Source organism: Cnephaeus nilssonii, assembly GCF_951640355.1.
Source record: "Cnephaeus nilssonii genome assembly, chromosome: 12".
NCBI classification, from domain to species: Eukaryota; Metazoa; Chordata; class Mammalia; order Chiroptera; family Vespertilionidae; genus Cnephaeus; species Cnephaeus nilssonii.
Window position 1 is genome coordinate 29,718,035 of NC_137083.1, and position 576,716 is coordinate 30,294,750.

Here is a 576,716-nt window from a genome sequence, read left to right on the forward strand (position 1 = left end):
CATTGCTATAGGATATTTTCAATTTGTTTTTTACGCTAAACTTCTATTGGAACAATGAATTAAAAACTTAATGTTGTGTATTTTGAATTCAAAGCTATAGCAAAGCTACTGCAATACTACATCCCAGGAGCCATAGGACACATTTATTGAGCGTATCTTAGAGACTTTCCCCCTGTCAAAGCACAGCTTTGGATTAATCTAAACCACTAGGCAGCCCTAATATCTTTGTGATTTGTTTTAAATAAGTATTTCTTTCTACCTCCTTCCCACCTTCCTCCTCTCCCTGCTTTCCTCCTTCTCTCCCTTTCTTCCTTCTTTTTCTTTCTTTATTTCTTTGACCTAACATCTTATCAGCCAGGCCAGTCACTATTGTACCACTAAACCTTTCATTTAAATTTGCCAAACAGTCAGGCTGTTATGAAAACATGAGATGCTATAAAACATCCTCACTGGGTGGATAGCACAGCTTAATTGTGCAGAGCATGAATCCAATCTCCCTTAAAGTACTTCTGCCCTGTCTGTGATCGATCGATATTCTTGCCAAGTAAATTATGTCTGTATTTCTAGCACATGAAAATGTTAAGAATGTAGTGCATCCATTTTGTTCATTTATTGCTGAAATGCTCATGACCTTGATGAAGGACAAACTGATACTTTTTACAAATAATACTCTTCCTTCCCCTGCAAGTCTCTGGAGGGAAGAGAACATGTCCTGTGGAGAACCTGGGGGTTATCCACTCACCACTGAGATCTTCGCCATCCCCTTTTAGCTCTTCATGGATGGCCAGAATCTCTTAAAATACCAAATATTCACCGAGAATACAATATCCATTTTGGAGCCTATGCTATTATTTTGACCACTAAGTGACCAATTGTCATAGTGTATCATCACTGACTAAATCACACACATTAACAGTGTTTTTCTGAAAACAAGCAGAGCACAGAAATGTACTGAAGGCACACTGTGCCTTGGCCACTGCTCGTGCCCTCGGACAGACATTGCAGAGGTAATGAGGAGATTTCCAGGGCAAAGCCCATCTCATACATTGTCAGCTATTAAAAAGGAAAATAAACACTGTCTCTCAATTATTCCTCGAGACTCTAACCAGCAATGTTTTTCTTGATACTAACTGGAAAGTGTCAAGTCTAAAGTATTGCATCTATGTTGAAAAATACAGGTATCTTGTCTTATGATTAATATATGTGTCCAGCTAAGATATTTATAGACTTAGAAGTTACAATCCTGGTAAACAATTTCAATTTCTCCTGAGCAACCTAACCTCATGATGTCACTTATTTTGAGCACAGAATTAGCTTCGTGCTACTTTCTTCCCAAATGGAAAGTAATCAGGTTTTTACATCAAGTAATTGTTACACTTTATTTTGGTAAGGAAAACAAAACTGTCTATACACGTTAGCTTTTATTATTATTGAATCAAACTAAATATTTCATCAAACATTTTGTTTTAACCAAGACTATCTGACTTATTAATAACACTTTTGCTCTGGACTCTTAATCCTTTTTTGGATTTTCAATGATAGAGTGAAAGAGAAAGAAAACTAAAGTGATCTTTCTGCTAGTATTAAAAAAAAATTGTCTTTTGTAGATACAGCTTAAACAACTAATTACCATTAGTGTTAAATGCAGGTTTTAATCAAGGAGAATTTAGCCACAATAACAAGATGCATTTTGTGCTCCTGAAAAAGGAAAATTTGTTTTTGGAAGTGACATGTCATGGATCATCATCTTCTATTCTGTGTTGGCATTTTCCCCCCTCTTAAGTCTACAGCGATAATCCTGCTACAATGTGCCAGCATGAAACTTCAGGGCCAGGGCTCACCAGGTATAGTCAAGATAGATTGAGTGAAAACACAGTATTGAAGTAAATAAAATAATCAGACAGCTTTTCCATAAGTGAACAATGGGTAGAAACAATTTTAGGGGTATGGGGTGGAATCACTGTACATTTAGCAATACTGCCATCTTATAAAACATTCACTTCTTCCAACTTAGTCTAGGATATGAACAACTGCTAATAAATCTACCCAGCATATAAATTAATTTTCTTGGTTTTGCAGATGAGTTCCTGGTTTTGTTAAGAAGTCAATTACATTTTTGTTGTGTGTTGCTTAACATAATAGATCTTTCATATTGTAGCTCTGTAATAACTGCATTTTAATTACATTTCATTCAGGTTTATAAAAGTATAATTAAAATATATACTAGGGTGCAGAGTCTCAATTTTTAACACATCACTATCATGTTCAGATGTAAAGGAAACTGAATCAACGGCAGAATTTTATTTCACATATGTCCTATGGTATGTTTTATACAATTATCATATCTAAAAATAGGGTACAAGAACACTTAGGGTAGGATGATGGAGACCAATTAAAATAGTCATATCTATTGGAAAAATACAGCTCAAGGTTTTAATTATAGATGCTAAAAATTGGCTAGTATTCTGTTCTATTGAAAGTATATTATTTCTTTTAATGGTGTGTTGTTTGCAAGTTAAACCACTATATCACCAATACTCTTATTTTAAAGTACACTGGAACACCAGATATCTTTTTAAGAGCCCCAAACATGTACTTGTTCAGCAGTCCAGAAAAACATTTTAAAATTTTTATTTAATTTTTCCATCACCATTCATCCCCTCTATTCCCTCTCCCACCCTTACCCATCCCCCTCCACCCCTACAATCACCACACTGTTGTATACATCAATGAGTTATTTATCTTTTTTTCTTTTTGCTCAATCCTCCCCCCCACCCCCCACTTCCCCACTCATAGCCCTCCTCACTTCCCTGGAGCTGCCTGCCTGCTGTCTAAGTGAGGAGGGCTGTGTCTCTATTTTGCTTGGTAGTTCAGTTTGTTCATTAAATTCCACATATGACTGAAATCATATGGTACTTGTCTCAGAAAGACATTTTTAATCCAAAAGAGGTTATTATACAAAATCTATTTTAGAACTGAGCTGTAAAACTTACAGGAGAATATGAGCAAGTCTAAATCAAGCATCCATATATGGATGAACCAGAAAAAGCATATTATCGCTTTTTAGGTGGTGCAGGGGAGCGGCATATGAGGCTGTTTAAAAAAATCCTCCTTCTTGCCTACCTTAATGGTGCATAGAATAGCACATAGTAGGTTAAAGGGAAAAGCAGATTTAATTTACTCACTCATGCAGAGAAAACATTTCTTTGAATTTGGAATTATGCCAAAGTACCTGCATTAAGGCAGAACACAGAAATCAATCTCTTCTCCAACAGGGCTTTTCTCTTGGATTCCATATGAAGGCCTGTTTTCTGAAATCCCAGTTAGTTTTTGCAAGATTCTAAAATGCTTTTAATGTTTATAGACTTAGGGTGCTGCTGTTCCTAAGCAAATAAAGGGAAGGTTGTACAGTCAAAACTGGATTCCTTGCATCTTGCTGGTATTCTGTATGAATAAGATAATGTCATTGACTAGGAAGCAAAAGAACATTCTGAACATTATCTTCAATGATTTGTGAAAGGATTCTACTGGCTCTGGTATGAGGAATTCGTACTGGATGTGTTATCACACACAATATAAATTTAGAGAGAGATCTGCAAACAGATTCAGTGGCAAGTGTATGAGCCAATATATGCAATACACTAAACCCGAGACAGATTTTTGTCCACGTTGTTAATCATCATAGTTCAGAATCCACTCACTTTCTTAAACATGTGCGAGAGTTTCAACAAAAATGCTTCAAAGCTTTTGCAGTAATCAAATGAAATTATGGTTATGAAAGTGATTTATAAGTTGTAAAGTTATTTACACATTTATTTATTATTAAGCCATGTAACATTGATAAGGATGTAATTCTCAATAGCTGACAACCTTGACTGTTTACATCACCTAGAGAGCTATAAAAATATTGATACTTATGGCCCATCCCTAGAGATTTTGATACGATCAGTCTGGAATGTAGGTGGATATCAGATCTCTAGGTAATCCTAATATGTGCTTGATGTCTTCATTTACTCTTTTTCTCTTAATTCTTACCTGGGGATATGTTTATTGATTTGAGATAGAGAGGAAGGGAGAGAGAGAGAGAAACATTGATGTAAGAGAGAAACATCGATTGTTGCCTCCTATAGGCACTTCAATGGGGAGGATCGTGCCCGGACCTGGAATCAAACCCACAACCATTTGGTGTGCAGGATGACACTCCAGCCAAGGGAGCCACCTGGTTGGGGCTTCACTTACTTTTTGCACAATGTTATGGTCGCTTCTTTTCCCTCACTGGGGAAACAGGTTGGCTTTTAATTAAACTTGAAGTCAAATTTGACATCCATACAAAAATAAAACCACAAGATCCTCATTGTGAATATGTAATATCTGCTCAGTTATTTGCCTATGTCATTTATAATCTCTGCAATGACTAGAAGTAATTATTGCCATTTTAAGAATGAGAAACATAAAAATCAGAGAAGTTAAGAAAAATATCTAAGTTCACATTGGTAGTAAACACAGAACCGGCATTTGAACCCAACTATATTTGTCTTCATACGTAGCCATGGCATTTTGACTATATCATACTACATATGTGATTTTAAAACAAACTATATCTGAGGCTTAGGTTTCCTGGATAAAATAAAAAATCAAATGTTTAAAAAGGCAGGACTTTATTGTTATGTATATTAGTGCAATGTGACTTACTATAATTGTTTTGGAAGGGCCATTGAGAAATTTGTAAAAAGTTATTCATAGTTGTTTTATAATAACAAGAACCACATGCTTATCTTCTGATTATCCACCCACTCCCAGGCACCACATAGGACTTACCTCATTTACTTAACAGAGGAATGTTATAAGATAGGGGCTTTTGTTACTCCTATTTTTCAAAAACTGGTATTTAAGAAAAAAAAAATACTTGGAGGATTTAATCAACTATCTGAAATACAGGCATTCAATGGAAGAACTTGATTCAAACCCATCAGCCTGCAGTTTGACCCTACCCTCTTATAAGCAAGTTATTTTGTATTTATGCATATGTCCTAAGAAAATAGTCAGAATATGAGAATAAACTTACTTCAATATTCCGTCTTAGTAGTAACAAACTGGGAGAAAACCTCCCAAAATATTCACCAATAGTGGAATGGTCAAGTAAATGATGGTAACCTAACTAGGTGCAATAAAATATTGCAGACATACTGAAAGCAATGTTTATAACAACCATAAATATGGACAAACAGCTATAAGGTTACTTCTACATAGGATGTAGAAAACTGTAAAAACTCTCTTCTTCACTTGCAACAAGGAAGTCCAGATAATCTGTAGAATCGTATCTTTTTTTCTAAGCCCATCAGAGTGTTGAGGCTAGAACACAGAGTCAGCTTACTGATCCAAAGGATGGACAAGCCTTTCCAAGTAGAGACAGACATGCAACGTGTCTCACCTTTGGCAGAGTCGGGTAGGAAGAGGTGGCTGATATACAAATGGGTAAGAATAAATTAACTCACATTTTAGAGTAAATTTGTAAAGGTCAAGTGTGTGCCAACTTCTCAGACTGGGTTTTCTGGCACCCCCAAATAAGAGTTCTACTCACATGAAAGTGCTTCTCTATGTGCATCTACCAAAAACTCATTTAGTGCAATGAGTCACACTAGTAAAAGCTCACTAGTGTGTGTGTGTGTGTGTGTGTGTGTGTGTGTGTTTTGTTATAGGGAGGTAGGGAGACAAGAGAGTCAGTTCAAATGATTATTAGGCACACATTTTAGCTATCATTTAATATTATTATCTGTTATAATATTATGCAAATCATATCATTCCATGATTTTGGTGCTTGTTCCTAATTTATATTTTATCGACTTCAGGTAGCAGTGTTAGAGATACCTGCCTTAACCAAGAAAGAATACTGACCCTTTTTAAAGTCTTTCCTTTTTTTTAGAGCAGTCTTAGGTTCACAGTGAAATTGAGAGGAAAACAGAAATTTCCCATATACCCTCAGTCCCCTTTACATGCATAGACACCCCCATTATCAACAACATTTACCAGAATGGTATGTTTTTAGCAAGGGTAAACCTGCATTAACACCTCATAATTTTTCAAAGTCCATAGTTTACATGTGGCTCACTCTTGGTGTGGTACATTCTATAGGTTTGAACAAATGTATAATGACAATGTATAAATACATCACACAGTGTATTTCCGCTGCACTAAAAATCCTTTTTGCTAAACCTATTCTTCCCTCTAGCTCACCACCTCTGACAACCACTGATTTTTTTAATTGTTTTCATAATTTTGGCTTTTCCAGAATATCCTAGTGGGAATCATACAGTATGTAGCCTTTTTAGATTGTCTTTTTTCACTTAGTAATGTGCATTTAAGTTTACTCCATGGCATTTCATGGCTCAATGGCTCATTTTTTTAAATACTAAATAATATTCCATTGTCTGAATATACCATTATTTATCCATTCACCTGCTGAAGGACATCTTGGTGGCTTCCAAGTTTGGGGGATTATGAATAAAGCGGCTATAAACCTCTGGATACATGTTTTTGTGTAGGCATATGTTTTCAACTCCTTTGGGTAAAAAACAAGTAGCACAATTGCTGGATCTGTTTAATTTTGTAAGAAACTGGCGTACTCTCTTCCAAAGTGTCTGTACCGTTTTGCATTCCCACCAGCAATGAATGAGTTTTCCTGTTGTTCCACACCCTCATCAGCATTTAGTGTTGTCAGTGTTCTGGATTTGGGCCCAAATCCTAAAAGGTGTGTGGTGGTATCTCACTGTTGTTTTAAATTGCATTTCCTAGATTATATATAAAGTGGAACATCTTTTTATGTAGTTACTTGCCATCTGTATATCTTCTTTGGGGAATATTGACTTCTGTTTAAACTATTTTTATTCACACCTACCTGAGAAGGCATTAGATACTATAAATATAAGTATGTATATACTAGAGTCTCTCATTCCATTTTTCTCAGTTCACAGGAAAAGGCAGGCAGTGTAATGAAATGATTATTTACTATTTTAATTGCAACATGCATGTTGTGATCTGGCTTTATAAACAGTTAATTATCCATTGATTTAATTCTGGAACTCCTTAATGTACTTTCAAAGGAAGGCTGTATCATTTATCAAACATGTCACTTCTCTGCTGGTGAGTGAAATTATTTCACACAACATATGGCAGTAAGACCTTCATTTTAGGAAGGCTAAGATAATTTTTCCCATTTTATTACATTTATGTGATAAAAAGAAGGAAATGTGTACAAATAGATCACCCAAAAGGGAAATCACACACACACACACACACACACACACACACACACACACACACAAACACACGTACACACACACACGATGTTATACCAGCATGTATTTTCTTGAGCTAAAGCTTCCTTAACAAGATTTTGGATAATATTGTTTCTGCCATCTATAGACAATATTTAGAGATGGTGGGATGTTGCAACATCAGATGACAGTAAGTTCTGGTTCGTCACACTCAATGCATCTGGGAGACAGGTTTGAATTAATCTTGAGTAGCTTGACTGGTATGAAATCAATCTTCAGAATAAAACTGAATTGACTGTGTCTGTGTTTTTGCAAAAGTATTTTCAGAATGAAATTTGACATTTTCCCTTCTCCAGGGGTGGCAGTTTACTGCTGGTTATCATTGCTGTTTAATGGAACTTAGGCTTTCAAATAGAGAAACTAATTACTATATAATTTCAAGACGTTTTCATTTTCTACTCCATTTCTTTTCTCTCCCCACATCACACTATATATATATATATATATATATATATATATATATATATATATATATATATATAGTGGGAGAATAGAGTTACATTTATTTATAATGAATAGAAACACATTCTGGCAATAAGGTAGTTTCATAAGAGGCAAAATTAAGTAATACAGAAGAAGTATGTTATCAGTTTCTTGGGAACCTAGGCTAGGGTCAAGCTCAGGGAAATACATGAATGATATGTGAACGACATGGGAGTCTGCCCTTCTGGGTTCCCATATGACTTGTAACTAACAGAAATGGACTACACTCTCAATTTCTTTGAGCTGACAATTTAAATTCTAATTATGGCTATTCATCTTTGAAGAAACAGGAGGTACCCAGCTTGGGCCTGGCATGATATTGGACCTAAGTCACAGTTTCTGCCTGTAATTATGTCCCTGAAGTCAGATGGTTTAAACTGGGAGTAGAGTCATGTTTTTAGCTTAACTGTAGGTTTATATTTTTAGAATAAAAAAGAATTTAAATTAATTTTTAGAAAATATGTACATTAAGTATTTAAAGCTATACAAAGCAATGGATAATATTTTTGTATCTCCAGTCATATGCAAGATTTTCCTTTTTTAAAATCCTCACATGAAGATATGTTTATTGATTTTGAGAGAGAGAGAGAGAGAGAGAGAGAGAGAGAGAGAGAGAGAGAGATTGGTTGCCTCTTATACTTGCCCTAACTGGGGACTGAAACTGCAACCTAGGTATGTGCCCTGACCAGGAACTGAACTCATGATCTTTCCCTGTACAGGACTATGCTCTAAACAACTGAGCCACACCGGTCAGTGCTGCAAGGTCCTTTTGAATGTACCTGAGATTGTTCTGGAATAGCTGGCCATCCCATGGAAGTCAGCCCAAATCAGTATTGCCCCTGTCAAAACAGGTCTTTGGAGCCTGAAGTTTTCTCATTCTGAGTCTTCACACACCTCTGTGGTAGATACTGTGGGTGCAATCCAACTCACGCTTCAAGGAAGAACCTGATAACCCAACTGCTGGGAGTACTGACAGGAGACAGCTCTCCACTACCAGCTCCTTCAGGGGAGGTCACAACTGCAGAGAGCCATCTTACCCAAAGTCTTGGAGTGACCCCTGGGCAATGAGTAAACAACAGGAGTATGTAAAGTTTGGTCATCTCAGGCCCACTCAGGACAGCTCTAAAGGACCATTCTAATTCCAGAACTGCCACAGCTGACGCTGTTGTTAGGACTACAGAGTCGCTTCACTTTTCCCACCATACAATTCTGCTTCTCCCTTCCCTTCTTAAGGTGTTATTTGATGCTTAACTGCTTCCCAAATCTGTTTCCTAGGGAAACCTGCCTGTGACAATATCTCATCATCTTTTTATTTACCTGTAGGGCTAGGACTTACTTTCAAAAGCAAATTGTTATAATTCCTGGATAGGAAATCAACCTGAGCATACCTTTCTAAATATCTATCCCATCACCTTAAGATGATTTATGATGTCCAGTAGAATATAAACATCCTATCTAATAATAGACAAATATGCAAATTGACCACACCTCTGACACACCACCAGCCACGCCCACAAGCCACGCCCACAAGCCATGCCCACCATCCAATCAGAGCGAGTATGCAAATTAACCCAAACCAAGATGGCTACAGCCACAGAGAGCAAGGTTTCCTAGGTAACATAGGAAGCCAAGCTTTCCGCCTGCCCTTGCCAGGCCTAAGCCTCCACTCAAGCTACAAAGTTTCGATTATAGAAGGTAAACAAATTCAAACAAATGGCGGCAGAATGGAGCTTGAGAGAGCAGGCCAGGGTTGCCGCCAGCAACAGGGGAAGCAAAGTTTTCCGCACACCCTGGCCGGGCCCACCCGCTTAAGGCAACAAAGTTTCAATTATAACCCCAACACAAATGGCTGCCGGCCTCGAAGGGAGCCCCAGGCTTGGCTCTGCTCCAGGCTACAAAGTTTCAATTGTAGAAGGAAAATAAATTCCAGATACCAGGGCCTCCACTTGGGTAGCCAGGGGGCGTGGCCAGCCTGCAAACCACCACAGGCCCCTCACTGAGGCCGCTCCACGCCCCAAGGGAACCCCCACCTGATCTGGGACACCCTTCAGGGCAAACCAGCTGGCCCCCACCCCTGTACCAGGCCTCTATCCTATCTAATAAAAGAGTAATATGCAGATTGATCATCACTGCAACACACAATATAGCTGCCCCCATGTGGTCAAAGATCCTGCCCCCATGTGGACACAAGATTGCCACCACAGATGGCCAGCAGGAGAGGGCAGTTGGGAGGCACCTGGCCTGCAAGGGAGGGCAGTTGAAAAGGACCAGGCCTGCAAGGGAGGGCAGTTGAGAGGGACCAGGTCTGCAAGGGAGGGCAGTTGGAGGTGATCAACCCTGCAGGAGAGGGCAGTTAGGAGTGACCAGGCCGGCAGAGGAGGGAAGTTGGGGGCAAACAGGCTGGCAGAGGAGTGGTTAGGGGGTGATCAGGCTGGCAGGCAGAAGCGGTTAGGGGTAATCAGGCAGGCAGGCAGGCAAGCAGTTGGGAGCCAGCAGTCCTGGATTGTGAGAGGGATGTCCGACTGCCCGTTTAGGCCCGATCCCACCGGGATCGGGCCTAAACGGGCAGTCGGACATCCCTCGAGGAGTCCCAGATTGAAGAGGGAACAGGCTGGGCTGAGGGACAACCCCCCTCCGTGCATGAATTTCGTGCACCGGGCCTCTAGTAAGAAATAATATGCATCATAGCTAGATTCTAGAGATAAGTGACAAATACAAATTGTTAACTTAATATAAAATAATAACAATAAAGCAAACAATCATCATCTGTAAATGCAGAGAGATTCAGTATTAGAAAATTGGATGACACTAAAATCCAGAGTTACATATTAATGGAAAAACACCATATGATTCTATATCAGTTTCAGAAAATAATATTAAGCATATTTATACATTGAATATTTAATTTGAAGAATCATAAATGAGAAACGGAAAGGAACTTTCGTAATGTGATAAAATATATTTGCTAAGGCCATAAATAAAACACCTTACATAATTGTACAGCTTTCAACATATTCACACTGATGTTAACAAACAAGTCAATTGTATTAGTTTTCTATTGCTGCTTAACAAATTGTCATAAATTCAGTGGCTAAGAACAATACTCCTTTATTAACTCACAGTTTTGTAACTCACCATGTATATTGAATTGAAATTGTAAATTTTAAAAATGAATATTATTCTATCCATCAGCAATAATCTGTTAAAATATAGTAAGTAAAAAGGTATAATCTAAATAGCATATATTTGCATGTTTATGACCAGAGCAAATATATATATAATATTTTACAAATAGTATGTGTATATATAGATTAACTAGGAAGTAAATATAACAAAATATGAAGAAATGGTCAAACTCCTATTTAGGAACATGAAAAATCTACAATTTAGGACATATCTCATTACTGTTGATGAGAAGCTTCAACTAATCTCAAGTTATTTATATGTTTATGAAACTAGGATTAAATCTTTAGTTTTTCATGGAATATAAAAATACTATTTTATAATTTATTTAGAGAATTTAAGCTCAAACATCATTCAATACTGGACTCAAACTAGGAGAACCCTACTTTCCTCCTTGGAAGAACACAGCATATGCATGCCATTTAACAAAAAACTGGTAAATATTTTAAAAGAAAAATAAGTAGGTAATTAAAACAATAGGAAACAAAACTGGCCAGTAAAGGTATGAGGAATATATGATCACACAGGGAAATACAAGTTAAATAATTATTGAGATAATAATTTACACCCATTGAATTATCTAGAAAATGTAAAAACTAACAATACTACACAAAGTCAAGGAGATGGGGAAACAGATAATTGAATATATAATTGCATACAAACACTGAAGTCTATTCTGGAGAGCAATTTGGCATTAGCTAATGTTAGCAAATATGCGTAAATGATTGCCTAACAGTTTCATTCTTTAGTACAGACCAGCACTCTCCAATATAGTAGCTACTAGATACATGCGACTATTCAAATTATTTAAAATCAATAAAATTAAAAATTCAGTTCCTCAATCTCACTAGATGCATTTCAAATGCTAGTGCCTATCTCATATGACAGCACAGATTCTAGAATCCTATATAATAAAAGGCTAATATGCAAACAGACCGACTGGCGGAACAACTGAACAACCAAACAACCTAACAATTGGTCACTATGATGTGCATTGACCACTAGCGGACACGTGCGGAACATGGCGGGCATCAGCCACGGCGGGATGATGGAACAGGTGAGCAGGGACGCCAGACCAAGGCAGGGCACTGGTTGCTGTCATTGGGGTGAGCTTCTGGTGGTTACTGAAAATTCTTTGCTCCGCATGCCGTGGTCTCACCCAGCGCTCGCACCCGCTGCCAGTGCCAGAGCTGCTGCTCACACCCGCTGCCGGCGCCTGGAGACAACCCCGATTGCTCGGCATCATCAACAGGTGTGAGTGGCAGCTGCTGGCCCCAATCACCCCTCAAGGCTTCTCTACCTCCCCCTGCTCTTGAGGGGCAATCGGGGCAGCAGCCGCCACTTGCACCCACTGCTGGCACCGGCCCCAATCACTCCGCGCAGTCAGTGGGTGCGAGTGGGGCTGGTGCCATCAGCGTGTGGGAACCGCGGCAGCGGGAGCAGGGCTGCCAGCAGACAGGGGACCAGGGGCTATGGTGGGAGGGACTGGGTGGGGGCATGGAGGATGGGCCGAGACCCGCCCCTGTGCCCACCACAGCCTCAGGGCCCACAGTTCCTTTCAAGGTGCACGAATTTGTACACTGGGCCCCTATTATTAGCATAAAACTTGCTTCACTTTTTTTTTAAAATATATTTTATTGATCTTTCACAGAGAGGAAGGGAGAGGGATAGAGAGCGAGAAACATCGATGAGAGAGAAACATCGATCAGCTGCCTCCTGCACACCCCCACAGGGGATGTGCCCACAACCAAGGTACATGCCCTTGACCGGAATCGAACCTGGGACCCTTCAGTCCGCAGGCCGACGCTCTGTCCACTGAGCCACACCGGTTTCAGCAAAACTTGCTTCACTTTTAACCCTGTTTCAAAGATAGCCTGGAATTTGCATCTGCTTTGTAAGATGATCTTAAGAAGGCATGCTGGCAGTGTGCTAAATGACATTATGGGAAATTCTGATAAAAGGCTCAAGGACAACTTTTTCTTTGACTCTGAACAATGGTTTATATTGAATAATAGTTGAATAAAATATAAATCTCTAATGTTTTACAATGTAACTAGAATTTGTTAGTTCTTTTGCTGATGTATGCTTTGTAAACACCTTCTAGAAATGTGTTTCCCAAGATTAAATACCACTGTTACTCCCTCTTCTTTCTAATAAGAAATAAAGAAATAAAACAGCAGGGGTTGCAAAATTCTTCATTTCTTAGTCTTATCTAGTTCAGTCTGATGAATTTTTGAAAAATTTCATTAGAGCAATAATTTTTATTGTCACTGCAGTCAAATATCTAATAGCATTTCCATCCAAAAGTGCGTATGCCAATGCTTTGTAAATGTAGGTCAACACATGTAGAGAAACGTGCCTACTACAAGGCTCTCCTGTTTTCTTCGGATGCTCACATCTGATTATGAACTATTCAATGCTAAGTACAGTAAATAAGCTGTGATTATGTGTTATGCACGATTCACTATACATCTTCATTTTGAAACATTAAGCAACAACACAATGTGCTTTCTCAAAGGGGTTGCTGTTTTGCATTCCAAGCTAGCAATGGTGAATGTAAAAGGTAATACGATGGAAATGAAAATGGGAATTGTTACAGGCCTAATTAATGATCGTCTGGCATTATTTCATTGCTGCTTGCACAGACCATCTTTAGAACTCGTGAGACTGGGAAAGAGGTGGGTGCCTGCAACCCCAGGAGCAGAGGCGGCCATCAAACATAGCCTCACACTGCCATTTTCTTGTTTTTGCATTTTCCTTTTCCTTTCTTCCCCTTTGGTTCTCCTTCTCTTTCTGTGATTTCCTTCCACTGCCTCCTCCCTCTTCCTCAAACACAAAACTGCTTGTGTGAGTAGGAGGTTTGGGGGGCAATCATTGTGCCTCTATTTTCCATCCTGACTTGAAGTCCTGGGTCATTGTTGATAGTGATTTTACAGCCATATGTTTATTCTAAAAGCATTTATCGTTTTGCCTCAACAAAAAGTCCCCATGTGGAAACAGCACCCAGAAATAAGTTTCATTCAGAGGAACTTCGTCCTTGTGTTCTTCTGCTTCTTCTTGACCCACCTGTTAGCAAATGGGCAGCATGGATTTCTTTCTTGCTTAGTCTCCTCTTTGGAAAACATGGGTTGAAAACTTTGGCTTTTACTGTTGACATATATTACGGAAATAATTGTGAAGTGATTTTCACTTTTCTTCCAAACTTGAAGTTCTGCCCATGAAGTCATCAGCTATAAATCATTTCTTATTTTTCAAATTCACTAATAAGCTGATAAATAAGATTAAAGGATATTAGCCTATCAGTATACCTGTCTGAACAAAGCTGCTTTTTAAAAACAAAACACATTTTCATTGATTTCAGAGGAAGGGAGAGGGGAGAGAGAGAGATAGAAACATCAATGATGAGAGGGAATCATTGATTGGCTGCCACCTGTATGCTCCCTACGGGGGATCAAGCCCACAACCCAGGCATGTGTTCTTGACTGGAATCGAACCTGGGACCCTTTGGTCCACAGGCTGATACTCTATCCATTGAAGCAAACCAGCCAGGGCCAAAGCTGCTTTTTGAAGTCTTGTTTCTATATGTTATTAGAAAAGAACTTTGTACAATGCATGATCTTTCATAGTGTACAGTGCAGGTAGCTCTGTTTTCTCAATCATCTATAATAATAAAAGTGTAATATGCTAATTAGACTAGATGTCCTTCCGGACAAAGCTTCGGTGGGTGGGGGCCGAGGCAGAGGTGGCTGCTGTGGTGGCAGGGGCCAAGACCCTTGCACAAATTTTGTGCATCAGGCCTCTAGTCTATAATAATAATAGACAAATATATAATTTGACCATGCCTCTGTGACACCCACAGCCAATCAGGAGTGAGCATGCAAATTAACCTGACAAAGACAGCAGGCCTGTGGGAAGTGCGCATGTGCGCAGGCACCAAGTGGCCAGGGGTGGGGCAGGACACCCGCCCCCCCGGCGCTGCGGGCCTATGCATGCAGGGTCCCTCAGCCTGACCTGCACCCTCTCCAATCTGGGAGACCTCAGGGGAGCCCTCTCCAATCCGGGAGTTTCTGTCAGTCTTTGCAATCATATGAGTGAATTGTCTGAGACCCCAACCCAGTTTGGTTTGGTGCTCACAGAATAATAGAGGTCTGTTGTTTTTTTCTTTGCTCCATTGATAGAAATTTCCTAGAAGTTGCAGGATATCTTCCCTTTAACTTTTCCTCGACACTGTGACTTTACTTATGTCTCTCACCTTTGCTTTCCCTCCATCCCCCACCTACAACAGTAGCTTGCTCCAGGCTCACTTTGCTCTAGTGTCTAGGACAGTGGTTCTCAACCTTTCTAATGCTGCGATCCTTTAATACAGTTCCTCATGTTGTGGTGACCCCCAACCATAAAGTTATTTTCATTGCTACTTCATAACTGTAATTTTGCTACTGTTAATGAATTGTAGTGTAAATATCTGTCATGACCCACAGGTTGAGAGCTGCTTCTGTGGCAACGAAAATAATTTTATTGTTGGGGGTCACCATAACATGAGGAACTGTATTGAAGGGTCCTGGCATTACAAAGGTTGAGAACCACTGGTCTAGGAGATCCCATAATGCATCTGCCACCAGAACTACGATTCCCAGCATTCCTGGTGCTCCCTGTGCTCTAGGTTTCTGCTTCTGGTCCAGGGGCTGGACAAACCAAAAGGGCTGTGAAATCCAGCCTCCCCCAGGCCAGGCTAACAGGACCGGACACTCCAGTGGCATCCCTGGGACCCTGGCCACTCAGTGCTGGTGCGCATGTGCTGGCCACAGGCTGGAAGCGGGCTGGGTCCTGGGGACGCCTGCCATGTTGCCCTGGCTAAGCGGAGGGTGGGTGGGCATCCCACCCTGCCCCCAGCCACTCGGCACCTGGGGGCGGGGTAGGCGTCGCACCCTACCCTCCAGTCGATTGGCACCTGCGTGCATAGGCCCTGAGTGGCCGGGGGGGGGGGGGGGGGGGGGGGGGGGGGGGGGGGGGCATGGCATCCTGAAGTGATATTTTTCTTTTAAGACTCTTAACTAACTAACCGATGTTTCCACCTTGTCATAGGTGGCATCCCTTCTATGCTATATCAAATAAAACCATCTTTATTTGTTCAGACAGATCTTTAGTAGAGGAGTAGGAGTGTATTTGTAAGAGGTCACAACATGTCAACAGTGATGAATCTAGTTTCCCTGGTTGCTAATCTAAGGATGATTAAATAGCACAAAACTCATTAGCAGCATGTCCATACTTTAAATAATAAGGTATTATCAAAAACCCTTTTTAATATCTATAAATAAGGTTATAATATAGCCACAATTTAAACCCTAAAATGTCAGTGCCTTAACAAACAGGCTTATTTCTTGCTCACCTTACATTTAATGTGGATTGAGTAGCTCTCCTAAAGGGTTAGCCTACAAATGGTATCTCACAAAGCTGAGCCTCTCCCATCTGTAACTATGAAATCTGGAACACAGGGTAACAAAAGTCACAGCAACACAGATAGAGATGAAAGGTACCATGGGGTGTTTTAGATGGCCAGACTTGGAAGTGGCTTATATTACTTCCTCCCACATACCTTGCTTATGACAAAGTATTGTGGACTCAACAAATTCTATTTGGTGAGCACTCTCTAAAACAGTTTCTTTTTTCCACTGTAATGAATCATCATAAATTTAGTGACTTAAACAATATAAATTTATTGCCTTACAATTCCAGATATCAGAACTTTGGGTTTCAATCATCTACATAAAGGGTTAATAGGACTGAGTTCCTTTTAGATACTCTAGAGGAGGAGCTATATCCTTCCCTTTCCCAGTTTACAGAGGCTACCCCAATTCCTCATTCTACCATCTCTCTCTTCTTCCTCACTCTTCTAGTCTTAAGGTCAATGTGATTACATCAAGGCCTCCCAAATAATCTAGGCTAGTAGTTGGCAAACTGCGGCTCGCGAGCCACATGCGGCTCTTTGGCCCCTTGAGTGTGGCTCTTACACAAAATACCACCTGCGGGTACGCACGTACAGTGCGATTGAAACTTCGTGGCCCATGTGCAGAAGTCCGTTTTCGGCTCTCAAAAGAAATTTCAATTGTTGTACTGTTGATATTTGGCTCTGTTGACTTAATGAGTTTGCCGACCACTGACCTAGGCTAATCTCCTTATCTTACAATCAGTTGACAACTCTAACTTTATATGCATTTTAATCTCCTTTGCCAAGTAACCTAATGTATTCACAAGTCCTGTACATTATGATGTGGAATCTCGGGTGGATGGGGCGGGGGGGGGCTTTATTTTGCCTACCACATACATTAACATTTTACCTTAAACTTATATGGTCTAAATATTCTGATTAAATGGTAGAGATTGTTATATTGGATTTTGAAAAAAAGCAAGACCCAAAATAAGCTGTCTTAATAAATCCACTTGAAATATAAAAATATAGAAAGGTTAAAGGTAAAAGAATAGAAAATTTTATACCATGCATAACTAGACAACTATGTTAATATCAAGTAAAGCATACTTGAAATTAAACTATTACAAAGGATAAAGAGAAATTTCATAATGATAAAAGTCTAGTTGAAGAAGGCATAAAAATTTCAAATATGTATAAAACTAATAGCAGAGCTTCCAAGTACATTAAAAATCTGATAGAACTAAAGCAGAAATTGCCAAATTTATAGTTCTATTTGAAGAATTCAGCACTTCTTTTGCAGTAACTGATAGGAAAGAAAAAGTAAACAAAATCTCAAAGACTATGGAAGATTAAAATGCCAGTATCAATCAAATTGTTCAAATTGAGATTTATAAAAAAAACTCTAGGTAAAAAGCAGAATTCACATTCTTTCCAAGTGTACATGGAGCTTTTACAAAGATAGATCATGTTCTGTGCCATAAAACAAGCCTCAAAAAAATTGAAATCCTACAAAGTATGTCCTACTACTACAATAGAATTCAACTATAAATCAAAAAACAGAACGGTATCTGGAAATTTCAAGTGTTTGGCAAGGTCACAACATAATTCACCAGGGAAAGTATTTGTTGACCCTAAGTAAATGAAAATACATGTCTACAAAAGGATGTGTAGTCAAATGTTTATAGCATTCATAGCAGCTTTATTTATTATAGCAAAACCTGAAAATGAACAATGTCCATCAGCTGGCAAATATATAACCAATACAATGGAAACATTACTTAGCAATAAGAAGAAATTAAGTCTATACTCATGCAGCAACAAGAATGAATCTCACAATCATTATGTTGAAGCAAAGTAGCCAAATGCAAGAGAGTACATACTGTATGATTTTACCTATATGAAAGTCTAGAAAAGACACATCTAATGTATTATTTAATTGGATCTTCCCTGGGACTGGGGTTGAGAAAGGGTAATGGGACTGAAGTGTAAGATAACTTTTTGTGGTCGGGGAAATGTTCTGTATCTTGACTGTGGTGATGGCTACATGGGTATGTAAATTTGTCAAAACTTACTTAAAATGAGTGCATTTCATTATATGTAAACTGTACCTCAATAAAGTTGATTTAAGGAAAGATTTGGAAAATGAAGCTAGAGCTTCTCTAAATGACACTAAGGATAAACTAGACATTAAATTTGGCCTTATAAAAATTTGCACATAGACTTTTAGAATATATTGATGTAGAAAGAGGTATGTGTAACAGAAATAAATCTAAAGTTGCATCAAATTGGCAACAAAATTAAGAAAAAAAATTCCATTTTAAAAATCCTTAGTGTAGAGGTTCCATATCTCACAGTAGGCTCAAGAATCAGTATGCAGTCACAGATATATTTTAATATTTATATTACTAACCAATACAACTGGGAAGGTAATTATGCTAGTAAAATCATCCAGTAAATTCCAAAGCAATCGCCAGAGGGAGGGAAGGAAGAAGATAGGGAAAGAAGGAGGGAGGGAAAGGGAAGGAGCCAGAGAGAGGGAGAGAGGGAAAGAGAGACAGAGAGAGAATGGGGATATGGGTAAGAGCAGGTTGGAAACTATCAACTTTGGTTGTTATTTTATTATAAATTCCACCATCAACTAGATATTATTCTATTTTCCCTATTTTCTGGTACAGAATATTGTTTTCAAATGCTCGGTTTACTTTTCAACTTCCCCCAGAAGATCAAGAAGATACTATTTCCCTTGAAAATTTCTATCAACTGGCACTTTAAAATTTGTTTGTAAGTGCGTGGGGTTTTGTTTTGTTTTTGACCTGCTACTGAGTCTACAGACATCTGCTTAATGGACTGGGAGTTCCAGCAAATTCTAGCTTAACCCACCCATGGCAAATTGAAAGCCATTCTTGTCCCCCTGAAATGATTGCTTACATTCATGAGGGCCCTTATGATGATGTTTGCTCAGAGAAGAAAATAATTGCTTCTTTTAGAGGGAGACTTGATTGTAGTGAAAACAGCAGGCACATTATAGGGGATCTTTAGACTCTATGGAGCCGCTAGAGAAACAAAGTTTATGGGGGCCGATGACTTAAACTTACTCAGCAGTAAGGTAGCAGCTGAGCCCCCCATTCTTGCACCTTTGTTGCCATGTATTCATTTAGGTCTATTTTTAAGTTGCTTTAAGCTTTTTATTCTTTGGAAAAGTTATAATTTCCTTGTTATTTCAATGAGGCTGCAGTACCTCTTAGAGTCAAATAGCGGATTTATGTCATGATTTCCTTTACTTGGGAACCTGTGAAGTTGTTTTACCCTCTCATTAGTCTTTCACACGGAGACTGGTGACACTCTACGTGAAGACTGCACTCCAGTAATTAAGGTGCAAGGATTTCAAAGCTATTTATAACTTCACACACACACACACACACACACACATACACACACACACACACACACACACACACACACACATTATATCACCAGCACCAGCACAAAAGAAATACCAAAAGCCTTGGGTTTGAAAGCCTAAATGGATTTGCTTATTCAATATTTGTGGTTTGTATTTATGAAGATATTTTAAGCGGGTTTTTTCTTATTTTCAATGTTTTATGAGTTTCTTAGGAGTAAATAACACATTTTTAAGTGCTTTCCAAACATTCACAAATTCTTGCTGATTTATGAAGTAAACAAACTGAGAAAGTGATTTTTTTTTCTGTTGAACTTATTTTATATCTAATTTTGTAAAGATGTCTGAAAACAACCATTCAACAAAAAAGATACCCTTTTGCATGGCCAAACGTAACAATACCTACATTTTTAGTGTTCTCAGCATCCCTACAATGTTTTATACAAGGTGGATAGGGCCACAAGATGGGCTGCACGCACATATGTGCATGTGTACACACACACACACACACACACACACACACACACCCTTCTGACTGATGCTTAAGATCCCTTACTTTTACAATATGCTTATTGTAATATCTTTATCCTATTCCTTATAATATCCATAACCCACATTTCCCTAATTAGAAATAAGAGCTCAAATATCAATATATCAGAAGTGGTAGTATATAAACACTAGCAGTATTTTCAAGAGATCAACCAAAGGACTTATATGCATTTATATAAGCATAACCAATGGACACAGACACTAGGGGGGTGAGGGCATGTGCCGGGGTATGGGGAAGGCTGAGGGGAGGTCAATGTAGGTAAAAGGAGACATATGTACTACTATTTGTAATACTTTAAACAATAGAACAAAAAAAGAGCACATAACTTGAGTAGAGAAGATCTAAAATTTCTCAGAATAGTTGGGAGGGGAAATAGCACTAACAGAGTTCTGAGGAACCTGAAAACTAACTTTAATTATTGATGAGTTGGGTCAAGATACATATTTGCCTAGGCATGAATAAAAGTCATAGAGGCTACTGACTGCCTCTTGAAGGTGTTGGATAAAGTGCTTGAATAACATGTTGCATAAAATATTCTGGAGTGCAGCCATCTTCATCTTCTCTCCTCCTCTTCTTTCTGAAATTCTTTCTTTTTAATTTTATTCCAAGAAGAAAAATCATTTTACATAGCTGTATAAGGTTAGAAATAGAGTAACAGATCTCTGTCTATCCATTTCTCAAAGTAAGTTATAATGGTTATTTTTAAATAAATATATATTTATAAGAAGGTTAAAATAATAATAATAGTTGTTACTTACTGTATATCTACAATTTTACAGTGTTTACATTGATGAATAAAATTAAATATTTCAACAACCCTGCCAGTAAGTATTAGTAGATCCAGTTTTGGGTAAAAAATATGAAGAACTTTGGGTTTATGAAGAAATGAGAAAATGTTTCACTTGAGAGACTATTCTTATCTGGTTGTAACAGGTGGTGTGTGTAACTCACTATAGGGATGAATAATGACTCCTTTTTCCATCTGTCTATATTAAGATAACTAACTTAACTGAGATTAATATTATCAATTTTGTTTGACCAGTTTTATACTTTAAAGTAGAAAAAGATTGTACTCTTGATAAAATATATTATTACTATGGTTCTCTCTAATTATCATTGGTTATAAAAAAGCTTTACATGAAGAAAAGAAAAAAAGGAGACAAGGATGATTTTTTAAAATAGTAGCTATAATTATCTTATTTAAGAATATTGCCTTTTTTCATTTTTTATGTCTGAGGTTCCTTGAAATGGTGCTGGCTCTGGGGTCACTTTTGAGTTCTGCTTAAGAGACTTGAATAGGCTGAACTTTTGGGTGAAAAGGCATAAATGTCAAAGAAATTAAAGACCTGGTTAATACCTGTCAGCAGGAACCAGAGAACCAAATGTGGGATTGGATTCTAACTAAAGGTTATGGACCAGGAACGCAAAGCTGGAAACAACATCATTACACAATGGAGGCAAAGTGGAGTAGGTCTGTGTCCTAGTTCACTGGTGCATCTTTTGATGCTTCTATGACCATTGATAATTGTCAATGGAAAGGTTAAGCAGCCACAACTCAACAAAGGTAAGTTAACACCTCACACCTATTATGAATAAATGCTGTGTCACCACCTAGAATAAGAAGTGCAGAGAGAGGATAAGGAAAATCTAGAAGTTAGGCAAAGAAGGATGATAAGAAACATCAATTCTGTACCACCTGCAATAGTTTGAATGTGGCTTTGTTTTCTAAACCTCTTTAAGTCTTTTTAGGAGGGTGAACTGACTATCACATAAAGGATTAGATTTACACCTCCCTCCCCAGGTTAGGATTGAATACAGGGTTCTCCTCTGAGACCTGAAGATCTTTAAAGGCAATTAGAAAATACGAGTTTCTGCCTTCTGAATCTACTTGACCTCCCCTGACCTCCAGGTCTTGGCAGTTTACTTTGCTTCCTAGCCAGAATGGTCTTAGTGATGACATACCATGACCTCAATCATAAAGCCTAAGTCATTGCCATTGCCAGCATTGCCACCATAACGATCGTAGACCAAGTCTTCTCCTCCTCCCACAATACCCCACATACACAAAATCTTGGAGGAATCCACTGAACCAGCCTGAGCTGGACTGGACCTCTGAAAGCCCTCATTTCCTCCACAGTTGCCCTGAGAGCCCAGGTGACACAACCTAGAAGTATAGCAGAAGTAATTTATGAGGTAGGTGTGGACCAATAGTAAACAAGTCACGAAAATGCATCAGTAGGTAATTTACTAGCCTTTCCTCCATACTTCAACTCCCAATAGACTGATCCAAGCACATTCCTTACATCTTCTCTTTAAACAGCTCACATAACAGAGCTATCAACTATGCTGCTCTTGAAGCTGTGGCTTACATGATAACAAACCAACTGTATTTGCTCTCTTTCCTTTACAGTCTAGCTTCCCTTTATTATTAACTTTTAGTTCCAGGGATTGCCTCTTACTTCCCTTCATTAAAATATCAGGGTATAAATTTTGACCTCAGGTTCTGTTTTCTAGGGAACTCAGGACAATACATTCTTCTTTCAGCCTTGTGAGACTCTCAATAAAAATAGGTGATACAGCTAGAACAATGCAAATGCACTCATCTCACAATTTTATTTCTCAAAAGTCAATAGTTCTTAAAAAAAAGTCAGTTCTCATTTTTTATAAATTAGTACATTTTAAGTTTTATATTATTAATGTATTTTCATTGTTTCCCAATTAGTTGAATATCCTGATTTAGCTCTCTCTACATAGATAGATATATAGAACTATCATATCTAAATATACATGGCTATATACATATATATTAGGCATTTCTCTTAATTTATTCTCTTTTATGATTTTTTTGTATTGGAGTATAAGTGAGCTATTAATTCATGTTAATGTAATTTTAAAATGGTTATTTTTCAGATTAAGATGAACTGGATGAGCATTGCTACGTAATTCCCTTGAGTTTAGTGGTTGTAAATTTTGGATATTTCACCTAACTTTTTAAAGCTGCTTATTCAAGCTATTCCATCTCTGTCTGGCATGGTCAAGTTCATTTTTCCCTGGCCATGATGCTGAGGAAGCTTCTAACATTTTATCCTAACTTAAAATCTATGCAACATACACTGTGACTTGCACATATTGACATCTTTTAAAATGCAGAGGGCAGGGTGACACACCCTGAGAAAAGTAGGCAGAGGAATAATTTCAATAATTGGCTTTCCACCTATTCAAACTGTGCTCTTCCCACAAGCAGTGCAATTCAAAGGCAATTTGTTAACTATCCATTTTGCCAAGTGGACAAGTTCAGATGATTACCTGAATACATTTAGAAAACACCTTTAAAATGATCGCTTTGTGCTAACTGAATCAACAAAGCCAAATAACGTTGCCCTGGCTGTTCTTTCTTTATCTGAGCCTGTTGTCGATTTCTTCCCCAGCAAGAGAACTCTACTACTAGGGCACCAACGCTCAAAATGATAGTTATTTCTCCACTTTGGGGCAATATCCATTAGGACAAAGTACTTTGTCTACTCTCGGGCCATTTGTAGTTCTACAAAGAAATTTCTATTGATAAAAAAGTGACATTGTTTTCATTAAATTTCTAAATGCCAGCAAGTTTTCAAATGCCAGAATTATAACTCTGCTTTTACACAGCAGGACATTAGGCAGCTGCCATTGCTGCCTCAGTCTCCTTTTTTTTCTTTTAATATATTTTTTATTGATTTCAGAGAGAAAGGGAGAGGGAGAGATAGAAATATAAATGACGAAAGAGAATCCTTGATCAGTTGCCTTCTGTATGCCCCACACTGGTGATCAAGCCTGCAACACTGGCATGTGCCCTGACCGGGAATTGAACCGTGGCCTCCTGGTTCATAAGTTGATGTTCAACCACTGAGATATGCTGGCCGGGCTGTTCTTTCAGTCTTGACAAAACTAATTTCATTTCTTGACCAGCCAGTGTTGCTCAGTGGTTGAGCATCAAGCTATGAACCAGGAGGTCACGGTTTCATTCCTGGGTTGCAGGCTTGATCCCTAATGTGGGACTTGCAAGAGGCAGCCGAACGATGATTCTCTCTCTTCATTGATGTTTCCATCCCTCTCTCACTCTCTAAAATCAATAAAAAATATATTTTTAAATAAAATAAATCCAGCCTTCTCAAATCTACTTAGACTCTTTAAAAAACTAATTTCATTTATTAAATGGCTGTGGACAGTAGCATTAAGCTGACCAACTGCACTGTTGGTCATTCAGTCTTCACAGGGGCTGCCACTCCTGCTGCTCATTCAATAAACTAATGTGGAGGATTGCTCCACTTTTAAATTCGTACTTACAGGTTAGCTCAAAATGAAATACAAAATAAGCTTTTCCCTAGAATGTCAGTCAACGTGGGTGGAAACATATTTAACTAACTATATAAACCCAGAAACTAAATATTATTTCTCAGCATTTGATCAAGCAGAAAATGGGAGCTGGATCAACTACCTGTGTTCTCTCACCAAATTTAAACCCCGAGAACACTTGTCAATTGAGCAGCGGTCCTTAGTACCTAGGCACAAATTGATAGTGAGGCTGATGGATAAAAAACACGAGCCACAGTACTTATAGAGAGAGCTTGAGCTAGAGCTATGAAATTATAAAATCCTACAATGCTGTGACAAAGCTGATGAAAAATTTGCAGGTTTGAAACCTTTCAGACACTGCATATTTTAGCAGCACCGTCCTTTACATTCTCCAGAGAGAAACTCTTCTCTGAACTTGACGTTTTTGAAATAATTTCTTTAACTGAGACCAATTAAACCTCTGGTAGGATCTTTAATGCCCAGAATATCTCCTGAAATGTCTGGGTACTGTTAGGGATTTAGTGTCCCAGAGAGCTTATATCTGCTTATGGAAAAGAAAATATATAATACTTATTTTTAAAGTTAAATGGAAGTAATTTGAAATAGTATATCATGCAGAAATGTTAGAAATCTCTTCTTTCTACTAAAGACCACATACTTTCCTTAGGCCTTATCCTATCTAATAAAGATGGAATATGCAAATTGACCATCACTTCATGACAAAGGTGGTGGTGCCCACAGCCAATAAGGTGGGAATATGCAAATTGACACGACAAAGATGGTGGCGGCCAGGCCGGGATGCTTGTGTCATTGCCATGGTGATGACACAGGCATTCTGCCCCGCCCTAGCTGCTCTGGACCTCTGGGCAGCATGCATGGAGGCACGAAATGGCCAGGGCAGGGCGGGATGCCTGCTATGAGGGGGAGGTGGGGGGTGGAGGGAGCTATAGGAGGACGGCAGGGCCTGAGCGAAGGCAGAGGCAGCTCTGGCTGGAGCAAAGGTGGAAGGCAGTGGCCAGAGTGAAGGCCTGGGTCCTGGGTGCCGGAGGTAAGCTGGTGCCAGCAACCAGGGGAAGGAAGGCCTATTCTTGCACAAATCATTGGACCTCTAGTAGTATGATAATCTTGATGCTTTATGTTTTACTTAGAAACAGAAAGAGTTAATATATATGATATCATATTAATCTTGAACATCTCCTTTATTCTTTTTTTTAATGCTCACCTGAGGTTATATTTTTATTTGATATTTAGAGAGAGAGAAAGAGAGAGAGAGAGAGAGAGAGAGAGAGAGAGAGAGAGAGAGAGAGAGAAAGAGAGAGAGATCAGTTGTCTCCTGTATGTGTCCTGACTGAAAGTTGAACCATCAACTCTTTCGTGTATGGGATGATGCACTGAACAACAGCCATCTGACCAGGGCTCCCTTATTCTTTATTCCTGAAAAGTAGGTGGAAGAATACATTATCATCTAACAAAGTATATTAAAGTTTTTGAAAAAGATACAAAGATATCTAAATTTGATTGTATATAGAATTATGAAAGAGAAGTTCATATTGAATTTTAAAAAGAATATAAAAAATAATATGAATTATTATATCCCCTTTGCAGACAAAGAGTATTTACCCAAATCCACATATAAGTTAAGTAGAAGAGGCAGAATTTTTTTAGAGATATCTTTGTTTTCTTTAAATATGTTTTTATTGATTTTAGAGAGAGGAAGAGAGAGGGAGAGAGGAATGGAAACAATAATGATGAGAGAGAATCATTGATTGGCTGCCTCCTACACACCCTGTACTGGGCATCTAGCCTACAACCTGGGCATGTGCCCTGATTGGGAATCGAACTGTAATATCCTGGTTCCTGAGTTGATGCTCAACCACTGAGCACCACTGGCAAGAGGCAGAATTTGAACCCACACATGTAATAATGCCAATATATTATAAACCCTGCATTGTAACATAAACTCACTGTTTGCACTTTATTAATTTAATGCAGCACACATTTCCCATGCAAGTAAGAAATTCATATATGGGTATGCATGCCCCCAAGTCCACTACTACTAATAACTCCCTAGTACTATGTTGTGTTTAGAGAGAGAGCTTGGATTATTTGCAACCCGAGTCCTTCCTGTTCATTAACAAAGTCTATGTCTTTCCCCAGGTCTTCCTTGTGTTAGTAAAATTTTCCATTTGTTGTGAAAAGTCTACTGATCACACTATTCTGCCCAATGTCCCTTTTATTTATAGTCCCTCACATTTTCCCTATAGTGCTGTACTAATTTACATATTTACTATTGTTTTATTGTGTAATTAAATTTTATGTTTTTCTGATTATGACTTTTGCTCTACATTTATTTTTGTAGATCCCTTAGGTTCCTAATGGTTGTATCTTTATATTGAGTTCTAGTTGGGTCCAGATCTGAATGGCCAATATACTGGATTCAAATATGTATTTCCTAATTTGTTCTGCAATGCTGTGTGTCCTTGATGCTAACCTCTGAGCTTTTCCCTCACTGGTATGCTCTAAACATTTACAATGCCCACTATACCAATTATATTAAAAGCCAGTATCTTGAGTTTATTTCCATACTGCATTCAGGTAAGAGAAGTGTGCTGATTTGGTTCTATCAGCTTTAATATCTCCAGGTGCTTTGGAGAGATAGGGAATAGTAGGTGATGGGAAGTTCAACACACACTCAAAACCTATGGATTTTATCAACAGGCACGAAGCTCTCAAGGTATATTATGATATGGAAACTCGCAGGAAGTTTTCTTATTAATCAGCTCTTCTGTTTTTACTGTTCTTAGAATAAAATATTATCTAAGTGCCTTTTAATCTTTGTACTTCTATTGCAGCTCTTGTGCTTTGAAACAAGCTAGATAACAAATCAAAAGATTTTTAAAAAGAAATTAACATGTATAATTGTGAAACTTATTGAAAGCATCTTAGTTTGTTCCTTAGAGATGCTGCCTAATTTAGCTTAATATTTATAACAACTTCATATGATATGTTTAATGCCCCTAATTTTGGAGATAAGGAAATTGAAGTGCTATTCACATGGGTAATAAATGGAAGAGCAAAATTTAAGTCCAAGATGGAATAACATGAAAGTCCATGATTTTCACTAAAACACATTGTTTCAAATAGATGAGTGAACCTTTGTAAATATCCAATGAATTTATATATTGATTCACTCTTCTGAGTGTGCATTGCTTGTTTACGTAGCTCTTCTCAAACTTTTCCTGCTAATTGCAGAAGATATTAACATGAGACCTGTAGCAAAAGAAGTTTCAAAACTTATACTAAATTGTCCACAAACATAAACTATCTTTAGGGTCACCTGTTATAACTATAACATTTATGCAAAATTTGCATTCTACTATGTAATGTATCTATTTTAATGTAAAAAAAACACACCTATTTTAAATCCTATTAACTCATTATAAAAACACAAAAACGAACCTGCCACATTGATTAATGGTCATTATATTAGATTTATTCTAAGGTTTTTGTAAAATAGGCTAAATGAAGATTCAAATAACATTCGTCCATGTTTTATACATACATACATACACACACATTTCAGTCCTTTACACAGTCTACAAAGACTTACACCTGCTTGCCCCTGGCTATCCCTCACCTCATTTCTTCTACATTTCTCGAGGCAGTTCAGCCACACTACTTCCTTTCTGTTCTTCAAATATTCTACGCAAGCTTTCACCACAGCACCGTTGTTTTTATGGTCTCTGCCTGATCTTCACATGGTTGACTTCCTTTCTTCAGTTACATTTTACTTAGGTTTAAATGCCATCTTCTCTGGGAGTTCTGACCTTACTACCATGCTTTCTAAAATAGTATCTTCTCTATTATTAAAAACAAAAACACAAACGAACAAAAAACCTGCAGCATGCTATATTTGATGCTGATCAGTGTATTAGTTTATCTGTGTCCCCTCTTAGAATGCCAACCCCATGAGGTCAGGGACCCTTTTTCATTGTTCAGTTATCTGAATCATGGTTGTTAATTGCAAAAGAACTGAACCCATAGTTATCATAAAAATAATAAATATTAAAAGCTAGTAGGTTGCTCATGGGCTCTCCAGAGGTCAGGATTATCAGGCTCGGAGCCAAAGCCACCAGGAGCACTGCCGACACCTCACTGTGGGAATGTTCCAAAAACCCCACCGCTCGCCACTGCATCCAGAGTCCACAGATCACATGCTGGTCCCATGCTATGCCTGGAAGCCCAACTCCTCGGCTACAGGCTCTGACTCAAAGGTAAACCATCTGGAAAAGTATCCCCTTTGGTTATTTGCTTCCTGTGGTTTTTTTAAGGACCATGGTCTTGAGTGAGTGCATCTGATTAGCAAATTTTACCTTACACAGTTGAGCCTTAGATCAAGGGTGGTGGCAAGAAAAGTACATTTCAGGCTTGCAATTGGAAAAGTGTGTTTTTTAACATAGGAAATCCCCAAGGTATAAGAAAGGTGTTCAAATATGCTGCTTGGGGTTGGGGGGGAAGAAACAAAAGCAAGGCAAATGACCATGTCATCCCTGCATGCTCAGCACCTAGAACAGTGTTGGACACACTGGAACCATTCCACAACAGTCGTTAAGTGTATAAGTGAACATGTCATGTTCTTCTTCCAGGTCATATTTTTCTGCTTTGATGTTGCAATATTTTGAAAGCTGAATTTACACAAATGTGTGGTTGTAAATAGTAACTGTTTTGTGTGGGTTTTTTTCCAGTGTTCTGAAGATGTCTGAGTACTGCTAAAAAATTTAGAAAAGTGGTGTATTCAGGGTTTCTGTTGGTGAACATAATTTCAGGGGTCATCTCTTGATGAGTTCAAATGAACTGCATCTTATGATGCCTGCAGTATTTCTGCATTGGCCAGGCAGGCTCTTTTATAACCTCAGGGGGAACCCAGATCAGAGGTCTTTTTAACACAGAAAAATGGCTAGTGATTCCTGTAATTTATTTTACATTGATACTCTAAGCAGGTGAACAATTTCTCTTTTAAATTTAACTGAGTTGATATTAAAAATGTTTATATATTAGAATGTTTATGAGTGCATAAACCATAATATTACATAACATTCTCAGCTGTTTAGGGCAGTGCCCTATAATCAAACCCATTGCTACTAGTATTTCTGCAATGAAACATATGGTAATATTCAGACTAAGTAATATAAAGACTATATATGGCCTCACATTAGTTCACATTAGATTTTGTGCTCAAATAAGTTATATAACTGTTTTGGTTTTCAGAAGATCTTGGATTTTGGAATTGAGGGTAAGAAATTACAGATCTACAAATTCAAGTATCAATGAATGAAGACACTTTCATGTTTGCTGTTGCTATGATCAGCATTCTTCATTCAACTGTTCAATTTATTTTTAGTGCACTGATCTTGACATGGAGATGAAACACATTCACTATTTTGCCTTTTGATTAAGAATATTCATCCTATAAGTCCTTTGGTTGATCTCTCCCCCTTATCCCCATCAATGGACACAGACACCAGGGGGGTGAGGGCATGAGTAGGGTGTGGGGAGCAATGGGGAGATAAAAACTCATATGTAATACCTTAATCAATAAATAAAAAAAGAATAAAATATATACTTGTCAACCCTTAGAATGTACAACACCGAGAATGAATCCTAATGTGAACTATAGACTCTGGGTGATGATAGCATGTCAATGTAGTTCATCAACTGTAACAAATGCACCCTCTGGTGCAGCATGTCGACAGTGGGGAGACTGCATGTGTGGGATGGGGGTGTATGGGAACTCTCTGTAGTTTCAGCTCAATTTTGCTGTGAACCTAAAACTGCTCTAAGAAATAAAGTATATATATATTAATATTTATCCTAGAAAAAAAGTCAATAAATTTATATTTATTTCCCTATACTTGCTTTTCTCCCCATAAATATAAAACTCATGTCTTACTAAAGTTTCTAACTACTTTCCACAAACTTCAAATTGACTAGTTCAGCTTTATTTCATCAGCCTCCATTTCTCATTGATATCATTAACACTTGCTCTTTTCAGATCTACTTAGAACCTCACATTGCTTTACTGTATTTTTTGAAGATTATATTTGAATTTATTGTTCTTTAATATTTACTAAATTTCCCAGCAGACACTTACTTTTAAAAAAATTGTTTAAAAATAACATTGCCCAAATAAAATAAGGTTTAAAGTTCAGGAATAAGCAATAAACCAAATAACACTGTCAATGTTCTGAAAATCTCTTTACTAGGATATTATTTGATAAGAATTGCATATCACATCATAATTATGAATGCTAATTTTCTAACCTGTACATGTGGATAAACATTATTAACTGACAATGATTAGAAATATCCCTGGATCCTCAGTACCCAAGGTATCTTTTATTTACAGCAAATTTTGTCAAAATGTATTGAACAATGTTTCCTGCTATTATCTGTTCTCTACAAAGTATAGTACTATTTGAATAGGAAAACCAATTTGATTACAACAATAGGATTAACACCTAATATTTTTAAACTATCAATAGAGCAACAGATTTTACAATCTTTTCTACAATTATGTATAATTTCTACCTGTCATACTAAGCTAATTTGGATGAGGCTTTCAAGACAATATTGACTGTGTGGTCAACTATTCTATGACAAAGAAGGCAAGATTATACAATGGGATAAAAATAGTCTCTTCAATAAATGGTGCTGGGAAAACTGAACAGATAAATACACAGAAAAGCATATTCTATTTAAAACTTCTGCTCAATCTTGTCTAATTTTTCTTTCTTTTTCTTCTCATAACTCTTCATATTTTTGTTTTGCTTTTTAGCTGAAAGGATATGGATGCTATTATCCAGAGAATCTCCTCTTACTGCTATATTTTGAATGATATAAAATTTGTCTTAAATGGACTATTTTAATAAATTTTCTAAGTAGTTGTAAATTTTGAAATAATGAAGCTCATGCAAGGTATTTTTCCCTTTAACATTTAGTTTTGCTTCCTATTTCTTCTCCATAATAAAACATAAAAGGTAATCATTCACTGAGTCTGTACAATGAACCAGATGAATTCATATAATCCTGTCAACAACTCAGTGCAATTGGGTGTTGTCTCCCTTCTAAATATAAGGAAACCATGAGCTGGAAATGCATTAGGAAAGAAAGCTCAGCAGTGTAGAGGTTGAGAGTGAGGTAGATAGAGTGCCTCAGTAAGGCCTTTCCAAGTAGGTGGCATTTGAGTAAAGATATGAAGAGAGTTCGGGGGGAAGACGGAGCAAATAGACAAAGCAAAGATATTGAATTAGTGGTGGGTCTGTTCTCTCTAAGAGCAAACTGATCAGAGTAGCTGGAGCAAAGTGAAAGGGGAGAAGTAGATTAGATGTGATAGGGTGTCATTGGGGTAGATTAAGTATGACTTATAAGACATCAGAAAGACTCTGGCTGAACCCAGTGAAAGAGAGTATGAATGAACAGAGGAGTTGTGTAATCTGACATGTTTTACAATCACACATTAGCTGGCTGCTCTTTTGAGCAGTACTCTTCAAGAGAATCATAGCAGAAGGAGGGAAATTAGTTGGAAATTAGCTGGCATGAATGATGTAGGCATGGCAGTGAGAAGTGACCCAGTTCTGAAGGTTTGGATCTGATGTGAAAGGGAAAGAGGAGTTAAGAGGAACTCCAAGGTCTTTAGCTTGTACAACTGGAAGATAATACAATAGAAATTGGCTACATAATACCAATCACACGTTTTCCTTTAGCATTTTCTTCCATATTGTCTACTAGACTGGTGAGAGCCCATTTTCCTAGTTTATGCAGTAATATAGAGATAAGTAGATTATTTTAATATTCACTTTAATGACACCGGCAATTAGATTTTAAAGTTTCTCTACATATATGAAAAACAGGTGGAATTGTAGATATTCACTGCTAAATTTGCTGACAAACCTTTTCTAACCTTGAGGCTATATATCAAGCAGAATTGAGGAGAAAGAAGAGAAATGTCTTGTTAGGCTTGCTTTGAGATCTCTCTTTAGAAGTAATTTCTCTTATTGAAAGAGGAGGACCAATCTTGGAACTGCTAGTTTTAGCTGCTCAGACAACAATGATTTACTTCACTTGTTTCAAAAAGGTCAAGAGACTGCAGACATAGCCCAGCATAGCAACCAAGAAATTTAGGAGAAAAATTGCATGTTCTCTCGAAAATTCCACTTCCCATTCCCAGTTGTGCTATCTTGTTTATGCAAAATATAAGATCAATCAGTTTTGTCTCAATGAACATACTTGAGGGAAGAAAAGAATTAGAATCAAGAAAAAATGAAATAATGTGGTTGAATTTTTAGAAGCTAAGTATTTTACTTTTTCTACTGTGAGCACTTGTTTTCTGATCCATGTACTAGCAAACTGCATTGTAGTGTGGTGTCATAATATATTTTTTAAATAAAACCTTTGGAACAAATGTGAAACCAGTATTTAGGTGTGGGATAATACTGTGAATGTAGCAGGTTTGTATCTTGCCATCTACATTTTACTAAGTCATCATTGCTGATTAGTGCTGTTATGTGGCTCATTTAAAAATTTTTAGCTTTTCAGGGCTTCTATACTTATTTTTATAAATCACTTTCTTCAGTCCTGCCCCATATTTTCAGCCACAGATTAAGACTCTTTTTATTTTCATTGTATTTTGTTATATTGTGCATGTGAGTGTGCATACGTGTGTATGTGTGTATATGTGTATGAGAGCGACAGAGACAGAAAGGCTGTCATTTATTATATATGTTTCATGTGTAACCACCCATGCGAAGTTTTTCTCGATTTACAAAATTACTTCTTATTGACTAAAAGTCTCTATTGTGTATTTTTGCTAATCCTCACCTGAGGATATTTTTTCCATTGATTTTTGGAGAGAGTAGAAGGGAGAGACACACATCAATTGGTTGCCTCCTGCATGCACCTCAACCAGGGCTGGGGAACCTGCAACCGAGGTACGTGCCTTTGACCGGAATCAAACCCGGGACCTTTAGTCCGTGGGCCAACACTCTATCCACTGAACCAAACCAGATAAAAAGTGATATTAGACTTCTTATCACTGTCTCATGAGTAAAATAATATAAATCCCAATTCTCCGTGGTGCAGACAAAGGACAAATGAAACTGTGATGATACAAGTCCACAGGTGAATCATCTGAGGTGTGGAGTGGGAGTGGGGTTTGGACTGGAAAGGAGAATGAGAATCCTCTCTGAAATAATGGAAGTGTTCTACATCTTGTTTGGGGGGGTGGCCACATAGGTATATAAGATTGTAAAAGTAATTGAGAAGAACAGCTAATACTTGCTCACTTTAATCTTGGTAAATTATACTCCTATAAAAAGAAAATTTTAATTATTTTCCCTGTTTATCCGTCTGCCTTATCAACTCCTGTCTATTTAGCTAACACAATCACTTCTTCAGGTGTCCCTGTTGTCTTAAACACATTTCTGATCTAGGTTGCTTCCAGACATACACTGAATATAGGGAAAAATATATGAAATGGTAAGTAGATAATTTAAAAATAACTGTCAGTGAATAAATATTTAGATATTGCATGGCCAACATTGTACTTTAAAAGTCACACTTATTATTTAAAATTCTTTACATACAAAGAATACCCAGATAGTACTGAGATACTGAAAAATGACATTAAAAAGTAGATTATCAGAGAATGATTGAAGAGGTGGGGAAATGTTCCCTAGAGTACAAATAGGGAAAACTTGAATTTTCATTTCAGTTTTGGTAATGGACAATTATAGTTTGTGTGAGATTTTTAGTTGTTCTGTTTTGTTTTGTATTTAATCTACAATTTGAGACACTTGGACACGTTTGCTGTGATTCCCACAATAAATAATATTCTGTACTTTGATAACCTGAGAAATACTGTAGCTGGCCCACATGCACAAGCAAGGTTGATGTTAGGAGTCCTTTAGGTGTATAGCCTGTGTCCTGGGAGGCCTCCTGACAAGCACCTGAAATGGTCTTTTTTAAAAAAATTAAATTTATTGAGGTGACATTGATTAATATGATCATACAGATTTGAGAGTCCACATAGTGGTATATTTTGGGGTAAATATTTGAGTGCTTTTAAAATATAAATATCTCTGAGAACATTATTAGTATCTCAGCTTTCTTCAGAAAGATTTTCATAGTAGGAGGGTCAGGAGATCCTAGAGTCTCTGGACACATATGGATTATATAGAAAAGAAGAAGATGAGTGCTCAGAAAGGCAGGAAAATGTTTTTCTTTTGTTGGATACATGTTAGGGTCTTCAGGAACTTTTGGCAGTGCTGATCCTTAGCCAGACTCAGCTCTCATTTCTGTTGGGATGCTGCCCTTGACCTGCAATGACCCATAGTTCTTGCTGTGAAATTCTCTAGTGAGGAAGCCCTGTGTCAGAGTCATAAGAGTGGGTGCACTAAGTCATTCAAGGAAAAAGATGAGTCTTGTGGCTCACTGAAATTTACTACTGCACACTGGGCTATCTGTCTGTATCAATTTCATCTTTTAAAAAGACACCTCAGATCTCTTATTTTTAGAATCCCTACTATCCATTAGGTGATTGTGTAATTCCTTTTGTTCAGGCAAAATTTCATATGCGTTATCTGCTTCAAGCCCACATAATGTTTGGTTCTCTCATTATTCTCTGAAACAGACTCCAGTCACACTGTGATACATTAGTGATATGATATTCTGATCCTGAAGAACTCCCCCAATGCAGAAGATTTCTGCTATCTTATGCAGAGCACATCACACCCGCAGCTATTTAACTTGCTCAGCCCTACTAATGGTAGTATGCTAATGGAAGGAAAATGTTAAACTTCTCATTCTCTTTGAATTCTGGCTAGATAGTTGATGTACACTGACTGCAGAGAGGTAATCAAGTGAAAATAGAACAATAAAGGCAATATAAATTTTGGAAATATCCTATTGAGTTATTTTTTATTTACTTTGAATTCATGAAAATGTAATTTAGGAGAAGCAAATATATTTTTGAAATTGCTTTTCTGGAAACTTTTAGGAACTAGTTTTTATCCAGATGAACAGTTTGGGAAATACCTTTCTGTAAAATAAAGAGACTATGGAGAGGCCAGAAATGTTACTAAAATTGAAATTTTAGTTTAATGAATATTAAATTTCAAAAGTACCTTTGATATCATCTTGTTTTCTCTCTCAGTTTTGGAATTTCTTTTATGACATTCTACTAGAATATCTCATGTGACAAGAAACTCACTACCTTGCGAGGCAAACAATTATAATTTTAGACAGAATTTAGATATTACAAATATACTAGAACCATGTTGTCTTGTATCAAAATAGAGCTGCTTTCTACTCATTTTGTTGTTGTTGTTGGTCCCGGTCTTGCCTATTGTAATTTTAGATAGGATCGGTTTAATACTAGTACAAGATCCTGCTGATTTTTTTCCCCCTCTTTCTGAATAAATATCTCTATTTCTTTCACTGGTGCACAGCCTCACATTTTCTACATGGATTTCTCTGTACAACACATTTGGCCAACAACCCTTCAAAAATAAAGCCTCTAGAAAGTATTCTAATGTGATCATTATTGTATAGAATGTGCTGGGGTTTTTTTTTTAAGTAAATTTATATTAAAAAGAAATTTATTAAATAATTATAGGATTATCTTAGAACATTTTCCTGGTTTCTTCTTTAGTCCCCATTTCAAACTACATATGTTTTTCCTTGATTTACATTCCTACTGCCTCTTTATGAACCCATATGTATAAAAGGTTACAGGGATGGTCTATCTGCTTTTTACAAGCAAATGATACACTCACACCCACACAGCATTTGTTACTACACCCCAGCTGCACTTAGTGCTCCAGACCCTACCTATCCCCAGAAAGACAAAGTGCTCAACCCAGAGACAACTCATCAAATTTAAACTGGAGACTGGCTTTCACTCTTTGTTAAAGCTATGTCACAGGGCTCATCTGCTTGATTGCATGCTGTAATGAAAAGGTTAACCAGTGTGGGTATCAAACAGCTAGAGTTCTGGTTTGAGAGTACTGTGGCCCTTCTTATACTGCTTCAACTCTTGCTCACTTCAGAGAACACTGTTGCCTTTCTCATTCTCCTTGCCACCCAAGCCTGGAGGGATAACGGGTCTCACTATTGTTGGTCTTTGTACCTCATTTGGTTCCCTTAATCTTTCCCACATCTCTGTACATAGTCCCTTCAGTCTCCCCTTTCAATGTTATTACTTTCCCAGAGGTCCTGACTGATAACCTCTCCAAGCCACAGTTTTCTCATCTGTAAAATGAGGATAATAATAGTACTTTAGAGGACTGCCCTGAGGGTTGGTGAAACCATACCAGCAGTAGCATAGAGCTTGGAAATTGTGCAATAAATGTGAGATATTTCTATTATTGTTGTTAAGAATAGTATGCAGAGGACATGGTGCAGTAATTTAGCTATGAGAAATTTTGTTGGATAATCTGCATAGTCCTTTCTGTACAATTGTGTTCCTTGCCCAACAAATAAACTCAATTCCCACTTTCAAAACTAAATATAGTACTTAGTGATACCTGTTAATTTCATCAATGTCTTGCAGTAATGCTAGAAGAAAATTAAGAATTTTTGAGAAAAATGCAATTTTTGTGTCTGAAAAAAATCAGTTTCATAGTCAAATTCCATGGAAAAGTGGGTGTGCATTATTGATTATAGTAATGATTCTACTAAGTGGTACATGTATTTACAGTCTTTTCGAAATTCCAGTTACTTCTTGGTCCACTTTTCCCAAGGGGTCACTTAGTTAGACTCCTGGTTTTCACAGATGTGATGATGTCCTGTGTGGCCCAGGTAATATTACTGACCTATAGAAAGACTGAGACCCACAGTCCTTTCAGAAAAGTTCACTGTTTTTCATTCATTTACATACAATTATCTTCCCTTCCTCAAAGCTTTCTGTGAAATATTTGTTATATGCTATTTTTGTTAACCAGGCATTGCTTTCCTATGCTTTATCCTCTTTGTCTTTGTTGCCTGCAGCTATCCGCTATTTCACTGCTGGCTGCGCTCCTCTCTCTGTTGTTGGGACAATGTGTTCTGCTCCCTTTGGCACAAAGAGCCATTTGAGGTCAGTATCCTGACTGACTGCAGATGGCCCACTGCCCAGCACTAAACACTCCTGATGTAGCATCACTAAGTATTCCCTAAGCAAGAATAGTTGAGGGACATTTGTACTCAGCCATCCTGCCCACTCTTGTGTGCTATGATGGCTACTGACTGCATGTGCACTGTGCTGCCACACGTATGTGTGGTTGTCACAATCTGAAGAAAATACAAGCCTTCATAACACAAAAGACCCAAGAAAAGTAGAATCTTTATTGGTCTTTGAAATACCACTTGCTGTGTTTTCTCTCATTTAGTACTCATGGTCATGTAGAAAGACTTGTGACTACTGTAGTTTCCTAAAGCATCTTTCATTAGACCTTTGGAGTATAAAACAGCTATTAAATTCACTCTTAGAATTTTCCTCAGACTAACTGATACGAAGTGGTAGAAGACATGCTAGATTTCATTCTTCCTAGTTTCCATTCTAGTGTATTTTAAGTGGCAAGATGTCAGGAAAAGTTCTTGAGAACCAATATTTCTGTTCTCCAGGCTACATGTACACATATACCCACATCACATTTTTGTGTAAAGGACAGATGACTTGTGAAAGCAGCAATGAATGAATGCTAATTAGAATTTTTAGGTAAAGGGCATGTAATAGATCTAAATGCTGTGCCAGAATGTTGTACTGTGGCATATTCTGTGATTCAGTCAAGTATACAGGGTTTTATTTTATTATAAGAGTGGGTATGGCTTGGAAATGAATTGTAATAAAGGATTGTTTGATTTTGGAAGTGATGAATTTGATTAAGTGGCAAGATCTGTGCTTATTAAATTTAATTGTCTGGAACTATAAAATTCAATTTAGTTCGACAGTCATTTACAAAGAAATTAATATATTTCTGGCACTGTGTAGATACTTTAAACTTTTTTTTAAAAAAAAAAAAACTTTTTCATTATAAAAGTAACACAGTAATTTTGTATTTCCAGAGAGTGAACTCACGTTTGAATCTCTCTCACCTACATGTAACCTGAAAAAAATGACAGAAAATATATGAAAATTAAACTCAGTGATACACATACAAACTCCTGAAGAAGAAGAGGATGGATTCACAGTAGACAGAGCTAAAGAGCATGCCTGACAAGTGATATTGTGGGGTGAGCCCAGTGCTTGACATAGGCAAGGCCATCCCAACAGGTGGCACAATCCCACGGGGGAACCCTGAGGGGTCAACCATTCTAAGTGGTCACCTCCCTGTAGTCACAGAGGAAACAGCTGTAGCTGCCAAAAGACAGGCTGGTGAGGTTTCACAGAAATTGAGCGAGGGGTGGCGGGGGGGGGGGGGAGGGGGAGGGGGAGAGCCAATATTATGATGGAGGCACAACAAGAGAGATATATTGAAAGAAATTAGAGTTATTAGAAAAATCACAAAAGAGATAGGAACAAACCAAGGTGTACCATAGGAAAACTTCTGAAAACAGAAGACAAGGAGAAAATCTTAAAAGCATTCAGAAGAAAGCACAGATACACACACTCACATACACATATGATACTAGCAACAATGAAAATGATGGATGAATTAAAGAAAACTATTTATGTGGTAGCACTGGCAAGATGGCGGAATAGAGGGTATCTCACTTGCATCCCTCCTCAGCAGCAGTAATTTGGCAGCTAAGCGTGGACAAAATGGCCTTTGTGGGAATTTTGGAATTTGAAATTCCAACTGTGAAACCCCAGTGGAGTCCAAGGCTACAGAAGACTTCTGAGAAGGCAGGCCCATGTCCAGGAAGTAGGCTCACTGACAGTGGTCCTGGTTATAGACCCCAAAAGAGCCCTGACCCTGGTGGATTCAGCTATAGCCTGTTAGACTTTGGTCCTGCCAGCATCACTATCTGCTAAGGGACCTGAAGAGAGTCAGGTCTGCCTGTGCCTTTAGTAACAGGACCACTGACCTCCGTGTTGACCGTTGGCCAGAAAGTGTCCTATGACCTGGCTCTAGCTCCTCTCAGCCATGGTCCAGGAGCAGTGCTGCCCTCTGAGGAACATGGTGGGAGAGATGCACACTCATGCCCATCTAATTTTGTCTGACTGTGTATCTTGAAATTGCCCTTTTGCTGCTGGAGTCTGGCAGTGGTCCTGCCTGCCCAGGAACTGGGTGGAAGACACACCCATTGCCCATGCCCTGGGGGGCAGGCTTCCTGACCGCAGGTAAACAACAGACCCTGTAATGGCCCTGTAGGCAGCAAGAACCCCTCTCTGCCATGGTCTGGGTATAGTAATGCCATCCCATCCACAGGACAGGATGGAAAACACACTCCTCTGGACTCCTGAAGGTCCGAACTTAGATTCTGAAGCAACCCCTTAACCTGTCTAGCTCCTTAGTGAGGACATTTCTGCCCACCCAGGAACCTGGAAAGAGGCATGCTCATCTGTGCCCCTGAAGGCAAACCCGCAGTCCTTGGTCCCAACTGTGAGCCCTTTGGCAGCCTGTGACTCTTTTCCAGCTGCTCTTCGCTGAGGTCTCGGGCCAGTCTTGCCCACCATGGGCCCACTTAGCAACCTGGTAGGAGTTCTTCCAGGGACCAAGCAGGAACCACACCCCTCTGCACACCTGGTAATAAATTCACAGTCTGTGGGCTGAACACTAGACACTGAAGCAGAGCCTTTACGCAGCATGAAACCTGGTCCAGTCCATTCAGGACGAGGCAGGTTCCATGTCCATCAAAGGCCCTGGTAACAAGACCACCAACTATGGACCCTACAAGACAGAAAGAAGGTAATGATATAATAATATCACCAAGATGATATCAAAATTGTAAATATATATGCAACCAACATTAGAGCACCTCAATATTTAAAGCAAATATAAACAGAACTGAGAATTATTTTAAAAATGAGAGAATAATCCTGAAAGAATAAGTATGAGTTTGGAAGTAACTAGAAGAATCCTACCTAATAATAGACAAATATGCAAATTGACCATACCTTCACTATGCCTGTGATTGGCCAGGAGGCGCGGGGGGCTGGGGGGTGGGACTCGTGTGGCCGGGGTGGCCGATTGGGCCAGCGGGACGCTGAGCTCACCTCACCAGCGGCTGCTCGAGCTCAGCGTCTGCGCCATGGCTGTGCTGCGGCACAGAAGGGGCCTCTGAAGCAGCGAGCTCACGTCCCACCGCGGACCATCAAAAGTGGGGGAGCTGACTGCCTGTCCGCTCAGGCACCAGGCCTTTCAGAAGCCTCCGCCGCGCTGGAGGCTTCTGAAAGGCCTGGTGCACGAGCGTACAGGCACCCAGCTCCCCCGTGATCAAAAGCGAAAGCGTGTAGGGGACCCTACACGTGCATGATTCAATCATGCACTGGGCCTCTAGTCTAATTATATTTCCCTTTATATTTGCATTATTGCACATATATGACATAGAATAAATTGTTCCACTATTTGCCTAGTTTCTGTTTGTTTTTTTGATGTTTTCACAGCCTGTAATAAGTATTTAATCCAAGCCCTTATTAATTTTCTCAGGATCATTTTGTCAAAAAGTAAAAGTTTAAGGCAGGCTATACTGTGGGCATCAAGCAAGTAGCAATCAATTCTGAAGTCAAGGGACTGAAAGTACATATGTTTACAAATAGGTGGACCACATATCGATTAATTATTTTTCCTTATTTAGAAGTTATGTAAAAATAACTTTTATGGCCATTAAAATATTGGAGGCAAGCTTCATAAAGAAATTACAAATTCTCTGAGTACATGAGATATTAAAAGCAACATAATTTGGTGATAATTACTAGTGTAATCCTTGGAATAACTCTATGGAAAAAGGACATTATTCTATAGAAAAATATGATGTTCTGTAGTCATTAATATACACTTAAATTTTCTCTTTTTTGTTTGTTTGTTTTTCAGTGGTCAAAGTTAAGGCCTCACCAATTTATTTATTTATTATTTATTTATTTATTTATTTATTTTTATTTTTAAAATATATTTTATTGATTTTTTTTTACAGAGAGGAAGGGAGAGGGATAGAGACTTAGGAACATCGATGAGAGAGAAACATTGATCAGCTGCCTCCTGCACACCCCCTACTGGGGATGTGCCTGCAACCAAGGTACATGCCCTTGACCGGAATCGAACCTGGGACCTTTCAGTCCGCAGGCCGACGCTCTATCCACTGTGCCAAACCGGTTTCAGCTCACCAATTTATTTAAAGGTTCAACCAATGTCATTTTGAAAGTGCTTTAAAATGCATTCAGAAAATGGGATTAATGAAAATAGTTATCATCTAATGTATTTAGAATAGCCATACTATATAGTTTGCTTTCATTTATGAACAAATATATACCATCTGTGGACAGTGAGCCAAAGATATACCAATGACAGGCTCATTTGCCCAGACACCCAACATGGTTCAACTTCCACTCTCTAAGGAAAACCAACACACTGAATGTTAGCCTCAACCAAGCTGAACAGAAAAGTAAATCTGCTTTAGGGAATACAAAATTCTTCAAGTCAAATCTCTATGACACTGGATTACCCCTGTGCTCAGGATTAATTCTTCTGTCACTCTAGCAATGGGAAGGGAGAGTTAACTGAAATCTTGACCATAGACAGTAAATTTTATTTCTCAAGGGTCTTCTCAAAGTTATTTTTTTTTAATTGGCAGTTTTGTTAATTTACACTCAAATGTGAAACTGTATTAAATACTTAAGTATCAAACTATCCATTGCTGACAGAAACATTGAGTTAGTATGTATGCAAATGAATAAGAAAGTGGACCAGTAATGTGAGATAGCAGCTGTAGCAGTTTCCTAAACGTATCCCTATCCTTGCTGTTCTAGTTTATATTTATGAAAATGGAAATATTAACCTATTGGGGATCACATCCCAATAAAAATGTTAAGCTCTAACTAAGAATATCAAATGTACAGTCATGCACCACTTAATGATGGGGATCCATGCTGAGAAATGTGTCATAAGGAAATTTTGTCATTGTGTGAACATCATAGAGTGCACTCACATAAATCTTGATTGTATAGCCTCCTACTGTAATTATATGTGCTGTACTTTTATGTGATTGGCAGTGCAGTAGGTTTGCTTACACCAGCATCACCATAGATGTAATTTGTTGCACTATGACTTGATGACAGCTAAGACATTACTAGGGGATAGAAATTTTTCAGCTCCATTGTAATCTTTTTTAAAAAATGTATCACTTATAATACAGTTCTGTAAAACTGGAAGAACTGTCATGGAAAAGGGAGGGTATTACCTTTTATTGACTGATCATTAAGGAAGTTAAGAGAAATAAAACAAAAACACAATAAAATGTTTAAAAAATTAAAGAACATTTTCCAGGTACAAATTTTATAAATACAAAGTGGATTCACCAATTACTTCTAATTCTAAATAAATACCTAGTTAATAAACTCAGACTTAATACCTCAGCCAGCACTGGCACAGCACTTCAAGGATATAAAATTGGATTCTTTCATGTGTACAGTAGTGTTGAGAGAATGTGCTCATTAAAAACTTTTTAGACATATACATTTTCTTTCTAAACTGTGCTATAAAGAAGATTTATCTGTGTAGATTAATCTCCCTTAACACCACACTAAGAAAAATCATCAATGACAAAATAAATCATAGATGAAAAAAATATTTTCCAAGATATTGGGACACATGAATTATCTCAAAATATACAAAATCCTCTGCCAACCAGTACTGTATCCAATACATCTACCAAACTTATTAGATACTAAACAAAACTGTAGCATAGGAAATCTTTTCTACATTCTTCTGAAAGTTTAATATTAAAAATGAGAATATAGTGCAGGCCACACTTCAAAGTTGTCAATCAGTTGTTATTGCTGTATGCAACATATGTCTATGTCCACTTTATAGCATGATTTAATGTTCCATTTGCATGAACCATTTGTTTTCCTCAAATTTTTGCAGCCAGCGGTGAGCTAACTTGATCCACGTTCCCAGGTGTGACATGAAGTCCAAGTTTTTAAACATGAATATAGAAAATGCTTGAAGCCCTCATTCCAGCTTTTGCTTCACTTGTGTTATGTAGGTGGTACTCAAAGCAGTTCAAAAATATTAACTCAATATCCTCAATAAACTCAGATGCTAATTAATATTCATATTTGTTCACTTTTTTACAAATTACATTCAAGGCAATGGGTTTTTTGATGATGTCATAATAGTTTGGGACTTGAATTTTAGAAATGAGTTTGAAAAAAAGCCAGCTATCATGCCATACCAATTCTACAAGTTGTTCAAAAGCAGACAATTCATAAACTCCCCCTGTCTGCCTGCACTTCCTTAGTTCAATGTCATAGAAGATGATTCTGTAGATTGTCTTTTCCTATCTCTTCTCTTGGATTCACTACCTTGGAGAGAAAGTTTTGAAGCAACATTTAGAGAACTTGACTGCTCACTTGACTTTGTGGCAATGACTCTAAAGATAGATAAGTTGGGACTTATGGTATATTAGCACTTTCCTGCCTCTGCATTTTCTACAAAGACTAAGTAGTTCCACACATATATATATTTGCAATGGGCCATGACTCTGGCAAGTAGAACAACTAGCAATTCTTCAATATTTAGAAGCAAATTTTATCTTTCTTATGCTTCTACCAGTAGTTTTAGAAGAAACAGCTGTTTTGGGTATACTCTGCTCATTCCTTGAAATATATTTTCTAGGATCTTGTTGGACATGAAAAAGAAGAGTTAAGTTTACTTCTTATTTTAATTGACAATGTAATTTGTTATCTTCCTTGTTTTGGTGGACTGACTTATTTCTCTTCTTGAGAGTCATCTTCATCGTGTTCTATCTCATACTCTCTCTCCTCATTTTTACCCTCTTCATCATCAACATCAACTTCATCATTCTCACATTCCATACTGTCTTCCATCTTTCTATCATTTTCCAAGGATTGTCTCTGTATAGAGGAGAGTCTTCTAGAACATTTCTTTGGCCAATATTATGGACAAAATCAATCTCCTTCAGGCACTGTCTTGAGCTTTGGTTGAACACAGTAGGTATGATGACCCAGATCACAGCCATCACAAAGTACCATGTTTCCTGCATCACCCTTCTTTTGGACATTTTATAATGAACATGCAGTATAGATTTAGACCATGTCAACTATGATCCAAGGTGGATAGGTGAATAAAGACTTGGAGTAGAAGAGCAGAAGAAAGAATAGACTCTCTCCAATGGTCCAGAACTGTGTTATCAGAACTCCCAGTGGCATCAAGTGGAGCTTTGAGAAAATGCCACTCATTGCCCTGCTCTATTTGAAAGAGTGACATTGCCAGATGACAAACTATTTTTGCTCACTGATTGCAATGTATTTGTATTTGTTGAGACAGTACTTGAAATTTTTGTTTTCATGCCAAAAAGTATGTCTTTTAATATGGCCTTTGCTTGCTCATCAATTTATATCTCTTCTATTTCATTCACAGTTTTAATTATCCCATTTCCTTGTTTTCTTTACTTCACAGCTCATATCATCCATTTTCTAATGCTGAACTTACATGTGTCGATCTGCAACATTTATCACTCCTAATGTTTCTTGGTAGATTCTGCATTCAGTACATTAAAAAAAAATCTCTCAGTCTCAATTCAAGCTGCCTCTCTGAAGACATCTGAGGTGGATCATATGCATTGGAAGCTCTTCCCTGAGTATATGTAGGTTTGTTATCAATTTGAGATTTATCTGAAAAATGAAATTTCTCTTCAGAAAAATGGGCTAGCTGTGCATATAGTCTGTTCTTCTTTTGTACCAAAGGTTTTTTTTTAAGGCACTTTCTCTATGTCCTCTAGAATAAGAGCTTTGATAAGCTGGTCTAGCTATTCACAAGAATTGTAAAAGCACCACTGATTTGGCTTAGGAACTGGTTTTGGTAGCTGCACAGAATCATCACATGAACCTTGGTCAATGTTAGAGGTAGATTCAGACACCAAAGATTCTCCAGTTTTAGTGGATGCCTAAGCATTTTGAGAATGTGTATTATTCTGATGAAGGTCTAGGCAAACACACGTCTTCAGGGAGACCAGAATAATCTGCTTCAATAAACAATCTGGGAACAGAAGGGAAAATCCAATATCACCTGGTTATATGTGGTCACGGCCCAAGTTTGGAAAGATACTGATGCATGCTATGGCACTTGGGGTTATTCTAAAAGCTCTTTCTCTTTTTGTTAGTGTTCCTGTTTAAAGCTTCTTCCTCATCAGCAGTGAGTCTCTCTTGTTAAACAGTTGATCTCTTCTTGCATTATAAACTCTTTAAATCCATTTTTTTCCCTTTTCCCCATTCTGCTTCTTTTATGTGATCCTGGGTCATCTCATCTTCAATGGCCATATCTTGATCTAGTTCCTTTTGCTCTATTTCTTTGTTCTCAGTGCTAGAATCAAAATATTCCCTTTCTTCCTTCCCAATAGATATAGCTTCAGCTGAAGTTCTTTGCTCATCTTCCTTCAGTTTTACTTGTTTCTCTTTCATTTTTTGTTTTGTTTTGTTCTTGCTCTATTATGAATTCTAGCAGCTGCTTCTCCCTTCTCCTTTTAGTTACTCTGCTTTTAACTCCTGGAATTCCTGCTTTGCCTGTCATAATATGTCAACATAATCTTCAATAAAATCCCTAGTAGGAACTAGGGACTGTAGTTTCCCACAGGGAGCATAAAGTATCTTCATTTGTTCTCCTGGTGTCAAATCATACACTGAAGTACTTGACAGTTTCTTCACTAGACTGGGATTGCTTTAAGGAAGCTTCACACAGGTGTCATCTGTAGCACCAAATCCACCTCGGTTTTGATATCTTTATTTGCATTTGCTGATGTTACATCAGCAACCTGAAGCTCAGATGTGCAGTCTGAGGATTTCAGAAAGAGTGCAGCTACCAAGATCCACGCTTTTCAAACTGCAGCCCTAGTGCAACCGTGACCATTCAGCTGCCAAAGATGCAACTGCAGACAGTGCAGGTTTTGTGGAGTTGGCATGTTCATCCAGAGACCCTAGTCAACCTTTGGTGTCAGCATAAATTATGTTCTCTTTGGCCACTGTCTCTTCTTCTTCAGCTACTGCCTGGAAGATGGCAGCCAGGAAGAAAGAAAGCGATTCACATAGTCGGCCTTCACTGCCATTTCCTACAAGACCTTCCTCTAACACTTCTGGGTCATTCATCTTGAAGATCAAAAAGTTCCCCAAATGCATTCAGGAACTCCAAAATCATCAGAGCATCACCAAATATTTCAGGAGGCAGTCTAGTTTTCACTGGCGTTGGTTCTGGAAATTCCTTAAGATCATCACATTCCATATCTTCCCTAGGTTTGCTCCACTGTTCTCAGTGTTCCATATATTTTCACTTTTCTTCATGCAACTTCTCTCTTTCCTTCTCCAGGGATCACGTCCCACCATCTCTCAGAGCTCCGGGCAAGTTTTTGATCTACTTTTGGCCCAGAAGTCCAATCCAATTTTATGAGACCACTGATCTATACGTAGTCCATTGCCTTACATGTCATTATGTGGCACATAACTGCAGTGCCTTTTTTGTTATTTCTTTCATTTCATCTCAGATAGGATTCATAAAAAGTTGACCATTTCAAGATATTGAAGTATGCAAGTAGAAAACAGAAATCTGGTATTCAATGGGATGCATGAACCCATGTAAAAATCTGATCTGAATACTATAAAATGTCCTGGTCAGAAAGACACAAACCACAGAGATGTTAAAAGCAACAGAATCTTATATAAGTAAGTATTGTTGTGCATGACAATCTATAAATAAAAATCAATCTGTCAGCTAGCTACTACTAAATTAATTTTGCAAACTAAAGGAAAACCAACAATTTCTGCTGGGAAATCCCTTTGTTACTATCCAATGTGCCACTAGTTAGAAGAGTTGCTATTTCCTGCAAACATCCTTATAACTAATTCATCACTTGCTCAGCTGTAGCTTGAAGAGGTTGTCAGGATGAATGTAATGAGCTTCAAAAGCCTTCTCCAAGAATCGGGAGCATCCCAAGACATATTGGTACAAAGTCTCATTTGGAAAATGAAGAAAACTCAATCCACCCAAACAAAGGTTTCTCAGACATTTAACCTTTGTGTTGGCAGGAAGAAAACAATTTAAGCTGCATTTATACCCTGTAATTGGCCTAACCTTATTGGAAGGTATTCACTAACAGAGCAGAACACCAAGACAGGATTTCAGTAAATGGCACATTATCTCATAAAGAGCTCTGTTCAAGGTAATTGATAAGAAAGAGAAAGACTTACTTAGAGCAACCACTCAAGATTATAAAAATCAAATCAATCTCATAGTTTCTTTAAATTTTATTGATGTTTCTTTAACTTTCATATTTTATAACAAAACATCTCCAGGGTACATCATTTTTAACTTCTCTTTAAACTCAAATTTTATCTTCTTAATTTATTTTTTAAAAGAAAAGTGCCCATCAGAAGATGAATGGATAAAAAAAAGCTGTGATACCTTTACACATTGCATATTATGCAGCAGTTAAAAAAGAGGAAGGTCTCTTACCCTTTGAGAGAGCACAGAGGGACTTGCAGAATATTATGCTAAGCGAAATAATCCAGTCAGGGATAGACAAGTATCACATGATCTCACTCATATGTGGAATCTAAAGAACAAAATAAACTGATGAACAAAATAGATTCAGAGAAATAGAAGCATGGAACAGACTGTTGAATATCACAGGGAAGACAGAGGTAGGGGGTGAGTGGGGGAGAGATTAGCCAAAGGACTTATAGGTATACTAGAGGCCCAGTGCATGAAATTCATGCACTTGGAGAGGGGGTGGGGTCTCTCAGCCCAGCCTGTGCCCTCTCACAGTCCAGGAGTCTTCCGGGGAGGCGGGAGAGGCTCCTGCCACTGCCTCTGCACTTGCCAGCTGTGAGCCCAGCTCAGGGCTTCTGGCTGAGTGGCATTCCCCCTGTGGGAGTGCACTGACCACCAGGGGACAGTTCCTGTGTTGAGCATCTGCCCCCCGGTGGTCAGTGTGTGTCATAGTGACTGGTCATTCCACCATTCGGTAGATTTGTGTATTAGCCTTTTAATTACACTGAGTGGCCAGATTATTATGATCTCTGAACACATAATAACCTGGCCACTCAGTGTGTGTGTGTGTATATATATATATATATATATATACACATATATATATGTATACATACACACACACATATAGTTTTATTGTTGAATGTATTACACATGTCCCATATATATATACACACACACACACACACACACACACACATACATATATATATATATTATATATTAGAGGCCTGGTGCATGAATTCGTGCATGGGTGGGGTCCAGCCAGCCTGGCTAGGGGGAGGGGACATGGGAGGTTGGCCGGCCTGCCTGCTAGTCAAACTCCTGGTCGAGGGGACAATTTGCATATTAGCATTTTATTATATAGGATATACACTGAGTGGACAGGTTATTATGTGTTCAGAGATCATAATAACCTGGCCGCTCAGTGTATATAGGATATGCATAACCCATGGACACAGACAATAGTGTCCTGAAGGCCTGGGACCAGGGGAAGGAGCAGGGGTATGGGCTAGAAGGGGTAAATGGGAAAAACAAGGGGACATGTGTAATACATTCAACAATAAAGCTAATTTTTTAAAGAAGACTATAAGAATAAATTAATTTTTCTTTAAAACTTATTACAATCTAATATAAAGAAGTCCTTAAGAGATCAAGAGATGTAAACAATATCTAGCTCTTGAATATCCAAAAAGATGATTTTGCCTTTAATGACTTTATTTCAGACATTTGCCAGTAGTTGTGGTGTTTGCACTAACTCATCCATACTTTATCCAATTTCTTATTTGGTTCGTGACATATACTTGCAAATAATTTTCAATCATCAACCCATTAGGTGCTCAATAATGATATCATTGATCTGTTGTGGTTACTAACAGGGTTGAGAGTAAGGCATGGAATCATGTAATAGTTGTGTTTGTTTTGTTGTGTTTTTTTTTCCCTGTGTGAAGTTAATTGGAGTATGTATAAATCCCATTCTCAACTTGGCCTCAAAACACACTTTATATCACCTCCACAGGAAACTCATTTTAGGCTTTGTAAACATACTTGTGTGATTTTGATGAGGTTATCATTACCATAATCATTATTATTATCTCCTATTAAGTTTCTGGAATACAAGGACATACTATGTCAAGACAGAAAGCTTTTAAATATCATTCACTATTTTTGTACTATAATAATCACAGCAAATTCTGAATTCCAAGATTCTTTATATTGTCTGGGTTAAAATGCTTCTTAGGCACTTTGGTTAATAGTTGTCTTCATTTTTATAGAGATGTGTTGATAGCCATAAGCAACCAAATAAGACATTCTAAACACACACAATAGCTGCTTTGGGAATATATATAATGAATGGTATTTAACAGGTCTTAAGGAATAGATTTTCTTTTCCTTAAAACATGTATCTAGTCTAAACAGCTACTATATTGTACAAGAAAATATATCGTATAGCAATAGTAGCCACATCATTCAGGGGAAAAAAATCTAATGTCCTTACTGAACTCTCTGTACCAGGATCCCCTCTTTGTCAATTAGTGCTGCATGTTGCCAACGTAATTTCTCTGAGGCACAATTCTGGACATGTGCCCTCTCATTGCTGAAGAAATTTCAATAGACCCCTTTAGACAATAGACTGCTTTAGTCAGAATGCTGAAAAATTCTGGCATTCAAGTCCTTTACTGTCTGTTTGGTTGCCATAAGTTAGTCTTGGTTGGGCACTATTCTAGGTGCTGAGGATAGAACAGTAGAACAGTGAAGAGGGGTGACTGGAAAGAGTGTATAAATAGATGGCAAACATGAAGAAACATGAAATATTGTTCAGTGCTATAAAGGCTATAATATAGGATAATGCTATATAATGACATAAGAGGTGCTTCCATTATGTAGTCAAGGAAGGATCTATAAGAAGAAGAATTTTATGAGACCTTGATATAGGATGGCCTCTCTATAATTAGGGGATAGAGGAAGACTTGTTTGCCCAGACCCGTGGTCGGCAAACTGCGGCTCGCGAGCCACATGCGGCTCTTTGGCCCCTTGAGTGTGGCTCTTCCACAAAATACCACGGCCTGGGTGAGTCCATTTTGAAGAAGTGGCATTAGAAGAAGTTTAAGTTTAAAAACTTTGGCTCTCAAAAGAAATTTCATTCGTTGTACTGTTGATATTTGGCTCTGTTGACTAATGAGTTTGCCGACCACTGGCCCAGACCTATCCTTTCAGACACCAATTCTTCCTTCACCGAAAACCCAAGCCCTAAACTGAACTGTGCTTCTCACCTTTCAATAAATGTGTTGTGTGTTTGTTCCCCTCAGTTCACTTGTGAACATTTTTTCCTATAGTACAATGATCCCTATTTTGCACTTAAGAAACCTGTTTTCAGAAAGTAATACAACTTGGAGTCAACAAGACTTATAAAAAGTGCCTCTAAGGTGTATTCAGATTTAATTCTGTGTCTGGATATCAGATAGTGAGCTTGGATGAAAGATACACACACACACACACACACACACACACACACACTCACACACGTAGCAATAGCGAAGTAACAGAGATATGGACTCTTCCAGGTTCTTCCAATGCTAAAGTTGTGTCCAGTCCACTAGAAGGAGTCCAGTAAGCAGAGCATAAGCCAAGCATGTTTTCAAGAAGCAATGGATGGAGCAAAGCTTATCAGTGGGTATGCCAGAGGAAAAAAATGTTCTCATTGCCATGATTTTACAGAGATGATGAGCAATAAAATTGTATTTAAGAGAATGTTGTGTATTAAGATTCTTAATATTCTTATGCTAGTCATAATGTGTTGCTTCTTGAATGTTTTAGTTCATATAACCTGTTTTTGTAAATCTATCTTAGAAATATTATATAAAATAAAAAAGTTGTAAATTTTCCTAGATTTGGTTGGGGGTATTAATTAAAGAAAGTTCACCCAAAGTGGCATCCATGGTTCATGATAAGGCAGTCAAGGATCACAAGAGCTGGAGTGTTTTCTTTTTCTCTTAAGATAATTCACATGCCATTTTCTAGTATGGTGACTCATTTATTCATTCATTCATTTGATAAACACTGAAGGCTCACTATGTGCAAAAATCAAATGTATTTTCTCGAGATCCAAAGGTGAGCAAAAACAGATATTGGATTTCTATCTTGACTTTTAAATGACAAAGACCTTAACTTTAAGAATACAAATTTATGTTACTTGTTCACACACTCATTTGGCAAGAACTTAGTAAGTACTTTAAGGATGCCTGAGTAATAGAAAATGAAGAACTAGGATGAATGTATGCCTGGACCCAAGTGCTATGGAGAAATCCTAGGGAGAGCTGCAGCCTTGCAATCTACTGTGGGAAAGGCTGGGCCATTCCTAGAAAAATACAATTTGGGGCAAGAACTAAGCTCTCCTAAACTTCACTGCTCAGGAAGGCCACAGCAGGAGAGAGAGCTAATCACAAGCCTAGATTCTTAGATGCTTTGTTGATATGCTTGTTGGAGGTACATTTTGACTTCCAGAAGGAATTTGTTTATGAAGAATGTTTTCCTCATCAAAGAAAGAAGCATTTGAGCAATTTGTTTAATTAGCAGTAAGATGCCTTCCAACAAAGCTATGGAGCCTTGTGCTTACTTTTAGGTTTCTAGTCCTGGGGAGTTCAAGTAGTTCCACTGACATTTTAAGTAGAATATCCCCAATCCCCAAATTATAGAGTGTTTAAACTAAAAAGCTAAGACTCATTATGACTGAACAGTTTATGGTATTACCCTTTGTTAACACAGCTAAGCTGTTTCACATGGCCTGTACATCTTAGTATTATATTCTATTAATTACTAGTATGTCGACTTGCAAATGCAGAGAATGTTTCTCTACAAAGGCTATTTCCCTAGACTTTTCTTCCTGAAGGAAATGCATGTGGTAAGGGACAAGGTGAACTTTGTTATTAAAGGCAAGGAGTGGAGGGAAGGGGGGGCTGAGAAAGATTGATTGCAGCAACAAGAGCAGCTGTGGCTGCAAGCCTGACCCTGGAGAAGGGAAGGATGTCCCTGGGCATCAGCATGCCTGGGGCTGCTCAGGGGGCTGCTGCATCTTCATATCAGGACCTGTCCCTTTCTTAGGGTCTTGGGGAGCCATGATTATATGGGGCTGCTGAATGTTTCTGAGAGAATGGTTGCCCCCATAGCCACTCTTGCTTCTCTACATGTAAAGGTGAAGTGTGAGCTTTTATATTCTGCCTTATAAGCCATGTAATCCTGCAGTAAGCAGTTGTGGTTTTGCTGGTAGTGTTTTTCTTTTACGTCATTGGTATTCCTAGCTGGAATCAGGTAGTTCAGACATGGGTCTCGCATACTGCCTCATTTACTACACCTGAATCTTAATATGTAACCCAATGCTAACTGTTAATAGAGGGGTTTGCTTTTATTTCAGAAATTTCTACAAAATGATTCAATTCTTATGTAATTTACACCTAGTTATCTGCTTTGTATCTGATGGAAGATTCCAGGTACCTTACCACTGATACATTTGTTATAGTTAAGATAATAATGAGATCATATCATATACATATCAACCCAGAGAAAAGAGGACATTTATTTTCTCAATTTTGAAAATAAGAAGCTAAGATTCAAGACTGTTAGATGTTCACATTATTACAACTAGAAACTGTAGAGGACTCACATGAAGTCTCCCTGTTTGCCCATGCTATATACCTTCTTCCTAAGATGGCAAGAGCCTCATCAGATCCCCAATTACCCCACAGCACTTCTTCCTGTTGTGAACAAAAGGGAGCCCTGTAGGCCTACACCACTCTCATGAGGGATGGAGGCATACGCTGGGCTCTTTCCCAGAACCAGCCAGCACATCAACCCCAGAGCAGTACCTGGTCAATGCTGACACTCTGGACCAGCAATTCTACATCAAGTTATCTCTGAGAAGCAGTTTGAATGTAGGCTTGGCAGTCCCTTTTAAAAAAAATTAAAGTCAAATATTAATGGAACACCCTCTGTGTCCAAGGACATGCTAGGTGCTCTCGATAAGAGGGAGGAACTGGAGGAACCAACAGTTTAGGAAATGAGACCAACATGTTAATTATGAAATCAGTTCCTAGCGTGGCATGACAGAGAGATAGTCAGAGACACATAGATAGCAAGAGTGACAGACTAACAACCATTTATGAGAGTAATAAGCAGTTAAACTTCATGCCATTATCGACAGATTTACTACTGTGAATATTGCTGCTGCGCCTAGATGTTGTTGAATTCCAAAAGTCTGTGCATTCTCTCTCTCCTAAAGACTTGAATTTTTCTTCCTATTTGGAAATAAACCAATATGGCACAAATTTCAGATTCCCAAGAGACTCGCTATAACCAAGCTTTGATTTCAGAGCTGACTTTTCTCTGATAACATTAGATTATCTAAAAAATAAATTCAGCATTGACTGAGTTCAAACAGGGAAAGTTCACAGTAACCTCCTGATTGATGTTAAAGAAATGCCAATGGTTGAGGAGGTGGAAATAAAACTGAAGGTGGAAATGCAACATCAGAGCCTGGTGGGACTTGCCAGGTTTTATTTTAAGCAATAAGTAATGAAGGGCAGTTCTCCAACCAGACCTGTCTTGCGGGCTACCAGTGCCATGGGGAGGGGACAAAGGCGCAGTGGCCTCCTGCAGCACACCACCTCACCCCCTTCATCAACAGACCTCGGTTTGCACTCAGCTCCACACCTCCCAGCTCCTTGCTGAGCTTTGGGTCATAAAGGAGCTTCAGTGCCTGGGCTCTGAGCAGGGATGCAGCACTTTTACAAACACCAGGAAAAGGCACTGCAAACCAAGAGTTTAACAAAAGTCATCTACTGACTGTAAGCCTAGAGTTTTGCTGCATTTCACTCCGAGATGGAGGTATGCAAAGCAAATTGATGGAAATGTCGCATACTAGAAATGTCATGATTTTCATTGTTGTTCTTCAACTTCATAATATAGCATGCACATGGGAGTCAAGGGTGAAGAAATTCAGAGTGTCAAGACTATTTCCCTAAGGCATTAAGGTCTAAAGTGGGACACTGTCATTGTTAGTTTTTGGTTCATATGATATAATGTTTTTTTATATTAAATTTTCAGAGTAAAACCCCCTATCTATCTGTTTTTCTGTCTATCTTGATGTAAAGTACATACCCATTTCATTACGAAGAAGGGTATACCAGGAACTTCGGGCTATCATGGCATCTGATCAATGATATAAAGAGATTCTGACCTTTCTCTCTGGAATTTCATGTGTATTGAAATCTATAAAGTTTAACAGGAGAAGCCAGACTAAACAATACAGAGATAAAAGGCCAATGAGGCCTCTGAGATAAATGAAACCATAAGGGAAGAAGAGTCTGAATTTGTCTTTAATACTCTCTACATCGAAGTATTGGGGCAAAGGTAGTTTGGGTTATATGTGGAAAGTACCCACTGATATCATCCTAGGCATCATGGAAAACATCTCTGAGTGTGTGTGTGTGTGTGTGTGTGTGTGTGTGTGTGTGTTGCTGCGTGTGTGAGACAATCTGGATGACAAAGAACTGTAATACTGGGGGCTCAAGTAGGTTTTGCTGTAGGAGTTCATTGATTAATCTTGGCACTTAGGTCCCTCACAGAGTCCTGGGAGAATCAGCAGAGACTCACATCAGTGCTACAGAGGCAGCAACGTGGCCCTGGGACTACAGTGATGCTATGCTACATGTGGGGCATTGCTTTATGTTATAATGGTTTAATCAGTAACTCTAAGAGCCCAATTTAGGTATGATAGCCCTGGTAGTAACCAAGACCAGTTGACCACGAGGTCTCTGTTGTGGCAAATGACTTGGAGGAGCATGCCTGAGAACCCAATCTCACAGCAGATAACTCAGTACCAACGATGAAGGAATGGCATACTGGTCTTTTTAAAGAACCTTGAGGATCCATGGTAGAATTTGCAAAGAAACTGCAAAGGGAAAGGGGTGCACCTGCAGCCTGTGAGGTACTGCCATTTGATCATGCTGTGAAGTTATGCTACGTTACAAATTGAGATCTGAGACTATATGCTATGGACTGAATGTTTGTGTCCCCAGCCACCGCAATTCATATACTGTAGCCATAACCTCCCATGTGATGGTCTTTGGAGATGGGGCCTTAGGGAGGTAACTAGAGTTGGATGAGGTTACAAGGGTGGGGCCCTTATGATGGGATGAGTATCCTGATAAAGAGAGACACCAAAGAGCTTACTATCTGTCTCTCCACATAAGCACAAAGAGGTCACCTGAGCTGAGTAGTGTTAAGACACCCAATCTGCAGTATTTTGTTATGGCAGCCTGAGCTAACTAAGAGACTAGAGAGAGAAAAAAAAAAGTGATTATTTACCTTATTTGGGCAAATGGAATTTAGAAAATTAACTGCAAAGTGCTGTGAAATTGGCTTTGAATTTCTCTCTTACTTTGCTAGAGACTGACTACAAATTCTTTCCATAAATCATTTACGATTTGCTACAAAATTCCACCACCTCCAAATGTTTTGAAATGATAATGAGAAAAGTTTGGCTTATGTATGTTTGGAAGCTTGGTAAACTGATTATTGTCACTGACTTCAAGTTTAATGCTCTTTTCTGTAAAGTCAGTTTTGTAATTGAGTTTATATGCATCATTCTTTACCATTTTTCACCCCTGTTTAAATTAGTTAATATGATGAAAGCAAAAATAAAACTAAAGGGAAAGAATACCTCTTATAGACTTGGAAAGACTTTGGGATACCTGAATATTCATTGGTGTTTCAATCAGACATAAGCAGCATCAATAAACAAAGCATAATATTAATGCAGACTGTTTTCTACATTCTGCCTTAACCCTCCGGTCTGCCTTTCCAGGTCCTACAAAGTTTCATGTAAGTAATTCTCTACCAGAGTTTATCGTCTTGGCAAAGATTAGTGACAACTGGAGAGTGTGCTTGCTCTGGCAATTGTTATTTACATTCTCTAGCTGTAGAATTTGGCTAATAATTAGCCCTAAATAAAAAGTAATAATAAAAATTTAAACATCACAGCTGTTTGGAGTTTATGGTAATATAATCACAATCACAAGAGGTGTCCTGGAAATCATTTGGGATCAAACAAAAGGGGTGATTGTGAACTAGTGCCCGTTACAGAGGTGGTGTAATTCCAGCATTGCTGTGAGGAGAGACTATAGAGAAGGCAATTTCAGCATCAGGTGTTGAGTGACAATATCTCACAGCAGGGAGCATAATTAACAGATGGACCTAGGTGATTTATTCTGAAATCCACTGAGGTGTGGGCTTAGAGGCCATGCTTCTCACAGGTGCTAAGAGCCAATGAGGCATACAACCGGGATATCGAGCCCGGCCATTTCCTGGGAGACGTGAGACTCCTGTGACTGGTGACTCAGGGACCAGGTAGCTCAAGGACTCCCCAATGGCTTTGCTAAAACTTCCTTGGAACCGCACTACATTGTAAAACTTTTCCTACAGCACCTTCCTGCTTCTTTTCCTTCTCCGTAGGGATTAGACCTGCATATTGGTCTGACTCCCTCCTGATTTTTCCTCACAGGCGTTTTCTCCAATAAGGGTCCTGCACAGCTCATCCCAAGTTGGCATCTGCTTCTCCAAGAACACTAACTCACACAGGTGGGACGTTGGAAATAAATAAAGTAATAAGATTAAGTGACACATGCTGGTGTCAATGATTTGCATGGCAAGTTTGCCCAGTTAGATATTTTCTCTAAGATCATTGATCAAGGCGGACTCTCCAGGATATGTCAGGATGCTATTTTATGGCTTAACACCAGAGTGATGTGCGGTTTAAAGAAACGTGTGCATGTAGGGCCTGGTCCATCAGGGCAGTGAGGAAAGCAGGAGTTCCATTCCTATCTTACAAGTCCACCGATAAGCTAAAAGACAGGCAGAAATGAGCAGCTGAGTCCAACTAAGGGGGTGGTGAGGCTGGTGGTCTTTTTCCTTTATGCCAAAATCAAGCTGAGGGTTTTCCCCCCATTCTGATTACCTGGGTAAAATATTTTGCTTTTAAATGGGAGGCAAGCAATCATAGCAATAACCAATAGTAACTAAGGCCTGATATGTGCCAGGCACTTTTCCTCCATGCAATATACTACAACCTCATGGGGTAGAAATGATCAGTACAGCAGAGAGGTTCAGAAATCCCCCAAGTTTCCACAGCAAGGAAAAGACAGAGCTGAATGCCAACCTAGGCAATATGAGTCCAAAGTTCTTGTTCATGACACTCCATTGCATGCTTCTCTGAAGTTACACTTTCTAAGATAAACATTTTGGGCGCAAAACAATTAAAATTTTTAACTAGCGCATATCAATTTATATTAGTCACATTGTGAGGAAAACGTCCAAGACTATTCATTGTTGTCTGAAGCCTCCTGGAGGACCTGCAGTCTCACTCATCCTGAGAAATTGTGCAGACATTTTCCTAAGGACAAATATCCACCTGGCACAGGTCACTTAGCCGGGAAGTCAGCCATGACTTGACCTCAATGTATCCATTTTAACTTGCTCATGTGCTATTAGTGTATTATGCTAACTTGCATGATTCTGAATAAGTTGATTTTTTCCTGACATGTGGACCAAAGTCCTTTTTTGCTTTTTTTTTTTTTTTTAAATAATGCTGAGATGAACCAGAGTAAAGAATAAACTAAGCAATATGTTTGTTAAAAGTGCTGGATTGAAAAACAAACACAACACAATATTCTCTGAACTGATCTGAATTTGTACAGTTCAAATTATTTTTTTAAAATTCAGTTTTCTCCCTGGTTCTTAACTTCATTTCCATCTGTATTTCTGTTTGTAAACAGCCTGTTATGAACGAAAATACAATTTTCCACCATATATATATATATATATATATATATATATATGTTTATGTAGCTACAGAATCCTAAATAAGAAAGCAAAATAGAAGCATAAGGGTTGGAAGAAATAGTTTGAGATTTTCTATAACTGAACAAGACACTTAAAATGTATGCTTTTCCATTGAGGAAAAATATCAGTATGAAATTTCATTGACTTAAATTCCTACATGATTTTTTTATGTTCCTGCCCTTCTCTTAATTTTTGTTATATTGATTATTCTAAGCACTGCTTAAAGTATACTCTGAAAAAACAGTGGCAAAGTCTACATTTCAACATCTCAGAATTAAATCACCTTCCTAAAACCCACCCATTGAAAATACGTCTCCCTTCTCATCTGTCCCTTCCTGGTCTTCATCTTTAAACCATATCTGTAGGCTTGGTTCCTAGGCATAAGATATCTAAAATGACCATGGCCAGTGTGGCTCAGTGGATTGGACATCGTCCTGTGTACTGAAAGGTTGCCAGTTTGATTCCCAGTCAGGGCACATGCCGGGGTTTCAGGTTTGATCCTGGATAGGGGGCATGCAGGAGACAGCTAATTGGTGTTTCTCTCTCTCCCTCTCTATATAAAACTCAATAAAATTCTTCAAAAAACATATCTAAAATGATGAACCTGAGTAACAGCCTGCTTAGAATATGCTGACCTCAGGACAAGTCGCATGCTGCTAGGGGTTCAGAGTAGCTGTGACATCCTGAGGGCTCATTTCATTGATTCTTTCCTTCCTCAATGCAAGCGCTGAAGTTTTTGTTGAATGGGAATTCGGCCTGACTATATCTGCTCACTTGCCAGGCATTTATAAAGTAAAAAAGAACTGCTATAATCATAAGCAAAGTTTGTCAATAATAAATATGCAATTTCATATTTATGAAATTGGATATCACTAGATTCCTGCAAGTACTAGTAAGAACTTTAATAATGCCTGTGGTTGTCTATTGTCTAGGCATTCTAAGTAAAGCTGCATGATTATGAATTATGCAGTGAAATACTGTACTGCTCAATGAGCCAGAGATGCGAAATGGGCAATTCAGTAATGGGTGCAATGTTTAACAAAAACTACTCTGCAATGGAGTGATGCTAGGTCTTTTAATTTTTAATTTTTTCAAGGTATTACTTTGAAACTAAAAGACAGAAAATGTCAGGAGAAAAGATGTTGAGAGTCATAACTGCCCTGCTATCAAATAGAGGCCTGGATCCCATCACACTATCAGAGCAGCAGGTTTTCATTCCCAGACCCCAGGTTCTGCAACTGTATATTTCCATTTCCATGGCGCTAGCAAACCCCAACTCTTCAGCCCCTTCTTTTTTTTTTTTTTTTTTTGGTCACAGGATTTAGGCCAAGAGAAGAAGAAAGAGCAGCACATATTTGGGTTTAAGATAAAAAGCAGAAAAGACAAGAAAAAAGGTAGGTGGTGTCTTAAACATTTTGTTTTTCATCCACTCGGGAAGAAATGAATATTTAAATTGTCAGAATCAGAACTATTTCACTCCCCTTTAAGAAATAAGGCACCCAGCACATCTGATGCAACTTTACAAAGAATCCCAGCTGGCTCCAGACACAGCTGTGAGAGAATAGATGTGTCCATTTGCATTTGTTCAATTCACTTTATGACCTGTGTACTTATGTTTCTTTCCACTTCCACCAATGAAAATACACTTTTAATGAGCTAAACCAGTAGGAATGTATCCAATAAACTATTCTTTCAAAGTTACAAATGGCTGATAACACTTATCCCTGATGAGGTCTTTTGCATTCTGAAAGGAAATTAAGGCAGAAATGCCCATGGTGAATTTCTACCATGAATACCAAAAGCTTAAAATTTATATGGTGGAATTTTAGGCTGAAGGAGCCAACCAGTAGTTTTTTTGTTTGTTTGTTTTTTAGTTGCAGTAGGCAAGAAGGGTATTTTATCAAAGGGAGGGACTGCAATAGTTATTGGCTACTTTCTGCAAGAATTTAATAGAACTGCTAAGAAAGAATATGAAAAAAAAATAGCGAAATACTAAACTGCTAGAATTGAATTTTCTCCTCCACTTCCGCAGCTTTATTTCCCAGCCCTCCTTGTAGTTAGATGTGTTCCTATGACTGAGATCTGGTCAATGGAATGTGAGCTGAAATTACTTCTAGGCTTAGGCCATAGAAACATTTCATATTTTCTTCCCATTCCCCTCCCACACTCTGTCTAACATAATTGAAGATGACACCCAAGGAAGCTTTGGGAGCCATCACTTGAAGACTAAATAGCCTCTATCAGCTTGGTTTCCTGTATACTACAAGACAACATCCATGGATGTATTTATTCATCCAGGACTTCTATTTAAAATTAACTTTAATAAAGTTTATGAAAAATAAGCTTCTATTGAGTTTGCATCATTATAATTTCTGGGATTTATTTGTAATGACAGCCAAGCATAGAGTCAGTTAACTCAATTATAAGGAAATCTAGAGGTAAACTTTCTATTCCTCTTCTTTTACCAACAAAAAATCAACCCAAAATTTTAAGTGACTATCCCTGTAATAGTTTCTTCTGGAAAAGGAGATTCCAGACTTAGGCTAGACTACCTGGGGGAAGACTATATTACATAGTAATAAATGGCACAGACATTTAAAAGGTCTTTTAGCATTTACTAAATATATTTGTTGGACAATGTGAAAAATGGTCATATAGAAACATCTTATAGACTGATTCTAAATGTTAAATAAAATTATACTAAGTAACAAGTACTAGTGTTTATTACTATGTCATTCTATTTATCAGTCACGAAGAATCTGAACTTTCAATAATAATTTTAATAGCTAACACTAACATAGCACTTACTGCATACCAGTTACTATTCTAAGCATGTCACATATACTGCACCATTTAATTCTCATAATAACACCTTGAGATAAATTGAAATGACTCTTGACACTAACTACCCATAGTTGTGACAGACATCATGGATTAAAGGTACAGTCTTCCACAACATTGCCCTCACTTCAGATACCAGCTTCAAGTTCAGGGGCCCACAGGCCATTCTCACTTTTGATCAACTGGCTACAAATGAGACTCCTACTACTCCCTCAGCTTCATTGATTTTCTAGATTGACTCACAGAACTCAGGAAAGCACTACACTTAGGATTGTAGTTTTATTGCATATAAAAGTATACAAATCAGAACCATCCAAAAGAAGAGCAAAGTCAGGAAAGGTTCCATTGTTCTTTTGTGGATTCAGGATACAGACTACCACCAATAAAGGAACCTCACCTTGGAATGGGTGTTAAGTTCATCCTTTAAATTATTATATCTAATACTCTTGTTACTATCCATCGATTCAAATCTGGATAGCACAGTATTATAGTAAAGAGCTACATTTAAAAAATGTTTTAATTGATTTTTATAGAGAGGAAGGGAGAGGGACAAAGGAGAGATAGAAACATGGGTGAGAAACATCAATCAGCTGCCTCCTGCACATCCCCTACTGAGGATCAAGCCCCAAATCCAGGCATGTGCCTTGACTGGGAATGGAATCAGTGAACTCTCAGTGCCTGAGTTGACACTCACCATTGAGCCACATTGGCCAGGCAAGAACTACATTTTTAATTCAATACCAGGTTGCCTTAGCAATGTCATTCGTATTTCTGAGACACACATTATTTATAAGATGCAATCATGATACTAGAGTCATTCATACAAAAAAATTTTACTGAGTGTCTATAAGGTTGAGCTCTAAAACCTCTCATAACTCTAAGAATCTCTGATTCTTCACTACATGAAAAGGGCATTTTACCATTAGGGATAGCTCTGTAATGGCTAGTCGACACATTATTTTTATTCTAATTTATCCTTCTTAAGAGAAATGTGGGGGGCATAATAACAAGAGACAAGATCCTAAAGAATATTTGAATGGCTTATAAAGTTGTTAAAGAGAAAACCACAGACCCCAAAAGACATCACTTGTGCTAAAAACTCATCAGACCAAACCTAGATTTAAGACCTGATTTAACTGCAGTTTCAACCTGTCCCAGAAATATAATCTTAATCAACTGAAATTTTCTAGGTTCTTTGACTAATAATTCCCCTGCTACACCCTTATTATAAAACATTTCACTCTGTAAAACCCGTGGGAGTGCCCTTTTTGTTACTAAATGGAATGGGGCAGATTCTGATTCATGAATTGCTTAATAAAGCCAATTAGGTCTTCAAATTTACTCTATTGAATTTTTTTTAATACAGTATCGACATGCAAGTCAAGGAATAAGAACATGAAGTCTGATAACTATGGCATTAATGAATAGCTCATTAGCAGTCCATTAGTAGTTCGTTAAACAGGAGATATAAACTCTCACAAACATTCTCATCTTATGAAAATTCCAAAATGCATAATATAACTATGTAGTTATGTTTGTGTGTTTTTTTTAAAGGAACTATAGCAAGGAGAAGTTTAAAAAATTATGAGGAGGGGTGTGGCATCACCAAGATGCCAACATGGGTCATTCCTTACTTCATTCCCTCTCACAAAAACAAAAATAAAACTCACAACTATTCATGGACAAGACACCCCTGAGAGAATCCTAGAACATGGGGTTGAGGCAGAAGCACACACATGAACCACAGAGACACAGACTGCATTCAGGGGCAAAAGGAGCAGCACACAGCTGTACTGCCCCTCCCCCATAATGAGGGGTCTTCTCTGAGTCTACAGTTCCTCCAGCAGGAAAAGAGAACCCAGGGTGGACATCCAGTTTCCCCAGCGTGGTGGGTCACTTTTAGGAAGCCCCAATTCTAGTCTTGCCCGATGGGGACTGCAAGGCCATCAGGCGTACTTCACTCCTGGGAATCCGACTGTGACAGAGAAGAGGAAAGGAGGTTGCAACAACTGGCCCTTGAATCTTGGCAGACCAAGTTCCGACCTGCAGTGCCAAGTAGTTGCCCCAATCAATCATGCTTTTGCTCACCTGCAGAGCCAAGACGGCGGCATGGTCCAACCAGGGAAGGCAGCAAGGTGAAGGTCGGCCTGATTTGGGTCCTGGAACGAAAAGCTTTCCCAGCCTTGGAGCCTGGTCTGCCTCTCTGTTCTGGCAAGGTTGCTGAGTCATAGCCACGCCCACTAATGAGTTTAATTATCTATGGGCCCCTATTGACCAGGAAGCCCGACAGGGAACACCTGGGAGGCTGCTTGGACCTGGCTGTGCTGTCTCTCCGGTGCAAGGGAGCTAAATCTTATGGCCTGCAGCTGAGAATAGCTCTCAGTCCCTCCCAAACAGAAAAGCTGATTGAAAACACAGGGGAGCCTGCTTGGAGCTGGCCTTCCAACGCCACCAAAAAATTGCTAGATCTAATCAGCAATACCACATTTACAATCCTATATAATAAAAGGCTAATATGCAAATCAACCAAATGGCAGAACGACCAGTCGCTATGACACACACTGACCACCAGGGGGCATATGCTCAACGGAGGAGCTGCCCCCCTAGAGGTCAGTGTGCTCCCACAAGGGAGTGCCGCTCAGCCAGAAGCTGGGCTCACAGCTGGCGAGTACAGTGGCAGTGGAGGGAGCCTCTCCTGCCTCTGAGACAGCGCTAAGGATGTCCAACTAACAGCACCCAAGGGCTCCTGAACTGCAAGAGGGCTCAGGCCAGGCGGAGGGACCCCCTTGAGTGCACATATTTTGTGCACCGGGCCTCTAGTAGCATATAAAATAACATCGTACTTAAGAGTACATTTAACCAAGAAGGTGAAAGATCTCTATATTGAAAACTATAAGACATTAATGAAAGAAATAGAAGACACAAATAAATGTAAATGTATCATGTTTGGAATTGGATTGGAAGAATTAATATTGTTTAAATGTCCATATCACCCAAAGCCAATTAGAGAGTCAATGCATTTCCCATCAAGATTTCCAATGGCATTTTCTAGGGAAACAGGAAAACAACCCTAAAATGTACAGTATTGTTTGGATCCACAAAAGACTCCAAATAGTGGAAGCAATCATGAGAAAGAAAGAAGAAAGCAGGAAGCATCACACTTACTGATATCAAGCTATATTATAAAACTATAATAATCACAACACTATGGTACTGGGATAAAAATAGAAACATAGACCAATGGAACAGAATCAAGAGTCCAGAAATAAAACCATAAGTTCAGCTAATATTTGTCAAGGGTGCCAAGAATAATCAATGGAGAAAAGACAGTTTCTTCAATAAGCAAGAAAATTGTACACTTACATGGAAAAGAATAAAACTAGACCCTTATTTATACCATTCACAAAAATAAACTCAAAGTTGATTAAAGACTGTGAGACCTGAAATCAAGAAATTCCTAGAAGAAAACATGGGAATAAAGCTCCTGACATGGGTTTTGGCAATGAATTTTAGATATGGCACCTCAAGCACAAGCAAGAAAATAAAAATGAAAAATAAGCAAGTGGGACTACATAAAAAAAAACTTCTTTGCAGCAAAATAAATGATCAACAAAATGAAAAGACAACCTACAAAATGGGAAAATATATTTGCAAATCATATATCTGATAAGGGGTTAATATAAAAAATACATAAAGAACTTATACAACTCAACAACCAACCAATTTTTAAAATTAAAACATGGGCAAAGGACTTGATTAGACATTTTCTAAAGAAAATATACAAATGCCCACCAGGTACTTTAAAAGGTGCTCAATATCACTAATCACTAGGGAAACAAATCAAAACCAGACTGAGATGTCACCTCACAACTCTCAGAATAGCTACCATCAATAAATCAACAGCCAACTAGTACTGGCCAGGATGTGGAGAAAAGGGACCCTTGTGCACTGTGGTTGGCATGGTACATTGATGCAGCCACTATAGAAAACACATGGAAGTTTCTCAAAAAGTTAAAAATAAAACTATAATATGATACAGCAATTTCACCTCTGGGAATATATATGAAGGAAACCAAAATACTATGTTGAAAAGACATCTATACCCCCATTTTCACAGCAGCATTATTTACAATAGCCAAGACATGGAAGCAACCTAACATCCACTAATGGAAGAATGGACAAAGAAAATGTGATATACATCTATATGCATACATATAGATATAGGTAGATACCTATACACACAATGGAATATTTATTATTCAGTGATAAAAAAGAAAAATCCTATCATTTACAACAACATGGGATGAAATTTGAGGGCATTTTGCCCTCAAATAAGTCAGAAAGAGAAAGACAGATACTGTATGCTCTCACTTTTATGTGGAATCTAAAAAGAAAATAAAATTAAAAACCACACAGTACTTGCTATTATGTCAATTATATATCAATAAAACTAGAAAAACAAAAATAAAATTAAAATTTATAAAAAAAAGAACATGCCATATACTTACCTTGTTATTATATGATTATGGCATACTAATACTATAGATGGAATAATATAATAATAACAGCAGTAATAATAATAATTGGCAGAAGAAAAGTTCAGTGAATTATAGCTTATTACTGTCAAGGTTTTTAATGTATTTTGACCTTCATAAAACTCACTGGAATGTGATTTGGCAATGTATTAAAAATTAATATGTGTGTACTTTAATCCCTATTTCCAAGAACTAAACTTCTATCAGCAATGATAAGAGAAAATCTACATCTATAAAAATGTTCAGTGAAGCATTATTTATTTTAGCAAAAAGCTGAGGGAGAGTTTAAATAACAATAAAATGGGGAATGGTTGTATAAATTATGGTATATTCACTCCATGTAATTTAAAATTCTATTTAAGAAACAATGTTGCATAAAAGAAAGAATTATAATAGTAAGTTAAAAAATGTAGCGTGAAAATCAGAAGCATAGCCATGTAATGTCTTTATCATTCTTGTGTATCAAGATGAGACAACTGGATTATGACTCTTTCATCTAACCTGCTAGTCAAGTATGGTTAACTTTCCTGCTGTATATTTGCACATCTTGACTGAGGGAACAAGAAAAACACTGGCAACTTTTAGATTAGCTCACAACTCTGAAAATATTTAAACGCCTTTCTCTCTAAAATCTTCATTAATGACAGACCCCTCAATTTGGCACCTGAATAAACATTATCACTGGCACTGCATCATACATCAAGATCAAAGTAGTCAACGTAATGTGTAGTCCCACTTTCACTCTATGAAAATGTTGTCCATTGTCACAGCCCTTTAGAAATCCTCATGAAAAAACTACCCATACAATCTTAGCAGGCAAAACCAGCTGTCACTGGTCAGGACTCAGGAGGCATTCGCTTCTTCCAATTTGACACAATGATTGTGCAAACTCAACCTTGACAGGACTGGCATGTGGGGAAAAAATTGATGAGGGCAGAATATCCAAGAAACAGAAGGAGAAGAGGCCAGGATGGCCAGGTGTAACACTTCAAGAACATGCCAGAAATAAGCCTGAAGCACTGGAACATCTCCATAAGCAGCGACAGAACCAGCTCCATGCTGCCCCCACTGGGGCCACTCAATTTGAAGCAAAGAAACTAAGGCTGGTGCTGCAATTCAAACTATGACATCCAAGTAGAAGCACTGGATCTGGACTCAAAGACAATGTCGCCTGTGTAACCATGTTGCCAAAAAGTCTCATGTACCACCCAGACTTTATTGATAATAAATTTATTTCTCATTGGCAAAGACAACCAATCAGAAATCAGGAAGAGACCTTTCCCAGGTAGATTATGTTTTCATATAGGGTGCCTTTGCTATTTAATTCTATTCATAGGTTTAGGATAAAAAGAAATCTGGTTAATACACAAGTTGGTGAAGAAAAAAATAAAACAATTGGGATAACAAACAACAATAAAAATTTAAAAAAAAAGCCCAGTCAAGTGCTGCTAGCCTATATTATGCAAGAAAATGGCTGCATGTCAAAGACATGTGAAATAATCATACCTTATTTAATACAGCAACCAGCTAAACTGAAAGGCAACACATCCTGGAGTGCCTATCCTCTTAATGAAATGAGAATTCTCTCTGGAGTGTTTGCCAGAAGCCAGAATTTTGCCTCATACAAAACTGCTTTCCTAAAACAGAGATCTCAAAAGACAACTTCACTTGTTATTCTCAGAAATTATATTTTTTTCCCTTTCTGGACATGTATTAGTTGCTGACGAAAGTGGTGGATATCTATCCATAGCACAATCATCATGTCTATATAAATATTTACCAGTTCATATGGCATTATTATCTATCCATCCCATTTTAAATTATTCAATAGCAAAAGATTTTGAACTAATGTAATCACAATATCCTAGTCTCAAAGTTAAGATATGCTTAACAAGGATAACACGAGGGTATTATTTCACAAAGATTCTCTGCAGGAGATTCAAAAGAGATGGGTTTTCCTTACCTCACCTTCTTTCTTTGAAGGAAGCAATCAAACAGACAAGCATCATTAATTAGGCAGATAGTTTCTATCATGCCTTTTTGTGCAATAGAACAAACATTGTTTGGGAAACAAAACAGTGACCCGGGTACAAATACAGGCTCTTCCATTATGCAGACTGCCATTAACTTCTTTTGCACTTACTATTATTTATCCTAACACAAACTTTATTTATCTTTTTTTGTTCTCTTTCTCCTTCTCTAAAATGTAAGCTTCCTAAGAGATTTTTGACTGGCTTTGTACTTAATATATATATTAATTGAATGATGGAAGAAATAACTCTCCAAGGAATTCCTAGCTTGTTATACCATTTGTAGAGACCAGTGGGAGTGTTACATATAGAGTAGAAATATTCCCCCAAAAGATATTGGTTATTTGGCCTCTAACCAACAGGCTCAAACACAATCCCTGAAGTTATAGAGGTCGTATGATAAATACTTTTACAAAGCAATGTAAAATTTAAAATACCTATCAACACTTTCTGTGTGTGTATAAATTTTACATCTTCAAGGAAATACATCCTGGATGGATAATTTAAAAATTAAAATAAATAACCAACACCTCAAGTTCAACAAATATTTTATCAATTAATCAAGAAGGATTTCCCCCCCACATCTACTCGTTGGTTGAAAATATAAATTTTAATTTCCAAATTGTAATTTATTTAACAAATTGCATCAGATGTTGCACAAATAACATTGCCTCAAATCAACCAAAGCAAGATCTTATTGGATTCATGCATTCTTTATTTACTCAACAAATGTTTATAGAGTGCTTACTATGTTTCCAGTGTGATTCGAAGATTTAAAAAAAACAACAAAAAACGTATTGAACAGGAGAGGAAAAAATTCTGTTCCCATAAAATTTTCCTCTCAAGTAATTTATTTTTAGGAAGAAAAATTTTAAATATATATAAAAACAGATATATAAATAAATGCATAATAAAATAGATCTTTAATTGTAAGAAACAGTTCGAGGTTGATGGTATCAATTGTAATATAGATGTTCTTTTAGATTGGGTGGTTAAGAAAGATCTCTCTGTGGAGGAGACATTTGTAAAAATCCCTGAATGAAGGAGGGAAAGAATCATGAGAGTACCTAAGGAAAGAGCATTCTCTCAAAGAAAACAGCAAACGCAAAGGCTTTGCATGGGAAATGAATGGTTTATTTTACCAGAGTGACAAAGACACAATGGAAGAAGAAGTGGTAGAGATAGAGGTGGGATGACATTGGATGTTAAAGGCTGTTGTGAGAACATTGGATTGCATTCTAAAAACAATATGAAATTACTTAAGAGATTTATATTTTTAGACTAGCACCCTGTCTCCTTTATGTGGATTAGGCTCTAGAAACCAGAGATGCAGGGAGATCAGGCAGGAGGTTATTGCTATATTACAGGTGAGAGAAGATGATGGAATGTACTAAAAGAGTAGCAATGGGAATCATAAGAGGTTAGTTTTGGAATATTGTGAAGGTAGAATTGGCAGGACATGCTGATAAGTTGGTGATAAGGATGTGGGATATGAGAGAGAATGAAACCCAAAAGGACATTCAGGAGTTTAACGTGAGGAACGGGTCTGATGGAACTCTTTAGTGAGATGTGGAGCACTGGGGAAGGAAGGGTTATGGAATCAAACCGAAAGCTCTTTTTGGAACATTAATTTCCTAATGACTAGTAGACATTCAATGAAGGTTATGAGTGAGCTATTGAACAAACACGTGTGGCAGCTGAAGGAAATCATAGCTGAAGGTATAAAGTTGAGAATCATCAGTGCATAAAAGATTCTTAAAGGCCTGGTACTGAATAAGACTGACAGTGTGTATAGGTTGGAGTGAAAGTAGGTTTGCAGTTGCTCCTGTGGAAAATAATACCTTAGTAAATAATATAAGAATAAATTCTGTGTTTCCTGTACTCACAACTGTAAATCTACTTTTGCCCCACCCTGTATAAGAGAGACAAGATGATGTCTAAGTACTCGACATTTAATGGTTGGGAGCATCAGGAAGCTCTGGGGGAAAATAAGCTGCAAAGAAGAAACCAGTTCAGACTTAAGGAAAATCAAAGTACATAGTGTCCTAGAGTCAAAAAGAAGGAAATAAAGTGAAGAGTGACAGTTACGTGAAGTCTCAAGTCATATTCCCATATTATTGGTCATTCCTGAATAAAGAGATTTCCTGGTGAGTTGAGTCCTTTTAAGAACAATAAGTAATGAAACTATTTTCACAGTTTTACATTAAAAATATTATAAATGGGAAGACTGTCACCATGTGTATATTATATTTTCAGTTACAGAATACATTCTGAAAATTTTGCAGAGCTTTGGTAGAGTATTATTACAAAGTATTAGATCATATTTTTAAAAGCAAACAAATAGAAGCAGAAAGACTTTACACAATGTATGCATAATAGATTCCAATAAAGAATACATTTCTAGAACTTTTAAATTCATATTTATTTTCAGTTTGAGGAAACAACTTTATTTTTAACACTAAAATTTTAAGAAATAGTTTAAGAAATACCAGCCTTTAAATATATAATATAAATATATACAGTAATAAATAAAACTGTTAAATACATTTTAAATTCAGCAGTGTAAAATACAGAATATTTCCATACCATATTTCTCTTTTCTTATATTTTGGTATGCTTTGTGTTAGAAATACATGACCAACACTCTAAATACCATTAAGCTTTTTATTGAAAAAAAATATTATTGCACTGAACTATAGTCCAAATAATTTATTGAATAACCTAAAAAATCTGCTTTGCATATATAATAGTGCAATTTACTTAGCCACAGTATAATAAAAATGTTTTGTACAGAGAATACAAAATAAAATTATTTAATGATGTATCATATTGCCAGACTATCACCCAGTTTACTTACAAAGCAAATACTTCAAATAGAATTGAGTAAAATGGGAATTTGTTTTAAAACAGTTACATAAGCCATTTACATTACTAACTATTTTATCATCTCTCACAATTAAAATAAAATAACTGACAATTTAGCATGTTGGGAAAGAAATTTCTCCTTGAAGTTGATTGTTTCAATATGTGAATATTTTTGAAAAAGCACTATTTGAACAAAGATCATGGTCTACAACTGAAAACTATAAGAGTATGTTATTAAGAACACACACTCATGTACACACTCATATGTACATACACACATTTTGTGTATTTTCAATAGGCCTGATTTATGATTCTGCCAAGATGCTCTTGCTCTTCATACTTAAGGAAAGTGGTGGGATGCAAAATGAGGCAGTGACTTTAGGAGGGAGTGGAGTTAAGAAAGTGAGTTGGGAATTCTCTCTCTGATACAAAGCTGCAAAATATTAATTTGAAAAGACCCTTCGACTTATCAAACATTGGCTTATTCTAAACCTAATCCATTGGGCCACTGCTTCCATTTTTAATATAGCTTTATCCAAAGCAATACAACAATAACCTTCAAATGTCCACCGAATGGAGAAGGTGGATAATATTTTTGCAGGCATGAAATGACAATCTTTGAAAATCCTTTGACCCAGGTTGATTGACAGCAGAACTGCTATTTTAGTAGGAACTTCCCATGTTATTGGGAAGTAGCTCCAGTCTGAGACAGGCATGGCAGTGAAACTGCTTTCCTGACGACTAGTCACTCGCTTGCTTTTTAATAATGTTTCTATTTTTCAAAGAGAGTGCATTTCTCTTCAGGAGTTTAGCAGTATAAGGAATCAAAATTAAACCTTTCCCTGGGCCCTGCTGGGCCAGAGACAAGCATTAAAGCACCTTTGCCCCTAAGTACCTTAGCTACCGGCTGATACATAAATGTCAAATGTATACTGATGTGTGAGATTCAGGTTCTTTTCCTTGTACTTCTGGCACACTGGATCTGATATTTACATGTTTTTCTTCAGAATATTTACCTCTCTTTCTGAAAACGCATGGGGAAATTTCTAGGGAAGTTTGAGAAGCGTGCTACAGGTTTGAGATGATCAGCAATGTCATGTCACTGTTAAGGAGGCAGTGAACTCTCCCTGCAGCCTGGGGAAGGCATCTGGTCAGTTCATTCATAGACATCTAGAACACTGGCATACCAAGTGTTGCCCTAAAGGGTAGAGGAGCCCTAATCGGTTTGGCTCAGTGGATAGAGCGTCTGCCTGCGGACTCAAGGGTCCCAGGTTGAATTCCAGTCAAGGGCATGTACCTTGGTTGCGGGCACATACCCAGTGGGGAGTGTGCAGGAGGCAGCTGATCGATGTTTCTCTCTCATTGATGTTTCTAACTCTCTATCCCTCTCCCTTCCTCTCTGTAAAAAATCAATAATATATATATGGAATCCTTATTTAAACAAATAAAAAAACAAAGGGTAGAGGATCTTCATATCTCCAATTATTGTTCCAAATGTTTGAACGACATGATGTTTCTGGATCAGCTTGAAAGTGTTACAGTAAACTTTAAAAGCTGTGTTGCTACCATCACTGGGAACTTTGTAAGTGAGCAACAACTTATGCACAAAGGAGATAAGCCAGATCTGGAAATATGGTCCTGAGTAATTTTACTGATGAGATATTCATTTAATGGGAAAGCTTTATAGGATTAATTTCTTTGAATATATTTCTATTCAGAGATAACAGGGAGATTTCCAATAATCCTGGCAGAAACTGAAGAAAAGGAGTCGCTGTGAAATCTGTTTTCTGTAAGTGAAATAGCAATTTCAGGTGATTATTCTGTGTAATGTCTGCCAAAGGAAAAACTCTGGGAACTAAAACCTTTCCAAATTACTCCTCACATATTAGTCATTTCCTATATTTAACAACATATGTAAAGGTAAACTCAAACGTGGCAGGAAATAATTAAGAGGTTCACTTGCACAATTTTCCAGTTTTTCATACAAAACATTTATTTTGGTTAACCATACCCTGAATCCAGTGAGACTATCTGATGGTGGACCAGTTCTGAATCTCTAAGAAAACTATATAGATAGGTATGTGTGTCTGTGTGTGTGCATGTGCATAAAGAGTTTACAGTCTTTCTTAAAATATTTTCAGTTTTTAATTAAGAATTTATAGTTTAAGACAGACACAAAACCTTGCCTCAATGAGCCAAGTTTGAAAGAGTAGTCACATACAGGGATTTACTCCATAAATATTAGTCAATACTCATTAAAAAACTTTAATGCTAAAAACCAACTGTCTAATAATTGTATAAGTGGAAGAAAACAATGCTGAAAATATAATTTATCAAAGTGGCAAATTTTAAAAAATTGATCTATTTTAGAACTCAATATATAATTAAAATTTCTTCTATTTCATTTTCTTTCAAAGCATGGTTCACTTAAGTAATATAAAAATAAAAAATAAAAAGTTTGAGCCTGTACTCACTATTTTGGGGGGAAGTTCCAAGAGGATGGCTCAGAATGTTCAACAGAGCAGGAAAAGTATTTTGAGTGTTATCAGAAGAAAACGTTAATACAAAACCAAGCCCTGTGAATCAACCATCTGAAATTTGGAAATTATGCTATAGGATAACTAGATGTGCCATTGATCATAAGCAACATTCTAGAAAAAGGATTCTGAAAATCCCCATTTTTGTTTACCCAAATGTGCAAAGTTCTTACATAATTCAGTGATGAAAATTTTATAACTCAAATTGTCAAATTATTCATATTGACTCAAAACCTAACTTTCTGTGATATTTAACCTATCATTTACCCCTAAAGAAAGTAAATATTATATTTCATAGTACACAACTCCATGCTCCTATTCCGATATTTAAAGTTAGAAAGTTATTCCTATCTTTTTTCTTCCTCAATAAGTACTTATTTTGGGCAGGAGAAGGGGGGAATACACATATTTTTTTTGTTTTTTGTGTGTTTTTTCAACATGGCATTTCACAGAGTCATAAATTTATTGCTTCAGTCAATTTGTGTTAATTTACAGAACTCATGTTATTCATTAGTATAAAAACAAAATTGATCTGGTCTCTTAATTAGTCAGGCCTGCCACTTATGAACCCATTTCAGTTTGTCAATAACTCTCTTACATTTTGTAACAGAACAATACACAGTTTTCCAAAAGGGGTCTAATTTTTCTAAGTTCTAAAAGAAATCCTTGAAGAATGAAACTGCACTGCTATCTTACACCATTCAAAAAAATTAACTTAACATGGATTAAAGTCTTGAATGTAAGGCCTGAAACCATAATATTTCTAGAAGAAAACACGGGCAGTATACTCCTTGACACGGATACTGACAATGATTTTTTTATTTAATACCAAAAATAAAGGCAACGAAAGCAAAAATAAACACGTGGTACTATAGTAAACTAAAAAGCTCTGCACGGCAAAGAAAACCATCAGCAAAATGAAAAGACAAATATTTGGGAGAATAACATTTGAAAATCATATATCTGATAAGATGTTAATATCCAAAATATATGAATAACTCAGGCAACTAAATAGTAAAAATCAACCAACCAAACAAAACACACACACACACACACACACACACACACACACACACACGATGTGATTTAAAAATTGGCAGAGAATCTGGATAGGCATTTTTGTAAAGAAGGCATACAAATGGCCAACAGGTATATGAAAAACTGCTCTACATCACTCTTCATCAGGGAAATACAAATCAAAATCACAATGAGATATTATTTCATACCTGTTATAGTGGCTATGACCAAAATGACAAAAGATAAATTCTGGTGAGAATGTGAAGAGAAGGGAAAACTTGTTCACTTTGGTAGGAATGTAAATTGTTGCAGCCACTATGAAAATCAGTATGGAGGTTCCTCAAAAAATTAAAAATAGAACTACCATATGATCCAACAATTCAACTCTGGGTATTTATCCAAAGAAAGTGAAAACACCAATTTGCAAATACATCTGCACCCCCATGTTTATTGCAGCATTTTTTATAATAGCCAAGACATAGGAACACCCTAAATGTTTATCAGTGGATGAATGGATAAAGCAAATATATATATATATATATATATATATATATATATATATATATATATATATATATATATGAATTAAATATTTATTATATATAACATAAATAAATCCAGAGTTTCACTTTTCTACCTTCCACTATCACTGAGCAAGTCACTGCATGCTTTTGTCTGAAACATTTCATTCTACTAACCAGCCTCCTTACCCTTACCTTGACTCCCCTAGAGATTACTCACAATACAATAGCTGAGTGATTTTGATAAAACTAAGATGAATCATGTTGATCCTCTGCCAAAATTATCCCAATAGCTTCTCATCTCACAATAAAAGCCAGGCATTATAATGGCTCCAAAATTACTTACCTCCCATAATTCATCCTCTGAAACCTATTTCCAAGCCGCAGTGTCCTGCTATTTCTTAAGCATGGCAGCACACTCAACAGGTTGTTGAAACCTGATCTTTTCTGAGCCTAGAATATTTACTCTCTCATTTACTTCAGGTCTTTGCCAAAATATCACTTTCACAGTGAAGCTTCCCCTGAGGACCTGATTTAAAAGTATACTTTACTCACTTCTCCCCCTTGATTCCCTTTATTTGCCTTTCCTACTGCCTTCCTTCAACAGCATTTATCTTCTGTTATACTAGTATTATATATTTCACTTGTCTATTCTGCTTTTTGTCTTCCAGACTCAACTAGAATTAAACTACCCGTGGTCTTATTTTTTTTTTTTTTGGTTATTATTATATCTCCAGCAATTGGACTACTGCCTAACTCATGGCCCTTAATAATTATTTGTTGAAGGGATGAGAAAGAAAATAAAATAGATAAATGAGAAATAAAATACTTTTTTGTACTATTTGTTTTTAGTATACTTGTTATAGTTACTAGTGATTGTCTCTTTCTTTTCATTAAACCATTCTGCTTAAAATTATATCTATAAATCAGTAATATCCATATTCAATATTCTTCCCATTATAAAAATAGAGATAACATTTTCTAGCTCCTTCCATTCTCAAGGACATTTGGTGTGGTGAAGCCCACTTTTGAAAATTCTAAATGTGAATATTCAAATTCATTTGAAGTGGCCAGGAAATCATTTTCTCTGTATTGTCCAAATTTCTTATACATGTTGTTTTTATGATTTCCATACTAAAGAATTTTATTTACTAGGAAAATAATAATGAAATCAGATTTGTATTTTTTTTCATTAGATTATTTGCCCCTAGCAGTAAGCAATAATCAGAAGCAAAATGTCAACTTCTTTTGATTTTTCCAATAAATGGAGTATTAAAAAGACATTTAGCTAATAATCTCTGTTGATACATGACTGTTGTGTTACTATTTATGGATGTATGGCACAACAATTACTATGAATATTTTCCCTTTTCAATTTATATTAAATTATTTAAAGGACTACACTTTTCCACCTCATTGGAATATTTTAAAATTATAGATTTCCTCTTGTGATGCCACAACTTTTACAATTTCCCACCCTGGAGTATAAGTTATCTTTTATTTAAATGGCAAAGTCTGCTTTCCAATAGTTTCAGATAGTATATCCAGTGAACATGCAAGATAGTCATTTCAGTGCCATCAATTCATATCCATCTATCTTTGTTAGTCAAAATTAAGTGCCAATTAGAGTTTCTCTGGTTTAACCTTCTGAGAGAATAAATTGTCACAGAGACAATTATAAAAATTAATAGGACTTCTAGTGAGTTCTCCATAATTACTCTGTCTTGGCTCTATGTCAACTTTGCAATCTGCTTTAGGAAACAGTCATCCACATTACCTTTTTATGTGCTGGAATATTTGTCATTAATTTTTATAAGAAATATTTTATTTATTTTACTTCCTTTGAATTCAGTCAATATTTATCAATGTTCTTTTATAATCACTTTTTTTTGGATGTCAATGCAAGAATAGAGTTGTTGCTATTTGATGCTTTTCCTCCATTTCTATTCCATTTAAATAAGTTAGATTTTTTCCTGCCATATCCAAGTGGAAATTCCCACCCCATAAGTAATATCTGGGAATATCTAAGAAACTACAAGTTTTTATGTTAAAACTTTTCTCTCTCTGTATCTCCTCCTTCTATCTCCCCTCTCTTTTACTCTTGCCATCTTTCACCAGCATCAGAGATGTTTTCTCCTACTATTTTCCAAGTATTAGGAAATTAACCATTCATTTCCCTTATCTTCTCCATGATACAGGAGGTACAATGGGGGTAAAGACAGTCTCTTCAATGAAACTAGACAAATTTCTTATATACAAGAATAATGGGTTAAAGACTTAAATATAAGACTCTAAACCACAAACTCCTAGGATAAAAGGATGGCAGTAAATTCTTTGACATTGCTCTGAGTAATATTTTTCTCAATGTATCTCCTCAGGCAAAGGAAACAAACAAAATGAACAAATGGGACTACATCAAAATAAAGAGGTTTTGCTCAGTAAAAGAAACCATCAACAAAACAAAAAGACAACCAACTGAATAGAAGAAGATATTTGCCAATGATACATCTGATAAAGGGTTAATATTCAAAATATATAAGGAATTTATACAACTTAATACCAAAATAACAAATAATCTAATTTAAAAATGCGCAGAGGACCTGAACAGACATTTATCCAAAGAGGACATACAGGTGCTCAGTATCACTAATTATAAGGAAAATATAAATTAAAATCACAATATAATATTGCCTTACTCGTACAACCTACAAGTATTGCCGAGGATGAGGAGAAAACTTTCATGCACTGTTGTCAGGATGGTAAATTATTGCAGGCACAATGGAAAACAGTATGGAGGTTCTTCAAATAATTAAAAATAGAACTACCATATGACCGAAAAATTCCATTTTGGGGTATTTGTTTAAAGAATCCAAAAAACACTAATTTAAAAGGACATAATGCACTTCTATGTTTATTGCATCATTGTTTACAATAGCCAAGATATAGAGGTAACCTAAGTATCCATTGATAATCAAATAGATAAAGAAGAGGTGTACATATAGACAATGAAATACTACTCAATCATAAAAAGACTGGAACCTTACCATTTGCAACAACGGGAATGGACCTAATGGGTATTACTACACTAGGTAAAATAAGTCAAACAGAGAAAGACAGAAAAAACAACAACAACACAAACAAATAATATTACTTATATGTGCAATCTAAAAAACAATAAACAAAACCGAAACAAACTCATCGATACAAACAGGTTGATGGCTGCCAGATGTGAGGGGGCTGGGTGCAATAGAAGAAGTAATTAAGAGGTACAAATTGCCAGTTATAAAAACAGTCATGGGATGAAAAGTAAGGTATAGGGAATCCTATATAATAAAAGCCTAATATGCAAATCGATCAAACGGCGGAACGACCAGTCAGCAGGGAGCGGGACTGGCAAGTGGGTGGTGCCAGGCCAGCAAAGGTGGGTGCCAGTGAGAAGGAGTGGACAGTGATGAGGGGGCGGTGGTGACTGGTGGCGGTGGGGTAATGGGGGAGCAGGGCCGGGCACTCGCTGGCCTGCGCCCTCTGATCACCTCCTGCAGAGGGAGGCCACCAGCAATGGTGGTGATTGGCCCTCCAGTCACCTCCTGCAGAGGGAGGCCACCGGTGGCAGTGGTGGGGCAATGGGAGGTAGGGTTGGCCCCTTGCTGGCTGGCGCCACCCCTTGATTGGCCAGCTGGTCACCTCCTGAAGAGGGAGGCAGGGAGTGGCCTAAGCCATCAGTTGGACATCCCCCAAGGGCTCCCAGACTGCTAGAGGGTGCAGGCCTGGCTAAGGGACCCTCTGAGTGCATGAATTTTCATGCACCGGGCCTCTAGTATAATCAATAATATTGTAATACTGTATGGTATCAGATGGTTACTAGACATATTAGGGTGAGCACTTCATAAGGTACATAAATGTTAATCAACATGTTGTACACCTGAAATTAATATAATTTTCTATGTCAATGCCAATTGAAAAATAAACATTAAAAATAAAATGTTCAGAAAAAATACAGTTGTGAAGTTTAAATGAGATAATGTAGACAAAGTACTTAGCCTGACTCTCTTGCTCTTGACACATAATAGATCTTCAGGAAGTAGAGCTCTTCTCCCCATGAGGCCAAGGTTGAGTAAGATGCCCCTTTTATCTTCGAGTGGTGGAAGAGTTTGCAGCACAATACACAAAACTGATGACCTCCATTTCTGTTCAGTTTGATTATTTTCTGAAACCTGTGCTTACGGGGAATGTACAGTCATAAAAGTTTTTCTCTCATTTTAAGAATATAAAATAATAAACCAATCTGGTGGGCCATTCAGAAACATAAACGTAAGAAATGCAAATTCTGTGAGCCAGAAACATTTTGAATGAATATTTTAAATCATTTGCAAAATTACATGAATGATGATTTTACTCATTATCATTCACTGTTTTATAAATATCTAGGGCAATTGAATAAAACACACCAAATTCTTTTTAACATTTTTCCAGTAAATAGCATGTAAAAATTCTGACATTTCCAAACCCTTACTTCTCCACTTATACATATAGTGGTGAACACAGTAACATTTCTGAGAAGAATAAAGAAAATATAACATTTAGTCCCTTTAATATTTAAAAGATTGGCCAATATATTCAAATGTTATTCTGAGTACATTTTATTTCACATTACCAAATACTAATGATAGTTGTTATATGTTTTTCTCATACAAAAATTAAACATTCTAAATTTTAGATATTGGAGATTCTTACAATTACAAAATTATCTTGACATGAATGTGTGTGAAATAAAGATAGCATAATTTTTCACAGAAACTCAATATTATAAGTGTAATCTGTGTAAAGATGGTTTGTCATTGAAGAGTAGTTTTTACTCTTAATTAATCAGATAATGTCTTGCCTTATCTTATTTCCTTTGAAAACATAGATTATATTGATTGAAACAATTATATGGATAGAAAGTTTTAATAGTTAGCCACAAAATCATTATTTTTAATAATTAGTTCATTTTACTGGCCTTTTATTATTATCTGATAAATAAAACCAAATGCCCATTCATTCATTCACACACTCAACCAACACCTATATCATATGGTATTATGTTCCATTTGATTTTCTTTGTAATATTAATAACCTGCCTGAATGTTTTCTGTTACCATTTTATAATCCTGTGTGAGAATTCATTCAAAGGGATCTTAAACACTTTCCCTCTCTCTTTCCATAAAATTGTTTTAAATGTGTCCTATTATTTTTACAAGTTAAAAGAAATTATAAAAATGCTCCTATTTCATTATTGGCAATTCAGTTCATATTTATATATTGGTCACATTTTAAATTGGCAGCAATATTTAAATCTGATAATAATCAGATAGAACACTTTAAATGTATCATTTTGTAGGTAGTGACAATTTGTTTTATTTATCCCCAAGAGAGGCTTTAATACTTATTAGTTCAAGTGCGCTGACACATTTAAGGCCTCTTTCACTCCATTATACTGTTGCATCTGACTGGAGCAAGAATGATGGCAAAGATCTTGACCTTGAAACACTGGTTGAATTAAAGGATTCAGGTGGATGATAGAAGCTGTGGCTGGGTTTAAGTGAGGGCTAAACAACGTGGGGATGAATGCTGCGGGGGGCAGGGGCTGAAGTGCTATGTGAGATGGGTGGAAGGGGGCGGCAGTGACTAAATGTAGGGGATGACCCGCCATGAAAGTGGGGTGTGCAGGGATGAGGGCTGGAGTCAGCGGAGGAAATGCAAATGGAGTAAAATGTGGCTGCGAAAGAGGGTGCAGGTGAGCTATAGGGAGGTGGTTGCTCTGGGAGTGTAGAGAAGCTGAAACAGCAAAATGCTGCAGGAATGTGTGGTGGATGGTGGTGAAGGAAGCGTGCTGGTGAACTGGGACTGTCTGCACAGCTGAGGCCGCAGGCAACACGCGGAGATGCTTGGCTAGGAGCTGTTTCTGCATATGCTGCTGGGCTTGTAGCTGGAGGAGCTTATATTTATCTATTTCTTCAGGAGAAAATGTTACTGGCTGTTGAATTAAAGGGGGAGAGAGAGATTTATGACACAATTCTAATTCTTCTGCTAATCTGTCATGCTTCTGCATAGCTCTGTCATAGCAAGGGTTCATATCCCCCTCTGCATGATTGGTGTGCATGCTTACATTCTGCAGGTTTGGGTTTATTTGGTCCTCTTTGGTCTCTGTTGGATCAGTAACACCAGCATATCTATTAGATGGAAGAGCACCAGGGAAATCATTTGGTACTGGATCACAGCTTGGAATAAAAGGCTGGACTTCACTCGCCAAAGGTTTTGATGGTTCTTTTGTTGTTGGCTTCTTTTTCGTGTTCGGTGACTGAGACTCTGCTACTATGTGAACTATACCTTTGGAAAGATGGTGATCACAATCAGTGTCTACTAAAACAGTCAAGTTATTTGTCTGTGAACTGCTGATTTTGCCTGTCTCAATAGTTCTTTCCATTGCACTGCCTCTGTCATTTGCTCGTTTACTTGGGGTTCGTCTTTTTTCAGACAAAGGCATTGCTGGTCTGTGACCACCTGGTGGTGTAAATTGAATGGTGCATTGGATTTGTGAATGAGGCTCGCATTCATTTTTACAACTGTTTGCAGAGACCTCAACGTTAGCTGATTGCTCCTGACACTTCTTGGCTTGAACTCTTTCTAGAAGGCTTCTGGCTGTCACAGAGGTCTCCTCTCCTCCTGTAAGGTTTAACTCTGTGGTTTCTGAGAGGTGGCTGGAACAGTTCCTTCGAAGACAGCTGATTTTCCCAGAGTTATGCTGCATGGGTTTTACGTTTCCCAGATCACAAATGTGAGGGCTGTGCAAAGACTGCTGACTTCTTTCACTTTTATTTAAGTGATCAATTCTCTCTCTGGAGTAAGAGCCCAACCGGCTGTGCTGAGGTCCCTGGCACTCAGATGGCCTTCCACTATTCCCGGCACAGAAAACCGGGGAGCTGGCATTGCATTGGGTGACTCTCCTGGATTTGGGCCCTGAAAATTGTGGTTGACTTTTGCGCAGTTTATATCTTTCCCTACAGTGACCGTATCTGTGCTTTGAGTAGTTTTCGTATTTAAAGGATTCCCACAACTTGCAGTTCTTATCTCGCTGTGTTTCAGACTGCAGGCAGCCACTCCTGGCTCTCTCACCAGACAAGCAGAGGCAGCCGTGCTGTCGGCATTTCTCTCTGTGCCGTTTCACCGAGCTGCGTTCTCCTTTACAAAAGGAGAGCACTTGACCTCTGCCATGACCTCTGGATCTGTGACGTGAACAAGTACTTCTCAGGCTGGACGTGCTGTCCGGGGATGTTTCCGAAGGGCTGGGGCGTCTCTCTAGAGACACCTTTGGGGGGCTTCTCTTGTCATTTTGGGTTCTACATCCAGGCACCTTGTTGGTCACACTGATGTGGTTACTATTCAAAATCACACTGAAGTCACTGTGACCCCCTACTGTGCAAGGACTAGTCTTCCAGGTGGATTGATTTGCATCTTCAAAATCTGAATGAGGATCACAGGGAACCCGCTTATGTTTTTTAGTCCTCGGGATGTAAGGAGCAAAAGCCAGGCCCTCGTGTGCATCGTTTAGAACTACCCTTTGGCAGCTTTGCCAATGGGCCCTGAAAGGTTCCTCAAGTTCATGATCACTATTATTATTGTTTCCTACACAATTCTTCAGAGAGATATCAAGGTAAGCAGGCACTTCAGGGTTTTTCGTTTCTAAATCACTGGCACTCAAATTGTGTTCACTCATGTTTGGCTCAGAATCACTGGATCCCCCATGACAATTTCTCTGGACATTTTCCCAATCTGGATTAGCTGTCAGCATCTTTGGTTTCAGAGGTTGATTGTTATCGTCTTGGATCAATCTGCGTTGGCCTTTGATTAAACCTGAGACTCGGCTCTCTATGTTAGTCTTCATTTCTGAGGGCTCCTTTATCAATTCTGTTTGTAAGTCCTCTGGCTCATGGTCATCCTTCGTGTTCCGAGAAATCTTAAAATCAAAATATAATGGATTGCAGCCATAAGAGATACAGGGCTCTGTTTTTGTAAAGAGCAGCAGTTCTGTGGGCCATTGGAGAGTGGTGTGGCCATCCTTGCTTTGTACGTGCAGGTAAGGCAACGGTTTGGACTTGACACCACGGGACCTTGCTTCTCTGAGGAGCCTCTGCACGTTGTTGCTAACTCTTTCTGTTTCATCTGCGGATTTCTGCCTCTTCTTTCTGGAGTTGGAATTCAGGTGCATTGGGCTCTTGTGCTCACTTGGCTCTAACGATGGAAACTCATCCAGACATTCAAACATCCTGGCATCGCTGTGCTTGTAAACGTTTGGTGGGCTGGAGGAGGCATTTGCTTGGCATGCATGATTAATGCCGTTTTCTGAAAGGTTTTTCAATGCTTTTCTAGTGTCCTTTTCTCTACTGGAAGGAGGAAAATCCACAGCTGAAAGATGAGTGTTAGATTTAGAGAATGAAGTGGGAATGCCAGTCCAGTCTTCTGCTGTTTCAGTGGAGTCGTTTTTGTCTTTCAGGAGCTGAGAGCTGTTGCATGAAACACCTTCCGGATGGCTTGAGGAGCTCCTTCTAGCTTCTTCCCTAGGAAGGGGTGCCCCCGCGCTTGCAAACCCGCAGCACTTGCACTGCTCCACAGCCCGCTTTGTTTTATAGGTGGGTGGCTTGTTACAGTCGTGGGTTTCTTCTGTGTTCTCGCTAAAGACCGATGCTGAAGACTCTAATTTTACGTGTACTTTTTTGGAAAAAGAAAAGGATACTCCTGTCCGGTGGTTTGCATTACTGAGATCTGACGATGTCTGTGGCACCCGCTTCCCAAACAAATAAAGTCTGTCTGTCTGTAACTGGTGGCGGTTGGGCACGGCAGGCCGCTGTTTCTCGGAAATGCTCCTGGGGAGGTTCTTTCCTTTAGGGAGAGGGGCACTCTTCAGGCATGACACTTTCCTGCCACTCTTAACTGGGAAAATGCCTTGCTGCAGTTGCTTTTCTATGGCTACCCTGGGGGCTTTGTATGCCGGTCCATTTCCAGAAACACTGTAAATACAATAAATATTAACATGATTAGGATACTGGATTTGAAATCTTACCCACATGTGAACATTTCATAGTGTTTCTATGATGCGTTATGCTGCCCTTTATGAATTCTGCCTGCTGTAATACAACCATTTCACTGCACTTATAACTCAGTATATCTATGTTTCAAAGTGGCTATTTTTGAAGTGCATCATGTAAGTGTATTCTTTTTGAAAGTGGCAAAAAAACAGTAGCATGTGAATATCTTATGCCAGGGCCACACAAGAAAATAAAGTATTGCATTTATATTACAATCTATGAACTCCAGAATGCATCAAATTTTGGAATATAGATTTAATAGTCTTTCACAAAGAGTTTTCCAATCGGTGCTTTCAGATTAAATAAGACATTAACTAGAGTTGTCACTTCCAAAATGTATCTTTAATTTGTTTTTTTCTCTAAGTTCTAGCGTTTTGTAATTTTTGTTTCCTCAGTTTTAAAATTCCTTCACATTTGCTTCCTTTTGCAATGGGGTGGTTAGTTCTTTCTTTATGACTTGTCACTATTTTGATTAATTATAATCCTATCTAATAAAAGAATAATATGCAAATTGACCATCACTCCAACACACAAGATGACTGCCCCCATGTGGACACAAGATGGCCACCACAAGATGGCCAGCAGGGGAGGGCAGTTGGGAGGGACCTGGCCTGCAGGGAAGGGCAGTTGGGGGGCGGACCCAGGCCTGCAAGGGAGAGCAGTTGGGGGGGACCCAGGTTTGCAGGGGAGGGCAGTTAGAGGCAATCAGGCTGGCAGAGGAGCAGGTAGGCTTCAATCAGGCTGGCAGGGGAGTGGTTAGGGGGTGATCAGGCTGGCAGGCAGAAGCGGTTAGGGGCAATCAGGGAGGCAGGCAGGTGAGCAGTTCAGAGCCAGCAGTCCTGGATTGTGAGAGGGATGTCCGACTGCTCTCGAGGGGTACCAGATTGGAGAGGGTGCAGGCTGGGCTGAGGGACACACCCCCTGTGCACGAATTTCATGCACCGGGCCTCTAGTAATGTATAAAAAAGTAATACATTACAAGCCATCTCAATATCTTGAATTATCTTTAAATCATTTCTTCTGCTTCTTACCCAAATATTTTCTTTCTACCTTTTGTGCAAATATATACTTTATCTTTCAGTAGATTTAAGCAGATTAATCATTTAATTAGTAATTCAACTAGAAAATGGGAAATAGAAATATGTATCTATCTATCTATCTATCTATCTATCTATCTATCTATATATTTATATTAGATTAAAATTATTTCTTTTTAATGCTTTACCTGTAAAACCTCTACCACAATACAAATCCCATCAATTATCTGACTGTTTGAGTGGCCTTTCTTCTTTCTTTTCCTTTTTCACATGCTTCAATGTGTGTGTGTTTGCTTTTTTCTATTTTAGAATTGTACTTCATTTCTATCCAGTCATTGGATGCTGAAGTATTCACTACTAAAACAACTGTTACCTTTGCCACATGTATTTAAATTCTAATGGAGAGGAGTGCTTTCTGAACCCTTATCCTGAGAAATTCTTTCCGATTGCCTTCACTTATGACTATTTGGCCAATCAGCATGGATTGGCTGTGGGAGCACACTGACTAGAGGCCCGGTGCATGAATTCATGCACAGAGTTACATTTCTTTTGTCCATCAAATTTCATCTCCTTTGCTTCATTTACTTTACATATTTAATATTGCAGAGACATATTTAATCAGCCTCCTTTTATTCATTTCTGACATGAATCAGCTTGAGCATTTGTATGATTTTATAATTTTTCATTGTGCATATTTTATTATGTTTATTACACACAGTATATTTTTGTTCTATTTATTACATATAATAAATCATATGTCTAAAACATTTTACCAGACCATAGTTACAGATTTATTTATTTATTTATTTATTTTTTTTTTTGGTTAGTTTTTGCTAGTACTTTTGGGCACTTTCAATTAATTTAATTCAGTTCAGAAACTTCTCATATTTCTCTGATTATTCCATCTTCCCTGTTCTGATTTCTTATCCTAGAATTATATGTTAAATTTATTGGCTCTCCTAAATAAATGTTTTAGATCTTATTATTTATCTCAGTATTCTAGTGTCTTAAGTTTTTTTTTTTTCTAGTTCAGAAAGAATTTCTTGTGTCTTTTTTGTTTTTTAAATAGCATATGCTGCATTTCATTCATTCATTCATTCATTCATTTTTGTTAATCCTCACCCAAGGATATTTTCCCATTGATTTTTTTAGAGAGAGTGGAAGGGAGGGGAGAAAGAGAGAGAGAGAGAGAGAGAGAGAGAGAGAGAGAGAGAGAGAGAGAAACATCAACATGAGAGAGACTTATTGATTGTTTGCCTCCTGCACGTGCCCCGACCAGGACCTGGCATCTAGTCTGCAACAGAGAAACGTTCCCTTGACCAGAATTAAACCTGGGACCCTTTAGTCTGTGGACCAATGCTCCATACATTGAGTAAACCAGCCAGGGAAGAATTTGTTTTTAATTCCCATTTTACTGATTATTTTACAAGTTCAAGCTGTTGTTTACCATGTCCATATGAATTTTAATTTTCAAACAAAAATTTTAGCAGTCATCTGGTCTTTAATAATTTCAGACTATCTTCTAAATTTTGAAATTTTATAAAACTATTCTTTTTCTTATTGTAACTGTTTTGTAATAAAAACTTCCCTTTTGTTCATCACATTAATCTCCTGTTTTGAAACTTTTTAAAAAAATGTTCTTTATAGAAGGTATTTACCCATCTTTATCATAAGGAATGAAGAGGAACATTATAAGATACTAGAGGCCCGGTGTATAAATTCATGCACGGGTGGGGTCCCCAGGGCTGGGCTGATCGGGGCCTGCTGGCTGGGGGGAGGGACAGGGCACGGGATGTTGGCTGGCCCCAGGAGGGAGCTGGCCCTCAGTACCCCTGGGAAAGGGGTTGCATCCACTGCTACCCACCCCCAGTTCCCCATCCCAGCCCAGGGCCCAAAGGCCTTGGTGGGGTTGGGAGAGGAGGCAATAGTCATCTGGCAGGGTGTGGAAGGAATGGATGCTGGATGCCACTGCCGCCCGCCAGCTGCGGGAGGTTGGCTGTGGGAGCGCACTGACCACCAAGGGGCAGCTCCTGCATTGAGCATCTGCCCCCTGCTGGTCAGTGAGCATCATAGTAACTGGTCGACCAGTTGTTCCGGTTGTTCAGTAGTAACAGTCACTCAAGCTTTTATATATATACATATGGTCATTAAATATTTCTTTCAAACATAAAAAAATAGGAAGCATAGAGGTTTATTATAGTTATTGGTATTTTAAAGTGCCTGCAGCCTAGGGATAGAAGGATGAGGTGCAAAAATATCTGCAGCACTGAATTTTGCCTAAGTACCAAAGCGATCTTTTTCCATATTTGTTGCCATACTTTGGATTAAGTAGGAGCTATATTTCTGCATTAAATTAACTTCTCCAGGAACTTCAGTCACTCTGATATTATCTGCACTAAACTTAACAGAAATTATTACAAAAGCCTGGTGTATAAATATAATCATTCTACCTCTCCTGATTCCATTATGATGCAGATATTTTACTATTTTTATAATCTATATATTTTCCTTAATATTTTTGCTTATTATGCTTGTACTGTTTTGTGTATTTTCTTGCTTCAACTTATGTTAGTCTAAATGTTCTTTTTTATTGCGGTTTTATTTCACCATTTATCTTTCTAATGTGTAAGCTTCTTCCTTTTATATTCTTTTAAATATTTTTAAAGCTCTTTGTATTATATTTGGCTTTTGTTGTCCTAAATTTTTGTGTTCATTTTATCATCCAATGTACATTTACCATTATATTTTTTCACAAGTTTTAACATTTTATCTTTTATCTTTTTTACCTCTTATTTTGTGCTTTAAACTTTTGATCTTATTGCTTTATAAGCTTTAATTTCTTTTATCATAAATCCAATCTGTTTCTATTCTTTTGGAAAATCCTAATTTTCTATCTTTGTGATGTTTTAAATTCTATTATTTTAATAGAAGTTTGTGGCCTTATAATATGATTAAACATTTAATTTTTATAGTTATATCTATATGTATGATTTCAGTCCCTTCTCTAGATAAACCTTTCTTCAGTTTTTGTTTTTTACCTAATTATTTTTGTTTATAATAAAAATGTGAGCATAGAGGTAGCCCTTTACTTTTTATTAATGAACTAGAGGCCTGATGCTTGAAGATTCATGCAAGAATGGGCCTTCCTTCCCCTGGCTGCCGGCAGTGCCTTCGCTCTGGCCCGAGCCACCTTTCCACCTTCCCATGCTGCCCAGAGGCCCGGAGCAGCTGGGGAGGGGCGCCTGTGTATGCAAATTAACCTACCATCTTTGTTGGGTTAATTTGCATACTCACTCCTGATTGGCTGGTGGGCGTCGCAAAGGTATGGTCAATTAGCATGTTATTCTTTTATTAGGTAGATGTCCATTCAAATAGTTCTCCAAAAATGTTAATTTGTGGTAACTCAACACATGCATAATTTCATTCTCTCTTGTCCAAAAAGTATACTTTCCAAATAGGAAATAAAACATATCAAAGCAAGATGATTTCTTTACATAATATAATTTCCTAATGTTCTACATTATTTATATAAGGAACTTCATAGTCTCAGAATCAGTGGCCCTATAATTTTTTTAAAATGTTTTTATTGATTTTTTTTTAAGAGGGAGAGAAACATCAATCAGTTGCTTCCTGTATGCACAGGATAAACCTGAAAACTGGGCATGTGCCCTGACCAGGAAGTGAATTGGCAACCTCTCTGTGCATGGAACAACACTCAACTAACTGAGCCACACTGGCCAGTTTTTAAAATTTGGGAAAATATCCATATCAAGCTACACTATACTTAAACTTATACATATAGAAGGTTACAAACACATTGAATCTTTCTGCATACAATAACCGGTCTTGTTGAGAAACCAAGTTGGATTGAACTACCCAAGAAACAGTCAAAGTTGACTGTCTTTTATAAGATCCATTAACAGTTTCTGCCTTCATTTTAAAAATCAGTTTGAGACAAATATTCTTACTACTATTAAACTCACCTCTCTTTTCCATAGGGTCATGAAAGAACCTTTTTTTTTTATCTGTATCATCCTACTCAGAAGCCCTCATTATGAATAAAGGACAAAAATGTTATAAAAGAGAGGGGTAAATACAGATGACCCCCCCCATTTTATTTCTTACTTTTATTTGTCAATTCAGCTGCCAAAATGAAAATATTTAATTATTCTATTAAGTGACTTCCCTTAGGTCATGAGGCCACTTAGCAGAGAGAAAAATTATCTGGAGGTCAGATGGTGGGTAGAAAATTAAGAAAGAAAGAAAGAAAGAAAGAAAGAAAGAAAGAAAGAAAGAAAGAAAGAAAGAAAGAAAGAAAGAATGAAAGAAAGAAAGAAAGGAAGGAAGGAAGGAAGGAAGGAAGGAAGGAAGGAAGGAAGGAAGGAAGGAAGGAAGGAAGGAAGAAAACAAAAGAAAAGAAATACTTTTCCTAGTCCCAAGTTCTGTATCTGGAAAGCTGAAAACCTACTGTTTTCCTGACTATATGAACAGGTGGGAATCTAGGGCTGCCTACTCTATTGAGGTTGTGTTTAGATTTGTATTTGTTCAGTTAATAAGATTTCCAGAGGAACAGCTAACCCCAATAGGGTGGGTTTTTAATTTTTTTTTTTTAATTCAGAAGACAAAGGGTAGCTCTGCAAACTTAGAACTCTTAAACAAAAGCATCATCACCATCACCATCATCATTATCAAGGCTCCTCTGATCCTTTGTCTACTTTTGCCATAAGAAAATATGGAATGGATGAGTAGAAATGTACAAGTATGACAACTTTCATAATAAAAAAAAAAGAACCAAAATTATGTTTATTGAAGCTACTTGGACTTCTGTTGTGTGTCCTTAAAGGACCTCCCTAAAAGGTGTCTCTCTGTAGTTAGCCTTGTTCTTTTTTTTATAATCTGATTTATTGCCCCTCATAATCAATCACCCGGGAATTAACATCTAACCTAGATTGTTTTTTTTTTTTTTTGCAAGCTATCATAATAACCATTAGATGTTTCCTTCTAAGGTATGTTTTGACAAGGACTGTCTAATATTTTATTTAAAATGGTTTCAAATAACATATTTTAAGATCCTTCTTGCATTTTAAAGTACAAAGCTAGGTACCAAATGTGTGCCCTGGTTCTGTGACCTCATAGCGTGCCTTTTGTATTAGCCTCACCTCTGGATACATACTTTTGCAACCTTTATTTTTCCTTCATAGCAAATTTCTCACTTATTTTTAACACGACTATTTTTTATATTTTCATGACTTAAATTAACCTCAGATAATTCATGTATAAATACATGAATATATGCAAGCTGAGTACTGTGTTTTTATTTATAATTAATCCTAAATATAAATATTTTTATAATCAAATTTGAGGCCTAATATTTTATGGTACTGTAGGATGTCCCAAAAATGTAAACACAAACTTTAAATAATTATAAAGTTAGTGTTTATTAAAATACATTTCATTTTCAAAATTGAGCTACCAGCTGTTAGTGTATACATTGTTGGGGGGACACTGTGTATAACTGAGACATTCACTCCCCAGTTGATTGTATATTTCTTTTCTTTTTTTTTATTGAATTTATTGGGATGACATTGGTTAATAAAATTATATAGGTTTAAAGTGTACAATTCTATAACACATTGTATTGTCTCCTTCCATCACCATTTATATTCTCTTTACCCTCATCTGCCTCCCCCACCTCCCTTTCCCTCTGGTAATCACCATACTGTTGTTTGTGTCTATGAGTTTGTGTGTTGTTTTTTTGTATTTTGTGTTTGTTTTTTCTTTGCTTAATCCCTTCACCTTTTTCACCCAGACCCCCAACCCTCCTGCCCTGACGTCTGTCGGTTTTCTGTATCTATGATTATTTTTCTCTTTTGTTCATTTGTTTATTTTGTTCATTAGATTCCATATATAAGTGAAATAATATGGTATTTGTCTTTCTTTTACCAGTTTATTTCACTTAGCATATATATTGCTTTTCACTTGCACAAAAGAGGCTTACATTCTGGCACAAAGCTATGAATTTCACAATTCACGAGGTTGCTGTCAGCTACATTAATTAGCTACATTAATGTTCTCCATTATGATTCATATGAACATAAATTAAAATCTGCAAATTTTATAGTGTTTCAAGTAACAATCTTGTTACTTTGAAACATTCAGCAGTTCCAAGCTTATGTAAAACTTCTATTTTTCAACTGTGAGGATGTTAGTATCCTTGTTATAATTATCAATTTAAATGCTTAATTTAACTGCATTAATTATCTTACTTGTCCAGATAATGATAGCATCATTTATTCTAGATTCAGGTATTTACAGGGAAATGTACAGAAGATTTATTTTCTCACCAAAATGATGCATTGTTATTTATAAGTTTAAAAATTTTTATTACAAAACTTAATTAATAAAAAGCTATATAGGTCCATTTAAGTCAACTGGATATAATAGATGCTAGTATTTTAGAAACATTCTTGGATCATTTCATTAAAGAGCACATTAAATTAATAATATTAGTAAGGAAAAATAATCAGATGCCAAAGTAATTAATTTATAAACGTTTAACTGTTAGGAACATTTGCCCTCAGACATATCTATTGATTAATTATAATTTGTTTATGTTGTTACAGTGAACCAAGTAAATTTATCATTGAAATTTCCCCAGAGGTTGAAGAGAATTTTGAACAATCTGAGGTACCTCTAATTCTTACCATTCAGACTGTTGCCTTAACTCAGCTAGCTGATGAAGTCGTTTAAGTGCTTTTTCTTGTTTCTTCTCATCTTTCCATGACTTAGAAGCTACATTTCGAGCAAATTCCCGTTGCTTTAATTCTTTCAGTCTCTGTGGACAAAAAAAGGAAAACAGGAAGGATGCTATAAATAAGTAATATATTCTCTTCCTCCCACAACGCTCCTTATTAAATGTTGTCCCATGTGCAGAGGTGATTTTCTGGATGGGGATAGTAACAGCACCTTCTCCCTTGGTGCTGTTCTCTGCTCCGAGATAAATGTAGTTGTCAGCTGGGTTATTTATCAAAGCTTGTCACAATCACTACAGAAGTGTGCTGCAAACCTGTACCCAGTCCTTGCTAGGACCATTCTACCTACATAACTGCAATAATGTGTATGCCTGCGAAAAACAGAAATGGGAAAAATGTGCACTATATGAATGGGTATGAAGGGAGAGGAGATTATGGAACACATTTTCTTCTACCCACTGCTCCCAGCCCTCTCACTTGTAAAAGGTACTCGTATTCATAAAAATTGATGCTATTAGCCCTGGCCAGGTGGCTTAGTTGGTTAGAGCATCATCCCATACACCAAAAGGTGGTAGGTTTGATTCCTGATCAAGGCACGTACCTAAGGGGTTGGTTTGATCTTTATCAGATTGCATACAGGAGGCAACAGGTTGATGTTTTCCTCTCACATTGATGTTTCTCTCTCTCCCTTCCTTTCTCACTAAAAAAATCAATAAAAACATATCCTTGGGTGAGAATATAAAAAAGAAGAATATTTTTAAAAAGTGATGCTATTAAATACACTGGATGAAATTAGCTTGTTTTAGTGAAGAGAGTGTTACTGTGGAAGATTTAGTTCAAAGCTCTGAAGCCAATTCTCAACTCATTTTTTTTCCCTGATGGAGATAGTTAATATTCATTCAATGCAGATTTTTCTATATTGTATCTAGGAGAACAAAACAGAGGATTGGGGATTTAAGCTCAGGATAGAGGGTAGGCCTTGCTTGATTTAAATTTAACCTACCACTTCTCCTAATTAATCTTCTCTCTAAAAACAATCAGCTTACATTCAAATTGTATCAGACTCATTACCTGTTTGGATTTCTACTTCAGAATCTGCCACTAAGCACATCTAATGATATTGAACAAATTGAGAAACCGTCGCAATCAAATGAGTATCTTGAAGTCTGGGCTTGCTCCTAAATCGAGAGTGTACAGTATATGAAGATTAGCCTCTCTGACGCCGTACAGAGTGACTTTAAACTGCCTGAAATCTGTATCCATTTAATTTGTTTCCATTTCCCAAATCAGCTATAAAAGATGTTTCCCAGGAATAGCAGAAAGCACAGAGCTATCCTGAGGTAATAACTCTCTGGTAGACTACTTCCCACCCACAGAGCAAGGGCCAAGACCTTGAATGATCATTAGCGTCGCTCTTGAAAGAGAACATGCTCATGGGAGACGGTGGCCAGATGAACTGCTTCTAGGCTAAGTATCTGAAGAAGGAGGCAGGCCAGTCTTCCAAAGAGAGAATTCTGAGCACAGAAAAACAAGAGTTTCACAGAACTAGAGACAGCTACAGGGAGAACAGTGGAGTTAACCCGAATTCAATTTTTGGCAAAAATTTCAGAACCTTCTAAAAAATAGAAAATGTCAAGAATAAAATGATGGTCCTTATATTATCAGGAAAAAAGACAAACAGGTCTCTGGAGTTGACAAACAGAGAGGCCAAGCCTTAAAGGATAACCTTGGTCAGAAGGCAGAGAGGGGCTTATAAAATCCCCATTTCTACTTAGCTTCCTACTCACACTTCTGTAGCCTCTAAGTGTATAATAATCTAGTTCTTGGCGTGGAAGTTTATTTTATGAGCAATGACCTTTTGGGGACATTTCCTACACAGTTTATAAGCCCATATAAAGTGCAATTCAACTGTACCAAAGAGAGATGTCTATTTTGGTAAAAGGAGAGATTTTTTTTAAACTCTCAGTTACTACTAAATATAAAATACTTACATCATATTATTTTTAAAATATTTGTTATTAATAGCCTAGGAGAGGAAATGAATTCATTTACTTACAACACTGACTCATTAGAATCTTGTTTGAAACGCCCAGATATACCTGTTTCTTTCATTAGCCTCCTAGAATCCAGGACTGCACTTCATCTCTGAGTTATAGACATGTTTGAGATTTGTCTCATTCATCCAACAACAAATACTGTTCATTCCTACTATGTAATGAAGATATAGCAACTTAAAAATCAATGTTATTCCCTTCAAGGGAGACAGAGTAGTGAAACAGATACTTACATAAGATAGCACTGACTTTTTAAAATTTATTTTTATTTCAGAGAGGAAGGGAGAGGGAGAGAGAGATAGAAACATCAATGATGAGAGAGAATCGTTGATCGGCAGCTTCCTGAATGTACCCTATGGAGCATTGAGCCCGCAGCCCGGGCATATGCCCTTGACCGGAATCGAAACCAGGACCCTTCAGTCCGCAGGCCGATGCTCTATCCACTGAGCCAAACCGGCTAGGGCAGCACTGACTTTCTTAATAGGCATGAACACCAGATATTTTGAAGCATATAGGAAAAGTTAAGATAGATTAGGGGGTGGGGGTGAAGATTTGTTGTGTTGAGGAAGTCAGCAAAGTTAAAATACTTATAAGAATTACACAGAGGTAAAAGGGGAGGATGGGAGATATCTGTAATACTATTAATTTAAAAAATGTAATGTGAAAAAAAAAAGAGTTACACAGAAAACTGGAAGAAGAAATTTTGTTTAAAGACATCTAGCCATAGATTTGGCTTAGGCAATGCTGAGTGCTCAAGACTGCAAAGAGAAAAATAAAAAACAAGCAAACAGAGACCTACTTATAGATCCCCTTAAGTTTTCAGTATACTAATTAGCAGTGCATGTGTATAAGGAAACTACTCCAGGCCAAGAGAAAACCAGATGAAAGAATTAAGAGCAAGAGTGACTAGCATTCATATATGGTCAGGAATAGTGCCATTTTTCAGCAATAAAAATGAAAAATACTCATGGGACATGGAGTATAGACGTTAGGGGTATGTACCTTGATTGCGGGCACATCCCTAGTAGGGGTTGTGCAGGAGGCAGCTGATAGATGTTTCTCTCTCATTGGTATTTTTAACTCTCTATCCCTCTCCCTTCCTCTCTGTAAAAATCAATAATATATATATATAAAAGATAGGAACTAAAATCTAAACATATCACTAATAAAATTAAATGTAAGTGGTCTAAACACTGGGATTAAAAGATAGTGAGTGTCAGCTTGGAATAAAAAAGCAAGTACCACCTATATGTTGATTATAAAACAAACTTTAAAATAAAGACACAACTGATGAAAAAAATAAAAGATTACAAACACTGTACTTCTTGAAAAAGGTTACACCAGGTGATCATGCCTATTATAAAAAGATTCTTCCAAAGTTGATTTGTCCAATGAAAAGAGGATTTTTTGACTCTGGACAGATAAGGATAACCTCTAAGAGTCCAAAGGTCAAATTTTGACAACTTTATATTTTAACTTGGGTTTTCTCAATTTTCTTCTTTTCTTCTCCTGATCTAATAAAATACATTTATTTAAGGAATGGCATGTAATATTATTATCAATAATCTTACTCAGTTTAAACAAAACAAAAAATAAACCAGTTACAAAAAGGAAAAGTTCTTTGAGGGTATATAGTAGATCAGCTCTTATTGAGAACAATGCAAAACAAATATATTTCAAAAAATTGCTTCTTCATTCAAAGAATATAGGGAGCTCAATAACCAGTTGCCTATCAGGCACTCAGGGTGAACAGGTTAGAGCAGAGGAGTGACCGGACATCACTGGGAGAGGGAGGAAGAAGACAGAGAGAGCGGGACCTAACAACAGGGCAAATAAAACAAAGTGTCAGGTTTTCAGACGTGTTTGGAAGAAAGACAACACAGTGAAGGTTTTAAGAGAGGGATTCTAAAATCACGCAGACATGAATTTGCATCTGGTCTCTGTCACTCACTAGATTTGAGACTGAGAAAGGTACTCAATCGTCTCTAACTTTAGCTTGCACATTTGTAATTTTGCACACTGTCGGTATTTACCTTGTAGAGTTCTTGGAATTATTTGAGCTGGGAAAGGTAAAATGCTGAGCACAGCACCTGACATACAGCAATTACTCAGTGAGTATGAACTGTTACAGTTTAGAGGTAAGGAACAGTCAGATTTTATGGAACTTTGGGAAGCAGGATGAATAGGATATCTGTCTATTTTTTTTTTTTTTCCTCATCAGAGGACTTTTTTCCCCAATTGATTTTTTAGAGAGAATGGAAGGGGGAGTGAAGAGGGGGGAGAGAGACAGAGACAGAGAGAGATATTGATATGAGAGAGACATGTCGATTGGGTACTCCCGGACCAGGCCAGGGATCAAACCTGCAACCCAGGTATCTGCCCTTGAGCAAGAATCAAACCCATGACCCTTTGGTGCCCGGGCCAATGTTCTACCATTGAGCTACCCAGGCTAGAGCTAGAAGCTCTTTTTAACTGGCAATGGGGAGCCATTAAGATCATGTGATTCACATTCTTATTGAAAATAGAGGGTTTTGAGTGGTTTTCATCTGGAAAGTTTACAAAGCTGGTAGGTATAGTATTTTCTAAAGGAGAAGAAAAATGAAGCATGTTGGGTACCTGCCTCCACCTTGTCTGGAATAACTTATGCTGTTTAATTGAACCATTTATAATTTCTGTAAGTTTAAGAACATATGTCACTACTGAAGAAAAGCATAAGTTTGGGGTTAAAGTATGATTTGTTATCAGACTTTTCTTTGATAAATCTTATTTGAAGTTTGTCCTTGGGTATTAATTCTAACCAAAATTAATCTCAATCAGAAAGGAGAATAAAGAGTAGACCTCTAGTGTTTCCTTCAGGGAAATAGGGACATCTAGGTCATGTCTTTGTACTTTTTGAAGGCATTGTAAAAAATGGCAGAAAAGATGGTCTCCTGATCCTGTAGAGAGGCTACCGTGGTTTTTGCTAAGATCAAAAGCAATGCAATAAAGGGCTGATGCTGGGGTCAAGATAAAGAAAAAAAAAAGCAGTCCTCACATATCTTCTCCAGCTTTCACAATGAATTTTATCCTCTGTCAGCAATAAGTGAAAGAGGCTTATGGAGATATATGTACTAAAATACACTGATGGAATATTTGGAATTTAATTTTCTTCTCAGGTTCATTTTAAAAGCACGAACTAAGTATTTTTTATTTCCCTACCTGCCAACAAGAATGCTGCCACTTGCATTGCAAGTGGAATTCAGCTGTGAATAAATAAATAAGGAGGCAAATTGAGCAGGTCAGCGAGTCTCTATGTGTTCAGAATAACAGGGCTCATATTATTGCTTACCAGTCAGAACATGCATGTGAACATCTGCCCACTCCAATAATCGCTCTCCGTTAAGGTCACTGAAGCAGAACACACATGTGAAGTGAATTTACTCAAGCCTAGCTACTTTTTTCTCTCAAACAGAATAACTCCTCCCATCTTGCACTTTCATCCATAGAGCCCAGAGTATTTTTTGCAGGCATTAATGTTGTTCATAGCAGAGCAAAACCCCAATGCACCAGGTCAAAATGATTAACCTCATTTTAAAAATGAAGAAACAAACAAATAGGAGGTTACATGACTTGATCTACACCAAAGGAAAGAGAAAGAAAAGATCTGTGAGTTGGAAATAAAATGTCTATTATTTATAAGAGTAAGGTAAAGTGAGAAAAAAGTATGTAAAATTCTAGACATTTATTAGTTTCAGTTTATGAAATTGAAAGTCTATCCAGTTTGGTATATTGTTCATTGTTTGGAAATGTCTTTATCAAAATGATTTGGAGCTAAAGTCTGAAGTACCTTAGAAAGCCATATTCCATCAGGTTAGAAAATAGCTGATACTATATCAAAATCAGTATCTCTAGTGACTACTGTTGTGAAATGATTGACAGCATTACAATGGAAGTCCTTGGTGATGAGTAAATGGGAATCACTGTTCAGACTGATTAAGTAGAAGTCAAAGGGCTTCTCATCACTACCCATCTCCACGTTCACATGTGATATGAACGCATCTGCCATATTAGAACAATAGTAATTCCCATGAAGTGTCTGCAGAGAGCATGTCCAGGCCTGGAGAAGTCCAGCATTTCATGAATGACTAATGAAAATTCATTAATTACAATGGTAAGATATGTACACATATAATACCTTAATAAAAAATGAAAATAAAATTCATTAATTAAAGATTATGAATTGAGTAAATATTTGATAGACTAATAGTTTGTTACTAAGGCATCAGAAAAAGCAATTTCATCTAATCTAGACCACAAAGAATAACTTCAATGTGAGAAGCACAAGAATGATTCTAGGCCAGAAAACCCAGACACTTTTCCTCATGAAACAGGATTTCAAAATTATCACAACTTCCTTAGAGAAAAAGTGGAGAGTGTTAGAATGTGTAACATGCATTCTTTATAGTCTGGCACACTTAAACTAATTACTAAAATTATATGGCACACCAAAAAAATATATTGTACTGTTTTTGTCAAACTGTTTTTTTTAAAAAAAGGTATAATTTTGATTTATTCATACAGAATGACTAGAGTTGGTTTGGCTGTTGTCATTGTTTAATTTGACAACCTAAGGCAGTAGTCGGCAAACTCATTAGTCAACAGCCAAATATCAACAGTACAATGATTGAAATTTCTTTTGAGAGCCAAAATTTTTAAACTTAAACTTCTTCTAATGCCACTTCTTCAAAATAGACTCACCCAGGCTGTGGTATTTTGTGGAAGAGCCACACTCAAGGGGCCCAAGATCTGCAGTTTGCCAACCACGGACCTAAGGGAAAGAGGTCAGTGGCCCCTAAATAGTCAGGTATTGCATGTTTTAAAAATTCTTGGGGCACACCAGTTGGAAATCATGGTCCAGTATGTACATTACTTATAGTTTATCTTTAAAAAGTGTTATTCATATAAAAATGCTCAAATACATTTCATCAATCTTCATCTTTTAGACATACTTCAAAAGGTAGAGTTAGAATGGGTATCAAAAGAGACCTGTTAAGGATATTTTTCTGTATGAGTTTCATTTCTATCTCCAGTGCTCCCCGAGACACATGTGGATGAGACCAAGCCCTTAGGAATCTTTTAGTAATTCATTTTTAAAGATCAGGAGAATTACTCACAGTCCTTATGGGAAAGTTTTAGGAAATAAGTGTTTTTGCACAAAGCCCGGAGAGTCTAAAAGGTTTACCTCAAGAGGATTCAGTGGAGGCCCCTGCTCTCCCAGAAGATTGTGGTTGCTGTCAGGATGCTGTTGTTACTTGGCAGGTTATTATCCACTCTGCAGCATTCGGTCCCCGCTGTGTGACTCCTTCATGGTCACCTCCTCCCCATTCAGTTCATAAAGAAAACAACCTAATGTGCCCAGACCCATCCATCCAGCTATTTTTTTTAAGAGCAATTTCTTGTATTTCTCCATTTTGTACAACCTAACATTATATTGATTTTTAAAAGCTCTTTCAATGTCTACTTCCTCCTCCCCATTCTTTTCAGACCTTACTTTAGGGTCAGCAATCCTTCTACAGGTTGTGTGGAAATAGAACTGTCTTTGAGAAAAATTATTACAACAGAGGCAGGATGAGAAATTAGAAATTAATGAAATTAGACTGGTGTAAAATTGAATTTTGGATCATATTACTCTTACACAACAAACAAAGATGATATTTTAAAGCTAAAGTTGTCAGTTAGCAATGAGTTGAGCAACGTGTGTCAGAAAGTTGGCTGCAGAGATAAATCAAATAGGTTTATTATACTCTTAACCAAGAATCTATATTCAAGCATACCACAGTACTTGTACCTGCTCCAGAAGTCTACTGCCTGATCTTTTTATTTACCTTTCAATTTCTTCCAACTTAAACCTACGGGTTTATCCCCCTGTTTGCAATATACCTGAGAGATCTCAGTCTCAGGACTGCATTCCAAGTAGGAAGAAAGAAGAGCTAAGGGCAAAAGGTGACTGTACTTTTTGTTTTTTTTGGTCTTAAATACGACAGCTTTTTGGAAGCTGCATCAAGTAATCTTCGTTCGCATACCATTTGCTAAAGGCAGTGGTCGGCAAACTCATTAGTCAACAGAGACAAATACCAACAGTACAATGATCGAAATTTCTTTTGAGAGCCAAATTTTTTAAACTTAAACTTCTTCTAACGCCACTTCTTCAAAATAGACTCACCCAGGCCATGGTATTTTGTGGAAGAGCCACACTCAAGGGGCCAAAGAGCCGCATGTGGCTCGCAAGCTGCAGTTTGCCGACCACGGGCTAAAGGATGTCACACACTGTTGACATGTGATGCTGGAAGAGACATTGAGTAGGTAACCAGCAGCGTCTGTCCTACTAATGTTGCTACATGTTGCCAAAAGGAATGATTGTAGTTAGTGTTCAACCACGTTTACTGCTTCTTGCCCCTCTACAAGCTCTGTCATTGGCTGCAAAGCAGGATACAGAGAAGTTTCTAGATCATTCTACTCCGCCATCTCCTAAAGGCCCTATTTAAAAATGACTAATTTTTTCAAAAATATTTGGAATTGAGTTTCTCTTTAGGTACAAGGTTAGATGTTAGCAGACTGAAAGCTAAGACCCATGAGTCAAATCTAGCCCTCAGCCTGTTTTTAGAAATACTAATGAAGTGTTATTGGAACACCATGACAAGATAAGAATTTCTGCTATGTTCTAAATTAAATTATAGCAGGGCCGGAGAGTAAGAGAAAGACACAGAAAGTTTAGCCTATTGATTCTGTGGACCAGATCTGACAAAAGACTGCTTACATTCCTGTATATCTGTTGGAATTTAGGATTAATTTCCAGGTGGCCACTTTCAAGATTATAAAAAAGAGAGAATAGCCAGGTGTCGCACAGCTAATCCACAGGGGCGGACACTTCCTTGCTGACTCTGCACCTTTCCTGGAGTTGGCCCTGTGTCAGTCCGCAGCTGCCAACCTGATATATAAAAATGCTCCACCACTCCAGGAGCAAGGACATGCTGTCTTTTGACTTAGCCATGCAGCTGACGGTTCTGACTTCATGTCCAGGACTTGGTATTTCTTACTTCTACTGGCCTAATAAATCCTTGCTCTGTTTGTTTGTTTGTTTACATTTTTAATTTACCTTTGTTGTTGAAAGTGTCACAGATGTCCCCCTTTGTGCCCCATTGACCCCTTCTGGCCCACACTCACCCCATGCCCTAGGCCTTCACCACACTATTGTCTGTGTCCATGGGTTATGCATACATGTATACAATTTCTTTGCTTAATCTCTTCCCCCCTAACCACTCCCCCGCCGCCACCTTCCCTCTGAGATTCGACAACCATTCCATGCTTCTGTGTCTCTGGATCTATTTTGTTCATCAGTTTGTTTTGTTTTTTAGATTCCACATATGAGTGAGATCATGTGATAATTGTCTTTCTCTGGCTGGCTTATTTAGCTTAGCATAATACTCTCCAGGTTCCTCCATGCTGTCTCAAAGGGTAAGAGATCTTTCTTTTTTTCACAGCTGCATAATATTCCATGGTGTAAATGTACCCTACAACTAGACCACCAACATACACCATACACAAGAATAAATCCTTGCTTTTAAAAAGACCTTCAGCTGTGAAAAGTAATTTTTTGTTGTTGTTGTTTAACAACAGCCATGCCCATTCATTTACATCTCATCTCTGCCTACTTTCATGCTATAATGGCAAAGTTAAGTCTTTGCAACAGAGACTATGTGACCCACAAAGTCAAAAGTATTTACTACATGACCCTGTCCAGATTGTCTGCCAACCTCAGTGAGTGAAATACTGTTTCTTTCGTTCTAGATGGGGAGGGTGGTTAGTTCCATATTTATACCAGTACTTACGGGATAACTTTAAGTATTCCTATTAAGATGCTGAATTAGCTTTAGCATTCCCAACTTCCTGCAGGAAGTCTGACTGAATCAAGCCTGACTTTGCTAAATCAAGTCTTGGATATTCTCACTGAAAAGATCACACAGAGCTACTAAATGCACAGCTAATTTTGGAACTCAACAGATTGAATCATCACTTAAGTCAAGAGTGTCTGGATGTTCTAATAATAAGGATCATTGTATTTTAATAACACTAAAAAGACTCACTGGTTTTGGATATATATAGAAAATGAAACTGATAAGTAGTCTTTTAAAACACCCTAACCACAGAGCAACACCACGTAGGGCACAGAAAAAAAGAATACTTTTAGTTATGCCTATACTTTTTCTAAAGCTGTATGCATAATTCCTAGTGTATTTTATAGCTCCAAACATGTGACGTAAAACTTTTAGGTTGACATGCAGAAACACTAAGAAAGGCTGGTTAGATTTAGTTTGACTTTTAAAAATAAAACAACTTCATTCATAATGAATAAAATACAATAATTAAAGAGCCCCATTTCTTCAATTTCAAACTAATAAGGTCAGAATATTTTACAATATAATGTCCAGTAGTTTTGAGTAAATAAGGAAACAGCACATTCATTCACTCTTAGTGTGAGTACAAACTGATGTAATCCCTCCAGAGGGTAATTTGACAATAGCCATTATATTTCTATATGATCATCCCCTGGCTCAGCAAGTCCACTTCTAGAAATGTATCCCTCAGATACAATTACTCATCTGAAAAAAGGCTGTTCCTTGTAGAATTGATAGAAATAAGCTTGGGGGAGGAGGGGAACAAACACAAAACTGTCTAATTTTTGAAACCTTATTCTTAACCACAACTGAAATTGCCTACAGTAGCTTCTTCTTCTTCTTTTTTTTGAATGATAACCAAGTTACCACCATGTGTATAACCTCTATTATTCCTTTATACATGTCTCTTCTTTACCCTAAGTCCTGCAATGAGCTGAATTACAATTTAAAAAGTGAGAGTCTACTGCATTACTTTTGCTGTTTTGTTGCTTTTAGAAATACTTTAGTATAGAGAAGAATTCTTCAAATTCGGTGCCTAAAGAATCAGTGGCCTCACAATTTTACTTTCTCAAGACCAGTCATATATCACCATTTTTAACACTTGTACAAAATAGAATAACGTAAAATAAATAGAGCATCACTTGAGATGAGGCTGTTTTAAGCAGCTAAAAATTAAAATTCACAATTGTGAGTCGAAGTAAAATAAAAATAAAGACTGCAAGAGTTGGGCAGAATAAGAGCAGAGAGGGAGGTACAGGCATTCTGGGCCTTGGTGAAGATATCATTAGTTTTTTTCTATTGCCTTCCTTATGAAGTATTCTACCTGATTTCATGTTTAAATCTCTGAAAAATATCATGAAGATACAACTAAAATGGAATAATATAGTTATTTAATGTGATAATTAACTGACATTTGTAATTCCAGTAAAAACCATCTTCTTTGATATCTGAATTGGTTGTTGATTAGAGACAAATTATGCCTGGAGATAATATCTATTTAGATAACTCAGTTATCAGCAGCTATTTAATGATGCTCTTTAATAATACCTTGTTTCATTTAGCCTATTTTTAATGAAATACCCTAAATGCTATTAGCAATAGTAATTGAAACTTTAGACACAAAATTATTATATCTATTAAAAGTGGTTACTTTAGAAGGCCATGCATTTCAATCATCCTAAACAAAGCCATCTAACCATTATTTGATTTACAAATTATTCCAATAAACATGGAGATCACAAAAAAGCACACATCCTCATTCAGGTGTAAATAAATAAGTAAACAGATTTCACCTTCAAATAAATACTAATGAGCTAAAAAAATGTCTTCCTTTGAAAATTAATAGCAGAAATAAGAAAAAATATTAATATATAAAATAATCTGCTAAAGATTCAAGTATCTCATCAAAGCCTTCATTTCCCTTAGGGAATACATAATATTTATGTGTATATTTTTATTTTCATGGTGAAAAACTGAAAATAATCCAGAAGCCCAATTATAGAAAATTGGTTTAATAAATTATGATATAAACATTTGATAAAACACATGCCACCAGATTTATGCTGAGAAAGAATACTTAATTACCTTGGAAATGTTCATTGTGACAGATACACTGTTTATTCAAAATTACACCCTATCACATCCTTCCTTGCTAAAGTAGATTTATTTTTTATTTTATTCATGTATTTTTTTAGGAATCATGTAGCAATTTCTTGAATTCAGATGAACATTTGACCCCGATTTTGCCACTGCCACAAATAAATTCCTATAATTTAGCCGAAAGAAAATCATAACAGACTCAGTTCTCAGTTTCCATGTTTAAATCAAAATTGCCTAGTGGCCACTGTGTTCTACCTTACAATGTTTTAAGGCATTTAACGATTATATAATATTAAAGCAAATACATAAAGCAAGGATGATGTCAGAGTACTATGTACAAGGCTCAGTTAAAAGTGCAGCTGCTTAAAGTATAGTAATTCCTTTAATCTTCAAGACAAATGTATGATATAGATGCTGTTATTATCACTCCAATTTTACAGCCAGAGGATAATGAAAATAAAAGTTATAGAATTTATTTGAAGTCCAAGCTGCCTACTCCCAAGCCCTAGCTCATAACATCTATACTTGATTTTCTCTGGTAGGTTCTTTATGTACTTTGCAAATCCTCATGACTCTCCCTTGAATCATGACATTGCCATGCTCATAGGGCCAAGATTTTTAAATTACATTTCAAAAGTTATGTTTTCGATTCCACATAAACTATAGTTTTAAAATCATACATCTATGAAAGCTCTGAAATGTTCATTTGGGATTTATCATCTGAAATTTATCATGTCTCTGTGCCAGTAACTTAAAAACATCTGCCTTCTGCTTGGTTAACAGTGAAACCTCTGGGATATAATTCAACTTCAGAAAAGTTATTTACAAGAGTCAGAGTCTAACCAGGAAGTATCTTTACATTTTCCAAAGGCATGTGATTTAACTATGAGAAAATCCAATTACGTTCCTTATTTTACCTCAGTCCAATGTAGTAATTTCCAACGCAGCTTTGTGGCAAGCTAAGGCCTTAGAAACAAATCTTAAGGAGTTTTGTAAAATGCTACCAAAGTTGTTTTTTTTAAAAAATGTTAATTGAATTCATTTAAAATAAGTCTGATCCAGTATTCTGAGAAGTGTGGTGATAAATTCAAGATAACGAAGAAGTGATAGAAACCATTGAGAGTCACCCAGGTTGTCACTGCTATTCTGTGAGGCACTGAGTTAGGTGTTGTGTTTGATAGAAGATGAAAAAGATGCTCATGCAACTAAGAGCATGTAAAGGGAAAGGTGACATGCACTGTCTCCAACAAGGATGGTTTTGCTTATTAGTAACAGAAATCTACTAAAACTAGGGCTGCTCTCATGGAAGGGTACAGGGTATCTCAACGCAGAGACCCTGCAGGAAGTATAGCGAGGCTATAAAAGGGACTGACACCAAGAACTCAGAAACTAGGAACTGATGACTTGACCTGTCAACTGGGGATTGCAGGACGTCCCATCTCTTCTTCTCTGGGCACACAAATATCATTCTCCTGCCTCTCCCAAGCATGCCGTTCTCTGTTTTGGAATGTATTAGACCTGAACACGGCCACTCCAGACTTGGGTTTTACTATGCCTCGAAGTGACAGATTCTCTAACCCTGATTTCTAATCATGGAGGGAAAGAATTTGTACCTGGCAAAACTAGGAACAAGGTTCCATCCACGTCCCAATCACCTGTGACAGACTGGGTGAGAGCTGTGGCTTAACTCTCATTTAAGCAGAAGTTGCAGGTACAAGCAATGTGACAAAAGGACATGAACAAGTTCTCTAAGAACTGGGAGTAAGGCAGAGGAAAAATGTTTAGCATAGGAAATTATTGAGTGTTTGGTTACATACATGATCTTAATGGACAGCAGGACGTGTTAAGAAGTATACAAGAGATTTAGACATTGTTATAACAGTGAGAATGTAAGAGGTTATTTTTGGTCATATGTGTGTGTGTGTGTGTGTGTGTGTGTGTGTGTGTGTGTGTGTATCTGAATACATATATATGTACTGTGATGTACATATGTCACAATATATATATACAAACAATTGCAATAATAACATAATTTTCAAGTTGATTGTTCAAACTGATGCCATGAGTTTTTCAGGCATAGTTATAGCATTTAAAGTGAGCAATAATAAAGGTACTAGAGGCCCAGCGCACAAAATTCGTGCACGGAGGTGTGTGTCCCTCAGCCCAGCCTACACCCTCTCCAATCTGGGACCCCTTGAGGGATGTCCAACTGCCCGTTTAGGCCAAATCCTACCGGGATCGGGCCTAAATGGGCAGTCGGACATCCCTCTCACAATCCAGGACTGCTGGCTCCTAACTGCTTGCCTGCCTGCCTTCCTGATTGCCCCTAACCGCTTCTGCCTGCCAGCCTGATCACCCCCTAACCACTCCCCTGACAGCCTGATTGATGCCTAACTGCTCCCCTGCCAGCCTGTTTACCCCTAACTGCCCTCCCCTGGCAGCCTGGTCACCCCTAACTGCCCTCTCCTGCAGGCCTGGTCACCCCCAACTGCCCTCCCCTGCAGGCCTTGTGCCCCCCAACTGCTCTCCCCTGCAGGCCTGGGTCCCCCCCAACTGCTCTTCCCTGCAGGCCTGGTTGCCCCCAACTTCCCTCCTCTGCAGGCCTGGTACCCCCCTCAACTGCCCTCCCCTGCAGGCTTGATCGCCCCCAACTGCCCTCCCTTGCAGGCCTGGTCCCTCCCAACTGCTCTCCACTGCTGGCCATCTTGTGTCCACATGGGGCAACCATCTTTGACCACATGGGGGCAGCCATCTTGTGTGTTGCAGTGATGGTCAATTTGCATATTACTCTTTTATTAGATAGGATTAATAGCAATCTTTATTCTAGTGCTTCATTCATGCCAAACATTGTTATGAAATGTGTTAATGCATTACTTCATTTAATTTTTAGAGCAAAACTGTAAGGTATATCCTATTATTTCCCACATCTTATGAAAAAGTAATTGCCCCTTAGAAAAGGTAAGAACTTGCCAGTGATCACACATCGATAAAATAACAGAGGACAGATTCCAGCCATGTTTCTTTAACTAGTTCTCTTAACCACACACATTAATGCTATTCCAGGCCCTGATGACAGCAGAATTTTGTTAGAGAGATAGGATTCTAATATATCTTGTGGAAGAGTGCAAGAGTAAAGGTAAAATGGATAGTAAAATCCTTCTAGAGTATTCAAAAACACTGAGGGGTTATTTATAGCTGAAACATGGTATATATAAGAAGAGACAAACTAAGCCTGAAAGATAAATCTGGTCCTGAGCATGGAGGGCCATGCCAACCATGTTGAGCAGAAGAGAAAACTAATTAAAATGGTTCTTGAGAAGAGTAAGCATGATGCTAGTGAATACAGTTTACAGGGTGGGCTTGGGGTGGGGGGAAATAAGTCCTATATTTCTGACAAGCAGATAATTGCACTGTCCTGTCAAGATCACCTACTGCAGTCCACTTTATTTAGTTGATATAAATAATAAGCATCTTAAAGCCATTCATGAATGAAGTTGAGTAGTCAAGAGATCAGCTAAACTCTAATAAGGTGAAAAGCTGTCAAAATAAGTAAATGGCAAACTTAGGGTATCTATTACTGTTTCTTATCTGTCAAGAGTTTTCATTCCAGAAAAAAAAGAAATTGTAGGAAAATGCTAGTCTCTGAAATGTTCTGACTAAATGCAAAATGATTTTTCTCAATTCCCTAACCATTAGCAAGTCAAATTTGAATCTTTCTCTAAATTATAGCCTATATGAATAGCATTTTCCCCTCAATGCTTCCACCTGAATCCAAGCCATCACTGTAAATTTCTAGATGGTCTCTAAACTCCCAGTTGCACCCTCCCTCACTTCTATCTACTGTTCACAAGGGAAACAAAGCAGTCAGTTCAAAACATCTTTCAGATTAAGCCTTTTTAAAATTTCTTTATTGATTAAGGTATTACATATGTGTCCTTATTCCCCCATTAGCCCCCACCCCCCATTTATGCCCCCACCCCCATAAGCCAGGCAGAGAAAGATAAATATCACATGATCTCATTTGTGGAATATAATGAACAACATAAACTGATGAACAAAAACTAAGCCTCTTTCTTGATTAAAGCTTACCAATGGTTTAGAAGTGATCTGAGACTTAAATTCAAAATCATCAGGATGGTCTGTGACATTCCACATGATTTAGACCCTATATCCCTTCAGCTTCATTTTCTATCATTCTCTCTACCCTGGTCCCCCATTTTATTGCTCTTCAGTTATGCTGACTTCTCTTCTATTACATAAATACTCCTTAATTTTTCCCAATTCATGAACCACGTTCTTGCTGGACCATCTTGATTTCTCTTTAGAAATCTAGGATCATACTTTCAGAGGGGCTTCCCCTACCCACTAATTAAAAATAGTTTCAACCGCATGCCCTAGTCACTAGTATGTCACAGAGGAAGAGTATTTATTAAGTGGTAAAGGTTAAAAAGGTATTGTAGAGTGTTCCAGCTCAAGGAAAGAGCATGCACAAACATTCCTACACAAGAGAAGGGAACCTATAAGGCTAGAATACAGTTACATATTGGAGTAGGGATGAAAAGCGGGGGAAGGTAAAAGATGAGCTAGGAGAAGTGAGTTGGTATCTGCAGACTTTTAAAGCAAATCTAAGGAGGCTAGGCTTTATTTTGAACTATACTTTCATGTAGGAGATGAAAGGTGATGAAATGTTTTAAGTTGAGGAATGATGTGGCCATAATTGCAATTCAGAAAGATGAAGGATTCTGGTATAGAAATAGGGAGGGAGCAAGACTGGAGGCATGGAAACTAACCAAGAGGAGGTGATGGTGTCCTGACCTTCAATGAGAAGTACTGTGAGGAGGAGGTAGCACAGGAAAACACTGAGGCAATAGAATTAACTAGAGAAATTATTCATCAAGTAGAGATTTATTTGCACTCTTGCCACTACTATTACCAAAACAAATCATTTATTTCAGTAAGATGTCTTCCTTTGGTTAAGCCCATTAGTGATTTAATTAAGAAGTAGTCCTATTCTTATAATGAGAAGGATATATTGTAAATAGACTTATACTTTTTATTTTTAAGAGCTAAATGGGAAGAAGCAGTTAACCCTTGGACCCTTAGGGAAAATAAAGCACAGCATTATTTCAGTTGCTGGCGATTTTAGAGCAGTGAGTCAGGTTAGAGGTGATTAATAAATGAACATTAGATACTCCCAAAGTGAGCAAATTGCCGAAAGGTGCTCTGAATGAAGCAGTGGAGTTTGGTTATTGTTCTTTTGGAATTTTTATTCATGTTTGGTTTTGAAGATTTAAAAACATGATATCTCACTTCTTCCTAAAAAAGCTTTTAGTTGTCATACATACATGAAACTTAAAGTGGTATTAGAAAACAGAGCACTAGAAAGGAGGAAGAAGCCAGTGTTCTCATTATAAAAGTCAATACAGATTCCAGCAGTGATGTCACCAAGATGGAGACATAAGAGACTACAGCTTTGTCTCCCCTACAAAGATCAGCGATCAGATAACTATCCACAAACAAAAACAGCTCTTGGAGGGCTCTGGAGGCCACTTAAGAAACCTCAGGAACAAAACAGAACAAAAAAATTGAGAATAACCACACAAAAAAGGAAGAGAGACAGCTTCATTTTGCCAGCATTACCCTATTCCCCAAGTTCGCATTGCTTAGTGTCTAGAGAGAACTCCCACACTGAGAAAGAGTTCCTCTCTCTATGAAGGGAGAGTGGGATGAGTTACCAGCTCCACCAGGACAGCATGAAGGTCCTGTTTCAATTTCACTCTACCCAGATTGGCAAAGCTGAGACGGAGATAACTAGGAACAAAAAAGAAAACCAGAGCCTACCAATAGCAGCCACAGAGCAGGAATGACCACAGTTCCAAGCAATCTTCCCCGCAGACAGATCCAGCAGTCTCTCTACCGAAGAAACCAATGGCCAACATACCACCACAGACACTACAGATTTCAACAGTTTTTGCCCCACAAGAATCTGCATTCACTGACACCGGCCACCTGAGTCCCTCCTCTTCCTTTTCCTCCCTGCCTGGGAAGAAGCCCAGGAACCACCCTGGCAGTCAGCCCAGGCTTCTATGACTACACAAGTGCAAGATGCCAGCCTAGAGGCCTAAGAAAGACCTCACCACCATGCATGCAATCAAGGCTTGCCCCTCCAGCTGCGTTCATGCATGTTGTCAGTATGACTCCCATCACTGGCCTCCACTGCTCTCTGCATGCCAGGGGTGAAGAGACTGTGTGGCACAGGAAAGCTCATCAACAACCAGGGTCCCAGAACTGCTTGTAGGCCAGGATAAGACCTGCCTTCTGTCATTGGCCAGCACCACTGTGCTAACATAAAGCTAGTCCCTCCAGCTGTGTACCTGGTATGCCTCTAGCCTGGTCTCTGTCGCCAGCTTACACTGCCATGTGCCTGTGGCCACATTTCAGACATGATGCTGCATACTGACAGCCAGGGATTCCACAGCCACCAGTTCGCCTGCAGCGGGCCCTGCCCCTTTCTGCCTTCCCTGACTCCTACCACTACCTGTGTGTTTGCAATGGTCACAACCACTACACAAACACCTGAAGCAGGTCCCTACACCCAAACATGTGCACACCACTAGCTTTGGCCACAAGAGCTGCTTGCAATGAGCCTAACAGCGTGACCTGGAGGCACTGCTGAGGACACAAATACTCCTTTCAGACTCTGTGGATCCCTCATAGAACTCACAAAGGATCATATAGTTGTTGATGCTGTGGACCACAGTGATCTGAGCCAATCAGACACAACATCCCTCCTATGTTAGACCTGGTACCACCATATGCTCCCACACTTGGTTCACCTGCACCACTAGACCCAGAGCCACACATGTTCATGCATATCCCCACCTTCAGAGGAACTTTACCAAAGTTCGTTCCTGAAGTCTGGTAGAGGTGACTGTTTCTTCAGATGTGCAAACACCTATACAGGACTACTGAGGTCACAAAGAATCAGAGAAACATGACTCTACCAAAGGAATACAGTAAACTTCCAGGAACTGGTCCCAAAGAAATGGGAATACAGGAATTTCCTGACAAATAATTCAAAATAATTGTTATAAAGATGCTCAGAGAGCTATAAGAGAACACAGATGAACAATTTAATGATATATGAAAAACAACACAAGACAAAATGAGAAGTTCAACAAAAACATAGAAAGCATACAGAAGAACAAAACAGAAATTTTGGTGCTAAAGAATACAATGACTAAACTGGGGAATTCAATAGACAGCTCAATAGCAGACTTGAACAAGCAGGAGTAAGAATCAATGAGCTCAAAGATAAATCTTTTTAAATTATTTAGTCAGAGGAACAAAAAGAATAAAAGAATGAAAAGAAATAAAAGAAGCCTATGGGTTTTATGGAAGACCATTAAGAGAAAATGGAATTCATCATTGGAGTCCCAGAAGAAGAAGATAGGGAGATAGGGGTAGAAAGCTTATTTAAAAATTAATAGCTGAGAACTTAAAAAAACCTGGGAGAGATTTGACATCCAAGTTCATGAAGGAGATATCTCATCTTAAATTTCAATCCAAAAGATCTTCAAAGACACATCCTAATAAATCTGCCTAAAATAAAGAGAATTTTTAAAGCACCAAGAGAAAATAAAATTTGCTCTTACAAGGGAAACCTATAAGGCTATCAAAAGATTCCTTAGCAAAGACCTTTCAGGCAAGGAGAGAATGGGATAATATATACCAAGTGCTGAATAAAGAAACATCCAAGCCAGAATACTCTACCAAGGAAAATTATCCTTCAAATATAAAAGCAAACAAACAAAACTTCCCCCAACAAATAAAAGCAGAAAGAGTTTATCACCACTACAAAAAATGCTGAAAGAAATTCTTAAACTGAAATTATAGAATGATAATTAGTAACATGAAGACATATGAAAATAAACTATACACTGGTAGAAGGCATGTAGAGTCAGATTCAGAATGCTCCATATGACCCAAAGAAATTTACAGATTCAATGCTATCCCTATCAAAATTCCAGTGCTATTTTTCACAGAAATACACACAATCCTAAAATATGTATGGACACAAAATTCTCCAAATAGCCAATCTTGAGAAGAACAAAGCTGGAGGCATGTTCCCTGATTTTAAACTATATTACAGATCTACAATAATCAAAACAGTATGGTACTGGCATACAAACAGACACAGAACAGAACTGAGAACCCAAAAGTAAAGTCACAGACATATGGTCACTAATGTTCGACAGGAAGCCAAGAAAACTCAATGGTGAAAGGATAATCTCTTTGATAAACAATGTTAGGAAAAATGGATATTCACATGCAAAGTAATGGAATTGTATTGCTTATCTTATAACACCATTCGCAAAAATGAACTTGAATGGATTGAGTATACAAAATACAATAAAACTTGTACAAAAAGTTTCAAAGCAACTTTATCATAACAGTCCAACAAAAGAACAGCTTCCAAATAATTCAAAATGACATCAACAGGAGAATAAACAAATTGTGACATTTACAGATAATGAAATTCTGCTCAGTAATGCAAAGTATGAAAAACTGATAACTGGAAGAACATGCATCTATTACAAAGACATTGTGCTGAGCTCAAGAAGGCAAACAGAAAATAGCATATACTGTATGTGTTCACTTGTAAAGAGAGCTGAGATGATGGGAATGTTCTATATTTTGATAGTAGTGCTGATTACAGAGCTATAGGCATTTGTCAAAACTCATTATATATGTGTATTTCAATGTATGGAAATTTTACATGAAAAATGAAAAGTTTTGAGGAGACTATAGATACATAAGTCATGGTAATGGCTGGCATGGATTGGATCCTGGACCCAGGAGACAATAGCTCAAAAGGACATTATTGATATAATGGTGAAATTTTAATATGGATATTAGAATTAGTGTTATCTGACTTAAATTTCCTGAATTTGTACCTCTTCTATTTTTATGTAAGATGATATCCTTACTTTTAGCAAATGCACACTAAAGCATTTAGAGTTAAAGGGGCATGGGGTCTCCAATTTACTCTCAAATGGTTACAAATAAATTACATCTATATTTCTACTGAGAGAAAATAATAAAGAAATAGAGATAAAATATAAAGAACTGGTGAATCTGGGATATATGGGAGCTCTTCGTACCATTCTTATAAATTTGAAGTTACATTAAAATAAAAAGTACGCCATACATACCTCCCCCCAAAAGTGACAAATTTGCAATTGAAATTTCAAACTTCTACAGCATACAGAAAAGATGGCAGAATTAATTTGGATCTAACCCCTTTCAGAAACTATTTCACAATTTGCCTTTTATTAATATAGCAGAATCTCAGACAAGCTTCTGTACGATTTAATCTTATGGTTGAGTTACCAGAACTGATGTATGACTGAAGTGAACAATTTATTTTGGGAGAAGAGTTTTTAAGGGTGATGACTGTAACTTAGTGTAATTAATAGTAAGTGATTCTTACCTATTTAGAACCAAGGCCAGTTGCTCTGGGAACAACTTATAATCCCTAAAGAGAAAACATTTCATCAACAGAAAGAAACACATATATTTCTAATTTTATTACTCTAGGATAGCATTTGTCCAATTAATTGAACTTAGTAGGAGGCCATTAAAAATGAGTTAGGGAGAAGGGAATTAAAACACAGTCCTAGAATATTTGAAATTGTCACTTGGTCAACCAGAGCACTTTTACCTATACTAATTAAGATGGTATTAAAAGATTTAGATTTCATTAAAATATTAACAACTCAAGAGCTATGTTAAGTGTATTTTACTTGGCTTTTAGCCCAATTCTGTGCACTTAGCTATTGATTAATGCAAAGCAATAAAAGCTAAAAGTAGTCATATTTGACTCTTAATTGATTTCTTAACAAAGTGCCAAGAAAATCAATGTGAAAATAGCGAATTTCAATGTCAGACAGAAAACCAAGCTCTGCAACCATATAATTTTAGTCATATGAAGAATATAAAACTAAAATTCATGAACACAAACAGAAGTGTGGTGGTTGCCAGAGAGAAGGCGGTGGGGGGAGAAAGAGGTCCTACTACATGATGATGGGAGAAGATTTGACTTTGAGTGTGGGCACATGGTGCAATATACAGATCTTATAACATAGAAACCCACACCTGAAACCTATATGATCATGTTGACCAATGTCACCCCGATACATTTGATAAAAAAAGAAATACCCCATGAAGTCTAAAGAGGTATATTTTTCAAATGCATTAAAAGCTTTTACATCTTAAAAAGAAAGAAAGACAGAAAAAGACAAAGAAACCCAAGCTCCCCTCAGTTAGGGCTGGAGACAAGAGACTTAGGCCAGTAGCTCATTAGGGAGTAAGTTGTGTGGCTCTAAAAACTTAAAAAGAATTTTATGCAACTGAACAAAAACATAACTTAAGTATATGTTAAAATATATCTTCGTTTTTAGCTTTTGATTATTACCAAACATAAATCTTCATAAGACTGATAATTAGATGTAAAGTAAAAGGTCAAGAAAAATAACATAATCTAGATAAACTGAGATGATACCAATAGGTTCAGAGTTTTGTTTGTCTTACCTTGAATAGGTCCATGTTATAATATTATAGATATATTTAACAAGAGAGTTTAGAGTGTTTTATAAAGCTAATTTTTATTATAAATAAGCAAAATACATATTTTAAAACCTTGAGATTGATTAAAGTTTACATACTGTTAATACAATCTGTATTTTCTTTTCTTTTTTTTTCTTAAAATATATTTTATTGATTTTTTACAGAGAGGAAGAGAGAGGGATAGAGTTAGAAACATCGATGAGAGAGAAATACCGATCAGCTGCCTCTTGCACAACCCCTACTGGGGATGTGCCCACAACCAAGGTACATGCCCTTGACCGGAATCGACCCCAGGACCTTTCAGTCAGCAGGCTGACGCTCTATCCACTGAGCCAAACCGGTTTTGGCACAATCTGTATTTTCCATTCTGCCCCAAATCCAATGACATGTGAGAAAATAGAATTTTATAAAATATTAATCAATCACAATTAAAAACAAACAAAGGAAAAAGAGTACTATTAAGGGACTGATTATTTTGATCATTTCAGGAAAATAAAAAACTGAGAGGAACTATTCCACAGGAAATAGGAGCACAACCATTTGCAGGAAAAAATAATCTCCGAGGTGAGAAAATTTCCAGCTAATATGCAAAGTCAGAGTCACAAGAGACAGCAATTCAAAGAGTGAGCACAGCATGCATTTTGAGCAACTATTCGTCCAGCATCTTGTACTGAACAATGATTGACAGTGATATTTGCTCCTACATCAGGGAAGGGGTAAAAGCATTGAGAGCAGAGAGAGAGGTGAAAATGAGCTCAGATAGTTCCTGGGTCTTGGGAGAAACAAGAAGCCCTCACCTTTAAATAAAAAGTATCAGAATTCTCAGAAAATAGAACACATTCTGATATCCTACAATATTAATTACCAGAGGCAGGATAAGACCTGTTGAACTACCATTAACAGATTGGTCAGCAGAAATTTGCAGAAACAAAAATTGCATACTGCTAAGAATAGTCAAATAGTTGAGGAAACTCTTCACACAGAAGTACCCGAGGAAACACTTCTCATTATCAAAATTGGTTACTAGGTTACAATGGAGCAACATTACAAATGGTCTTAAGAAAAATGATTAAAAAAATATGTTTTAAGAGAGAGAGAGAGAGAGAGAGAGAGAGAGAGAGAGAAATGGATTGGTTGCCTCCTGCACACACCCTAGCCAGGGACCGAACCCACAACCTGGGTATGTGCCCTGTCTGTGAATCCAACCATTGACCTTTTGGTGCCCAGGACGATGCTCAACCAACTGAGCCACACCAGCAAAAAATGATTTTGAATCTCAAATTTTGTGCTTGGCTAAATTAGCATTCACTTGTGAGGACAAAACAGTTATTTTCCTTTTCATCACCTTCTAAGTTCCCTGTCCCTGGTTAGTCTCTATCCTGATTAGGTCTCATAGTGGCAATTAGCTTTCCGATCCCATTATGATATTTGCAATATTGTGGACATGTGCACAATTCCTAGTCATAGTCCTGGTAGGCCTCCTGGCTGGAAGCTTGTTAAGGCAGAAGCCACAGTTGGAGGTTTGCCTTTGTTTAAGTTATGTTTTCTGCCTCCTTTTTCTTCTGTGTGTGGACATGTAATTCAGGGCCATATTGTAAGCAGAGAGTTTTAGATTTCATCTAAGTGGATTGCATTTATTGCCCTTTATTTTATAATTGGGAAATACTTTTACTTGCTTTAGGATCCAGAGCCTTTCAGGACAATATTTTGTGTTCCTGATCTATTTATAGTCAACAGCAGAATTTATTTCATTTAGAACCCTGCTATGTAATTTGTTGTTGTCTGTGTTCACATTATATTTGACTTTGCCAGATGTTTGAAGCAAGAGTAGTGTCTTAACCTAGGCTTTCCATATCATTTGGACAAGAAAGTTTGGCTACTTTTATTGTGTTAATTTAAAAAAACATATAATATTATGAAGTTTCAAAAATTATCCAGAATTATCTTGGATAATTTAATGGTTATGTCAAATCCTATATAATAAAAGGCTAATATGCAAATAGACCAACAATCAGAACAACTGAAACAACCGAACAACCAGTCGCTATGACATGCGCTGACCACCAGGGGGAGGCTAACGCAAAACATGGCAGGCGTTAGCCGTGGCAGGTTGGTGGAGCAGGTGAGCAGGTGAGCAGGGCGCCAGACCAAGGTGGAGTGCCAGTTGCTGCCATTGGGGTGAGCCTCTGGTGGTTACTGAAAATTCTTTGCTCTTGCACGCCATGGTCCTGCCCGGCGCTTGCACCTGCTGCCAGCGCAGGCCTCACTCGCACCCACTGCTGTTGCCTGGCACTGGCCCCAATCATTTGGTGCCATCAGCGTGTGCCACTGGTGGCTTCTGGCCCTGATCACCCCTGAGGGCTTCTCCACCTTCCCTGCTCCTAAGGGGTGATTGGGGCAGCAGCTGCAGCTCGCACCCGCTGACGGCACCGACCCCACTCACTCCTACTGCTGGTGCCAGCCTTAATCGCTCCGTGCCTTCAGCAGGTGCAAATGGGGCCTGCACTGTCAGCACGTATGGGAGTGGCAACAGTGGGAGCGGGGCTTCTAGCAGACAAGAGACTGGGGGCCACAGTGGAAGGGGCCAGGCAGGGGCGTGGAGGATGGTCAGAAACCCACCCTTGTGCCTACTGCAGCCTCACAGCCCACAGTTTCTTTCAAGGTGCACGAATTCGTGCACTGTGCTCCTAATATATATATTTTTTCTTGGGTGTTTCACTGTAATTTAGTATTAATGATAATATTTGAAATGTTGTAGCATTTGAGAAAATACTGGGGAAAATACAGTTCTCCAGAAGTTGCTAAGATTCTCACATAAAATAATTAAAATGTAGGTGTTATTTATTTTCCTCCCCAGGGAGCCAAATAAAAGATTATTAATTAACAATTGAAATCCAACTTCATAATTATGCTGCTAAATTCTCAGCATCAATCATGAAGTGAAAGATGCAGATGGTCATGACATTTATGAAGTTTTCTACATGATACTAATGGCTGAATAAAGATTAGATGTTACTACACAGATATTAAAAATGTAAGCATTTTGAAAAAATGTTCTTCTACATATTTTTAATAGGACTAATAAGCTAAATATATACACAGACACACTAGTACTAAACTGAAAAAGTTAATTAAATTTGACAACCGAACAAAATTGTTTTAGATTATTTGAGTATATATTTCTATGTGCCCATGCAAGCATTTTTAAAATATACATGCAGTTTTCTAATCCACTCATCTGCTGATGGGCACTTAGGCTGTTTCCAAGTCTTAGCTATGGTGAATTGTGCTGCTATGAACATAGGGGTGCATATGTCCTTTCTGATTGGTGTTTCTACCTTCTTGGGATATATTCCTAGAAGTGGGATCACTGAGTCAAATGGGAATTCCATTTTTAGTTTTTTGAGGAAACTCCATACTGTTCTCCACAGTGGCTGCACCAGTCTGCATTCCTACCAGCAGTGCACGAGGGTTCCTTTTTCTCTGCATCCTTGCCAGCACTTGTCATTTGTTGATTTGTTGATGATAGCCATTCTGACAGGTGTGAGATGGTACCTCATTATTGTTTTGATTTGCATCTCTTGGATTATTAGTGACTTTGAGCATGTTTTCATGTGTCTCTTGGCCTTCTGTTTGTCCTCTTTTGAAAAGTGCCTATTCAGGTCCATTGCCCATTTTTTGATTGGATTATCTTCCTTTTGTTTAATTATATGAGTTCCTTGTACATTTTGGAGATTAAACCCTTATCAGAGATAACATTGGAAAATATGTTCTCCATGCAGTGGGCTTTCTTGTTGTTTTGTTGATGGTTTCTTTTGCTGTGCAGAAGCTTTTTATTTTGATGTAGTCCCATTTGTTTATTTTCTCCTTACTTTTCATTGCCCTAGGAGCTGTATTGGTAAAGCTATTGCTATGACAAATGTATGCTATTTTTTCTGCCTATGGCTTCTTCTAAGATTTTTATGGTTTCCTGTGTTACATTTAAGTCCTTTATCCATTTTGAATTTATTTTTGTGTATGGTGTAAGTTGGTGTTCTAGTTTCTTTCTTTCTTCTTTTTTTTTTGCTTGTATCTGTCCAATTTTCCCAACATCATTTATTGAAGAGACTGTCTTGACTCCATTTTATGCTCTTGCCTCCTTTGTCAAATATTAATTGACCATAATGGTTTGGGTCGATCTCTGGGTTCTCTTTTCTATTCCCTTGGTCTATATGTCTGTTCTTGTGCCAGTACCAGGAAGTTTGAAGAACAGTGGCTTTGTAGTATAGCTTGATATCTGATATCGTGATCCCTCCAACTTTGTTCTTCTTTCTTAAGATTGTAGCAGCTATTCGGGGTCTTTTTTTATTCGAGATGAATTTTTGGAGAGTTTTTTCTAGGTCTTTGAAGTATGCTATTGGTATTTTCATGGGGATTGCATTGAATTTATAGATTGCTTTGGGAAGTGTGGATATTTTCATGATATTGATTCTACCAATCCATGAACACAATATATTCTTCCATTTGTTTATGTCTTCCTCCATCTCTTTTTTCAGCATCCTGTAATTTTTGAGTACAGATCATTTACCTCCTTGGTTAAATTTATTCCTAGGTATCTTAATTTTTTTGTTGCAATGGTAAATGGGATTTTTTTTTTAGTTCCTCTTTCTGTGAGTTCATTATCCTATCTAATAAAGATGGAATATGCAAATTGACCGTCAATCCCCAACAAAGATGGTGGCACCCACAGCCAATAAGGAGGGAATATGCAAATTGATGTGACAAAGATGGCAGCAGCTGGGCCGGGACGCTTGCATCGTCACCATGGTGACAATGTAGGTGTTCCACCCCACCCTGACAGCTCCAGGTCTCTGGGCAGTGTGTGCGCACAGGCACAGAATGGCTGGAGCGGGGTGGGAAGCCTGCTATGAGGGGGTGGCGGAGGTTGGAGGGAGCTACAAGAGGGTGGCAGGGCTGGAGTGAAGGTGGAAGGTGGTGGCCAGAGTGAAGGCCCATGTCCCAGGTGCTGGAGGGAAGCCAGTGCCAGCAGCCAGGGGAAGGAAGGTCTATTTTTGCATGAATCTTCATGCATCAGGCCTCTAGTTGGTATATAAAAAAGCCATAGATTTCTGAGTGTTAATTTTGTATTCTGCTACATTTCAGAATTCATTTATAAATTCTATAGTTTTTTGATGGAGTCTTTAGGTTTCCTATGTACAATATAATGTCATCTGCAAATAATGACAATTTTACTTCTTCTTTTCCAATTTGGATGCCTTTTATTTCTTCTTCTTGTCTGATCACCATGGGTAGTACTATGTTGAACAGGAGTGGTGAGAGTGGGCATCCCTGTCTTGTTCCTGTTCTTAGGGGAAATGGTTTTAGTTTTTGCCCATTGAGTATGATGTTGGCTGTGGGTTTGTCTTATATGGCTCTTATTATGTTGAGGTATGATTCTTCTATTCCCACCTTGCTGAGAGTTTTTATCAAGAGAGGGTGTTGGATTTTATCAAGTGCTTTTTCTGCATCAATTGATATGATTATATGGTTTTTATCTCTCAATTTGTTTATGTGGTATATCACATTTATTGATTTGTGAATATTGTACCATCCTTGCATCCCCAGAATAAATCCTACTTGGTCATGGTGTGTGATCTTTCTAATGTAATGCTGGTACATCTACACATTGGAATATTATGCCGCTGTAAAAAAAGAAGGAATTCTTACCATTTGCAACAGCTTGGATGGAACTGGAGAGCATTATGCTAAGTGAGATAAGGCAGTGAGAAAAGATAAATATCAAATTATCTCACTCATGGAATATAAAGAACATCATAAACTGATGAACAAATATAGATGCAGAGACAAAGAGGCATCAAACAGATTGTCAAACTTCAGCGGGAAGACAGGGGAGGGTTGAGGGAGGATAAGAGATCAACCAACGAACTTGTATGCATGCATATAAGCATACCAATGGATACAGACACTAGGGGGGTAAGGGCATGTGCCAGGGAGTGGTCAATGGGGGAAAAAGTAGGTATTTGTACTACTATCTGTAATACTTTAAACAATAAAATAAATAAATAAAATATACATGCAGCCCCAAATACACAAATATATACATTAAAACTCATACTTAATTTTTTTTCAGAAAAAAACTAATAAAAACCTCTTTTGTGATTTAGAGAATTCTATCTACATTGTTCAACATATCAAAATGATAAAAAGACTCTGAAAGGTGTTGCAATACCATTAGACCCATACTAACCACAAATACAGTTTAAAAATAAGTTCTCCAAATATTTTAATAGCAGTTAATATCAAAATTAATTTAAATATGGCCACATGTCCAGTTAAAGAGGAGGTATGATTACAATTAAATGTTTTTTTCAAAGAACTTTAAACTGAGTTTTTATTACCCAATTATTATTATATTGAATTGTTATTATTTTATACAACTTATTATTATATATCTTTGATTTACCTTATAATTTTCAAACTTATTGTATACTCAAAAATAAACATATACTTTGTTGTTGTAAATTTTATGTTTCAATTTTGTTATTGAATCTATTACTATTGAAACTTTAACAAAATTATACAGGTTTCAGGTGCACAATTCTATAACACATTATCTGTACACTGTATTGTTTATTCACCACCCAATTCAAGTCTCCTTCCATCACCATTTATTGCCTCCTTGCCCCTGTAGTACCCTGCTCCACTTCCCCCGGCACTCACCACACTGTTGCTCTTACTTTGTTTTAAACTTGAAATTGTTAGTGTTTATGTTTTAGTGAATCTCCCTCATAAAAACACATCAGAGCTTCTAGAATTTTGTACTCTAGACCAATATAAAATTCAACCTATATAAAGTAGATGTGTGTATATCCAAAAAGTATTTTATGTAAACCAACGACTGATACACTTGCACATTGGGTAATTTATGCAAAAACAATAGGTCACTTTTAGAATTTCTAGATGCTAGGGGTATATTAATACTAGGAACAAAGAATAAACTCTAGCCTAATGGAGCTTACTTTCTTGTAGGAAGAAGACAAAAAATAATTAATAAGTAAATATATAGCATAATAGATGATAGAGACTGTAAAAAGTAGAAAATGAGAAGTGAAATCACAAATGGGTAGGTTGCAAATTTAGGAGGCAGTCAGGAGAGGACATACTGAGAAAGATAAAATTGGATCAAGAAGTTAGTAGGAGGGGCAAATCCTTGTCAGCTTTAACTTCTACTTTGAGAGAGATGATTTGAAAAAGTCATCTTTGGAAACAGCCCAAGTGCCCATCAGCAGATGAGTGGATTAGAAAACTATGGTACATCTACACAATGGAATATTATGCTGATATAAAAAAGAAGGAACTCTTACCATTTGCAGCAGGATGGATGGAACTGGAGAGCATTATGCTAAGTGAAATAAGCCAGTCAGTGAAAGAGAAATACGACATGATCTCACTTATTCATGGATAATAAAGAACATTTTAACCTGATGAACAAAAAGATAGATACAGAGGCAGAGAAGAATTGAACAGACTGTCAAATTACAGCGGGAAGGCTGGGGAGTGGGGAGGGAGGTAAGAGATCAACCAGAGGACTTGTATGCATGCATATAAGCATAACCAATGGACGCAAGACACTGGGAGATGAAGGCATGTATGGGAGTCGGGTCGGGGGAGCAACGGGGGAATATGGACACACTTAATACCTTAATCAATAAAAAAAATTTTAGAAAGTCATCTAACAGAGTGAGGTAGTGAATATGAAAGAATGGACTTTTAGTATGACCGTTCTTTATTACCAAGACTCTATTTGGAATATGAGGTATAAAATGTGATGACTGACTAGAGCAAATTTTTTATCAAGATGAATATATAAATGTACAGATAGAGAAAATAACTGCCCAAAATATTTAGTCATTTTATCATTTTTAAGAGAGATGAATATATTTATTTTGTTGCTACTCTAATGTTTTATTTGTTGGAAATACTGATGACCTAAGAAATGAGAATTAAATGGGAGTTCTGGGGAAAACTTAAATCGACCACTCTAAACACTCACTATGAACTACAAATCAATAAAACATTAAATATTTGAGCCTATACCATGTGCTTGGTATCAAAGTGAGATTCCCAAAGGGGGCTTCATGAACAGAAAAGAATATTCCAGATGTGGTGAATAAGGTTTCATTTATTTTTTTATCATTTGTCAATTTCATAATCAGGTTATAATTTGCAAATAAAAAATATCAAATCAAGCAAATCGTTTGAGAGTTCCTATCAGTAAATATTTATAAATTGGATAAATATGGATAAAATTCTAATATTGAGTTAAAAACTGACCATCTTAAATAATTTTAAGTTGGAAGGTAATTGTAATAAAATGAAACATTTAATCAATAAGCTCATCTAACAATTTCCACATGACTTTTATCTATAACCCAAAAGTCACTAGAAATCCCCATGAAAGCATTCCTTGAAAGAAAGAAACTTAGTGCCTTCCTGTCGTTAGACTTGGCATGGTTTCCATTTTGATGGCCCTGCTGTCTCAGGTTGCCTCTTTGTAGTGAGGGGAATAAAGTCGCTGCTTTAGTCTGGCCTTTGAAGTTGGATTTTTCTTTTAAACTCTGTTTTAATATAATATACTCAAAATCACTTTTTTTAGTATAATATACTCAAAACCACTTGTAGGGCTGTGCATTCTTATGGATCACAGAGCTTAGAGTTGTTGTAAAATTTGATTATTTTTTTTTGTAATTATCTATATGTGAGAAGTAGTCTTAATCAGTTAAAACAGCTTTAGGAATTGTAAGGATTGTGTTATTTTTTAAAACCTGTAGCTATATAAGCATTTGAAAATCTATTGAATCATATTTGTTTTTCTCTCCTTCACAAACTGTCAGAAAATATAAAGGCAGTATGAACGCAATGCTTGTCCAAAAGCTAGGGAACAGATGAACAGAATTGGAGTTGTTCCTTCTGATGTTCTGTATGAGACAGTTAATTAAATGCTGTTTTGTTTTCTTGATCTGATGTGTGTGTATGTGTGTGTATTGTTTCTTAGAAAAATAAAGATTTCCACCTATAGGTCTAAGAGAGGGAGTGAGATGAAGATAAAAGCATTTTTTTTTCCTTCTATAACTCAGAGAGTTGCTGTGCTACAAATACAGTTCAAATGATCATTTATATAAAGGGATAGCTACAAAACTCAATAGTTATTTTGTGAAATGTACTCCAAAATCATATTCTGAGACGACATCTGTTGTGGCCTTCAATCTCCATTACCTTTACTTGGGATTATTGGAACAACTCCCCAATAATTAAATCATCACTATATCCATTGGGTTTTCTGGCTTCTGTTTTAGTTGTGTTTATGGAACAAGTTTACCACATTACATATCACACTACCATGTGATTAAGACATATTTTAATTGATATATTTTCATCAATTAAAATACCCTTACTTATGGCTATGAGATTCTCAGGGAATAGGTGAGTCCAAGGAGAGGGAGGGAGATGGGGGCACAGTTGGTTGGCAGAACAGTCAGAACACACACAACATTTATGGAGTTTGCAGTCTTACATGGAAACGGTTCACTGAGCCCAAAACCAATTACAATAGTAACAACAAAGATCACTGGTCACAGATCACTATAACACATATCCTATCTAATAAAGAGGGAATATGCTAATTGACTGCCATGCCCTCACAAAGATGGTGGACGCCCACAGTCAATAAGGAAGGAATATGCTTATTGACTGCCACACTCTCAAAGATGGCGGCACCCACAGCCACAAGATGGCGGCGCCCAGTCCCCTCAGCCCCCCAGCCACCCAGGGCTGGCCCAAGGCACAGGCAAGCCTCAGATGTCAGCTGCCCAGCCAATGCCCAAGGTGCAGGCAAGCCTCGGATGGTGGCTGCCCAGCCCGCCCAGGGCCGCCTGAGGCTCAGGTAACCGGGGCCAGCAGGGGCTTGCACTGCTGGCAGTGGCAGCAGCAGAGGTGTGATGGGGGTGTCACCTTCCCCTGATGGCTGGGTCCAATCCCGCCCCTGAGGGCTCCCAGACTGTGAGAGGGGGCAGGCCGGGCTGAGGGACCCCCCCCTCCAGTGCATGAATTTTCATGCACTGGGCCTCTAGTGTATTATAATAATGAAAAAGTTTGAATTGTTACAAAATCTGACATAGAAGCAGGAAGTGAGCAAATACTGTTGGAGAAAATAGCATTAATAAACTTTTTCAGTGCAGGTTTTCCAAAAACCTTCAATTTGTCATAAATGCAATATTTGTGAAGGATGATAAAGTAACATGCAGTAATGTAAAGTATACATATACTATTGGTTTTATGTGCACTGTTGATAGGCAGTTGGAAATGCAGGTTTGTATTTCAGGGTGATGTTCTGGGCAAAAGATGTAGAATTGGCACGTATTGTCATTTAGATATAATCAAAGCTACAGAAAGAAAATCAAACACAAAGGGAGATTGAAATAAAATTATAGTGCTCTGGGGAACATTTATTTAATGAGTAGGTAAGAGAAGAGCAAAAATAAATAAATTCAAAAGCAGACACAAGTTAGAAAGATATACAGAATAGAGATGTATTATAAAGGCTAAGGAAGGAGACAGTGTCAAGAAAGAAGCACTCTCGAACAATGCTGAAGACAATGCAATCGAGTACTATATTAAAAACAACAACAACAACAACAGTGGTTGAGTGTTGACCTATGACTGAGGAGTCCAGGTTGGATTTCCAGTCAGTGCATATGCCTGGGTTGCAGCCTCAATCCACAGTGGGGGCCATGCAGGAGGCAGCCAATCAATGATTCACTCTCATCATTGATGTTTCTGTCTCTCCTTCCCTCTCCCTCCCTCTCTGAAATAAATACAAATATGTTTAAAAAACACCCAAAGGTAGTTTAAAAAAAAGTTATTAATTTTAGGGTGAATGATGCCCCTAATAAAGGTAGGAGGAAGATTTTCAGTAGACATATGGGTCAAAAGATCCATCACAGAAAGATAAGTAGCAAGAGCAAGGTGAAATGTTAGCAGCATATACTAGTAGATGACCAAAGAAAGAGAGAACGTCATTTTCAGGAAAAGGAATAATTAAATAAAGAGCATTATAGGAAGTTCAAAAAAAAACAAACAACTTTATAGGACTCCTGTTGCTTGCATATTCCTTCCTTTCTTCTAATGAAGAAACAGCCTTCTATTAGAAAATGATTTCATTCACTACCATTCTGTTTGATTCTGGCAGTAGTTCTAACCCACAGCATATTGACTATCTCTGGACAACCCAAAGTCCTCTCTTCTGCAATTACTGATGTTTAGGAAATGGGACTGAAGCTAAATATATCCACACTGTGTCCCATGTGGAACCATATTTGGTGGAAGCCATTTGGCCAACATACAGAAGGTAGTAGAATGAAGAGGTAGAAGAAATATTCTAATTTGAGCTTCTGGATATAGTCATGTCTAAGTGTAGCTCTTTCTTTGGCCTTTAAATTTGTGACCCAATAATTTCCACATATACTCACATTAGTTTGAGTTGTCATTTTCAACCATCAGAATCCTGACTATAGCCTGATGTCAAATAGATACTATATAGAAGTTTGAATACAGAAAATAGAAATGACAATGGATACAGTAAGCTCACAGAGAAGGAGAAAGGGGATCCCATCACCAGTAGTGGGAAGCTCATCCTTGAAAACAGTTGGGGCATTTCATAATTTAAAGGTAAAAAATGATGAAAGAAAGTTATATCAACAAAACAAAGGGAGGAAATTCAGGGATATAAAATATGGTTTAAATAAAGATCTGCAGAATGTTCAGTCATCAGATGGCCCAATCACTCCAAGCAGTCAATAGTTAACTCCTAATTCTGCAAATATTTCAAATAAGTAATTCATAAGATACTGGTCTACTTAGTAAAATGCAATTCTAGTAAAATTCTTTGCACTGGCTACACACACACACACACACACACACACACACACACACACAGTTTTACTAATTTTTTTGAGCCATTTTATTGCTATTTTTATTTTATGATAAGAAGAACTAAATATTTTTAAAATTTTATTTCTTAGGAAAACTCTACTTTCCACAACACCAATAATTTTGGAACCAAGTAAGGAAATACAATGAGCAAGGATGTGTGAACAAAATAACAAATGAAGTACAAAGTCTGATTCTTTAGAGTAAAAACAGAGCTCACCCTGAAGTTAAAGGAGAGATCAATGTTAAGATAACATCTATGGGAAGCTGACTCATGAAAGAGGAACTTTAGAATTACGTGGGCTCTACTTGCCACTTTCGTTTTAAATATAGAACTGTGTGTTAGAGAAAAGAGTGTTAGAATGATTACATCTATATCTTTCTAAACGGTAAGGATCATTGATACGTAGCCCTCCTACAGTTCTTGCTTAGGTTTATGTATTTACAGTCAATACTACTGGGAAATTTGGAAGTACATATTGTTTATATTATACATTAACATCTGGCAGTTTAGTTCCTCAAAGTTCTGAAGTATAAATATGACCTTTGTCATGAAGAACCATTCTTTTTTTCCTATCTGTCTGTGGATAGGGAGAAAAGATCAACAAACCTTGGTGCTAAACTGCTAATATCAGAAATAGCAACAGGAGGGCAGTTAGGGCAGCTATTCGGGTGGTTTTTAATGACAAATAAGCAAGTTGCTCAGAAGAGGAATAGAAATGGCCTCATTCCAGGGGTCAGTGAAAACCCTGAAGGACATCTTCAAGAATCTATTTGTAAACCTCAAATTTTCTGACAGTGGGAGGAAAAAAGTCTAAGCATAGACAATAGTAGAATATTTTCATCAATTACTTGTACTCATGGCTGTACTGAATCCATAATACTATCACTTCTTCCATTAGCCAAGGTATCTGCTGTGAAGTAGAGTGAACAGAAGTCTCTCTTTTAAAGGGATTGCAATATGGGAACTTGCTCTGAGGCCCTAGTGACAACTATGTGGCTGCACCTACTCCAGGGCTGGTTTCTGTCTCTGCCTGGAACTACTGTCAGGTGTCAAGGAACAAACAGATGGTGGGAGACACTGCAGACAGAAGACATGTCACTCCTGTTACGCCTATTTCTTAAATAAAGTAGAAAAATAATCTAAATTTTCACACAATGTCTCTATTTTCCTAGCATATTTATTCTTTAGCATTGCATCATTTGTTCATTCAAATTACCCAATAAGAGAAGTTGTGGGTTTTTTTGAAAAATAAGCTCAAATGGAATAAAACAATAAATTCCATTTATACAAGCAAGGATAGGATTATTTTAACTCAAACTCTTTAACTTGGTATGAATGGCCTCAACCAGTTAGAGTTCAACTTAAATTTTTCCCTATCAGCTATGTGTGAACACAGCTTCGGCTCTATGCAAATTAAGTTTTAAGCTTCCCCCTTACTGTTCCATCCACCCCTTTCTGATTGCATTCCCGTTGCTTAAGACATCCTTTTCGTGCTCTTCTATTTATTTGCTATAATAATTTATCACAGATTGCAAACATACAAACACACACTTGTCCCGTGACTTACAGTGTATGATCCTGGAAAATAAACTCAGGGCCAGAGACTGCTGCTCTCCCCTGCCCTTGCTCTTTCCTCTGTCTACCATCAATCCTAGCAGTCTTCCTTCTGCCTCTGGAGGTGACCCCACTCTCCTTCTCAACCCTGTACTTGAGGCAGCCCCTACAAATCAAAGGCACAGGGTGGTTGAGATAAGACCCATTTATTATTCTAGGTCCAATTTTATGTCCCATGCACCAGAATAAAATAATTACTTAATCAGGCAGTATAAAGATATAGGAGGCACACAGAGAGTGATGGTGACAATATTGTTTTTTCCGTTGTCTGGGTGGAGAATGGGTTGGCTAAAACAGTAATAAAACAGAGTTACAGGATACAGTGGTGTCAGGATGTTAAAGATAAATGGTAAAGTTTGATATGTCCTTGGAACATTTTAGTATCAGTATGTAGGTGACAGTTGTATGTTCAGGAATAAAACCCCAACCCAAGTTCTAAGTTCAGAGCTATAGTTGGCAGTCCCCAGTATAAAAAAAAATAATAAGACAAATTATGGGTTTGGATGAGGTCACCTGGAGATCATGGAATGTGGCAAGAAGAGAGGGACATAGGCAGAGCCTTGGATAATACTCCCGACATTTAGAGGGATGAAGGGGTAAAGAATCCTACATGTGAAATGGAGATGGGACAGTTAGCCAATCAGAAGGTAGGCTAGGTAGAGACTGAATTTCCATGATGGGGGCAGTGGTCAGAGACAAATACCAATGTGAGGTCAACTTAAATGAGAATCAAAAGTGGATATAAGCTTTGGAAATGTGGAGGGGGTTGGCCTGGTCAGCTTTAGGTGGCATGTTGGGCTTCAGCAGAAACTGCATTAGGCTGAGATATATGATACAGAAAGGATAGGGAGTACAGTCTCCTCTCTCTGATGGGTTGTGAAACAAAGGCAGAGTATAGGGCAGGAGTTGGAGGGTAATGTGTTAAAGCCTGAAGGGATTTTTAATTTGGAGGAGGCCTGTCTGTGTTGATATGTAAAGAAAGTTGTTACACATGGGACCAGTGAGGTTAGTAGGGCAGAGGCAGAAATGGGTTAGGGTCAGCAACATAAAGTTAACTTTGAACAATTAACAGTTAATGGGAGGTAGGCATGGATGTAGATAAAAATACGTAAGTGACAAGAGGAAACTGAGGAAGCCTTTGTGTACTGATCTTAATTTTCTGTATTAGGACAGGGACATATCTCTTGGAGGGGGTGGGGGGTATCACCGATTCAACTCACCATAATTTCTATTGAATTTTGTTTCAAGAAGCCAGACCAAATACATTATACAGTTTTCTCCTCCTGCTTCATGTTCATAGACATGATTTTGTCATATATAAAAATAAATACTTAATACTACTTCAAAAATAAAAGGAATGACTCTAAGTGAACTAGAACCTCTAGAGAATCCATGAGAAATAGAAAGCAAAAAGAAAACAAGCCGCAGAACATACCATAGCAGCAAAATATAGAAGCAGCATCCTGATGGGCTATGATGGGAGGGCAGGAGCCTATAACAGGAGGGGCTGAGGAGGAACTCACAGAATTATTGGTTATGGTATCTCGGCAGGAGTAGACAGGTCAGTCACCCTGGCAACAGTAATGAAAAGTTCTCCAGGTAGAAATGTCAAGTGAATGACTTTAGGAAAAGAGATGCATGCATGTACACTGAATAGCTAACAACATGTGGTTGTGAATGCCCATCCTCAGAAAGCCTACAGTGAGGGAAGCTGCTCTCTCAGATGCCACTAAAATACAGAACAGCCACACACCAGCTTGCATGCTTCTCTCTGAAGAAAAAGAGGAGGTAGGCATACAGGACATTTCAGCTACAAAGGTAAGTGCACAAGTAAGCAACAAACGTTTAATAGAACCCTAAAAAAAATCTAAACAATGGAAAACTTACATGTGACAAAAGAGTTAACAGCAAGCACAATAGAGGTTTAAATACTAGTATATATAGAATATATCAACAGATATAGGAAAATATCATTCCCACAATAAGAAAAAATAATTGTAAACCAAAAACTAGAGGGTTTTGAAATGCAACAATATAGTTGCTGAAATAAAAAACAACAACAATGACCTGATTATATGGACTTAAAGGAAGACAGACAAAGTTGAGGACCCAAGCACTCTGAGTACCAAGCCTAGGAATAAGTTCATAATGGAACCCAAAGGTTACACAGAAGGAAATCATGACGGAGGCATGGAAAATGAATGAAACATTTACACATCTGTGTAAAAGTAATTATAATTGTAATAGAGCAAGCACTCACATACTATTTAAAATGTACCAAACACTGCTCTAAGCACTTGGCATGTATTAATTTATTTAATCCTCACAACAAGCCTGTGAGGAGGTTATAAACGCACCTAAGATCGCATAGCTAATAAAGAGAGAAGCTTGGATACGTTCCTTAGCACCCACGCTCCAGAAAGCAGCTCTTAACCATCATGCTAAACAGCCAAAGCATGAAAATAACCAGCTTATGCCGGAGGCACAATTGCATAAGTGATAGTAGAGAAACCTCCCAAACTGAAGCAAGTCATGGAACTTTTCTGAGAAGAACAACAACAAAAAAGCAAATCAAAATGACAAATGATCCATTTCTACTCCATATTTTTTTCCTTTTTAGGGTTCTGGGCGAATCAGCAAACATGCCAAGGAGGGAAGCAGGTGCTTTGGTAAACACGAGGTGTTACCATTCCTTTAAAGATTTTCTAAAGCCACCTTCTTCTTTAAAGTCAGGGTTCACTGGGGAGATGTATTTAAGCCTTGTAGTTGTATTTTCCAAAAATATTTAGAATGTATGAACACAAAAACATACATTTAAGCATTATACCAAACCCAGGGAAAGTGACTCAGATGAAAGGAGGATTCAAATGACTAAGCTATAGAATGTTATACCCATCAAACATATATCTCTAAATTTTCTTACCATCTTGACCTGTATTTGATTTTCTTTTTACAAAGAGTGTTTTCTTATCTATAGAGTAACCATTTATTCAGCCTAGCTGATTTTTCCTAAATTATTTTGTTACAATTCAACTATTAATCAAAATTAATTAGGCTGCCATGACATTATTGCACATAGCCTCACGGACATGGGTAACTGTTCATTATTCATTAGCCCCGGAGGGCAAGGTCCTGATCTATAAGGGGAAACAGGTATATTCTGATGGGGTATGATTACTCAAGATTGGATGTGGTGGCTTTATGAAATACCAAGGTCTATATAATACATCTGAAAACTGTATAGAGATTCTCAATGAAAAATAAAGTGAATAAAATTGTAAAGTTGTAACTCCTTTCATAAGTAAAGGACATCGCTGTTAGCATAATTTCATGTGACTATTTATTTACCCAACACAACAAGGTATGAGCATTGGACAGATGATGAAATTAGGATTCAGAGATTAGGTGTGTAAGAGACAAAACCAACATGGACTAAAATTGTGATTCTTCTCCCAGTATTCTTTCCACTACATCATAAATAAAGCACTTTATTTAGAAACAAATATACAATATTTTATATGCAATATACTAATTTCAAAGCAAATTTTAAAATAATTCATAGAAGGATATTCAATAGTTTCCTTCAGAAATTAATTCTAGGGTTGAATGTCACTGGGGAACGGAGGGACATTTCTCCTGCTACAGGAGAGAATCCAGCCTCTTAGTTCAAGTTATTATGAGCATTTTAATTAAATTCAGTACAGCTGATGAGAAAACATCCTAAAATTTGGCATTTAACGGGCCATTTTATGGAGTGCTAACACATCAGGAACAGCAGCAACTTGTCTCACTCAATCACCTGGTTCACAATGACAATTTAAGCTTCAAATACATATCGCTACCTAAAAAAACGGCTTCTGATATATATGATAAATTAAACTAAAATAAAACATACGCAGTTTAGAGAACAATACTTTTAAAAGCACCTATGTAATCACCACTAGACTCAAGAAAGTGAGTATCATCAGCTATGGCATTTCACTGTATGACTCTTCCTCAGAGCATTTTTGCCAGCCCTTTTTATTTTCTATTTTATTTTAAAGAATAGTTTATTGGTTTTTAGAGAGAGAGGAAGGAAGAGGGAGAAAGAGAGAGAAAAACATGTATGTGAGAGAACAATATCGATCAGCTACCGCCTGCACGCCCCTTCTCCCACCACCCACCGCCATGGGGATCAAGCCCACAACCAGGGCATGCGTCCTTGAATGAGAATCTAACCAACAACCTCCAGGTACAGCCACACAGGCCAGGGCACCAGCACTTTTGATAGCTTAGTTGGGTTGTTTCCAATTCTTGCTGTTAAAAACAGTTGTTGTTTTTTTTAATTTCTTTATTGATTAAGGTGCCACATATTTGTCCTCATCCCCCCATTCCCATACCACACCCCTCCCCATGGATGCCCCAACCCCCTGTTGAACTTAACCATTGGTTAAGCTCATATGCATGCACACAAGACCTTTGGTTGATCTCTCCTCCCTCCCCCCACCCTCCCCTATCCTCCCTCTAAGGCCCGATAGTCCGATCGATGCCTCCTTGTTTCTGGTTCTGTTCTTGTTCATCAGTCTATGTTGTTCATCATTTCCCCTAGATGAGCGAAATCATGTGTCACTAGAGATATACTTATAAGAATTGAATGTGAGACGAGCAATAATAGTTATGCTGACAGGCAAATGAATCAGTCTGTAGTGAGTTTCTTTCTGGACCAACAGTTCTTTTGAGACCCAATATCAATGTCCACCAGTTCCTTATGAGTACATGTCGGCACTGACCCCTCAGCTCTGGATGGTGGACAGATGGTGGTAATGCAGGTCCGACTCCCTCTGGTTTGGTCTCGGCAGGACTCAGGGGCACGGCTTCACCCGGATCCAGGGGCCTACGGCCTCACCCGGACCCGGGACCCAGGCTCACCCGGATCCAGGGGCCCACGGCCTCACCCGGACCCGGGACCCAGCCTCACCCGGATCCAGGGGCACACGGCCTCGCCCAGACCCAGGATTCAGCTTCACCCGGACCCAGGGGCGCATGGCCTCACCCGGACCCAGGGTCGCGTGGCCTCACCCGGATCCAGGGGCCCACAGCCTCGCCCGGACCCGGGACCCAGCCTCACCTGGATCCAGGGGCACACGGCCTCGCCCAGACCCAGGGTTCAGCTTCACCTGGACCCAGGGGCGCATGGCCTCACCCGGACCCAGGGGCGCGTGGCCTCTCCCGGGCCTGGGATCCAGCCTCACCCGGATCCAGGGGCACACGGCCTCGCCCGGACCCGGGATCTAGCTTCCCCCAGACCCAGGGGCACGTGGCCTCACCCGGACCCAGGGGCGCGTGGCCTCTCCCAGACCCAGGGTCGTGTGGCCTCACCCGGATCCAGGGGCCCACGGCCTCACCCGGACCCGGGACCCAGCCTCACCCAGACCCAGGGGCCCACGGCCTCACCTGGACCCGGGACCCAGGCTCACCCGGATCCAGGGGCCCACGGCCTCACCCGGATCCGGGACCCAGCCTCACCCGGATCCAGGGGCACACGGCCTCGCCCAGACCCAGGATTCAGCTTTACCTGGACCCAGGGGCGCATGGCCTCACCCGGACCCAGGGGCGCGTGGCCTCTCCTGGGCCTGGGACCCAGCCTCACCCGGATCCAGGGGCACACGGCCTCGCCCGGACGCGGGATCTAGCTTCCCCCGGACCCAGGGGCACGTGGCCTCTCCCAGACCCAGGGTCGCATGGCCTCACCCGGATCCAGGGGCCCACGGCCTCACCCGGACCTGGGACCCAGCCTCACCCGGATCCAGGGGCACACGGCCTCGCCCAGACCCAGGATTCAGCTTCACCTGGAACCAGGGGCGCATGGCCTCACCCGGACCCAGGGGCGCGTGGCCTCACCCGGACCCGGGACCCAGCCTCACCCTGACCCAGTTCCCAGCCTCACCCGGACCCAGGGGCGCGCGGCTTCACCCGGATCCGGGACCCAGCGGGGTTTCGTCTTCTTGATCCCAATTCCTGTTGGTCAATTCCCTCTCAGCAATTCCTTCAGCCATTTTCTCAGAGCTCCAGGGCATCCGCCGCAGAACTCGTTGGGCGGCGGGCTCGGCGAAGCTCCGGTGTGCCCGGTGCGCGGCGGTGGGCTGGTCCGGGGTGGCTGCGTCGGCCCTTGGGTCTGCAGCGGTGGCCGGTCGCCGAGCGTGCGCACCTGGCCGCTTCCGGGGCGTTGAGATTCTTGAAGGACTCGGAAGTAAGCAAGCGTGGAGTCTCCCACCCCATGTCTCCCAGTCGACAGCGAGTGGGGCCTTCCCCTCAGCCGGAGACCGCCGGGGGAACTGCGCCGAGCACGTTCCAGGCTGCCATTGTGTCGCCTGAGCCTTAGATCTTAAAGTGTGATCTTTGGGTCACCGGCATCAGCATCATCCCGAGTACCCCTCTCTTTTATTCTAGTTGTAGAGCATCTGCTCAGCCAGCCCTCCGGGGGTTCTGGATGGTGTCTGCTCTGCTCTCCCGTCGTAGACTCAAAATTGTTGTGGTAGGCAACACTCAGGCTTCCGCCCTATGCCTCCATCTTGGTCCTCCTTTGTATAGTTAAGTCTTGATTGTTGTTGGTGTCGCTGGGAGGAATTGTCCTCCAGGCCAATTGGCCGTGCGGATCTTCTGTGTCTATAAAGGAAGAGTTGCTGTGTAGGAGACACATTTATGGGCCGGGTCTTGGTGCAGCAAGGCTTTGGTGCTCACAGAGTCTGCCTCTTGAATGTGTCCCTTATGCGAGTGGTTGAAATCTGGTGTCATCTCACACCGACCACTAGATGCCCTCGTTTCTGGGTCTCCAATGGTGTGTAGGTCAGCTACTGCCTGAGGCCACTCAGCAGGAATTGCAGCAAAAACTGTAGTTTCCTCCTCCTGTCTGAGCGTCCCTGGAGCAGTCCGACTAGAACCGCAGTTTATCTGGTCAAGCTGCCATAGGGCAGGCCACCCACATGCAAAAGCCGTTGCTTGGAGCCCAGGTGGGCCTGCAAAACGTGTGGGGCGGGCCTGCAAAATGAGCGGGGCGGGTCCCAGGGCGGGGCGGGTCTCAGGGCGGGGCGGGGCCTCAGGGCGCCACCAGGCCATGGCGTGGCGAACCGCACTGGCTGCAAGTCTGCTTTTTCTGCTTTCCACGTTTCCAAGCCCCCTCGTTCCGCACTCCAGGGCAGCTAACACTGATTGCTGGGCGCACCTCCGCAAGGAAGTCACTCCCACTCTCCGACAGGAAGGCCGAGAGTCCAGCCTCTCCCCGCAGGCGTCTGGGGAGCTAATCTCCCCTAGGGTTGGAACAAAAGCCGCACGTCCCTTCCCCCGCCCCCAGCCCGACCCACGTGCCTCCGCACCTCAGCTCTTCCAGAATTCGCTCTTTCCTCTTCTCTCTTAGCTGTAAATCCACCATTCAGCCAGCTCTCCTGTGGTTCTGGGTGGAAGACGCTCTGTGCGCGGCGAAGTTCCTTTGTTTAACTTTGCTGCCTTCTTGGTTCTCCTCTCTCAAAATGGCTAGAGGACTTGAGTGTAAGACAGGAAGTCCTAAGAATCCTCTAAGTAGGTGTTGGCGGTCTCCGGGGCCCCGAGGATCTCAGTGGGGAGCTGGGCCAGGTCGGTGACGCGGATGGGCCCGTCCTGCAGAAAGATGGTCTCTTCCTTCACCGAGAGCCGCTGAGCCGAGTCCGCGGCCGCCGCCACAGCAGCTGCCGCGGCGCCCATGAGCTCATGGCCCCGGCTGCGGTGCTGATTGAGAGGAGCCACCGCCCGGCCTGGGGAGATGCGAGCAGGAGTCGCCGCGCTCACCAGTCCATCTTTTAGTTGTTTTTCCGAAAATGCCATGTGAGGCAACAGCCCATTCTTTCTTAAACTTACTCCAGTCAGGCTTATTCATTTTCACCATGCCACAGAGATGGCTCTTGTCAAGGACATCGCTAAATCCAGCAGGCAATTTTCAATACTAATTTTACTTGGTGAGTCAGTAGCATTTGTTGCGGTTGGTCACTTCCTCCTCTTGGAAACACTTCCTTCCCTTGGTTTTCCCGTACTGTACTCCCATGGTTTGCCTCTAACCTCACTGGCCACTTTTCAGCAGCCTTTATTTTTTCCCCCCAAACCCCAAACTCTTGGGAGCACCCCAAGCCTAAAAACAGTTTTGATGGAATCGAAAGGACTACTCCAGCCAGGAAGACAGAAGAGAAGCAGTCCAGAGATGGAAGACGATGACGTGGTTAGCGTCTTCCCATACTAGCAGTTAGCAGCTGTGCATCACTGCAGGTTGCCCAGGACCAAACCAGAGAGAGTCAGACCTGCATTACCACCATTTGTCCACCATCCAGAACTGTAATGTCAGTGCTGACATGTACACATAAGGAACTGTTGGACATTGTAATTGGGTCTCAAAAGAACTGTTGGCCCAGAAAGAAACTCACTACAGACTGATTCATTTCCTGTCACCATAACCATTATTGCTTGTCTCATTTTCAGTTCTTATAAGTGTATTTCTAATAGCACATGATCTCACTCATCTAGGGGAAATAATGAACAACATAGACTGATGAACAAGAACAGACCCAGAAACAAGGAGGCATGGATCAGACTGTCGGGCCTCAGAGGGAGGGAAGGGGAGGGTGGGGGTAAAGGGGAAAGATCAACCAAAGGACTTGTGTGCAAGTATATGCGCCTAACCAGCGGTTGGGGACAACAGGGGGGTGGGGGCATGTGTGGGGAGGGGTGTGGGATGGGAATGGGGGGATGAGGACAAATATGTGATACCTTAATCAATAAAGAAATTTAAAAAAAAAGAATATATTCTTATAAATACCTCGAGACAAATGTGCAGCAGTTACTCTAGTCTATATGCATGGGAATAGATTTGCTTGGTTATAAAGCATACCCATGCTACATTACTTTGAGTATAAAATTATCCAAGTGGTTTTTGTCATTTATACTCATTCCAGTATTAACATTTTTTCTTTATTTTGCATGCTTTACTTACAGATCAAAATAAACAAACAAAAAACACATCCAGACCTAATGTCAAATATGAGAAGGGAAGAGGCTTGGACCTGCCTTAGCAAACATAGGAGAGAAAAACCCCACTGAACATCAGCAGTACTTAAATTTTGCCCCCTTCTTTCCACCTGCCCAGCCTGCCTCCTGCACCACCAGCACACACAGGATGGGAATGTTTAGTCCCAGGTCTATACTCCAGACTCCTGACTTTGGGCACCCCCTAGTCTTTGTTTTTTTTGTCTCCAGGTGCTATGAAGTTGTTGTCAAAGGGGACAGGGTCTCCAGGATTACACAGACTTCTTCAGGCGCAGACCAACTTTGATTCTCATTTTCCAGAGTCCTAACTTTCTTCATATTTTGGTCTCTGGATTTCTTATTTTTGTGCAGTTTCAGCAATGGATGTTTACTTTATCTGGCACTATCATTAGGAGGGTTACAAGGTGTTTCTAGCAAAACAGACTATCTTAAAAGAAAGTACTCATGCTACTTTTAAAATAATTAATGCCTTAACTTTCCTATACAGGATAATGTGAAAGTAGGTAATGTTTTAAAAGTGCTTAGCAGAGTGTGTCACATGTAGCAAGTTTTGAGACATTTTATGTATATATAACCATTGTAATTGAGATGTGCTAATGTTGAATTCTCTATGCACAAGCTGCATAGAAAATTCTGAGAGATCACATATGTCACTCCAGATTTCATGACTGTTGAATATCACAAGCTCTACGATGTTGAAAAGAGCATTATAAATGTGCAGACTTCTGTTACACTGACATTGTCTACATAATTAAAGCAGTTTGATTAGAAAATATTGTCAATTCTGCTTTTCTTCCTTTCATCTACGTTATAGAAAAAATGAAAACACTAAAGAAATTTTAAAATGGTGGTAAAATGAGTCATAATTTCTTATCATCTGAATTTATTATACAATGGATATATTAAAGCTAGTTAAAATGCAAAAAAATTTCCAATTTACATGTCATAAAGTAGTAAGTATTAAAAGCTGCCTTGGCATTTTATACTGAATAAATATTTTAAAGCATTGATACTTGGTATATATCTGTGGCATTTATTTACCATGTGAATTTTTATTTCAAAATAAATACACACTGTATACTCAATGGCAATAGAAAACTGATGTTAAAAAAGCAAAATAAAATTCCCCCTGTTTAGTTTAACATATTAGAAAATATTACATTCCAAGCTTCCTTTAAAAATATCTCAGAAATAGTTATTGCTTTATGTGTCCTTAATTACAGAATAATTAAATTATTAGAGTAATCAGCTTATGGAGGGTTGCCATATAAAACAAAGAATGCCCAATTACATTTGAATTTTAGACAAAACATGAGTATGCCCTAGCCGGTTTGGCTAAGTGGACAGAGTGTCAGCCTGCAGACCAAAGGGTCCCAGGTTCAGTTCTGGACAAGGGCACACACCTTGGTTGCAGGCTCTTCTCCGGCCTGGGCCCTGGTCAGGGATTGTGCAGGAGGCAACCAATCGATGTGTTTCTCTCACATCGATGTTTCTCTCTGTTTTTCCCTCTGTCTTCCACTCTCCTTGAAAATCAATGGAAAAATATCCTCAGGTAAGGATTAACAAAACTAACAAACAAACAAAAGAATATATTTGTAGTATAAGTATGTCCCATGTAACATTTTGGACATTTTATACTAAAAGAGTATTTTTTGTATCTCTGAAATAGTGTAGCATTCTTTGTTTTTTTGTTTGCTAAAAATAGAAACCCTACTAGTATGGTAGCACTGTATACTCATATAATATGCATACCCTATTATATCTACCCATTTTTTCTAAAGTACCAAAATGATTAATTTTCTCATTTGTAACAACCTGACCTCATTTATGTTTTAGTTACATATTTGAGTTTATTCACAGAGGTCAATTTCTACAATATTAAGAGTAATAAAAGGGCCTCTTTTAATTAATTAAAAAATAAATTTCCAGCCCTAGCTGGTTTGGCTCAGCGGATAGAGTGTGGGCCTGTGGCCTGAAAGGTCCCGCGTTCGATTCCGGTCAAGGGCACATGCCCAGGTTGCAGTCTCAATCCCCAGTAGGGGCCATGCGGAGGCAGCCAATCAATGATTCTCTCCCATCATTGATGTTTCTATCTCTCTCTTCCTCTCCCTTCCTCTCTGAAATCAATCAATCAATCAATCAATCAATCAATTTCCAGAAAGCCAGGTGTTTACATTAGAAGAGTAATATCAATTGGGGAAAAACTATCAGATTGCATTTTGTAATCCTACAATGCTAGCAAATAGGATTCGAGGATATTCACATCAGCACCCATTAAAAATAAAACAAACTTTTCTCATATATATCAGCTAATGTATCATCTCAAAAATACCGTATATATCACATATGTACACCATATATATCACATGTCATATACCATATATTACCATATATATATATATATATATATATATATATATATATATATATATATCATCTTGATAGCCAAGTTTCCAAATTATATAAAATTTTTATTTTTACTTATTTATTTTGATCCTCATCTGAGGATATGTTTTTATTAATGTTTAGGGAGAGAGGAAGGGTAAGAGAAGGGGGAGAGAAATATTGATGTGAGAGAAACATTGATCAGTTCTCTCCCGTATGCGCCTTGACCAGGGACTGAACTCTCACCTACGAATGTGCCTGACTAGGAATTAAACCCACAGCCTTTTGGTGTATGGGATGCCACTCCAACCAACTGAGCCACCAGGCCAGGACTAAAATTTTTTTTTAGAAGATTATTGTTATATTCTCAAAACCAAAATATATAGCTGGCAGATTTCACCTATGATCTTTATCACAGCTACATAAATAGATTCCATAAAGATCAAGATCAATATCAACTTTACACATCTAAGAAATACATGTATTGTGGTAGGAATACCATTTACAAACATGGGTAAATTAAATTTCATAAGATGTGTCTATTCTCAACATTAAATTATATCTAAATGTTAAAACCATACAAATAGAACTGCTGAAAAGTCAAGCAGGCATTTTCTCTGTGTGGGTGCGCGCGTGCCCACGGGCGCATGCACATGTGAACATAATGACAAGCCTTCCACTTTTTAAGAAAGACAGAATTGAGCAGATCAATCAGCTGTCTAGGCATCAGGAAAACACGTGTACCTGGGCCCCGGGTTGCAATTATAAGTATATTTATGGAACACAAATTTAGCTGCCACTTGTGAAAATAGAGGTTGGCATTTGAAGGAGTTTTAGAAATCCAGAGTAACCACCTCCGCTTCTGATGAGGCACTGAAGCCTGTGTTAACAGTCTCTGAGGGCTGGTGGCTATTCCACAGAGCCTGGCCGCTCACCGTTATATCAGTATTTTCTTCCTCCAACAAAGCTTCCTTCTCAACATTTCCCTAGCAGTTCGTGTAAACATAGAAAGGGTTGTGGGGAAAGTTGAAAATACACTCTTCAGATTATTTCCTTCATATGGAACGACTTTGTCTTTTACCTTTCAGGCTCATTCACTGCATTCATCTGAGGACACAGTATGGTGCACAGCATTTCTGAGACCACCGAGATGGAAGATGGAAGCCGACCAGATTCCATCCCCGAGTGCCAGGGCCAAAGCTGCTGGATATTTTTATAGGCATGCAGTGAGAGGTGGTGTGGTGTTCTCAAGAGCATGTATGGGCAGAAGGGGGTTTGCATCCAGCTCTCCCCCTTTTCGGTATTTGGCACTGCTGACCTTTGTGTTTACAAGGAACAGCTCTACCACGCTGCTGGTGGTCTCCACCCACGCCGGTTGCTCCATATCAAGATCATTGCTGACCCTTCTTTCTTGTTCTATGCTTAAAACGTTGGAGTTCTTCAGGGCAGGCTCCTAGGGCTTCTTTCCATTCAACAGTTTCTCCCAGGTGATCTTATCCAGTCTTTTGGCTTAAATCATATTTATAAGCTGGTGAGTTCCAGAAGTCCCGACCTTTCCCTGGGAGACACCAGACATGTCCACGCAGATACTGAGCTGCTTAGATCGCGGCCTTTTGGCTATGATGCATAACGTGCACAACTACACCTGGAAGCGCTCTCCTGAGATCTGGAACTGCCTAGGTAAGTGTGAATTTAGCGGATTCACTTGAAATGACTCAGAGGCACTGATTGGCACTTAGATCTATAGCATTATCTTAAGGTAAGAGCCATGGCTTGGTTACAAATATAGCCCCCTACTCACACACCATCCCCCAGTTATCCTTGGTGAAGAATATGCTAGTGTATATGAAATATAAACTACACATGCATGACATATACTTAAGATTTAAGGAAGAACTTTCTAGTCTCCACATACTGTGATCACTCAGAATGTGAGTTTCCATTGGTTATCAGTTGAAGTTAGCTTTTCTCACTGAGATTTACAGTGTGGACCAAAAGTGTCTGGGATATCATAAGTGCCTAATAAATATGTGTTGAAATAAATATTTAGCAAATGAACAACTGATCAGCTTAGGGTTCTTCAACTAGCCTGTGAATAGAGAGACCAAGACCTAAGACAGACTGATAGAGTGAATCTCACTGGCATCTCATATTTTCCAGTGCTTTCTAGTCATAGACATGTGATGCTGGCCAACATCAGAATATCAGGAGACCTCGTCAGCAAGAGATACAGCTGCAAGAACCAAGAAGCCCAGGGACCAGGGAAGGCCTGCCTTTGGAACCCGAGTCATAATCTGTACTTCAGGTAAACACTGTTCCCGTAATTTTCCCAGTTCTTAGTTCACTGTAAGGCAGAATAGCATTACAACAATCCCTCCCCTAGTACCACCCCACCAAACACACCCACGGTTTTCAGATCTGGGTGTTTTTGCTGTGACTGTTCTAGAAGAATTAAAACATCAATGCACAGAATAATAAAATATTCTCTGCCAGGAAGGAGTGTCATTCATTCTGCTCTAAATACAAACATCTGATATGTTTCTATAATTCCTCATATAATGAAATATGAAGAATCATCCTACAATTACTTGTCTATCACTAACAACTATGAAATTAACTGTCCCAAGGGTTTTTCCAATGTAAAGAGGGTTAAATTGCTCTTTTAAATGCTGACTAGCATTCACTTTAAAAAGTGGCAAATGTAATTCCTCTGTATCTAACATTTAATGACAACCTTAGTTTATCTAACCATTAAGTTAAAAAGGACCACTGCTCTGTTTGCTAGATATTTTAAAAATAGTAATGATTAAAATAAACCCATTGTGTCCAATGTACTGCTTCCAAATATTAAAACTACTGATTTATTTGCTTTGTGTGCCATAAAAAATAATATGTTCCCAGTGGGGCAGGTACAGCATTTCTTAATAAAGCCCAACAATCTTCACAAATGTGAATGATTAAAACAAAGAATTAAGTAAGCTGACATTTAGAAGTAGAATTTGTTGCCTTAAGACAAAAGCAATCACTGGCCTGTATTGGGTGACATTTGAAAATGTAAGTCTTTCTCTGCGGCACTGCTGTAAGACAGCTCTTTAATGAGCAGGTAAAGGACATTATGTAACTCATTATCAAACTAATCTCTATGTTTCAACATTGAGAAGATCAATACATAATAAATTAAGTGACAGATTATTATAAACATAACAATGGAATAATTACATGTAATTTTTATGTCATATATGCTTGGAAATAGTACGCATTTTAATATTGAGGGTTATTTCTCTCTTTTACTTAAACAGAAATTTAAAAAAAATTAAATATCCTATTATTTTAAGCTTTTTGAGTTTTTTAATCTGTGTTTTTTTTTTTATGATGCAAGAGATAACCTAAAGGCTTATTTGTATTTGGAGTCAAAAAATATTCTCAGGTTTGCCGAAACCGGTTTGGCTCAGTGGATAGAGTGTCGGCCTGCGGACTCAAAGGTCCCAGGTTCGATTCCGGTCAAGGGCATGTACCTTGGTTGCGGGCACATCCCCAGTAGGGGGTGTGCAGGAGGCAGCTGATCGATGTTTCTCTCTCATCGATGTTTCTAACTCTCTATCCCTCTCTCTCTTCCTCTCTGTAAAAAATCAATAAAATATATTTTAAAAAAAAAAGAAAAAAGAAAAAATATTCTCAGGTTAACCACTAGCATGTTCAATATTGAGCACACATTGGAAACAGGGAAATACAGTTAATTACATAATGGCATAAACGTAGGGATGATCAAGCAGAAGGCAGGTCATCAACTATGTCCCTTTTGAAGCAGTGAGTCACAAATATTCTGTAACCATATGGATTTAATTAAAATCACTTCAAGATCTAGCCCTAACTTACTAATTTCCAATAATATCCTTAAATTTAGTCATTATCTAACCGTTCAGTGCCAGAGTGTGATAGACACTATTCTAGGTGCTAGAGTTGCAATCATAAATATTCCAGTGCTACCAACTTTGGATGTTGCTAATGGGCTAAACAGGACAGTAACAGTTCAGTAGATTATATAATCTGATAGGGATAAATATTGGAAGCTATGCCAGTTTACAAAAAAGTTCTAAACGATGAGGATGAGCTTTGTATAAGACCTGTAAGTTGAGTTTTATAAGATGAGGAGGAACGAGCCTGCTGAGGAAAAGTAAATGGGAAGTGTGAATGACCGTGTATATTGTTCCTCTAGCGGGGAAAGAGACAGGCTTCTTCCACAGCCTCTTACTGAACATGGTCCCTCTCCATAGTGTTGTCATGATTCACATGGGACTGCAGGAAAAGACTATTTTCACTGCGTAAACATGCATGACTGGTGATGGGATTATAGGGATCCATGGCAGAGAAATGTGTGAAGTCTTCATATGCAAACTCTCAAATTTTGTCACATCGGTCACCACTGGCAGGGCCCTGCCACCCAAAGTAAAATCATTCATCCTATTGAGACACAGAGGAAAGAAAATTAGATCTGAGAAAGAGTACTCCGCAGTAAATGATGACATTTTCTGAAAGACTAGATGCAATGGTATTAGAGTTTTACTATGCATCAGGATCTGTACATTCATTTAATTCTCCCCCAATATAGGTATCTTTACTCCCTTATAAATGAAAGAAGAATAACTATGAAGAATATTAGTGAAGCAGACTCTGAGACAAAGATGAAAGTGCAAGTAGGGTACGTGGGAGGCCGGGAAAAACTGGCAGGCATCAGGTAGGGGTTCGAGAAGGGAAGAAGGTCAGTGATGGGTGTGTATTGAGCTAGTTGCTAGTGAGCGGCATGGAAGGTACTTGGAAAGGGATGAAACCGATGCCTCAGAATTCTCCTGTCTGTGGAAAAGGGACTGGGATATTTATACTCAGGAGAATCACTTGTTTGGAATTCCTGGAGGTGGGGTGGTGCTAGTCCAGCCTCTTACCTCTTATACATAAGAGCAGAATGGCCTTCTGTAGTTTCAGTTAGAGAAACGAAAGCAAATGACTCAGGCACAGAGGTGTAGCTACTGCCAATGGGAGAAAACCCTGGAAGGTCTCAGTGATGAGGACAGGACACTGCCAGCATCTGCTACAGGTACTGTGCAGCTGTGACTAAAATCTAAATAAAAAATAAAGCACAACTAGAAATGGGCTATAACTAGTTAAGTCTTTCACATCGTTAAAACAATATAATAAGCACGTTTTAAAAATACTGAAGGCCTATCTTGTTAAAACCAGTGGATAAAGCAATTATAGATAGTAATGAAATGGGGAAGATTTTAAGCGATGCACAAGAAATCATGCTCTGCACACAAGGTTTGAGACTGTGGTCTAATATTAATGCTTGGAGTGGAGAGCTGAAGGAGGGTATGAGAGCAGAAAAAAAAAAAAAACTAAGGTAAAGAAAAAAGCAGTCCAAATATAAAATGAAGAGTTTAGGCAGAAAATGTAAGAATTATGTCAATTCTAAATCAAGCAAGACAGGTCAGTGAGGAGAGAAATCATTTCTAAATTATAAATAGCAGAGGTTATTTAGGGTGATAAGAGATACATAGTCGACTATATAATGACTTTTCACTTTAAAAATGTAGCCATAAGACTTAATGCTAGCAACACAAAACACACTTTCAACAGAAAAAGAAGAGAGGGGAAAGGCCTTTCATCCCACAATGGGCTTTGTGTAAATAATCATAGTCAGACCCCGACCAGATAGCTCAGTTGTTTAGAGAATCATCCCGATACCCAGAGGTTGCAGATTCCATCCCTAGTCAGGGCACATAAAAGAATCAACCAATGAACGCACAAATAAGCGGAACAATAAATTGAGTGCGCTCGCTCTCTCTCCCTCTCTCCTCTGTCTCTCTCTCATCTCCTTCCTCTTTCAAATCCATAAAGATAAATAAATAATCGTAGGCAAAGCTCCCATGAGCATGAGGAAATTTATATACACATCCCTTCTAAAAATAATTCAGAATTAGCTCTCCAAAATTGGAGAAAGAGAAAGTATATATTCAGACTGGAAACAAAGGCCAGTACTAACTAGCCAAATGACTTTTGGGAAATTGTTGAACATCTATATACCTTAGTTTCCTACTTACAAAATGACAGTTTGCATATGATGATTTGCAAGGTAATATGTTTAAAATGGTTTCCTTTCAAACATATTAGTAATTAGAAATCAGAACATTTTATTCAATATATTATAATTGATGAATTGTTATTTCATCTTTATTTCATGAGTAACTTACAATCACAAGGATAGAGAAGTATTAATTTTAATTTAGAATTTAAATATGATTTACTAGTGTGAGAATGTGCTTGCCCAATATTAAACACTCATTGAAATAATCTCAAAAAAACTTTGAAAAATTTCAATACATTTTTATAACCACTGGAATTAAAAAAAAATCAGTCTGTTAAAATACACACACACACACACACACACACACACATATGTATATATATACATATGTGTGTGTGTATATATGTTAAATATATGTCAAGAAACTCCACATTTTATAAATCTAATAAAGGTATAAGCTAACTGCTATTCTCCATGTCAGTGGACATACAGGTATAACTAAACTGATCTGTGTATTTTCTCTGTGGATAAATGGGTCTATCACTATTACCAACTACAGAAGTAGTCTGTCAAAAACAGCTTACATGTCAGAATACTTTTAATTTGAAATTCAGCTGATAAATAGCTTACATGTTCACAAACACAATAAACCAATCAGTGATATCTATTTTTTTAAAAACAGGACTAAGAACAGAATTTTAAAAAGTTAAAATGCTATTCTGTTCTGAGGATATGAGAAAGGCTGAAAACGCGACGAGAAAAGCTGAATTGGGATGTAAGAGTCATGCTCCTGACCTCCAGAGTGCCAGGCCCTCCCTCAAGGCACAGGGCCACTTCAATGAGATGGAAGAGTTCAGACAATGATGCTGTGGGTCCCACTTTGTTTCATACTTTGCATATATGTTTACCTTGGCTTCTGCTGATCCACATACCTATTCCATCTAATCCTGGCACCCTCAAATTCACTGGATTCTGTTCTGCACAAACCAGCTTCTTACCATGCTCAGAGAGTTTGACTAATTTCTTATACCAGCTTTTACCAGTAGCTGGGCATCTGAGACTTAGATTGAGCAACTACATTTAGACCCAAATAGTTACAAATGACAACAGCTATTTCAAGTACATAAAGCTTATTATTGTACAGAAGTGATTAGAGTTCTAGTGTGACACTACAAAAGAGAATCAGAGATATGACCGGTAGACATTAAAAGAAAGGGGAATGAAGGCTCAATGGAAAAGATATTTTCCAGCAGCTAAAACTGTTTAGAAATAGATGATTACCCTGCACTAGTCTGGAATCTCAGGTCTGCCACTTTAGACCTAGCCTCTACAACCACCAGGTCATCTTCACTTCCCCAACAATTTTGCCTCCACTGGGTCCAATTTCTAATCTTTGAACAACATCGCTAGCTCCTTTCTCTAGTTGTGTGTCTGGCTTCCTGGGTACCATGGAGAAAGGCAGGGCATTGTACTAACTAGCCTGGTATAAATCTAACTCAGCACATTGTATCCCTGCTCTATTTGCCTCTTGGCAACATCTGTATTTGGATCATAGAGATTCTCCAGTTCTGTGGCTTTTGGATCTCTTTATTACACTCCACAGAAAGAAATCCATTGTATGTCATGACTCAGGATACTTATTCTTACACGTTTAATATCAACAAAATTTGATGAAATAAAGTTTACTCTTACAATATATAGTACATGCTGATATATTCTGTGTTATTCTATTTTATTTTGAACATATTAGTTGTAACCAACTGAAATGATTTTATCACCCAATAATCAATCAGTCAGGACCCACTAATGGATCATAATCTTTTGTTTGAAGAACTACTAGTTTCATGATTTAGGTATGTATGTTCAGTAAATGTCTACTAAAGTAAAGATGTTAAGATATAAGTAGCTTCATCTTCCCCTTCTACTAATATACTTAAAAATGTGAATTTCTATAAACATCCTTTTACTAATGTCCTTGTTCTCAGAGTTCTGCCCCTCCCCTCCTTTCAAGTCTGCTTTGCTGTTGTTTTGATCTAATCCCACTTTACTGAAAACTTCTTGAGCTACTACCCCACTCTCCTCATCCCCCAACGGCCCTTGCATCTTGCCCGCCCCCCCCCCCCCCGCCTCTTTTCTTCCTCTATTGACAGATATACTCAGGTCAGGTCTCTAATATTTTGCAAAATAAATAAATAAAAGCTTTCTTTGAGTCAGCCTTCTGTGTAAAGTACCTATTTTCTCAACTCATTATTTGTCAATTAATACTTAATTCTTGGTAAAACTTGGTAAGTGGTTTTAAACCATTTATTCTTATTACAGTTTTTCTCTGTTTACTCCACCTGGAGTGTAAGTGCCCTGAGAGCATAGTATAGCTCTTTGGTGTGTAATTTCGCTGCATCACATAGGGTAGCAAAGCAGTGGTCCGTATGCACTAAGTGGGTTAGTAGTGTACCCAACTCTGAACAGAAGGTCCTGAAGATCTGACTCAGGCTTAGAAGCCACTGGCTACCTCACCCCAGCTTTTCTGGGCTGCTATTTCTGCACCTTCTGCTGCATAGAGCTAGAATACTATGCAAATGGACTTGCTTAGAAAGTCTAGATGAGGACAATGGAGCCCTTTGTTTGAAATTTTATGGAGTACCTTAACATTCCTCACCTTAACACATCATCATCACATCATACTTTTTAGGGGGACTGAAAGGATCTAGGAACCCCACTTGACATCTAAGTAAACCGAACATAATTTTCACTGCTCATTGGTGATGGAGTCACAGTTATAGATTCAGGTCTGACATTCTGCCTACTTTTCCACATTACCTTTATATCCTTAACAATGTTAACATCCTTTGTAATGTTTATCACACAATGTCTGAAAAACAGATTTGAATTTTAAGAATTAATTAATTAATTAGAAAACAATATTCTAAACCTAAAAACAAGACTGCAAGATTCTAAAATTACTGATCAGGACATTTCAATGGAACTGCAAAAAGTATATTGTGAAATATAATTTATTAATATAAGCCATGTTCATTTTCTTCTGTAATAGAACCAACTCTGAAATCCAAGAGAAGTATTTTATAAAACTAAAATTATATATGGTTATACATATTTTATTCTCATATACATGAATATAATTTAAATATCACTACAGTTTAGGATCCTGAAAGCCTTATAGTTTGCCAAGAAATGAATATAATAAAATGCAAATTTCAAATAATATAAGTGACCAGTTACATATGCTTCAGATAAATTAGAAAGGTCCACTTTTAATTATCTTAAGAGATAATCAATTATTTTCTCTGTATGTATGGGTAGAACTTTGCATTATTGAATTGCATATTTTTTAAAATATATTTTATTGATTTTTACAGAGAGGAAGGGAGAGGGAAAGAGAGTTAGAAATATTGATGAGAAAGAAACATCCATCAGCTGCCTCCTGCACACCTCCTACTGGAGATGTGCCCACAACCAAGGTACATGCCCTTGACTGGAATCAAACCTGGGACCTTTCAGTCTGCAGACTGAAGCTCTATCCACTGAGCCAAACCGGTTAGGGTATGAATTGCATATTTATCTTGCTCTGCTTTCTTTTAATCATCATAGAAAATCTTGTAATTCTCATAATATTTGGCTGAGTATATTAGAATTATGTGTGTATTTGTCTTACTCTCCCTTCTCATCTCCCTTTTGTAGGCATCTCCACAGTTTGCCCAAGACTTTACAAGTTTCAAAAATGAAACTAAATTGTTGGTCATCATACATTTATTAGCTTCCTGTAGCCTAGAGACACGCCTTACTCCAATTTTTTTCTTGAATCACATTGAGCAGATCTTTGCAAACAGTAGGGTCTAAATACATATTGGTTGAATTTATTTAAATTTAAAGGTTGAGAAATAGTAACAATTTACTTATTGTGGCCATTGGTAAATGAATTAAACTGCGTATTATAACTTGATTTGTATTTGAGAAGCTACAAAACTTGGGAATCAGCTTTAAAATTAGATATGTAGTTCCAAATTAAACATTTTGAGAGAAAATGGTTTTGAAGGGTAGTTTAGATTAAAAATATATTAAAATTTTTATTTTCTAATGAATATTGAGTACATATTAAACATGTTCTGGACTAAGACATGGTGGAAAGCATTAAAAGAAAACCATTTCATTTCAGTGCAGCCAGTTGTTCAATTCTTCAAAAATACTATTTTGAACTAAATTAAGATAGTCATTAGTTTTGTTTTTTTCCTGCAGAAGAATACATTACATATCCATAGTTGTTTGTTTAAAAAAAAAAAAAACTGTCCTAAAGAACAGGTGACCATCACTGTTAGTATTTTAGATAACTAAGGTTTGTTTGTTTTTGTTTTGTTTTTTTTCAATTATGTGTGTGGATACAGAATGATTTTTGTAAAGGGTAGCTTTTACACTGTTCAAATTTTATGCATATCAGCTTATTCAAAATTGAATCTCAAATGTATTTCAGCCTCTGTAATGATGCATTGAACATATGGACTTCCATAAATTCAAAGGATCACTCAGACTTTCAATATAAATTTAGCCTACATTTATCACCATTACTTTGTGAAAAATCTCTTTTTTGCTAATTTTCTTTAGCATTTGACTCCATGAAGAAGAGTTGGCTATGGTATAAGAAATTAAACCTCAAGATACTATGTCTGTTAGTGCTCATGAAAGTTTTATAACTTAAGAGTTTTTAAGATTCAGACTTTTTCATATTTCTCAGCACAGATCAAATAGCAATTTCTAGTAGAGTGACAAAATGCTTGATTATCTTTTTAATTTTTAGGTTTGTCATCTGAAAATATTTGATTAGCTGAAAAACTGACACTCCCAATAGAAAATAGAATGACAAGGATTCTATTATACTTTTTTTAAAGCTGTATTATAGAAGTAGTATGTAATTGAGTCAAGTATTGCATTGATCTATTTTATTGTGGCATTTCGTTCTACAGAAATCTAGACTGGCAATTTTTTCTTTCAGCACTTTAATACATCATTCCACTCTTCTTGCCTATATGGTTTCTGAAAAGAAGTCCAATGTAATTCTTTCCCTTTCTCCTCTATATCTAAGTGCTTCCCCTCAACCCCTGGCTTCTTTCAAGGTTTTCTCTTTGCCTTTGATTTTTCTGGAGTTTGTATATAATATGCTGAGGGGTGGGTTTTTTTAAATATATTGTTTCTGAGCTTCCTGAATCTTTAATTTATTGTTAATAATTACTTTTGGGAAATTGTCAGTGTGTGTTTTTCTGTGTGTGTGTGGTTTTTTCTTCTTCTTCTTGTTCTGGTAATACCTTACATGTATTTTACACCTTTTGTAATTTTCCCACAATTCTTTAATATTGTCTTTTTTACTTTTTTTTGCCTTTCAGTTTGGGAGTTTCTATCTACATGTTTTTAAGTTCACTCATTTTCCCCTCTGCCATGTCCAATCTATTGAATGCCTCAAAGGCATCCTTCATTTCTGCTGCAGTTTTTCTTTTTAAAAATTCTTTTTAAAGAACTTTTTAAAAATTCTTTATTAGAGTTTCCACCTATCTGCTTACATTACCCATCTGTTCTTATTTATTGTCCTTTTTTTACATGTTTTTATCTCCTCTATTGACTTTGGGCTTCCCTCTAGACTTCTTAAATAAGGTTGGAGATAGGCTGTTCTTTCTGTTGTATTTTCTGTTGTTTGGTGGGAGCTCCATTGGTGTGGTGGGAAGGTATAGGTTGGAGGAGATGAGGTATTCTGTAGTCCTATGATTAGATCTCAGTCTTTAGTGATCTGCTGGGCCAGTGGTCAGCAAACTCATTAGTCAACAGAACCAAATATCAACAGTACAACAATTGAAATTTCTTTTGAGAGCCAATTTTTTTAAACTTAAACTTCTTCTAACGCCACTTCTTCAAAATAGACTCACCCAGGCCATGGTATTTTGTGGAAGAGCCACACTCAAGGGGCCAAAGAGACGCATGTGGCTCGCGAGCCGCAGTTTGCCAACCACGGTGCTGGGCTATGACTTTCACAAGTGCTTCATAGGACTGGTCTGCCCCTTCCTCACCACTGTTACTATTAGGAAGGCTAAACAGGGAGATGGGTATTTTCCGTCCTCAATATTGGTTAAAAATTTTTTTCCTGGAAAATGTTTTTCTTGAAGGCAGATCTTAAGAACAACAGAATGCTCTGACACATTTTAAAATGGCCACATTTCCTTGCCTTCTGACAGTAGAACAAGAGGATTTTTCCCTCCCATTTTCACTATAAGAATGAAATAGGGCTCTAGCGGTACAAGTCATAAAAGCATGGTGACCTGCCTAAAACTGCCCTCTCACCACCAGAATTTTAAATCAAACTTGTCCACAATGAGCCTCCAGCAATTCATCAACTATAGGTTAGCTTTTCCTACACAGCTACTGTTCCCTCAGAATTCCTGCACTTCAGCTTTGGTAAGTTGTGATTCTCTGTATCCACCTGTCAGTTTTTCCCATTTTGGGTGAAAGAATCACCCTCTATCCTCAGTTCTGGATCTAAGAACATCTGTTGATTTCAGCATCCTCAGTTTTTGTCTGGTTATGCAGATGGGAGTGACAGCCCCCAAATTCCATACATGATAGGCCAGAAATTGGAAGTGGTTACTTATTTTTAAATCAAGAGAATACACAGTACCTATAACAAATGATTTTTAAACAAATAACTTAAGGAGTGAATTATTGAACAAATGCCATATATGACTTGCAGAATATGGAAATAGGAGAGAACTAATGAATTAAAACTGATTTACTTGTTAAGTATTGCTCCGTTTTCTAACTTCTGACCTTATCATTAACAAGTCTGCAATATTTTGGCTATTTGACTATAATGGGTATAAAGTTATTACTTAAATTACCAGCAGTTAATACATATTGTTCTATAGAGGAGCTCATCTAGTGCCAGATATGCAGCAGATAATAATACTTACTAGATAAGGAGAAGAATATTGCCATTTGTAAATCTTGAACAATGGGATAATAGAAGCTGCTATTAAACATTGTAAGATTAATTTCATGCATAATTCATTCAGCATGGAGCTGTCATAATATGGTGAAATATTATCAAAAAGTTATAATGTAAATTAGAAAATATAAAAAATAGGCTAGGAAAAGTAAACTAATGGATTTACAAAGGCTACAAGCATATACATGCTAAAGAACCAAGACTCTGCTGTGTACTTTTTCATGGTATCTGACATGTGACATACATCAAAGCGAACTTGTTAAATTGTGTTCAGAAAGTAAAAGGCTAATGAGATGATAATGCTCCAGGGATCTATCACTAACAGCATTTTTTTTTGTCTCACTTCCTAGTCTAGGCCTAAGATGAAATTAAATGAGAAAGTTGTAATTGCCTACAAATTTATACAATCATAATTTCAGAGATAAAGATAAGTTAGAGATCCTTCAGTTTAGCCTCCCATTTGATGAAAGAATCCCTCACAAAATATTCTTGAGAAATGGCCCTCTAGCCTCCCTTCTAAAATATGCCTCCATCAGCTCTACTGAGTACTTACTATATGCTAGGCACCGGGTTAGGGTTTCTTATGCTTTTTTAAAAAAATTTTTCACAACACTCTGATGAAGGTAGCATTGATCCTATTTTACTGAGAAATAGAAGAGGTATTGGCCCATGGATAAAGAAAAAAAGGAAGGAAGGGAAAAAGGAAGGAAGAAAAGAAGAAAGGAAAAAAGAAGAGATGAAGGGAGGGAGGAAAGATATTCAAATAACAGATAAGGCAATGCAGACTCCCAAGGTGAAGATGAGCTGATATGATGACTATAGTTAATACTGCTATATGATATATAGGAATGTTGTTAAGAGTAAAATCTAAGAGTTCTCATCACAAGGAGAAATATTTTGTATTGTATCTATATGAGATGATGGATGATAGATTAACCTATTGTGGTAATCATTTCATAAGATATATAAATCAAACCACCATGTTATATGCCTTAAATTTACACAGTGATGTATGCCAATTATTTCTCAGTAAAACTGGGGAAAAGGTGAGTAATCAATGATGGATGAGTATATTGATGTAGGACAGAGTGACATGCCAATTGTAGAAAATATTGTGGAAAATAACACAATAATCTATACTAATAAAAGGGTAATATGCAAATTGGTCAGGATACCCTCATGCAATGACTGAACAGCAGGCTGCATGGGGTGACCAGGCTGACAGGGGGGGCAGTGAGGGCGACCAGGCTGGCAGGCAGAGGCGGTTAGGGGTGATCAGGCAGGTAGGTGAGCAGTTAGGAGCCAGCGGTCCCGGATTGTGATAGGAATGTCTGACTGCCGGGATCGGGCCTAAACCGGTAGTCGAACATCCCCCAAGGGGTCCTGGATTGGAGAGGGTGAAAACTGGGCTGAGGGGACCCCCCACATGCATGAATTTCGTGCACTGGGCCTCTAGTTAATAAATAATAATACAAAAATAAACTCCATGTTTCCTGTACTCACAACTGTAAACCTATTTTTGCCACATCTTGTATGTATGTGTATATATACCAGAAAGTTGGGTTTATAGAATGTAAAACACTGCAGGAGATAAATATTATTTCATCTTACCAACAATTATGGTTCATTTTAGATACTGCTGTCTATATTTCTTCAATCTTGATCTTACAAATGAACTGGACTTGGAAGTGTTGTCACATTGAGAGGACTACTAACTTAAACATATGCTGAATATATTATTGGGCAATTTAGACAGTATATCGAGAAAATATATACCAGATTGTAGGAGCAAAGCAAGAGGTAATAGGGTTTAATTCGTTTAGGAGTTTTGGGTGTCTTTTCCTCTTGGAGACAGGATGAGAATCACAGTTCTGTTTTGTTATTTTATCCTGGGCAGGAAAAGATGGGGAGAATCTAAAACAATATTTTAAGAGTGAATCAGCTGGAGCTCAAATCCAGACTTGACAAGTGCAGTGCTCCTCCTGAGTGAAAATAAATCCCATTGTGAAGCAAACAAAGAGTAGGAGGATTAAGCTTCACATGTGGAGGATCTGCAAGTGGTTTTGTTTTTTGTTATTGCAAATATTTTTATGGGTTAATTGTATGGGGACTCAGCTCATTTGTGTGTTTTTTTCTAAATTGAGATGAACCATAATGTCTCTGGGGAAGAAGAGACTTCTGCTGCCTATAAGAATGTGTATTTTGCCCTAACCGGTTTGGCTCAGTGGATAAAGCATCAGCCTGCAGACTGAAGGGTCCCAGGTTTGATTCCGGTCAAGGGCATGTACCTTGGTTGTGGGCACATCCCCAGTAGGGAGTGTGCAGGAGGCAGCTGATCAATGTTTCACTCTCATCGATGTTTCTAACTCTCTATCCCTCTCCCTTCTTCTCTGTAAAAGAAATCAATAAAATATATTTTAAAAAAGAATGTGTATTTTTTGTTCCAGTATTATACTTTTGCAGCTAACAGTCTTTTTTTTTTATTTTCTAAAGTTTTACATATGTCTCCTTTTCCCCCAATTGACCCCACCCCCCCAAACCATTCCCACCCCGGACAAGCCCCCACCACCCCAGTGTCTGTGTCCATTCGTTATGCTAATATGCATGCATACATGTCCTTTGGTTGCTCTCTAACAACGCCCCCCCCCCCGCCATTTGTCTCTGAATCTATTCTTGTTCATCAAATTGTGTTGATCATTATATCCCACATATGAGTGAGATCATATGATATTTATCTTTCTCCTACTGGCTTATTTTGCTTAGCACAATGCTCTTCAGTTCCATCCATGCTGTTGCAAATGGTAAAAGTTCCTTCTTTTTTATAGTGGCATAGTATCCCATTGTGTAGATGTACCATAGTTTTTTAATTCACTCATCTGCTGATGGGCACTTAGGCTGTTTCCAAATATTAGCTATTATAATTGTGCTGCTATGAACATGGGGGTGCATATATCTTTTCTGATTGGTGTTTCTGGTTTCTTAGGATATATTCCTAGAAGTGGGATTACAGGGTCAAATGGGAGTTCCATTTTTAACTTTTTGAGGAAACTCCATACTGTCTTCCACAGTGGCTGCACCAGTCTGCATTCCCACCAGCAGTGCACGAGGGTTCCTTTTTCTCCACATCCTCACCAGCACTTGTCATTTGTTGATTTGTTGATGATAGCCATTATGACAGGTGTGAGATGGTACCTCGTTCTTTTGATTTGCATTTCTCTGATGATTAGTGACTCTGAGCATGTATTCCTATGTCTCTGGGACTTCTGTATGTCCTCTTTGAAAAGTGTCTATTTAGATCCTTTGCCCATTTTTTGATTGGGTTGTTTATCTTCTTTTGTTAAGTTGTATGAGTTCCCTGTAAATTTGGAGATTAAACCCTTATCAGAAATATCATTGGCAAATATGTTCTCCCATGTAGTGGGCTTTCTTATTGTTTTGTTGATGGTTTATTTTGCTGTGCAGAAGCTTTTTATTTTAATGTAGTCCCATGTGTTTATTTTCTCCTTAGTCTCCGTTGCCATAGGAGCTGTGTCTGTAAAGATATTGCTGTGACCTATGTCTGCTCTTTTGTGCAGCTAACAGTCTTGAGAAAGGGACTATGACTTGGAGGTCATCTCACAAGGAATTACTTGCTACTGCCATGTCAGACATATTAATCATTACAGTGTTGTCTCTATCCAAGGTATTAACATTTGAATACCTATTCAAATTGCTTTAGTATTAATGTTCAGCAGTAACCAGGAATTATATGAAGTTCAAGGTGAAAGCTAAAACAATTGAGTTATTTCCAAAAACCTAAGTTACACATGGAATTGGGTTGTCAAAGCTAAAAATCCATTTTCCCCTTATTTAAGAATATATTTTTAAAAATCAGCTGGTTGCTGATAAGCTATGTTTCTCTAAAATACATTAAAAATATCTTAAATTTTTATCAAATTATTTAAAAATATTAAATGTCTAATAGAATTAATTAGAGGTACAATCTCAGACTGTTTTACTTCATTCTTTAAAATTAAGTATCACATTCTCTCATTCAATGAACAAAATGAACTGAAGAACAAAATAGATCCAGAAACATAGAAGCATGGAACCTCAAAGGGAAGGTAGGGGAGGGTGGGTGGGTGGTAAGAGATCAACCAAAAAACTTGTATGCATATATGCATAACCCTTTATAACCCATGGACACAGACAATAGGGTGGTGAAGGCCTGGGATAGGGGGGTTGGATGTTGTGGAGGCTGGCTAGAAGAGGTCAATAGAAGGGAGAAGGGACACATGTAATACGTTCAACAATAAAGATTTTAAAAATAAATTAATTAAATTAAATATTGACTTATTTTTCTCAGTTATGATAAATCTATGAAAATATAATCTTTATAATATAACTAGAGGCCCAGTGCATGTAATTCATGCACAGGTAGGGTCCCTAGGCTTGGTGGGTGATCAGGGCCAATTGGGGCCTTCCAGCTGCTGGCCTGGGCCTTCCTTCATTCCGTGCTGCCCCCTGGTGGTCAGCACACATCATAGTAAGCAATCAAACACCCAATGGGACACTTTGCATATTAGCCTTTTATATATATATATATATATATATATATATATATATATATATATATAGTATGATACTAATATTCAGAGACAAAACTTATAAAGGCTTTAGAAATAACATTAAACTGAAGGATTCTGAGTAATTATAAATTTGGCAAGGAAAAGTAGAAAGAAAAATTCAGAATGCATTGTTTCTAGTTCTAAGCTGTTCTATTAATGAGTAACAGAATTAACTCCATGTGATTTTGGATTCACTTCTAAGTATACCAGAAAGACCATACTGTTGGAAGTTCAACAGAGGAGGTCAGATATTTTGTCTGAATTCACATGGAAAATAAAATTAAGAAAACTGTTCACATTATTCAGGCCAAAAATACTCGGCCAATCTCTGCTATCATAATTATAATAATCATCACAATCAAGAAGAGCCTTACTGAAGCAAGAACCAGATAGATATATTTAGCTTTGGAATTTGAAAAACAAAAGACTTTTTCATGTTTGACTTTAGTGCATATTTTCTCCTCCTGTACAGAAAATTTCCCTTTTAAATGAAACTGATTTCATTTAAAAGGGAAATTGTACACTCAGCTCCACTTAAAATTCAGGTAAGTTTCAAAATATTTAGTGCCAAAATAAATCTTTACACAGAAATATTTCAATACTATCCAAGGAAGCAGTATTACCAAGTCTACAACAAATTTAATTATTTCAATATCTTCCAAAGTGGGTAGCATGTACAAAATTCAGCACAACATTAATAAGTTTGGGTCAAAGGGAATTTGGAAAATACTGCTAAATCAGCTTACCATGAGATCTCAGATCTTTTAATATCCAGATATGTTACCAACCTATGCATTAAATATACAGAAGCACATGTTGAAATAACCACAAGATTGGGAGGGTATCCAGGCAGAGGGAGAATTATGAGCCAAGATGAGCAGGTGGGAAAGCATAAGGCATCTTTTGGGAAATTGTGGAGTTGCAGGAGATAAATCTGGACATGGAAGCAAGAATCAGACTGTGTTCTGACTCCTTAAAAACTCAGTCACTACCCATTGAAGATTTCCAAGTAGGGGAATGCCAATATAAATGTGGTCATTTGGGAAGAGTACTCTGGCCACAAATAAAAAGGTTGGTTTGGAGCAGAAGAAATACTGGAAAGCAGGAAATCCAGTCAGAAGGCCCATACAAATGTTCAAGAGTGAGATTAAATATAAGTGATAAAAGAGAATGCAAAATAAAGAATGAAAGCAAGACCTATTGCAAAATAAGAATGAGAGGAATGAGATGCAGTTTCAAAGTTATCTTAAAGAGCTCACCAAGAAAGTGATGGTGACTTTAGTGGCCACAGTGAACCTTTTGCAGTTTCTATCTAAATGGATCATGCTTTCTAACTGCCCCCAAGGCTTGGTTATAGGTTTTCTTGATGACATGGTTAACTTCTATTCATTCTTTAAGAAGTCCAGTTCACTTGTCATCTCTTCTTTTTAAAATCACTTTTGTATGCTCTCTCAGTATCCTAGGTATGCAATATCTAGTACAGGCAAATCAACATATTTTAAAGATATATTAACATGTGTGTCTCTCCTCAGATTATGGGCTCCCTGAATTTATGGAGCAAATTTGTCCATGTTACAGGCATCCAAATTGGAAAGGAAGAAGTAAAACTGTCATTGTTGGCAGAAGACACGATACTGTATAATGAGTATCCTAAAGACTCCACAACACACACACACACACACACACACACACACACACACACACACACACAAATCACTGTGGGGATTTACAGAAATAAGTGATTAAGGAAGAGCTCATGGGATAGCAATATTGTTTTAATTTTTGTTGAATGTATTGGGGTCACATTGCTTAATAGAATTGTCTATGTGTTAAGTATATCTATACTAATAAAAGGGTAATATACTAATTAGACTGGGCAACCTTCTGGACATCCTTCCGGACAAAGCCATGGTGGCAGGGCTGAAGCAGAGGCAGTTAGGGGTGATCAGGCCAGGAGGGGAGGGCAGTTGGGGGTGAGCAGGCTGGTGTGGGGGCAGTTGGGGGTGAGCAGGCTGGCGGGGGGGCAGTTGGGGGAGAGCAGGTCAGCAGGCAGAGTGGTTAGGGGCGGTAGGCAGGCAGGCAGGCAGGTGAGCAGTTAGGAGCCAGTGGTCCTGGATTGTGAGAGGGATGTCTGACAGGGATTGGGCCTAAACCGGCAGTCGGACATCCCCTGAGGGGGTCCCAGATTGGAAAAGGTGCAGGCCGGGCTGAGGGGTACCTTCCCCCTGCCCCGTGCACAAATTTCGTGCACTGGGCCACTAGTAATTTTATAACACATCACCTGTATTTTGTACCATGTATTCACCTACCAAAATGAAGTCTCCTTCTGCCACCATTTACCTTCTTCTTCCTCTCCCCACCACTTTGACCTTTTGGTGTTGAACTCCTAGGGTTCTGGGTGGCCAGGAGCTTTTCCATTATAAAATAACTTCAAGGGCAGTCACTTACTGGCGAGGTAATTTCTGACTTTGGGATAAGGCATCAATGGAACCAATCCAGATAAAGGATTCTCATTGTTGTGTAACCAAAGACTGACAGCTGGTGTTCAATCTTTTCCCTTTAAGGCTCATGGGTTAGCAGCTTTATAGATAAGGGCAATACTGATCACAAACCTGGCTGCATTTACACAAACTGTAATGTTAGCCCATTCCCTCCTGCCTTAATCCTGGTACTTACTTCTCTCCCTTACTGATAAATGTCCTACTTGGCGTTTTTTTTTTTGTGTGTGTTTTTTTTTAACAGAATAGGGAACTTTCATCTGCACTAAACACCTGTCAGGAAAATATCCTTTTCATCAATGATTTTCTTAATTTCATCTGGGAACTCATCAGCTTCCTCTTGGTTGGCAAAAGCTGATTTTCTTGTTATCTTGACATTTTTAAAGCCAAGACTCTTTCTAAAATTATCAAATGATTGTTTGCTGGCATAAAGTTCTCCAGATTTATAACCTTTAATCTTCCTTTTGCCTTAAGTTGTCATATAATGACTTTGTTGTTTTTTTCTAATCATATTTGAGTCTATACGTATGCTTTGCTTATAGCAACCCTGCACCCACATAAAAACTGAATTTTTATATGAGATAAAAAGGTATTTTGCAAAAAGTGCAAGGTCACACCTGCTGGCATAGTCGCTTTGAGGGCTTCATAATTTTTTCTTTTCTATAGTGTTCCTTATGCTGGGTTCATTTATCTTGAAATGGTGGACAACAGCAGCTGCAGACCTCAACCTATGTTACATACCAAGCAATTAAAAAATGTATTGCAATATCGAGACTTTTCTCTGCTTCTTGGGAGTATTTTCAGAACCATTAGGGGCACTTTGCATGGGTCCTCTGGTGTTACTCAAGGTTTACGGCATTGCACTAAACATGATGAAAAACACGGGAGAACTGCAAGAGATCCCTTTTTACTATGTACACCATTTACTGGGGAGAACTACTCACGCAGAGATGACTAACGTCATAAGGCGATTTAAGCACATACTGGAGACACATGTGTCTACCACAATAGCATCAGGAGGAGGCTACAAAATTATTATAGCAGTACACCATATGTACTATAGTTATATTTTTGCAGTTATGATTTAATACTGCATATTTTCATTTGTTTACGTTCTCTTAACTGTGAATGACTCCCTGTATGGTCTATGTTTTGTGCATATGTTTTGATAACTTTTAACACTTTTTTTCCATTTTACTTTTAACTTTTTATAATAGATTTATACCTATTTTATGATAGCAATGATAAAATAGACAGGTATCTATATATATTTAATAGATTTATGACATATATTTCTCTTAATTTTTCTGATATTTCTAGGCTACATGGGTCATTTGTAAGTATTTTTTCAAATTGCTGCAAATCTCCAAAAAATTCTCTAGTGTATTTATTTTTTTAAGCCTGCATGTAATTGGAACTGCTCAGCTCAAACCAATGTTGTTCAAGGGTCAACTGTTTATTAAAAGAAACTTAAAGACATGTCAATCCAAAGTGTAGATATTTTTGGATCCTGATTTCAACTGACCCAAATTCATATGTCATTTACGAGACAACCAAGAAAACAATACCCTAACTGATATAAAAAGATTACTGTTAATTTTTATATATGATAATGACTATGTTGTTTAAGTATCATTATATATCTTGAAATACTTTTAGATGAAAAGATATGATGCCTAGAATTTTCTTCAAAATAGTGCCTGGTGGTTGGAGGGGAGGGAGGATGAATGATGGTGGAAAACGAAAGAAAATTTATTATTATTGAAGTGGATGGTAGTTTGTTTTTCTATGTTTGAAAATTTCCATTTTATATTATTTTAAAATGGTTGTTCCTGGGTCCTATCTCAGAGATATTGAATTAGAGTATCTGAGAATCTAGGAATCTGGATTATTAACAAGTTCCAAAGTGATTGTTACACACACTAAGATTTAGAAATCACAATTCTAAAATAATTTATAACATTGTTCTTGCTCTTTTCCCTGAAATTCAGTCAATTGCATACACATGCCATATCTTTAAAGACAGAAACTATCTTCCATCTCCCAAGGCCAGACATTTGATATGCACTCAGTAAGTATTAGTGATCTTAGTCAGGTTATTTATTGTTGTTCACTGTGCATAAATATTTTAGGTCTAGATTATACAAAACTTACTCACATATTCCAATATCTGGTCCATTTGATATCAGGAGTATGCACCTTCTCACAGCTGTTAGCAATAATCCTTTGGCCATGTGGAATTTCTTTCTTAATGGTCCTAACACTCCTAATTTCTAAATGCCAATATTCCCATACCTCATGCAGCAAAGATAAAATCTAATATGATGGAGACATTAGCTCCCTCTTTCACAGACAGATTAAAATAGAGAATATTAGCAGCCAAGTATAGGATCTACACTATTGCACACACAAAAAGTGTGCACACACACATACACATAGACTCTGAAAATGAAAATGTTTCCATCTGCCATTGCCACTCAGCTTTGCCTGAGTTTTTGTTTCTTTGCAATGGTTCATTTATAAAACAACCTTTTTGACTCTCCTATTAGAGTATTCTTGGGAAAATGTAACCTTTTCTTCAGAATGTTTCTCCCCGCTCCCCCCCCCCCCCGCACCCCCCAAGACCTACTATTCCGTATACCTCACCTTGGAACTCCTGAAAGAGTATAACAGATTCTGTCCTATTCTGCCTAGTGTTGTAGTTCTATCACTAGATAGGTGCTTTTGAATATGACACTATTATATTGGGTTCTGGTTTCCTCCTATACAGAATTATTAAAAAAAAACAACTATAGGCCCAGCGCACAAAGTCGTGCAGGTAGGGTCCCTAAGGCCTAGCCTTCTGTGATCAGTGCCATCTTCTGCCTGTTTGCCAGTCCCCAGTCCGAATGCCACCTCCATCGCCAGGCTGTCAGGCCATTGGGATCCCCAGCTCATCCCTGGCTGCTCGGGGGCTCAGGCCTGCAGGGAAGCAGGTGCCGGTGACTTCACCTCCATGCACATGCGCTGGGCTGGTCGCTGATGGAACATGCTGCCCGCTTGGGGCCGCTCATGCAGGCGCCACCGCCACTGCTGCTGCTGATGCCACTGCCGCTGCCACTGCCGCTGCCACTGCTGCTGGGGCTTGAGGTGCAGACAGAAGCTGTGGGGCATGCCCACGACCTCCCCGCCCCGGTGTGAGGGGCCCCAAGTGGGCAGCACCTTCCATCAGCGGCTGGCCCAGTGCACGCGCATGGAGGTGAGGTCGCCAGCGCCTGCTTTCTCGCAGGCCTGAGCCCCCAAGCAGCCAGGGATGAGCTGGTGATCCCAAGGGCCTGAAAGCCAGCCCAGTCCACCCACCACCCACCCCGATTCCCCCATTCACCATCGCTGATCCATCAGAGCATGCAGGCCATGGGGAGGGACCAACAGGTCAGCCGTTCAGCCTGCTTGCCAGTCCCCAGTCCCACCCCACCCCACTTGCGGGCCTGTGGAGAGGGACTGAGAGGTGCTTAATGCACCTCATGGTGACCAGTCGTTTGGTTGTCATGGACACTGGCTCTCTCTCTCTCTCTCTCTCTCTCTCTATATATATATATATATATATATAGTCAGTTTACTTTAGGATCATCTCTAAGTTCACCTATGGTTTTATGCTACTTCTAGGGAAACGTATTTCACTAATATTTAAACAGAAAACACAACCTTTCAGAGAAAAGGAAGATATAAAATGGTTTCACCTCAGCTTCTTAGACAATAATAAATAAGGTCAAATGGGTACATTCTGTTCTGAAGGAATAAATCCAGGAATATGAAGGATTTCTTCTCACTCTCGCTTACCTGCTTATGAGCGTGATCATAAGAATTAATATGATTATCAAATTCCTGGTGTTTGTGATACTGCTTGTCACATAATTCACAGTAGAAGTTTGCCTTTACATCCTCCAGGGCCTTTGCTGTGGACTTCTCCTTTTCTGGAAAATCCTAAAAAAAAAAAAAAAAAAAAAAGCAAAAGTGTTGGTTATATTTCTCTCTAATAACATAACCTGATATCGTATTATTCAAGTTGGTATTTTGTTTTACTGTGACTGACATGCTATAGTTAGGCTCATTGTCTTTTGAAAACTCATGGCAATGGAGAAGTAACTTTCAGTTCAGCCTTATCCCTAAGTTATCAATAAACATATAATGAACTATCCCCAAGGAGCCCTCAGCTGAATCCTGATCATTACTCATCCCCTTCTTGCCACCTGTTTCCAGCTCATGCTTCTGCTGACTCACCCACCTGGAATAATTAGCACCGTTTCTTCCACCTGCTCAATGACCCCTCTCAAACACTACAAGGCCTCTCTACTACAGTATTTTATTGGGACATTAATTACATTGTCTTATAGCATTCCCTTATGTGTCATGTATTTTAGCCTCACTGTTGGGACTTGCTGTTCTCACTGTACATACTGCTTTTCCTACCTTATTAAAGTAATGAGCGTGTACTCCGTTCCCAATACCCAGCCCTTTGCCCCCCGGGGAGCCTCTCCATGACTTTTGCAGGAGAAAGTCTCCATTATGGTGCTTATTACCAGACACATCTCTGATCATTCCCACTCGTCTCCTTCACAGACATTTCTTTTCTACATATTACCCCTTACGTTTTTGTGTGGCACACCATTTCATCTTTAGCCCTTGGTGACCTCCATTCACACTATGGCTACAGCCTTATTTGTCCATAATCTCTAACTCCAGCCTACGCTTCGTCCACAAGCCTTAGTTCCTGACAGACGTCACTAATGCATTTGTCACATTTTTTAAGACTCTTACCCTTACAATTTAGACTATGCTCTGTTGCAAACAGAGCTTTGACCACATCATTCCCCTGCTTAAAATTCTTTTGAATTTCTCATTGCCTATAAAATGATAGTGATGGATATTTATTGAGCATAAACTGTACACCAGGTATTAGGCTAAGTGTGTGAATTATCACATTTATTCCTCACAAAAACCCTATAAAATAAGTTTTATTTAAATCTACACTTTACGGATGCATCACCCAGAACTTAGAGAGATTACACATTGGTGATCACTGAGTAAGTAAGTGGAGAGGGCAATTTGAATTAAAATAATCTACCCCTATTTCCCATGGTATAAACAGCTAAGCTTTACCATTTCCCTTTAAGGCCAATCCCCTTATTATACCACACAAGCTCCTTCCTGTAGCATTTGTGTTTTCTTGTATCAATTCATGCTCCCATATTACCCTTTTTAATTCAATGACTAGACATACCATATAATAGTAAATAATCTGTTTTCATGTCTGTTGCTCCCATAAATCCTTTGGTGGCAGGAACTGTTTTATTCATTATTGTGTCCACGATGTGAACATATTATCTAGCCCAGAATAGATGTTTATTTAATATGCATTATGTAAATCAATAGATCATGGTGGCTTACATATTTATGTCTCATATCTTTCTGCAAGTTCTTCTCTATTATCCCATGCCATAAAGGAATGATTGACCCATGGAGAAACAAAAAATATGTATAAAAATGGATAACAAAATAAAGGATGGGTTTTTGGCTTTGTTTCTCCAAAATGGCTAACCCTCTATAAAAAGAAATCAGGCCATAAACCTAAATCATAGGAGCATCACTGGCCAGACAAGAAAGTAAGCACAAAAATTTAGGCAATTTCTCATAGGGTTGGGTGAAGCAATGGGGAAATTAATTAGTTGTGACATGGGAAAATAATAATTCAAGTCCAAATATAAGAGGCTAACACATATATTAAGAGCAGGAAAGACATGTATACCATTAAGAAACAACAAAGCTAGAGCAAATATTTGGATTGCCTATGTAAAACAGTTGAAGTACGAATTTGGTTAAATTTTAGCTAATGTGGTGGGGAATAAAAGCTATTGGACAGGCTGTATCCACTGATAACATTGACTCTAATTTCAGGATTAAAACCCAGTTACTCAAAGAACTTGGATAATAGCCTGCTAGTGTAGTCACTGTTGAGAATTGAGGCAGGGTTATAGCATTGAAGTAGAGCTAAGGCTTAGAACCAAAGGAAACCATTATTTCTCACTAGGATTTTTAAAATGTCCCTTCTTAGTGTAATTTCAGGGATTGGATTGGAATGAGGAACTACTTTGGTTTACCCATAGTTCTTACTGTATTATGACCTTAGAACAACAGCCTTAGAAAACTGCCAGTGTGCCTTAGATATTGAGCAACTCTACTTCAGTGCTTAAACATGCCTCAGCTTTATTAACAGGGTGTGGGGCAGGAGTCATAACTGAGAATTTAATCTGTGATTAAAATGGATTTTCCAATTATTCAGATTATATAGAGGATTTTATGATAATAGCTCAATGGCCAGGAGTGAAGCTTCTTCAGTTACTCTTGGTATCTTCATCTAAACATCTTCTATTTCTAAAACAAACTTTAATTATGACATTACATGCCTTTCAATGAAAAATGTTATAATTATAAGAGTTATACCAATATTTTAGTCGTATACCATCTCATCTGAATGTTCACATATTTTGCAAAGTCATCAGACTAAATTACATCCCTCATTTCTTAATTTTTCTTGGTAGGAATAAGAACATTCCCAGGGCATATCCCATTTCATTTATTAAGAGAGAAAGAGTGCACAGGTGGGGTACAAATGCCACTAGCAAAACATAGAGTTAACTATCTAGTGCATCTATCTAAACCAGAAGAGCATAAAGCCAACAGCACTGGGGATAAGAAATGGGGGAGCTGAGACCTGTGGGTAGAAATATCAGGCAGAAGAGAATACATGCCAAGAGTTGGGTAGGGTCAGAGGAATCAAATTAGAAAATAAATAAGTGATTCCTTAAAAATCTTTGGCAAAACCTGAAAATTGAAATTAGGGCTAGAGCTGAATAAAAGAAGAATAACCCAAAAGGCCCATGATACTACTCAATATGAGGTAGGCATGAAATCGGACCGTCTATGGAGATGGGGCTAAGTTGAATCGGCTCTATATAACAGAAGGCTGGAGGGTAAGGTCTCAGACTAGTACAAGTCTAAAGCTATCATTTAGCAAAAAGGGAAAATGATCTTAGTAATAATATGACATATAAAATCAGGTCAATGGTAAAGCAGGGCACCCTTTCCATTGTGTTATGTTGCCTCATCCTCCCAACCATTCATCCATCCATCTAATCATACATTCATCCATCTAACCAGTAAGCAGTCATACATTCAAGGATCTCTTGTTGAGAAATTTCTGGATGTCAATTTCTTTCTGGGTCTTGACCTCAGAATTTAAAGTCTAGCATTGGATAATTACATGTGAAGAGGTAAACACTGTAAATTGTGATAGAGTGATAACTATGTTGCTATAGAGTTTACCTAGTTCATACTAGTCAAGAATACTTTTTTTTATATCCCACAAAAAAACCCCACAGCTAAACAAACAAACAAAAAACTCATAGAGGCAAACAACAGATCATTGGTTATGATAAGGGAAGTGGAGTTGACGGGGGACAAAATGACTAAAGGGGGTCAATTGTGTGGTGATAGATGGAAACTAGATTCTAGGTGGTGAGCTTGATGTAATATACACATATGTCAAATTATAATGTTTCACACCTGAAACTTATTTAATGTTACAAGCCAGTGTTACCACAACAAAAATAAAACAAAATAAAATAAATCTAAAATTATTGGAAGAAAAATTAATGTTTTTCCCCCTCTCTGTTTCTTTTATTGATAGCATCAGATACAGTTAAACACTGAGAATTTCTTGCCTTTTTGTTGAATAACAGGATACTTTTACTGGTCAAATAAAATTGAAGGCAAATGAAGGTGAAATTTGTTTTCTTAAGTAATTACATAATCTTTAAATATATTTAGAGCTTTGGAGCAAATATAAAAGGAGTAAAAATATCCACCTATTCTCAATATCAGTAAATTTAAAAATAAGAAAAAAAATTGATGATTCAGAATAATACAGCAGACATAAAAAATATTATCATCACTGATTTGCTGGTTATTCAAATTTTTCTTCTCATATTTTGCCTATGAAGAGGAGGAATCTTACTTAACAGAAAAAATAGCACTTATAATATAAAACTTCTTATTAACCATCCTCAATGATTCATTAAAAGGTTGAAAATGAATTATAAATTGAACATGACTGCTATTTTAATAAGAGTCATTTAAAAACATTAGGTATTGCCAGTGGGCCTTTTATGTTGCGCTTCAGTAAGAATTCTGTAGTCGTTAATTACTTTTCATAATTAATATTTTTAGCGCAAGGAGAGAAAATGTATTTTTTCACACTAAGAATTTTACATTCATGCACACAATAGGTGCATCTGTAAAGTGTCAAGTATTCTGACTAGATTAACATGTTTATTTAGAAATAGATGTTTACTATCAAATTATGTTTATTATTGTAATGATACTTACACACTTATAACTACTGAGCTCTCATTATAATCCAGAAATCAGCCAAGCATTTCATACATCTTAACTCCCTTAATCCTCCTACTAACCTTATGATGTATTATTTATTATCCCATATAAAGATATAGAAGACAAGGTATCAACAGATTTGGAAACACGATTGATGTTGAAGAGCAGAGACTGGACTGAGACTCAGATCTGCCTGACTTCAGAGGTATTAATCACCATGCTCACAGCTGCCCCAATTACTTAGGCTTTACCCAGACACCACATAATTCTGAGCTGCCTCTGCTAACTTTTATGTAGATTTAGGACGATACAGAACCCCAACTCCCAGAGAATGGTAGAGGAATAATTATAATTTTAAAAATCTACAAAGCTCTTGGAGCTGAGAGATGTGCACTAGGAAAATACAAGGTGGTAGTCTTGTTTCTACTGGTTGTGAATATGTGCCCTGATTCTTAAAAAGGAAGAGAAAAAATCAATTGCTGTTCTTCATATCTCCTTGATGGTAATACCAGCTCGGAGCTTTGAGGATTGAATTCATATTCTTTGCCTGAAAACTCACATTTGACCTTTCACTGTTATGTGTAAAAGATTGCTTTAAGAATTCTAATGTTCTCTAGCCTGTTCTATTATATTGGCCCCAAATAAAACCCTGCCGAAGAGAGAACATTTTCCCTCAGTGATCAAGTGGCTGTGGCTGAATCAGAGAACTCTTTTGGTCTCCATTGTTTTCCTGTTGTCTCTATAAGAGATTAGGAAAGAAAAAACTATTTTTAGAAGGTTTTATTCATTTTATTTTTGTGATAGAAAAAAAGTTAGTCTTTGAAGACTAAGTAGCTCAGATAACAGCCTTTATCTTATAGAAGTTTTAAACTCTCAAGGTTTCAGTTACCTCAGTATGAATTACGGGAAATAATGAGTAGCTTGCAGGCTTGTTGTGAGTATAAAATAAGATCATAGTAAAAAGCAGCATATGTGTGTGTGTGATACTAGAAAATTATTTAAACTAATGCCATTCTCCCATGAGTCTAGAATGCAACTGTCATTTACCAATGAAAATTTGAGCACGTGAGAGGGGCCCTTATCATCTCTGGCCACCATCTCATATAAAAGCAAAGTCCCTGCTAGTAAACTTTGAATTTGGTTTACATCATTAGGATTTTCAGATGTTTTTGTCACAATCATTTTTTTTTTAACTTTTAGACTATTTAGGAATTTTAGGTATCTTGGTTATGTAATTAATGTTAATATTACTAATATTGATTTCCCTAAAAATATGACTGTCTTCTTTTATTGAAAGAAGAATTTTTGCATTCTATAGCATCTAGCAGGATACTTATTATTTAGAAGAAACTTAATAGATATTTGTTGAATAAATAACATCAATGAATAAAAAAGCAGAGAACGCCTTTCCCACCACATAAAAGATAGCTTGGCCTATCCTGGCAGTGTTAAGACATAGCATGGAGCTGTTAGATTTTTAGAACCATCTTTTTTAAAAACAAAACAAAAAAAAAATGTATCTTCTGAAGTCTAGGGAGTTTCTTGAAAAATCTTAAAATAATGGAGGGTGGCAACTGCACACAGATTTACAATCAGAATACAGTTTCTTGTTTTACCATTTTAACATAATCTATCATCTTCCTTACAATTCATTGACAATCAAGTTTGGTTTCCTAGACTTGGAATAAGACATGACCCAAGTTAGACCTTTGCACCAATGGCCAGGTAGGTGTGATGTCAGCACTTCCTGGAGTTGAAAGGGAGCTTTCCCCCTCTTTTTAATGATCCATTCAAGTTGTCCAGATTAGAAGATAAATACAACTGCATTCAATATGTGAACTTGTCTCTGGGTGGAATTCTTTGGGGACAGCTCAGCAGAAGTTTCCTATTTGGCTTCATTGGAACAGAGACTATTTTTGAAAACACATGCATTTCCATTAGAACCACTTTCATCGTCATTCTATGCCACCAAATCTTCCTCAGCATAAATTAATGTATAGCTCTTCTACCATAAAAGCACTTTCGAAAGTATATAAGGAAGTCCCTGGTACATGCTAAGATAATCACAGCAGTAGCTATCGTAATATTGCTTAATTATGCTTGTCTGTATTAGCCCATCAAGATGCAAGGACTGCTATCTCTCATAGAGAACATCCTAGCCCTCGCCAGTAAAATGAGACAATATCCTTGAGTAAGGCTTAAAAATCTATGTAAATTTTCCCAGGGTCAGGGAAAGAGTTGAATCCATTAAATTGTAGTCCTTGGCCTAGAGTTCATGCCCAGCATATACCCATTAATGAAAGCAGGAATCAATAAATGCAATGAGTGAAGGAATTAATACATTTGAAATCTAACTTTTTGCTTGGTGATTTATTCCATTGAAGGGGAAATAATTGGATAGTCTCAAATCTGTATGTACATAACTGTACAACTCAAGGCATGAACCTTTATGTAAACTACAGACTTTAGCTAATAATAATGTATCAAAATGTTAATAATAAGGGAAGCTATGTACAAGAATTAGGAAGAATACATAGGAATTCTATATTTCCTGTCTAATTTTTCTATAAACCTAAAAATGCTCTTAAAAATGTCTATTATTTAGAAAGTAAAAGTGTCAACTAAATCACATTTTAATAGTCCTACCTTTGTTAAACTCAAAGAAAAACAATATATGGTATGAAACTAATCTTATCCATGTTATGTAATGCACGCATATTTGCAATCACTAGATCCATTGAAAATTGAAGGGTAAAATCTCTATATTTGAAAAAAAGATTTTGACATGTGTCTCTTGTGTGGGATGTAAAATATGATTAAAAGGGGTTCTTTCTCCTGACTGATAATTCTGTCTCATTTATCAAGGTAGTAATTACCAGCCCATCAATTCATCTCGCAGATATGTATAGCTGTAATGAATATAGATGTGTTGCATTCATCTAAATTGAATACATTTAAATGAATACATCTATTGTGCATTAGACAAGAAGTACTTTCATTTAGCCATTATTCTTGCTGTAACTATTTATTGTAAAAATGCAATTAATAATATCTGACATTTCATTTTCTAATATAAGAGAACTCAATGAAAAATGTCAGGTAACTAGGTTTTCTAGAAAGTTGTTATTGACATTTGCTCAATTAGAAATCATTTTTAATTCAGCATTTGTAACAGCTATGTAGGGGAGAAATGGACAGGAAGAGATGCTGGCCTAAACATTGCTCACCTTTGCTTGGTAATTGACCACAATTATTTTACCTTCATAGAGTCAAGTGATTGTCAGGTCAATTCTCATTCTTAAGCCTTCTAAGATTGTCCTGGTATTAGTCTCTACAGTTCAAGAACCGTGTTTACATTCTATATGTGCTAAAACAAGTATGGAGACTCCTGAAGTGATGTATTAAAATAGCATAAATCCAATGGCATTGCTATTAAAGCAGGAAAAGCAAAGCAGACAAATGCCAGAATTCTAAGGGAATTTTCTCTGTTCTCCTGAATGTCTGTATTGTGTCTGATGAAAAGTCTGCTACATTTGGTTTACTTGTTCTATAACCAGAGATGTTTAAAAAGTGAATGTGCTCACACAGGCACTTCATTATTTCAAACTGGCTGCTGCTGCAGGCTTCTATCTGTTGAAATTCTAACAGGTAATTTACTTTCAAATTTAAAAAAAAAACCAGCAAATGTAAAATATATGCTATACAGAAACACTGTGTCCCAAGTCTTGAGATATTAACTTCCAGCTGGGAAATGTGTCAAAGTAAGGCAAGTCTATTAAAATGGTAGTTTACTTTGAGAGAAAGGGATTCACAAATGCTATAAGTTAGAGTATGTTCATTTCAAAATCATGAAATGATGTAAAGAAAGCTTAGCTCCATTGTCATATAATGTTCAAGAATCATTTGTTACTTATATTTTGCCTATTGTTATTCTCCCACAACTTTGCAAAACTTCTGTAACTTCAGAAAGCATAAAAAAGCAAGTCTGTATATCAATTTTATGGTACACACTTGATTTTTGAAAACAAATTAAAAATACTTGTCAGTCACCCTGGCCACTGTGACTCAATTGGTTAGAGCAGTGGTCGGCAAACTCATTAGTCAACAGAGCCAAATATCAACAGTACAACGACTGAAATTTCTTTTGAGAGCTGAAAACCGACTTCTGCGCATGGGCTACAACGTTTCAATCGCACTGTACGTGCGTGCCCACACGTGGTATTTTGTGGAAGAGCCACACTCAAGGGGTCAAAGAGCCACATGTGGCTCACAGTTTGCTGACCACTGGGTTAGAGTGTCATCCCAAACATCGAAAGCCTGCAGGTTTGATTCCCAATCAGCGTACACGCCTACTTTGTGGGTTCCATCCCTGGTCAGGTCACATGCAGGAGGCAACAGGTAGATCTCTCTCTCTCTCTCTCTCTCTCTCTCTCTCTCTCTCTCTCTCCATCCCCCTCTCTCTCAAATCTAAAATAAGCATGTCCTCACAAAACAAATCAAAACAAAACAAAACAAAAAACATGTCAGTTGAAGCTAGAAAGCCTGATTAGCTGGAAACTGGGGCCAAAATAAATGTTTCATAATCGCAGTAAAAAAAAAAATCCCTATATATTGTTAACACTAGTACCAACTCAAGCCATATAGCTGTGCTCTAATTGTGTGTGTGTGCGTGTGTGTGTGTGTGTGTGTGTGTGTGTAACTAGTCTGAAAAGAGAGTCAGCTACAATCAAACAGAAGTTGTGCGTTCATTGTAAAAGAAGTGGAATAGAAAGTTAGAATCATGATACAAGCATGTCATTAGAAGAGACCCCAGAAATTCTTTGCCAAATTAAAATAAAAAACACAGTTCTTTGGTTTCCCAAGGTTGATGTAGGATAGGTAGTAAATCTGGGATGAGAACTCAAGTTATTGACTCCCACCTTTGAGACCAATGGCAGAACAATTCATTCTATTTCCTCATTTGGGAAAGGAGTGTGATCTAAGGGAATTTTGTGTCTCTGAAACTCAAGATGTATAAATGAATATTCAGAGACTTTAAGCTGATATAGCTATATAGATATTCTTTCTTAACCTATATAATCAACATCTCTTTAACAACATAATTGCAAAGTATGTTCATACTCTTAGAATGCCAGAAATATAAAAGTTTCCGTTTCAAACCATCTCTTATAGGAGACAGAATCACACTTCATAGAGGATTCCCTCTTCCTTTTATTCCCTTAAGCTTAAAAAAAGCATTTAGAGCTTTATGAGTCCATAGACTATTAGGTATAGGTACTTATAATGGATTAAGCACTGAATTTAGCCAGGACTACAGACTAGCTTTAGAAAGGAGCAAGCTGCCTTCTTTTATGATATTGGAAGGATATCTGAGATGAAAAGGGGAAAAAGAAAAAGATAAAAGAATCCATACTTAAGGTATTTCATTTACAAACAATTTTCTTATGCTTCCCTTGAAGGCATTTGGTGTAGGCCAGGGATTTAGTTGTGTTTTGAATGTTGGGACTATTCGCTGTGTTACTATACTGTGCAAGATCATATAACACACAATTCCTGTTCCCAAGAGACTCTCAGACTACCTGCAGGGATCAAATTAATTGACAAATAAATTGAAAGTGATAAGAGAAAGGAATATCTGACTATATGGTAGGGATTTAAAGTGCTGTGTGTATTTAGAGAAGGGAAATGGCCATGCTGCTCTGTAAAATGCCTAAGCAGAACACCTAAGCATAATATATCTATTAAAATAGAGTTATATAGTCTAAATTAGTAGTTTTAGATTTGACTTGTACGTATAAAATGAATGAAACTTGAAGGGCTCTTTAATTCTTGAGTTTAAGACATAAAGTACTGCTGAGAATGAATGAACCTACATTTAGTGATGAAAATAGTACAGATTATATTCTAAGTACAAAAAGCCATACAAATTTTAGAGAGGACATCATTCCTTAGGCCCCATTTTCTCTTCTATTACAGAAGGTATTTTTTAAAAAATTTGTATTGTTGAAAGCATTTTACATATGCCCCCCTTCCCCCTCCCCCTTTGACCCCTTCTAGCCCATCCCAACCCCCCCACCCCAGGCCTTCACCACACTATTGTCTATGTCCATAAGTTATGTATATATGCATACAAGTTCTTTGGCTTATCTGTTCCCACCCACCCACCCACCTCCGCCTTCCCTCTGAGATTCGACCATCTGTTCCATGCTTCTATGTCTCTGGATCTATTTTGTTCATCAGTTTATTTTGTTCATTAGATTCCAAATATGAGTGAGATCATGTGATATTTGTCTTTCTCTGAATGGCTTATTTCCCTTAGCATAATATTTTCCAGGTCCCACCATGCTGTCTGAGAAGGTAAGATATTCTTCTTTTTTTACTGCTGCATAGTATTCTCTGGTGTAAATGTTCCACAGCTTTTCTTTTTCCCCACCCATCTACTAATGGGCTGTTTCCAGATCTTAGCTATTGTAAATTGTGCTGCTATGAACATAGGGGTGCATACATTCTTTCTGATTGGTGCTGGTGGGAATGCAGACTGGTGTAGCCATTACAGAAGGTATTATTTGTGACCAGTAGCTAAGGTTGGAATTATGATCCTGACTATGTTGTTCCTCAGTATATTCTGTGTGATTTATTCCCAGGACATCTCTCTTGGGCTTTCTGCCTCTTGTGTCAGTGTCTTTATACAAAGTCTGAGTTCTCCTTGAATGATCAAAGCACAATTGAATAAATTTAAAAATTGACATCCTCTTGGACTGACCAAAATAAGATCAGTGTTCCTCAATGGGAAACGAGGATATTTTTCAGGAGTACTCGTGTTTTGTAGAAAATTTAACATCCCAGCTAGAGATTTTGAAGACTAGAGCAGGATTTCAAAGATTGGAAATAAATATTTATATTATTATTGTGTTGCTATTGCTGTGTTAGGTGCTATTAGAGTTGTATAAGATGCAGAAGGTACTGTTCCTGTACAAAAAGAATGTGTAGTTAGCTAATGGAGATAGAATATGAGGAAAACATAGAAGTACTTTACATGTAATAAAGAGTAAGAGCATTAAGGAGATACGGAGATGGAGATCAGAGTCTGAATCCCAGCTCAACCACTTGCAAACTACACAATCTTCGGTACATCTCTTAATTTATGTAAAAGAATGATCATGTCACTCTTGCAGGATGATTGTAATCCTATATAATAAAGAGATAATATGCTAATTAGACCGAACTGCAGAATGAACGTCTGGATGACCTTCCAGACGAAGCCGGGGCTGTGAGGGGCTGCGAGGGCCGGCCAGGGCAGCCGGGGATGCAAGGGCCGAGCTCCTTGCACAAATATTGTGCATTGGGCCTCTAGTGATTCAATAAGCTCAAACATAAAAATCACCTCACACAACTGTTTCAGCCACCACAAAGCAGTTATATATCCAAAAAATGTATACACACTTTAACAGCTGATAGCTCAATTTTGAAAATGAAATGGATTTTAATAAGCACTGCCTTTATAATTATTCAAAGTTTGCATATACACATATGCACATTATATATATCTAATCTAATAATAGACAAATATGCAAATTGACCGCACCTTCGCTATGCCCAAGCCACGCCCACCAGCCAAGCCACGCCCACCGACCAATCAGGACGAATATGCAAATTATCCCAACAAAGATGGCGGCTAATTTGCATATCGCGACAGCATAGAACGAAGCCAAGAGCTGCAGAAGGGAGCAAAGCTGCAGAGAAGCAAGCAAGCCGGGGGGAGGAGAAGGGAGGAGCGGAGGCGGGGCCAGGGGAGAAGGAAGTTGAGCAGGCAGGGCCGGGGGAGAAGGGGCGGGGCCGGGGGAGAAGGGAGGAGCGGAGGCGGGGCCTGGGGAGAAGGGAGGAGCGGAGGCAGGGCCAGGGGAGAAGGGCGGAGCGGAGGCGGGGCCAGGGGAGAAGGAAGGAGCGGAGGCAGGGCCAGGGGAGAAGGGCGGAGCGGAGGCGGGGCCAGGGGAGAAGGAAGGAGAGCGGGCTGACGGAGAAGTTAGAAAAGCAGGGGGGCTGGTGGAGATCGCGGGGCGGGGGACAAGGGAGGAGAGCAGGCAGTGTGGGGTAGAGTGCAGCAGGAAACCCTATTGCAGGATTTTTCCTGCAACGGGAACGCTAGTGTGTATATATATACACATTATATATATATATGACAAATAATCTCAAGGTCACTATTTTTCATGTAGTATAAAACATGTGCTAATTTGCAATATTTTTTCACCAACTGCTTTATGACTTAATTCTATAATGTCCTCATTAAAAGAAGAAAAAATGTATTCTTACAAATGCTATTAATATTACAAATGCTATATATATTATAGCTCTGGATCAGACAAGACAGCCTGAGTTTAAATCAAACCTCTATTCCTCATGTGTCAGCAAATCCATCCATGTCTGTGTCCTCCTCTGCATAAGAGGAGCGTGTGATAAAAGTAACTCATAGGGCCATTGTACTGTTTATGGAAACAAATCAAATGAAATACTTGGCATAGTACCAGACTAATATTGTTATTTATTTTGTCACTTTTATATTTTCTTGGTTTTGCTTTGATTCATTCTGTTTGTACAGAGTTTAATAGCAAACACAAAAATATGCATTAGATTTGCGTGTAAAATACTGTGACAGTTAAAGACAGACATTGGGCTGCTTAGAGGAGAAGTGTCTGGGTTGGGAATGGAGACTTGAGGGAGAGTCGTTGAGGACTGTGCTGAAAAATGCTGGCTCCAATAGGGAAGGGGGAGCCAAGCCTCCCGTAGCTGACACCCAAACACTGTAAGTAAATGAAGAATGGGCCCAGAAAGTCCAATAAAAAGGATTTCTTCCCACAGGAAGAGATGTAGTTGGCTGTACCAGCTTGAGTGATGTACAACGCAGATGACAAATTTTTCTTCCTTTGGGACCTGTCTTTGTGTTGCAAACTAAAGGGGGAAAATTCAATGCAGAAACAAGCAGAAGCCTCAGCCAGACACTTCGTCATGCCCCTGTGAGGGCACTAGTGCCCTTTATTGCTGACTCTTTATTTCCCAACTCCCCACAGCACCATATTCCACATAAGTTACTTGTTAAGAAATAATGTCCTTTGCATTAAACATACATTCCCTTTCTGTAAACAGGCTCCACTTTCCCTTGCAGATAGTGAGCTGAGCTGGCTTTTTGACCTGGCCTTTAGCCTCTGTGCCTTTTGGATTTCTGCCTTTCTTCTAATTTTTTAAAGTACTTTTTCTTTTTTTTTTTTTCTTTTTTGCTATTGAACAAAAGCTTTTTTTATACTACTCTATAAAAATTGTGATTTGAAAGTTTACCCATTTATAACATACAGGAACCTACTTCAGAGGTTAACAACAAATAATGTTTACTCGTTCTGCAATGGCATGTATTAACTTTTATTACATTTCTGTGAAAATATCCTTTAGGTGTCATGACAAATAATCTCAAGGTCACTTTATTTCTCATGTAGTATAAAACATGTGATAATTTGCAATATTTTTTCACCAACTGCTTTATGACTTGATTCTATAATGTCCTCATTAAAAGAAGAAAAATGTATTCTTACAAATGCTATTAATATTATAAGTAATGACTCAGGGTGACTGCAAACCTGGTTCGAAATTACTTTGTACATTATGCATATTATTAGCAGTAACGAAATGGCAAGAACAATTCTTATGGGCTCTAACTAAAAAGGCTATGTAGACTCACACTAATTATTTTGTCTATTTAGCAAGTAAAAGTTTTAAAATGACTATGTATGTATAAGTGTATGTGTGCTAACATTCTCATACAATATTCCCCTTTAACCTGTGTTCCTTAAATCAACTCATTAGTTGATCAAGCTAGTATTATAATTAAACTTGAATTTGAAAAGGTTTCATTGTCTGTTGATGTTTCTCAATTCTTCCGTTGTCCATTTAGTTACTATTTTCATGAAAACGTGGATGGTCTAAGGTCAGTGTTCTACTCATCAATCTTTAATGACCAGATGTGTATGTGGAAACACACCAATAAGATGTCATTATTTTTAAAAAGATTTAGCTACTTCTAAGCATTCAATTTGCTAATCAATTGAAGAACAATTTATTCAGACAGAAATGAAGTCATGTTTCTTCAATATTCAAAATTAAGATGTAGGAAAATTTCCACTTTCTTGTATCTCCATTTAACTAAATTAAATTTAGCTTCACCAACCTATGCATAAATTGTCTATTATAATAAGAAGGGGGGAAATCAAGAACCCATATGTGTTCTTAAGAGCTAAATATGAATTTTAATGAGTAAATAAGTAAGAAGTATATTAAGACCTAACATTCCTATTTTCTCATAAATAAAATTTCAAAATCATTTATTTCTTTTTTATCTTTTTTTTTTTTTAATCCTGATCTGAGGATATTTTTACATTGATTTTTAGAGAGAGTGGAAGAGAGAGGGAAAGACAGAGAGAAATGTCGATGTGAGAGAAACATATTGATTGGTTGCCTTCTGCATGTGCCCCAACCAGGGCCCTGGCCAGGGAGGTAGCCTGCAACCTAGGTACTGCCCTTGACCAGAATCAAACTGGGACCTTTTTTGTCTGCAGGCAGATGCTCTATCCGCTGACCCAAACCAACTAGGGCTCCCCTTTTATCTTAATGCATAAGTTACACAAAGGAGATAACATGGGAACATTCATATGCAAAATATGATTGTGATCAGGTAGCCAAGGGATGACAAAAGGGAAAATAAATGGAAGAGCTATTATGCAGATATATTCTTTGGTAGAAAACAAATTTGCACACACAAAAAAAAAACTCATTAACAAATGGAAAGCTGGTGGTCTGACTAAAACTTTTACATACTGTGCTTTGTGCCTGCTTTTTATCCTATTCTTAAACCTTCTTCTCCTCACTCAGCATAATTATTTTGAGTTTAATCCACCTTGGATATCATTTGTCCATTTTTATTGTTGTGTGGTGTCCTATTGCATGGTTATTTCATAATTGTTTATGCATTTCCCTATTGATGGGCATCTGGGTTCTTCCCAGTGGTATTCTGAACTGGGGGACAGGTGGGAGGGTGGAAGGAATAGAAGGAACTTATTAATGGGCAGGCACTAAGAAACATATGACAGCGATAAATATGTGAAACTATCTTAATTGTAGTGGTGATTTTATGGGTGTTTACATATGTCATATCTGATTAAACTATACACACTAAATATGTCCAATATTAACATATTAATCTGTAGTCTTCCTAATTTATTTGATCTTAATAAGAATTTTGATTGTCTGACTGTTGGGAAAAGATCTGGGCAGATATCCCAAACATAACAGCAATAATATTTTCTTCCAGTATTTAATTATTTCCTCTTTATCCTACTCTAAAAAATTAAGATTATTTTCATAATTTTGCATAAATATCAAGGTTGATTTTATTGCCAGATAAAGTTTTAATCACACATTTCCATTTCCCTGGGTAAGGTAAAACTTAATGTGGAAAATATGGTTGGTTGATACGCTCACTTCTAAAACATCCAATTCAGATTTCTCCCCCTGCCACTTAATTACATTTTTATACTGATTCCCATATAGCAGTGGTTGGCAAACTCATTAGTCAACAGAGCCAAATATCAACAGTACAACGACTGAAATTTTTTTTGAGAGCCAAATGTTTTAAACTTAAACTTCTTCTAATGCCACGTCTTCAAAATAGACTCGCCCAGGCCATGGTATTTTGTGGAAGAGCCACACTCAAGGGGCCAAAGAGCCGCCTGTGGCTCACGAGCCGCAGTTTGCCGACCACGGCCATATAGTAATGTCTTCAGGCAATTATTTTTCAATTTTCCCATGCATCTTTGGGTCCTGGTAGTATATTAGTATATTATACCTTCATTTTATGGAGGTGGTGGAGAATGTTTAAGTTCATAATGCAAATACTACTGAAAGTTAACCAAATGATATAAAAAGAGAGAGATTGCATGAGTCATTACAGGGAGCTTATAATATTACTGAAGTGATAACAAAAGGTTCTGTTGATGAGATAGTTCATTCATACCCTGAAGGCATAACCATAACAACTAATGAATTATTTAACGTTTAGTCCAAAGCTAATTCAATAATTTGGTGGGCTATATTTTGCACTCTCAGTGTTTATGAAGCATTAACAACATTCAGGTGACAATTTTGTGTTATAAAAAGTAATTTATTTTGCTTTACAGCCACTTGGCAGTGGCTGCTGAACATCATTGCTAATCACAATGTATTACATACTTAAATTAACTGCTCACTTGCATATTTTATAGATTTGTAATAAATACTGAAAATTAAATATTGATACAGATTTATATTAAAATTTCCAAAACTTATTTTTTTAAATACATATGATAATTTGGTATGTAAAATGAATATTTATATATTTTATGTAAAATTTTCTTATTTTTTTCTTGAAGACTGGTCCTATTTATGTTGCTTTTTTGTTAATTTTGTGTTTAGGAAACATCTATCTTACCTAAATTGGACATATAACTTAGAAGCACCATTTGTATGAAGAAAACGCAATAACTGGTGTGAGTTCTGTTTTGAGGCAGGAGACCAGGGATACCTCAGGTCTCCACCTAGCTTCACTACCAGCTGGATGTGTGTGCCTTCCCTCACTCTGTTTTCCTGTCTTTCAAAGTGGTTTGACTTATTATTTAACTAGTCAGGGAAAGACAAATAGCACATGATGTCACTCATATGTGGAATCTAATGAACAAAATAAACTGATGAATAAAATAGATCCAGAGACATAGAAGCATGGAAAAACAGACTGTGGAATTTCAGAGGGAAGGCAGAGGTGGGAGGATGGGTGGGAAGAGAGTAACCAAAGAACTTGTATGCATCCTCGTACTAATATAACCCATGGACACAGACAACAGGGTGGTGAAGGCCTGGAGTGGGAGGTAGGGCAGAGGTGAGCTAGAAGGTTTCAATGGGGGAAAAAGGAGGACATGTGTAATACTTTCAACAATAAAGATTTAACAAAAAATTAAACTATAAATTAAAAAAAGAGGGTTTGATTAAATAGACAAGTTTCTTTTAAACTCTAAGACTGTGCTTTTAAGTTTTGTGATTTGGGGACAGGATTCTTACATATTAAAGTGTATGTTTAAGGAGAAAAAGAGTTGGTACTAGAATAATTTTTTTTTTGAGAGAGAGAGAGAAAAAGGAAGGGAGAGGGAGAGAAACATTGATGTGGAAAACATTGATCAACTGCCTCCTGCATGCCCCCTACTGGGGATCAAATCACAACCCGGGCATGAGCCCTGAGTGGGAATCAAACTGGTGACCTCTCAGTGCATGGGATGATGTTCTACCAACTGAACCATACTGGCCAGGGATGTAATAGAATATTTCTGACAAAAAATTATGAAATTGAGAGAAGAGTTTGGGGGAGAAAAGCCTGAAGTATTTTCAGGCTTACTGGTTTCCACAATGATTTAGCCATTGATAGAATAGATGAATAGTCACTAACTTCTATATCCTCTACCACCATAGATAAAGCCCAAAGCACAAGAAGACATTATACTAAACTAGAGGCCTAGTGCACGGATTCGTGCACCGGTAGGTTCCCTTGGCCTGGCTTGTGAGCATCGGACCAAAACCAGCTCTCTGACATCCCCTGAGGGGTCCCAGATTGTGAAAGGGTGCAGGCCAGACCAAGGGACCACACTGGTGCACGATCAGGGCCGGGGAGGAACTGTTGGAAGGTTCCAGGGCTTGTCTGGCCCATCTTGCCCAGTCCCGATTGGCCAATCCCTGTTGGTCGGAATGTCTGCCCCCTGGTGGTCAGTGCACATCATAGGGACTGGTTGAAAGGTCAAACGAATGGTTGGACACTTAGAATATTAGGCTTTTATTATATAGGATGACACTGCTATACTTTCACATTTTCAATCCACTAGCCTGAAAGAATATGATGGATTGAAATTTGCAAGGTAGAGAATATTTCCTTTCAATGAAATAAGCTTCTGTGTCATGAAACAAAAGGAAAATATTTGGAAATTGAGATGGTCAATCCAACCACTAAAAGCTACAGTTGATTTGTTATTACCATGGTGAATGCAATGATTGGCAGAGATCTGGTTTGCATTTCAAACGTGGAGTCCCACATAGCAACATCCCAAGTCTATAATTAAGGATTAAGTAAATCTCCAAAAAATCAAAAGTCTGATATTTGAGCTTTTGCAAAAAAAAATGCTGAGAGTAACTTTGAAATTACATTCCAGGGCAGTCATTAAGATTGACGGATTCCATCAGATCCTGATGGAAAGATTTAGATTAGAAAGGCAGGGTCTGGAGAAGTTGGTTTGTCCCTTGAGGTCCTTGGAATGATTGTTTCCTTGGAAATTATATTGCAAACTGTCCTTACTATTTTCAAAGTGAGCCGAAGAAAAGTGATGTGCTCAGTTGCCAAACTATGTGTTTATAAATGCAACACAACTACTAAGCCACATTACTCAAGGCTCATGTAGGCGAACACATATATTGTTTTCTTTTTCTAAACATCTTTTTTAATTAAAAAGAGATTACTATGGGGGAAGTTATTTCAAAATTAAATTGCTGGCATATGGCTAATGGGAACTATTTCTCAGATATGTACAAAGTTGTTTGCCCTTTTATGAACAGAAAAGAGTTGGGCTGGGGATATAACCTTTAAAAGAAATACAAATAAAGGGGGAAATAAAGTCTGAAAGTGTTTATATTTTGGTGTTTGGTTTCATGTATTTGTATATATGAGTGAAATACCTTTATTTCTTCCTGTTTTACTTTTTGCCCCTAGTTTTGGGGGTAGTTCTTATAAAATAGTAGCATACACATTTTATTATATCAAACAAACAAAGATTTTTTTCTAGATAAGAATAAAAATGCTGTTACTTAGGGTGAGAAATCTTATGTACTCAAAACTAACTTTTACATAGAACAAAGTAAACTAGCTTTTAAAAAGTTCATCTATTTTTTTATAGGAATTAGCACTTTAGCTGTATTGTGTCTAATAATATTTCTAAATTAGTTCCATATTATGACAGGGGTAATTTGTTTTGGAAATACTTTAGAATCACCAGTAATAAAAACTGGTGTTTTTATTACTTTTTATTTGTAAAATTATTTTATCACTATTTCAATGGACAGTATATGCATATTCATATTGATTGTTAAATTTTCACATTTTATTTTTTTTTCTTTTATTGAATTTATCAAGGTGACACTGGTTAACAAAATTACACAGGTTTCAGGTGCACAGTTCCATAACATATCATCTGTACACTGTGCTATGTGTTCACCATCCCATGTCAAGCCTCCATCCATCATCACCTCCACCTATTTTTAATAGTTAAATTTGCATTATATGACTACAAAGTTCAAATGGTCATCTTATATCAACATATGTGTGTAGGCACAATAAATTCTAATCTAATGATAAAATCATTACCCATGCCTTCCATATTTGTGAATGTAGCAAGGCTTTTAAAGCACTAATTTTTGCCCAAACTTTCCTGGGATAGAAAATATCCTGTTTGGTGTCCCTAAGATGGCCAATTTTAGGTTTGGAAAATATGTTAATTATAATACTGATAGTAAATAGGCATCCAGGTTAATACATGAGTTGTGGATTGTCTCAAACACGGTTCTTTAGAGCAACTCAAGCCGTAGCCTCTGAACATGGTAATGCATGTGCACAACAGCTTACATAGAGAAGAATAACAGAGCCATAAAGCTAGAGAACTCAGGGATGGAATCCATATCTCATAAAGGAAGAGAGTTAGGAGTATTCTTTAAATACCAGAAAGAGCAAACGCCACAAAAGCATTATTTTAAATATTAAAATCATGAAACTAACTAAACACAGAAATAAAAAAGAATTTAACAAGATAAAGAACTGACAATTTGAAGTTCATATTCCTTATTTTAAATGCTTTACAAGGATTATATTACATTATTGACCATTTATTCTTCTCTAAGAGACAGTTGGAGGAAGAGGAGATAAAAAACAAGTCATTTACCCTTTTCCTAACTGTTATTTTATCCATGAAATGAATCCATAAACTGGATTTCAGAAGCTGCCATACTAGACTTCAGTTTTCACTGTTATGCATCAGAGAAAAAATTACTACTATATTTAAAGCAGACCAAGGGGCACTACATTGAAGTGTGTGTGTGTGTGTGTGTGTGTGTGTGTGTGTGTGTGTGTGTGTGTAGAGAGTTGGAGTCCTGCAGCCCATAGGCTTGTCCAGAGTAGATGCTCAGCTAAGCCATCTCTAAGGGCCCTTCTCACAAACTTTATGATTCCATTATCCTAGTCTGATCTTATTCTGAACCACCTTCCATACATCTAACCTTAGCCCAGATCAGTCTTTGCATGATGGGGATTCAAGAAGCTGTTTGACCATTTGCTTGAATGTGCTTGATTTCACAGTAACAGCAGCTCATAAAAAGGCTAACTGTATGAAAGACTGAAATTAAGGGCCCACAAAAAAATTTGTCAGTGAGTGACTGTCATTCCTGCTGGTTTCTGAATGACTCTAGTCTCCCAATGAGATCCTGAATTTGGAAGCTGCATATTCAAATGCCAGAAGGATTTAGACATAAATGTGCAGATGGCTGTATAAATAAAATTACTGTCACTGACTTCTTATTTTTCTTCATAAAACTGGTGCTGTGATTCTGGCTAATCTTGTCACAGCCATTTTACCATTAAGGAAGGCATTATTTGAAAATTAAAAGCTTTCCTATTTTTTATTCGCATCTGAGATTTTGCTCTAGTTGAGTTTGCAGATGTACTCAGAAAATGCAGTATTTAGAGTTTTTAAAAAAAAAGAGTAAGCAGAAAGAAAACCTGCTACATCATTACTTCTTTTGAGAAAGAATTTTTTTAAAAGAAGAAATGAGTTTTGTAGATTTTTGTCCAATAGTATTTTTCCTAACTTTTCTCTGCATAGATGAGCAGACCAAATAAGACTATTACTTTGGGGCTATCAGGGGTCTTTTGTATGATCCAATATCTCTTACTTGAGATTGCCCAATAAATAATGTCATTTGGGTCACCTGCCTAAGAAAAATATAAATTTATGTTTTTTATTGTTGACACTATTATAGATGTTCCCCATTTCTCTCCACCATTGCCCACCTCCACCTAGTCCCTGCTCCCCTCTCCAGACCTTCACCACACTATTGCCTGTGTCAGTGGGCTATGCATGTGTTCTTTAGCTAATCTCACCTTCTTTAATCCAGTCCCTGCCACCACCTTCCCCTCTGGGATCCCACAGTCTGTCCCATGTATCCATGACTCTGGTTCTATTTGTTCATCAGTATATTTTGTTCATTAGATTCCACATATTAGTGAGATCATATGGTATTTTTCTTTCTCTGACAAGTTTATTTCACTTAGCATAATAATCTCTAGGCTCATCCATCCTATCACAATGGGTAAGAGTTCCCTCTTTTAAAAAATTTAAAAAATATATAATTGATTTTAGAGAGGAAGGGAGAGGGAGAGAAAATCATTAATGATCAAGCCTACAACCCGGGCATGTGTCCTTGAACTGAATCAAACCAGCTAGGGCAAGAGTCCTTTTTTTTTTTTACAGTCTAGTAGTAGTCCATTGTGTAAATGTACCATAGCTTTTTTATCCACTCATCTACTGATGGGCATTTGGGCTGTTTTCAGATCTTGGTTATTATAAATAACACTGCTATGAACATAGGGGTGCATATATTCTTTCTGATTAGTGTTTAGGATTCTTAGGATATATTCCCAGAAGTGGATTGCAGGGTAAAATGGCAGTTCTATTTTTAATTTTTTGAGGAAACTCCATACTATTTTCCACAGTGGCTGTACCAGTCTGCATTCCCACCAACAGTGCATTAGGGTTCCGTTTTCTCTACATCCTCGCCAGCACTTGTTTGTTGATTTATTGATGGTAGCCATTCTGGCAGGTGTAAGGTGATATCTCATTTTAGATCTAATTTGCATCTCTCTGATGATTGGTAACATTGAACATTTTTTCATATGCCATTCTCATGCTTCCTCATGTTTATATTTCAGCCAACATTTAAGGCTCAACTCACTTGCTATGTCTATTACATGAATCCTCCTTTGGTCTTCCTTCCCAAATGTAACCTTTCGCCATGAGCCCCAATTGCTTTCCATTCTTTTCATATGACCTTTATTAATTTCCTCCTTGCATATATACATTGTCTTTAGTTTCTATCTCTTAAAAACATAGATCATGCATTCACTTCCATATTTCCTAGGATTTAACACTTTCCCTGGTACAGAATATACATTCAAAGTAAATGTTTTTGAAAAAATAAATAGGAATATTTTCCCTTACCATGTGGGCCAAGAAACTAGATGCAGCCAAAAAATAATCCTGAGTGAAATCAGATAATTGGTAGTTTAAAACAGATAATATGAACCAACAATAAAAATATTCAGTTCAACCTCAATAATTTTCACCAAAGAATAACTTTCTTTTCACAATGCAATGCATAATCATTGCACAATGCTCTCTACTTATACACCATGATGGAAACAGGAAAAGAATAAGTTGACCTTTCTCCCTTAGTTCTCTGGAGGGAGTATCAAGCTTATTGTTGCTATTTTACAAAGTAATCAAGAAAAATGAATTTAATATTCCATCTTTTATGTCATTTAAAAGTTGTGTTTTTAAATGGAAAAAAAAAAGTGTATTCTTCCAGGAGTATTGGTCAACAATAAAAATAAGTACTTGGGTTTTTACCTAACACATGCTTATTGTAGATAGTAGTTACAACTATATTAGTCTTCTCTTATAATGTCTTGACATTTATTGCACTAAAATATTCTATTGCCACCTATAATTCTCATGAACAGCATAGTATTCTGTATTTGATGGATTTGGATTGCTGATAAGGTCAAGCTCAAATTAGCTTAGCCTTACTTTAAAGTATATGCTTTAATAATAACCCTAACTGTTTTCTTCACATGCTGTCTTAATGTTGATTCCTGAATTCTATGCTTCTTAAAAATAGAATGAATAAAAGCCAGTGATTTAGTATCTACATAATTAGGTAGCACACCACTGTAATAGCATCTTTAAGCAAGGGAAATTTCCTATTTGATTGTGTTTGAATTAAATGTTATCAGCTCAAAGTTAATTTGTTGCAGTTTCCATTTCAATTAATCCTCAATTTTGAAAGCTTACAAGTTGAAATATTAAAAATGCATTCTATTGATTTGGTTGCTGATACCCAATAAACTGGCATATAACAGGTCTCTTAGTGAGTACACTCTAAAAAGTGTACCTTTTATTACAACATAACATATACAGTAAAGACTAAATAATAAACTCAATTACCTAGTTTTTACAATGTAAACACATTATTTTAGCCAGCATCCAAATAAAGAAATAGACCATTATCAGTGCTGAATAATATCCATCAAGCCCTCTCATAGCCCCTCCTCCTCAAAGAAAATCAGTACCCCAACTCCTACCTCTATGACAGTCTAGTTTTCCTTGTGATAAATAGTGTCTTAGTGCATTTGAGCTGCTATAACAAAAATACCATAGACTGGGTGGCTTCAACAATATTAATGTCTCACAGTTCTGAAGACTAGGAAGTTCAATATCAATATATCAGTAGATTTAGTGTCTGGTTAAAGCCCACTTCCAGGCAATTCCACTTCAAAAGATATGTTACAAATATCCGTAACAGTTCTATGAACAGTTATTGCTGTCCCTTCACATGTAGAAAAGAGAAAGAGCTCTCTGGGGTCTCTCTCATAAGGGCATTAATTGATCATAAGATCTCTAATCTTATGACCTAATCATTCCCTTAAAGGCTCCACTTCCAATTACCATCATGGTGCAGGTTAAAATTTTAACATATGAATTTTTGTGGGACACATTCAGTCCATTACAGACAGGCAAGTGGGTAAGTAGGCAGTAGATAGATGATAGATAGATAGATAGATAGATAGATAGATAGATAGATAGATAGGTGATGGGTAGATTAGATAGACATCAGTATATGTGCTTTTGTGTCTTATCAAAATTATGGTTATAAGTTCTATTTACATTATTGCTTGTGACAATATTTTGTTCATTTTCATTACTGTATGTCATCCCATTATAGGAATATACCATCATTTGTTTATCCATTCTATTCTTGAAGCATATCTGAGTTGATTCCAGTTTATAACGATAACAAAAAGAACTGTTATGAATATTTTTAATATATCTTCTAAAGTGGAATAAGGGTCAGGGGACACATGTTCAGCATTATTAAATATTTTATGTATAAATTTAATGTAACTATTTTCATAATTATGTGATATTCAGTACCTATAATACCTTATGTTAAATTACTAAAATAATAAATTTGGGTAAATATAGAGAATACAAGTACCTCTATAATAATTAATAAATACAGGGAAGAGAGGAGATTACTGTTCATTGGGTAGAGGTGGTATAAAAAGTAAGATTCCACAACTTTGAATCACAATTTACAAAGAGAAACAGACACATTCCACACAGTCAGGAAATAACTTTTTGAGTCAAAGAAGTAGTATAATTAATTTATAGGTCTTTAATTCAATAATCTAGAATAGAAAGAGCTCAAGGGATTAACTGATGCCCTAAGAGGGCTCATACCACAGCCTCAATTTATAATCAACTAGAGCCCGGTGCATGAAGTTTGTGCACAGGGAGGTGCGGGGGGGGGGGGGGGGGGAAGGGGAGGTGGGAGGGCTCAGCCTGGCCTGCACCCTCTCCAATCTGGGACCCCTCAGGGGATGTCCGACTGCTGGTTTAGGCCCGATCCCTGTGGGCATCCCTATCACAATCCGGGACCGCTGGCTCCTAACCACTCATCTGCCTGCCTATGTGATCACCCCTAACCCCTCTGTCTGCCTGCCTAATTACCCCTAACCCCTCTGTCTGCCTGCCTAATCACCCCTAATCACTCTGCCTGCCTGCCTGATGCCCCTAACTGCTCCCCTATCTGCCTGATCACCCCTAACCACTTCTGCCTGCCAGCCTGATAGCCACTAACTGCTCTCCCCTTCTGGCCTGATTGCCCCTAACTGCTCACTCCTGCCAGCCTGATTGCCCCCTAACTGCTCCCCTGCTGGCCTGATTGCCTCTAACTGCCTCTGCCTCGGCCCCCGCCACTATGGCTTTGTCTGGAAGGACATCCAGAAGGACATCTGGAAGGCTTCCGGTCTATGTGGTCTAATTATCATATTACCTTTTATTAGTATAGATGCCTTAAATAGTTGTTTCTAGATGTGCTGGGTCTCTATGGCAGCGCTAGAATCACTCATTACCTTCTGTTTAATGGATTCTCTCTTTAAAAAAAAATATTTTTATTGTTGAAAGTATTACAGATATCTCTTTTTCTGCCATTGAACCCTTTTAGGCCTCTCTCCCCACTCCTGCCCCAGGCCTTCACCACACTATTGTTTGTGTCCATGGGTTATGCACATATGCCTGTAAATTCTTTGGTTAATCTCTTCCCATCCCTCCCCACCCCACTGCCACCTTCCCTCTCAAATACTAATGCATTATCTTCTAATATTATGATAGGATTAGCTCTATTTTTTTAAAGTTTATTCATTTTGAGGACATATGAAGATGAAATATACACTACTAATGCATCAAGATGAATGTTTAAACTTTTATTCCAGTCAAAGGCCAATTCTAAAGATAAGATCATCTTTTATTACTTTGAAATGGACTAAAGCATCAAGAAAGAAGCATGATTTAAATTTTAAATTATAAGTAAGATACAATCCCCTGAGTTTTGCTTAACCACAGTGTGTTGGTTATTTCTAAACACCTATATTTCAAATATCAAGTTCTCTAAATGTAAATTAAGCACACTAAATTGGATACATTGCTATAAAACACACTTGGTAGGAAATCTCAAGTTTACTTTATTTAGGTGTCAAGGGGGAAAAAAAAAAGTAACTCTACAGGAAGTAAAATAGCTGACAAGGCAAAAAAAAAAAAAAAACTATATTGGAGGGAAGTAAATCAACACTAGAGTATTCTAGGTGACCTTCTATTTATAGAGTCAATTGACTGACATAGGCACAAGCACTCTACACATGATTTTTGCTTAATTGAAGAGTTTGACTGGGATATCTAGCTAACATTTTGAAAGAGAGACTATACTAACTGCTATCACTTTCTCACTTCCCATTTACTCTTATTGTAAAGTGTTGCCCTTTTCCATTTTCTGCTGAAACTACTCTCTCAAAGGTCATCAAAAAATTATGTGTCCCAAGTGAAATGCATCTCATAAATACTCATGCAGATACTTTAGTGCCCTCTGTTTCTTCATTTGGTCAATGCATGTCACAGTGGCCTGTCCCTAATCTATCATTCTTTGACAAGTTTTATTTAAAATATGGTGCCAAGAACTCAAAGTGACCCTTCAGCTCTGGGCTAGATGAGACCATGAAGTCTTTTGCTCACCCCCCCCCCCCCTCCCATACTGTAGGTCAATTATATAAATTCTATCTGAAAGTGTCAGGGCTTATCTTTCAAATAAATCTTCCTGTGGTTTTAAAACTCTACTGTCTGGCATTCCAGAGTTTCTTCAAGTTTGAAATGATTCAATTATTAATTAGAGGAAGCAATATAGTTTAGAATTAAGATCTCAGGCTTTGAAATCAGATGACCTAAGTTCCAATTCCATTTTTTGCCATTATTAGCTATTGGACTTTGAGCAAATTAATTCTCACAGCCCTACTTTCCTACCCCATAATAATATGGTTCTGTAATAGTGCCTACCACTTAGAATTATTATAAGATCCACATAAGATGCCTTTAGAACCTGATAAGATTCTTTTTAAAAAGAAACATATAAGATAATGAATATAAACACCCTAAATGACATACTTTTTAAACCACAAATAATGTATTATTGTTGTTATTTTTGCTATTTCTTTTAGACAGATGTGCAAATCATAAAAATATCTGATAAACTGACCTGAAATTATAGTACAAGTAAGGCTAATTCAAAGTAATCTTATTGGTCACTTACATAATCAATTTTTTTCTGGTGTATTTTGTCCCATAGCATCAATCTTACTATAAATAAGCCCCAAATTTTATCATGTCAGATTTTTCTGGTTAAAAAGGGTAGGTACCCCTTTGGGCTGATTGTTGAAAGATGAGTAAAAAATTGCTGGGCTATTGAAATAGGGAAGAGTAGTTGAGTCAGGGGAAATCCATGAACACAGGTGGAAGGGAAGGACCAGCTGACATGAGAAAGCCGAGCGGGCCGAGTGCTGCTGGAAGTGGCACTTGTGAGGGAGGAGGTATTAAAGGAGGAGAAGAGCATTATTTTGCTTTAAACTATAAAATGAGACACATGCAATTTTCCCTTTATAAGCCCACTACTGCAGCAAGGACCTTAGGGAAAAAAAAAAAACACCCCACACTTTAGCCTTATTAAGAGCTTGAATTACAAAGCTTGATTCTATAGGGGACTCCAGAGACCTTTTACTGAAGGAGATAAGGAGATAGGCTGCTCCACACTTGCTTCCCCCAATTCCCTCAACCTCTTCATTCCTAGTTCAACACAAGTATAAACAGAAATAAACCTCCACTCATTTCTCAATTCATAGGCTCAACAAAAATGATCAACCCATGGCCCTAGCTGGTTTGGCTCAGTGGGTAGAGCATCAGCCTGCAGACTGAAAGGTCCTAGGTTCAATGCTAGTCAAGAGCACATGCCCAAGTTGTGGGCTCCACCCCCAGTAGGGGGCGTGCAGGAGGCAGCCGATCAATGATTCTCTCTCATCATTGATGTTTCTATCTCTCTCTCTCCCTCTTCCTTCCTCTCTGAAATCAATACAAATATATTTTAAAAAATTATTCTATCTAATAAAAGGATAAAATGCAAATTAAGCATCACTCCATCACAAAGATGGCAGCGCACATAGTCACGAGATGGCAGCACCTAGTCCTCTCAGCCCCATTGGAGTTCCCCACTCCCGGGGGGGCAGCCGCTGAGAGCGGGCAGCATGAGCGGCCTGGTGGAATGCTTGCTTCGTCGCCCCGGTGACAAGGCAAGCGTTCCACGCCCAGCCACAGATGGGCCTCTGGGCCGTGGAGAGCCTCTGGGCAGCAGGCGTGGAGCGGCCAGGCCCCGCAGAGATATATGTGTGTATATATACATATATATATACACATATATATATATATACACACACACACACACATATATATGGGTTGATCATATATATATGATCAACCCATGCTCAGGAAGTACTGGAGGTGAAGTCATCTGCCATTTTTGTTCTCTACTGTAAAGCACGAGGGCCAAAAACATTGGTGGAGCCACAGTGTCTGCATGCAGATGTCCATTACTAAAGGAAATTGATGGACACATGCATTAACCAGGCAAATCATAAATCATTCTGGGCCATGATATCAAACAAGGCATCACTGCAGTCTGAAAAAATAAAATATCCATTTTTCTCTATTTTGAAATGAAGAGTGAAATTCTGTGTTTTGGGTCATACCTAGTTCAACTTGATATATGTTTTCCTATAAAACAAAAATCTTGAATGACTTTATTTTAAAGCTATTTTTGTAGCCCTACTACAAAAGACAAAGGAATATTGTAAGTTAAAATGTGTCAATTCTGTTTGTACCGTGTCTCATAATTTATGGTGTTATGGATAATATTTTATTAACCAACCAACCACACATCTCAATAGTATTAGCTAAAAAGGAGTCAACTGATCTTTAGGACTTTTGAGGCAAAGAACAAAGAATATCAAATTTCCTATTAAATATATAAATAAAAAATTTTAAGATGCATTAGTACAACTGCAGATCAATCCTTTACTAACATCTCCCCCTTCATTTTAGTTATAAAATATGCTAAAATAATGTGGTAAGGCCGTTTGCATACATATCTGAAAATAACCACTACATGGGTTTCATTTAACTTCAGGTCTGTGAACAAATACTTATTTTCATGTCACAGCTTTGCATTTCCTTAATAGGAGTTACTATGGAAAAGCTTATGGTAATTACTCATATAAATACTATGAAAACTACAAAATGGAAAAAGCAAAAAAAAAAAAAAGCCCATTTTGAGAGAGGGTAAAGGAATAGTTATTTTCTCAGCACAACAGGCTATCTCTGTTAAAAGATGATTACTTTCCCTAATCATTTCATTGAATATCACATTTAAATATAGATTTTTTTGTACTCAAAGCTAAGCACAGTGTACTAATTTTGTTCAAATATGTACTCTATCTTATTAAATCTTTGTATCTGTCCTTTAATGACTATTTTACTTTACTGTTATTGCTAGGGAATGTCTTTTTTGGTGGTTTCTTTAGTTTGTATTTAAGATGTAATAAAATATGAGCCTCCTTATTATCATAAGACATTTTATGACAAGTTGTATAATTTAATGGTCACCACTTGGGCCCCTTAATTTTCTGATTGAGATTCTAGCCTCATTGAACAATGAATGCTATAATTTGTCGTTCTACCTGAGTTGAAATATGCAGGGCTCAATGAACTCTAAAGCATTTTTATAATAAGACTTTGCTTTTATTCTCCTCATAAAGGCCATTGGTTAATTCTGAAAACTCGTATCCCAAGTGTTCAGGATGTTTTCCTAGTAAAATAATGTAGAAGCAAGTAGACTCTGCAGGTGCTCTTAACTTCCTTTGCTGGGAATGAGTTGCTTTGTTGAAAATACAACTTGATGATTAAGCCCCCTGCTTTCTTGATGCATAGAAATTAAAATCCTGATGTAAGATAATGAATATTCAGTAAGATAATGGCATACCAAGCAGTATAACCTGAGAGCATTGCTTTTATGTAAAATACCAGTCAGAATTATGCAAACTATGATGACATTCTGAAATAATTTCTTTAACATAAAATAGCCACCATTAATATAAAATGCACGTTACAAAGAAAATGAAATTTTCAAGGCATAAATTAAAATGTTTTGTAAAACTAGCCAGAACATATTCTGATAACAAACACATGTGATGCCATGAAATAGGTGAACTTGGCTGACAGTGATTCTGTTTAGGAACTCTCTTATTTCTCTTCTAAAAGCACCTAACACCATTATTGTATACTGTTGGAAGCTGCCCATTGTCCTCACTAGCAGAGAGGTGTGGACAAGGAACCTGGAAGGCTGGTCAACCTTGAAGCTCTGAAAGGTCAGAGCCAACCACCCACTGTTTAGTTGAGACAATGGTAGCTAAAGCAACTTCCACCTTTTAGTCTTATGTAAATCCTTGCTGATGGGCTATCATGGAGCTATTACTGGAATTGCCAGCCTAGGGGCTATGCGTGTATCCCAAAACCTGAATAAAAGGGATAGCAAGGCAGAGCAAAGTGAAGTCCTTCCCCCTGAGTTGGGCTCCTGCCTGGCCCCCAACATTTCCAAATTAGTATTTTCTAGTCTCTTTCATTTGCGTGCGGCCTCCTCCAGAGCCCGAACCCTGAACCTGAACCCTGAACCACGCGGGATGTGGAAAGGGGTTCACTACAGTATACTTGCAGTGTTTACTTCATAATTCCTCAGAGAAGGTAAACCAGGTTGAAGTCTCTTTCTACATCTGGGATTCTAGAGTCTAAACTAAGCGTAGTACTTCACAATCACACTTTCTAAACAGAATCTGCTGTTTAGAGTACAAAAGTTCTTTATAGATTATACATAAGAAAAAAAATAAGTACACTAATGGGCTGAATACAGGCTAATCCATTTAATATAGGAATCCTGATGTAAGAAAGTGAATATTCAATAAGATAATGGCCTACCAAGCAGTATAGACAGGCATTTAAACATGTCTCCACAGGTGTTTCCAGATGTTGCTTTTTGTTATCTTCATTCAGTTCTAGTTAAATTACATTTTCTTTGGCTTCTTTAATAAATATAAAAACAAGAGTCTTCTTGTATAAGTTTCATGTTAAATTTCCTGTCTTGGGTTACTCCTGAACTGCAAGTCAGAGATTTCTGTCTTACAAAAAAAGTTATTAAAATTTCCATCATTGGACAAATATGCCCCCCAAATTATTCTCATTTATCTTATTGCCCCCATCTGCTTTGCAATGTTTTTGTTTTTGTGAATGACAACTGTGCTATTTTATTCATCAATTCAATTTAACCTGCTTACATCTGTTTATCCCCCATACCTGGCATAGACCTCAGACACTTCACTGACTGTATAGACCATGTCTCATCAGCAGAAAGCCTACAGCTTAGAGAAAGCTCAGTAGCAATGGAGGGCTCAGCCCTCCGTACAATTCCATATGGGAGGGATGACAGATAAGCTCTACAAAAATCAGACCAATTTCTTCCTCAGCTTGCTAGCTGTAGTGTGAGATAGAATAACCAGTTTAGAACACAAACTTTACATTCTCTTAAATCTGGATTTGGATCCTGACTATTCTCCCCAGTAGCCATGCAATGTTGGTTATGTTATTTAATCTTAAGGAATCACTGTTTCCTCATATTTAACAGTAAAGTAGAAGTTTATGTCATATATGGCTGCTGCGAGAATTAAATGATATAGCACATATAAAATATGTAGTATAGAGCCAGACACTAGAAAACACTTTATAAATTGCCACTATTTGCATTCTCATTGTTCAGTATAGAGACAAATGGGTGAATATTCAGAAGCTTATAGATAGATGGCATTAATGTTCAATACAGTAATAGGGTGTTATGTTATGAATCTAAACCACCAATATTGCAGTACCATAGTTTTTAAGAAAAGAGAGGAGCCTGTTAAAAATTGAGCAAGTTTGTCATCAAAATAGTAAAGCTAAAGCCAAGTTTGGAGCTAAATAAACACATAAAGATACTTTTTTTTTATATTGTTTAAAGACATGATGGAGAGTTACTGGGAACAGCAACATCAAGAATGACAAAAAACACATGTTATGTACCTACTGTGGCCCTACCACACGCACCACACAGAGAGCATGGCATGGCTCCTGAGGTCTTATCCCTGGAACCAACTTCTCAGTCTGTGACAACGGAAACAGGCTTGCTTAGCATTTTGCTGGCTTCGCAAAATATTTGGTCTACAAATTATATTTACTCACAGTTTTTCCCAATTCCCTATGATATTTTTCTCAGAAATAGAAAGAAACAGGCCACCTCTGAGATCAGATGAATCCTGACAAACAATTACAGTCGTCTGGGTTCAGTGTTTCTCAAATCGCTGTCCCTGGGAAAAAGTGCTACCCGATGATAGTGGGCAAGGAAAATATATTTTGGTAATTATTCTCAGGGTCATTTCTGTGCTAATGTCAAGGATAGTCTTTTAGACTCTTCTACAGCAGATTACACAATATTACCAAAATGTGTTTGATCACAAAATGAATATTTTAAGGGATTTTTTAATTTTAAAAATTGTTTCCAGTTTTATTAAATATATTTGCTGTACACCATTGTACTAGTCCCAGGTGTACAACATGATGATTTGCTATAACCTGAAATAATTACCACAATATATTTAATTAACATGTATCACCTCACAGATACAAATTTCTTTTTTTCTTGTGATGAGAACTTTGAAGACTTATTCTCTTAGCAACTTGCAAATAAACAATGCAGTGTTGCTCAGTGACACATTTGAATGCTTTTGCACAGTTCTTGAGGAAGCATTTGTTAGAGAGATACTTTAGTTAAAAAAAAATAAATATTTTCAAATGAAGGAAGTGTAAAATGGTATTCTCTTGTATAAAAATATCATCTAACATTTGCCAGGGTATCTAAAGAGGAAAGAATGGAAGAAGGAAAAGAGGAAGAAAGGAATGTAGTTCACACACTATAACAGTTTTCCTATTCAGAAAATAACACTTTTAAACAAAAGCAATTCAATTTTTATTTCTTTAATAATTTAAACTCTATTTTTACCATGCCTAAGTTAAATACTAATAAAATCAAGATTACTTTATATTGCATAAGCCATTGTTTCATGTGCGTTCATTTATTCCAATAGGAGAATTGTTTTTAAAATAAAATTATAGAGCATTTACTAGTAGCTTTTGTCACCTAGGGAATGTTCTGTGGGCTTCAGTTTCAAAAGTTAGCACCAAATTTAGTATATGTAGGTTCAAGAAGAGTGTTGATAAGGCTTTCCCAAGATGAATCCTGCTAGGTTGTAGAAACTGTTTGATTTCAGAAGCCGTGCTGTGCTACTAATCAGAGCAGAACTGCACAATGTGCTTTCACAAACTACAAAGGCCTATCTGCACAGCTGTGGAGTCAGTCCTCAGCGCTCAGGCTACAGTCCCCAGCCTGTCCCCTCCTGGTGAACAGAGCACTAACCAAGAGGCAGTCTCTCTAGGAAAGGTGATGGTGATTCATGTCCCACAAGGATAAGGTGTCCTGGCAGGATGCTCAGCTTTGTCTGAAGGGCACAAACGAGTAGCAGGACCTGAAAATCGCAGTGTTGTAAATAGCACAAAACACACACATTCTCGTCTTAGTCCTGCTACTTATTAGCTATGTGACTTTGACCCTGTTAGTTCCACTCTCTCATCCTCAGTTTCTTCAATTACAAAATGGGAATAATGACACAGGATGGCAGCAAACATCCAGGTGTATAATGTGCTTAGCATGAAGAGAGCCTTCAGTCCAGAAGCCAGTTTAATAGTTATATAGATAATGACTATTTCGGGAGAGACAAATAATCAACAACCAACTCAGCAACAAAAAAGAAACCTCACCCTGACTAAGTTCTTTTAATGTCTGACATTTGTCTTTATTCTTTCTGATCAGTGTTTCAGAGCTCTGATTTTCTCCTTCATGTAAAACATGGCTCATCTGTTTACAATATTAGGTATGTTCCATTTTACAATCCTGTGCTATTTAATAGTTACTGATAGGATTAACTGTGAATTTCAGTGATTTTTGGCACTAAAGTCCTCAATTGATCTTTTCATGGCTGGAAAATTTTATTTTGTTAAGGACTACTTCAACAACTGAAAGTACCTATAAGGCTTTAAAACCACTGCAGAGCATAATTTTTAAGCATTCTCCGAGATGTCACTACATATAGTTATTCATCACCACATCCCGGAGCATGTTGAATTTTATGTGTGTGACATGATGTAATATGACAGGGGAGACACCACTGAGCCTGATTTATTGCACATATACACACACACAAAGTGTGAACAAAGATATCACACAAAGTCCTGTCTCAAAATACAGTTGCCAAATTTATGGATTTTCTAAGCTAAATTAAATGGAATAATTATGAATTAAGAACTCTTTTAGAAATATGTTTAACAATATATCCTAAAAGATGTGTCTTTCCTGGAATTACCATTGTTCAAAGATATCAAGAGGGAGAGAAAGTGGTGAGTAGATATGAATGCACACAGCATCATCTGGCTACACAAATGCTCTTACATCATCATTCAGCTAGCTAGCCTATCTTTAGACCAGATATTAGTTTGATTTAGACTTTTTTTTTCTTTGAGTGCTCAGAAAGTGTTCCAATGGTTCTGTAGGAAAGATGTCTCTCTGAAGAATTTTCCAAATATTTTATATTCCTTAAATTGGTTCTCATTCTTAAACCTTCCCTAAACTGATGCAGGTTTTACAAACCATAAATGGAGAGCTTTGATTCTACCCTGAATGTTTTCCTCTTAAAGGATTATTAAGCATTAATGTTTAAGTACTTTACTTCAACTCAGAGAGAATAATCCTATACTCATGGTTGAAGATTTCAAGAGTCAAGTATTAGATGTAAGAAAGTACTCATTTATGAAATATTTTTAACCGCTGACTTATGAAGTTAGTGAAGGTCACTAAGGGATTGTAATAATGGGAGCCATTTAATTCATGTCTACTCTGTTCTATACTTTCCTTTCACCACCTCCTTTATTTCTCTCAGCTCTCTATGACATGTAATGTTATAACCATTTTACATTCAAAGAAGCTGGAGCTCAGCCCAAGTTAATACATCCGAGAATACAGAACTAGAAGATGGCAGTCAGGTGTGAATCCAACCCTGTCCATCTTCAAAGCCATTATTCAATTTTCTCTATAACATCAGCTCTTTTATGTATGTGTCCATTTTTTTCTGAGTTAAATTTATAGGGATGGTATTGGTTAATAAAAATTATACAGGTTTCAAGTGTACAATACATCATGTGTACATTGAATTGTGTTCACCACGCAAAGTCACTTCTCCTTCTGTCCCCATATATTTGATCCCTTTTACCCTTTACTACTCCCATCCTCCTTCTCTCTGGTAACCACCATACTGTTGCCTGTGTCTGAGTGATTGTTTTTCTTGCTTGTTCATTTGTTGTGTTTGGTTTTATATCCCACGTATAAGTGAAATTATGTGGTTCTTAACTTTTTCCATCTGACTCATTTCACTTAGTATATTCTCAAGATCCATGTTGACACAAATGACTGGACTTCATCTTTTCTTATGTCTGAGTAATATTCCATTTAATATGTACCACATCTTCTTTATCCAATCATCTATCACAGGACACTCCAGTTGTTTCTCTTTGACACAAAAAAGATCTATAGGCAAAGGGATTTACAACTGCTCCACCACTTTGGGTTTCATTACTCATTAGCCAGGGCTATCTCTGGATTTAGATTGGAGATTAGGGAAGAGCTAGCTTATAAATGTGAGAGGATGACTGAATGGTTAATGGAATTAACCTATATTTGGCCAACACTCTTGAATGTTTTTTGTTTGTTTGTTTGTTTGTTTTGGTGGGGCAAAGCACCATCCTTGAGGGTGGGAACAAAGAAGTAAAAGGTAACTATGAGAATTTTAGCTGAGGTGGTACTATGGAAGGCAGGACCATTAAATTAAAAAAATACTGTATAATGACTTGCTTTAGGGATATGAGAAATTCAGTAACAAACTTTGACTTGAACAACTCCGTAGAACATTTAGTGGATGTTTGAAGCAGAGTCTGAGATCAGAAAAGAGTTTGAGGCTAGAGCCAACACAGTGATTGAATCCAGAATCACACTGTGAGTTTGCTGAGACACATCTCTTTGTGAAACATCAAGTTAAGGTTAGAGTTAAGTTAGGCTTGCTGTCATAAGAACAACATCTCTATGAGGCTTTCTGGAATTAACACAAATGCTGACAGATTAGGCTATTAATTTTCATCAGTTGTATGTTATGCTGTTAGTCATCAAGCCAAGCATATTTGACAAGTCTATTCAATTCACAGCATCAACTTTCAGTATATTTTTTTCACTTCAGTTTCCATTATTTACTCTTGGCCTTTTCTGAAAGAAATTCTTTAAATCAAACCTGTTTTCTTGGCTCAGAGACAAATTCACACCTGACCTATTTTTCACCTTCTCTATATGAGTAAAAGAGAAGATGGAAAAATATTTGAACCAGACACAACAGAAATATTTGAACTTATATGCCTCCCATTGACTTAGTTTATAAGTTTATTTTCAAAGCGAGGCACACCTGAGGAGTTGAATGAAGTGCACAGTATGGTTAAATCTAGGAAGTCCTGATGTTAATTCTATACAAAATCTATTGTGAGACATCCTGTGACTGGTTCACGTTGAAGGGTTAATGTCAACTCAGTAGTAGATGCAGGATTAAAATTTGGAGACCATAACATGATTACAGGGCTGTGGTTATTTCACTATACAATACTTTCAAATATAGTGGGGGGTTTTTTGTACTTAAAATATTTCTTCCCCAAACATCATGAATATTCTATTCCCTTTAACTCTAGAATAACATTCATTTTGGGATGGGCTCTTCATGATTCAGAGAAAGATGAATGCCAAAGATAATTACTAGATTGTTATTAAAGAATCCTTTTCAAAATTGCAGTCACCAGATTGAAAGTCTGATAACTTTCATAACATCAAAGAATACTATTATCAAAAGACTTTATTCTTTATTATTTTGTTGAAAAAATATGATGTCCAATTACATTATAGTAGGTGATAATATGTTCATCAAAGAAGTGTTTTAGTACATGTTTTACAGCTTATAAAAAGAAAAATGACAGCTACAGCCATCAAAAGCTTTCTCACTAATTGTGGATGAAAAGTGAGAGGTGAGAAAGTTGAATCATTAATTAGCTCAGGAGAGCTTGATATTTCCTTTTTAAAAAATAGGATGTGTTAATTAATTTGTATTTCAGATAACACAATTTTGGTTTAAAATAATTTGACGAGATCGGGCATGTTCAGAGTGGTGTGATGGTAGACAAAGAAAAACTTTGAACTTAACAATGTCCAACCTTAGTTTAACCCATATTGACAGCGAGCTATCCCAGGTACAAGGTTTCAGTAAGTCATATATTTTGTGTCCTTGGACTAAATAGAAACTGCATTACTACTAGAGACCCTGTCCTGCCAGAGTTTTGCTCCTGCCCCTCCTCCTGCATCTGTGCTAGTCTCAAGTAACATGAGGGTGATTAGAATGTAAAGTATGTGAGACAAAGGGTAAAAGAAGAATGGTAAATCCCATAACTGTGTTTCCCTCCTCCCTCCTCACTCACTGATTATCAGGTTCTGAATCCTTCGCACTATAGTAATTAAATGCTTTGCAATTAATTACCATCTTTGGACAAGAGAGATAAGGCACAATCACTTGAGCCTACTTATCCTTGACAAGTGCAGAACTTCAGTCTTTATGTATGCAGGTACCACTATTTATAACTCTCATTTTTCCCAAACATAGAGATAATTTTAAAAAGAAATATATTTTTATATTGTCTAAGGGAAGTAGTGCCAAAGCAACCATTTAAAGAAATTAATAGTAATAAAAGTAATAATCATCATTATCATCTCTCCAGAGGAGGTAGGATTCTACAAAGACATGTACATAAGGAAAACCAGTCAATATTTTTGGAATATTTATGTTCCTGGCATTTTCACTCATTTTACTCACAGCGGTGTGTTAACACTCTCATGTTATAACTGAGAAGTGGATTATCAGAGAGGATTGCAATATGACAAGTTTACACAATTGGAAAATGTCTACCACAATTTCAAGGCTTGGTTCTCCTGTAGCTATCACTCTGCAGCTTATGAAAGATATGCTATTTCTTGTTTATTCTCTTTGTGTTTGCTCATTCATTATAAATAACATTTTTGGCACCTTCTATAAGCAGGCAAGTAGAGGGTCACAAAAATGAAAAACATGATTCTTGTCTGCAAGAGAACCATAATCTAGGAGAGGGAATCAGGTAAGTGAACAAAAAAGCAAGGTAACAACATAGATGCTAAAAAGGAAGTAACCCGAAAGCTCAACAAGGGGAACACATGCTGGGGAAATAAATTCCTGCCGAGAAAGAGGAGGTTAGGAAACTTCTTAGAAAGGATAATACTTAAAGGAAGGTTTTTTGGGGGGAAAAGAAATAAAAAGTGTTCATAATCAAAGATCATAGAGGCAGCAATGACATGAAAGAGACTCTTATGTTTAGAAAACTCCGAAGGGTTCAGGGAGGTTGAAGTACCAAGTGCAAGGTGGAACAAAGTGAGAGAAAGGCTGGTGAGATACATAGAGTCAGATAATGAAGGGCCTCACATGCATGACACAGGCTTGATTCTGTAGAAATGTAGAAAAAATTGTGTCAGGGCACAAAACAATCAGGTTTGCATTTTAGGAGCCTCACGGATACAGAGTGGAAGACCGATCTCAGGATGTGGGGCTGGAAGCTAGAAGATCAGGTAGAAATCTATTGCAATTATCCAAGTGAGAGACTGTGAGATATTCAGTTAAAACCATAGCATGGTTTTTTAGGTGACAGATGATATTTCAGGGATGTGAAGTTGAGACATTTACACAATTAGTGGCTGTTAGAACATGGGGCATTCTGCAAAGGGAGAAATCTAGCATACTTGCTTCTTCCTGGTTGGATGATCAATGGATGTGTTGGATTTATTCAATGTGAAGTAACACAGACTAGCCAGTCAGACAAAAAAAAATAAAAATAAAAATAACTTCTCCCTTTTTCTGTTTTGGGACCCTGTTGCTTTAAAAATTTCTGGAAGTCTTGTCCCCTTTCCTCACTGCTTGTTTCCCACCCCTCCCCAATTCCTCAATCCACTAGAGCCATTGAGCCCAGTCATCTGGTTGGAGTTCTCAGGTTTCAACCAACCAAATGATAAGTGAACTTTTAGAGCACATCTTATTTTCATGCTGATGGTGAAAACTAGAAGATGTGGTATTTGCAAAATCCTATGCTTTTGAGTCTTAGTTTCCAATACGTTTATCATCATGTCTTTGCTTATTATGTAAAATACACATAACATAAAACTTACTGATTTAACAATTTTAAGTGTACAGTTCACTAGTACTAAGGTGCAACCATCACCGCCATCCATATCCAGAACTCTTTTTCATCTTCCAAAATGAAACTCTGCGTCCATTAAACCATTACTCCTCATTACCCCTCTTCCCATCCTCCCAGTTCCTGACAAATACCATTTTACTTTCTTCTTTTTCAATTTCCCTCCCCTAACCCCTACATTCCAGCTTCTGGTAACCATCATTGAAGCTGGAGAACACCATACTAAGTAAAATAAGCCAGACACCGAAAGGCAAATATTACATGATATCATTTATATGCGGGATGACTATATTTATTTTCATATAGCTTCAGACAATTTATTCCTTAACAATAACTCATAAAAATAGGGTAGAATGGTGGTTAGCTAATAAGATTAAAATAGTTTAGAATCTTTATTTTAAAAGAGATGAGATTTTGGTTTTTGTTCATATACCCATGGATTGATTCCAAAACACTTAAAGACTAAGGGACACACACAAAGGCCAATTAGAAAGCATGGCCAATGATCTGGAACAGACTCCTGCCTTCTTCCCTACAGGGGCTTCTCACCTGAATCTTAGCTGTCATAAGCTTGGGATATACTAGTACACAATAAAACAGATTAAGAGAATACAATTTTAAATTACCTAAACCTGAGAAATAACAATCATCTAAAATGTATCAACACTATTTTTGACACCTCTTTCTGCATGTGTACAGATAGAACAATCAATGGATTAAAATGCAGGATCATATTGATACACAATTTTAATAAAAAGCTTTTAATTTTATTTGAATGTAGCAGAAAGAAAGAAAGTATACTGAAGTAGAAGAAATTGCTGAACTTCAGACAAACGATTTCTTAATAAGACCTATGAGTTCCTAAAATATCTCTCTAAAGTATGGACATGTTTTTTGAAAAGCAAATTGGTACTTTAAAGAAAAATGTGCTGTAGCTTGGGACAGCATTAGTTGATTCCTTGCTATGAAAGATAAAGAAATTTGCTCCCTTATCTCACTTTAAAGTATATGGAAAACTCTAAAAAATATGTAAATCATATAATTTATAGTGTTCAATTGGTTAATCTCAGGAACACTGAATGGTTTAACATTGATACTTCTACTAGTGTAATTCATGTTATCAGTTTAAAAAAGAGAGAGAGAGAGAAGACAACAAAGGATTATCAAAATTGAGACAAGGAAATTATTCAGTAATATATAACATCCATATGCAAGGAAAACAGATGAACAAACAAATAAGCAAAATCATATCTGCATCCTGTGGTTTGATCCTTAGTGTCCTCCCTGAGGGTAGCAAAGATGGGCCATGAGTGTGAATTCCTAGGCGCCTTCATCTCCCCGGAATACCAGTGCCCTGGATTTATAGCTCTAGTCAAAGGCTCTTTAGACAGGACTCTTGTGACTATTCCACTTACATTGAGGGAAACTGCTTTTTACACAAGATCTGAAGAGGTTTACTTAGATGCTCATTCTCCACCACATTTTGGTCTATCTTCCTGAATACTTAACAGTTTCATACTTTGCAGTAAATTAATTTACCATCTTATAGCTAGAAACACATTATGAATGATGAAACTTAACAGTAGTAATCATGAAAAACATCTGTGGTCTCTCTTCTCAATGAGACAAGTCATTTTCTGCAAGTTTAGTTTTACACTGGTAATTAAGTTGTTTTTGGATGAGAGGCCACAGACGTTAGAAATATCTACCACTGTATTTCTAGATCGTAGTATGTCTTATAATTATATGGGAATGAATGGATGATGGTACTAATAATATATTAGATTAAGTATATATATAAAATAATGAATTAGATCAAGGAGTTTCTAATAAAATAAAAGCAATAAAATTCCCATTCCATCTTTAATAGTAATAAAAAAGATACAACGGTACAGAAATACCACATTTTGTTTTCTCCAGATTGTCACCAGAACACAAATGTAATTCTCCACATTTCAGATCTCTTAGTGGTTGGGATGGGAAGACTTAGTTGAGTCTTCTGCTTTAAAATTTATTTTGAAAAATATGTAAAAATAAACATAATTTGTTTTTTAATCTAATATTTTTATTTCCAGATCTTTCATCTAACCTTTATTTTTCTCCTTAAAATGTATATTCCAGTATACACTAGCATAACATTTTTACTAGTTCTGATGTACTAATTTCAACTAAATTTTATTTTATTTTTAAAATTTCATTATTGATTAAGGTGTCACATATTTGTCCTCATCCCCCCATTCCCATCCCAAACCACTCCCCACGCATGCCCCCACCCCCCTGTTGTCCTTGACCACTGGTTAGGCTCATATGTATGCACACAAGTCCTTTGGTTGATCTCTCCCCTTTATCCCCACCCTCCCCTCCCTCTGAGGTCCGACAGTCTGATCCATGCCTCCTTGTCTCTGGGTCTGTTCTTGTTCATCAGTCTATGTTGTTCATCATTTCCCCTAGGTGAGTGAGATCATGTGCTACTAGAAATATACTTATAAGAACCAAAAATGAGACAAGCAATAATGGTTATGCTGAGAGACAAATGAATCAGTCTGTAGTGAATTTCTTTCTGGGCCAACAGTTCTTTTGTGACCCAATTTCAATGTCAAACCTGTTCTCTTTTTAGATAACGCAACTTAAGCAGAGAGCCCAATTTCTCATGTGCTTAAGTTGTGCACTAATTTCATTAGTAGAAACTCACAGAATAATATTTAAAAGTTTGACAATATACATTCATCATACAAAGAACCTACCACACACTCTGAAAAAGGTTGGCCCCTCAGAAGCTTTGATCCAATATATGGTGATGGAAGAAGATTTGACCTTGGGTGGCAGTCACACAATGTAATATACAGATGATGTATCATAGAATTGAAATCTACATAATTTTATTAACCCATGTCACCCCAATAAATTTAATTTCAAAAAGACAGAAAATAAGAAGTCCTGACCAGGCTCCTCTTCCTCTCTCCTCTTCCAGAACACCTCTCACTATTTTAACTCTTCAAACTTTCTCATTTTATCTGTTGGGGGAAGCAATCTTCCAATTCCATCTCTTGTCTCTTAACAATAACCCAATACAGAAATATATGGGATATTAGAAATTATTGGGATATTAGAGAGATCTGTGAACTCTATGACGCTTAAATCTTTTAAACCCTTACACTTTGCAGATAGAGTGAGATGCAGAGAGGGTTAAGTGACCTAACTCAGAGCAGATATTTAATGCAAAAAGTAGTACTGGAGGCCAGGCCAATAGATTCCTAGTTTTAGATAATGACTATTAAAAGTTGAAAATTACCTTCAAATATTTAGATAATGACATTAAGATTTGAAAAATGCCTTGTCATTTTTGCAATAGAATAGAGAAGGGACAAATCATTGCCTGGGTATGTTCATTCACTACATGTTAATTATTTTTAAGAAGCAAAATAATTCCATTGTTAATTTTAATTTATTACCTAGCTAACATAGGATAAAATAATTAATTTTAATGGAATGACAGATCTGTGATTTTTTTACAATAATACTTTTTTACAACTGAAATTCTTTTTTTTAAATATATTTTTTTTGATGTTTTACAGAGAGGAAGGGAGAGGGATAGAGAGTTCGAAACATCGATGAGAAACATCGATTCATCTGCCTCCTACACACTCCCCACTGGGGATGTGCAACTAAGGTACATGCCCTTGACCCGAATCAAACCTGGGACCTTTCAGTCCGCAGTCCGACGCTCTATCCACTGAGCCAAACCAGTCAGGGCTAAAATTCTTGACTGAGTTATTTTTAACTTTCTTAGCATGGATTCCATTTGCAAAGAATAGACACATAAGTTCATAGCTGGCAGCTCGATTTTTGTTCTTTTGGCCTTGTTTTTCCTAGGAAGCCCTTGGGACATTGATTGAAAATATTGAATGAGAATTCAGTGAATAGACACTCAAAATTTACAATGGACAAATAAGGTGTGACCCATCCCAGAGAACAAAATTAAAGGTTCATGAAGCAGGGTCAGTGGATCTGACTTCAATTTCAGCTCAGTGGTAACCTTCTGATGCCTTCTTCCCTTGAGTGACAGAATAAGAAGCCAGAAGCAGAAAATCGGCCTAAATCTGCAGAGCAGAAACTCAGAGTTTTTCCAAAGAAGCCCTGGGAGTGACTCAGAAAGAGCAACATAATTCTCATAGGCATCTGTCCACTTGGATGTTTATGGCTAGCTTGTTCTTTCTTTAAGGCAGTAACAGAGAAAACTGGAGTATGAATTGGGATTTTCTAAAACAAGGATATTCATCAGAGAATAAAAAATGATTGGAGTTCACATAAGGGACTATTCAACAGATGTAGTCGATACAACATCATTTATTAGATTCTGCTAGGTATTACCTGTTGGTATTTTGGCCTACCATTTATGATTACTAAAATTCTATTCACAAACCTCTTTAGGTGCCTGTATTTCAGCAGAAGAAATACAGATTTGGGTAAATCAGATTCTTCTGATTTCTTTTGAGAAAATATTGATTTAATTTTGGAATTAGTTTTTATTTTATCCAGCAGACTACTGATACCAGTATTTTAAAATAGATCACATTATTTTGGTATAGTTTCAGTTACATATGCCACATTTTTCTGTGCTTGTAACAGAGAAAGTTGAAAGTAAAATACAAATTAAGTAAGATATGAAATTTTCCAGGAGAATGAAAAATATTGCCTATTTTTCTTTTCTTTCTTGCTTATACACTCTTATTTGCTATTTGTATGCTATAAGTATTTTCAAAGATAAACACTGTGCTTAGTTTTACCACACACACTGGGAACACATTTACTAGCAGCTAACATCTACCTAATAAAAGAGTAACATGCTAATTGACTATACCTTTGCTACATCAACCAGACAATCAGGAGTGAGTATGCAAATTAACCAACAAAGATGGTGGGTTAATTTGCATACAAAGGTGCCTAGCAGCTGGGGGCCAGGCGGGACGCAGGTGTTCCGCACCACGCCAGCCGTTCCGGGCCTCTGGGCAGTGTGGGAAGGCGGGAAGGCGGCCCCGGGCTGGAGTGGAAAGGCTCTCCGGGCCTGAGTGAAGGCGCTGCTGGCAGCCAGGGGAAGGAAGGCCCATTCTTGCACAAATCTTTGTGCATTGGGCCTCTAGTGGTTAAATAATAATCTGAAACAACAGCTAACATTTGCTTGAAAAGTACTAAGTATGAGGTGCTCTGCTAAGCATTTTATAAGTAACTTAACCATTTATAACAATCCTAAAATATAGATATTATATTCCAATTGTGCAGATGTGAAAATTAAGATTTAGAAAGGTTAAGTGTCTTCTCTAATTTCCAAGCATCAAAGATAAGAGAGATGGAATATGAATCCAAGTGCTTTATATTTTCTATTGTTATATTTTCTTTTGCTATATGTATGTAAAAGCACATAATTGCTAGCTACTGTATACAAACATTTTAAAAAATAAGTCTAATTAATTCAACATGATAATAACTTTGACATTTTTCCTCTTAATATTACATCACTTTTTGTATAATCTGCTAGTACTTGCTAGTAGGAAAACAAACACAGGTACAAGATAAGGAATGAGATTATCATCCTTTTACTGACAACAAAACCTATCGGAACCTGATCTTTGCTCTCCACTAAATGAGAGATTCATACAATGACTGATGAATGGTTGGAAGCATACACATGGCATGCCTCTAATATGACTGATTATTTTTAGGACTGCATGGAGAACCACTTCGTGGTCATGTATCAATCTATTTTTTTACAAATCATATATAAGCACTTTATTTATCCTATTTATTTTAAACTCAATTTAATGTACAGAGTTCATCTTATTCTGGTTCAAATGAGCCACAGAATACATGCCTGATTACTATTTCCCTCACTATTCTGATTTCCTTAGTTTCAAAAATGTGCAGGAATTACTTTTGAAATATTTTAAGGTGTACCATATTGAGGATTGTCTGTTTATATGGAAAACATTAGAAAGGAAATTTGACTGTCTGGCCTTATTTGATTTCCATAAGTCTGCAGGATGTCTATGGGGCAACTGCCTCCGCTTCTCAATTACACCTCTTGTTGGAATTTAAAGTTATTGCAATTTAGATGACTTGTCATTTCAATATCACCACTCTTAGAAATTCTTGATTGGCAACTTCTATTGCCATGTTCATTATCCCCACATTTAGACTAATGCCACATTCTAATATGTTTATGAGTAATTCTGTAGTTTCATGGGTACATTATTGCTTCCTACTAAATGGGCGTAAGCTATAAGATCTTTTTTTGTGTCTCATTACTGATAAATGTTCATTGATTTTTTTCATCATCTTTTAAGTATGTTTCAATTTACAAAAAAGTGTATCCCATCAATATATCTGATCATGTACTGATGTTTACAGATGTTCATGGTAATAACGTTTCTAGGGAATGACAGTTTAATGCTTCCCTGTCGGAAGATAATGAGCTTAAACATCATTTGGAAGCTCAATGATCTCTTTATTTGGAGACTGATTCAGAGCATGCTGAAAACCCCAGTTCATTCTGGTATCATGCCAAAAACTTTTTGAGAGTGGCTAATACAGCACAGAATTCAGGAAGTAAGTGAGAAAAAAGTCTAAGTTTTGTCACTTTCAATGTAAAGGAAAAAGAACATATTTAAATTTTTAAAATTCCCTGACCTAAGCTTTACAGACTGACTGAAAATGAAACAAAAGGATTTATCATCTGAATTAGTGCACTGATCCAGAATCAATTATAACGAATGTGTTTGAGCATCTTAGAGAGGGAAATACACTGTCTTCATCCTCTCTGTTCACTGACATGGAACACATGGTCTGGCCCCCAATGGGAAATAAGCATATGCTTGTGGAGTGAATTTATTAATATATTAGATTGCTTATAATTTATGAATTTGTTTGAGTAAAATTGATTTTTAAAATATAAACCACTCTTTAAATGAAAATTTGATGATTTTAAAGACTGTCAATAATACTACATTAGAAAACCAAAGAATTGCCTGGCCAGCATGGCTCAGTGGTTCAACATCCACCTATGAACCAGGCGATCATGGTTCCATTCCCCGTAGGGCACATACCTGGGTTGTGAGCTTGATTCCCAGTGTGGGGCATGCCGGAGGCAGCCAATCAATGATTCATTGATGTTTCTATCTCTCTCTCCCTTTCCCCTCTTCTCTGAAATCATACAAATATAAAAAAAAGAAGAAAACCAAAGAATTGGTTGTGTCTGCTCCTACCTAGCACCATTTCAGAGATAGTGTATATATAAAAATAGTATTTAGTGTATGAATGCATTAGTCAGGTCATTAAGCCATCATAACCTCATTGTCTAAACTATCACACTATTTGGTCACAACAATGACATCTTTATGATCAAATCTCTTATTGTTCAAATGACTAAGAAATAACTATGGATTCACTCTCCCTCCTCCCCGCCCCAACTTGAGGTAAATTTATCCTCTTTGTAATGTTTTCTTTTTTCCTTTTTTTTTTTTAAATCTGTATTGTTTAAAGTATTACATATGTCTCCTTTTTCTATGGACTTACTCTTTAACCCTGAAATATGTTTATTTATTTCATATGATCAAGAGCTTCCTTTCCTTTTTGCAGTAATCAGTAACATTGTTCATTGGTGATATTTTTGGAAATATTAAATATATAACCTATGTACAATTTTATTCTACTGTGCAGCGTGCCTAAAAGAGTTAGGGGGTTCCACTGCAATTTCATTCTTCATTCATCATTTCTGGGTGCAGAGATCATGCTTTGGTGAGGATGTCAATTTGTCATTGAGGAGCGTTGGCCTGAGATGATTAAAGGCCATTTCCACTAGTTCTCATACTTTTCTATAAGCCTCAGGTCCTGCATTTTCTCTTAAAAATGGGATATTTTTTTTTACCAATAACTTTCAATTAATTGTATGGTCAGTTACTCTAATAAAAAAAATCCAGAGACTATATTTTGTTCCTAGCTGAATTTATTAAGTTCAAGAAAATCTACAAAGTGCTGCCAAAATACGTTTTGAAATGAGTGAACAGGGTATTTTTGTTTGCTTATTTGATTCTGTTGGGGATGTTGTATTTTTTCCTTAAATTGAGTAATTTCATTAGACAATCAGCCAACTCACTGAAACCATCTTTTCCATGAAAATAAGTAATATTCTCTGTGTACTGTCACATCACATAAATTTCCTGTGACTTAGGTCCTTATAAAAAATTTGAAGAAAATGATGCTTTTTGCATATTTCTCAGCGGTACTCAAGATGGTAATGAAACAGTGTCTTTAGAGCACTCGCAGTTCCCCAGGGAGAGGTACAATAGAAACTCAAATCACCACTCCACTGTGATTCATCTTTGCTGTAGATAAACTGTTTACTGTTAGCAGCAGTTTCCTTTTTGCTGGTGCCAACGTGCATTAGCCATGATATTTATTCCTACTACTTTCTTGTAAAGGCTCCAAGACTACAAAACAGAGAACTTTTAACTGTATTAGGAGCTTCTATTGTCTTCCAGGATGACTTTGTTCTTCCTTAAGTGACTGCTGTACAGCAAGTAGCTCAGAAAATGTAGGTGAGGGTAAGTAAAAGACCACACAGGGTAACAGAAAAGCTGAATTTGAATCCCCTGGAGGTGAAAAAAGAGGCGCCCAGATAGCACTGTAAAAAACACAGGCAAATGGCAGACTGCCCGAGGCCTGGCTTAAATGAAAGGAGCCAGGAATCTCTCTGTCAGCTCTTCCAGAAACTACCATTCTCCTCCATAACCAAGAGTTATGCTTACCAGTCTCATTTTCAGGGCCCAGAATAAAGTCTTGTCCGTTGTTGTTTTCTGCTCAGCTATCCTAGGTTCTGCCTCATCGGGTCTCAATGCTGCCATCTTAGAAGTTCATGTACCTCATCTTACCTGGAGTATTTCAGTGGCCAACGGCCAGCCAGCTGATTTTACAGAATCTGAACTCTCTTTTACCTAGAACCCATCCAGTAAACTTGTGTCTGAGATACAATCCCTCAGTCTAAATCTCAAAACCCTCTAAGGTTTAATGGAGTATTATAATACAGTGGTTAAAAAGACCTGACTGTAAATCTTTTATTATTTTTTTTACTAACTGTGAAATTCTTGAGAAAATTGCTTCTCTAAGTCTCAGCTTCCTCATCTGTAAAGTGAGAGAAATGACCCTTCCCTCTCTGGGAGATCCGGGGAGGGGGAGGTCACTGTTAGAAGAGAAAATGTAGCCGAAGTATTGAGCGCAGTGTCTGTCACTCACTCTGTACCAAGGGGTAGCTGCTGTAGTGTCATTTGTCTTCATTTTAGCCATGAAAATAGTATCTGCCATTGCTCAATAATAAAAACAGTAAATATAGAACAGCTAATATTTGTTAAGTGCTTTCCAGGTACTAAATCCAAGTATAAGTGCTTTACATACGTTAACCTATTAATTCTTAAAATATGCCCTTAAAATTGATATGATAGTGACCTCCATTACACTGACAATGGAAGTGTGGCACGGATTGATCCCATAATGTCCAAAGTGGCACCAGTGCGTGGGGGATCTGGGACTCAAATCCAGGGGAACCTGGGTCCACAGCCCATTTTTATAGTCACTATGCTACGTGGTTCCCTAGTCCAGGCCTCTGGTCACTCCCTCCCTTGACCCTGTGAGCTCCTATTTCTCTTTCTTGAAATTTTCTTCCTTTATTATATGGATTTTCATATCTTGTGCATTTTTTCAAGCCCTGTGTCAAGTTACCCCTTTTCCAGAAAATCCTTCCAGTTCTCCCAGCATTTTTTGAACTTTTATAATCCTGTGTTACATAATGTAGTATTTAATTATGCTTTGCATCCTATTGTTTTTAAATTTGTTCATGCATGTGGCTTTCTTTCCTCTAGTAGCCTTCCAGTACCTTGAAAGCTAGAACTTCTTTATCTTTGTCATGCAGAACATACTATTGAGTGAGTTCATTTCAATATGTTCTCAATGAATTCATGGAAATTATTACACATAATAACCTTATGCATAAAATCGCTTTGCCTGTATAGTGTTGCATTACGTGTTTGATATATGCTATTTCATTTGAAACTGCATGTCATTTTTACACACAATATTACCCAATTATGTTTTGATGGGAGTCATGGCTTAACCTTTGTGTTATCAGGCTTGAACAGGAAGCAAGTTGATTATCTCTCTGGTACCCCTTTATCAAACCAATTCTGGTCCTTCTCAGGACAATGAGGAGCTGTGGTGGCTAAAATAATTCTCTCAAGTTAGAGAACACTAAGCTTGATCTACAGAATGCTTAGTTATCTCCATTTTTATTTAAGACACTTTGAGAACTTACAGTTACCTAAGGAGACGATTTCCTTATGTCATATGTAAGTAGAGCTCTTACCACCAGGCAATTTCTTGACATTTTCTTTAAAATTTCCTACATTTTCCCCTTCATCAGATAACTACTCCTTACAGTGTTTGGTGTTGTGCTGAGCACTTCCTTCTCCACTCCTCTGTGATTACAGCCTTATACCATGGCCAGGCAGTTATGAAGTCTACCCTTTAATCAGCACTTGTCAATTCGAGCCATAACTGAGTCTTTTCATCTTGTCTAGTTCTTAGTAGTAATGATGAGCTGCCTATGCAGGCTGGCAAGTTTTTATTACTTCTCACTAGTGTCTATTGTCTAAAATTGAAATAATTTCATGTTTGGATAATTTTGGCAGCCTTTCTGGGTTTCAAATAAATTGTTCTAAATATGAATCTATGTTTACTGAGAGGCTTCCTACGGTGTTGGTGTTGAAGATATTGTGATTATCTTTTAAATTAGAACAAAGCAGACTAGGATGTGGGCTTTTACTTTCATCCAATCTTCTATAAAAAATGTCACATAAAGTAAATTTCAGTTCTATGCTCCCTAAAATCAAAGATCTTCACAGATACATGAACTTGCCTTTATTCTTTCTAAGGAGGGCAGCCATGATTCCAAAACTACTTCTTATTTCTATACTGAGTTTATAATAGTCCAAAGGAGGGAAAACTTATAAAATGTGCTCCTGTGTTTCTATATAGAAAATAGAAATTAGTCAGATCAAATGCAGTTGATGTAACAGTTCTTTAAAACCATGGACTAGATCCAAGTTTTATATTTGGGCTCATACCAGGATTTCATAAAACTTAGTTTCTCAGTTCCCAAAATACAGGAAACTTGACATAACAAAATTTCTTTCATTTTTGTTTCTTTAGTAATAAAACACTCTAAGAAAAAAAATAAACATTTATGAATGCTACTCTGTGTCAAGTAGTGGTCTATATATTCCTCACCATCATTATCTAATTTTACCTTAGATATTTTGGAGGAGTTTTAAGCCTGCTCCATCAATTAGTGAGATGGGTGACGATTTATCCCAGTGACAGCCTTGAAATCACAATTTTCAATATCATTATTTTAATGGGCCTTCAAAATACATACATTAAAAAAAAACTGTGGTAATGTTAATATCATCAAGTTACTGTCATTGACCTAGGTCAGGGAAACACAGAAAGGGATTCAACTGCCTGCTCTCTGTAGGTGAAGATGCTCTCCACCCAGAGATGAAAATCATGTTCCTTAGTGTGTGTTTTGTTCTCCTGTCACTCTGGGAAAATAAATAAATCATCCTCTTGTTTTGAGGGTTTTTTGAAGACATCCAGTTCTTTCCTGTAAAAATGTTCAATGTAATATTTAAAGATTTTGTTTCTGTCTCTCCCCAGCTTGACCAGTCCCAGTCTCATAAACATGTAGTTGGATGCTTCTTCTTTGCTATTCCTTTCACCTCCTTCCTTCCTCATGATGTTGTTTTTGACCCTCAAGGACAGAAACAAGGTTAGAGAGAAGATTCACAGAGACCAGCAAAGCCTTACATGGCTGGTACATTTTAAGCTGCATCAGAGCCTTCACCATGGCAGGTCTAGTTTCTATGTTCTTCTTGGGTATGTTTCTGTTTTTCTCAAAGACACTTCCTGCAGGTCATCTCTGCATGGCAATTCCCTTGATGTGGTCAACACTTTCTCCAGCAACCTGCTTTGCTCTGCCTGAGCTGCCTGAGTTGCTTCTGTTGAGCTCATCCTCCAGAGAGGCATCCCTTCAGAATGGGCTGCCATAAGTTTCTTTTCACGAGTCCCTCATGTTGTCCCCAGGATAAAGGCCTCTCAGCTACTTTTCAATTGGGTTCAGCTCCTCTTTCTTTACTCTGTGGCCAGGCAAACCATTCAAGTTAGTCTCTTGCTTTTCAACTTCTCTTGATGAGACTCAGATACTAATATCTGCATGTCCCAAACTGTTTAGAATATATGCCAAGTTCTCCCAGAGGCTCCCTTGAAACCCCTCTCTTGTTTGAAGTAAGGGGTGTCACTATACAATATTTTTTCGGGAGGAGATAAAGAAAATATTTTTTTCTCCAAATAAATCCTCACCGTATCTACCCAAATACATATTTTATATCTGTGGGTTAATGCCACTGGAACTGATTTCACAGTCTCTTAGGGCAGTGGTTGGCAAACTCATTAGTCAACAGAGCCAAATATCAACAGTACAACGATTAAAATTTCTTTTGAGAGCCAAATTTTTAAAACTTAAACTATATAAGTAGGTGCATTGTTATTAACTTAATTAAGGTACTCCTAAGCTGGCCTTTGCTAAAAACTCAAGGGACCAAAGAGCTGCATGTGGCTTGCGAGCTGCGGTCTGCCGACCACTGTGTTAGGGTATACTAGTAAGATAGCTACATGGTTCAGTAGGTAAGAACACATACTGTGGAGGCAGATGACTGACCAGGGTTCAAACCCAGGCTCTGCCCCCAATCTGATAAGTAACCATGAGAAAGTCACTTAAACTCTCCATGTCATGTCTGATATTCTGATCTGTCAAGGTGGGGGCTAACAAGTACTAGTGTCTTATCCTACCATATAATATGGGAGTTCAATAATTATAAAGCTCTCAGCACAGTTTCTGGCATATAAAAAGCACTTAGAAAGTGTTAGCTATTACTTACTTGAGAATCTGGCACCTATTATTCTCAGCCTTGGAGGCCTCAGGTCCAACTAGAAAAAGACCTATATCTTATCTGTCTCTGAGAAGATTGTGTTACATTAGGTTACTGGAGTAGGGCACGTTTATTATCATTCCTTCCCTGCTACCCAGATGATTTGTGGTGGTTTTCACAAATCATAAATATTCAGTAACAACATTACAGATAAAGGCCAAAATATAATATAACTGACCGGGATAGATACTTATATCAGAAATGTAAACCAATGGAATTTCCTCAATTAAGCATTAATTTTAACTTTGGACATAATGGAAGCCGTAGTGACCAAAGGAAATATGATGCTGTTTAGTTCTCAACTAACAAAAAGATATCACTTTCCTGAATTACTTGAACTTTGTAAAGACTATGTAAGAAGATCTTTTTCTACAATGCTTCTCATATAGAGAAGGGGACATGAAAGGTCAAATTAAACCGCCTTTAAATAGTCTTTTTTTATACTTATATCTTTAATATATGCAGAAATTAATATTCAAGTATTATGAAATCTGGGATTCTCAAACTTTAGCATGTATAAGAAACATGTAGGGGTTAAATGCAGGTTCCCAGGCCTGCCCTGGAAGTAACAAGACTGCAGAGGGACCAGGAATCATCTAAGGGACAAGCACCACAATGAATTCTGCTGCAAAGAGGGCTCAGGCCACACCTACAAACCCTCAGCAAAATGTGGGCACAGCTGTCCTCATCCGGGACAGCCACTTAAGAGCCACAGATAAGACACCTTAATGAAGATCTCATTTCAGGGGGCCATGCTCTCCTTGGAAGGCTCAGATCCCACTCCCATGGGCTTTCCTGTTATTTTCAGAATAAAACAGGTATTTACTTTTTCACGATGCATCAAATGAAAATAGAATGATTTAGTTATTTAGAGGAATAGAAGAATGCAGATAAATGCAAAAGTATCTTGAATTGCAAAGTGTTAATGTCCATTAGAAACATTAAAAAGAGGAGAAAAGAGAAATGAGCATATTACAATCGAAAAGGAATGGCTAATAAACATGAAGAGATGTTGAAACTCATTATTATTAAGATAAATATAGACTGAAACAATGAGATCAAATGTTATCCATCAGATTGAGAAAGGAAAAAAACATGTTTGTTAATGCTATCATAATGACAATAGAATGGGCAAAGGGCATTTTCATATACTTTTGTTGGAGAGAAAACTGCTACAATTTCTTAAAAGAGATCTAGCAACATGACACAATTTTATAAGCGCTAAATTCTGACTAAGCTTAACAAAGAAATAACTGTCTAATATATAAAGATGTGCATCAAACTTTGACAATGTTCATCACAGTAAATCTTATACTAGGAAAAACATTTAAAAATTTAAATGCCCAACAATTGGAATTGGTTAAAAATATAATACTATTTATTACAAAGGAATATTATGAAATAGTGAACACTATTATGTGTATCTCATATCCACAAAAAATACCCACAAAAATATTTAAATGCGAAAAGTTTAAAAAGTTTATGCATAGCAAGATCCCATTTTTCTTAAAGAAAAACTGATTACATGTCGTAGAAAAACATCCTGAAGGCTTTACATTAAAATGGTAATACAAATATTTCAGATAAAATAGATTTTAGATGATTTTTCTTTTACCTTTACCTTTTTTGGTTGCCTGAATTTATCATTAGTACAATTATATCTTTCTTTTTAAAAATAAAAAATGTATTACTTCTATTTAATATGGATTTATATGTGATCTCTGTGAACTTCAAAATATATTATGCAATAGCACACTACAATGTCCTTCTTATGGGACCAAAAAAAAAACACACACAAAAACACACCCTAAAAGTGAGCTGGGGTTATGTTCCTTTCTCTTAAATACTTCCTTAGAGATTCAGCTGTTGTAGAAACATTTGGGAGTTATAAAAGTCAAAATTGAGTGCAAAGATACCTTCTAACCTATACTTTTAAAGGTACCATATAAGTTTCCCAAGAAGAAAACATTCTGATTATCAAGGTACTTTCAATTTATTTTCTTCATTGCCTCAGAGATTTTCACATAAAATAACTCTACCTTGAACAACCCAATACTTTAGGATTTGTGTTCTCTTCAATGTGAGAAGAAAGACAGTAAAAAAACAACAACAAGAAAATTAACCACTCTTCTTTTTACTTTCACAGTTTCCTGAAGAGCTGATTTCTGAATTTTCAGAAAACTCCTAAAAATCAATATCAATAATTACTTTTTTTCTAGTGTTTTCCCAAAATAAATCATGTTTTGAAGTAAATATTTGCTCTGCCACAATTTGTATCTGAGCTAGAGAATGTTTGATTTGTTTAATTTATAAACTATTCTATTTCCCAGAAACCATCAAGCATAGTTTAGAATCATGATCATTATCAAAATTTTTTTGTAGCTGCTTTGCAATTCACAAATCACTTTCACACACAGTGCATTATTTTCTGACATCCCTGTGAGGTAGGTGGAGTATGTATCATTTTTCTAGCAGAAATCTGAGTTACAAAAGGTAAAGCTATTTGTGTGAGATCTATTTACCATGTCACTATCTCAGTATAAGAATGGTGTCTTAGTACCCTACAGGTCTTCATGTGGGGGTTACAAGGTATATAATCTACAGAAGAAACAGAAGATCTTAATCTCAAAAAATCTTCATAAGTAAAGAATCCAAGGACTCTGTACCTTCAGGAAAAGGTGAACACTTGGGTCTTTGCAGGTTCCAAAAACCATAGGGTCATCAAAAGAAAACAAAAATTAATTTTTAAAAAATTGCAGAAAGCAGAAGGAAGAGAACTTTTAAATTTTAGCAGTGAGATATACAATTTTGATACTTCATTTTTCATGATGAATGATGTTATCAGTGGAAGTGTGGTTCTTGGGACACCATTGGAATAAGCACTTCTGGCGGCCCCCACAGGAAGATGAGACATGGTAGAAAGCTTTATTTCCATGGAATTATATCCCTGGGTTTCCAAAGTCTCATTTCCCTTAGTCCATTCATAGAAGAAGTATAACTGGGGTTTCAGTAAAGTTAAAAGTGCAGCCAGCACCCAAAGAGTTTCCTTTGCATGTGGGAGCAGGGCTCAGTACAGCCTCAGGCTAGTTGCAGTCCAACAGTCGATGGTGTGTGCGATGGTGTGTGCGGGTCCACATGGCTGTGGGCAATGTGGGAAAATGCAAATGAGCAGGAGCAAGAGAGCCCCACAAGCCCAGAGTCACACAAGTCCCAAGAGAGCCACGAAGACAAGAGAGCAAGCTTCTTTGTTCAGGGGATTAAATATCCCAAAGGTGCACACTCTTGCAGTGGTCATGTCCATTCTGGCCAGTGATCTCTGTTCACAGGTGTGACTGACAGCAAGCACTTCCCTTATGTCACCCCAACTTTACTGGGAAAGCATCTATCTTCCCTTTGTCCAGTCCCCTTCCCCCCAATGTTTTGCAGGGAACATGCCTATAATGTCTGGCCTTTCCTTTTCTCCTTTCCTATCTACAATAATAAAAGAGTAACATGAAAATTGACTGTACCTTCACAACACCCACCATCCAATCAGGAGTGAGTATGCAAATTAACCCAACAAAGATGGTGGTTTAATTTGCATATGCAGGTGCTGAGCGACTCGGACATTGTGGGCCTCTGGGCAGCATGGGAAGGTGGAAAGGAGGCTCTGGGCCAGAGCGAAAGGCAGCTCCTGCTGGAGCAAAGGCGGCGCTGGCAGCCAGGGGAAGGAAGGCCCATTCTTGCACGAATCTTCGTGCATAGGGCCTCTAGTTGTTAATAACTAGCTAAATACAATGGTATCAATGATATTCTCCTGACTGGTATTCTGGGTTTTTGACATAAATAAGTTCCAAAATGTATTATTGATAAAACAAGTGGAGATCATTAACCAAACAAAAACTCAGCAATCTGTGTGAAGATTACTTTGTACACTGACTAGAGATTGGTGTTAATGCAAAATTTAGCTTTACCTTCCCTTCCCAGAAGCCTCCAGACTATCTAATTGAGTGTTTCCCAAAGGATAGTTCATGACCCTGAAATCATTAAGAAGCTTCTCTTGAAAGAGATTTGGAGTTAAATATTTTTTGGAAAATCCAGCAGAGTGCACTGCCTTTTGAGACATTCATTAGGAAAATCAGCATACTATAGACCAATCTATAAAGAAATTTATGCAATATGGATTGCCCAAAATTTTTAAATTCCCTTGAATATAATCTATTTCTTAAGTAAAACTTATTAACATATGGAACCAGAATACCAATATGTTACTTGAATCTCTTTTGCCAAGAAACTAAAACAACTTTTGAAATAATTAAAGAAAAATAGCTGCTATAAAATGTTTTGATGTATCACAAATATTATGTGATACTAATTTTAAATTATCTTAGATTATTGGAGTTTCAACATAGTGCTTCAAAGTCAGTTGCAGTCACTTGGGAGCAAAGAAGGCATACACAAACTACTATTGTAATACATTACTCATTCTGTTCTACAACAAACATATCAAGACATAGAGGTATATGCTGAAAGAAAAAGAGGTGTCACCCATAAAAACTTAGTCTTTAAGCATTGCTAAAAGTGGTTTCTCAATTTTTCAATTTTATTTTCTAAATTTAAAAAGGAAAACTAAACTAAAACCCACAGACACATTTATACCCTTCTTAATGAAATACTTATGAATGTCTGATAGTAAACAATATTGGTTAACTTACATTATTAGGATAATTCTTAATGAAACAAAAAATAGAGATATCTCTTGGCATAAATTGATTTCTTTGAACTAAAGGATTAAGAATAACAACAAAAGCAAGAGGTTTAGAAGTAAATTCAAACATAACATAGTTTGGTAATTTATACTTTTGACAAGCTAATTAAACATATTTTATACATACACACATGCACACACACATACATAGTAGAGTATTTTCTAAAAACCAGTTCAGGACTACTGTTTACCATAATTTTCCTAGTATACCATTAAGTGCTAAGCATTTATTTAGTTCTTCTTCTTGGTGTTACACATGTGATAACCAGCTCATCATGAATATCAGGCCTGCTATTAGACAACCCCTTAAGCTTAAGAGATTAAGAAGAAAACCAAGAAACTTCCCTGACATCTGTAATATTGACAAGCCAACATTAAGTACAGCTGGAAAGAATGAAGAAATACTGTTCCTAGAGTCATCCTCTTGAAAAGAGTAAAGATCAATCACAATGCCAGACATTGATCATGGGCTCAATAAAAAGTATAACTACCCAGCCAACCCAACAAGGTAGACAATGAGAGAGAGGAAGGATACTTGATTGGGAGTGAATCTTTTTGGGCTGAAACTGCTCCCAACATTTTCGTCAATGACCTTGAAATTATCAAGGACTGGAAATAAATAGTCCATTAGAACCACAAACTAGATCCCTTTGTGCATTTGAGCCTAAATAAAACCACAAATCTCTGTTGACATTTACCTATAGACCACATTGTAAAATTAAAATCACCCACTTTTTGAGACAGGCTTATAGAGCTTTACTACTTTCTCATTTAAACTTTGACAAATTGCTTATTCTCTCTAAGCCTCAGTCTTATCTGCAAATGAGGGATTACTATCATTTCACAGTTATGTTCTGTGGGGAAAGGTTATATATGTGAAGCGCTTCATACAATTATTGGCTTACAGTCAGCACTTCATAGCTAATGTCATTCTATTATTGGCATTGAAGTCTATTTCTTGCACAGAGCAAGAGAAAAACATCCTTCACTCCTACTATTTTGCTATGTGCTGTCACCCAGGGATTATCAGTATGCTTCCCCTAAACTTTCATCATCAATGGCCAGCCCTTCTGAACAGGAAAGAGTAAGTTTACAACTAGACTGTGAAAGTGCATCCTTACTGCTGGGGCTGCCTGGATACCTGGCTTCGGCTCTTTTTCAAGATAAAATGTTGGCATTTATGATGTGTGTTTCAAGTACAAAACTCCCCAGCTACTCCCAGAGCCGATTTGTTTACTGATGGTTTTCACACCATCAGTAAACCTATTAGACAGCCTAGCTTGGCTAGTGACCAGAGGGGCATAACATACCTCACTGGTAACTTCTACCTTAAGTTCTCCCACAGCCAAGATTTATTGCCCAGCTCTTGGTGGTTCAACCTGGAGGCAAAGCCCATCTGTATGCAAATAAGGACATGAGGGGAGTTTGCACCTAGATGTGTCTCAGACTCCCAATATTGCCTGTACTGTTACCACTTTACATCTTTTGTGTTGAAATGAAAGTCATATATAATTATGCTCTGTGTAGTCTTCTGAATACTTAAAAATATCCTAAATTGTCAGACTATCTAGATACAATCCCAATTCCACAAATTACTCTCTGTGTGACCTTAAGCAAATTACGCATTCCTTCTGTCAGTTTCCTCACTTGTAAAATGGCAATAATGTTAACACCTTCCTCATAGGGTGTGATGATAATGTAAAAAGGAAATATATAAGAAGCACTTATGGCTGGCAAGTAATGAATGCTAAATGAACATTAACTATCATTGTCTTCATAATTGTTTCTAATTTTTTGTTTCTTTTCCTAACAAATACATTTAGCTCTTAAGGGCAGATAAAATGTCTTAGTCATCTTAGTATGCTTACTTTCCAGCATAGTGCTTTATGCAAAGCAAGTGATGTATTATACTTTATACGATGAATTGAATAGAGCCATGGGGAGTTTCAGAATATTGATTTATAATGTATCATCAATACATCTTAATAATCTAAGCATTAGGGAGGATCTTGACATAGGCAGAATAATTATTTTACTGTAATACATTGTCTTAAATGCTCTGTAGCCTGGAGCATGTAGCTGACATGCATACATTTCATTTTAATGGCTGGTCCTCTTGCCTCTACTCCTAGTTCACAACTAAGTTATTCAAAATACTAGTAAAATTCCCTCTCTTCTTTTCATCTTTTCTTCCACAAATGTTTACTTAGTGACCGCTACAAGTACTGGAAGCTGAGAATTGAATAAGAAATTTCTAATACCTTCTAGAAATTCATATTCTCTTGAGCAAAGAGACAAGCAAATCCACTTTTCAAGTACACTGTGTAAAGTCTCTGGGATGAGCATAAAATAATTAACATATGGTTAGTACACTTTGTGATGAAACTTAATTTCATAGCACTAAATGTATGAGAACCAGAAACACTCTATGTTATAGGTTTTTATTTCCTTTTAAAAATTAATTATATTGCATTGTAAAACTCAGGAGGTAAAAATTTGATTTATTTAATCAACAGTGGGCCCTATTTCATTTTTTCTGTAATTTTTGAAAGAATATGGATCTTTCAAACTGTACAAATAGTCAAAACTTTATTTCCTGTCCTATATAATAAAAGGCTAACATGCAAATCAACCGAACATCAGAATGACTAGTCGCTATGATGCGCACTGACCACCAGGGGGCAGACACTCAACTCAGGAGTGCCACTCAGTCAGAGAATCTGGGCTCACGGCTGGTGAGCACAGAGGAGGTGGTGGGAGCCTCTCCCACTTCTGCAGCAGTGCTAAGGATGTCCGACTGATGGCTCAGGCCCTCTCCCCACAGGGAGCAGGCCTAAGCCGTCAGTCGGACATTCCCCGAGGGCTCCTGGACTGCAAGAGGGCACAAGCCAGGCTGAGAAAGCCCCCCGAGTGCACAAATTTTGTGCACCAGGCCTCTAGTATGCAAATAAAGTTAAATGGCTAAGAACTGTGGGGAGTATCTTACCTAATAATAGACAAATATGCAAATTGACCATACCTCTGACACACCCACAAACCACGCCCACCATCCAATCAGAGCGAGTATGCAAATGACCCCAAACCAAGATGGCTACAGCCACAGAGAGAAAGGTTTCCTAGGTAACAGAGGAAGCCAAGCTTTCTGCCTGCCCTTGCCAGGCCTAAGCCTCCACTCAAGCTACAAAGTTTCAATTATAGAAGGTAAACAAATTCAAACAAATGGTGGCAGAATGGAGCTTGAGAGAGCAGGCCAGGGTTGCCGCCGGCAACAGGGGAAGCAAAGCTTTCCGCACACCCTGGCCGGGCTCACCCACTTAAGGCAACAAAGTTTCAATTATAACCCCAACACAAATGGCTGCCGGCCTCGGAGGGAGCCCCAGGCTTGGCTCCTCTCCAGGCTACAAAGTTTCAATTGTAGAAGGAAAATAAATTCCAGATACCAGGGCCTCTGCTTGGGTTGCCAGGGGGCATGGCCGGCCTGCAAATCACCACAGGCCCCTCACTCAGGCTGCCCCACACCCCAAGGGAACCCCCACCTGATCCGGAATGCCCTTCAGGGCAAACCACCTGGCCCCCACCCCTGTACCAGGCCTCTATCCTATCTAATAAAAGAGTAATATGCAGATTGATCATCACTGCAACACACAATATAGCTGCCCCCATGTGGTCAAAGATCCTTCCCTCATGTGGACACAAGATGGCCACTACAAGATGGCCAGCAGGAGAGGGCAGTTGGGAGGCACCCGGCCTGCAAGGGAGGGCAGTTGAGAAGGACCAGGCCTGCAAGGGAGGGCAGTTGAGAGGGACCAGGCCTGTAAGGGAGGGCAGTTGAGAGGGACCAGGCCTGCAAGGGAGGGCAGTTGGAGGTGATCAACCCTTTAGGAGAGGGCAGTTAGGAGTGACCAGGCCGGCAGAGGAGGGAAGTTGGGGGCAAAGAGGCTGGCAGTGGAGTGGTTAGGGGGTGATCAGGCTGGCAGGCAGAAGCAGTTAGGGGCAATCAGGAAGGCAGGCAGCCAAGCAGTTGGGAGCCAGCAGTCCTGGATTGTGAGAGGGATGTCCGACTGCCCGGTGGGATCGGGCCTAAACGGGCAGTCGGACATCCCTCGAGGGGTCCCAGACTGGAGAGGGTACAGGCTGGGCTGAGGGACAACCCCCCTCCGTGCACGAATTTCATGCACCGGGCCTCTAGTTATAATTATAATAATTAATAAAATGATTGCATTATTAAAGCAATGCTGAATGAAGATAGTAAACAGCTAGGTGACCTGGTCACAGTCCTGACTTAATATCCAAAAAGAAAATATTTAATTGCTCTTAGGCTGTGGTGAGCTGGCAAGGCCATGGTATACTCAGCCCCATGTTGGGCGCCTTATGTGCCAAGCCAGCTCAGCCAGGTTCGGTGAACCTGAGTGGGGGCGGTGAACGATCAGAAAAGACAGACAAGAGAAGAAAGCTGAGTCTGAGTGGGACGCTGCCCTCTCTGATGGAGAGAGACAGTGCCACAGCCTGTAAGCCATCTCTTTATTTTATAGCCAGATTCCATGAGGCAAAGTAAGGGCATGGTCAAGATGTTTACAACATTCTCATGGGTTTTGAATCTACTCAATTACATGCACCTGAACTCTATCAAGCCCACATCACTCAGACACGTGGGGCCATGTGTTCAGGCCATAGGTTCAAGCTTACAACTATAGCTGTTGGCTATAATTGTGCTGGGAGGGCGCTGCCCTCCAAGCTGGGACTTGCACGTGGCAATGAGAGGAATGTGCCCTCTCATTAGTCCAAGGCTTGAACCTGTCCAAACACTGTAGCTGCTGTCTACATTAGGCTTACTTATTTTAGCTATAAAATGGAAATAAAGATACTTCATAAAATAATTGTAAGTTTAAGAGTTTAACCTGTGGTATTATGCAAAAAAAGTTTGTCAATTTCAAAAAAGTTTTTAGTCCACATGTAAAAGAAAGTGCATTCAGTTTCTTTCTGGTCTAGGTTAAGATTTGTTGTTCCTTGATTGCATTTGTCTGTTTTTAAATGCAGAAACCTTCTTCCAGGTACAATAGAATTTTGCCTATTGTACATCAAGCTTACAACAATCAAGTCTGCTGACAAATGGTACATTTCCCATCATTTCTAAAATGTAATTGAAAAGAAGAAAAGTATTCATGATCAATCTTGAGAAAATGTCACAAAATTGAAACTAAAAAATTTTACTGGAATACTTACAACATTTCAAAGTATAATGTTATATTTATGTGCAAGCTATGAAAGAAAGCATCATGATTACAAGCTTTGATGCTTGTTTTTCAACAGTCACATGCTTTATGAATATGGGAACTTGAATAAGAAATTTTCTTACTGCCAAAAACACCATAAGTTTAGTATACATTCAGTCAATACAGCATCATCAGTCAATACATTCAGTCAATACAGCATCATCATTATGGCTGAAAAGCATCATAATTTGAACCTTTTCAAACTTTACCCCACTGAGAAAATTACCTGAATTTACCCAACTGGGTATCATACTGGGTAATGGCTGTCTTTTGCTTCATGACTAGAGAAAGTTGTTTCAAAGTACAATCTTAATTCTTTTAAAAGGTAATCTGAGAATTAATCAATTACAGTCAATAAGTCACAACAACACAGACTGTAGCTTTTAAAAAAGATAAACTTGGAAAATTCCCTTATCTTGGTAATATTCAATTTAAAAGAAACATATGACAATCATATTGGCTTAAAATAACCCAGTTGCTGTCATATTCTGTTTTTCTCTATAGATGATGCATGGTGCCTATATTAGAGTCCTATGACTGGTGTAACACAACTACAGACTTAGTGGCTTGAAACAATAGAAACTCATTCTGTCATACTTTAAGAGGCCAGAGACTGGAATCGGTATCACTGGACCAAAAACAAGTTGCCAACTGGGACAAACTCCCTCTGGAAGATATAATAGAGCATCTACCCTTTGCTTCTTAGTTGCCGATGACTGCCACAATTCCTTGGTTTATGCACATTACTCCGATTAATGTTTAAGGCCAACACCTTCAAATCTTTCTCAGCTCCATCTTCACATCTTCTCCTGTCTGTGCAATACAATATTTCTCTGTCTTCCTCTTATAAAAGTACATATAATTGCATTTAGTGCTCACCATGATAATCCAGATATCTCCATCTCAATACCCTCAACCATATTTTCAAAGCCTTTGCCATATATGGTAACATATACAGGTTCCAAGCATTAAGGTCTGATGTCTTTGGGGCCATTACTCTGCCTACACAGTGCTCTAGTGGAATCCAGTCCATTTACGGTAAGACTTGTAATGCATGCATATAAGCATAACCAATGGACACAGACACTAGGGGTTTGAGGGTATGTGCTGGGAGGTGGGGATGGCCAATGGGGAAAAAGGGAGACATATGTAATACAATATGTAATACTTTAAACAATAGAGAATTAAAAAATAAATAAAACAGTAAATTTTTTTTTTAAAGTCTACTCTTGGAGGAATAAACCTTCCAATTATTACATCCAAATGTTATTGTTAGAAGAATGAGATATAAATAACTATATTGGTAAATAAATTAGGAATGAAGACTGTGGGCATAAGTCACTAACTTTCATGAAAATGAAGTCTCTACACTATTAAAGAGCATAATTGGTGAAAAGGTTTTATATTTAGACCTGAAGCTTAATCTTTGAAACATTAAAATAATTTTGGTACATTTTATTTTGTCTTTCTTCAAAGTTATACATGAAATAGTTGTAGTTCCATTTTATTTTAATCACAGCAATTATGAAAACTCAAAATACCCTGTTTGGGGCTTTAAGGGCCAAATTTAGAAATGGAGACTCACTCTTTTGAGGTATTTTCTTGTGGAACAGGAAACAAAGAATACTCAGTCATAATGAAAGTGTCTTATGTTTCCCTGATCTTTTAATTAACAATAACATAAGTTTTTTTAATAGCCATGCCTGTCATAAATTGCAAGTACTTTATTCAGGAGTCATGATCTTTCCTTTTTGTCTTTAATTTTAAAAATTCTTTCTACTGACCTTTTAATAATTGCTTAATTAATACTCACTAATAATGATGACTGTTATATAATTAAGAGCTTGATCCTCCCTTAAAAAATGTAAAATTCTGCAAAGAACTATTATTTCTTACTTAATGCCACTGTATAATTTTTTAGAGCTCTATCATTATTTAAATATGCATAATTTTAATTTAATAAATTGCATTTTTAATCAAAAAACTATGAAAAAACTAAAGGAGAGAAAACAAAAATATTCTACTATCTGTTATACTGTCAGGTATACTAGAATTGAGACAATCGGAACACTAGAAGCTTAGGTTAAAAAAAAAGCTTCAGAAATGTGTTACCTATTTTTCCTAAGATAAAGAGCATATTAAAATAGTTATAAAATTATAAATAAGAGAAAATTTTGCCATAATGAGACCACATCACTGTTGGCAACTAGGAGAGCCTAAACGAAGGGGAAATTGGTAAAATACTAAAAAATAGAGATTTATTAATTTAACACAATTTAACCACACAGTTGTAGTCCTGCACAGCATGGGCAGAGGTCAGATAGGAATAGAGTAGTTCTTCAAAAGAAATACTCTACTATTTTTTTCTCCTGAGAATTGGAACAATTAATCTGTATTGTAAGGATTTCTATAGACTTATAATTTGTGTGCATGTTTGTGTGCATGTTACACTTCAATAAGTAAGCTTATTTTTTAAAGTGCAGCAAAACTTGTAAGGTTATAATGTAACTCTTTTTTCATTGTGTCCATTGTATACTTAACAAATTTGTAATAATAGTTTAAAGCAATTTTATATCTGCAATATAATTTATTTTCAATATAATATATTAAAATAACAATATATTTTATGGACATTTGACCTTCTATAAGGCAGAATGATGCTATCTGAAAGCCAAATCAGATGAAAAATAAATATTTATTTCCTTTTGATTACACTAAAGTAGATGAAAAGAGAGGAACATTTTTGAGACAGTATATTCACTCATTGATTTATTCTTTCATCCTTTCAAAGCATTGCATTAAAATTTCTGGAATAGAACAGATAAGTTCCAATCACTAAGGGATTAATGCTTATTTTGAGTCTCAAATTAGTTTTGTGTTTGTTATTAATAAATTATTATTAAACTAGAGGCCTGGCGCATGAAATTCGTGCCCTGGGAGGGCATCCCTTAGCCCGGCCTGTGCCCTCTCGCAGTCCGGGACCCCTTGGGGGATGTCCGACTGCCAGTTTAGGACTGCTCCACCTGGAGCGGGCATAAGCCGGCAGTTGGACATCCCTCTCGCAGTCCAGAACCTCTTGCTCCTTATCACCCACCTGCTCACTGCTCCTTACTGCTTGGCTCACTGCTCCTTAGCACTGCCATAGAGGTGGGAGAGGTTCCCACCACTGCCACTGCACTCGCCAGCTGTGAGCCCAGCTTCTGGCTAGGCTCACTGACCACCAGGGGGCAGCTCCTGCATTGAGCGTCTGCGCCCTGGTGGTCAGTGCGCAGCATAGCAACCGGTCGTTCTGATCATTCCACTGTAATGGTCACTTAGGCTTTTATCATATAGATGGATTATTAAGAATTAAGATTAGAACTCAGACTAAACTACCTCTCATTTCTGAACCTAAGCCCAGGGTGGGGATATGTGATTTAAACACGGGGGCATTATGCCCCTATTTCCCATTAGGATGTGTAGCTGGAGAATTCACTACACTCTCGTAATTGAGCCAAAAACGTAGACAAGGCAGCATGGCAGGGTGAGGCAGAGAGAAGGCTTAAGATAGTACTAGCCAATCACACAATAACTTACCAGAAGCCTCTAGTTAGAGACACAGAAGAGTTGAGAGGACCTGACACTTGAAAAAGGCAGAGGTTGGAAAGAGGAGGCCTCAGAAAGAGACAACCGTCCCAACTTCAGCAGCTCAAAACCTGCCTAAAAGATGAACTGTCACCGAACAACCTCAGGACCCTCAAAGGGGAAGATGGTCACTCTAAGGGCAGCCAGCCATGTATGAGAAGACAGCCACTGAACACATATCTACCTCAGCCTCCACCGGGCACCCATGGAAGGAGGAGTGCGAAAGGAAATTCTTTGTAAGAGAAGAACCATTCTTGATGGATAAATTAAATATTAATATTGAATCAAAGTGATCACTTCACATTTTAAACTAATGACCTTTAAGCCAAGCACTGAAGCTCCATGCTAAACACACTCACATTAATAGGAATTAATAGAAGAATTCAGGGAAAGGTGAAAACATTGTAGAAAATAAGGTTGTTTTTTTCTTTGGCATGCTTTATTTGAATGTAAATTTACATTCCCCTACCCACATATTTTTTAAAACTTATCTATAACATCAGTCTTCAAAGTGAAGTACACGTACTGGTAAAAGTTCATAAAGACTTACAGGGTTATGACATTTTTACAGGAATCAGCTTTCAGATACTCAATTTCCATATGCAATCAATAGTTTTTAAAATGCATCTCCTTGAAAAATGCACCTGGGGTCAATATTTCTTGCACCTTTCCTCTCCCACATCACCTCTCCTCCCACGGAACAGCTACAGGCATCATGTATACGTGGTGCGCCTTTCCGCAGTGAGAAAGGCTCCAGGACGCCAGCTCAAACATCTTCTTGTACCTCCCCTTCTCACATCATATAGTCTCCCTAGGCTACATCACGGAGAGCCATGGATTCAATTACAGGCATGCTGGAGATTTCCAAATCTTTATGTCCTGCCGGCCAGTTTCTGTGAATCCTCCCGAGAGCATAAGCTTGTGGTAGATGTCTTCTTTCTATGTCTGTGAAGAATAAATTCTGACATTGGAAACTGGAACTTTCGGTCCATGCTTGAAATGTCCTGAATTCAGATCATACGGATGGCTGGAGTGATGGCAACTTTTATTTCAAACACTCTTCCATCCTGGGATCCTGGTAAAGAATGCTCCTAGTGGGAAGTTTTTTTGCCATTAATAATTTTGTTTGCCCTCACTTCCCTTTTCTATCCTTTGTGCTCTGCTGTGTATTTTCCAGGAGCTAGGAAGCTCCTGTAAACTACATTTTCCAAATAACTTAGCCAATTTATTTCCACCAGAGGGACTCAGAGAGAAAAGGAATGTGGGAAGATAGGAAAAACACTCTCTCACTGCCTGCCTCTGTAGATGTGGTAGAGCTAAATGTGCAATGCTTTTTGAATTTCAGGCACTTACAGCCCAGAGCCCACCCTTAGCCCCAGCACAGTGATCAGAGACTCTCAGAGTTCCCAGCACCTTCCTGGGTTTGCCTCTGCTCTGTGCAATGGCTCCATGAAACTCTCCCTAGTTCTGAGCACTGAGAACCTCATACCCTACTGCTCTTCCACCAGCTGTTAAAATCTAAGGGGTTTCTCTGTTCTGCTTTTCCAGGCCTTTTCATATCTATATAGTCAATTCTCTGCATGACATTCTTTATGACTGGATCCTGACTGACAGAGAGCAAAACAAAAAGAGCATCAATAAGAAATGTTGAAACTGTTAGCACCCATCTACATGTCCAGAATCCATGCTTTATCCACCCATTGATCTGAAAACTAGACTGTACAAGATTTGTAAAAAGTATGCTGAGAAATACAAATTTATGACACCTGACATTGCTGCCTTGTTATAGTCTCAGTAATGAGGAAGAGTCTGATAAGTTGCTTCATTGAACAACACCTTGATTTTAGCTGCATTTTTTCCATGATTTCAGGGAGGAGTTGAAAATTTCCATGTTTTATCTCCAAGAAATCATGCTAAGTTTTAAAGCAAAACATTGAAGGTAACTTAATTTAATCTTTTCTTGAATATTTAGGACTTGAGGATAAACATTTATAATAATTTTGTCAAATGATTATTAGATCTTAAGAATGTATATTCCTTTTTTTTTTTTAACTAGGGCCCAAATTCCAAGCTTACTGTCATTCTTCAATCACTTCCCTATTGATTTATTAACTGCTTGAGAAAAAAAGTGTCCCTTGTCTGGGTTAATTTCTGCGTTTGTGCTAGGAATCACCGTTCTTCTCACTACTTTGGTAAAATGTCCTTGTATCTCCCCTTCTAACTTTTTTACTAGTTCTTTGCCTCCAATATATAAACATACTCCAATTTATACCAAATAAAAATGAAAAGGATGATAATGACAATAATGTTAATAGTAACAACAGGAATGATGAGGATAAAACTCTCCCTAGCCCTTCCATCATTTCTCTTTAACTATATTGCTCTCTCCCCCAAGGTAAGGATTTTTCATCGAGTTGTCTGCATTTGTGGCTCTATGCATTCATGTCTATGAAATACCGTTTCCTCTTGCACTTTTACTCTTTATGCTATTTTATTCAGTTGGCACTACTGACAAGCTTTGCTTTTGACATTTTTTTTCTGTTGTGGCTTCCAAAAGAATCATTTCTGCTGTTTACTGTTTTATTTCATCTCACCTCCAGTATTTTCACTGCAATTCCTTCCTGAGCAACTTTTCCCATGTCCACCCTTAAATGTTTACACTTCCTAACATCTTCTTACATCTCCTCCTCTCACATCATTTGCTCTCCCTAGGCCAGTGATGGCGAACCTATGACTCGTGTGTCAGCACTGACACACGTGGCCATTTCTGATGACACGCGGCCACTGAGGCGGCCACATGCCGAGGATGAAACATTTGCTGCTCCTGAGGGTGAAACATTTGCGAAATAATGTTTTTTCCTCAAAGTGACACACTACCCAAGTTATGCTCAGTTTTTTGGTGAAGTTTGACACACCAAGCTCAAAAGGTTGCCCATCACTGCCCTAGGCAATCATGTATACCCACAGATTCAATTACAATTATGTGAAAGATTCCCAAATCTCTACATCCTGGTCCAGTCACCTGTATTCCAGAGCCCTTTACTGAACTGCATGTTTAGTTGTATCTATCTAGTTTCCTTGTGAAATTTTGAATTCTAAGTATTTAACAACTAATTAATTATTATCACTTCAAAAGCTTATGTCCAATCAGTGATAAGACCCATCTACTTGCCCTAATCAGAGAGCTAGTAGTAATCCGTAATTTTTGTATATTTACTCTTCACTTAAAATACACACTGAGTGTGCTTATAACCGTCATTTATAATTATACTAGAGGCCAGTTGCACGGATTCGTGCACCGGTGGGCCTTTGCCCTCTCGCAATCTGGGACCCCTCAGGGGGTGTCAGACTGCCAGTTTCAGCCCGATCCCCGCAGGCAGGCCTAGGGACCCCACCAGTGTATGAATCTGTGCACCTGGCCTCTAGTATGCATATAGATCTTTGGTTAATCTCTTCCCACCTTCCCCTCTCCCTCTTCCCTCTGAGATTCATCAGTCTGTTCCATGTTTCCATGCCTGTGAACTGAGCATCTGCTCCCAGGTGGTCAGTGCACGTCATAGCTACAGGTCGAACAGTCGAATGGATGCTTAGGCTTTTATATATATAGATTGTTAAGGCAATTTAATGGAGAAAGACTACTCTTTTTAACAAATGGTGCTGGAACAACAGGAAATTCACATGCAAAAACAGAAAAGAATCTATATATTGATCTTACATCTTTCACAAACATTAATTCAAAATGAATCATAGACCTACAGTATTTTCCGGCGTAAAGGACTACTGGGCATATAAGATTTTCCTGGGTTAAAAAGTCATCTTATACGCCAGAAAATATGGTATACACACACACACACACACACACACACACACACACACACAAACACACACACAAACACATATATATCCCATATTTTCCAGCGTATAAGACGACTTTTTAACCCAGGAAAATCTTATACGCCCAGTCGTCTTATACGCAGGAAAATACGGCATATGTAAAGCGCAAAACTATAAACTTCTAGATTAGATAACATAGGAAAGAAAATCTTGGTCAATACTAATGCATCAATTCTGATTCATCAGTTTTAATAAATGTACCACACTTGTAAGATGTTTATAAGAGGAAAAATTGGGTTGGCAGTTGAGACAGTATAAGGAACTCAAAACTTTCTGTTCAATTTTTCTGTAAACCTGAAAGTACTCTAAAAATCTAAAGTCTATTATTAGAAAAATACTTTACTATCACAAATCTATTCCCTTAATTCAATCCATGCTGGCATTCTCTTTATTCAAACCCACATTAAAGCTCACATATATTGCTATAATAGCCCTCTAACTAGTCAATGTGCCTTTAGTTCATTCAAATTTAAATGCATCCTCCACATTGCTTCCAAACTGTTTGCTTCTAAAGATACTTTTTCCATGTTACTTCCCAGTTTCAAATCTTTTAGGATCTCCCCATGGGCTTACTTTTTAACCCGTGTGGTGCTCATCATCTGGCATCGGTGAACTAATTACAATTCTGTTGTGCTGTTTTATTTGTTTGTGACACCCCCTAATTAACCACCTGCCTGTGCTTAGCACCCATCTTTCAGATAAATTTTTCTGAAACATTAACTTAACCTTTCATCCCTGTGTTCTTCTGAATTCTGTGCTGGAGTCTGGTTTTCTCATCTGCTTGCCACACCAGGCTGGTATACTCAAGGGCAAATGCCACAGGTTTCTGTCATTTTCCCAGTTGCATAACCATCTTTATTTTACATTCCTAGGACCTAGAATAGAGTTTGGTCCAAATAATACTATATTTAATTTCAATGTATAAACGAATCAAACATATACTAATTGAGACAAATTATTCATGCTATAAATTTTCTTTAGGGGTAGAGTGGCTAAATAGTACTTTTCATCTGCTAGAACACAATAATTAACTAAAAGATAACAATGGGGAATCAAAGAGGTGCTAAATGATTCTTGAAAAAAGAGAAGTATAATGATTAAAGGTATGCTTCAAGAAGACTAGGTATTGGAGTAAAAAGGAGATTAAGAGAAAAACAAGCGAAAGGAGACTAAATATCTGGACTTCAGTAATCATGCAAAGATGTGATAATAAGAGTTTGTGGAAGGGAAATGACCATGGAAACAAAACAAAAGGTAAAAGTCTAACAGAGTTCAATGGTTCCTGGTGACTGGGTGCAAGGGCCTGTGTAATTGCCCAGATTCTGCAGGGAGATGCTGGGCCAGTAATGGGACACTCGACAGCTGCAGAAGCTCTTGCAGAAAAGCTATTCCCTTCAGAAAGAGAGAGATTTATTTTAAAGTAAGTTAACATCACGATAGAAAATTTAACATAAATTTAGGATGTTTGGCTATTCTTACAGCTCTTTAAAAGAATAGGCAGTTCTTTACTGTCTCACAGTATTCTTATTTTTACGTCAATGTGTGGTATAACAAACAGACAATAAAATACATCATACGCATCATGTTTTCACTTAAAATAGGCTGGTAAATTAAATAGAATCATGTTGTCAAATTATATGCAATGATCCAAGTATTCTCCCAGTAATTACACCTAATGCATGATTTATTTTAGGTCTATTAGTAGAGTAAAAATATTTTTCTCCTTTATTAATGTTCTCCTAGTAATTATACCCAAACATGATTTCTTCATGCTTATGAATAGATTATAACTATTAGTTGGACATTTTTATCCAATACTAATTACACATCCTACAGAAAAGCCTTCATTTATTAAACATATCTATGGTTTAAACTTAACAGCAATTCATAAATTATTTTTATTTTCTTCCTCCAGTATTTTCAAGCAATACCTCTCTATTGGTTTATCTCTAGCCTAGGTTTTACATAGGTTATTCTTTCTAACTCTTGCCAACCACTTATTTTGTGGACACATTTCTTGGTCTTCAGCCATTTCTCCCCTTTCTTCCTCATTTATTTTTACTTAACCCTTTGCATTTATCTTCTGCCAGCCCTTCCACAGAAATGCTTCTCTAAAGAGTCACCATAGATCTACATCTTGCCACATCCTATAGAACCTTAATCTCCTGAGCATTAGACAGTCTACTATAAGTGTCTGTGGCATTGTTACTGTATTTTCAAATAAGTATGATCATTTTTCCAAAGATGACCTGTGAGACTGCTTAGAGTGTAAAATAATTCTAGAATAAGGAAGGGTTTGTAAAAGTGAGGCCCTTCTGAGCTCCAACCTGAAAATTGTTTTAGAAGCCATGGACCCCATCACAGTTTTATTACTCCTCTCTCTAATCCTCTGGAGGACCAGCAGGGCCTGTGCTCTTCTCTCTGTGTACTTTCTGAGAGATAAGCCATTCATCCAGCTCTCTACAGGTAGAAAGAGATGGAAAATAAAGCAACTAATTAATTTCATGAAAGCATAACTGATGTCCACAAATAGGTGAGAGAGAGGAAATAGTCAAGCTCCTTTAATCTCACATGATTTATGCATATATTCTGTTTCTTCTACAACAAAATTTCACTCTATTACCATTTATGTAAGTTCACATGTTTTATGATTGCCTTCTCTTCCTTCTGCTGACAGCCTCTTCATTGACTTCCTGCCATGATAGTCCTTGGGAATTGAGATGTTTCTTTCTCTAGCTTCAGACAAAATGGCCCACACGGCAACTTTGTGATGCTTAGCTCTTCACCCTAATCCGGGTCCATGCTGTGAAGGGCCCATTGTTTCTCTCATCTCAACTCCCTACCCCTCAAACAGCCCCCCAATAATGTTCAGATTACCTCCCACACCACTTTGTAATAATTGAAAGCTTTGGGAACTTGTCTCTGATCCTCTCCACTTGTCCCTCTTGTGTAGATCAAGTCTGAGACATAGGACATGACTGCCATTCTCTAACACTTCCAAATGGATTCAGATGTGTTTCAACAACACAGGTTCATGGGGTAGGGAACAAAGTTCAAGTGGCCATACTGCATGTTTCTTACTTTTTCCCCAAACTATCCACCCTCACCCCACTTCTCTCCAGATCAGAGGGTCAAACATCTTATCTGACAGCAAGAAAAGTGATGGTTTTGTCTATTCACATGCATCCTCTACCCAGTTAAAACTTCTGCATTTTAACCTTAGAATCTTAAAACTATAAAGTATTTGTTCTCGGCTGTGGGTACTCTCTAAGGCAGTGGTCGGCAAACTCATTAGTCAACAGAGCCAAATATCAACAGTACAACGATTGAAATTTCTTTTGAGAGCCACATTTTTTAAACTTAAACTTCTTCTAATGCCACTTCTTCAAAATAGACTCACCCAAGCCATGGTATTTTGTGGAAGAGCCACACTCAAGGGGCCAAAGAGCCTCATGTGGCTCACGAGCCGCAGTTTGCCGACCACAGCTCTAAGGCATTAGGAGTCCTTTTTTCTTATGAATGTCATTTATCTTGTGATGGTGACATCCTTCTATGGAGCTACAAATAAGGAACCATCAGGGGCTGAAACAGGAAGATTGGGAAAACCTCATCAACATATATTTCACATATCACTTCATCACAGATACCTCTCACACATGCAAGATATTACAAATGATTAGTATGGTTAGTATAATATAAATACATTGGAAAGGATCACTGAATGTACACTTAATCAGTATATTCTGAAACCAGCACACATTAAGAAAATAATCATCATCATGAATGATTTTTAAAAGTGATTCTCTGTAGCAAAAGGATTGGAAATCACCACACTAGTAAAATCCATAAACTTATTATGTGAATTATAAACAAAAAGTGGTTTACTTATGAACTAATATTTAAAACTAGCAGGTTAATTTCCATTCGAACTGCATTTCTGAAAAATCAATTTTCTTTTTCTAAAAAATATTTTATTGATTTTTAGAGAGAGAGGAAGGAAGGGGAGGGAGGGAGGGAGGTGGGGAGGGAGAGAGAGAGAATGAGAAAGAGAAACATCCTTGTGAGAACAAGACATCAATTGGTTGTCTCCTGCAGGCCCCTTGCTGGAGATTGAGCTGCAATCCTGTATCCTGACCAGGAATGGAACCAGCAAACTTCCAGTTGCACAGGATGAAGCCCAACCAACTGAGCCACACCAGTCAGGGCTCACCCATTTTCTTTATTTTACTTTTCTTTTAATACCGATGCCTTTAACAACTATAGCCCCATCCCCACATAGGTTCTTTGTCTGAGTTCCAGTACTGTATTTACAATTCTGCTTGAAGATTTCTAGTAGGAGCCACACCATCATCAAATCCCTACAGCTCCAAAACAAAGTACTGTAATCATCTATACCCTCCAATACCCTGGCGTCTTCACTATGTTCAACGATACCACTTGCTTCCTGCAACGATATCACTTATCTCCTGCTTGGAAACCAGGTATATCGTTAGTTCCCCTTCTCTAGTCCTCCCTCCTTATTCAAGTGGTCATGTTTTCATCTCATAGAACATAGCACCGAAATATTTCTTCCCTCACAGAATTCTCCTACCACTATCCCATCCAGCCTTTTTAAACCTCATGCCTTCACTGCTACAGTTAGCTTCTACCTTGTCTTTCTAACTTCCAGCCTCTCTTTAAAAAAATGTTTTTGCCCTAGCCAGTTTGGCTCAGAGGATAGAGCGTTGGCCTGAAGACCAAAGGTTCCCAGCTTAGATCTTGGTCAAGGGCACATACCTTGGTTGCAGGCTCCTCCCCTGCCGGACACTGGTTGGCTCCTGTAGGAGACAACCAACAGAAGTGTTTATCTCACATCAATGTTTCTCTCTGTCTTTCTCTCTCTCTTCCATGCTCTTTAAATGTCAATGGAAAAATATCCTCAGATGAGGAGTAAAAAAAAAGTATAAAAATGTTTTTATTGATTTTTAGAGAGGAAGAGAGAGATCAAAACATCCATGATGAGAGGGAAGCATTGATCTGCTGCCTCCTGCACACCCTACACTGGGGATGGAGCTGAGCTGGCAACCCGGGCATGGGCCCTGATTTAGAATCCAACCGTGACCTCCTGGCTCATAGGTCTACGTTCAACCTCTGAGCCACCTTGGCCAGGCTAGAATACCTTTTAACTGTATTACCAATTATTCATTCCAATGTTCGAGCATCAAGTTTTTCAATGAGGACCCACTTTTTTTCACCTAACTCTCCAGTTTCTCTCTATGTGAACCCTCTGCCTCAGGTTAGTCTCAAATAGCATCATGATTATTTCCCCATCCTTCTGCTTATGTTATATATCTTGTCCTGAGAACATTTTCTTTGTTTTTCCTCATTCTATTTCTTTACATTTTCTTAAAAACTGAGTATCACTTCTCTGACATCTAAATGCTAAATTGAGGAATATCAAGCCTATATTTAAGGGAAAGTGGCTATTTATGGTCACAATTAATACTAAGTTTACCAAATAGAGACTATCATGATGAGAGTTTTATACTAGTAAGTACAGAAATATGGTCATAAATGAAATACATCTGAAAATAATTCAATACATTTACTTTTGCTATGTCCGTATGAATGCCAACTTTGTCAAATTGGTGATATACACACCAACCAAATAGCTGAAAAGCTAAGCATGGCTGCTAGAGGAGCTGGTGTATAAAATGAATACAGATTAGTGAGTTTTGCTGTAGTGACTGTGGGGAAATGAAATACTTTTGAATCAGTGTGTGTACACCAAAACTGCTACATTAGAGGATTTTATTCTGAAATTGCATTGCTTCCTATATTCCATTAATGAATTCTGGTTTGAAGAAAAATGATTAAAATAGGAAGAACATATTCATTTATTTCTGAGGGTGGCTTGACATGAATCATATTTCAAGTTTTATGATGAAGCAAATGTAAAATATGTATTAATATCAATATAAACCTGATATGTATACCATATATGTGGTATATAACCTTGAAACTACCTTGATAACTTGGTTTATTGTTGTCATTTACATAAGAGCAAGTATGTTAATAAAATATAAATGTTCAAAAACACCAGTTTAATTAATCTGAGGTTATTTTAATGTACATTGTTAGACTCTACCTAAATTCCAGGCTTCAGAATTTGCTTCTTTCACATGAAGCTATATGACTCAACATCTAGACTGAGGTCTCTTCTGGATGCAAGAGTAAAGATCATTGTGTGCAACCACTTGAGGATCTCCACAAGGTCATCCTTGCAGACAGCCCAGTCTGGACTTCACTGTCACCCAGTTACTGCACCAAGCTGCTTCTGCTTTTTATCTTTGTGTCCTACCCTTGACTTTACAAATTGCCTAACAAATTATATGTCTTACCTCAAAATCCCAGCCCAAACCCTATTGAGCCTTTTCCCCATACAAAATTCTTTCAACCAGAAAATCACTGGCATGACTTAGTCCTAAATGTCTGATCACCATACCCACTATCAGCCGCAACACTCCCATGGTAATGGTTGCTACCCATGATGCCCATGACCTGCCTCAATTGCCAGCTCCTTTTAATTACCACATCAGAAAAGCATTTTCCTTTCACTGAACTGTGTCTTTTCCCTGCCTCTAAAACTGGATCTATTCCCTAGTGGCTGTTGATTCCAGTGAGCAGGTGAGTTGCAACATGTCTCCACATATGCAAGACATGTTTGGCATGTAATTTAATATTTGAGGAAAAATGTTTTGCATATCTCCCTTCTTTTTACCATGTTTTACATATCCATCTTTAAATCATAATTTCAAAGAAAGAATTCTAGGTTTAAGTTATGATATAGCAATAGAGCAGGTGCTTTTTAAGCCATAGCTCTATGATCTCATCTTCTTAGGATGTTCTCAAGAATAAACTGTATCAGCCAAAAAAAAAAGGCTCTTCATGAGCCTCTTGGTTTTTCTTAAACATGGCATCCCCCCTGCCTCCGTTAAAAGGTACATATGTGATATTAACATTCAAACATATATAATTGTACTGAACTCTCAAACTATATTTTTCAGTCAAGACATCTGTTCAGTTTGCTTGTTAAAACATCACAAGTTAACATTCAACATGGAGCTATCGTAGCCACAGTCTATTGCTTTGTTCTTAATACATCTCTGAACAAATAGAAAATAGACAACACAGGCAGTTCATTAATACATATCTCAGCACTATATTCCCTCACACGTTTCTGAATGTGTTGAGGGAATTACAGCATCTCACTTGACAGAGTGTGTCAGCCACATTTATGGTTTACTAGGAGGACAAGTTGATCTATCTATGATAAGAGCTTTTGGAGGAGTTGGTTTATCAATGTTCATTGTGATGAGGTATCTATAATAATAAAAGCATAATATGCTAATTAGACCAGACATCCTTCCGGACAACCTTCCGGATGAAGCCATGGCAGTGGGGGCCGAGGCAGAGGCAGAGGCAGCTGCCAAGGTGGCGGGGGCCGAGCCCGTTGCAAGAATTTCGTGCATCAGGCCTCTAGTTAAATATAAAGTTCAGTGGAGTTTGGGCAGGTATCTGAGCTAGTATACAAATAAGTTCACACAATTTACAGTCCAGAGTCATTGGTTTGCCTCCTTTATCCCATTTGGCACACAAAAGTGGCAAGGTCAAACTCTGGATAGTATGAGGCATGTGCTGTATAGGAAGAACATGGAATTTAAAGTCAGATAACTGGAATCTGAATCTAAAGCCATTTAACAGCTATGTAACTTTAGCAATGCCATTTAGCTACTCTGTACCTCAGTTTCTTTATTAGTAAAAGTTACTATAAAGTGTTTTGCTTGGCACAGAATTAGTAAGGATAGCACAGTGAGAAAGAACATGGCTTCTGAAGGCAATCCACAGCTTAAATTTAGGCTTAATGACTTACTGTGCATAACCTCAGTCAAGTTACTTAACTTCTAAGTCTCCCCGCAACACACACACACACTTTTAAAACTAAAATCTAAATTGTTCCTTGTTCCTACCTCAAAGGATTTTTGTAAAGGATTGAACTAGATAGTATATATAAAGTGCTCGGATCAGTGTCTAAGCTGGTTTTCAAAAGCATTAGCTACAATCACTACATTATTAAATAACTTTTGAATGTATCTTTTAAATGCTAAATATATAACAGCTTAATATAATAAATTAAGCACAACCTTATCAAAGTACATATTTTTACTACAATGTTTTATAAGCAGTTTACACAAAAAAGGGTAGTGAATTTGTGGTAAAACAAAATTAATTTCCTGCAGGAAGACTCATCTATAATAATAAAATCATAATATGCTAATTAGACCGGACAGCTGAACAACCTTCCGGATGAAGCCTGAAGCCGGGGCTGCGAGGGCCGAGGGGGCTGTGATTTCGTGCATGGGGCCTCTAGTCATAAAATAATCAAGAGTTTGCATACTTTGGGGATTTCCAACTCAATAAAACCTCTTACAAATTTAAGTAAATGAGAATATTTCTACAGTGATTTAATGAGGGTTCTGGGCTGTAATTTTCTTCACTGCCCGCCCCCCCACACACACACACTGTTTTGATAGGCATTCTATCTCCTTCAATATATAAACCATTATTGTGTTTCTATTAATTTCTCATTAGCTTTTATTTGAATTGATGGCTTTTGTGATTTTCTATAATAACTTTCAAACCATATACTGATTGAACTGCTGATTCATTATTCTATTTAACAGATAGTCTCCAGTGTGGTTATTTGCTCCTAAATTATTTAATATTTGTCTTCATTTCTGTTGATCAGGCGCCTGTTGGCACTATTACTCAAACCCTCTTCTTGAATCAGGTGCCATTGGCCTCCATTATTTGCTCTGCTTTCAATTCCAGCTTCGTTTGCAGACACACAAATTTTGTTTCAATGCTTTCATTCAACGCATTTATGTATAATATAAACATCCATGCTGCTGAAATTGATCTGTGGCCAAAGTACAAGAAAATTCAGCCTTCAAGTGAAATGAGCCAGTTAGAAAGATTCACCACAACGTTGCTGTGAAGAGTGTGCTTTGCTGTGAAGCAGTCCCTGTTGTGCTTAAAGGGCCAGGGGGGAGGATGGGAGGGACTGAGGGAAGGTGAGGACCACACAGAGATGCAGCTGCATGTTGCCCATTAATTTCAGTTGGGGACTCCGCAGGAGCCTGAATATAGGATTCAGCCTGCAGCAATCTGTGAGGCTTTCAGAAAGTCAGTCATTGCAACTGAAGTGACTTTCATAATAAACAGATTAAGGATCAAAAGTGCTACAGATAAAATCTAAGGAGGAAATAACTCAACACTGCAGGTATGAACAGGATCTGAGAATCTGAGCACAGTGTCTCCTGGGAATGTCTATCATTGACCAAAGTACCACTTTCCCATCATTTCAATTTTATTTCATTTTCTATAGACACAGTTCATTAAAAAGAACCTGTCTGTCTGCCAGCCATTTAGGTTAAGATTAACTAATTAATCAACTTAGAAAAAGTACATTATAATAAAAAATTATTTTGAAGAGGAGTGCAAGTGGGAGCCTACATTCAAAAAAAAAAAAAGGATACAGAAAAGAATAAGACATCTTTCTAAAATTCCATACTTTTCTTTTGAACTGGATTATCTTAAAATCAGGAATTGTAAAACAAACAAACAAAAACAACACCCATCCAAAAAACACTTTGGGTAGCAATGATGGCAAATATATGACTTCTCAAGCCACAATGCATAGGATCATTTTGAGGTTAAAAGGTATCACAAAAGACACCCAAAAAAGGCTCTAAGAGAAGCCAACAAAGGAGCATTTGATAAGAACCACTGGTAAACAACTGCTTCAAGATCAATTCTCCCAAACAGCCCTCCAATCCTTACACAACTGTTACTTTCATGGTTCCTTTCTGCCTATCAAACTTTCTCTCAACCTTTATGGTCCGTGCTTAGTGACACTGTGAATTTCCCAACCCACATTCTGTTCTCGACTATATCGCCAGACCTGCCATACTTCTTCCCAGTGTTCAGTTTGATACTCATTGTCTGCTCAAGCCTTAGATTAGTCCATTTCTCATTTACTGGGGTATTGATTTTCAACCTGAGTGCTGCAGAGATGAATTCTTGATAAGCCCTATAGACAAGCTAGAGGGGAGCTGCAAATCTTTCATCAAATATTGTCGAATATATTTTAAAGAGTTTAAAAACATGAAAGTAAAAAAATAAATAAATGTAAATGTTTTGTAACTCAAATTTTAACATGTTGGAATTCTCATTTGTTAACTTTTGTAGTTACCTGATAATTAAGTTTTATGCAAAATTTGTAAGAGTTTTTTTTTTTTTTGCCTTCCCATAGAATACATTTAAACTTTTGTAAATTTATCACTGATTAAGAAGACATGATTTACAGTGATATTTTTCTTATTCTGTATTTGTGCATATCTGTACAATTGTTGGTTTAATACCAGGCAAGGCTCATATATATCTTTCATTATATGGTCTCATTTCGGCATAACTACATCTTTCACAATTATGTGCAATAGAACACATTGTATAGCACATTATAAAATGTTCATGTTCTTTGGATTACTTATTTTCTAACATTTATATCTATGATGAAAACCAGTCCATGACAGATATTGCTAGAGACTTAACTTTGAAACAAATATTGTTTACTGCTGCTTTCCTTTAAAGCTTTTCAATCAATTTAAACAGAATCATATCTGAAGAGTGCAAAGCAAACTATCATCTTAGGACTATTATCATATGCCATGTCTTTTTAATGGGAATGTTAATATTATCAATATTTGTGTAAGCAAATACAGAACTGATACTGCAATTGATATAAAATTCAGTCATCATTTATGTTTTTGGAAAAGAACCCAGACTCAAACTATATAAATATGGCTTGGCTATTAGTAAGAATTATATTGAAGGAAAGGAGGAGAGTGCCTGCCAAAGTCTGAAAACTACTGCTCCTCAGTTAAATATGCATCAAAATTCTAGGCTTTAAAAAATACCTGAATATATCCAAGATATCCTCCGAGCATTGTTTTATAGACAGGGCAGCAGTGGAGGAGGCCTCTGGGGACACTAACATAGGAGAAAGAAGACCTTTCAATGCTTAGAAAGGATGAGAAAGGTGGACCTTATTATTTAGAAAAGTTGAAAGAGGTCATTGGAAAGAGGTACTGATATCTATATATATAAAGAGGTAATATGCTAATTGGTCCTAATGGTGTCCCAGTCATGACCCTTCAACAGGCTGCGCATGCACAGGAGCTGGTGGGTGGGGATGGGGGCACTTTCACCACCAGGACATGAGGCTGCCGCCAGGGGCAGCCTCCCAGGCAGAGGTGCGCACAGGCTCCCCGTGCCGCCTGGCATGGAGGGGAGCATCAGGATGGGGGCAGCCCCCTGGTGGAGAGCTCTCAGCACTCCTGTGCTGGAGTCTGAAGGCATGGAGAGGAAGAGAGAGCAGATGGGCAGTTAGGGGGATCAGACAAGGAGGGGAGAGCAGTTAGGGGGATCAAGCTGGCAGGGGACAGCAGTTAGGCAGTTAGGGGGATCAGGCCAGGAGGGGAGAGCAGTTAGGGCCATCAGGCAGGTAGGAGAGCAGCTAGGGGCATCAAGCAGGCAGGCAGGTGAGTGCTTAGGAGCCAGTGGTTCTGGATTGCGAGAGGGATCCCAGATTGGAGAGGGTGCAGGCTGAGGGACAGGCTGAGGGACAATATATACATACTAGGGGCCCGGTGCATGAAATATATATGTATATATACACACACAATTTTTATTGATTTCAGAGAGGAAGGGAGAGGGAGAGAGAGGTAGAAACATCTATGATAAGAGAGAATCATTGATCGGCTGCCTTCTGCACGCCCCCTACTGGGAATCCAGCCCACAACACAGGCATGTCCCCTTGACCAGAATCAAACCTGGGACCCTTCAGTCCGCAGGCCGATGCTCTATCCACTAAGCCAAACTAGCTAGAGCTGATACATTTTAAATAAGGTCAGACATCTCTACCCCAGCTTTATTTATATATAATTGATACATAATATTATATAAGTTTAATATGTACAACATGATGATTTGATATACATATATATTGTGAAATAATTACCACATAAGGCTAGTTAACACATCCATCACTTCACATGATTATAATTTTTTCTGTGTGTGGTAAGAACATCAAAGATCTACTCTTTTAGCAACTTAAAGTATAAAATAGAGTTTCATTAACTAAAGTCACCATGCTGAATATTATATGACCAGATTTTATTTTTATTTATCTTAGTCATTTGGTAGGTGGTCCACTTTGACCAATATTTCCCCATTCCTCTGGCCCTCTATCCCCTGGGAGCCACCATTCTGCTCTCAGTTTCTGTGCAACAGCATGGATGGAAGTTGAGGGTATTATGCTAAATGAAATACGTGAGGCAGAGAAAGACAAATACTGTATGATCTAACTTATATGTGGAATCTAACACACATACACACACACACACACACATACATATACACACATATATATCACATTTTCTTTATTTACTCATCTGTCCATGAAAACTTTGTGTCTTGGCTATTGTAAATAATGAACACAAAGATACAGATATCACTTCGAGATAGTGATTTCATTTCTTTCAAATACATACCCAGAGTGGAATTGCTGGATCATGTGGTATTTTTAATTTTTTAGGTTGCCTGAGGCTAGTTATCTGTACTCTATTTCTACTGATAAATCTTATTTAAACTCCAATAGTCACTCAAAGCTTGGAGCATACTTATCCCAAGAAATATAGGCAAATCCACAAAAGAGTGCTGGTAAAATAACAAACCAGTTGTTGGTATGGTAAAGATGACATCCGTTACTACACAATTGTTTCTGTTGCCGATTTAGCTCCATCTTACCATGGTTGAAAGGAAATTGTTTGTCTCTCTTTAAAATGATGACAGGTTTACATCTAATTTACATCTAAGTTAGCTCATTTGAAAGACTTTAGTTCCTTTTTTCCCTAACTGGCATTATCCCAAGGCGATTGGTATCCATATACCGATGAATATTTAGACATGCTACAAATTGCTAAAGCCAATCTTTTATATTTTCTAATGATAAAGCTATCATCAAATTGTTCTGCTGAAATTATGTAGAATTCAAAAGAGGAAAATGAGAGAGAGTGAAAATTAGACACAGTAATATGTAAGATCTGCTCTGCTCAATGCATATCCAAATTTCCCTCAAAATGTGTGTTACCTGATGCCTAATTCTGGCCACCCCTTTATTTTGAATTACATGTGATTTCTCAGTCTCTCGCATTTGATTTAGCCTGTATCACTCTGTTACTAATTGATTTTAAAATGTTTTCAGTCCCTTTCCAGTGGTTCTCAACCTTTCTAGTGCCGCGACCCTTTATCATGTTGTGGTGAACCCTAACCAAAAAATTATTTTCGTTGCTACTTCGTAACTGTAATTTTGCTACTGTTATGAATCGTAATGTAAATATCTGTGTTTTCCGATGGTCTTAGGCAACCCTGCTAGCGGTTCTCAACCTGTGGGTTGCTAGCAGGGTCGCCTAAGACCATCGGAAAACACAGATATTTACATTATGATTCATAACAGTAGCAAAATTACAGTTATGAAGTAGCAACGAAAATAATTTTATGGTTGGGGGTCAACCATGAGGAAGTGTATTAAAGGGTCGCGGCATTAGAAAGGTTGAGAACCACTGCTTTATACTCTGTGTATATGTGTGCACGTGTGTGCATGTGTGTGTGTGCACATGCACATGCATGTGTTTGTATTTATTCTACCAAAACCAATTACAGATTTCTTAAAGACAAGAACAGTATCTCTGAATGTTCAAGGGGGAAACAGGGTATGAAAAAGCCTTTCGAAAGCTGTATACTTGTATTTTGAGGGGCTGTGCAGCCCAAAGTATTTAAATTACCAGCCAGGTAATACTCTTCTTGATCAAGTTAGGCTGAATATGCTATTTTATAATCTAATTTATAATCTAATAATCATCAGGAGGCAACTAAATATCCAGAAGTTATCAAGAAACTAAAATCATACTTATCTACAATGTTTTGGCTTAAATTGATTTTATCAAATTTATGTAGATAACATTGTACTGTTTATTCATTAGGAGCTAAAGAAAAACTAAGTAATCATATCTTGAAAACATATCCTGAATATCTCTCATTCACCCCAATCTCTTACATTTTTCCAACACTTTTCTATTTTCATATTTATTCATGCCACAATATGGATTTAATGAACATCTACTAGATGCCAGGTACTCTCTTATTAGCCAAAGATGTAGCAATGAACAATACAGACAAAAACTTTGTTCATGTGGAGCTTTTATAATCTTCCTATTTAAATATTGACATTTTGATGAGAAATATTTATTACATAAAGCATAGTTATAAACACTCATGGCTAATTAATACTAATAATAAGAAAAACCCCAATTGCCCACTAGATGTTGACATCTCAGGATATCATTTGTGTTTCTTTTTGTGTTTCCCAGTTGTAATGACCAGATATATTTGTTTTACTTTTTCTCAATTTAACAACTACTTTTAAAGTCTGAGAGAGAATTCAGGCTTTGAATATTTTTTTTCTAAACAGTCCAAATACAGAGATTTCTGGAAGGTTCTCCCCCACATATTTCAGATAGCACAGAATCCATTATGCGTAAATTCTGCCTAGCTGAAGATTATTCAGTATCACTTTCCATATGAATCAGTACATGAAATGTCTTTAGAAAATAAGCAGAAAACACAACATTTGCATTTTGAATACGCACTTGCCACCTGCACATTTGCAAGTAATATCAAATAACAATGACCTGAGAACGAACTGGATTCCATTTTAATTATATTTGAATATAATATCCCAACATATTTAGATGTTTGAAGCTATTTCTGCCCTTGTGGTAGGTCAATGTGTTAGGGTGTGTGTGTGTGTGTGCGCATACACACACACACACACACACACACACACGCACGTGTGTATGTTACATGTGTGTGTTGTATGTTACTTGTGTGTTTTATGTGTCCAAAAATAGTTATTTTGCTATCTCTTATGAAGTTTTTTAAAATAAAAATATTTGATTACGAGTACCATCTTTTGCTTTACAGAGGGAACTATAAGGACTTTTTCAGATATTATTGCTATCATAGCAAATAATACAGATAAATGTCAAAATAGAGATAAAAACATTATATACTTCAGAGTGAGAGTCTACATATATATACCCATTCAGACAAATGAGAAAATGGTTCCCAAGACACAGCAATCTATATCTAAGCACAGCACATTTTTAGGAAACATATAACAACACAAGGAAACATATATCTTGTTACATCAAGAGGATAGTGATTTTAACATTGTAGAATTCCTTGATCAAGATTTAGCACAGAGCTATGAAATATAGTTTACTATATAAAATTTCAATAAAAATAATTAGAAGGAAAATACTTGAAGACCACTTTATGTAACCTTCATAGGTATCAACATGCATTTAGCTATTATGCTATGCCTTAGCTTTCTTTGGATTCCCTAGAAAAGACAATAGAAGGCAAAGGCTTATGTGCTAATACCTTATCCAGGAATACAGGAAGGAGTGAGGAGAAAGGGCCATGAGGCTGGGGCGGGGGACTGTGAGGATAAAGAAGGAGATCATCACTAAGCTGACCACAGCTCTGTAACTGGCTGATCGTTCACTCTCACTGGACGTCTCCAGAGAGACATCGTTTAGCTGCTGCGTCTTGGAAAAAGCTAGATAGAGGAAGAAGAAAGAAGATAGCTGATAGTTCGCATCGCCCATTGTTCCAAATTTGCCTCCACAAATTTGCTAACATCTAATATGTTCAGGTTTTGGGGAGCTGACCCATGGCAACAAGGAGGCCCAGAGGTAAGGGGCATGGGCCACTGCATGGTTTTGCTCCCAAACAACAGTAGAGGCAGCAGCTGTGACCTGTCTCCAGGATGTAGGATGGTGCAAGTCATTACCACGGCCCTTCTAGCCAGAGAGCAAGGCAAGTGCAAGGAGCTGGGTGAGATATAAATGGAATCCAATCCACATCACATGAGGCCTGTGCCTATGGGTCTGACTGACAATAATACATCTTTTTGCTATTTTTGAGAATTAACTTCAAATCATTCTTAAAAGTAAACAAAACCATGTCAGTAAATAAGCAATCACTTATAATAAACCTTAAGTGACTACTACATATTCTATACTTTTTCATGGTTTGAGATCCATTACTGCTATCTCCTATTTCTACTTTGTCTTTATATTCCAGGTTTTCAGGGATGGGGATATTTGCAATTTTCCTTTTAGCATTTATCTAATTGTCTCCTCATAGTTTCCCCCCTGTCTGACCTTATTTCTCAGGCTTTAACATTAACAATCACCAAATCATAAAACTTACAGTAGAGAATCAGCACAGAACACCGGTAGGAATGCAGATTCTCAAGACGCCCAGATTGAGTTGGAAGGCTGACTCTACTTCTTAAAAAACGTGGGATCCCAGGGAATGCTATTTTTCCTCATCTGTACTATCAAACATTCCTATATTAAAGGTTTGTGGTAGGAATTAAGTAAGTAATTTTATAAAAAGCACTTAGAAAAAGGCTCAGACACACTGTATGTGACACATGAACTACTGCTATACATTTATTGAAAGATCTTTACTGCCAAAGATTTTCTAATTGAACGTGTCCATCTCCTCTATAATTTATTTTAATTTGGGTTTGGTCAAGAAGAGAGGAATTTGCCCAACATACAATGTATATTCCTTTTAGTTGGTAAGAAGAAGAAAGCAGTAAAAGATTTGGGAAAAGAAAAACAATGCAATGGAAAGTAGAACTTATCACACAGTTTTGTTTGGTACATAGAAGACAAACAAAAGAAAACTTGAGAGTAAATGACTACTGCCAATAGGTTCCACATTTTAACAAAATATAATTAAGTTTAGTTTAACATTTAAAGATCAGCAGATACTAAATACAGGTGAATACAAGGTAGATTTTGTGATGAAATATATGAAAAAAAATGTTTAAATGTACATCAGAACTATTTACGTAACTACATTGTATATTCAAAAAATTTAATAATCATTTTATATTGATGTAAGGTTTTTAAATTAATGCTCATATTTAATTGTTTCTTCTCTACCTAATTAATCAAAGGGTTTGAGGATACTTGGAGATTTTAAAGCATTGTAGTCTCATTTACTACTTAAAATTTGGACCATTTTCATAATCAGAAAATATACAATAACTGAAGTTATTATCATAATACCATTTTAGCACAACTGCAATTTAAATAAGGAACAATCAAGAATTGTAAATGACTACTGTTTTTGTCTTATCTATTTTCATTCTCATGCTTTAAACCTCTTAGTTACATTACCAAAAATGAAATCCATGGAAACCTCTGAGCATGCATCAATTTCATCTTGCCACTTCACTGGTGCACTCTAAACCTCAGTAAATACACTAAGCTCTTTGAAAATTGAGCTTCCTTTCATTGTTGTGAATGCTGTGAACATGTCAAAGAATAATTTGGCATGGATTCCGTTTTATAGAGACAAATTTCCATTATAACTATATTGACAAATTAGTTATATACAAGCTTCTAGGCAGAATTAACTTGTAATAAAAGCCAGGTCTCACTTTAGCAAACTTTGAAAAAGTATCTATAAAATTTTGTATTCTGTAATTTCTCCATCTGCTGCATTTAACCCCTCCTACTTTTAAAAATATTTTCCTACATTTGCTACTGTGTTTACATCAATAAATTATTCTCACCACACAGTCACCTAGATTGGCAAAATTTAGTAATTATAGTACCTTATAAAAAGCTGTTTGGAAAGTGTACTAGCTATAAAGCAAATGGGATGGGATCTCAAGATATATATTTGTATGTAAATTGTCATTTTCATATAGAGGGGAGCATATGCAAGACCTAAAAATGCTCTCTTGTAGAATAAATAGTGGCTGAACATTACATTTCTGCATTATGAAATGCATAGTAAACCATTTTTACAAATTCACTTTCATGCTATTACTGGATCCTAAAAAGGCTTACAAATATTTCAGTCAATACCTGAATCATCTCTTAGGAAACTGCACAGTGAAAGCCCATTGCTTGTAAATTAGGAAAAAAAAAATCAAATCACAGCAAGCAAGCAGAACAGGAAATGATAACAGACTCTTTTCTTGCTGCTTCACCAACTATCTCATATTTGGTCAGTAAGATTAAGTCATGGAAGATTAAAGCAGAAGAAGCTTGCTCAGGGCATGCAGAAAATGCAAAGTACTTCATTTGCAAAAATGTAAAGTATAAAAGAGGAACATGGATTGGAAAAGGAATCAAGTTTAAACAGTCCCTGAAGAATCTAAATATCACTGTATTATATTTTTGAGGGATTGCCACAGTTTGAAGATAAGCCATTAAATCTATCAAAATAACCGACAGGAGGGCAATCCAAAACATAAAGTCATTGTAATGAAATGCAGACAAAGATTAAAAAGAATTAAAAGTGACAAGTGTAATCCATTAGGGAATACCCTTTAACTACTGTAATCAGAAGATGATTACTTACCTTGTCAATTAACAGCTGTGTGCCTGCTTTGCACACAGACAAAAGATCCTGCAAAGTGTCGCCCAGACACTGGTAAGGCATACAGAATGCAGACACTTGAGCCTATTCATATTTTCAAGTGAGACATCCAAACATCATTGAATCTAACAAGTCCACAATTAACGATGCTTCAATGGGTTAATACGCTTGCAGAATGAACATAGCAGATTTGGGGAAATAACTACACTTCAGTTCATCAACTCCAATACTATTTCTCAACAACTAGAAAAGCTATACTAATGTCCCCATCCCTTAAAAAGTTCCTGTTTAAAACTAGAAACTTTAACTAGGTATCCAAGAAAAAAAATAAATTAGGTTTCTTATTTGGTATTCTATAACAATAAAAATCCAGTCATTTTCTCTGGCAAGGTATTGTAACACTTAAACTGTGCAGAAGAATAGGGAAAAAAGTAGAACTTCTCAAATGTAGAAAACATCTCAATTTATAAGTGTTCACCAAAAAAAGGCAGCGTTGATTTTTCAAGAGAGCTTTGATTTGGACAAGCATATTCCCAACTTACAGAATGAATGTGGAGCAGCATTAATGGATTTGGGAAGATTAAACTAAGAATGCATAAAGCTATAGTTCATTTTTTCAAAGCCCATATTTGTCTTTTTATTACAATGATAATATAAATGAGTATTTACAGAAATTGCCAATGTTCAGGTTTCATCGTGATATTTTCATTTATTAGAAACCACTAGTAAATAATATTTTTGAAGAAGACTTAAAAATCTGGTCCAACAAAGAAAAATAAGACTATGTAAAATGGAAATCAGATAAATAATTAGTAGTTATTTTGGAGAGCTCATTTACAGAAATTACTTTGCTAAATATAACTACTTGTTTTATCTAAACATTTCAACATATTTATGGAGACATTATGAAATCAGCCTTAGAAATGCATTCTGCTAACTTGACCTTTTTGATACGAAAATGTACGTCAGTTCAGCAATACTAAAATAAATGGATAGAGTTCCAATACTGATGTAAATAAGCCTATTGCTGGTGCCATCAAGACTAACTTCTCATGACTACCAATGTTAAGACCTTACAATGATGGGGAATATTATTAGCAGCCATTACCTGTGAGGACTGGCACAGCTCAGTATCCTGGTGCCTGAGATGAGGGCACATGATCTATAGGCTTCTGCTTCACCCAATAGCAGAGTTTATCTTATATCATCCAACCTCTTTTTCAGTCTCCATTTCACACCAGTTGGTCCTCCTGTGACTTGAGTTTTCTCTTGAAATCCAGTCAGCTTGCTAGGGTCTATCGTTCTATCTCTCACTCCCTAACCATCCTCCTGTCACCCTCTGTCCCTCCCTCAGACTGGCAACAGGTATGAGGCTGTGAAAAATCTCCTAGAATCACGTTTCTCCTACAATGTAGAGTGCTGCTAGAGTTGAATTTCTCCATCTTCTGTGCTCTACCAGGAGATCAAATTTCTTTGTGTGCCCACTCAAGTTTTGATTACAATGATTTGAACACCTGGACTTCTCACCAACATCAGCCAGGTCTATAAGCTATTAAGTTATCCTACTAAGTTATCTTTGTCCTGTTATATCTATGTCCAGCTTCTTCCATTCCCCAACTGTTCTCACAGGCTTTATAACCAGACCCACTGAATATATAATGACGTGGCTGAAATCAGGGTCCTATATTGACTTTGGGCTTCAGGTCTCATCACATATTTGAAGTACATTTGGAGATATTTAACTACAACTTTTCTCATTTTCTGGGAGTAAACACAAACAGGAGAAATAAGTTCCTTCCCTGGTATGAACTGGTTACAGCTTTTAATTTCTGAAAACAAAAATATCTTCAAGGATTAATTGTCTCAATATATATTATTTTATTATTATGCTCATATGTATTAAGTTTAAGGAGACTAAGTATATTAGTTGCAGCCCTTTTCAAATATGGGTTTTGTTAAACTTGGAATCTGTGAACAGGTTTTAGCCATTTAAAGTTAGACACACATCTTCAAATACCTGAGTTTCTGACTAAGTATTATAATAATCACACTGGAAAGAAGGAGAAAATATGAGTATGTGGAGTGTACTATGACAATCAGTGTCACTGTTCATGGCTTGGTCCTTTATTTTTTTATAATACTGCTGATCTTATCACATAATAGAGTTTGCCCTCACATGATGAAAAATCCAGAATTAGGAGAGTTCATTTGGAAAGGAAGAGGTGTCAAAGAGCTGAACTTATTAACAAAGTAGATTAACACCTACTGTTTCTTATAGAGCTCACGATCTTTCAGAAACTACGAATACTTGCACACATTTATTCAAGAAAACCTTCAATATTGTGTGTGTGTGTGTGTGTGTGTGTGTGTGTGTGTGTGTGTGTGTGTGTATACAAACAGGCTGCATACTATACTACTATATCTATCCTTGCTAGGCCAATTATCAGCATTTCAAACTATATGCAGGCAAACAAATGTTCTTTAAAATGCTTTATTGTAAATGTGATCTTTAGCCAGGAATTTACAAAAATAAAATCCCCTTGGAATCTCTTGACTCCAAATAGCATTGAACAAACAAGCATTGAACAAAACACAGACTGTTACTAAAATACTTTCTCTGTTAATAGATATCAGTCCTAAAATTGCCCCCCAAAATGCGATTATCTACACATTGAATATAAAGGGAATGGTCAGATGTTGCTGCTAATTTATTTGAATAACTGAAATTATCTTTGGAGAGTTAATTTCATGTATACTGCAGAATTATTTCTATTTTTATATTTATTTAGATAACAATGAAAATTTTCCATCGAATAGTGTGAGATCCCTGGACGTGTCTTCCAAATAAGAGGTGCATATGAGTTGGTGATGTATTTTATTTTTAACCACTTAGATTAGCCCTATAAGTTAGCTTAATTAGAAAGAAAATAATGGTAAGATTTCAGATATAAAAAAAACTCAACCCCCCTCTGATACACATCTACAACTTGATGACAAATGACATTTCAAATACAGAGCTTTTTCTTTTCCTTTTTTACTTCAGGTGGGTTATATAACAAACCACATAATGTAGTTCTCTTCTCCCCAGTCTGAAAAAGATTAAAGTTACTTTATTCTGAATATTGTAATTGAATGGGAAAATATAAAAATACTAGGACAAATCGGTGCTTTGAAAAAAAAAGAAACAGACATGTTTTACACCAATTTTGCCTACTTTATAATTTTGACTTCAAGAAAGCCTAACCAAAAAGACCCCCCAAAATTGTGGATAAAATAAAGAGATTCTCTGGATCTTAGTTGCGATTTTTATAAATTATCTATTTTATATTAGAACATACATTTATATTCAAGTTTAAAAATAATTTAGTGCAGGATGGAGGGGACCAATTGGGGGAAAATGGAAACATCTGTAATACTTTCAACAATAAAGATAAATTTAAAATAATAATAATTTAGGATGTGACTCATCAGTTGTCATTTGGCACGTATTCAATTTCAACAGCTCAATATCATTATTATTGTTTCACATTGTATATACCCATGTCATTTTATGTGAAGTTGGGATAATATTTTGACCGATCATGGTATGATAAATTTTGTATAGATCTTAAACATCTAACATAATTTATCAGGTGCACCAGTTAATAATGCAGATTTTGTAATAAAAAAAAACACGATAATTTCAAGAGAAACATCAAAAGTGCTTTATTCAAAGTAATGTCCATCGCTAGCTACACATTTTCCCCATCTTTCAGGTAATTTGTGGATACTGTCCCAATAGAACTTTTCTTGTTTTGAGGCAAACCATTCAGAGACCCAATTTTCCTCTTCTTCGTATGTTCGAAGTGCTGCACAGAAAGTGTGTGTGCCATCAATTAGAACAAGTGGTCATCTGAAGGAGCAAGGTCTGGTGAATAAGGCGGGTGGGTTAATACTTCCCAGGCAAGATCTTTTAACGTGTCTTTAACCGGTTTTGAAGTGTGTGACGGTGCGTTATCATGAAGCAAAATTACTTTGCCATGTCTTCTGGCCCATTCGGGCCGTTTCACGATCAAAGCATGGTTCAAATTGATTATTTGTTGTCAGTAGTGATCAGTATTAACAGCTTCACCTGGTTTTAGAAGCTCATAATCTACCACACCCTCCTGATCCCACCAAATGCAGAGCATTGTCTTCTTTCCGAAGCGATTTGGCCTTGCAGTCGATGTTGATTGTTGGCCTGGATCAACCCATGATTTTGTGCATTTGGGATTCTCAAAATAAATCCACTTTTCCTCGCCAGTCACAATTCGATGCAAAAAAGACTTTCTTTCGTGCCATTCATTGAAGCAACATTTTACTGATGACTTTTTGGTTTTTCATTTATCTTTTGTTCATTTGATATGGCACCCATTTTCCTTCCTTTAAAATCTTTTCCCATTGCTTGTAAATGATGGAAATTGTCTGCTGAGCAACGTTTAATCTTTCTGCAAGTTGTTTTTGAATTTGACATGCATCTTCATCCAATAAGGCTTATAATTATTGGTCATCAAACTTTTTTGGTTGACCTGGATGTTCTTTGTCTTTCACATTGAAATCATCACTTTTAAAGCATTTAAACCAGCATTCACAAGTATCTTGAGATGGAGCATGTTCACCGTAAACTTCCTGAAGTACTAGTATACAATAACTTTCAATAGCACTTTCTTCAAAATAGAGTAATGAATTAAAACTCCTGCAAGTGCTCTTTTTTTGGCACAAAATTCAACATTTTTAAGTGTATGATGTTAACACCTTTAGCAAATTTGACATATATGAAGTTTTGAAGCTTATTGTAAATACAACAAAATAGCATACATATCAAATTGCATATATATCAACATATGTGTAACTCCATCTATTGAAAAAAATCTGCATTATTAACCGGTACACCTGGTAAGTCCGAAAACTTATAAGCAGAAAGATCAATGAAAAGTTTACTCGGTATCTCACCAAGAAATAATTCTTAGAAATGCATAATGTTAAAGCTTCCAGGCAACTTATATATAATTTAATTAAATATATGAAGTTTAAAGAAAGCAATAATGGGTTTGAAGAAATAAATAGTTTCAGATATCAGGGATGTTTCAGAGAAGAAACTAAAGAATAGAAAATTGAGCATAGAGTCATTTGCTTTTCACAGGTCATTGACAGAATGATACATAACATTAAAATACAGCAAGAAGAAAACTATGCTCAATAGAGATGGGAGAGTAAGAAAACTGAATGCAGTTATATGTTTAAAATAATAAAAGGACATAAGAAAAATTCATTTTCCAGTTTTTCAATTTAGAGACCATAAAAGTCCCAAGCTGTACTTTAGAATGACCTTCATTTAATTTGAAATTAATTTTCTTAACCTTGATCCTCTGATAATCTCTTTCTCTTTATCTCTCCCTCATTTCCCTCAACAACTGATTGAGTTCAGATATGCACCATATACTGTACTTATTCATAATATTCATAACAGTGAACAAAACCAGCCTTTGAAGAACTTATAAGCTTTCAGTGTACTGGAAATAAGCAATATTGATCAAATAACTACATAAGTGTAAATTATTGCTCTAAAGGGGAAACATACAAGTTATAAAAATATCCAGTTGAGGCAAGTATGTCTAGTTGGACAGGTTGGGAAGGTGTTTCTGAGGAATGCATGATCCTGCTCAGTTCCTTCCCTGCCTAGTTGATAATTCACTCAATCCTATATTCATTCTTGTTTATTGTTCTCTATTTTCCTGACACTGGTTAAATTTCCAATTTCTGGCCGTGAATTGACCAGTGTCCCTGATGAAGGCTGATTTCCACCCAAACATGAAAAGCAATCTTGGCTATGTTAGATACACAACATCAAAATTCAGCTCATTTCTGTTGCTCCAGCATGCCCTTGGTTAGCTATCCCCTATCTCTAAAACTCTAGCTTTGTTATAGCAACTGTAGGTCCCCCCATCAAACTTTATGTATCAAACAAAAACACTCAGGCTACATCAGACTCTACATTTCAGTGTAGAGGAAATAATCAGTTCACTAATGCTTTGACTGATTTCTGACTATGGAGGGAACTGAGTTTGTATTTAAGATATGGACACTTCTTCCCAATAAGTCTAGGGCATGGAAGTGGAAATTATTATATAAAAACATAAAAATAAAAACAAAAAACACACACTATGCTTCAGACTTGCTACAAAATGCACCTAAAATGTATAGGAAGAAGGCAGCTCTATATCAGAGATCTCCTCTCCTACTCCTGGGGATTTCTATATTGAGCTGCACAAGCAGAACCATATTGGTCCACTAATCAAAGGGCATCCCCCTCAAGACACATAACCAACTGCAAGGTGGCCAGGTACCATGGCATCTATAGAAAACGGGTCCAACTGTGAAAAGGTGCTTGGATCTCTGCAGATCATTATTCTTATCAATCAAAATCCCAACCAATGTTAATGAAAGAAATTTACTTTGAGAATAAATAGCTTATTACAGGTTTTACTACATTCAAATAGGAAGAATTACTTTTTAAAAGTGATTTAATTCTGAACAATCTGTCTCTGACTAGTACTAATGACCCAAATAACAATAACTGGCACTTATTTAATTATTACAACACACTTGTGCAGCAATCATACAAGGCAAAAGAGCAAATGATATGTTCATTTTTTTTTCAGGTGAGTAAACTGAAATTGCACACTTCTTTTTATTCTCTCACATGCACAGCATGCCTTTTTGCACATTTAATTAATTTCAATAGGATCTGATTGAAGTCCCTCCAAATTATATCTAAACTTTGACTACTTTCCACTGCCACCACCCTGGTCCAAGCCACTATATTTCTTCTCAATTATTGCAATACCCCCTAAATTGCTTTCCCTACTTCTGGATTTACCTACCTTCAGTCTATTCTCAACCAGTAAAACTGTAAGCCAAATCATATCAGCCAATGTTCATTTCCCTGGTTTCCACTGCCTTCAAAGTGCTCTATAATCTAGCTCCCAGGCAACTCGGTATCCATCTCAATTCTTATGACCACCTTCAACCTTATTCACTATACACCAGCCACACTGGCCTCTTACCGCTCTTTGAACATGTCAGTCAGTATTAATACCATGTCAAAGCTGTTGAACATCGCATTTCCTTTTTTTGGAAAGCTTTTCCCCTAGATATTTGCATGGTTAGTTTACTTAAAAGTCACTTCTGAGAAGGACCTTCCATGGCTACACTATCTAAAATATTAGTCCTCCTACATCAGCTCTTGTCCCCTTTCTATGTGTGATTTTCCCCTCCTAGTCCTTAATATCTAAATTGTATATACTTTAGTTTTCCACCTTTTTTATTGCCTGTAAATATTAAAAGGGCAGAGTATTTATCAGCTTTATTCACCACAGTATCTGCAGCAGCCATAGAATATTTGGAAAATAGGAAATGCTTAACCAATATTTGTTGAATTAATAAGTGAAGCTCCCAGATGTTAAATCATTTAATGAGGACCATATGAGGGAAGGACTCTGTATTAGAATGAGGTGTTTCTCATTTCTTGGTGTTTTACTTGTTAACTTGTGACACCACCTTTTATTAAACTGTACTTGCCACCTTTTAAACATAGAATTGTAAAGAGGATGTCCAGCTAGAAAATATTTACTCTAGAGCCCGACTCTGGTGCACAAATGAGCAGGTAACATTCAATCCTCCAGCTCCGGTCAGAGCATCTAAAAGCTATGTTCAGGACCACCGCCAGGGCTGCACTTCCATACCCTCCCTTTCCAAACGCTGTCTATGTACCTTGCAGCCTTTACAGCGAGGTGATCTTAAATGCTAAATGGGTATGTATATTTTGAAGAATCTAGGAGGATTTTATACACTTAAATGTGAAAGTGGCAGTGCACATTTTTCCTTTCCAAGGCAAAGGAGTTATGGATAAAACAAATTTTTAATAAAGAGAGGAAAAGAGCAACAAGGGTCAAAACTACTGCTTTAGAATTGTCATAGTAAACAGTTGTCCCCATACTCCACCTCCTTTCATTCCCAAATGAATAAGGTTGGCCTCACTCTACATTATAAAATCATGATTTGAATTCAATGTAAATTTTTGAAAACTTAAAATATTTTTTCAAAGGAATACAATGAAGGAAGGGAAAGAAAGGAAGTTAAGAAAGACCTACTCTATTTCTGGCTCCCTCATTTTTTCTTCTTCAATTGCCATTTTACTCCTGTTTAGAGGAGCAAACAAAACTAGAGAGACTTTTGGAAACAATTGAAAAGTTTTAGTTAATGCTGCCATAAAAAAGAAGGAATTCTCATCATTTGCAGCAACCTGGATGGAATTGGAGAACATTATACTAAGTGAAATAAGCCAGTCAATGAAAGAAAAATACCACATGATCTCACTCATTTATGAATAATAAAGAACATTATAAACTGATGAAGAAAAAGATAGATACAGAGACAGTAAAGCAACAAACAGACTTTCAAATTACAGGGGGAAAGTTAGGGAGAGGTGGGGGAGATAAGAAATCAAACGAAGGACTTGTATGTATGCATATAAGCATAAACAATGGACGCAAAACTCTGGGGGGTGAGGGCATGTATGGGTGTGGGGTGGGGGGGAATTGTAAGATATGTACACATATAATACCTCAATAAAAAATGGATTATAAAAAAATAAAAATAAAAATAAATAAAATAAAATAAAAATAAAAAAAAATAAATAAAAAAATAATAAATTTGACAGTGACTTTCAAAAAAAAGTTTTAGTTAGAAAATATCTAAGATAGGTAATAAACTCTTAAAATACAACATTAAACAAATTTCAATACTTTTGTTTTATATTGCCCTAATGCCTTATTGCATTCATCCCATTGCAAAATATTTAGATAATATTGTAGGAGGAAGAAAACCCTTACTTTAACAGGGTTTTTGGTCATAGTTAATGTCCCTCATTGATCAGAATAAAAATCTGTGTATTAGAGAATGATAAGAAAACACAATATATTTTCTAGCCAATATAAAAAATTTTATTTTTTCTTAATAATATATTAATTCCAAAGACATATTGGTATTTAGAGGATATAGCAAGTTAGAAGCAAGATCAACAATTTTTAAAATTCTTAATGAGTATTTTCAGTGAGTTAACGTACCTCTTCATCATATACAGTAGTAGACAATGAAAAGAAAAGAGCTCACATCTGCAATTTCCAAGCAGAATCCTTATTCCCTCTTTGAGTATTTTTATTCTCTGAATGTAGTTAAAACAAGAGAAATAAATAAAACAACACAAATCTCCAGAGTTCTTCTTAAACAACAGGTTATTCTGGATTGTCTTCCTAATTATATTTATACTAGAGGCCCAATGCATGACAATTCGTGCACTGGGCGGTGGGGGGGGGGGGGGCGGTGGGGGGGGTGTTCCTCAGCTCGGCCTGCATCCTCTTGCAGTCTGGGACCCCTCGGGGAATGTCCAACTGATGGCTTAGGCCCATTAGTCGGACATCCTTAGCACTGCCATGGAGGCGGGAGAGGCTCCCACCACAGCCGCTGCGCTGGCCAGCCATGAGCCAGCTTCTGGCTGAGCAACACTCCACCTGTGGGAATGCACTGACCACCAGGGGTCAGCTCCTGCATTGAGCGTCTGCCCCCTGGTGGTCAGTGCACATTATAGTGACCAGTCATTCCCCCATTAGGGTTGTTCGGCATATTACCCGTTTATTATATAGGATATGCTTATGCCACTCTTTTGAATTCATCCTTACTTGGGAGCTCCTTGTTCATTTTGTGTAGGATCTTTATTCATACTGATATTTTAAATCACTTATCCAGACATCTAAAGAGAGAGTACATGACCTGGTCCTCTCTGAAGAGTGTCTGAATTTCAAATTGTAGCCTAGAAGAGTTCAAATTAGATGAGTAAGTGCAAGTTTATACTATATCTAATACCCACATATTTAAGAAACAAAGTCAGTTTAGATACCAAACCTGTCTGCAGCCTTCTAAGTGTCTCAGAGTGTCTTCTCTTCACAGCTGAAATTTCCTAGACTAGTCAGGCACAACATCTTCTCAATTACACATTCTTGGAGGACTTTAGAATTAATCTGTTCATATGGAGGTCAGTCACAATGCAGATTTTTAAATGGCAAGTCACAAATTGTAAAATATTCCAGGTAGACCTCTTATACTGCAGTAGTGAAACATCTGGTCTATGATACTGTTTCTTCCTCTTCCAGTACTTTGCCTGCTATTTCCAATTCAGTACAACCCAAGCCTTGCATAAAACAGCATTTATAAAAAATGAAAGGATAACTAAAAAACTAAAGTGTTGTTTTGTAATATACTAAAGTTTTTATCACATTCACACTCCTTGCAGAGAGATCAGTGAAGAGAAGTATTTATAAATCGGTTATAACTGCAGGCAAACATTTTTCAGGGTCATTGTTGCTACTTCATAAAATATTCATATAACAGGGTACTTAATTAGGTAGAATATAGTAAAAATAGTAACAGACTGCAGTAAGATATAAAATGTCACTCTAGATGTCATAATGCAGCTGTCACAGCTATAAAATACTTTTTTCTCTATAATTTTTTACTGAACACTCCTTTATTTTCTCTCCATATAATCAATAGTCACAAAATGGGACATGTTCCACATCTTTAAAAGGATCAAGCTCACAATATTTTTCCCGTTCACCCTATCCTGTCATTACAACTTTCCAACAATAATTACGAAAGTTAAATAAAATGGTTTAAATAAAAGAATGTAGTATTTTATCTGATACAAAATACTTGATATTTAAAATACTTTTAACTACCAACAGTTATCACTCATACTAGGTTAAGCATCTTGCATGGTTTATCTCATTTTACCGTTTTTAAAAATTGTTGACACTATTACAGATGCCCACAAGCCCACCCAGCTCCTGCCCTCCTCCCTAGCCTTTACCATATTATTGTATTTTTAATTTTTAACATAAACTCTCTAAGAAGCTATCATGGTTCAGTAACTTACCTAAAGTCACCCAGAATGTGATTTGAACATGGATCATGTGACTTCAGAGCTCCTGTGGTTAATTAGTGGTGTTATCCACCTTCGATTTGTAAGAATTTTCTAGCTGGGATACACATGAAGCTAATAAGGTGATAAGTGTAAATTGTAAGAGGATGGCGGTCTTCCAACTCTCATCGTTCAAAGAAGGAATACTCTCTAATGTCTTCCCCCTACCCCGATACCAACACATACAAACACACGCACACATGATGGCAGGGTGGAGGTGGAAGGTTCACGAGTACAGTCTCAATATATTTCAACTAGAGGCCCAGTGCGTGAAAATTCATGCACTGGAGAGGGGGTCCCTCAGCCCAGCCTCCCCCCTCTCACAGTCCAGGAGCCCTCAGGGGTGGGAGGTGACCTGGTGATCAGGGGAAGGTGATACCCCCATCACATCTCCGCTGCTGCCACTGCCAGCAGTGCAAGCCTTGGCTGGCCCTTGGTGGCTGGGCAGCCACCATCTGAGGCTTGTGTATGCCTCAGGCCCACGCTGGGTGGCTGGACAGCCACCATCTGAGGCTTACCTGTGCCTCGGGCATTGCCTGGGCAGCTGCCATCCGAGGCTTGCCTGTACCTCAGGCTGGACCTGGGTGGCTGGGGGACTGAGGGGACTGGGGGACTCCAGAGGCAGGCATAAGGAGTGGCTGGACCTGGCCGTGCTGCGCACCTGCCACCCCGGCGGGACGGAGGGGACTGGTTGCTGCCATCTTGTGGTGAGGGCATTGCCATCTTTGAGTGCATGGTAGTCAATTAGCATATTCCCTCCTTATTGGCTGTGGGTGCTGCCATCTTTGTGAGGGTGTGATGGTCAATTAGCATATTCTCTTTTTATTAGATAGGATGAGGCAAATTAATTTGGCCAAAAGAGAATTGTTTGGCTGGTAAAGAACCATTCACTGTAAGAGTTCTGACCTCTCCCAGTGGAGGGTACCCTTCCTTTGTTCAATGATCTTGCCAGACTTCCCTGTCCCTCATTTTGCATTCTCAAAGTAAGCCTGGTGAAAGTTACAACTATGAAATGCCTGCTTTATGTAAAAGCAGAACATTTATTTAACAGAAATATTGTAACATGCTATGGAGTACATAGTACTCTATATAATAAAAGGCTAATATGCAAATCAACTGAACAGTGGAATGACTGGTTGATATGATGCACACTGACCACCAGGGGGAAAGACACTCAATGCAGGAGCTGCCCCCTGGTGGTCAGTGCACTCCCACAGGGGGAGCGCTGCTCAGCCAGAAGCAGGGCTTACGCTGGCGAGCACAGCAGCGGTGGTGGAAGCCTCTTCCGCCTCCACAGCAGCACTGACGATGTTCCCAGGGGAGTAGACTTAAGCCATCAGTCGGACATCCCCTGAGGGCTCCCAGACTGCCAGAGGTGCAGGCTGGGCTGAGGGACCCCCCCTTCCAAGTGCACGAATTTTGTGCACTGGGCCACTATATTACAGTAAAAGTACTAATTGGACGTACGGAAAGTAAAATCCCATTAAGATGCTTTTTTTGTGAATCATTTTATAGTGATAATATCAATATAAAAGTATGGTATACCATAAAGAATGTTTCTCAAGCTTGTGCTAAATTTTGTTTTATGATCTTTAAACAATTAAAAAGCTATAAAGGCAGAAATCCGATGACAGTAATTATTAAGATATAACTGAAATCATTAACCTCTGCCATAAAATGTCCCCATATTTCAATACATGATTTTATTTGCAGATGCTTAATTTAAAGGTTGCTTTTATAATAAATATGAGGTAACTATCTTATTACCAGTTAATAAGGGCAAGTAAGCATCCTGAAGAATGCAATCAAGTTGGTGCATTGGGATGCTACATTGATGTTGTTTTGATGTTAGTAAGCCTGAAGGTTGACCTCCCCCCAGAAACTCAGTAACACTTCTTTCTCTCCATTATGGGGGGAGAGAGCATTGATAAATTCCTCAGTTATTTCCTTCCCTTACCCACTTACTTTATGTCATCCTTGAGATTAGTTTTTGAAACATAATTTTCCACCCACCCCAGCGTTTCTTTAAGTTCAACATTAGGATCCTTCAGCCTAATCCTCCAAGTCATTTTCTCTTAAATACAGGCCCTAAACTTTTCTACCTCAGGAGGGAATCAAGAAGCTTTAGACTGATAATTTAATAGCACAGATCAGACCACAGAATCAGTATTCCATTCATTAATTTGAAAAAAAAACCACCACTTGCCCCCACCCCAAGCCCACTTCCACTTGCTCCCACCCCAAGACACAATCATGCTTCTTTCCTCTGTGGCTGTTTATCATCTGACTCCATTCTACTTCTATTCAAGTTCATCTCTCTCCAGCCCCACACCTGCATTCTCAATGACCTATTATTAACTTGAGAGTGCATAAATGATGGGATAATGTAAATTCTATGTACACTTCTCTGTGGCCAGAAGCATACCTGGCACTAAACATTGTTATTAATAAATATTGTTTGAAAATTAAATGAAGAGGGTTTTGACTTGCTCCAGTAGAATTTGAAGGGCCTGTGACCCTCAATCTGAACTCCAATCATTAGCTAAGTGTGTGCAACCTGTTTCTTTCCCTCTCTTTGTTTTTAATCTTCACTCTATCTCCCTCTCCTTAGAGGTCTAGTTGGTTTCAGGGCACATCTGGTCAGACTCAACCTTGTTTTGACAGCTAATTAATCTTCCATCCCATTCCACTTAAAGAAAAGTGTTCTATTGATTGTTGTTGTGTTTTTTTCGGAATTTTTCATGGTTGTTATGCTTTTACTGCAGAGGTTCAGTTCTATTTCACTGTCATAATAACAAAAAAGCTCCACCCAAAAGACATCTGGTACTGGAGGCAGGGGGAATTTTCTTTGATGTATGTACACATATAATACCTTAATAAAAAAAATTGGAAAGAAAAAAAAATAGTGGATTACAAAATGTTATTATGGTTTTCCCAACCTTATGCCTAATTACCCTGCTACATCCTAAACTCTAAGAAAACACATGTCTACTTTTTCTCACCCCCACCACTCTGTTAAATTTACAGCACATACAAAATACCTCTCTATTTTTCTCCACATTTAACTTTAATATAAGCATTTTTCTTATATCCCAACAACCAGGGTGCCTGTCCCTGGGCTTTCAGCTTTATTGGCCCACAGGTGTCCACCTCTAGCTTTACCCTTCCCTACAGAGCAAGGGATGTTTGGGGCCAAGTACTCATAAACCCCAAAGAATCAACAACCCAGTTTCTATATCCCTCTCCAAATACAAGGGACAATGCAATTTCCACTCAAATGGATGGAGTGTTCACTTGCATGCATGAGGCTCCTCATAGGGAGGGAGAGGGCCCAGAGTGGGAAGAAAATAGGATTGGTCAGCCAGGATCCTCCATTTAGCCTCAAATGTTAGAGGTGGGTTGAAATGTTAGAGGGGGCCAGATTGCCCTAATTCTGACACTTATTCATGTACCCTGCCCCCTAACTGATCTATCTGTTTCCACTACTGATCCCCAATAACCATGTCTCTACAGAACAGTCAAATTGCAGATCAAATCTTAGCATTTTTCTACTTATAACATTCCACTTGATTCCGATTGACCTTTTATTTTCCATCGAACTTACAGCAGCCTCCAAGATCTGAAAGATCTAGACCTGCCCAGTGCTCCTCTTCCATCACTCTCTCCTTTACTCTCCACATTCCAGCCACAAGGGTCTCCTCCTCCAGCTCAGCCCTTCTTCAGGAGTGTTCTTCCCTCTGCTCCAGATCTCCACACAAATGGCTATTATCTTTTCATTTAAGTTTTGTCTCAAAATACACCTTTTCAGGCAGATCTTCCATGGCCACTCAATCTAACTTAACATTCAACACCTATAGCTTATCACTCTGATCATTTATAGTAAAAATCACTATATTAAATTTCTGCACAGTATTTGTTTGAATTATTTGTTTCTTTACTGTATGATCTAAGGCTAAATGGAAGCAAGGGGCTCTCTCATTGTGCTTATGGATCTATCTCAATGCCTTGATTAGAGTCTGAAGCATGGTAGACTTTCAATAAATAGCTGTTGAAGGAAAAAAGGAGACAGAGAAGAAGGAAGAGAGAAGAGGCAGGGACAAAAGGACAGAAGCCAGCAGGGAGAGCTATCTGGGGCTCTGAATCACAGAGAGGTGGAGTTCTGCCTTCTGGAAAATACCTGACTGCCTCCTCATCCCCCACTGCAAAAATGAATGAAAATGGTCTGTTAAAACAGGTAGGATATATGTCTACTGGAAGACTGGAAGGTCTGGAAACAAGAATTGCCTGTTCTAGTGTCCTATGTCGGTTGAGAATAATAAAAATGACAAAGGTTTTATTCTGTGCATGGTTGTCTTTTCCTGCTTCTCATTCCTCTGTTTCCTTCATTTAATTTTTATGCCACAACCACTTCCTTAGCAGTTATATGGTCCCAAAATTTCTCCAAAAAACTAGTTTTTGAAAGAAAACCTATTTTGCTGTGATTCATATATTGACCAATTAATCAAATATTTATCATCAAACTTGTACTATTTGCTAGGCACTATACTAGCATCTGATTTTATTTCCTCTCCAGAAGATCTCCATGGTTGTATTATTACATGGTAAGCATACACAGGTAACAATTAATTTTATGAAGAAAAAACAACAACAACAAATGCCAGGTGGTAAAAGAACATTGGGGAAGTGGGCCAAGCTAATAAGGATTACTTCTATTGGAAGCCTCCACCTAGGTCATAGGGTTCAGAATTCTGCATAAAACTTTGTATAAAAATAGTTTTAAGACTAATACCACATTTTAAGTAGCAGCATGGGCTATGGTTATGAAAATATAGCTGTACAGGGGTACAAAAAGGTCCAAGTCACATATTAGTGCTGAAATTTGACAGTAAGTGGCCAGAATCTATTCCCTATGGTCTCCCTATCCATGGCAGTGCTATCAAGACAAAACTAGTATCCAGTCAACATCCAATTATATTGGAACTTCAATTTCTACCTTCAATTCTCATAGTATTCCCATATTACTATCTTCAATACAGGACATTCAGTTGACAGGTCTTGGGATTCTTTTCTGAATCAATAAGAACTTCCCATTCATTTTAGTCAGTGAGAGCAAGAGAGAGAAACAATGGAAGGAAGTGAGCAGAGAGGAAGAAATTTAAAAGTGATTGCTATAACAGAATAAACAATGACTACAACCAAAAAGAAAAATTCCAAAATAATAACATTCATGCAAAACTCTTATTTTATCCCTATTGGAAAATTCAAATACAAATTAGTTTACTTATAATATTAATATTATTTAAAATACTGACTTCAGCAGAAGTTTAAAATGAATACCTCAAGAGAGAATTCACCCAAATCGACTTTATTACTCAGTATAAATTGCCATTTAATATTGCTTTCTTGATGTTGAGTTAAACATAGGAATAAGAGTGCCTCAGATAAAGGAAAAATGACAAGAAACACCTCTACGTTGTGACAAAATTCCAATTGTCTGTCAAATTAGAATTTATGACTATATACTATAAAGACGATGAGGAGGTAAATGGAAGAAGGCATTGTTTTGACTAAAGTCATATCATTTATTCATTCAACAGAATATCCTTCCGACAGCTAACATTATAGAAAGCACAACCAAATGTCTTTTATACATCCTCACACAAGAAACAGATTGTACTCAATTTTATAAAAACAATATGTTATAAAGCTATTATATTTATATCTAAATTTATAGGTTTGTGTGAACAGATACAATTTTTAGTTTTGGTAATTTAAAAAACATGTTTAAATGTTGCAGAAGAAAACAATGAGTATGTTATGCACAGTTTATTTTAACGAAACAATATTATTTGAAGAGCAGCTTGGCAACATCTATTAAAATTTAAATTCAAATAGCAATCACTTTCCTGGGATTTTTTTTTTTTACTGCAATAAAATTACACAGATGCAAAAGCATCATTGCTCATAAAGGAGAAAAAAATCAAAACAATCTGAAGGTCTGTGAGTGGGTGAATGTTTGAAAAAAAATGATACGTCTATGTAATGGAACCTGATGTAGCCATTTGTAGGAAGTGGTTATAGGGTTAAGCCTTGGACTGACCTGCTGGCAAAGTCACAAACAAGTCCCAGCTTGGAGGGCACAGTCCTCTAAGCATAAAGCTTGATCTTGTGACTGCTCCCTAGATCTTTCCTGGGTAGCTAATGGGCTGTGGGAGGGGTAGCAAGTGCTGCCAAAACAAGTGAAACTTACAAGAACACTGTAAACTACCTTGTTTGCCCCTGACTATAAATAAAGCAGTCTGGATCTGTTCTGTGCCCTCAGCAAGGCGCAGAAGATCCACCTAGACCCAGCTTATTCTCTTGTCTGTCTTTTTTCTCCATCCGTCACCGCCCTCCCTCAGGCTCGCTGAACCCTTGGCTGGGCTGGCGCGGCACAGCCATTAAGAAGAATGAGTTGAATCTTTGTCACTTGACCAGGATGATACCCATAATATATTTTTGCCTAAAAAACTCAAGTTGGAGAATTAAATTTATGCTATTCTTTCACCTTAGTAAAACATCAAATAAAATTATAATGAATATACGTATTTGTTTGTATATATATATGAGCTTGGAGAACAACATGAAATGATGCACACATTGTTAAAAGTTGTTACTACAGAAAGGTAAGAATTAAAGGGGATGAGGTGAAGAGTATTAACTTTTTCTGTATTCATCTCTATCATTTCACTTGTTATAACAAGCAAGTTTTGTTATATGAAAAATGAACACTATTTTGCAAAAGAAGAAAGAGGAATAAAATTTACTCATTATTTCTGAAAGATATTTTGATAATTAACATCCTAGTATCTGAATATATTTAATGCACCTTTAAAACATTGGTACTGCATTCTGTATTAAACTTTAAACCATCTCAAGGAAGAATAGGGTATCGTAAATGAGACCCAATGGGAATGTGAATTAATGAAATCACAGGGCTCACCAGGGACATGAATTCAAGGCTCATATACTTACAATATAGAGAATTAGTTATAAAACAATTATCCATAGAACAAGTATTGAAATTTTGCCAATTTCCCATTTAAACTTTATTATAGATTGAAAATTATGTCTTTGTTTCAGAGGAGTAATTATTTTAGATCACATAAATATTGATTTAAGACTCTCATTCCAGATTTCTTACGTGGCAATAAACTATAATGCCCTTTCATCTGGAACTGAGAAGGAAGTCTTATAGAAAGTTCATGATGCTGCATTAATGAATAAAATTTCACATGCAAGTTATTTGGTAATAATGTTAAAACCTTTTTTGACCATTACCATTAAAAATGCTCTAAAATATTCATCTATTTCTAAAATATGCTTTCAAGTTGAAAACACCAGATCCCCAAGTTGTGGGAGCCTGCTCATTTGAGGGAAACATTATCTATTTATCTATCTACTTATTTCTGGGACTTAGTGGGCATTGTATCCAGAGCAGTATCATTTCTACAATATATTTTAAAATGTTTTTCACTTGAAACTTAATAATAAGGAAAATATATTCATTGGGGTCCTTGTTGCTTCTAATAATAGCTAAACTAAACAGAAGATAGATTTTCTCAATCAATTTCTGATATCTACATTCCTACCTCATAGTGAATAAATTCAGGGTTAAGTAACATTCACTTGGGTTGAGAACTGAAGTTGTCAAAGTGAACCAGATATGCTAATAAATGTTAAACCATAGGATGTTTGGGGGATAGAGGGACAGAGGTGTTTTGCAACTTGTGGCGGTATAACTACTCACATTAGGACCAATTCCAAGCTACCAAGTATTTAAAGCCCCAGTGGCAATTATCCTAAAATTTTAACAGATCTTGCAAAGAAATACAAGTCAGCTCCAGTGCGTCACTGAAGTGAACCTTAAGATTATCTGGACTTTCCAATTGTGAATCATGCTAATATGAAGCAAAATGGCAATTTCCATTCACTGGAGTATTGGGCTGGGTGAAAAAATTCTCTTCTTAACACTGTCTCCCACATAACCTGCTCATTGGCCTTGTACTAACCAAGGTAACCCCACATTCTCATTTCATAGATGATACCTCAGAGTCCCAGAATGTGGCTAGATAATTATTATGATTACTAATGATAGGAAAGTGATAGACAATAACTAATTTGTACAAACCAAAGAGGAGACACCTAGGAAATCTGACTACAAATACATTTGACTGTTCACTGATAAACTAAAAATGTGTTTCTACTTTGTCAAAAAATATTTTATATAGAAATTGCCCCTAAAACTAAGACAAAGGGAATTAAATTGGTTATACAGATTTCATTATTGAGACCTACTTCGCTTTTTCTAAGAGAAATCCTTATACAACCTTGAACTAGGCCTTGAATTTACTCATAAAATTAACCAGCTAGGGAAAGAAATTAACCATTAGCTAATCCAAAGAAAAGTAAGGATAAAGCAAAACCATTAGCTAATCCAAAGAAAAGTAATAATTAAGAGCACTACTTAGGGAATGGTGAGAAAGGTACTAAAACCAGTTAAGAAGATTTTTGTTATAAAAAACAAAAAACAGAATTTTCTTTTTCCTTTTTTTAAAAAATGTATTTTTATTGATTTCAGAGAGGAAGAGAGAGAAACATCAATGATGAGAGAGAATCATTGATTGGCTGCCTCCTGAACGCCCCACACTAGGGATGGAGCCCACAATCCAGACATGTGCCCCTGACCGAAATTGAACCTGGGACAGTTCAGTCTACAGGCCGACACTCTAAGCACTGAGCCAAACCAGCTAGGGAAAAAACCCAGAATTTTCTATCTCTGTCATCTTCATGTTACACAATTTATTTTCTTATTTCAAGACCAGCTTTCAACCTAGTAGAAGGTTTATATTCTAATTAAATTGCCTTCTTAACATAGTTAAACTAAGTCTTATTTTTAATTATAATAATCTCTCATTATAATGATGATAGCAATATGAAATAATAATATGTGACAAGTGTCAATCACTATTCTTGGCCTCTTAATGTACATTTTCTCTAATATTTATCTTAAAGCTTCCAGGCAATTATAAATTTTCCTCTGCACAAATAAAGAAAAATTTCAGTTTGGAAAAATTAAGTAAATACCATAATTAGTAAATATCACTGTCAAGATGGTCTATTTTGACAGTCTATGCTATATTTCCCATATTGTAAATAAGATAATTTATTTTCTGCATTACTGATATTTGCCTTTGCTTAATGGAATTTGATCATCTGAATCCTCTAATAGTAAACACCACTTCCAAAACACCATAAAGTCCAAAACATGAAATCCTGCAATGATGTTTACTATTATGGAATTAACTGTGGATGCTAAAGCTTGACTGCATGAAATGATGAAGTGTGTACTGTGAGGTACAATCCAAAACTTGGAATTAACCAAAAAAATTTAACAGAATTTTAAATACCAAAACAAAGGATATATTCAGCAATCTATAAAAATTACCTGCCCAATGAAATAGTGAGAAAATAGATAATTTTAGGCATATGTACAAATTAAAATTCAGTAAGGTTTCAGGGTATAGTCTTAAGAATAATGACTATAAATCTATGTCCAAATATATGAAGCTATTAAAGTAAATGAGGAATAATGGTTGTGAGAAATGAATTTTAAGTGATCATAATAACCAGATTAGAGCAGCAACTAATTAATTATATTCTATCTTGTGGGTATATTTGCATTAGAAACTGTATTAAAGGGTCTTGGCATTAGAAAGGTTGAGAACCACTGCACAGGGACTGAAACACAGTAAGTAGCAGGATATCTCCGATATCTGGGTGATCAGAAACTGCAAGAGCAAATCTCAAACTTTCTCAAACCTCCCAGTTCCTCCCTTCCTTCCTTCCTTCCTTCCTTCCTTCCTTCCTTCCTTCCTTCCTTCCTTCCTTCCTTCCTTCCTTCCTTCCTTCCTTCCTTCCTCCCTTCTTTCCCTTCCTTCCCTCCCTTCCTTTTTTCTTACTTAATTGGTTAAAATAGAAACTGTAAACTGAAATTTCCAAATAGTTTCTAAGCCATTTGTAATAACAATAACTTTAGGATTCAAACAAGCCTGAATGCCTTAAAGAAATACATTTAGCTAGCTACTATACATATTAACATCCACTTATCTAGACATTATTTCAAACAATTCTAGGAGAGAAGACTTTATTCAGTCCATCAAAACCCTGTTGTTCAGCTTTTCACCATTATGATGTTGGCGGTGGGCTTGTCATATGTGGCCTTTATTTTGCTGAGATACATTCCTTCTATATGTAATATGTTGAGAGTTTTTATTATGAAAGGTTGTTGATTTTTGACAAATGCTTTTTCTGAATCTATTGAGGTCATCATATGGTTTTTATTCTTTATCTGTTAATGTAGTATATTGCATTTATTGATTTGCATATGTTGAGCCATCCTTGCCTGCAAAATATAAATCCTATTTTATCAAGGTATATGATACTTTTAATATGCTGTTGAATTCAGTTTACTAATATTTCATTTAGAATTTTTGTATCTATTGGTTATGCTCATATGCATGCATGCAGGTCCTTTGGTTGATCTCTTACCACCACAATCACCCTCCCGCCTTCCCTCATAGGATGGACAGTCTGTTAGGAATATTGGCTTACAATTCTTGTAGTGTTTTTGTCTGGCTTTGGGTAGTAATTTTGGCTTCATAAAATGAGTTTGGAAGTATTCCCTTCTGATTTTTTGAAGAATTTGATGAGAATTGAGGCTAATTCCTGTTTATTAGAAATCATCAGCAAAGCCATCTGGTCATGGGCTTTTCTTTCTTGGGAGATTTGTGATTACTGATTTAATATCTACTCTCAATTGGTATGTTCAGATTTTCTATTTCTTTATGTTTCAGTCTTGGTAGGTTATATGTTCTAGGAAGTTTTTCATTTCTTCTAGGTTATTCAATTTGTTAGATAATAATTGTTTACCATAGTCTTTTATGGTCCTTTTTGTTCTGTGGTATCAATTATAACATCTCCTCTTTAATTTATTATTTTATTTATTTGAGTCTTCTTTTTTTAGCCTAATGAAAGGTTGTCAATTTTGTTTATATTTTTTAAAAAATAGCACTGACTTCCATTTGTCTTTTATATTGTTATACCAGTCTCTAGTTCACTTATTTCACTCTGATCATTATTATTTTCTTCCTCTGTTAACTTATGGCTTGACTTGGTGGGCTTTTACTAGTTCTTTAAGGTGTAAAGTTAGGTTGTTCACTTGAGATATTCATTATTTTTTAATTTAAATTCTTTATTGTTTAAAGTATTATATGAATATTGTTTTCCGCTCATTGACCTTCCCTGGCTGCTCCCACCCCCCAGCACATGCCCTCACACCCCTACTGTCTGTGTCCATTGGTTATGCTCATATGCATGCATGCAAGTCCTTTGGTTGATCTCTTACCACCACCACCAACCCCTCCCACCTTCCCACATAGGATGCACAGTCTGTTCGATGCTTCTATGTCTCTGGTTCTATTTTTGTTCATCAGTTTATATTGTTCATTATATTCCACAAATGAGTGAGATCATGTGATATTTATCTTTTTCTGACTGGCTTATTTTGCTCAGCATAATGCTCTCCAGTTCCATCCATGCTATTGCAAATGGTAAGAATTCCTTCTTTTTTTACATTAATGTAGGTATTTGTCTTTATGAAATTACTTCTTAGTATTGTTTTTGCTATGTTTAATTAAGTTTTGGTATATTGTTCTTATTAAAGCTTTTGTTAACTTCGATAAAATATGTATATGTCATACATACTTATCTCATAGAGTCTGCTAAGGTAAATTAATCATCCTTCAAAATAAAAATAAAACAAAACAAAAAAAACCAACAAAAACAAACATGTCTTTAATTAAGATAATATGGCACTTAGGCAAAGGTTTTAAGGGACCAATCTTTAATAATCACCAGATTGCATAGCAAAGGATCTAACCATAACTTTTAATTTTCTTACATAAGATGACAAGAAATTAAATTATAATAGTGGACATTTTTTAAGAAATTAGGCAACATTATTTTGTTAAATACTTCATGTTTTCTAAACTAGCACCAGTCTCAAAAACAGAACTTAGTCTCAAAAACAGAAATCATTTTTAAACAAAAACCTATTTATGTGGGTCACATAGAGTACTAGTATATAGGATTCATTGCAACTTGTTGGCATCACAACCAAATGTTGATTTTAATAATCCTCAGTCCTTTTAAATTAAATTAAATTGGGATTAAACAATAAGACATGCAAACAACTTTGTATAAAAACTATTAAATGGTCACTTTTCTTAACCTGAGCCAATACAATATGGGTTTGGTTCTCTATGTGCACTGATTTTAGAATGAATTAAAGACTTCTTAAAGTTTAAGAACCATTCATCTTGTCCCACCATTCATTCTATAGTTACTTAATAGATTTTGGTGCCCTGTTCAGATGACAGTAATAAATTAGCATAAAGTCAGAATTACAATATAGGCCTCCTAAAAGCCAGATAATTTCTCAGTCAATAAATATGTATTACACTGTGCTAAATCTGAGTTAGTCTTATGAGATACAAATTTGAATAAGACACTTATTTTGTATGCGTACAGGAGAGTCAGAGGGCAAACAATAAGTGATAATCCAGTGGGATAATTAATATAAAGCTGTCATGTACTATACAATACTTGCAAAAGAGGTTAGTAATTCTTTAAAGAGCTGTAGGTGAGAAGTATAACTTGAAGTAATTTAAATAATGGATATATAATCAGGAAGCAAAAGAGGTGAGGGATTCAGGATGTGCAAATTCTGGAAGCAAGGAGAGCAACAGGTAGCTGGAATGTGACAAGAAATTCAGAAAAGGTCTGAGACAGGAAGTAGGGCTACCACCTACATTTGAGAATGCTTTTAAGACCCTTAAGCATCATGCCAAGGAACTTGGACTTCATTCTGTAAAATGGGAAAACAAGCAAACGTTTAGGGAGACACATTTGAGTCCGTGGCTGTAAAGTTCACTCTGGTCACAGTGTGGAGGATGGACTGAAGTGTCCTGGAGATGAAGACAGGAAAACCATGAGAAAAGAGAGACACTGAGAGCAGAAAGAACAAGACATATTCAATACCTGGATCTGTTTGGATATGGGAGAAGACAGACCAGAAGTGACTTCAGGATGATTCTGAGGTTTCTAACTGAACAACTGGATACAAGATGATACCACTAACTAACAGCATCGGGGGGAATAATGTTCAGGGAAGTGGGGAGAGGGCTGAGACAAGGAGTTTTTTCGAAGTCTGAGGCATCTGTGAAAATATCCTGGTAGCTATAGGCAATAGGCAGTACCACTGCCACACTCTCTTGATGTTTCATTTTCTATTAACTTACTTTAGCTCTTAATATCTCTTAATATGTATTTATGTAATAAGAAGCTCTTCTTATTACAAGGAATTTGCTGACCTGGTGTGAAAGGTGGATGATGCTCTGAATTTAAACAACAATCCTTACTGTTCTTAAATGCCTTCGTTTCGTGTTCATTGAGCACCTTCCCCTTAGCCAAATCAGCAGAGAGAGTGAATCATAACTGCTTTTAACTATAAACCATACAGGGCTTTTAAATACAAACCATAGGACATCGGTTAAAATGTTTTACCATAAAGATCTATGGATTCAAAGTGTGCATTTACAAAAGTTTATACAGACATACTTTGAACTGCTTTCAGTGAGTTTATCAATTATGACACTTTATGGCTGATGGCATCTATATGTTTCTCAATGACATCATTTCAGGCACTTTCATAACTAAATATTCTCCACAGCCCACTAAAAAATTATTCTATTTAATTAAACATAAAGTAATTAGATGTTTGTTATTAAAAGTAGGAGTTAGCTTTCTTAGCTTTTATCAAGATTTTAAAAACCTGCTCCCATATCATATCCCTACAACACAAATATCATATATTCTGATCTACAAGAAAAAAAATTTGAGCTATTTTTGTCAAAGAAGCAGGAGAGGATAAAACTCATTCAGAAATTCTACATTTCAATATCACTGATTGACTTGGGAAATCTTAGTGAGAATGAGAACTCAGTAAGAATATAATCCTATCTTAACCTTCGGAGCAGGGCCAACTCTGCACTGGTCCTATATTACTATACCTGAAATTAGAGCTCATTTCACATTGGAACCATTTTCCCCTCTAAGACAGAGAGATTGTAACTTAGTTATTGGAAAACAAATTTTAGAAATCCTTAGGAATTCAAATCACAGTGTCAGTTATGAAAAATCTCATTTGGTAAATGCTTTAAGGCAAGTTATTCTCACTGGAGGAATTAATGCCAAGTAGGCAATTTTAACAATATTCTCTGTGAAAAATCATCATAAAACTTCTCACACGGGTTTTTTTTTCCATTTCCCAAAGTTACAGGATTTCAATCAGGACTTTGAGAAGTGTTCTAATATTTATGTATAGAGCAAGCATGCAGCAAGGAAATATTAAAGCTGAGACCAAAGTTCAGATCATTCTCTGTCTGAATCCAGGGCCAGATTTGGGTTATTTACCAATACTTGCTACTGTCTTTATTTAGGACGAATTAGAAAATGTGTAACATGTTTCTCAGTCTTCTTTGATCATTCACCACACTTTGACTCTACTGGCAGGAATATTTTATTTAAACAAATAACTTGGAATCATAACTTTAAGTCCTAAATAAAGATACTACATTCTAGACACACACACACACACACACACACACACACACACACACACACACAGTCCAACTTTTAAATGTATATTTCAATTATTTGATTAACGTGTTAAAATGATTTCTTTCAATTAAACAAAATATCATAACAGTTTTTTTCTCATGACATGACATTTATTGAGTGTAAAATATAACTAAAAGCAACAATCAGATATAGAACAATGTCAACACTGAAATTATACTATCAGAGGACTTTTTAAGGGATTTATGTTTATAATCTTGAAGGATCAGTTTAATTGACTTACCCTGATATGTTTAGGAGCCAGCATATCCTGACAGGCCAATTTGTAAACAGTTCTACTGAAATTTAGGTCTTGTCCATAAGACTCACAGATTTACTTTTTATTTTGGGGGGTGTTAATTTATTGATAGCATCTGTCCTTGAATGATCTTTAGGTTTAAAACTTCTTATCCATGTAATTTTGCAAGTAGTTAAATAGACTTAGAGTTCATTTTGCAGGCAATATTGGCTACCCCACAGACATATTGGAGACCCACTGACATGAGAAAATAGATTAAACATTCATAGCAAGAAAAAAATTTTTATTTCCCCATCTTCACAACAGAGTGCCAACTCTGAATAATGTCTGATAACTTAAGTATATAAATCTCAAATGAGTCAACAAACTGAATACTGCCTCTTCACATAACAGAATTCAGCTAGAAAGTGACTCCAGCCAAGCATGGCCACTTCAGATTCCTAGAGATTGGCATGGGCAGCATAATGTGTTCCACATCTCAAGTTCTCAAGATTTACTCTGTTAGATAATCAGGAACTTAGGTGTCCACAACCCATTGTTGTAGCACATGGCCAGGGAAAAGCATTATTCATTAATGCTAAGGTCTCCATTTCTATGGAGAGCTGATAAAACATACTTTTATAGAACATATTCATGTGCCTTTTTAAATATTATACTTAAATAAGGAGTGTATTATAAACCAGTTTCCCTTCAGTTTACCCTAGCCATAAGTGCTTTTTTAAATTAAGCTACTGGGGAAGAGGAGGGGAGGGAGGAACTCCCCATATAAATTAGCATACTTTCATTTATCACACAACTCTAATATATATTTTTTTACCATTCTTTTCTTTATTGATTAAGGTATTATATATGTGTCCTTATCCCCCCATTGCCTCCTCCCCCCTCCGCCCAGCTCACGCCCTCACCTCTCTGGTGTCTGTGTCCATTGGTTAGGCTTATATACATGCATACAAGACCTTTGGTTGATCTCTCCCTTCCCCCCACCCTTCCTGGCCCTCCCTCTGAGGTTTGCCAGTCTGATTAATGCTTCTCTGTCTCTGGATCTGTTTCTGTTCATCAGTTAATGTTGTTCATTATATTCCACAAATGAGTGAGATCATGTGATATTTATCTTTCTCCGACTGACTTATTTCGCTTAGCATAATGCTCTCCAAGTCCATTACTCATTGGTAATGTCTATTAAGCTTACACTGAACATTTGCTGTGTACAGCATTCTTTTAAGGGTCTTTCCTGTAGTAATACCTGCAATTGTCATGACAGCCCCATGTGGAAGGTACTATTCTCCTTTTTACATACTTAAGGATTAGCATATAGAGAGAAAGTAAATAATTTTCCTTCAGCTATTAAATGGATGAATCAAAATTTCAGGTCAGGAATTCTAAGAACTAGATATCCAAATGTAGGCTCAATTTTGCTTTGGTTTCCAAAAAATTCAAAGTTAAAATTGAGTGCTCAACTACAATGAGCATTATAGATGCTTCCTGTTTTCTTCTGTTGCTTTTAACTGGAATCCTGTGTTTAGTTTTATAATCCACATCAGAAAAGTGTGTGGAGAGGAGAAGAGTTTCAAATTGTAAATAAAAAATAAGTCCTATATATTTGAAATTACTGCAAATATCCCAGTGTACTATTTTTCCCATAGGTTATAGGTCTAATGTACTAAAAAAAGAAAAAATCCACAGTATTAGAAGGTGTCCAGTATGCTTGAATCAGTATATTCATAGATTTTGGAACCTGTCATTCTTTTTCATTCATTGCATTTTGAAATGGGACCACACCAGCTAAGCAATCTCTGGAAGCCTAATTGGTTGTTAATTGATGAAGAAATTGCCTCGGGCTAAGAAAAGCTAATCAAAAGCTTGTCACTTAAAGCTCCAACCAGAACACACACTTTGCTTCCAGGCTTTAATTCTAAAGATTTATGTTTCACTCAACTCATCTCTTTCATCACACGAGAAACACACACACACACAAATTCTTCCCTATCATTAAAATAAAAAGCCAATATAGGTGATTTAAAAGATACACCATCTTGTTATTCTCATAACACAATTGGCTCCTATGGCAAAAAATCAGAATTACACCCTGGGGAGGCTTTTGAACTACAATGAAATGGTATTAAACTCTATTCATTGCCAGTTATGGAACCTACAAAAGAGTTTTTTTATAGAGTTGCTTGTGTTATCCCTGCTCACACAATACCACCTATGAATGAATAATTACAAGAGTAATAATGTCTGTTCTTTCATTTTGAGCAGGTAGGTCTTTTCCAAATAAACTATGCAATAAAATGAAATAGAAGTAAGTGTTATCTGGTTTAAAACACTCACTAAAAATTTGGAGTAAAATCTTCTATAATACTGCTTTCACCACCATATTTCCCCAGAATGCTCATGCATGTACACTCACCCCCCAATTGAAATTGTCTATGTGATATGTGAATATGCCATGTGTAGCTGTAGAAATTCAATCCCTACAATTCCCTTAGTGTAAAATTCATGCATGGAGTGATCAAATATCAGCTCAGAATTTTGTATATGATGAGTGCAGGTAAATGATTAAATAATCAACAAGTTATGCAGGTACGTTTTAATTTCATTTTTCTATTAAATTATATAGAACAAATGAAAGAAAGATGGAATTAAGGATGCTACATTGTGTTCAGTGAATATGATTGATGTAATTAACAATATTTTTCTAAAAACCTTTTCTATCTAATTATAGGGCAGAGACTTCATTTTATTAATCAATTATTTCCAATCTCTAGAAGAATCCAATAAATATTGAGTGGATTAAAAATAAAATAATTTTGAGATTATTTGGCTGGGATCCAGTAACCAATAAATACTATAAACATGAATATGTAGAAAGAGATCAATTATACTTCAAAATTATTTATTGTAACAGATTTTCATATGTTTTATATGTGTTTAAAAAGCATTGAAGCATGTACTTGTAAATGCTGATGCTATATTAATGATAAATATATTTATTATGATACAGTCAATTGTTAATTTTATAATTAATTCCTTAACTAGTTAAATGTTTAGTATAATAAATGATATGATCAGATAAATTTAAAGTTCATAATAGAATCATTTATCACCTATTTATTAATAAATTTCTCATTTCTCCTTAGTTATATTCTTAACCTTAACCCTAAATCATTTTGGAGCAATATTTATTTTCCAGATCTCTTTAGTTATGTCATTCATCTCAAAAGGCAATGTTTTCTTCATTGGGAAATTACTTACGTAGATTTCTTTTTACAAATTCATGTTTTAAATTTCATATTAAATGTTAAAGGAAATATGTTTGCTTTCTACTAAGGTCAAGGCTTCTGCATTCACAGGTGGGTCATTTTGGGGGAAATTCTAACAATTTCACATTATCTTCTACTCACGGATGTCCCTCCTGTTTCTGAACTGACTTTCATTCTCAAGGCTGCCCAGTGTGTGAAGTCCCAAGCCTTTTCCCTGACCGTGGATGTATTTGCACTGCTTTTAATGCCCAGCTTTAAGTAGACTGTCTTGTTTCCAAATGTGACACCTTTTCAGATGTAAACTCCCTTACTTTAATACTGACCTCATCATTTTCAAAATATTCTGAAGCTAAGATAAAGAAAACACATCAACCTACATTGCCTGCCTCATACAAAGTGAAAAAATCATTACTCTTATTTCCCATTTATTAGTTTCTGTCATATAATATTTACTTTAAAACCCAGTCCAATTTTTTCCCAGAAATATTTAAACATTTATTGAGTCTAAGTTTTCCCCTTTTGTACTGAAGCCACAAAGATTTGAAATAATTTCTGGTCTTCCTTGAAATATTCATATCACTATGACATAAAACTTGAGGAAAAAATCAGCCTCCTGGAAAGGTTGCAAAAGATTAGCTAGTTCTATCACATTTAGTAGCTTGGGGTTTATTTCAACTCAAAATAAATGGCATGTGTGATCTTGGCCTGAAACTTAGCTAATATATTATTCATATTCTGAAAAGGAAAGTTTGCAAACAAATGAGATCACACAGCATTTGCCTCTAAGACACTGAACAGGTTGTATCAGGAAAAAAAATTTTAGAAATGTTATAAGCAACGCCAAATGAAATAAAATTTAGCTATGCCAGACAAACCTATTCCCTTTATGTATTTCAGCCTTGGAAACACATTGATTTTTGAAAAGGTTGTCTTTTACCTAAAGATATAAATTCACCTTCAACAGCCCTTCCTCAGAAATAACTGACTAGTCTTTGGAATCTGAATTTTGCATGATATGATACAAACTATTTGAAAAATAAGGTCATGCTGCTATTTTAAGAGACATAAAAAGAGTTTATTCAGTTTATGTCAGTGGTCTCAATCTAGGCTTAAAATTATAAGATTTTTTATTGGGAAGAGACTTGGGTATTATCTACTTAGCTCTTTCTATCAGTTTGGGGAAAAGAGAAGACCACAGAATGTTTTCCTTTTTCACATCCTATAAATTTTAATGCCATAACAAGAAAAGAAAAAGGATGCTCCCATTTAACTACTTCATTTATGTGTTTTTTGTTATCTAATATCATTTTCAAATAAAGTTAAACAAAATTATATTTATGTTTTACCCTATGTCACGTCTTTTAGAGATTAAAAAAGTTAAAGGTGCCATTAAGTAGCTCAGGGTCTATTGGTGAAAGCAGTTATATAAACATATGATGGTAAGAGAATATGAGATCATCATAACAGAATGTTGTGCATAGTGGCACAGGGGCAAGAGTAACTGCATCTAGGTAAGGCATACTCAGGAAGAGTTTACAGTGAAGGAAACATCTGAGCAAGGTGTTGAAGGAAGGCCAATCAGCATTTGACAAGTGATGAAGGTCAAAGGAAGGGCATTCCAGGAAAGGCTCACAGATATACAAGGGACACCAGCAAGAAGCTGAACCATACATTTAACAGTTAACACCTATAGCTAGGATATAATGTTAGGGGGATAAACCACAAGTCAATAAGACTGGAGACGGAGTCAAGATCAGATCCCAAAAGGCCATTAATGCTAAGTGAACCTGGGAGCCTGAGGAGCAATTGAATATGAGTAATGTGATAGATTCAGGGTTGAGAATGAAATTTTTTATATATTATGGAAAGTAATTTAGGAAAAAGATAAGGGAACTGAAAATCACTCTTTTTTTCTAAAATTTAGTTGAGAAATGAAACTGGATCAAATGGAGTAGGTATTTAAAATTAGAACCATAGAACATAAGACTGTTGAGTGAGGGAGAAGAAGAGGAAAAATGAGACCAAGACAGGAAACCATGAGTCTAAAAGAAGTATTAATGGATCTATTTATTTTTATCTTGTTTTCTTTGTCATAACCAACCCTCCATATTAATAAATTAATATACTCTCTGATCTAGCAATTTGATTCAGGATGGGTAAAATGATTCCCTGTATCCAATCCCCACTCTATGCCACCAATGCCATGAATCCACAAGCTGATTCACTTTCCTCTCATCAGGAAATAGGCTAAATTTTTTAAAATAAAAAAATTCAAACTTCTTAAGTATTAATGAAGCCTCAGATGATGCAAAACTATTTTTATCTGGTCTTCTTATTGGTCAGTGCCTTTTTAGAGAGGCTGATCTTACAAGAAAGCATCCAACTAGGGGTTGTAACTTTTTTTTAAACCCCGTGCTATTTCCTGATCTGATTACAGTGATTCCTCTCAGAAGACTGTATTTAACCTCCTTCTGCTCCTCCTTCACCCAAAGAACTTAATTAACTATTTTACGACACAGTCATGACTAATACTTGCAGCTGGTAACTTAGGCATAACCCCTATATTTTTAGTTCTTTTGTTCTCAAAATAATACTCTTTATACATCAGATATTTGTATCAAAATTGAGCCTTGTCTCTTTGTACAGAATTGCTGTTCCTGTTGCTTAGTCAATAAACAGAATATTACTAGCATAGTACCACCTGAAATTCCTAAGCACCACCCCTCACTTCAATTTCTATCACTCAAAATCATTACACTACTGGATAGAGAATTTAATTAAAATTAAAGTTTAGGAAGTAAATAAATCACTGTTACTGAGGTACTTTGTCTTATTATTTTAAGTTTAATAAATTGAAAGGTAAAAAGTGACTATGAGGATGACATTGATCTCTGTGACAAAGAAAATGGTAGTGATAAGTATAATAAACAAACATCTATCTCTTCAGTAAAAATTATATGCAATCATTACTACAACTGCATGAGTTGAGTACCTTAATTGTGACTTTGAAAATGAACAACTTGAACTTCAAGGAAATTTAGCAACTTGCTCAAGTTCAGCCAATTAGAAACTCAGTCTGATTCTAAAGTCTGTTTGTATGTGTTTTATTTCTTTTATAACATATTGCATCTCAGAATATCCCTCATCTATTAATATTAGCTTTACCCAAAAAAGTATCTATTAGCTTACCCATTGTCATTCTTTTGCTCAACAAGCACTTAACAAGTGTGACAAGCCCACACAAAGTCTTAAAAATATAAAGATAACTTTAATAGTAATATGCAGTATAGTAAGAGATCAATTCATGTAAATAAATGATGGAAATACGATTAAATATAATAATTAAAACCATAGCATTAATAATAATTATGACTAATTTTAATTAAGCCCTTAAATTTTGCCATGCACTGCTTTAGGTTCTTTATATGTGTAAACTCATTTAATCCACAAAACAACTCTATGGAATAGGCTTTGTTACTATCCATGTTTGAAAAGTTAAAGCACAAAGAACATTAAGAAAATCACTGTGAAACTGTCAGCCAAAGATAGCATAATTTTAATCTTTTCAACAAACATTTATTGCATGCCTACTGTGTGACAAGCCTTGTTTGGTACTTAGGAAATGCATTGGAAACAATGAAGCACATCAGTCAATTCTTTACAAATCATATTTTTCTTAATGAATAGATGAAAGAGAAAGGACATTCAAAGCAAGAGAGAGAGAGAGAGAGAAAGAGAGAAAGAGAGAGAGAGAGAGAGAGAGAGAGAGAGAGAGAGAGAGAGAGAACCACCAATGCACCAACAGCAGTGCACATTTGACAATTAAGTTACTATTCACAGTGGTTTCCAACCTCAGAGGTCTTTGAAGCTGCCCAGCAATCTTATTTTCCTTGCTAGAGCTTTCTCCCCAATGTCATTTCACGCTTTACCATTATCTTGAAACCTCCAAATACCCCCACTTCCAGCTCACTCTTAGTAAATGATCTTGTTAATCAAGTTAATATTTATAACCACCTCAAATTCCTGCAAATATTTGGGCTAAGATCATTGTAGAAAATAGTCACTTCCAGGTACTCCTTACTACCTATATTATTTATGTAATACATTGGTATTTAAAAAATAAGCCATCTATTATAATAAGTCATTGTATAATTATGTGTCACCTAAATGTTCCAAAGATTCCATGCTGGATAAACACAATGAGCTCAGAAATCATGGGTTGAGTAAATGTGTACAAAAAGAGCTTTGTTAGAGAAACAAGAAAAAACAAATTCCAGAGATAAAAGGTTGAAGGAACAGTTGCAGAAACTGAGAACAGTTTATTCCATTACATTCTCTGCTTCTGCATTAAAAGTCCACTGAAAGTTCAGAACCATCTGGGAGATGGCCTCTCTTCCTATATTTAACAAACATAAAAAAGAAAAGGAAGAGAGAAGTACATACAATATTCCCTATTTTGGCCACTACACCCTCATAAATGCATCTTTAGTTTAATGACTAGATGTCAAAATTGCAAAATTTAATTAGCCTCATGTAGAGCAAGAAGGACTAAGAAATCTAAGGTGGTTTTCTTCAGTTATAGGCTCTAAATCTACAACTCTATTTCGTCTTAGACTATTTTTTGCTCTAATACTATGGGGGAAAATCTCTCCTCTCTTTTAAGGTGAACCATTCCCTTTGTACAGAATGTTGTCCCATCCAACATCCTGAGAGAGTGGCTCAAAGATTCTTCTTTCTGTTACATAAATCTTCAAGTATCTTCTGACTCCTCTCCTCTAGTATTTAAATATGCTAAACTCTATCACTATCCTATCTAATAAAAGGGTAATATGCAAATTAACCATCACTCCATCACAAAGATGGTGGCACCCATAGCCACAAGATGGCTGTGCCCAGTCCTCTCAGCCCCGCCAGAGTCCGCCAGTCCTGGGGGGCAGCCACTGAAAGCAGGCAGTGTGAGTGGCATGGTAGAATGCTTGCTTGCTTTGCTGCTGTGGCGACGAGGCAAGCATTCCGCGCCTGGCCCCGGAGGGCCTCTGGGCCGCGGAGAGCCTCTGGGCCGCGGAGAGCCTCTGGGCAGTGGGAACAGAGCAGCCAGGCCCCGCAGAGAGCTACTGGTGCACAGATTTGTGCGCAGGGCTACTAGTTTTACAATAAAACAGTGATTTGCTTTGCACGAAAGCTAATGGAGATTTTCAGTCAGTGCTTTATTTGATCTATCACTCTTTTAGATTCTCTGGCTCATGTTGTTGTTGTTTTGTTTTTGTTTTTTTTTTATTTCTCATCACTTCCTGCCTTTTTACTTACCCTTTATTTCATTTATGAACTCTTTGTTCTTTATTTCATTTATGAACTCTTTATTCTTTAGAGATGAATTAATATACAACCCAAAGGTTATCTTTTATAAGTGTTAGTTTAGTTGAATTACATGCATAATCTTATTTTATTTCTATACTAGTGGCCCAGTGCATGAAATTTGTGTGCATTAAAAGGGAATTAATTAGAGGAACTATTTTAATATTGCTATTTGCCCTTTCTCTATAACAGAAGTGTAGAGATGAAAGAAAATTAGTAAAATATATATGAAAATCTTCCTCCTGTCAGAGTCTGGGGCACACCATGGTACCCAGAGTCAAGTCCCCGCCCACCCACATGCACCTTGAAATCACGTGAGACCCAGACTCGGCCAGCTCCACCCCTGTCAAGCCCCGCCGGGTGGGAAGCGCAGCCTCAGGGCCCCGATCAAGCCCTACTGGGTGGGGGGTGCAGCCTCAGGTCCTCCGGAGCCAGGATGGGGGGTACGGCCTGAGGTCCCACTCAAGCCCTGACGGGCAGGGGGCATGGCCTGAGGTCCCCCGCCCCGGCCCCATTCATTACAGCTCATTATGGGAAACCCACCTCCCCTGTGGGCACAGCCATTTTGTGTTATGGGAACCCTGCCTCCACTGTGGGTGCAGCCATATTGTGATAGTGTGACAGAGTGAAGGTCAATTTGCATATTACCTCTTTATTATATAAGATTATCAATAAAGCAGAATATTAAAGATATTTTTGCCTGAATTAGAGAAATGATAAAATGGTTGTGTCCAGACATAGTGACCAATGTGTTCAGCAAGGGAGAAGATCTATCCTCTTTACAAATTATCCCACTAGGGAATCAAATACAGGTCCTTTGTGTTCTCAGATGGATATTCTGACAAACTAAGCCAATTAGGTTCACCAGTGAGAAATAGAGAACCACAGAGGATGCATGCTACATTGCTCACTGTTGTAAGTAGCATTTGAAAAAATATCTAAGGTGGCCATCACCCACCTACCAAATATTAAAGATAGGGTGGTAGAAATGCAGAGGAGAACCAGTAAATGAATGAACAGACATTCCTATCAAATTCTGACAGTGCTTCTTTTAGTGATGCACACTTGGCATTTATAGATTTGGAAGTCAGAGATGTTGATAGGGCTATCTTTTCTCAATGATGAAATTCTGTGGAAGTCAACTTTTTTGGTGTGCATGTTTACCTGTCTAGTTAATTTTTTCTCTTAGTTAGAATATGTGAGATATGTTTTATGGATTAACATGGACTAAGGTAGGTTATTACTAGTATTCCCCTCTAGTTTCTTTATCTACCAGTTTTCTTCCACTTAATTTTGACTTGCTTTTAGCTACACATTTTATCTCATGTTCTCTGTCACTTATGGGCAAACAGTGAGTGTTAACAACAATTAAGTATTTCTGTAATATCTCGCCCTTATAAGAATTAGGAAAGCAGTCTACAAGTCTCCTTCCAAAGGAGACACTCCTGATCAAGAAATCTCCTCAGAAAGTTACAGAAAGCACTGTCCCACAGATCTGTGTGCCTTTCAGTAATCCTCCAGAGCAAATGTGGGCTGACATATTTAAATATTATTTTTACAAAAAAACTTGGAATTTTAGGGAAAATTAAGTAATTTAAAGCAAGACAACATTAAAAAAAAAACATACTCAAAAACAAAAGCCCTAAAATATGCCCTGATAATTAGGACTTTCAGATGTTCCAATTTAAGTGCAGAAAGAAAAGGTATATTCCACACAAACCAAGCTTTCATAGTACACAGATGCCAGCTGTCCACCATCTTGTGAAAATCAGTGATCATGGTGGTAGGTTCAATGCTTCATTTCTTTTCTTTCATTTTTGTTATTTTTTGTTAATGCTTCATTTTAAAGTAAACTATTTACTTTATTATTATCAAGTTTTTTTTTATGGTACATACTAGCTTTATAAGTCCCATATGTTTCTTCTCTCTTAATAGTTCTTAAGAGCGTGACTAATATACAATTACCTTTCTCTGATAACATCTTATTACTCTTAGGAAAAAATACGGAAATAACTATGTTTTAACTCTATCGAAAACTCTTACCCAATAACAAATTACCTCAGTACAACAGGACATCCTCGACTTTTCCTGTGAAGAAGCACAGCAATCAAAAGCTAACATTTTGTAGAAGAAACATGTTCCAGAATGGGATTTAAAAAGCTGTAAATTTCACATGACCTTTCAATAGCCTTACACTCTAGTATGAGACACACAATAATTTTAGTTCCCTAAATGTGGACGAGAAATGCAGCTCTTAAAAGAGAAAGCTTTATAAGCTGTAACCCTTTACAGCAAAGATCTACCCTGTTAGGGGAGGAACAACAAAGTAATAACACTAACAATTTATTGCTTTTCTAGGTGAAGTGAAAAACACCTATTACATGCTTTTGTGGAGACTATTTTTAGTAAACAAATGTTGACTAGTTAATGTAGAAAATTCTGTAGTTTACAGTTCTTTTTTTACTCTAAGAACCCTTCTACAACTTTGGCAATTTTCATGCTACCTGAATATTTAAAGAGACAGACTGAGAGACACACACAGGCAGAGAGAGGGACAATTCTATATTAAGAAAAAATAATAACTATCAGCTTTAGCCTAACAGTTAAATACATGTTTACATTTTTCTAGATTATATCATTCTGATGACTAAGCAGTTGAATACCTCATAAAAAAAATCTGAATGTAAATTCAGGCAACACAATTCCTTGTTCCGTCTCTGTCCTTTACAGGCTATGAAACCTTTAATGATACCCTTTGACCCTTCTGAGCTTCAGCCATCAGATTAAGTTAGAAAAGAAATATCATCATACTTTGAAAATTCCAAAGTTCCGCAGTGTATTATTAATGTTATTATTTTTATTAATCATTAGTGATTCCAAGTATCCAAGAAAAAGAGATTCAGTCCTCTTGTTCAGGTGGCTTATAAGCTAGTTGGGAAATAAAATCTGTATACCCATAAAATAAATTAAAAGCAATAAATTTAATTCTAATCTAAGGATTTGGTGATAGATTTGGAGCTGAGGAGAAATTTGGGAAATGAGATTCAATAACACTGTGGATGGGGAATGAAATGAAAGTCTTTTTTCCCCCTTGAGATTTGGAAATGTGTGTTAAAATTGATTGAAATTAGGTTGGTCCAAAAAGAACTCCATTTGCGAAGTGATATAGTGTTTTCAGTCTGAGATGCAGTAAGTTTGTCGTGAGAAAATATTTATGTTGTGAGCAATTGGTCTGATGTGACTGGAATTTGAGAGGTTCTGCCTGGAGATACATGTTTGGCTCAAGAGATGATACAATGCAATAGGAGTATGGCTCACATAGAGAGAATAATTAAGAATCAAGAGCAGAGGCTTCGTGGCAAATGCTGATGTAACTGGACAAAGTGAGAGGCAAGAGAAGGGCTATAAAACAGGTTTAAGAAAATAAGAACGAAAATGCGAATTCTATAGGAGCTGCAAAAGAATTCTGAGCCAGAAGATAACGTTTGAGAAAGGAATTTTAGTAACATGGCAAGCAAAGGTGAACCTCAAACTCCAGAATGATTTAGTAATAAAACAAACAAGTACCTTGTGGAAGCAGCAAAGATGGAAACTCATAATCTAGGAGTTCAGCAGGCACACGAAGAGGGAAAGTCTTCAGAGAGAGGAAGGTAGTTGAGCTAGGAAAAATGTGCAATATGCCAGAAACCTGAACAGGTTCCAAGGTGAAAGGAAGTGGTCATTGGAAGAGGAAACTTGCAAATACTCAAGCATGAGAGGTTACCCTCTCCAGGAGACTGGAATGAAGAGTAGAGGGTTTACCTGAAACAGGAGAGAAAGCTTTTCCTCCCAGACTGGGATGAGTTCTGCAAGAAGTCTTCCACATGAAAGGTGGGACTACACAAGGGGAATCATGCCAGATGGTCTCAATATTTCTTCTTAAGTAGGAACAGTTCATCTGCTACAGGTGAGAACATGACGCGCACGAGTTTGGAAGCTAATGAGAGTGAATGAAGTCTGCCCATTGGCCGGAGAGGATGTGCTGGAATCAGTAAGCAATCAGGGACATTATTTTTTTTAATGAGCATCAGGAAAGATCTGATGAAAATTGCCTATCAATAATCCGCGTTTTGCAGGTCAGAAGAGCTCTTTGTTTTTCTAAAAACTGATCTGAGCCTCGGGAGATGGGCAGGTGTGTGCAGTAAGGCATGACTATAAAATTCCCAGGGACTGGCTGGCATTCAGGGAGTAGTTTGTCCCTTTTGAGCTCCCAGAGGTTAATTTTATACTCAAATGAAGTAAGGCTTTCAAAATCTGTTTTTGCCATATAAGGAAGTATACTAGATAAACACTGTGCTTTATTCTTTGGGTGGTTTGTTTATTTGATTTTTTACTTCTGGTACTGGAAGTTTAAGGCAGTTATTTCAGGTGTGGATGGAAATTAGCAAAAGTGATCGCTTTTGTAAATACTATTTTGGTAATAAAGGTGTTATTTTAGTGGAGGGGTAGAAGCTCTCTAGTAGATCGCATGCTACAGGGATGGGTGCCTTTCATTCACTTTCTATTAACTGCACTATTGTAGAAGTTGACGATAACCTGTACAAAACTGATTGTCAGGCAAATTATTATTGTCCATGGCAAAGCAAATGCATTTCACATGATACAACTAAGATACAGTTGATTTCACTTCTCTAGAACAGGATGTTTTATTGCTCTAGAGCCATGGTTGGCAAACTGCGGCTCGCGAGTCACATGCGGCTCTTTGGCCCCTTGAGTGTGGCTCTTCCACAAAATACCACAGCCTGGGAGAGTCTATTCTGAAGAAGTGGCGTTAGAAGAAGTTTAAGTTTAAAAAATTTGGCTCTCAAAAGAAATTTCAATCGTTGTACTGTTGATATTTGGTTCTGTTGACTAATGAGTTTGCCGACCACTGCTCTAGCAGTTTGCGGTTCTAAAGGTTACTAACTAGTTTTACAGTTATTAGCAAACTTATTTCAACATTCTTGATGACCTGTATTTTTTTTTTATTGACAAGTCTGATTTTAGGAAGGGAACGGGGATAAAATGTTTTGTTTTTCTATAATCATTGCCTTTTATATAATCACTTTTATATAATCATAACCATGCTCAGCTGAATTTCCATTTTCTAGTTCTCTGTGGCATGTCAAGATTATCCCAGAGCTTTCTAGCCACTGTCAATATTGAACAACTCCAGTCCAGTGTAGGCCAACTTAAAACTATCATAATATGATTTGTCTATCTTCTCTCCTCTTCACATTTTCCAGGCTTGGTGATAACATGTACTTTTTAAATTTCTCTTTTGAGCTTACCTTAACACCAGAATCCATTAATTTAATTGCTGCTATACAGACCACATTTTCTAAGTATTTTTAAAAATTGCAAAGATATATATTATAGTTGTATGGAGAGCTTTAGGTAACATGTTCAAAGGCTGGCTTCCTCTTAAGTTTCCTGAGCCTGGAAAACACAACCCTCTACTCAACCCAACCTTGTGTGATTGACTAAACATAAACATAAGTTAGGTTGACAACAAGAGATAGTTTGTAAAATGCCTTTTACACTTTATAAAATGTAAGTAAGAGAAGGGAACTCATTTAGCATAGATAGCAGGTTAAGAGATGCCTCCTCCAGATTCTGTACAAAATCCTACTTTTAAAAACTCATGCTTCACCCACTGCAAGCCGCTCTCTCTCCAAAGACTGCCAAGCTCCCCTCTCCTTCCTGTGAAGGCTGAGAAGGAATCAAAGGGACCTTTGGGGTTGGAATGAAATCACAAAGAGAGACAAGATGTGAAAGCTGCAGCTTATCGTGCTGAAAATGATGCCCATCCCAGGGTACGAGGCAGAAGGAAATGGAGGTGGACACCTGCTTCTAAGGTTGACCAAGCCAGTCACCCCAGTGCAGGACACCCCGTCCCCCATTTTATTTTGCTAGTAGGAAAAATAAGTGCTTAATGACCTGTGGGGACATTGGCAGCACATAAGAAAATAATATATGTGGTCAGTCAAGAAAAAAGTCAAAAGATCTACATTTATGGAGGAGCTTAGGAGGACTGAATAGCTTGCAAAAAGCCTCTGCTGAAATGCGCCTCCTTGATGGGTCTATGTTAACAGCATTGCTGCTCAGAGAACTGTTAATGAGAACTTTTTGTTGTACTGTGGTGATTGCAGGAGGGACGGGGTGGTGGAGGTGGAAGAGGGCTTAGAGGGGATAAATAGTGATGGGAAAAGTAAAATATGAATAAATTAAAAACAAGAATTTTTTGTTGCCTCTTATTTCATTCTTAACTCATATAAGTACAGACACTGAAAGTAACTACTTGAAAATTTTGATATGGCCATGGTATAATAATAATGTTATCATTATTATTATAAAAATAATTACGACTATTTTAATGTTTGTTACATTTCTCAAATTATTATTCCATACAAGCTTGCAAATTACAATAAGCAAAATATTTGTCCCTCAGAATGTTTAAAGTGAAGTTTCAAAACTAATTGAGACGAAGTCATTATCTTTTTTTAAAGTTGTATCTTTATATGTGTGACCAAATCAAATAAAAAGTGTTTTAAGAATTAAATGGATGAATTTCCCATTCATGATAAAAGTCAATTCAAATATAGGAAATTTACCACCCATCCTAATATATAAAAAGCCAGGGGCCATCACGACTGAAATAACCAGACAGACGACTGAACAGCGGGCTGCATGGAGTGACCAGGCCAACAGGGGTTTTAGTGAGGGACAACAAAATGACTGAACAGCAGGCTGCATGGGGCAACCAGGCCGGCGGGGGGGCAGTTGGTGGTGACCAGGGTGGTGGAGTAGGGTAGATAGGGGTGACCAGGCTGGCAAGGGGGGCAGTAAGGGGTGACCAGGCCAGCAGAGGGGGGAAGTTGGGGGCAATCAGGTTGGTGGGGGGGGCAGTTGGGGGCGATCAGGCCAGCAGGGGAGGGCAGTTGGTGGGGACCAGGCTGGCGGGGGGGGGGGGGGAATCAGAAGCAATCAGGCCAGGAAGGGGGGCATTTGGGGGGACCGGGCCTGCAGGGGAGGGCAGTTGGGGGCGACCAGGCTGGCAGGCAGCGGTGGTTAGGGGTGATCAGGCTGGCGGGGAGGGGGCAGGTAGAGGTAATCAGGCAGGCAGGCAGGTGAGCAGTTAGAATCCAGCATTCCCAGATTGTGAGAGGGATGTCCAACTGCCGGTTTAGGCCCAATCCTATACCCTCTCCAATCCTGGGCCTAAACCGGCAGTCAGAAATCCCCTGAGGGGTCCCAGATTGGAGAGGGTGTAGGCTGGGCTCTGGGGAACCCCATTATGCACGAATTTCATGCACTGGGCCTCTAGTCTATAATAATAAAAGTGTAATATGCTAATTAGACCAGACATCCTTCCGGACAAAGCCGGGGATGCAAGGGAAACTGGGTCCCGGGTGCCTACCGGCAGCCGGAGGGAAGCCTGGGTCCTGGGTGCCAGAGGGAAGCTGATGCCAGCAACCAGGGGAAGGAAGGCCTTGCTTGCATGAAATTCATGCATCAGGCCTCTAGTTTATGATAAATCTCTCAGCAAAGTGGGAATAGAGGGAACATGCCTCAACATAATAAAAGCCATATTTGACAAACCCACAGCCAATATCAGACTCGATAGGCAAAAACTAAAACCATTTCCCTTAAGATAAGGGACAAGACAGGAATGTCCACTCTCACCACTCTTATTCCACATAGTATTGTAAGTACCAGCCATAGCAATCAGACAAGAAGAAGAAATAAAAGGCAATCAAGTTGAAAAGGAAAAAGTAAAACTGTCATTATTTGCAGATGGCAAAATACTGTATATAGAGAACACTAAAGATTCCACCAAAACACTACTAGAACTGATAAATGAATTCAGTAAAATAGCAGGACATAAAATAAATATCCAGAAATCAGTTGCATTTTTATACACCAACTAGAGGCCCACTGCATGGATCCATGCACCAGTAGGGTCCCTAGGCCTGGCCTGTAGGAATCGGGCTAAAACTGGCTCTTTGACATCCCCCAAGGGGTCCCAGATTGCAAGAGGGTGGTTCTCAGGTGATGCGCCCCGGAATCGGGCTCCCTCCTCTCTGATTCTGGGTGCATCACCTGAGAACTGCAGATGCCAAATCACTCCAGCTCAGGAGCGCCAGTGTTGAGCATCTGCCCCCTGGTGGTAATTGTGCATCATAGCTACCGGACGGATGGACAGACGGATGCTCAGGCTTTTATATATATATAGATAATGCACTATCAGAAAACAAAACTAAGAAAACAATTTCATTTATAATTGCTTCAAAAAATAATAACTAGGAATAATAAAATGAAAAAAAGAAAGAGGTTTACTAATATACCTCTCTGGACCTTAATCTGGGATGTTAGGAAAAGACTGTGCAGTAACAAAATTATTATTATATAAAACCAAGTGCTCTTGCCGTAAGTCCCCTTTAAATATAAGGATTGATGTCAAAATCTGTTTACAATAGCATGATATATGTGTTCTTATAAAAGTGAATGTTTTCAAAAATCTAGTTACAAAAACAGTTACTTTTGTGACTGAAAACAATTAACTTGAATTTAATTGTCTCCCTCCCTCATCTGGTAAAGATATCTAATTAAGTTTTCTTCTTCCTTTCCTAAATAAATAAATAAAAGAATAATTATGCTTTGTGGAAAACATTCAGGTATGTTTACATAATAAAAAATCTGGGACAAAAAGTAAAAATATAAGTATGACACAGAGCTGCTTGAAGAGTGTTTCTGAGGGGTTTGCAGGTCTGCAATGTAATGGATGTTGCTGGAGAAAGATTTTTATTAGTGTTGTGTTTGGAAAAACTGCATACTTTTTAAGACATGCAAAGTAAAGACTTTGAACTTTTTGATGTGAGTTTTGATTAGTCAACTCTTCCTTTTATGATAATACTGATTTCAGATTGAACCAGTGGCTCTAGGATTTTTAAGAGTAGTTTTCATATAAGGAGTGGAGTATTTTACATCTGTAATTTCCTCAAGAGAAAATTTCACTAATAAAGGTTTTATTTATTGTCTTGAGTATTTTGTTAATGTTACCTGAGAATAATAAACTAGCTCATCAAAATTAACAGCAATAATTTTTTTGCACTTCAATTGACACACTCAGAAGTATTTCAACACTGACTTTGTAAATGTTGCTTACAGTAGAGGTCATAACTATCAAAAGAACAAACACAAAATCTGCATGTATTCTTCAAAGGCTCTGAGGACCCAGTCACTCAGTGCTTTGCATCTAGCTAGACGGAGTCAGTGTATAGCCAATAAGGCTCCCCACTTAATTAATAAATTATTTTATGTTCACATCAGGTTCTACAATCTCAGTCTGACAGTAGGAGAAATGCCTAATTTTGGAAAACTTTTTTGATAGAGAAAAATGCTGCCTGGAGTAGAATCAGGCCAAAAAGTTCAGTAAGAAGAGATAAAGTCAAGTATAATGTTAAGAATGGCCTGAAGGGCAGTTAGAATTGAATTTCAATAATAGTGGATGAGTGGTGAAGGCCTGAGCTATAATGGTGTTTGTGTGAATGAGGTAGAAGGGGAGGCTTTTAGGAATCTCATAATAAAAAATATCAAGTAACTAATGATTATAATAAGAGGAAGGCCAGAAAAAATTTAAGAAATGCAAATATTATAACCTGAAATAAGAAAGAGGGCTCCATTGACTAAAAAAAAAAAAAAAAAAAAAAAAAGTTTGTTTAAATTGACAACACTTGCCCCAAGCTTTAGTAAATATAAAAGGGGGAAACTATAAAATTATGCAAGATTTCTTTTTAATAAAAATTGTAATTTAGATTTGAAATTTTAAAAGAGCAAATAATAGAACCACTACAAATATTCACTACTGCATAAAGAAGCAAAAATTGATTGAACAATAGTAGTAGTCATGGTTACCTGCTTGTCATCACCCACTATGATTATAAAATCGATTCCTATGAATAACAAAATTATAGCCTAACATAATACAAAATAATCTTGCAACCAAGATAAAAACAAAATGAAAGTATTTAAATCTACAAAACCCATAGCTTCATAATATAAACTTGCATAATCTCTATGACTAATTCAACTCTTCTACAGTATATGCATCTCCCTATTTTTTATGACCACACTTCTTATAAATAATAACTAACTTATTCATGGGAGCCCAAAGTTTAAAAATTAGTTTTTTGAAAAGACACAAGCATATTCAAAAAAGAAACAAAATATTCATCCTTTTACCTAGCTGGTTTAGCTCAGTGGAGAGAGCATCACTTTGCTGACTGACAGGTCCCAGGTCCCATTCCAGTCAAAAGCCCATGCTTAGGTTGTAGGCTCGATTCCCTGTAGGGGGCATGCAGGAGGCAGCCAATCAATGATTCTCTCTCATCATTGATGTTTCAATAGCTCTCTCCCTCTCCCTTCCTCTCTGAAAGCAATAAAAATATATTTTAAAAAATATTTATCTTTTCCTAAATAGGTCAGTTTTATAGCATCAGCCATTTTAATTAATGTTGTTGTATTATTTATAGATCATTTTGTTTTCATTTATTTGCTTTTTGAAATATATTTAAACATCTTTAGACAGATATTACCAGGGCCAAGGTCACCAATTCTTGCCTGTCTTGAAAATAAATTTTGAATTGTTTTAATGTCCTTATTTTTAAAAGATTAGTCAGTATTGCATTTTCATATTATATTGTACAACTCCTCTTATCTTGTTAACTTCTTAAACCAGACAAAGTTATGCATAAAACTCCCTTATTAGGAATGGCCACACAGAATTATTCCTCCTGAGACTGTGGTATATACAGGTGGTTGGTGTGGATTCTACCATATGTTTAAACATAATTGATATAATTGAATTGCCACCTTAAAGGATGGGTTTTCAGCCACATAATTGCCACTGTGGCTATGAAAATAGAACATGATTTATAAATTGAATAATTGCATTACATTTGTGGAGCAAAGAGCACTTGGCTCTGAAAATTTAGATCCTATTCTGATCCTGGCACTCATTTGACTTCAGGAAATCACTTAACTTCTTTGAGTCTTAGTTCCTTCATCAAGAAATTGAGGGAGTGCCTGGTCAGTGTGGCTCAATGGTTGAGCATTGACCTATGAACCAGGAGGTCACAGTTGGATTCCCCATCAGGTCCATGTCTGGGTTGTGGGCTCGATCCACAGGGAGGAGCGTGCAGGAGGCAGCCAAACAATGATTCTCTCATCGTTGGTGTTTCTCTCTCTCCCTCTTCCTTCCTCTCTGGAATCAATACAAATATTAAAAAAAAAGAGAAAGAAATGGAGGGAGCTTTTGCTAAATGACTTGGTACAAAAACATTATGATGGAAAGTAATTCTGTATACTGGTTACATAGTTCTTCAGTTTCTAGGAACTGCATGTAAACGTTTTGCCAATAGCTTCTCTCTGCCAATTTGCCTCAGCTCTTACATGCATTGGGCAAGTTCCAAATCACAAATGATCCCACTGAGCATTTTGAACCTGTTAAAGTGAAGCATACTCTGTGGAAACATCTGTATAACATCCAGCAAAACAACTAAAGGTATCATTTGGGCTTTCCAAAATCAATGTCTGGGCTAAATCTGCAATGACTTATTCCCATATTCTACCAGGGCTTTTTCTCCTTGGAAACTGTGTTATTTGACTGGCTCCTGAAGAAGCTAATGAACCTCTGAATAGATCACACTCTTCCTGTGATTTTCTAGTCTAGGAAAATGTCCCTAGATGGAACATAGCTATTGCTCTGCAGATAAAATTGAAATGCATCTAGTTGGTATATCCGTTTACTAAAATCATCGACTCTGAAAATTGGTAAGGGTTTTTTAAAAAGTACTCAAAAGCAGTTTGAAAACAATTGTAATTGGTGGCCTCGAATCACGACTGCAGACTCCTTCAGAGTTATACTGAATCCACCTACAACAATGGAGTGGAATTTTGTATCAACATAGAATCAGACTGTGCCTATATAGAAAACAGTTCGATCAGTTGATTTTTTAACAGTTGTTGGATTCATTGAACTCTACCTTTTTTATTATATTGTTCCAAATAACATATTTCACTTTCTTTTTTCTCAGCCAATTATTTATTGTTCATAGAGCTAGTGTAGAGATATCCTTTAATATAAGATAAGAAAGCTATAGCTGATTTTGGGTCCCTGAATACCAGGCACAGGCTTTTAAGTGTATAAAAGCCACTGTCATTAAAAGCTTAAGAACATAGTACTTGGATGCAAATAACCCCGAATTCTAGCCCCTTCTCTAGTAGTTATAACAAGGGACCTCATATTTTTTTATTATCACTTTTGTCACCTACAACATGTTTTCACAAAAATTATAACTCCTGGATTGGTTTATATTATAGTCAAATGAGATAACAATTAATACATGTCAAGATCTTAACACAATAATATAATGAGATAAATGTAAACACATTAATATAGAAAATATATTAGTTACAAAATATTAGGTTTTTTATATAACTTCTGAACTAAAATTTGTAACTTTATAAATTTTGTAAGCTCAATAAATTTTCTAGGTTTACTTTTAAGCTTAACTAAATTAAGCACCAAACTCAAACATTATGGCCCTATCTATACATTACACTAAAAATCGCCTACATGTAAGTTGTTTTTAAGTGCTTTAAATTTAAGTATATAACAAATGTACACATTTTTGAATCCTAGTTTGGGTTAAAAGAAGTTGGCTATTGTACCTGGTGATATACAACCTCTTTATCCATAGAATTCTATTTGTAAAGTGCCTTTGAGTAAAAAGCTTTCATCTTCTCTTTGTCAACAAATGAAATGGCTTGTTCCCAAACGACCACTTCTTCATTTCAGTGTAGAAATGATCTCCTCATGTTTCATGGTACATCTACTAATCTTTTCCTGGAATTAGCAAATGAAACTCGCTTTCTGGAACACCATATGCATAGCAACATTATGTGAAGATACTATGAGAACCTGCAGGATTCTACAGAAGAAAAATAGCTTGCCCAAGTCCACATTAAGGCTATACCAGAACTGAGATCATCTGGGTTCTGAACTAGATATCCTTCTAATCACATCAGTCTTTCACTGCTGCCTCACATTTACAAATGAAAGTGGCAGATGACTCATCCTCACACTATGTGAAGCAGTAAAGATGCTCTTTCCCATTTCATGTAAATAGGCCTAAGTAGAGCAAAGAAGTAAGCAATTATCTCTTTTTTAAAAATATTTGTATTGATGTCTTGAGAGAGAGAGAAACATTGATGTGAGAACGGAGTGGCTGCCTTCTGCATGCTCCCCACTGGGAATTGAGCCCACAACCCAGGCATTTGTCCTGATCAGGAATCCAACTGGCAACTTTTTGGTACATTGGCTGATACCCAATCAATTAACCCACAGAGGCCAGGTGGTAATGATCTCTTTTCTTTTCTATCTCATGTGTGAAGATCTGTTAAAATGGCATTTCTCTCCTATTCTCCTCCCTTCCCAGGGTGACACAGAGTTAGATTTAAGCACATAACCCAGTTCACAAAGAGGACGTTCCAAAGACCAAAAGAGAACAGAAATGGCCATCGGGGCCTATAAAGTGCTCCGGGAGCAAGTAATTCTGGAACCTTACTTCACACTCACCTGCTTTCCACTCTCTCAGTTACTGTGTTAGCAAGAGAAGATTCCTCCCTCTGTAGAACTTAATCACTAAAAATTAGGCAAGGCCAATTACAAGATATATCTTGTATTTTCTTCAATTTCTATCATGCATACTATACTATATAAAAAGGTTTTAGGTTCATAATAAATTCTTGTTGGATGAATATTTGCTTTTTCTGTTGTTAGCATTACAGAACTAATAGTGTGCACGGAATAGAAGCTTGTAGCCTCCCTTATGACAGAAACCACATTTCCACTGAAGCTTTATAGAGCCTTTACCATTTGTTATAATATATGGAACTATTATACCACCAAATGTTATCCTCAGTTTATGTTACAAGAAATTAAAAAAAAATAGATAATAGTTTAAGCATTAGAGAATTTGGTATGACAATTATTTATACACACAAAAATTAAAGAATCATTTAGCATCTCCTATAACTACTCAATAAGGATATTCTTTAAAGAAATCATCTATGAACCGAATTCTGGTCAAGATGTCAGAGTAGGTAAAACTTTGCTGACCCACTCCCACAATCACATAAAAATTACAACTAAATTAAAGAACAACCACCCTTGAGAACCACTTGAAGACAAGCTAAACTGAATCACTATAACTGAGCATATAAAGCAGCAGCCACATGGAGACTGGTAAGAGGGTGGAGAGATGCAAAATGGACTGGTCCCACACCCACGTGTGGTGGTTAAGAGTCAGGAGAAAATTTCAGCTGCAGAAGTACTCCATGGGGAGAGAGGGGTCCCAGCCCCATACTGGGCTCCTCAGCCCAGATCACCAGTGCCAGGAAGAGGAGTTCCCACATTTGCTGTGAAAATCAGAGGGGATTCCATCCAGGAAAGATGAAGGGCTGCTGGAGTCCTAGGCATCTTAAAGGCCTGCACAAAGATTCACTGTCTCACAAAGATTCACTCAGTCTAATCTCCAGCAAAATAAAAGATGCTTAAAAAGCACCAGCAACATAGGAAAAGGAACTGAATTGTCTGGCTTGAGGGTGAGGACTGGAGGGCAGATCTAGCCCAGACAGAAGTGCGGGCAGGCGCCATTGTTCCTTTGTTTAGCCCTCCCCTCACACAGCGGGTGCACCATATCTGAACCTTCAACAACCTGACTAACACAGCTTGACCTACCCTGTGGATTCCCTGAGACCCAGCCCTATCCAATGTATGCACCAGTCTGAACCACTTTCAGCACAAAACACCAGCACTGGCTGGTGCTTCAGACTTTCCTAAAACCTCTCAAAGGCCCACAAACTCCAAGAAGCAGCAACTGGTTTCGGCATGCCCTGTACCTCTTGTAAAGTGGGCCCTGGCACTGGTGGCAGCTGGCCTCGTTTCATGGCAGCCTTTCTCAGTCACCTCCAAGTCCAGCGCAGGCGCTACCAATCACAGATCACTTTGTAGCTCCTACCAGGTGGCTGTGGGCCAAGCACTGACAGTGGCTGACCTGGGCCTGCACCAGAGCCTCTCTCAGAAGACCCCAAAACCAACAAACATGGTGGCTGGATTCAGACTACACCAGAGAAACACCCAATTAGCTTCACAAATGACACACCCAAAGGTTGGACTCAGCAGGCACCAGAGCCCCACTAAAGCAAATCCCATGCAAGGGGCCAGCCCCCACTGACAGTGTGTGCACTGTAGTCATGGCCAGTCCTCACAGCCAGTCAGCTTGGAGAGACAATCCTACCCACTGACATGCCAACAGCAATCAAAGCTCAACTACAGTAAGGACTAACAGGTGTGGGGGAAGTTGTGCAGAAAAGGAAACCCTCATTCACTGCTGGTAGAAATACAGATTGGTACAGCCATTAAGGAAGATAGTCTGGTGGTTCCTCAAAAAATTAAGAATAGAGTTACCATATGACCCAGCAATCTCTCTCCTGGATATCTGCTGGAAAAAAACTAAGAAACATGTATCCACAAAGATATTGCAGTATTATTCACAGTGGCCAAGGCATGGAGAAAACCAAAATGTCCTTCAGTAGAGGATTGGCTAAAGAAAATGTGGTACATATACACAATGGAATACTACTCAGCCATAAAAAGGTGAAATAATGCCATCTGTGACAACATGGATGGACCTTGAGAATATTATGATAAGTGAAATAAGTGAGTCAGAAGAAGCCAAGAACCATGTGATTTTACTCATATAAAATTGAAACTCTTGGAAGAAGGAAGAAATCTGAATCAACAATGATAATGCCACAGAAGTCAAGGAGGATGAAGCCACAGGGGATCTACTGGATGTTGCAAATTAGGAGCTAACTTTTGTTATCACCAGGACCTATTTTAGTACAGTGGTGGGTTGAGGTGTGAATAAGACAACAAGGGAAGGAAATACATGAAATTGTTTTGCAAAAAGTCTGTCCGCAAGATGAAGGGAGCTCCACAAGTAATTGGAGAGAATATCTTTCAGTGCTATTCTTCTTTCCAGAATTTAAAAGGTTTATTTAGAATTTTGTCAGGAGATTCGGGACCTATCTTTTAATTGCCTTACAGCTAAGTGATCAAAACATTGACCTACTGCACAGCTAGTGTTGCTCAGTGGTTGGGCCATTATCATAATAATACTAGAGGCCCGGTGCATAAAATTCATGCACAGGAGGGTCCCCTCAGCCTGGCCTGCAACCTCTCCAATCCAGACCCCTCGGGAGATGTCCGACTGCCGATTTAGGCCTAAACCGGCAGTCGGATATCCCTCTCGCAACTGGGACCTCTGGCTCCTAACCACTCACCTGCCTACCTGCCTGATCGCCCCTAACCACCTCTGCCTGCCAGCCTGATCACCCCATAACTGCTCCCCTGCTGGCCTGATTGCCCCTAGCTGCCTTCCCCTGCTGCCTGATTTCCCCTAACTGCCCTCCCCTGCAGGCCTGATAGGCCCCTACTTGCTCCCCACTGCTGGCCTGATCGCCCCTAACCGCCTCTGCCTCAGCCCCTGCCACCATGGCTTTGTCCGGAAGGATGTCCGGATGATGTCAAGTCTAATTAGCATATTACCCTTTCATTAGTATAGATTATAAGAACTTTTAGTTAAAATTGTGCTATGTTTAAATTCATCAGTAAGAAATAGTCTAGTATGTGTGATGAAAATAAATTGATAGCTTCTAAAGCATAAATGTTTGACTTTGTTGCAAAACTGATAGAAATCCTGTGATTTCTCCGTATTGTGCTACTCAGTGTTTTCCTGTCCTCTGTGGTGGGTTGAAAAACTAAGAACAGAGAGAGAGAGAACACAGTAAATTTATGGTGAAATACTGATGCAAAGCATTGTTTCAGAAGAAGAAACCATCTCATAGCTTTTCACGGTTTCCTTAATGGTTAAACATATTTAACAAAATCTCGGAATACTGTAAAAGCCTTTTTACTCTAACTTTATTACTGAGAAGTATTTGCAGCCAGCAGAGTTAATGCAGTCTCCTTAAGGAAGCCACGGTACTCCATGCATTAGGACTCTGCTCTGCGCTTTTAGCCCAATTATCCCATATTGTGGAATGAGGAAGGATGTTGTTCCTGCTCTCTGGTTCTCCTGGCATTTTATGTCTCTGTGACATTACCACCAAATTACCCAGGTTTTCTTTAAATTAACCAATCACAAAGATCACTCTGGAGCTCCTTAAAATCAGATTTCTAGGCCACTTTCTCAGGGACTATGATTTGCGTGGCTTGGTGGGTCTCCCAAATCTGTGTTTTAACAAGCCAGTAAGATACTTCTTTGATAAGATAAATTTGGAAATTGTATCCACTGCTCTGCTCTTCCTATCTCCTGAGCCTGAGCTCCCTCACACTGCTGTGATTTCAATCCCCATGTTAGAGTAGATGGTTAGTTAGATATTAACAAGAGAGAGGGAGCTAACAGAAGATGTCTGATTAAGCAGGAAAGTGGCTTTGGGGTCACTCTGGGGATTAACTGACATCTTCCTGCCAAAGGAAGCAAAACATCTGACTAAGCAGGTAGACAGTTTTTGCAGTTATAACCTCCTGCGTAACAGGTCAGAAAGAAAGAAAGAGAAAAAAAAAGACCAGTGATCTTTGTGATTTACCATCCTGAGATGTCTGGGGAAGGCGGAGCAGGGGGATTCATTTCACTAGTGCATGCACAGTAGAAGCCAACTGGCCAACTGGCCAACTGGAACTGGAACCATAAAAGGTGGAGGGCACAAGCACAAGCTCAGGGAAATCCAGGAAAGAGATTGGATAGTTTGAAAGAAAGCTGTCCTTTCCCAATCCAAGGAAATATAAGAAAGCACACACAAAAAGCACACGCAAAGACCTGGGGGAGTGGGGAATGTTTGCTCTCTCTAGCCTGCGCTGGTGTTCTCTCTCTCTCTCTTTCTCTCTTCCTCTTCCTCCCCACCCCCAGAGTAACTTGCACTTTTTGCTTTAGGAAACCTTGCCACTGTTGCTTAAACGCCTCCTATGTGTGCATCCCTGAATTCTTTCCTGCCACGCTTCAGAAGAACATGCTTCATCCTGTAACACATGGGATATTTTTTCCTGTGCACATACTCATCCAGTCACTCTTTCATCTTTCTTCCCCTTTATACATATTTGTGGCTGGCACCTGCATGGTTTCATTTTGTCTAGCAAATTCCACTTCTGCACTTCCTTCCAAACACTCTGGGATGAGAGTATCTTCTCCCAAAGCTATGAGGTTTGTAGATAGGAGTTAAGGAGAAGACTGGCTAGAGATATATGAACAGGAAGCATTCTAGAAATAACAGATGCTCAAAACAGGAGGACTAGAGGAGGAAGACAGAGGACAGAGCAGGGATGTAAGCAAGAACACAAGTTTACAAAACCCGGTGGAATCCGACGTTTGTGGTCGATTACCTTACACTGAGGGCAGGGTGGCTTGCGCCAGGGGAGGCTGAGAATGACACAGGGACTGACAGTCCTCTCCAGGAGTGATGGGCTAGAAGGGGCACCAAGACATGTACAGGAACAACTGTCATTCAAGGCAGATTAGAAGAGAATATAAAAAAAATTATAAACGTACTAGCATTCTGAATGGGAAAGATCATAAATATTTGAGAAGACTAGGGTCAACTTAATGCAAATAGTATTTAACCTAAGTTCTGAAATATAGGTCAATTTTGAACGGTGCAATAGGAGGGGACTTTGTTTTAGCAAAAGACCTTACTCATTCAATGACTGAATAAGTCAATCTGTGACCAGTTTAAATGGATTAAAGGAAAAATTAGTAAAACAGATAGAGCCTATCACTTCTGGACAAGTGGTTCTTTCAAGTTAATGGGTGGCAATTCCTGCCAGTAGATTGACATTTCTGTAAGTAATACAGATGTCGCTATCACACAAATATTTTACTTGAAATGTCTGGGGATATATGTCATATGTAAGCATTTGAAAGTATCATTATGGTTAAAAATGAAATTAATATCTAAAAGCAAAAAACTTCTAGCAACTTCTTTATAAGAATCATTGTTCTATTGTTTAAAAAAATCATGTGGTAATTTAAATAAAACTCCATCTTTTAGAGAAATGTAATAATTTTCTTTGAAGCCCTAAATGAGGCTGAGCCACAGCCAGAGAAGAATTGTGAAATTAACATATTTGTGAAATTCAATCACATCCTTTATTGGCTGCTTGTAATGTTAACCACAAAAATGAGTTGACCACTCAAATAAATACATGATAATACACAGTTTTAAAAAAGAGATGTTAATTAAATGGTCAATAGATGATCCTAAAGTTATCTCCCAAATCTAGATCTACTGCTAGGTGAAACAACCATTTTGTTAATAGTTTGGAATAGTGGCCCTGGCTCTCACTTTAAGCATCCCAAGTGAGTATCAGTAAAACACATTGCTTTTAAAAAATGTGCAGAACATTTCTAAGGAAGAATTGCATTTGGTGTGCTACAGTAAATCCAGTTTACACCACCACACACGGATATATACCCATGCTACATACGCACACCTTTTATCATGCCCATCTGTTGAGTCAGATGGAAGGTAACTATGATGTAGATTTCTTCCAACCTAGCAAGGACTTTGCTCAGTCCCAAACATCTTCGTACTTTCTATCTCACTATGTCAAGATCATCAGATTCCCCTTGAGGCCATTCATACATACATATTTGCCAGGTAATAGAGTACCGATTCATTTTTTCTTTGTCATTCAATATGATAAGTGTTTTCAATCATTTAGTAAGAGGAAAAAAAGAACCATATAAAGAGAAAGTCATATTACAGCTGCAAAGTAAATAGCATGAGATGACTAGACCCTCTACATAGAGCAGAGAGTTTAAATGTGGCCGAGTTTAAGTGCTTATACTTAACTGTGTTGTTTCAAAAACTCCCATATAAAGTTATCATCCAACAGCACAACATATTGGTTCAGGTAAGCATGCAAAAGGTGATTTAAAAAAAAAAACACCAAACTCTTGAGGGAAATAAATCACTGTAAATCTATTCACTAAAATGAGTCAGAAGAATACTCCAACAGTTGACTGTGAGAAAGAATTGCCATTAAGATCCAGTATCTGCTTCACTGAAACTAATACAAAAAAATAAAAAGTGTTGAATGCAAACTGTAATAGAAAAATAACATAAAAAAGAGCCAGTAAACAAGAACATAAGAGAACATTTAGGGTTTAAATACTAGCAATGGAGTGGCCCAGCAGAAAATAATGTAATGCTTTTCCCCAAGGATGAAAGGTTTAGCTATATATGAGACAAGTACCTTTGGGCAAAAACATATAAGCTCACTATTTCTATACAGAAAACAAAAGAAGGAGGTGCAAGATATTTTCTTTGAAAATGCACAACTTGCAGGTGGAGAGACTCTCTATTTCTCCTGTTATTAACATCATGCTAGTGTGGTACATTTGTAAAAATTAATGAACCAATTGATGCATGTGATTTCCTAAAGTCCACAATTTATTCAGACTCTCTGAGCTTTTTACCCAATGTCCTTTGCTGTTCCAGGATCCTTTCAGGATACCACATCACATTTAGTTGTCCTGTCTTCTTAGCTCCTCCATGCTGTGTCAGTTTCTCAGACTTTTCTTGTTTTGGTGACCCTGAGGTTTGAGTATGGGTCAGGTTTTTGCAGACTGTCACTTGAAAATTGTCTGCCATTTTTCCTCTGATCAGGCAAGGGTTACAGGGTTTGGGGAGGAAGACCACAGAGATAAAGAGCTATCTTCATTACATTATGGAAAATATATATATATATATATATATTCTCTACATGACTTATCACTGCTACTGTTAAACTTTCTCATCCAGCTGAAGTGATGTTAGTCAGGTTTATCTACTGCAAAGTTGATATTTTCCCCTCATTTCCATATCTACTGCGAAGTTAATCTTTCCCCTCATTTCCATATTATATTCTTTGGAAGGAAGTCACTGTGCTCAGCCAAGACTTAAGTAGGAGGCAATTATTTTCCCCCTTCTTAGGGGCTGCATATCTACATAAGTTATTTGGGGTTCTACTGCACAAGAGAATAATCTATTCTCCCATTTATTTCTTTATTAAATAATTTATTTCTGTCATTATGGGCTCATGGATATTTATTTTATACTTTGGATTACCATCCAATACAGCTTTATATATTTTGTTGCTCAAATTTTTCCAGTTTTGGACATCTGGAGCTATTTCAATTGATTCCTATATCTCTTTGACATATACCCACGAATATGGCATTTTGAGCACCTACACCCACCAATATGGCATTTTGAGCACTTCTTTGCTTTCTGACATAACAATATGCTACAGGATAATCTTGTATATTCTCTGCCCAGCCCTAGAATCAGGCAATCAGGTGTTTCTGTAATGAGCCTTGGTTTATTTTATTGAAGAACTAGAGGCCCAGTGCATGAAATTCATGCACTGAATGGGGGGGTCCCTCAGCCCAGCCTGCATCCTCTTGCAGTTCGGGACCCTTAGGGCCTAAGCCGGCAGTTGGTCATCCTTCTCACAGTCCGGGATCCCTCGCTCCTTACCACCCACCTGCTTGCTGTTCCTTACGGCTCGGCTCGCTGCTGCTCCTTAGTGCTGCCATGGTGGCAGGAGAGGCTCCCACCATCGCCACTACACTCGCCAGCCATGAGCCCAGCTTCTGGCTGAGCAGCGCTCCCCCTGTGGGAGCACACTGACCACCAGAGGGCAGCTCCTGTGTTGAGTGTCTGCCCCCTGGTGGTCAGTGTGCATCATAGTGACTGGTCATTTCTCCAGTCATTCCGCCTTTCGGTCGATTTGCATATTAGGGTTTTATTATATAGGATGATACTAGAAACCAAGACATGACTGCTAAGTGTGTGCACTGCTATTGCGGTGGCACTGTTTTCCAAGCCTCTCAACTGACAAAAAAAAAAAATACTATATGGGTGTATGCTAACCTCTCTGAGTGAGTGTGTGTGCATATGTGTGTGTGTGTGTGTGTGTGTGTGTGCAGCAACCTGACCATCTCCCTTTGCTTATCTATGATCTCCAACCCCAACCATAAAATCTGATTCCCACCATTTGTCATTCATTATTTACTTAATTGTTCAATCCTCTACTTATTCATTTTTAAATGTAGAGCCAAATTGTATTGTTTTTGGAATTTTTCTTGTGTGTAAATAGCACCCAACACATAATTTAAGAAGTTAAATCCAAATATACCTTTCTTCATTCTCTCATGTATGTATCACTAGCAACATGTGTTTTAAAAACCAAGCAAGTTTTGCTCTGAGATTTGCTTTAGTCCTCATTTAGTTATAAAACCAATGGGACCAAAATTACAAGTAGGCTATATTCCAAATGTCTGCTTTCCTGTCAGTCATTTGGGACTTGTTGCTTTCATCTTAATTGAAATAACTTCGTAAATAATGGTAAGGTTTTAGGCTATCCCACAAAGGCCTATTTAACCCAGAATACAATTATAAGGGTGTGTATTTGCAATAAAAATAATAGCAGGTACTATTAGGAAGCCAAAGAGAAAGCATGAAAACAATTAAATATGAAGTAGTGTTGTATTAATCTTAGATATAGATGCTTAGGCAAGGCAGGGAGGAGTTGAGGGTAAGAAGACTATTAAATGCAAGGAAAATACCTGTGAAGAGGAAAACCACCATGTTGACTTCTGAGATTGCTGGAACACAGGCTGTGATGTAGAGTGAATTTTAATGAGCTTGGACAGGCAAGCAGGGACTTCATTACAATAGGCTTCGTATGCAATGCAAGAAAATTAAATTTAAGTTTAGGAGAATGGAACTAATGAAGAATTGTATGCAAAGCCATGGCAGGATATGATTTGTATCTTAGAAGCATCATACTAGCATTGACCAGTGTGGCTCCATTGGTTGGGCATTGTCCCATGCACCGAAAGGTTGCTGGTTCAATTCCCAGTCAGGGCACACCCTGGGTGGTGGGCTCCATCCTGGTAGGAGTGTATAGGAGGCAGCCAATCAATGTTCCACTCTCACATCAGTGTTTCTCTCTCCACTCCTCTCTCTCTAATAAATCAATAAAATATTAAAAAAATATTACACTAATATACAATCTTAAGGATAGGAAGAAAAGGGCTGACAATGGAAGCATGAATAGGTAGGAAAATATTAAAATGCTGAAAACAAGAGATGAAGTCCTGAATTAAGTCAATAATCCAGTAGTTTTAAGGAAGGGGAAGAGTAGTCAGATCTGAGAGATGATAAAGAGATTGACACTTGTTCTCAATGACTAGTTGCTGCCACAGTGGTGAGGGAGGAATGAAATTCTGGGATTTCCCTTCTGTGGTTTGAGAGATGAGAAAATTAAAATGGGCATCTGTTTTTGCCAATATCAAGAGAGAGAGAATATGGTAGGAAGAGAATTTTGGGGGGAAAAAGTAGTAAATACTTTAGTAACATGATTTTCACTAAAAATAGTCTTATCTTTCAGTTACAATTCAGGTATTTTGATGGCAATTTATAATGGGAGTGCTTTCCTATGAAACCGTAATATTTGAAGACCTCAGAGCACCATGGAGGCACCTCAGTGGCTAACAAAGAAACAAAGGGGAAGGGAGTTGAAAGGTAGGATCTGACGTGTGTGCTTATGCTGCCTTTGCTTCAGCCAACACAACTCTTGGTGTTTTCATTTTACATACAGAGCTCCTGTTTAAGATTTTGACCAAAAATATATATATATATATATTTCCATGGTAAAAAAAAAACAAACACAAAATTGAAAACCAATGGTACACGAGGCTCATAGTCTCAAGAGTAGATTTTTAAAAATAATTCTTATTGTTGAAAGAATTACATTATGTCCCCCTTCTCCCCTATTGATCCCCTCCTGCCTGCCCCTGCCCCCTGCCCCAGGCCTTCACCACTTTATTGCCTGTGTCCATGGGTTATGAGCATATGCATACAAGGTCTTAAATCTACTCTTGAGAATGGTAGATTTATATACATTTCCTACAATTCCTAAAATATTGTATTTACAATTTTTAAAAGATTCTTGGTTTTAGGAGTGTCATTTAGTATTTGTTATCTAAATTAGCTTTATAAAACACTCCTGAAATGTCTTGAATTTTCTCACTTTACCATGAAGATTTTTTCCATGAACCAGAACATATCTACTTTTTGAAAGGACAGCTTTAGGACAAGTGAAGACATACACCCCTCCCCCCGCAATGTGGTAGTTACAGTACATCCCAACAGTGATGATCAGGTGTTCAAAATATGTTGCCTTCAATATCAAGATGCTTTCAGGAATGTAGTCCGGAAATACACTTCTCAGGTTTAAATCCTGGCTTTGCCTTTATCCTAGTGATAATTTTGGGAGAGTTTATCTCTGTGTACCTACAATGAGTTGCCAGATTATTATGATCTCTGAACGCATAATAATCTGGCCACTCAGTGTATATCCTATATAATAAAAGGCTAATATGCAAATTGTCCCCTCGACTAGGAGTTTGACCAGCAGGCAGGCAGGCCAACCACCTATGTCCCCTCCCCCTGTCCAGGCTGGCCGGACCCCACCCATGTACGAATTCATGTACCAGGCCTCTAATATATATATATATATATTAGAGGCCCGGTGCACGAAATTCGTGCATGGGGGCGGGGGTGGTCCCTCAGCCCAGCCTACATCCTCTCCAATCCGGGACCCCTCGGGGGATGTCCTACTGCCGGTTTAGGCCTGATCCCCGGATTGGGCCTAAACCAGCAGTCGGATATCCCTCTCACAATCCGGGACCACTGGCTCCTAACTGCTCATCTGCCTGCCTGCTTGATTGCCTCTAACTGCCCCCCCCTCGCCGGCCTGGTTGCCCCCAATCACACACACCCCCCACCAGCCTGGTCGCCCCTCACCACCACCCCCAGCCTGGTTGCCCCCAACTGCCCCCCCTGTGGGCCTGGTTGCCCGACACAGCCTGCTGCTTAGTCATTTGGTCGCCCCTCACTAACCCCCCTGCCAGCCGGTTCGCCCCACGCAGCCTGCTGCTCGGTTGTTTGGTTGCCCCTCACTAACCCCCCTGCTGGCCTAGTCGCCCCACACAGCCTGTTTGGTTGTCCATTCAGTTGCAATGGTTGCTTAGGCTTTTATTATTATAGATACACACACACACACACACACACACACACACACACTGAGTGGCCATATTATTAAGTGTTCAGAGATCATAATAATCTGGCCACTCAGTGTAAGTTGTCTTATCAGGAAACTGTGGGTAATAATAGTATCTTCTACTAGAGGTGACTCTGAAGAATGAATGAGCTTACAGTAGAACATATTTGGAGCAGTGCCTTTCCAGGTTAGGAGCTATATTATTGTTTTCTATTATTATTGGCATCATGTTAAGCCTTGTGTCTTGTGAACAAATTGAGCCAGCTTTTGGACTTCCTTCATTAGCATCTGCTCAGACCAGTATACCATCTGGCAAGTTGTTTATTTGCTTATTGTTCATCTCTCCCCACTGTGATGTATGCTCCTTGAATGTAAAGAGTTTCATCTGTTTTGTTTGTTGCATAACCGGCAACATTTAAAAAAAGGCACCTGGAAAATATTAGGAACTCAATAAATATTTGTTGAATGAATAATTATATTCCACCGAACTGGAACTAATTCAAGGGTCCCTTCAATGCCTCATGTGTTGATACTTTGATATTTACAGAGCCACACAGAAACTCCAAAAATACCAGATGGAAGCAAGGAAGATGTAAAACCTATGTAATTTCTCAGATCCCAGGGCAGTTATCATCTCAGACTTTCACACAGAAATCAAACTTTCACGTAGAAATTTACTGCCAGGAGACCAACCCTGTATCACAAACAGAGCTGATCCAAGGGTAAGAGGAAGAATGAGGTTTAGTGCCCTCCCAGGCTGTGCAGACCCCAGGATATATTTGAATATGAGTTCTACTCTCCTTATCCATCAAAAATGTAAGCATATCTGTGTAGAGGTGCCAGGAAATGGGAGGATTCTACCTATATTACGTTTGCGTTACTGACTGTTTAATAATGTGTGTGTGTGTGTGTGTGTGTGTGTGTGTGTGTGTGTGTGCATGCAGGAGGAGAACTACTTCTAAACCTAAGGACAGAAATGTCCCATCAAATTCACTGCCTACAAGGAGAGAGGCGCTTTTCTAGTTTTCCCAGTCAGACTTTTTGTAGAGCTGATTAAAAGAAAAGGGAGAGATAGTTCCTATGAGAAGGAATATGATGATGCTACTAGGAATAGAAAATAAACTAAAAAGGCTTGGAAAGCAGGGAATTGTCTTTTAAAATGGTAGCAAAGATCAGGCCATTGCCTAGATGAAGCAAAATTGGGGACCAAAATTTGGCGGGCTTTTGAAAAGTGTGCACATGGTGGAATGCTCCCTTTCCAATTTCTTCAAGACACTTTGGTAAAAACAAATTATTTTTAAAGATTTTGGAATTCTCATTCCCTAGCCGGTTTGGCTCAGTGGACAGAGCATCGGCCTACAGACTGAAGGGTCCCAGGTTCCATTCCGATCAAAGGCACATGTCTGGGTTGCAGGCTCGATCCCCAGTTGGGGACATGCAGGAGGCAGCTGATCAATGATTTTCTCTCATCATTAATGTTTCTATCTCTATCCCTTCCTCTCTGAAATCAATAAAAATATATTTTAAAAATACTTTGGAATTCTCACTGGCATCAGACCTTTGGAGACATGACTTTGTGGAGCTGGCTATCATGTAACAGTACGATGATGGCTATCATGTAACAGTACGATGACTGCTTTTTCGGTCTTTTGCACAGGATTAGTTTATATGGAATTTGTACTTTAAAATATTCTGTATCATCAATAAGATAAATATTTAGAAACAGTAACTTTGGATGGGGAAGCAGAAGGTCTATGAGCTTTAGGCACTTTTAAATTTTCTAGGTTTTTGATGACTTCAGCAAAATTGCTAACCTGGTTTGTCTCTAAAAATTGGTCAATTTTTAGAATTACTTATCTAGAATCAAATTGAAAGGAAACATCACAAAACAGTTTAAAAGACGATTTAACTTGTATATTTTAATGTACCAAAAGTACATAACATAAATTTATAGCCATCATCTTTGCATATTTAATGAGTGCTCTTAAAGAAATAGAAATAAAATACTTTTTATATTAATACTGCCATTTAAATTTAAATAATTTTTTCAATATTTTCTAGGACTGAATGCATTAAGCAGAAGGCAGTGAATAAAGGAAATTAGCAGAGAAGAGTTAGCATATGATGAAAGAATTAAATCACTCAGATTTAAAGACATTAACTTACTAGTAAGCATAGTAAAATTAAGTGTAAGATAATATTATTTATGATTAATTCCTGTAACATAAAGAATAATGAGGCAAAACTGATTAAATAAAAAAATTACAATAGCATAGAAAAAATGCTTGTTATAATAAGTGATAAAATCAGCCTATATGCATATTATATAATCAAAACTATGAAAAATCTGCTTAGGGAGAAAACCTAAAATAAACATAATATATTGACAGTGAAAGCTTTTGGGAGAGAGCCTAGATGATGACTTTCAAATTTTCTATTTTTTCTTCATTGCTCAGGAAAACACACTACTAATTTATTTTATTTTAGAAATAAAACCAAGTAAATATTTTTAATAGATAAAACAAAGCATTGATCTGATAGTGTCATTGCTTTTCTCAGAACACTCTACAAGACCCTATATTTCTATTTATACATTATGTAGATATTCTAGCATGTTTATGGGTTTTTACAGGTTTGAAATGAACAGATGCTCTTTTCTGGTTGTTTTATTAACACTTTTGTGGGAAGAGTTGGTTGGCAAGCTTTGAGGAATATTTGGGATGTTACATAAATTTGGTCATATCTTTATTGTAAATTGGAACAACTCTTCAGGATCATTGGCCTTTCTCTTATTCCTTGAATTATGAAGGACAAGTAGCTAATGAAAAGGTAATATTTAATTTTTACTGGTCTGAACTTAATCACCTCTTATTTTCTTTCACTTAACTATCTGTTGTTAAATGTCAACCTACCACATTCTCATTTTGCAAAATACTAATGTAATCCTCAAGGATTTGGTAAGGCTAACATAGTCTGGCTCAAATTTTCTGAATTTCAACATTCTTAAGAAAAGGTGGTGATTCAAATAATTTTTAGAATAATGAATAAGCAAAACTATACAAAGAAGATAGTGTGACTTCTTTCATACCTTCTTCCCACTGGTAATAAAAATATTTAGCAAAGTGAAAAGAAAAAAAAGCAATATGTTTCTTATATTTTAAAAGCATTATAACTAAATGCCAAGTTTCTTAATGGAAAACACATATGTAAAGAATAACTAAAAGCTAAATATTTATCAACATTTTATAAATAATGAAAGCATTTTCTTATGTTGTCTGTATTTTTTTTAATAAACCATGTAGCCTTTATACCACCACCAATAATTATCCTTATTTTCAAATAGAAGTTTAAAAAAGCATACACATTATTTCATCACTAGAACAATCTTCTCACAAGTTTCTATGAACTCTGAGAAGTACTCTTGTGATTATTATAACAAAAGAGTTATACAATTCTCAACAGTTAGCTTTTTGATATAAAATAAGAAATTGTTTTAGGCAAAATTCTAAAAATGACCCATCAAGATTCTGTTCCCTAATTGCTAGAGTGTGAATTAGATAAGATTCCACACATTTGATTACATTATCTTACATGGCATAAGGGATTTGTAGATATAATTAAAGTTACTAATCAGTGTTCCTAAGTGGATTGTTGGCATCACCCAGTTTAGTATTTCTTTTCCTGATCCCATAAACTTATTGACTAGTAATATCTTTAAGATTTTCCATATTTCTAATACTATTTGGGTTTGCTCATTCCTACTTCTGAACAAAGAACAATAGAAAAAAAGCATAAAACAACTTCAAAATATACTGATTATAGCCATGGCTTAGTTTAGGCACTGGTATAATGGGGTTCAAAAATTGAGGATTGATATGCATTAAAAATAATACGGATAAGTGAATGGATATCAAAATGAATAGAACAATAGATTTGTGATAAAGTTAATACAGTACTGAAATGTCATTGCTGACATGTACACATAAGGAACTGTTTGACATTGAAATTGGGACTCAAAAGAACTGTTGGCCCAGAAAGAAATTCAATACAGACTGATTCATTTGCCTCTCAGCATAACCATTATTGCTTGTCTCATTTTCGGTTCTTATAAGTGTATTTCTAGTATCACATGATCTCACTCATCTAGGGGAAATAATGACCAACATAAACTGATAAACAAAAACAGTCCTGGAGACATGGAAGGATCGATCAGACTGTCAAACCTCAGAGAGAAGGTAGGGGACGGTGGGGTAAGGGGGTGAGATCAAGCAAAGGACTTGTATGCATGCATATAAGCCTAACCAGTGGTCACGGACAACAGGGAGGTGGGGGCATGTGTGGGGAGGGGTTTGGGATGGGAATGGGGGGATGAGGACAAATATGTGATACCTTAATCAATAAAGAAATTTAAAAAAAAGAAAAAGAAAAGTAAAATAAAAACTTTCCTAGATAAATAAAAAAAAAAGAGTTAATGGTAGAATTTAATGATGAGTATTTGGGTACTCACTGAAAAATCTTTCAATTTTGCTCTGTATTTAAATATGTTAATGCAAAAATGTTGGAAAATTTTAGACCAATATCTTTAGTGGTAATATCTGAGAGACAAAGCAATGTATTAGTGAAAAACTAAGTTTTAGAATCAGAGGAACCTGACATACAAATTTATTTATTTTTTATTAAATTTATTTTATTGACATTGGTATATAGGTTTCAAGTGTATATTTCTATGATACAGGATCTCTATATTGCATTTAGTTCTACCACCCAAAGTCAAATCATCACTATATATTTGGTCCCTTTTATCCTTTACTATCTCCCAACCTCCTTCCATCTGGTAACCACCATACTGTTAACTTTCTTTCTGAGTTTTTGTTTGTTTTTCTTATTTGTTCATTTGTTATGTTCAGTTTTATATCCCACATATGAGTAAAATCATATGGTTCTTAACTTTTTCTAACTTAGTTTAGGATGATATTCTCAAGTTCCATCCATGCTATTATGATCTTATGTTCATAATTTTAAAATATAGATAGAAAACTGATAGATGAGAGAAAGAGAGAAAAAGGAGGAGAAGGAGGAGGAGAAGAAGAATGTTAATTTCCTTGTACTATCAGCCCTAAGAGGGAAGACTATGGAGAGGGAAAAATGAGAATGAAAGGAAAGTCCAATGACCAGTTTTAGGGTTTGCAGTGACTGTTTTGATTATAGCTCTAGTTTGAATACATCTTGATAATAGCTCATTAATTAGTGTTTTATTTTGTTTTACAGATGACTCATCTTAATGCTATTTTGATTTCTCCCCATAAAAGTGCAAAGCTGTAGGTAGGTCATCTCTAGATATAACTAGGTAAATGGCAACTGGAGCATCTGACTATGGCAGATTACAAAAACATCAGAGAGGAGAAACTGCATTTTTTTAAATCATTCTTCTTGCATAGTCGCTCTAAGCCTGAAGCAACCAGAGCTACAGCTCAGATTAATTCCTGAGAGAATTCAAAGTTAAATTTGGGAGAATTCTCACAGCTTTTCTGTATCCCTGATGGAAGAGCACTAATGCAAAGAGGCCAAGATAGACCCAATACTTTGTCATCTTATTCATAGGTAATGCAGGTTGAGTTTTACTCTCTCTTGATATGAACACTGTAAAGTTTCCTTTGAAATTATTTATTGAAATGGTTGGCAACTCTGAAGACATAATAAAACCTGGAGAACTTATAAGCAAGTCAGGATCGATGAGGGGGGGATCTAGACATAAGTATTTTACAAGTTTTCTAGAATATTTGAAGGTACACTTAAAGTTGAAAACCATTGATTTTATGGGAGACCTACTCATCCTACCTAATAATAGACAAATATGCAAATTGACCATACCTCCAACACACTCACAAGCCATGCCCACAAGCCACGCCCACCATCCAATCAGAGCGAGCATGCAAATTAACCCAAACCAAGATGGCTACAGCCACAGAGAGCAAGGTTTCCTAGGTAACAGAGGAAGCCAAGCTTTCCGCCTGCCCTTGCCAGGCCTAAGCCTCCACTCAAGCTACAAAGTTTCAATTATAGAAGGTAAACAAATTCAAACATAAATGGCGGCAGAATGGAGCTTGAGAGAGCAGGCCAGGGTTGTCCCCAGCAACAGGGGAAGCAAAGCTTTCCTCACACCCTGGCTGGGCCCACCCGCTTAAGGCAACAAAGTTTCAATTATAACCCCAACAGAAATGGCTGCTGGCCTCGGAGGGAGCCCCAGGCTTGGCTCCGCTGCAGGCTACAAAGTTTCAATTGTAGAAGGAAAATAAATTCCAGATACCGGGGCCTCCGCTTGGGTTGCCAGGGGGCGTGGCCGGCCTGCAAACCACCACAGGCCCCTCGCTCAGACCGCCCCACACCTCAAGGGAACCCCACCCTGATCAGGGACACCCTTCAGGGCAAACCAGCTGGCCCCCACCCCTGTACCAGGCCTCTATCCTATCTAATAAAAGAGTAATATGCAGATTGATCATCACTGCAACACACAATATAGCTGCCCCAATGTGGTTAAAGATCCTGCCCCGATGTGGACACAAGATGGCCACTACAAGATGGCCAGCAGGAGAGGGCAGTTGGGAGGCACCTGGCCTGCAAGGGAGGGCAGTTGGAGGTGATCAACCCTGCAGGAGAGGGCAGTTAGGGGTGACCAGGCCGGCAGAGGAGGGAAGTTGGGGCAAACAGGCTGCCAGTGGAGTGGTTAGGGGGTGATCAGGCTGGCAGGCAGAAGCAGTTAGGGGCAATCAGGAAGGCAGGCAGGCAAGCAGTTGGGAGCCAGCAGTCCTGTATTGTGAGAGGGATATCCGACGGCCCGTTTAGGCCCGATCCCACCGGGTCCCAGATTGGAGAGGGTACAGGCTGGGCTGAGGGACAACCCCCCGCCGTGCACGAATTTTGTACATTAGGCCTCTAGTGTATTTATAAAGAGAAAGCATTGTGAATCTATGCTGTGTGAACCAGTGTTGAAACTTTTCTTATCGCTCTTCCCCAAGTTTCCTTTCATTATATTATTTCAACTCTCCTTCTTCCTATAAAGATAATCTTCATTATCTGATGTTATTCTTAATTTATGCTGTTACAAATATCACATTTTCAAGAACATTTAATCATTTTGTTGTTTTTCATGAATACTGGAAGTGGTAATAAAATAAAATCTTGTAATTGACATAATTCCTCTTAAAAGATTAGCTGAGTATTTTCTACTCTCACTTCATTTCTGCTTCTTTTGTTATTATATAAGGCCTTGCAGTGACTATTGTCAGAATTAAGCATTTATGTTGTATACACATACTTTACTATAATATTCTTTGCCTATTTGACATTGGTGTTCAAACTATATGTTTTCATATCAAGTTTCATTATATGCAAAAGAGCAGGAAATCTCTCTCTTGCTAACAAACAATTCAGACAATAATGTTTAACATCCAAATCTCATTTTATTTTTAATTTTTGTTAATCCTCACCCAAGGATATTTTTCCATTGATATTTAGAGAGTGGAAGGGAGGGAGAGAGACAGAGAGAGACAAACATCTATATGAGAGAGACATATCAATTGGTTGCCTCCCACACATGCACATGCCCCAACCAGGGATTGGGATCAAGCCTGCAACCAAGGTACATGCCCTTGACCGGAATGGAACCCAGGACCCTTCAGTCCCCAGGCCAACACTCAATCCACTGAGCCAAACTGGCTAGGGCCCAAATCTCATTTTCAAAAGAACAAATAAAACTTTTATCTCTCTCCGGTGATATTTTATTTTCATTCCATATCTCATTTGTTTGTTGTTTGAATTCATATTCCATGAAATAAAGAGCTTTTCTCTTTTTCTTTTTATGGGTGGTGAGAATTTTAGTGTGTTTTTACTATTTAGACTACAAATATTTTTATGTACACTAATAAGAAATGTGTTCTCATAATAACATTTAAGTATGGAAAGGGAGAATAATGATTTTTTACAAAGTCAGACTGTTGATGTTTATTATGTTCCTATCAGGGGGCATCCAGAAATGTGTTAGGTTTCTAAGCAACACAAAGACATATGGATACACTTATTTCTTGTGCTTGGAGTCCAATTTTGCAGATATACCTACACTTGAAAATTCTCCTCAGGATAATGTAATAATATAAATTATATTCTATGCAAGCTCTAGTATGAAATTGATGAGGCCATGTGACTGTTGTGGTCAGGAGATTCTCAATTGCTTTATGAAGGAAGCTGGAACTGAAGGGGTTTTTAAAAGAATTACAGAAGTTTCTTGGTAAGGAAGAAAATGTATAGCATCAAGTAGCTGAGGGTCCTGTAAGTAATCATCTCATGGGAAAAGCATGAAGAAAAGTGAACTCTATTTTTTTAAGTTTAATTATTTTGTAAGAAGTTGTGTTTAGCTTTGGGCCCACTCTTCCTTTTTGGAGTAAATTAGGCCTGGCACAGGGTCTCAAGACCCTGAACCAGGTTTGGGGTAGAAGGAAGATAGTACTCAAAGATTCAGAAATAGAGAATGATGAGGGCACATTCAGATTGATATCTAAGGTGAGCCAGAGGTGAATACCAGAGAAGCTACCTTAGGTACAAGGGAAACAAAAGCTAGGGGGGGAGGGGGGGATAAGAAAGGAAAGTATCATAAGACATAAAATGTCAGCAACAGGAAAGAAAGCAATTTACAGAGCAGGGCATGGTGAAAAGGACTGGTTCTTAAGTGTTAGGTGTAGTGAAATGTTCAGCATTTGTGTAGGCAAAAATAATTAAGCACTTTGGGAAGGCATTCAGTTTCCTTTTTGTATAAAAGCAAGAAAAAGAAAATAGATTGGCATTATTTGTACTGTGGGAGAGGAAGTTCAACAATTACTAAAATTAAGGTGAATTACCAATCATTGGTAGTCACTAGCTCCATCTTATTCTAAAGAGGTTGGAGGTATGAGAATAAATAAATTAAGTGAGGATGTGGAAAAATAATTACTGTTGGAATAGGAGTAGAAAAAAGGCAGAAGGAATTTTAACAATTAGGCAGTCTGTCTTGGCTTTATTGCTTTGAATATTACATTAATGTATTCTATTATTATAAGAGCATTTTTCCCTGAGAACTTACATATGCCCTGCTAGCATTTTATAAATGGAATACCTATCCAAATAAATAAATCATTGGAAATTATAATTGCAGTTATGTGGGAATATTTGATGTACAGGATGAATCATTTTGAAGGAGTAGGTAGGCTTACTGGCTCCTATTAGAAGAAAGTTTATCCTCCCATAATAGTACTGTTTACATGTGAATTTGCTTCTACGCCACTCATCTTGGCAAATATGCAATCAATTTGTCAATGAGAAACAATCAATAGATCAAACATAGTGGGCATAAAACATTTTTATATTGCCAAAATATATGTGGTTCTATGCCTGTTAAAATCTCCTAGTATTTCTGATTCTTGCCTATATATAAGTCATGTAAATTCACATCTTTCTATTAAGGGTGGAGCTAACATTTTAGAGCCTAAATTTTTATGACTTTCTTTTTCATCAATGACTGCATCACTAAGCCCAAAATAAATAAATAAATAAATGCAACTAGTTCATACACATGAACCAACCATGAAGGAACTTCTGCTGTATGTGTATATAGAGGTCCTGCAAATAAGGGGGAGTCATCAGATCCCCCTCATTGCCCTTCTTACCTTTACACTGTGGCCCTGAATCTCAGACAAGCAGTTCTCTCCCTCTATCCACAGACTACTTCCAACTACAGTCGGTAGAAAAAAAGAGCAAGTTGAAAGTAGTATCTTAAATATTTTTAAAATTGATCTTAGAGAGAGGAAGGGAGGGAGGGAAAAAGAGAGAAAGAAACATAGACATGAGAGAAACATGGATCGATGCCCCAACCAGGGATCAAACCAGCAACCTGGGTATGTGCCCTGACTGGGAATGGAACTTGCTCCAACCAACTGAATCACACTGGCCAGGTTGAATGAAAGTAGTGTCTTAAAGTTTTAAATAAAAATAAATTTAGGGGACTTCCAGTCAAGATGTCCAAGTAGCTAAATAATGGGGCCACCTCCTCCCATTACCACATCAAAATTGCAACTATAATATAGAACAACTGCCCTTGAGAACCACTTGAAGACTAGCTGAACTGAACTCCCATAACTAAGGATATAAAGAAGAAGCACATGGTTGGTCACACACCCAGTTGAGGAGGTTAAGAATCAGGAAAGGATTAGCTAAAGAACATATGCATAACCCACAGACATAGACAACAGTGTGGTGATGGCCAGAGGAAAGGGGGTCGAGGGCTGGGTGGGAGTGAGCAAATGGGGAGAATGGGGACATCTGTAATAGTGTCAACAATAAAAATAAAGAAAAAAGAAAAAAAATCAGACGGAGCAGGGGTCCCAGCCCAGAGCACCAAAGCTGAGAAGAGGAGCCCCTACAATATCTGGCTGTGAAAATCGGTGGAAATTTTGTCCAGGTGAGACAGAAAGCTAGTGAAGTCTAGGCATTCCTCTTAAAGGGCCCATATATGGACTTACTCACTGATGGACTCACTGGTTCTGAGCCTCCAGCACTGGGGCAGCAGCTCAAAAGCACCAAAAACATCAGGGAAGGAACATAGCTTCTTCCAGCTGCCCAAGCCCAGCACAGCTACCAACCACAGATCACACTAAACCTCTTGCTAGGTGGCCCCAAGCCAGGCACCAGCAGTGGCCTGCCCCAGAGCACCTCCACAGAGACCACACAATCAAAACAATGGTTGGTCATCTTCAGATCCTATCAGGGCACCACCCATTATATTCCCAAAATGACATATCTAAAGAGTGAACTTAGCAGGCACCAGAGCCCTGCTATAGTAAATCCTGCTCCCTAGGGTCAGTCCCATGCAACAGCTTGTCCACTGTAGTCAGCGCCCAGTCAGCCTGAGGGCATGCCAACAGCAATTGAGTCTCAACTACAACAGGAGGGCACAGACATCCCAATCAAGGGACATCCCTTGAGAAAAGTTAAAAATAGTAAAAATTAAAAATAATCCTTAAAGTAATTTTAATAATATATTTTACTTACATCACTGTAGTTAAGGTGTCAGTATATCAACATGAAATCAACATAAAATTATAAATGTGATATGTTTTTTTCATATTAAGATTTGGAAATTTGGTGTGTTTTGGTGTGTTTTCTATACTCACATCTCAAAGCAGAGTACATTTGAAGTGCTTGATTATACCATGTGACTATGGCTGCAGTGTGGACAGTGGAGGTGTAAACACAGTGGTTCTCAAAGTGTGATTCCTTTAATGCCAACATCAGCACCACCGGGGTACTGGGTAGAACAAATTTGCAGACCCCATCCCAAATCTATTCCATCAGAAACTATAAAAGAATGGCCTAGCATTTTATGGTTTAACAATCTCTCCAGATGATTATGAAGCCCACTAAAGTCTGAACCCCATTAGTCCAGAAGAGCACACTTCTCAAACACTAATGTAGATACACATCACTAGAGGATCTTCAGTATGGCATTTGATTCAGTCAGTCTCATGTGGGACCTGAGCTGCTTCATTTCTAACAAGAAGGCAGAAATGTGATGCTGTTGGTCCAGGTGACTCTCAGAGTGGTAAGGGACCAAGAAGTGGTGGACAATACCAGTTGCAACCCCAGGGTTTGGAATCACAGGTCTAGATTCTGAAAGAGGGTATGGAAAGTTTTATGAGACAGACTGTTAGAGAGAGAGCTGCAAGTCTCATCCTCTTCCTCAAGGCAGGCTATTGGGTTACTGTTTTCACCAGAAGCTCAGCAAGAGCCACTTTCAGGGGATCTCTTAAAGAATTTGAGATGTTTCTCCTGGAGTTTGGAGGACTCAGTGATCTGATATCAAATTCCTGCCCAGGATATCTGAGTAATAAAAGTGATGATAGTGAGTTACTCTATCAGGGGAGCCAAGGTGGGCCATGCTGTGTCTGGGAACATATTTCCTCTTAACGTGGGTAAATGGATGCCTGTGGGTATCCTGTGGTCTGTATTTGAACCCTACCCCAAAACTTCTAAGTCCTGGTCAAGCAGATGACATGAAAGGTGCAAGAAGATTTCACAGACAGAGACTGACTTAAATGGAGCAGGGAGAACTGTGGGCTGGTGGGCGATGGCCAGGCAATGAAGGGTCTCCGTGCAGGTCTGGGAGCTGCAGCTGGGAGGGTTCTGCAGGGAGCCTCTGACCAGTCCATGATAGCGCACTTGAGGGTAGGTTCAGCTTGAATATTTTAAATAGTTTTAAATACTTTATATTTTATTCATAGATGCTATCTATATCTACATTCCATATCTACAAAATATGTGTTATTATATATTTGTGTTTGGTATTTTTAACACTTTACAGGCCCAGATTATTTAAGTAGGAAACAGCCCTGAACCCTTTTCCTTCAATCCCTGTATTCCAAACTGGAAAGGTTCTATAATGCCCATTAGCAAGAGGGTCAGGGAGAAGGTGAGGGAGACAGAAGGACCAGGCGTCCACTCCCACTGCAGGGAGCCCTATATGGGGAGGGGAGACTATGTGACATTGATCTTCATCTTTGATTTACTGTCTAAAATTAGACATTCGAACTTCAGATTTGCAATATGATTGTGGCTTAAAGCAAATCCAGGGCTTTAAACTTTCTAAGAAAGTCCAGAAAAGTCATGACTTGGCCCTATTTTCTTATAGGAACAGGACAAAGGTTTGTGGGGAATGGAAGGATAGTTGTGTCAATGTCATGATGGCATTTTGTGAGTCCTGCTTGTTCAATATAAGAACCAGGCATTGTATAAAGTCCAATATGCACTAACTTCATATTTTTCTGTCAAATAAGCAAAGGCTAGATGAAAAAAAAAACAAAAAACCCTGATCTTTAAGTCAATTGCAAAAAAAAAAAAAAAGAGTGGGATCCTAGAAGTAGGAATGACCTTTATTATGGCATCATGCGTAGTCATTAAAATACACATTTTCTTCCAAGATGAAGAGAGTAGGTCATTACAGCATAAAACTGTACAAATTATTTACTTTGAAGTCTCCTATTAACAGCATATCTTCATTGTGTAGCTTTGAGTCAATAATTTTTTTCTTAAAAAAAAAATCCCATTTCAAAGTGCTCTTGAAGAGAACACTGCCTGCTCAGAGATTTAAAAGCACAACTAAATAGGCTGGCCGTTCTTATTGATGCATGTTGGTTTTTGATCAAAACACATCCTTCTCCAGGTCTAAAATAAAAGAAGATGTACAAGTAAATATACCAGGATTGACCTGTTTTCCCTAAACATAGTTCTTGTGGCTTTTAATTCCCATGATTTTGTGCCTTGCATGCTTTACAGGGAGCCAACCTGGCATTATCAATCCTGCACTAAACCTTATTCACAAGGATACAAATTCCCTCCCTAGAGAAGATAACTTTACATTGCTAAAGGACATGACGGATTACAATAGGTATACAAAAACCCCTCCAACCAATTTAAATGAGTACTTGAAAGTGACATCATCTGAGAAGCAACTGCTCTGGGAGTGAAGAGTGGTAGAATTTTCTGTAGGAGAAAAGTATTAAAATACCAATTGTTGCCAAAACCAGTTTGGCTCAGTGGATAGAGTGTCGGCCTGCGGACTGAAAGGTCCCGGGTTCGATTCCGGTCAAGGGCATGTACCTTGGTTGCGGGCACAGCCCCAGTAGGGGATGTGCAGGAGGCAGCTGATCGATGTTTCTAACTTTCTATCCCTCTCCCTTCCTCTCTGTAAAAAATCAATAAAATATATTTAAAAAAAAATACCAATTGTTATTTCAATATTCAGGCAATACTTTACATTAATCTCTTGCTGGAAGATATCCATCTGTCAGGCATTGTCTTTAGAGGATATGAATATTTACCTCTTAGAAATTATTATGTAATTAACACAGTCACATATCTCATAATAAGGCCTCATTGACCTATAAGTTTGTAGATATTTAATCCGCAAGTCTAATTATCACTCATAACACTATACTTGCTCAAATATAATTCCTTTCTCCAATACAATTTCTCTTTTCGATTTAAGGTCAGTGCTACTTTTACTGTGACTCTACCACTAGTAAGGAGAATTGCATAAACTTGGAGTTCTGATTATTTTTCAGATTCAGCAGTTTTCAAATGTTATTGACATTATCAATCTTAACCAACTATTTAAAAAATAACATTAAGTTCCAAATATGATTAAATTTTGATGTAAAAGTATCCTGTCAGATCAATATATTCTATTTTTCAAAAGAATGTTATCATTTCTGGTTAAATGTATGCTCATAAAAACTGAAATAAACAGGGGAATATGTTTTCAATCAGACTCTTCCACTAGTATTTATTAAACTCCTATGCTATGCCAGGCAGGCATTATGTTGGAGATGGGGGCGGGGAGGGTGGGCAGGAATGAGCAAAACATAGCTTCCATCATGACTCCAGAAAGCTGAAAAGTTAGTAAAAGTGTCTGAAAAGTAGCCTGGCCAGCATAGCTCAGTGGTTGAGCATCTACCTATGAAACCAAAAAGTTATGGTTCGATTCCTGGTCAGGGCACATGCCTGGGTTGTGGGCTTGATCCCCAGTAGGGGGCATGTAGGAGACAGCCAATCAATGATTCTCTCTCTTCATTGATGTTTCTATCTCTCTCTCCCTCTCCCTTCCTCTCTGAAATCAATGAAAATATAATAAAGGAGTCTGACAAGTAAATATATAATCATCATAAAATAAGTTAGGTATAGCAACCAAGAGATGCATAATGAGCTTCTTGAACACAGATATTGGAACAATGAACAATGCCTAGTAAAAGTTGAAAACAGTTTCAAAAGAGAAGACATTTTAAGCCATAAAGAAATGAGACTATACAGAAAGACTGGTCCCATTTGTGATATATGAGGGATTGGAAAATGGATAAAATCACACACTTCAAATTCCATGTTTGCCTAAGCTTGGTGCCATCACTTAGGATGTACTGGACATGTAACTGCTTCTGCATAAATACTTGATGACTGAATGATTCCAGAGGAAGGGGTATAAGACATACGGATACCTCATTCTGTACTTATATCTGTTCACCATATTTGACTTCTTTCAGAAAAACCTGCAGCTCTGAATCCATAGGCTTGGTGACATAGAAAAGAGGTAAAAGATACACCAGGTGAAAGAGTACAATGAGTTTTAGCCAATGTTCTCTACTCCAGGCCCCCAGACATTCCCTTTACTTCAGTTAATGTTGAATGTGTCCTCACAGAGTCAAAGATCATGCTTCTAGAAGAAGATTACGGTGCAACACAGTTTAATTTTAAAGCAGAATAAAAGTTTAATGTTTTTAAAAACTAAAAAAACACACACATGTAATTCTAAAAATATGTGTGAAAGGAGTATAGGTGAAGGAAGCGGATAGAAAAATGGGAATAATTATGCCAGTAAAGCCAATGACACCATCCTTAACTTACAGCTATGTGGCATTTGGCTATGAATTTTCTCTACATATCTCAAAAAGTTTAAAAAAAACAACAACACAGTGATTCAGAAGTCAAAGGCCACTGTGCTTCTCTCTTCAGAGAATCATTACTTTGGACAGCTGGAAGTGTGAAGGACATGAGTGTGACTTTCATAGTGCACCTTAGAAACTGTACCAATGATAGAATGAGCATATCTCTATTAAAGTTTAGCACATGATGTTAAAATTTATATCTGTATATTTCTTTATTATCAAGGGCTATCTTATCAAGTTTTATCTTCTCATCACCTGGCAAAGTACCTGGCACATAGGAAACATCTAAGAATGGTTGACTAAAGCAATAAATGACTAAATGACTATCTTATATTGTGAGGTGGTGAGTGGCCTTCCAACCAATGGGATGGTCCAGTCTTTGACTGGAAAACCAACGTATCAAGATTAATGTATGCTCCAGTGCAGTGATTGGGAAACCTTTGCTTTAAAGATCCAGATAATAAACATTTTAAGTTTTTAGGGCCAGACAGCATCTGTTGCAACTTCTCAACTCTGCCATTATAGTATGAAAACAGCCATAAGCAACAGGTAAAGAAATACACATGGCTGTATTTCAATAAAACGTTATTTACAAAGACAGGCAGAAGGAAGGATCCCCAATCCCAACTCATGTTGTATAATATTCTTAAAGATTTGGGTAAGAAATAAAACTTCAAAATGTTTAATTTTATACCATTAATATCTGCTTTAATTTTGGAAAACAAGACATTAATATTAGATCTTCAAAATTACAAAAAAAATTTTCAGAACAACTGGTTTGCTTGTTAGAAAATGTTTGGAATATAAAGTTTTTATTCCTCTTCTTCTTTGATCTACGGGAGTATATAAGAAAAATATTATACAATATGTCACTGAATCATGTTGCACAAATATCTATTTTCATTGAAAACAGCATAGGCTTTGCACTTTTACTGCATTGTGGAAGAAAGGTGAAGGAGGGCAAACATGATGAAGGAAGGAGAAAAGGAAGAGAGGGTTAGGGAGGGGAGGAGAGTAAGAACAAGAGGAAGAGACCAGTAGAGTTTTAATGCTTCAGGTTTTATATCTGCACCCAAATGTATTTGCCTGTGATGATTCAAATTTCAGAAATAACTTTACATAATGTCCTATTACAATATAGAAGCTTTACATCATGATATTTATGCAGTTTATGTAGAAAGTTTCTATTTTATTTCAAAAATTGGAAGAAAGTGACTGATGCTATAATACAAAACACGGTTTAGGAAAAAATCTCCCTTTTCCCTAAGCAGCTGTGGGTATGGATTATAATTTTAACTAATAAACACAGTGTGTTTCAGGTACAAAGTTCTGGCTGTGCACATTTATTGGTTGCTTTAGCTACCTAAACATAATGCATTTGACTCACAGGCAGCAAAATTCAATGTTAGTACTAAACAGTTTGTATTCCTTTCTTCCTACTTTTTGTTTTTCCTAGATTTGACTATGAATAGAAGGGGGGAAATGTCACCCTAATGACAGTAATTGTTTCCTAATGGCAAGCATTCTGTCAAATTAGCGTAAGTGTCCATTTAAAAGCAAACTTTTATGTGGTTTGCGAAACTATTAAGGCTATTAGTTGAGACATAGAATTGATTTATTTTACCCACTGCATTAACCTCATCTTGCATACTCATCAGTATCTTACACAGGGCACAGTAAATGCACCTTGATGTTTTATAAAATTGAATTGAAATTCAAGCCATTCACTTTTAAAAGCTAGACACTGCTATAATAATAAGAGGGTGACCAAGACGGCCAGAATCTTCATTACAAGTAACTAAATGAAGCTTCAGTAATAGAATCCTCATGGAAAATGAATTTCATTTCACTGTAGACCAAATGTAATTAGTAGCAAATTTATTTTGGTGGGGTTAGAGATCCTTTGATCCATAAAACCAAGAGGTAGGCACTTTTTAGCCTACCTAAAGGAAGTTAGGGAAAGATCAGCTGCTTTAATAAAAACTAAATTTTCACTTGGCAATGAGAAAGGAAATACTTGATTTCATAATGAATTAATAGTAATGCAATGTCTGAAAGATAATATAATTAATAAAAATATAAAATGTATATTTAATAATAAATATATATATATATATATATAAAGACACATGTCCAAGAGAAATGGTGTATGTTTAGAAATAAAATCCAACCCATGTAATATGGATTGAGGATGTGCACTGGATACAGTCAACTACACAGGGTAGCACAGAGCTTCTGGTCCCCACTCTTGATTAGGACACAGTTTAATCCTTATCATTCTAGTCCTACTATGGTGATGAAATATTATGGAGCAACAGTCTCTGTTTGAAGAATCTCATTACATTTTAAAAGCAATTTAAACACCTTCCTTTCTATAAGTTCATTCATTTGTTCATTCATAACCAAGTCATTGTAGGCACCATGTTTCAGGCACAGTGTGATCCAGGCACTTAGTATATCAGTTTAAAGTAAACAATCTTGTAGGGAAAAAAAGAAAGAAAGAAAGAAAGAAAGAAAGAAAGAAAGAAAGAAAGAAAGAAAGAAAGAAAGAAAGAAAGAAAGGAAGGAAGGAAGGAAGGAAGGAAGGAAGGAAGGAAGGAAGGAAGGAAGGAAGGAAGGAAGGAAGGGAAAGCAAGCTATGAAAGGACAAGATATCAATGTGCACAAAACTTTGACAATGGATATAACCAGCCAGGAAACAGGAGAGCAAAGTGTTGAGAACACTGGGGAGCATTCACATTTACAGAAAGGAAAGAAGGATACAGCTTCATTGCAGAAGCAAAGCAGATAGAGAAAAGGAGATGACGAGTCAGGTTCTGTTTTCATCATGGGAGGCACAATTTGAACACTGATTTCTAACCATTCAGAGCTCCATCCCTGCTTTAACAAAGCTTATTGCTTAAAAAGACTTAGTGGTATTAGTAAATTCCAACATAATGTAAGATCCATAGCAACTTAATGATTGCCTTATTAAATATTATTACTATAGCAAATATCTAAAATCATGTTTTTATAATTACTACTGGTAAAAAAATTAAGTTAACATTGACTTGAATTTTCATGATTAAGTTTCCAGTGTATCTAGAAAAGACTCACTCAATGAACTTACTGTAGAAAGGTCAGAATAATAAAGTCATGTTATTACTTTTAAATGCTTTTATTAATGCTACTGAAGTTAGTGTGAGAGAAGGTTGAGCACACTCTTCTCCTGCTTCAGACACACTCTAGAGTGAGGGTAGTTGAAGAACATTTAAACTTTTGTTGTTAATTTTCCTATTGATAATCCTATCTTTACATATGATTTTCCTCGTTTATCAATTCTAGTCATCATTTATGATTCCCCACCCTGAAACATAACATTTCCATTTATAATACTCATTAACTGTTCTCTCCTATCTCCTCATAATGTTTTATTTTCCTTTTATTCATAATACCACTGGTTGCCTTTGCAATTAAAACCATATTCTGAAATCTCTCCTTCTTTCTTTATCATCTTAGACATTAACATAAAGTTGCCTTTTCCTTGTCTACCATCTCCTCAATTCTTCACCCAAACTATATTAGCTATCTGTCCTTCTACACTATTGAAGCTGAAAATTTTACATTTTGTTCTGTAAGATATGTCAGTCAAATGAAAAAGGTTCCAAGGTGAGCATTTAAAGCTTATTTAAGTGTGCCCTAGCATTGTGGGCTAGTGTCTGATTCGCCCTTGAAATATCTAAAATGCTTGACTCTGTGGTTAGCAGGCTTCTCTGCTGTGCAACAAGCAGCAGCTTAACCACTAAATCTGTGGGGGGCAAGGAGATGCTTTAACTCTGACCAGAGTTGGCCAAGAGATATTTACATTATTACACTGGACTGGAAATATTAATAACTAAACTGACAATATTCTGTGTGTTGTTATGAGTGTGTAACCAGATGACTTCTATTATTTGAAAATGACTAAAAGCCACTGAGACTCATCCAAACTCACACATAGTTAGAAAAGAATCGCCTCTCTGCAGGAGTTCAGAAGGACAGGAGGGGAAATAAATAAACCCATCTTGTCTCATGCATTCTACCTTATAGTTACAGCAATAGCATGTGCTAGGGAGTTATTATCTAATACAGAAGTGCTAAGGTACGTGCACATAACTAGACAGTAACTGGAGAAAGTAAGTTAGGATTTTCAGGAAGAGTGCTTTTAAAACTACAAAGGATGCTTAGCTTCACCCCAAACCTACCGAACTAGTTTCAAACAGTGAGATCTGGGCATCTGGGTCCTTCAGCAGCTACCCTGTGGTTTTGCTGTATCATTCTAATTGGTTATAATAGTTACAGAAAAATGTTAGAATCATTTTAATTATTGTGCCTGTTCTCTAGCCCACAAACAAAAAAGGAAGTTTTATTGAACATACATCTATAATAATAAAAGAGTAATATGCTAATTAATGCCAGGGTTCTTGTTCCAGCATTAAGAAGAGTTCAGCAATCTGGAGAAAGGCTGTGCATAACTTAAGTAAGAGTCCAGAGATGAAAGATAATTTTGAAAGGCATTGGGGGTCAGAGGAGCCTGGCTGAAGAAACCAAGTTGTCCTTGTCTCAGGACCCCTTGCTTTTTATTAATACAAATTATCCTAAGGCAAGGTGGAGATATACACTTCAAAGGCCAGGGTTAGTCTACAGATTCCATTGTCAGATTGAGGAATTGCCTGCGGCTGTTCAGGTGTTTGGCCAACAGGAGGCAATAACATGTAGATTAAGATGCCCTGAGCTATCTGTCAGCAAACAATCAATTTAATGCATCCTTTTCAAGTTTGGGGAAATGCCTTTAGCCATTCCCAACAGGTGATAACACATGTAACTCAACCCTTGTTGAGTCCCCAAGTTCCATCAACCTTTTGATGAAACTCTTGCAATTATGACATGCTGGAACTGGCTTCTGGCAGCTAATTAGACCAGACGTCCTTCCAGATGACCTTCCAGATGAAGCTGGGGCTGTGAGGGAAGCCTGGGTCCTGGGTGCCAGAGGGAAGCTGGTGCTGGCAACTGGGGGAAGAAAGGCCTACTCTTGCACAAATTTCGTGCATCAGGCCTCTAGTTAACACTATAAAAATGTATGTCCAATAAACATACATATCACTATATTATGTGTGTGTGTATATATATATATGTAACATATGTACATGCATATAAAACTAGCTATTGTTACATAATGATATTAACAAGAAACCTCAGAAGAACATGGTAAAGATATATAGGTTGTTGCATGGCTGTCATTGGGGTTTAATCCATGCAAATAACTTATGAATGACTTTATCTCTTCTCTGAAACAGGCTTATGAATCAGGAATATATAGTTGAATCCACAATTCCCACTTAACAGAAGATAAAACAGAGAATAAAATAAGGTGATTTAAACTTAGGACTTTTGCCTTCAAAGTTTGGGATCTTAAACACCTAGTTCTACAACTTCATTGTTGTGCCTCATTTTGGAATTAGGCACTTATGGACATTTGAGAAAAGTCAGATGGAGCTGGTTGATTGCCATAGCAACCCCTGTTTGCTTTGCATTGCTTAAAGATAAATGATATGCTATTAGCAACCAAATTTATCCTAGTAAGTCGCAAATATCCTCAACTCACTTTAATAAAGAAAAGATACGGCAGCAATTCACAAAAAGCTTGGAAGGACAAAAGTTATAAAATGGTAGGCTTCTCTTATATTTTAATTTACATGATTGACATTTCTTTCAAATGCTCCATGAGTCATACATACAGAAACCAATAGGCCATCTGTTTCCAAATTTCTCATCTCTTTATAGCTCAGACATATTTGTTGTAAGCCAGACACAAAGGGGAAAGATGGCAATGCCCATAATGGCTTGCCATTTCAAGGTTAAACTTTTGAGAGCAGAAAATACCTTCTATTTATACACCTACTCTCTGTGTGTAATTAAACAGATTCATGCAGGACTATTTTTGCATAACATTGTTAGGAAATTCCATTGATTTCAGTTTCCAAAGCCATAGAGAATCTCCATGATCTATAATGTCTCCAACACCTCTGAACATGTGATTACAGTACATTTATTGGGTGGGGGGGAGTTATTCCTATGAGGAAACAAGGTGCTTTATCAAAGTGAACTTTGTAATGACGTGATAAAATAAAGGTAGAATTAAGATATGGTCTGGTCAAAAAAATGGCACCTCTATGAGTTATTATTTTTTTACTGTTTAACATTTAAGAGTTTAAGTGTTTGAATTCTTTCTTGGGTTGTTAAAACAAGATTGTGTTCAGTGTTCAGGCATTGACACCCTGCATGTGCATGTTATCAATCTTCATATCTCATATCATCAATTTTTCAAACACAAAACCCTCACTCAAGTCCTCTCTGAATGGCAAAGGATAGATACTTAAACAAATAATGGTAATACATTTAAGAGGTTTTATGCAATTGTCTTTTCTATATGCAAATTTTTCTTGAATATGTGAAATTCTTTTCTCATCAAATTTCAAGTATACCCCATAGTATGGCAGAAAGCAAGAGCCTTAGTTCAAAGATGATAGTTCAAAAGATTGATTTTGTTAATACCAGAAATTTGCCTAATATGGAACTTCTTGCACATTTTTTTGTGCTAAAATACACATTAAATTTACCATTTTAACCATGTCTAAGTGTTCACTTCAGTATTGAGTGTATTCACATCACCACACACCATTCCCAGAACTTTCTCAATACCCCAAACTGAATCGATGTATCCATTAAACATTTACTCTCCATTCCTTCTTTCCCCACCGAGCATCTGGTAACCACTATTCTACTTTCTGTCTCATGAATTGGACTATTCCGGTACCTCATTTAAATGGAATCATACAGTGTTTCTCCTTTTGTGTCTGCCGTATTTTTCTTACCAAAATGATTTCGAGGTTCATCTATGTTAGACCATATATCAAATTTCATTCCTTGGTAAGACTGAGTAATATCCCATTGTATGTATATGCCACACTTTGTTTATCTGCTTATCTGTTGATGGACATTTGGGTTATTTCCACTTTTTGTTTATTGTGAATAATGCAGTCATAAGCATTGGTGTACAATTATCTGTTCTAGTCCATGCTTTCAATTCTTTGGAACATAAATGTATAAAAGTGGAATTGCTGAATCACATGGTAATTCTATTAGTTATTTTAGGAACTGCCATACAGTCTTTCACAGCAGTTGCTCCATTTTATATTCACACCTGCAATGCACAAGTGTTCTAATTCCTTCACCATATTTTGTTCTTTTATGTTCTGCATATAATTGCATATTATATGTAATTGTAATAGGTTGAGGTAGTATCTCATGATGGTTTTGATTTGTATTTTCCTAATAATTAGCAATGGTGAATATATTTTTATGTTCTTCCTGGCCATTTATCTCCCTGGAAGAGAAAAGCATGTTATAATCCTTTATCCATATTTTAATTGAGTTATTATTTTTGTTTTGACTCATAGAATTTCTTTATATTATCTGTATATTATTCCCTTGACAGATAGATGATATGCAAATATTTCTTCCCACTTCATAGGTTATATTTCTACTCTCTTGACAGTGTACTTTGATGTAAGAAGTACTTAATTTAATGAAGTTCAGTTTATCTTTTTTTTTTCTTTTGCTATGATTTGGTGTCATATCCAAGTAATCACCAGGAAATGCAAGGTCATGAAGATTTCTTCTGTGTGTGTGTGTTTTTTTTTCTGAGATTTTTATTAGTTCAACTTTTATATTTAGTTCTTTCATCCACTTTAAGTTAATTTGTATATATGGTATAAGGTAAGGGTCCTACTTCATTATTTTGTATGTGAATACTCATTTTTCCAGCATCATTTGAAAAGATTGTCCTTTTCTCATTAAATGGTTCTGACACTCTTATAAAAATCATTTGGCCAGATATATGAGGTTTTATTTCAGGTCTCTCTATTGTATTATACTTGTCTACATGTCTGTCTTAATGCTAATACCATGCTGTTTGGACTATTGTAGTGATATAATTAGTTTAAAATCAGGGAGTGTGAGTTCCCCTGCTTTGTTCTTTTTAAAGCTTGTCCTTTGAGTTTCCATATGTCTTATAAGAAGAGTTTTTCTATTCCTGAAAAATAATCATTGGGATTTTTATAGAGATTTCACTGAATCTGTAACTCACTTTGGGTAGCATTGACATCTTAACAATATTGTCTTGTAATCCATGAACATGAAATTCCCCCATACACACCTTTTTGGGTTTGAAACCATCTCAGACACTAGCTTTCTAGTTGAACTGAATTCCTATAACTTACAAAACTCAACATGCTAATTGTCTAGGTTTTTTTTTGTTCTGTTATTTGACTTCTCTACCATTAAAAAAATAACCATATACAGTGGCAGTACCTGTTGGGTGTATAGCTTTATATTAGCACTCTACAGATTTCACTGTTACAGAGACAGCTACTTTGCTAATGTTCAGATGGAATGAACATTAGATCTCAATAAGACACTGGGACATTGTTTTACTTACTTATTTATTTATTTGTAAATATTTTAATTGATTTCAGAGAGGAAAGGAGAAGGAGAAAGATAGAAACATCAATGATGAGAGAGAATCATTGATTGTCTGCCTCCTGCAAGCTCCCTACTGGGGACCGAGCCTGCAACCCAGGCATGTGCCCTTGACCGGAATCAAACCTGGGACTCTTCAGTCTACAGGCCCAAGCTCTATCCACTGAGCCAAACCGGCTAGGGCTGGGACATTGTTTTAAATACAACACTGTTAAAATCTATTATGATATCACTCCATGTATGCACTAGTCACATCTATTTATATTGTGTGTGTGTGTGTGTGTGTGTGTGTGTGTGTGTGTACAATTTTGTGTTCAATATTCTTCCTGGAAAAATGGGGAATGCCACAGAACCACTTTTTTTTTAACTGCAGACATCTATAAATAACAGACACTTTCAAAATATATTGTATGTAATTACATAATTTATAAAACAGGACACTCATCAATAATGCTTTTTCCAAGTATCAATTTATGGCCACTCTCCTAGGCACTGTTGCTTCTGTGCCTTTTGAAACATGAACTAGAACAGAGCAATACTGAGTTCAGTGGGGAGAAAGTTTAAATCAGACCACGTCCCACGTTTCTACTCCTGTCCAGCAACCTAAACAGTGATGTGCATCTGTTATTTTGAAAGAGCTACATGTCCTCATCTGGCTGTCTGCTTGCTCTATAAACTGCAGCATCAGATGGTACACTGAGTGACGAGCCCGGCAGATGCTATGTGAAAAGAGGGAGACCACAATTTACTAGCACAAACAATGATCCAAATTCTGCAAAAGCTGACTTTCTGGTCCTTAAGGAAGTGAATATAGACACAATGCTTTTCAGATCTATCTAAGCCTCAGAACAATGAATTATAACTACACGTTTCTTCAAAGCAATTAAAATTATTGACGTTCAATTCGACTTTGACAATAAAACTCGACAGATTTTACAAGGAAAAGCTTTTCAAGGTAGCAAAATATATTTTAATCAAATTCTACACTAAAAGCGTCTATACTATAGAGAAAATTCTGCAGTTAAATGTAAAAAGCTAAAGCCACCTGCTTTAGAAAAATTTACTGTTTGGTATTCCCCAAGTAACTGTAAAGTCCCCTTTCCATAGGAGATACAACTCAGAGAAGATTGATGAAATATGGCAGGTCAGCATCCAGCTTTAGCACCATTCCTTGAAAACGTCTTTCCCTTTCATTCTCTGGTGTAAATTGCTGAGCAATCATCATTTTTCTTTACCTTTTTCTTTGGGTGATACCTTTTATGTCATGCCAGGATCAAAGTTCCCTGACATTAATTATAAACCACGGAGATCAACTTTTTACCTCATGCCCATGAGGCTAAATTCTGTGAGGAGCTATGAGATAAACAGAACACTTGAGCTCTTAAAGAATTTCATTTCGCCTCAGCACTTTACAAACCAGTGCTTGATTGTTTTTTTGTTTTGTTTGTGTGTTTTTTTTCATTTAAAAGATATAAAGTGGTCACAGCTGTAGTCAGGGCTACATATTGTTGAAAACTTCAAAACAGAATAGTAGTGGGGGGGGGGAAAAGACATCCCCAAAGATAATTCCCTTATGAGTATCTCAAAGTCAACTTCAGGAAAAAACAAGTCAACCTTCATCTAGCATCTGAACAATCCAGAAATCACACAAATTATGAGGCACAATTGGAGAATACCAGCAAACAACCACCTTAAAAATCAGTGAAGGATAGTCCCTTACAACCAGAGAAAATTTATGCTGTCCATTTAAAATAATAAGAAACTAAGCATTCTAACAGTAATGCCCTTAACATATGGACAAATATTTAAACGTAATTATTTTTTATTTAGAAAACTGTCCTTTGAACTGAAATAAACATGTCTAATTTTATACTAAAAGTTCCTTGGAGTAGAATTGGACCTTTTGTTATTATATGAGTGTCCCTTAGAGCACGTGTAATAAAGCTGGGAATTTGACTCACCAACTCTTTAATATCTAAAATATATTTCCCATACTAATACTCTCTTAAGTTGCTATATATTCAGGGGTATTGTATTTAAAAATCTTCATCTTATAAGGCTATTTGTAAATGACAAAAATCATTGGAGCATTCAGAGCCAAAAAAAAGTATCAACATTTTTGTTCATTTTTATCCACAGAAAACTGACAGCCAATTAAATGTTGTTGTTGTTTTTTCTAATAGGTATTTATTGTTAAAAAAATCAACTACATCCTCTCTGTAGAAGATGAAAATCTGCTCAGGTATACATATTATATTGTGTAGGTAACTTTTCAACTGAATATATTTTCACAGAGTTCATAGGGTGCAATACTACATCATAAGAAGGAAATGTTATCTAGACTTAATGGCAGTAATAGAAGAAACTTAACTTTAAAAATAATCACAAAGGTGGTATGTTGAATAAAAAGATCTCTGAGAAGGATAGCAATGCTCTGCATTTTTAAGCTATCTATCACCTAAAAGTCATCTAAGAGAGAACTTCATCTCATTTCTCATCACTCCCCATTTTACCATTGTTCCTCATATTCTTCTCTTATTTGCCTTCCCTTGCATGTCTAATAACTCAGATTATTTTCCTATAAGAAGTTTTCCATGATCTGTCCACTTCCTTTCGAGGTTAGATAACGCCACCAGTGTTCCCACATTATCTGTTGATGGAGCTTAAGTCACACTACATGATGCTTGTCTGTTAACTGCTCCCTCCACCCCAGTAGACCGTGGAGATTTTGAGAGCAGAGCTTAGTCTTATTGCTGGTGCTATGTCTCAGAACCTGGAATAAATTGTCACCCATAACCTTTCACCTAGTGACAAGCAAGAAATATATTTTAAGTAATGGATGAATAAATATGTAAACTATTACAGGGAGGAATATGTAATCAAAAAATGAGAAGAAAGCCTATGCAATAATTTTCACAAAGGGTATGCTTTGTCAAAAAAAACCACAAAAAACTGATGGTCCTTTGTTTAAGAAAATACTTTTATGATTGTTTGTCGGTTTATTTTTTTTTAATCCTCACCTGAAGATACTTTTCCATTGATTTTAAGGGAGAGTGGAAGAGAGAGCAAAAGATAGAGAGAAATATTGATATGAGAGAAACACATAGATTGTTTGCCTCCTGCATGTGCCTGACCTGGGCCCAGACCAGGAAGGAGCCTACAACCAAGCAAGATACATGCCCTTGATGCCCTTGACCAGAATTGAACCCTGGACCCTTTGGTCAGCAGGCCAACGCTCTATACACTGAGCCAAACTGGCTAGGGCTACTTGTTTGTTTTATTTTGAACAAGTTAAAAGTCAAAACTCCCATTGCAGAAGAAGGAGTGAGCTGCTTTTTGTGTATAAGAAGCTATAAGGATTCTGACATCAGAACTTGTAACGATAGAAGGAAGAAGAGATGATAATAAACTGGGGCCAGAGAGGGAGGATGACCCATAAGAGGTTAACCCTGGCATGGCATGGGTAAATTTTTGAGTGATAGCTAATATTAAATTTTAAGTTGCTGCCCATACTGGATAGTGCTGTAAACCACACCCATTATGCAAAAGACTGAGTAACACTTTGACTATACACAATTATCATGAATTTGTGTCACTGAGGGTGGGAGGAGATTAAGGTGTCCATGAGTGTATAAGGTGGGATAAAGCTATCGAGGAAGCAGATGAAGAAGATAGTCCGGGTAAGAATCAAGAAACTGGAAAAGAAACACAGGATATCAGACTAGAGTTGAAAAAGAGAAATGACAGCTCTCAGAGAACTACTGAAGATATTCTTGAGGATATACTCAGCTATCCTCACTAAGGATAAATAAGTAGAATGTAGGAGCTTCTAGCTGTTTACTTTGAATATTAAAAGCAAGCATCTACAGAAGATTAAAAACTTGGGAACAGCAAGTCTGTCTTACAAACATAAAAGCTTCTAGTCTGAGAAAAGTTTGATTAAAAAGAATTCCTGTAGACAATCCGAACACGCATATCTGTTACAGTAATAGATGAATTGATATATAAAATATACTAATAAGGTAATGTAACCAAGTTGAATTGTCCTCTTGCAAAGCACACTTGAAAGGGAAAACTTGTAAACAGTGACTACATGAAACAAAGTGTGCTAGGTAACAGGAAAAATCTATGCATCTTACTCAGATGGAAGGAAAACACATCAGTGAGCATGACCTCCATATGTAAATGAGAAGTCAGAAACTAGGCAGAACTAGAGTGATGAAGTGCAAGAAACATTAAATGAGCTGACCACATCAGGCAGGTGAGCAACTCTCACTACAGAAGAGATTGAACTCTTTTCTTGTCGTCGTAGACGAAGTAAACCCTGAGAGGATACTGCATCTCCATCTAGGAACCACGACTCTACTTTCAGGGATTTGATTTAAATCATAATTCCTCTGTGGGAAGACAATATAAAAAAAGAGAACATGTCTACCTCTCCATTTTTGAGATTAATACAGAGGGAATGCATAAAGCAGAATTTCTCCCAACACCATTTTTAATCTGCTTTTGTCTTGAGCAAAAGAAACAGAGGCATCCTACATCAGGAAAATCTTCATCAGAAATGCAAATAGTTTCTATTGCATGTGATATGAAATCTGAGTCTCTAGAGGTAAATGAAGGCCATACCGGGTTTCTCTAACCAAAGTAAAAAATATTATGGTTAGACATATGGTGAGCCACAAGGTGGCCACCCATTTTAAGTGTTAGACAAACTTTACAATGACCAGAGTAAACTGAAGAGAACAAATGCTGTGAAGCTACCAGTATTTCATAGTGACAACTGTGGATGCCTCTGTGTAACTCTACCTGGCTATTTTCTCTTGCAATGAGCCAAAAAAATAAAAGTCATAAATAAAATAAGATATATGAAAGTGTTTTTGTCTTTGAATAAAAGATATAACATAAGCATTGGAATTACCATTTAAATGTATACTTTGTCATATTTATGAGTGAATATTCATTTTTATAAATAATTTTCAGGGTGATAAACCTTTCACTTATATTATTTTATGTGGTTGGATCCACTGAACTTATAAAATAAAATATTCATATGAAAGAAGTGAAAATATATGAAGACAAATTACCAACTGTCATCATCAATTGAATTTCTAGGGAAAATTCTAGATCCTATGGGCTTCAGTTATTTATCTAGTGTTTTCCATGATAAATATTCATGCTTCTTACATTTGAGTTGGTGACTTACTTTTGAGGCTAAAAATTCTAAAATATGATGCCCTAATCTCAGATTCACTGTTGTGAAATATAATTTGCCTTTAAGAAAGTGTTGTCAGCTATTTTTACATTCCAAATTAAGTAAAAATAAATCAATAATTAAACAATATAAGCATCTCCCTCTCTCTCTCTGTATATGTAAATGTATACATATACATTTGTATATGTATTTATTTGTATAAATACATATACAAATGTATATATATACATTTGTATATGTATTTATATTAAGTGCAGAGACTAGCTCAATAGTTTAGAAGTAAATTACAAATTATAATTACTTTTTAGGCCTATTTCTGTGCTTATATAAGCCCCCCAAAATGTACGGATTCAGAGAAGGAAGAACAATGAAATAACAAAAAAATCATAGTTTAGAGTTAAACTTATCTATGTAATGTTAGGAAAGTTTTTAGTTTAAAATAATAACAATTTTTTTGCCCTCAGTCCCATCTGTGCAAAAGCCAAATTCCTTCAAGTAGCAAGAATGGCCTAAAAATGTTGAAAACATAGCCACAATTATCTTTCTATATGTAAGCATGTCAGAAAAGAAAAATTTACCTAATTATTAAAGATCCTGAGTATTTCTTGAGTTAATTCATGTTTGGTAACTTCTGCATTAAAGAAACATATACACGCATATTATCCTTCAGGAAATATTTATGTAGTCATGCTATATTAGCATATACTAGTAATTGTGCTTAAGGTTATAAACAATAATTCACTTAGACTCTTTATTCGGCCTATAAATAAGCACATACTCTTGCAAAAATTATTGTTCTTATAGAAAATCACAATGCAGTGGCTGTTAATCAAAGATTTCTTTAAAATTTGTCTTCTGGACAAACATTAACCTTAACAAAGAAGAAAGGAAAGGAAAGCACCAAAGAGGCCAGAACCTTCCAACTTCAAAGGGGCTTCCTTCAATAAACACACAGTATTAGTGCTGAGTCAGAGACAGAAAGGTAGGGTGGCATGCTCCAAGTTCAATTATTGAACTTCCACTCGCTTACAATTCAAAATATTTCAAAGGAACTCATTCGCCCGATGAGAGACAGAGTATTAGAGCTCTCATTTGTAAGACAATATCTATCTATAAAGCAGAAAAGAAGTTGCTCTAATGAATGCATGAATAAGCCAATGCTGAGAGTGTGTTGCATCTTAAATTGAACATTCACACCATGAGAAAGCAGGTGCAACAAAGAAAACACAGTGCCAATGGCATTTATAGATAATATTGGAGAAACACTAAATGGCATGGCATCTTACCAGTATGATTTCCATAGTATGAGATAACATATATAGGGTAGATTTTGTTGTTGCTGCTAATATTCACCCAAGGCTATTTTTTCCATTGATTTTTCGTGAGAGAGGAAGGGAGAGAAGGAGGGAGAAAGTGGGAGTGAGGGAAAGAGAGAAACATCAATGTAAGAGAGACACATCAATTGGTTAGCTCCCTCACATGCTTGAAAGGGGCCAGGGATGGAACCTGCAACCCTGGTAAGTGTCCTTGACTGGGAATCGAACCCACAACACTTTATTGTGTGGGCCGTCACTGTAACTACTGAGAACACTGGCCAAGGCAAGGGTAGCATTAATTTTAATTTTGTATTAACCTGTTCATAATGAATTCCAGACAGAAGTGAAATAAACTATATATATAACCCTGACATGCAAATAGACCGAACAGTGGAACAACCAGTGGTCGCTATGACGTGTGCTGACCACCAGAGGGCACGCATGGAACAGGGCAGGTGTCGGCAGCAGTGGGATGGTGGAGCAGGTGAGCATGGACGCCACCCAACGAGGGGCGCTGGTCACTGTCACCTGAGCGACCCTCTGGTGGTTACTGAAAATTATTTGCTCCCATGCACTGTGGTCCTGCCTGGCACTCACATCTGCTACCAGCGCCGGCCCTGCTCACACCTGCTGCTGGCACTGGAGCCGCCACTTACACCCGCTGCCAGCGCCATCAGCAGGTGCGAGCAGTGGCTGCAGGCCCCGATTGCCCCTCAGGGCTTCTCCATCCCCCCCCCCCCTGCTCCTGAGGGGTGATCGGGGCAGCAGCCACAACTCACACCTGCTGCTGGTGCTGGCCCCAATTGCTCTGTGCCATCAGCGGGTATGAGCAGAGCTGCCGCTGTCAGCGCATGGGAGCAGTGGTGGCAGGAGCAGGGCTGCTGGCAGATGGGACCAGGGCCCGTGGCAGGAGGGGCTTGGCAGGGGCGCAGAGGATGGGCTGAAACCCTCTCCTGTGCCCACCGCAGCCTTGCAGCCCACAGTTCTTTTCAAGGTGCACAAATTAATGCACTGGGCCTCTAGTCCTATATAATAAAAAGCTAATATGCAAATCTACCATCGGCAGAACTACCAGTCCCTATGACATGCACTGACCACGAGGGAGCAGTGTGATCCCACAGGGGGACGCTGCTCAGCCAGAAGCCGGGTTCATGGCTGGCGAGTGCAGCAGCCCTGGTGGGAGCCTCTCCTGCCTCCACAGCAGCACTAAGGATGTCTGACTGATGACTTAAGCCCACTCCCTCTAGGGCTCCCAGACTGGGAGAGGGCACAGGCTGGGCTGAAGGACTCTGCCCCGAGTACACGAATTTCGAGTACCAGGCCTCTAGTATTTAATATTTCTCCTCTTTTCTTCCCCATCACATTAAAAAACTATATTCTCATACATTAGAGAATCAAACTTGTTGCCACAGTATTCCCTAAGATGGAAAAGATAGATATAAAATATCAAAAATGTCTGTGGGACCCTGGCCAGATGGCTCAATTGGTTAGAGTGACATCCCTTATACCAAAAGGTTGTGGGTTTCATTCCCAGTCTCTGGTAGGGGCAGGCACAGGAGGCAACCAATCAACGTTTCTCACATTTATTTCTCTCTCCCTCTCTTTCCTTTCTTCTCTCACTAAAAATCAATAAACATATCCTCAGGTGAGGAGATATATATATATATATATATATATATATATATATATATATATATGCCTCAGCAACCATTGCAACTGAACAGACGACTGAACAGGTTGCGTGGGGCATCCAGGCCGGCAGGGGGGTTAATGAGGGATGACCAAACGACTGAGCAGCAGGCTGTGTGGGGTGACCAGGCTGGCAGGGGGGCAGTTGGGGGCGACCAGGCCAGCAGAGGGGGGCAATGAGAGTCAACCAGGCTGGCGGGGGGGGGGGGGCGGGCAGTTGGGGGTGACCAGGCCAGCAGAAGGGGAGGCAGTTGGGGGTGACCAGGCCATCAGAAGGGGGCAGGGGTGTTAGTGAGGGGCGACCAAACAACTGAGCAGCAGGCTGCGTGGGTTGACCAGGCCAGCAGGGGGATTATTGAGGGGAGACCAAACGAATGAGTAGCAGGCTGCATGGGGCGACCAGGCCCACAGGGGGTTTAGTGAGGGACGACCAAATGACTGAGCAGCAGGCTGCGTGGGGCTACAAGGCTGGCAGGGGCGTTAATGAGGGACGACCCCTCACTAACTGCCCCACCAACTGCCCCCCAACTACACCCCCTGACCAGGCTGGTGGGGGGAGCAGTTGAGGGTGACCAGGCCGGCCGGGGGGGGGCCATAAGAGGCAACCAAGCCAGCAGGAAGGCAGTTAGGGGCAATTAGGCAGGCAGGAAGGTGAGCAGTTAGGAGCCAGTGGTCCCAGATTGTGAGAGGGATGTCTGGGTGCCAGTTTAGGCCCGATCCACCCAGACATCCCCCAAGGGGTCCTGGATTGAAGAGGGTGCAGGCTGGGCTGAGGGGACCCCCCCATGCACGAATTTCATGCACCGGGCCTCTAGTATATATATAAAATTTATATATTTTAGATATGGGTGGTTACAGATAGCTTTTGTTTGGGGTTTCTTGCTCCAGTGTTTTCCAGGTTTCATGGCATGACAATATTTTATTTTTGGTAATTATGATTAAAAGCTATTTTAAAACCAATCAATAAAGGAAGGTTTTCTCCATCTCTAACCTGCTTTATTATTAGATTTATAAAAACATGGATATGCTACTATAATCAATTATATCAAAATACTGCAACATAAGAAGAGATTGTAAGAAATGAAATAAAGAATATCACAAACCAATATTGCATATACAAACACAATTTATTTTGTCCTAAAATGCATCATTTAATATGACCTTCCTATTTTTCCAACTTGGTCTCAAGTATGGGTTAATAAAATACAAGTCAAACCTTGGTTCTTGAACATCTCCCATCTCAAACAATTGGGTTCTCGACCAAGTTGTTCACAGGAAGTAAGTGTCTCGGTTGTCAAGCAAAACTTCAGTTCTGGACCACACAACCCTTTCATGTTGTTATATGAATGATTAGTCACGGGTCTCTCAGGTGACAGAGAAGAGAATGCAGAGTATGAGTCAGTTTATCACTGAACCTCATATTGTTAAAATCTCTGGAAATTGTGCTGTGAATATTTTCATGGTATTTTTTTTTTTGCTTCGGTTGCTGCTTATAATTATTACATTTTCATTTTAACTGTACATTTCATTTCATTTTTGTTAAATTTTCATTTATATTCCGTGTCCTTTTTATTTTCAAGTGTTTATTTATAGATTAAACAGAACTTTAGACATGTACTGTATATAAGAAAGGTTACACCAGGAAATCATTTGGGGTTCTAGAAAGGATTAATTCAATTTACATTATTTTTAATGAAAAAAATGGTTCAGTTTTTTAAAAATAGCTTCTCCAACAGCTCTCTAGAATTAAGTTTGAGAACCAAGGTTCCACTTTATTTTCCTTTTAAAAATTAAACTGCACATGATCATCAGTTTGAAGTCTCACTAGTAGTGTGTTCCTCTGAAAACTCCAAACAGATCCGAATAACAAGGAGAATGCATGCATATCAATGATAATGACAATAATTCGACCAGTGAAAATATGGCATAAGCCCAGTCAATCATGCTGCTAAGTACAGCATGGTCAACAAAACCATCAGGACTTTACAAGACCCTTTAATTTGAGAACTGAGCTGTGTACAGTCTGCCACGCACAGCCACCTTTCTCTCCCCTGAACTCGGGGACTCCTGTAAGTGACATTTCAGAGCTGGAAATGCCATTGTTCGAAGCTAAATAAATATTCCCTATGCATTTGCTTTTCAAGATATGCATTTCAGGAGTGAGGTACCACCCACTGCCAGCTGGGAACAGATATAAATAAAGAATAGTTTACTCTTGGAAAAGGAATCAATTGTTGTGTGTGTGTACATGTTTTCAAGTTAGAGTTTAAAAATCAAAACTTGTCCTTTTAAAAGTTATTCAGAAATATGTTAAAGAGTGAAGGATGACTATGTTTGCATTAGTTAGTACTTTTTTAAATGTTTGAGTTTAATGCCTGATAGTCATTTAGCTTATCTCCAAATGCCAACCTCCTGTGTCCATGTATTATAGTTGTGTATTTCCTCAGAAACCTTTTGTAATAAAAAGGTGTGCTGAAATTTTTACATGTAAAAATAAGTTGTGTCACATGAAGTGTGTCTTAAAATTTCCAAATATTTTAAAAGAGGTGATCAATAAAAATATTATCATCATGACAGAATCCATAACAAAATAATTGATGCTATACAATATACATGTCAATAAATAGATACAAATTGTGTGTGTATGTGTGTGTGTGTGTGTGTGTGTGTGTCTGTTTACAAAATCTATTGCCCTTTGAAGCAGCAACGTAATGGCTAAGACTCTAATTCATTTTCTTCTTCAAGTCAAAATTAGCATGATTCCTGAGCTAAGGTTCTAGTTTAAATGTTGAAACATACATCCACAAATGTATACCTGTAAGGTGTTTATTTTTTTTAATTCGATATTTAAAAATGTTTTAGAGAAGACAGAGGAAGGATTAAAGCTGGCATAGCAAAGATTGAGTAACAACACAGGAAAGAAGCAGCATCCTTCCTGTACACCAGACACTTTAGGCCCACTGAAGTCTTTCTGACATATTGGAGTTCTCCATATATTTCTTATTTAACAGGACTTGCACAAATTTTTAGAGTATAAACGTTCCTTAAGCATTATGTGTTTTGGATGGATGGCATCTAAAAGATGACACAATCTCAAAAGAGCTACACTTCCCTAATTGCTTAGTAACTTTTTAAAAGATACTTCATATAACAGTATCAAAAATAAAATCCTAGCAGCCAAAACATAGTTCATTTTCCTTTCTTCTTGAAGCTATAAATGTTCTATGGAAATTTTTGGATCCCTAGAAGCACTTCCAATTCAAAAAGTGTTAATGGAATATATACCGCATGCAAACACCACATTTCTAACATTTGTTTCTCATCTTACTGCTCAGAATATTATTTCATATGCATATTCTAATTTGACCCTTATAACAAACATAAAAACTCCAAATATGGCTAGCAGTTTCCTGAAACTTTAAAAGACATAAAGAGAAGAATTTTTGTGTTTTTTCCCCAATAAATATAATTCTCTTACTACTTTGGCTGAACTTCTGTTGATGTACAAAGACTTACAAATAAAAGGAGAGGGCACAGAGTCAAGGTTCTACAGAGCTACAGTCTACATGTCAGCCACTGGGAAGAGATAAAGAATCCTACCATTGTTCCCATAGACACAAAGTTATACGATTGCTATTTAGACTTCCAACACAAACTGAGATAATAAATTATTGCACAGAAAACATTTTAAATCTAATAATTTAAAAGAGATTCTAGTATCTGTTGTTTTTTATTTTTTTATGGTTTATTTTTCAAAATGTCTTATTGAAAATTACTTAATGGATCTTGACTTTTTCTAACTGGCTTATTTCACTTAGCATGATATTCTCAAGATCCATCTATGTTGTTGCAAATGTCAGTATTTTATCTTTTCTCATGGTGGAGTAGTTTTCCATTGTATATATGTGCCACATCTTCTTTATCCAATCATCTATCAAAGGGCATTTTGGTTGTCTCCATGTCTTGGCCACTGTGAATAATGTTGCAATGAACATAGGGCTGCAGATATGTTTGCGAATAAATGTTTTCAAATTTTTCACATAGAGGCCCAGGAGAGGGATTGCTGAGTCAAATGGTAACTCCATTATTAATTTTGTGAGGAACCTCCATACTGTTTTCCATAGAAGCTGTACCAGTTTACATTCATACCACCAGTGAATAAGGGTTCCTTTTGCTTCAAAACCTCTCCAACACTTGCTATTACTTGTCTTCTTGAAAATAGCTACTTATCAGTTGTGAGGTGGTATCTCATTGTAGTTTTGATTTTCACTTAGGAGGTGAGAATATTTTTATATATCTATTGGCCCTTTGAGTGGCTTCTTCAGAGAAGTGCCTGCTCAGGTCCTCTGCCCCTTTTTTAATTGGAACATGTTTTTTTAGTGTGTGTGTTGAGTTGTATGAATTCAATGATTTCACTTGTATGTTGTATAAAACTGAAAGCAGCAAATGAACAAACAAGACAAATAAACAAAGAAAAACTCATAGACACAGACAACAGCATTGTGGTTATTAGAAGAAAGGGATGTGGGAGTGTAGTAAAGAGTAAAGGGTGTCAAATATATGGTAATCTGTAATAATAAAAGCATAATATGCTAATTAGACCAGACAGCCAAACGACCTTCCAGACGAAGCCGGGGCTGTGAGGGCCGAGCCCCTTGCACGAATTTCATGCATCGGGCTTCTAGTAGAAGAATATTTGACTTTGGGTGGTAAACACACATTGCAATTTACAGATGATATATCATAGACTTGTACATTTGAAACCTGTACAATTTTATTAACCAATGTCCCCACAATAAATTTAATTTTTAAAAATTGCCTAATGGATGAGAATTTATAGATAAGGATTAAGCAAACCACATTAAAATATTTATACATACACTATAAGTCTATTGAAAAGAAAAACTATACCCACAAGTAACATACAGATGTATTTTCTCTATTTCTAGAAACATTTACTATTAGTAATTATTTTAAGAGCTTTACATGCAGAGTTCTGCTTCTGCTTAAGATTTAGAAAGCTTTAAGAGAATATTACTCCTACCCTAACAGCAAGAAAACCTGGGTAATTTTCAAAGTCATAATTTTTCTTGTGCTCATATGAAAGCTGAGATTGCTAAACCAAAATAATTACTATCACATAGATTTTTCTCATATTGGAAACAAGTTAGCAATAACAATGCACTTCTAAATTCAATAGGTCAAAATGGAAATCAAAAGGGAAATTAGAACATATTAAGTTGAATGAAATGAAAATACAACTTATCAAACTTTGTAAGATGCATTGTAAAGCAGTGCTTATAAGGAAGTTTAAAGCATGATATGTTTATCTTAGAAAACTAAATATTATAAAATCAATAATAACAGATTTCACCTTAAGAAAATAGACAAGGTAGAACAAATTAAATCCAAAGCAAACAGAAAGAATAAAATAATAAAAATAAGGATGTCAACTAAATTATAATACAGAAATATCAATTAAACAAGAATCAAACCTCAGAGGGAAGGTAGGGGAGGGTGCGGGTAAGGAGGAGTGATCAACCAAAGGACTTGTATGCATGCATATAAGCCTAACCAATGGACACAGACAACAGGGGGGTGAGGGCATCAGTGGGGGGCTGGGGGGGGGGGCAATGGGGGGATAAGGCCACATATGTAATACCTTAATCAATAAAGAAATTTTAAAAAATAAAATAAAAAATATAAATAAAATTGACAAGCTTCTGGTTAGACTACCTAGTGACAATACAATGACAAATAAGACAAATAGAGAATAATGCAGAAGCAGAAAATTAAAACTATAAAGAAATGCACAGATCACTATGAAAGTCCAGGTTGAAAGCTATAAAAATAATATCCACTTATAGATGAGGTCTGAATGCATGACTGTTGATGTGAACTACTTACCCAGGAATAAAAAATATAGAAATTGTTAATCTCCATATTAATACTGTTACACAATGGACTTGAAGGCATACATATACATGTGACCACAAACCACATTTTAACTGTTTAATTATAAACATTTCTGAATATATGTCGAGCTCTGAAATCAATGATAGTGGAATAGCCTTCCTTATGCTCTGCCTACACCATTATCCAAATAATAAAATGCAGACTCTACTGAATTCAAGAAACAGTAACAGCAGTTTCACTTTTAGAGACACATACATAAAATCTGTGCTGAAACACTGAACCTGCCTCAAATATAAATGCCAATTATTTACTGCTCTGAATTATCATGTGTGGATTATAATCTAGCCATAGATTAGATGTTATGGTCTTTATTCCTAAATTTAAATATTCTAGACTAAAATTAGAATTATTTAATGAATAATTTTCAGTCTTATGGCAAAGAAGCATCTTTCCCAGGAAAGTTTATACTGTACATCAACTCTTCCAACAAGAGCATCAATAAAGCTGACTCATTAAGACAAAACACATCAAATTCCCCTGAGCCTGTGGCAAAGTAGACAGGTATGTTGAAACTACTGAATTATAAATATTATGGTTCAATTACTAAGCTATTGGCCAAAAAGAGAAGACAAGTGATGGCTGGACTGCTGACAGGAAGAACATTTTCAAATAGGGAAAACGCCTTTGATAACTCTCTCTACTATTTCAGGACTTACAGTACAATCTCATAGGTATAGTTACAAAATAAAGAAGCACCTCTATGATTCTGGGTGTTCTACAGAATCTTACAGAAGATTCTATAATCCTTAATATATTTGATGAATCATTAATACTGGAAGCATCGAGTTTTCCTTTTCCAAGTGAATTTTCTCTTAAACAATCCTTTAAAGGTTAGCATGCTAATCATTAACTCTCCCTCTCTCCTTTATCAACTACTTCAAAACATAGTGTCTAAACTATCCCATGCATACACATTCAATAATTCTCTTTAATAGTAATTAAAAAGTTCAATACATGAATCATAAAGATAATTAAAGAGCAATGAATTAAAGCCCTATTCAAGTACAATCTGGGATTATTTTTGAAACACAAAGTCTAGATTTATATTCAGATACTTTTTCAACCAGAAAATATGGCTGATTTTTAAAGATTTCTTTTTCTTGCTATCTCTTTGTCTTAGAGATGATAGAGCAAAGAATTAGTTGGATATTTGTGATGAAATCTGACGCAGAAATATTTTCCATTTCTTCTCAATGATGTCACAGATCATTTACAAAATGTCATTGCTGAATTCTTAATTATCACAACTGTATCCCAGCATAGCATGAAGTAAATTTATCTTTTCACTACATTTTTATACATGACTTAAAATTTGAGGTATTTGTGACAAAACATCAAAATAAAAACACAGAAAACTATGAAATCATATGGTATTTGTCTTTCTCTGACTTATTTCACAAATATTAGGATTTCATTCTTTTTATGGTCAAGTAAAACTTCATCGTATATATGTACCACATCTTCTTTATCCATTGGTCTATACATGGGCACTTAGGTTGTTTCCATATCTTGGTTAATGCAAGTAATGCTGCAATGAACATAGGGGTGCATATATCTTTTCAAATTAGTGTCTTGAATTTCTTCTAATTAATACCCAGTAGTGGAATACCATATGATTTCACTTATATGTGGAATCTAAAAAACAAAATAAACAATAAGAAAACAAATTCATAGATAGAACAAATCTATGGTTGCCTGATGGGAGTAGGTTTAGGGGCATGAGTGAAAAAAGTGAAGGGATCAATAAGTACAAATTATCAGTTATAAAAATATATGTGATATCAAGTATAGCATAGAGAATAGAGTCAATAATATCACAATAACTCTGTACAGTGTCAAATGGGTATTTGACTTATCAGGATGATCACTTCATAAGGTATATAAAAGTCTAAACACTATGTACACCTGAAACTAACAATGTATGTCAACTATAATTATAAAATAAATTAAAAGAGAACTAAGACAAGTATGTAAGTAATATAGCATGTTGCTAAAACTGTAATTCATCTCCTAGTGAATTCTGAAACATAAACCCTTTGGTTTTATGAACTTTTCAATAAGTTCTATAAAGGTTAATAATTATGAGAAATGTAAGATTCTATCATTTTTTTACATGGATACTCCAGGAAAACACTGAATATAACCCAAACATTCATTTTCTTAAACAATCTTTTTTAAAGAGAATCTAAATCAAATGTATTTATTGAAAAGTGAAGAAAAATATATTGGATGATTAAAAGTTTAAAATGGTATTTGGAGTCATAAATATATTAAAGATAGATTTATATTTGTGAATATGTTGAATTTTATGTAAACTTAAAACACTAAGAAAAAGAAAAGAAAAATCACAAAACTCTAATATTTTGAGATTATTTTAGAATCACCATTACAGTTATGGTAGAGTTGCAGTAGAATCCCATAAATAGACTATTCCCCAAAAAAAGAGTACATTTATGTCAAATAATACTCTCTTGTCAGATGGAATCAGTAAATGTCTACAATAACTCAGTACTATCACAAGAACACAAAGGTAATTTCAATTATCCTTATACAAACTATAAAATATATGAGATGGAGCTGACAAGAAAGTAGTGGTTTAATAATCTACAGGTCTATTAGAAGTCAGAGGTGATATCTCTATAAAGATCTGTTGATGATCAGTACCCACCCTGAAGCTAAACATCCATATTGATTAAAAATATTATATAGTAAGTTTGAGACCCTTCAAACCTACGAATTAATCTTTTTTTCAGGACCCTAAGTAATAAAAAGCGATTCACTAAGATTTCTTGACTGGTTACCCCACCTCTATACAGGAGCACAGTCATACTGACCCCACCCCCACCCCCCACCTTAGTCCCTCTCCCATTTCCATACCTATTAGGGGAGGGGTGGAAGGAGGTACTGAATTTCTAAAAAGGGCCACAGAAGAATTTTAGACTGAGCTTTGCATATAATAAAGGGACATTGTCTAGGAGCTCCATATGTATTCAAGTTGAGAATAGAAGTCAGAAAATATTCTGAGAATAGGTAATATTAGGACCAGAACCAAAAGATGAACATCTCACAAAATTTCATCTTTTCTTGGAACTTATTCTTTATTCAGTAAACTACTTATGGCAATTCCCGTGAGTATGCTGAACAAAGTATATGAGCCAAATGTGAGCCAACCAGGAAGAATTAGCCAGAAGATTTATAATGACCAGCCAATAAAAATAAAGAATAAAAGAACTAGGAAAACAATAATGGCAATAATAACATTCAGCTATAACAACAAAACAAAACAAACAAAAAACACTTTTATATTACCATCTGTGTTTTGTCATCATAACTGCATATAATTTCCTTCCAGAGGTTTCTGATTATATATGGCTGCATCATGAACATTTTAATTTGAAGGGCAAAGGGAAGGGTGAGAGAAAACTTCAGAGATTGTTCAATACAGGCATTTCTGACATTTTTTGCTTCTTTTTTAGGGAAACACCCCTGGATCTCTTCAGAAATCAAAATACAGACCAAATATAGGACATCCGAAAAATGTGCGCCAGATGTAGCACATCTAGGACTTTTTCCACCCCAGGATATTTGCCAACTCCCTCTTGACACGTCCCAAATATATTTAGCACTTCAAAACACTTTACTTATAGCTTGCACAGCTGGTCGCTAAAAATACTTACACTGTATAATGCTATTCTCTAAGTCAAAGATCGCTTTCCCTAGTATCCTTTATTCAGAATGCGCTTTCATAGTTAGAGCTCAGGTGGAAGCAGGTTGGCTCAGGATGGAGAAGGTCAGAGCAAGAAGTGCAAGAAATGCTCTGAAAAGAGGAATAAAGTCAGCGGTCGGTGATTTTAGGACACACAATTGACTGTGTAAATCTAAAGGAAGGTATCAGAGGCTAAGAACATTCTACAAGAATGAAGAGGTGAATAGGATTCGTAGCTAAATTTCCAAAAGAATCCCAAGGACTAGGCTGTCTGTTGCATCCAGAGTGGACCTAGCAGCTTAGAGAAGTACGGGTGGGTCATGATAACACTGGTCAGTTTTGGTAGGAGATACAGTCGCGGTTGAACTGGGGTTCAGAGAGAAAAAATATTGGCTCACGAAAGGTTGTTCTACAAAATAACTCAGTTATGAGAAAAATTAAGTATGTACAGCAAATATTTAAATGCATGCGAATTTAAGGACAAGGTTCAGACAAGGTAGTTTCTCTTACTCTAAATGAGAAGGTAATGAGGATATGATTGTGAAACCATCAAAGGAGGCAAAAATACTAGGAAATATGGGTGCTTGAAAGAGAAGTGGTGATCACTTAAGAAAAAGTTAGAAACCAATTACTGGAAAGTGTTATATATAGATCATAGAAAGAACCAGGGAGAGGGGAGAAGGAACAGGGAGGAGGAGACAAAGAAATTCTGCAGATTCAATGAACTTATGTCCCATGACAAGGCTGGTCTCAAGGACTGGGATAAAGATAGGGTCACTTTTCAGGTTGCCTACAGAATGAGAAGTATATAGAATCATGGATTCTAGCTGTTCGCCTTGAATGCTTACATTATGATTTTCAGTGAGCATGGTGTCTTAGTTCTTCATCTTCAACAAAGTAATGTTCTTCTTCATGTGTTGAAGGCATTGAATACAAATCCTTCTCACTTTAGACCTCAATATTTTATAGTTCAAGCACCAGCCACTTGTTCTTTTACTAAGGCAAAATTGCTTTTCTCAGAAATGCATCCGATTATTTGAAACTCTTCTGAAAAAAAAAAATCTTTATTTCTATATCTAATTTAATTAAGGTGTTTAACAGCATTCAATTCTACAGAGTGAGTATTCACTCCTGGCTGTTCCAATGATTGTTTTTAACAGGGCGGTTTTGAAAGTTGGCTCTGACTTGCCACATTCAAATTATAAATTCTAAAAATTATTTTTATCTGTCAATTTTGGCACTGCTTTTATGATTAGGGCACACCTGGGAAGACAGGAATATTTCCAAGAAGATCTTGCAGGACCTAGTTCCTCTTCACTAAATCCCCAGAATGCATGAGCTGCCACTCGCTTTTTTCATTCTTTTGAGCATCTGCACTTGTGTGACAAACAAGCTGTTTCTTCTTTCTTTTCCCCTGGCACATCTAGCTCTGATCTGTAATTTTGTAAAACCTAAGACATAAGAATAAAACAGCATGTATTTTTTATATGAGATCAGAGGTGAAAACAAAATTAGCAAAAGCACGCGGTCTATATATAGAGGAAAGTTGGTGTTATCTTAGATTGGTGTTACAGGTAATTCTGAAGAGGGAATTAAGAAAATCACCCAGCAGCTATCAAGGATGTTTCAGTGTTAAATAGGGAGAAAGATGGATTAGGAGATGCTAACAACAATGGAATATGATATTACTTCCCCCCAACCTCCATTTGGGGATTTGTAAAGAAATCATATGATGTGAGAAATTCCTTTGATTTTAAATCAAAGAACAGAGTTAAATACTGTATGTCTGCCTGAGGTTACCAGATCTCCATGACTAAAATCACAGATGACCCCCACCTTTCTCCTCATCCTGCATTTGGTCTACCAGGCGCTTCAGCTTGCTGTCTGGATGCAGTAATGAATTCTAAATTGTCCCACATCGCCATAGTCACAGTATTTATTTCCTACCTGCTGCCTACCATGCTCACCTGGTCTACAGAACAGGCTTTCCGTTTTAAGTTTTTGGCCTAGAAAACCCATGTATTTACAGGACCCCATTTCAACCTGTAAAGCAGGTCCCTTAACATCCTGCCTAGATTTTTTTTTATCTCATGCCTGAGATGGATCATGCTCAATTGTGAAGGTCACTTAGAATCATAACTTTGCCATGTACTCTGCCTTTAGTCTTCCTTATTTCCAGGGCTTTCTCTTATCCCTTGCTTTGCCATGTCTGCTGGATCAGAGTCCTGGCCATTGACCCCTGACTGCTCTGAGCTACCTTAGCCCAGGCTTTCTATTCTGCACATGCAAGGCACAGCTGCTCCTGCAGGGCCAGCTGCTGCGGCCAGATCGCTCTCCTCAGCTTCTCTGACAAGGGCAGCCAGCAATGACTTTTTTTCTTTTCTATTATCTTTTTTTTTTTTTTTAAGTTTCTATCATCCCTCAGATAGGTCATCTCCAATTATAATAAAGTAGAGGCAAACAGGCAATCCTAAACTCAAAGATGTTTTTTCCCCAGAATGATCATTTAGAAATATACTTTTCCCTCAGAAACAATGCCTTCATTAGTAATTATAACATAGCTTTAATTTGTTTTGCACTAGCCAAGACATGAAAATTACACTGTAAGTAGAAAGGGATACTGCACATGATTCCGGCTGCATCACTAGGGTATAAACCAACCATACACTTTTCTTTCTTCCTCAAGATCCCGAGAAGCCTGTTTGCCTCAGGGGCTGCAGCTGCCCCCAACACTGCATACTTAGAAGTCACTGAGCCTCCTCAGACACAGATGTCAGGGAAACCTCAGAGTCATTGCAAAAGAGGCTCAGGCATACCTCCAGGCGCATGGTGTGCGTCCAGTGAAAGAGCAGGGATGGTGGTGCATTAACCTGCTCTGGCTGCCGTAACAAAATGGCACACACCCGAGTGGCTCAAACAACAGAAATGTATGTTCTCATAGTTCTGGAGGCTAGAAGTCCAAAATCGAGGTTTTGACAGGTTTGTTTGTTTTTCCAGAGGCCTCTCTCCGCGGCTTGCAGATGGTCATCCCACTGTGTCCTCACATGGTCTTTCCTCCGTGAGCACTCATCCCTGGTGTCCCTTTGTGTGTCCAAATTTCCTCTTTTTATAATGACACCAGTCAGGCTGGATTAGGGCCCTGACTTCACTATAACTCACCTCTTTAAAGGCCAGATCTTCAAGTAAGTGTTGGGGTTCGAACTTCATTGTGTGAATTTAGGAGGGACATAACATCTCACAACAGGAAGCATCCGTCTCCTCGCCAGTAGCCTAGGCCCTGGAAGGGCACCGCCACATGTAAGCGTGGATGCCTCAGACAGCAGTGACCGTAGTACAAATGCTAAGCTATACAGGGTAATGATTGTTAACCCTTTGTATGCATAAGCGTCTATGGCGTGTGGGGATGGTTTCCATTTTGGACGTGTGGCAGTTAACTGGTAAAAAACGTAACTGGTATGAGGCTCTGATATCTATATATATAAAAGCCAAAGCGACTGAACGACTGAATGATGGGTCAACCGTTTGCTATAATGCAGACTGACCACCAGGGGGCAGATGCTCAATGCAGGAGCTGCCCCCTGGTGGTCAGTGCGCTCCCACAGCAGGAGCGCTGCTCAGTGAGCTTACAGAACTGCAGCAGTGGCAGCAACAGGCACAGGGGGGCCAGGATGAGTGGAGCAATGTGCATGCTCCTCCCGGCTGCCTGCTGCTTCACACACTACTACATCCCTCGGGAGATGTCGGACTGCCAGTTTTGGCCCAATCCCCGCAGGCCGAATCTGAACCCCATCCCCATCTGGCAGCCTTCAGGGATCGGGCCAAAATTGGCAGTATGACATCCCGGAGGGGTCCCAGATTGCGAGAGGGCTCAGGCCATGCACTGGGCCTCTAATAGTAAATAAAGAATAACTCACTGGCAGATAATTAAGAATTAATACTAGGTAGTGCCACCTGGCTGGTGTGGTTCAGTGTTTGAGCATGGACCTATGAACCTGGAGGTCACGGTTCAATTCCCAGTCAGGGCACATGCCCGGGTTGTGGGTTCGATCCCCAGTGTGGGGCATGCAGGAGGCAGCAGACCCAGGATTCTTTTTCATCATTGATGTTTCTCTCTTTCTTTCTCCCTCTCCCTTCCTCTCTGAAATCAATAAAAATATATATTTTTAAAAATGTAGTGCCTATATCACTACTTAGTATGTATACCACAACATAGGCCCACATCAGAAGTTTATTACAAGTTACTTGAAAGATTTCAGTGACCTCTAAATTTTTAAAAATTATATGTACCATCAATTAGGATAAAAAACAAATAAAGAATTTTATCCTCAAATCTATAGCATTTACTGTGTGCAAGACAGAGTTTTAGATGCCAGGGGTGCAGGACTGAACAAAACCAAGACATCCCCGGTCTCATGGAGATTGTTGTATAACAGAGGGGACTGTGGACAAAAGGGTAGATACACAGCAATGAGAACTATTTCTATGAATAAAAACAAATCGAAATGTGGAGATAGAGGTGGAGTAGCGTTATTCAGTCCTAATAAAAGGAGGGAACCATGTGACCCTCCGGTGGAAGAGCTTTCCAGGTAGAGGGTGGGTAGGAACAAAGGCTTGGTCCTTTGGGAAATACACCAGAAATGAGGGCAGCTGGAGTGGGAGCCAGAAGGAGCGAGGTAAGCACAAGTAGAGGAGACAGGAAGCGGTACCCGGTGCTTTATTAGGAATAAAGTTAGAGAAAAAAATATTTAGCAAACATGTGGCAAATAGGTGGTTAATGTCTATAACGAATAAAGAGCACCTGTAAGAAGATGAGAAAAGTATAAACTCAGACATACTAATAGGCAAGTTGGCCCTGGCTGGGTAGCTCGGTTGGTTAGAGCGTCATCCAGATACACCAAGGTTGTGGGTCCAATCCCTGGTCTGAGCACATACAAGAATCAACCAATGAATGTACAGATAAGTGGAACCACAAATTGATTCTTCTTTCTCTCTCTTTCCCTTCCTTTCTCTCTAAAATCAATCAGTTACAAAAAAGGATAGGCAAACCAGATAGGGAAATTTTATTATTGTCTGTGTCTATAAGTTTTTGTTCGTTTTTCTTGTTTGTTCATTTGTTGCTTTCAGTTTTATAGCCCACGTATGAGTGAAACAGAAATACAAAAGATCAGACAAGAACACGATGGTTTGTTTTTATCTAGGGGATAGAGTGAAACAACTGATTCTGTTTCTTATTCACATTATTTCCTAGAGCGTCGAGGGTCAAATTTAAGGCTCACCTCCAGCAAAAGTAGCAGTTTCAGAATATGCATTTGGTTTGCTCACTTTACTCCTTGCTTCATTTTAAGTGTAGTAAACACATTCTTATCTCCCCTAGATTTCTTCACGTACTTATTTTTTCTCATTTACACAACATACTTTTGCAAACTGCCTTGAATACTTTTCAGAACAGTGTAAGGATAAATAAATGTATGGTTTCATAAACGCATTTATTGCAAGAGTCTGTTGGATACTGAACAAAAATAAACTTTTGGTTCAGTTTTCACAATAAACTGCAATTTAGCTCATTTGTTATCCAGCCATACAGATCACTGCCTTCCCTCGCCAGATCAAAAGCTGGTAGTAGGGTAATGGTACACATACCTTGAAAGTTACCAGGAGCATGTTGGTAGTTGTGTTATATTAGTAGTAACAATCTCTAACATAATTGCAGCTATGTAAAATCAATACTATGGAACCAGGAGCTAATTTCTTCCTAAAAAATAATACACTTCTGCAGACTATACTTTCTAAATAACGAGACCATTATTAAGGAGGGAGAGTTCTGATTCCTGATTACTTCTTTTATAATAGGTCTACATTTTAAAGACTTTTTAAAACCCTTCTGTACTAACGTCAGTACTTAGGGTGGTTGTATTTTAGTGCTAAGAACCAATGCCTTCTTTTACTGTGCTTGAACTGTATTTGTCTAAAGTTCTTCCCTATGTCTGTCAAGCCTCCCTCATAACATGCAGGCTCAGAGCTCTGAGATGTTTTCTGGTTTGAACTGCAGTGAAAGATACACCTTCACCTCTGGTGGGTTCTGTACTTAACACCTGTCTGAGTACAAATGCAACTACATTTCTTCTCTACTGAGCTGTGTAATGATTAGGATATAGGAAGTCATGACTGACATTTAAAATCGGGCTTGTCTCAGAACTTAGGCTGTTAATCACAATTATTGCACTAGGGAAAGCTATTACTTTTGTAATTTAAGTAAATATATGTTAGAAAACGATCTGGTTCACAGATTTGGAGTCAGTAAAGAAGCAGATCTATGTGACCACAGGAAACAGATTTTATTAAATTCACTTCAGTTTGCAAATTTTGGAATCACAGTAATAAAAATATAGATACTTGTGAGCAAACACATCTTTAAAAAAGACCCTGCCATGTATAGACTTAGCATAATCTTAAATTGTGTAGCAATAGAGAGTGCTTCCTTTGAAAGGGACCAAATGGATGTTAAAATGTTTTGCTTTAAGAATACTGTCCTTCCTAATGTATAGGCTATCAATATTCGTATGTTCTATAGTACAGCTTCCTTTGGTTAACAATTGAGTCTGACATCCTACTCTTATACCTAATTAAAATTCCTTTTCCTCTTTATTACAATGAATGAATACGTTTTATCTTCCTGAATAAATAAATCCCAATTATTTTAAGATTTTTTTTTCATTTTCACTACACTTTCAGTAAATTTGTCTTAAAAACCTCAACAGTTTATAAGAATAAGCTCTACCCAAACTCTCCAAGTACAGAAAGAAGTATATAGAAATACAGCTGATGATACCTCCACAGTTATAAACATGAAGTTCTATTTTTATTTTATTTTTTATTATATTCCAAATATAAGTGAAGTCTATTGTACTTGTCATTCTCTGACCGGTTTATTTCAATTAGCATTATACCCTCCAAGTCCATCCATGTTGTTGCAAAAGGTAAGATTTCCTTTTTTTTTCTTTTTCGTCTGAGTAGTATTCCATTGTGTACATGTACCACCCATCTCCTAATGAGCACTTGGGCTGCTTCCAAATCTTGTTTATTGTAAAAAGTGCTGCAGTGAACATAGGTGTATATATATTCTTTCAAATCAGCGTTTTGGGTTTCTTCTGATATATTCCCAGAAGTGAAATTGCTGGATCATAAGGCAGTTCCATTTTTTTAAAGTTTTTGAGATAACCCCATACTGTTTTCCACACAAATCTGCATTCCCACCAATGCATGAGGGTTCGTTTTTCCCCACATCCTCACCAACACTTGGCATTTGTGGATTTATTGGTGATAGCCATTCTGACAGGCGTGAGGTGATATCTCATTTTGTTTTTTTTTAAATATGTTATATTGATTTGAGAGAGAGGAGGGGAGAGGGATAGAAATGTCAATAAAAGAGAAACATCTATAGGCTGCTTTCTACATGCCCCCCACTGGGGATCGAGTCCACAACCCTGGCATGTGCCCTGACCAGGAATTGAACCTTGATCTCACGGTTCATAGGTCGATGTTCAACCACTGAGTAATGCAGGCCAGGTTGTTTGAGTTCTTCATAAATTTTGGCTATTAGCCCCTTATCAGATGTATAGATGTATTATTAGAGAATATGTTTTCTCATTTAGTGGGCTGTCTTCTCTCTCTCTCTCTCTCTCTCTCTCTCTCTCTCTCTCTCTCTCTCTTTATGGTTTCCTTTGTTGTGCAAGAACTTTTTAGTTTGATGTAGTCTATTTTTCGTTTCCCTTGCTCAAGGCAATATATCAGAAAAGATATTGCTACAAAAAATATGAGATTTTATTGCCTGTTTTCTTCTAGGATTTTTATGGTTTCAAGTTTTACATTTAAGCCTTTAGAACATTTTTAGTTTATTCATTTGTATGGTATAAGGAAGTGGTATAGTTTCCTTTTTTTATTATTTGCATGTACTGTCCAATTTTCCCAACACCACATATTGAATAGATTGTCTTTATCCCATTTTATGTTCTTGCCTTCTTTATGAAATATTGACCAAAAAGGTGTAGGTTTATTTCTGGGCTATTTATTCTCTTCCATTGAGCTCTATGTCTATATTTGTGCCAGCTGTTTTGATTGCTATGGCTTTGCATTATAGTTTGATATCAGGTAGTATGATTCCTCCAACTGTTTTCTTCTTTTTCAAGATTACTGAGGTCATTTAGGGTCTTTTTAGGTTCCATTAAAATTTTGGAATATTTTGTTCTAGTTCTGTGAAATATAACATTGTATTTTGATAGGAATTATGTTGAATCTATAGATTGCTTTGGGTAACATGGACATTTTGATGATGGTAATTCTTACTATTCATAAGCACAGTATCTGCTTCCACTTATTTACTATTTGTATCTCCCTCACTTTCTTTTTTCAATGTCTTAAAATTTTCTGAGTATAGGTGTTAAATTTATTCCTAGGTACCTTACTTATTTATTTATTTTGCAGTTGTAAATGGGATTCTTTTCTTAGTTTTGCTTTCTGATAGTTCATTATTGGCATATAAAAATGCCACCAATTTCTGTATATTTATTTGGTATACTGCTACTTTACAGAATTCATTTATCAGTTCTAGCAATTTTCTGGTGGAGTTTTAAGGATTTCTAGTTTTACATCTTCCTTTCCAATTCAGATGCCTTTTATTTATTTAGCTTGTCTGAGTGCTATGACTAGAACTTCCAACACTATGTTGAATAAGAGTGGTAAAGATGGACATCTCCAAGAACAGACTGATATATGTCAGAGGGGAGGGGTCTTGAGGACTTGGTAAAAGAAGTGAAGGGATTAAGCTAAAAACAAACTCATAGACACAGACAATAGTATAGTGATTACAAGAGGGAAAAGGGGGTATAGGGAGGTATGAGTGGGCAAGGGGGGTAAACGGTGACAGAAGGAGACTAGACTGGATGGTGAACACATAATGCAATATAATGGTGATGTATTACCATATTTTACACTTGAAACCTATATAATTTTATTAACCAATATAACTGCAATAAATTTAACTTTAAAATAAAAACAATATTGTGATAGTTTTGTGTGGTGACAGATGATTACTAAAATTAGTGGGTTGTTCACATAGTAAGGTATAGAAATGTCTAATCATTGCTTTAAACATGAAGTTCTAAAATGAAATATAACATACTCAGAAATAATAAATAATATGATTGGAGGTTTGAAAACTAAGTAATACAAATTCCCACACCCAAATCAACAAAGCATTATTTTATGCTTGATTTTTCCTAGCCCAAGTCAACTAAAAATGTGCATCCCTTCTGTTTGCCTTTTTCTGGGTTCCCTATAATGCTTTGATTTTTTTCAATTGCTTTCTACTTTGTGTTTAAGAAATATAGTCAGATAATTCACTATAAAAAGAGATATGCATACATCCAAGCTCACTTGGAAATACTCATTTTACTACAGAATAAGAAGAATCTATATTTTTTCCATAGGCCTTAGATATTGGAACATTTTACTGAAATAAAAATTAATCTTGATTTACCAGTATATGTACAACCCAGTCTAAGCCACAATCTGAAAATTACTACATAATGTTTGAAAATGGTAAAATGAATTACATTCATTTTTGAAATTATGACAAGGCATAAATAAAACTGTGAAATTAATTTTCCATTATGAGACTTAAAATTTTATTATATAATTTATTGTAATGTAAACAGTTTCTGTAAATGTTTAATATTAAAGTAATATTCTGGTGAGATAAGACATTGTTATTTTTCGACTCTGCTCAGCAGATAAAGCAATAACTCACACAAAGAATCATTATAAAATTTGATGTAACATACAGATGTTTCTTGAATAAATCAGCCAATGATGCTCCTGAATTTTGACTTGATAGTAAGAGATCTAAAGTCCCCTGATCATAACTTAACTGACCCTCCCCGCAAATACAATAGCTTATATAATTAAAATCTTGCCAAAACTTATATTGTATACCTCTTTAAAATCACATACCACTGGGTTGTCATGTTCCTGTAAAAGGATTTACTGAACTGTGAAACTAGAACTAAGATGCTCTAACTGCTTATCTTGTCCCTTCTGTACCAAATCAGCACCAGGGCTGATGGTTTATCTTGCTGAGTTCCAAAATGCTCTAAGTAAAGAAAAATGCTATTATCTTCCTATTAGAGATTATTGTCTTTCATTTCTCAAGTTTCATTACCAAGGTACTTTGTGTTGATAATAATGCCCACATATTCCTTATCTTAATTTATTTTTATTATTTTTAGACAAATCTCAAATTAATCATTTCTTCCTTTATATATTTCCCTCTTTCAGATACTGTATCAACCAATTTTTAATTCCCCTACTCATTTCCTGATCTATGTATTCTGAACAACTCTCAACTTTAAGTATTTTCTGATTTCCTTTAATTTGCTCAGTTTTCTTCTAATTAAAAACATAAAATAGAACAGGAGAAGAGGCATTGGGTTTTCAGAACAATCTCCCATAGTACTGTGATAAGGAACTACGCCCTCCCCGCCCCCCCCGCCCCCCCCCCCGCACACACACATGCACTCCTTTTATATTATAGCATCAAAAGTTAGTACTTAGCCATTACATTTAGTTTGATAATCTTGATGCAATTTGCAAGTTTCTCAGAAAATATAATAATAATTTTTACTAAAGAAATAGTTGAGTGGGTATGAGGATTGTTTAATGGGTGTCATGCTACTCTGAGAATATAATTTTGGTTAACTGATTACACAGATATACTGACAAATAGAAAGTTGTTAAATCTCTTATTTTCACTTGAATCAAATAATATGCCAGACAAAAATGTTGTATTCAACTACACAAGATCCACAACAGAAATGGTCAGCAGTATTTTCTAAGAATCATCATATTCTTCATTAGTTTCAATATGTGCAACTGCAGCCTTTATACAAATATTAGACCCCGGTGCACGAATTCATGCACCAGTGGGATCCCTTGGCCTGGCCTGTGGGATTGGGCCAAAACCAGCTCTCCAACATCCCCCAAGGGTTTCCGGATTGCAAGAGGGTGCAGGCCAGGCCGAGGGACCCCACTGGTGCACAGTCAGGGCCGGGGAGGGACGTGGGAGGTTGGCCAGCTGGTGAGGGACTGTGGGAGGGCTCTAGGGTGTGTCCGGCCTGTCTCACTCAGCCCCGATCAGCCAGACCCCAGCAGAAAGCTAACCTACCCGTTGGAGCTCTACCCCCTAGTGGTCAGTGCATGTCATAGCAACTGGTCAACTGTCTGCCCCTGGTGGTCAGTGCACATCATAGTGAGCGGTTGAGCTGCTTTAGCATATCATTAGCATATTATGCTTTGATTGGTTGAACTGCCAACCAGTCCACCAGACACTTAGCATATTAGGCTTTTATTATATAGTATTACCATTTTAACATGTTTCAACAACAACAATGACACTACTGTATTCAATGTGTTCAGATCATTTCACTATTAATTTTTTAAATCACATTATATTTCAGCTAGTTTGTCAGCTGAAGAATCTAGGCCGGCATATTTAAACAAATGATCTTCCACTAAAAACAATATTATTGAAACCCATAAATATGCATTTAGCTTTAATAAGAGTAGTATTAGCCCTAGTTGGTTTTGGCTCAGTGGATAGAGTGTTGGCCTATGGTCTGAAGGGTCCCAGGTTCGATTCCAGTCAAGGGTACATGCCCGGGTTGTGGGCTCGATCCCCAGTGGGGGGTATGCAGGAGGCAGCTAGCTGATCGGTGACTCTCATCATTGATGTTGCTATCTCTCTCTCTCTCTCTCTCTCTCTCTTCCTTCCTCTCTGAAATCAATACACATATATTTTAGAAATATATGAGTAGTAGTATATTCCTTCTAAGACAATAGTGCATAATTTCCTTACATTTTGAGATGGTGATTCATAACATTGTCTAAAAATATAGACTAAAGTGCTACTAAATGACTATAATTATAACATTTCAATGCTATATTTATAGAAATAATAGCCACAGAGAAATATATCTAACTTGTATACATTAAGTAGACATTCTTCTATGTTTCTAAATAGTGTGTCGGGGCGAGGGGGTGGATCATTAGCACATGACGTTTACAACTTTTTATATATAATTGCACCAATCTTTAAATTTTTTTGCCAAAGTAAGGCTTCCAAGATGCCTGGACTCTCCCAAGCTGTGCAGTAGCAACACAATACTGTGAGACAATGATGGTCAATTGCAATCCCAGGCATTGATTTCTTTAGCAATATTATTATGACAGATTGTACCATACACACCCCTCAAAAATACCTTATAAACATCATTTTACTGAAAAAATCCTTGAGTGTCTATAATAGTTAATGATTATTATTCATGCATCCTTATAAGGTGAGTTTCTCAGCTTGGAGGTCGAAAGCCTTATATTAAACTCATCTGTGTCTTTGTTTTATTCAGTATGCAGAGTTTAGGTTCTGACAAAGCTATGTTCCTTTCTTCCATTTCTTCTCTATTTCCAATATCACACTTTTTATTTTTTTATTTTGGATCATAGTGCTAAGTTCTAGCTGTTGGAAAAAAAAATTCATTGCCCATTAACCTACACTTCAGCGTTCAACTTCTACAAGATCCTAAAATATAAAAGTATGAAACAACAAAAAAGTATAGTTCTGAAAATTAAATAATTCATAAATAGAAATGTAGTATCATTTTCTTCCATTACTCCCTCTTCTATTTATAAATGCTTAGGCCATCTCAGCCATTAAATTCAGCTATGTAATTTGCTCATAATGTGTACTCATTTTTAACTTTCTGGTTATGGTGGAACAGAATCTCTATTGGGAACATTTGTCCAAGAGCATTGCATGCATAACCAGAGAGAGTTTTAATATGTCACTGATTCTGTTTGTGACAATATACACTTTGGGAATTTAGAATTCATAAACTAACATTGCTAATCAGAGCAAGTAGAATTATTGGCAGTGATTAGTGAACAGTCATGTACCTGGAAAATGTTTGTACTTCCAGGATTGTTATTAAAATAAAAATCAGTAATAGTAGAAACTCTCATTGAAGATAAGCAAGTTAGTTTCTCTTAATACTTAATTGATATAAAAATTGTGCTCAGTGACCTGAAAGTATGCCTAGTCCAACTCCTATTTGTAGATGGATTAATAATAACTGCTTGCTAAAAAAAGGATGGGATAGGTAGTATCCTATTCTAGTTCTTAAAAATGTATCGTATTAAATCTAAAACTATATACAAATCAAAAATAAAACTCCCAATTGAAAATATTTTAAATTCTAACTTAGAATAAAGCATATTTATCATAAGAATGTAATATTGGGTATGCTAATAAATCCCTAGATTTATATTTTCTTTCTCAATTTAAATTGCTTAATATATAAACCAGATATATAAATCAAAATCATATTTAAGTTAAACTGTCAACAATGTTTTTTGATAAAATAAAATATATTTAATTTATAAAATATACTGTTTTCATTTTTATTTATCTATTAATTATTCTCAGAAGTTGCTATATAATTTACAAGTGAAACATGATCATTAAACATATATTAGGGAATTATGCAAAGAAATGAAAATTTAACCTTTCTGGCCGTTATTTGTAAGATTCTCCTAATTACCTTGTTGGTGGATCAGCAGGCAGAGCGGTTGTTAAAATACACCAGTCCCGTGATCGGCAAACTGCGGCTCACGAGCCACATGCGGCTCTTTGGCCCCTTGATTGTGACGTTTCCACAAAATACTTGGGCGAGTCTATTTTGAAGAAGTGGCGTTAGGAGAAGTTTAAGTTTAAAAAATTTGGCTCTCAAAAGAAATTTCAATCGTTGTACTGTTGATATTTGGCTCTGTTGACTAATGAGTTTGCCGACCACTGACCTAGTCTCCCCTTATCTGTGGAGAACAGGTTCCAAAACCTCCAGCAAGATGCCTGAAACCACAAATAGTACCAGACCCAATATATACTATGTTTTTTCCTATCCATACATACCTCTGATAAAGTTTAATTTATAAATTAGGCAATTTCACAGAGATTTGTTCTTACTGTAGGAACTTAGTAACGTCAACTTATGATGTTTTCTTTCTTTATTAAATTGAGAACTTTTACCTTTTCACTTAAAGAAACTACTTCACAGTTTCTTTTTGGCATATTTGAATTGCCAGCATCACTACATTTGCACTTCAGGGCCATTATTAAGCAACATAAGGCTTACTTGAACACAAGCACTGTGTTACCAGGATAATCAAGATGGGTACTAAGTGACTAATGGGCAAGTAGCATAAAGAGCCTGGATGAGGTACACAAAGGGATGATTCAAGTCCTGGGTGGGACACAGCAGAACACAAGATTCCATCATGCTGCTCAGAAAGGCACATAACTTAAAACTTCTGAAATGTTTACTTGTGGAATTTTCTATTTAATCTTTTTAAATCATGGTTGACTGTGGGTAACTGAAATCATATCTGATCAGGCAATGACTAGGGTCCAAAGATTGGTGTTCCACATCTGGTGTTGGTCATCTGTCCTTGGGAAATAAAGCCTTCTGGGGCCACATATATATTGTAACTAGAGGAGAGGTGTTAAGAGTATTCGTGAAAAAGAGGGGGAGGAGGAGAATAGGGAGACCATGCGGTACATGGACCCTCCCATCACTACCAAGTCTTATGAAGTCCTCTCTCTGAACTATTTTCTATTGTCTTTAAATGGAATAACATCTTGAGAGAAGCATGATTTTTATTTTTAAACTGCTATTTAATTAGTCACCCTTAGTTACCTGAAATCCTGAATTTAAAGAGGAATTGGGATAAGGGAAGGTATAGAGAGATAAACAGGCAGAACTCCGTCCACAGTCCACCTAGCACCCGGCAGCCCCTTAGGCACATCAGTGGGAATTAGTAGGACTTTTCCCCAGAACCCAGACCTCAACTACAATCGGTCAATATTTTTGGCTTCGTCTCCCTTTTTGGAAACACCTGTAAGTTTCCCATGGCAACTTTGCTCAGTCAGCTCTCCTTCTAGCCTGCCACTTGAGTTATCCTATAATGTTGAAGCCTCTTAGCAATCCTCAGGCAATCACAAAGCAAAGTCGAGCTTCTTGGAGAGCAGGTTATCTTACTATTTTTGTTAGAAATAATTACCATTTTCACAGTTAGCTAAATGATTTCATCAGCAAATCCATTTGTGTCATGTAGACAGGAAGGCAATGCGCTGTTTAAGAGTGCAGATGATGCTTAAAAATTCTAAGCTCCTTAAGAATAGAAAAAAAATCCTGCTCCTTTTCCCCTTTCCAGAAACTGGTAGAAGTAAGGTATTTAATACATTTTCCTAAAATTTACATTATATCTGAACTTTTCATAAACAGAGGTATAGCATTTTAAATATTTAAATGGTTTCATTAATTCTACATTCCAATCTCATCTCTCAAGGAATCCGACTGCTAAGTTATTTCAGTGATATAAGTATTTATTTCAAAGATACAAGTATTTATTACTCTGCTAGATTTGAAATGTTTTAACTCTTATGTCACCTAGAACAACACTCAGGCATACAGCAAGGATTGCTGAGGGAATACTGTGAGTTTTCATTGCAGATAGGATTCCCAGATGTAGAGACAGATGTTGATCTCCTTTTGCAGAACATCTTTCCTTTTGATTCTTCAATGGCACTTGCCTTGGATTTAGTCTCTATAAATATTGAGCAAAAAAGAGGAATATACAAGAGTCTGCTTAGGGTAGAGAGCAAATGAAACATACCATCCCCTAAGTACAGAGAAGGAAAATGCAAAGATTCACAATTTGAATCTCTTAAATTGGAAAATGAATCCAAGGACAGTTTATCTACTTCGAATAAGTATCTACTATTTACCAGCCAATGAGTGAGGCTCTTTGGAGAATTAATTTCACATGTTTTAAAGGTATTATAGGGTCATTTGAGCATTAAAATATTTATTAAAGTGGAATTAGCAAAGTGTCTCTTTAATCTAATAGACTTCCAGTCAAATTTTCTCAGAGAACTTTTAGAAAAATGGCATTTCAAAGAAGCTTCTACTTCACCTTGATGTAATTTACATGGAAGGACTCTTGCTCCAGACTATCTGAAAGACTGAAGAGTTTAGTTTATCAGTGCTGCCTGAAGTTACTCTCAGAAACACAGAACATTTTTAGTGACCGAGTATACTTTAAAAGGATTCACAATGGTGAGTGGTAAACCTGAGGCACAGGTAAGCCTGCGCTGTTCTAAGATGCCCTGAGGCTGTCTCCACAGTCTATCTCTATCTTCCAACTCCGTCTTTCCCCTGGTTATGTTTTTAATCTAGTGGGGATTTTTTTTTTTACTAATAGTTCCAATATATCTATCTCATGATATATACTTTTTACACTCCAAATTAGATATAAGCAAATCTATTTAAATTATTGTCACAATGACAGCTAATGTATAAAAACTGCATTAAGCCAGCACTTACTTTCATGAAGTCATTTAATAATAGAAATGTGAAATATGGGAATAAAACCAAATTTGCATGTGGACATGAAGGCAATTAGCACACTTAAGGATTATCTTGCAATATCAACAGGTCAGGAAATAAATAGAATCAAATCACACTGGAAGAAAAAAAATGTACATAAATTCAAATGAAGGGAACTTTTTAAGCTACATAGCAAATATCAAACTAAATTGACTGTTAGGGATTAAAAACATTAACAAGGCAAACAGGCAAACTCCAAGCCCGTGCAACATGACATCGCCTGAATTAGAAAGAGTTGAACAAGAGAACTGGTGATTGACTTGAGTTAATAACAAAATATGAACTTTGGTATTGGAGTATTTCCTAGGACATAAAATGAAGTCTGTTCTGTAATTTTAGGAGAGGAAGGATGGCAAAAACACCTACTTAATAGCCTGTCCTGTCATTTTCTGCTTTTCAGTGCTTACAGACAAAATGAAACACACTCCAGTAACTCAGCTTTTTCACTACTATCCTTTCCATCAGATGCGGGGGGGTGGGGGGGAGGGAGGGGGATTAGCAACTTAAATATATTAACCCACAAAAGTCAATGACACAATATTCTTCTCATGTAGGAGAGGAAATACACTTTTTCATCAAAGGATCATGTTTCAAATCATGTCATTTTCTGGACTAAGAGCAAAAACTACAATAGAGGAAAATACAGGGAGGGAACAATTTTGTTTGGGTTTCTCAGTTCTGGAAATGTCTGGCTTTATTTTGCAATCAGTATTTCCCATAAACTGAGCCATCAATATTTTTTAATTAGTAACTTCTTGAAATAAATGTTTATTACTTTTTTATCTACTTTCACTGAATAGTAGTAACCTTTTTGAGGTCAGATATTTGCCATATAAATCTTTAAATTTTTCAAATTTGCATTGTTTAAATACTTAAAACAATGATGATATTTTATTTATTTTTTAAATATATTTTTATTGATTTCAGAGAGAGGAAGGGAGAGGGAGAGAGAGATTGAAACATCAATGATGAGAGAGAATCATTGATCGGCTGCCTTCTGCATGCAACCGTGGCATGTGCCCAGACCTGGAATTGAACAGTGACCTCCTGCTTCGTAGGTCAACACTCAACCACTGAGCTACACAGGCCAGGCAACAATGATGATATTTTATGTTTATCTGGCCCAATCCCATCAATTTTCAGATAAATAAATTGAAGGGAGAAGCAGAATTGATCCTTGACAAACTGTGAAAGAGTAGCAGATGGATTGTGACAGATTCCCTATTTCTAAACCAGTATTATTATCATCATGTCATGCTACCTTGAATGAATGGTGAACACAGTTTTATAAATAAGCACATGATATTTATAATGGTTGAAAATGTTCCCCATCTTCTCAAAAGTCTCCTATGAAATCAATTGGAGAGGATTGACAAAGTATAAGTTCACATTAATAGAAAAAGTTTTTCAACATTTAAGAAGGGGGAAAGCACACACAAAACCTTGGAGATTTTCTTGAGTTCTAAGAGATACTCTTTGAAAATGATGTATAAATAGGTGAACAAAGGTAGGAGTGTCTTTAATTAGTCTGAAAGACATTTCTAACAACATTTATTCAGAAAACACAAAATGTGCTTGCCAAAGTTTAATTTTATTGTTTTTAGCCAACTGTGAAAGAAAAACTGTGATATTTACTTTTTTCCATTATAACATGCGGACATTAATTATTTTTCCTGAAATAAGTATCATTCATAAGAATAACAGGGCCAAAAAAACTGGAAAATCAACCAGAGAATAATACATATATCCATTATACTGAGACTATAAGAAAGAACTTTAAAAGTACAGCCAGTGCACTCTCTTGTAAGGATCTCAGAATACCACCAGCCAAGCACATCAATTGCAAAGGGTTCAAGATCAAAACTATGCATTTCCCTCTAGATTGCAATTACTTTAGCATCCAGACCAAATGTCTTATATATCTTTTTTACCTTCCCAACCCCTCAGAGGGCATTCAGTAAATGTTATTGATTAACTGACTAACCAATGAATCTCACCAAGATTACTTGTTCCCAAACTGCTAATTCACAATACAAGTAAGGCTGGTTTTGCATGCAGTCCCAGCCAATTTAGTCAAATGGTCAATACAGATTTTAAAAAAAATTAAAGTTAAACCAGGTCTTTCAGTGAACAGCCTGATTTTTCTGACTGAACTAATTAAATGAGTTAACATGGATTGATTTAATAGGTGATTAAAAAGTATCTTCTTAGCTAATACATGAGGTTAACCAGAAGAGAATCGAAGGTTCAAATTCAAGCGCATGGGATTTGGGTTCATGTTTTCTTGAAAAAGTAGTATAGGTATTCGTTTAGAGCATTGACTGTGGAACCAGGCTGCCTGCTTTTAAATGCTACCACGTATAAGATTAAAGGCTTTCTAATCTTGGGCTAGTTAATGAATCTGTCCATGCCTTGACTTCATTGGCTATAAAATGGGCATCAGTAATAGTTACCTCACTCATAGAGTTATTTTAAGGATTAAATGAATTCCTGGTACATAATAATGCTATTGTTGTGGTAGCTTTTGTTGTTATTATTCTTATTATTCTTACTGAAAAATCACAAACTGGAACTCCATACTTGGAACAGAAAATTCACACTGCTTTATTTGTGCTGAAAGATAGCGAATATGATATTGGGATTTACTGCTTTTGTCTTGACTGAAACTCAGAAATAAAAACGTATCCATATTTTAAAAGAATGTAGCCACACTCTAATGCATTAAAATAGGTATTTTTTTCATTTATAATAGGATATTTAAATAAATTTACTTTCACAACTAATGATATTTAAAGTAAAAATAGTCAGAAATTATTTTTCTCCAATAAATATAGATTTCTTTATTTTAGCTCTTAAAAAAATTAATCACCCTTCTGTTAGTGTACCACCACATTCACTTTACTCAATATTAAAATGTTTCTAAGAAAGGCAAAACTGTATTTTTACTGGCTAATGAATGCCACCACTTGCCTCTTTTCATTCCCTGTGAGTTATCTAGACTGAGTAGTCTGTCTTCCCAAATAACTTATCGTTTATTTTTATTTGTATTATATAATTAAAATTAAAAATATATACTAGATTAATAAAAGGGGTTTTAATGCTATGGTATCAATATGAATGCTTTGGGAAGACTTTACAAAGGTAAGGTGCTAAAATACTCATCAAAATAGATTATGAAACCTTTGGGGAAATAATAAAAACAGCATTATATCTTAAAATTGCTCTCAAAACCCTTTTCCCCACCCCACTTTAAAGAAATAAAAACTGTAAACTTATATATAATGTGTGAGGGGTTGGCTTAGCCATGCAAGTCTATGTGGACCTCCCAAACTCAAGAGAAAGAACTTATTTACATCTAAAGACTTACAAATGTAGAAATATTCATTCAGTTATGATTTTAGTATTATGATATTTAAGTTATACATGTACCATTTTTTATGTTCTCTGACTTTGGGTGGTTTGGGCCTATTAGCTAAATGATTTTTGTCTTTTGATCATGCTTTATGAGGCTTCCTCTAGGACTGCAATAGGACATGTCTCAAAAATAAGCTATTTTAGGTTTTAATACCATATCAAGCTATCATATTTGGGATAGATGGGCAAAGCTTATCGGAATAAAACATATATCTATGTATTCGTTATGATTACTCCACTAATACTAGATAAACCATGTAAATTCAAAACCTGAATCTCTGCAACCTAACTCAGTGGTCGGCAAACTCATTAGTCAACAGAGCCAAATATCAACAGTACAATGATTGAAATTTCTTTTGAGAGCCAAATTTTTTAAACTTAAACTTCTTCTAATGCCACTTCTTCAAAATAGACTCGCCCAGGCCGTGGTATTTTGTGGAAGAGCCACACTCAAGGGGCCAAAGAGCCTCACGTGGCTCGCGAGCTGCAGTTTGCCGACCACGGACCTAACTCAATTCAACAAACATGGACTGAGTGGCCTATCAAGGGCCCAAAGCTTCCAGCCTCATCTCCTGAAAACTTGACTTTGAACCAAGCCTAACCTAGAACAGCTTTTTTAAACACCCTCCTTCTAGTCTATATAACCACTTTAATGCCAAATAAATATATACATGGGTTACAGTAGAAAAAAATAATTATTAAAAGAATTGCAAACATCTAGTTAAGCCTAAAGCCATGCATATGGAAGATTGTGATGCAAATGCAAATGTTGACGTTCTTGCTCACTTTTATTTGCAGGCTTCATTTATGCTGGTAATAGTATACATTTTGTGGAATCAGGAATAAACACTAATTTGGTGAACTCTATAGACACTGATTATTAAAATATTCAGCAAATTTTTAATTATTTAATTGGTATATTTTCTAGATTGTAGTTAAATGATAAAATAATTTTATATTAACTTTGACTTTGTTTTATTATATAATATATATACTTTTATGTAGCTAGGAATATGTATAGTTTAGAACATAAAGTGCATTCTTACTAAAAGTCTCAGACAAAAAAATTGAACAGTTCTATACATTAGGCATTATAAAGTAAACTTTCTGTATTTTTGTATAGAATTATGCTCAATGTTTCTTTGTACTTCGTCACAAAATCACCAAGTTATGGATAATGCTTAAACACTTTGAGGATTAAACCCACATGTGGAAGAGAGTTACAGGTAAAACTGAAAAACAATTGAAATATTTTGTTAAGTTAACATGTAAAAATGTGCCTGGCAAGAGGTTGTCTATGATCATATGTGTTACTAATATTATACAATATTTATTTTGTTTTGTTTGCAGTATGATATAGAACTGAGCCAATAAAATTAGACATGTTTCAGAAGGGTTGGTTTTCAAGCAAGAGTGAAAGAAAGTGGAGTTTGGTAAGGACCATAATTAGGATTCTGTGGGGAAGGTCTACAAGGTCTATACCACTTGGTTGCCATTTCTCCTGTAATGTTGTGATGACTACGGTGATTATACCAGATGCTCACAGGTCCACATGGACAGCACTGTCCTTGTCCAGACATCTGTGTCAAGAGACCCCTGGGTTGAGAGACAGCAAGGCTCATTCCTAAGTGGTTCCTGCCTGCTGCTTTGTGTTGCTAGTGATTGTGGCCACAATCTGTCACTCTCCTGCCTTCCTACTGCTACCAAAGACTATCCAGCCTGCCCTGAGGGTGTGATTCAGGGAGTGAAACTTTTTTTTAATGCCTAATAAGTTTCTCCATGTCCACCTTACAGTGCCTCTAAGAGTGCAGATTTTCTCTACTTTAGCTCCAAGAATATTAATTTATTCATACATTCATTTATTCAACACATTTCTGAATGTCTGAAATGTCCACACCATGTAAAACTAGGGATATAACATATCACAATTTCAACGTGATATGTTAAGACACACACAAGTGAGGTAACTTAGAAAATTCAAAAAAAGCTTCACTGGAAGATGTGTATTGAGGGAGGGGGAGGCAAGATGGGACCAATATTTAAGTAATGTATTAGCAGGAGGCAGAGGCACAAAACATGAGCAAATGGTCTGATAAAATAAAAAACCATAATGTCCATACTGTTGTTTCTATTTTCCAGGTAGATATTTTGAACTGACCAAACCCGATACCTGATTCTAACCATGAGGAAATCTAAATAGAGTATGGAGTTTAGTTTATAGTAATTTTCATCAATGTTGATTCATTAGTTGTGTCAAATAGATCATACTATTGTAAGGTGTTAAGGGGAAATGGGTATGGGGTATATGGGATCTCTGTCCTATCTCTGGAACTTTTCTGTAAATTTAAACTATCTATAATAATAAAAGGGTAATATGCTAATTAGACCAAATATCTTCTGGTCATCCTTTCTGATGAAGCCAGGGCCTGAGGGAAGCCAGCCAGGTCCCGGGTGCCGGGGGTTGGGGGGGAGTTGGTGCCGGCAGTTGGAGGAAGGAAGGCCTACTCTTGCATGAATTTTCATGCATCGGGCCTCTAGTTCTAAAATAAAAAGCTTGCCCTAACCAGTTTGGCTCAGTAGATAGAGCGTCGGCCTGCGGACTCAAGGGTCTCAGGTTTGATTCTGGTCAAGGGCATGTACCTTGATTGCGGGCACATACCCAGTGGGGAGTGTGCAGGAGGCAGCTGATCGATGTTTCTCTCTCATCAATGTTTCTAACTCTCTAACCCTCTCCCTTCCTCTCTGTAAAAAATCAATAAAATATATTAAAAAATAAATTAAATTAAATAAAAAGCTTGCCTGTCCTGTTCGGCTCAGTGGTTGAGTGTCAACCTATGAACCAGGAGGTCACAGTTTGATTCCTAGTCAGGGCATATGCCTAAGTTTTGGCTCCATCCCCAGTTGGGGGAATGCAGGAGGCAGCCTCTTGATGTTTCTCTCTCATCGATGTTTCTATCTCTCTAATTCTCTATCTCTCAAAATTTTATAAATGGGACCACACTGCATGTAATCTTCTGTGATATTTTTGTTAAATATTATTTTTCAGATTCATATAAGTTGGTGTATATAACTGTCGGTGTTTCCCTTTCATTACTCCATATTATCTGACTGTATAAAATGCCCATGCATAAAATCCACCACACTTTATCCCTATTTGAGTTGTTCCAAGTTTTTTCTACTTATTCACAATACATATTTCCTTGCAAGTAATGCACATGTAGTTTTATTCCTAGAGTGATCTTTGCTGTCAATGTAAATAGTGCTTTTTCAATTCTCATCTACTAATGTACAGTCATGTGCCACTTAATGATGGGGATATGTTCTGAGAAATATGATTTTAGGCCAGTGGTCGGCAAACTGCGGCTCACGAGCCGCAGTTTGCTGCTCTGTTGACTAATGAGTTTGCCAACCACTGCTGTAAGGCATTACCCTTACCCAGAAGTTTTGACTTCAGGTTACAGACATTAGTACATTATTAAAATGTTTAAGTGTTTTTCCCTAAGGCAGTGGTCGGCAAACTCATTAGTCAACAGAGCGGCAAACCACGGCTCTAGATCCGCAATTTGCCGACCACTGCTTTAGGCAATTTCATTATTGTATGATCATCATAGAGTGCACTTACACAAACTTACATAGTTTAGCCTATTATATACTGAGGCTGTATAGTATAGCCTATTTCTTCATTGGCTACAAGCTTGTATAACAGCATGTATTGTACAAAACAACACGAGGTTAAATCAAACACAAGATAACATGATGCAATCAAGAGAAGCTGTAAGCACAAGATTTATGAGACTGCTGTGGCATAACACAACATAGTTTTACAGCAAACGCTTTTTTATAAGCAGAAAGAATATACTCTATACCAGTGGTTGGCAAACTGTGGCTTGCGACCCACATGCGGCTCGCAAGCCATGGTTTGCCGCTCTGTTGACTGATGAGCTTGCCGACCACTGCTCTATACTAATAATTAAAAAATAAAATAAAATAATGATTCAAAGCATAGAATAGGAAATACATAAACCAGTAACATATTTATTATCAGTGTCAAATAGTATGTACTGTTTATAACAATATGTGCTATGTGACTGGCAGCACCATAGTTTAGGGGCTTAATCACAAGGAACAACAACAGCCTGTAATTATTGGAATCGAGAGTCTAGGTCAGTGGTCGGCAAACTCATTAGTCAACAGAGCGGCAAACCAGAGCTCACGAGCCGCATGTGGCTTGCGAGCCGCAGTTTGCTGACCACTGGTTTAGTTTATACCAGCATCACCACAAATATGTAAATAACGAGTTAAGCTATGATGTTACTATGGCTATGAAGTCACTAGGTGATAGAAAATTTTCAGGTCCATTATAATCTCATGGGACCACCACCATACATGTGGTCCATTGTTGACTGAAACCATTGTAGGGGCAATGGCTCTATTTATTTATCTTCCCTATCCCCCAATAGAATATGGGCTTCTTAACCGCAGGAACACTTGTGTTGTTTGCCAATGTATCCCTATGACCCACAACAGTGCCTGGCATGTAAGAAACCTTCAATAAGTTGTTAACATTGAATGATGGATGTGCATAATTGAATTTTTCATGTTATACTTATATGTAATAACTGATAACTTTTATTAATTATATTTTTCCCAATTGATGATAGACATCTATTTTTGCTTTAAGTATGTTGAAACTGCTTTATCAGGACATACAGACTTGTAACTCTTCCCCCTTCCCTGTGAATCATAATTTTAATCACTAGATATTTATTCTTAGCAAATATATCATTTTCTACATGCTTATTCAAACATTACATGTCTTTATGTATTATTTATTTCTACTACAACATTCACATGAATCTTTTTAATCCAATCTAATAATCTTTTATCTCAGAAATGTACTACTTTTACCTTTATTAAAATCATCAATTAATTTGAGTACAATGTTATTATGTTTTTAAATTTTATATTTGCCTCATTTATCTAAGTTGATTCTTTAAAAATTTTGATCTTCTTTTGATTAGTTGAAGTACTTATCTGCCTTGTATTCTATTTTCTTTCCCTTTACTAGTTCAATAGTTATTCAATCTTTTTGTTTTTAATATTTCCCCTAGATGCTTATGTGAAAATTTAGCATACCAAAGACTAAAGTGAATCCTTTCTTTACCATCTTCTTGACAATAAAAGGTTCTTATAATATTACTAGAGGCCCGGTACACAAAATTCTTGCAAGGGGGAAGGGGGGTGGTTTCTCTCAGCCCAACCTGCACCCTCTCCAATCTGGGACCCCTCGAGGGATGCCCGACTGCCTGTTTAGGCCTGGTCCCAGTAGGCCTAAACAGGCAGTTGAACATCCCTCTCACAACAGGACTGCTGGCTCCCAACTGCCCGCCTGCCTGCCTGCCTGCCTGATTGCCCCTAACCGCTTCTGCCTGCCAGCCAAATCACCCCTAACCACTCCCCTGCCAGCCTGATCGATGCCTAACTGCTCCCCTGCCAGCCTGTTTGCCCCTAAATGCCCTCCCCTGCAAGCCTGATCGCCCCCAACTGCCCACTCCTGCAGGCCTGGTCCCTCTCAACTGCCCTCCTCTGCTGGCCATCTTGTGGCAGCCATCTTGTGTCCACCTGGGGGCAGCCATCTTTGACCACATGGGGGCAGCCATCTTGTGTGTTGGAGTGATGGTCAATTTGCATATTACTCTTTTATTAGGATAGCCAATGATCCTACTGATAACTTAAATGCTTTCATTGTTATTATTGCTTCATACAGTGTTTATTTAGATTTACATATATATTTTCTAATTTCTTTGATGTTTTTTTAGCATTTTAAACCTTCCTTCTCAAATAATTTTCTTTATTCTTGAAGTACAGACATTATGTGGTACTTGAAGAAGTGTTAGTATTTTTAGACTTACTTTTAAACCAGTTTTGTCTATGTGCAAAAATTGTAATATCACTGTCACTCATAACAAATAGTTGTATTGCACTAGCAGGTGTTGTTTAGCAGTTAGAGCATCAGCATGCACACCCAAGGGTCGGGGGTTCAATTCCTGGTCAAGGGCACTTACCAGTTGCAGGTTAGATCTCCAATGACAACCAATTGATTTGTTTCTCTCACATTGATGTTTCTCTCGCCCCCTCCCTCTCTCCTTAAAATATCTTTGGGTGAGGATTAACAACAAAAACAAAATAAACAGTTCTGTTGGGAGTCTATCTCTAGCTTAATTGCATTTTTTTCTCATTTTACTGTCTTCTGCCTTCCATTATTTTTTTTGGAAAGTCATTGCTATTCTACATGTCAACCCTTTGTAAAGACATCTTTTTCTTCTGGCTCCTTTTATACGTTCTACAGCTTCACTGACACTTCTCTCACTATAGATTTTTATAAATTTATCCTTACTAAGGTTCACTGGACTTCCTATAAAGGTAAATTAACATCATTCATCAATCTGGAAAGTCTGATCCATTCTTTCTTTCCATATTAACTTTCTCAGTCTCCCTCTGAAATGTTGTCTTTCTCCTATATGTCTCTTAAACTTTTATATCCTCTATTTTTCTCTTTTTGTTCCTGGGAATACACATTAGTGGGAACACTAATTTGGGGTCAATTAAAATAAACAGGTTTTTTAAACTGTTTAGGCATTATTACTTCTAGACCAAAACTTGTTTAGATGTAGCATTGTGGTTGGAAATTCTTAGGGGAAACATTATTTTTCTACTTTTCTCATTGTTTGCCTTGTCAGAGGAATTTTTTTAAACTAGTCTGTTTGCCCTCTGTGGGGTTTATATGGGGTTTTAATGGTGGTTTCAGATTTGACCTATTTGTTTAGGTTCCAGGTTCTGCCTCATATCCCTCAAGCACTTTGGTCATTACATTCCAGAATCTAGGTCAGAAGCTATCAAAAGATAACTCCGGGGTAAATGCCAGTTCTGGCACTTGCTTACCTTATGGATTACTATTTTATTATAGTTTCTGACCTCTGAAGAATAAAGTTGCTTTCTCGCCACCTCAGTCAATAATTTAAAAGGGATTATCAAAAATATGTCCTCTATCACTTTGGATATGAAGTGAATTACTTTGAATATTCATCATCTATACTGCATTACTTGTTAAATTTAATTTTGAATTGATAAGGCCATTATTTTATATAAACCTATTTAAAAATAATTTTAAAATGAAGAGATGTATGTGTCTTCTACTTTTTGTAGAAAACAGTATAGAAACTTTAGAATTATTAAAATTTCTCAAAAATATAAAAATCCATATAGTAGGAAGTACTTTAGTATTGGATTAAACATTCTAATACTTTGCTTTAAAAAAGGGAAGCAACATGTAAAAATAAATTTTTGTTACCATATCCCTAGATTTTCTCCAACAATAAATGTCAGAGCAAAAGGTTAACTTTGAAATTCAATTAAAAATCATTTTATTTTCTTAGGGATATGGGTACTAATATAATTAATAACAGATCATTTTCATTATAATGTTTCATCAGGTGTAAACATATTAGGTGGTTTTATATGCTACAGATTTAACTATGGAAAAACGATTTTTATATTCTGGTATGGAATCTTAATACAAGTTATGGAAAATAAAAATCTAATTTCTGAAAGAGCTAGGCAAGAGATATAATTTATGTTTTTTTAAATTTCTTTATTGATTAAGGTGTTACATATGTGTCCTTATTCCCCCATTACTCCCCCACCCCCCATACTCATGCCCTCACCCCCTGGTGTCTGTGTACATTGGTTAGGCTTATATGCATGCATACAAGTCCATTGGTTGATCTCTCCCCCTTACCCCCACCCTCCCCTACCTTCCCTCTGAGGTTTGATGGTCTGATCAATGTTTCTCTGTCTCTGGATCTGTTTTTGTTCATCAATTTATGTTGTTCATTATATTCCATAAATGAGTGCGATCATGTGAGAGATATAATTTTAATACTTATTCTCTTCAATAAATTGTCCATATCAAGTTACCTATAGTTCTTTTTGTACCTCTGTATTTTTAATGTAGTCTGACTTAAGAAAGACTATTCAACATAAAACAAATTCTCTAATAGGAAATGATATACAGTGGTACTGAATGATCTGATATGTTCTTTTCTTTAATCAGACTTTAGCAATATTGTATTGTTCAACCAAATCAGGTCAATACCTCACTAAAACAGCAGCAGCCACAGGGAAAAAAACTGTATTATTTTATGAGAAAAGATGAGTTAGCATTGTAAATGCAAGCTAGTGATCTCATTGAGAGATCTGGCCTCTAAGCCATGTGCAATTCAATACTCTGTTGAAAAAAAAAAAAAAAGGCAATTTTTATCCAAAATAGAAAATTACTGACCTGAGAAAGATGACATGTAATGCAATATAATTATCAGCTATTTTTAATTTGATGGTAGGATCTTAAGTACATAAACATGACCTCTGGATTTTACTCAAAAATACGAATCAACAAATATGGGGTGACTAGAAATCGAACTCTGCATTTGAAGCAGGGGAACTATAATATATGCATTGAAATGTCTTCTCTTTTGCATTGGCTGATGGGAGGATTGTGTGGTAATGTATTCAGGAGCACTATGAGCCAAAGTGGAAAAGCATTAACAGAAAATGATTATTACTATCCTTTTAGGAATGAAATGTGTGCACCATGATTCAATGGATAAGGCTAATAAACATAATTGTAGACTGTTACTACGGCAACTTCCACTCAATGGCAATAGCATTCTGATGAAATTTTTTTCCAGAGTAAATAATAAGTATCTATAGAAAGCTTTTAATTATAAAGGATGTTCTCAGAAGCTTTAATATTTTATAGACAAAAGGATATGCCAGAATGTTAATCTGCAATGTAATTTACCAGGTGAGTGATACTGGGCAAGTAGGTTATTACAGCTAAACTCTGTTTCTTCATCTGTCATATATTACAAAGCAAAAATGGCTATTTCAAATATTAAATTTATATAAAATGCCAAACTCTCTATCAAAATATATAATTCCTCAACATGTGAACATAAAACCATTACTGGGAAATCAAAGCCACATAGATGTATATAGCATCATAGATATTTTTTTAAAATTTTAAAGAGAAAAAAACCTGAAAGGTATTTTCAAAAAGATGGAAAAATAACTCAGTTAAGTGAAGCATGCAAATGACAAAGGTACTACATGCACTTCATATTCTAGGGTCTCTGATATGTTTCAGAAATTTAATAATATGCTCTGTGTTTCAAATATATGGTAAAATAATGTATATTTATAGAAAACCTGGGTAATTTTTTTAATACAACATTTATCAGAGTGTTGTATTTTGCTCTATTTTTAAAGGAAGTAAAAATTAAGAAAAGGGCTCAAAAAAATCAAAAGAAATCATTATAGAGATATAAAATAGTACCTCAGGGAATGGTTGAAGTAGCTTGGTATTATTTAGTTTAAGATAAAGTGGCTAAGAAAGAGTAAGATTAGATATGTTTTCATTCTAATCTGAATTGAACTAGATGATTTCTTGAGATCCAGTTTCCTTTTACTGAGATCTATGAATCCACTTTCTTTTAAAGTAAATATATCTGCAGACACAGATATAGTTCAATAGGAGATACATAATTGATAACAAACATTAGCATTAAGAACATTGAATACATGCACACATTCAGTGTTTCTCAAAGTGTAGACCTACAATCACACATATTAGATCTCCCTGGTGATTTTTATAATGCAGATTCCTAAGCACCTCCCAGTATCTACTGAATCAATACCTTGATGATAATGCAATAAGCACACAAGATAATATGTATGTGCACTGAATTTGGAGAACGACAGATTTAGAGGAACATACTATTTCTGTACGTTTTTGTTTTTATTATTTTCAAGGTCACCGTGGTGGTCACTGCCTGGCATTCCCCAAGCCATAGGATCAAGTAATAAGGAAAGCTTTTATAACCTACCCATTTTAATGTTCCCCAACCAGTGAATATTCTGACACCTGTTCAGATGCCTTGAACTCAAGACCTTTCTTTGTGAAGCAGTAGGCTAAATAAAAATGTGAACACATATTGATGGAGAATCTGCCATGTCCCAGGCACCTGGCAGAGAATAAGGCAGGACCACTGTTCCTGTGTGCCTAAACAGGCAATATATTTTCATGGTGCATTCCTAATTACAGACTGAAATCTTCACTCAGACCTAGGTTGTCATTGTTCAGAAAACATTATTTGTATGACACAAGGTAGTTGTATGAAAAACAGCTTATTATAAATTCTCTCTCCAAACACAATGTATTCATTTCCTTTTATAAGTAATTTGTACTGCATTGGGAATTATTTTATACCTGCTGTCATAATTTAAAATATCTCAGATATTTTAGTAATTATAAAGATATTTTATTCTATATTTAAAACACTATTTGAAAAATGGAGAGATCAATGTACTCATTTTACAAAGAGAAACATGTCATGAGATGTCTTTTGTTCAATGCGTAGATGATAGAGATACAAATCTTTAATGAAATAGTGTTAATTTGCTTCTATTAATCTACCTAACTAAATGCCTTAATATTCAAGAAATTTTCAATTAAAATAACATTCACTAGCTATTAGAGTAATAAATATTAGAATACTACAAGTATTAATAAATGTAAGGATCACAAGAGAAGTAAATTTCTGATCACCATATTAAAAATGAAGTTATTCTTAATTTTTTGAGAAGCTTTATGTACTGTTTTCCATAGTGGTTGTACCGGTTTACATTCCCACCAGCAGTGAATAAGGGTTCCTTTTTTGTCACAACATCTCCAACACTTGTTATTACTTGTCTTGCTGATAAAAGCCATTCTAGCAAGTGTGAGGAGGTATCTCATTGAAGTTTTTTTTTTTAATCTTTATTGTTGAAAGTATTACATATGTCCCCTTTTCCCCCCATTGACCTCTCCCAACCTGCCCCAACTCCCCTCCCCAGTCCCTCACCACCCTATTGTCTGTATCATGGGTTATGCATATATGCATATGAGCTCATTGGTTGATCTCTTCCTCCCCCCACTCTCCCCCCCGCCCCCACGCCCTGCCTTCTCTCTGAAGTTTGAAGCTTCTATGTCTCTGGGTCTATTTTTGTTCATTAGTTTATGTTATTCATTAGATTCCACCTATGAGTGACATCATGTGATCCTTATCTTTCTCAGACTGGCTTAATTATGGATCTAGAGAGCATTATGCTATCTCATTGTAGTTTTGGTTTATATTTTCCTAATAGCTAGTAGAGTTGAGCATATTTTCCTATATCTGTTGATCAATCTGCTACCTCCTGCATGACCTACACTGCAGATGGAGCCCACAACTGGGGCATGTGCCTTCATTGGGAACTGAACTATGACCTCCTGGTTCATAGGTCAATGTTCAACAACTGAGCCATGGGAGCCAGGCCCCATTTTCTTAATTGGATTGTTTGTTTGTTTGGTGTAAGGTTGTATGACTTCTTCATATATTTTGGAAATTAAACCTTTGTTGCAGCTACTGTTTGCAAATATCTCCCATCTGGTTGTCTGCTTTTTTGTTTTGTTGTCAGTTTATTTGCTGTGCAGAAGCTTTTTAGTTTGATATAGTCCCATTAATTTATTTTTGCCTTTAGTTTCCTTGCCTTTGGGGTCAAATTCATAAAATCTTCTCTAAGACCAAGGTCCATAAGTTTAGTACCTATGTTTTCTTCTATGTAATTTATTGTTTCAGGTCTTAAATTTAGGTCTTTGATCCATTTTGAGTTATTTTTATTATATAGGGTTAGGATAAGTCCCCTGCTAGATAAGAGCTGAGATACACAAGGAATAAGAGAGGAACATATTTACAAACTAGAGGCCTGATGCACAAAATTCATGCACAGGGGTGTGTGTGTGTCCCTCAGCCCAGCCTGCACCCTCTCCAATCTGGGACCCGTCGAGGCATTCTGTGGGATCGGGCCTAAATGGGCAGTCGGACATCCCTCTCACAATCCAGGACTGCTGGCTCCCAACCACTCGTCTGCCTGCCTGCCTGCCTGATTGCCCCTAACTGCTTCTGCCTGCCAGCCTGATCACCCCCTAACCACTCACCTGCCAGCCTGATCAATGCCTAACTGCTCCCCTGCTGGCCCGATTGCCCCTAACTGCCCTCCACTGCTGGCCTGGTCACCCCTAACTGCCCTCCCCTGCTGGCCTGGTCACCTCTAACTGTCCTCCCCTGCAGGTCTGGTTGCCCCCAACTGCCCTCCCCTGTAGGCCTAGTCGCCCCCAACTGCCCTCCCCTGCAACCTGGCCACCCCTAACTTCCCTCCCTTGCCAGCTTGGTCACCCCTAACTGCCCTTCCCTGTAGGCCTGGTCACTCCCAACTTCCCTCCCCTGCTGACTCGATTGCCCCTAATTGCCCTACCCTGCTGGCCTGATCACCCACAACTGCCCTCCTCTGCCGGCCATCTTGTGGTGGCCATCTTGTGTCCACATGGGGGCAGCCATCTTATGTGTTGGAGGGATGGTCAATTTGTATATTACTTCTTTATATATAGGATATGTTGCTTCTCTAGTATGTGATAGGGTTGAACTTAACCTTTTGCACTCGGATGTCGAGTGTGACTCGACACGGTTAGCGTTAGAATAAAGGAATCGAGAAAAAAGCAAGTGAGTGCAAAGGGTTAAGAGAAACAGATTAAACATGTTCATATAGCAAAGCATTTTCAATAAGCAATTCTTCTCAATCCACTACAAAAATATAATACATATGTTGCACTTGTGATATACCTAAACTAAAATCATTAGAAGAATATCTCTTTCTTTTTGTGCCAAAAGGAACTGACATCTAAGAAAGCTTTTGAGTTCTTTTCAAACCAGCATTTCAAAGCTAGTTTGCTACCTGAAATCTAGATTTGACTTAGCTGATTCAACCACTAAGTTCAAAGATAGCCTAAATTGACCCAATATGTTTTCTGTTTTTAGATATGTTGTAAAGCGTCTGAGATTAATGGGAAACCATAAAAAAAAGGTCTTGGGACCTGAAAACATCAATGAATGCAGTCAGCCAATTGAAGCTGGCAGTGGTTGGCCATGGTGTGATGCAATAAATTGTCAATTGCACTGAGCTGAGTGGTGGAATACTTTTTGGTTTGTGCATATGGGTGTATGTACCTGAATGGTTAAGATCTACTTTTCTAATCCCTCCTATTCTAGTCCCTGCATGTCTTCTAAAAGTATTCACCAAGGAGGTAAAAAGACTTTTTCATATTTGGAAAGCTAGGGAATTATAATTGCTAACTAGGGTAGTAGCAATGAGCTAATAATAGATTACACTATATTAAAAAATTCTTTATTCTGTCCTAACATGAAATTCTTACTCTTTAGTAATAAATATGCATGGCCAAGTTGGTTCATGGACTGATCAAAAAGCAGTGAGGGGAAATTCTAATTACAGCAACCAGATAAGAGATAAAAAGAGAAAATGGTAGATATAGTCAGTCTATCAATAAAGGGATGCCATTCACCAAAGCAAATAACTTCCTCAACATTCTAAAACATCTTAGAATGGTAGTATACATTTCTTTAAAAAGAGAAAAGTACAATACATAAATATATATTTACTATCTAATAAAAGAGAAACATGCAAATTGACCACACCTCCGCTATGCCCACCAGCCAATCAGGAGTGAGTATGCAAATTAACCCAACAAAGATGGCGGCGGCCAGAGAGCTGGAGCAAGCAAGAGGCTTGGGTTTCCCCAGGCAATAGGGGAAGCCAAGCTTCCTACCCGCCCTGGTCGGCCCTGGCCTCTGCTCAAGGCTACAAAGTTTCAATTATAGAAGATAAATAAATCCCAGATACCTGCTTCCAGCTGGCCCTGGCCTCTGCTCAAGGAGGCAATGAAAAAAAGAAAAAAAGAATAAAAGAAAAAAAGGAGGGGCTGGGAGACTGGATCGCTGGGGGGCATGGCCAGCCTGCAGACAGCCCTCAGCCCCTTACCCAGGCTGGCCACACCCCCATGAGGTGAGGGTCCCAGCTGGGGGGCTTGGCCAGCCTGCAAACAGCCATCAGCCTCTCACCCAGGCTGGCCAGGTACCCCAGTGGGGACCCCCACCCTGAAGGGGGTGTGGCCAGCCTAAAAACGACCCTCAGCCTCTCACCCAGGCTGGCCACACCCTCCCCCCAGTGGGGACCCTCATCCCATGGGGGCATGGCCGGCCTGCAAACCACCACAGGTCCCTCACTCAGGCCACCCCATGCCCCAAAGAAACCCCCACCCTGATCCGGGACACCCTTCAGGGCAAACCAGCTGGCCCTCACCCATGCACCAGGCCTCTATCTATACTAATAAAAGGGTAATAGGCTAATTAGACTGGGAGATCTTCCAGGAGACCTTCCGGATGTTCTTCTGGACAAAGCAAAGCCATGGTGGCGGGGCCAAGGTAGAGGCTGTTAGAGGCCAAGAGGGGAGGCCAGTTGTGGGTGATCAGGCCAGGATGGGACTGCAGTTGTGAGTGATCAGGCTGGTGGGGGGCGGGGCCGTTTGGGGTAAGCAGACCAGCAGGGGGGCCAGTTGGGGGTGAGCAGGCCAGTGGGGAGGGAAGGCAGGTAGGCAGGTGAGCAGTTAGGAGCCAGCAGTCCCAGATTGCGAGAGGGATGTCCAACTGCTGGTTTAGGACCAATCCCTCTAAACTGGCAGTAGGACATCCTTCGAAGGGTCCCAGATTGGAGAGTGTGCAGGCTGGGCTGAGGGACACCCCTCCCCGCATGCACGAATTTCATGCACCGGACCACTAGTGTGTATGTATATATATATATATATATATATATATATATATATATATATATATAATAGGTTTATGAATATTATGTATACATCACATATAATTATATATACATATATGGTATAGGTAATGATACAAATAAAAATTATATATTAGTACAATAAAAAATTACATATTAAGAGTAAAAGCTTTGGTATCAGACAACTTAGTTTCAGTCAGACTGAACTACTTACTGGTGTGGCTTGGCAGAATTTACTTAACATCTCTATATTTCAGTTCCATTAGCTGCAAACTGGATTTAATAATAGTTATTATATCATATGGTTGTTCTGAGTAAGGCTGACCCTTTAAAGCTACTATTTTCTAGGCACATATAAAGACTCAATGACAATGGGTTTTCTTATGGTTATCTTTATATTATACTAGTGACCCAGTGCACGGATTTGTGCACATTGAAAGGAAATTAATTAGAAGGTGGGCGGTGGAGCAGAACTGCGCAAGATGGCCTAGACATATTCTGGAACCAACCTCCTGCGTTCCCTCCCTGGCCGGCCGCACCTGGTGTGGTGCAGTAGCTCGAAGGGCTTCTGTGGGATGAGTGGGATCTCTCTGGCAGGTAGGGTCCCTCGGCCTGGCCTGCGGGGATCAGGCCAAAACTGGCTCTCTGACATCCCCTGAGGGGCCCTGGAGTGCAAGAGGACACTCTGCAAAGTTGCTGTCGTACAGGGTGTGGAACACAAATGCAAGTGTGCAGTAAACCAGATTCAGGGCCAACAGTGCCCCAGCAACAACATAACCCATGGCTGAAGGTGGAATCGTGTGGCCCCACGAGGAATCGGGCTCCCTCCTCTCTGGTTTTGGGGTGCATTACCCAAGAACCGTCACTGCCAAGTCACTGCAGCTTGGCAGCTCCTGTGTTAAGTGTCTGCTCCCTGGTGGTCAGTGTATCTCATGGCGACCGGTCGGATGGTTGGACTCTTAGCATATTAGCCTTTTATATATAGAGATCAGACAAATTGTTAAGGAATTGCATGATTTCCATTAGCAAGTTTATTCTTAATTATGTCAATGCTATTCCTGGACATAGAGTCTCCTCAACCAGTCGTTCCTTTCTCATATTTCTCTGTACTTATTATTCAACTAATAAGGGTCTACTGTGTGTGTATCACCACTAGGTGAGGTGCACAGTTCTGTTGAGCTCATCTCATGGTTCATTCCATAATGTTCTATTCACAGAAATATTTAGTAGACTCTTATAAACTGAATGACCATGCTTGATTGTAATTAAAGCTAGGACCATTATCAGAAACTAACCTTTTTGGTACTAAGTTGTAAAATTAAGTAAGATTTTTCAAGGAAATGCAAAGCTAAATATGGTATTCAGTAATCCACTGATATGCAAAAATGTTCCCAATATTTTGTGGATTAAAACAATGATTTTTTTATTTCCTAAGGTTCTGTGGGTTGGGTGAATTCAGCTGAGTGGCTGTTCTCTTCCAGGTGGCATTGACTGGCATGACATTGGTTGCATTTCGCTTGGCTGCAGGGCTGGGTTGAAAAGCACGTAGAGGCTCATCATGTGTCTTTTGCCACACTATTCCTCCAGGTGTCCACTTTTTCTCTACTCATGACTAGCTTGGTTTTCTTCACAGCATAATGATATCAGAAAAGATATACTACTTACACTGCAGCTAAATACTGCCAGTGTGAAATGAAAAGCTTTTAATATTCTTATAGGTATTTCTCCTACTTTCTGTTTACCGAAACCAATAATAATCCCAGCCTAAATTTAAGAAAAAGGAAAGTAAATATCACCTCCTAATGGGAGGGTAACACACACAGAAAGAGAAATAATTAATCATGCCCATATTTTAAAGCTCTATCATAAAAATCATTGTTTTAACAGATTTTAGAATATTATCTTAGTTATAACAATGAAAGCCAGAGTTTACTTTAATTAGTGATAATATAAAATTATAAACATTATTTCCTGGCTTTTGTTCCCCACATTAAAAGTGGATAAGATAGAAAGATCTATATTGTTCACCAAGATTATTACAACATTTCCTATTTCATTAATCTAACTAGTGTACCTTTGTTTAACCAACATTTATTTACTACTGATTATGGACCAGACATTGAACCAAACAATCTATATTAATAAAAGGGTAATATGCTAATTAGACCAGATAGACTGGACATCTTCCGGGCGTCCTTCTTTACATCCTTCTGGACAAAGCTGCAGTGGCTGTGAGGGTCAAGGGCCGGCAGCGTGGGAGAGGCGGCTGCAAGGACTGAGAGCCAGCAGTGTGGGAGAGGGGGCAGCGTGGGAGAGGGGGCTGCGTGGTCCCAGTCCCAGTGCTCTCCCTTCCGAAGAGGCAGCGGCATGGGCCCAGGTCCGGTGCCACACCTCCGCAGAGGCTGGATGGGGTGCGACCTGCTGTGCCTCAACCTCCCACAGCCCCTCCCCCACCCAGCCTGGCCCCAGATCGCCCCCACCCACCAGTGGGCAGGGGGCAGGGCCAGCACTAAGAAGGGAGGGCCAAGGGCTGGCAGCCACAGTGGCTGGCAGTGGCAGCAGCAGTGGTAGGGTGATGGGGGCGGCACCTTCCCCTAATTGGCCCGGTCGCATCCTGCAGAGGGATGGTGAGTGGGCCTAAGCTGTCAGTAGGACATCCCCTGAGGGCTCCTGGACTGTGAGAGGAGGCAGGCCAGGCTGAGTGACCACCCCCCAGTGCACGAATTTTCATGCACCAGGCATCTAGTTGATATATAAAGATGAATGAAAACAATCAAAGAATTCAAACTTACAGTGTTTATAGGAGGATGTATGAAATATCCTGTATTACAGTAATGTGAAAAGTATTATGATTTATGTAAGTGAAGGATGTCATAACTAAGAGGAGAGGCATGACATTCAGACTAAGCTTGGGGAAGGGTCAGCAAAGATTTTCTAGCAAAAATGCCATTAGGACTGAGTCACAAAGACAGAGAAAGGAGCAGAAAAGGATTTTCAAGGTAGAAGTGAGAGCAGGATCAAAGAGATGAGACCATGTAAAAGCACAGGGGACATGGGATCTAAAGGAAACTGGGCGCTGGCCCTCCATCCTGTGTCAAGTCTGAGTCATGTTTTGGCAGAAATAAGAGAGAAAAATCGGGTAGAAAGTTGAAGGGGAACTTAGGGTCACATAAATTTTTTGTTTTTATTTTGATTGTTGTTGTTCAGGTTGACTTAAATCTTCTTATGGGCTGAGAAGAAGGATCTTAGAAGGAAATGCAGTGTGAAGATTTTATTCATCACTTCCTATGGACCTTCTCAAAGCCCCTCATCTTCACCTGATTTCAGGTTCTTGGCCATTTGCTCCACCACACCTGCTACTGCAGTGACTGACTGTGAGTGAGCCCACATGGGCCCACCTGCCTGACACCAACTGCAAACCTCTGGTTCTTTCCATTGCATCTCTGATGAAGCACAATCATTGAATCGTTCCCAGAGGCTACCTAAGAGGCCAGGTGATCCAGGGGTGTTAACATTATACATTGACTAATGGGAAACAGGAGGAAAGAGGATGTCAACATAAATCCCCTCCTCATTCCCTCTGATGCATATGTACCTCTTCAGTGGTTGATTTTCTGTGCAGCCTATTTGGAGATATTTCCTATGCCAAGGATCTGGTTTGTCTCTCCAGGAGCCAGCCATGTAGCATCATCTCATATTTGTTTCTCATTCTGCCTGGCCTCACTCCCCACTTCTCTGGCCCTGAGATTGCACATCTTAATAACCGCACGACCCCTTAAATCTTACCTCAGTTTCGGTTTTCCAGGAAACCTCAACTGAGATAAAAAAAAGAATTCATAGTAGAGATAAGGCATGTATGCGCTCATTGTTTTATTCATTGCAACGAACTTTTATCGAATGCTCTTAGCTTATTATGCCAGGCAATTAAGCTCCCCATTTGAAACATGCAAATGAATCAGTAGCCCCTACCCTCAAGACACTGTTAGGAAATAGTGTACAATATCCTTCATATTAAGAAAAATATGTGAATGCAGTAGCATGGAATTGCAAAGGGAGAGTGATCAATCCTGCCCAGGGTGAGTGTAAGTATAATAGGGATGAGCAGGAAGCAGGTGGGGAAAAGTCAATTTTTTTCAAAAGGAGATAACTGCTGATAAGAGTTTTAAAGTGTAATTCAATACAATTAGCTTCAGAGATAAAGGAGACAAATAAAACACTACCCTCAAATATGAACTATCCAGAAATATACCACACACACACACACACACACACACACACACACACACAGGTCTTGATATAACATCCCCTCATTCCCCTTCATCTTATTGATGAAAAGTAGTGTTGTCTTGAAATAAACCCAATAAAGCCTATCTGCTCATTGGACAAAGAGGTCCAACGTTAAGCATAATGTATACTTCACTGTCACAATTAATAGTTAAATATTTAAGGTTTTCATAAGACTGCTCAAATAGATAGATAGACAGACATTCAGGAAATGTTTATACATCTTCCCATTAATAATCTCTATCTCAAACTTTTTATTTCCTGAAACCACTGTTGAAAATATATCCACCTTATAGTTGTAAAACAAACCAAAAAAAATAGAGCTGAAAAATATTGGCACCATTAAGTCCACAGTTGTTGCTGTTGTGTTTCCCCAAATGCATAAATCTGCTAACAGATTTATTTTCAAGGTCATTATTTTTGGAACATCACTGTATTTCTCTATGCTATAACATTTCTAAAACTCTTTCAAAGAATACATTATTTTTATTTTAATATGAATATAATTATGGTCTTACTCTCAATGATTTTGTCATATACAGTACTTGCCTCAAAGTAATTTATAGTATTCAATTGTGTCCTAAGACTTCAGGGACCACACTATAGCTCATAATTCAGCATTATTTATTACATATTTTCTGTATGTTTTATTTACTATAAAATATTCACCAATATCAGTTGTATGTCCTATTATCTCTTTCCCATCTTAACTATTATCAACTCTATAAAAAGGTGGTCAGCAATAATCCCATATAAAGAATTATAACCCCATTTTATTCCTTGACTGCAAGTTATGTGAGTGCTTAAATTCACTTTTCTCCCCCTAAAGTTACTTTCAATCCTTTGCAAGAAAGGATAAAAAGTTTATCAAATTTAACTCTTACTGTCACAAGAGGCTTTAGACTTAAAAAAGGACCTTAAGGCATGGAATTTAAGTGGGTAATGCCTCTGTAGAAAAGGCCAGAGATCAGCCTAATGTGAGGAGGAAAGAGTATTTAGACTCCCTTGTTATTATGAATTAGAAAAATTATGGGTCAGGAGGAATAGATAATTCTAGGTTAAGAAATGCAGTACTTAAGAGCCTCTGGAATCAAACTTATGGATTTTAAGCTTGGTTCCTAGTATTTTTCAAGTGTGAAATTTTGGTTCCCATAACATTTCTAAATAGCCAAATAACTTCATTTAAGCATATGCTATGCATTATATAAAACTGAGGCAAAATACTTGCGGTTTAAAGAACAGAACTCTTGTTAAGTGTCTAGCACATTGCCTAGCTTTTAGTAAAAAAGAAAGTTAGCTATTATTTTTAGATGGAAGACCCATGAATTATGGAAACCACAAATTTGCTGCCCAATTTTAGGATTTTTCTCCTGCCTGTGTAGAAGATCAAATAAAAGAGGTAGGTGGTATAGTGCTCTAGGGTTGATAATTTACAAGGCTTATCAAGATATCCAGAAGTTAAATCCCATACTTAATTTAAAAATAAAAGCAGTGGAATAAAACAACAAAAAAAATCACTGCTATTAACTATGTATCCTAAATATTTTCCTCATGGGATTTCAGTTTTTAAAAAAAATGTGCTAGGTCTAATTACAACAGCCTTCAAACCATTTTAATCTCTTCATCACTATCATTAAACACACATTAAGTCCCCATGTGTGTTTAAAGCTCTGAAAGTTAGAATTCAATAAGCACTATCTTTTTCAAGGAGGTCACAGCATCTTGACATTTATGATTCTTTCTGAGGATCCTCACACATTGGTTAATTTCTTGGCAAAAATAAATAAATTTAAAATTTGGAGAAACTTGATATATTGCTACTTCAGTGAAAACAGATATACATGATTATGGAATATTTGAGAAGACTAAATTTCTGTACCTTGTAGGTTACTAATGTAATGTTACTTATCCTATATATTAAATTAAACATTTTAAAGATAGATATGGACTCTGTGAAGCAGAGTTTTAAATTTGGATAGAATGTAAAAAATTACTGTAGCATAATCCAGATAACTCTCAGTCACCAATTCTTTGAAATTGGCACCTCTCTTTATTCCCCAAAATAAATCCATTTTACCAATGAAGACTTGGAGAGCAATGAAGATTTTACTTGAAATTTTAAAGAGATTTGGACATCGCACAACTCTCCTCAAGTAACTAAATAAATCATTTACACATCTCATCTGCCAACTCTGCAGGCTCTGCTTCAAATTACTCACCCTTCCCCTCTCTTAGGGAATCAAAAATAGTCTGAGGGTCACTATTTTGGTTTGTTCCAGCAAATGTTTATCTGACTGATGAAAGACCAATTTTATAATTCTAAGAGAGAATAAAGCAGATTACCTTTCTCCAGATGACAGTCTATTCACAGAGACACCAATGTGTGTGTGTGTGTGTGTGTGTGTGTGTGTGTGTGTGTGTGTGTGTGTTTAGTCACACACCCCTTTAATGTTGTCTTTCAGGGTATGGTCACTGTTATGGAAAGTGTTAAGTGGAGAGGAAAACCATTGTTCAGTGATGGCCACGGGTCCTAAAAAGCTGTATCCTTTCTATCCCAGGAAGAAAAGAGAACAGTTTATCAGTGTAGGTAAGAGGCAGTTGAGTGAGTGAGAAAGAGCATAACTTTGGAGGCAGACTGCCTGGTTTGACTCTATAACCCAATTCCTAGCGTGCTTCTCAGAGAACTGTATACCGAGAATTTAAAAAGACACAAAGCATCTTGTTCCTGCTCCCAACACTTGAGGGTGAGAAGGAAAATATCTAAAACAGTGTTTGTTTTTTTCTATTATTTGGCTTCTGCCTTTCACATTTAATAGGGTCAAATATGCTCTGAAAAGTATGAAAAAGTACCTTTTTTTCAGGACTTTTAATCACATCTTTTTTTCAGTGCTAATTAGTTATAGGCAGATGGTACATCAAGTTATGCAAAAATTACTAAGGCGGCCTTTGTATCATAATCTAGCACATCTCTATACGTCTTTCGAAGGTACTTAGGATAGTGTTTTTTAAATAAAAAAGCATTGTGATGGGACATCAGGCCACTTATTAAGTTTCAGACAAGGCCAGCCTGTAGGGGCTCACACCTGCCCACAGCTCGCACAGCCAATGGGGCTTCACACTGATTCGTATGAGCACAGTACATATACTACCCTCCTTTTACTTTTTTATTTATCATTTTACTTCTAATCCAGGTGTGCCTTTTACAGATTTTCTATAGGCAGAATTTTTTAATCCAACCTGACAATGTCTGCCTTATGTTTTTTTAATTTACATTTAATGTAATTATTTATATAACTGGGTTTAAGTACACCATTTTGCTATATTTTTTCCTATTTGTCCCAACTCTTCCTTGTTCCTTTTTCCTCTTTTTCTATCTTTTGAATTGAGAATTTTTTATAATTCTATTTTACCTCCTTAGCTATAGTTGTTTTTACTGGTTGCGTTGAGGCTTACAGGTATATCGGTAATTTAACAAAGTCTACCATCATGTGGCCTTATATCATTTAGTAGGAGAACCATTTAAGAGTATGCATCCATCTTTCCCCTCTAAAACTTTATAGTATTGTTTACATATTTCAAATCTATGGTACAAACTCCATAATGCAGTTTTATTAGTGTCGCTTTAAACAGTTATTTATAAAGGGATTTAAATAGGAAAACATCTTTATATTTACTCGTGTAGTTAACATTCCAATAATTTTTACTTCTTAATGTAGATTCAGATTTCTCTCTGGTGATAATTTTCCATTCTTATAATGTGGGTCCAGTGGTGAAGGATTATTTTAGCTTTTGTTGTCTGAAACAGTCTTTATTTCAACTTTGTTTTTAAAATATGTTTTTACCATGTAAAGAATTCTACGTTATGGTTTTGTTATTTCAAAGCAATTTAAAGATGCTGTCCACTGTCTTTTAGCTTGCATTGTTTCCAAAGATTTCTCTTTTCATAGTTACCTTTGTTCCGCTGTTCCATAGTGTATCTTTTTACTTTGGCTACTTTTTTTTTTCTTTCTTATCACTGGTTTTAAGCAATTTGGTTATAATGTGCTTCGGTGTAGTTCTCTTCATGTATCTTTTGCTTGTTGAAGTCTTGTATATGTGGATTAATGTTTTTATTATAGAAAATATTCAGGTATTATTTCTGAAATATTTTTATGCCCTACCCCCTCTTCAGGCACTTCAATTAAGCACATATTAGAATACTTGAAGTTGTCCCACAGCACAGATATGCTCCATCTATATTTTTTTAGCCTTGATTTATATACTTTTATTATGTTTTCCTGTTTTGTATGCCTTGTAATTTTTTTTACTTTTTAATTTTTATTGATTTCAGAAAGGAAGGGAGAGGGAGAGAGAGAGATAGAAATATCAATGATGAGAGGAAATCACTGATCGGCTGCCTCCTGCATGCCCCCTATTGGGGATCGAGCATGCAGCCAGGGCATGTGCCTTTGACTGGAATTAAACCCGGGACCCTTCAGTTCAGGCCAACACTCTATCCACTGAGCCAAGCCTGCTAGGGCTGTAATTTTTGTTTGGATGTCATTCATTGTGAATTTTAACTTACTAGGTACTGAGTAGTTTTTATTCCTATAAATATTATTGATCCTTGGGCTGTGGCATGGTTGAGTTCCTTAGAAATAATTTCATATTTTGGGGTCTTGCTTTTACAGTTCTTAGGCATTTTGTGTTGGGTAAATTTTACATGGAGGCAAGAAGATTCTGAGTACCGTCATCTGTGAATTACCAGTCTTTCCTCTCAGGCTGCTATGAACAGGCACTATTTCCAAATGTTCTTTCCAATTATTTTGGGTGATTCTTTCCAACATTGCACATGAAACTGATATGAATTCTATTGAATAATCACAAGGGACCTTATGAATATCTGGTTTCCTGTCTGTGTATCTGTCTCCTCTCTGGTACTCTGTCCGACAGACGTTGGCCCCCTTGGCTTCCCTGGGCTCCAGGCTCTAACTCGGGTTACTGCCAAGCTCTACTTGGGTTCCTGTGCTATGCCTAGCAAGTTCCTCCAGGTTAGTAAACTGGGGCACTCCTATGTCGCCAGAGCTCACTATTTTTCCCTCCCACCTCATAGCAATTTCTGTCTTCACTGTCTGATGTAAAATGTTTTGAGAATCGTTACTTTAAATATTTTGACTTTTTAAATTTGTTTCAGACAGGGAAATCAGTCTATTGTCTGAAGTGGAAGTCTTTTCCTTTTTTTTATCATTCATCTGTCTTAACGTTGGGGAAAATCTCAGCACTCATTTACACTCAAGTGTTTTGCTGGTGCATTTTTATTATATTTATAATGGAAGGCAAGGGTGTATTACATTCACCGGGCAAGAGTAGGAGGGGGCCTTAACTCCACACATTTAAAATAACCTTGCCTTCATTGAAATTATTATTTTAAAATATTTACTTTAATTGAAATGGCTTGAAATAAATACTAAAGACAAACATATATTTTTACACATGATCTTAGCCAAAAAGCCGAGAAGTGACTAAACATACATTTTTAAGAACTAATTTTAATGTAGTACTTTTCCTATTCTCACATTTGTTAATCACTTTATTCATATCTTATTACCTATTTAGTATTTATAATAAAAATATAAATTGTTAGATTGAATCTACCATTTTTTTCTTAAATCTTTCATTACTTAACAAAATGAAATTTATCAAATGTTTCATTTGAATAGACAATATCCTTTCCTAATGATCAATTTTGTACTGAACTTTATTAGTATCTTCTCTTCAATTTGAATCATGGTAGGTGAAGTGAGATATGGGAAAACAAAATTGGAGTGTGTATGATAAAAGCAAAATAAATCACTGAAGTGTTGGGAAATGTGCCTGATGAGGAAAGGCTAAAAGATGAAGTGTACATGCCCAAGAAAATTGAAAGGAAACTTAATAGCATGTTTCATGTAAATGAAGGAATATTTTATGGGCGGCAGTGAGCAGCTATTTTGTTTGTAAATTGAGGGCAGAACTTCAATAGTCCCCTAGCTGATCACCCTGTCACATGCCTCATTTTCTTCATGCTGTGATCTATCTTACACAGGGCTGGAAAAACAGGATCACTCAAAGGCCATTTTCATTCATTTCTCTCCTATTCCTGAACTTCCAAGGACTCTGACTCATTGCAGCAAATCTAGACTTGTAACAACTAGCATCCAAAGCTCTCCAGCAAATAATGTTATATTTTTCTGTCATGGTTCAATACTTCCTATACTAGCTGGTCTATTTAAGCCAGACTTTTCTATGGCATAATTCTTGACCTCGCTTATCTCCAAACCTTCTTCCCATTTTTTACCCATCGGCATGCCTTTCCCAGTCCTTTCTGTAAATAATGCCCATTATTTCTAAAATTAGACACAAAATTGTTTTTTAAAAAATACTTTTATATTAACCAGCATCTAAAACTAAATCTACATTACCATCATCTCAGCTTTCACCATTTCTTCCATTCTTTAAACCTGTCAGTAGGTTTCTTGACTTCAACTGGTTGTAGGGATTGATCCCTGCACAGAACCAGGGGAAACTATGTGCCATGTAACCTGTGAATGCACGCCCGAGGCCTGTGCCCTGCACACCTGAGCAGCTGTATGTTTAGGTCTGCAGCTTACCTTTTATTTCTTCATCACTGATAATACTCCCACTGTTCATTTACTCCTGAGGCTGATATTCAAAGCCACCCCTTCCCCCAGCCCAAAAATAGATACTTTCTGCCTTATCATATTTTCTTTCTCTCTGTTTTATCATCTCAGATTTCTGAGATGATAAAACAGAGAGAGAGCTTTTAACCAAGGCTTCCTCAAGTTTGGCATTATTGATATTTGGGATTAGGTGATTCCTTGTTGTGGGGGATGTCCTGTCTATGTTGTAGGGTGTTTAGTAGTATTACTGGCCTCTCCCCACTAGATTCTATAGCATCCTTCACCTTGTAAGAGCCAAAAATGTCCAGCCATTTTCAAATATTCTTGTGGGGGCAAAATCACTCCTGATTGAGAACCACTGCTCTAGCCACATCAAATTAGTAAAAATTCCTCAACACTACATGCTGATTCATGTGTCTGTGCCTCTATCAGCATGATTTCTTCTCCCCTTTATAGTCTTCCTGTATGGGAAAGCTTGAAGAACTTCTATTCATACTGAGAAATGAAACCAACAAAGAAACAAAGCAACTAACAAAAATTACCCCAATACTAATCACAGTAGTTTAGGTCACTACCCCGAGGAAGCATAACAGGATCCCTAGGCAGAATTTATCATGCTCTTCTTGTTGCTATTATACATGTAGATGGTGTGCATTTTCCTGTGGCTTTTCTTCATTACATTTCCTCATAATTTATTTTACTTAAACCCATCTTACCTAATGGAATACGAGGGCTGTGAAAATAATGTGAATCCAAACCATCCCTGTAGCTCTATGCCAGGCATGTATGCACTAGATAGTTATTAAAGAAAACATTTAATACTACCTTTTCTGCTGATTCTTCTGATAAAAAAAGCCATATACACATTATTCCAAGCTTAATGAAAGCATTTAGTATTCATTTTATAATTTTTAAAACCTTATAAGAATTATAATTTTTATAACACTGGTGGTTTAAAAATTAAGCTTTATAACTCAGTATCTAAAAAAAGAAATGGTTTTAAAAATAAGCCTCAAATGTTAAATATCTTTTTTTAAAAAAATAATATTATTGAAGGAAGGAGTCTTTTTATTTCTTAACAAAACTTTTGTTCAAACAAATGTTTCTGACTGGATACTAACATAATTGAGAAAACTATTATACTCACAAGAATGAGAGTGAATAATATTAAAATGAATATAATTTTTCTGAACAATTTTCCCTGCTTTACTTTTTATTTCATATATATGAAATTTAATTATGCATCCTAAAATATAGGCCATTTGGTTAATTTAATAAACTACAGACTAAAAGCATCTTTTAGTTTTCCAGATCCTATATCAAATTTAAAATATTACTTGGTTATAACCTTTTCAAAAAATTGAAGAACTGTTTCCAGTTTCTTTGCTGTCATTTCTATTTTCTTCTAAATTTCTAGGGCAATATTTGTTAGCTGCATGCCCTTAAATAATTGTGTGTGTATAAAGTACATGTAACTATCTGATTAGGCACACACACATGCCTAGACATAGAAATAGACATAGACATAGACATAGACATAGACATAGACATAGACATAGACATAGACATAGATATAGACATAGACATAGACATAGACATAGACATAGACATAGACATAGACATAGACATAGACATAGTCATAGACATAGACATAGATATATAGTGGCACATAGAGACATATACCGCTGATTCTTTTTTATCATCCCAGAGAACAGAATGTGAAACAGGAGCAAATGGACCTCCATCCTTCCTGCTCCTCCTTGTGCTTTGGGAAAGAAGTGCTGTGAGTAACTGAGCTCCAATCCCAGGTCATCCTGCTGCAGTTAACATCTGACAGTGCCAAGCTTCAAGACATCCAAAGCAAGTGTGTGGATAAATGTCTATTTTCATATTCTGACTAGCACATCCCAAAAGATCCTGAGGAAATACCAGATAACATTTGCTTTTTGGGATCTTCTTATCCCTCACGTTGGATTCCTCTCCTTCACAGGGGCTCTACAGACGTTCAGAAAGCTGGAGACTTTCTGGTCTCACCTTGAGATCCTTCTTTCATGCTTATTCTTTTTCGGCAGACAGTTATTTCATCTGAGCTCAATAAGCATGTCTAATATGTGGCATTGACTCTGTGGGAGGTTTTATGAATACAAAGTGCATTAGACTCAGCTCCAGTATATCAGACTCCAAAGGATGCTTATTTGGGGATTTAAAACAATAGGGACTTAACAACATGAATAGTAATATTAAAATGTTCAACTTAATGCACAATGTTATTTCACTGTCAGCATATTTTGGACCACCGGTGCCTTTCTGAACTGGAAGTTGGTGGTATTCCTAAGCCAGAGCCTTAAATCAGATCTCAGGCCACTATATTGATTACTTTTCTCCCTTTCTTCCTCTTTTCTCCTCTTTACCCCTGTTCAGTGTCACAGAGGCTTGAACACAAAAAGAATTTTATTTGTGCACTAAACAAATATTTATTGCTTATCAGATTCTAGGAACTGACTAACAGAGATGAAAAAGACATGGTACCTGATCCTGAGGGCCTCTCTGTTTAGAGAGAAAATAATTACACCAACAGATCAATTGCAAACTAATAAGTTCTGTAATAAGAAGGCAGAAAAGAGGTTGATGGAAGGCTTGAAACATGGGAAGACTTGTGTACTGCTTTTGAGCCATAATTAAGAGTTTTCTTGGCAGGAAAGGAGGAAGAATAAGAGAAAAAGCCTGAGCAAAAGTCAGCAACTTAGAATAACCAGTCCCATTTGAGAAATGATAAATACATTTTATGGGCCATGCCTCGGGGTTACACTAGCAAATGTTATATGGCTGCCTATTGCCTCCCATCTTGAGAGAGCTGCAGTGATCAAGGTTCCCAGCTTCTTCCTCAGGGCAACGCCCTCTGAGTCAGGGCCAGGCTCTCCACCATGTACTGAGATCCATGTGGAGAGGAGGTGGCACTTTTTTGTATAGTGTATGTCATTATCTGTCCAATTTAGTGACTTCTCAGTTAACTTACTCAGTTCAGTCTCATCTCAGTTTAAAATTATCCCTGGGAAGATAATTTAATTTGATGGAAATAAGTAAGTATCCATCAAATAGTACTGAGTTAAATATTTTTTTTTAATTTGATGCTCTATAGATCTACTTGCTCAAGTCTCTAAAACCATCTGAGTTTAAATTTTATCATGTATAAAATTAGTATGTTAATAAATCCTCATTATTATATGAGTAATAAATGGGCTAAATGTATCAAGTGCTATGATTCAATGATAACTAAATGGATGGTGGAATTATGAGCAGTGGTGTCATCTACACCAATAATATAATTATAGTAAGTCCCTTACTAGATTATTTCTCCAAAAGATCCTTTCAGCTTTCAGAACATTCCCCATCTTCTGTTTAGGAATCACAGCACATTTTATTGCATATGTTAGATTAGTTATTTCTTAAAAAGTGAGATAAACATCCTAAATTCTTCTTATAATTAAAATATTACAGATATTATGAGTACCGACACATTTCAATGAAATTTTTTTCTGTATTACAGAATCATTACAATTATTTCTTGTTGGTAGGCATGTAAAAGAAATTTAAAAATGCTCAAGAGTTTTCAGGATTAATTTACGATAATTGTATTATATTTTGAAAAGGTGCTATGTGTGTTTCCCCAACAAACTTGGGTTAGAGATAAGATCATTGGTGCACAGCAGCCCAATTATTTCTTTATTAAGTTCTTTTGAAATAACAGGGCCCAAGGAACTCCTGGACTCTATTTTCTAAGTAAAATGGCATTCCGTTGAAAAGTGTCAGGGTCCAGGAACATTGGATTTCAGAAACAGACTACCTAATTAAGTAGATTATGTGCAGGGAGATCAGGTGGCAACCTTCCTTAATTGATTTTTAACAATTCTGGAGCTATAGTGCTACCATTTGTGCCGCTGTAATTAAAGGCCCAGTGTTTCAATCTCCACTCTTTCTTTCCTGACCTGTTCACAAGTGCCTGCTGCAGGGTGAAGCCCACAGTGCAAGCTTTATTAATAATGAATTTGAGAAATAACTGTGATAGAATTTACGTTCCCTCAATAGAGTTGGCAGTGTTCCCCTCCATGGGAGAGCTGATTCTGTAATCTCACTTCCCAGCAATGATAATACTGAAGCAGAATGAATGAGAGCTAATCAAATGGAACCAACTTACGTGGCTGGTTCAATTCATTTACACAATTGATGAGAACACAACAAAATAATTAGTCTTGCTATTCTTAGGTCATTAAGACAATCTTAGGGAAAAATCAGACAGAAAAAAGCTCCAAATTAGTGTTTGATTTGCCCTGTATTAAAAATATAAAACTTGAGATGAATTTGGAATAGGATATGACTCTTCTATCCAAATATTTGTATTTTATCACTTAATGAAAATGTATATTATTTATATTGTTTAGTCTAATCAGAATGCAGAGCATGGCTGAAACTATGACATGCCCCTATCAATTAAATATCTGAAGTAATAAAAATAATCATATATGTCAGCTAGACATGTATAGTAGGCAATCAACAAACACTCTATTACTTGAGTGTTTAAGTAGCTCTTCCTAAAACATATAACATTCTCAAATAACAATAAAGCCCTATAAAATATAGTTTAGGCTGAGAAATTTTTAAAGGCAATTCAAGATTTTTTAACAATGCTTACAATGTTTATCAAGAATACCCAGAGTTATCCATACTGTGAAGTGTAAAGGCACAGTCCCCAATGTTGACCTCAGTTCAGAGGGTTCCCCAACCTACTCTCAGGCTTAGTAATTTGCTAGAAGAGCTCATAGAACTGACTGAAAGCTCATAAACTATTGTTTATTATAGGGGAATATATACAAATTAATATCAGCCAAAAAAAGAGACACGAGGGCAGAGTCTGGGAGGTTTCAAAATAGGAAGCTTTCATTGTCTTCTCCTGGCATTGACATGAAGAAACACTGTGCACATAGTCTTGTCAAATTAGGAAGCTCATCCAAGATTCTGGGTCCATAGTTTACTTGGAGACTAGAATCCATAGCCATGACTAATTGATTTAATTGCTCACAAGTTGAACTCAGTCTCTAAGTCAACTGACACCATGTGATCCAAAGTCCCCACCCTAGATAACAATGTTTGTCATTCTGGTGGGGCCAGACCCACCCTACGGTTCTTTGGTAGGATGATCCATGCACAGATCCAATATACACAGACCCCCACTAAACAAAGACACTTCTATCAAGTATGTAATATACTATCTCCCAAAGGCCAAATATTTCTTTGGGCAAGGCAAATTCTTAACTACATAATAAATATTAATGATTATTTTTGTTACATCTATGTGTGGAGTTAAAGAAAATACATAGTAGAGAAGTATATGGTGATATCACTAGTTTTATCCTCTGTGACTTTCCTTAACTAAGATAGTATAATCAGACACTATTAATATTATATTCCCTAGCAGTCAATGACTATTTTGTCGATATAGTTTGATGCACAATCTTCTACTTTAGAGACTTATAAAAATATTTTAATCCCAAGCTATTTTATTTTAGTCAGTCAATTTTGTTTATACATCCAAGTCTACCAAGAGCTGTTATTTCACTAGGAAAGCTTTTCATCACACCACTTAGCACTTTCCCCAACTTCCCCAAACACAAATACAACAAAACTAATTTTTGGTTCTCCCTCGTCTAATTTAGTGACTTCTCAGTTAACTTATTCAGTTCAGTCTCATCTCAGTTTAAAAGTATCCCTGGGAAGCTAATTTAATTTGGTAGGAAAAAGTAAATATCAATCAAATAGAATTGAGTTAAATATTTCAGGAATCCTGCTAACTGCGTCTGACCAATACTAACATGTGATTACTAATATTCCCATTTCTAAGAGGAATTACTCATAAGGATTAACATTTTTAAAACTAACAAGATTATGTTGTACTACTCTGAAAATAAATATAACACTATAAATAATTATTTTATAAATACTTGTTATAAAAAACAAAACTGTATATTATTACTCTTCCATGAAAAGTTCCATTTAGAATATCTTTATCCAGATGGGGAATACTCATTAGCAGAGAATCTGACAACAGGAAGGAAAAAGCAGCCAAACAAACAAATTACCTTAATGACAATAATCATTAGGAACGAAACGAAACACTTTAGATGAAGAAGTGATTGCAGGGTTGGGGGCCAGAGCAGAGCTTTGCCGTAAATGGAGCTGCAAACACCCCAGTGTGTGTGGAAGGCTGCAGGGGTGCTGCTTCTGTGCCAGGACTTGGTTCCAGCCTGTAGTTATATTGTTTTAAAAAAATATGTCTCCTATATGGATATCGATTCGCATTATGCTGCTCTATAGGATCCTCTAAAATGCTGTGGCATTCACCGTGAAGAGGACAACACAGAATCAGCACTTTCAAAAATCTTGAGGACAAAGGGCTGCTTTAGGAACTCTAGTCTAATGGAAAATGGCTAGGAATCACGTAGTCAAATTACAAATAGTTTCAGTATAAGAAGGAAGGTATATGCTATGTATATACATTTCATTTAATCCTCCTGACTATCCTATAACTTGGAGATTATTATATTTTTTTTTTTATTTCAAATGAAGAAATGAGGTGCACAGGGATGAAGAACCTGCCCCAGGTTAAGCTGTTAGAGTGGCCGGTGAAGGATGCAATTCCCACTTTAGAGTACCCTGTACTCCGAAGACTGTGTTCTCCCCCATAGTCTTGTCTGAAGTATTGCAGAATCACACCAAGATGGCTCACTGCTGTGGACATAGTATTCTGAATAGCCATACTGGTGAATCTAGTTATGATTTAAATGCTTTTCCTTGAGGCTACGAAGGGTGGACCTGCTAACAGTTTTTAGAGAACAAGATGGTCACCCTGGCTTCAAATCTCTAGTCTGCCCCTAGCTGTGCAGCCTTGAGCATATTACCCAGTTCTCTGAACAAGACCTTTCCTCTTAAGTGAATTAGGTTAAATGTAAGCAGCTTCAAAGGTGTGCTGTCCATATTAAATAAGACAGGTAATAGAGCACGTAGCGCAGTGCCTGATATTAAGGGGTGGGACAGCTCAGCAGCTGTTCAGGTTGCCATAAACAAGGGATCCTATTGCTATGGCTCCGTGGTCGGCAAACTGCGGCTCGCGAGCCACATGCGGCTCTTTGGCCCCTTGAGTGTGGCTCTTCCACAAAATACCACGGCCTGGGCAAGTCTATTTTGAAGAAGTGGCGTTAGAAGAAGTTTAAGTTTAAAAAATTTGGCTCTCAAAAGAAATTTTAATCGTTGTACTGTTGATATTTGGCTCTGTTGACTAATGAGTTTGCCTACCACTGGTATAGCTGATTAGAAAATTTGATGCTAGGGACACAGGATTTTCTATAAGGTCCTTAAATTGCAGACACACCTAAATTGAAACCAGTCCTGCCCAAAATAATGTTGGAGATAAGCAATGCCTACATTAATCTATTGCCTATACTTTTCTTTTTTTTTTTAAGGCTAACAAGGAAGTTGAGAGTTGCAATGATAACAACTTTAAAACCATCCAACTATCAGACACTGAAGACAGAAGGCAGTTAACTGACATTGAACTGAAATTTTATAGGGCTAGTTATAGTTAACTGAAAGACTGAACTCAGGAGTGCAAGGTTTGGTTCTATTTATAATACTTTTAACTCTACTTGTTATATTAGTGACTGCATACCATTACTTATTATAACAAATCAGCTAATCTGAATTTAACACTTACCACAAGTTTCTTATGAAGTAACTGCTACTATTATCTCAGTTTTATAGAGTAGGAAACAGGCACCTAGATTAAAAGGCTTGCCCAAGGACCACAATGTCAGAACCAAGGAAAAGTGAGCCTCTGCTCTCTTACTATTGCAATGTATTGGCTCTCTAAGGTAGGAGGGGCTGAAAATCCTATCTAATAAAAGAGTGATATGCAAATGGACCATCACTCCAACACACAATATGGCTGCCCCCATGTGGTCAAAGATGGCTGCCCCCATGTGGACACAAGATGGCCGTCACCAGATGGCCAGCAGGGGAGGGCAGTTGGGAGGGACCAGGCCTGCAAAGGAGGGAAGTTAGGGGTGACCAGGCCGGCAGAGGAGGGAAGTTGGGGGCGACTGGGCCTGCAGGGAAGGGCAGTTGGGGGGGAACCAAGCCTGCAGGGGAGAGCAGTTAGGGAGGACCAGGCCTGCAGGGGAGGGCAGTTAGGGGTGACCAGGCCTGCAGGGGAGGGCAGTTAGGGGCAAACAGGCTGGCAGGGGAGCAGTTAGGCATCAATCAGGCTGTCAGGGGAGTGGTTAAGGGGTGTTCAGACTGGTAGGCAGAAGCGGTTAGGGGCAATCAGGAAGGCAGGCAGGTGAGCAGTTGGGAGCCAGCAGTCCTGGATTGTGAGAGGGATGTCCAACTGCCCATTTAGGCCCGATCCAACTGAGATCGGGCCTAAACAGGCAGTTGGACATCCCTCGAGGGGGTCCCAGATTGGAGAGGGTGCAGGCTGGGCTGAGGGACACCCCCCCCCCCTGTGCACGAATTTGGTGCACCGGGCCTCTAGTGTAAAATCAAAGGCAATAAATCTATTAACATTTTCTTAATGGTGTAGGTAACAAACCCATCAAACTTTGAAAAGTAAGCATATACTTTTTATTTGTAAAAATTACATTTAATGCCCCTCTAAATAAAATTCACGTCAGAAAACACTGTGACACACAGGGGGTCATAATAAATTTTCAAAATTTTAGACAATACAAGCAAGCAAAATTTAAAGTCTACATTTGCCTTTGTTTTTAATCCTATTTTTCATAGAGTTCTTTCTCCCATCCCCAAACTCGTGAAAAATTTCATATATACAGAAAAGTATATTGAAGTAATAGTACAATAAGCACCCATCCATACACTCTCCATCTAGATTTGTCAACAGTAGTATTTATCCATAAATACTTTATTTCTTTCTCTCTCTCTCTACGCGCGCGCGCGCACACACACACACACACACACACATGCACAGATATGTGGGGTGGGATGGTGTTTTATTTTGTTTTTCTTTGATTTGCTGTGCCATTTGAAAAAGTTGTAAACACGGTATTTCACTTCCTTAAGAATAAGGAATTAGCCCAGCCAGTGTGTCTCAGTGGTTGACCATTGACCTATGAACCAGGATGTCACAGTTTGATTCCCAGTCAGGGTAAATGCCTGAGTTGCAGGCTCACTCCCCAGTAGGAGGCATACAGGAGACAACTAATCAATGATTCTCTCTTGTCATTTATGTTTCTATCTCTCTCTCTTTCTCCCTTCCTCTCAGAAATCAATAAAAACATATTTTATAAAAGAAAGAATAAGAAATTAATTTGGTGCTTTGTTGAAAATATTATTTTGATTTTCTGTATCTTAGTTTCATGAGTCTAAGTCAAGAGATACCCAAGGTTTATAATTCTAACTGATTCATAATTAGCATATGAATAGAATGACCTTGCCTGCAACTGCTTGCTAGAGGATCTGTCAGTCTTTAGTAAGTTCTCCTGACACAGTCAAGTAGGATCATCCTCTTCAAAGGAAAAAAGATGTGCAAATCACAGGGTTCCTATATGCTGAATTCAAGTAGAGCTCAAAGCTCTCCTGTGATTTGCCATCATTCACAATCATGTCTGGTACCCAGGAGGTAATCTTGCTCAGCACTTCAGCATTTGTATGTGGAAAGGAACACCCACAGCTCCCACTACTTTGTTTAATATTCAACATGAGTCTTAAAACTCCAATAAATAAGTACTGTTGTTTAAAGATTAAACAATCAATTCCTCAGTGTTTACTCACTACTTACACAAAAATAAAAATTTGTAAAATTGACAAATTAAATCTCGTATTTGTTATAAATTGATTACAATCTTAGTAGAATAATATTGATATTTGATTTAAAATATTTCTAATAAAAATTCTTTTAAACATAGAAACCATTGTAAGATTTAGACAAAACATAGCACAGAGAAAGAGGAAAGAGGTTACACAGTGCAGACTCTGAGCTATACTGTATGGGTCCAAATTCTGACATTTTCCACTTAATAGCTGTGTGACTTTAGGGAAACTGAGCCTTATTTTCTACATCTATAAAAAAGAAGTTATCGTAATATTTATCATATTGTCCTATTGTGAAATCAAATGAGCCAAGAGTATCTTTGCAGAGCTCTGATAACAGGTATACAGTATGTATTGAAATGTTACCTACATATACAATAACACAAATATTAGAGAAGCAATTTTCAAACTTTCTGGGGTTTAGAGAAACCCCTCTATTGAGAATTTTAAAGAGGTTTTGCTTAAATTGATTACATTTATCAATAATTACTATGTCAGCATAAACAGAAAAAGTAAACTCAAAAAAATTATTTGTTTTCTCTTCTAGGATATTTTGCCATCTTGTTTATCAGTAATAACTATACATACACAGTAAGTCCTCACTTAAAGTAACGGACTGTAACTTTAGGAATTGCATAGCAAAAGCAATTTTACCATAAGCTAATTCATATAAACAAGAGTTAAGTTTCTATGGCATCTCATCAATGTTCTAACAAACCACATTGAATGAAATGATGTTATTTGAGTACCTGATGGTATGTACTTATATATGCATAAACTTAAGTATTGAAACAAAGATAAATGAATATGTAGAATAGATGTATACATGCATTCTATTCTATTTTTTAAATTCAATGAAAACCAATAACTACTATCAAATTACCCTTTTTTTTTTGGCATTACAACTATCCCACATTTTATCTTGGCTTTTTTTTTTAATTTCATTTTGAACTCATGGCCTTTTATAGACTTGAATTTGCAACAGCATGGATGAAACTGGAGAACATAATTTATGCTAAGCGAAATAAGCCAGTCAGAGAAAGATCAATATCATATGATCTCACTCATTTATGGAATATAATGAACAACATAAACTGATGAACAAAAACAGATCCAGAGACAGAGAAGCATTGATCAGACCGTCAAACCTCAGAGGGAAGGTAGGGGAGGATGGGGGTAAGGGAGAGAGATCAACCAAAGGACGTGTATGCACGCATATAAGCCTAACCAATGGACACAGACACCAGGGGGGTGAGGGCATGAGTGGGGAGGGGGGTTTAGGGGGGCAATGGGGGGATAAGGACACATATGTAATACCTTAATCAATAAAGAAAAAAGTATTTCAGTTACTTATGATTTCAAGCTTACATTTTTCAACTCTTCGCTGGCAACAGCCTTCTTCAGCTGTATTCTCTGTCCATTCAGTAATAGTCTTGACATTTTTAAAATATTTTTTACAGATACTATTTTTTAAAAAACCTTACATGAGAATATGTTTTTATTTATTTATTTTAGAGAGAGTGGAAGAAGAAAGAGAAAGAGAAACATCAATTGGTTGCCTCCAGTATGTGCTTTAACTAGTGATAGAATTTATGTGCCCCAACCAGGAATCTAACCCACAGCCTTTTGGTGTACAGGACGATGTTCTAACCAACTGAGTCACTTGGCCAGGGAAGTCCAGGAATTTTTAAAAGCTTTCATGCTTTTCAGAAGTAACGAAAAGTTTTATGCCCATTTTGAATGATCTCTGTCCTAGAACAGAATCAAGTCTCTAAGAAGCTCTGGCTCTCTTTCTCTGTTGACTAGGATTTAAAATAAAAAATCTTGGCACTAGAGGGTGCATGTGAGTACTGGGAGTATGAAGATGTAGCTGCTGATCTCCAATTTTAAAGTAATGTAAATAAGTTAATTAAAACAAGTGAATACTATAGTTCTGTTCAGGAGTGAGAGGACAGTGAATGTCCAGGGGTGTCTTTCCTATAAGTACATTCTTTCTTTCTTTCTTTTTTTTTTTAAGGAACTGTTTGTTTTCTGTCAACATCATTTTCACTTTCTATTTAAGAGTCTGTGGAAGAACAGCTGAAGGAACAACCCCTCAGTGGTTGTTCCTACCCATCCATTAGCCTGAGCTGTGGGAGCTGCAGAACGGTCTTCAGTGGCTGGCTCATGCTTCAGACTTCAATAGGAAACTGTGGATACACAGGGCACCTGTGTCCCTTCAGACAAGCCCGTTCCCTGAAGTTGAGCAGCAGTACACTTGGGAGCTGAAGCAGTCTATCCACCTGGAATTTCCTCCCTGGTCACATTTTCCAGCAGTGGCCTGCTCTTCCTTTTCAACGTCTTCCATTTCATTTGATGGGAACCCAGAACAGCACCTTATAGGCCCCTATCTGGGTATCACTTTATACAAAATGCTGTGCTGAACCCCATAGAAAGCTGGTGCTTTCTATAGTTATCAAAATTGTATTCTATATTGTTTTATGACATTTGGCAAGTAAGTATTTCCTCATGCTTTTCATTAGAAATGTATTATAGGAATTTATTTCCCAAGGGCTACATAGTAATTAAAGTATAGGAGCTAAGAGACTGAATGAGGAAAAATAAACTGATAAACAGAGCATCTTGCATCAATGCAACATCAAATTTCAACTTAATGTTTTGTTAAACCCACTTTATTAAAGTATAATTTATATACAATAAATTGCACTCATTTTCAGTGTATACTTCTACAAGTTTTGACAAATATAAAAGCCTAAAATACTAAGATGCCAATCAAGAGAATCTATCAACTATTATAAAGTAAGTGTCACCAAGGGGACTGTATTTTTCCTTAAAAACTTTATATTACTCTAACTCCACTGTCATGTATCTTCTCAATTCTGCACTCTTTAGGATTATTAGAATCACCTGTCCTTTTATCAACTAGAAAGAAATAGGTCCTTTTCCTCAGATAGACTACATTGGGATTCTGAAACACCAAGTGATGCATGTTATTGGTTTATTGTCTGAATACATAGTTCCAGTCAGCTAATTTTTTGTATATAAAGACTGTAATAGCCACAATTCAAAAATAATTCATAATATAGTTTATATTTATCTGTCATTTTTATGTTATTACAATTGCATTTGGTTAGAATAATAGTTATTTATAAAGATACTTTTTGTATAATTTCTCTTAAAAATAAATATATTTTTTTCCTCATAGAACTGCCATTTACTCTCAAGTTCTTCGATTTCTTGAGTTCAAATTATTTCTGAATATAGCCTCCCAATGGAACCTGTACTCTAAAAAGCTAGAGTTCACTAGTATGCATTAAAAAATAAATAGATGTGAAAACTTGCACCGTTCCTGAAGAATCAATCTTTAAAAATTTTAAAACTTGTATCATTTACCTGAAAAACATCTAATCTCATTTTCTCAATAGTGTTTCTGAGAAAAAAGGAAAAAAGTGATTTTGGCCTTAGTGTAGGAATATGTACATAAAGTCAACTAGGACCCTCTATTTAACCATGTTCTTGTCACCAAAACCCTGAGAAGGTCACTTCAAATCTCTGGTTCTCATTTCCTCACCCTAGGAAGGATGTATAAATAAAAATTCAATTATTCTTAAACCTTTGGTTGTTGTTGTTGTTTGTTTTTGTTTTACAAATAGCACACACAATTTGGGCAGCCTGGCCTTCTCATACAAGGTCAACAGAATTAAGGTTCTTCATTAAATTAAAGATGAAACAGACATTCAAATAGGATGACAATGAATCTTTCCCCATTATATTATTAGCAGAAATAATGAAATTAAAGCTATAATGCCCTCCTAGAATTAGTCTTTCTGAAACTCTCCGACTCTAAATCCCCATGTCCTTTATTAGTCCTAACATTTACTGAAGGCTGAATTCCCACCTTCTTCATCTTAATATCATAACACCCTAGAAACAGGCCAGGCTCATATAATCACTTAATTTTTAAAAAAATAATTCAACTTCAGGACCAAAGTTAATCTTCACTACCACCTTAAAAAATAAGCTATTTTCAATTCACTTTACTGATTGGAAAAATAAAATTAGAAAGGTTAAATAATGTCAAAATCCCACAGATTATAAATGACAGAGGTAAGACCTCACTCTCAAATCTTCTGAAGTTAGAAAAGGTAGATAACTCTAATTATAGAGGCAAACATTTTCTTTTGTCATCCTTTACAGTGATTTATTTAACATCAACAATAACATACTATTTGTTAAAAAGAGTAAGCTAGGAGAGCAAAAGAAAACATTAAAGAGGATAGGAATGTAAAATTTTCAAATGTACATTACCCAAGTATAAATTCACATCAGATTAAAAAATAAAAGCATTGAATAAAAATAATCAGAGCTTACCACTAAATAGACCATACAAATTGGCACAGACTCACTATACTAATAATATGAATATATTTTCAAAATGACATCCCTGCATAAATTCCTCAGAGTTTATGTTTATATACTGAAAAATTGGTTAAGAATATAAATCTCACGTTAAGTGTTCTTATTACAATTAAAAAAAAGTTAAGCCGAAACCAGTTTGGCTCAGTGGATAGAGCATCGGCCTGCGGACTCAAGAGTCCCAGGTTCGATTCCGGTCAAGGGCAACCTTGGTTGCGGGCACATCCCCAGTAGGGGGTGTGCAAGAGGCAGCTGATCAATGTTTCTCTCTCATCGATGTTTCTAACTCTCTATCCCTCTCTCTTCCTCTCTGTAAAAAAAAAAAAAAATCAATAAAATATTTTTTTTTAAAAAAAGTTAAAAAAAAAACAACCTCATAGACATAGGCAATAGCATTGTGATTACCAGAGGTGAAGTGGGGTAGCAGAAGTAGAAAAGGGTATACAGGATAAATGGTGATGGAAAGGAACATGACTTGGGGTGGTGAACACACAATACAATATACAGATGATCCTATATTATAAAAGGCTAATATACAAATCGACCAAACAGCAGAATGACTGGTCACTATAACATGCACTGACCACCAGGGGCAGATGTTCAATGCAGGAGCTGCACGCTGGTGGTCAGTGCACTCCCACAGGGGGAGCGCCACTCAGCCAGAAGCTGGGCTCATGATGGCTAGTGAGTGCAGCGGCAGTGGCGGGAGCCTCTCCCACCTCTGCAGCAGCACTAAGGACATCCGACTGATGGCTAGGCCCACTCCCGGAGGGAAGCGGGCCTAAGCCATCAGTCTGATATCCCCCTGAGGGCTCCCGGACTGTGAGAGGGTGTAGGCCGGGCTGAGGGACACGAATTTAGTGCACCGTGTCTCTAGTGTATTTATAGAATGATACTCCTGAAACTTATATAATTTTATCAACTGTCACCCCAGTAAATTAAAGATAAAAAGGTAGAAAGAAATGGCTAGACCAGATGCAGTGCAGCTGGCATCAGATCTGTTTCTAAGGACAATATGGTAGGAGAAGGTTAATTTCACTCTCAAATTGTTCTGGTGAAAATGTGTGTCTGGGAGAGAGAAAGGTAACTTAAGGGAAATTTCAAATATCAATAGCTGAGTCAGTAACAAGATGAATGATTTAGAAAATAATAGAAATCAACATTATTGTAAGCAATAATCTTTCTCTTGATTTTTCTTATTATTATTGTGGAGCAGAAAGAAAAAAACAAAAACAAACAAACAAAACAAACACTTCAACTCCTGCTTTTTTGTTGTTCTAGAAAGAGAATATTTAGTGTGGGTCCAAAGTTCTTTGATTTTTCTCCAGAACCTATATCTTCAAATCAATTTCAAACTATATTGAAAATTACTTTGTGTAGGAAACATGGCTGTTTCCTGAACCTTTTTTTAAAAAAAATTTAGTCCTAGCAGGTTTGACTCAGTGAATAGAGCATGGGGCTGTGGACTGAAGCGTCCCACATTGGATCCCTGTCAAGGGCACATGCCTGAGTTGCAGGCTCAATACCCAGTAGGGGCATGCAGGAGGCAGCTGATCATGATCCTCTCTCATCAATGATGTTTCTATCTCTCTGTCCCTCTCCCTTCCTCTCTGAAATCAATAAAAATTAAAAAAAAAAGATATTTTAGGTGTGTGTTTTAAGGTGAAAAAATAAAATTAAATTAAAAAAACCTAATGAGGAGGAAGCTGGGTACAAGATACACAGAAAATGCACTATTTTTACAATTTTTATGTGAAACAAAAATTATTTCAGAATACAAGTTTTTAAAAAGAAATGTTAACAACATATTGATTTTAAAAGGAAAGTAATAAAAAGGCATGCATATAGGATCCCAATATGTTGAGAAACATAGGCTACAAACTAAATAAAAGTATAGAATAATAAATTACATTATATTTAAGTGATTGAATTTTAAATGATTTGTATTTTGTATGTGGTTGTAAGAGTGGATATTTCTGTAGTTTCCAAAATGTCTTAACTTGAACATTTTTGCAATGGGGGAAATTTTAATTAAAATAATAGAAAAAAAAAAAGTCCAGTGCTCTGGCTTTAAGTTTACCTGCCTGAGAGTAATAAGTGAACTGGTCTTTCATTTTCTTCTTACTTATCTTTCTACAATTATAGAATAAACCAACTGATACATATATATTTTTAGAGAAATCAGAGATGGCAATTGTTGCTAGAATTTCCAGAAGAAAGTTATATATACTAGTAAGATAACATATAACTGACTCTAATATTCTGTGTCCAAAACATGACATACTTCAGAGAAAATCTGTTATGCATCACTCAGTTTACAAGCATTTAAAAATATATAATTAGGTATCATTTTGTGAGCTGGTTAATGAGATCAGCATAAACATTTAATCACATAATTTGAGTTCCCCAGTGCCCTTTGGCAACACAAGTCTCAGTGTAATTCTTTTGTAGTAATCAATTATGATTTGGTAAGAAATACTACAGAAGTACCTGCAGTATTTTTTTTTTCTTTCCCTCTTAGCCCAAGTAGAAGACATTCATTAAACAAATCGCGCCAGTGTAGCATTTTGCCAAAATGTCAGTGGGCATACCAGAGATTACAAAATCATAAATCAGTGATGAAATAGAAGCTTAACTAAATGTATTCTAACAACTGAAATACATGGCTTACAAATGCATTTAATATATGAAAAAACCTTAACGATGCAACCAAGTAAGATTATAATCAACACAGAAATTGATGATACTATTATAATCATTAGTACAATAACGTATGTTCAGAGTAAAATATTATACCAGTAGCACAACTTATGATTAAAATAAATAATACACCTTTTGATTTTCATTTCAAAGAGGGTTTTATATAAATCTCTTCACTCTTTATCATTTTAACAAACAGATGACTGTTTCCTGGCTATATGTCTTTGGGGAGCTCATGAATAAAAGTCACCTAAACCTTTAAAATAAGCACCACCAACTTCTCTTTATTTTATTTTTTTATTTTCATCAAATTGAAAGAAATTGTGGCATCTGAGTCAGTTATATTATATAAAACTTCCTTAGGTTTTCTAATAAAAGGAAATTATTTAAATTATCACTTGCAAAGTTTAATCTCAAATTCTGGCTAAAATGAGTTATTTTCTCTTTCCCTTTAATAGGACTGGTTCCCTAGTTGCTCCTTCAGCTGTCTTCTTTGAGTTTTATGATTCATTACTGCCAGAAGGGATGTCTCACCAAGCAAAGACTCCTGAAATAATGATTGATATTTAATTAGAGAACAAACTCAGGTCCATGTGGCTTTGGCAGAATGGATTCAGTACTATGGTCTGGTTAACACAGCCCTTAACACTGACCTCATAGATCATTTAAAAAAGAAAAAGACATCTAATCTTGAAAATAAATGTCTGATAATAGATAAAGAATAATGGATAAGCCCAAGCAAAACCTCCATCATCATAACATTTCAGTAGCTAAGTAAAGATAGACTTATTTTGTGGAGCAGGAATGGGAACACAGGGAACTCCTATGACTACAGAATATTTTATCTGTCAACCAATCCAACTGTTTCCCCCCCAATCCGACCTTTGATGACATCTTGGGAAACACATTGGCCCACAATGAATGAAAGAAAAACCAGAGTTATTCTGGTTTCAGGTAATTGTTAAAATGAACACTATCTCTTCAAAACAATATTATTTTGTATTAATAGTTTTTTTAGAAAAAAAATGGCCAAAATTGTTATCCTATCTAATAATAGACAAATATGCAAATTGACCATACCTCCGACACACCCACAAGCCACGCCCAGCATCCAATCAGAGCGAGTATGCAAATTAACCCAAACCAAGATGGCTACAGCCACAGAGAGCAAGATTTCCTAGGTAACAGAGGAAGCCAAGCTTTCCACCTGCCCTTGCCAGGCCTAAGCCTCCACTCAAGCTACAAAGTTTCAATTATAGAAGGTAAACAAATTCAAACAAATGGTGGCAGAATGGACCTTGAGAGAGCAGGCCAGGGTTGCCGCCGGCAACAGGGGAAGCAAAGCTTTCCGCACACCCTGACAGGGCCCACCCGCTTAAGGCAACAAAGTTTCAATTATAACCCCAACACAAATGGCTGCCGGCCTCTGAGGGAGCCCCAGGCTTGGCTCCGCTGCAGGCTACAAAGTTTCAATTGTAGAAGGAAAATAAATTCCAGATACCAAGGCCTCCACTTGGGTTGCCAGGGGGCATGGCCGGCCTGCAAACCACCACAGGCCCCTCGCTCAGGCCGCTCCATGCCCCAAGGGAACCCCGACCTGATCCGGGACACCCTTCAGGGCAAACCAGCTGGCCCCCACCCCTGTACCAGGCCTCTATCCTATCTAATAAAAGAGTAATATGCAGATTGATCATCACTACAACACACAATATAGCTGCCCCAATGTGGTCAAAGATCCTGCCCCCATGTGGACACAAGATGGCCAGCAGGAGAGGGCAGTTGGGAGGCACCCAGCCTGCAAGGGAGGGCAGTTGAGAGGGACCAAGCCTGCAAGGGAGGGCAGTTGGAGGTGATCAACCCTGCAGGAGAGGGCAGTTAGGGGTGACCAGGCTGGCAGAGGAGGGAAGTTGGGGGCAAACAGGCTGGCAGCAGAGTGGTTAGGGGGTGATCAGGCTGGCAGGCAGAAGCGGTTAGGGGCAATCAGGAATGCAGGCAGGCAAGCAGTTGGGAGCCAGCAGTCCTGGATTGTGAGAGGGTACAGGCTGGGCTGAGGGACAACCCCCCTCTGTGCACTAATTTCGTGCACTGGGCCTCTAGTCTGTTACATATTTTCTCTCTCTTACTGTTCATTAAAATAAAACTAATATTTATTGAGTGGCTACATGACTAGGCACACATCATTCTCCATCTTAAAAAATCCCTCCTTGCCAAAGAGTTTCTACACTATGAACTTGTGACAGTAAGTTATTATGACTATTGTAAAACAAAAATGTTGGAGCCATATAATAAAGATGCTTTGGAATTCACCCAAGCTTAGTAATATTCCTTAAAGCCATCAGCCAACTAAGGCTCATGAGAAAGACCTTAGCATAAGTTGAATTTATATATAAAAGCCCTAATTAGACTCCTGTTGGTGCCATTATCATTAGATTTTTTATTGTGCCTGGCCACTAAAATAGTTGTTCTCACTGTGTATACTAAAAGAGAAGCAACATCAAATCATAACATTTTAAACTGAAAGACACCTTAGAGATAAGCTATTCAAACCTTTTGAATTTGTAGATGAGGAAAAGGGGGTCCAGTGAGGTTGATTTGCTTAGAATCAGTTTAAAAATAAAATGTGTTACAGGTATTTACAGTATATTGTATGAATGAAAAGGTTTTAAAATGTTATGAAATATTTTCTCTAATCAAATGCATGATCTCAGTTGTAGAAAAGAAAAAAGAAAAAATAGAAACTAAACTCATTGGATTTAAGTATGATGGCTGAGATTATAGTATTTTCTGACAAATCTGTATCATTTATTCCCAAGTGTTTTCTTTTTCCACATAGTTCATGTATGATGACGTAAAGTGCATAGATCATTAAACCTCGCAGAGCCTTAAATCATATGTTATGAGAAATCTGGTTTTAATAAAAAGCAAGCTGACTTGTTCTCAATAAAATATTTGCTGACTTTGCAGTTCAAAACTGAATTCTCGAAAAGGAGATAAAGTAAGTGCTCATGCTCCTATATTGTTCTGTTTTCAATGCCAGGAATGGGACAGGTCAGTGCTGATTCTACAAGGAACTGAGTCAAACAGAGCGTGGTGGATATTGGTTCAGACATATGAAGGGCTTAAGTGAGAAGTATCATCAGATAGGTACGGAATGGGACTCAACTTCTAGTAAAGATGAGAAAACTGAGGACCAAGAAGGAAAAGTGACTCACTTTGGTTTTATACTCCTTGTGGGTATGTCAGGGCTGGAGGCCAAGTCTCCTGGGTCCTAAAAGAATACTTTATTTGACCTCACCACACAGTGGAGACCAGAGAACAAAGGTATCTTCCCCCCACCCTGTGTGTGGAGGAGTCAGGGACAGAGTAACAGGACAGGGAGTATTTGGGCTGTAATCTGAGATTGTCCCTGGAGACCCAGAGTGTCTGGTTTGTACATCCGGTTTTCCAGTCACCCAGTGCTCAGAGGCTGGTGCCCTGTGGCATTTGGATTCTGTAAATTAAAGTCATTTCTTTCTCGTGCAATCTTTTCTTCCTTAGTTGATGGTTGGACATGATTAAAAGTAAGTCCATAGTAGCCAAAACCGGTTTGGCTCAGTGGATAGAGCGTCGGCCTGCGGACTCAAGGGTCCCGGGTTCGATTCCGGTCAAGGGCATGTATCTTGGTTGCGGGCACATCCCCAGTAGGGGGTGTGCAAGAGGCAGCTGATTGATGTTTCTCTCTCATCGATGTTTCTAACTCTCTATCCCTCTCTCTTCCTCTCTGTAAAAAATCAATTAAAAAAAAAAAAAAAAGTAAGTCCATAGTGCATAAACTATGGCATTATCACTATCACCAATACCAGGACCTCTACCTCTGCCCACAAAGTACTGGACATTCTGAGAAGTGTAATTCCGCAAAATATGAGATCAATATCTTTACTTCTGCATCATGATAATCTTTCACACTATCCCACTCAGCTCCTCCCACTCTCCTTAATCCAGTCTTCTATCTGACTTTTTGTTAGGGTTTAATCTTTGAACACAGACCCAGATGATGACAAAAGGCACCAGATAAATTCTAATATGTCATTGCCTTTTAGGTTTGGGATGTTTCAAGACCTTTCTCAAAACCACAACCACTTGATTTTCCTTCAGTGATCATGACTATACATGATTAATTTTGCTTTCTCCACTAAGATTATAACCGACTAAACATTTTTCCTAAATTCCTTCACAGACCTATTTGATTAGTAATTCTGATTGTAAATCTCTAGCTCATATTATTTCGTCTGACAAATCCGCTTATCTAGGACAAACTTGAATTATGGGATAGGGTTCTAGGCTCTGGGATGGGTCAGATGCAATCTAAAAAGAAAGGGCAGAGGCAGAAAGCCAAAGGACTATATTCAGCATTAGCTTTTGAGAGACTGCAACAAGCAGGTAAAGATATAGCAAGGGGACAGGATTAGGTCAAGAAGTGGTGTTTCAACAATATGAATTGGAAGATGCCGGACAAGGTCTGGTCCCTATATCTACTGAATTAGTCGCCTTCATCTACCAGACACTCAGCCTTCCCACTTCCTTTGTCTTTTCTAACCCTCAGAAAAATAGGGTTTATAGAAAAGGTTATCATGCATAAACCAAACCACAGAGTCAAAGTCACCACAGTCATCGCTTTCTCCTTTTCCTTCGGATCATTGATGCTACTGCTCATTCTTCCTGGGGCGGCCACTGTGTGAACTCCTGGCTTCTGTTGCACCTTGGGAACTGATGCCTCTGCCAGTAGTTTTCTATTGGCAAACATGTTCATTTTTTTGTTTATCTAAAACCTTCGTTGACCTATTTGATCATTATCACTGACTGTAAATCAGGAAAGAAACGCTCTTCTAGTGTCCAGCCATCAGCAAGTGTATTGGTACCAATAGCAGGGGCATCTGGTCCACCTTGAGCTGTGCAGTTGGCCACTGCCTGGGGACTAAGGTAATGGCTGAGTGTACCTGGCTCACTGCCCTGGAAACCACTGATGTCCCCATCGGATCTCAGACTTGCCCCCTTGCTGCCCACCATTCAGGCCCTTATCCTGAGTCTGGTGCCTTCTGCCAGACTTCTAACATTCTCATGGTGATCTTTTGCTCTTAGAAACGTTTTGTTCCGTCTTGAATTGTGGCTTCACTCAGGGGATACTGAATTTGCCACACGTGTCAGGATATATCTGAATCCCAAGTGTAGACAGACTGCCTATTCTTACATCCCCGGGAAGGTCCACTGCCCAGGCTGGGCTCTTAGCTGTGCAATAGCCTTTTTGGTTTTTCGTTCTGAGTGTTTTGCACCCTGATGCCAGCTTTAGTGTGTGTATATGAACTATGTTTTCATTGAACTTGTATAAGTAGACTCACAGAAGGATTCTTATCACCTCTTACAAAATTCTTTCTACCAAGTAAGTGCTTGATCAGATGACTCTTGATTGCTCCAAATAACTGACAGAACCAATGATTTGACTAAATCAAAATGGAAAAGCATTTATATTCTGTTTGCTTATTTTACTTGTATTTACAAGTGGCCATGCATAGAGCTATTCTTGCAATTTATGTCACTTCAAAATTGTGTTGCTATTGTCAAGCCCATTGAATTGTATCATTTTCTACCCTGCTTCTCTGTGGGATTACCTCTTTTTCTCTACAGTATTGATTAAGAGGATCAATTTTACAGCTGAGGAAAAGCAAAAGCGTCAGACTGAAAATGGAACTCTGTTCAATTGTTCTTATGCTAAAACTCACTGTTTTTGCCCATCCTTTCCCAGGCTGAAAGAGGTGATTGAACATTTTAGGATAAAAGGTCTTCCCTTTCAGCACCATCTGGCCTGTAGGTTGCATTCAGCAATAACTACAAACAGGGCTGGCAATAATGTTAATTAATTTTAAGCAGAGACAATGCCTAGATAAACAAATCAGGATTGTTTGTGTATAAACTATGATGAGGCTATCTAATCAATGTTTAGTGTGTGTGTGTGTGTGTGTGTGTGTGTGTGTGTGTGTGTGTGTGTTTGGGGGTGGGGTTTCCATAAAAATAAAGGCTGCTGTTTTTGTGTCACTTTTTAAAACGTTTCTTTGTAAAACTAATGTTGTTTCCAAAACCTCAGCTAAAACTAATGAAAGACCTTTTCTGCAAAGTTCCATTGCCTTGAAAACTCTGATTAGAATGCCATAAGGTAAAAGAATATGTGCAAATATACCATTAGTTGGTCTTATACTCACATAATCTTTCTAAGTAGTGTTGCACCTTGATTTGGATAGAAATCAATGACAGTCCATACTAGCACCACACCAAAGAGAAACTTCTGGATTTCTACCTCTAGCAAACATTATATTTCATGTTTCCAAAAGCCAATGGTGCTCCAGGATTCCTTCTCATAATAAAAAGAGCCTCAAATAAAGCACAAACAGTATAAATTACAGCAGACTAAAATCAGCAGAACTTTTATCTAAATGCCCTTAGAGGGTGGCTAATAGTACATGAGTTAACTTATAATTCATTTTCCTCAACTAGCAAAAAGTAATATGTGTTTTCTATATGGACTATGTTTATTCCTTTGATTTTATAAAAATAATATTATTAGTTATACATAAAATTTTAAAAGAAAAGGAAGCAACGTTTTCCCAGAAAGAATGGCTGACTTTGTTATTTCTGCCTCAGAATGACCTGTAAGGGTTGGTTATGAGGCTGTAATTCTAAATTTCTGCAAGTGCATGGTCCCCTTGCATGTGATTAAAGAATATTATTTAGACTCAGTAAGAGTTACTGCTAAGTATTGTTATTGTGTTTGGAACTGCAATCCCTTAGCAGTACCAATTTTGGCAATACCATATTGTCCTCCTCTCCCTAGTACTGCATACACAAGGGACATTTAAAAACTTGAAGTAAATATATGTTGAAAATGTTGGGGATTTATTAAACACCATCTGTGATTGGTGAAAACAAAAAGAGCCCTAGCCAGCTTTGCTCAGTGGATAAAGCTTTGGCCCATAACTGCTACTGAAGGGTCCTGGGCTTGATTCTGGTCAAGGGCATGTTTCTCTGTTTCAGGCTCCATCTCCAGTCCTGGTCCTGGCGTGTGCGGGAGGCAACCAATGGATGTGTCTCTCTCACATGGATGTTTCTCTCGCTATCTCTCCCCCTGCCCTCTTTCTAAAAATCACTGGGAAAATATCCTTGGGAGAGGATTAACAACAAGAAAGAAATAAAGGAAGGAAGGAAGGAAGGAAGGAAGGAAGGAAGGAAGGAAGGAAGGAAGGAAGGAAGGAAGGAAGGAAGGAAGGAAGGAAGGAGCAATGGGGAAAAATAAAACAAAAAACAACTGAATATTGGTAGAGTCACATACAGATTCTTTATATCTGACCATTTTTAAAATAATTATTTCATTTGAAGATTTCAACAGATACAAATTGCAGTCTTGGAATTACTAGGAACACTTAGAAACACCCACTAGACCTGGACTCGTTGCTGAATTGGCTTGGTGAGGAGCTATTATGATCACCTGGTTATGATTCACTGTAGTCTCTTTGTAAACACACTAAGGTGGTTTTTGACATTTACAAAATAGACATGTTTGTGCATTATAAATTCATCACCAAGTCACATTTCATGGTCCAAATTCAGATTTTCACACTAGAACTGATTAAGAGTGATTTACAGAGATCATGGAGTTTTGGGCAAGGATAGGCAGGCCAGCCTTCATGATGTGGATGTGACATTTGCAGATTACTTGTAGCAGCCCCAAAAATATATATATAATAATAATAAAAATACTTTCTGAGCATGCTCACAACAGCATATCCAATCTTTTCTATTCTCCCTGTCTTTTCCATGCTAAGGAGGCCTGTGCAGATCCCTAGGAACGTAGGACACTGCAAATGATCAGTTCGTGCATTTCACCCCTGGCTAATGTCCCCTTACCTCACTCCATCTCCTTTTCCTCCAAACCTTTTCTTCCTCCTCAGTCCTAACTCAACTTCAGGCTGTGAGAGTGGCAATAAGAAGAGGAGGCAACTTTCAGAGGGCCTGTGGAAGGCAGCTGGGGAGTTCCTATACCCAAGTAGCCACATACACAAGTTTGGGATATCTGCCCACTCTCCCTTTTGGGTTTGCCCTGCTCCAGAGCCCTGTGGACATCCAGTCTAGGTTATTTAGAGACTGAAAGCCACCCAACATCCAGATCAATGCCCTGTGGGAGGGATCAGCCAGAGGCAGTAGTCCTGTGACAGGGAGATGCATGGTTTGACATCTCTGGTTCCCAGGAGGGAGCTGGCAGGATACCAGGTGCAGCTGCTTCCCCTTGTGCCCATAGAGGTTCCTACCCACTGGAATGTCTGAACCCTAGGAGCAGGGGGCCGTGCCAGCAGGGAAGGAATTTAACAATATAGTATTAATATTGAACTTTCCTAAAATGGAACACCACACTCACTTTATTAAAAATCAAGTATTTTAGTTAGTTTTAAAACATTTGGTTTCTCAAATAATTTTTTAAGAATGCATTATGTAATCAAGTATGGACTGCCTCTATCCTGCAAACTATGTCCATGGTTATGGATCTATATGTCCGCCTTAGAGTTCTTAAATTATTTTTGTAACTAAAAAAAAAGTGGTGTTTTGTGTTTTTTTCAGGTCTTACCTATGCAGCTAAAAAAGAAATGGCAGAAAAAAAATCCTTTATTTATTACATTGTCCTTCCAAAGAACAACCTCTGGGATAGAGTTTTCATTAAACTTCAAATGACACGGAGTTCAGAAAATTGATTAAAAATATCTAAAGGGGCTGCAAAAGTTACCTTCAAAAAGCTTAACAGGACAAACTATACTTCCTGAGTAAAACTTTGATCAGTTTCTTGATCCTGCCAAAACATACAAATCAACCTTCCTGAGAAATCTTCAGTAAGTGCCAGGCTGTCATATCAATGAAGCAGAAGAATCGTCACTTCTTCTAATCTTCAAAACAGTTTTGCTAAACTTATTGGAGAATGGGCCTTTTAAAAACTATGGATTTTTATAATTACTTTCTACCTGGAAACTCATGTTCTTCATATAATTGTTCAGGAGGAAACTTTCTAATAGATTTTTTTTCTACTATCTCTATAGATTTTTAAAACGTATTAGATAGACTATAGACAAAGCACTTTAGTGTCTGTGGTACAAATCACTAAGGAGAAAGCAATCTAGATGAGTGTGTATATTCTAATGGAGCAGACAAAAATTGATGGTATGTTGTCCCTAAAATGCCTCAGGTACCCCACTCTTCATTGGAACCAAGAATAAATCAAAGAGAAACAGAAAGTAAGACAGTGAAGAAAACACAGCCAAGCACTCTAGTATCTCCTGCTGCTGTTTATTTACAAAATCTGGGTGTGTTTTTCTAATATCTACATTAAAAACTCTGTGAAGAGCCTAAAATGTTCTCATTATGTCAACCGCATTGTTTCTGACATCTATCTAAATAAAAAACATAGTGGTACCAACAATAAGAATCATGATCTGTAATTTCATTTAACATTTTGTTAGACCTGACCTTTTACTAAGTGCTTTCACAAGCATTACGTCAATATAGATGCACAGGTACAATTTGTGTCCCCTTTTTACAGAGGATGCAATTGCCCATCAGAGACGCCATGCAGCATCCTGATATTAGGAGAAACTAAGTGGCAGGGCAGAAAGTCAGCCAACACTTCTGACTACAAGTCTAGGTTTCTCCTCACTGTAGCCTCATTTAGTTCATTTTCAGGGCATACTGCACAATGCCCTGAAAATGAACTAAATCACCTTTTGGAATGTAACTGTATTTTCTACATTATCAACTCATTATACCTCCAGTACAAAATATTTGTTCAAATAGAGAGAAAGAAGAAAAGAGAAGCAACATTTGCTGATCTCTCAGGATATCTCAGATGGGAAATTTTTATGATTGTCACAGATGTCCTAATAAGTATATTAAAAATTCACTCCCATCCACATAAAAATATTTTCAGCTGGAAAAGACAGGAATAATTGCTATTATCACTTTACTTTTGAAATTATTAGCTATAAGTTATTCGTTTAATTAGGATAAGCTCTGTCTTGTCAGCATTCATTTTTGTAGAAAATCTAACCTACAGGTTGTCTTCAAATATGACATTTTTATGAATATAAAACTTAACTCATGAAGGGGACATAATGTTATGCTTCATAGACATTTAATAAAACATTTACTCATTTAGAATTTGCCATTTTCTTTTCATAGTTTCAGAGAATGATTTTATTTTCTTGGTCCAAATTCTTTTGATTCCAGGCCACTGAAAGACCTATAGCCCTTTAACACTGTGTCTATGGTGCCTGATAAATAAAGTGGCCTGAGCACTGCGCCAGGCACTGTATAGACCTTTATCTCCTAAGATTATCTGTCCAGTTAAAAAAAAAAAACATGCTGGGCTACAGATGATAGGTTTCTGTAACAAAACCCAAGAAAATCTATAAATAAGGAGGAGGACTTCCTAGGCTAGGGAATTCCTAACACACCAGCAATTTCCGTGCTCCTCCATATGAATAACAATTGAATCCAGTGGGAAAAAATTTAATCCAGATGAAGGGTAAGTTGAAAAAACATGGATAAAATCCTTTCTATACTTTAAAAATGTTATCAGAAACATTAGTAAAGTGTGGGCTTTATTTGATAAGAAATATATCAATATTGGTTCATTAGTTGTGAAAAATGTATCATACTAATGTAATCTTAGCAATAGATAAACTGGGTGTGGGGTATACCAGAACTCTGTACTAGCTTCACAATTTTTTTTCATAAACATAATGGTATTCTAATAAAAAATGTTTATTTTTTAAAAGGCTATTAAAAAAAGTATTTTAAACAGAAAAATATGGCCCTAATGATCTCTTTACACTTTCCCTTTGTTGCTTTCCCTTCATGAACAATTCGGTCATAAAGCAGTTAGGTGGGGCAGTGCTACCCACCCATGCTTGCTATGGAATGATGCAGCTCAAGAATGGTGAGTAAGTCATCTACATGGGGAGAAGGCACCAGGTTTCTTGCTGGCAAAGAAAGAAGTTTCAAATATGAAAAGAGAGAAAACTGAACACAGCACTGTGATGGGCTGGAATTGGAGGTATCAGCATGAACTGATGTTTGTCAATATATATAAATTTAGAAATATCAATATGTGTGTACTAATTGTCCACTGAGGAAGACCTAGGATCAGTTTCATCTCAACAGTAACTGTGTCCAGAGATTAATTTCTATATATCATTCTCAACTAAAAGCAAGTGGGCTCTTTGGTAGAAATCTACACTAATAAAAGAGAAATATGCAAATTGACTGTACCTCCACATTGCCCACCAGCCAATCAGGAGTGAGTATGCAAATTAACCCAAGAAAGTTGGTGGGTTAATTTGCATACATAGGTGTGGAGCGGCCAGGCAGGGTAGGATGCCTGCAATGAGGGGGAGTGGGGGGAGGGAGCTACTGGAGCAGCGCTGTGGCTGGAGCAAAGACAGAAGGCGGCGGCCATAATGAAGGCCTGGGTCCCAGGTGCCAGAGGAAAACCAGTGTCGGCAGCCAGGGGAAGGAAAGCCTATTGCATGAATCTTCATGCAACAGGCCTCTAGTAGCTAATAACAGGGCTGGGACAAAAGAAGTGGAAGATGAGACAACTATCCATTCTACTAGATAGCAAAAAGGTCTTCAAACAATGAGGGGCATGTCAAAAGGATATAGGAGCCAGCTTAAAAGAGTATCTATGGTCAAATGTGGGATAATAACAAATAATAAAGTAGAAATGAATAAAAAACAATCCATGAGTCAATTCTGATATAATAAATTAATACACTAAAATTTGATGAATAATAAACATTTAAATAGTCTTAAATTACCATCTGGGGTAGGCAAGACACTCTCTAGCCCTCCATTCCAAATAATCATGCCCTTGTGACTTGTATCATATGTGCATGTATGTTACATTATATGGCAAAGAGAACGTTACAGACATAATTAAATTTACTAATCAATTGACTTTAAAATAAGGAGATCATTCTGGACTGTCTGGGTGAGGAAGACAGAGAGATTCTAAGTGTAAAAAGGATTTGACTCAGAGTTGCTGACTCTGAGATGTAGGAGCTTGTGTGCCCATGGATTGGCCAGAAGTCTCTAGGAGCTTTTCTGTAAGTTTCAGATTTTATATATCTACTAGTGTCCTGGTACACGGATTCGTGCACATTGAAAGGAAATTAATTAGAAGAAATATTTTAATATCACTATTCACCTTTCTCTATAATAGAAGTGTCAACCAAATTCATGATCAGGATTCTACTGAGTCTCCCATCTACCTATTCCAGGACTTCTGTGAGGATCAAATGAGATGAGGCATGTAAAAACGTTTCACAAATATTTGGTTAAACTGTAAAATGTTTGCACCTGGCTATAAAGCAAGTCGGGTTCCTGAGCTGAAGAAACTCCAAGAAGGCTAGTCACTAGGGAGAGGAAGCTGGGCGTTGCCTATGATGTCATTACCCAGTGCCCACAGAGACCATTTCCGGGCTGGGCTGTGGGCCACATTTTGCACCATGGGGTCTTGGCAGTGTTGGCTGCGATTTGGTGGGGTATCGCTCCAGGGTGTGGTGGGGCCTGTGTCCCACTTGGGAGAAGCCGAGTGTTGCTCTGTGAGTGCCAGGTCCTTGGTGCCATTTATTTTTAAACTAGGAGCCCATTGCACGAAGTTTCGTGCAATAGACTTTTCCTTCACCTGGCTGCCGGCACCAGTTATCCGCCAGCAGCAGTTTTCCTCTGGCCACCCGCCGATCAGAGCGCCTCCCGCCAGCACGATCAGCCACGCTGAGAGGAACTCCGATCTGGAGGCGCTCCGATCGGGCGGGTGGCCAGAGGAAAACTGCTGCTGGTGGAAAACTGGTGCCAGCAGCCATGCAATCGGCCACCCCGAGTTCCACCACCAGCGTCTTCCGCAGCGCCGGCCTAAGCAGCGCCGGCCGTTTAAGCCGGCGGGAGGAGCGGGGGGCGGGGACTCGCGAGTCCCCGCCCCCCGCTCCTACCTCCAGCCAATCGGCCACCCTGAGTCCTGCCCCTGCGCCTCCAGCCGGCCCAATCGTGGGCGTAGCGGAGTGATGGTAATTAGCATATTACCATTTTATTAGGTATGATGGCCAGTGTTTTTCTTGGCAACTCCTGCATTGAGTGTCTGCCCTCTGGTGGTCAGTGCGCATCATAGCTACCAGTCGGAGGGAAGGATGAACACTTAGCCTTTTAGATAGATAGATAGATATAGATAGATAGATAGATAGATAGATAGATAGATAGATAGAATCTATCTAGATCTGCCATATATTATGCTTTAAACAGACATATGTTTTATATAATGTCTTGAGAAGAATATATCTAACTTATAGTCTAAATACACACACACACACACACACACACACACTACTATTAATATTATATCCTGTCAATGTTTTTTAACTTATGTTTTCTTAGAAAAAGAGCTTGACATGAAAACCTATGCTGGATTTCTGGTATTTTAACATAGTAAGTGTAATTTTCATGCCCAGCTTTTGTTCAAGTTATACTGAATTTCTACAGAATATTGTGGATAGCATAGATTATAAAGAAAAGAAAATTTATATCCAAAAATGAAGAAATTGACCCTGTGTAAAATGACTACATTAAAGGATCTTATTTAGGCTAGATAACAGAATACAATAATGAAACATGTATATTACACAAAATTTTGATTGAATTTTGTCTGTCTCTCACAAGTTGTCGTCAAAATGTCTAGTCTTTCTCCTGACAAACATGTGCATATGCACACATAATATGAATGTATAAAGCAGGAGTGAAAAGATGGTTAAATCACTGGCAACCTGTTCAGTTCAGGGACAAAGAGACCTCACTGTCTTCTTGCTACCCCATCTGCTACCCCTGGCAAGTTGACAATACAACGCTTACTGACAAAATGACAACACCTAGGAAATAAGTTCTACTTTTTTAAAACTTATTTTCATTTATTTATTATTTAAGGAATCAGACCACTTCTCCAGTGCACCTTCTGAAGTGGGAGAGTGTTTTTAAGTTCAAGCTCAAGCACCCAGCCTGCGATGTTGTGTCATGTGGGCATATGGGGTTAGCTGCCTCAGAGCTAGCATGACACCCATCATCCACAGGGCCCTCACACTCAGATTGCTTAGCACCTTCTAAAAGTGGTACCTTTTCCACTTCAACCACAGGAACGCCTTTGGCTAGAGAAGTTAATAGTGAAGGAGAAAAAAAAATGTTGCCTTCTATTTAGTATATTCTTTATGCCCTCCTGAGTGCAGGAAGGTAAAATGCACTTAATTACATCCAAGGATTTATTTTAAAACCAATAATTTACTGATTCGCAATCCCTATACTGATTGAAAAACCTAAAAAGCAGTCCTTAATCTTACAGAAGAGTTACACCTGGAGATCTTTTACAGTGTTTATCTCTCACCAGTCTAGGAGAGCCCATTTTTTTCTGTGCCATGAATCAAAAGACATTGGCACCCAGCAATAGGATTATCACCTGCCTACTCAGAAAAAAAAATGATTAATTTAAGATAAATAGGTGCTGACTTCAGAAACTGATTATATTTCCAAGATATTGCTTCAGCAATACTCTCTCCACTCAGACACTTTAAAGTATACAGAAGGATCATTCTTTTCTACTCATGTAATACAGAGCACTCAAAATTTAATCTAGCTCCCTGTATGCTTGAGTTTTATTTTAATTTACCATCAACCTATCAATATGAATCTTCTCTTTAATTCTTGTCATAACATAAACTTTTTTGCCTTTCATTGCTCACTTTTATATTTCATTATATAAAAAGTACTTAACTATAAAATATTATAGTAAACTTATGTCACTTAAAACAATAAGTTAAAGAGAGAACAGCAATCACAACCTGATAATCACTTTTTGAAAGTTTGGCAGAGCATGACCATGCATTAGTTTTTTCCCTGAAAAGATTTTTATTTTTCTAAAAATGAGCTTTTTAAAAGTATCCTACCTAATGATAGACAAATATGCAAATTGACCACACCTTCGCTACGCCCAAGCCATGCCCACCAGCCAAGCCATGCCCACAACCAATCAGGATGAGTATTCAAATTACCCCAACCAAGATGGTGGCTAATTTGCATATCAAGACAGCTTAGAAAGAAGCCAAGAGCTGCAGAAGGGAACAAAGTTCCGAAGAGCAAGCAAGCCTCGGGGAGGAGAAGGGAGGAGCGGAGGCAGGGCCGGAGGAGAAGGGAGAAAAGCAGGCGGGGCGGGGTAGAGTGCAGCAGGAAACCCTATTGCAGGATTTTTCCTGCAATGGGAACGCTAGTAGGTTATAAGTGTAAAGGTTATCTTCTGTAAAAAAAAAAAAAGCTATTAATTCTTTATTCTTTAATTCACAAAGAAAACAGCTGCACTTCAATTCCAATACAATAAAAACATGACCTAGAAGAATCCCCCTTTTATGAAGTATAGGTCTTGGAGAATGACCTTCTAAAAATGTAAGACTAGCCTGGTTCCCAAATATATCACTGGAGGTGAATTTCTAACAACTAAGGATTAGTTACTGAACACCAGCCACACCATTAGCCTCCACCTCTGCAAATCTCTATGTAGAAAAGCCTAATATGCAAATTGTCCCCTCGGGAGTTCAACCTGGAGACCAATCGCTCGCTATGATGTGCACTGACCACAAGGGGGTGGTGAGGAATGAAGGAAGGCTCCAGCCAGCAGCCGGGGAAGAGAGGCCTCGGCCGGCAACTGGAAGGAAGGCCCCAGCCAGCAGCTGGAAGGCCCTGAACGGTCCTGATTGGGGGCCACATACAAATTTTGTGCACCGGGCCTCTAGTTCATTAATATCACTTCTCCCAACTCTGTAAGCTGGGATCCAAAAAGACACCTTAAGTCAAGCCTCAAAGTTTAAAAGTACCCTTTCTTTTTTACCATGGTGCTGTCTTATTATTGAAAGGTCACACACAGCCCTACCTGGTTTGGCTCAGTGGACAGAGGGTCAGCCTGTGAACTGAAAGGTCGCAGGTTTGATTCTGGTCAAGGGCATATGCCCAGGTTGTGTGCTCGATCCTCAGTGGGGGACTTGAAGGAGGCAGCCGATCCATGATTCTCTCTCATCATGGATGTTTCCATCTCTCTCTCTCCTCTTCCTTCCTCTCTGAAATCAATAAAAACATATTTAAAAAAAATAAAAGGTCACACACACACAGATGTGATAGAGATTGAATATGGGTCTGTGGTAGATAGGTGCGGTATTTTAGGAAGTAGATTAGAGAATAACCCATCAAACAATGGCTAGGCCAGGCTATTTCTTTATCTTGTAAAAAGACTCCATAAAACTGTCAGATATGAAATAAATGTCACACGCACTTTCAGCTCTGTTTATGATAAAAATGAAGTTACCCTATCCATCAAACCATAGCCAAAAAAGCGTGGTCTCTCTCAGAACCAAGAATCCTTAATAAAAAGTAAAATCACAAATGAATTTAATCACAGCAACTGCAATCAACACTCAAGTTGTTTTGTTAAAAACTCTGAAAGTCCTAAGGAGTGGGTGATCCAAACAATCTTAATATTTGGCCCCAAAACTTATTATATAATTCTGCGGATTGTGCCTTTGTAATTATGCTTTTGTTCATCTTGTATTATTAATAGTTGGATTTTTCTGAGTATATTACAACTGAACAGTAGAAGTCGTTTAGCCAACTGAAAAGTGTTACAAGAACACATAATAATCACATAGAGTCATAATTATTTCTACCAACTACATCAATGGGTTGGTGGTTAAGACTTTCTAGTTAGCCCAGCCAATATCTTAAAAAATGTGATGCTTAGAACCTCTTGAGGCTAAAAAATACACAAAAATGATTATTTAGCCATGTTTTAGTACCCAAAAGGCTCAGAGTCCAAAATAACTCTGCCTAAGAACTCTCCTGAAATAAGCATCCACATTTAAATTATATTTCCATGAAATCAATAGCAGCATATATGTAGCTGAAAGGTGACTGTCATAGAGACAAGGAATTAGAGTGACAGATGAGGCATGAACCCGAAAGGCATTCATGCATCTCTAGCAGAAGCCAGCACTGAAAGGTGATGATGGAAGACCAGGTGCCTACATCCCCTCCCCAATGTGATGTTACTCTAGACCCTAGGAATCTGTCCTTCCCAATGAAGTGGTTACCCTAGCATATTTCCATTATCTAGAACTCACTTCACAAAAAAGTGATTTGCACCTTATAATTACATATATTACATATCTAATACCCTAGGAGGCTCTGAAATATCCTCAACTGCTAATGTTAGTGGGTGCAGTTTCTGAGGAAATATAAAATTATCCTGAATTAGAATGGGCAAAGGGCTTTAAATTTAGTGTAGGCTGAAAAGGTTGAAGGATAATAAAGGCTTGTTGGATAAATTAACAAAATCTATTTAAATATTTAGGGCACAGTCAATCTTTAAAAATATTTTACTATTTTATTTTTACTATATTGCTTCTCTGGTTACAGGAAATAAAATTATATAGTTACTCAGACTTGGTTAACTTTACTTTTACTTATAAAAAGAAATGCTTTTTAAAGTTTTAAATTCTAGTGAAATTGCATTGTATATAGGGAATACAACAATAGTTTAGTAGGCTTTACTGACTCTAAGGATTGTGCCTCCAAAGCATTCTGAATAGTTTTAACACCATTAAACGTGGCACCCATCATATTATTTCTCTGTGCTAAAACATTTTATGCTTCTCTATTGAGCATCACAAAATTTAGATTCCTTGAACTGTTTTAGAATGCCTCTAGCCACCACTTCACTTACTGAAACATCTATCATATTTCCTGAAAAGTACTCTAGTAGGATTTATCATCTCACTGTTTCAGTATTTTAGGTACATGTTTTGGTCAACCTTGCTATTAGGTAAGCATTTGAAGGAGGTAGTATCAATTAGCCTCTTTCTGCTATATTTTCCTTAACTCTAAAAGAAATATGTTATGTTGCTGGTGCTAAATTCCTTTCCAACTCCAAACTTCTATTAGTTTAATTTTCTCCATTCCATTGGTCACAGTTAAATCAAAAGCAAGCACTAAAATAGATACTAACTTATTGATGATGTGTTTTATCATAATAGATTATATGGACCAGAATAGGTACTTGTACTGAAATTACAAATATATTACTCCAATGATAATTATCTTTGTATGTGGAAAGCAACTTTGCTATTTTATTTCTCAAAAAAAGCTTTTTATAGTCATTTGAAATGAGTTACAAATATATGAAAATCCAAATTAAGATTTGTTGTATTTTTGTAATATTTGTAATATATTTGTAATTTCAGTACAAGTACCTATTCTGGTCCATATAATCTATTATGATAAAACACATCATCAATAAGTTAGTATCTATTTTAGTGCTTGCTTTTGATTTAACTGTGACCAATGGAATGGAGAAAATTAAACTAATAGAAGTTTGGAGTTGGAAAGGAATTTAGCACCAGCAACATAACATATTCTATTTCTGATGTTTTGCGAACTCCCTTTGGTCCGCTCTTGAAATTAGGTGTTCCACATGACAGTACTCTTCTCCACATTCTTCTTCCCTTTCATAATCTCAGTCCCTTTGGTTTCCATGGTTTCAACTCAGCCCTCAATGCAGATGACTATCACATTTGCATCACAATCCTAATTTCTCCAGATCTCCTGACTCTGATTGCATTGATACCTGTATGTTTCTATGGCAATTCCCTTCAACATAATACATACAAACTATTTTTCTTCCTAAATCTGTGCTTTCTCCATCCTCTTTCTATTTAAAACAAAAGTAAACCAAAACAACACCAGAAAACATCTATCATCCCAGGTACTGACACTCAAGCCCACAGTCATCTTTAAATCCTTGCATATCTCACCTCCCACATCGAGTTGATCAAGTCATGTCTAACGTGGTGACAACTTACATATCATCTTCCTCAGTGGTAGTAAATGCCTCAGTTCAGACTCTAACTGTACACTGGGCTAAAATCTTTCAAGACTCACCTTTCTCTCAGTTGTATCCTTTAGGCTGGCCATACAAAGATCTCACTTCGTGCAAGGTTTTTCTGGACTGAGGTTTGGTAGCAGGCAGTTAGACAAGCATGGGGAGAGTAGGAATGAAAGGCCAGATACGAAATATCACCAAGGCAAAGTGTGCCAGGTACCTAGCAACAGGCAAAACTGGGAAAACAAGGACTTAGCTCCCAGGGTGACCTTTCCTCCCTTAGCATTCAGTTTAGACCCCCCTGACCTTTACTATCGAGGGTCATGCTGTTCGGACCCTCCCGTGTTTTCAGATTCTCCCCCCGCCCTTAGAGGAGAAACAAGGGGACCAGAGAATAGCCTCATACAAATCCCATAGAAGCCCTTGCATGATCACTTCTTTAAGCCTTAAGCCTGCAAGACATTGATGTTCTGACCCACATCAAATAATCTTGGGAACACAGCCTCAGGTCTCTTGACCACAAAGACAAAGTTTTGGTCAAATTAGAGATGACATTTAGGCCTCACCTGTGTTTCTACTACAAGCCCAGAAAAGCAGCAAATACAGAGCGAAGCCATGGCTGACTTCAGGACCAGATGCAATGACTAATGACTCCCTCCCCTACCATCCACCAATCAGTAGAGACCACACATGGAAAAACTAATGAATATTCTATTGAGATCACCCCCTGAAACTTCTGGGAGATCCTAGCCCTTAGAGAGGGTATGAAACCCTCAGAGCCTCAGACAGGCGGGCCCAGCACAGCTATATGCCTTCCCCTACCCTATTCCCCAAGGTGCGTTTTCCATGCCTTTCTCCTAAGCTGCAACGCCTTTCTTTTACTGCTTTCACTTGTTTCCTGAGCCCATTTCTTCTATGGCTCATTTCTTCTACCTCTGTGTCTTTCTGAATAAACTTTCTCTTATAGTTCGAGTCTTGCATCTGAATTCTTTCTTAGTTCCAGAACTCAAGTATCGAGGTTGCTGAACCGAAGTCTGGTCTGATTCCACTGTTCTAACACCTGGCACTGTTTCTCCACCAACAGTTGCTGGGCTGTCTTAATAACGGCTCCCCCTTTTCACCTCCATGTGTTCCTAGCTTGCCTCTTTCTCACGAGGCCCAAACTTCCCTGAGTGTTTATCCTCCTGTTCATCCTGACCCAGGATCTGCCATTTTACAAGCTCTGCCCATCAGCTAACTCTTTTTAAAAAAAATATTTTTTATTGATTTCATAAAGGAAGGGAGATAGAAACATCAATGATGAGAGAGTCATTGATCAGCTGCCTCCTGCACGCCCCACACTGGGGATCGAGTGTATGTGCCCTGACAGGGAATCAAACCCTCACCTCCTGGTTCGTAAGGAGAAGCTCAGCTACTGAGCCACACCAGCCAGCCTACAAACTCTTAATTTAAATTATCCCAGACTCACAAACAGCAGTACATTTGTTACCTTTCACCAAACGATCATCACAGCCTTATTTATTTTTGATGTTATTTTTTTCTGAACAGAATAATGTATTTATAGATGCTTAACATTTTTGGAAAATATAAGACAAATATTACCACCAAATACCACCAGTTTTAACATTTGGCTAGATATCCTTCTACTCTAGTTATTTTTAAAAATAAAACTGGCATCACATGCTATATATAATTTTCTGTATTATATTATTTACTTTAGAGAATAACTGTTTTTGCCTGCACTTAAAATAGTCTTCAAAAATGGTTTCATGGCACCATAGTATTCCATAATTAATATATATATTCAATTTTTTAAAGTTCTCCTTTTTATTATTCCTATAATAATCCATCTTTACATTACAATGTCAGTAACTTTATTTCTTTCTGATATGTACCTGGAAGACGCATTACCTGGTTAGAGTATGAAATTTTTTAGCTCATGATCCATGTGGTAAATTGCTTTCCAGAAAAGTTGAACCCATTGTCTCTTGGACTGGCAGAAGAGCACTCGTTTGGCAACCGCAGGATTCTGCAAAGTACTCATGCTGCCTCCAGCATTTCCCATCTCTTAATTCCTCTGCACTTCACAGGCAACTTTCTAAAATACATTACAGGCACCCCCCAAATCCCAGTAATCCCCTACTACCCCAAGAGTAAAATGTCAACCTCTGAGCATGGCATCTGAGTCCTCCACACACCAGCTGCAACTTCCTTTCTTCTCCTTTTCCACTCCTCCCCTCTGCTCACCCACCAGCCTAGGTCTGCAGTTCTACTCCAAACTACACTTAGAATCATCTGGAGGGGCTTTCACAAATAGATGTCCGAGTTCCATTCCACACTAATTGAATAAGAACCAGGAGCTGGCTCTTTTTGCTTAATTCCTCACCAGGTGATTGTAGTAGCCAGACCTTAAGCCACCACAACTTAACCCATTCTTCTTTAAAGTGAAATAGGTAGAGACACTGGGAGAACACGTCAAAAATGCAAGTTCTGGGACCTCACTTTAAGGATCTCACTTTAAGATAACTAACTCAGACCCTTTAGGGCTAGAGACCAGGAATTTGCACTTTAACAAACCTGAAGATTCTGTGGTTTACACTTGAGCCAAACCGGACTATTGCCACTTTCATAAGGCAATGCCACATTTCCCAGCTCTGTAACAAGTGCCCTCTGCCTTTATGCTTCAAACCTACAGAATCTGTTCCACACCTTCCCTGACCCCCTTCCCTGACCCCCACCCTCCCCCTGCCACACACACTCCCACAAATCACATGTTTTTATGCCCAGCTTAAATGCTAGTTCTTCCAGGCAAGTTTAATTGTTCCAGCATTTTGTGGTTTCAATGTTCATTGTTTGTCTTTATTATAACACTAGAGGCCAGTGCATGAAATTAGTGCACAGGTAAGGTCCCTAGGCTTGGCCGAAGATCAGGGCTCATCTGTGGGGCAACCAGCAGTGCAATCGGGGGGAGGGGACCCTGCTGGCACCCACCTTGGCCAGCCTGGCACCTCCTGCTCACCAGCTCCACCCCTGCCACCACCACCCGTTGCCTCCCTCTGCCTGGGGCCTGCAGGTTGGGGATGCTCCTGCATTGAACATCTGCCCCTGGTAGTCAGTGTGCGTCATAGTGACAGGTCGTTTCACCGGTCATTCTGCCTTCGGTCTATTTGCATATTAAGCTTTTATTATATAGGATTTCTTCTCTCCAGCCCTGTAATTGTGGAGATTTTAAGCTCCACTAATAGAACTGAATTTTTCATATGTAGATATATTATCTGTTTCACAAGAATATCTCTATAGTATGTGGCACTTATTGGTTTTTGTTGTTTGATTGCTTTTTACAAATAGTAGACATATGTTAAATGCTTGAGTTGAATAACAAAATATTCCCAGCCTGTGCTCTCCTTGATAAACAATTACTACCAAACAATGCTCCATGTTTTGTACAAAGAAGCAATGCTGGAGAAGGTAATCTGGCTTTCCTTTTTTATAAACCTTCAAATAGCTAGTGGTTTGGTAACTAATCTCATGCTGGTTTGCTCTGCTAAATTGGGTATATTTTGTCTACTTAATTGTTGATGTATACACTCCTAGTTGTTAGCAATTTATTTAGATCATGAATTCTCTTAGACTGATTATTTAGATATGTCAAAATGCAGAAAAAGTTAGTGGAAGTTTTGGAAGTAATTTAGAGTTTTCTCTGATTCTCTAGTAGATGAGCACAAACGAAAGGTCAAAGTGGGACTTGGTATTCCAGGAATCAGAAATCAAATTCAGTTAATGCACATTTTGATACTTTAAAGAAATAAATCCAAGGAATATACACAGAGCCACTCCCCAATTCGATTCCCTGATAGTCATGCACAAATAAGAACTCTTTCATTAAGCTTTCCAAGAAACCCAACCACAGTGTCTCCACAGCACCGAATGTCATTCACATGGCATGCATTCTATTTCTTCCAGTGCTGCAGTGATTCATGGACATCTAATCACCCCTACTAAACTCTAACCTCCTAGAATTAGGAACCAGGTGTTTTCCGTGATTGTGTCTCTTACAGTGCCTATCCTATTATCTGGCACACCAAAGGTGTAGATAAATCTGAGATGAATGAAAAGATAAAGACAGTACATCAATTTGTTAAATCATATGTATGATGTAGGGGTTTTCTTTTCAAATTACTTTATTCAAACCATACACTATCCTCCATTTCCAAAGGAATTGTCATGTCATAGAGGAGCAGAGAATGACATTGTGACAAAGGATAAAAAGAGGGAATAATTTCTCCTCTCTCTACCCTAGGAGGAAAGAATAGGGAAGTTATTGAGAGGATGTTTCATGTATGCAGGGTACTTCAACACCCCATGATTTGGGGTTTCCATTTTACCTACCATATAGAGTTATTGTGAAGATTAAATTGATTTAATATAAGTAAAAACATCTAGTATGTGGCATGTGGTAAATAATAAGTTAATAGTGTTTAATCTTTTTAATCCTTTTTATCTGCCTTATGAACACAAAAGGACACTGAGGGTTTGTATTTTCAGTAATATTTGATTCCAGATAATAAAACCAGAGCACAAAGTATATAGTGAACTTTAAGGTATGCTGCTTGAAATGCATTATAAATACACAGTATGTTGTGTTTTTATGCAAGATAAATTGGATTAATAAGGGTAGATAGGTAAAATAATTGAAAAACAACTCCTCAACATAAGTTTTAATTCAAGTCCTGCCATTTAGCAGTTGTTTGAACATAGATACCTACTCTAAACAGATTAGTCTGGGTGGAAAAACACTGATGTTTCTTGATCCCATTGGCTAGTTAGGGGTCCTCAAACTTTTTAAACAGGGGGCCAGTTCACTGTCCCTCAGACCGTTGGAGGGCCGGACTATAGTTTAAAAAAAACTATGAACAAATTCCTATGCACACTGCACATATCTTATTTTGAAGTAAAAAAAACAAAACGGCAAAAACACCCGCATGTGGCCCGCAGGCCGTAGTTTGAGGACACCTGGACTAGATAGAAGAGTTCTGCTTGAGTCACCACCTAAGGGGAAATAACTGGTCCTTAATATGTAAACCACAAAGACTATGGCATCTGGGAACTCAAATGCTGAGCATCCATTGAAAGGAGAGTACACAATTAAAACCCTGTATAATAAAAGGGTAAAATGCAAATAGACCAAACGGCAGAACCGAACAACCAAAGCGTAATATGCTAATGATATGCTAAGACTGCTCAACTGCTTGCTATGATGTACACTGACCACCAGGGGACAGATGCTCCGACTAGTAGGTTAGCTTTCTGCTGGGGTTGGGCTGATAGGGACTGAGTGAGATGGGCCAGACATGCCCTCGAGCCCTCCTACAGTCCCTCCCTGGCTGGCCATCCTCCCACGTCCCTCCCTGGCTGGCCGACCCTGATCAGCCCCCGATCAGGACTGGGCGAGATGGAGCCGGACATGCCCTGGAGCCCTCCCATGGTCCCTCCCCGGCCTGATCATGCACCGCTGGGGTCCCTGGGCCTGGCCTGTGCCCTCTCACAATCCGGGACCCCTCGGGGGATGTTGGAGAGCTGGTTTCATTCTGATCCCACAGGCCACTCCCCTTGGGAGGGCACCAGACTCAGGGCTCATGGCTAGTGAGCACTGCTGTGGCAGCGCAAGCCTTTCCAGATCCGGACTGATTGGGCGCGAGCCTGCAGCAGGCACAGTGGGGCAGGGATGAGTGGGAGCAGCAGGTAGGAGTTGCAGGCAGTGTTGGACTGTGGGTTTTGGCCTGATCCCTGCAGGCCACCCAGAGGGACCCAACCGTGCACGTATTCGTGCACCGGGTCTCTAGTTAATTATATACACTAGGCAAACTATGTGCTGATTCTATTTCTGTCTGCTCAAAACTTTAGTCTTGACACTTAAGAGTGTGGTTTATGAAAGTCAAGGAAACAAGGTAAAATGCCCTTAAATGTTTCAGATAGCCATGTGATAATGAAACTAAAATTTGGAAGAAGCAAGCAAACAACTAAAAATGCATCAAGAAATGGAAAAATACATTGGGAAATGAAGGTCAAACTATTATCTATGGTGGTAAAAACTAGTGTTTTCTAAGTGTATTAGGTTGAATCACATAAAACTATCAATATCAGACAGTTTTTTAAGTTATAGAAATGACAATTTCATATATTTAAGTCAACATCAAATTAGAGATTATTACTTTTTAAAAATCCTTCCCCAAGGGTATGTTTTTGCTGATTTTTGGAGAAAGAGGAAAGGGGAGAGAAGAAGAGAGAGCAAAAGGGAGAAGCATCAATTGCCTCCTGTACTTGCCCTGACTGGGAATTGAACCCACCACCTTTTGGTGTACTGGAGGACATTCCAACCAATTGAGCCACCTGGTCAGTGCAAGATTATCACTCTTTTAAAGAAGGGATGGTTTAGTGATACTTTGTATAGTTTATGTGGAAATTATAATGATAAAACATTATTTTTCTATTAGGTTGATATTGGAGGAACCAAAATATATAAGAGAAAAGTGAAACAAAAAACACACATGGGGAGAAAAAAAAAAATCACAATAAGCTCCTTTGTTAGGGGCTCACTTCATGTCTGTGTCAGATTTTGGTAATTCTCATAATATTTAAATTTTTTCCTTATTATATTTGTTATGGTGATCTGTGATCAGTGATCTTTGATGTTACTATTTTTTTAGGGGGTGCCACAAATCATCTACACTAATAAAAGAGTAAGATGCAAATTGACCATATCTTTGCAATGCCCACCAGCCAATCAGGAGTGAGTATGCAAATCAACCAAACAAAGATGTTGTGTTAATTTGCATATGCAGGCACCAAGCAGCTGGGGGCGGGGCAGGACGCAGCCATTCTGCACCACCCCAGCCACTCTGGGCCTCTGGGCAGCGTGGGAAGGCGGAAAGGCGGCTCCAGCCGGAGCGAAGGCGGTGCCAGCAGCCAGGGGAAGGAAGGCCCATTCCTGCATGAATCTTCATGCATCGGGCCTCTAGTGCATGTATAAGAGTATAAGACAGCAAACTTAATTGATAGTGTGTATGTTCTGACTGATCCACTGACCAGCTGTTTCCCTATCTCTCTTCCTCTCCTGGGGCCCCTATTCCCTGAGACACAACAATATTGTAATTAGGCCAATTAATATCCCTAAGTGGTCAAATGAAAGGAAGAATTACATGCTCCTCACTTTAAATCAAAAGGTAGATATGATTATGTGTAGTGAGGAAGGCATGTCGAAAGCCCAGACAGGCCAAAAGCTAGGTCTCTTGCACCTAAAGTTCAGCCAAGTTGTTAATGCAAAGGAAAAGTTCTTGAAGGAAATTAAAAGTGATACCCCAGTGAACACACACACAAATAAGAAAGTGAAATAGCCCACTGCTGTGTAAAGTTTTAGTGGTCTGGGTTGAAGATCAAACCAACCACAATATTCTCTTAAAGCCAAAGACTAATCCAGAGCAAAGCCCTAACTCTGCAATTCTATGAATGCTGAGGAGGTAAGGAAGCTGCAGAATGAACGTCTGAAACTAGCAGAGACTGGCTCATGAGATTTAAGAGAAGAAACCATCTACATAACATAAAAGTGCAAGGTAAAGCAAGTGCCAAATAGAAGCTGCAGCAAGTAATACAGAAGATTGAGCTTAAAATAATCAATGAAGGTGGCAATACTAAACAACAGATTTTCATTGTAAATAAAACAGCCTTATATTGGAAGAAGATGCCATTTAGAAATTATCGCTAGAGAGAAGACATTTATGCTTGGCTTCAAAGCTTCAAAGGACAGACTGACCCTAGAGGTTAGCGCAGCTGGTGACTTTAAGTTGAAGCCAATGCTCTTTCACCATTCTGAAGACCCTATGGCTCTTAAATGCTCAGTCTACTCTGCCTGTGCTCCATAAATGGAACAAAAATACTGTTTCCTTATAGTCTGATATATTTAAGCTCACTGTTGAGACCTACTAATCAGAAAAAAAGATTCCTTTCAAAATAATAATGTTCACTGATAATGTACCTGGCCTCCTTTCAAAATAATAATGTTCACTGATAATGTACCTGGCCATCCAAGAGGTCTGGTGAAAATGTACAATGAGATTAATGTTGTCATGCCTGCTAACACACCTCCTTTCTGCAGTCCATGGATCAAGGAGTAATTCTGATTTTCAAGTCTTGTTATTTAAGAAATATATTGCATAAGGGTATAGTTGCCAGGGATAGGGATTTCTCTGATGGATCTGGGAAAACTCAGAGTTGAAAACCTTCTAGAAAGAATTCAGTATTATAAGTACCATTAAGAATACCTGTGATTCATGAGAAGGGATCAAGGCATCAACACTAAGAGTAGTTTGAAAGACAGTGATTCCAGTCTTCATAGATAATTGTGAAGGAACCAAGACTTTGGTGGAGGAAGTAACTGCAGAAGTGTTTGAAAGAGCGAAAGAATCAGAATTAGAGGTGGAGCCTGAAGATGTGACTGAATTACTGCACTCTCATGGTGAAACTTGAATGGGTAACTTGTTTCTTATGGATGAGCAAAGAAAGTGGTTTCTTGAGGTGGAATCTACTCCTGATTCTATGAAGTGAAGATACTGTGAAGATTGTTGAAATAACAACAAGGGATTGAGAATATTACCCAAAGCCAGTTGATAAAGCAGTAGCAGGGTTCGAGAGGGTTGATTCTAATACTGAAAGAAGTTCTACTATGGTAAAATGCCTACAGCATTGCATGCTAGAGAGAGAAATAATTTATGAAAGGAAGAGTCACTTGATAAATCAAACTTCATGATTGCCTTATTTTAAGAAATTGCCAGTCACCCCAACATTTAGCAACCACCACCCTGATCAGTCAGGAGCCATCAACATTGAGGTAAGACACAAGCTAAAAGATTACAACTCGTTAAATGTTCAGATGATAGGTAGCTATTTTTAGCAATTACCTATGCTTAATAAAGGTAAGTACATTTTTTAGACATATTCTATTGCACAATTAATAGAATACAGTATGGTGTAAACATAACTTTTATACGCACAGGGAAACCAAAATAGTTATGTGACTCACTTTCATGTGATTTTCGCTTTATTGTGGTGGTCTGGAACCAAACCTGCAATATCTCTGAGGTATGCCTGCAATAGTCACCATTACACGGAATCTGGTTTGTGTTCTTATGGTCTTTAATTAATTCATAAGCATCTCTTTACCTTAGAGTAAGGGTATTATTGAGAGCATGTTTGAATTATACTCAAGGCATATAATTTTAGTTTTCTCTCCACTAAATTGTGGACAAAGAAAATATGTCTAGGAACATATCCAGCCCCCCACCACCCCCATCTGACTCACAAAGCCATCCGTCTAAAAAGAAGCCATCCTGGAAAAGAAGACCTCATTTCCTCTACTGGAATATTGAGGTGTCTGCTGAGATCCCTCACTAAATTGAGAAGTGGAAGTTGCCAGAGCTCTCTGCCCCTTTAACCCAACTGACATTCAGATTCACTAGGTCACTATGGAAATCAGAATAGAACACAGGACAGCTGAGAGCACCCACAGCACACTGGCAGTTGGAAGAGTGACGGAGGAGGACAAGTAGCACCTCATGGACAAGTCAAAGGAAGAAGCACTTGAAGAAAGAAAAACGCTAAGTTGACCGGGATGGAAGAAAATATTTGTAAGAGTAAAATTAAAGGAATTTATTTTAATTTGACCCCCTCCACCAACAACAAAAAAGAAAATGAAAAAGAGCTATTTCTGAGCTTTGTTGACAGAATGAAAAACAAAGAATCAAAATTAGTTACCTCCAAGGTTTGCTGTTGTTACCCAACCAACATGATTAACTTTTATGATTAACTGTAATGAATAGGGTTAAATAAGACAATTAGGGCCTGAGGGGCCCTGCATTTAAAGAATATTTTTGACCAGTACTATAAAATAAGTTGGTAAATCATCATAAAAATAGTACTTAAAAAAATGACAAATCAAGAACAATCTGTAATCACCATTACATAAATGAAAAGATGGTTTAATAAATGAAAAGATGGTTTAATGTGATGCCAATGCTACTGTCAGGGACTATCAGTGGGTATATTCTCTCTCTATCTATCTATCTATCTATCTATCTTATATAATAAAATGATAATATGCAAATCAACCAAAAGGTGAAACGACCCGTCGCCATGATGCGCACTGACCACCAGGGGGCAGACGCTCAAGGCAGGAGCTGCCCCATGGTGGTCAGTGTGCACCCACAGGGGGCGCGCTGCTCAGCATGACAGCTGGCAAGCACAGTGGCAGTGGCAGTGGCGGGAGCCTGCGAAAGGGCGCTGGTCAGGCTGAGGCACCCCCCAACCCCAGTGCATGAATGTTGTACACCAGGCCTCTAGTATATATATAATATATATATATATATATATATATATATATATATATATATATGCTTTTTTCCTATCTCAATCTCTGTGTATGTGTGTGTATGATTCAAGGATGGGGTTGAGAAAAAATGAACTATAAATTGAAGAGGAAAATAATAATGCAAATAAAATAGAGTGAACTTCTCTAGATCAACTTCTCTGTTCTCTCTAATTCCCAGTTTATTGCAGAGCTTTTCTTAGGATGCAAGTGTTAGTTATTTAACTGTAAACTTTTTTAAAAATCTCCACAATTTGAGTCTAGTTTTAATATTCTCTTTCATTTATAGGGCATGGTTTAATTGATAACACTGGGAAGGGATTTTGCTATTCAGTAGTATTTGACAAACTGAGTAAACTGTTTTTCTTTTTGTCAGAATAAATAAAAATAAGAGTTCATCACTGAAGATGTACCCTGATGATGTAAATATTGAAATAAGCTAAAAATTAGAATCATCTAGAAAAATAATTAGGATTCATCATGTCCTTCTCAGGCCATACCCAAAAGAGCAGCAAAAGACCTTTTCCAATGGAAAATATTATGCCCCCACAAGTTCTACGAAACAATTACTTGCATTTTCTGGAAGAAAAGCAAAAACTCCAGCTAAAGAAATTTCTTCTTGATAGGATGTTCCTAGTGGCCAAGACAAAAGACAACATAGAAAAAAAAGATGTTACTGAATACTATGAACAATTGTTTCAGTCAATTGCAAAACCGTACGCAAGCGAAGCAGTAACAGGATTACTGCTCATATATCGTACTTTCATTCTGCATATCCTTGAGTCCTCCAGTGGTACTCTTTATCGTATTCTTTCAGATTATATTAACCATAAAAAGAAGGGAGGAGACTATTTTATCCAAGGAATGAAAATTATCGTCATGTCCCATAACATCCCAACCAGGATCTTCATGCAATGGCATGTCATCGTCATAAAAGTGCCGGTCATGTATCTTGATGATGTGACACAGTCACAGTCCCTGAGAGAGGTCATCACAGAGTTTCTCACCCAAACTCATAAACTAGCACTCTACTTTTTCAAGACTCTTAAAGTGGGCGCAAAGGGACCCAGCGAGAACTTGCACCAACCTGCACCTGAATTACTCCTCCCAGAACAAATAATTAAGTATTTATACAAATCTGAAGAATTCATTGACCCAGAAACTTTCATAAACATGTATAATAGACCCATTCACATCACTTTTGATACTGAAGTGGTATGGCCTGCTCCTTCCCGTTTCTAGAACTGGAAGTGATGGAAAGAAGCTGAAGGAGACTAAAAGCAGATGTGAGAGATGTGGTCAAATCTCCTAAGGAATTTGTGCTACTTCAATAAAAAGGACATATTTCTATTTAAAGTTACTCATCTCTCTAAAAGAAGAAACAGAACACCACAATATACACAAAGGTAATGTACAAATCTCTACAGAGTATGTTGAAAATGTGTCTGTTCTGATATTAAGTTCAATATGTTATGTGAATAGGTGGAGTGGTTTAATAAGTTCTGAAATGTTAACATTAGTTTGATGGAATGACTTAATTTATTAAAGAAAACTATGCAAAAGTGTATATTTGATTCACATTCTCATTCTCTAAACAGTCAATGAGCAGCTTCTACCACACAGAATCAAATTTTAGGAAAAACCATTTTGTTCTAGGAGTACAAAATTTAGGACAAATATACCTTGAGTTGCTTGCAATCTAAGGTTTGAGGAAAGTATGTGTAAAAATAAGTAGAGAGTGTATGATACAGTATGATATAATCTGATATGTGATCACTATTATAGTAGCAGTATGTAGAAAAGACTTTAAGAGCACAAATGAAGGAGTAATCTCTATATGATTCCTGAATTCCAAAAACAAAACCTAAACTTTAAAAATAGTTCCAAATCTCACATATTCTGGACTATAAAGTCAAGAATATTGAGACCATTATAAAGTTAAAGAACACATTAGCTTTTTTAAATGACCAGAAAAATATATTGTCAGAAGGCATTATATTTTTTTTCTGCAAAATCTTTTATTGTGCACCTTTCACATGACATGTTTACCAGGTGCTAGGGATATGATAGAGGGTGCACATAAGACATGATTTCTCAATGACTCCATAAGAGCATTTCTCAATGATTCCACATAAAATAAACAAATTGATTATTTTTTCAGTTACTCCCTATAAAGCAATTAATTATATATAATTTCTCTATGACCTATTTTAAGTTTGTCTCCCCCTTCCTTTAACCTCAGATTAAATTTTTTGCATTACTTAAAATGGTGAAGTTTGTTTAAAAAACTAAATGAAATTAATATCTTTACTATTTCAAAAATACTTATGCAAAATTACTTCAATATCTCATGAAATGCTATGGATTTAATGAAGAAATATATTGTTATTTTAGTTTCATTTTTATTTATTTATTTGATTTGCAGTCTCTTCAGGAGAAAAAACACACCATCTCACTAAGCACCTCAAACTTGTCATATGCAGATAATTTGTCATCATTTGTTTCATATCATAATCAAATTTCAGGAAAGATAATTTCTATTTTTAAATCTTATAATATAGATTGACATACAGAATGGCATTTTCCACTTTTAACTCAACTTGAGATTACATTCATTTATGTTTAGTGACAGAAAGAGTATATTTTAGATGAGAAGTAATTCTTCTGGATAAGAAAGAATATATAGTTTACTAACATTTAAGAAAAAGACAATCATCCACTAATCCTATATAATAAAAGGCTAATATGCAAATCGACCGAACAGTGGAACAACCCATCACTATGATGCTCACTGACCACTAGGGGGCAGACACTTAACGTAGGAGCTTCCCCCTGGTGATCAGTGCACTCCCACAGGGGGAGCACTGCTCAGCCAGAAGCTGGGCTCACGGCTGGTGAGCGCAGTAGCGGTGGTGGGAGCCTCTCCTGCCTCTGCAGCAGCACTAAGAACTAAGAATGTCTGACTGCCGGCTTAGGCCCGCCCCCAGTTGGACATCCCCCAAGGGCTCCTGGACTGTGAGAGGGCGCAGGCTGGGCTGAGGGACACCTTCCACCGCCCCCCCCCCCCCCGAGTGCACAAATTTTGTGCACCAAGCCTCTAGTAGTAAATATAAAATGAGTGGAGATAAGAGTAAATGCTTTTCAGGTGAGAGAGAAATAAGGAGAGAGAGAGCAAGGTAAATGGAAGGAGAGGAGGGGAGAAGAGGGAGAGAGAGGGAGGGGGAAGAAGGAAAAAAAGGAAGGAACGGAAGGAAGGAAGGAAGGAAGGAAGGAAGGAAGGAAGGAAGGAAGGAAGGAAGGAAGGAAGGAAAGAAGGAAGGAAAGAGGGAGGGAGAAGAGGGCAAACAGTTAATGAAGAAGTAAGCCTTGGTCTAAGCTTTGAATGGATGTGAGGAGATGTTTGGGAGGGCAGAGGAGCCTATTTAAGAGAACAGAGAATGAGCAGAAACAGGGAGGAGAAAATGAACAACAAATGTTTATTGAATAGAAGTACAGTTTATAAATAAAATTGTATATTAACAGATATAAAATATGGCAGGTTATATCTTCAGAAACTGGCTACTGCAGTATAACCCATCCCACATGCTTTTCTTCCAGTGTGACCTTAATATTCCTCCCATCGCATGGTGGCTTCTACAGCCCCTGCCCTGAATTCACACTGATCTTTGCGACTGCCTTAACCAATAGAGAACAGCAGAAGTGATCCATGTGACCTTCAGGACTAGGTCATAAACATGCCATCCACTTTGCTTGAATACTTGAATGCTAGCTCTTGGAACCTAAACAATGTGCTGTCAGCAACCCCAGCAGTTTTCCAGATGATATCCCTGAGCTTGGGTCCCAGCCAACAGCCAGTCGCACCTCTACACATGTGAACGAGTGAATCTTCAGGGGATTCCAGCCCTCCAGTCCACCTGGATTTCAAACCAGACCAGCTGACACTGCATGAAGTAGTCAACTTGAGAAGCTATTCCCACTGAGCCCTGTCCAACTTGGAGATTTGGGAACAACATTAGTAACTGTTGATGATGTGAGCTCTAAGTTTTGGGTGGATGATTATCAGCAGTCTGGGCCAATAATGTATATGTAACAGGAATAATATTGTATGCATGAGTAACAGAAATAATATTATACATAAAATTTAATTATGTATAATTCCTATTATATGTAATAATTATATGGGTAATTTCATATCATTTATTCATTCATATATGAACTAGTATTTACTAAATGTCTGCTGGTAAATATTTACTTGGGGGCCAAGCACTGTGCTAGTCCCTGAGTATACAAGCAACAGTAGGATTTGTATCCTCCACACTGCCAAGCATAGATCTTTTATTGGTCTATAATACATTCTGGTGTGAAAAATATTGATAGAAAATTAATTCATTGACCCAAAGGGGAAAAAAAGTAAAAATCTGAGTCATTTTCGAAGAAGTTATAGATACTAAGCGATAACATTACTGACTTAATATACTGTTATTTCACACTTAAAAAATGTATGAAGTGCCAAATGTGAAAATAACTAGAAAATAAAAAGTGACTGTAAACAATTTTAGCTACTTGCATAATTATTTCTTTATTTTAGTGAGCACACTAGAATGAGTTTATTCAAATGAAAATTACCCTTCCTAGTAGTAACCTTAGGAGGGTTTATACTTATTCCAGGCATCATTGCTGAAAACATTTTGTGACTCTTTTATGGTGGATAAAGAGGTGTATAAATCAAAAGGAGCATAAATATTTTAGTAACCTCTAGCTTTTTGATCACCCCACTTGATTTGTGACTTAATATTCGATCTTTGTTCATAGATAGGTTTGTTTTTAAATATTGCTCTCACTCTCAAAGGAAGATCTGCTGTCACTGAACATATTAAAAGAGTGTGATATTGCCTCTGTGGGTAAACAAATATGTGTCAGTAACAGTTGCATTATTGAGATTCCTATGTAGCTCACTAATATTACGTCTTTAAAGGGAACAACACTTATTTAAGTGTGTATGTTTGAAAATATGTGATAAAATGCGGAAATAAATACTATTTAATTTGATCGTGTCCAAAAATGTGACTCACTAAACCCTAGGAAGACTCACAAGGTAATTCTCAACACAATGAGAGTTGTAGTATTTTTACAATAAAACTTTACATAAAAGCAGAGACAGCCCAGCTGGCGATGCTCAGTGGTTGAGTGTCAACCTCTGAACCAGGAAGTCAGGGTTCGATTCTGCTCAGGGCACATGGTTGTGGGCTCCATCACCCAGTGGAGGGCATGCACGAGGAAGCCAATCAGTGATTCTTTCTCATCATTAATGCTTCTATCTCTCTTGCCCTCTCCTTTTCTCTCTGAAATCAATAATATGTCCCATATAATAAAAGCCTAATATGCAAATTGACCAAACAGTGGAACGACCAGTCGCTATGACATGCACTGACCACCAGGGGGCAGACGCTCAATGCGGGAGCTGCCCCCAGCCAATAGACCCCAGGCCAGCCAAGGTGGGTGCCAGCAGGGGCCCCATGATCATCCCGCCAGTCACCCCACAGATAAGCCCTGATTGCCAGCCAGGCCTAGGGACCCTACCCATGCACGAATTTTGTGCACCAGGACTCTAGTAAGCTCATATTTAATGAACATGTTATATTTAAATGTGTGACCAACACTATTTTAATCCTTTTTTTGAATATGAATATCTTTACACTAGACTGACATATTAATGACTTTATGCTTATTTCAGAGTAACTAAGGACCTTCAGAAAAATTATAGTTTTCATGAAAGATAACTGAAATAATGTTATTTGGGAGAAAAAACCTTCCCAGGGTAAATTTTAAAATTCTACAGTATTCGTTTTAATTTAAGAGGCATCTAAATTATTTAATACAAATATATTTTTACATTTAATGATTTTATTATCACTTTAGCAACACAAAAAACACATTTCAATTTATTTAAAACTGTCTCTAGTTGTCAAATTCCCTCAACTACCATAAGGAAGTAGAAATGACAGCCTATCACCAACTTCATATAGCAAGTACCGTATTTTTCCAGCGTATAAGATGACTGAGCGTATAAGATTTTCCTGGGTTAAAAAGTAGTTTTATATGCCGGAAAATACGGTAGTCCAATATATCTAATCCATTATATCTAATCCCATCAATATAGTCCAATTACCGTATTTTCTGACGTATAAAATGACTTTTTAACCCAGGAAAATCTTATACGCCGGAAAGTATGGTACTTTTAGATTATTTTACATCGTAATAAATGACTTCATGTGGAATTAGGTTCTCCCCCTTGTGGTCAATTAGGTAAATTCCCAGGTTACCTGCTGATAGGATTTATATAATAGTCCATACATAGTTCTTATAAAAATATAAAGAGCACGCCCAAAGGTGCCTTTCAAATAGCTGTTCTACTCCTCTTGTTTTTCAGATAAAGATTCTGAGACCCAAGGACATCACATGTGTTTCCAACAGTAAAAGCAGAGTTAATAACAGTAGTCTCCTCTTTCTACTTCACCAATTTAAATAATTAATTGTGATCCTGGTTAGAGGTCTGGACTTAATTCTGTGTTCTCTTCACCACTACACCATATCCTCCTGTGCTCCAGTCCTCATGCAGTGCCTTCTCGAGACATCCCACTGGATTTCCACATGGATCTCCATCTCCAAATGCTCAGATAGAATGTGTCATTCCTGCCACTACTGTTCCTTCCATCTGCTCCCCCGCTTGCACTCCCTGTTACTATAAAACAGACCACTCTCCACACAGTTGCCAAGTCAGAAACCTGAACAGTGTCTTCATTTCCTCCTTTTCTTTTGATCACTGGCAGCCAATTGATCCAAGCCCACCCATTTTCCATGGTAAGTATTTCTCATACCTTCCCTTGTTTCCATGCCCACCTTACTCCACCTTACTCACTCCAGTCTCCTCTTCCTCCTCTCTCTCTTTCTAGTCCATATACTATTTCTATCAAAGGTAAAGGCAGTAGAGTGTAAGGTGTAAGAAAACCACCTCTGATATCCCATTGCTCCACTGGAACCTGGCTCTGTAAGTTTTTTAGAGCTGTAATGTTTTTTGTTGTGTTTATTTTTCACCTTCCTGCCCCTGGGTTTCCTCATCTACAAATGGATGTGATAACAATGTCTACATTATTGGCTATGAGCTTTGCATGAAACAATGGTGTAAAGATCCTGGCATACAGAGAGCACTCAATAAATGTTAGTTCTCTGATCAGACTTTTTCAGTGGCTTTCATTTCAACTCCATGACAAAAAGCAAAATTCTATCACGATCTGTAAAGTCTTGATTCTCTGATCCTTGCTTACTTAGCCTCATCTGGTGCCACCCTTCTCTTTACTCACACTTTCTTCTCTAATGGCTTCCCAATATTTCCATGCTTTCTGTCTTTAACTTCCTTCCTTACTTCTCTTAGAAAAATTCTGCTTATCCATCAAATTACACTTCCTGTGTGAATCTTGATAAACTCATGAAACACTTTTCTTCCCTCACGGTGTGTGACACTCAACCACATTCAAGCAATTCCCCTGTCATATTGCTGTTGTTTATTGTCACACTAATTTCCCTGCTAGCAATTTACAAGCAATTGCTATGGGATTTTTAAATTTATTTATAACTTTAGGGCTTTATTTTTTAAAAAGAGTTATTTAAAATACCTGTAAGATTTTCTCTATAGGGTTACTTTTACTGAAATAGTTGTGAAATACCAATACTTTAAAATGTTCAGGTTTGGGGCATTGTCCATGAAGCTTTTTAAAATAGTAAGTCAAAATATAGTGGTTGCATCTTATCTGAAATCTTCCATTTTACTCACATAATAATTTCTTCCACCCTATTTTGGAAGGATACCAAGAATACTTTCTGGAAGTGACTCAGCTGAACTTTTGTATTTATATATTGCTACTCACTGAGCCAAGTATAGGAGCTCATTTCCAATTCATTGAATTAAAAATACTTTTTCCTTTTGGAACATATGAGCAAACTACTAATAAGGTATATAACCTTTATTCCATATTTTAAAGATGCTTTCTTTATGTTCTTTGATTCCTTGTTTCATTAGCCACATTTATCTGTTCTTTGAGATATGTGCTTGGTAAGACTAGTAGTTATCTATTATCTATATTTACTTTGGTTATTATAATATGATTCTATTTTAATTATATAGTTCACATTTCTGATCTGTTTTTAAAATACAAAGCCACTATTTTTAAAGGTACTATATAAAGATAGTGCATTAAATATAAAGCCTTGATTTATGGAAAAAGAAAGAAATGTCTTAGTATTGAATATATTTACATTTTACCAAAATTCATTCTAGAGTAATGACATCCTCAGGGATCTCTCTCACTCAAGTCTCCTTCCTCCTCTTTCTCTTTCCAGTTGATACTATACTTTGCTTTTTGAAAACAAAAATGATAGACTACTCTGCAACCAGGTTAATTTTATTGTAGATAAAAACTACATACCTTATAATATTTTATTTGATTCTTCACTTTCTATCCTATACCATGATAATTCCTCAGCACATACTGTGTTCCAGCCAAAATAAAAATGAAAATAATGGACAGAAACATTGAAATGAGATGAATGACCTTTGTTATGTACTCGCTCTATCACTAACTCATTGTGTGCCCTTGAATAATTAATTGGTTACTTTTGGGAACTCTGCTCATCTACATCATCGAATTTATGAACATCGTAAAGAAGTCCAGGAAGCCCTTGAACTGTTATCCAAAAATGTGTCTGAAATCATAGACTATGCTGCCTTACCATGAGGCAGGCAGAGGATAGGATTAATGTGTTTTTATTAAAAATTTTAAGCCTAATGTCTAAGTGAATGACTGAACCACCCTATCAGACACTACTTGTGGGCAATGACAACACTTTCCTTTAAACAAAAAAACAACCCATCCTGGTTGCATCTATTGTAGTGCAAAGATGGATGGGAAACTGAAAAGCCGGATATATATATATATATATATATATATATATATATATATATATATATTAGATTAGGACTTCTAAAGAGTAAGTTTGGCTTGGTTGGTGTGGCTCAGTGGTTTAGTGTCAACCCATGAACCAGGAGGTCACAGTTTGACACCTGGTCAGGGCACATGCCTGGGTTACAGGCTCGATCCCCAGTAGGGGGTGTGCAGAAGGCAGCTGATCAATGATTCTCTCTCATTATTGATGTTTCTATCTCTCCCCTTCTCCCTCCCTTCCTCTCTCTGAAATCAATAAAAATTCATTTAAGTATATATACACACATATATATACACTGAGTGGCCAGATTATTATGCATTCAGACAATCAGGGATTTAACCACCATTATTATCTGAATTCATAATAATCTGGGCACTTAGTGTATTTGTATCTCAAATGGGTATCAAAAGTATTCTAGACTTTTGCTGGAGATCAACTACCTATTTGCCCTGAGCTTTCTATCAGCCAGTGCAAAGGGGAAAACTGATAAGGTGCACGATTTATAGTATCTTTGATATCAAATAAATGAGGTACTCAAGAGAAGTACACTGAGTGGCCAGAATATTTTGTGTTCAGAGATCATAATAATCTGGCCACTCAGTATATATATATATATATATATATATATATATATATATATATATATATGCAAGTTCGGTAGCACCATTAAGTCAGAAGAAACAGTGAAGACCAGGGCATTTTTCATTAAGTCTGATGGAAAGCCATTGAAGATTTTAAACAGGGCATAATCAAATTGGTTTGGCTGCTGATTAAGAATGAATTGGTAGGGGACATGTTAATGCAGACAGACCCCTTAGTAAGTTGTTACAAATCTTCTGGCAGGAGATGGTTATGGCTTGAACTAGATTAATGATTGTGGAAATGGATCTAAGGAGACCAATTTGAGAGATAATCAGGAGGTAAATAAGCCTAGATTTTGAGGAAGAGAATGATATCAAATATGTTAGGTTCCTAGTTTTTCTGACATATACAAGCAGTATGAAGTTTGTAAGGGAAGATTGTACTTTTTAATTACTGGAATATTATAGCTACATCAGGTTGGCACAATTTTTATTTGGTATTACCATTAGCAATCACTTTGGATGAGGTATAGAGCACATACATTATATTAAATATCATAGTTTGCTGAAATAGCTAAATAATAAGATGTATTTTCTGATATAATAACTTCAAGGAAATAAAAGTGAATGAAAACAGTTTGATGAGATAAAATATATTAAGCTGAAGGAGAAATTATCTGAAAGATTACCTTGAGTCCAATATTCACCAGAGCTCCCCTTAATCTCATATCTGCATTCAGTGGAGCCAAAAATAAAATCAGCAACACTTTATTTCACTTAATTCCTTCCCTTAGTCAAATAAAAGTTATTGAAAACATCAATTCAATGATTATCAATTGCCTCCTTTATGCTAGTGGACACATAAACCACAAACACATAAAAGGCTTCATATCGCCCCCACCAAATCATGTGCATATCATTTATTCCATTTGCAATAAAAATTTAGATGCAAACATGACATTTGGCACTATATTGAAGTGGCTTACTCTGGTTTCTGTCAGTTGGTTGTGGGACAACATGACACACACTGAGTTTTTTCTCTCTCTGCATTTAGCCATTCAGCAAATATAAACTTTGTTAGGCATGGAGGCTCCGGGCTGCAATGCAATCATGAGAAAATGAGCATGATTTCTACCATTGAGAGTATGCAATCTCTGTCTTTCTCTACCACAAACACATAAACGAAAATTAAACAATTAAAATAAGTGGCATTATCATGGATATATAAGTGTCAATGGTTTCCTATCTTTACCTACTTTAGAGGATTGGAGGCTGTCTCTGTGGGATAAAAGATACAAGGACTTCTGAAAGTTAAATAGAAGTGAGCCAGATGAAAGGCAAGGAGAAGGAGGGAAGTGTTCCCAGCTGTTTACACATGTATACTCTACAGAGGGATATTCTGAAACCTAAAGGCAAGGGAGTCATACCACGCTGGAAGAACTGAAAGAATTTCAACAAGGCAGCCCTTGAAATACAAAGGGAAATTATAAGAGTTGAAAGGCATAGTTAAGCATGGGACCAGCTGATGAGGACACTTAAAACCACGTAAGCACCATGACTTCATCTCCAGTAAAATGGCACACAGTTGTGTTTTAATCACAGAAATGTCATAGCTAGATAGGCATTATGAAGAACCGCTCTGAACTGGGGAGAAGAGATTGGAAGAGAACTAGGTAACTAGATTAGATAGACAGGAGGCTATCACAGTAATCAGGGAAAGAGATGATAGGAAGTCTGTACAAAAATGATAAGAATAGAAAAAGGTCAAGAAAAAAATCAAGAAATAGGTCAGATATCTTGGTATTTGATTGAAAGTAGAGAATGTGAAGAAGAGGAAGGAATCAAGAATGAAACATGTGACAGGTGGTGCTGCCAGTTCCCTAGACAGGTCATACTGGAAGACAGCTGGGGAAGTGAGATGAAGTCTTCTGTTTCCAGCATGCTGAATTTGAGGTGTTTGAGAGACATCAATATTAACTATCCAGTAGAGAGTTTGTTGTATTTCCCTGAAGCTCAGGAGATAAGGTCTGCATAGAGATGGAGATTTGGAAATCAGCATACAGAGGATGACTAAGATTTTAGGAGCAGTGCTATCACCCAGCACGGGCACATAAGTGAACAGAGAAGACAGTACTTCAAAACCCCAAGAAGGCCAAAGGCAGAACAGGGACCTTCAAAGAGTTCTAAGACATTATTTAATTTAAATTACCCAGAAGCAGAGAAAGAGACACAGATGAGCACAGTGTCATGGAAGCCAAAGGGAAAGAGCATTTCATAAGGAGAGTACTCAGCAGCATCAGTTGCTGTCTCAATGTCAAGTTTAAAAAAGACTAAAAAGTAGACAATGACAAGGATATCATTGGTGACTTGGAAAGAGTGACTTATGTAGTGTAGTGGAGGCAGAAGCAGGATGCAGTAGGTTAAGGAGTGAGAGTTGGGTGAGAAAATAGAACAAGTATAAGCAATATTTCAAAAAGCTTGGCTGTGTAGTTATTAGTGAATCTGCAGAGTCAATTGGGGAATGTAAAGGACCCAATTAAAATATTTACAGAAAGGAAGGCCAACAGTTTCTTTTGATTTCAAGGAAGGAATCTGTCCTTTCAAGTAAGATTAACTATCCAATCATAACCTGAGGGGAAAAGTGTTCTACCCAGTTTCAAATGGCAAAGATATGGTCTTGTACACTGAAAGTCCTCAAATGACTGTTTATACAGTTCTGGAGAAGAATGGTTGCTCAATAAACTTTTGTTTAGATAAATGATTACACTAATCTCTAGAAGAAAACTAGCTGTGCAGAAAATGACTTTAGAATATTTGTAAGATCTGATGTTACACCCCAAACTTTGGCTTATTCCATTGGTATTTTCATGGTCAAGTTTTTATAGTTGATTGCATATTATGCTCTGTGCTTTATCTCCTTTATGGACCAACTGCATTGCATTCGGAAATTCTGCTCTGAAATCTGGCCCTTATCCAGATTGCATCTTTCTTTGCCCGGTCAGGGCATGCTAGGAAATTGCAAATTACAATCAAGTCTCAATTTTCCAAAGTAATGATTTTAAAGGGCAATAATGCATAATCCAAAATGATGGTGAATTCATGAACCATTTATCTCTGCAATGTATATTCATTAAACTTGACTATAAGTACTTCTTATATGACATTCTTAACAAAATGATAAAGCATTTCAACTGAAATGATTCAAGGGGACTTGCAGGGTTTTCCAATTTCTCTATTTTTGCCTCCCACTATATTCTATTCCTATATCGCCTTTCATGTTTACATGACTCATTAAAATAAACTAACATATTGTACTTTTTAGGATGGAGAAGATAATCAAATTTCATCATTTCCCTATTATTGCCACCCTTCTCTATAGCTATGGTTCTCTGTCTCTGTCTCTCTGAAAAATTTTATTCACAAAAGAGGATAGCATAATAAACCCATGTATACATCATCCACCTTCAACAATGATCAGAAACTATTTTCACAATTGACTCCTTATTAAGTAACATGCCTATCATCTCTCTGCGATATTATGAATTCAGAAAGTAGATACTAGAACCAGGAGGAGCGTTCGATATTATCTGTTCCAGCCTAGTCGCTCAGTGAGGAAAATGAAGCAAGCAGAGCCTTAACAAAGCACAGCTCTGATTGATAGTGAGGCAAGAGCGAGACATTGCCCACCTCTTCCTTATTCCCTCCGGTGAAATGAAGAGACTGCATTGCCACTGCCTTATTCTTGGTACAGAATATTGCCCAAAATTCACATGAGAGCCACTCATGCATGTCTGTTGCAAAAGATGTCTACTCAGGGCAGTGTACCATGGCAGGGAAGCTGGAAACACACAGCGTGCAGGTAGACACATTCTGCTGACAGAGCACCCATTCTTATCTCTGGCACGACCTGGTTCTTCTTGCTAATATCAACTGAATGATAGTTGAATAAGCACAAGTAATTAGTTTACAAATAATAAAAGATGATGTTTTCCCCTTTGTATTATATAGAAGACACACCAAAATATCTCTAATAAAGATGACTCCCACTTGATTAACAGGAATAAAATGCTTGCATAAATAGAATTAAATGTGCACATTTGGAATATAATTATAGATACAGATGGATAGAGATGTCAGTGTATATATACAACTCTCTTAACCCAAACTAGAGAAGCCGATTAGGATTCATAAACCTGCTCCCAGTCAAGGGGGAGAATCGGGGATTTAACCACCAAAGCTAAACAGTGCAGTACAAGAAAGGCTTTGTGTAATAGCGCCAATCATTTCTCCACCAATGATGTCCTCCCCACCTCCTCTCTGACTCCCATCTGGGCACCTGCCCATGTACTTTTCAAAGAGTATCTCTTCCCATAGCTTCGCATGGGGGCCACAGACTATATGACCCTGTCATTCTCTCTGCGACTTGAATTCTCTCTCTCTCCCCCCCAACCCCCCCGACATGGGTGTATGTGCACATGCACACACACACACACATACACAGCACACAAGCTGGACTAGTCATTATCCACCAGGAGCAGAGATAGCCCATTTGCAAGGCAGCAAATGCTGAAGCTGAACAGAGATGGGCTTTCTGGGAATCCAGATACAATCACCTCAGCTCCCGATTATTCCATTTCCCAGTCCTGACTGAGGCCTGGTAGCATTTTTTCCCTCCGGAATCCTTCCAATAACCAATTCTTCTCTTTTGCTTAAGTCAAAGTGTATTTTTTCCCCTCTTGAAGCAAACAATTCCTTAGTAGTGTGACATTTTTCAAAGCAACCTACCAGAGCTCTAGTTTCACATTGGAAAACTCATCTTCAAATCCCACATTGTCTACTGCCTAACCGTGATCTTGAAAAAGTTATTTAACTTCTACAGGCCTCAGTTTTATCAGCTATAAATTGAATGAGCACCCAAATATTAAATGAGATAAATCATATGTGAAAATAACCAGCAACTCAATAAATTCATGTTGACTTTGTCAGAGTTGAACCTATGCTCTACAAGTCTGCAATTTCCATAATACAGTTATGACAACAAGCTTTGTGACAAGAATATAAAACGTTCTGACTTCCGACCGGCAGCCTCGGGAGACCTCAGGGATGTCAGAGCAATTAGTCAAGCTGCTGATTCGCAATGCTTTGGCAGCAAGGAGCCCGTGGTCTAGAGGCGGTCTATAAAATCTCCTAGCAGGTAAAGCACAGAGTAAGTCCTTCAGGACTTTTACTGCTATTCTTAATATCCTCTGGAAGAATCTGAGCTACCCTTCGATAAATGCTTAAATGCCCATTCACGGAACTCTGATCAGTTAATTCAGTTTTATTGATTTGTGTTGTGAATATACTATTTATATTCTTCAGTAATAATGTGAACAATAGAAAATCACACCACCATTGTAATTAAATGGCTTAATATACTTATGAAGATATTTTTTTACTATTTTAAAAAGCACAAATTCTAATAAGGTGGGAATGGACTTAAGTTGGTTTTCTGGTTTTTGCTTCCAATATATGTTTCTAACAAGAAATCGGTTGCTTAATCGTATGTCCCTCAAGGAATAAGGTATATACAACACTGTGCCTTGTCACTTACTATACATAAATTGATCTTTAATTTTTATACTTATGTACAGAATTAGTATATGAAAAAATAAGAAAAGTATGTGATGATAAGGGAAGCAAAATATACATTTTTATTTCCCCTTATGAAGAAAGATAATTTGGGGTTTTCACCTTGAAAAGTATAATGCTATTTGTGATTTATGTGAAATAAAAATTGTGAAATATTTTCTTCACTTTGAATTGTCATGAATTATTGGTGTCACTGGGTTCTTGGAAAGTGCCTTTACTGGTTTGTGCAGTTGCCAATAATAAGAGTTCTTACCATTAGTTTCTTACTAAACTCTGAATATCAGTTAATTATAACTATACATTGACTGCTATATATATGAATATGTTGCCAAAGTTTTATTTTAATGTTGCCATACGTGTAGGTGCCCACATTTCATGTTTACTTCAGCTTAATACTTTCATCTTGAACCACTCTAATCAAGTAAGATTGAATAAATGAATAATAGGATGAGCAAGGGGACAGTTTTATTGAGTGCCTGCTAACCTGCAGGCCCTGCAGCACCTAGGTGTTGTCATTTACCTGGATGGAAAAAAAAAGTAAGGTAAATAAGTATGTGAACTAACAATTAAGATGCTATTATGTTTCAACAAAGGAATACGAACATTGTCATGGCAGCATAGAGCTAGAATAGTCAAGTTTCATTAAAATGGTTTCACACCTGAGCTTTGGAATCTGAAGGTCCTGGATCCAAGCCCTTGCACTCTGCCAGGCAGTTACTCATAAAATGTGGAACCTCACCTCATCTGAATGGAAGATAACACAGCCTACATCTTAAGAAAATTGTTTTACGAATTAAATAATCAATGTGCGAAACGTTTGCTTTGGCACAGTCTGTCTGATGTAGAATGAGGGCTTCCTGCCTGTTATCTGACTGTGAACTGGGCATCAGGGAGGTGTCTGGAGCACCAGGGCAGTATGGAGGATACCCACAGGAGTCCCAGTGGGAAAAGGAGAGGACAGAGCATGAGCAAGTCAAAACCTTCCTCAGCCTCTAACGTCTGAGTTTCAAATCAAGGAGATTATTTGAAAATATTGGTTCAATAATTTCATAATGTCAATGTGTATAACAAACCAATGGGCTGCTTGTTTAAAATGTACGCTCCCCGCCCCCAAAATAAAATTAAATAAATAAATAAAATGTATACCCCCAGGCCCCACCTCAGGCATTCTGCTTCTATTAAGTCTAGTTTTGGGGTCTCAAATCTGCAGTGTAACCTCATTTAGACAATAAGTAATGAAGATGAGCTCCAAAGGCCATTCTAGCTTGATTTTACTCTAAGTAGCTAAGTTGTCACATTGGATATATAATTTAGCAGTCTTATTTTCCATCTTTTTATTCCACAATCATGAGAACCTGACACCTATACTCAAAAAGTGCTTACTATTGGTTGCATTGAAATCAGCCAATTTGACGGTCTTTCTCTAGAATAGTCACAAATTGTTAAGCCCAATTCTTGAAGAAGGAACCACAATCAGAAAGATCAGAAATATAGTCCTCCGGGACATTTTTTCACACACACACGTATTTGTTTTAAATGTGTTTCCATTCTGGACTGTAAATTCCATTGAGGCGGGCAACATGGGTACCTTTCTCACATCAGTAGCTCCACCAGCTAGTGCAATGCCAGCCCCTGGTTAATCAAAAAGCATTCTGCTTTCAGGACAATGGGAAATGCTTTTGTTCCTTGGCAGGAGTTAGGAGTGGTAAAAGAGGTGCAGGGCAGGGGTAGACTGGAGACATGGTTAGGAATTAAAATTAGCACACTTACCAATCTGATGAGCCATTAAAGAAAAACCAAGGAACAAAACCTGTCAAGCTTCAAGACCAGACTGTGGGATAAGAGGATGTCTCTAACCAAGGAAGAACACACTTGTGGAAGATTAATTTAGTTTTAGAGATCATACATTTGAGATTATGCATTTGAGATGTATAACCAGTGAATAGCTGGAGATGTGGATGACTGTCAAATTCTAAGGTGTGGCAAGTAGAATAATGGCCCATGATCGGATTCTCAGAACCCGTGAATGCTATCTTACAGGTCAAAAGGGACCTTGCAGATGTGATTAAAACTACCCATCTTGAAAGGGGAGGATCCTGGATTATCCAGATGGGCCAATCTAATCAGATAAATGTTTTTTCCAGCTGCAGGGAATCAGAAATGGCAGAACGTGCTGGCTTTGAAAATAGAGATGAGTAGCCATGAGCCAAGGAATGCAGGCAAATTCTAGGAGCTGAAAGAGGCAAGGACATGGTTTATGCCTTAAAGTCCTCAGGAAGGAAGGCAGCTCTTCCTATAACTTGATGTTAGCCCAGTGAGGTCTCTGTAGGACTTCTGACCTACAGAACAAAGGAATAATACCTTTGTGTTGTTTTACGCCACTAGATGTGTGGTAATTTGTTAGAGTAGCGATCGGGAACTATTGCAAAAATACGGGGTCTGGGTGGAACATAAATATGTGTACCCATCCTTCAGATTTCTATATAACATATAAAATAATTTCCTCCCTTAGTGAATGCCCCTCCCTCTACGTTTCCACAACCTTACAGTAAGTGGTGTACACACGATCCTGGGTATTTCTCTGTTGGCGATCAGTTCTATTCTCCCCAATCCCACTCTCTTCTGGGACTGGAAGCCTGTAAACTGCACATCCCCAGAGCTGCTCACCAGCTGGTGTCCACCAGCCCCGCCAATGGGAAGCACTGGTGTGAGAGTGGAAGCCAGGAAGAGTTAAAAAGCCATAATGTTCTGTCTTGTGCTCTGGCTCTGGCTGCCTTGGTATCACAGCACTCATGGACTGGGGTAGTGATCGGACAGTCCCAGCAGCACCCAGCAGTTGGAGGTACCAGCCACGCAGGTACAGTAGCCGTAGCGAGACAGCAAGCTCTTAAATGCCTGCAGAGCAGCAAGGAGATAGATGGGTCCAGAAGCAGCAGTCGCAGCAGCAGGGCCATCAGAGGAAGGCTTGAGGGTCCAGGTAATACCAATTCCCGCTGTGCTCCTCCGGCCCGAGAGGCTGCAGTGACTTACTAGAGTTACTAATCTCTGGGCTATGGCACCTTCCTCTTTCCTCTCCCTCTGGCTTTTCAACACACTTGTTTAAAAAAATAAAAAGCTCTTGCATTGTACTCACTCTGAAAAGCTGAGAATGGTTTCTGTTATCATGACTAGACACTGATACAGACGCTTTTTGCAACATGAAGTGGCAAATGGTAGACAGCAATTGAATACTTTCTATATATGCTAAGAGCAGAATGTATGTGTGCAAACGTTTGTATCTATCTACACATGGACCTTAAATTTGCTCATAATGTGAACATATGTAAAATATCCACAACTCTTAGTCAATAGTATTTCCTCCTTTCAAATATGTAACTGTTATAGTAGTTTGTTTTTTTTTTATTGGGGAGAGAAAGTGATAGAGGGAAAAACAACTGATTGGTTCATCAAAATTTTCCAAGGCAGAGAAAGATATTTATATGTAGTGATCAGGTTGCATGCTTATCAGCAAAGAGACAGTAGCTTTACATTAAGTAACTATCCCTATAGAAAAGAGGAAAACCCCTTCTACAGCCAGCAACATCATAAAAACAACTCAACTTGATTTGACAAAAACAAGAAAAATAGAAAAGCCACTTTAAATGTATCATTGTCTTGGATGAAAGCTATATCAGGAGAGTAGGGCATACTGAGCTACTGAGCATTTTCATATAAAAGTTGTAAAAATGCACGGCTGCTATTTGCAATGGTGTATTAAATAGGAAGCCGACTGGCCTCCATCCCTGTACTTCCCTTCCCAAGAAAACACAGCTACAGTGTAAGAGCAATTTTATAGGGCCATTTGAAAGAGCAACAGTTTCAACAATCCATATTTATAAAAAGCCAGGGGCCGTCACAACCGAAACAACCAGATGGACAACCGAACAGGCAACGTGGGGCGACCAGGCCAGCAGGGGGAATTAGTGAGGAACAACCAAATGACTGAACAGCAGGCTGCATGGGGCAACCAGGCCAGCAGGGGGGTTAGTAAGGGATGACCAAATGACCAAACAGCAGGCTGCATGGGGCAACCAGGCCAGCAGGGGGGTTAGTGAGGGAGGACCAAATGACTGAACAGCAGGCTTAGTGGGGCAACCAGGCCGGCAGGAGGGGCACTGAGGGATGATCAAATGACTGAACAGCAGGCTGCATGGGGCAACCAGGTCAGCAGGGGGGGCATTGAGGGTCGACCAGGTTGGCTGGGGGGCAGTTGGGGGTGACCAGGCCGGTGAGGGAAGGACAGTTATGGCAACCAGGCTGGCAGGGTGGGCAGTTAGGGGCAGCTAGGCCGGTGGGGGGGGCAGTTATAGGTGACCAGGCCAGCAGGGGGGGGGGCAGTTAGGGGCAACCAGGCCAGCAGGGAGGTAGTGAGGGGTGATCAGGCAGGCAGGCAGGTGAGTGGTTAGGAGCCAGTGGTCCAGGATTGTGAGAGGGATGCCCGACTGCCGGTTTAGCAGGCCTAAACCGGCAGTCGGGCATCCCCCAAGGGTTCCTGATTGGAGAGGGTGCAGACTGGGCTGAGGGGACCCTTCCCCTGCCCCCCACCCCCATGCCCCGTGCATGAATTTTGTGCACTGGGCCTCTAGTTTTATATAAAAGTGCTGAGTTTCCAGTCAGTGCTCAGAACATTTTCTTTAATCCTTACCCAAGGGCATGCTTAGAGAGAGGAAGAGAGAGAGAGTGAGAGAGAGAGAGAGAAAGAGAGAAACATCAATGTGAGAGAGAAACATTGACTGGTTGCCTTCCTTAAACTCTCCAACTGGAATAGAACCGGCAACCTTTCAGTGCATGGGATGACACTGAACCAACTGCGCCACACCAGCCAGGCATCAGAACATTTTAAAAGGTCAAGGAAACCTGTTTTTGACAAAACAAGCCAGCTGCAGCAGCGATAACCATCGGCTGCCTTTCACTGTGCACTTACTGTATGCCAGACACTAAGTACTTAACATTCATTAACTCATTCACTTCTTACCATGGCCCTATAAGGCAAGTCATGTCACCAGTGACCAAGCTAAGGCTCCCAGTGGTGAAGCAGTCACAGAAATAGTCAGAGTTGCAGTGGGAGGTCACACCAGGTCAGGTCAGTCCAACTCTAAAATCAATATGTTTAACCACGTCTCTCTGCTGAATATATGAAAGGAGATTATCCATAATGCCACCTGAAAATTGTAGGGGCATGAGGGGTAACTGCATAACACAAGGCAAAACACATACATAAATAATACTACAAAACCCTCCAAACACCATGTTTTAATTTAAAATGTTAAATAAATATAAAAACATGCAACCTTTGTCACCAAGCAATACTGAAAAGAACTCATATTTCAGTAGCCATACGTGCATAATTCAACAATAAAGATTTAAAAGAATAATAATAATTTTGACTTCCCAATTGAAATATTTTTCTGTTTCCAATTCTAGAAATCTTAAGCTTCTCCCAGACCAGCCTTCTATAACCAGAATTTTGCCTCACACACTGGTTAGTTCCAATTGACTCTTTTTCAAATCAACCTCCCCTCCTCCTTGAGAACTCAGTTTAGGGGAAACTTTTTTGAGCCTCCTTGAGCTTATCATTAAGGTGTTTCTGAGGTCCCTAAGTGATCGTTACCAGATTCTTCCAGGGACATCAAATGAAATTTGTGAACTCATACTATATAGCATATCGATGCTGGAAGATAAGCATTGCATTTTAATGAAAATATATGATTCATTCTTTAAATATATTTAAATTCTATTAAAGTCGGATTGATTAATATACGCATTATTTGGGTTTTATCTATAATCTTCTTGGCAAAACTCCTATTTCCCTAGTAAAGTGAACTTGTATTTTATCATCATGCATGTGTGTGAAATTACAACTTTTGTAATAAAGTTTACATATCATTTGTACATAAATTTTGTTTTATTAGAAGTCCAAGCTAGACGTTTCTTTCCTTAAATCATTTATTATTTTCCACTAAATACATAATTCACGTCTCTCAAATAATGAAAACTCAGCAGAGCCATTTCTAACCATTTGCGAGAGATTTATAAATCTACATTATGGTTGGATCTTTGAATTTCAACAAGTAGTATTAAGGAAAAGATAATGAAATACTTCACAGATGTTACCCTGGATATAAACCATGTGTTTTATTAGCATAAATCTATTCATTCCTACCTAATCAGTATTCTTTTGTTCATTTGTTTAAAATCATTAGTAAGTTAGCTTTGGTCAGTCAAAGTAAAGTAGCAAAGTGAAGTCTAATTATCCACCCCACGTCAAAAAAAAAAAGAGGGCCTTAATTCAATAGTTTACTGTCAGTTGAGCTGCAAATACATGTGTTATTTGCTAAAACTCATTTTAATATAATTTTTAAAAATAAAGCAGATCATAATCTTGCGTTAGGGCAGTCTTTGCCTTTGGAGTGGATGGGGCTTGTTAAAGGGTACACCATGTCTTCCAGGGAGTTGTAATGCTCTGTATCTATATCTGGAGCATCAAAAAGCTGTACACGTATAATTTGTGACAATTTATATATTATGTTATTCTTCAATACAGAAGTTAAAAAATAACTTTCCATTTTGATAGCATTAGGTTAAGCACAGGCAATGTTGGTGATTTCACGAAATTATAGTTATTGCTTCAATGGCTTCCCATCACTTTTTTGAAAGTAATGTTCTCCCCCCTAGGAAATTTGTAGATGTCTAAATCAAAGACTACCCAAACTAAGAACAATAGCCTTAAGATGTGTCTTTAAAATGATCTTGTTTTGGGGTTCTTAAATTAATCTTCTGAATAGACAACGTGTATATAGTTCAACAGAAAAATATCTGGGAAAAGTAAATACTATTTGAAATAGTGGGTGGTATTTTCCTAAATATATAATAACATCTTACTGAGTTTACCACCTTTGAAGAATATAGAAATTCTACTCTGTTGTAAAGGAAGAAAATTTTATTCTTTGCAATGGTATGGATGGACCTGGAGAATATTATATTAAGTGACATAAGCCAGTCAGAAAAAGACAAATACCATATGATTTCATTCATATGTGGGAATTAATGAACAAACTGAACTACTAACCAAAATAGAGACAGAGCCGAAACCGGTTTGGCTCAGTGGATAGAGCGTCAGCCTGCGGACTGAAGGGTCCTGGGTTTGATTCCGGTCAAGGGCACGTACATTGGTTGCGGGCACATCCCCAGTGGGAGGTGTGCAGGAGGCAGCTGATTGATGTTTCTAGCTCTCTATCCCTCTCCCTTCCACTCTGTAAAAAATCAATAAAATATATTTTTTTTAAAAAATAGAGACCGTGAGCAGGCAAACAGCTGGGGAGAGGGGAAAGAGAGGGGGAGGGATTGAGAAAAAAAGAGAGAGAACTCATGCACATGGACAACGTGATGATTGCAGGGTGGAGGGGGATGGGTAGGGGTGGTAGAGGGCACAGAGAGGATAAAAGTTGATGGAAAAAATAAAATAATAATTTTAAAAAATAATTATCAGTATGCTATATTTCAAAATTTGTATTACATAAAAATTGTATTAAAGCATTTTGAGTTGCAGAAAGTTCAATCAATATATAAGAAAATAATACCAGTGCTGAACATGGAAGAAGATTAGTTAATTCTCACATAATTTTCAGTCCTTTACATGACTTAACAATAAAAATTTTCCAGATGTCTCTGAATAGTTGCAGGGAAGTCATGTTAAAAAGTGGGCAGATCTACCCTCCTGCTTCCAAAGAGCGCATTAAGGATCAGTGAGTAAATGGAACAAGGAGGCAGAGACATTGGTAGAGACAGAAGACTCGGTGTTAATTACATTAGTCTCACAAGAGGATCAGTCACTTAGGGAGCAAAGTAGCCCTCCCACCATTGGAAATGTTCACCCACATTAAGAGCAGTTGTGTTAGTTTCCTATGGCTGCTCTAACAAATTACTACAAATGTGCTGACAATACAAATCTATTATCTTACAGTTCTTAAGTTGGAAGTCTTTCTGGATTAATATCAAGGTGTTAGTATGGCTGTTATTTTTCTGGAGGATCTATAAGAGAAACTATTTACTTGCCTTTTCCAGCGTCAGGAAGTCACCTGCATTCCTTGGCTTGTGGCCCCTTCCCCTATCTTCAAAGCCAGCATCACAACATCCTCAGAGCTCTTTCTGACTCTGACACTTCTGCCTCCCTCTTATAAGGACACTCGTGATTACACTGGGCCCACTTACATATTCCAAGATAATCTCCTCAACTTCCTTAATTATCTAACATCTGCAAAGCCCCCTTTGCTATGTAAGTTAAAAGATTCATAGGTTGTCAATATTAGAACATGGAGTCTTTATCATGATGATATGTTAAAAGGTATATAGTAGGAGGCTAAACTAGATTGCCAAGCACCCTCCAAAGTTTATATCCTATAAAAAAGCAAAGAAATCAAATATCTGTTAACAACTATATAAAAAGTTTATTTGTATTAAGAAACTGACCATACAATAAACCTGACTCTCTTCATTCCAATTGATTACTATATCTCTCTATGTGTCCACACTATATGGCTGGATATTTTAAATAAAAATCATTGTTTAGAAGAATCCCAAGCTCCTCTTTGAACAGTGGCTACATCCAGACTGATCCAAGAATGGACAAGTGCTAACAAAACCTTGTTGAAAAGTGTGCAGCTGGTAAGTTCAGGCAATAATAACCACTGATCAGGGAATTATTGTAGGTCTTTTGAAAGAGGAAGAGAGAAAGAGATGGAGATAAAGAGGCAGAGGCAGAGTGAAATAATAAGAGAAAGATAGAGATTATGTACTACAATTTTTTCTCCTTACTACACACTGCTAAATAGAAAGAGAATGATCAAGTTCCTGACTTGCAATTCATTTCTCAGAATCTATTAAATATTCCAATGAAAAATATGCCTTAACTAACTCATGTATGAATTTCATCGATTTATATATAGCCAATCTTCTCATGTAGCCTTTAACAAAAGATATGGAATAAAGTACTCTGCAATTTGGATTAATAGAAAATATTAAATTATGCTTGAAGCAATTGACCAAGTGATCTTGGTAGACATTAAAGTGAGAAGCATTACTATGAAAACAGTGACCACTCAATCCATCAGTAGAACAGTTTGCATTCTAGAAGATTCTAGTGAACTTGGGAAAAATTTCTCTAAGAAAAAAGTTTTCTTCATGGATCTACCAGTAGGACTAAAGGGTACGTATTTATATCAATTAAATTCCTATTGGAATCCTTTTGTTTCATATTAAAATCAATAATAAACCAGAAGCTGTGCTCAGCTTTGGGGATATAAGGGTAACAGTAGACATGGCACGGAGGATCTCACATTTCATGGTGAAATTGAGACCAAGAAACAAATAGGTTCAGTGATAATCAAAGCAGCAAATGGTTGTGATAGCAGCCTGCAGGAGAAGCCCTGGACCCATGATAGGGAATTCAGTGTAGACACACATGAGGAACTAACTCTTTAATAAATCTGTAAGCATGGCCCAACGTATGAAGGGGGAAAAAGGATCTGTGACAGAGAAAACAGCATGTACAATGGCATAAATTCTATAAACACTCGTCATAATCAAGAACTCAGAGTAGTTCAGTATGGCTGAACTACAGAATCAGATAGAAGAATAAAGGGAGTTAAAACTGACTATGTAGCTAGAGGCTGGATCATGAAGAATCATAGATACCGCCCAACAGCTTTGAGCATTTTCAGATAACATGAATGCAATTAATATGGCCACCTCTATGTCTATTGACTTCACAAACAAATGAAGCAAATCAATGGGGAGAGTTGGACTTACATGGGTTCTCCATTCCGCCCCCCCCCCCCCATCATTCAAAAAGTGGTCCAATTGTTATTTTCTGTTTAGATTATGATAATTATTTCATTCACAAAGAGGAAATGCATATAGCTTTTGCTTGCCAAGATGATGTTAGGGAATATAATTATAGCAAAATGGAGATTTGGAAAGGACATGTGGCTGACTATATTTGTTGCTCGGGAGGTAGATTGGGACAAGTGAAGTGATGAGTAATAGCTGTGGGAAGGAGAGCAGGGGGAGAACATTGGTAATAGGTTCTGAATGGAGATATGGGGGGGAGCTCTAAATTCTGAACTAGAGATGAAAGTCACATGTGGATGCCAAACAATGAAGGGACTTGTATGATTGGGTCAGGGGGCAGGCAGCATGGAATGGTGCTCCCCATTTGCAAGGGTTTGTACATCTGGAGTTAAAAGTATATGGCAACACTTATGCATCAACCAAAAAAGATACTTAAAAATTGATAATCATGCTAATGAAAGGAATAAGAATCGATGACAAGGAGAATAAGAGGGAGGGAAAAGATTGCTTAGAAAAAATTGGCAGTATTTATTTTAAAATAAAATATATTCTGCCTCTTACACCCACACAAAAGTGAAATAAAATTTGCCAAGAGGAATTTTCCAATTGTCAAAGCAAAAAATTGGCAGCCCTAATTGTACTTGCTACAACTGAACAAAATGAATACTCTCCATGAATCATTCTCAAAACTGTCCAGTACAAAATCCTAAATGGTATCCCTATATTTGGATATTCTATATTTTATTATTTATTTATAGCCTGCCTTGCTTTCACAAACAGGCCTAAGACATCTGAAAGCAACTTTATATATTAAAACAATAAAATATAAATTTAAAAGAATGAGAGCTCAGGAAAGTAAAGTTAAAATAAGAGCTAAATTTGGGATAGAAGATGAGCAGAGGTAGGGACATGATGTTGCTTTAAAGGCCAACATCAATCTTCAACACTTGGTTAAGCCACAGCTTTGTCCCAGGGTTAGAAGAAAGGAAAAATAGTTAACTTTATAGTTCTCTTTATCTGTGAAGAAAAATTACTAGTATAATAGAAATATATGTTTAGATTTTAGGTATCAAATATGAATAAAAGAGACTTTAGTTCAATGCATGTTGTCAGGGTCCATATCAGGAAAAATAAGATCACTAGTGAATATCATTAAAAGCCCTATTTTAAATACTATTTCATATCCTTTTCCATGTTTTGTCTTCAATAAGCTAACAATGCCTTAGTGAACTGAGAATACTATCCAAAATATGTTGTAAATCATCTTTCCAGAATTTCTTTTCAAGTCCAAAAGTTACTTCCAATGTAAGAGAGACTATGGAACTTGGAGATTTGTATATTCCTATATTATCATAACTATACTTTTTCATGAAAATATATCAAATGTTTAATTTCTCTCTCCAGACCTTATTCACTAAGTAAACCTGATTTACAAAATCTGTCTATAAAAGGCTGTTGCCTGTCATTTTATAAAGATTACCTGAAAAACTATATTTGTTAAAACCAAATGACATATTTGAGCAAAGTAGCCCCTTTATTTCAATTTTGATTCAAATTATTTTCTACAAAATATGTACATATATACTAAAAATTATTCTGGTGGTGTGCATTTTAAATAAACCAAACTCACACTAAAATACACTTCATAAAGTTACTTGAAATATGTATTTCTCTTCTTGTTTCTTGCTCTCAATACACCCCTGAACCTACTGACATTTCAAGCTCCATTAACATATGAAAAATATGTATCTTAGTGCTCATGTATTATATGACAAAGATTTCACAGTTACAATTAACACCAAATTTTTTAAAACTATAAGTGATTGTTTTGTTAAATACAGTCCCCATTTAGCCTACCTACTATGCCAATCTGTTTTATTCTTATTTTGTTCCCAAATTATGGGGGAAACCTAAAATAGAGTTTATCTTAATTGTATACCGAAAAGAAACAAATCAAGGGATTTGATACATCAAATTTTAATTACAAAATAAATGCTATATAATCTAATAAAGTCGCAATGCACTCAAATACTCATCTGATTCATCTTATCATGCAAACTTTCTGAAGTCAGAGAAAAATAAATTTAACTCCTAGAAAGTTGACACTTATTTTTTAAAGCATAAATGCCAACTACTAGTTTCTGAAATTAGTTGGGGAAAGAAAGAATTGAAAAGGCAATGAGAAGAAAAGAGGCTGCTTAATACAATATTTGACATGAGAAAGAAAACACATTATAAGAATTGTAACTGAGTCTTCTTTATTGAAAACATCTAAAAGTTTTCATATGAAAGGCAGCATTATGCATTCATGAATTCAAGAACAGGAGGCAGGTGACTTTTCTATGGGAGAGCATATCTTTGTAATTATTTTTTGGCACATCAGTTTGAGAGCATTTTGTATGTATTTAACTTGTACTTATTAAGTATAATGAAATACATATAATTGAAGATCATAGATATTAGAAAAAGGAACAAGGTTGTAACTGACTCATTTCCTCATTTAAGGAGTTCTCTGAATAAATGCACCCTCAAGATAATCTTTTCCAGAACTTCTTTCATTTTTACAGATGCATTTGTAATTTTTAAAAGGGAGCTTTATAGGAATGTTTTAGCTCATCTAAAATGCTTGTTAGTTGGAGGTAGAAGAGGGTAAAGGGGGGCAGATAAATGGTGAAAGAAGAAGACTTGACTTGGGATCATGAACATACAATACGCAGATTATAAATTATAAAATTGTGCATCTGAAAAATAGAAAAATAAAAAATAAAATTATTTTTGTATGTCAGCTACTTCTATTAGGCACTTTATTTGGATAACAGAATAAGATCACAAAACAAAACAAAATAACAACAACAAAATTCCAAGAAGCCTGATTTGTTATTCAGATGAAAACCCCAAGAATTATCTTCACACCCAAATACTTCAAGGGAAGACAATAGGCATTTCCAGAAACAGATATTCCTGGATGGTGCTTTCAGGAATAATCACTTCTTAAGAAGTATCACTCTATCTAAGATTCAAAACAGTGGTAATAAGCTCAATCTGTACCCCAGATACAATATATAACTATGATTATCATTAACATTTCATCAATAGATATTCTGAATGACAGTCTTACTATTAACCTTACCCAGATTAAGTAAACTATAATAAATCATACTTGAATCTAAATTTGACAATTTTGAAATCCATAAAATAACTAAGAATCTATCCCAATACATTTTTGACACTACATGGAGGATATTACTTGTTTCATTGCATTCAAACATGCTGATAGAAGAACTTAGAAGTTCACAAAGAAATGAATTTACCAATGGACTGTTTTCTTATTGAATACTTCAGTTATTGTGACAAAGTTTTACCATCAACATATTTGATGATAAAAAAAAAAGTTCATGAAGTAATGTATAGGCTAACTATTTATGCTTCAGCACTGATAACAATGTGTGTGTGTGTGTGTGTGTGTGTGTGTGTGTGTATGTATCACACAGTGATTTGAAAAGTCATCATTCAGACATATTATTTCAAAGTTCTGATAGGAAAGGTTGTAATATCCTAAAATGAAGGAGGATGCAAATTTATTTTCTAAACTTAGAGATTTTTAGCATTAAACACTATGCAATACTTTCTGTCATTATTCTTTCCTTTATCCTTGGATTTAAAGTAACATAAGCCATCTTAAACCAATTATTCACATTCTGATTAGCATGTAGGCAGTATTCTATTTTTTTCATACCAAGTTTCCAAAAGGAAGAGAGATGCCACAGATAAGACATTTGCATGTTGTTACTTTGAAGACAGGAACTGAATTTCACTCTAACATTTTCAATTTGCTGATCTGGGAAAATTGTTTGGAGGTAAAATGCTTTATTTATTTCTCAAGTATCCAATTAAGTATTTATTATAAGAATTCCATATAATGATTCCATGTTTTCTAAATGAAAGCCTTTGAAATTTTACACACACACACACACACACACACACACACACACACACACACATATATATGTAAAATCATTCCCTTTTGCACTGTCAGTTTAATATCATGTGTTCAGATTCTACAAACCCGTGATTTGAACATGACAAATGTATACAACTCCTTTAAATATATAGCTGAAGAATAATACCTATAAGACACTGATATATTAAATTCATATTAGATGCATTTATATCAGAACTCAAAAGAAGAAACTCTTAATATGTCAAAAAGGAAAGGTGACTTTTCTCCTTTCAATAACAAAGTTACAAAATAGTCTCATTCAATAGTGTTATGTGCTACTTTTAAACAGCTCTTTTAAAACAAAAAAATATAGATTAAAATAAATTACTCTTAGAGTTAAGGAGTAAGAACTAAAGCTGAAATATTTTATATTTTAGAATTTAATGAGAGTGAGTTAAATCAACTAATGATATCCCAATCCATATAAACTGAGTCTCAGTGAGTGCAAATAATTAATGTCATTTATGTAGAGGTCAATTTGAAACTATTCTGAGCACTAAATTTGAAAAAAAAATTACTATAGAAGTAGCTATTGTTTTAAGAAAAAAAATAAATTTACCTTATGAATATGTGAGTTTAATATTTATACTGATAAAAAAACTCAATGAATGTAAGTTAAACTGAAAGTTTGGGGGGTGTGTATTGATGATTATAAAAAAGAAATGATGTATAACCAGAGTTTTTAGCTTCATGCTTCACAACTCATTCATAAAGAAGGCAAATATAAACTCATCTAGACCAGGGAACTATTACTTAAATGCCCAAAGGTCTAGGGTACAGAAGGTACCTATTGATTTTAGGGAGAAAGACTACTGTTATACAATGTGAAAGCAACTCCGACTTGTCTAACAACCTGCCAATGGCAGAATGAATGAACATCAATTTTTCATGTACTGCCAAGCTCATGTGAGAGACTATTCAAACCTTGAAAATGTAATTCAAATTCAATAGCAAAATGTAAAAGAATACAAAATAAGTCAAGTTCAGACGGTACATATATACACTAATTTAGATATTTTTAAATTATGCAAATGTAATTTAACTCAAATGTATAAATATTGGCGAGAACAAACCAGAGAGTTAAAAGTATAGTGTCTAGCTAAGAATAAATTAGTACTTTAGTAAAAACCAGCCCAATATTAATGAAAATAGTGTCCTGTGGGTGTGAGCGCCTCATCAGCCAGCAGAACCATGAGGAGGATGGGCTGTCTTCTCACATCCACAGTCACCTGTCCAGTCCCTGCGGGTCAATCAGGCTCCTGGGAGATGAGCGAGCACAGTGGGAGAGGAAGGACACTTTTTACCAAGTGACACAAATTTCTTCTGCAAACCCTTTAGATTTTGGAAGATTAACACCATATTTTAACCAACTCAAATAGAACTAAACAATGTAGAAACTATGAAGTGATTCTCCCTTTACCCTGTGAATTATTACGGCACATATACTACAACACAGTATCCATTCAGGTTCCCATAACCAAAGACAGGTTTTTGGAAGACAGCCACAGAGATTATTAAAGGTTGAAAAATAACACCTATTAGAAAGGAGGAACATGAGCAGTTTTCAAGGCGAAATGAGCTTGAAAAAGAAGAATTTGAAGGATTTAAATTGCTATAAGGAACATTCTGACACTGTGGTTTGGTAAACATTAAGGTGGCTTGCTGAGACTACGGAAACTCCGATCCTGAAAATCTTTAAACACAGGAAGGATTCTGACCACAGCTGCTCAGGATCAAATGTGGGTTTTATTCAACTGAAACTCTCCCAGAGTCTTCTAAGCCTATGAATTTAATTGTAAATGCCAACACAAACAGTATATTCCATCAAACACTTCTGATTCGACACCATACAGCGGTTGGTGGGGAGGGGAGGGGGGATTGGCAGGATCCACTTTTTACAGTGCATGAAAGCATGTGAGGAAATACTTTGTCACAATTAGGAGTCCTAGTGGTATCTTTGGGTTCTTGCACTTTCTTGTTTAGATTTCTCATGCAAATCACATATAGCACTTTTTAGAATATATTACAGGTTTTTATAATATATTACAGATTTGAATAATTCATGCAAATAAAGCAATGAAACATGATGGAAAGTACCAAAAAATAAATAAAAATCAGGCAACCTAAGTTTTCCTTCCTTATATCATAAAGACCAAAAATACTGGTTTTCAGGTTAAACTAGAAAAATTGTTCTTTACGTTTAGACATTTAGTCACTAATAACCCAAAACTTTAAAAAATACATCATGCCACAAACGCTTTCTTGAAGTGCATCTTAATCCTTAAAACATTAGTCCCTATATAGTATGTACTAAGGGATGAATTAATACTATATTAAAGTCATAGATTCTGGCCAAAATTATTTTTTAGAAAAGAATAAATCAAAGAGTAAGCCAAATTGAATAGCTTACTTAATTAAATAGCAATCACTCAAATTGCATGTGAATACACTTGTATATAACAACAAACTATCTGACTCATATTTCCACAAAGAACTCTTGGTCTTTCCTTGGAGAACCCACATCGTTAAGCATTAGAATGAATCAAGTTTCCACATCGAACACCTTTACCTTTGCCAGTACTCTGATGCAAAACATTTAAAAGTTTCTTTTCTTCTAAAGTAGCAGCAGCATTATTCAACTAATCCCAACTGCTGACTTCACAAAGCATGGTTAGAAAGTGCCATTCAAACTTTCTACCCTGTCCAAATCAGCAGATCCATACCTGGAGACAGCCAGCAGGAGCTACCCGCACAGCCCCTCCGTGAACAGCATTCAGCAAATATTTGCACTAGAACTGCTAATGAGTGTGTTGAAGATACACATGTAAACACGTACCCCTAACAGTCAATAAACTGTATAAACAGACACACTATGCCTATAAGATAAGGTCATTATCCACCCCCCACTCCATGTACCAGGACAGTATCTCTTTTTGTTTACAATGATTTTGAACGCGAGCTTGTGCATTTTGTGGTATCTGTGTATGTGTGTGCGTGCGCGTGTGTGTGTGCGTGTGTGTGTGTGTGTGTGTGTGCTCACGCGTGTGCGCAGGTTACCGGAGAGGGAGATCCGTTCTTGCAGAGGGGCCCTCGGAAGACTCCTTTAATGCCCCGGTAGTGCCCATTGCTGAGGTGTCTCGAACTGATGACCAGGTAACAAGCCATGTGGGTCCAGGCGGACAGGAGGTACAGAGTCGCAACTTCTTACCAGGCGAGCCGCCGCCGAAATGCGGCTGGCTTCTCAGGAGCAGCGGCGACTGCCCCCTCCCGAGGAGAAGCGGCCGGCAGGACGCGGGGGGCGCGCGTCCCCGCTCCTCGCCCCGCGCGCCGGGCTCCCCCGGCCGGTCCCGGCTGCTCCGCAGGCGGCGGCAGCCACCGATCACTTAGGGGACCCGGCGAGCCAGTCCACATGCTGCTCTGACCAGGTGGCGGCGAGGTGGCTGCCCCTCCGCAGGGCCGGAGAGATGGATTTTTCAGGACAACTTCCTGGGGCCGCTGGGGAATCAGGAACTCCCCTCCTGCTCCTCCTGCCCCCGCCTGCGCTCCGAGGCCCGCCCGCGGATGCTGGGCGAGGGTCCCCCGCCTCTGGCGGGGCGACGGCGGCAGGCTGCGCTGTGGGCTGCGGCGCCGAGGATCCACCAGCGGCAGCCGGTGCGGGGAGTGTGGCGGGGAGTCCTTGGGAGCGAGCGCCAAATCCCTGCGCCCGCGGCAGTGGCGGGGGAGGAGATGGGGAAGGCGACCGGCGGGCTGGGGAGGACAGGGAGTTGGGGACCCAGGGACGAGCTGGTAGCCCCGCAGCTCAGAGCAGTCGGGGCGCACGGGGTGGCCCGCCGGCCGGGCTAGGAGGTGACAGCTGCCGTGGCGACGGCGGGAGGCTCAGCATCCTGCCATCAGCCGCCCGGCCCGCAGGTCCCTGCACCGCATCTGTGGGCCAAGTTTGCACTGTTTGGGGGCAGAGGCCGGGATGACTAGCGTGGTCTGCAGGGAGGAGAGGAGCAGGAAGGGAGCGTTTCCTTACCCTCCCTGCCAGCGCACCCTCAGCAGCTCCTCTGCACTCGGGCTGAAGGCCGGCTGAGCAGAAGCCACAGCTCCCCCGCCGGGGGTGAGGATGAGTGTGGCAGCCCCAAATAGGGCGGACACATTAGATGCGCTGTGGCAGGTCACGGATGGAGAAGGAAGCAAGTTTTAGATAGAAAACTTACATAAGGAAACATGCGTATGTGTGTATATACATACCTACATACTCACAAATCATCCTGTATCTTCAGAGAGGCAGCTATTTTGGGTCTGTAAAGTACTTTCTGTCTTCACAATCTCTAAAATCACCTCTCGGAAATGTTATTTTTAACGGACATTGTATCCTTTACTCTAAATCAAGCCACCAGGGCGCGAGCTGCACTGGGAAGAAAAGACTGGTGCAGGAAAGGAAAGGGAGGCCTTGCAGAGTCAGAAGGCACCCGCTCCCCCACCCCGCTGACCTAATGGGGTTCTGTGATCCCTCTCACCCCACCTGGAGGGCCTGTGCTGTCCAGAAGATGAGCATAGGGGTGCATATATCTCAATGAGCACAGGGATGCATATAGCTTTGGGAATACGTGTTTTTGAGTTTTCCAGGTAGATATCCAGAAGAGAGACTGCTGGGTCCTATGGTAACTCTACTTTTAGGTGTTTTTTTTTTTTGAGGAATCACCATATGGTTTACCATAGTGGCTGTACCAGTCTACATTCCCACCAGCAATGAATGAGGGTTCTTTTTTCTCCACAACCTCTCCAACACTTGGTATTACCTGTCTTGTTGGTCATAGCCATTCTCACAGGTGTGAGGTGGTATCTCATTGTAGTCTTGATTCCCGATTCCCTACTAGGTAGTGAAGCTGAACATCTCTCTTCACATATCTGATGATCATTTGTATGTCTTCTTGGGAGAGGTGTCTGTCCATTTTTTTTAATTGGACTGTTTGGTGTTGAGTTGTATACGTTCTTTATATATTTTGGATAGTAACCCCTTGTTTGCAAATATCTTCTCCCATTTGGTTGATGATCTTTTTGTTTTGTTGGTAGTTTCTTTGGCTGTGCAGAAGCTTTTTAGTTTGATATAGTTTCAATCACTTACTTTTGCCTTTACTTCCCTTGCCTTTGGGGTCAAATTCATAAAATGTTCTCCAAGACCAGGGTCCATAAGTTTAGTACCTATGCTTTTTTCTATGTAATGTATTGTTTCAGGTCTTATATTTAGGTGTTTCATCTATTTTGAATTAATTCTTGCTCAAGGGGACAAACTGTTATCCAGTTTCATTCTTTTGCATGTGGCTTTCTAATTCTCCCAGCACTATTTATGGAAGGGTCTTTCTTTATTCCATTGTGTGTTTTGGGCTCCTCAGCATTATCCATGGTGGCCAAGGCATGGAGACAACCAAGGTGTCCTTCAATAGATGGTTGGATAAAGAGGATGTGCCAATGGAATACTATTCAGCCATAAGACAAGATGAAATATTGCCATTTGCAACAACATGGATGGACTGTGAGAATAGTGTACTAAGTGAAATAAGTCAATCAGAAAAAGCTAAGAATCATATGATTTCCTTTATATGTGGGATATGAAACCCAATCTCAGAGAATCAGACTGACAGCAGCATGGTAGTTACCAAAGGGAAGGGGGTGGGAGGAGGTAGAGGGTAAAGGGGCCAAATATATGGTGATGGAAGATGATTTGACTATGGGTGGTGGGTACACAATGCAATATAGAGATCATGTACATAGAAATGTACACTTGAAACCTGTATGAACTTATTAACCAATGTCACCCCAATATTTTTAATGAATTGTTTAAAGGAGGCCTCATTTCCCTCGTTTGTCTTATCCCTGGAATTAATTGCAAGGTTAAGGCTAATGCTCTCAGCCCTCTCCCCAGGTTTCTTCTTTCTGTCCCCCACAATGCTCCATTTGCATCCTGGTGGACACTGAGGACCAATCACAAATGACAGAAACTGATAAAAGAAAACAGGCGATTTGGTGTGTTTTTTTCTAGTCAAACAACTCAAAAACCTCTTAAGCAATATATATATTCCAATGAAAATAACTATCCTAACTGCCCAATACAGGCTTGACTTTTTTTTCATTATTACAATAGCTTATGTCCTTAGTATTTATTAAGAAACACACAGATGTATTTCTCATTTTAAACACTTTTTTAAGTGTTTATAAAGTGTCTTAATATGTAAAGTGAAAATGCCAATTCCTTGCAAACTTTGAATGCAAAATTACTGAAACTGAGATAGTGCAATGTAAATCTTGTAGGAATTGTTTATTTTGTAACTATCTTGTTGGTAAGAGTTTTTGAAATTAAAAAATATTATGGGTAGTGACAATATATTTAACACATCCACCTTTTCCTTCCTGTTAAGACACGATGTGTTTAACGAAGTTTTGTTCATTAAACTTAGAGTTGAAAAATGTTTTGTGAAGCTGAGAATAAGTAATATTACTCACATATGGACATTAGGTCTATTCCATACAAATAGTACAATGTATGTGCAAATAGTAAAATTTCAAAATCAAGAGGTTTTGACAAAAAATAAACAAAGGAGATAGTATGGCTTAGTCTATAACCACTGTTTCTTCATAAATGTCAGTAGAAAATAGCATTGAAAATCTAAGTGTAAGTATCCTTAAATGGACTTGAAAAATGAATGATGTCACATGTTATGAATAACAGTTCCAAGAATATTATGCCTTCTTCGTTAAGCAAATATAATTCCCAGTGATGTTTAATTATTTTTAAGAATCAGGTACACATTTCTAAAATGAAAAGACTGACTTAAGTAATCAAAATGGATACAATCAAGCCTGGCCAGTATTGCTAAGTGGTTAGAGCATCAGCCCTCTCACTGAAGGGTCACGGGTTTGATTTCCAATCAAGGGCATGTACCTGGGTTGCAGGTTCATCTCTGGTCAGGGTGAGTCGGGGAGGTGATAGGTCCCTCTCACATTGATATTTTTCTCTCTCTCCCCCTTCTTCCCTCCATTCTACTCTCTAAAAAAATGGGAAAAATATCCTTGGGTGAGGATTAACAAATAAAAAGGATACAATTAAAATATATAATCCTATTGTAGTATTTTTTAATTGAAATTAATCTGTTAAATATCCTGGCATTTTTGTTCATTTGACTATTGTCCTATATACATCTGAGTTTTCCCCTAAGAAACAATCCATTTTTATAGTAATGTTTCAAAGACTGTAGTAATTTTCCTAAACTTCTTTAAAATTATTTAATTTTTGAGGTCATTCTTCTTTAGAAATGAATTATGCCAATTCTATTAATCTGCCATATTTTAAATCAGTTATGGTTGTTTTTTGCTTTTCTTTTTACTTTTACTCCATCCATCTTAAAATATCAAGGGGGGAAATTGGCACATATGCTACTCAGCCAATTTTAAGAATAGTTTTTAAAACAAACAAAAAAGAACAGCTACCTTCTTTTGATTGCCAGATTATGATTGATATCTATCATTGTGATGTCCTCATAGTCAACAACTCCCCATCATTGCTGCCCACATTCCAGATGTGGTTTGCTCAACCTGAAGAAACATGTGTGTTTTTATTTATTTTTTTAATATATTTTATTGCTTTTTTACAGAGAGGAAGGGAGAGGGATAGAGAGTTAGAAACAATGATGAGAGAGAAACATCGATCAGCCGCCTCCTGCACACCTCTCCCTGGGGATGTGCCCGCAACCAAGGTACATGCCCTTGACCGGAATCAAACCTGGGACCCTTCAGTCCCCAGGCCGACACTCTATTCAGTGAGCCAAACCAGCTAGGGCAACAAGTGTGGTTTTATTTGCAGAATTGCTATAGTCACAAAATTGTTCAGTTGTATTAACTTCTCTTTTACTAAAGGAGATACTTTCTTTTCATACGCAGACATTAGACATTCTCAGAGAAAGTGAGAGGAAAGTAAAACACTTCAAAATAAACCAACATTGAATGAGTTTTAGATACAGGTCGAATTCTATTCCAACAGACAATCTGAAAACCAAACATCACGTGCAATTTTATAAGGCCCACTCATTTAAAGCAATAATTGATCTGATGAGTTTTCATTCCATGAAAGGGGATATGAATGGCAAAGGGCATGGATTTAATCCCATAACCAATTTGTTGTTTCCACATATTTCCCGATACATAACTGTGTCATGGACAGAGTGAGAACATCTCTCTTCCATTACCTTTATTCAACACATCTCAAATCGATCCCCTTATCTCCATATCCACTATCCCACCTCATTCTAAGCTAGCATCACCTCTTACTTGGACCACTGCAATATCCTCCTAACTAATCTTCCAGCTCCCAATGTCATACACAATTTGCTCTCCATATCTATGAGTAACATCCACAGTGATAGTTAAAACATAGGTCATATCCTATGTTAAACCACTTAATGGTTACATATTGCACTCAGAATAAAACCCTGCTTGCTGCAGTCCCTGCCCACTTTCTTCTACTGCATTCCCCTCTCCCTGGGCTCCTCAGGTTGTTCCCCACGCACTCAGCTTGTCTCCCAGGAGAGCCCCTGCTCCAGCTGTTCCTTCCCCCAGAAATGTTCCTATCTGAGACTCATCAGGAAACCATCTTCTTGGTCACATTTAAAGACTGTCTGTTCAGAGAGGCCCTCTTGACTACCGAAGCAAGTAGAGCTCTCTGGGATCTCTCTCCCACAAAAAACTCTTTAAAAGTAAAAGAATAGATTTGATTTTTTTCAGAGAAGTTTTAGGTTTACAGAAAAATTGAGCAAAAAGTATAAAGAGTTCCCACATAATCCTCACCCTGTCCTCCCAACACACAGTTTTCCCTGTTATACATGTCTTGCTTTTGTGTGATACTTTTTTTATAATTGATGTCAATATTGATACAATATTAACTGAAGTCCATAGTTTCTATTAAAGTTCACTCTTAGTGTTATATATTCTATGGATGTGGACAAATGTATAATGGCATGTATCCAACACCACAATATCATACATGTATTTTCACTGTTCAAAAAAGCACCCGTGCCCCATCTATTCCATCTTTCTTCTATTCCCTGGGAACCACTGATCTTATTACTTTCTCCCTATTTTTGACTTTTCCAGAATGTCACATAGTTGGAATTATACAGAACAGAACTTTTTCAGATTGCCTGCAAGGATCTGGAATTTACTCACATTGTGATAGGAGTTTAAAATTGGAAAAACACATTTGGGAAACTGTTTGGCAGTATCTACTAAAGCAAAACTCTATTAATGCCATGACCCAGAAATTTTATTCCTAGGTAAACATAAAAGTACTTATACCCATCTCCTGCCACAAGCAAAGGAGCAGAAAGTTAGTACATTTGTCATCATCTATATATATAAAAGCCCAGCAACCCTTACAGCAGAACCACCAGAATGACCAGTCACTATGATGCTCACTGACCACCAGGGGGCAGACGCTCAAACAGGTGGTCAGTGCACTCCACAGCAGGAGCGCCGCTCAGCCAGAAGCCCAGCTCATGACTGGCGAGCACAGCAGTGGTGGTGGGAGCCTCTCCTGCCTCTGCAGCAGCGCTAAGGAGCAGCAAGCCAAGTGGTAAGGAGCGAGCATGGGGGCGATCAGGAGCAAGCAGGCGGGCGGTTAGGAGCAAGGAATTCCAGATTGCGAGAGGGATGTCCGAATGCCGGTTTGGACCTAAACCGGCAGTCGGACATCCCCCCAGGGGTCCCACATTGCAAGAGGGCGCAGGCCGGGCTGAGGGCCCTCCCCCCACATGCACAAATTTTGTGCATTGGGCCTCTCCAGTTTGATATAAGCATAGAAGGTGAACTTAATAGAATCAGGGGCATAGAAAGGGAGTGGACTGACAATTCTCGGGGGGAAAGGGGTGTGGGGGTGTGGGAAGAGACTGGACAAAAATAGTACACCTATGGATGAGGACAGTGCAGGGGAGGTAAGGGCAGAGGGTGGGGTGGGAACCGGGTGGAGGGGAGCTATGGGGGGAAAAAAGAGGAACAACTGTAATAATCTGAATAATAAAGATTTATTAAATTAAAAAAAATAAAGTCTCATACACTTTTTTGGTCCATGTGCAGAGCAATAGTCCAAACCACTGTTGTGCAGCACTGCTCCAAACCAATGCCTAGGTAGTGGTCTGGGTTCACTTTCATCACCATTGAGAACCAGACTCACATGGAGGGTATAAGTAGAGTAAGGTTAGCATCTTCCCAGGAAAGGGGCTGGACCTGATGCAGAGATGGAGGTAGGCGATGACCTTGTATATTTCATGCCCTTCAGGAAAGCGTTCATCGTGCTCACTCCCAACCTGGAAAACATGATGTAGTTTCCACCTTCAAACCTCACTGTGGGCGCCACCAAGCACAGGCTGCCCTAGCTGCGGCCAGACTCCACTGACAGCCCAGAAACACAGACCTCCGCTGCTGACCTGGACCACCACGGAGCCAGACATGGAAGCAGGTCTTCCTTTTCTAATTTCTTCAAATGTGCAGTCAGGCACCACTTACGGAGAGAGATATGTTCTGAGGATTGCATCACTGTGCGAATGCCATAGAGTGTACTTACATAAACATAGACAGTATAGCCCACTACTGTTACTGTGTGTGCTATGCTTTTATATGACTGGGAGCACAGTAGGTTTCTTTACACCAGCATCACCATAAACACATGAGTAATGCAGGGCTATGACTGCCACCACATTACTAGGCAATAGGAACTTTTCAGGTCCATTATAATCTTATTGGGTCACCCTTCTATATGTGGTCCATTGTTGACCAAAACATTGTTTTGTAGCATGTGATTGTATATGTGAGACTACAGATATATTGTGATTCTGGTTTTTATTTTAAAAATTATATAGCACGACTATGAATAGCTATAACATTTAAAAATAAGTTCATCTAGCAACATACTATTTTGTGAAAGTCTTCAGAAACTCTACAAATTTTAATATAGATTTTTGTTTCCCAAACACTTCTTCATCTCATTTCTTTCATGCTAAATTGCCTTACTGATTTACTAATCGCATCTTTTTTCTCATGTTGGCCCTTTTCCATTTTTGGTTTTTTTTATAGGAATGTTCCATTTTACCCTAATAGTTAACTGAACAGAGATTTAAATCGTTGAAATAAGAAAGAGCTATATTTTTCAACTGCCTGATAGCTAACTCAGTTTGTCTCTAAATAGAGCTATTCGTCCTTCAAGTTTGCCTATAACCAGCACGTGACTCTAATTCAACATCACCAAGGGAACTGGCCAGCCCATGGCCAGGCCTAGATCACTAACAGGCTCAGAGGACTCTGAGCTGCCCCAGCTGCATGGACCTACTTACCAATTCCTCATTTTTTAGGTCTTAACTGCCAACCTTTTTCTTATAAACATATTTTACTGGCCAACCCATGGCCAAGCATAGGAAGTCATAGTAAACAGATGAAGACCTTTAGTATTTTTCACACTGGCAAATCTAAAAGTAAATACAAACTTTCAGGAGTGAAAGCTCATTTGTGCTTACGGAATTCCAAGAAAGAAAAAGAGAGCATAGAGGAAGAGAACATGAGAGAGCTTTTTTTTTTTTTTTTTTTTTTTAAACAGCATCACTAAGATCCTTAAGATAGTGGTGTTTCCCCTGAAGTGAACAATGTGTTGAGAATGACTAAAGTGTCCTGTGGCCCTTGAAACAAAAAGAGTAGTATATGAGTTCCGCCTCCTCACAGAGCAAATAACAAAGGTGTGTGTGTGTGTGTGTGTGTGTGTGTGTGTGTGTGTGTGTGTGTGATTTAATCAAAGCCAAGAAAACAATTTGGAATGAGGTTCTCTCAGACTTAGATTCAATAACTTATTTTACAAAAGGGCACAGTAAGTCACACAGTTAAATTTATACTGTGAGCTGTGAGAATACAGAGCAAATGATAAGGAATCAAACTAACCTCATGGATTTATTTTAAAAGTATTTCCCAGGATTTGTCTTCAAGTAAAAATAAAAAGTTTCAGTCCATTGTTTGGGATTCATTAAAGCTACATCACAGAGAAACTGCTGATATTGACTGACGTTGTGCTGAGTCATTAAGAGAGAGACGCTGCTTTCCCACAATAATCCAGAGATACACAACCAGTCAAACAAGACCCATTCATAAATCTCATTGTAGAGCACCAAACCCCATCCACACTCCTCCCCCTCCTCCCAAAAGAGTCCCCAAAGCAGAAAGAGACTTCTGATGACAGTATCTTAAAGGAACAGGAGTCCTGCTATTGTCCTAGCATTTTAGTGTTCTCATTTCATTGTTTCTAAAGCCACCGTGCCAGTTTGACAAAACTGTCGAGAGGAGAGCCTTGATGCCAGCGAAAGTCAATAAATGCAGCCACCATCATGTCCTTTAGGGCTCAGAATCCCAGCAGAGGCTGGAAGGACGGTAACGTACTTCACTGTAGCTAAGGGCCTCTTCTGTTTTCCTGGGGCTTTGTCGTGTCACATTCAAGGGCAGGAGCCATTTATTTTAACACAAAGTGACTTTTCCAAACCTTACCATTTCTGATGTGCAGGTGCCACTGTTTTAAAATACACTTTATTGTGTATAATCTTCAAATTCCAAATGAATCTTAGTATGCTTGAATTATTATAATATCTGTTCTCATCACTTTGGAGATGATACAAGATGTATTAAGTACTTAAGATCAGTAGACAGAATTTTTTTAAATTCCTCTCAATCCCACTCTGCATATTAAAAGAAAAAACACACACACAACATCTAAAATCTTACTATCTGCATAAATTAAGGGAAAGATGGAAAGAGGAAATACTATGGAGTGTCATCCACATGCCAGGTATTTACATACATTATGCCATTTCATCTCTACAATTGCTTTAATGGACGCCAGGGAACTGAAATTCAGAGAATGTAAAGACTACTGTATCTAAGGTCACAGAGCTAAATGGTAGAGCTGGAATTCATGCATGTGTGACTCAAAGCCTAGACTTTCCCCACCATATTGTCTTTTATCCTATATCATGCAGCCTTTTTGTATGATCAAAAAAGGGTCAGTCACAGGGGCTCTTACTTTCATCAAAGCTAACACCCTCTGGAGGGAAAATAGCAAATGTGGATGTTATAACAAATTAGAGACATAGGAACCAAATGTAATGTATTATTCTAGATGGTAGCTGGTATCATAAGGGTTTAAAAACCTATAAAGGATATTTGGGAATAATTAGAAAAATGTGTATTGGTAATATTATTGTATTAAGCTAAAAGATCTTGGGTAATACCAAAGTTATACAGGAGATGATTTTTTAGGAGATGCAAGCTGAATTATTTAAGGGTGAAATATCAAAACATCTGTAATTTATTTTCACATGGAACAGAAGAAAAATGTGTGTGTGTGTGTGTGTGTGTGTGTGTGTGTGTGTGTGTGTGTGTGTGAATAGAGAGGGAGAGATAAAACAAATGGTTTAAAATGTTTATAATCGCTGAATCTAGGTAAAGTATATAAAGTGTAATCTTTTCTGTTGACGGGAAAATATGTGGTTATGTAATGTAGGCTTGCAGTTGCAACGGTATTCACATATTATTTTTTTAAAAAAAAGGGAAATTGTTGTAGTAAAAATCAAAGTAATGTGATCAGTAGGAGAAGCATGCAGGCCACAGCCTTGAGAATTTCTCTTTTTGAACTTTAAGAATAAGAAAGTAGAGAAAAATAATAGCTCATACATTTTTGCAGAAGATTGACATTTTTGGATTAGAGGTAACTGATAATCTTAACGCTGGGGCGTCTTGCTGCAGTATTTGGTTACAAACAGGACAGCTATGTAATTTGCAGAGCCCAGTGCAAAATGAAACAGAAGGAACTTGTTGTTCAAATACTATTAGGGATTTTAGGAAAGCGCTATCAGAACTTTAAACCAAGAGTATCTCTCTTCAGAGTGGACACCCCGTGTGACCATACAGTCCACATGCCCTTGAAGCCTGTCCTTATTACAAGTAAAAACACTGAGTATGTCCTGGTTTTCTTCCCATAATTATAAAAAATCCATAGTCACTCAACCAGAATAAAGACAGTATTGAGCCAATTCTACCTGTGCCAAGAACCACAGTTAAAACAAATGAGCTCTACAATGCATTCATTCCACATATAAGTTCCAGAAGTAATATTATTTTTCATTAACATTATGAGCTATATTTTCTAGTCCAAACAAAAACTCCTATACTAATCATTCATATCACATGACACAGGGCTCTTACATCTTGTGTTATGGAAGGTATATAAAAGCAGTTATGCCATCAGCCACAGAAAAGCCCTGCATGGGTTGTAAAATGGATCTGGACTTCTCCAAGGTGTCCAAGCTCTCAAAGGGAAGGCAATGGAGAATGTAGTCTGGCCATTTAATAGCAATATATCAGAAAACATGAGTTTTTGCTGTGTTTATTTTTACATTTTCAACTACTTATAGATGAATTGTTTTGTAATGTTTGCATGTGTGCCGTCAAATGGTGCTGCACTGGTTATTTGCCTGGTGACCTTTGTGAAGTTTCTAGAGAGAAGTGGAACTGTGAGCCTTTGTCCTAGAAAACTCATGCCTGGGGTAAGCAACTCAAGCTAATAAACACTGGCTAATAAGTTTATCTTATTAATATTTCACATAGTTGTTTTATGCCACAAAATTTCAATGAATTGTTGTTGTTGTTAAAATGCTTATTCTATAAAATGTTTTTTATTAGGATAATTTTTCATCTCCTCTACCTATAAGACTATTTCTTTAGTCATCTTTAATCATGCTTCATGCAAATCAACTGCACAGGCAAATTGCCAACAGACAAAGGTCTTTATTTTTTCATAAAATACTTTCATTATGAATTAGACCATATTGGTTATAAGGCATAACGTCTAATTAACTTCAGATATAAATATAGTTCTGTTCCTAAAAAAAAAAAAAAAAAAAAAGCTAATTTCCTGACTTCTTGGAATAACGGACGTTTCATTATAACCCTTGAGCTTTGGAAGATATTGTGTTTAATCACCTTCCAGGTTTTTAGACTTCCATATTATAAGAGATGCAGAATGTAAGACCTGCGCAGTTATCAGGGATGATGGGCATATAGCTGGTGATATTTCAAGGAAGGCAAAATCCCTGCAACATGTACATATGTTGGAATTTAAAAAAATAAGAGAGAATCATTCATATAGTACTTTTTAAGAAAAAATAATCACATATTTCTTAGTTCTCATTTAAAAGAATACCTGTTTTTTCAAAAAAGCAAAACAAGACAAAAACAAGCTCATGTATATGAGAGCATATTGGTGGTTGCCAGAGGCAGGAGGTGGGAGGATAGGTGAAATGGGCGAAGGGGGTCAAAAGGTACAAATGTCCAGTGATACAATGCGTAAGTCATGGGCATGTAATGTGCAGCATGGTGGCTCTAGTTAGTGATTCTGCATTGCATCTTTGGAAGTAGCTAGGAATTGGGTCTTGAAAGTTATCATCACATGAAAAAAAAAAGCATTTTAACAACAAATATTGAATCATTATGTTGTACACCTGAAACTAATATTTAGTTATGTTAATTATTCCTCAATAAGAAAATACCTGTTTTTAAGCAAAATAGTCCTTGAGTATTTTATGATTCTTCTATAATGAAATTAGTGACCAGTTGACTAATATTTTTTAAAAGGTACGTCTACATAAGTTGTTCTGTGCAGTTGGTAAAATACCCATTAAAATAATTCTGAATTGTTTCTTGCCATTTGATACAACTTTTTAAAATGTAAATAATAATAATAGAGATTATAAAAAACACATTTAGTGAATAGCTGTGAGGCAGAGCTGCCAATTCAATATCAAGTCACACTTTAAAACATCGATAATCAAAACAGTATGCTACTAGAACACATATAATTATGAAGAGAAATAGAATATTTAGACATTCTATTTTCACTAAATGTCTATAGTAGACATTTAGTGAAAATGTCTAAAAGAAACTTTATAACAAAAAATTGTATTTGACATAGGCCACATAAAGAAGTAACAGAGGGGTGCATTAATTAATAAGTGACAATAATTAATTAGCAATTTATAGAAAAATGAATTTAGATTCACAGCTCACCCACCTCATATCAATCTAAGTTCCTGATGGGTTGTTGAATTATGTACAAACAAATCATAAAAATTTTAATTAAATACAGATTACTAGAAGGATAACCCATCTCTAATGTGAACAGTTTATTCAAATCAAGATCCAACAAATAAGAAGACAAAGATAATAAATAATTTACATTAAAAGAAGTTAAACCCATTTAGAAATTTATATAAACTTCAATTTTGATGCAGAAGAAATGCAATTAAATTAACCTTGAGGTAACATTGTATTTTCTTTATATTGAAAAAAATTAATGCTAATATCAAAACACAATGATAATGACTTTGGGGTCAAATTGGCTTACTCGGATGAGACGGTCTTTATATATTCCTTACAAATGGCAAATTACAATTCATATGAAGAATTGTAGATTTATTCTTAGCATTTCTTTGAATTTCCACATTTCTGGGAAATTCATGTAAGGAAATAATTTAACTTTAGAAATCTATATGTACAAATCATTATCACAGCAACATAGCAATAAATAATTAGAAGAATATACAGGTTTAATGATGAAAGAATGCTAGAATGAATACTATTGCATAGCTGCAGCCTTAACCAGCTCTCCTAAGACTTTTAGGAAAATTGGAACCATGATTGTAACAGTCATGTGGAAGAATAAGTATAGGAGCATCTCTAGAACTGTGGGCAGGACTTTTCTGGTAAATATTAAAAGTTAACTATAAACATTTGAGTATAATCTTGGTTAAAAAGCAACAAGGATATCTTCACTGCTTAGACTTTGAAAAAATGTAATTTAACAATATATATTAAAACTTCTAGCCCAGCTGGTGTAGCTCAGTAGTTGAGCATCGACCCATGAACCAGGAGGTCATGGTTTGATCCCTGGTAAGGTCACAAGCCCAGGTTGCAAGCTCGATCCCCCATAGGGGGCATGCAGGAGGCAGCCAATGCTTATCTCTCATCATTGATGTTTCTATCTCTGACTTCATCCCTATCCTTGATTCCCTCAGTCTTCAGTAAAAATCTCTGCTTAAAAAATAAAAAATGGTGCACCCTGGCCAGTTTGGCTCAGCGGATAGAGCCTCCGCCTGCGGACTGAAGTGTCCCAGGTTCAATTCCAGTCAGGGACACGTGCCTGGGTTGTGGACTCAATCCCCAGTGTGGAGCGTGCAGGACGCAGCCAGTCAATGATTCTCTCTCATCACTGATGTTTCTAGCTCTCTCTCCCTCTTCCTTCCTCTCTGAAATCAATAAAAATATGTATTTTTTTTAATGGTGCTTTCAGGTTTGCAATCCTTGTTATGGGAAACAGGACAGGGAACAGAAAGCAATGTGGGGAAAGTGAGAAACAGAGAAGGAATCCAGAGTTAGCATCTGCCTGTGGATAATAATGAGTGGTGAGGAGGAATAAAACAGAAATCTAAAAATTTGGAGGAGGCTGAGAACCTTTTCTATAGTGATGGAGTGCCTTTGGAGAGTAAAGAAAAAGTGACTGCAGAGATGGCTGAAGGTCAAAGGGTTACAGAATCCCACACAGAAATAGAGGTTTGGATTACAGAAGTCAATGTTAGACAGAGTTCAATTCCAAGTTTCTTTTAAAACCAGCCACCTAGGACTGACCTTTCTCTTTATCTTCCTCCTCCATCTCTTCCATGCTATGATACGGATTTTTTTTTTTTTTGCTATGATGTAATAGTCAAGCTAACTTAAATAGAGTCAACACCCATGATGTGTTATCCCACCCCAGGGTTGTTACCATGAACAAACTATCACAGCACGGAGATCATGAGGACTCACACAGGAAAAGTCGTAAGTGGCAGTCTTTAAACGTCGATGATGGGGGAAGGTGAAAAAGGAAAGAGACAAGCAGAAGGGAGCAGTGAAGTAACAGAAGCTGTGGAAATGCTCAGAGGGGTGAAAAAGTAGGATGGGGGCCCTAGCTGGTCTGGCTCAGCAGATAGAGCATCAGCCTGCAGACTGAAGAGTCCCTGGATCCATTCAGGTCAAGGGCACATTCCTGGTTGTGGGCTCGGTCCCCAGTAGGGGGCGTGCAGGAAGCAGCCAATTAATTATTCTCTCTCATCATTGATGTTTCTATCTCTCTCTCCCTCTCCCTTCCTCTCTGAAATCAATAATATATATATTTTTAAGTGGGATGGCATAGAAATATAAGTATGGTAAAAATCAAATGCACAAGTAGCTAAGTCAAATTTGTAAGAGATTTGGGAGAGAGTTCAGCAGGAAAAGTAAGGAGAGGTGGAGAAGGAAGAAAGCTTTGAGTACAGAAGGCCATATCATCATAAGGCAGTTTATATTAAACATGAATATTTTTAGAGCCTCTATAAAATCATTTCAATGTTCTGGCTTTTAATGAGAAGTGTAGTCAATTTAAATTGTAATTTAAACAACACTTTCCAAAGATCATAAAATGTTGGACTCAATTGGGATTTATCACACAGTAGAAGTGAGGTGCTTTGGAAATTCATTAATTCTCTTCTGACATTTGGCTTTTACCACAGAACCAGTTGTTTGTTAAATGGCACCTTGACCTGTAAGAGCTCATTTATTTCTCAAAGTGAACATTCATCTTAGGGGGCATCTTGCATAGTAGGATTCTCCAGTTCAGGTCTGTGGAGAAAGGCTGATAATGAAACAGCACTTGATTGCTTCAATTTTGAATAAATTATTAGCCTTTTCTAGCTTCAACATTAATTTTGTTATTTATGTGAATTAATATAAACTCTGAAAAATAAATTAGTCCATGTCATGCAATTTGAAAAACTTGGCTTTGGAAAACTTACTGTCATCCATTTTAGTTTTATAGGAAAGAAGTTCTTTTCAAAAAGATGAGATGTGAAGGTGATGAATATGTAATAATGTTTTCATACACTTGCCAATTTAATGTGTTTGCATAAATATTTAATATATCAATCTTTTCAAGAAGAACATGTTCTGCATTTCAATGTGTCTTTTCTTTTTCATTAGATTGGCCTATTTTTAAAGTCTCCAGAGAAAATTTTATTATGTGGTGGCTATTTCCAAGACAGTGATAAAATCTCATTTTTTTAGTATATAATAAAATGTAATTTTTGTTAGACTCTATGAAAAATCATTATATATGTATATGTGATTTGCAAAAGTAAAATCTGCTTTAGTTTTTTTGTATTATAAAAATTATGGAGTCTGGCTGGGTTAGCTCAGTGGTTGAGTGTCCACCTATGAACCAGGAGGCCATTCCCGGTTGGGGCACATGCCCAGGTTGTGGGCTCGATCCCCAAAGAAGGAAGCAATTGTGTTGAAATTATTTTAAATTTCAGTCCAAAGCACGAAGGCTTTTGATAAATGCTGACATCAAAATTTTGTTCAAGTTTGAGGTATGTGTGTAAAACACAAGAACTTTTTAAATGAAATTTAGTTTGGCTTCCCTTAACTTATCTTTAAAAAAATATTTTTTTATTGATTTCAGAGAAGAAGGGAGAGAGAGAGACATCAATGATGAGAGAGAATCATTGATTGCCTGCCTCCTGCACACCCCCAAACCCAGGCATGTGCCCTCACCTGGAATCCAAACAGACCCTCCTGGATTATACGTTGATGCTCAACCACTGAGCCACACTGGCTGGGTTTAATTTATCTCTTTTAAAATTGAATTTATTGGGGTGACATTGGTTAATGAAAGTATGTAGGTGTCAGGTGTACAACTGTATAATACATCATCTGTATATTTTATTGTTTCACCAATCCTAGTCAAGTCTCCTTCCAACACCATTTATCTCCCTTTTACCCTCTTCTACCTCCCTCATATCCCTTTCCCTCTGGTAATCATCATATTGCTGTCTATGTCTATGAGGGTTTTTATTTGTTTGTTTTGTTTAATCCTTTAACTTTTTCACGAATCCCCCAGCCTCCTCCACCCCACTAACAGTCTGTTTTTGTATCTATGAGTGTGTTTCTATTTTGTTTGTTAGTTTATTTTGTTCATTAGAGTCCATATAAGTGAAATCATTTGGTACTTCTTTCTCTGACTGGCTTATTTCATTTATCATCATACTCTCCAGATCCATCAATTTCCATTGTGTAAATGTATTACACCTTTTTTATCCACTCATCTGATGGGCATGTGGGCAAAATTATATCTTTTTAAGGTTCTATTCAGGTAAACACTATTTCTCATTAAACTGATCTCTCTAAATCTCATTCACATTCAATTGTTTTTCCAATATGCCTTCTCAAGACATATAAATGCCTGATTACTCCATTGACAGGTCTTCTCAACAATGCCTTGCAACTATTATTTCATTTCTTTATATGTGCTTTTTGAGGTCTGTATGTGTATATAATTGTGGTTAATATTATTATTGTTTACATGCAATATTATATTAGTTTCAGATGTACAACATAATGATTCTACATTTATGTACCTTACAATGCCATCATCACACTCAGTCTGTCACCATACAAAATTATTACATTACTAGGGGCCCAGTGCACGAAATTCGTGCACTGGGGGTCGGGGGTCCCTCAGCCCAACCTGCCCCCTCTCACATACTGGGAGCCCTCAGGGGATATCCTACTGACGGCTTAGGCCCACGCCCCACAGGGAGCGTACCTAAGCCGCAGTCTGGCCTCCCTTTGTGGGAGGCAACCGGGCTGGTCAGGGGAAGGCACCAGCCCCATCACCCCATTGTTGCAGCCACTGTCAGTCACTGCAGCCACCAAGGTGTTTTCATCAACACAGACTCCAGTCCCTTCACCAAGAAAAAATGACAACTTTCTTTAGGCATTTTCAAGATGTGTCTTTCATAGGATATGGATTTCTTTCTTTATTTTTTATCCTCACCTGAGGGTATGTTTCCATTGACTTTTAGAGAATGTGGAAGAGAAAGGGAAAGACAGAGAGAAACACTTTGATTGGTTGCCTTCTGCATGAGCCCTGATCTGGGCCCCGGCCAGGGAGGAGCCTGCAACCTAGGTACATGCCTTTGATCAGAATCAAACCCAGACCCTGCTGTCTGCAGGCTGAGGCATTATCCACTGAGTCAAACCGGCTAGGGCAGGATATGACATTTCTTAGCCTTCCAGCAGCGGACCTTCATTTTTTTCTCCAGAAGTGTGGTGGAAAAACCCTAGATCACCTTTATGGATTCTTATTACCCAAGTTACTAAGAATATTACCAGTGGCATACAGGAAGCTTAGCCAATGTGCAGTCAGAAAAGGTGTTTCCTCTATAGTTCACACCAATCGAGGGCTGGGCCCTCCCCAGGCCTAAAGCCTCTGGCCGAAGCTTTAGGCCTGGGCAGGCCTCTCCAGCTCCCTCTGATCACCGGCTCAGCCCCTGCCCAGGCCTGCCCAGACCGAAAGCCTCTTGGGCAGGAGTGGACCCCCAGCTCCCTACAATCAATCACAGGGGGTCCGCTCCTGCCCAGGCCGAAAGCAGACCCCCAGCTCCCTGCCCAGGTGATCAATCGCAGGGGGTCCGCTGGTGTACGAGGCCGAAGCAACCCCCAGCTCCCTGGGATTGATTGCAGGGGGTCCGCTCCGGCACCAGGCCAAAAGCCTCCACCGGAGGCTTTTGGCCTGGTGCCGGAGCGGACACCCAGGTCCCCACTTTCGATGGCAGGGGAGCTGGGTGTCCGCTCGTGCACCAGGCCAAAAGCAGCCTGGAGCCGGAGCGGAACCCAGCTCCCCGCTTTCGATGGCGGGGGAGCTGGGTGTCCACTAGTGCAATAGACCTTCCTTCACCTGGCTACTGGCACCAGTTTTCCTTCCGCCTTCTTTCAGGGTGGGGGCTTGGACCCCAGCGGCAGCGGCAGCATGGGGCAGGAGCTGCCGGGCCCCACGCCGCCATCCGCGATTGGGGCGCCGCCACCGCCACTGCCCAGGTCCCTCAGTGATAGGAGGGACCCGGGCGCCACCACTGCTCTGACCGCGATCGCTGAGGGGCGGGACCGGGTGCTGCCGCCGCTCCCACCACAACTCTCGCCGGCTCCATCAGTCCCCCCTCGGCCCCATCGGTCCCCCCTCAGCGGCTGCCGATCTGGCCGTTGAGAGGCATGGGGGGCGGGACTCGCGCCTCTCAACGGCCAGATAGGTCACCCCGAGTCCCGCCCCCCAGCCTTCCACTGGCCCAATCGTAGGCGTAGCGGAGTGATGGTTATTTGCATATTACCCTTTTATTAGGTAGGATTATTGACTATATTCCCTGTGCTGTACATTACATACCCATAACTTATTTATTTTATAGCTGGTACACAATGAGAGGAAGACAATAATTTTAAAAGAAAAAATGACTAGTTTTCTAATGTGCCATTGATAAAGTCAAATAATGAAATGAATCTCTATTAAGTAAGGGGTTCAGAACTGGACAGGCATAACTCCAGGTTTGATAAAACTCTAAGGACTTGGTCTTCTCTGAGAATATGCTACCAAATAACAACAATCTCCTTTTCCTGATATCCTGGGAGCTGTGGCTTTATCACTCTATTAAACAAATACTTCAATGTGAGATCAGAAGGAAATACACAATTCAATTGAACTTTATAGAACACCTATTGCTGGCAGACATTCTGTTAAGAAAGATGTGCAACATTCCTTTGAACCATTGAAGCTGGGAGGTGGAGGGCTGCAGACCATAGAAAAATAATGGACTTTCAAGTGAGAACACTACCTAAACAATGCATTATAAATGCGGCCTTGTGTAAATCACTTGGACTTCTTTTATAGGACAATTCTGCAGTTTAAATTAAGTCATGTATCCATATAATAAAAGCCTAATATGCTAAGTGTCCGACCATTCAACCTTTCGACCAGTCGCTATGACACGCACTGACCACAAGAGGACAGATGCTACAACCGGTATGTTAGCTTGCTGCTAGAGTCCAGCCAATTGGGACTGGGTGAGACGGGCCAGACACGCCCTGGAGCCCTCCCGTGGTCTTTCCCTGGCCTGTGCACCAGTGGGGTCCCTCGGCCTGGCCAGCGCCCTCTCACAATCCAGGAACCCCTCAGGGGATGTTGGAGAGCTGGTTTCAGCCCAATCCCCACAGGCTGGGTCCCAAGCAATCTGGTCATCATGCATTCTACATATATTATAGAAAGGAGCAGAAATAAAATACCAACCCAGGCAATTTGTTAACTCAAATATGTCTTAATATCAAATTGTATTTCTTTTTATATATTATCAACCAATTTAAATATTTCCCTCTGAAAAGTCTCTTCAATATATAACAGTGTATAATTTGGGTTCAGGTTGAAGCAATGTTCACAAAATCTGCCCTATAAATACATAAAAAAAGTTTAATACTCAATATGGTCTGTTAAAATTGTACAGCTTATTAAGTCAAATCAGTCTTGTTAAGATTGATTACTTAGCCTATTTAGTTGAATATGTTTAGATATTTCTGTCTTGTTACACTTAAAAACTCTCGCAATCTCATCAATAAATTATTTACATTTCTGTCAATAAAAAATAGCTATCAGTATTTGTCTGGTGTTTAGTGCCAGTAATTCCACTCTAGTTTGAGTATGATATTTTCAAAAGACTTATTTCCTCCTCTCCAGGAAACCATATTTTTCTTCATTTAGTTAGGAATGAGGGTGGGGTGAAATTATCTGTGATTACCCACAATATTTAATGATAAATTTAAAAATTTCTAATCTAATTTCATAGATACTCTGCCTTCTCCCTTGTTAGAATGAGTAAACTATAAATGCTTTTATGGAAACTCAGATGTTCCACTCATTTGTTGGATGCCATCCAGTACTGAGTACTCAAAGAAATAATTTCTCAGACTGTTCCCTCTCTCTCCCTTGGTTCATTGTATGCAATGTTGGCATACCCAAAGGCTCTGTCATACTCTTCTCATCTTGCTCTACATCAACTCTATAAATGGTCCATACAAACTCAGGACTTCAAATACTCTCAATCTCCTGAAATTCCCCATTCGCAGCTCAAGGCCAAACCTCGCTCCTGAACTCTGAATTAATATATTCAAATCACTTACTTAACATCTCCAGTTACATAACTAAGAGACAACTTTAATCTAACATGTTTAAAACTGAGGTCTTGATCTCCCCTATATATTTCCCTCTAAGGGTTCCACATCTCAGTAAATGGTAATTCCACTTCTTTCCAGTTGCTTAGATCAAAACATTGGAGGGATAATTGAGTTCTCTCTTTTCTTCATAACTAAGTACAACCAACAAACAATACTCTCAACTTTCGCTTCAAAATATATCCATAATCTAACAGTTCTAAATAACCTAAGTTCCTTGATGGCTACCACCCCAGTCCAAGCCACTATCATCATCCTGTTCAACTACGTTCACTCTCCCCTTCCGCCTTTGTCTCCAGGCATCTGTAGCCAGTCATCCTTTTAAAACAAATCAGATCATGCCATGCCTCTGTTTCAAAACTTCCTATGACTTTCCAACTTCCTCGGAGTGAAAGCTTAAATCCTTGTCACAGTTTACAAAGCCCTATATCATGTAGCCCAACAAGACCTCTCTCTGATCTCACCTTTTACCAGTCCCTCTCTGTTCACTTCTAGTCACTCTGGCATATTTTTATTTTCCAGAACACACTTGGCCCTTACTCCTCCCAGGAGCCTGTGTTGCCTTTGCCCATGAATCTCCTTTCCACATATATTTACACTGCAGACTTCTTCACTATCTTCAATTTTCTGTTAACTTATTATAGAGTCCTGACAAGTAAATAGAATATTAATAAAGACTAGGACATGAATAATAGTAAATGCTTGATAAATCAATCATTAGATATTACATAGAAGTAGATTTTACATATGATTGCAGAAATATAGTTTCATTATACTGAGTGGCCAGATTATTATGATCTCTGAATGCATAATAATCTGGCCACTCAGTCTGGCCACTCAGTATATATATATATATATATATATATATATATATATATATACACACACACACACAGATTAGAGGCCCAGTGCATGAATTCGTGCATGGATAGGGTCTGGCCAGCCTGGCCAGGGGGAGGAGACATGGGCAGTTGGCCGGCCTGCCTGGTGGTCGAACTCCTGGTCGAGGGGACAAATTGCATATTAGCCTTTTATTATATAGGATATACACTGAGTGGTCAGATTATTATGCGTTCAGAGATCATAATAATCTGGCCACTCAGTGTATATAAGAGAGTAGATTTTAAAGAATAAGTACCTCTCGCCACCCAGAATCTTGCTATGAAGTATGTTTCTAAGCAGTGAAACCATCCCAGGCATCAAACAGAAGGGTCAGTGTGATTGAAACATTGGTGTTGATGTTGACAAAGTGAATGATTCTAACAGGTTAACAACTTGTTTTGCAAATCAGTTGGATTTTGTTGTTGTTAATCCTCATCCAAGGATATTTTTTCCATTGATTTTTAGGGAGAGTGGCAGAGAGAGGGAAAGAGAGAGAGAAACATGGATGTGAGACAAACACATCGATTGGTTGCCACCAGGCCAGGGAGAAGCCTGCAACCAAGGTACATGCCCTTGACCAGCATTGAACCCGGGACCCTTTAGTCCACAGGCCAATCGATGCTCTATCCACTGAGCCAAAACAGCTAGGGCTGCAAGTCAGTTGGATTTAAATGCTTTGCTTTCAACAGAATTGAAGAAACATCTCCTCCTCAAAATCAATAACATATCACTAAAAATAATTTTTGTGACTTTTGGCATGTGTCTATAAAAACTTCAAAGGAATAGAGTATGAATAGTATTTCCATTCCCCTCCACTTGATTATGTAAAAAAGGTTCTCATCTCTTAAATATATAAAAGTAAAATCAAAAACCAACAGACTTGATTGAATGTCATCTTATTCTAATAATTCTTAATATTTATCTATAGGTAGAATTTTAAATGTTTTATCTTTCTCATTTAAAAATGTATGACCAATAAATTATATTATCCATATTTAATGATTATTCATCAACCTCTTAATATATTTATGTATATTGTTCTGATCACACAAAAACTAATAAAAATTGTATTGGCAAATTAATTATGCAGATAACTCTTAGTACAGCTTTATGATTATGGGAAATTTTAAAAATTGATTTTGAATTATATACACATTTTGTTGTAGGGGAGTATAATAGGGTCATCAATAAAAGTTATCAAGCATAAAAATATTACATTAAAATAAAATTTTGTGAAGGTTGTAGAATGAAACTCAGAGATCTAGGAGAGAAAGGTATTATATAAAATTCCTAAACATAAAAATATTGTTGTATATTTTAAAAAATAAATAATTGGGAGGCTCAAATCACTGTGGTAGGTTCAATTGTGCACTTTTAAGAGAGTTAGTTGTGTAGAGATTAAGCTTTAAATCAAATAGTCACAATATGTCAAATTGCATTGTTATGACTATTTGATTTAAAAATTTTAGCTACCAACTTAAATCTGCATAAGGAGCATATTTTTCACATTTTATTCAAAGAGTATATGAGCAAAGAAGTTGAAGCCATAACAAAGCAAAGGGGTTTGGATCTGGTGTTCCTGGATCTAATAATTTGTGTACTACTTGCTAACCAAGAGCCTACTTCATTAGCTATAAAATGGGAGCCCTTTCAATGTTTCTGGGAACAAATAAAATAGTATTTTAATAGACTAACCCAATACTGTGAAGGGAGCCTCTGCTTTTTGAAAGTTCACATTACACCACTTTGCTTTTAAGAAAAAGTACATTAGTACCTGTTTTCACCAACAGAAAGAAATCTGAAGAGGATTTCGCCTTTACAAAAAGAGGCAAAAGCAAAAATAGCATTCATTCAGCATTTGTTTTGCAGCAAGCTGTTACAGAGGCAGTGCCAAGCTCCTTCCTGGGAACTACACTTAGCATCTCTGTATCAAGCCACCATAGCTTTGAACTGTGTCTTTGAGCATCTGTGCTTTTCCCCAATTAATTTTGTGCATCCATTAAGCAAGATGTGTCTTAAGATATCAGAAAGGCCCACGAGAACTTGTAAGGGTGCTACAATTAGAGTAAAACTAGAGGTATTAAAGCATTTTGATTGTGGTAAACTAAATAAAAACACACAAATTAAAAGAACCTGTTTCTTCACTTCAGGCCATTTTGGATTATGAAAGGCTTAAGGAATGTTCTTCTTCCAGACAGTATGGGAACCTGTCATTGGTGCCTTCCTCATATGTAGATAGTGCTTAAGCTATGGTACTGTTCAGTAAGTGTGATCATTTGATTTCAAATAATTGGTTTTAGTCATAACAATATCCATAGAGAAAAATTCTTGTGGTGACAAGGAGAGCTCTGGTTTCTGACCATCATCTGAAGATATGGATGTCATTAAAACAGACTGATTTACTTTTTTTACGTCCCACCTAGACAAATTCAATTATTATAAAAAGAATCTCTAAACTTTACATTATCCATATATTATAAAACATGATTGTCATTAAAAATAATAAAAATTCCTACAACAAAAAAGACATGGAAATGTTTTCCTCAGGAAACACCAGGTTTACCTTATAAAAATGAAAACACTTATTCCTGGAACTAGCATATTCTATTATATCTAGTAGAGATTTCAATCCAGAATATATATTTCTGAGCCTAATGGGAAGTCAAAATGAACAACATATCTTTGTATTGACAAACTATAAGGTTGGAGTTGACATTACAAATACTATGTGTCAGGGATCTTTTAGTAGATACGAGTAAAACAAGAGATTGCAAATTCATTAGAAACATAGATAAAATTTTATATTAGGGGTTTCAGTAGCTATTTCAAACACATGAATGGCAGTAAGAGGCAAACCATGCTTCTCTGTACTTTATTCTTCAAGTTATGAGGAAGAATAAAGAAATTGGTAATCCTCAGGGATGAATTAATAGGAGTCAAATCTGTGGCCAAAAGTACTAAGGTCATATATGTAAACAATGGCAGACCTATCCAGTAGTGATTTGGGTCATAATAGTAAATACAATTTATGAGCTTCTATAATTAGGGTCCTTTATAAATTATATAATCTAAAACATAATCTCTAGAAAATGGTTCATAGATTAAAGATTTCTGATTATCATGACAGCTCAATGTCCCAGGTCTATTTTGGATTCTCATAGAGAGAAACCTTAAATATTTCTGGTTGAATGGACACTTAGCAAATAGGAAGAAAAATTCACTACGTATAATTGTGGCTTAAACGGACAAAAAAACAAGACTGCTCCTACATCTACTCTCATATAGATATAACTTAAAATTTTTTTCATCATTCTTTCAAAGTTTTGTTTTGTTTTGTTTTAATGTACACCAGTGAAATTTGGCTAGAACTGTGAAATATTTGGAAATATATATATTTGATAAATCTAATTATATTTTAATCTTAGTAAAAAGATTTTAAAGTCTATATATATATGGATGTAGCCTTGATTTTATGCACATTGTGTGTTCTAATTATAACAATCTAATTTATAAACAATACATGCTGTTGGTCTGACAGTAAAATTATGATAAAACACAGTACAAATTTTAATTACACACAGTTCTAATACAGTGAGCGCTGCAACATTTCTGTCATCTTTGAAATGGTAACAGAATAAAAAAAGTTTTTGAAATATGAGCATGAAGGTAATGAGATCAATAAATGTCAGCTAGAAAAAGTAATCACAACTCGTGAGACTCACTGACCTTTCCACAAATTCCAGAAATAATAGAGTAGCTTGGGATGAAGAATTCTTTAACAATGAGAAACTGATATAATTATAAGAAGAAATGGAAGCAAAAATTGCCCTATAACACCAAAAACATTGCCTATAAAGGTAATTTTGACACAATAATTTATTCCCTTGATTCTTCTTCTAAGGTCACCACCAACACATCACAAATCTTTAGTCTTTACAGAGACAAAATTCCCATTGAAGCATTCTGAATACTGACAAACCTGCTTCATAAACTTTGTAATGTTTAGCACTTAATAGAGGTTAATCATATACTTGGTTGATTTAAATTTCCAAGTGAAAAAACATCCTATTTTGGCATTTGTAAAATCACTCTATCAGTATCTGAATATAATGGGGAAAATTTCAATTCTGGAAAGTTTTTTGAAGGAGTCTTTGGAAAGATTTAATCATCATAACATTTTTAGCATTTGAACATAAAATGAAACTATACTGAAAAACTTTCAATTAGGATACTAAAATATTTTAAAAGTCAACAGTTTCAGAATATATTGTAAAATAACGCTTCCAGAATAGCTAAGTTCTACAGGACCAGAAGGGACCAGCATGGAGTAAGTTTTCTGTTATTAGGCTTTTATCCTGAGGGCAAACTAAAGTTGGCAACATCAAAGTGGCTAAAATTCCAATAGAAAATCCATAATCTTTCTACACTAAGAGATCAGAGGAAACAGGGAAATTACAGATATTCAAAAGTGAAGGTGAAATTAAGGATATAAGAAAGCTGTCAACCCAAAGGCAGAGTTTGCAATTTGACACCAACCAAATTAAATATCTAGTGAAACAAATGACCAACATACTTCTGAGAAATATAACAAAACCCAGAGAGTCTAAAACATAAAATCCCTGATTTTTAGGACACAATTAAAAATCACTTGGTTCCTGAAGAATCGGGAATGTGTAACCAAGATCTAAGAAAAATAAAATTCAACTGAATATTATTTCAATAAAAAAACAGATATTGAAATTATCAGAAAAGGATTTTGTGATAACTGTTATAACTATAACAAATAAGAATATGATCACAATAAGGAAAAAATAAAATCTTAGAGAAGAAATAAAAAAGCTATAAAAGAGAACCAATAGGGAGATAATTCTGAAAAGATAATAAAGCATGAAGAAGCAGGAGTCAATTGGTTTCCTTAACCAGACAATTATACTGCCACAATCTGTCTCATTTAACTATTTTGGAACTCCAAAGTCTACTGAAGCCTTGCAACTATCTAAGGAGGGCTTTAATAGTAAATTTCAGTTAATTTCAGTCCTTAGCAGAGTAATAGCTACCTATCCCTTATCCTCAGCCCCCTATCAGGTAGCTATGTACAAAGGAGCCACCATATAGCTTGTGAGAACCAGGGTGAGCACATATAAGTTATCCTTAATAAAATTATAAACAGATTTCTCATCAGAAACTTTGGAGGTCAGAAGGCAATAGGCAGATATATTCAAACTGCTAAAAGAAAAGAAAAAACTGTCAGCCAAGAATTCTATATCTGGGAAAACTGTCTTTTAAGAGTGAAGATGAAATTAAGACATTCCCAGATAAAAGCTGAGGGAGTCTATTGCCACTAGACCTACCCTGCAAGAAATGTTCAAGGAAGTCCTACCGGATTAAATGAAAGAACTTTAGACAGTAACTTGAAGCATATAAAAAATAAATATCTCAATAAAGATAAATATATAGGCAATTATAAAAGCTAGTATTAATGTAACAATGGGTTGTAACTCTACTTTTTGTTTTCTACATGATTTAAGAGACATATATATTCTAAAATTATTAGTATGATAGCTAGTATTATTGTAATTTTGTCACTTCACTGTTGTTTTCTACATAAGTTAAAAGACTAATGAATATAAAAGAATTACTAGTTTATGTGTTGGGGCATTCAATATATCTATATATATAAAACTTAAGTGACTGTTACAACCCAACGACCAGAATGACTGGTCGACCAGTCGCTATGATGTGCACTGACCACCAGAAGGCAGACGCTCAATGTAGGAGTTGCCCCCTGGTGGCCAGTGTGCTCCCCCAGCCAACCTCCCATGGCCCCTCTGCCCAACCAGCTAACCTCCCGTGGCCCCTCCCCCATGCCAGCCAACCCCCCCTCCCCATAGGCCCTGATTGGGGGGCTGGCTGACCAACCTCCCGGGGTCCCTCCCCCTGGCCTGTGGGCCCCCCCCCCATGAACCTCAATTGCCAGCCAGGCCCAGGGACCCCACCCATACACAAACTCATGCACTGGGCCTCTAGTAAAGATATAATTGGTGTCCTAATAACTGAAAGAGGTGGGGATGGAGCTATAAAGGAGCAGAGTTTTTGTGTGTTACTGAAGTTAGAAAGCAGGTATAATCAATTTAGAATGTTATAACTTTAGGATGTAAAATTTAATCTCCATGGTAACCACAAAGAAAATAGTTACAGAATATACACAAAAGAAAATGAGAAAGAAATTTACATTTCTCTACAAAGGAAATCAACTAAATGCAAAAGAAGACAGTCATGCAGAAAATGAGGAACATAAAAGATATAATTTTCTATTTCTACAAATAGAAAAATGACAGAAGTTAGTCCCTCATTATCTGTAATTACTTTAAATGAAATGGATTACACTTTCCAGTCAAAATATGGAGCTTGGCAGATTATATAAAAACACAGGATCCAACTACATGCTGTCTACAAGACTTGCTTTACACCTAAAAACACAAATAGATTTAAAATGAAAATAGAAACCAAAAGTGACCAGTACTAGCTATACTTTAAATTTTAAAAGTTTACAAGAGATAAAAAGGTTATTATATTCATAAAACATTGAATACAGCAAGAATATAAAACAATTATTAACATTTACACACTTAAGAACAGACTAACAAAATATGTGAAGTAAATACTTATAGAATTGAAAGAATAAATACACAGTTCTACAATAATAGTTGGACAATTCAATACTCTACTATAAAAAAATGGATATCACAATCAGAGAGAAAGTAAAAAGGGAAATAGAAGACAAAAACCACAATGAATTAATTATTTAGATCTAACAGACATATTCAAAACACTACAAAACAGTAACATACAAATTCTCAAGTGCACATGGGACATTTTCTAGGATAGTTTATTTCTTAGGTCACATAGTATATCCCATTAGATTTTAAAAAGACAGATATCATGGAAAAATATCTTCTCTGATCACAATAGCATGAAATTAGAAATCAGTAGCAGAGTAAAATTTGTGAAAATTATACAATGCACTCTTTTTTTAAATAAACATTTTTATTAATTTTAGAGAGGAATAGAGAGGGAGAGAGAGAAACATCAATCGGTTGCCTCCTGCATGTACCCCAACAGGGGACCAAATCCACAACCCGTGCATGTACCCCGACTGAGAATCGAACTGGTAACCTTCTGGTGCATGGGACAATGCTCAACCAACTGAGCCACAGCAGCCAGGGCTAAACAACACACTTTCACCCAATGGATAAAAGAAGCAATCACGAGAGAAACTATGAAACACTTAGAGAAAATAACAGTGAAAATATAACATACCAAAACTTTTGGAATATGTTGAAAGTGGTGGTAAGATGAAATTTAAAGGTATAAATGCACATATAAAAAACAAACAAACAGAAAAGATCTCAAATCAGTAACCTAACATCCTCATTTTAAAAACTCAAAAAAGACAAATAAACTAAACCCATGCTTAACAGAAAGAATAAAATATTGGTTATAGCACAGATATACAAAATAGAGAGTAGAAAAACAATAGAGAACAAATGAAACCAAAAGCTGGGGTTGTTGGTGTTTGTTTTTTTATAAGATTAATAGAATTGGAAAATCTTTAGGGAGATAGACTAATAAAAAGAGAGAGAATGCTCATATTACTAAAATAATAAAGTGGGGACATTTTTATTAATTCTACTGAAATAAAATGGATTATAAGAAAGTACTATGAACAGCTATATGCCTACCAATTGGATAAACTTGATGAAACAAATACCTAGAAACACAGCACTTGGATAGACTTGCAGGAAGTACCATCAACAGGGGCTTTCTATGTGGAAAGCACAGTATATGCATAGATAAAATGCTATGGAGATTTATAATTGCATTTGCAGCATGGAGAAATGAAGAGAAGGACTTGTCAAAGTTTACACAGCAAGGTAGTTAAGTTGAAACTGTAACCCACAGGAAAAAAAAAAAAGTACAGCTTTCAAATATCTGAAATGTATCTGATGTGGTTTATAGCACTTGCTTCATGCTGAGCTGCCATTTTGTTCTTATTGTGAGACAATGAAAAAGACCACCAAATACATTATAGTCTTTGATATTCTTAAGAACATAACTACCGAAAATGTGTATTTCAGCAGTAAATAAACATGGCACTTTTCTCCCATGTTACCATTGCTTTTGTTTTGAAAAAGCCATACATTTTTTCCACAGGTGAGCCCTTAAATGAAGGAAAATATGCACATTTTCCTTTGACACTTCAGTTCAAGTGGCACTTGGTATATAATTATTCATAAATACACTGTTTTAGCCCATTCTCCAATAATGCTCTCTTAAAATTTTCCTGAAAAAAAAATCTATACAGCATTTTATATTTCAAAAATGAAAGTTCTTTTTTTTAGAGTCAACCATTAGCTTTTCTCCTATAACAAAAAGTCAAATCACTTAGATTTAGAACTGAATTATATACTCTGAACACTCTAAATCCACTTTTTTATGTTGCTTTACTACACTACATCTTAAAAGTAAGTAAAATAGTCCAAAGAAAACTAGTTAGAAAATAGCAGAAAAAATAACTTTCTTATTATAGTAGCAGCATTGTATTTAATGATTAAATCATTTAAACATAAAAATTAGACTTTATCTCCTGTACCTTCTATCTACCAACCACATAGGTTTATGCAGTCCTTACTCCTTAAATTAGTACCTTGATGAAAATTATTCACATTATTTATCCCATCTGATGTGGCAAATAACAATATTTACATGTATGCAAAATAAAAACCCATTGACTATTTTTCGTCTGAAATCTCTTTTTACTCTTACATTTGAGTGATAATCTAGAACTAAAGATTAGAAATGAATTTCACTACACATTTTCAAGACAGTCTTCTAGTTTCTAGCACTACTAAGAATCCCAATATCATTATAACTCTTAATATCTTGAGGGAAACATATTCCTTCTCTCTGGAAACTTGTATAATCTCTTCATGACTAAAGTGCTCTCAATAGAGAACCCAGAAATAGACTCAAACCACTATGCCCAATTAATATTTGACAAAGGTGGCATGAACATACAATGGAGTCAAGACAATCTCTTCAATAAATGGTGTTGGGAAAATTGGACAGATACATGCAAAAAAAATTAAAAAATGAAACTAGACCACCAACTTACACCATACACAAAAATAAACTCAAAATGGATAAAGGACTTAAACATAAGACGAGAAACCATAAAAATATTAGAGGAATCCACAGGCAGCAAAATCTCAGACATATGCCGAAGCAATTTCTTCACCGATACTGCTCCTAGGGCAATGGAAACTAAACAGAAAATAAACAAATGGGACTACATCAAAATAAAAAAGCTTTGCACAGCAAAGGAAACCATCAACAAAACAACAAGAAAGTCCAATGTATGGGAGAACATATTTGCCAATGTTATCACCAATAAGGGTTTAATCTCCAACATTTACAGGGAACTCATACAACAAAACAAAAGGAAGATAAACAATCCAATCAAAACATGGGCAATAGACCTAAATAGATACTTTTCCAAAGAAGACAGAAGGAAAGCCAAGAGACATGAAAACATGCTCAAAATCACTAATCATCTGAGAGATGCAAATCAAAACCACAATGTCTCAAATCTCACACCTTTAAACCACAAATCTCACACCTGTCAGAATGGCTATCATCAACAAATCAACAAGCAACAAGTGCTGGTGAAGATGTGGAGAAAAAGGAACCCTTGTGCACTGCTGGTGGGAATGCAGACTGGTGTAGCCACTGTTGAGAACAGTAAGGAGTTTCCTCAAAAAACTAAAAATGGAACTCCCATTTGAACCAGTGATCCCACCTATAGGAATATATCCCAAGAAACTAGAAACACCAATCAGAAAGGATACATGCACCCGTATGTTCATAGTGGCACAATTCACCATAGCTAAGATTTGGAAACAGCCTAAGTTCCCATCAGCAGATGAGTGGATTAAAAAACTGTGGTACATATACACAATGGGATACTATGCTGTGGTAAAAAAGAAGGAATTCTTACCATTTGCAACAGCATGAATGGAACTAGAGAGCATTATGCTAAGTGAAATAAGCCAGTCAGAGAAAAATAAATATCACATGATCTCACTCATTTATGGAATACAATGTACAACATAAACTGATGAACAAAAACAGATCCAGAGACAGAGAATCATAGATCAGACCATCAAACCTCAGAGGGAAGGTAGGGGAGGGTGGGGGTAAGGGGGAGAGATCAACCAAAGGACTTGTGTGCATGCATATAAGCCTAACCAATGAACACAGACAATAGGGGGGGTGAGGGCATGAGTTTGGGGGGGGGCAGGGAGGGGGAATGGGGAGATAAGGATACATATGTAATACCTTAATCAATGAAGAAATTTTAAAAAAGAGTATATGTGATAGCAACAGTCTCTTTTGCCCATGACTTACCTGTTTTGGCCCTCTCAAATTGTTTGTGTGCTTAAAGGGAGAAACTAAGGAAGTTGACTCATGTCTTAAATATCTCATAAACAAACAAAAAAACTCATGAAGTAAAAAGTAGTGATCTCAGAAGCAACACACCCTGGCTAGGGCTCTAATTAGGATTTGCCCCAGTTCTCCTCTCCATAGGAACCATGGCCTGTTCTTCAATGGTTAACCTCCCTCTAGTTTGTTATTTAGGGAGCAGGGACTTTATTCTCATTGGTTTATTATCCTAAAACCCAATCAGAGGTCTATTTGTTTATGTCATTCTTTTCTCAATTCTATTTCTAAATTTCCAGGTTTTCTACATGGTTTTAGAAGGTACATGAATCGATCAACATTCAGGGTAATGAATTAAAAGATAAACTTGACATATCTTTGAGAGTCGAAATATTTTATTTGTTGTATTCACATTCATTAAAAATATTCAGGCTAAATACTTTAAATATCCTCCAGAACTCTTAATCCAGTATATTTTCTATTATTTATCATAATTTAAAGATATTAAACCATATTATCATCTGCCTATATTATCATGAAGACCTTTGGGGGCAAAATATAAAGCCTGCTCTCTTCAAAGTTTTGTGAGTAATTTCTCTATACTTGATTTTTTTTACATTTCACTGATATCTTTATGTTCATGAGAGAACGGTAAAGGAACTCACTTTTGTTAATTTTTCTAGTTACCTAAAGAGGAGACTTTTATTTTAGTTGAACAAATACTACATAGCAGGCACTATACAAGTCATCTTCACTTGTACATCTCCATAATATTTAATTATGACTTGAATAAAGAATAGTAAAAATTCTTAGGCACATTGTGACAGATTTTGAAAACTGAAGCTCAGAGAGATTAAACAACTTAAACCACTTTCCAAAGTTATAAGTGGCATCATCAAAATTTACACACAAGCCCTGGCCTGTGTGGTTCAGTGGTGAGAGCATCAGCCTGTGCACGGAAGGCTCACGGGTTCAATTCCCAGTCAAGGGCACGTACCTGGGTTGCAGGTTTGTTTCCCTAGCTCAGTATGGACATATTACAATCTCTAAAATGATCAGGTCTTACAGTCACACAGTCCCACTTTTATCCCCCTCACAGTTTTGCCAAAGAATGTTGCTGTCTCACTGTTGCATCTTTAGAAATCCAGTTACATATTTTCAAAATAGCCTATAATCTTGCATTTTAAAAGTGAAACTGCAATACGAGAACACGATTAGAGCAGAGAGTCACATGTGGAAACCAAGAGCATATCCAAAGGACTTGAATAGACACAGAGGACATACAGATGGCCAATAGGCATATAGAAAGATGCTCAATGTCACTAATCATCAGAGAAACATAAATTAAAAATGCAATGGCATAATGTCTACCATCAATAAATCAACAATCAAATGCTGGCAAGGATGTAAAGAAAAGGGAACCCTAGTGCAATGTTGGTGGGAATGCAGACTGGTGCAGCCCACTGTGGAAAACATTATGGAGTTACCTCAATAAATTAAAAATGGAACTGTCTTACAACCCAGTGATTTCACTTCTGGAAATATATCTTAAGAGACCCAAAACACTGATTCAAAAGAATATGTGCACCCATATGTTTATTGCAGCATGATTTACAATAGCCAAGATTCGGAAGCAGCCAAAAAGGCCCATCACTAGATGAGAGGATAAAAATGCAAAGAAATATTACTGGGCTGTAAAAAGAAGACGATCTTATCTTTTGCCACATCATGGATAGTCCTGGAGGAGTATTACTCTAACTGAAATAAGCCAGTCAGAGAAAGACAAATACCATGTGATCTCACTTACATGTGGAATCTAATGAACAAAATAAACTGACAAACAAAATAGAAACAGACTCATAGATACAGAGAACTGACTAAAAGTTGTTAGAGGGGAGGGTGGTTGGAGTGCTGAGTAAAAAAGGTGAAGGGGTTAAGCAAAAAGAAAAACCTCATAGGCTCAGACATCGGTATGGTGATTACCAGAGAAAAGAGGACCTGGGGAGGTAGAAGAGGGTAAATGGGCAATAAATGGTGATGGAAGGAGACTTGACTTTGGGTAGTGAACACACAATACAATATACATATGATATGATATAGAATTGTACACTTGAAACCTATGTAATTTTTTTAACCAATGTCACACCAATAAATTCAATTACATTTTTAAAATAAATAAATAAAACTGGTGAACCAGGCAATTCAGATAAGACTCTAGTTAAAGATTCAGACTAGGAACAAGCATTTGTATCCACATATTCTAATGAAATACAAATATTGCCCAATCTGTCCATCAAAACCCCAAAGCGTTGTAATGGAGCAGATATAATGGAGGAAAGAGTGAAATATAGGTCTGAAAACAGCGGAATTAACTGAAGATCTGTGCACAAAATAACTGAAGCAGATATCACCTTGCTCTTCTCCCCTACTTCAACTCAGAACACAGGTACCTGCTATTTACCCTAGCCCCGTGGTCGGCAAACTGCGGCTCACGAGCCACATGCAGCTCTTTGGCACCTTGAGTGTGGCTCTTCCACAAAATACCACGGCCTGGGCAAGTCTATTTTGAAGAAGTGGCGTTAGAAGAAGTTTTAGTTTAAAAAATTTGGTTCTCAAAAGAAATTTCAATCGTTGTACTGTTGATATTTGGCTCTGTTGACTACTGAGTTTGCTGACCACTGCCCTAACCTATCCCAACCCTAAATGGCCTCTCTCAAGAAATTATCAAGAAAGCTAGTGTAAATGTGTGGGGTGGAGGGGGTTTCAGGGGAGCATCTATAATACTGTCTATAATGGGGGATTTAGGGGGGGGGGCATCTATAATACTGTCAACAAAAAGATAAAATTTAAAATATAAAAGCCAGGAAGGAAAAGGAAAGAAAGGCAACTTTCCTGAATAATATTCTCCCCATCTGTTTTAGAGGACTTGCAGCCTGATTCTCAGGTCACCATTCATTCTGTCTGTCCAGAGTCTGTACAGGAAATAGAAACCACTCTGGGTTGGTTTTTGTTGTTTGTTTTTCTTAAGCACCACAGGAGTAAATGAAGGGAATTAGGTGATTATAAAATCAATTGGAAGTGATGGAACAGCGGGATCTACAGTCAGCCTTTAGACATGACTCTCAGAACAGTATGGAACTAATCCACAAGAACAGTTGCTACCTCTGCAAAAAGCAGAACCAAGAAAAGTACCGAGCTCATGAACAGACAGATTTTTTAAAAGGGGGACCAGGAAAGAGCTGCTACCTACATCCTGACAAGCTCCAGAGACTGAAACCTTCCTGCTGAGGTGCATCTCCAGCGCCCTTCATTGCCCGAGAAAACAGCCACATGTCAGCAGGAAGGTCTTTTCTCTAATGTGCAGAACCTGCTTCCCTCCTAGAATCTTGGCTGCTGGGGAGTCTAGAGTATATATAGTTTCCAGCTCTCCAGTCAATGCAAAATATCAGGCTCACTAGAATAAGGGAGATCCTGATGCTGAAAACAACTAGAACATATCCACCAAACTCACCCCTAAGCAATAGCCTCACACCAGGCACTCCATGCCTTATCTCATAGAGTTCCCAGTCAGAATCCCAATCAGGACAGAGACCTGAAAGGAAAAATACCTATTTAGATAATAGAAAAGTAACTTCCCCACTGCCTACTCACCCCTTCATCTAATCATCATCAAGGGCAACCAACGATCATCAGGCATAGGAGGGGAACAAGCATTGTGGAAAAGTCTCATGATAAAATAAGAAAATAGGAAATTTAACATCACTCAGGAAGCAAAAGCAAAACCTCTAACATGATCGGAGAGATTAAAAAAGCTAGGAATCTTGAGAAAAGTGTCAACTAGAGAACGTGGGAGCACTTTTTAGAGATTTATATTAAAATTGCTAAATTTAAACAGCATAAAATATTTTCAAGTGTAGAGAAAAAGACATGGGCAGAATATATGAATGGCAAGAGGCAAATAAAAGACCAGTTCCAGAGATAACAGCCTCCAAACAGCAGGAGCTCCAGAATAAGAGAATGCACTCAAGTACAGACAACCCAGAGACCAGCCTGCACAGACTAAAGCAGGGTGATAGGATGCCTCCAGGAGAAGAAAATGCTGGGAAAAGGAGAACTCCATACACTAGCGGGTGGAATGTAAAACTCAAAAAGCTAAAACATGTCTCCTAAGAGCAACCCAGTAAGTTGACATTGTTCCTATAGAAAAGAAATCTATTCCTAGCCCATTATTTGAAAATGAACATCCTATCTAATAATCCTATCTAATAATAGACAAATATGCAAATTGACCATACCTCCGACACACCCACAAGCCACGCCCACCATCCAATCAGAGTGAGCATGCAAATTAACCCAAACCAAGATGGCTACAACCACAGAGAGCAAGGTTTCCTAGGTAACAGAGGAAGCCAAGCTTTCCGCCTGCCCTTGCCAGGCCTAAGCCTCCACTCAAGCTACAAAGTTTCAATTATAGAAGGTAAACAAATTCAAACAAATGGCGGCAGAATGGAGCTTGAGAGAGCAGGCCAGGGTTGCCGCCGGCAACAGGGGAAGCAAAGCTTTCCACACACCCTGGCCGGGCCCACCCGCTTAAGGCAACAAAGTTTCAATTATAACCCCAACACAAATGGCTGCCGGCCTCGGAGGGAGCCCCAGGCTTGGCTCCACTCCAGGCTACAAAGTTTCAATTGTAGAAGGAAAATAAATTCCAGATACCAGGGCCTCCGCTTGAGTTGCCAGGGGGCGTGGCCGGCCTGCAAACCACCACAGGCCCCTTGCTCAGGCCGCCCCACACCCCAAGGGAAACCCCACCTGATCCGGGACGCCCTTCAGGGCAAACCAGCTGGCCCCCACCCCTGTACCAGGCCTCTATCCTATCTAATAAAAGAGTAATATGCAGATTGATCATCACTGCAACACACAATATGTCTGCCCCCATGTGGTCAAAGATCCTGCCCCCATGTGGACACAAGATGGCCACCACAAGATGGCCAGCAGGAGAGGGCAGTTGGGAGGCACCCGGCCTGCAAGGGTGGGCAGTTGGAGGTGATCAACCCTGCAGGAGAGGGCAGTTAGGGGTAACCAGGCCAGCAGAGGAGGGAAGTTGGGGGCAAACAGGCTGGCAGCAGAGTGGTTAGGGGGTGATCAGGCTGGCATGCAGAAGCGGTTAGGGGCAATCAGGAATGCAGGCAGGCAAGCAGTTGGGAGCCAGCAGCCCTGGATTGTGAGAGGGATGTCCGACTGCCCGTTTAGGCCCTATTCCAGGGATCGGGCCTAAACGGACAGTCGGACATCCCTTGAGGGGTCCCATATTGGAGAGGGTACAGGCTGGGCTGAGGGACAACCCCCCTCCGTGCACGAATTTCGTGCACCGGGCCTCTAGTAACATTATAAATACTATTCACTGATTCTTCACTTTCAGAGTCAACATGAAATCATTCAGTTTTTATATGACAGCGCAAATGTGTAAGATATTACATAGGCCAAATAGAACAAGTACAGGATGAATGCAGGCCACAGGCCTCAGAGGGCAAGCTTTGCAGAAGCCATCTGCTGATAGAATCTCCAGGAGGGTAGTCTAAAGTCAAAGATTTTCAAAAGTTTTATTTATCTGAGCAGTTTGTAGTCATTATCATGTTTGATCCTGAGAGTCAGGCAGGGGAGGAGAAGCATAGCTAACATGGCTATAGTTTCAGGAAAAGAATAAAAATGTCAACACATTTAATAATATAAGAGTAAAGCTGTAGTTGATTGACGATGGTAAGCAACAAGTGAGGGAAGGTGAAGAAACGCTAGAGATATTGGAGTCCTTATCCCATGAGTGGGAGCCAGGAGATGCAGTTGATAGTTAAAATCACACACAAAAAATATAGAAGGGTAAACATAGCATTAGAATTGCAGAGAAGATCAGTAGAATAATTCAAAATAATTAAATTGTAAATATTTGAGAGGAGAGGACGAGAAAAAGTGAGCCAAATAATCATCTTTCAGAGAAGAAGTCAATAAGTGTGCATTAAATACCTACTCTGTCAAGCACTCTGCCAGGTGCTGAGAACACAATAATGCACATAGGAGGGGGTGGGGGAAACTGATGCTTAAAATCATCTCATTGTTGTTAAAATAATAATAGCTTATTATTATTCTTTTCTCGTAATGGTCTATCCCTCCAACACAAATCCATGCTTAAAGGCATGGAATATAACCATGACCAAAGAAACAGATAAAAAATATAATCTATAGCTTTGTAGGTAACCACTAGAAAATACCAAAACAGAAACTCTAGAACAAGGTTGCCTGTGGATAATAACAGTACTGGTAATGGAGTTGGGGGAGAGGGGAGAGAAGAGGACTGTTCGGTTTTCTGAAGTACTTTTTGTATTATCTAACAGGCCATTGTGGCAGAAACAGATACGTGGCCCCTTCAGTGACAGACTTGTTGCCCTGGCTGCTGAGAGTGTTGTTGATGGACAGTTTTTAACTCTCAGTCCCTTCAGCAATTATTTCAGCTGCAGAAAGCCACTTCTCCCAAAGTAATGTAGACTCCCAGGCAGTCCAAATTTAATGACTGACTAATTCTGAAGTTGGCTTGGCCATTTCATCCCAACATGGGACAGATAACTCTTAAGAGCCATTCTATTCATATAAATGTTGGCCATTTGTATGTCTTCTTGGGAGAGGTGTCTGTTCAGGTCCTCTGCCTATTTTTTAATTGGATTGTTTGTTTGTTTGGTGGTAAATTGAAAAGTATGGGGTTAATGAAAGGGATTGTAGATTCAAGGAGATAAATTAGGAATGACTTGTGGTAATTCAGCTGGAGGGAATGGGGAAAAACCTAGAATAGATGGAGTTGAACTGCAGAAGAGAGAAAAGATTCTGAAAATATTTCCAAACGTAAGTCAGAGATTAGGGGAACTATGCATAAACGTTATTACCATCATTTAGCTATGAACTCGCCTCAAAAAATGGCATGGTTAACTTGCCTCAGACTTTGTATAAAAGATATTCTAAGAGTAAAACCCTCCATATGAATTCACCAAGGCTTTTCATTTCAAAAAATCTGGGTAGGTAGAGTATAATAACAACAAAAGATGCTACTGTTGTCCTTTGCTTTTTTTAAGAAAAAAGTTGAATCATAACTTAAAATAAATATTCTTTAGACAGTGAGGAGTCACATTGTCCAAAAGGACTTCTAAAAGTAACATATAGGATATGGATAAGAGTTTGATCGTCCTATTATAAATAAACTTCACTGAGATTGTCCCAGTATTCTGAGCTTACACAAACCAGAACACTTACAAACACCCACTCCTCCTGAATACAAGAGAACAATAAAATTCAACCTACTCAAAGTGGCAAACAACAAAAGATTTTCTCTTCTTATAAATACACATGTAGTGCTTATTGTTGCTAAATCATCACAACTGCTAATGCATGAATCAACAGAGGAATAAAAAGAATTAAAAGAAAGTAAAGTCATAAGGTTAATTATAAATGAAGTATTTTTCCCATAAGTGCAGAGTTGTTGGATTTTTAGATTATGTGTAAATGTTTTTAAACTTCACAGCAATGGAAAATCTTTAGTAGGAGTAATTTTCATTCTTTTTATTAAAAATAAATATTATTAATATGATTATTTTACAATTCATGGAAAAAGGTGCAATGATTTATTTTTGTCAAATAGTTGATGGTTTTGACACATCACAAAGCAATTTTTTAAAGTATTTGCTATAATTTCCCCAAACACATTTATTTCAGAAGAAATGTAATAATGTGTTTCTGAGGCAACTAATCTTAGCTCAAACTTTTTAACTCTAATTGATCTCATTAGCACACATTTGTTTCTTCTCACTCAGAGAGGGACAAAAGCTGTTTCAAAAATTTCCCAGGAGTGAGTGGTGGAGCGGGTCCTAATATATGGTGACAGGAGAAGATTTGACTTTTGGTGGTAGGCACATGGTACAATATACAGATCTTGAAACCCACACCTGAAACCTATATGTCCATTTGACCAATGTCATCCCAATCAATTTAATAAATAATAAACATTTATTTTAAAAATTTCCATATGGTTATAGGGTTGAACTTTGAAAATTTTTCCTTGAAATTCTATCAGGAAAACAGGTTTCCTAATACTGCACATTTAGTTGGATGGTATAAAAGTATTGTTACAATCTCCAAAATGATCAGGTTTTACATTCACACAGTCCCACTTTGATCCCCCTCACAGTTTTGCCAAAGTGTGTCGTACTCTCACTGTCACATCTTTAGAAATCCAGTTACATAGTTTCTGAATAATCTGTAATCCAGAATATTAGCAGAACAATTACCATAAGAGGAGAGCAGAATTAGAGCAGAGAGCCAAATGTAGATACCAACAACAGCACACCCATTACTAGATCTCTGTCAAAATTAAGGCCAAATCTCTAGCAATGATATAAAAGTGAAATGTTCAAGTTCAGACTAGATTCTACAATAAAACTAAATATTGGCTATTAATATTAACCAACAAACCTTAACAATATTGAAAATAATATAAAGAAAAAAAATCTGTTTCAAATCCTTACTTTTGTTATACTCTGACATTTAACTGGACCCCACAAAATGTTAAGTTCCCTCAAAAAGTAAAAGATTGATAATATTGTTACAGTGATTCAAAAGTAATATTAGCAATAAGTTAAATCTTATTTTCATTTATTCAATATCTATTAAACCATAATTCAATGTAATAGGAATTATATAGGGTATGGCAAAAGTAGGTTTACAGTTTTTCACATGGAAAATAATAGCTAATAAATAGTAATACAATAATAAATTCTTTTGTATACTCACAACTATAAACCTACTTTTGCCCCACCCAGTACTAAGTATATTAAAACAAACATATTAATATAATTACATTATATTAGGAGCATCTTGAAGTACCAGAAAATAAGAAAGTGCTCCAAAACGTTCTGGTAGGTCCATGTCAAATGACATAGGAGCAAACATTGAGAGAGCTCTTAATGGACAAAGTTGGAATAACAAAATGAATGATGTAGTATTGAATTATAACCTAAAGTATAAAATAAAGATACAGCAGTCTATATTTTTTAAATAAATTGAATAAATAAACTGAAAGGAAAAGAGACAAAGTTTCCTTACAATGCATAGCTTAATTCCCCCTGCCCCTACTCTCATTGGGTGTGGGCTGACCTCAGTAGCTCATGTGCAAAGAATAGAATCTGGAAAGGGAAAATAGAAACTTCAGAGTGAAAAAAACCTAGCAAACACTACTTTAACCAAGTGGTCAAGGTTAATATCACCAACAATATCATGTGGATATTATGCACCCCTGTCATCCTCTCTAATAAAATGGTAATATGCAAATTAACCACCACTCCGCTACATAAGCCACGCCCATCAGCCAAGCCACGCCCACCAGCCAATCAGGGCGAGTATGCAAATTAACCCCAATCCAAGATGGCTACAGCCACAGAGAGCAAGGTTCCCCAGGTAACAGAGGAAGCCAAGCTTTCCATAGCCGTTGCAGGCCTAAGCCTCCACTCAAGCTACAAAGTTTCAATTATAGAAGGTAAACAAATTCAAACAAATGGCGGCAGAATGGAGCTTGAGAGAGCAGGCCAGGGTTGCCGGCGGCAACAGGGGAAGCAAAGCTTTCTGCACACCCTGGCCGGGCTCAACCGCTTAAGGCTACAAAGTTTCAATTGTAGAAGGTGAATTAACTGCCACAGAAATGGCTGCCACCTCGGAGGGAACAGCAGGCTTGGCTCCGCCCAGGCTACAAAGTTTCAATTGTAGAAGGAAAATAAATTCCAGATACCAGGGCCACCCCTTGGGTTGCCAGGGGGCGTGGCCAGCCTGCAAACCACCACAGGCCCCTCGCTCAGGCTGCCCCACACCCCAAGGGAACCCCCACCCTTATCTGTGACATCCTTCAGGGCAAACCAGCTGGCCCCCACCCCTGTACCAGGCCTCTATCCTATCTAATAAAAGAGTAATATACAGATTGATCATCACTGCAACACACAATATAGCTGCCCCCATGTGGTCAAAGATCCTGCCCCCATGTGGACACAAGATGGCCACCATAAGATGGGCAGCAGGGGAGGGCAGTTGGGAGGCACCCGGCCTGCAAGGGAGGGCAGTTGGAGGTGATCAACCCTGCAGGAGAGGGTAGTTAGGGGTGACCAGGCCGGCAGAGGAGGGAAGTTGGGGGCAAACAGGCTGGCAGGGGAGCAGTTAAGCATCAACCAGGCTGGCAGCAGAGTGGTTAGGGGGTGATCAGGCTGGCAGGCAGAAGCGGTTAGGGGCAATCAGGAAGGCAGGCAGGCAAGCAGTTGGGAGCCAGCAGTCCTGGATTGTGAGAGGGATGTCCGACTGCCCGTTTAGGCCCGATCGGGCCTAAACGGGCAGTCGGACATCCCTCCAGGAGTCCCATATTGGAGAGGGTACAGGCTGGGCTGAGGGACAACCCCCCGCCGTGCACGAATTTCGTGCACCGGGCTTCTAGTAAAATGATAAAATAAGCTCATCCTCACCACTGTATTCTTTCTAAAGGCTCATAACCCCAGGATAGTCATGAGAAATATATCATACAAACACAAATTGCAGGAAACTCTACTGACCAGCACTTCTGAAAACTATCAAGGTCATCAAACGCAAGAAATGTCTGAGAAACTATCACATATCAGAGGAGACTAAGGAGACAAGATGCCTAAATGGGCTATGACAAAGGTGATTGGATCCTGGAAGAGGGAGAAAAGGCATTGATGGAAAAACTGGTAAAATCCAAATAAAATGAAAGTATTTAATTAATAGTGATGTACCAATGCCTGTTTCTTAGTTTTGACAAATGTATGAGATATGTAAGCTGATTATATTAGGGAAAACTGAAACTGGATGAGGGTATATAGCACTATCTATGCAATTCTTCTATAAATCTTAAATTATCCCCAAAATAAAAATGTTTATTTCTAGATGTTACTTTATCCCACTTTCCTCACTAGCTATTATCCCCACTCACCATCTGACAAATAAATAATGATAACTATATATTTTAAAATGAACTTTTCTCAAAAGAAATGTAATGGCAACTAAACTGCTAAATGGAAATATAAATAATATTTTTAAATGACCACATTTATAGTAAACTAGAGGCCCGGCACATGAAATTCATGCGCAGGTACAGTTCCTAGGCCTGGCCTGCGATAGGGGCCATCTTCCCCAGCTGCCTGCAGCCGGCCCCACCCCCGCCACCACCCACCCCCAGTTCCCAGTTCACCATCGGGTGATCAGTGCCTGATGGCCGGGGGAAGGAACCAAGAGGTAGTCAGTGCACCTCATAGTGACTGGTCCAGCAGTCACTCTGCCATTAGGGTCAATTTGCATATTACCCTTTTATTATATAGGATTACCAATATTTTTTAAAACTATTATCATATTATACAGAAAAAAAAATAGTATATCACTGAAGGAAACTGACTAAAACTTTAGTCTTCAAGAACCCCTAAAATAGGTAGTCCATCAAATATTATAGTTACAGAAAAAAAGTAGCATTTATGCAAGAAGCAATAGGATTTACATAGGTAACAACTTCAAATCAGCAACAAATTTTAAAATTCACATGTTTTATTATTAAACATTCTCCATCTTTGAAATAGCAAATTTCATGTTAACATCAAAATGGGTTAGCAATTCCTGGAACCATTTTCATCTATTTTTTTCAACAAAAGCTATTGAGACGACTGTAATGCACAAAGAAGTACTGTTCAAGGTTAAGAAGAAAAACCATCGGCCAAGGATAAAACCTTTGTGTCACCAACCTACATAGCTGACAGCAACCAGAAAAATACTATGCAAACCTTCTCAAACTGGCATCTCAGAAATATGTTGTGCATGATTAACTGCCTTGATAAACTGCAATTACATTTGCAGCAAAAGGTCCCGGAGAGGAAAGGTATTGACCCGGTGAAAATGAAAAAATCCCAAGGCACTATTTGAAAGACCCTTGTAGCCATACTTAAATCATTATAGTATGACCCCAGCTCCTTAACCCATACAGCCCTTGAATTCATTTGTTGAATGACAGGTGTGTACATCTTTGGTAAGAGGGTAGCAAACAATTCAGTAAAAGTAAAAACCAACTGTTATGTAAAGATACTGCACCGCTGCAAATTTTAAGGTCAACATAATTGGTTGGATAACACAGAACAGTTACCCTCCTTTTGTGATAATGGGCTTTCTATGTGGCCATTTAAAATTTTAATTCAAAGTTTACTATTATCAAAGTTACACGTGTACATTGTTTTAAGAGTCATATAGATACATAAGGCTTGTCATGAGATATAGCAGTTCCCTGCTTTACTCCATCCCTATTTCCCAATCTTGAGAAAAATAAATATAATTGTTTTAGATGATTCTTTGCTATATTATTCTGATAAATTTTATATTGATATGTATTAATTTTATTCTAACAGTAAACATTAGATTTATCCTAACAGTAAACAGTAGAGGCAAACCTATAATTTACTTACAAAATATCTTTCCTTGAAGATACTTTGTAAGAAAATAACAGAACTATGGATACATCCTTCAATAGTTCTCCAATTTCATCCACAGGTGACATGTGGTAGAAAATTGCATTTTACACGGAGAGGATATTTCTGATTTGAAATTATGAAATTTGGAGATTATACAGAAGCTGTCATACCAGCCCTCCTCCTCTCAGAGAGTAAGAGACAGAGAGCTTTTCTTAGGGAAACAGGGGAAGGTGTCTACCCTCAAATGTAAGTATTTGGCTCTGGGGGAGATAAGAAAAGATTTTATTACCCTTCTAGAGTCCCGGTGCACAGAATTCGTGCACTGGAGGGGTGTCCTTCAGTCCAGCTTACACTCTTTCCAATCTGGGACCCCTCAGGGGATGTCCAACTGCCATTTAGGCCAGAAGTTGGACATCCCTCTCACAATCTGGGACTGCTGGCTCCTAACCACTCGCCTGCCTGCCTGCCTGCCTGATTGTCCCTAACCGCTTCTGCTTGCCAGCATGATCACCCCCTAACCACTCTCCTACTGGCCTGATTGACACCTAACTGCTCCCCTGCCAGCCTGATTACCCACAACTGCCCTCCCCTGCCAGCCATCTTGTGGTGGCCATCTTGTGACGATGTGGGGGTGGCCATCTTGTGACGACATGAGGGTGTCAGGCAAGGGTACGAGGGCCACCTAGGCTTTTATTAGTATAGATTGCCCTTGGAATGGAGCAGATGGCTTCATAAGGAGGGACCAGGGGGGACAGGTCTAACACTCTTAAGGGTGTGAAGAGCAAATGGGTTTGGGGGAAAATAGAAATATTCTCTATCTTTATAGCATGTCAATTTCCATTTTTATAAAGCCCTGGACATGCAGAAACATGAAAACATTCACAGTGATTACTGATACATTCCACATTTCTAAATGATATAGTCACATTGCTACTTCTAACAAAAACTTAGTCACTGCTGTTGGCACCTCACTCTTTCCTACACCTCCCAATGAACACCCCCTGCACCCACCACTCTCAATGTAGTGGTATCATATTCTTAGTTAGCCCAATATTCAGCATCCATATTAGTATTACCATGCAAATGGTGTTTAACACTGAGGCACATAACAAACTCTGATAGTTTCCTTTATTGCACAATAAAGTTAATACTGTTCTTTTTTCCCTATTAATTGGTTTTCTACTTATCCTAATTTAAGCCCACTCTCCTCAGTTTTGTCTTCACTTATTATGTTAAACACCAAGAGAGTCCAGTTCCTCTTCTTGAAGAACTCTTCTGAACAGCTAGGACTTGCTGCAACCTCAGACAACAGCTCTGTAGGCCTGAAACCTGGGATCTCCAGCTGCCACCTTTGCTGCCTCACCTTAAATTCTCTCCACTTCTCTAATTTCAGCTGAAGCTGGGGTAGACTGTGCCTTGTGGTCTCAGACTTTGTTCTGGCATCATCTCATCTCAAGCTCTCTTTGGATGTCTTTCTGCCCTCTGACTTGGTGCCTTAGCCTACACCCAAATGCAGCCCAGCACTGAGGAGTTAAGCCTCCAGGGGTCATACTAAACTGGGATAGTAGCCACAGGATTAGCATTGCAGCTATTCTTTTCACCTTATTTCATCCCATCCACTCCACCCATCTCCCCTCTGACATCTGTCAGTATGTACCATGTATCCATGTCTCTGGTTCTATTTTGTTCATCAGTTTATTTTGCTCAACTCCTTTTTTAAAAATCACTGGCTTGGAGAGTTATTCAATTTTATCTTATAATTATTTTATTAAAAATGTTTGTTTTTTACTGCAAATGTGTTTTTTTTAATTTCTATGAGTTTATTTGAGCCAAACTGATGGCATATACCAGGAATTTCAAATGCTCTCTTTACTGCATATTTTAATTTCCAAGGGCTCCTTTTGTTCTCTGAATAATCCTTTTTCTTTCACCATGAATAAGATCTTTTTCATGAGTTCTGTATCATCTTTTATCTCTCCGCATATAATAATAACAAGGGCAGATGTGTTTCTCTTTTCTACCTGAAATTTTTTCTTCAAAGCTACTGTTTTAATGAACTCTCTCCTTCATATTTAATTTTGAAATACCAGAGAGTTGATTGGATCCTTGTGTTTGTTGTGTATGAAATTTTCTGCAAGGTAACCAGGTTGGCACTTTCCCTTCTGCTGAGCCCAGTCAGCATAAGGGAGTCCCCCATCTCCTGCCTGGAAGGATTAATTTAAGTCTGTCTGGTAATGCTCTGAACTGGAGTAAAGGAAGAAAACTGGAGGAATCACTCAGACAATGCAGAAATTCTTAGTTTTACTATATCAAGAAAATAAAATGACTCATTTCTTCTAAAATGGGAATGGAGTAGTGACTTTTAGGTGTAGAATGGGAGACAGGATATTGTGTATCCAACTGTTTCTTAAAGTCTTTCAACTAATCATTATTTTACCCCTCCTTTATCGCTATAACTGGAACATGTTGAAAAGAAGATATAACCAAGACTTAAGCCTCCGGGAAGTTTTTATTTATAAACCTGGTATCTTGACCACTGCTGGTATTCAGCTTTATTGGGTCTGCTAGGCCATTTACCACTTGTCTGCTTTCCAGTTGACAAGATTTTTTTTTTACTTTCTCCTCTCCCAACTCTGTCCATGTGCCTTATGCTATTTTTTAATTCTTATTAGCATCATTTTAGTTGTATTTCAGAACAAGGTAGTAGAGATGTGTATGCTCAATGTAACAGTTTTAGCTGGATGTGCTGCATTTTTCTAAGTTAATAAATAAAATGTTCTTATTCCTTTTGACAGAAATAGCTGTTCTCTTTATTTTCTTAACCAGTTTTTGTCATAAATAACTTTACCTTTTTTATCATTTATGATGATTTGATCTATCAATTAGAATTTTGGTACAATAAATTATATTCCCAGGATTTTATTTCTCAATATGTGAGGTTTCTTGTCTTGTACTAAATGATACTCAATTTTTCTTGTTTTATACATTTATTCTATAACATTTTAGTTTATTTGAACTTTTGTATCTTATTACTGACAATGAATCAGTGGTTTCCATTCTAGCTGGCTCTACTTTAAAAATGAATAAAGTATTTTAAAAAGCATTTTGATAGTTACTGTACTTTCTGGAGGTCAATAGCTCTCAACATTTCCTCTCTTACTTATGAGTTGACAACAAATTGTCATGTGGTTGATATTATTACAATATAGTCTTTGAATAAATGAGAGCATGTTGTACCTTAGTAAAAATAATAAAGATGATGATAATCTTAAACTTGAAAAACAAACAGCACATCTAGCTAAAACCAGTGACATTGGGGATGTAAGCAGTAATTTCTACAATTTTTTAAAGAACTTACTGACTATCAAGCACTATTTGAGTGCCTTATAATCACAGCTCACTGTAATTCTATAAGGTAGTTAGTATTGTTATCTGTATTACTGTACAGAAAATAAAACAGAAGGTGACAAAATAATATTGCTTGTTCCTATAGTGAATAAATGTGAGTTTATTACTTCTAGTGTGACTGACTACAAAGTCTGTTTTCCCATTACCATGCTATACTGACTCTGTAAAGCATCACAATCCTACATAATAAAAAGGTAATATGTAAATTACCATCACTCCACTACACCCACAATTGGGCCAGCAGGAGGCGCAGGGGGCAGGACTCAAGGTGGTCGGGGTGGTGATTGGGCCGGCAGGACGCTGAGCTCAGCGTCTGCGCCATGGCTGTCCTGCAGCACAGAAGGGGCCTCTGGGGCAGCGAGCAGGGCATTTGGAGGCCCCGGCTGACGAGGCGGCGTGGGCGGCGTGGCTCCTGGGGGAGGAGTCTGGCAGCAGTTGGGCGGCAGGAGCGTGCGGCGGTGTCCGCAGAGGACGCGGGTTTCCACGCAGCCCGGGCGGGCAGAGGGAGGGCTCATGAGGGAGCCGGAAGGCAGAGGAGGCAGCGGCGGCCCCAGCCTTCCTAGGCAGGAGGACCACGCCCCCGCCCCGCCTCGCCGTAGGGGCCCAGGGACTTCGGAGCTGCCGGCCACACCGAGTCCCGACCAGTGGACAGACAGCCTACACGTGCATGATTTAATCATGCACTGGGCCTCTAGTATGCGTCATAAAAGGACAATAGTGATAATAAATGCATTTTTATGTAACTGATGCAGTTTGCTTCTTCATACTTTAAATTACAGTCTAAGATTAATTTAGTGACAAGAAGCTCAATAAAAATAGACATTGTGGTTGCAAGGTTAATGAATATGTAGTGGCGGCCAGTCCTCAGTCCTATAAGTCACAAACCTGCTTCTGAGTATTACATCAAATATGATGTAAAAGCAACTTAACGTCCCCTGTCAAAATGTTTAAATCAAATCAAGGCAATATACACTTATTAACAATTTACAGTATACTAACTATGAGAGGTAACTGAAAAAAATTGAGATAGAAATTAAAATATATATTCCCTGCCTTCAAGGGACTTACAGTCTAATTGGAAATAAAAATAATTCTATAAGAATAAAAGCATAATATTCTAATTATACTGGACGTCCTTCTGGATGACCTTCCGGACGAAGCCCAGGCTGCGAGGGAAGCCCGGGTCCCGGATGCCAGAGGGAAGCCGGTGCTGGCAGCTGGAGGAAGGAAGGCCTACTCTTGCACGAATTTCGTGCATCGGGCCTCTAGTAAATAAATAAAAGCAAACCCTCTTCTGAAAATTCTAAGAACTTTACAATATAGTACATTTTTAAAAGATTTGAAATGCATGCAAGACAGCATTACTTCTGGAGAGAGTTCAGTAAGAGATATCTTGAAAAGGTTGATGGTATGCGAGAGGCACTGCTAAAATACAGTCAGACAGTTATACAGCTTTTGGATTGACAAAGCACAGTTAGTAGGTTTGTTCATGAGGTGAATATATCAGGTAGTAGACAGGAGTGTGAGCAATGCAGCCAGAGAACAGAGGTAGGTGATATAGTGAAATGTATTGTACAGGGAGCCATTCCATAAATATCAGTCAGAATTGGAGCCACCCAGCAAATCAGGCTGAGGAAACTGGGCAGTATCCTTTGGCTAAAGGAGAGATTTCTTAAATTCTTTCTCAGAGGAATGACACAGTGGATACTGAGGTTTAGGAGGAATAAGCAGAAAGTGGTGTAGTGTAAGGAATTAGGAAGAAGTGCAAGGGACCTTCATGGTAAATAACATGTCATCTAGAAGAAAAATCACAGGCATCTGGGCTTGATGTTATGATTGAAGAATGAAGAAATGGAGAATGGGGCCTACTTACCTGTAAAGGAAGAATTGGCAGGGTCATGGCTGGTAAAAAGAAAAAGGAATAAAAATTCAAAAATAACGTTCAGGTTTCCAGATCGAGTCATCAGAAATAGATATGAAGTTCCCAACACTCAGCATATATAACATCTTAGTCATCCCCACTGGACAGGCTCCATGATTCTCTGAATTGAATTAGTATTTTGATTTTGGCTCAGCTTGTGGTTCTGGGACCTTTGCCAGAGGACCTGGAGACCAGCTTAATAAGTACATGTTGGTTAGTATATGCAATTTAGGAAAACAACTTGAAAAACCAAACCTAGACTGCTTAGAATGAAAGAAATCTTATTAAACACATAAACACATTGAATTTATTAATTTAATTCTACCACTGAAAAGAGAATAAACTGTCATAATCTATTACATAGAAAACTTAATAATTTTTTATTCATTTAATTACTCATTTAAGCAAACAATGTTCACTTAACAAATATTACATGGAATACCTACCACATGCAAGGCATTATACTTGGTATTAAAGAGAGAAATAATGCCCTAGCCTGTTTTGCTCAGTGGATAGAGCATCGGCCTGCAGACTACAGGGTCCTGAGATCAATTCCAATCAAGGGCACATGCCCTGGTTGCAGGCTCGATCCCCAGTGGGGGTCGTGCAGGACGCAGCCAATCAATAATTCTCTCTCATCATTGATGTTTCTATCTCTCTCTCCCTCTTCCTTCCTTTCTGAAATCATTTAAAATATATATTTTTTTAAAAAGAAGATAGAAATAATAGTGGGACATATCCCTTCCCAAGAGGCTCACAGATCAGTCAAAAGAATAACTCAGGATACAGAAAAATTACAAAGGACTGGGACTTCCCCATGTTGCCTCAGAAAGTGGCAGGTGCAAAAAAAAAGGGAGTTAGACTCTGATGTGGAAATGCAAAAAAAGTATTGTATCATTTATATGTTTCTAATTAAGTGTATTGGGTGTCATTGGTTCATAAAATTATATTATTCTACTATACATCATCTGTATATTGCATTGTGAGTTTACCACCCAAAGTCAAATCGCCTTCTGTCACCATATATTTGATCCCCTTTTCCTCTTCTACCTCCTCCAAACCCCTTTCCCTCTGGTAGTCACCATTCTGTTGTCTGTGTCTATGAGACTTATTTGTCTTGCTTGTTGGTGACTTTCAGCTTTACATCCCCCATATGAGTGAAATCATATGGTTCTTGACTTTTTCTGCCGACTTATTTTGCTAAGCATGATATTCTCAAGACCCAACCATGTTGTCACAAATTAAATTAAATTAACTTTGCTCTTTTGTTTTTGCTGTAAGTCATATTTGACTTCCCTCTCTTTATACCCAACAATCAATTTATTGGTAAATTTTATTAAATCTACCTTCACAATCTAGCCCAAATTTGCTAATTTCTCATGATCTCTGCTATGTATTAATCTCATTCAAGTTCCACTTATCTCACATGTGGACATTGTAATAGTCTTCTCGTTGACCTTTCTGCCTCCACCCTTGACTTCATAGTATCTCTTCTCCACCCAACATTCAGAATGAGCCTTTTGAAGTTAAGTCAGATCATGACACTCCAAGGTCAAAATCTACACTCATTTAGAGACATAGACTATATTTGTCTCCAACCGCCTCCCCACTCCCCATCCCAAATGCACATGGGCCATTTCATCTGCTTTCTGTTTCCTGCAAACCAAGCACACTCCCACCCAGGGTTTCATGCTTATTGTTCTCTCTGCATAAATTCTCTTCCCTAGATACCTTCTTCTCTTACTTCTTTTTGTCTTTGCATAAATATCACTTAATGTAGATGTCTTTTCCTAACTATCCTGTAAAAATAGCATCTCCATGATTCTCTAGCCCTATTATTGTTTTATTCTTTATCACATATTTATTAGTTTTTCTCTCCCTGCTTGAATGAAAATGCTATAAGAACAGAAACTTTGTATGTATTTTGTTTGCTGCAATATCCTTAGAAGAATGCCTAGAACATATAGTGCCCACAGTCAAATCTAATTTGTTGAATTTGGAAGTCAAATCTAATTGACATGGGCTTAGGGCTTTTTCTTATTGTTAGCCTACCTCAGTAGACAGATAAACAAAGAGTAAGTATTGAAGCGATAACCCCTTTTACAGTCAGAGTCTTTACCTGTAACCCTTCTAAAGTTTAAGGAGACCATGTGTTACTATTTTTTTATTTTAACATTTATATAGGATTTTACAGAGATTTGGGACTAAAAGGTCATGCAAGACATTTCAGGAAATTTTTAAAACTTAGGAAAGTATGTTTTAGAAAATCACACAGAAATTTATGGCATACAACATCTTCATATGAATGTCATGTCATATGTAAAATTGTATGCTCTGATTTTCAGTGCCTAATATTTAGGTTTCTCTTTATATTACATAATTACAGTTCTTTGAAACCATGATGTGTTTGTATATTATACACAAACTGTTTTCCAAAAATGATGCATCACCACAGATTTTGATGAGCACACGTGGTGTGTGTCACCTTGCAAGGTAGTAGAGAGGTTGAGAGTACAAAAGCCAAAGCCAGACTGCCCAGGTTCCAGGCCCACCTTCACCACTTAATAACTTTGTGACTTTGGGAACCTCTTAGTGTCTCCATTTTCCTATATATGGAAATGGGATAATAATGATACCAAGTTCATAGGTTTATCATCAGCATAAATTAGGTGAATATATGAAAAGTGCTTAGAATAGGACCTAGCAAATATTTAGCATATATAAATGTTAGCTTGAATGCTAAAAAAGTAAAATTCAATATTGCATATGAACATTTGAAATATTTACCAATGTGGGAGAAAATGATGATATCCCATTTATTTCTTTGATTATAAACTATATTGAATACTTTTTTATTTCTTGACCATTTTCATACCTTTTGTAACTAGTGTATTTAAGTCCTTAGCTCATTACTTATTCATTTGTAAGAGTTATTTATACATTGAGATTAACTGCACATATTTATTAAAAGGGTTTCTCTAATTAGTTATATCATTTGTTTATTAATATTATGGATTATATTTGTACAGAAAACTTTGAAATTTGTATTGTCAAACCTATCAATGTTATCCATTACATTCTGCTTCTATATTTTCTCCAGTATTTTATGATTTAAATTTTTATATTTAGCTATTTATCTGATACTAGAGGCCCAGTGCACGAAATTCGTGCACGGGTAGGGTTCCTAGGCCTGGCCAGTGATCAGAGCCTATCAGCTTCCCTGTCTCTTTGCCTCCTCCTTCCCTCGCTCCCTCCACCCCCTGCCACTGCCACTGGTCACCGACCATGTTCCATGCTGCCCCCTGGTGGTCAGTGCACATCATAGTGAGCGATCAAACTCCTGGTCTCACGGTTGAACTTCCAAAGGGACACTTTGCATATTAGCCTTTTATATATGTAGATGAGTGTATAGAGTGATGTGAGAATTTACCTTGAGTTTCACTACAGCAGATTTTTCTCAATATCATTTATTTTAAAATTTATCCATAATCTCTTTTATAATACTTCCTTTATAATAAGTATGTTTATATGTATGATGTATGTGTACACATTATATATACATACACACATATAAATACATACATCCTATCAAAATTAAATTCTTTATCCTAAATGTTATTTTAATTTTTATAATGAATTTGAGTTGAGTAGATAGTCAGAATAAAAATTACATTGGCATGGTTTTCTTTTGTCTGTCAAATTGAGGCCAAATATTTCCTTCATAGAAAACTTCTAATGCAAAAATCCTAATTAAAGTAGAAAGCAATGTGTGAAACTCCTGCAGCATTTGCTGCATGTGGATGATCTGTGCAATGCTAATAGCTTCATACACCCAATATAATTGTGCATGAGCCCGTTACTAATAAACCCACACAAATGCTGGGTAATGTATAGCCCAGTAAATAGAACAATTACAATTATCACAGTGTCAACCAAAGCGTTAGTGAGCTTCTAATTTTTGTTCTAACCATTTGGACGTGTTATCCAGCTGTGGTTTCTAAAGCCCATACTCTCACTAACACGGAAAGGAACAGAGGTTTTCAAAAAAGCATGTAGATGACCTGCTGCTGATCACTTGCCCTCATATTTTTAATGAAACTGGATATTTGAAATTAAATTAAAGTACAGTGTCTTGAAGTCATTTCAAAATGAGTATGCAAATTTTGTTTTTAGTCCTTCTATTATTAAATGAGTAAATGAATAGTTAGGTCAAATCAATCAATAATCAATTAAAAGGCCATCCATTGCATTTCTTGTACAGCTAGACTAGACTAGATGACTACAAGTAAAATGCTCGACGCCTCTCCACTAGGAAGAAAACACATCCTCCTCTGGGCAGTCAGGAAGAGAGATGCCAGGGACAAGGCTAGGATGTTTTTGGAACAGGATGGGGATCTCAGTGAGACAAGCAATAAAGTCAAAGGATCTTGCATCCACATCATATTATCCTTTTTATTAATTTTTGACCAAATTTTCCTGGTCAAAGTTGCTATAATAAGATGAGCCTACCTCCTACATGATTTTATATGAGACATAAAAGACAAACCTAAAATGCCAGGGGATAGGGGAGTCTGGGGGAAGGTCAATGGGGGGGGGGGGAGAAGATATATGTACTAATATTTGTAATACTTTAAACAATAAAATAAAATTAAAATAAAAAACTAATGCTCATTTTCATTTTATGGTGAATGTCCACACAGTTTTTAGTAGGCATATCAGTAGGCATTATTTTTTTTTTCTGGTTTCACTTATTTTTTGCAAAGATTTGTGATAGATTTTTCCAAAGAAATGTAGCAATAAAGGACTTTGTTAAAAACTTCTTGGGCTATGTTCTTTGCTTTAATTCAACTTAACATCACCTCATAATATGAATAGAATCCAACTGGGGGGAAAAACATGAAGAACCTGTTTTAGAAGTTAAGTATACACTGTATAAGCTGATGCTAATATTCAAATTTCTCTTCAGGAATATAGTCTCAAAGGTCAACTTAGATAGATTTATGTCATTAAAAACTCCTTATACAATAGACTGTCATGGTACTGTATCACATTTAATCATAAGACAATGAAGTCTTTTCACAGTAAAGTTATGCCCAGATGCTACACAAAGGGCCCAGAGAAAGTTGTAACAGAAAACTGGGGCATTTGCAGATATATCCATCAATGAGAAGCAGAAAAAGATCAAAGTTTTGGTTGTGGAGGCTCCTCATCCTGTGTTTTTTCCAAGTACTGTCACATCACAGCTACAAGGTGAGAATATAGTGAAGGCTCTGAGTGAACTTCAAACAATGCTCTTAAAGTGTGAACTATGTTCACAGGTTATAATCAATCAAGTGTCCCATTTTCCACTATTACAGATGTCCCTCATTGCTCCCCTTTGCCCCTCCATGCCTTGGTGAAGGTCATGTACTCCAGACCTTCCTAGATAGCAGTAAGTGAGTGACTAAACTACTTGTATATAAATACATCTACATCTATTCCAATATTTCTATCTCACTAATCTGTAGGACTCCTTTTTGTAAAACACATAAAGGAAGTTCATAAATCTCATCTCCTCCATTATAGGCAACAATTGTGTCCAAGCTCCAATTAACCAACCCAGGACACCTAATCCCTCTCCAAGTTGCTAGAGCCAACAAGTCCCAAGTTCCAGTGAGTCTACTCATAGTGATAAATTCAACATGACACAATCATATATTTCATACTCTTTGGTCTTTGGTCTGAGGCTATTAGAATAGATTTGCATATATGCTCTCCTGGTTTTCTTCTGTGCTTCCAAGTTACAGTACAGTTGGCCGGAATCTACAACTCCTTTGGTATGTAAGCTACATTTTTTAGGAGTAGGTTTTGCAATTATCCTTGTGAGATATAATGGTATCAAATAGTTGCTATTGACCTAGTCAGAAATGGAATGGAAAGAAAAAGGTGAATATATTTTATAAAATTATAAGAAATAAAAGTAGGACTAATATTTTAGAAATAAATAACAAGGAAAATGAAAATGCTTGGTTGGGAAGAATAGTGATATTGTAGACAAGTGCAGACTTTAAGAGAAAATATTATTTTTAAACTTGAATATTAAAAGAATTTAAGGACAACTACAAAAATACTACCTGGAGCATCTAAACTAACAGAGGAAATACAAAGTTTAAATAAGGAAAATATCACCAACATAACAAAAGGTAGGAAAGAAGATGAAAGCAAGTGAAGGAAGCCCAGCGTAAACAAACAAAACATGGTGGAAATAAGTCCATGTGCGTACATATAAAGATAAATGTAAGTGGACGAATGTTAGCTATGAAAAGACAAAATACATTAAAGTGGGAAATTCTTTTTTCATTGAATTTATAAAATCTATTGTTTTCTGACTTCTCTATTGGGGGTTTCTTAAAACAGAGATACAACATTTCACTTAAATTATGTTAAGTGAGGAAGGAGGGCTATGTGCTAGGCATTATGGTTCAATATAAATAACATAAATATACGTTTAAAAGTTTCAGGTTAGGTTGTCTAACTTTTTTGGCAAAATTTTTAAAAAGAAAAATTGTTGATCACAGTCTCCTTATCCCCTTCTCAATTAGTGGAAGCCAATATAATTCATAATTAAATTATTAAATTGAAATGCTATTTAATGACAGTTGCTATATAAATTTGAGTATTATACTAATTTGATTATAACATTACCAAATAATATTTTTTCTGGGTCCAATTACACTGGGTTTTTTTAAACCATTACCCAGTCTTCATTTTTCATACCTCCCCAGTTGTTGAGCCCTGTGGGGTGTTGCCTGTGTTTTAATATTTATACACATATACATGTTAGCCTTTTTGGTCCATTAAATGTTTTGTTCCTTGGAGTCTTAAAACACATTTTCTTTTTCTTTCTAGCACAGAGCTTTGTTCATAATGGATGTCTTTTTGTTGTTTTTGGAGATGAATAATAATAACAACACCAACATTGGTGGTGGGGTGTCCACTAGAGAGACTCATGGCTCTGTACGAATTGCTTTACTTCATATGAGCAAGAACCACCATCACAATGATTTACTTACCTTGCCTCTACATGGGATTACACCCTGTGGGATTGAGTATACATTAAAAATCCTAAACAATGGCAGTGTATTTGCCTAGAAATTATGCATGAGGGTTGTATAATGTTTTGGCATGCCTCAAATTTATCATAATAGGTTTGGATACCTTTTCACAGTAATTTACTTAGAAAAATACATTCAAATTTTCACATCCTCAGATAATGCAATTCATGTCAAGAGAAGGATTACTAACTCCCTTAATAATTCATTCTATACTCAACTATAGAGAATGCAAAAGTCTAAAAGAAGGTATCATTTTGTAATAAATGTCAAAAACATGTTTTATCTAAATAGCTCAACCTACAATACTGACAAAATTTAGTTAGAGATAATTTATATCCTTCAGTGGCCAAAGTAATCTATGGGTTTCTTCAAATTGCTTTTGTCTATAAAATAAATTCAATTTGCTTTACTATATGAAGCACAAATTTAAAGCAATAATTTCATAAATCTCTGTCACTGAAGATTAGAGTAATCTTTAATTTATAAATACTGCTACCTGCCTATGAGCTTTATGTTGCTAGGGTTTGAAAATTGAGTTAGACACCATCAAGCTGATTTTCAACCTCACCTGCTAGTAAAGACAAGGTTTCTAATAAAATAAAAAGAGATAAGTCATTATTAAATGTCCCCAAAAAAACCTCATATGTGTACTAATATGTTTCTAACCTCTTGTTTGTCTGAACAGGATTGTTTTAATAAGCAGTGAGATGAGGCATGTAAGATGTGTCCACAGTTATGTGTCATAGTCACTCCACTCGGTAAATTTCAAACGCTGTTTACATGTGCTGCATAAGGTCAAGGGGTTGCATAAGGCCCTTGGCCCTTGCTGGAAAACAAATCACCAGTAGATTCCCTTATTTAATGATTGTTTCCACACTATGTACCAGTGACAAGCTCAATGTAAAATCTAATGACATTAAACTTTAGACTAATGTATATATTAAATTTCAAACAGGCAAATGTCCAGTTATGTCAAAAACTTCCATTTCAAAAACAAATGCATTTATGTGACATCTGTGAAACTCTGACTTCTCTTTGAATAAACAGCAACATATTTAAACACCAACTACGTATGAGGCACTGTGCTAAGCAATTTGTATGTATTATCACACTGAATTCTCTCAACAACCCTTTAAAGTAGTTCTGTTATTAGTTCCTTTTTACAGAAGAGAAAACTGAGGCTTGGGAAGTTAAATCATCCAAGGACACACAACCAGTAAAGGTTGAAGTGCATTTTTTTTAAAATAGACTTCTGTTTTTAGGGGAGTTTAAGGTTTACAGAAAAAATATGAGTAGAAAGTACAGAAAATTCCCATACACCCTCATTTCCCCTCCCACCCCCCTGCACACAGTTTGCCCTATTATTAACATCTTGCTATTATGGTACATTTTTTACATGTTATTATCTTATTATTAAATAGAATTCATAGTTTATATTAGGATTATATCTGTGTTGTCTAGTTCCATGTATTTTGACAAAGGCATAATGTTATACATCTGCCATTATAATATCATACAAAATAGTTTCACTGCCCTAAAAATCACCTGTGCTCAACCTGTTCATGCCTCCTTCCCTCTTGCCAAATCCCTGGCAACCACTGATCATTTTCCTGTCTCTAGGGTTGTGCCTTGGCCAGAATGTCTAGAATAAGAATCATACAGTATGTTTCAGAGTGGTTTCTTTCACTTAGGAATATGACTTGATAGCTCATTTCTTTTTATCATGGAATAATATTCCTTTGTCTGGATGCAGCGGAGTCATATTGAAGGACATCTTGGTATCTTGGTTGTTTCCAAATTTGGCAATTATGGATCAAGTTGCTATAAACATTCATATATAGATTTTTGTATGGACATAAATTTTCAATTCATTAAAGTTAATTCCTAGCCGTTCTGTACTAGTGTCCTAAGGTTGCCATAATAAAGTACCACAAACTGGGTAGCTAAGAACAATAGAAGATTATAGCAATTTTTACAGTTGTAGATGCTAGAGATTGAAATCAAGATGTGAGCAGGGTAGGTTCCTTCTGAGGGCTGTGAGGGAGAATCTGCCCCATGCTTCTCCCTTAGTTTCTGGTCATTGCTGGCAATCTTTGATGTTCCTTACCTGATAGATATTTGACTCCAACCTCTGCCTCCTTCATGTGGTATTTTCCTCTGTGTTATCACTTCACCTTTACTCTATCCATGTTTGTGTCCAACTTTCCCCTTTTTATAAGGACACCAATCATGAACTAGGATCCACCATAATGACTTCATGTTAACCTGATAATCTCCATAAAGACCCTGTTTCCATAAGGTCACATTCTGAAGTACTGGGGGTTAGGATTTCAGCATGCTTCTGGGGCAATACGAATCAAACCACAATAAGTGAAATTGCCGGATCATATGGTAAGACTATGCTTAGTTTTTGAAAAAGAAAAAACTGCCAGACTGACTTACAAAGTGGCTATACTATTTTGCATTCCCACCAGCAATGAATGAACGCTCCTGTTGCTCCAAATGCTCACCAGCACTTGGTGTTGTCAATGTCTTGGATTTCAATCATTTTGCAATTTGCTGATGAAATATGATATTGAGTATCTGCTTATATTCTCATTTGTCATCTGTATGTTTTCTTTGGCGAGTTGTCTGTTCACGTCATTTGCCCATTTTTAAATTGCTTTTTCTTTGTTTGTTTTTCTTATTACTGAGTTTTTAAGTGTTCCCTGTATATTTGGGCCAAGTCTGTCCTTGGATATGTTTTACAAAGATATTCTCCAAACGTGTACCTTGAATTTTTATTCCCTCAACAGTGTCTTTCACAGAGCAGAAGGTTTTAACTTTAATAAGGTCCAACTTATCCTTTTTCTTTCTTTATTTCATCGTGATTTTGGTTTGTATATAAAAAGTCAGCACTAAACCCAAGGTCACCTGTGTTTTCTCCTGTTTTTAAAAAATATATATTTTTAATTATTTCAGAGAGGAAGGGAGAGAGATAAAAACATCAATGATGAGCGAGAATCATTGACTGGCTGCTCCTGCATGCCACACATTGGGGATCAAGCTTGTAACCTGGGCATGTGTCCTTACCAAGAATCGAACCTTGACCTCCTGGTTCATAGGTGGGCACTCAAGCACTGAGCCATTCCGGCTGGGCTCTCATATGTTTGTTTTTTTGTGGTTGTTTTTCTTAATGTCAGAGTTGTATAGTTTTGTGTTTTGCATTTAGGTCTATGGCCCATTTTTAATAAATTTTTGTCAAAAGCATATTTTTTTGGCATATGTTCAGATGCATGGTACCTGCGGTCTATTATTATACAACCAAAGAGATAAGATTGTTTTCTGTATTTTTAAAAGGATTTTTTAAAAATATGAGACATAGACCACACATGACCACTAAGCCTAGAATATTTACTATATGGCTCTGTAGGAAAGTGTTCCAAACCTTACTTTAAGGCAGCATTGTCTAGGAGAACAATTTGTCTAGTGATCATAGAAATGTATATCTCTGGTGTTTAAATTGGTAGGCACAAAACTCATGCAGCAACTGAGTACTTGAAATGTGGCTAGTGCAACTCATAAAATAGATTTTAATGTTATATAATTTTAACTCATTCAAATTTAAATAGCCATATCTGTCTGGTGGCTACCATGTTGGAAAACACATCTTGAGAACATTATTTCTCCTGTTCTGATAGTTCTTTATGTGCCATGAACAGTGAATGGAATAGAAGCTAAGCTGTTATAACCTTAGCAGTACTAGTTATTCAGGTGATCTAACTCCTATAGAAACATTTCCCTTTCCTTCCATTTTCTATCCTCTATTATTTCATCTTACCCATTTCATTCCAATGCATCATTAGCCACCTTGCTATCCCATTCTCCTTGTTTTTTAAAATATATTTTTATTATTGACTAGAGGCCCATTGCATGAAGATTTATGCAATAGGCCTTCCTTTCCCTGGCTGCCGGCACCGGTTTTCCTCCAGCACCCGGGACCCAGACCTTCGCTCTGGCTGACGCCTTCCATCTTCGCTGCAGCTGGAGCCTTCAGTCTTTGCTCCAGCCGGAGCGCCGCTCCTGTAGCTCCCTCCGCCCTCCCCTCCTTCTCCCTCATAGCAGGCATCCCACCCCGCCCAGCCACTCTAGGCCTGCATGCATACTGCCTAGAGGCCCAGAGTGGCTGGGGGGCGGGGCTACCACCATCTTTGTTGTGTTAATTTGCATACTCACTCCTGTTGGCTGGTGGGCATCATGAAGTGACAGTCAATTTACATATTTCTCTTTTATTAGTGTAGATAGTATTACAGATACCTCCCCTAGTCCCCTGTTTTCCTTGTTTTCTAAGTAGAAGAGCAGAACACAGGGACAGCCTAGTGACGATCCTATTATAGGGCCCACATATATTTCTTTCTGTAAGACTAAGTCAAAACTCTAAATCATTGTTCTTAAAGGAATGTGGTAGATGAAGGTTAGATTTTAATTTTGGTACTGGGTTAATTGATACAGATCTCTCAGATACATTATGAAATCTTTAGGTTGGCCTAAAGATCCAATCACTATGTATAATGTAATTTCTGTGTCAATTTTCATTCTGAGTTTCAAATACCTGACTTTAAAAAACTTACCACAAACTTTCTGACAAACCAGGAATAAACTGTGTATAGATTAACAATAAAAATCACTTACACGTTGTTCAGTATTATAAGTTATGGAAATATTTATTTGGGAAATATGGAAAATTTTCCATAACTTCATATATGATACAAATAGCCTGAATTTAGAACTAACTAGTGCTGTAGTACTTGGTTGCCCTTGACAAAAACCTCTATTCCAAGGCAGTTCAATTTTATCAGAGTGACACTTACAAAATCAAACACATTCTCCTCAGCATAACAAGTAAAAATAGTTTATTGTGAAAAAAATTGGAATACAATACCACCTTTAAAACATTTTCCAAAGCTGCATTATTTTTAATGTTATTTCATTAACCACATGGTTCAGGACAAGAGTCTCTGTGTAATATAAATGCATTATTTCTTAGAACTTAGAATTACAGTTCCAGTTTACTGATTCCCAAATCAATTAAATCAGAATGTGAAAATCAGATTTTGTGCCAAAGCAATTGTTTCTGTTGGAGTTTCTTTTGAACTGTAGAGTAGTCTATCTTAAATGCCTTTCTTGGTTAGGCAAAAATATAAAATAGGCAAAATAGATAAATGTTGAGAATAGCACTCAATTATTTTTAAGTAGCTGTCCAATCCACACTTTAGAAGCTTCTCAAGGGAAAATGGCTATGTATAGAGGACATAATACACAGCATCATAAAAATATGCTAAATAATTCTTATCTGCAAAAAAATGGCTAGTAAAGAGAGTGAGGCGGGAAATGCAGGGCCCTTTTCATTAGAAAGGCGATGTACCCAGACAATTGACTGACTTTTTAATTTTTTCAGGATATTTTACTCTCATTAATATTCAAATATATTAATAAAATATTAAAAGCTCAATACAAAACCTTCTGATAGATTTTTTTTAAATACTAATCACCAGCCAAGTATTGGGGGAAACTTTGTATGTAGATAGATACCAATTATAATTTCAGGTTTAAATTTTTCTTGAGGAATGTAAGGACCTTCAATGCTCCTAAGGTTTTACATTATCTACCAATTATGAGATTTAATTAAACTGTATATTAATTTGGGCAAAGACAGAGAAGAAATTTATTTTTGTTTTGCATATGTTGAAGACAAAGAAATTCTAGGCATAATACTTCATTTAATATTCTTTCACAGATTTAGCTTCACAAAGATGAGAAATTCAAATGAATTATAACTAGCATTCAAAGGATAATAATTGAATGGGAAAGCAGTAATTACTTTGGCTGGACAGATGGCAAATCTAAATACTTTGAGATTAAAAAGAGAATTAAAAAAGGCCTTAGAGATCAAATAGTCTGTTTTTTTAAACTAGGACATTGATTCATTCCATTACATCTTATATTCAGTTTCAGTTCCAATACTTCAATTAACAGGGAGCTTGCTACCTCCCTGGCCAATAAATTCTACCTTTGGAACAATCTAAATGTCAGTAAAGTCTTTTTGATAAAGATATAAATCTAATCACAATTTCCTCATTATTTTTCTCACTTTAACTTTTGATTTGGTTTTACCAGGTACCAGTAGCAATTCAAAGAATTAGCCCAAAGCCTGAGAAAATATGTAGGTTTACTGTGAGATATAAGTCCACCATAAAAATGATAGGCTGTGAGCATTTAGGATACAAACATGGTCCATTTTGTGGGAGATTAACACAATAAAAATTATGAAAACATTTTCAACGGAAAAACTCTCTTCTGTGTTTAATTTTAGTCATAATTTTGATTCACATTTGCAAAATTTTATGAGGAAGTTATTTTCTTCCCTCACACTATTTTGTCATAAGGTTTTGATAAGAAGATTAAAATATTTTGATAGGTGTTATAAAACCACTAGTATTATTATTTATGTTATGTACATTATAGGAGTAGTAGAAGTGATGAATGTGCTTTTCCATGAGAATTTTCATAAGAATAAAAAATACATTGGTCAAGAAGTCAGATTGGGAGAATAAAAAAAACAGGGTCAATGTTTCTTAAACTATAATGTACACAAGAATCATTGGGGAACTTCTTCAAATACAGATTCTAGTGATTCTCACTCATTAATTTGTATTCTGCATTTTATTCCCAGATGAAATACAATGGACCACACTTTAAAAATCACAGGTTTGGCCCATAATAAGAGAGATACACTCTAACATAAAATATAATGAAAGGGCAAATCAACCAAACAGTGGAACGACCGGTTGCTATGACACGCACTGACCACTGGGGGCAGATGCTCAACACAGGAGCTGCCCCCTGGTGGTCAGTGCGCTGCCATAGGGAGAGCGCTGCTCAGCCACAAGCCGGGCTGATGGCTGGTGAGCGCAGTGGCCACCTCCATGGCAGCACTAAGGATGTCCAACTGATGGCTTAGGCCCACAGGGAGCGGGCCTAAGCCATTAGTCAGACATCCCTCGAGGGCTCCCAGACTGTGAAAGGGCACAGGCCGGGCTGAGGGGACCCCCCCCACTCCAGTGCACGAATGTCGTGCACCGGGCCTCTAATAAAAATAGTAATGACGAAATCATAAAACTCAAGTTTTTTTAATAAGACAAAATTTATATGTTTGGATATACAAGAAACATAAGACTGTCTACCCATTTACAGGTAATAAAAAATATAAGGTGGTCAAATGTCCTTTTCATTATCTTTATACTTAATAGGAATTTGAGAAAGTAAGTACAAAGCAAAAAGAAGGAGCATCAAAAAGAGAGGAATGAGAATATCAGTCAGCCTAATGTTGGCGTACTTACTTGAGCAGTATCCTATGTAATAAAAGGGTAATATGTAAATTGTCCCCACGACCGGGAGTTCTCCCAGAGTTCAATGAAGAGGTGGGGCCAGCCAGCCAACTACCCAGGGCCCCTCCTCCCAGCCAGCCCTGCCCCCAATTGATCATGGTGGGTGGGCCGGACCCCACCCGTGCAAGAATTCGTGCACCAGGCCTCTTATCTCTTTAATAAGATAGGTTTTCTCAGGGCCCTCAAAAACAAAAGCCATCTATGTGCCTTGAAAAATCTCACTTTGACTAAGGTAAAAGTAGAGAATTTGAGTAGTAGTATTTGGAAATAATTTATATCAAAGACTGTATAGAGTAATAGTAGTTAGCTCTAATATTTGCTAACTATATGAACTTAGGCAGTTACTTAGCTTCTGGGAACCTCCATTTTCTTTCTTGGAAAAAAGGGATCATAATATCTGTCCCCTTCTCCTTCCAGGGATGTTGTTGTGTGGATCAAATGAAAAATGAATGAGAAAATACTTTTGAAACTATAAAAACTACCATGTGGATGGCACATGGGTACAATCAGATCTTAAGATATACATTTATCTGCTTCTTCAAATGCCAAAATCAAGGTGGGGGGAGAAATAGGGACATCTGTAATAGTGTCAACAATAAAAATGAAGATAATACTTCTATCTTCCAATCTCTTTGTGAGGATAGGAGCCTAAGGTCAATGGATGCCTGACTCCAACTGGTAAAACTACCTCTTATCACAAAGATACATTAAGAGAATAAAATTCTCTAGATAGAACTTTATAAAAGGACACTATTGAAAAGAAAGGATATCTGGGCCACCTTACAGGAAATCCATCAGTGGAAGAAACTGTTTGTAGTATATATATATATATATGGAAATCTGCATTTGAATAGTTGATGTATATTCATTCATTTACTCATCATGTAACTGTGCATCAGTGATAAACCAGACACTCTAATCTGTGTGTGCAAGGTGAACTAAACACACACATGGGTTTCTGGGGTTTTAATAGTAGACCCTAAGCATATTAGCCAGCAAAGAAATGTTTCCTTATAAATTGTGATTAGGGGTATGAAGAAAATAAATATACAGCCATACAAAGTAGAATGTGGTCAGCAAAATCAATGGTATATATGAATTTTCATAATAGGCAAAATAAATATGGAAATGCTTGATAGAGAGGCTTTTGATGAGCTAATACAGATGTCCCACAAAAAATGTATACACACTTTAATAGCTGATAGCTTAATTTTGACAATGGAATGTATTTTAATAAACACTGCCTTTATAATTATTCAAAGTATGGTATACATTTTCTGGGGGAGCACCCTATAGAATTTGCCAATATTTGGGCTGGAAATAAGCTTTGAAAGGGAATTTATATATAGGGAAAGTGAAGACATCCAAAAATGTGGAATATTTTCAGAGAGTATTATGCAATTCTGTTTGTTGAAGTGAAGAGCGTATGAGTAGTAATAGGAATAATATAACATGTAAACTGTATATACTCTGTGCCAAGAACAGTTCTAAGTACTTACCTTAATTCATTTACTCTCCACAGACACCATTCCAGGTAGGTTCTATTATTTTTCCCATTTTCAGTTGAGGAAATTGAAGTATGGAGAACATAAGTAACTTGCTAAAATTCACAGAGCCCTGATTTTAAGAAGTCTAACTCTGGAGTCTGCTCCTAACCCTTGGGCCCTTGGGCTATATTTCTTTAAAATAGGGAGTTCATATATCTATTGGCCATCTGTATTTCCTTTTTGGAGAACTATATATTCAGATGCTTTGCCCATTTTTAATTGGATTGTTTGTCTTCCTCTTGTTGAGTTGAAGGAATTCTTTCTATATTTTGGAAATTAACCCCTTACCTATCAGATGTATAATTGGTGAATATGTTCTCCCATACTGTGGGTTCCCTTTGCATTTTGAGGATGGTTTCCCTTGCTGTGCAGAACCTTTTTAGTTTGATATAGTTTTATTTGTCTATTTTTTTGTTTCTCTTGCCCTAGGAGATATATTGGCAAAAATTCTTCTATGTGAGATGTGTGAGATTTTACTGTCTATGTTTTCTTACATTTAAGTCTTTTATCTATTTTGAATTTGTTCTTATGTATGGTGTGAGTTGGTGGTCTAGTTTCATTTTTTGCATGTACCTGTACAATTTTCACAGCACCATTTATTGTAGAGACTGTCTTTATTCCATTGTATGCTCTTGCTTCCTTTGTCAAATATTAATTGATGTTAATGGCTTGGATAGATTTCTGGGGTCTCTGTTTTATTCCATTGATCTATATGCCTGTTCTTGTGCCAGTACCAGGCTGTTTTGATTACAATGGCTTTGTAGTATAGTTTGATATCCAGTATTGTGATCCCTCCAACTTCATTCTTCTTTCTCAAGATTGTTGTGGCTATTCAGGGTCTTTTTTGGTTCCATACAAATTTTTGGAATATTTTTCTAGATCAGTGAAATATGCTGTTGCCATTTTAATAGGAATTGCATTGAATCTATAGATTGCTTTGGGTAGTACAAACATTTTAGTGATGTTAATTATTCCAATCCATGAGCACAGTATATTTTTCTACTTGTTTGTATCTTCCTCTAGATGGGGAAAGGGCCTGAATAGACATTTCTCCAAAGAGGACATAAAGATGGCAATATACATATAAGAAAATGTTCAATGTCACTAATCATCAGAGAGATGCAAATTAAATCTAAAATGAGGTATCACCTCACACCTACCAGAATGGCTACCATCAATAAATCAGCAAACAACAAGTGCTGGCAAAATGTGGAGAAGAGAACCCTAATACACTGCCGATAGGGATGCAGACTGGTGCAGCCAATATTAAAAACAGTGTGGAGTTTCCTAAAAAAATTAAAAATGGAATTGCCATGTGACCTAGCAATTTGAGAATATATCCTAAGAATCCTGAAACACGAATCAGAAAGAATAGATGCACCTCTATATTTATAGCAGCATTATTTACAATAGCTAAGATTTGGAAACAGACTAAGTGCCCATCAGCTGATAAGTGGATAAAACAGTATGTGGTACATGTACACAATGGAATACTATGTAGCCATAAAAAGGAGGACTCTTACCCTTTGAGACAGCACAGATAGACCTGGAGATTATTACAAAGCAAAATAAGCCAGGTAGAAAGACAAATATCATATGATCTCACTTATATGCGGAGTCTAATGAGCAAAATAAACTGATGAACAAAATAGGACCATAGACATGGAAGCATGGAGCAGATGACAGATCTCAGAAGTAAGGTGGGATGGAGGGCAGGAAGAGATTAATCAAAGAACTTATATGCATATATGCATAGCCCATGGACACAGACAATAGACAGATGAAGGCCTGGAGTGAGGTGGCATGGGAGCCAGGTGGAGAGGGGCAAAGGGAGATAAATGGAGTACATCTGTAATACTCTCAATAAAATTAAAAATGAATAAATAAAATAGAGAGTTTGGCTCTATGATGGAGGGACTTGATGGTTGTACTTAGTAATTTGCACTTTTTCTGTAGTGAAAGGGGAGTCACTGAAGATTTTAGTAGTGATAGATGATATATTTGAACTTGTGTTTTGGGAATATTGGTCTTGTATTTGTGGGCAGATGGATACATAGACTGAGAAGGGGGTGTGAGTTGGGATGTGGTAGAAATGACCCAAAGAGAATCAATGTGAACCTTGAGTGAATAATTAATAAAGCCTTGGAGAGACTCTTTGAGACTAGTTTTCTTATGTACTAGTATAGTGCATATCAGGTAGAATAAAATAAAAAGTAATGTTGGCAGTCCTTTGGCTATGAGGGTTAAATACTGAGTATTGATCCTCGCTATAATGGGAAAGCTGAATCATGAGGGGGACATTAATGTTTATTTAAGTATCTACTTTGCACCTGGAGCCAACGTTTGTTCATATCATTTTTAATCCTCACAAAAGGACCACATGAAACAGGGTTTCTCACTGATTTCTTATTCTGCAGGTGAGGACAGGATGGCCAATTTTTGACTAGTCTGTCAGCAAATTGTAGAACTGGAATTTAGAGTTAAGTTCTCTCTTTCTCTTACACTGTTAGCAATGATGGCAGTGCTTAATTCAAAAGATAAATTTGCCAGTCACACAGCCTCAAAGGGATTGGCCATATGCTCATATTGGGAAATGTTCTGAAATAAATATTCCTTTGAAATACAGTCTTCTCTGAGATTACATTTAGAGTTTAGCTCTAAAGTGCAGCAGATTGAAGCATGATTAGAAAAATCTTTTATTTCTGGGTTACTCATATGATTAACTTATATGTACAAATCCCAAGACCTCTTTATTGTAGAGGAAGAAGATGATAAATATTTCCTGGGGTTTTGAAGCTTCTTTGTTTTTTGGAGTTCTTAGAGTTTCAGTCATGTTGTGACTATTCCTAAGACCAAAAGAAATACTTGATTTCCACTTATTATGTAGCAAAGTCTAAATAACTTAATAAATACTTAAAATAATACATATAAATTACAAAAAAAATTAACTTTTATTTTTTTAATTTCTTTATTGATAAAGGTATCACATATTTGTCCTCATCCCCCCATTCCTATCCCAAACCCCTCCTCACGCATGCCCCCACCCCCCTGTTGTCTGTGACCAATGGTTAGGCTTATATGCATGCATGTAAGTCCTTTGGTTGATCTCTCTCCCTTACCCCCACCCTCCCCTACCTTCCCTCTAAGGTTTGACAGTCTGATCGATGCTTCCCTGTCTCCGGGTCTGTTTTTGTTCATCAGTTTATGTTGTTCATTATTTCCCCTAGATGAGTGAGATCATGTGATACTAGAAATACACTTATAAGAACCGAAAATAAGCACAATTACTTCCTAATAGGACACATGCAGCTGTTGACTATTGCAGAACTCAGATATCAGAACCAGTCAAGACACCACCAGGACCCAGTTTCCCTTTTCAAATCCAACTATCCAAAGACATGCCATTGAAAGGAATTTAGCACAATCTACTACTAAGACTGAAATACCCCAAACTAGTAGTTTTTAGTAATCTGACAGATGTTTCCCTTATCAATTTAAAATATTTCATAGTACAGTACCTGGTGATTTTGCTCTGACATTGCAGAGCATTTTTGCACAGTTTGGGAAATATGGGTATACATTGCTTGACATATATCAAGAGTTTTGACCTGAACTTATTATAATTTGCATTCAAGGATACTTAATTCAAAATGTTTTTTAACTCTGGTGTTTCTATTCCAGATACAATTATCTATTAGATGCATCCTGTTGCTGAAAAAAAAGGCTTGGGTTTGAAATCATATTTCAAATCCTTGTTTCATTATTCACTAGCAATTGGTTTCTGAGCAGGTTACCTAACATCAATGAGTCTTAGTTTCTTCTCATTTTTTAATCTATATCATGGAAATAATGATAATAATAAGCATTTCTTATTGTGGTTGTCAGAACTAGAGTAAATGTATTTGAAATTTCAGGATAATATGGGGTACCTTTTGGGCTTTGGTGAATGTTGTTTTTCTTCCTCCTTCTTCTACAAAGATAAATTGAACATATTTCTTTCCTAAATAACAAATTTAAAATGAGAAATCCTCCTGTAAGGGCTGTGAAGGTCAATGATTTTTAAATTAGCAAAATGAGACTAATGCAGATGAGATCAGATGTTTAATTTCTGGAGAATTTTATGCTGCCAGAACCATTAACAATCTCCTTTCCAGAAACAATTATCTGAGCAGCCAAGTAAGCACTGAGTGATAAAGAAGCAAGAAGAAGCCAAGCAAAGACAGATGAATTCAGAAAGGATGAGCTGAGAGATGTTCTATAACAAAATATGTTCCATATGTTCCTAAAATTAAGTTCCAGGGAATATTAATTTATTCTGAAATTTTTCCATTTTTTAACAGTGCCATTGATCGGAATTCTCATGGAGATGAATAATTCCTAATACATAATTTTCTGTGTGTGACTGTGTGGGTGACAGAAAGTGAGCCACTGCATTCCACTGCCCACTGCACTAATCTTTCTCCTGAATCAGCCATACACAGTTGAGAAAACTATTTCTACTGGATAAGAATCTCTTACTTATTCAACATTCCTAAGAGCTACATCAGATCATTAATAGGATCTTCTAAAATTAACTACTAAATCAGCAATTAAGGCTTAAGAGTTATCTATTGCAAATAAAAGGGTTATTGATTTTAAGTCAGTCATATCTTGTAATTATGGATATTAATCACACACAGTCTTAAACTGTAAAATGTGACTCTCACTATCAGTTAAACATGACAAAAGGAGGAAAAGTTAAATGATTTTCAAGTGGCCAAACTGCCAAGACTTAGTATTAAGATGGTACAGTTGGCACTACATTAAAAGAAATGTATGTGCTCAACAGCATAATTTCATAATGGCTTGAAATTTATATGTAGGATTAGTTAAAATTAATCAGGCATGTAATACAGAGCACATTCATTGAAGGACCATATAAAATTACAGTAATAGAAAGGCAGCACAAAATATGAAAAGTTACAATCTGAATAGTTACAAAATATGAATAGTTACTGGTCTGTGCTTATACAGACAAGTACACATACCAGATCATGTTTTCATTAACATATTACACAGTAATATAATTTGTTAAAATAATTAATGAAAAAGTGATAAGAGTAGAGTACAGTAAGCTAGTGAATTCTTATTTAAATTTATTAAAATAAAGATATAGATTTTTTTTTCCTATCTGGTTTTGTTTGTTTTAGTCAACAGAATATGTAAAATCTCATAAAAAATAGGAAAAGGCTTCAGCCCATCACCTTTTCTTCTCTTTTAGTAGATGGCAAGATTTTCTTTAGCATTCCTTCCTCTTTGCCAAATATGTTGAGTAAGTTTGGGCAATCTGAAACAAACTACTGTTTTTATTGGACAGCATTACAATTTTGCACAAAAATTTTCCATGTTCAAGACTAGTTATAGAAGATACAAATAAGTGGGAGCATATACCATGTTCATGGATGAGAAGCATTAACATCATTAAAATATTCATATCACTCAAAGCAATCTATAGATTCAATGCAATTCCTACCAAGATATCAATGGCATATTTCACAGAATTAGAACATATTCCAAAGACCAGTTATATTTAATCCTTGATTAAAGTAATAATTCCAAGCTTTGTGCTAATTTATATGACTTGACAGAAGCCTTTTCACAAACGATAGTTTCTGTTTGTATTGTCTTTATCAAGTGCTACACCTTGTACTAGGCGTACCGGTTAATAATGCAGATTTTTTTCAATAGGTGGTTACACATATGTTGATATATATGCGATTTGATATGTATGCTATTTTGTTGTACTGACAACAAGCTTCAAAACTTCATATGTCAAATTTTCTAAAGGTGTTATCATAGATATTTTTACTCTTAAAAATATCGAGTTTCGTGCCAAAAAAAAAAAGAGCATTTGCTGGAAGTTTTAATTCATTACTTTATTTTGAAGAAAAGTGCTGCTGAAAGTTATCGTATACTTCAGGAAGCTTATGGTAAACATGCTCCATCTCAAGATACTCGTGAACACTGGTTTAAAAGTTTCAAAAGTGGTGATTTCTATGTGAAAAACAAAGAACGTCCAGGTCAATTTGAACCACGCTTTGATGGTACTAGTGATAAGGCACAAAGCCTATTTGTGTCATTCATTTTATTATGATTAATATAAATACTGGACTAAAATCACTAAACCTAAGTCACATTGATAGTTTATGTTTAAATATATCTGTATAACCCAGCCAGCCAGATATATTTGAGAATTCTTTAAGAAAATATGTATGCTACAAATATTTAGCTCAAAGATATTGCTCTTGTTTTGACATAGCTCCTACATGCTTTTTCCCCCATGATACAAATGTACAAGTATATTACTGGATATTTTTTTCAAGTTTGCAGAAGAAATGCAGTGGGTAAACCAGGGAATATGGACAATTATTTGAATGTAAGAATAATACATTTAATAAAACTAAAAAGAAGAAAATTAAACTATTGTTAAGGATACATAAATATGTGATGAAGCTATAAAAATTCATGGGAGGATAAACACAAAATTCAGGAAGTGGTTCCTCTGTGGGAGTATCAGAGTAGTGGGAGTGAGGAGGACATAGAAAGTTATTGGTGGTTTTACAGTTGTTAGATTGTACAATGAGTTCAGAGAGGTCTTTATATATTTTTTTAGCACACATATATATTTTTACAGTTAAATACTTGTTAAGTATATTTTAAAAGATACAATTAAAATCATTGTGTAAAATTTAAAAAGAAAGATAAAATGATGAGAAAGCAAAGAGAGAAAAGGAATTGGGAAAAAAAAATTCTAGCCCTGAGTCAGTGTGGCTCAGCTGGTTGGAGTGTCATCCCGTACACCAAAAGGTTGTAGGTTTGATTCCCAGTTCAGGGCACATACCTAGGTTTCAGGTGTGACTCCCTGGTCCCGGTCTTGTATTGATACTTGTTCCTATATACTAGCAAGCTAAAAAATAAAAATATAAAAAATCTAGTTTCTCTTTTAGCCATAGAGCTGAAGCTGCTAAAAAATCAAATGCAAAAAATGATTCCATAGGATGCTTAACTAAAATACCAGTTAAATTCACAACCTTCCTATGCTTTTATATGAAAGATAAGATGGTGACGGGAAATTAGGCAATCCTGATCATTGAAATTAGGGGATCCGGGACTTTCAGAGAATCCCAACCGTGAAAATGCTCTGAAACATTCCCATTGTGTCCTTCTTGGTGAAGAGATCTTACAGTTTACCCAATTCTAACATGGTTAGCCTCTCAACTGCCCCAAATGGTGAAATGCAAAATGGGAAGAAAGGATAAAATGATTATGCCTGGAGGTTTTGTGTATTTACAATGTTATATCATGAAAATGGGGAATTTGTCAAAGAGTATTTTGAGAGCACTCAGTCATGAAGAGCAGAGCATGACTGGGATTAGACTTAATTCTTTGCTACAGGTGAACACAGCAGTTTGGAATTCAACAGCTTGAAGGCAGCTGTGATTCTAATAATGTGTTGGTTTAGTCAAAACAAAACTAGATCAAAAGGTGACCCTGCTAGGTAATATTAAAAAGCCAGAAAGCCCTTAGTTTGATGTAAAAGAAGGAATTCAAAGACTGCAGAGAGAGTAATGTTGGATTAGATCCATCCTGTACTTTCCACCCACACACCCCCTCCCTATGCTCATTGCCAGGGTTCAGACAACTCTTCACTCTACTTGTAATTAGGAACAGACTGGAGATGGAAGTCCTACTTTTTTTTTGAAAAATGATTTACTAGGCTGGTAATTCTAGTGAGCAAGGATGGAATAAAAGTGTGGTCCATGATCTCTCTAGGGGAGGAATAAGCCAAGCCCAGTGGATTATTACCTCCCAGAAACAAAATGTCCCCCAGCCATAAGATCACAGTTTTTATGACCTCCATCTTTCAAAAGTATTGGCTCAAATTCAAGTCCCAGTGACAATAAATTGGATTACTCAAATGTGACTCTCATATCAGTCCTAAAATTAATCAGTCATGGCTAGAAATTGGGCTTGGTTACACCCACTGCGGCATCACTGTGAGTATGTAGGGTCACTCATCTTTGGTCTATTATGTTCTTCATTGCTTGGTTCTCAACACATGTACACGTACACACACACACACACACACACACATACACACACACACACACACACACACACAACCTTGCTCCCTTGATCCAAATATGTCACCACCTAATAACCCCAAACTGTTTCCCTCACATGCACTTCCTCCCCACCAGCACTCCATGTCCTGTTCATATTCTGTAATTCAACCAGAGTTCTTTGCCTGTAGAAATACTTGAAACTTCCACTTTGCCTTCCCAACATAATTACTCATAATAAAAATTAAAGGAACCAGTACAGAGGTTTTCTATTTGCCCTGTACTGCTAACTTGTTAACAACAGCATACTGGGACAGTGGAGGGAGGTGCTTGATTTATAATGTTCGCTGATTTCTGTAAACACTTCCACTATGGCCAACTTGGAGCTACCAATGTCAAGTCCCTGAAGCATGGAGTTGGAGAGAGAAGTCTACGATCAGCTCTGTAAATAAACACAAGCTGGTTCCAGCAAACTTATATAATTATACAATCAGGAATTGAGGAAATTCATAAATTTAATGTCCTCCTGATTCTCTCCTTAGGCAGATTTAGCTCATTTTCATTCGTCATCTTACACTCAACATGTTCCCCTTATTGGTAGTGATGTTCTATAACATCAGGAATTAGTGTAGGTATCAAGTCAGGATCCAATAGCCTCCCCAAAGGTTTTACTATTGCTTTCCCTATACATTAATTAAATTAACCCACCACATTTGAAGAATTGGAACACTTTGCACAGTACAGACATTTCATGTTATTATAGCATGATTCTCTTAAGCTTCCTCTTTTTCAGGAAGAGGAGCTGCTCAGTTCAGAGAATTAGGTAATCAAATATGGTTGAGTCTCAGGTCTCGCTGTTAGGCTAAAATTTTTAAGTTTCTCTGCAAATCAAGTAGAGCTTAATTCAGAAACAGTCACTTTTATTTCCTTAGAACATGTAATGAATCAATCGTAGGAGGCATCTCTTTTGCCAGACCAGGGCCTACTCTGGGAGTACTGCACTAATCCCATTCCTACCCCCATTATATAACCATATACCTATTTTGCATTAATATATGGCCGATAGAATATAAGCTCTATAAAGACAGAGGTGTTGTGTGTTTTGTTCCAATAATAGTTTCTGGCATCAAAAGGAAGGACAAAAGTAAGAAAAGAAGAATATTGAAAGATTGACCAAATGTGACAGAATCATAGAATCTTGAAGCTTGAAAGAACCTGACGTTATCTCATCCAGCAGCCACATTTACAGATTGGGAAATGAAATACTGGGGCAGTCAAAATACTTGCCCATGGGTAGTTCATCTCAAGCTGCCAAGCCAGAACATAAGTCATAGCACACAAGCATCCTGGTCCTATAAAAGGCAGGCTACTTTTTAGGGAAGGCTGTCAAATTGGGAAAAGAGATGGAAAATGCCATGGAGGTGTACAGATAAGACAGGGCAGAGCATAAGAGAATAGATTTTTTTTTTCTTATACACCATGATGGTGTGAAAAGTATGCCATTCTGTGGGATTAAAGTAGGTAAAATGTGCCAAAACCTGTGGATTATTGTTTTCAGCTTCCTGGTTCCTGTCCTCTTGAGTGAATCTTAAGATAATGAAGTTGACAGTGGAGCTTGTTTTAATCAAAAACACAGATGACTTCCCTCCACGTGGCCTCCAGCACATCCTGTGGGGAGCGTGTTACTTTGGCATTACAGTTTGGAGGGTAATGAACCATTCATAGAAGCAGGCATATTCTACATGTTTGTCTGAAAGGCAAAGTGTTTCGTTATCTTCTGCTTTTCTCCTGAATAATCCAAACTTTTAAACCACACAAATGGAAAACTAAAGGAATCATTTGATTCTATTCAGCAAGGTCATTCTTGAAACACTAATAACCTACTAATATTTCACTAATAACATAATAATGAGAAAATAAATTTTGTCTCTATATTTTTATGAATCAAAATCTATACCTCAATGTGTAAACTGATCTATGAATGTACAAATCTTGCTTTATCAAAATTTAAATTAAAGAAAAACAACAAACTAAGTCATTTTGAATATCAAAAAGTTCAACTCTCTCATCTCAGCTGATCAAGAAATGAACTATATTATCAGGGTAGAACATCCAATTAAGCCTTCTTACAATTTTAGGAAACTTCTGTTCTGGGCCAGAGTTCTGTAATGATACTTAGTAGATAAAGCTTTCACTGTCCCTAGTTAAAAGTTGCTTTTTTCTTACAGAAGAAAATTGTGCCAATCAAATTTTGAATTTTTCTAGAATAAATAGGTGACTTAGAAAAAAACCAATGCATAGTATTTGGAGCACTTTGAAAAAATATGTTAACTCAGCAATCCTCCCAATACAACTTTAGCTGCAAAGGTATATAAGGTTCTAAAAAAGAACTGAATAAGCCCAGGGAAAGATGGGTGAGTTATGGCTGGAAAATGTGACATACTAGAAAGAGTTACATAATTTAGAAAATAATTCACTTAGCCTTTCTGTGACCCAAGAAATCCAGTTTATCATTTGGAGGATGGTGAGGAAGAGAGAGAAATAGAAAGAATTATTAATCAAGCATGTACTACCCTGCAAGGGACTAGGTAAGCTACAAATCTCTCTGACATTAATACAATCTTGTTGGGAAGATATGCCAAGTAGATAAGACGCTAACAAAGGAGGAACTTTATAGGATGAGTTGCTCAGACAAACCCTAACAGGTGATGTAGGGGTGAATTTATCCTTGGCAGTTTGGTAGGATATTTAAAACCAATAGAGCAAGGGCAAAGGGTGATAATATCACAACTTGAAGAAAAACAAAAGGGACAATATGCCTACACTTACAGGGATTCGGAATGAGATGCGACTAACTTTGTCCTAACACACACTTACAAAATACAGGATGCTATTTACTTAACCTCAATAACTTAATCCTACCTAATAAAATGGTAATATGTAAATTACCATCACTCCACTACGCCCACGATTGGGCCAGCGGGAGGTGCAGGGGGCGGGACTCGGGGTGGCCAGGGTAGCCGATTGGGCCAGCGGGATGGTGAGCTCACGTCGCCAGCGGCAGTGCGAGCTCAGCATCTGCGCTATGGCTGTGCTGCGGCACAGAAGGGGCCTCTGGGGAAGCGAGCTCACGTCCCGCTGCTCGGACCATCAAAAGCGGGGGAGCTGGGTGCCTGTCTGCTCTGGCATCAGGCCTTTCAGAAGCCTCCACCGAGCCGGAGGCTTCTGAAAGGCCTGGTGCACCAATGGACAGGCACCCAGCTCCCCCGCGATCGAAAGCGAAAGCGTGTAGGGGACCCTACACATGCATGATTCAATCATGCACTGGGCCTCTAGTATAAAATAACAACAACAACAAAGTGCTTCATACCTGCCAGCGGTTGAAAAGGATTTTTATTTTTAAATGTATCTTTGTTGATTTCAGAGAGGCAGGGAGAGAGAGATTGAAATATCAATGATGAGAGAGAATCACTGATCAGCTGCTTCCTGCACGCCTCACACTGGGGATCGTGCCCAAAACCCAGGCATGTGCCCTGACCGGGAATTAAACCATGATCTCCTGGTTCATAGGTCGATGCTCAACCACTGAGCAACCCCGGCCAGGCTGAAAATGTTTTTACATGCATGAATTCATGTAATCTTCACAAAACCTGTGAAGTCATTAGTATGATTGTTCCCCTTTTACAGATGCTGGGATTGAGACATACAGATGTGAAGAAACTTGTTCAAGCTCATATAGCTAGTAAGTGATACAGCAGGGATTCCAACAAGTATATTAAAATATTCAAATATTTTACTTAAAATATTTTAAAGTAAACTAACAAGCTCTATACGATACTAGATAAAATAATTCTTCAAATCAAACAAACCTTGCAAACTCTATTTTCACTGGAGAGTTTTCTCATTTTCTTCATTGAGATAAGTGTAGTATATATATAATGACTATTCAAAGACAAAGCAGATTTTATAGAAATGGAAATCAGCCTAAAATATTTGTTATCCAGGAGTTATTGTTCTACTCAAAATTACTGGATATAGTAAATTAACCTAGGGCAATATTGTACTGCTGTATCAAAATGATTTAAAAAAATGTGAGTCATTTCGAGAGCCATTTGTCAAAAGCAGCTGAATAAGTTACTGGGAGTTCAAGCAAACCATAGGCAACACATGTTAGGAAAACATTAACAAATGCCTAAGAAAGAAAAACATTCAATGTGTGTGTGTGTGTGTGTGTGTGTGTGTGTGTGTGTGTGTGTGTGTAGGGTTGTGTGCTGTGTACTTCACTACCATCTGTATGCACATTTATGTATTATCTGGACTGTCTGTAAATTTTGCTATTTTAAGTTCATTGTAACATGCAGTGCTTTGTGTGTTTGCTTCTGAAGTGCTATTTTCTTAATTTCAACTAAATAAAGTGGATTAAAAAAAAAGTAACTCAGTGACACAACTCAATTAGACTGAAGTGTATAAACAATATTCATGAATACCCTGTTATCTTGATCAGTTCTGAAGAAAGTTTCCAAAAATAGCAGACTGCTCTGCATTTTAACTTTCAAGTTTTATTCCTAACAAAGATAACATTTGTTTCTTCACTTAGAATACTTTTTCACATTTAAGGCAAAGTGTACATTCATTTTCTAGACATGTCAATTATATTAGAACAGAATGTAGCTTATTTCTTTCATTGCTGAAGTCTATAAACTATTTCAGTGTTTCCCTATAGCTTTTAGGATGAAATTTGGAATCTTTATCTATATAAGCAATGCCCTCCAGAATCTGACCCTCTGACTTCCTCTCTCAGTTTCAGCTCCCATAACTCTTCCAGTTTCTTAGACTGCCTGCTTTGATGTAGTATTTTCAGCTTCAGGAGTTCACATGGTCTTATGACATTCCAGAAAAGTCTGTCCTTCTCCCCCTTATAACCTAGTTAAACCATGCTTATCCCCTTACCAGTATCACCTTCTTCCAGAAGTCTTTTTTTTTTTTTAATCAATCCAGTATGATTTTGTCTTTGGTTCTAAAGAGTCTTATATATCATAGCACTTGTACTGTTTGGCATCATAGTAGTTGATTTTATATGTCTTCTTTTCAGAAGCTAACCAAAGACAAACATTGAGTCTTACTTGGCATGGCCCTATAGGGCACCTGGCTGCTGCAGAATAACTTAGTGACCAATTTCAATAATTCACTGCCTGATTTAGTTCTTCACAGCCAATCTAAAGGGTTCAAGTTATTTAAACAAGTTAGAGCCTAGAAGCCCTGGCTGGGTAGCTCAGTTGGTTAGAGGGTCATCCCATTACACCAGGGTTGTAGGTTCGATTCCCAGTCAGGGAACATACAAGAAGCAATCAATGCATGCATAAATAAGTGGAACAACAAATTGATGGTTCTCTCTCTCTCTCTCCCTCTCCTTTACTCTCTCTCTAAAATCAATAAATAAAAATTTTTAAAAATATCCTATATAATAAAAGACTAATATGCAAATTGTCCCCTTGGGAGTTCGACCGACCAGGAGTTCAACCGCTCACTATGACATGCGCTGACCACCAGGAGGTGGTGCAGAACGAAGGAAGGCCCCAGCCAGCAGCCTGCAGCCGGCAGCCGGGGGAAGGAAGGCCCCAATCAGCCCTGATCGCCAGCCAGGCCTAGGGACCCTACCAATGCCCAAATTTTGTGCACCGAGCCTCTGGCATAAAATAAAACAAAGCTTAGATTTCCATTTCCAGGGTATGCGCTTCAAAAGGGAAAGAAAGAAATAATACTACATTAATACTCAGTCCTTGCTTCTCCACTATAATTCTCTTTCGCCTTCTCTCATCCCTGGTCTCAGAGATGCTAATGAGCCTGAGCATGTTCCCTGAGGGAATGTTGTGCCTTCCAGTGGGAATAATATCATCCTTGGTATAAATATCCATCTGTCTAATACTGAGAGAGAATAAAATTTGCTCATGAGATAGCAGCATAATGGAATAAATGTAATGCTAAAAGCAGCCAGCTTTTATAACAATGCCTCTGACCTCTTGTACATAAAAGTACAATTCATTTCTCAAGTAGACTCCCTTATCAGTGATTTTGAGAGGCAAGTTTAATAAATGAGAACATTCTTCCAACAGGGATTTTTTTGAAGTAGGATAATGTAATCTTTGGTTTTGAACACATTTTGAATTAAAATATACTTACTAGCTAAACATTATTATTGTTTTTTTCTATCTTTTCCAGTGATGAGAAAACTTCAGACAGAGACCCCTTATACAGGCTAACCATTTGTCAACTTTACTTTCATATCCACAAAGTCAGATAATAAAAAACAGAAAGTAATAATATTTTCCTATTTTTATTTATTTTATTGATTTGAGAAACAGAGAAAGAGAGACATTGATTTTGTTGTTCCACTTGTTTACACATTCATTAGTTGATTCCTGTACGTACCCTGACCAGGGATCAAACCTGCAAACTTGGCATACACGCTCATCGGGATGACACTCTAACCAACTGAGCTGCCCAGCCAGGGACTAGAAAGTTATATTGTTTTCCTTGCACATATGAAAGACTATTACTTTCCTAGATAATATCTCATAATAACTTCTGAAAAATAGTATAAAGTTGGCATCCATACATTTCCTGCCTCTGTGCTTAATCCCATACCATAAAGAAAACAATTCTGGAACAATTGTTAAATCTAGCCTCATTGAAAAACTTACCGCAGTGCCTTGTCAGTAATATTGATATGGTTACTAGTAAATAACACCTCTCCAAACAAAGCAAGTTTATTTGCGTAAAATTGTGTTATAAAAAAATGCACTCAATAAATATTTCTCAAATAAAACCTAAATAAACCTACCAGGTAGATTATAAAGAAAATGCACTCTAATTCCAAATCCAATAGACCTCATTTTATATCATCTCATTTTAAAAAAGTGTTGTGATTAAATTCAAGGATGCTTTTAAAAGAAAATAAGGGAAGACTTTTGTTAATGACTTTTTAATGAATGCTTTTGTGAAGCAAATAACTACTCTCTAATTTGTTTTCTTTATATACCTCCTATTCTCTATTCTTACACTGATGATTACCCCTTCTTTCTGTTCAATACTGGGGGTAAGTAAACAGACAAGCAAAATAATTTTTGTCTTGTATAATTAAGGCAAGGATGGAAAGGTCAAGGAGTTTTGAAAGATGGTAAAGAAACTCTGTAATTCCATGAACATTGCTCTTTCATGCTTGATGACATGGAAAGAGAATTTATGATATTTGGGTTGTGAATCAGAATACCTTTTCTTCTGAATAGGTCAACATGCATCTTTGAAAGAGTTATAAAATTCTGGGATTTGAATGTCTCCCAAATGTCAGAATATTTTCATGTGTGTCAAGCTCTATCTACTACAATACTTTTTCTTTTATATTACTTCTACAAGATAAAATTCTATCACATTGTTGTCAATCATTTTAAATTCCAATGAATGCTATTCAGTCTCAGATTCATACATGATATTTAGATTAAGGCTAATTCTTTCCTGTCTACAAATGTGTTATTAAGAAATGGCAAAGAGCATACATAATGCTTTAAAAAATTTACTTTATAATAAAAGAAAATAAAGCACCTTACTAACTATATACAAAAAACAACAAATCACATTACTCACGTGTAAATACTAATAATGACTACATTAGAGACATAGAGCTATGAATAACTTTTCCTTCCTGATTTTTCTCATTTTCTTAGTAAAAGCTATTTCATTTTTATTATTGTTCTTATTCATTATTGAAGTTTCATTTACTTATTTAATGAAAACTGAAAATGTGTTTTAACAATAATCTCGTGCATTTAGATGGTGAAAAGCAAATACAGAATCACTGTACAACTTCTGTAAACATTACAAGATATTTGGAGTTTACAATTAGAATGTTAGCACAGATCTTCATGATGATTTCTATTGTGACTACATACACAAAAACATTAGAAAATGTACAGCAGATACTTGCACTAGTGATAGAAAAATAACAATAATAAAAATGGAGAATATTCAAGTGAAAAGTCAGTGCCTTTTGCAAATGTGTAAAGGTGATAATTACATGGCCAAAATATTAGATCTCAGCAGTTCAGACATACATTGTATTTATGACTGCCACCCCATTCATTTTACTCATACAGGCTATACACAATCAATGTGGCAATCATGATTCACTTTTTAAAAAAATATATTTTTTTATTGGTTTCAGAGAGGAAGGGAGAGGGAAAGATAGATAGAAACATCAATGATGAGACAGAATCATTGATTGGCTGACTCCTTAACTCCCCCTACTGGGGATTGAGCCCACAACCCAGCTTGTACCCTGAACTGGAATCAAACCCTGACCTCCTGATTCATAGGTCGCCTCTCAATCAGCAGGGCTCATGATTAACTTTTAAAAATCATTAAAATTATCACTTTCTCACTCTTGAGTTTTGCTGGGTTTACTAAGAATGAAAAGTATCATTTTTAAGAAAAGTCCAATAGTCTTGGTTTCTGAACAGAAAAATCAAAGAACATCAAGTTAAGAAAAAATAGCCCTAACCAGTTTGGCTCAGAGGATAGAGTGTCGGCCTGCAGACTGAAGGGTCCCAGGTTTGATTCTGGTCAAGGGCATGTAGCTTGATTGTGGGCACATCCCTAGTAGGGGGTGTGCAGGAGGCAACTGATTGATGTTTCTCTCTCATCGATGTTTCTAACTCTCTATCCCTCTCCCTTCCTCTCTGTAAAAAATCAATAAAATATATTTTTAAACAAAGAAAAAAGAATGAGAAAAATTATGGAAGATGATCAATTCTGGGAAGAAAACAAAGAATCTATAAAGGCATAATGACTCTTTTCAGAAGAGAATAACAAGTTGAAAAAATGTCCGAAATAAAACTTAAACTTTATTTTGGAAAGTAGAAAAGATAAGATACCCAAAATTGTTTACTCACATAATAATGCTTTTCAAATGAAATGGAAGATCATTTTATTAACTAATTTTCCAACTAGTAGAGATTTCCAAAGGGTCTGAGTGATGGTTCTATTCCACAAAAATGTCTATCTATTTTTTTTAACATTTTTTATTGATTTCAAAGAGGAAGGGAGGGGAAGAGAGAGATAGAAACATCAATGATGAGAGAGAATCATTGATCGGCTGCCTCCTGCACGCCCCTCACTGGGGACCGAGCCCGCATCCCAGGCATGTGCCCTTGACTAGAATCGAACCTGGGACCCTTCAGTCCACAGGCTGATGCTCTATCCACCGAACCAAACCCACCAGGGCAAAATGTCTATCTATTAAACTTATATTGTCAAAGCTATCTTGTCACTTACTCTCAAAGTAAACCTAACTGGTACACATAGAAAATGATTGATTTTTGTTTCAGTTGATTTCTGCTTATACAGATCAATGAGAATAAGTGAAAAAATAATATATAATTAGAATGATTATGCCTGATAGGCATAATAAAGCTAATTGTCCTCTTCTAATAAAAAAGTAGAACCTTATCATATGAAGAAAACTTTGTAATATCCCTCATTAACTAACATATATGATAATCATCATAAAAGATTTTATTTCTTCAGACCCACTCAGCATTATGTAGGCTTAAGTTAACAAAACTCAGTGGAATCCTTGAACATTTAATTCATTTTGTCAAGAATTTATTAGATAACAAATGAAATTTGATAATTGTTTTTAAAATCAAGTTGACAGGTATCAAAGAGAAAAGGTAATATCACTTACTTAATGAATTAAACATTTGAAAAATTATAGAATCACTAATTTTAGAGCTCATGGGGACTTTAGAAATCATTTTGAGCCAACCTCCCCATGTTTCCATTGAGATAACGAAAGACCAGAGAGGTGAATTTACTTTATCCGGGTCACATAGTAACAGTTTGCACTTCCTGAGTAATAAGAGGTGGAACCAGCTGAGAAGAAACTAATCACAGGGCATAGAATGAATGCCTTCTGATACATCACATATGTTAAGGCTTGCTTACCAAGCATTTTACATGTGTTGCCTCATTTAATCCTTATAGCAACTCTACAGGTTATGCATGATCATCTCCAGTTAATAGAAAAGAAAATTGGTTCACCCTGTAAATAATTTTCTCTACAATACAGTGTGTTTTGGAGCCAATATTTGATCCAATGTGTCTACAAATCCCAACCTCTTTCTACTATGCCTTCCTGAGAAGCTTATGGCCTCTTTTTTAAGTGGAAGTCACTTTTATAAACATCTACTTGAGGGCGGAAACCCCATATCACACAGATTATGGTTAGAAAATTTAGAATGACCCAAGAGTAAACCTTAGATGAAAGAACATCTAATAGGTAAATCAATGTGATAGAAGAACAAGACACTTCTAATCTAAAAGCATGCTTTCTCATGTTAGCTGTCTCTCCTTTCATTAAGACGACTGAAACTAATTGTTGCAGGAAGTGTTATGCACTTACAAAATATCAATTCCTACAAGCAAGTATGAGTAAAGGTATAATAAAAGAGAAGCCTTCACGTGACCAAATTTGAGATTGCGCTTGCGGGCCAACAACCTCTCAGGAGTCTAGACACTTTAAAAATTTACTTAAAAAGAAAAAGGGAAGCCCTAGCTGGTTTGGCTCAGTGGATAGAGCATTGGCCTGTGGACTGAATGGTCCCGGGTTCAATTCCCATCAAGGGCATATGCCCTGGTTGCAGGCTTGATCCCCAGTGGGGGGATGCAGGAGGCAGCTGATCAATGATTCTCTCTCATCATTGATGTTTCTCTCTCTCTCCCCCTCTCCCTTCCTTTCTGAAATCAACAAAAATATTTTTTGAAAAAAAAGAAATGAAAAAGGGGAAGATGTATACATGAGGTTCTGTGATGAGAGAAGAGAAACAGGGAAACGAAGAATTCTCAGGCTTTATCACAGGTCAGTCCCATAGGTTGGAAGCATCAGGAGGAAAAGCTAGTTCTAATCTGGCTCTGATGGCAGGGAGGCCAGCAGGAAACAGCACAGTTTTGCATCTCAAAGGTCCACTATGGCTTGGGATTTCCGGGAGACAGTAGATGGACAGGGTGGCAATAGGCCAATGAAGCAACAGCAACGCTTTGGTGGCTATGGTGGAGCCTGGCAGCCTGAGACTTGTTCATGAGCACATGCAACACATGCACACCCCCAGAAATCTCCCGAAATACATGGGTGAACTTTTCAAAGGGCTGTCATGTGATGTGAAAAAGTAGTAGAAATATGTTCAGTGAAATCTGGGTAGAAATGCTAAACAACATATTTGGTGAGGCTAGTGAGGGAGTCATATCCAAATAGTACTATAAAATGTAGGCTTTATCCCATAGCTTCTTAAAGCCGAAGTGACGTTTAATGTTATGTAGTACAACCTCTTTGATGTCAGATGAGGGAACTGAGGCCTAGAGATGTGATTTCGTTCTCAAGGTCGCTAGACAGTGATAAGGCCAGAGCTTGTGACCACTGCTTTCAGCTGAATCAGACTGCCGCGTTTGGTCCCTGCTGGTCTGTTTCATTTATTTAAAATAGCTGTGCATTTAGCATTCTACGGGTTTTTTAAATGTCTGAGAAGTGAGAGTTTTTTTCAATAGAATGTGGGCTTTGCAGTTTTAGAAATACTAGTTATTGTAAATACCAAATGTTTCCCTGAACTAGCTCTTTTAAAAAATTCCTTCTAAAATAACTCCTGTGTAATGCCAGGTAGGGCACCTGAGGACAATTTAACTTTTCTATGTCATTCGTCTAATATCTTCACATTTAAAGTGCTAGTACAGAGTTTTGATTACCAGACAAAAATGTTGAAATTGAATGCATCATTGACTTGAAAATATTTCTTGTTAAATCTTGCTGCTGCCTCTGGTCTTCTTTATCCTCTAAGAATGAAATGGTTTAAAGTTAGAAAGAAGAATGCTACATACTGACTGGGAAGTTAATGATAATTTTCAAGTAAGTATCACATGCTAATGTGTAGTTAAATATTAAAGTGAGTAGGATGTGGCTACCACATATATATAGAAGCTCCGACTTTGTCTATGTTATATAATTAACAGAGGTGATCTTTGTTATCAGCATTAGCTAAGAGTAAGATTTTTGAGTTCTAGTTTTAGCTCACTTTCTAATTGCTTTGTGGTCCTGTGTCATTTAATTTCTATCTTCAGTCTTAGTTTTTAGAAGAGCATGTATGTAGCCTTTCTAATCTAATAAAATACAGTCCCATAGATACCGGTATTAATTTACAAAGGCACTGAATGAGTTATTGATTTCCAATATAATATGAGCTGATGTTGTCTTATACAGATTATGATCTGTTTTAGGTAGCCAAGGGAATAGTGGGAGTACTTTTTCTACCATATATAATTACCTCAAAGTTCAGGAGCTGCATTGATGATCAAATAAAATAACATGTGAAGCTCACTTTAAATTTTAAAGTCACATTGAGATATAAGGAACTATTATTATTATTGGCTACTGAGTAAATGTTCCCATATAGTTTTTGAGGCTTCTCTGTTAGCAATCCCTTCCATCAGTGTGCTGATATGTTGCATCTGGAGAGCAGTGCTCTGAGGGAAAATTAGGAGACGTATTCCTATTTCATACTCAAATCCTCTATGGGTTGCTGATAACATGCCCACACTTTATCTTGACAGACAGGCACTATTCTATTCTCCTCATCAGGATCAACTCTGTCATCACTTCTTTTTCCATGAATACAAATCCTAAAATTATGTGTTGATTCTGAATTTTTAAAATTCTATTATCTATAAAAATAAAAGAGTAATATGCTAATTAGACTGGATAGCTGAACGACCTTCTGGACATCATTCCCGATGTCCTTCCCGACAAAGCCGCCGTGGTGGGGCCAAGGCAAAGGCAGTTAGGGGTGATCAGGCAGGCAAGCAGGCAAAGTGGTTAGAGGCAATCAGGCAGGCAGTCAGAGTGGTTAGGGGCAATCAGGCAGGCAGGCAGGTGAGCAGTTAGGAGCCAGCGGTCCTGGATTGCGAGAGGGATGTCCCAACTGCCGGTTTAGGCCCGACCTGCATCGGGCCTAAACCAGCAGTTAAACATCCCCCGAGGTGTCCCGGATTGAGAGAGGGTGCAGGCTGGGCTGAGGGATTCCCCCGGGACTCCCCCCCCCCCCCATGTATGAATCCCATGCACTTCGCCTCTAGTGGGTAAATAACTAACAATACTTTTATTGCAAGACAACTTAAGAACCAAGAACAAAGGCAAGGCTCCTCTGAAAGGAATATACCATACTTCATTGACTGAGAGAATAACAACACCTCAACACAAAATAAAGGGCTCTATGTGATAGGGGCAGAATTATTAATCATTCTCTGTTAACTGTGATTGCTAGCTATAGTTATAGGAAATATTAACCTTTTGCACTCGGATGTCGAGTGTGACTCGACACGGTTAGCATTAGAATAAAGGAATCCAGAAAAAAGCAAGTGAGTGCAAAGGGTTAATCATGCTCTGTTAACCGTGATTGTTCTGTTCTGATTAGAGAAAGCACATTCTAACCTGGCTGGGAGTTGTACACCCAGGACCTTGGAATGGAGTCCATTCTCCTTATCCAAGAACTGCCTATCATCATGGAAAGATTAACAACCTAGTTGCCAAAACAATGGAATCCCAGAGGCGCCCACCTTTTGCAACCCCCAACCCTCATTGCCTGCAATCTGTAACCATTTTACTCATTTTCATTCCTTTTGCATACCATTCTTATTCCTTTTGCCTGCTTCCCCATGTAATTTTTTTCCTTCTACCCTATATAAGCAGCTGGCTTATGGGAGGTGCAGAGCAGATTTTTGTGGATGACCTGCTGCTCTCCCATACTGCCAGCTTTATTGGCATAAACGCTCACACATTATTCAACCTTGTCTCTGCCTAACTGGCTCAAGTAATGACAGGCAGCCCGGACCCATTTGTTGTCCGGTTTCATAAGGAGGGAGAGGAAGATGGTATATGATCTTTTTTCAAATTACTGGCTCAAAGGAGAGATATCCCATCCTAACTCCAAACACACACACAATATGGAAAACCAAGCAATCATCAACCTATGGCTCCTAGACAGGTCACCAGAGAAGTTAAGAGCTCTCCTCACAGAATTCAAACTGGCAGTAGTTTGCATCTCTGTCCCATTTTGGAGTTGCTCTTCCCTCAGTTGGTCGTCACCTGATACAAACAGTATTAAGTCAGGAATCTGGGCCATCAATGTCATTCTATAGACAGATGGTGTGCCTTGCCCATCTGTCTATGAGTATATCTCAGCCATTTTCTCAGCAGTCTGAGTCTTCCTTGACTTGATTGATGGTTTTTATTATGTATTACAAGCAATTTTCTCTCTGGCAATATATCAACAGCCACTTCATGCTTCATACGTTAGACAACACCCTGTTCTGTCATCATTTGGGCAGTTTAGAAGGCAGTATATGTGTATCACTTCCCATTCCTCATGGTATATTGTAGTCATGTTTCTACCTCAGCTTGGTATCTCTAGTACAGCCTGATTGAGCCAGCCCAATTATCCTGAGTTAATTATCCTTCACCCATTTTTGAAACCTAGCTGATCACAATCTTCAAAAAGAAAAAATGAGAGATATGATGAATTTCCTCCATGTAGGAAGTAGAAAAACTTAAATCCTCTAAAAGGGATAATATGACTCTAATAGAGAAAAGAATTACCTTGAATTCACTCTCTGAACTCTAATAATTGTCACTCTTCTGCTGTCCACCATATTCTTTAGGATGTCAAAGTTAGAAACATTTAAACCTGTAGAGAGTTTTTGTGAGTTTATTTGAGCCAAACTGACAATTGCCAGGAAGCAAAATCTCAACAGATTGAGAAAACACTCCGGAAAATGGCAGTTCTGTACCCTGTTTATACACTACATTCAAAAGAGAAAACTTAAGTGGGTTACATGACATCCATTCATAGATTAGGGAGGAGAGAGAAAACAAATTGGAGAAACCTGTGGGATTGGATAAAAAGTAAAATGATAGACACATACTTCTTTTACATAGGTAGTTCTTTTGCAGGATAGTTAACAGTCAATAATTAACATAGTAACCAAAAAAATGAAATTTGTGGTCTCTGCAGAACAGTGCCTGTGCTTTGAGGGGTCTAGAAAGAGGAAATTACTTTGAGAATCCAAAGGTATGTTTTCTAGATGCAAAAAGACAATGGTCTCTCTTAAGGTAATGATTGGCTTTTGTCAGGGAATATTTTAGCCGAGGACATGACTACCCACCATAAACTGCTTTTAGCTACAAAGTTTTAATTTCAGACCATCCTATGTGGTTACTTTAGGTCTCTGAGTTTGTAAGGATGCCACGCAGGCCTCCCCTGAGTTTGTCAGGTTTTATATTGGGGTCTCTTTTTGTCCTCAAGCTCAGTTCCCTGTGTGCTTACTTTGTCTCACTTACCAGCTTTCTGGACAGTGAGCACAGTTCTTTCATCTGGGTAAGCCCACATAGCAACCAGCAGACCAGCACACATAGTAATTATTTAATAACTAGAGGCCCGGTGCACGAAATTCAGTCATGGGTAGGGTCCCTAAGCCTGGCCGGCAATCAGGGCTGATCTGCAGGACGAATGAGGGAGCCCCCGTTGGCATCCGCCTTGGTTGGCCTGGGCCCTGTGGGCTGGGAGCAGCTCCTGCATTGAGCGTCTGCCCCCTGGTGGTCAGTTCCACCATTTGGTCGATTGGGTCAATTTGCGTATTAGGCTTTTATTATATAGGATTATGAACTTAACCTTTGTAGTAGCTCACGAATAACCCACTTCTTATGTTGAACTTATAACCAGGTCACACACAAAATTATCTAGTAACCTCTGTTTATTAAATAAGTAATAAGATAACTCAGTTTAATCATTATATTTCACTTGAAAATAATTTTATAAATTGCTGCCTCTGACATCTGGTGAACTGTTAAACTAAAAAACAAACAAACAAACAAAACAAAGCCCTTCAAAGTGAGAGGCAACATTTATTTGAGATAAAAAAGAATCACTATTCTGGAAACACTGTTTCAGGCACACACCCGAATGGTGTTCTGATTAGGAAACAAGGCAGGGGTATTTATGAGAAAGGGAAGGAGAACCATTACATCAAGAGGAGGAAAGCATTTATTTTATTTTTATTTTTTAATTTTTACTCCTCACCTGAAGACTTGCTTAGAGAGCAGAAGGGAGTGAGAGAGAAAAACAGCAACAGGTTGCCCCAACCAGAGATGGAACCAGCAACCTTCTGGTGCACAGAAGGACTCTCAACCAGCTGAGCCACGCTGTCTGGGGAGACAAGCATTGCTATGGGTGCAGTGAAACTAACATACTGATGCTAAATCTAAACAATGCTTCTCATTTTCAGTCTGTTAGTCATCAGTCAGGTAGGTAGTCATGATATCTGCTTTCTTTTTGCAATCAGTTCTTAGGGACACAGTGTTGCTTTAGGCCTGGGTCAAAGGCCACGTGGCCCTGTTTTAACATGGCAACGTTTTAAAGTATGACATGCAAGGCAGTTCCACTGGGATGGCCGTGCCGACTCCATTTTAAAGTGGCTCCATTTATATTCTTTTTTCCAGAACAATACCTCAGTGTCGAGAATTAATCTGCATTCAACGAGAGAGCAATTTTATCCCCTTCCCACCCTTACAATCAGTGGCAATATAATATCCAAGGGGGAGAAAACATAAAACATGTTTGGATATTGTAATGAATTTGATTACAATGATACCAAATTAAGCCTATTTTCATCCCGATATTATAAAAAAGCAGCAGGAGGTCTGACTAGATAACAGGCTTTTACTTTATTAAATTCCTTATGTTACAGTCGGCTCGACTGAGTGCTCCCTGGGAGTGAATTAAGAACATAAGGGCCTTGTCTTTACATTCAAAGCAGTGTGGCTCCAAATCAGGCTCTTACAATTCACTTCAACTGGGCAGCCAGAGGGAGATTCCCGGGAGCTCCCTCGCTCCTTGCTGTTTACTGCCTTCTCCCTGCAGACGGGTTGCTACTGCCTTTGGGCCATGCAATTTCATGGTGTGGCCCTGGGCAAATACGAAGACTGACTTGCCCCAACTGGACCATCTCCAGCACAAATGCCATACAAATTTGAAAATTGTTCACAACCCTGGCCTCTTTAGAGAGAACCAAAACCCTACAATCCTATCTCCTTCGGTGGACACATATTTATGGCTGTTTCACTCCACCTCAACAATGCTAATCAGTTAACTGTTTCCTTAGTGCCTTAAAGAGTTGGTACACTTCCCAAAGCTTCAGGCAGACACTAAGAGGATGTGAGGTTTGGCTATGAAGAATAAAAGGCACTTCTAAAATGTGAGAATCTTGACTCACAATGGGATGCCAGGACAAGAGGAAAATCAAAGGCCCCTAAATAGAACTGAGTCAACTTAGACAGTCCTTAACCAGCTCAGACCACTCACATCAAGCTCACGTCCAGCCTCAGCTACACCTAATGAGAGCTCAGCTGTGCAGCCTTCCAATGGCCCTGGCTCTTTCCCTTGTCAGCTTCCTGTCTCACCTTACATGGTGGTACTCAAAAATCTATTCTTGCAGCTGGTTTATTACATGTCTTTTCATAACAGTGGGCACATTTTGCCTGACTGCAACCATGTTATGAAATCAGTCACACATTATCCTATCCCCAATTGCTGGGGATGGGAATCTTCCTGTCTATTGTTAAGGATTTGATTTCTTCTAGTAAAATGCGCTTTCCTGTGGCAGCTGCACAAGGACATTCTCTGCAGTTGAAAAGGAAAAGCTGAGAGGCCAGGCCACCCACCAGCCCTAATCTAAAGGGAACACCATAGAGTCCAATGGGGTGCCAGTTTTCCTTCCATGAGACAGAAATATCATTTTCTCAATGTGTTCCCTCTCAGTGCATGCCTTCTCCATCTTTCCCACAAGGAGAGTGGGCCTAAGCCTCAGTCTGGCCTCCCTCTGCAGGAGGAGACCGGGCCGATCCCGGAAGGCGCTGCCCCCATCACCACGCTGCTGCTGCTGCCGCTGCCGGCCACTGCAGCTGCCTGCCCTCGGCCCTAGCAGCAGCTGCCACAGCTTTGTCCAGTAGGACATCCGGAAGGACTTCCGGAAGGACGTTAGGCTGTCTGGTCTAATTAGCATATTATGCTTTAATTATTATCGATGGTTACATTAATATTAGTTTATATTTTTTCTCGGGCTTTTCTGTATTTCACTTCCTGAATCATCCCTGTGGGCATAGCCTATGTTCTCTTCATTCCTTAGCATCCAGGTCCGGACACTCCATCCTTACTGGGTTTCAGAATTTACTTCAACCCTGAGCGGCCTTCTCAATGCCTAAAATCACTCTTTCCTTAAAGGATGATTTCAAGTCTCATCCTTTAAGGCGCTATGAATACGCCTCAGCTCTCTCTCTAGAGAACCCTCCCTTGATGTATGCACCACATCAAGTATCCAAAGACTACACTGGATAGATCACCAACCCTCAGTCAGAAAAGCAATAAAATCTCCAAACTTCAGACATGTGTCTTATAGTTCTGTTAATTTAACCTCCAGAGTAATCAAAGGGAAGGGGGTTGGCGGCAGTGGTTCTTTTAGAAAAGAAGTCAGATCAGAGATCCCGGGAGATTTCTCGGTTAACTCTAAAATGGTCATTGAGTTTGTGCTGTCTTTCATAAATATCAAGAAATAGAAAACTCCAGCAAAAGCATGGAAACTTCAAGTAAAATCAAAAGCCCTGTGAGAATGTAGTTTCACCAAAGAACTACTGCACAGCCTGTAATCATAAAAAAAAAAGCACCTGCGAACTGATTAGCCGGGACTGTAGTGACAGTAAGCTAGAAAATACGTTTTCTCTTCAAAGCGAGAGCATCCGGTGGCTCTGCATGACACAGTCCAGGCCCTATGTCTCATGGACACCAATTTAAAGCCAAGCAGGGTCAGTTGTCAGAGCACAAGTCATTTGTGCCCAATAGCATTCTATTAGCTCGTGTGACGTGTTTCAACATTCTGAACCTAGTACTTAGGGGATCTGACTACAGCGTCAGGAGCACTAAATCTGTTCTCACTTGGAACCTCCAATGATAAACACAAGTCAACAGACTAGTAAATGATGAGTAACAGTCTAATTTAATTTTACAATTACAATAATAGCAACAGCAACAAAACACATTTTATTTATGTAACGCTTTACACTTTCAAGGCACATTCATGTTTATTTCTTTTAACAACTCTATGAAATTAACTAATTTACAAAGTATGATTGCTTTAATTTACAGAAGTGGAAAACTGAAGTTCAGATTTGCCAAGTAAATTACACCTTTGACTTATCACCTAAACTCGAATTCTAATCATGAACATTACTGAACTAGGTCCCTAACCTTTCTGATTTCAAGCCTAAATTCATTCTTGGACAATATGGTAGCTCTTTTAAAGAGTCTTTGTAAGAACTCAGTTCTTTAGGGAAAAGTAACTTCATCAATTGGACAATTTAGAAAATAAACTGTTGTCCGGGTAATTTTTCTAGTGTAGAAATGTTATGCCCTTTCATAGTAGAGCAATGAATGTGGTGTTTTCGGGATAATCCGTTGAGCATGCTATTATTCACAGTAGCAAGTTCATATATTTTTTCCTGAAGTTAATAATAATAAAACAAAAATTTAAGAACAGCAAACATGTATTGATTGCTTCACATGTGACAGCCTTTATTTTTAACCCTCAGAACTTAACAAAGTAAGCTTTCTAACTTCGGTTTGAGATAGAAACAGCATAAAAAAGGGTTAAAAAGCTTGAACCAGCCTAGAGAAAAGGTGGCAGAGCTGGGCTACAATGTCTATCAGCCTGTTTTCAAAGCTTGCACTCAATCATTACATTTTCACCCAGACGAGCATAGAGCAGCATCAGTAAGGAACCGTCTCTGAGGCTGGTATAAGAAAACCCAAACTATGAAAACCTGCATTCGCTTATTAGGGTTCATCTGACCAAGAGAAACTATACAATATCATTGTCTCAAGCACTACACTATTTTCCCAGCAAAACTATCAAATGTATATATTTTACAAACACAACAGGACAAATTCAAGTGTGTTATTGAAACCAAAAATGTGGGTATTTTGAGTCCAAGTTCTTGTCTCTCAAAAGTCGAAGAATGAAGTCTCAGACAAAAAACCATTCATGGAACCAAAGTTTCATGGGAGAAGCCAGTCCTGGAAAAGGTGCAGCTGGGGTTCCGGGAGCAGCCCAGTGCCCAGGGCTTCATTCCCATGTTATAGTCAGAAGTAGTTTAGTACCCAAGCTAATTAAAGTCTAATCGTCCATGTGTGGAGGCCCCCATGGCCATAAGCCACGTGGGCACAGGGAACAGGAATGTGAGGCATCCACTGTGAGCTGTGCGGGGAGTAAAGGGGAGGGAGCACGCCCTATTTTTGTATATACGCTTGCCTCACTGCCTTGTGATTGGTTATCTGCACGCTGCCTGTCTTAGTAATATCCAGACATTTTGAAGTTCATGCCTCTAGCACGTACCCTTCCTTCCCACCCCAGTTGGGGTGTCTTAGTAACTCTGCCTGGCTGGGTTCCTGGTTTCACTTCCTCTCCCAAGGTCCCACCCCTAACTTTTTTCTGTCTCAATTTCAATTTAACAGCAAACATTTCTCGAGTTGGTATCCAGTGCAAAATACTAGGAACTCTATGGTCTTAGCAATACAAGGAATCCAGGATTTAAAAAACACAAAAAGAATAAACATACCTGCAGCCTTGGAGAGCACTTGGAGGAATCCTTGCAAAGAACAAACAAACGGCAAATGAAATGTAAGTTGCAAGAGCCATGGTTCTCAAACTTTAGTGGGCTTAGAATCACCTGGAGAACTTGCTAACACCTTGATCACTAGGCCCCACCCCCTGAGTGTCTGATGCAGAAAGTCTGAGTCTGAGAATTTGCATTTCGAACAAGTTTGTAGGTGATACTAATGTTGTTGCTCCTGGGACCACAGTCAGAGCCACTGTGATAGAGGTTCAATAGAATAATCCTCAGAGAGCACAGAGGAAGGCTTATTACACCTTCCAAAGTACAAGTGAACTTCATGGAGGACTCAGCCTTTGAACTGTGCTCTGACAAAGGAGCAGAATTTCCAATACTGAGAGAGTAGGTGCTTTAGTCACAAAAGGAGGCATAATCCTTCAGGCTCTCCCATCTCTCATTTTCCTAACTCTTGCAGAGTAGAATGAAAATTATAAAACCACATCTCCTTGCCCAATAACTCAATATGCATTGATGTTTTCTTGGCTTCAACCAGTCCTGACATTTCAGAAAGGAATGCAAGAGCAGTTTTAACACATTATTATACTCCTTTTCCCATTTCATATAATTTCTGTTTCCTCTGAAACTCTTTGTTTTGTTTAATTTTAACAAACCTGACTCTTACATTCTGAGGATGATTTAAGAATATAAATGTGATGTTTGCAAAGTTTTCTTCTACAGGTAAGTTTTATTGATTGTAATGGCTGAAATAGTCACAACTTCCCAAGTAAATATTCCTCCTCCTGTATCCCAAGAGGTGAGAGAGAGAAGAAAGGAAAGAAATGGAAACAATTCTAAAAGCTTTTCGGCTGCACGTTGGAGCTGGAGAATAATCAAAGGGATAATACACTGACACTCATGAGAACAGTTTTATTTCCAATTCCACTATCATTTCACCACTAGAAGTAATTTGAGTTCTCACTGCTCCAATTTTTGTATTTATAAAATGGGGATAATATTTGCCATAAGGCTTAGTTAATGCTTGAAAATGATTTTGAGATCATTCGGAAAGGAGAAGAATAAAAAACTATTACTCTACATTGAACTTTGAAACTCAAACAATAAAACAAGAGGAATCTACACTCTTTCAGCAACAAACCAGGTGAGAAGGCATTTTCCTACTATTAAGCTGATCGTTGTCATGACAAATGCATTTTGGACTTAGATATTGTCAAGTACTTGGCAATCATTTCCTGTAATGGTTTTCATTCCATCTCTTGCAGATGGAACAACTAAAGAGAAAATAATTCAAATGCTGTCACTCTAAGAGTGAGAAAACTTTTTCCTTAAAGGCTCAGCTGGTAAATATTTTAGATTTTGCAAGCCACATATGGGCATGTTATCACACAAGATCATGATCATGAGAGATGTTGAAAACTGGGACAAATAATTGCCAGTAATCATTACCATCTTTAATTTCCCCATAAAAAGCACTAGCATTTCTTCTCTCTTTCATTTTATTTTATTCAGATTTGGTCAGTAAACATTTAGGTAGAATTTTGCGACCTAAATATTTGATTTTAGTAGTCAAAAAAATACATCATTTTTTAAAAATAATACTGTTGCTTTCAAGTTCTGTTTGGCTTCCCAAAAATAATTTATTAAGTCAAGCTAGTTTATTTCAGTACCCCAAACACAAGCCATCCTGTTTCATTCGCGTTTCCTATTTCGTTTTGCCTGCTGCTTCATTACTTGTGTTTCCTCATGAGCCTTTAGAGAAAATAATGTTATTCCTTCAGTTGTGCAAATTGAAAACCTGTTTTTAAAAAAACTGTATCCCAGCCATTTTGATTATCCTGTTCTATTCCCCTCTTCATTCATTTAATCAATAGAGACTATAAATGAGCCCCATCTCTCTCCTGAGAGTAGTTGTAGCAGCCTATTGTATTCTTATTAACACTTTAACACACATTTCATTTTGTTCCCTTATTGAAGTGATAGTTTACCTCCCCATTTACTTTTCTGCTTACATCTCATTTAAGAAATTTTGTCTAAAGTGCTTTATATGAAGATTCCTAATCAAGTATCCTTTTAAAATAATACAAAGTAGAAATAGAGGGTTTCACAATTTAAGTTGCTAGAGTTTACAAAGTGGTA

At 37.5% G+C, this 576,716-nt stretch overlaps 2 protein-coding genes and 1 pseudogene across 3 annotated transcripts; 1 reads left to right on the top strand and 2 right to left on the bottom strand.

Annotated features, from left to right (window-relative positions):
• Positions 1-43,757: 43,757 nt before the first annotated feature.
• LOC307107829 (bromodomain adjacent to zinc finger domain protein 1A-like) lies at positions 43,758-55,106 on the bottom strand (annotated as a pseudogene). Its single transcript has 4 exons — positions 55,061-55,106; positions 54,573-54,709; positions 46,852-47,218; positions 43,758-46,755 (listed from the first exon to the last, which is right to left on the bottom strand). The product of its transcript is annotated as a bromodomain adjacent to zinc finger domain protein 1A-like (transcript).
• A 25,469-nt stretch (positions 55,107-80,575) lies between these two features.
• On the bottom strand, positions 80,576-479,490 carry ZNF804B (zinc finger protein 804B; the record flags this gene model as incomplete). Its single annotated transcript, XM_079786821.1, has 4 exons — positions 479,268-479,490; positions 163,815-163,958; positions 92,014-92,144; positions 80,576-84,194 (listed from the first exon to the last, which is right to left on the bottom strand). The coding sequence occupies exons 1-4, from the start codon at positions 479,373-479,375 to the stop codon at positions 80,576-80,578; spliced, it is 4,002 nt and encodes a 1,333-aa protein (XP_079642947.1). The 5' UTR covers positions 479,376-479,490.
• On the top strand, positions 447,591-448,352 carry TEX47 (testis expressed 47; the record flags this gene model as incomplete). Its single annotated transcript, XM_079786373.1, has 1 exon — positions 447,591-448,352. The coding sequence occupies one exon, from the start codon at positions 447,591-447,593 to the stop codon at positions 448,350-448,352; it is 762 nt and encodes a 253-aa protein (XP_079642499.1).
• Positions 479,491-576,716: the final 97,226 nt, after the last annotated feature.